The sequence below is a fragment of the Homo sapiens genome, chromosome 1 (genome assembly GCF_000001405.40).
Source record: "Homo sapiens chromosome 1, GRCh38.p14 Primary Assembly".
In the NCBI taxonomy this organism is placed as follows: Eukaryota; Metazoa; Chordata; class Mammalia; order Primates; family Hominidae; genus Homo; species Homo sapiens.
The window spans coordinates 217,423,302-217,880,886 of NC_000001.11; the positions used below are offsets into that span (position 1 = coordinate 217,423,302).

Here is a 457,585-nt window from a genome sequence, read left to right on the forward strand (position 1 = left end):
AAACCTAGTATCATTTGGAGCCACAGCAGAAGTTTATTATTAAGGGTGTGCCCACGGTGGGGGCAGCTATGAAATTAAGAAGACTGTTTATTATGACTATCTTCATTGGGATTTTTTATTTTTATTTTTATTTATTTTTTTTGTTTTGAGACAGGGTCTCTCTCTGTTGCCCAGGCTGGAGTGCAGTGGCATGATCTCGGCTCATTGCAACCTCTACCTCCCGGGGTCAAGCGATTCTTGTGCCTCAGTCTCCCAAGTAGCTGGGATTACAGGCATGTACCACCACCCCTGGCTAATTTTCTATTTTTATTAGTAGAGAAGAGATTTCACCATGTTGTTCAGGCTGGTCTCGAACTCCTGACCTCAAGTAATCTGCCTGCTTCTACCTCCCCAAGTATTAGGATTACAGGCATAAGCCACAGTGGCCAGCCTTCATTGGGATCTTTAGGGAAGTAAAAATACATAAACATTTTTCTCCAACCCTCTCTCCCCAGAAAGCCGAAATTGGGATACATTGTCGTCATGGGTGGTGCACTGCAATTTGGTAGTTTTCCTCTCTTTCTAAATGGTACATAAAATTGAGGTGCATCTTAAAATCAATGGCATCTTAGATTCAATGAAATATGGTATAGGCTGCTTCAATATTTCTTTTTTTTTTTTTTTTTTTGAGACGGAGTTTTGCTCTTGTTGCCCAGCCTGGAGTGCAATGGCGCAATCTTGGCTCACTGCAACCTCTGCCTCCTGGGTTCAAGCAATTCTCCTGCCTCAGCCTCCCAAGTAGCTGGGATTACAGGCATGCGCCACCACACCCAGCTAATTTTTGTATTTTTAGTATAGACAGCGTTTCTCCATGTTGGTCAGGCTGGTGTCTAACTCCTGACCTCAGGTGATCCACCCACCTCGGCCTCCCAAAGTGCTGGGATTACAGGCATGAGCCACCGTGCCCAGCCTGATATTTCAGTCTGGATGCTTCCTATCAAGTTTATATGTCAGAATTAGTCCTCACCAAATATCCACATGCTCCCCTACTATCTACAGCTTCTCTGCAATTCAGCTGGGCCCGTGTGGGCAATTCTGACCAACAGGTCATGAACAGAAGTGACCTCATGTCTCTCACCACTCCCTGACCTCCCACCCCAGCCCAAAGCAGTTAAGTGCTAATGTACCTCTTCTATCCCCTTTTCCCTGCCACAGCAAAATTGGGAGCAAATAGGTACTAAATACTCTTTTGTTTCACAGGCTTGCAGTAATATATACCCACCTGATAAGTGGACCATGAAGACTCTTTCTGCTTGATTCCTACTAAGCAGAGACTCATTACTTTCCACACCTGACATTTTAAGTAGTAGCCCTGGGGTGCCGCTCCCCCTTGTTCCTGTGCATCTCTGAGCTTTTCATGATCAGCTAAACTTCCACATTCTTTTACTATAACTGGCTTGGGAATGGGGGAGAAATAATCTTCCAAAGAGGAACACAAGGAAAAGCATTTGATTTCTACTCTCCAAATATTTGGTGAGATTTGGGAAGCAACCAGGAATGTGAGCTTCAAAAAATTGGGCGATTCCTCCAAGGTGGAAGTCTTTTGGCACACTGAATCTTTTGGTCCACCGGCTTCTTGAGAAGCCTTTAAGGCCAACCGATCCCCAGAACAAGATCTCTCTTGGGCTTCACTGCGAGTTATTCTTTGGAAAATGCACTTCTGAATTCACTTTTTGTATTGTCTCAGGAAAATCCTGTTTGTGAAAATGCCTCATGGTATCTCCCTGAATCTGAAGAAGTAAAGAGAAAGACTGTTTGCTTTGATGTAATCAGATTCTCTGGAATTTAATCCTATATCCTATTTATGGCTGAGCTAGCCATTCAAAATTAAAATGAACCTTTCATCCATGTGTATCATAAATGGGCATTTATCAGGATTATATGATTTTGCAATCCATCTGAATACGTAACCAGAATTTGTTTTCTTTCCATTTCACTATGTAATTACCATGCAACAATAACAAAAGTGACATGTTTGAAGAACAGATAAAATGCTGTAAATTGGCCAGTAATGGTGATATTTCCTCATCTTCTCAAAAACCCATTTATTCTCTCTCTCAACAAATCAAGGCATTGTCAGCCCATACTCATCTTGTGGCCAGAGGGGCTCCACCAATTTCTGGATGTAAGTGAGTCCTGGAATGCAGATGAGGCCGACTAACGAAAGCTTTCAGTGCAGGCAGCTGGTCTTTGCTTGCCTCAATTTTTAAATCATCCATAATGGGGCCAAGACCTCCCAAGCACTAAAAAGAGCGAGCTGACATGCTGGATAAACTGTTAATTTTTTCCTGAAGAAGCTGCTATATTGCACATCTGTCACTGCAGTGCAGACAATTACTCACTGAGTCAGGGAAAAAAATCTGCCGCTTGTTTCTAGCTGAGTTGTTAAGGGACTTAATGGAGAAATACAATGGCGTGGGAGTCAAAACATGCTGCTTTCCCATGTGCTTGGCAATTGTTCCCTCCTTTTGGAAGACTGTCTTGTAATATTAAAACATGTGAAGTAGACTAAGATGTGTGTTTAGAAAAACAGCAAAGGAATTAGAAGAGGTACAATAAAAGGACAGGCATATAAAGATGTGGGACGATCAAGAATCTAGCCTTACAGATTACAGGCCACTGTACTTATTGCTGAGAACGTAACAACGCTGTGGCCAGTGTATTAGAAATATTGTGATTTTTCACATTATAAATTTCAAACTTTTAATATATATTCCCCAAGTGCTTCACAACCATCTAAAAATTATTTTATGAATTTCATGCCTCGTATATGCAATGTGGATCATCTATACTGTTTCCATAATGAATTACAGCCATCAATGAGACACTTTAGAATCCCAGATTTGTCAGTCATCTAACAGAACTTTAGTTGTTTTTTTCTTCGCTAAATCATTTGCATGTCATACATATGAAATCCTGGCATTTGAAGAAATTAACTTCAATAAGTGATGGAAGAATTTGTTTGGATTTGAAAAGCATATATTGAGTTAGTATACTATTTCTCAGTCTTTCTATTTTTATTGAAGAATATTGATTTTAGAAAGAAAGAAACTTTTTTTTTAGAAATAGGAAGATGCAAACAGACAGAAGATAGTTTTGGCTGTTTTATTTGGGATACTATTGTAATATACTTTTATCTCTAGTCTTACAGCTGGAAAATCAAGCATTATACACACTCCTAAAATACTAGCAATTTATCTTGAAAGTTCAAACTAAAAGAAAAAAAAAAAGAAACACAAAAAATAGCCCTCAATTTTAACCTTACTTCAGCCTTGAAAAATTAAGAAACAAACACAGGACATTCTGATATTGCAACAGGAGGGAAGTATGTGGATCTGAGAATGATTTAAACTGTCTGACAATTCAAAGACAGGAGACAACTCTAATGTACAGATAAAACTAAAAGTGGCAATAGTAGATCATACTCCTGGCAGTTAATGGCACTGACTCGCTGGAGACAAATCTGGATCTACTTAAAGTGTCAGGTGTGTAAAGTAATGAGTCTTTGCTTAGTAGGAACCCAGCAGAAGGAGCCTTTATGGTCCGCTTGCCAGTTGAGTATATGTTACTACAAGCCTGTTAAATAAATGAGTATTTAATACCTATTGCATGAAAAAAAAAAACCCTACTTATTTTGACAACTTTACTCAGTTTTTTGGGAGAAAAGATAAGTTTAATCAACATAGTGAAATGCCTCTTACAGCAAACAAAACTCAACACTTCAATGCATATTACAAAACACTTAAAATGTCCAAGCAGCTTTATGAGAGGCACAACTTTCCAAAAGGAAATGGAGTGATTGTAACAGATTTGAACTCTGATACTTTAAGTGGTCAGAGAGAGCGTGTGTACCTTGTTACATTAGAATCACAGAATCCTTGAGGGGAAAGAGACCTTAAGCAAGTTAGTCTAATCAAGCTTCACAGAAACAATAAAAACAGGAAAATGTGGTAGAGCAGCTCACAATCGGCTATGAATACATTTGTGAATCAAATACATTTACCAATATTTTTCTCTAATTTTTTTGAGATATTGAAATTTTTCGCTGAACTTAACTGCACTATTAAATGATAATTGTCAATGGGTACTCATTTAAACCAATTTTTAAAGTACTTTCAACTTTTAAAAAATAACTCTAAGGTAAAAGGGAAACATTTAAAGCACAAAGACAATGACTACTTATAAATAATGTTCTTAAACATTATGTTTTATTCTTTGATTCTTTGTTGTACTATTAACATGACTTTCTACCAAAAGAAAAAATAAAAAAAAATATTCTTTGCTAACAATTTCTTTACAATGCCAACTTAGATCACTTTTCTTTTTGAAAGACAAAATACAGGTGAAAACAGTTTTAAAAAGCATGTCAACAGTGATTTTTTCTCTTTTCGGAAATATCTGCTCAAAATAAAGTGTACTGAATAGAAGCAATTGTCAGTTCAATTTACAAGAATGCCAATTCTCAATATTAAAATAAACATTAATAAAATGCAGTATTTTGTAATTATGTCTGTATACTGCACACAGGCATTATAAATACACCTATAGGTACACATTATGTATATCTTTACCCCTACTGTGTTAACTTCTGTTTGATAGCCACAGTATGAGTTATAAAATATATGGTATTTAAATGCTGAGACCAATTTATTGGCAGATTTTAATTAGCAATGAATGTTTATTTAAAAGGGTGCCATATAGTTTAAAAATAAAAGTAACCAAATTAAATAGTGTATTCGGGGAGCAGAAAAGAAGGAAACAAATGACTCCAGCACACAGTCTGGTCATTATCAAGTATAACAAATTTTTTAAACAGTCAAGTTGCTAATGTAATCATGCTCAGCGTCTCTAGGCTATTGCAGGTAATTAGGATAGAAAAGGGAGACCTATGCAGTCTCTAAAATTTTTAGTACAACCAATTAATTTGCTATAAGGCTACAGATACTGTAGAAGAGTGGCTTCACAAAACAGCAGAAGAAATATCTTACTACCTTTTAGAGGAAATATAAATGATACATTCTAAATCTTGGGGTTCTATGGACGTTGTAACTGGCAAAAAATTAACTATATATAAAAGACAAATTAGTGGGCTTCAGATGGTGAAAGACATTTGATTTGCACTAAAAAATTCGTATTTTAATTGCGTTTGTTTCTCCAATTAAGTTCAGGTACAACCAGAACATCAGGTCTGTACTGAGTTTTCTTAAAGACTGAGGGCATGTCAGTAGAAGTATGGGGGAAGCTTGGGATGTTATCACTTCTCTGCTTTGAGTGCTGATTCACATATACTGTAGAGTACATATATTCTGTACAATTAAACACTTCAACAGAGTAAGAAGTATTTTAAGTCCTCTGTGAATCACATAGAGGGCTCTAGGTGTCAAGATGAAGAAGAACTGTCTTCTATTAGCTGAAAATACAAAGAAGAATTTTTTTAGGTGTTAGAGAAGCTAAGTTAACATCCCACAGAAGTTGCTTCAGAAGATTTGTACCTGTCCAGAACAGCAACAATAAAGAGCACTCATAAGGACTGCAATATTTAATGAAGAAGTTCCTATACACTAGTCTGGTGTATATACTGCTCTTCTTCACTATGAGGGTTTTTACTTCCATTAGAACATAATAAGGTGAAAAAGAACAGCCAAGTCCTCAGGAGTGTGGAACCAGGCTAACAATGACCTCATTGTTTGCTCTCAGTGGCTTCAAACTTGGCTTTTTGAGATTCTAGGATTTTAGCAGATCTCCAGGCAATCAAATTAACAAAACCTCAAACACCAAATTTTGAATAGACCCCAGAGCACAATACACTATCACAAAGAAGTTTTAAAACTTGTATATAATCTCCCCCCGGCTACATAGACAGAATGAGCATTTAGAAAATATCAGTTAAAAAAATGGCAAATTTGTAAGTAAAAAACTTGTAGAAAGTAATGATACCATGGGGTTACTTTATCCAGTAAGAATGCTTCAAAAGAACATCTCTTCTGGTCGTCCATAGTTCCCTAACCAACCTGTCCTCTAGGTACAATATCCCTGGGAAAGAAGATAATTCTCAAGAAATGTACATTTGGCAAACCGTGAAGGCTTTCAAATAGCAGGTTGGACTTCCCCTCCCTAGTTGGCAGGATTTTTTTTAGGGGACCACCTGAGAAAGGTCTGTTACGTGCATAAACCTCCTTTAACACCTTTTAAAAACTCTTCTGGGGGCTGGGCGCTGTGGTTCATGCCTGTAATCCCAGCTCTTTGGGAGGCCAAGGTGGGCGGATCACTTGAGGTCAGGAGTTCGAGACCAGCCTGGCCAACATGGTGAAACTCCGTCTATACTAAAAATACAAAAATTATCCGGGTATGGTCGTGGGTGCCTGTAATCCCTGCTATTTGGGAGGCTGAGGCAGAACAATCACTTGAACCCAGGAGGGGGAGGCTGCAGTGAGCCGAGAGTGCGCCACTGCACTCCAGCCTGGGCGACAGAGGCAGACTCTGTCAAAAAAAAAAAAAAAAAAAAAGAAACAAAAAAACTCTTTTGGAAAGTGACAAGATTTTAAAAACCCATTAGAAAGGTGATTCACATGTGTTATCTCAGTCTTTACTCAACCAGCAAAGGCCATTATAAATAGAATGATAATAATCATCATCATAATAAGTTGTTAATAATGAAGATAATAAATAAAGATCTTCTAAACTAAAAGCAATTTAGAATTTCTGATACTATGAAGCAAATGACTCAGAAACAGCTCAATACTAGGCACGTAATACAAACGACCTCTTTTGCTAGGTTTTAAAGTAACATCTTGGGTCCTAGAAAGGGCAAATCAGTACCATTTACTTCTTTTGTTCACCTTCTAAATGGGTTGGGTCATTGCCAGAAATCTGAGTTCTGGGAGAGCCATTTAACTTTTCATGTAAATTGATTCAATATTGTAATAAATTACTCCAATGATTAAAATTTTAAATCCGTTTACTACACTTGAGTTGATCTTAAAAATAATATCAATCTTTGGGAAAACAGAGGTAGAAGTACATCTGGATTAATAGAATTTACAGTTCAATCACGGTGAATTTAAAAAATACATTTTTCTTTCAATAATTATTTTATGTTCTAAATGAGGTAAAATTTATAAAATCTGCATTAAAGTAAGGTAGAGGGCACTCTGGTGATAACAACGATGAGGTTTATTTTTGTCAAAACATCCAAGGGAAACATTAATTGTTGTTTGTCAACTGTGAACTTCACACTACATTGTCTAAGGATAGAAAATTGATGGGTATCACTCTGTCAGAAAATCCTCACCAAGAAGCCAATTCAAGGAATATGAAATTGACAAGCCTTTCAAACAAAGATGTGTTCGGACTTCACTGATGCGATGGTAGGTCTTTTGGGTTACAATAGATAGGGATGATATAAAACACAATCTTTTCCTGTCTATTCCATTTTAGAAACTGGTGGGTGTGCTCACGTTTGTCTGGGCATTGCAGCACTGCACACATACATGAATTAAGCAAAGCATCGGAAAGTATTGACACATGAGACTAAAATAAATAAGAGAAACGAGCTGCTCTTTATACCTAGAAATAGCTGGAAATTACTGAAAAAAATTAAAGTGCAGAGGTTTTCATTTTAGCACCATGAATTGTGATGAAATCCCATTTCTCTCACTATGGCAGGACTGTATGCAGTAAGGAAGCTAGAGTGATGTGTTTGAGGCAATGTAGATTTTTGCTTCAAAAACAGAAGTCATGTTATCATTTTAGAACAATGGGACATAGTGAATAAAGTCTGTAAAACATTTCTTCTTTGCTTTTCTTAGGCGGATTTTCCTGCATTGGGGGTAGTAGTTGCGGAAGTACTTTTTGGTAGAGGAAATCCAAGTCCTAATCCCTTTGGCCTCTGCATGGCTTGAATTGGCTCAGAGATCCCCTTGCCATCTCGTCCAAGGCCTGACCCAGGCGTCCAGCCCATATTCTGAAGCATTCGGTTTCCAATATTATTTTCTAGGATTGGCTGGGCATTTTCACCTACAAATCCTGAAATGATAAAACAACAGCACACATTAATCAGTATGAACACAGGTGAAGATATTAGGCTATGAAAACGATGTTCTCCTAAGTTTTGTTTTGTTTTGTTTTTCAACCAGGTACTAGAGGGGGTTGCGTATTCATCTTTGGATACTTTTTGTAGTTGAGAGAACAATGGAAGAAAGATCTTGTTTAGAATTTCAATTCTAGCACTTCACAGCAGGGTGAGCTATTCAGCCTCTCTGGGCTTTTGTTTCCTCATCTGTGAAACAGCCATAATACAACCTACATTGCCTATCTCACAGAACTTTGTAGGACAGATGAGATCATGTATGTAAAGAAACTTCTCAGTAAACCATAAAGTACTCTACTAATGGATTTATTTTCATTACCATGTTAGCCTTATGGATTATTCAGAAAATCACCAACCTATATTGTAATATCTCACATTTGCCCATGACCTTGACATTCAACAGAACCAAAACTAAAACCAAACCAAACAAAAAGCACAACTGGTGGCATCTTGAATTCCTAGGAATTTACATTCTTATAATCTCTCTCCTTGTTATTTATTATTCAGTCTGTAACATATGCCTCCTTTAGTTCCTTTCCTCCTTTTCCTTCCATGGCCATGTTTAAATGATTATATAAGTTAGTAGAAAGAAAATAGAGGAAAATAATATTAAAGAGATATATATTATAAAACTTAAAAAATATATTATATACATTTGCAGGTACATAGACCACAATTCCCTTCATAGGCCTCCAGAGATAGATATATTTCTTCCTTCCCTTCCCTCCCTCCTTCCCTCCTTCCCTCCCTTGATTCCTTATTTGAAAAAGGAGATTGGTTAGTGCTTAACATGAAATTTAGATATAGATGTTGTTTACCATATTTTCTTAGCAGGTAATTGAGAAATGCATCTATTTTAAGCATTTTCTCTTTGATGACATTTTCAAAAATAGACTTTGAATTTTTTTTGTAGGCTCTTATAGAAAAAGTTGAGCATAGATACTGTATATTTTGTTCTAGGGAAAAACTCAGAAGTACTAGATATCTGAAATCCAAGGATGGAGAAATTAACAAACACCATAACAGTCAAAAAATACAAGAACTTGAGCTCTTTCCTTCAATTGCAAGCTTGGGCTTGTCCTTGGCCTTGGTTGATCTGTCCCAGGTGTGGTATAGGTTGGCTCTTTCCTTGACTGGTTCATTTCTGTTCCTTCTCTAGCAGCAGGTATTAGATTATGGTGTATGAAAAGGGAATATAGTAAATCTGGAGCTAACCAATACAAGCAATCAGAAGTCTTAATTATCAGAGCATTTCTTATGGTTACTCCCCTTTTAGAAGAAAGTGAATAACAGACAAACTAATATTGCAGTCTTTGAGAAAAAAAAAGAGAGATGAAAGTCTATCTTAAAAGAACCTTTGTCTTAGTGAGAACATATTCGGCCCAGTCCAATCTCTTACACCAGGGCTCAAATTTACAGGGACACAGAGTTTGACACCATTCCCTCCATAGGCCTCCTATACTACACTTTCCAAATATCAGTAGAATGCCTGTGGTATAGCAGCTGAGTCCTGGCTCTAGCATATTTCTGCTCTGAAATGTGGACCATGTCTTCCTAGACAGAGGTTGAAATGGTCAGCTGTTGACATAACCACTTACTTCTCTCAAAGTTTCATGAGTCTCTTTAGCACCAATCTACACCTCACCCTGCCCCTATCCCTTTCCCATCATCAGTTTTCTTCTTCCCTGACTCAGGATTATTACGGCACCTTCTCCCCAACTACAAAAAAAAGTTGGAACTCTCTGTCCTACTCTTTCTCTGAGACTATGTTCAGAATGGTGGTACCAGCAGAGAAGGATCCTTGGATCTCAAACATCAATAAGAATAACAAAAATATTAACGATGAAACTCCAGAGTATAGTAGTGTTCTCTTTCTTATCCTGAGTTGTGGTTACCCAAATGGCCAATTTATTATTGTTCTTTAAGCTGTTCATATATATATATATATATATATATTTATTTATTTATTTATTTATTTATTTATTTTGGCAGAGTCTCACTCTGTTGCCCAGGCCAGAGTGCAGTGGTGAAATCTTGGCTTACTGCAACCTCCACCTCCCAGGTTCAAGTGATTCTTATGCCTCAGCCTCCCGAGTACCTGGGATTACAGGTGTGTGCCTTCACCCAACTAATTTTTGTACTTTTTAGTAGAGAAAGGATTTCACCATGTTGGCCAGGCTGGTCTTGAACTCCTCACCTCAGGTGATCCACCTGCCTTAGCCTCCCAAAGTTCTGGGATTACAGGCGTGAGCCACCACACCCAAACTGTACATATACATTTTTAAGTGTATTCTTTGAACTATGTATTTCACAGTAAAAAATAAAATAATAGTAAAAGGAATGTCAGCATTGAACCAACGGTGTATATTCTCTGGTAACTTGTGTCTCACATTGTGGGGAACAGCAAGTGAGTCACGCTCTGTGATTCTCACTTGTAGAACAAGGAAAGCCACAAAGTGCTAGACATGAGTTTTAATACCTACACCCCTGTTATTTACTATGGAGTAGTCATCAATTGATTTTCAAAGCCGTTTATTAAACATTTTGGTATTCTCAATCTTCAGTGCATTTCAAGACCAAGAAGAAGACTACATCATTGCCATTTGCTAAATTCCTTAAAGGGAGTAAGAACTAGCCAATGATTAATTGGCTTTGGATTTCTCAAATGGATTCATAGCTCATGGAAACAAGTACCTTACCATGTAACAGAAAGAACCTTCAACTACTTGCCTCTTGAGTGGCAACACCCAACAATGTCAAAGAAAAATTCTTGACTAAAATTATTGACCACTTGAGAAGGGCAAAATGCATATACAGAGATTATAAATATATGTGTGAATGTGTGTTGTGTGTGACAGTGAAAAATGGACCTCTTAGTCATACACACGCAAGCACGCACAACATAAAAATCTTTTGTCAAAAATGTTTAATATAACAAAAAAGCAGTTAATTTTTTATTTTGAAGCCATGATTATGGTGGTAACCAGGACAGACCTCCAAGGTATGTAGTTTTTTCTGGATAGCTGCTAATCAGGTATGCCAGGTTAAACAGTGCCTTAGCGTGTTGTCTCATATCCCTGATTTTTCAGTGATTGCCATGAATTAATTTACTTCTACCCTAAGCTAAAGTCAGACCAGAGGTCTATTGCTGCTCTGGGCTATACATCTGTTTACTCACATTTTTGATAGGATAGCTTGCAAAAGTTCAGAATTAAAATTTGTTTAATATTTAAGAAAACAGTAAGGCCAATTTAAAATATTTCTAAAAAACTGCTAAATTATGGTGAATTTTCAGTCCTAAAGTGAACAGCAAATGATAATTGATTCACTATTATAATTGAAAAATGTTGGTATTTCAAGCAGGGTAGCCCAGGGGTGACCACCATACTCTCATGCTTTTGTTTTTATATAGATGGAAAAGAACTCATTCTCATTTTTTTAAATGATGGTTTCATTTCTCTTCTTCATAAAAATAAAACAATATAACATAAAACAAAGCATTATCTTGTACTCAGAAGAAAAATGAACATTTTATTCTTCAAATGCTAAATCTTTCCTCATAGAAACACAACCCAAAAAACAAAAAAAAGTAACAGATACTTCATTATTCATGGAAAATGATTCTAGAGTGAAATCTACTGTTGGCTTCTCATCCTTCTTTTATGAGATTAAGACTTGGGAGTGGAACAACTCAGCCTCAGCGCAGTATACACCACAACCATAATTTCCCTTTCTTTGGCTCCTGGCAGTGTTAAAATCCTTTAAGACCTTTCCTAGAAGGCTCTCCTGCTCAGGCAGCTTTAGCAATACATCTCCTACTAACCTTTCTGCCTGCTTCCGCTCCCAGCCTCCTGTCTGCTGGATCTCTCATATCTATTACAGCTGAGTCAGTCCTTTCCCCTCAAATCTTCCAAAGAGTACCGTGGAGGGTAATTCACTTGCATAATTGGCTCAAGAGATGAAAATCTTGTATCGGCCTCTCTTAGCCACTAATCTATCCAGCTGACTGCAAGCCTAATTGGCAGCTTGTTTAGTAATTTGGCTCCTAAAGTGTTGTATTGATGTTGGATAAACAGCCAATGGAAGGGGAGGTGACACATGCTGCTTCCCATAGAACAGCTAGTGCACTCCGCCTCTGTCCCTATCTTGTATTCACAAGGCATTTATTAGTTTGTGATCACTCTTTCTTCCCATACTCTTTTCACCATTACTTGACTAGCCAGCTGAGGGGCTGGGCTATTCTCATTATTATTAGGAACATTATAACAATGATAAGTTATGATACTGTCCTCTGTTCTCAGCAACTAATTTAGGGACATGGATTTTTGATTATTATTATTATGAACTCAAAGAACAGCATTAAGCACAGTTTAAGATGAGAGAAAGTGGTAGGTGTTACTATTCTTCGTCTAATATTTTAATTATTTCATTTACTAATATAGAAATGCTTCACTAATTCAGACTAGTCTATAATTTTATCTGCAATATTGCAGACATACTTCATGATACTTTTGTTAATTAAAATCAGTTTAAATAGTTAAGTGCATAAATATATGATGCACTGACATTTAAATAACAGAAATTTAATGTAAAACTAGTTTTTTTTTCCTTAAGGGATAAAAACTTTGTAAAGAATAAAAGACATGATCTGTTACTGACATGTTTAGAGGAGGAAGTGTTCTTATTAACATATGTTTTTAATTAAACCGAAACATATTTCTTATGGAATGCTTATGTATCAAACAGTATGCATTTTCAAAAAAAAAAAATCTTACAAATAGAAAACTGTTTTGGCCCTGAAGTCAGACAGGAATGTTTATCTGCTACAATATAATCAGAACCATTTTTGGTCTTCCTACTAGAAAGCATGCCTACACAAAGCATGTGGTATATTTGTTAGGTATCTGACATTCATTATTTATACTCTTCATTCAAAAAGGAAATTTTAATGGTCCTCAGAGAGTTGAAGTAACTTAACCTTGACCACACAGTGAGTAAGCTAGGATTCAAACTTTGGTTAAGCTTACTCCAAAAGCCTACACACATTTCTTTACCTGATTCCCCTGATTCCCTATAAGAATTTTTAGCAGAGATGTTGTACAAACCACTAAAAAAATTCATTGAGTAATATATGAATTGCAATATTAGGTTCTCTCAATTTGTATATGAACAATATATCGCACTTTGTATATGGACAATATATCACAGACACATTTGGATAACGTAGAATACAATGACGTCTGTAGCCCTTATACATTATAAATGCTTCTGTATCCATAATTTCTTTTGATCTTATCAACCTGAAAGGGGAGTATTATTGGCCCCATTTTGTAGATGTAACTGATGTTTGGAGAGATAATTCAGCTGCCCGAAGTCAATTAGCTAAAGAGTACCCCAGTTAGAACTTGAACTTAGGACATTTGATCCCAAATGTTACCCTTTCAGCCGACTGAACACTGAACTTGCAATATTATATCATCAACATTTTCTGATGCATGGGGAGTTGCCGGCAAGATGGCTGAATAGGAACAGCTCCAGTCTGCAGCTCCCAGCGAGATCAATGCAGAAGGTGGGTGATTTCTGCATTTCCAGCTGAGGTACCTGGTTCATCTCACTGGGACTGGTTAGACAGTGGATGCAGTCCACGGAGGGTGAGCAGAAGCAGGGTGGGGCGGTGCCTCACCCAGGAAGTGCAAGTGGTGAGGGAACTCCCTCCCCTAGGCAAGGGTAGCCTGGAGGAACTGTGCCTTGAGGAACAGTGCACTCCAGCCCAGATACTACGCTGTTCCCACGATCTTCACAACCCGCAGACCATGAGATCCCCCCGGGTGCCTACGCCACCAGGGCCCTGGGTTTCAAGCACAAAACTGGGCGACTGTTTGAGCAGACACCAAGCTAGCTGCAGGAGCTTTTTTTCATACCCCAGTGGCACCTGGAATGACAGCGAGACACAACCATTAACTCCTCTGGAAAGGGGGTTGAAGCCAGGGAGCCAAGTGGTCTAGCTCAGCACATCCCACCCCCATGAAGCCCAACAAGCTAAGATCCACAGGCTTGAAATTCTCACTGCCAGCACAGTAGTCTGAAGCCGACCTGGGATGCTTTGAATTTGGTGGGGGAAGGGGCGTCCGCCATTACTGAGGCTTGAGTAGGCAGATTTCCCCTCACAGTGTAAACAAAGCTGCTGGGAGTTCCAACTGGGTGGAGCCCACCACAGCTCAGTAAAGCTGCTGTAGCCAGACTGCCTCTCTAGATTCCTCCTCTATGGGCAGGGCATCTCTGAAAGAAATGCAGCAGCCCCAGTAAGGGGCTTATAGATAAAAAACCCCATCTCCCTGGGACAGAGCACCTGCGGGAAGGGGTGGCTGTGGGCACAGCTTCAGCAGACTTAAACATTCCTGCTGGCTGGCTCTGAAGAGAGCAGCAGATCTCCCAGCACAGCGCTTGAGCTCTGCTAACGGAAAGAATGCCTCCTCAAGTGGGTCCCTGACCCCCGTGCTTCCTGACTGGGAGAAAACTCCCAGCAGGGGTCGACAGACACCTCATACAGGAGAGCTCCAGCTGGCATCTGGCGGGTGCCCCTCTGGGATGAAGCTTCCAGAGGAAGGAACAGGCAGTAATCTTTGCTGTTCTGCAGCTTCTGCTAGTGACACCCAGGCAAACAGGGTCTGGAGTGGACCTCCAGTGAACTCCAGGAGACCTGCAGCAGAGGGACCTGTTAGAAGAAAAACTAACAAACAGAAAGGAATAGCATCAACATCAACAAAAATGACGTCTGCACAGAAACCCCATCTGAAGGTCACCAACATCAAAGACCAAAGGTAGATAAATCCACGAAGATGAAGAAAAAACAGCACAAAAAGGCAGAAAATTCCAAAAACCAGAACGCCTCTTCTCCTCTAAAGGATCACAACTCCTTGCCAGCAAGGGAACAAAACTGGAGAATGAGTTTGAGGAATTGACAGAAGTAGGCTTCAGAAGGTGGGTAATAACAAACTCCTACAAGCTAAAGGAGCATGTTCTAATGCAGTGCAAGAAAGCTAACCACCTTGAAAAAAGGTAACTAGAATAACCAGTTTAGAGAAGAACATAAATAACCTGATGAAACTGAAAAACACAGCATGAGAACTTCCTGAAGCATGCACAAGTATCAATAGCTAAATTGATCAAGCGGAAGAAAATATATCAGAGATTGAAGATCATCTAAATGAAATAAAGCATGAAGACAAGATTAGAGAAAAAAGAATGAAAAGGAATGAACAAACCTCCAAGAAATATGGGACCATGTGAAAAGACCAAACCTACGGTTGATAGGTGTATCTGAAAGTGATGGGGAGAATGGAACCAAGTTGGAAAATACTCTTCAGGATATTATCCAGGAGAACTTCCCCAACCTAGTAAGACAGGCCAACACCTGTCTTCTCGCTGCCAGATTCATAACGCAAGTTCTTAGAGACCTACAAAGAGACTTAGACTTCCACACAATAATAGTGGGAGATTTAACACTCTGCTGCCAATATTAGACAGAGCAACGAGACAGAAAATTAACAAGGATATTCAGGATTTGAACTCAGCTCTGGTCCAAGCAGACCTAATAGACATCTACAGAACTCTCCACTGCAAATCAACAGAATGTACACTCTTCTCAGCACCAAATCGCACTTATTCTAAAATTGACCACGTAATTGGAAGTACAACACTCCTCAGCAAATGCAAAAGAACGGAAATCATAACAGTCTCTCAGACCACAGTGCAATCAGACTAGAACTCAGGATTAAGAAACTCACTCAAAACCACTCAACTCCATGGAAACTGAACAACCTGCTCCTGAATGACTACTGGGAAAATAACGAAATTAAAGCAGAAATAAATAAGTTATTTGAAACCAATGAGAACAAAGACACAACGTGCCAGAATCTCTGGGACACAGCTAAAGCAGTGTTTAGAGGGAAATTGATAGCACTAAATGCCCAAAGGAGAAAGTGGGAAAGATCTAAAATCAACACCCTAACATCACAATTGAAAGAACTAGAGAAGCAAGGGCAAACAAATTCAAAAGATAGCAGAAGACAAGAAATAATTAAGATTACAGCAGAACTGAAGGAGAGAGAGATACGAAAAACCCTTCAAAAAAATCAGTGAATCCAGGAGCTGGTTGTTTGAAAACATTAACAAAATAGACTGCTAGTCAGACTAATGAAGAAGAAAAGAGAAAAGAATCAAATAGACACAATAAAAAATGATAAAGGGGATATCACCACTGATCCCACAGATATACAAAATACCATCAGAGAATAGTATAAACACCTCTACGCAAATAAACTAGAAAATCTAGAAGAAATGGATAAATTCCTGGACACATACACCCTCCCAAGACTAAAGCAGGAAGAAGTCGAATCCCTGAATAGACTAATAACAAGTTCTGACATTGAGGCAGCAATTAATAGCCTACCAACCAAAATAAGCCCAGGACCAGATGGATTCACAGTCAAATTCTACCAGAGGTACAAAGAGGAGCTGGTACCATTCCTTCTGAAACTATTCCAAAGGATAGAAAAAGAGGGACTCCTCCCAGACTCATTTTATGAGGCCAGGATCATCCTGATACCAAAACTTGGCAGAGACACAACAACAAAAAATTTCAGGCTAATATCCCTGATGAACATCGATGTGAAAATCCTCAATAAAATACTGGCAAACCAAATCCAGCAGCACATCAAAAAGTTTATCCAACATGATCAAGTCGGCTTCATCCCTGGGATGCAAGGCTGGTTCAACATACTCAAATCAATAAACGTAATACATCACATAAACAGAACCAATGACAAAAACCACGTGATTATTTCAACAGACACAGAAAAGCCTTTGATAAAATTCAATACCCCTACATACTAAAAACTCTCAATAAACTAGGTATTGATGAAATGTATCTTAAAATAATCAGAGCTATTTATGACAAACCCACAGCCAATATCATACTGAATGGGCAAAAGCTGGAAGCATTCCCTTTGAAAACTGGCAAAAGACAAGGATGCCCTCTCTCACCACTCCTATTCAACATAGTAGTGGAAGTTCTGGCCAGGGAAATCAGGCAAGAGAAAGAAATAAGGGTATTCAAATAGGAAGAGAGGAAGTCAAATTGTCTCTGTTTGCAGATGACATGATTGCATATTTAGAAAACCCCATTGTCTCAGCCCAAAATCTCCTTAAGCTGATAAGAAACTTCAGCAAAGTCTCAGGATACAAAATCAATGTGCAAAAATCACAAGCATTCCTATACACCAATAACAAACGGAGAGCCAAATCATGAGTGAACTCCCATTCACAATTGCTACAAAGAGAATAAAATACTTAGGAATACAACTTAAAAGGGATGTGAAGGACCTCTTCAAGGAGAAATACAAACCACTGCTCAAGGAAATAAGAGAGGACACAAACAAATGGAAAAACATTCCATGCTCATGGATAGGAAGAATCAATATTGTGAAAATGGCCACGCTGCCCAAGTAATTTACAGATTCAATGCTATCCCCATCAAGCTAACATTGACTTTCTTCACAGAATTGGAAAAAACTACTTTAAAGTTCATACGAAACCAAAAAAAGCCCACATATCCAAGACAATCCTAAGCAAAAAGAACAAAGCTGGAGGCATCACGCTACCTGACTTCAAACTAGACTGCAAGGCTACAGTAACCAAAACAGCATGGTACTGGTACTAACACAGATATATAGACCAATGGAACAGAACAGAGGCCTCAGAAATAACGCCACACATCTACAACCATCTGATCTTTGACAAACCTGAGAAAAACAAGCAATGGGGAAAGGATTCCCTATTTAATAAATGGTGTTGGGAAAACTGGCTAGCCATATGCAGAAAACTGAAACTGGACCCCTTCCTTACATCTTATACAAAAATTAAGATGGATTAAGAGTTAAACGTAACATCTAAAACCATAAAAACCTTAGAAGAAAACCTAGGCAATACCATTCAGGACAAAGGCATGGGCAAAGACTTCATGACTAAAACACCAAAAGCAACAGCAACAAAAGCCAAAATTGACAAATGGGATCTAATTAAATAAAGAGCTTTTGCACAGCAAAAGAAACTATCATCAGAGTGAACAGGCAACCTATGGGAGAAAATTTTTGCAATTTATCCATTGACAAAGGGCTAATAACCAGAATCTACAAAGAACTTAAACAAATTTACAAGAAAAAGTCAAACAACCCCATCAAAAAGTGGGCAAAGGATATGAACAGACACTTCTCAAAAGAAGACATTTATGTGGCCAACAAATATGAAAAAAAGCTCATCATCACTGGTCATTAGAGAAATGCAAATCAAAATCACAATGAGACACCATCCCATGCCGGTTAGAATGCTGAGCATTAAAAAGTCAGGAAACAACAGATGCTGGAGAGGATGTGGAGAAATAGGAACACTTTTACATTGTTGGTGGGAGTGCAAATTAGTTCAACCATTGTGGAAGACAGTGTGGCAATTCTTCAAGGATCTAGAACCAGAAATACCATTTGACCCAGCAATCTCATTACTGGGTATATATCCAAAGGAATATAAATCATTCTACTATAAAGACACATGCACATGTATGTTTATTACAGCTCTGTTCACAATAGCAAAGACTTGGAACCAACCCAAATGCCCATCAATGATAGGCTGGATAAAGAAAATGTGGCACATATGCACCATGGAATACTATGCAGCCATAAAAAGGATGAGTTCATGTCCTTTGCAGGGACTTGAATGGAGCTGGAAACCATCATTCTCAGCAAACTAACACAGGAAAAGAAAACCAAGCACCATATGTTCTCACTCATAAGTGGGAGTTGAACAATGAGAACACATGGACACAGGGAGGGGACCATCACATACTGGGGCCTCTTGTGGGGTGGAGGGCTAGGGAAGGGATAGCATTAGGAGAAATACATAATGTAGATGACAGGTTGATGGGTACAGCACACCACCATGGTATGTGTATACCTATGTAACAAGCCTGCACGTTCTGCACATGTATGCCAGAACTTAAAGTATAAGAAAAGAAAAACAAAAACAAAAAACATTTTCTATTACATCATTTCTTTTGCCATATTTCCCCAACTGATTAAGGTTTTATTCTATTCACAGATTTCTAACTCCTGGTAAAAGTATAAATCTAAACAAGCATAGCAAATCTGAGTAAAGAGAGTATTCTAACTCCTGAAATACCTCAAGATTCATTTTGTTTGTTATAAATCCAGCTACTCTAGCTTTCTTTGGCTAATATTTAAATTAAACCTTATATTTAGTTGTATTTATGGTAAAAAGCATATACTGAGTTTTCTTCTTTTATCCATTATAATCCCTAAATTTAACAGATGTAGTTTCTCCATTTACATTTATCATGATTACTAATATACCTAGATTTATTTTTACTATATTATATAATGCTACTAGCTTTGCTTTTTCTGTGAATTTTTATTTCTTCCTTTCTGGAATTTATTGCTTGCTTATACTATCTTGAAGACTATATGCAATATTTCTATCCTTTTAAGTGATGACCTTTAAAAGTCAACATGCATATCTTGTTTATTCTCTCACATTTTACATATTATTGTCCATCTTACTTTTACACATCCAAATTAATCATCTACATGGTCACTGTCACCATCATTATTACTTTTATACAGTCAATATTAATTTAGCTTTTAGTACACGCTCAACAATTTCTTTGCTCACCATTACTTCCTGAATTTCATTCGTTTTTAATGGATTCTGTTTTCTTCTACAAGAGGTATAAAATTTAGTAGTGGTCAGTCTTTATCCGAAATGACTTTATTTCATCCTCACTCTTGGGTAATAATTTAGCTGGATATGTAACTCAGGTTCACTTGGTTATTTTGTCTTAGCACTTTGGAAATATTCTCTCTTACATTCTCAATTGTACTGCTATTTTTAAGTTTGCTACCGGTACAATTTCATTCTTACGTAGGTTATATTTTTTCTCCTTGGCTGCTCTTAAGTCATTCTCCTTGTCTTTGGTGTTCTCAAGTTTTATTACAATGTGACTTTATTTATATTTAATATTTCTTGATATAGACTCGTACTTGTTCAATATGAAAATTCATGTTTTCCTTCCATTCTAAAAATTCTTATTTTCCTGAATATTGCACCATCTTATTCTCTCTACTCTTCCTTCTGTAAGTTCTATTGGACATAGGTTGAACTTCATTGTCCTTAAGTCCTTCAGCCTCTTTTATATTTTCAATCATTTTATCTCTCTGTGCTGCTTTTATGTAGCATAGAGATCACTCTTCAGATCTCGCCTAAAATTCAGTGTCTTTTCAGCTGTATCTAATCTGTCATATAACCCATTCAGTGATTTGCACAGTTTTTAAGATATTTTCATAATAAAATAATCTCAAATTTCTACTCGATTCTTTACCACATCTGTCTTTTCTTTGTCTACAATTATTTCCTTTCTTTTTTGAATATGTTTTTATAACTAACTTTTTAGTTTTGGTTTATGAGATCGTCATTGGTAGGTTTTTATTTGTGGTGCTTCTCTGAGGCCTGGGTTGAAGGCCTGCACCTCTAGAGTGGCTTTGAATGTGCTTCTGAAACCAGTTTTTATGTTAATTTTTGGCTTAGTGTAATTTAAAACTAGAAACTCATTGTGAGGGCAGCCTCTTGGTCACAAATCTTCAGAGAGTTTTCTATTTGGAGCCCAGGCAGAAACAAGATTATTTATCTTCCACAGTGCCTGTGGGTAAGTTTTGTTTCCAGTCTGCCCATTTCTGATGATGGAGCTTTTAGAGGTTCTGACTTGATAAGGAGACTTACGCTGGGATCCCAGGCTTGACTCCCTGTCCACGGGGGAACTAACGAACATGCCTTAGGTTTTTGAGCTTGCCAGTAGTGTGAGTGAGTGTGGGGGCTGCTCAGGGCCATTTTGGTCTTGAACATTTCCCTTTCTTTCCTGTAGTCTCAGCTATCTTTGTAAAAAGATGGCTTCAAATTTTATTCAGTGTTTTCAGGTGTTCGGTAGTTTAAGTGTTTTCTCATTATTTAGTCTTTTATCAGGAAACAGCAATTCTTTTCTATCTTTTCTATCTAACACGTGTGCTTACTCTGTCCATCCTGTACTGAATGATAATGGAAAACTGTTTATTAAGATTCTACTAAAACACAACCGAAGAGTGGGCTGGTGGTGTATGTGTCAAGAGGTGAAGAATTGCATATATCCTAGGCTTTACTATTCATTCAGATAGAGTCTGGTTTTAAAATTAATAACAATCCCCTTGGAAAAGTCTGCCTGTTTTAAAATCTTGAAAGAGCTACAATAATCTACAGCAGCTATATGCACCCAGGGATAGCAGCAAATAAAAATATAATTATTGATAAGATAAATTTGGACAAATAAAATCTAGTACCTTGAAAAGGAGCTTGGTTGCACCACACATTTCTGATTATATTTGGCATGACTTTTAATTGCAAATGAGCCTTTAAAAAGTCTTCACTCATTATTATTATTTACAACCTGCCTTCACTGCCTTAAATATTCAAGAAGATTATTTTCCTATTGAAATATCAGTAGGACGTGGAGAAAAAAGTTGAAAAGTCACAAAAAGCTGTAATGTAACCTCTTGCCAGAACTCACATGTTCATGAAAAAAACTACCCTGGAACAATATGCATATCAAGACATTAAACTTCAAAAGGCATTTCACTTCTATACTTAAAATGTATAGAAAAAAGGCTGACTCCTTATAATAAATATTTTACTATGACATTATTTCAATAGAAAGCAAAATAGTAATAGGCAATATTAATTGTGGATAACATTGAATTTTCATACTGTACAGTGGACAAAATTTTTTAAAAATATAGTAGCCATAATATCTCAAAAAAGGAACTTAAATCTTTTTACTATTAAATCCTCAATAAGCTATGCCTTCTACCAAAAACATGGACCACAACCAACATTGCTAACGCCTTTTTAAAAAGTGTTAATAATATTCCTCTTATTTTGTTCACTGCTTTTCTTCACCTTTACAGATGACATTTTTCAAACTATAAAATGCATTCTGCTGGCAAACCTTCTTGCTTCGATAGTTCTCAATTTTATAATAGTAAATCTACATCCTTTGCTACTGAGACATCCACTAAGTTTCATTATGTGACTTTGAATGACGCAGAGAACAAGCTATACATTAAAAAAATCAATATCTAACCTTATCAATATTCATTTTCCTTTGTCAATACAAAATACAAAGGTGAAAGAGCAGTAAATAAGCTAAAGCACTGAAATAAATTTGGTGTTCCTGTCACAATTAATAAATGTTCAAATGACAACACTGCTGGTTAGTCTAGCGCTTTCTAAAGCGACTGAAATTATGCTTCAAAGCTATTGCTAAAAGAGGGTGAGAAAAATTTTCAATACACTAGCAGGTAAACGTAATCAATTCTGGGTTATTAATTTCATAGGAGGCTTTAAATCTTTTATTAAAAGTGTTATTTATTATGAATACAATTTATCTTCAGTCATAAATTGTTATACAAATGCAGTTTTGGATTTAAAGTGCCTAATTATAGTTTTCTGACAATTTTTTGGTAAATCCTTTCTAAACTCGCTGTTTGATTATATAATATTTCACATATAAATCAGAGGGGATTATCAAACAATACTCAAGCTGTCAGTCTTTTAACTCTTACTCCCTATTTCAAATAAAAGACTGTTATCATCTGCATTTTTCTTGTTTAGAGTTAATGCTGACTAAAGGCAAAAGAAACTACGAAAATATATCTCAACTCAATGTGTTTTTCAGGAGTTCTGCAAGGGCCTATAAAAGGGCAAGAATATTGTCCTTAGCTAAAAATCAGAAGTTTACAAATATAACTAACTCTTTATTATGTGACTGACTCTTTTTCAGAATTTGAAAACTGTAATTTTCAGAGACAAGATGATCTAGGATTCATGCCCTCATTATCAAAGTGTATTTATGCAAAACCATTTCTTACTTGAATTTGGATAATAATCTTCACCTTAGAGTTGATTCATTGGTATTAAAAGATATTCTATTTAAAACTGAGGACTTTAAGATAACCTCAATCTCTTCCTCTTAGAGACAAACAGTTATGCATAGATTTTAAAAATGCCTCGAAAATAAGTGATGCAATTCTCCTGCTCCACTACTTTTTGAGTAATTAAAAGTGCATTAAATTTCTATGAATTTTATCTTCTAAGTAAAAATGTAGTAATACCAACATCCTGAATATTAAGAAAATCACAATTTTGAAATATAAAATCTGGTATATGCTGGTGTAAGCTTATATAAAAAAAACTGTTTTAGGCTAAAGTTCAATGTTTGTACCCATATGCCATATAAATGATTTCTTCTGATGTTACTGAGTTGTAACGTCAAAATCGCCTTGCAGAAATAATTATATTATCCGCTCCTCAACCATTATGCATTTTCCTTCTCATTTCACATATGTTCGGAGTGTTAGGACGTGACCCCAGTATTTTCTTTTCCTTATTGCTGCCACTAAGGTGCTTTAGTAGAATTCCTAAGATTGTTCTTGTACTGTTTCTGCCGCTAATGGTTGAATCAATGAAAGATAAGAAAATTCAGGGACCATTCAACTGGAATGCAGATGTTAAAGAATCCTATACCTGCCTTATGAAAGATCTGAATTGCAAGACTGATGACATGTGTTTCATCCAAAATGTGGCTACATGTTCCTGTATGAAGAGATATATTAGAAATATTTCATGAATATTCGCATTTCTACATAGTAATAGTTAGATAAATCTTCTATAAAACTTAAGGCATATAGTAGTGCGTTTAAGTCAGCATATGCAATAGGACAATCTTTATATATATGTAATGTGCATATAAAGAAAATATATATATTCTTACAAAGAGGCTGTAAGTACATTGCTATGGAAAGAGCATGGATTTAGGTGTTATGCAGACCTAGGCTTGAAACCTTCCCTTGCGTTCAATAATTCTGTCATCTTAGGTAGCTAACCTAACACTTCTTTGCATCTTCATTTTATGATCTGTAAGGTGATGATAACACCATCTCCCTCATACAGTTGTTATAAAGATAAAATAATAAAGTTTCTGGTACACAGTAGGTACTCAACAAGTGGCAAATATTATTCTATACAAATACAAACGCACTCTACACACAGGTGTTTCCTAATCTTGAAAATTCAATACAGCCAGAAGATGATCAGGTATGCATCTAAATGCATAATTTTATAATCTAGTCCCTTATATGGAACAACTGCATTAGAAGTGCTCCAATTTTAAGTTATTCTTCAATTTTCTAGTGCTTTACTATGGAATAGGTTCCCTAATAGAGAACGTGGCTGGGTGCGGTGGCTCACGAGCCACCTGTAATCCCAGCACTCTGTGAGGCCGAGGTGGGCGGATCACCTGAGGTCAGGAGTTCAAGACCAGCCTGGCCAACATGGTGAAACCCCATCTCTACTAAAAATACAAAAATTAGCTGGGCATGGTGGTGGGCGCCCATAATCCCAACCACTTGGGAGGCTGAGGCAGGAGAATCGCTTGAACCCTGGAGGTGGAGGTTGCAGCGAGCCAAGATCACACTGCTGCATTCCAGCCTGGGTGACAAGGGTGAAACTCTGTCTCAGAAAAAAAAAAAAAAAAATAGAGAATGTAAGTTTCACATCTTTTTTTTCCTCTTAAACTCACCATGCTACCCCACCCCCATAAAACCATGCATATACTTACATATATTTTTCTTTTTACTGTTTACTCTCCTGTTGATAGGAATCTTATTTTCATAGTCTATAATTAAAATCACTTTTCCTATAAAGGCTGCCCAAATGAAGCTAAGAGAAAATTTCTAAATGTGTATGGTTAAAGATCCCAGACAATAGGTCAAGGCTATTATTCTTTGTATCTACACTGAAAAACATTTTCTCATACAGCTTGCTGCATCACAAATCCATTATGGCTAACGGCTGTTTATTTATATGTTGGTGTCTACATTTTAATGTCCACTTGGCTTCCTCCTATCACTGACTTTATCTGTGCCTCCCTTACCACTGCTCTTGCATGAGACTTTCAATACATACTATTTTATTCACAACCTTCACTACAAGGCGAGTCTTTGCCCTTTCAGTAAGGCAGGCTTCCTGTCCTCTCCGATCTACAGTGACTTCCCTCTGATCAGTACTTGTAGTCTTCTCAATACCACGCTCATTATTAGAATGGCATATTATTAGAACGACATGATTTTTGAGGTAGAAATGAGAGCTTTCGCAATCTAGTACTAATGTTGTCTAAAGAAGGAATGAGGAATCTAAGACTGCTACAGAACTGGGACTAGAAACCAGACTGCCACATTTGCTCAGTCAGGTGTCCATCTCCTACCACATGGGGTCTTGTGTTTTGGGGCTGCGGCTATACTTTTTGAATTTATTACTATTAATCTCTTCTGGGGTTATTTGTCATTTCATCTATTTATGCCTTATTTTCCCAACAAGACTGTAAATTTATAGAGGCCAAAGATATAGCCTTTGAAGTTTTTGTATCCTTTTAATACCTTACACGAAATCTTGCATTTGGGCAGGGATGTAACATATACGTTAACCTGGAAGATCTACACATGGAACATGTAATACACCCTGATACCACATGCAAATGATTTGTTTTCATAGTTTCTTGCAACTGTGCTTCTTCTTCATTGCAAGTGATTAAGAAGTATCTACATTTTATTCTTCATGATTTATGAACTCTACATTTGTGCTCCACTCTAACCCTGCTTTTGTTTTACCTGCAGTAGTAGGTCCAGGCAAAGGTGCAGCTTTTCTTCTCCGTTTGATATCTCCCGTGCATAAGGATCCTAAATGCATGCTTGTTTGCCTACGAATAATTATCAGAAAAAACTATTAACAAAGAAGAAAAAATGACACATAAATACACAGCTTGTATCATCTGAACCTAAATCAAAACGTTCTCAACAAAGATGGAGCTGCGTAGTAAAATCACCAATCTTGTTTATATCGAAACATAATTACATTTGTTGACAAGCGTTCAGCAGCTAAATGCGCCATCATAAATTGTTACTGGAATGAATAATATAAAAGGAATGCTTTTTAATTTTCAAAACTGGCAATCTTTCTGGCTCAACATAAAATCAAGCACTGTTGCTTCTGACAGGAAAATAGCTAAGATTAATTATCTAAAGAGATCACAATATTGTTGCTAGGTTATCAATTGGTTACTAATGCTTTACTGTCAGAACAACATTTATTACAGGAAAAGTATGATCAATTTCTTTTAGGATATTACGCAGCAGTGAATTCTCTTAAAACATTTTAAATAGAAGGAAATAGTGATGCTTCCCTTATAATTTATATGATTAGAATTCTTCAGTTAATTATTTATTAGCTGAGTGAGAAAACATAATTTGAATGCATTAATGCTGGTCTACTGCTATTTAACATTCTAACATGATACTGGATTATATTTGTAAAAACATGATATATAAAAACCGAGAAGTGGACCTTCTGCTATTTTTGGAACCAGTTACTATATAATTAGATTCTTCTGTCTAATTTTGGTCTCCTAAATTGAAAAGTTATATAAAAAAATAAGAAATGGGCCAGTTAGAAATCAAGACGAATACAAAAAAGAAAGCATTTAAAGTCTTCAAACTTTTCAAGCTATAGAAAGATTCTGTGTTCATTTCCTGCATCATAATCCTTGATGCAGGGTTGGGATAGGGCCTGGGGAACATGAAGCAGAAATAAATGAAAGCATGTTTATGACAACCCATGTTCTTTTAGTAAGACAGAGAGATATCTGACAGTATCTTGAGGTTTTAAAGAAACTAATTTGAGAACAAACAGATTATTAGGAAGAAAAAAAGGGAAAAATTAACTAAAATTTATTCAGGTAAAATTCAAAATTCAAGGTATATATTTAAACACATATACTCATATGGTTAAATATAATGAAAAATTAGTGCTGGAGAGTACAGTTATTTCAAATATAGATTTTATTTATAAAGCACAAAGTACAGTCATAATTAATGATCTGAGTAATCTAAGGGCCACATGCAGTCAAAAAAATACACCACAAAACCTTATCAACATATCTTAACAGTAAATGAGCATTTGTCTAGTTTTCTTTTACCTTTTTATTGAGCGCATACTGTTTCTGTTACAAAATAATTATAATTATTAAAATATTTCAAAAAACCTTTCAAAAATTCATTCTGTTAATGACTAACTTAGCTCTGCTTGGCTCTCCAAAAGTTCATTAACATGCATGACTATAACATTTTTATTGGATTTTGAGGTATGGTCTTGGCTCATGATGCCAAGAAAAATGAATAGTTATGACTGTGTCTACTTTTTAAGATTATATATACATTTTTAAAAAGTAGAATGATGTCACAGAGAAGACATACTCTTTTTGTACAAATTTAAAGTTATTCCTTTACTTATTCAGCAAACATTTATCAGTATCTATTATGGACTTAGCATAAGACTCCAGTGGTGGTGAAAATGGGGAGGGGGAAAAGAGAAGATGGGAGATACAAAGGAAATGAAACTTTCAGTTCTCATTATTGGAAGAATTTAAAGTCAGAGTGGCGAAAGAAAACATAAATATGTGTATATGAAATCATTAGGTACAGTGGTAGTGGCGGCAGGCATAACCAACTTTATTAACGACTAGTGAAGACTGTATTATTTAGTCCTTACAACAATCCTAAATATGCTGCATCAAATATACATTTTTTCCTTGGTAGGATAAAATTTGTGCTTCCATGGAAAAACTATGCTTTCAGGAGTATACCCTTTCAGTCATTGAATGCTAATTCTATGGAATCTATTTTACAACTCTACCTTGTAGCTAACCGAAAGCAATGGGAAATACTTCTTAACTACAGAAACACAAATAAATTCTGTCCTGTGGAATGACAACCTTCCTTTCTGTGGAAAAGCTAGTTTTGGGTCCATTTAAACCATCATTTCAATACTCCTTTACTCCATATACACTTGAGCTTCTTTGACTTCTCCTTTCAACTGGTTATAACATCTGCCCAGTTCCCTCATTAGCTAATGAGTTAAATAAAATCTTTAACACATACCCACTTTATATCCATATGAGAGTCATAATATTACCTTTTTGTAAAAAAGTATCCTTTCACATATCTTATCCCTATTGAAATCTCCCCTTAGCAAAAGACTGGAGCAAAGTTTACCTTCTGTAGAGCATATACCAGACAGGCTCAGATATCAGAAATAGCTGAAGAGGAGGGGAAGGTACCATTCTGAAAACAGGGAATAAAGTGGGAATCTGAATTCTGCAGTGCGGGTCTTCTGTAATCAAGCTGTGAAAACCAACTCATGAACTAGCTACTTCTGATCCTCTGTTAAAACATAATAAACATTCTTACAGTTTAAGCCACTGCAGGTCAGGTTTTCTATACTTGCTGAACGAATTTCTGAGTGATAAAGAGTTTGCTCTGTTCAGGGAGTTATGAGTAGTTCAGGATGCCTGCAGAGCAGTGTTGGCAGAAGGGACTGTATAACACGAATGGAAAAGAGCACTGCGGCTGGACCATGGGGCCATACATGCCACCTTTGTCCCATGAAGATGTTTGGACTTAACAGCGATGTGGAGTCATTAAAGTAGACCAGATGCATGGATGCTGGTAGAGAGCTCGAGTTGGACACGGTTGAGACTGAAGAGGGAGGAGACCAACTAGGTTTGCCATAGTTCAGACACTCACTTCCTCATCTCAGTTATAATAACTAAAGAATGATGCAAGTTACTGCACAATGAAACTTCTTGGTTGTACAAATATTAAATATCAATAAAAATTTTAAAAGAATTAAGGCTGGTTTTATTGATTTCAGATACTTTTAAAGCTCAAACTAAGCTAAAACAATTATTAGCCAGGGCACGTTTCTTAAGAAACACATTTTTAGAAATAATCAGAAGAAATACTTGAGTGCCTGATATTAGATGCTCACTGTGACTATTAATACCATTGGTTTCTATTTACTTTGTTTTTGCACTAGTTATATGTAATTGGAGTATTCTAATTGCTTAAAAATAACTCTCCCAAGTCAATATTGCCTTTATAACTATTTTTTCATACTTCTTAAAATTTATTATGTAGGCCTATTTACAAAGATAGTGAAAAACAAACTTCAGGAACAACCAACTCCCTCTTCTAAACCTTTTTTTTTCCATCTGCTGGACCAAACATTTTGGGTATCTTCACAGAGCAAATGAAATATAACATTTTCATTCAACTCCCTTCCCCGACCCCCAACATAGCTACATAAAGAAAAAGAGAAAAATGTTCAAGGAGAATAAAGTTAATAAACTCAGCAACACCAAACCTGAAGACCTGAGCCATAAGAAAAACAGCTAGCTGTATATTTCAGTAATTCTATCAAGAATTGACTGTCTGCTACACAGCATTGAGAGATCTGGATTATTGATCCATAAGATCACCCCATTTAGGCTTGCCCCACACCCCCCTTCTTTCAGACAGGTGCAGTGGAGTTGCTACAAATGACACTAAGTAAGGTCTACTCTGTTATTTAGTTGTCACTCTTCATGTAAACAATAGCAGTTATTTTTTAATTTAAAATCAATGAATGTCTCAAAGGCAGCCTTGTTTCTTCAGTCTAAATGAGTCATTTGTCTTTGCAAAGCAGAACATTTGGAATACTACTCAAGGTGATGGTCGGCATTTTCTGTTTCTTTCTTCTGCAGTGTTTTGAGAATGACAATGCAACGTCCTAGGAACAGACCCAAAGTTATTAAAGAACAATATTAAGATCCTTTTGTAAGGTGTATCAGAAAAACACCAATCAACTAGATATGTGTTTTAGTTGGGATATTTGCATGGGGAGGAAGAGAAGGGAGACAAATCAAAACCAACCTATTCTGAAGTGGAAAGGATAAAGAAATGGTGCATTTTTGTTACGGGTCTGTCACTTACGATTTGAAACATGGTTTCCCAAGTATTACTTCTGAAAATTTTCCTATTAAATATTAGAAAAGCAGAACTCAAAAAGAAGTCTTTTTGTTTTATTTTGCTTTTTAAACCAACTTCACTTGGTTTATTCCCATCGTTGGCTGCAGGCTATCTTTTAAATGGGGTGGTGGCAGGAAGCTGGACATCTTATCTGGAGGGAAAAAAGTAGAAACAAAACAAAACAACAACCCAATAAACTCAAAACAAAAAACAGAAACAAAAACTCTACTGAGAACCACCTTGCCTGAAAACCTGGCTTTTGACACGGGCTGACAAGGACCGAAGCAGGCAGTGTCAGACGCAATAATAGTAAAGAGAAGACAAGAGGAACTTGTCTCTTCATTGCATGCAATTACAAACAGAGGCTGTTCAGAGAATTAGGCCTAGTTAAAGCTGCCCCCTGGATAAAATGTGTTCCCAAGCAGCCTCGGACAAGCTGCAAAACAGACAAACAGACGTGACTATGGGCCCTGGCATTTGGCAAGAACACTCACTGTCAGTTAGAAAAATATCAGCCTGGACAGGGCATCAGCTGCACAGAAATAAAGCAGGTCTGTGGTGTCACTGGAGGAGCATTCCAATGGCAGAGATAAGGATGGGGGTTGGGAAACCCAGCCCCATGTGAACTTCCTTTTCTAGATCCAAATTACCCTCCCCGCTTTACTTGGTGTCAATATGTCTCAACGTATTAAACTGAACAGACAGACATCAGTATCTAGCTTTTTTTCCTTTAGTACCCAAACGCACAATACAATAAGTATCAAGCACTTTCAAGTATAAATGTTTTATAACGACTAGAATGATTGAATTAAATCCTTGTTTTTCTGGCCTGGTGCGGTGGCTCACGCCTGTAATCCCAGCACCTTGGGAGGCTGAGGTGGGCGGATCACGAGGTCTGGAAATCGAGACCATCCTGGCTAACACGGTGAAACCCCGTTTCTACTAAAAATACAAAAAATTAGCCGGGCGTGGTGGTGGGCGCCTGTAGTCCCAGCTACTCGGGAGGCTGAGGCAGGAGAATGGCGTGAACCCGGAAGGCAGAGCTTGCAGTGAGTCGAGATCGCGCCACTGCACTCCAGCCTGGGCGACAGAGCGAGACTCTGTCTCAAAAAAAAAAAAAAAAAAAAAACCTTTCCTTTTTTTTTCCTCCCCTTTTTGAGACAGAGTCTCACTGTACCCCAGTTTGGAGTGCAGTGGCGCTGCTCACTGTGACTTCTGCCTCTTGAGTTCAAGTGATTCTCATACCTCAGCACCACGCCCACCCTCCCGGCCCCCACGGGTAGCTGGGACTACAGGTGCACACCACTATGCCCTCTAATTTTCATATTTTTACTAGAGACGGGGGTTTCACCTTATTGGCCAGGCTGGTCTCAAACTCCTGACCTCAAGCGATCCGCCCACCTCTGCCTCCCAAAGTGCTGGGATTACAGGCCACTGCACCCCACCAAATCCTTGTTTTTAATGGTGGTGTTTTCTTTCAAAGCAGCTTTTTGTGCATGATCTCTTTGGACATTCATAGCAACCCTTTGCATTTGGTATCGTGGATCACAGCCTGACCAGTTCTTGGCTCTGGTCTTCTCTCTTGATGGCTTTGGTCATTTGACTACACATTCTGCCTCAAACCTGATCTTAGCAAGAGGTGGTTTAAGTTTTAGCTCAGTGCACTGAAGTTAGTACTTGGGTTTCAGTAATTGGATCCAAGCTTTATTCTAGACTTACCCTACCTTACCACAAACCTTGTAGTAACTTAGTTCTTTCAGAACTCGGTAATTGCCTTGACCTCCTAGATGCTCAATTCCTGGCCATGAAATGGAATCTGGTGATGGAGGCTCTTTCTAATGCTGCCTGCCTACCCTTCTCCAAGCATCAGCTGCCCCTGGCTCCTATCCCTGTTCACTGCCTACCTGTTGGCAACTCTTGACTCTATGTTGATTAACCTTCCACCACATGTAGTCTGAGGCTCTACCCCTTAGATAGAATGATCTGCCTGCCACTGTGTAGTTCCTCTCACTGCTTCAGATGGATCTGTCCTGTTAGTGCCTCTTCCACTCTAGTCAGAGGGTTCGAGTCCAAACTTCCTTCTTCCCAGTCTGCTTTATCCTGCTACAGGTAATTGGTGGCCTCTTCTGGAGCTACTGTTTATTGTGTTTCCTATGTGCCTAGTGTGAGTGAGCCACTGATATGGACAGGAGACAGGGAAACACTAGGTAGAAGATGGCAGTACCCCAGCAAAGGTCCCACCCTCAAGCCTGGAAACCTATGGTCCTAAATGAGAATAGGCATTCCTGTTTTTGCGCCCAAAAGTTGCCTTTGGACTGCCACACCTCCCTATCCTGTACCCATATAAACCCCAGGCCCCAGGCTCCAGCAGCAGACAAGGAGAAGACAGACAAAAGAGCAGAAGCACAGCAGAATGGTGTGGCAGAGAGAAGAGAAGGAGCATCTGAACGTCAAGAAGAATTTGGCTGGGGATAGTCAGAGAGGAATTTGGCTGCTGGACGGCCAAATTCCAGGGGAAGACCATCTTCCCACTCCGTCCCCTTCCCAGCTCCCCATCCATCTCACTGAAAGCCATCTCCACCACTCAATAAAAGCCCGGCATTTACCATCCTCAAGTCCCTGTGTGACCGAATTCTTCCTGGGTGCTGGACAAGGACCTGGGTACCAAGAGGGCACTGAGCTGGTTAACACTTAAGCTGTCTGTGGATGGCAAAGCTAAAAGAGTGCACTGTAACACACACCATGCCCACTTGGGCTTTGGGAGTCACAAGTACCCACCCCTAGATGCTACTGTGGGGCCAGAGCCCCAAAGTGCTCACCCCTGGCTCCTGTATCTGTCCATCTGGGTGTTCCACCTCCTGTTAGGGGTTTGAGGGCACACAGTGGACCAACAGACAAGCCACACCCCTGTCACACCTCCTGCGAGGGGTGACAGGGAACACTCCCGTTTTAGCACCACTGTGTCAGAAGGCTTCTGAAGGAGCTCAAGGGCCTCATTTCATTCCTGCTGCCACCCTGCTAGTGAAGGACTCTCCTGACTCCTCAAAGCAGTGTCAGCAGGGCTGAAATGTAGTGTGCAAGGAGGTGAGATGCAGGGGACAAGGTGGGAGCCTTCAGAAGAGCCAGAAACTTACTGAAATTATGTGCAAAATACAGGTATGCATACTTTTCTAGCAAGAGGATGCATGAATTTTATCTGATTCTGAATGATTAACAGAGAGGGTTACCCAAAAAAATAGACTCAGTAGTTTTAAAGCAAACTATTCATAACCTAAAATAGAAAATACTTGTCTTAAAATATCATTGGAATATTTAAAAATATGCCACATATATAGGTCACCTTTTAAAATCACAATATCAAAAAACACAGAATAGGTGTGTGCGCTAAACTAAAATATCCAAATCAATGAATATGCATAGGCCTGGGTTGAAAGGCATGGAAGACTGTGCAACAAAATACTGATGATAATGATTTGTGTGTGATGGCATTTTGTGGGAATTTTCTTCTTTACCCTTCTCATTATTAATATTTTTTCTTACATTAAGCACGCAATGAAAGATACAAATTATAACCAGATTAATTAGAAAAAAGAAAAACAATGGTATTGATAAATGTAAGTGGTTTTGGCAGCTGGATGAATTTCTCAAAGGCAAAGTCAAGCTTTTCACACTGGGGCAGCTGTGGTGTAAATTGAAGCTTTAGGTTGCATTGGTTTGATTTGCATTTGGGATGAGCCAGAGAGTCAGGACATGTTCCTTCTTGTAACACCATGTCTGCTTTCTCACTAGAGCTTTGAAAAAGTCCGCTTATCAATGTTTGAGAAGGCTTTTTATCAGCCTTTGGCATGTTACTTACATTCTCTTTGCCTCAATTTCCTTAACTTCAAGAATTATGATTAAACTAATGCTTACCTCAAAAGATTTCATTTAGAAATCATTTATGTAAAACATTTTAGCACGTATATATTCAATAACTGTTAGCTATTACTCTTACTATTATTATCATCCCCACCCTACAGATAAGGAGCCCAGGCACAAAAAAGTTAAGTAATTTACCTAGAGTCACAGATGGAAGGCACTTTCCATACAATACATGCAGAAGAATGCTTAGTGTAGGGTGTCACTAAACACATACCAAATAAACACATAGCAGAGTAAACTCATTACATCTGAAAATTGCCATTATGCTACAATAAAGGAAGAATTAGGGTCATTTGAAAAAATCATGTAGGCATTTTTTTGGTAGTTAATAGAAAGGTTAACTTTTTCTTCATTGTCCATTTCTGCTTGCTTTAAATGTGTCATAACATACAAGAATGAAACACTCATTTTCATTTCAAAAACTCAATTAAAACTCACAAGAGTCCTTGAGAAGAAAACCCACTGATATTCTGACATCAGCCTATTGCTGCAGATTCTCTCTTGGCCACCATTTGGTACTTTCTCTTCAAAGATGTCTTGCTTGGCCGGGCGCGGTGGCTCACGCCTGTAATCCCAGCACTTTGAGAGGCCGAGGCGGGCGGACCACGAAGTCAGGAGATAGAGAATATCCTGGCTAACACGGTGAAACCCCGTCTCTACTAAAAACACACAAAAAAATTAGCCAGGCGTGGTCGCGGGCGCCTGTAGTCCCAGCTACTCCGGAGGCTGAGGCAGGAGAATGGCGTGAACCCGGGAGGCGGAGCTTGCAGTGAGCCGAGATCGCGCCACTGCACTCCTGCTTGGGAAACAGAGCGAAACTCCGTCTCAAAAAAAAGATGTCTTGCTTCCTTCATATGGTATGCTTCATGCTTTATCTAAAGCCTAGAGGGACTGCTAGTCCAATGATATCATTCCTTGTGTATGTTAAGAAATACACGACACCATATTCCTAACCAGCTCAGTTAAATATTTCTTTTGTACTGCTTCATTATTCCACACAAATGATAACTGAAAATGGTAGCGGCTGTTTTATGAAATTCAGGTAATTATTACAACTTCTTTACCATATGTAAATGAAGACATTCTCACATCTGGGGGAATGTTGAATGGGGTTTCTAAAAATCGATTCGAGAGACCTGCTGTTATATCTTAGCTTACATCATGCCCCGTATTTTTCCAGGTCCTTTAGATTTTTTTTCTTAACAACTGGTACTCATCGAGACCATATATATGTGCTAACATTAGAGCAATGTATTCTAGCTACTTTAAGAAATTTTCTGTGTTTCCTAATTCTGCCCTAAAAATTTTTCTGTTTCCTAATTCTGCCCATGTTAGAGAGCCTGCTTTTTTCCTTCAGTCCTCTTAGCGCCCTCAAGTCTAAACGTCTTTCTCCTCTTTGAACTTTCCTAACCTTGCTACTCTTCCAAGTGTTTTTCTCCGTATTTCCATATCAATCTGTGCATGTTGCTGTCATATCTTACCATACAGTATATAGTATTTGCCTCAAGTTGTTTTAAGATTAGAGGAGACTGTCAGCTAAATATATATGGAAAACAACTTGAGGCAAAGAACCATGTCTAATTCCCAGAACCTAGCTTTGTTTTTCATATATTAAAAGCACAAGAAAAGCTTATTGAACTAAAATGAATAAAACCACCATAACTATCATTGTCTCAACATTTCAGGTGGTAATCAATCATGAATTTTTTAAAATAATAACACTTCTTTCTTGAACTGTTATTTAAATTTATTCAAAAACATTCCCTTAACAATTGACAAATTTTGACAAAGTATCAGTTATTCTTAGATGCTAAACTAAACAGAAGGGTAAGATAGCTCCCACCTTCAAGGAGTTCATAACCTAATGTAGGAAATGAACATGAACAATAAATTACTATGCAATGTAATAAATCCACAGGGCTATACTAGCAGACCACCTCTTTGGGGAAATTGAGGAAAATTCATTTCGCCTGAACTGAAATTGGATATTGTCTCTCCAAGTAGAATCTGATATTTGAGGCATCTTGGAGTATTCTTTTATTCTTCACACCACAGTACCTAGGAAATAGTAGGCACTTACTAAACTGTTTACCTCATTCTCAGCTATAATTATGCATTTCTGGAATCTGTTTATCATTGATATTTAGTGTAGAGTTTCAACAATTATGCTCATTGTAATTTGCTTAAAAATGATATCTTGGATCTCACATAAAAAACCTATCAAAATAGACTACAGATTCAGATGTAATCCCACACTCTCTCTTTGATAATGACACTATTATTAAATGTTTCCTAGGATGCTATGGTTGCCATTCATAATATCTATAATAAAATTATGAGATATTCCTAATATTCCTAACTTTTTTGAGGGAAGTCCATGCATTTACTCATTTTTGGATCTACTTCATCTAGTGCACTATATGATATCTGGATATGTTTGTTGAATTGACCTTTTACTGTATTCTTCTGTTTGATATCTCAGACTCTAAGCCAAGCTCTAAGTTCCGTTCTGAGGTAGCATGTTAGGACAGATACGTGCTAAGTTTTTTTCTTTCATCAGCACAGGAAATAATAGAATTTAAAGAGCAAAGTAGAGAATATATATATTTAATTTTATTTTTCCATTTAATACATGTTGGTTTCTTAAGTATTGGAATTTATTATCTGAACTACTACAAACATCCAGGCTCACTGAGTTTTAACTATATAAAAGGTATTATGCCAGTAATTTTTACATAATGTAATCCTCATAAAAACCCATTACATATCTGAGGAATCTGAAGTCCAGAACTGTTACTTGTCAAAGATCCCATGAACAGAAAGTTAAGTTATTGTATTTGTAACAAAGCTTTCTTGACTCCAAGGAACTACTTTTCCCCCGTACCTTACTACATCATCCAACGTACTTTATTATAACCTACTTAATAAACTTCTGCTGAAAACGTAATGTATGCCATGCCCTATGCCATCAGACAGGAAATACATTTTTTAATTGAGAAATAAAAAAGATACGATGTTCATTTTCTAGGGGTTCAAGTCTATTGATCATGTGGGAAAAATGATTCCAAACCAATTTTCAAAGAGAATCCTCAACCAGCATATAAGGGCATTCTAGGCCCCTAAGTGAGAGAACACATTTGCAGAGGCACAAAGGCATTCAGATGTGCACGTGACGTGCCATAGCTGTGTCGCTCTGTAGGCAACTCAGTATAACTGGAGTTGGCACATATGGAGCAGTGGGAGGAGATGACACCTCTCTGCACACATCAAGTTTTAGTAAATTCTATAAATCTGTCTATTCACAATTATTGAAAATTCCCCTTAAGAAACTTATTTAATTTATGCAGTTTATTAATCATACTGACAAATTGAATTCAATGGAAAAAGTCCGCTCCATAATTCTCTATAGACACAATTCTGGAAGTTGCTCTCAGGCAGAGATGGAGTCAAATGTGGATCCATTTCCAAGCTAACTCTTGAAGTTGAGAGTCCCCACTCATTCAAGAGAGTCTACAATTTACTTGCATAATTGATTTGGCAAATACAGGCTGAAGACTGAATTCAGCTTTGATTTTCTGCAACGTGTCCCATGACTTTGCTTGTCGTGCAAAGTAATATGGTAATGATAATGTAACAGTTCTATATGCTATAATGTACATTTTCTGAGTAGGACTACTAAAGAGCAAAGAAAAATGTGCTTGCTACTTTTATCTCCATATTGAGAAGATAAGACTAAATGTCTTAATATTAGGCCAGAATATCAGAAACTTTTGAAATATATAAGAAGTTATTTCTATTTTGAAATATGTCAGACAGTGTTACCATGTAAATGCAAACTTACTTGCATTTAGGTTAAACTATTGCTTATTGGTGGAATTCAATTGGAAACCTATGACACAGTTGAAATGCCACCTCCTTTATGCAGAGTCTTCTGATACCCATTGCCAGAAATAATCTCTTACTCATGGGAGAAAACAGTATTTTCTGCCTTAAACTACAGCTATATATGTACACAAACTAATATTCTAGCCAGACTGTATATTCCTTGAAGGCAGTAAGGCCCACATCTGATTTATTTCTTTAAGTACATTTTCCTTAGCAGTTACATGCCTTGCCATATCAGGTATTTAATAAATAGTTATTGAATAAAATTTAACAAGGCATGTCAAGGCTTTTTTAAATTAGTAATCTGTTTTCATGTTAACCAGTCTTTTTATTGTGGTTCCAATTTCTTTAATATATAAATGCTTAGTTACAGAACACTACAAAACATATTTGTTCCATTTCTTGGGCTTTAGAATAAAAATATCTGCAAAACTAAGCTTGTTAACTGAAGCTAGTTTTTACAGTATATGCATGTACTTTTATTCTAAAATGTTTCCCTTTCTACATAATTTTGCATTTCACTAACTGTAACTTTATGAAAAGAATGCTTTCAGACCCTCCTCCTCCCTGATAGTTTTTGGTAGATATATGTTATATCCCTAAAACTTTTACAGACTTGTTAGCAAATATTTACTAGACTATAAAACATACTGTAATAGCTAGGTGAGGTATCACGAGGCTTGTGATAAGTACGTGAACATTAATGTTCAACAATTGGGAGGAAGAGGATTTCAGGATTCTCCTAATTCACTTCAATTGAAATAACTGGAAAGTTGGGGAGCATTAACTTATATTCAGGATAGTTTTGACATTAAGATCTTTGAACCAAAGGCAGTTTATAATTTTGTTAAATTGGGTCTATTACTTGCTGTATTTAAGAGGTCTACTGATTTTAAATGTCTATGGAGAAAAACACTACCCTACAAAAATTAACTTCAAATATAAACTGTCTTTTCCTCTTCTCATTTTTACAATGCTTTTCTTTAGAAAAACATACAAGTCCCTATGTTTTATAAACTTCAGAAATCAAATGCCAAATGATTCAACAACGATCAGGTTAGTCATGATTGCAAAATGTTGTCACTTTTCTTTGCACATAAATCGATCTACATACTGTTTAAGTGACTATTTTAGAAGAATCAACAGTTTTGACTAAAGGCAAGATAACAGATTTCAGGAAGCAGTCAAGTTTACTTTTAAATGGCATAGAAATAAGACTAAAAAACAAAAAAAAGACACTGCTGTATAAATTATCCACCATTTGACCTGAGAAAGCTATTTAACCCTTCTATTTCCTCCTATGTAAAATGGGGATAATAAGAATATCTACCTCATAGGGTAATACTGGAAATTCAATGAGTTAAAATACATCATTAACACTCAATGAATCTTAGCTATTATGGTGTTCGCTATAAACATGATGGGGAAATCTTTTTCTTCAACTAAATTCATATATTTTAAATTATCTGTTTTTTCATTTCTCCTCACCTACTCATCTACTCATCTTGTGAGGCAGAAGAGCACAGCAGTTAAGAGTGTGGACTGTGCAGCCCAAAGAGACAAAGTTCAATTCCTGCTCCCTTACTTAACAACTTGGGTGAACCTGGGCAAGTTAGTTAATCCTTTTATGCTTGGCCTTTCTCATGTGTGAAATGGAGATGATAGCAGAACCAATCTCACAGAGTTGATGTGAAGATTAAAGAAATGTGTGCCTCACAGTATGCAGTCAATAAATGTTACCCATAATTTCCCACAAAGGAAATTTGTATAAAATAAACTGAATATGGCATAATTTGGCATTTTTGAGGCCCAATCATAAGTACAAAAGAGTAAAGAAACTCTGCGGTTGAGATCATATTTTATTGTTACAGTACAAATTGGAAATAGAATAGATTTATTAGTAGCTAATAAGGTCTAAATGTATTCTACAAACTAAAATATGAAAGTGTCATTTATGTTAACATGGCAGAACACAGCACACCAAATCATAGTTTCTCAAGCTGATTTCCCACAACACTTTATATCTTTTTCATGCGTCTTAAAATCTACCGTAGAGATGGTATAGTTTACTTGAGGAAGTAAAACAAGTTCATTGCAGCTGGTATATCGCATTCAAGGTAAGAAGTAATTGGATATGAGGCTGAAAAAATAAGAAAGGCTAGACCAGGAAGGCCTTGCTAGCCATGTTTAGGACTTGGTTTTAAGGCAATGAGAAGCCATTAAGAATTTTTAAGTAGGCCAGCAGGATGATTTATGCCTGTAATCCCAGCACTTTGGGAGGCTGAGATGGGAGGACTGCCTGAGGCCAGAAGTTCAAGACCAGCCTGGGCAACATAGCAAGAACTTATCACTCCAAAAAAAAAAAAAAAAAAAAAAAAAAAAAAAAAGGCAGGCATAGTGATGTGTACCTTAGTGCTAGCTACTTGAGAGGCTCAGGCACAAAGATAGCTTGAGCCCAGGAGTTCAAGGTTTAATTATACATAAATAGATTTGGGTTCCCTAAAAGTCATTCTGGTTATGATGTGGAGAATGGATAAAGAGAACAAGGGTGAGAGATTGAAAGGAGTGAAAGACAGAATCCAGGTTTTTCTGGCCAGAATGTAAGTTCCTGGAATGCAGACAGAATAGCATCTGGGTTCCACACATATCACCTAGCCTAATGTCTTTTATATACTCAGAATAAAAGGCACTTAATGGTGTGTGAAGGACTGCATGAAACATCATTTTTTTTCTAGTAACAGACAATACCATCCTAAAAGAAATTAAACCCTGACCACTTAGCACTCTAATAATTTATTTACTCACTTAAAAATAAACATGCTATGTAGAAGCCCTGAAATCCTAGAATTTAACAAAGAAAGTCATAATTAAGAGTACTCTGCGAATATGGTGGCAATGACACTGTTGTTGAATGTATATAATAACATGTGGCATTACTGAAAACCCCTGGACACCAATACCTAGCCAACAAGGTATTCCCCAAACCCTCCCCTTCTCATCCTCAAACAGGTGGTTGGATATAAACTATTGGCAGCTATGAGATGCCATATCAACACCTGGGCAGGAAAAAGAGAGGAATCTGCAAATGGCCCCAAGCACAGGAAAACCTCCAAAGCTCTACCACTCAATGGAAAGTACAGGGAGACAAGATGAACAAAGATGCTAAACATAGGAGGTGTACTGAAAGATACCAGTTTATAAATGAGTGCAAGAGGACCAAGATGTAATAGTTCTGTGGTGTTGAATTAGTTGGATCATATAAATTCTTGAAATTAAAAAATTAAAGTGATTTCCCAGGATAAAAAACCCACACCAAGGAAAAACAGTGGAAGTAGAAGCGAACTGGAGCAGAACAGAGGCCAAGGGGAAAAGGAAACAGACGGTCTTAATAAAAATATTGAGAGGAATACAAGAGGCAGATATTGGAAAATATGAGGCCAGAATTTTGATTGGTTTATGAAAACAACAGAAGAGAGAGGTATAAAGCCATGAAATTAGAAAGCTATCCTGTCTCATGTCTCCTTCTTAAAAGTACAGGAAACCTCATTCAGAACAGTGTTGCAGATACATAAATAAGAACGATTATTAAAAGGAAAAAATAAGGTCCTTAGAGACCGTAAGAGTACTCTAGATATGCCCACAAAAATGAAAACTACACCTGATAATTCTAAAACAAGTTAAAGCAAATTAAGAAAATGATAGAAGATATATGAAAAAGTCACAACTAGAGAGGTTGAGAAATAAAGGGACTGGATAGAAGGAAGATTTAAAAGAAGAGATGATAGCATTTAGGAAGCAATTAGAAATAAAAGGAAAAAAATCATTTCAGAAATTAAACTAAAAGGAACAGAGGAGTGAGCCATATGATGGAGAACTAGAATATGAAAATACAATAAAAATGGAAAAGGCAAAAAATAAAAACTTTAAAATTAAAAAAAGAAATTAAAAGGAAAGTGATAAATTAAAAAGTGAATTAGAAAGTGAAATTAAAAGGAAATTAAAAGAAAGTGATAGCTACGGAAGATAGGCAAAGAAGATCCAATATAAGTATAATACAAATTTTTAAAACAACAAAGTCAAAGCAACAAAACAAAACAAATATAAAACATTATAATTGGAGAACATCTTGAAATTTATTTTTAAAATGAGATGGTCTGCCTGTGTCCTCACTCAAATCTCAACTTGAATTGTATCTCCCACAATTCTCACATGTTGTGGGAGGGACCAGGGGGAGGTAACTGAATCATGGGGACCAGTCTTCCCATGCTATTCTCATAATAATGAATAAGTCTCATGAGATCTGATTGGTTTATCAGGGGTTTCTGGTTTTGCTTCTTCCTCATTCTCTCTTGCCGCCAACATGTAAGAACTGCCTTTCATTCTTCACCGTGATTGTGAGACCTTCCCCAGCCATGTGGAACTGTAAATCCAATTAAATCTCTTTCTTCCCAGTCTTGGGTATGTCATTATCAGAAGCATGAAAACAGACTAATATATAAAACAATAACAACTAGCTACTAAAAAAGGATAACTTCATCCCTGGGAAAAATCACCTAAAATTATCAACATTAGAATGTAGTCTAGTCAAACTCTTGGCCTTTAAAGAAAAGGAAAATGCACATTGAGCATCTAGGCAAAACCAAGTCACTTTTATGTCTAAGAAAATCAGACTATATCAGATATAGAAAGCAACGTTTTATACAGGCATTGGAGTAACATATTTAAGATAGTTAGGAGAAGAAAAACATGAGCCATGGATTGCATATCTGGCCAAAATGACCTTTAAATATACAGTTCATGCATAAACTGCTAATAACAAGCAAGAACTCAGGAAATATTGTTTGAATGAGCACTTCCAGAGGAAAAAACTAGAGAATAAACTTCAGACAAAAAGAGTACAGAAGCATTGACTTAAGATTTTGTGGTAATCATTAAAAATATATTTACGTATAGAACTAAAACTGAATGGACTGAACTAAAACTAAATAAAACTAGAACTGAAAAAAAAAAAGGAGGCAGTATAGTACTAAATGGCTGTATGTGTCAGACAATGTACACACAGTATAACTACCTAAAAGTGGATGAAAATACTTGTTTTTTCTTTCTTTCTTCCTTTTTGTGGAGAATGGGTCTTTCTATATGGCCCAGGCAGGTCTCAAACTCCTGGGCTCAAGCTATCCCTCTGCCTCTGCCTCCCTAAGTGCCGGGATTACAGTCATGAGCCACCATGCCTGGCTAAAAATGGATGACAATAAAAAGTATATAGGAAAAATAAAATAAATTCCCTGACTGTCTTATAGATACGAACAAATGAAAGGAGGGCACATGAGGCCAGCTAACTTCAATATTGCTCACAGTAGGGAACCAGCAGCAAGGGGCCTCAAAAAGGAAGGGAGAGGGCCTGAAACTGTTACACAGAGGTAATAATAAACAGGTAATTATTAGAAAAAAAAGCCTTCTTCAAAGTCCAATGGTATACCAGACTGAGAATGAGGGCAAGAGAAAGGAGAAAAAGAAAGGTAAAGGTAGTAAGAGAAGGAGAGAGAGAGAGATGTTTGCTTCTCTTAAAAACAGGGAAACAAAAGCCAATGAAAGGATATATCTGCTGGGCGCGGTGGCTCACGCCTGTAATCCCAGCACTTTGCGAGGCTGAGGCAGGCGGATTGCCTGAGGTCAGGAGTTTGAGACCATCCTGGCCAACATGGTGAAATCCCGTCTCTACTAAAAATACAAAAATTAGCTACGTGTGGTGGCACGTGCCTGTGGTCCCAGCTACTCAGGAGGCTGAGGCAGGAGAATCGCTTTCACGAACCTGGGAGGCGGATGTTGCAGTGAGCCAAGATCATGCCACTGCACTCCAGCCTGGGTGACAGAGTGAGACTCCGTCTCAAAAGCAAAACAAAACCCATTTTGGGGAAGAAACAAATGGAGGGAACCAGGTAGAAGCGAGACTTCTTTGAAAATAACTGCTTGTGAAAATTTGATTGTGGATCCCATGAGTATTTTTATATTATTATAAAACAAAATTAAATACATTAAAAAGAAACCTGTTGCTGAAAATGACACTAATTATACATTGGTATACCTATACTTAGAAACTATTTCAAGTTACTTTAAAACACAGGAAAATGATTGCATATTCCTAGCGTACTTATAGTAAGTACCAAATAAAAATAGAAAAAAGAAAAAACACTTTTTAGTGATTATTTTACTGGTAGTGATGACAGTATGGTGATTCTGAGATTGCTGTCTGTGTATGGTGGGGTAAATAAAATGAGTATTCCATTGTCATTGAGATGTAATATTTTTAATATGGTTGGAAAAAGATTAAAATCAATGACAGAAAGTATAAACAATAAAGTCTTGAATTTGAACTGGAACTATCAGTATGAATCAATATGATTTTTCTTTAAAAAAAAAAATCCTAACTCATTTATCTGAAAAGGCCTAGAAACACAGACATTCCTAACATCCAGACTGTGGTTTCTAAACCTATTTCCTATTATAGTAAAGGAATCAGCACTTCTTGGAGAAGTGGGTGACTCCTGGTCTAAGCCAGAAAAGGTCCAAGAAAAGCCTAGAAAATGTAAACATATCAGAAAGCAAAGACTGGCAGCAAAGAAACACACAATTACCTTAAATAATCTCCCATTGGCCACAGATGGGACAATTTTAGCATCAATTAGAATTATAACTAATGGACGAAACATATCAAATGTGTTTAAATCAGTGAGTTCACCTTTGGAAAATGTTAGGAACCAATTCATTTTGAAAACTGGCATATAATAAGGGGAAAGAATCAAGTATTTCTCTTGCTTTCCCTACATGATCTGTACCTTAAAGTAATCACATAGTTGGGGAGGAGGAAGTTTTCAACAGAAGTAACTAGAACATATTAAAAGAATTAACACAGCACTATTTTGCAACCCTTAGTGAATAAATCTGGGCAATAATCATCATGGCAAATAAATCACGGAAAGAGATATAAGTGAGGGAAGTACACAATATCACCTTTGGAACAATCTTGCCAAACAAAACAAAACACCAAACCTGAATCTCTAATCAGTTCTCTAGATGTAAATACCAATTACAGGAAACACAGAGGACAGTGGAGTATGTTAAAAGACACCATGTAGAGAAAATCGGCAACATTCCAATATGTGAGAAACTTTATGGGCCAAACACCTGATGTCTTCAACCAAAAAATGTCAAGGAATGCACACACAACCACACACACACACACACACACACACACACACACACACACACACACACAGAGAGAAAGAGAAAGAGAGATAGAAGAGAGAGCTGGAGAAGGGGAATTTATATATCAAAGGGAATCTGAGAGATTATAATGCAATAAAACAATAAAGGAAATGTAAATATCAATTGCATATATACATATTCATATATTAAGGGATTATTGTTATTTTTTATAGATGGGATAATGATACTGAGACTTTTTTTTTTAAGAAGCTGTTACCTTTTAGAGAAACACACTGATGTATTTCAGTGGGGATACAGATGAAACAGGGTTTGCCACACGTTGATAATTATCTAAGCCAGTTAATAGACACAATGAGTTTATATTTTGTCTGTATTTCTGTATATAAAAAATTTTCTATGATAAAATATTGTTAAAAATTGCTTTCATCATCCTGACAATGTAAGTGAAAAAGCATCTTTTCAATCCTTAAGATTGCCAGTATAAGTCATTACAGCTTTTTCAAGGCTTCATGAAAGAGACTCTTCATAATTTTTAAGTGACCAAATTTGAAATTAAATTAAGTTATCCATGAGGTCTAAATCATGGAGTCTGCATAGACCCCTGGACTGTAACTTGATTTAAAAAGATTACAAAAATCTTTATCTGAGGTTTATTGTCCTTAGAAAGGATAATAGTAGTTTTTATTCCATCTTTCTAATTAGTAATTTAAGCATATGTTCAGCATTTAACTCTAAATGTTTGCCTTTTCCCCAAGCTCGAAGACAGCTGTCCAAGATTTGAATGCCAGAAAACATTTAAATATCAACATCTGTTGAATTATGTTAATTTAGTGTAATATAATTGGGCATGAGTTGGAACTGATCAGAAGTATATGAAATAAACAAAGGTAAATTCCCACCAATATCTTGGTATACAAATAAATCACTAAGGAATGATGAAAAACAATTTGAAAAACAATTATTTCTACAAAAAAAGCAAAGGAAAGGTACTGATTATAAAGAAATTGATTCTTTTAAAAACATAGTTATAACTCTTAAGACATTATCTTGCTATTTTTAAATTGTTCCTGTAATTGAAAGGAAATGAAAATTATCTAAAATGAGTGATAGCCAAATATTTGATATTTGAATATTTTTATTCATTATTAAGTAAAACATTCTAATTATACTTATATATGCATTAAAGTTTTAGATTGCAGAATAATTCTTGTTATATTATGAGCAGTAAATATTCAAGGGTTGATGTGATTTCTGTAGACATAAAGTAATATTTTAAAATTGAAAGTATTTTCAGTGTGGCAGATGAATTTAATAGGTTTTTTCCTGAGGACGGTAAGGTACAAATGATCAAGCAGCAGATGTTGTTTATTATTTTGCAGATTTAAAATATTAATTTCTACAGTGATTCTCTTACTAATAAATTAGGACTGCTTGTTTGTTTTGGGAAATATTCTGGCACTTACACATTGGATTAACAGATCCCCAAATGTACCCATAATGAAGTTATAACCCAGGCTGCAGTAGTGATACAAGCTGTTGTGATATGGGCCTGCAGGTGTATCCTAATCATTTCCTAGGAGAATCATCTCTGGGAGTTAAAGGTTAGTTCTGTGTCCATGCCCATTTAATCACAGGACCAATTTGGAGAGTGCCAACTGTGAAACAAACACCTGTCCTTAAGGAAATGGACTTTAGACCACAAATTCATTTCAGTTAAGGGTCACTGGAACAGCTTTCACATGCTAACTGTTTTCCATCCTTAGTGACCATGGCCAAATTCAACTGCAATCCTAGAGATGAGAGGCTGTTCATACTTTCTGGCATTTGAAAATATCTAGTTCATCTACCAGAAAAAGAGAAGACGTAAGTAATAAGAGTTTCACTAGTTAGTAGTAGTGTTTTGTTTTTGTTTTATTTACCACCCACTGGGCATATTACTTATTTCTAAATGTCAAATTCCTTTTTTTCTGTGTGGGCTTTTCATATAAAACTGAAAAGCACCCTCCAAAATTCTAAGTGGCTGATAACTAATTTTATTTCATATAATGACAATTTAAAATAACCCTCTATGATCATTAGTTTAAAATCTTGGCAAGGAAGAATTTCAGGATGCCAAAAGGACAGGAAGCATGAGAACTGGCAATGTGAGAATAGTGTAGTTTTATACAATACAATAATTTGGTTATATAGAGTAAAACAGATTAATTAAATCCCTTAAAAACCATTTTATGTTGTATATGTGGTATGCTTCCAATTATTCTACTCTAAGGATCTCTATACTTAGACGCCATTTGAGCTTTCTTTTTAATTGGAATATATATGTAATTAAATGCATTCCAATTAAACAAATATAGAAAGTATACATTCTAATTAAAGCAAATATATGAATACTTTCTATTCATTCATGCGTACATAAGAATGAATAAAAAAAACTAAGATATTTTTCTATCTGAAAGGCTAAACTTCTTTTACAACGATAAAATCTAATGCTAATTTTAGGTATGGAAAGGAAAAAATGAGAATAAACTAGAAATTTTACTTTTAAAGTTAGTTTAAAAGCAGTTTTAAACCATTATTTTGGACATATAAATATAAATATATAAAATATAAAATGTCGAGTGATAGAATTTGCTTTGAAATATGACAAAAGAGAATTTGTTTTAAAATCCTAAATTTACTAAGGTAGGATAGACAACTTAAACCATTAAAATAAAGCATCACTTGCTATTGTTGATATACTTAATTTTGTTAATACATTTCTAGGAAAAGCAGCATTAAACAAATATAGCCCATGTCATTAAGCGGTACTCTAATGAACAGTTACCCTATCCTAATTTATTAACAGCTGCTCAAAAATGTCATAATTAATAGTTTCATTTATTTTTGGCAAACCTGCAAAATGACAAATAGTTTTGTATCTGTTGCAAATTATGTCTCCTTTCCAAACAACAAATGACAGTATGGGGAAGACTGAGCAAACTGAATCCTTAAACATCTTTGGATCTTTAGATGGTCAAATAAAGAGCAGCTGTAACTCTATCTGTTACATCTGCAACAAAATACAGTGATCTGTATCATATAAAAACAAACGTGTTCTGTATTAATGTAAATAGGAATGTTCTTTCTAACTTGATGGAAGAGGGCTGACATGAATGTGATGAGATCTGTTTTGTTTCTCTGATTAAATCTATTGTCACTTTTTTTTTCATTTTAGAAGACTCCTTGTAGTGCTAATCAGGCAAAATGACAGGAAAAAAAGTTTCTTTCTTCTCACTATTAATAGACAACCTAAGAAATTATGTCACATAGAATCCATGGATTATCAAATCATTTGACATTAAGTAGATAAAAAGTGAAAAATATAATGTGTTTAGCAACTAAGTGAAAGTAAATTAAAGATGTTTCTAAAAGACACTTTAAAAAATTAAGTACAATTTAATAATGTCAGCAATAAAAATGTTTTTACTTGATTTCAAACTACATGTCAGACTACTAAATAATTTGGCTTTTGTGCTTCATAACAGTAAAGGACAAAAATCATATAAGAAAACATGGCAAATTCAAACCCTCCTCCTTCAAAAAAACGGTGCCATATCCGTAAGAAAAGGCTTTGAATCTAAACAATTGAATAAAGCTGCCACAAATGATCAAGTTTGTTGCATGGATTCTTACAGCAATAAAGACTAATCATAAGCATAAAAATGTGTTAAAACAGCAAGATCTTTTCAAAAATGACGTATCACTTAGTATTAGGCATCGCTTAGTGCATGTTTTCAACAGACTTTTTTTTTTTTTTTTTTTTTTTGAGACAGAGACTTGCTCTGTTGCCCAGGCTGGAGTGCAGTGGCCTGATCTCGGCTCACTGCAAGCTCCGCTTCCCAGGTTCACGCCATTCTCCCGCCTCAGCCTCCCGAGTGGCTGGGACTACAGGCGCCCGCCACCACGCCGGGCTAATTTTTTTGTGTTTTTAATAGAGACGGGGTTTCACTGTGTTAGCCAAGATGGTCTCGATCTCCTGACCTCATGATCTGCTCACCTCGGCCTCCTAAAGTGCTGGGATTACAGGCGTGAGCCACCGTGCCCAGTCCAACAGACTTTCAATTTGGAAAAGCTATATTGAACTTTCTGGTGCTAACCAAAGGTTTCTGACATGAGAAACAATGTGACATTATTTAGCTGTAGCTCTAAAATGAGGTGATAGCAGTGGGAAAGCTCTTTCTAATTTTGAGAAGCATAAAATTATATTTAAATACAGAAATACCAAGAAAAAAAGAGATTGAAAATTGCAGAACCGTTCTCCACGTTTTCTCACCTGTAGTGCTCAAGGATAAGTGGAGAAAGAATGTACAGAGAGAGGAACTGGCTGAAATGGCTTTGGCATTGTCCTAGTCCCCCCTAGAAACAGGATGCCCTTCAACTCTTTAGCACAGCAAGTTCTTTCACCACTAAGGTATATAACCCAGGGCATGCTAACTTTCTGGATCCCTCAGCTGTGGTGCGACTGGGCATGTGTGGAGGAAACTATCAGTCCCAGGCAGCTTTCCTGAGCCTTGGGAGGCTGCTCACAATGAATCATAAACTTCTGTCCCTTACTACCTATCTGTGAGTAATCAATCTGCTTCATATAACCTGTGGCACATGAGTGTGTTCTGCCTTAGTGAGATAAGTTGGTAACTGGTGCACAGTGAACTTGCTTAATAAATCTAGACATCACTAGTATTTCTGTCTAAAAAACACTTAGGTGCATTGCCTCAAGGTTTAGTTCAGTGTGTGTGTGTGTGTGTGTGTGTGTGTGTGTGTGTGTGTTCACTTTAGCTAATAATTGATTGCATGTAATGACCATTCAAAAACCATGCCTGTTGATTACTAAATATTGAAAATGACAGGTAATAGGTAGTTTTTTTAAAAAAATAACAACTGAATATGCCTTTATGTATTTATTTATGAAAAGAATTTCATGTTTTCCCGAATTGTCATCATGGTTTCAAAGGTTTTGAGGTACATGAAAATGACAGAATGGCACGAACAAACCCTGAGACATGCATAAAATATTAGATAGATAAGAGGCAATAAAACTAAGATAAAACTTCATAGCAGGCAAATGGACAGAAAACACTGAAGAAATGGAAGAAAGGATGTAAAAAAAAAACCCATAGACTTATCAAACAGAAGTGTAGAGGGACATAATCAACATGATATAAGCAAGGTGGAAGAACATGAGACAGGAAACATGTAACTCTAGGGACTATGATGCAAAATCTCAGGAAAACACATCAAATGAATATATGAAAATAATGTCATGATGACAATTCTTCACATCACTCACTATCTGACACATCTACTTTACGATAAGGACACCCCTCAGGAAATAAAAATGAAACAACAAACTAAAAGAAAGATTATAAGACTAATATCACTTGAATCAATTAGAAAAATTAAATCCATATTAAGAATCAGTGTGTTTCTCCCTTGAAATTTGATTATAGGACTCATTATGCATCCTATGTGAGAAGAATAAGAATGTTATTTACAATAAACGTATGAATCAATACTTTATTAGTAGAGAATATTAATATTCAGAATATGATGAAATGGCATGTAATGATGGGCACTGCTTATGGTAACTGATGCCACAAGGGGAGATAGTGAAGCATGAGAAGCAAGTTAAGAAATCCACAGGAATCCTGCCCTTTTAGGAAAAGAGAGAAGTATAGGATACCTTGAATACAGTGTCCATTATTGATGAAGTAGAACTTCCTCATAGAAAGGATTAAAATAGTTAAAATGAGCTATTTGTTTAAAGGAAATTATAAAGGTCACTTGTTTGGTATTGTTAAGATATAGAAAGGTCAAAGAGTTGGGAGACAATTCTTCTGCACTCATAATTAAGTTAAAGAGCCTAGATGAAAATTAATGTGAATGTGGCAAAAAAGGAGAAATGGCATAAATTGGACATAAAGAAAACCACCACAAAAGTGAATTACAGTAAGTGGCATTGGTAAATATGTCCCCAAATCCCTTTTTACAGAGGTCCTGAAAACTCCCCTGAGGAGTTGAGGGTGAGATGTCCTACATTCCAAAGACTAAAGCCATAACTGCATAGCACTTTATTCAGAGCTTTTGTGAGGAATGCCTACGTTAAGGGCATGCTTTAGTCACGCACTTCAAAGTCTTGGCTTTGAATCATGAACAGCGGACCATCTATGCATTTATCTTTTTTTACCTGCTTGGTATATTTTGGGAGTAAATGACCCTACAATTTATTGATTTAATGCATTATAGTTCTCTTCTCTCACCTTTATGTTTTTCTACAAGTTGAAAAAGGGAAGTGCAGTCACTCATCCAAAAGGGGTAAGAAAAGTCAAGATACTATTAAAAATACTAAGAAAGAAAATGGATTGAATGAGAGTAACATAGAAAAATGCATATAAATAAAAAAGGTGAATAATTTTTATCTTGCATTTAACAAAACTTGTAACAAGAATTAAACATGAGTAGTCTTTCTCTTCTTACACACGTATTTCACCTTTTCAAGTTGCCCTGTGCCTAACATAACTGAAGGCTTCGGAGAGAAGAAAAAAATATGCACTCACAAACCAAGAAAAAGAGGATATGAAAGGAATGTTCAAAGAAACAAGAGAAGGCTCGGCGCGGTGGCTCATGCTTGCAATCTCAGTACTTTGGGACTCCGAGGTGGGTGGATCATTTGAGGTCAGGAGTTTGAGACCAGCCTGGCCAACATGGTGAAACCCCATCTCTACTAAAAATACAAAAATTAGCTGGATGTGGTGGCAGATGCCTGTAATCCCAGTTACTTGGGAGGCTGAGGCAGGAGAATTGCTTGAGCCTGGGAGGCAGAGGTTGCAGCGAGCCGAAATTGTGCCACTGCACTCCAGCCTGGGCGACACAGCAAGACTCCATCTCAAAAAACAAAACAAAACAAACAAACAAAAAATTAAAGAAACAAGAGGAGATCTTGGAAATGAAAAGAGTAAGATAATTTTAAATATCATTAAGTTACTTGGGGCAGAGTGTTGAGAAAACTGCCTCCAAATCTTCCAAGAAAATACTACATAAAAGAAAAGTGTAAAAAGTTAGAGGATCATTTAAGGGTGCTCCAATACTGAAAAATTAGGAGCACAGAGAAAATGGCAACTACTGACAACTGAAAGACATTGGAGCAATGCCTTCAAAACCCTGAGGAAAAAAATTTTCAAACTGGAATTCAATTCCCAACTAAATCAATTAATGTAAGATAAGAATAAAGACATTTTGAGACATGCAAAATTCCATAAATTTAACCATCTCTGTTCTCTTCTGGGAAAGCTGAAGAAAAATAATGCCTTTGGATCCAGGGCACATAAAATCCCACACAGGGGATATATGAAGGAAATCTCAAGCATGATAGTTAAGAGAGATGCCAGGACATTAGATGTGCAGCAGGTCCAGAAAGCAAACAGTCCAGAACGAGCCTGAAAAATGGAGGGCTCCAAGAGAGATGCCACCAAGAAAACTAACTGAGAGGTGTTTAACTTCTGTCAAGAGGCGTCTGATGAGTTTAGGGATAGGCACATAGAACAAAAAGCAAATAAGAAACAAAACAATGATAACCAGAACTAAAAGTGATATATCTGTGAATATCTACACAGATAATCATATTAATGAAAACAATGGATATTTATTTGGTCTGGAAGAAAAGAGGGAAAGAAATCCAGATATGAGTGTGTGTGTGTGTGTGTGTGTGTGTGTGTGTATTGTTGTGGGGGACACAGCAAGAAATCGATATGCACAGCACCTGGGGTGGAGCAAGATGGCAGAATAGAAGACCACCAATTGCCACCCCCTCCAGGACACCAATGTAACAACTATCTACACAAAGAAAGCTCATTCATAGCAACCAAAAATCAGGTAAGGACTCACAATACCTGGATTTAACTTCATACTGCTGGAAAAGGCACTGAAGAGGCAGGAAAAACAGTCTTGAATCACTGATGCTGCCCCTACCCTGTCCCCCAGCACTGGTGGTGTAGTATGAAAGCACGTCTATGCTCTAGGGTGAGGGAGAGCACAGCAATTGTGAGGCACTGAACCCAGTGCTGCCCTGTTATAGCAGAAATCAAAACGGAACCAAACTCAGCTGACGCCTGCCCACGGAGGAAACATTTAAACCAGCCCTAGCCAGAGGGGAATCACCAATCCTAGCGGTCCAAACTTGAGTTTCTGCAAACCTCGCAACCATAAGCTAAAGTACTCTGGGGCTTTAAATAAATTTGAAAGGCAGTCTATGCCACAAAGACTGCAACTCCTAGGAGAGTCCTAGTGCTGAACTGGGCCCAGAGATAGTTGACTGCGGGGGCATGCAACATACTGAGACACTAGCGGGGGTGGTTAAGGGAGTGCTAGCATCACTCCTCTCCTAACTCCAAGCCGCACAACTCATAACTCCAAAAGGGATCCCTTTCATCTTCTGGAGGAGATGAGAGGGAAGAGTGGGGAGGACTTTGTCTTGCATCTTGGATACCAGCTGAGCCACAGCCAGATAGGGGACCAGTCAGAGTTGTGAGGCCCTCTTTTCAGGGCCTAGCTCCTGGATGACATTTCTAGATACATCCTGGGCCAGAAGGGAACCCACTGCCTTGAAGGGAAGGACTTGGTTCTGACAGGATTCATCACTTGCTAACTGAAGAGCCTTTGGGCCCTGTATAACAAGCAGCGATACCTAGGTACCACACTGAGGGCCTTGGGTAAGCCTCTGAGACTTGCTAGCTTCAAGAGAGACTCAGCACATTCCCAGCTGTGCTGACTCTGTCTGCTTGAGAAAAGCAGAGGGAAAAGTAAAGAGGACTTTGTCTTGCACCTTAGGTACCAGCTTGGCCACAGGGGCACGGAGCACCAAGTGGGATCCTGGGGTCCCTGATTCCAGAACTTGGTTCCTGTATGGCATTTTTGGACCTGTCCTGGGCCAGAGGGGAGCCCACTGCCCTGAAGAGTGAGTCCTAGGCCAGGCAGCATCCACCACAAGCTGACTGAAGACCCCTTCGGCCTTAAGGGAACATTGGCAATAGTCTGGCAGTACTCCCCATGGCCTGTGGTAGGAGTGGCCATGGGGTGAGGATCCTCTGCCTTTGGAAAAGGAAAGAGTGGGAAGGACTTTCTCCCCTTTGGGGAGGAAAGAGTGGGAAGGACTGCAACTACTGGTGTGAGTGCCAAATCAGTGGAGTATAACAGAACACCAGGTAGACTTCTAAGCTTTTTGATTCTATTCCCTGGCTCCCAGATGGCACCTCTGGACCTACCTGGGGTCAGGGAGTGTGGTTACAACAGGCCTTGGTTGAGACCTAATGCTGTGCTGGCTTCAAGTCTGACCCTCAGCCCTTCTGGTGGTGTTCAAGGAGATGCTTGTGTCACTCTATTGCTAGCTTCATGAGGCTCAGAACAAGAGAGAAACTATGTATGACTGGGAGAAAGTAAGGGAAGAGAATTAGAATCTCTGCCTGGTAATCCAGATAATTCTCCCAGATCTTGTCCGAGACTATCAAGGCAATACCTCTACAAGTCTGCAAGAACCACAGTGTTACTGTTCTTGGGATGCCGCCTAAAGCAGATACAGCTTAGATTACAATATCCAAGTCCCTTTTAATATCTGGAAAGCCTTTGCAAGAAAGATGGGTACAAATGAGCCCAGAATGAGAAGACTACAATAAACACCTAATTCTTCACTGCCCAGACACAGACAAACACTTACAAGTATCAAGACCATCCAGGAAAACATGACCCCACCACATGAACTAAATAAGGCACGAGGGACCATCCTGGAGAAACAGACAGAACTCAAAATACCTATTTTGAGGAAACTCAAAGAAATTCAAGATAACACAAAGAAGGAATTCAAAATTCTATTAGACAAATTTAATAAAGAGATTGAAATAATGAAAAGGAATTAAGCAGAAATTCTGGAGTTTAAAAATGCAACTGGCATACTGAAGAAAGGATCAGTCTTTAAAAGCAGAATAGATCAAGCTGAAGAAAAATTAGTGGGTTGAAGACAGGCTAAAAATACACAGTCAGAAGAGACAAAAGGCAAAAGAATAAAAAACAATGAAGCACACCTACAGGACCTAGCCTCAAAAGGGCAAGTATGAGAGTAATTGGCCTTAAAAAGTGGGAAATGAAAGAGATAGGGGTAGAAAGTGTATTTAAAGGGATAACAGAGAATTTCTTAAACCTAGAGAAAGATATCAATATGTAAGTCCAAGAAGGTTATAGAACACTAAACAGATTTAACCAAAAGAAAACTACCTCAAAACATTTAATAATCAAACTCCCAAAGGTGAACAATAAAATAAAGAAACCTAAAAGCAGCAAGAGAAAAGAAACAAGTAACATACAATGGAGCTCCAATACATGTGGCAGCAGACTTTTCAGTGGAAATCTCATAGGCCAGGAGAGAGTGACATGACATATTTAAAATGCTAAAGGAAAAAAAAAACTTTTACTCTAGAATAGTTTATCTGGTCAAAATATCCTTCAAACATGAAGGAGAAATAAAGGCTCTCCCAGACAAACAAAACCTGAGGGATTTCATCAACACCAGACACATCCTACAAGAAATTCTAAGGGAGTTTTTCAATCTGAAAGAAAAGGACATTAATGAGCAATAAGAAATCATCTAAAGGTACAAAATTCACTGGTAATAGTAAGTACACAGAAAAACACAGAATATTGTAACACTGTAATTATGATGTCTAAACTACTCAAGTAGAAAGACTAAATGATGAATGAATAAAAAATAATAACTACAACAATTTTTCAAGACAGTACAAGAAGATATAAACAGAAATAACAGAAAGTTAAAAAGTAGAGAATGAGGTTGAGGCATAGTTTTTAATTAGTTTTCTTTTTGCTTTATGCAAACAGTGTTGTTATAATCTTAAAATAATGTGTCATAAAATAGTGTTTGCAAGCCTCAGTGGTAACCTCTAATCAAAAAGCCTACAACAGATGACACAAAAAATAAGCAAAAAACTAAATCATATTACCAGAGAAAATCACCTTCACTAAAAGGAAGACAAGAAAGAAAGAAAGAAGAGAAGACCACAAAACAACCAGAAAACAAATAAAAAATGGCTGGAGTAAGTCCTTACTTATCAATAATAAAACTGAATGTAAATGGACTAAACTCTCCAGTTAATAGACAGAGAATGGCTGAATGGATAAAAATTCAAGAGCCAATGATCTGTTGCCTACAAGAAATACACTTTACCTGTAAAGACACATATTGAATGAAAATAAAGAAATGGAAAAAGATACTCCATGCCAATGGAAACCAAAAAAGAGCAGGAATAGCTATATTTATGTGAGACAAAATAGATTTCAAGACAAAAACTATAAGAAGAGAAAAAGAAGATTACGTAATGATAAAGGGGTCAATTCAGCAAGAGGGTTTAACAATTTTAAATATATATGCACCAACACTGGAGGACCCAGATATATAAAGCAAATATTATTAAAGCTAAAGAGAGATATAGGCCCCAATACAATAATAGCTGGAGACTTTGGTCTGGGCAAAAATTTCTTGAGTAATACCCCATGAGCAAAGGCAACCAAAGCAAAAATGGACAAATGGGATCACGTCAAATTAAGAAGCTTCTGTACAGCAAAGGGAACAATCAACAAAGTGAGGAGAGAACTCAGAGAATGGGAGAAAATATTTGCAAGCTACCCACCTGACAAAGGATTAGTAATCAGAAAAATAAGGAGCTCAAACAACTCTACAGGAAAAAAAAAATCTAATAATCTGATTACAAAATGGGCAAAAGATTTGAATAGACATTTCTCAAAAGAAGACATACAAATGGCAAACAGGCATATGAAATGGTGCCCAACATCACTGATCATCGGAGAAGTGCAAATCAAACCACAATGAAATATCATCTCACCCCAGTTGAAATGGCTTATATCCAAATGAGGTAATAACGAATTCTGGCAGGGATGTGGAGAAAAGGGAACCCTTTAATGTTGTTGGCAGGAAAGTAAATTAGTACAACCACTATGGAGAACAATTTGGAGGTTCCTCAAAAAACTAAAAATAGAGCTACCATATGATCCAGCAATCCCACTGCTGGGTATGTACCTAAAAGAATGGAAATCAGTGTATCAAAGAGATACCTGCACTCCCATGTTTGTTGCAGCACAGTTCACAACAGCCAAGATTTGGAGGCAACCTAAGTGTCCATCAACAGATGAATAAAGAAAATGTACATATACATAATGGAGTAGTATTCAGCCATTAAAAATAATGGTATTCTGTCATTTGAAACAATATGGATGGAACTGGAGTTGATTATGCTAAGTGAAATAAGCCAGGCACAGAAAGACAAACATCAAAACCACAATGAGATATTATCATGTTCTCACTTATTTGTGGGATCTGAAAATCAAAACAATTGAACTCATGGAGATAGAGAGTAGAAGAATGATTACCAGAGACTGGGAAGGGGAGTGGGAGGGTAGCAGGGAGGTGGGGATAATTAATGGGTACAAAACAAATAGAAAGAAAGAATAAGACCTAGTATTTGATAGGACAACAAGTGACTATAGTCAATAATAATTTAACTATACATTTTAAAATAACAAGTCTAACTGGATTATTGGTAATACAAAGGACAAATTGTTGAGGGGATGGATACCCCATTTTCCATAATGTGATTATTATGCATTGCATGCCTGTATCAAAACATCTCATGTACTCCATAAATACACATACCTACTATGTCCCCACAAAAATTAAAGTAAAACAAATTTTTAAAAAGTCAATAGGCAATATTAAACTGAAAACTTTAAGAAATAGCAATATAAATATGTAATACTAGAAATACAGAGGTCAACAGAAGACAGCTAAAACAGTTGAGAGTAGTTTCCTTTCAAGAGTGAAATTAGAGAATGGTAAAGAATAGGGTTGGGGACCACTGTATTTTGTTATAAGTTTATAGAACAATTTAACATTCTAAACTATGTATAAAAATAGTGTGATAGAAAAATTCAACTTAACAAGTGCCTAAGGCCAGGTGCAGTGGCTTATGCCTGTAACCCCAGCACTTTGGGAGGCTGAGGTAAGAAGATTCTTTGAGGCCAGGAGTTCAAGACCAGCCTGAGCACATAGTGAGACTCCATCTCTACAAAAAATAAAAAAATTAGTGAGGCATGGTAGTGGATGCCTACAGTCCCAGCTAATCAGAAGGCTGAGGCAGAAGGATTGCTTGTGCCCAGGAGTTTGAGACTACATATGATGAGCTATGACTGTACCACTGCACTTTAGCCTGAAAGACAGAGTGAGACCCTGCCTCAAAAAGCCCAAAAAACAAACAAACAAAAAACAAAACAAAACCAAGTGCTTAGGAAACATACAGGAAAAATAGAAACAATAATAATACAGTCATCATAACAGCTAACATCCACTTATTTGTTATTGTTTATTCCTTACAACAATGCTATGAGGTAGGTACTACCATTTTCTCTATTTTATAGATAAGTAAACTGAGAGAGAGAGAGAGGGTCAGTATTTTGCTCAGGATCACCCAGTTAGTAAGTGATTAAACTGGAATTGGAAGTCAGGCACCTCAGTTCCAGGGCCTACGCACTTAATCAGTGTACTCTACTCCTTAGATTTCATTTTAAATTTATTCTACAAATATTTTATGCAACAAACATTTATTGCCTAATAGCGCCAGGCACTGTTTTTGGTATTGGGGCTACATGAGTGAGTAAAACAAAGACCATGTATTCACGAAGCTTAAAAAGAGGAAAAATAGAGACAATAGGGAAGACACATAAAGCAGGGAGAGGGGACAGGGTATGATGGTACTGGTGGACAGTGGACCTTACACTGAGCAGAGAATTGAAGGAAATGAGGAGAAAGCCATATGGGTACTTGTAGACAGAGTGTTCTGGCAGAGGTAACAGCAGGTGCAAAGGCCCTGAGATGTGAGTGTGGATGGTGTGCTGGAGCAACCACTAAGAGGCCAGTGTGTCTGGAGCTCACGGTGAATAAGAGTTGAAGTGGGAGGAGATGAGGTCAGGGAGGAAGCCACAAGGGGTGAGTCACATCACATATAGTCTTGTAGGCCAAAAAGAAAAGACTTCAGTTTTTACTTGGAATGAAAGAGAAAGCCACTAAAGATTTTATTTAAAAAAAAATAGTTTGAAGAGTTTTGACAGTTTCCCTATCATCCTGGTGCCTGACATACATAAACTTCAAATCCTTAAAGTATACAATTTGATAAGTTTTGACACATTCATACACACGTGAAACCATCACTATAATCAAGATAATGAACATATCTATCATCCCAAAAGTTTCTACATGCCCATTTGTAGCCCTTTCCTCCCACATCCCCCTGGTCCTCACCCCATGTCTGGGCAACAACTGATCTGCTTTCTTTCACTATGTAGTAGTTTATGTTTCCTAGAATTTTACATAAATGTGTTATGTGTATCAATTCTTCATTCCTTTTTATTGGTGACTGAATTGCTTTCCACTGTATGGATATACCAACATTGTTTATCCATATACTCTCTGTCGAAGTTTTAGTATATATTGGTTGTTTCCTTTTTGCTTTTACTATTATGAATAAAGATGCTACAAATATTTGTATACCAATCTTGTTTTGTTTGTTTGTTTGTTTGAGACAGTCTCATTCTGTCTCTGTCGCCCAGGCTAGAGTGCAGTGGTACAATCTTGGCTCACTGCAACCTCTGCCTCCCAGGCTCAAGCAATCCTCCTACCTTGGCCTCCTGAGTAGATGGGACTATAGGCATGCGCCACCATGCCTGACTAATATTTTTACTTTTTGTAGAGATGGCATCTCACTATGTTGCCCAGGATGGCCTTGAGCTTTAGAGCTCAAGCAGTCCTCCCACCTTGGCCTCCCAAAGTGTTGAGATTACAGGTATAAGCCACTGTGCCTAGACCCCCCATTGCTTTTTTTGGAGACAGGGTCTTGCTCTATCACCCAGGCTGGAGTGCAGTGGTGTGGTGTGTACAAGTCTTTTAAGTATTCACGTGGAATGCATAGTAGGTCTATGTTTAACATTTTAGGAAACTTCAAAACTGGTTTCCAGAATGTAATATAGTACATTCATTTTGTTATTTTAGCTATTCTAATTGTTGTGAGTGATACCTCATTGTGGTTTTACTTTCCATTTTCCTAATGAGTAATGATGTTTAACATCTTTGCATATGCAATTTTCCATTTACATATCTTCTTTGGTGAGGTGTCCAGTCAAACTTTTCCTTATTGTTTAATTGGATTGATTTCTTATTACTGAGTTTTCAGAGTTGTTTACATATTCTTGATATAAATATTTTATAAGATATGTGATTGCAAATATTTTTTCCAGGTCTGTGGCTTTTCATTTTCTGAAGTGTCATTTGAAGAACATAAGTTTTAAATTTTCATAAATTCCAATTTATCAATTTATTCTTTCCTGGATTGTGTTCTGAAGTTTTATCAAAGCAATCTTTGCTGAAGCCAACATATGTTGGTTACTTTTAACCAACATACCAAGTCAATTTGACTGGGTCATGAGGTGCCTAGGCATTTGGTCAAATATTATTGTGTCTATGTCTGTGAGGGTGTTTCCAGATGAGATTAACATTTGAATTGGTAGACTGAGTAGATTTATCTCCTAAATGTGGGTGAGCCTCTTCTAATCAATTGTTTTTTAGAACACAAAAAGGATGAGTACAAAAAGGATGAGTAAGAGGTACCTCTTCCTACCTGACTACTCAGGTTGAACATCAGTTTCCTGCTTTTGGATTGGAACTAAAAAATTGGCTTTTCTTGGGTCTCGAGTCTGTCGACTATCAGACTAGAAGTTACATCACAGGTTTTCCTGGTTCTCAGGCCCTCAGACTCAGACTAGATCTACACCACTGGTTCTCCTGAGTCTCCAGCTTGTCAGCTGAAGATCTTGGGACTTCTCTGTCTCTATAATTGTGTGAGCCAATTCCTTCAAATAAATCTTTCTATATATAATTATTTATATATATATATATATATATGATGCACATATACACGTGTGCATATATATGTATACACATACACATGCATATGCACACGTGTATACATATATACACACATATACTTATATATACACGTGTATACACATATGAACATATATGTGTATATATGTGTGCATAGAGGTGATATATGTGCATATGTATATAAATACATAGGAGGTATAGGTATATATAGGATGGATATATATCTATATCCCATATAGATATATATGTATATGTGTATATAGATATATATATTTACTTATATGAACTGAGTTTCTCTGAAGAACCCTGCCTATAAATACACCAAAGTTGCAAAGATTTTCTCCTGTGTTTTCTTGAGGTTTTATATGTTTAGGTTTTACATTTAGGTCTGTTATCCATGTGGGTTAAGTTTTCTATGTGGTATATACACATAAATATATTTACTATAGAAATTGGCTCATGTGATTATGGAGGCTGAGAAGTCCCACAATCTGTGGTCTGCAAAATGGAGAAGTAGGAAAGTTGGTGGAGTAATTCAGCTGAAAGCTAGGGAGTAATGGGGTAAGACTTCATCTGAGTTTGTGGGCCCAAGAAACAGGAGTGCTGATGTCTGAGGGCAAGAGAATATGGATCTCTCAGATCAAGAGGAGAAAATAAATTTGCCATTCCTCTGCCTTTATGTTTTATTCAGGCCCTTAATAGATTGTATGATGCCCATCTGCATAAGAGAGATCTTTACTCAGTCTACCGATTCAAATGCTAGTCTCTTCCAGAAACACCCTTACGGACAAACCCAGAAATATTTATTGAGCAGCTATCTGGGCATCTCTTAGCCCAGTCAAATTGACACATAAAATTAACCATTACATGGTGTACGGTGTTAGGTGTGGGTTGAATATCTTTTTTTTTTTTTTTTGCAAATGACAATATACTTGATCCAGTACTATTTGTTGAAAAGACTGTCAAACTTTCTCCACTGACTTTGTAAATTGGTGAAAATCAGTTAGTTGTCTGTGCACATGTGGCTGTATTTCTTGACCTCTATTTCTCTCTAATGATCTGTTTTTCTATCTTCATATAAATGTAGTCAGGCATCAATTAATGACAAGGATACAAACCTGATGGTGTAGCCTACTACACACCTAGGCTCTATGGTATAGCCTATTGCTTCTAGGGTACAAACCTGTACTGAATCCTGTAGGCAACTGTAATATGGTGGTAAGTATTTGTGTATCTAAACATAACTAAACATGGGAAAGGTACAGTAAAAATATGGTATTGTAATCTTCTGGGACCACTGTCATATATGTGATCCGTCACTGACTGAAATGTCCTTATGTGGTGCATGACTGTACCAGACTGTCTTAATTAACATAGCTTTATAATAAAGTCTTCAAATAACGTAGTGTTAGCATTTCAACTTTATTTTTCTTGTTGAAAGTTGTTTGGGCTAAGTCCTTTGCATTTCCATATGAAATTTAGAATTAGCTTATCCATTTCTATAAAATTGCCTGCTGGGATTTTGATTTAGATAGTATTTAATCCATAGACAATTTGAAGAAAACCGATCTTAAGATATTGAGTCTTCTGACCCATGAACAAGGTGTATCTCTCCAGTTATGCAGATCTTAAGACCTAAATAAATATCTGGTTCTTGATTATGTGTTCTTTTTCTTGCTTCATATTGTTAATATCTTCCTATATCTATTTTGATTAATATTTATCATGCTAATTAGAATTTTGTTGACTCTCTTGTGCTAACATTTCTGCTTCTATTGGAATCTGTAATCCAATCGATTGTTTTTCTTTTGAAAAGGCTGTTCTTGTCAAATGTCTTTTTTCTTTTTGTTTTGTTTTTTGAGACAGGGTCTTATTCTGTTGCCCACACTGGAGTGCACTAGCATGATCATGGCTCACTGCAGCCTCGACTGCCCAGTTAGTTTTTAAATGTTTTATAGAGACAGAGTCTCACTATGTTGCACTGGCTGGTCTTGAACTCCTGGGCTCAAGTGATCCTCCCGCCTTGGCCTTCCAAAGTGCTGGGATTACAGGTGTGAGCTACTCTGCCTGGCCTCTTCAAACGTCTTGTCTTAGCCTATGAGTTCATCTTCCTCTGAGAATATTGGCTAGTCTGTCAGGCAATGGCATGTGGAAAGCAACTGGGGTTGTGAGCCTTAGAGTGGAGAGGCTCTGGCACCGGAAAACCACAGTCATCACACCCCATCCCATGAAATAACCCCTTTGGTTAGGAGAATACCTTTTCCCTCTTCTCACTCCCAGAGAGGAGCAGGACTAATTCTTCAGCACTGGGTTTTAGAGGGGCTGCAGCAAGGACATGATAATCTTTCACCTAGTTCCATGAAGCTCCTCAAAAACAGCACTGTGAACTACTGAGTTTATTTCAGAAAACACTTAGACCAGAGGTCTGAGTCTTTGTGTGGGGCAGGCAGCAGTTCTCCCAAGGCAATGGCCAATGATAAAACAGTACAGAATTGTATTTCATATTTTATTCTCCCTGTATTTCATATTTTATTTTCCCTCAGCCAGGCTGGATTGCCTCCTGTCTCAAGTCAAAGCCACCCTGCTTTACATACACAAGTTTAAGATAGCACCTATAATACCAAGGGCTTCTTGAAGTTTCCTATGTATTTTCTCTTTCTAAATTTCTGCTGGGTTGATCTTCAGGGAGGTGGCAGTAATCCTGTAGTTCAGAAACTTGATTGTAACAGGAGCTGGGACCGAATTTCTAATATAAATAAACATTTAAGGCAGTAGAATTTCCTCCAATTACCATCTAATTGCAATCCACATGTCTTGATATTAATATAGTTGCTTCTGACACATGAGTTGCTTGGAAGAGTACTTCTTTTTTTTTTTTTTTTTGAGTCGGAGTTTCACTCTTGTTGCCCAGGCTGGAGTGCAATGGCCCAATCTTGGCTCACTGCAACCTCCGCCTTCCGGGTTCAGGCGATTCTCCTGGCTCAGCTTCCCAAGTAGCTGGGACTACAGGCAGGGGCCACCAAGCCCGGCTAATTTTTGTATTTTTGGTAGAAACAGGGTTTCACCATTTTGGCCAGGCTGATCTCCAACTCCTGACCTCAGGTGTCCGCCCACCTCGGCCTCCCAAAGTGCTGGGATTGCAGGCATGAGCCACTGCACCCGGCCAGAAGTGCACTTTTTCACTGTAACCTATGTTTTTTGGAGACTGAGTCTCACTCTGTCGCCCAGGCTGTAGTGCAGTGGCGTGATCTAGGCTCACTGCAATCTCCGACTCCTGGGTTCAAGTGATTCTCCTGCCTCAGCCTCCTGAGTAGCTGGGATTACAGGAGCACACCACCACGCCTAGCTAATTTTGTATTTTTAGTAGAGACGCGGTTTCACCATGTTGGTCAGGCTGGTATCGAACTCCTGACCTCGTGATCCACCCGCCTTGGCTTCCCAAAGTGTTGGGATTACAGGCGTGAGCCACCGCACCCAGCCTTTAACTGTAACCTTTAAAAAAAAAAAATTTGGTACTGATTTCTAACTGAATCACATTCCAGTAAAGGAATATATTTTTTATGATCCATATTCACTGAAATTTGTTGATACTAGCTTTATGGCCTGGTAAGTGATTAATTTTGTAAGTGTTGTATGTGTCTTTGAGAAGAATGTGTTTTTACTACCAGTTTGGATGCAAGGTTTTATATAATATTACTAATTTCAGCTTGCTAATTTTGTGTTACAGAAATTTTCCATTTATAAATTTTCTGGGTGGCTTAAGCTATCAATAATAGCAGTGTTATGATGGTGGGTTAGTAAGTTTCTCCATGTTCTCCTATTGCTCTTTGCTTTATACATTTTGAGGTTATTTGAGTGCCTATACACTGAATCTTTTATCCTAAAATAATGACTTTTTAAAACTTGGTAAAGTTTTTTTTCCTAAATCACTTTGGTATGAGAGCTTTCTTTATAATGCATCTAGCATATATCCTGTTCCTTCTTTAGTTTTCCACCCTTCCCTGTCATTATATTTCAGGTGTGTCTTTTATAAAGAACATATACTGGATATTTCCAGTAAGTCCAACCTAATTAGTTCTGCTTTTAACTGACATGTTTAATCATAAATTATTTTATTTTATTTTAATTTTTAAAAAACTATTTTTTTTTTGAGACAGGGTCTTACTGTGTTGCCCAGGCTGAAGTGCAGTGGCATGATCATGGCTCACTGTAAGGTCCAACTCCTGGGCTCAAGTAGTCCTCCTGCCTCAGCTTGCTGTGTAGCTGGGACTACAGACATGCACCGCCATAGACTATTTAAAATTTTTTTTTTTTTTGTAGAGACAGAGTCTTGCATGTTGCCCATGGTGGTCTCAAACTCCTTGTCTCAAGTAATCTCAAAGTGCTGTGGCTTAACAGGTGTGGGCCTCTTCGAGCAGCCAACCATAAATATTTCCTGTGATTACTGATCTGTGTGTGTGTGTTTATGTGTATGATTCAATTGTCTAATTTTATGCTTTCTATGTATCTTATTTTCTCAATGCTTTTTCTTTTCTCTTCACTTTTTTTTTTTTTTGGTAGAGATGGAGGGTATCACTATTTTGCCCAGGCTGGTCTCAAGCTCCTGGCCTCAAGCAATCCTCCTGTTTCAGCCTTCCAAAGTGCTGGAATTAACTATTTTTAAATAGTTAATTAATCCATTTTTAAAAAATGGATTATTTGACGGGGGCAATATTTTAATTACATTTCCCCCTTCCACTGGTTTGGCAATTATATACTCTCTTTCTATTGACTTAGTAGTTATTTAGATATTTTACCAATGAATACTTAATGTAGTCTTATCAAGTATCAAATGCTTAACTGACTAATGAAGTAGACATCTTAAACAATTCAAGGACCTTACATTGGACTTTAACTATAATCGCCAACCCTGCAAACTTAACACGCTATTGCTGTCCATTATTTTATTTTCTTTTATTTATTTTCTTTTTTGTTTGTTTGTTTTGTCCATTGTTTTAGATTGCCTTTAAGTCTTACAAATTGTCGGGGCACAGTGGCTCATGCCTGTAATCCCAGCACTTTGGGAGGCCAAGGCAAGCAGATCACCTGAGGTCAGGAGTTTGAGACCAGCCTGGCCAACATAGTGAAACCCCGTCTCTACTACAAATACAAAATTAGCCGGGTGTGGCGGCACATGCCTGTAATCCCAGCTACTTGGGAGGCTGGGGCAGGAGAATTGCTTGAACCCGAGAGGCGGAGGTTGCAGTGAGTGGAGATCGCACCATTGCACTCCAGCCTGGGCAACAAGAGAGAAACTCCGTCTCAAATAAAAAAGAATTGAGAAACTCCGTCTCAAATTAAAGAAATTTTTTTTAAAAAGTCCTACAAATTACATTATTACAATTATCACTTTATAGAAGCAATGATTATTTATATAAACATTTTAATCAGTATATTGGCTCGTTATTCATTCTTGCATCTCAGAACTTCCTTGGGACTTTTATGAAATACACCCTTTAAAACTTCTTCGCAAAGGTCTGTAAATATTCCTCGTTTTTGAAAATCTTTATTTTACTTCATCTTTGTACATGAAAGATGGGTTTCCAGGTACATAGTTCCAGGTTGACAATTTATTTTCATGCAGCGCAATGAGGATGATTGCACTGTCTTCTGGCCTTACCGATGCTACTGAGAAATCTGATATATCATTGTCATTCCTTTGTAGATAATTTGCCTTTTCTCTTGATTCTTTTAACATTTGTCTTTGCTTTTGGTCTACTATGGTATATTATTAGGTGTGGATTTCGTTTTATTTATCGTGCATGTTATTCACTGTGCTTTTTGTATCTGTATCTATGGATTTATAACTTTTACCAGGTTGGGGAATTCTTAGCGACCATCTCATCAAATTTCATGTTTTTTTCAGCTGTTCCATTCTTTTCCTCAAGGACTATGATTGATTGTATCACAGATCTTCTTTGTCTCTTAAGTACTCCTTCAGTTTTCCATCTCCTTGAATTTTTATACTATATTCTGGCTCATTCTTCAGATGTATCTTTCCTTTCACTAATTATCTCTTGAACAATCACATTTCTCATTTCTAAAAATTATATACATTTTTCACTTCTTATTGATTCATTTTTATGGTGTTTTGTTGCTTGCTCATTTTATTTCTATAAACATCTCATCCATAGTTATTTTATAATCTATATCTTACAATTTTAGGATCTGGCAATCTTAGGAGAAAATCTCTTAGTCATTTATGTTGACTATCACTGATGGTGAATTATCCCATTTTGTGTTTGGTGATTTTTGATTGTCTAAATTAGGTATGCTGGGTAGGATTTGCATTTGCTTCTGCAGATACCCAGTGGGATCTCAGTTGGCATTAGTCTGCATGACATGGCACTTTGAAGCTGTATTTTGGTTACTTGGGAATGTTAAAGTCAGTGGATAGCACACTAGCACTGGGAAGCCATGGGATGCAATGGTGGCTGCTGAGGTCAGTTATCTGTTCTTAAGAATAAAATAAATGTAAATATCAGGGCAGTTTTTCTAATCAACATTCTGACAAGAAGGGTAGCCATTTTCATCTAAACAAAAATTAAGTCTTCAGAAACACCATTTGCACAATTTGAAAATATATTGTCTAAAAAACAAACTGGGAGAAATTCTTTGTATTATGGAAAAAACTAACATTGGAAAAAATGAACAAGATTATAAAAGCACTCTTTAAAAGAGACTACTTTCTTCCCAGTCTTTACTCATTTATATGTTATTAGAATACACATATTTCTCTCTCATAAGGTCTAAATGCCACTTAAGTTTAGGGAAAGAGATTAAGCCAATTTTTTAGATTAAAAATGAATTATTAGTGTAAATGCTGATCTAAAATTCAGTAATTAAGGGAGATAAATATTTTATTTTAAAAATTAATTATTTTTTACAAGTTTAAAAAATATAAATAAAATATCTTTTTATTCATTGCTCGTAATCCTAAAATAGATTCCAATAAACAATACATAAAATATTTTAAGGTGACTTTTTAGAACCAAAGGCAACCTAACAACAATTCATTACATTCTTATAGGCATAGAAAAAAAGAAAATGAATGAATAAAAAGCGATTTTGAATTGCTTACCTGCTGGCTGTTCTCACAGAACAATTTTTCTTGTGTCCTCTTTCAGCTCGATTATCTCTCAGAAGCTGATGCTACACAAAGTGTTAAGACAAAGTCATAGAAACAAAAATATTTTCATTATATTATTTTGCAAGTAGGAAAATATTCTCATTCAAAGGGACACTACTCATTTATTTGCACGGCTTTTTTTTTTTTTTTTTAACTGGTTTCTCTTAAAGCAAAGACTGTAAGTACTACTTTTTCTGGAGTTCAATAGTTCAGGGAGACAAGTTTTTCTTTTTAAAATTCATTCTTTATTGTCACTGTTGCAAAATTATCAGTGAGAGTTAGCAATCGAGTTCTTCCTGGACAGCTAAACTGCCCTCTTAGTCAGTTAAGATGTAGCCTGGAGATGGAAGCCTAGAACTCAGTTCTTTTTTTGGTTCACTGCAGTAGCCCTGGTTGAAGTAATGCAACCTCTCTTGTCAACGGCCTTCACTGTTGCATTCAGCTGTGAATTTTTTAAGGCTTTGTTACCTATGCTGACATAAAGAGCTAATATTATTTTCTCTGTACCTACTGGCCTAACATGGTAAAGAAACACGCTTAAAACATTCTTCTTCAAAGAAATTATTGGCTTGGAAATATATAATTAGAAAAAAACATATTTGATTGCCTCCTCAAAATGCCTTACCATCCACTTCCCTTTACACTTGCTTTACCCTAACTAATTGGAAAGAAAAAAACAAATAGTCAATATTCTTCACTATGTGCTCACTCAAACTCTAGCTTATCTTATTTATGCAGAAAATATGATTATATGCAAGACTGGGCTAAAACGAAGTTGTACAGAATATTAGCAATTAACCCCAACAAAAATAAAAGTCTTGGAAATAATAATACAGGATAGAGCTGGGTTCTAATCCCAGCTGGGCCAGTAACTAAAAAGTCACTAGGTTCCAATAATAGCTTTACCATTTACAACCTGTGTAACTTTAGGCAAAGTACTTAACTTCTCTAAGCCTTGGTCTCCACCTGTAAAATGGAAATAACAATAATATCTACCTGTAAAGCTACTGTGAGTATTAAGTAATATAAACCATTTAAAATATTCAGTGCTATAAAACTGGAACATAGGAAATGCTGAGAAATAATATGGCTTAAATGCTATGATTATAATTATGATGAAAATTAATGGGACTAGCTCTCAGTAGGTATTATCTGACCAGTATCAATAATTTCTAATGACGAATAACTGCTTTGAACTGTTCAATTACATCACTTAGAATCAATTATTAGTTTACTTAGCTGTCCTTGAGAAGGAATAGACCTTCCTTAGATGATCAAGAATATGGTTAGGCTCATTCTTTCAGGAACGTCTGAACTAAATAAGTATTCTTAAATTTTCTCTTAAATATCTACTTCTTTTCATCCCCCTTGCAACCATCCCAGTTTAGACCACCATTTTCTCTGTCCTGGAAAAGTCTCCCAAATGATCTCCCTGCTTCCAGGCCTGCTTCCTTCTAATCTACTCTCCACACTGCAGACACTATGAGCTTTCTAAAATTAATCTAATTATATGACTCTATGGAGATCAAACTCAAAATCTTGTACAAGGCTTTCATGACCCTTCATAATTTGATTACATCTCTAAATTCATAATTTATTATGCTTCCTCCTACCCCAACCTAACCTTCTTTCTTCTAAATTATATATCCTAGCCATAGTGAAGTTCTTAGTTTGGGGTATGTACCATGCTGTTGCTCATCTCTGGCCCTTTGCTTGGGTTATGCAATTTGCCTATATCTTCAGGGTTCATGCACTGTGTCTGGAGCATTTTAGTGCTCAGCAAATATTTGCTGAATGAATGGATGAATGAAATAAAGGAACAGGAAGTGAGATCTGGTATCTGATATGTAGCTGAAGCCATATCTCATTATTACTACTTATAGAAAAGAGCAACCAGTTATCTTAAATCCATTAATCTGAAAGTGTTTCAATTTAGAAACACTTCGTACCATGAACACTAAATTGTTTCTGAAAATAAAGAAAATTAATTACTTTGGCATTTCTAAGTCTAGTGCCTTTTAAAAAATATATATACAAACCAACATTTGTGACACAGATAGCTAGAAGTAAGATGATGAAATCTCTACCTCTACATTAAATTAATAATAATAGTTAATAGTTAATTATGTTTTCTAATTCTAAGATAAAAGACAGATACTTGAACACTATTCCTGAGGCTTGTGTTACAACAGTTCAAACAAAGAACTCAAAATCCCAAACCAAATGTTATGGAAAAAAAAATAAAAAATTTATAGTTTAGTTTTGAAAAATGCAATTATAAGGACCAAAATAAACATTAGGTTGTATCTACTAGGTTTCGATAGTTCTCAGAGAGGCCACCAATCTGGATGAATTTAAATGAGATAGCACCCTCTCTGAACGTTGATGTTATAGCTCCTTTTATTAGATTTATATTATAATGTGTTTTCTTCCTCAAATGTATAGTTTTGATGGGCTTTGTACATAAAAACAAGTCAAACAATGGCATTACTTAATGCAATGCATCTATATGTATAAAACCCATCACAAACTTATCTCACCTTATCAGTACAATTATACATCTGGGGATACCACTGCAACTTCAAAAGGAAGCTCAGATAAAACTACAGAGATCTCTGGGTCATGAATCACAAGTTAATATGTGAGCTTAGATCTTTTATGGGGCAAAGATGAAAAAATTAATCTAAGGTGTTACTTGAACAACATGTATTTGCATTTAGAAGGCTCCTGGCCAGGTGCAGTGGCTCACGCCTGTAATCCCAGCACTTTGGGAGGCCATGGCGGGCGGATCACCTGAAGTCGGGAGTTCGAAACCAGCCTGGCCAACATAGCGAAACCTTGTCTCTACTAAAAATAGAAAAATTAGCCGGGCATGGTGGCAGGCGCCTGTAATTAATCCCAGCTACTCAGGGAGGCTGAGGCATGAGAATCGTTTGAACTCGGGAGACGGAGGTTGCAGTGAGCCGAGATTGCGCCACTGCACTCCAGCCTGGATGAAAAAGTGAGACTCTGTCTCAAAAAAAAAAGAAGACTCCCAACATATTTTTTTTTAAAGTCAGATTATGAATTCAAAACAAACAAGAATCCTTGATCCCTGCTCTAATAAGCAAGAGCAGCTCAAAAGACTCTGAAAATTTTTTCATTCTTCTTCTTGATACATTTTTTTTTTTCTGTTCCCTTGGACTCCTATCAGTGTCACAAGTGAGGTTGCTTTCTGGATTCTGACTCAATAATGTCAACTCTGATCAAAAACAGAACTTGTGAATATGGTGCGAAGTGCTTCTTACCTTCCAACTTTCAGATTGCTGGACTTAGGCCAAACGAAGATACAATCCCCTTATTAGTGACCTGCAGATGTATATTAAAAAATAACTCATATAAGAATTACATTAAAATCTGTAAGTAAAAAACCTAGGTACAATTGGAAAAACTGCTGAATTAAACCAGGAAGAAAAGTATACCTTGTGGATAATGGTTTTTACATTTAAAGAAAAGGAACTAAGAGTTTCTGTGGCTATTCATGACATTTTTCAAGATTATTAAAAGTCTCACATCCCAAGAGGAAAGGCAAAGAGCAGAATTCTCATTCCCCACCAATCCTCTCTTTACTACCTGATTATACATAAGGCACTCAAGCTCAGGAGTGCTTCTATTGGCAGCCACTGTTCAGGTAATTCCTCAAATGTCTGCAAAATAATTTCAAGTCTCTTCACACTCAACAGTGTCCTCAAAATTAAAAGGGGAACTAAGTAAAAACTAAACTATGATCTGACTCACTAAGATACTTCTTGTAAACTCAGTCAAAATGTCTCAAGGAAGAAAAGCTTCAGAATTAAAGAAGACAAAACAAAAAATGATGCTTCCTATAGTTGCCTCTCCCTCTTTCCTTCCACCCCTGAACTAACTTTCACATTTCTCTTTCGTGGCCTTCATAGTGCCTTCTCTATGGTTTTCTGAAACATTTACCAACATAGTATAATTACTGCTTACCTGCTCCAGACTATAACCACCTCAGGGGAAAAACTATGTTGTTTTTTACAAATAACTCTTTTAATAAAAATAGAGAGTCCTCAATAGATAGTGGCTGGTGAGTAAGTTATTTAACAAATGTATAGTAAAGGCACGATCACTATGTATAGTAAATTGAAATGGGACTTAGCACTGAAGAATAGCAAGAAAGAAGAATCAATAAGATGGAGAAAGGAGTGAGAGATGGGATTTTAAAAGTAGGGTTAATATTATTGTTTCTTTGTGTTAAGTTGGTATGAGAAAAGCATAAGGTAATCATGCATGCTAATTAGTCATTCCTTCAACAATAAACTAAAAGATTTTATACTTCATGGTCTTGCATTTCACCACTTGCACCTGACTTTAGACAACAGTTTAGTCTGCTATACAGTTAGGTCTGAGTTGAACTAAGAAATTATTATCCCTTATGTAAGTAGAATGTATTGTACATATACATACATGTACAATTCATTGTCATTATTCAGATTCCATACACCTACTTGCTAACATTTATTTGTAACACAAAAACCAATACTTCCCCTGCTTTTGCAGTCATTTGCAGACATGTGTAGCCAGAGTGGTAAAAATCTGAGTAGCCTCTAACACGTTTCCAGCTGAGCTCCAGCCAGGTGACACGGCCTTGTTTCAAGCTCTCATAGTATAAACAAGTGTATTTCTTGCAGTCTGTTTAATGCTATGAGTTTTTTGGGTTTTTTGTTTGTTTGTTTGTTTGTTTTGCATAATTGTGCTTCTGTTGGTGACTTCGCTATTTAAAATGGCCCCAAGCATAGTGCTAAAGTGCTGTCTAGTGTTCCTAACTGCAAGAAGACAGTGATGGGTCTTAAAGAGAAAATATGTGCTTTAGATAAGCTTCATTCAGGCATGAGTTATAATGCTGTTGGCCCTGAGTTCGATGTTAATGAATCAACAACAGACATTAAATAAGGTATCTTTAAACAGAATCACACACAAAACAAGGTTATGTATTGATCAGTTGATGAAGATGAGACCTGGGGCTCAAAGAAACCTAACCCTGTATTTCCCCTACAAGCAATGGTTCAGTATTCATTGATTCAGTGTTTGAGTTGACTACATAGAACATAACTACCATATGTAACAAGAATTAACTGGATTTATTAATTAATAATCTACCTAGTAAGGATACAGATCTGAAATGGCACATCAAAGTTTAAGTAAAAGCTGACTCAAAAATTGGTCAAAAAGATTTAAAAAGATAAAAAAAAATTGGTCAATTTCTTCCCTATAAGGTATTAGCTATTAAAGGTAATTTTTAATTTCAGAATAAAGCTTGGCTGGAAGCAACCAGGTATACCATAGTCTAAAACCTAGATTTATAACATTGCTTTAGTACTTCTCAAGTTCTAAAGGGTAGAAAATGAGCTTTATAAAATTGTATTTTCAGATAAAATATATCCTGATGCAACTTAATACTAAAAGCGGAATATTATTGTAAGCATTGTACATAGAGGGATAAGAACCATTTAGGAAAGCAGAAAGTCTAATTTTTGTATTGTAAATAATAAGAGGAACACATCATAGATGTAGCTTAGCTTAGTTCATTCTGAATTCATAGAAATAGTGGCACATAGTCCATTATTAATGTGAGAAGTATCTTTAAAATGTAACTCACTCTCATGGAAAAAAGCAAGTTAAAAAATCATGAAAATGGAAGGTATTTCTATTAAGCTTATGTGTGTTAAAAAATAAAGAAGGGTTCAAAATGAAGTGTGTAGCACCTTCCTTTTATTAGTAAAAGGAACTCTGGTATATGCAACAGCTGTGAACCTGCTGCTCAGCCCAAGAAATCAAACATTATAATGTTACCAATTACCATTAAAGCACAAAGTCCTCTTTACTACCTAAGTCTCTGCCTACCCCTCAGAAGAAATGATTCCTGAAGATTTGAGGTTGACCACTCCCCTTTATTTTAAAAATAACTTTTATCATTCACAATAAAAGATAAAAACTTTGCAAGGATGCAAACTCTAAAATGTATATGTTTTAAAACATCACAAGTTTAAGCATGCTTCCGAGAAAGAACTAATATAATCAAGGGGTAACTGCTGATTTTACATGTAAAAATAACTGTAATGAATGTCAACTTCTCACTGAGTCAACTAATCATTGTGCTGCCATGTATACCAGTAAGAAATTTAAAAAAATTCATCTAGAAATATAATGTAAAAGTATAAGAAACTCTTCCTACCTTCCAAACTTCAGATACAAATATTCTCTTCCTGGCTGAACTTAGATTTAATACAAATTAATTTTTAAGCACATGTACTGTTTTGATACCTTAACTTTGTGAAAAATAAAGATCAATAGTGAGGTCCTACAAATGAGTGAGTTTCAGAGTCTTTCCATGGAGGTCACAAGTATGACTGAAGACAGTGGCAGTAAAGGAAAGAAAACTCTCATGCTGATTAAGGATCACGCATTTATTTGGTCAGTGTATTTAATCGTTGACATAATTAACACCTTTTAAAATGAGCGGGGATTTGTATTTTTTCTCATAAAGCTGATCTACTCTCCTGAAGGGAGACAGTTAAATACTTGAAAGAGGCTGAGTAACTTCCTTTTGGATTACAATGGTCCTTACCTGGTCATGCTCTGTCCTAGCCCCAGGGCTAAACCAATGGCTGCAGAGGAAAGAAAAAGGCAGTTAGAGGGAACCTAACTAAAAGCACGTGCTCTCACATGATCGAGCCGCATGTGCTTTAAGAAATTTGTCACCAGCAACACAGCCTTAAATATGCTTTATTTTAATGGATGTTTCATGTAATTCTAGACTTAGACCAATTTTGACAGAACTGTAAAAGTGCTCATAACCTGGTAATTTTCAATTTAATAAGCAAACTGAGTTAGAATTACATTTCCATTTAATTATGTTAACATAAACTGCTGGGACTGTATTCATTTTATGAATCAATTCTGGTTATAAAACCTACAAATGCTATCATTTACCACAACTTAATTATAGCATCATTACAACACATTATGACCCTTTGATTGTTGGAGTTATAAAAAAAATGTTAAAAATACAACAATATTACATTATCTAGCTATGCCCCCAGGAGCAATACACAAAGCCCTTGATATGAATTCTGCAGCATCAGCTGAGGTACCTTGGACCTATTCCCTCCACAGTTATAACAACCTAGATTCTGGCTGAGAATGAAGTTCAACAACATTAAAAATATAGAAGTCACTGCATCATCAAAGCCTTGCCTTCTCACATAGCCTAGCCCAGCCCATTTTGCTTCAGCTGCCCCTGGGACTCTTAATACCGATGTATCTGGCAATACCTTTTCCACGGGAGTTGTTAGCATTAGCTATGCGCCCAGTCCTCTGGCATTATTCTGCATAAAAAAACTAACTGTAAACATCAAGGACTAGGAGATTGAGAGAGGTATTATGGCAAATCAATCACTAAAGGCCCACGATCACAGGGAATGATACTAACATTACTATTAATGCTATTTATGATTTCAACAACCATAATACCAAGTACCTCTATGTACTAAGCACGTGACATGTTTTATTTCCCATCTTCATAAAATCCTTACAAGGTTAGGCTCATGTTCCAAATACAGAAATGAGGGCTCAAAATGTTAGCTTACTTGCATAAGGTGTGTTTTCACCACACCACGCTGCAGAAGGGCAAGGGGCTAGAAAGGGTTTACATCTCCTGGGACGCTCCAAGACTTCTTTGCATTCTCTAGCCTCTGTGGTATTAAAACCAGGAACAAACAGCCTCTACATTAATAGGCCTTGTTTAGGCCTTAATATAGAATTTCTCAAGCTCATAGATAGTGATAGTGATGCTTCTAGGCAGGTCAAATTCCACCAGTGATGGGGGAATGTACATTTATTGGTATTAGTAAATAACACCTGGATTAATTACCAAATTAATTAATCTTTCATTGTAGTTCCTCTGACAGCTTGACTAAGATATTTCCCCTGTTTTGGATTGTGCCTTTTTTTTTTTTTTATTTAAAGACAAACATTTTTCTTAAACGCATTCGCACAGTTTAAAAGAAAAAAACTAAAAGGATTAAAAACAGCAATTTCTTGTTCCATCTATCCTGACTCCTAAGCTCTGTTGAGAGACACCACTGTCAACTCTTTTAGTCTTTTCATTTTGTGTTTAATGCTATATTTCTAAAGAATATGGTTATACCAATAGCTTGTAATTCATTGATTTTAGATGTGAAGTACTGACTTTCTATTGTCAGACTTAGCTCTTTTTTAACTCCCAACCCTCTATTTCCAATTATAGCATCTTTTTGATTAATCAATTGTAAATACAGACATTATTATGACTACATGAATACTTTCTGCTACTAAGCTTTTCTTTTTGTTTCTCCTAAAGTTGATATTTGTCTTGTTTTTGCTATTTTTTCTATGTACCTGCCAGCCTTCTTAATTTTTCTAAATACCTGCCAGCCTGTCTTTATTACATTCTTATTCTTATCACTGTTAGTTTTCAAATATTAAAAAATATCTGAAAATATGCCCATCCCTTACTCCTCCCTCCTCTTCAGCCTCCAGTGATCTCCTCCCAAAGCCCTCTGTCTACTTGGTCTCACAGCTGTTGTTTTCTAGATCTGTCCTGGAACTTCCTTGGCTCTCACTGGGTGTTCACATCATTTCTCTCCTTTGCTGCACCTCTTGTTTCCTGTATCCCACAGCTTCTCAGTTCATTTCCACCTTTTGCTGAAGAACTCACTCAAATAGTGAGAATGGTTGAGAAGCGTATTGTTTGAGTTGATTTTTTCCCGCTTGTTTGTTTTCTTCTTCATATTCTTAAGTTTTCAATAGGCCAACAAAAAATGCTTATTTTTGTTGTTTGGAATGTGATCTGGATTTCTTTCCTCTGGATGCTGTTAGAAGTTTTTAATTTCTCTAGTAGTGAGCATTTTTCATTTACTGTGTTGGGTGAGACCTTGCAATCTAGAGATCTGGGTCCTCCAGTATGAGAAAATTAGTTTTTGTTTTTTTTCTCTCTCTGGAATGCCTAATAATTAAATGTCAGATCTCCTGAGCTGATCTGTTAGTTCTTCTTATTTTTTTCCTCCTAAAATTTGTCTTTTTGTTTGCCTGCTAAGTGATTTATCAATCTTTACAAGAAATATTTATTTTGAGATAATTGTAGGTTTACGTGCAGTTGGTAGAGATCCTGTGCACCTTTATCCCGTTTCCCAAAATGATAATATTTTGCAAACTATAGTGTAACATCACAACTAAGACACTGAGACTGATACAGACTAGATACAGAACAATTTATTACTACAACGATCCTTCATGTTGTCCTTTTATAGCCATATCCATTTCACTCCAACCCTCAATCTCCTACATTGAATCCCTGTTAACCCACTAACCCATTCTCTATTTTTATAATTTTGTCATTTAAATAATGTTACACAAATGGTATGATACAGGATGTAACCTTTTTAGATTGGCTTTTAAACTCAGCAAAATTCTCTGAAAAGTCAGAGAAGTTGTTGCATGTATCAATAGTTTATTCCTTTTAATTCTGAGCAGTATTCCATTGCATGGGTGAACATAGTTTGTTTAACCATTCACCTATCGGAAGACTTCTGAGTTATATCCAATTTTGGGCTATTATGAATAAAGCTGCTGTTAACCTTAGTGTAGAGGTTTTTCTATGAACAGTGTTTTTACTTCGGTGGGATCAATGACCAAGAGTGCAATTGCTGGTTAGTATTGTAGTTACATGTTTAGTTTCATAAAACTGCCAACATTTTCCAGAATGGCTACACCATTTTATAATCTCATCAGCAATGTATGAGTAATCCAGTTTTTCCACATCCTCATTGGCATTCGATGCTGTCACTATGTTTTACTTCAGCCAATCTGATAGATATGTAGTGATATCTCATTGTGGTCCTAATTTGCATTTCTCTAATAGATAATGACACTAAACATCTTTTTGTGTGCTTATTTGCTATTTGTGTATCCTCCTTGGTAAAATGGATGTTCATGTTTTTTGTCCATTTTCTAACTAGATTGTTTTGCTTTTTAACTGTTTTATAACTATTACATTTTGAAAGGTCTTTATATATTCTAGATACTAGTCTTTTGCTAGATATGTGGTTTGCAAATATTTTCTCTCAGTGTGTAGCTTCTTTTCATTCTTTCAAAGGAAATTTTCCAGAACACTAGTTTCAAATATTGTTGAAAAGACTATTCTTCCTCCATTGAACAGCTTTTGCACGTTTCTCAAAAATCCATTGACTATACTTGTGTGTGTGCGGGGGGAGCTATTTTTGGGGGTCTCTATTCTGTTACATTGATTTATGTGTCTATCCCTCTACCAATACCACACAGTCCTGAATACTGTAGCTATACAGTAAGTACTGAAATCTGGTAGGATAATTCCTACAACTTTGTTCTTTTTAAAAAAATTGTTTTTGTGATTCAAATTCCTTTGCTTTTCCATATACATTTTAAAATAATCTTTGCTATATCTACAAAAAATCTTGCTGGGATTTTGATAAGAATTGCATTAAACCTAATTATCAATTTGGGGAGAACTGACATCCTTACTATGTTGAATCTTCCAACCTATGAACCATGAAGTCTCTTCATTTTTGTAGATCTCTTTTGATTTCTTTCGCCATTTTAATCTCCCATTTTATTTTTCATTTCTTTCACTTTTTCTTCAAAATGTATGAAGAAAATGTTCAAATATTCAATAAAGTTAACAGCATCTTAGAATGAATACCCATATACCACTATCTAGATTCTACTATTAACATTTTACTCTACTTGGTTTATAAATTATCTGTCTATGGCATCTTTTGATGAGCAGGTCCTTTTTTCCTGTTTGTTCCTCTCTTTATACTGAAGTCTTTCCTCAAATATCTGGTGATCTTTACTTATCTATTCAATATTTAAAAAGCACTACAAAACTGATCAGAAGAGCTTTTTCAACAAATAAGTTTACCCACAGGATGATCATACAAGTGTCTCCTCATGGTGGAAACTTACAGGTTTACTATCTTGTCTATTTTTCTCATATTAGTAAATTTCTGAAGAAAAGAAAGATTTACTTTCTTGACTGAGACATACTATTTCAGTTCCATGCCCCACCCTATTTAGAAGTTTTCAGATTTTCTAGGGCCTGTGAGGGACAAATCAGCATTTATTTCATCAGACTCTTAAGTTTATATTTATTCTACCTGCCTGTTTAGGTACAAATCTCCAAGTGCTTTCTAGCTCTAGAAATTGGCTGAAATCTCTAATCTGCTGAAGTGTTCCTTCTTTGTCATTGTGTGTTTATATCTTTTTTCTTCTTTCTAGTGGAATTTGGGTAGGAAGAATAAAAATAAATGTTCAGAGCAGCAAACAACCAAGAGACAGTGGTACCACTGAGGCCATGAAGAAACGTTTTAAGAAGGGAGTGGTCACTGGTGTTAAATATAGAGAAATCAAGTCTGACAGGAACTGAGAAAACACAACTGGAGGGGCCACTGGTGAACTTTTCCAGAGAAGTTTCTAAAAAGTGACGTAGGAAGAAATCAGGAGTATAATATCATGGTAGGATGGAGCAGAAGGGACTATACTGTAATCTATTCTTTCTAGAAGTTTGGCTTTCAAAGTATGAGAGACAGAAAACACATTAAAGAAAATTAAAGGGGAGGTTACAAAATGTAGTGGATGATGAAAGAAACTTTTGGAAAGGAAAAAAAACCTTTCAATCAAAAGCATAGGTGTTATGAATTAGCCTTGGACAGGAGAAGAGAGATCTTTTCCTCTAAGTCTAAGAAAAAGGGGAGTGAAAGTATATTTGGATAAGTTTATCCAAATTTAAATAGCAGTCTTAATGAGCCTAAAGAACACAGGTAGTGAACATAAGATAAAAAAGCTGAAAGAGTATTAGGTTGTGGTAAGAAAATGGTATCATACCATTCAAAATTTCAGAGCTCTATTAGTTCTGGGTGATGGTTATATATAAGAGTAGCCAGGGGAGTTTCTCAAGTAGCAGTCAGATGAAGAACGTTGAATTCCAGGAGGAAAAAAAAAGTGTGCTAAGTGCCAGCATGTACTATTCCATCCAACTGTTGGTCAAAGGAGTACCCAACATGCATTGAGCCCTTACTAAGGCAATTTAATCCTTAAACTACTCTAGGGACAGTTATTATTACCATTCTGCAAATAAAGAAACAGGCTCAGAGAGATTAAGAGGTTTGCCAAAGACTTCATAACTAAGCAGCAGAGCGGGAATTCAGTTAGGTCTCCTGATTCCAAAGCCCACGTCCCTTCCAACCATTACACATGTTGCCACCAATTAGGATAGCTGAGGTTGATGCAGGAAAGAAAGACTAATTCAAGCGCCAAAGTCCTGTACGAATGAGGGCAAATAAGGAAAGGTAGATGGTAGTATGAACCTCAAACAACAAAAAAAGTTTTACCCAGGAGTAAAAAAGGAATAATCTGAAAGGGACAATGATGTTGTAGGAAAATGGTGGCCTCTGTGTCCTAGGGTTTATAGGAATGAGAGGAGGCGAATGGCGTCCTCCTTTGGGCAGCCTGTTGAACTCACCCTGGCAGATTTAGATGCTTCCTTTTCCAATCCCAATGTCTCTGCCGATATATCCACTAAAGCTATTATATTCGTATATTGCAGTTGATTCTTTATCTTAATAATAAATCAGAGGTCCTTGAGAAAAGGATAATGATAATAACACTAACAGAAATAGTGGTAGCAGCTAGAAAATGTGGTAGAAGTAGTAATCAAAGTTGCAGTAAAAGCACTATCACCACTCTATAAGTGTTAGTTGTGTGCTGGTTATCATTCTCATGGCCATACATGAATTATCTCATTCAATTCTTACAACGATTTTATGAAATAGTCCTGTCACCATTCAAGCTCACACAGCTAGCAAGTACTGGAATCAGAATTTGAATTCAGTCTGTCTGATTCCATATCTTGTATTTTTAACCATATACTTCCCCTTCATTTCCTTCAAGTACTATCATGTTTTGGGGGCATAATGGAAGGGTTGGTTTTCTTTTTCTTTTCTTTCTTTCTTTTTGGTGTTGCCAGAATCCAGCATAATACATGGAAAATAAAAGTTGCTTAATAACTTTTTAGTGAAAAATGAGCAAACAAGGAAACACAGGAAGTAGCATCCTTGAAAGTCAGAGTCAAGTTTATGCAAAGGCAGAGGAAGAAAAAAATGCTCTGAAAGAGAATGGGTATTTATTTATGTGTATTTACACTGGAGCCAAGGTTCCACACGGGCTTCATGGAGAGACTAACAGTGGTAGAAAAATCTGGGAGTAGGGAGCACAGAAGAGTTTAAAACTGATCAACTGTAAAGAATGGCTAGGCTCAGAGACACAGGCAGATTGCCTGTCCTCACAATTCATAAGGGTTGAATGTGGTTTCCAAATTCAGTTCTCCCCCTAGGACATAGACGCAGTTTAGAGAGGTCTAGGAACTAAGCGTGGCATATTATTTCATTTAATCCTCACCGCAGCACTGCTGATAACAAGAATAGTTATCACCTATTGAGCCCTCAGTACAGTGCTCTTTCAAGTACAGTAGAGCAGTTGTGGTTGGTAACCCTGTGGAGTAGAAATAATTTTTTTTTTAAGAATGACTGGAAAATAAACCTTTAGGAAAGAGGTTTTAAAACCAAAATCTCTGCAGATGCAGAGTTCCACACTAATTCCTTCTCACTGTTCCTTAATTCCCCCTTTTCTCACCCACAGTGTTGAACTACAGGTAGCAGAAATGTATAGGATTTCATGGGAAGTCAATTAATATTATATGTAGACAAAAGGACAAAATCAACCTCAAGATTCTTAACTGAGGTCTCCTAAAAATGTACTTTTCAGAAGGAAAGAGCTATTGCAACTTATAATATGGATTTTTATTGTTAGAGATAAGTTTCTGTTTTTGGAGTCAGAGGCATAATTTCATTTTAACTTAATAGTGGGGCTAATATATATAAAATGATCTAAATCTGTGCTAATATGGTAGCCACTAGCCATCTATGGTTATTTAAATTTACTTTATTCAATTAATTAATTTATTTTTATTTATTTTTTTGAGACAGAGTCTTGGTCCATCACCCAGGCTGGAGTGCAGTGGCACAATCTTGGCTCACTGCAACTTCCACCTCCTGGGTTCAAGTGATTCTCCTGCCTCAGCCTCCCAACTGGTTGGGATTACAGGCATGTGCCACCACGCCAGCTAATTTTTGTATTTTTGTAGAGACAAGGTTTCACCATGTTGGCCAGGCTGGTCTCGAACTCCTGACCTCAAGTGATCCTCCCATTTCGGCTTAAATTTAAATTCATATGAAAAATTAAGTTTCTTAATTGCAATGGCTACATTTCAAGTGCTAAAGGCATATACGGTTTCATAACTACCATACTGGACAGTGAAGATACAGAACATTTCCATTATTGTAAAGAGTTCTTCTGCTGGGTAACACTGGTCTAAGTGGATTATCACTAAATATATGAATTAACTTTGGAAATGGTATACAGTCTTCTATACCGACAGTTTCCCTGTGAACTATAACTACTTTATTGAAGAGACTTGCAAGTATGAAAAACTATACACGAGAGAGGAGGGAGGGGGACAAAGAAGTAGAAATATATGCCAAACTCCTAACCCAATATACTATAACAGGGTTTCATAGATTGAGATATGGAAATAAAAATTAGGGCAAGATGACAGAGTATTAAGAAGCCATGTGGCTAGGTAAGAACAGATCTTGGTAGCAGTCATAAGGAGGATGCCTTTTGGCCTTTGGGCATCCTCCTTATGATTGTCAATGTAGAAATTGACAGGGAGTTCATTCATACCAAGGGAACAATAAATAAGCAAAAGCAAACCAAAACCTTAAGTGGTTTTCCAAACACTCTTAGGAGAAAGAATCTGTAACATGACCTACCAGACTTGGCATCATGTGCTCCTTGCCGAACCTTCTCTGGTCTCATCACATACCACATGCTTTTCCTTCCTATATTGTGCTCAATATGCTTTAGCATAAGAATCCTTTAGTTTCTTGAACACAATACGTATTACTTTCTCTGCCTGAAAAGCTCTTCTTGCCACCAGTTCACTTAGATCCTAGAGAGCTCATTAGCCGTCCCCATCTCAATGTCTAGTTCAAATTCAATTTTTACAAGTTCTTCTTTAGAGTACTTAGCTCAGTATATAATAATGCATTTATGTGTCAGCATATAATTATACATTTGTGTGTGTGCTTACTGAGTAATCTCTATTACCTCTATCACACTGTGAGTAATGTGAGAACCACAACAACTGTGATCATGTCATCCTATTCACTACTGTACACCCGGCACCTAGTACACCCTCATAAATATCTTCTGAATGAATGGACAAATGAATGACTTGAGATACAGGATGGAGTTTCATCAACTATGGTTGCTATGCTGTTCTATATGAAGGTAAAAGAATGAGAACACTGGGCTGTGTGATCTTTTAAGATTCCTTTGGGTTCTTATGTTCTATGGACTAGAAGACCAGGATGCTAACGGTATTCCTCACTCAATAACATGTTGTATGTAACAAAAAGTCAACTCTAAAATTATGCTCAAGAGGCCCTGCTAAACTTTATTTCTTGTATTAAACTGCTAATGTAAATTCAGGAAGTTCAGCCTGATGTGGTTACTAAATCAGAAAGACCTAAGCTTGGATACAGGCTCTGGAACTTACTGGTTAGGTGAATTCTGACAAATTATTTTATTTTCTGAGTCTCAGTTTCTTCCTCATGCATAAAATAAAATTAACCACTCTCAGTATTTGTAAGACTTAAAACAACACTAATAAATTGGCAGATGGTGTTTAAAATAAATATTAATTTTCTTCCCCTAACAGTACAGTGGAATATAGTAATATGTAAACTTTTATTCCATAAGTTTTAACATGCAATAATTACCTTTTAATTTCTAAATGTCTATAAAGAAACAAGTGCTAAAGGGCATTACTTATACCCTAACAGGTTTAGCATGTTAACCAACAATTAATAGAGGCTTAATACATTTGTCTTTTTAATTGACTTTTGGTTGAGCGATGTGTAGTGTGTAACTTTAGAAAAGTCAAATTATTTATAAAATGGGGTCTAATACCTGCTATGACTACTTGAGAGAGGTAGTAAAAATACTAAAAACAGTGGTGCATATGAAAATTATCTGAAAAAATAAAATACAGTGTACAATATAAAGTATGTCATCATTATCATCATTTTGAAATGTTTCATACCTAGTTTAATAATATTTCTGTATTTTACACCTAAGCACCTTGTAAAAATATATAAGAAAGGACTGTTACTGTATTATATTTATTCTATAAATAAACTTAAGACACGTAAGCTAAATGACTCACCCATGGGAATCACAATAAATCAGAGGAGGAATCGATCTGTATTTCTTATTTATCTCAGTCTAGAGTTAAAGACACTTTCACTATAAAGCAATAGATGCTAAATTTCAAAGTGTAAAAGTATTCCCAATGAAAATAACCTTTAATCCAGGCAAATCTTGCTTTAAGCAAACTCGATATTTACACAAAAGATAAAATAAGGGGTGAGTATTTGCTTTATAAAGGAATTCATCATAGGATTATAATGAGTTACCCATGTGCATTTAAAATAAGTTTGATTTACATACAATTCCTCAGGTAAATATCCTCTACTTCAAACTGAAATAAAAGTAAAATATATCAATTGCACAATCGATTAATAAATCATATTTATCTCTATTTAAAAGCAAGTATCTCATAAGTGATTGGAAAAAGAAAGGAAAACTTTCTGGAACCATGTACAGAGTACATAAATGGAGGCCAAATTAATAAGAAGTAACTCCATTTTTATGCTTACATGTATTTTTAATGTAGTCATATATTAATTTTATTTTTAACATTTTAATATTTGTAGTTTTAAAAAGTCAACAGAATAATTAAAAGAGAATTTCAAAACGTAGGTTACTTTTACTGAGAAATTAGATACTAATTTCTCTAGCTGGATTGAGGCTCTTGTCTTTTTTGCATGTAGCTCTCTAGTTATCTTAGTCAGTATTTCATTTCTCTGTGCTACATATTTCTGATTAAAAAAACCTATCATACATTAATGATTAGACTTTAAATATAGTAATATGTTTTTCAAGGAAATAATTACTAGATGTTATTTAAGACAATTCATACATTGTTGTGTTATTTTATTAAAATGATCGCGTTTTTATAATTATGACACTCTGGAAGGTTTTTCAGTATCTGTCTTCAAAAATAAGACTGCAGCCTGGAGTGGTGGCGCACGCCCATAATCCCAGCACTTTGGGATGAGAAGGCGGGTGGATCACTTGAGGTCAGGAGTTCAAGACCAGCCTAGGTAACATGGTGAAACCTCATATCTACTAAAAGTACAAAAAAGTGGCTGGGGGTGGTGGTGCACGCCTCTAGTCCCAGCTACTTAGGAGGCTGAGGCACAAGAATCACTTGAACCTGGGAGGCGGAAGTTGCAGTGCACCAAGATCGCGCCACTGCACTCCAGTCTGGAGTGAGTCATCTGGCTTTTTCATCCTCTAAATATAAAAGCAACATGTCTACTGAAATAAAGTTTGGTAGATACTAACATGTACCCCTACCTCACCCGCTCCCAGTAAAATACAAAACTAACCTGCAATCCCATCATCCAGTGATGACCAATTTTAGTGTTTATTTCTGGTGGTGATTTGTCTTATATCTTCTGCGAGCTAGTCTCTGAACTGAGCCTTTCTGAACCTCAAGTTCTCATCTATAAAAATCAAGTGACTAGACTGGACAGCACCTAAGGCTCATTCTAGCTCTAGTACTTGCTTCTTCTGCCAATTATCAATTGTATTTGACAAGTATTCAGTTGGTGCCTTCTGAATGCTTTCCATCACTAGCCAGCAGTAGAACTTGATAATCTTGAACCGAGAGCCTATGATTTGAGTGTAACGCATTGTGATGTACATTGTAAGAGATTCAAAGTACAAGACAAAGTTTCCAACCTCGGCAAGTTCTTGGTCCATTAATGGGAATAAAACATGTATTTTATAATTATACAACAAATAATAATATGATAAATACTGTAATCAAGTAAAAATAAAACTTAAAGGAAAAAATAAGAGAGATAGAGAATGCTGATACGAATTTGAGGGGAAACACCAATGATTCCTTAAAGTAGGTTATAGCAGATACTATTACTGCTTCCTCAATAGCTCTGAAACTGCCTCCTTCCAGATTTCTGGTTCTATCAGTAAACTAAACTGCTATTTGTTTAAACCACTATTTGTAGAATATTCTGTTACTTTTTCCTGAAAGCATGCTATACAACAGTGGTCTTTACCATTTTTGAATATGTATTGCCTGAAATAGTTATGAAAATTCCTCATGTAAGTTTAGGAAGACATCTAATATTCTTCAACAAAAATTTAAACATTTGCAAGGATTTAATTTTATATCAATTATAATTGATTATAAATTATCAACATGTTGATAATTTAAAATAAAACCATTATGCTACTCTTTGAAATATATACATTGGGACATAAATATTATTGTGATTTGATATCCTCCACCATTTATTTAAAACAAAAACCAAACCAGGATGCACATTTCTTTAAAAGTTGAAAATTTTACATAGTTTATTTTTCTTCTTAAACTCCTGTTTAATATATATTTAATATATAATAATATATCGGGTAACAGCAAACATAAAAAATAAAACAACAGTAAACACAAAAATAAAATTTTATTAGAAAGGCATCATTAATGAGCTTTCCCCCAAAATTAGTTCATTGATGAGTACGTCTTTTAGTGCCAATTCTATCACCATCTTTTAATTTTATAGAGTGCTCAGAAATCTTATTCATACAAATTGGTAAATGGAAATAAAAGGAACTTGGTTAGAGCAGTCATTTGATTATTTAAACACTTTCGGAGTTTTGTGCCCAAAGTCACAAAATGACTTCTAGGTTAAGAAATATTTTTAATAATCTACCAGTTGCTGAAAAAAAAGAATTAGAGGCCAGGTGCAGTGGCTCACATCTGTAATCCCAGCACTCTGGGAAGCTGAGGCGGGCAAATCACCTGCAGTCAGGAGTTTGAGACCAGCCTGGCCAACATGGTGAAACCCTGTATCCACTAAAAAAATACAAAAAAAATTATCTGGGCGTGGTGGCGCACGCCTGTAGTCCCAGTTACTCTGGAGGCTGAGGCAGGAGAATCGTTTGAACTGGGAGGCAGAGGTTGCAGTGAGCTGAGATCACGCCACTGCACTCCAGCCTGGGTGACAGAGTGAGAATCCGTGTCAAAAGAAAAAATAAAATAAATAAAATAAAATAAACATAAAATAAAATTAGAAACTATATACCTAAATTTGCAAAATGCTTTATGATGTATTCATTAAATTCAATCCCTCCACATCAATACCAGCACAATATCTGAAATATCTCTGTTTACAGCCCGGAAAGATTTTATACTGTGCACCAAAGATTAGGATTGGTAGGGGTGTCTTTTTTCCCTAAGGAAGAAGAAAGGCACTGGGAAAAGTAAGAACCAGCAAAATAACCAGGGCTGATAATTTTCAGGAAAGACATCTATAAATGGAAGCAAGGGATTTGAAAATTGACTCCCTTAAAACTACTGCTGATTCTGCTAGAAATTATTTGTATATCCTGAGGGTATGAACACCTTAGTTTTTCTACTATGAGATGCTGAATTTGATAATAAGAGTCAGTTTCATGTATCTAACTCAGGGAGCAGGAGGAATGAAAGAAGGGTAACAGGCAGTATAGAACCACTTATTCCAGCTAGGAAGTTGGGGAAGCATATAACTAAAACTCTCTGCCCAGAGTGGATACTGGCCATATACCTTCTTCTGTTAAAGGACCTGATGGGAAAATTTCAGATATTGGGTTTTTCTCCTAGAGCAACAAAAGAGACAAGCTGAAGTAAAATGGAGTCAGTTTTAAAGCAGATAGGCAGGTCAGTCCCTAGAAGGGCATCAACCTATGTAACTTAACTGGAAGTCTGTGTGTGTGTGTGTGTGTGTGTTTGTGTCTATACAGCGTTGCCTGTATACTTATTTATTTGTGTAAAAGAAAATTCCCATGATGTGGTGTCCTGTGGCTTCTCCTTGTCAAGAGTGGGGTCTGTAAGGGACCTCCCCCACATTGGCTCTACATAGGTAAGGGGTGCGCCTGAAGAAAGGGATGAAAATACAGACTTACCAAATGAACCTATAAAACATTATCAAGGCCAAGCATGGTGGCTCATGGCTGTAATCCCAGAGGTGGAAGTGGAGGTGGCAGGATTGCTTGAACCCAGGAGTTCAAGACTAGCCTGGGTAACACAGTGAGACCACATGTCTACCAAAAAAAGAAAAATTAGCCAGGCATGGTGGCCCATGCTTGTAGTCCCAGCTACCTGTGGAGCTGAGGCCAGGGGATCACGTAAGCCTGGGAGGTTGAGGCTGCAGTGAGCCATGATAGTGATTGCACCATTGCACTCCAGCCTGGGCAGCAGAGCAAGACCCTGTCTAAAAAAATAAATAAATAAAACAAAATATAATCTGAATTGAATTAAAGTCTTATAATTAGGGAATGGCATTGGGGAAACCATGTTTGGAACCCCTAAATGGAAACAGGCAGTGGCATGGAAGCTAGATTTAACAAGCAAAATGACTAGATCTTCCTGAATACCTCTGTGTAGGATTTCTCTGACAAAGAGCATGAGCCTGCTGACAAAGATTTCCTAAAGACCTATACCTACCTGCTGGAGGCCATGGCTTTGAACTGCCTCAGGGCGAAGCCATTAAACTAAGGAGACTAAGAGTAGAGGAAGAACATGGAGGCCAGCAGCATTTGCTGGCATGAAACTGCAACAACAAACACAACAGAAACCACTATATTTTTGATGAAATGCTAGTGCTGAAATAAACAACTTGGTCAACAAGAGTCTGTGACTGTTTAGTTCCTTAGGCAGATGATAAACCCCTTACTTTCACCAACAAGAAATGGGCTGATAAAACTGTGCAGTACCCTGTAAGGCATCTGCTGCAATGAACATATCAGCTGAGATCTTCAGAGGAAGAATAACAAGTTAGGTTCTCCAAGAGAGGAGAGAGAATTGCTTGCCAAACTGGATATATGCGTTGTGGCATGCTGAGTATTAAGTATCTCATTTCCTGAATGCGAACTTTTGTTGAAATAGCCTACCTTAGGCCAGGCGCGGTGGCTCACACCTGTAATCCCAGAACTTTGGGAGGCCAAGGTGGGCAGAAGGCCTGAGGTCAGGAGTTCGAGACCAGCCTAGCCAACACGGGGATACCCCATCTCTACTAAAAATACAAAAATTAGCCAGGCGTGGTGGCACACGCCTGTAGTCCCAAGCTACTCGAGAGGCTGATGCAGAAGAATCGCTTGAACCCGGGAGGCAGAGGTTGCAGTGAGCCGAGATCATGACATTGCACTCCAGCCTGGGTGACAAGAGGGAGACTTTGTCTCAGGGAAAAAAAAAAAATTAGCCTACCTTCTCAACAATTCTATAGTCTATGCATCAAGCACTTTGAATGCATAGGCCACTATAAGATTATGATATCATTTTGCTATATCTGAACAATAATCTCTATTTTATATTTGTTAAGTAGTGATTTTAAAAAATAGAAACTAATGGATCCTAATATGATTGCTTGCCACAAAAAATTTATTCAATAATTAATTCATGTCTTCCCATACTTTATGGCCTTTTTAAAAGTTCAATCAAATTTGCAGGAGATATATGGTATTGCTCTAAAATACACAACAAGTTAAGCTTTTCCAACAAAGATGTATTTACAGAACGAATTAACCCCTGGAAATTCAAGCAATAATTTACCAAAGTCAAAGCTACAACTACTTAGTTTTAAAAAATTATCTAGTAAGTAGTCTCTTCCTTTTGTTGCAAAATGGAAATATATTCTGGTTGTTTCATGGGTCTTTATATTATTACCAAATGCTTGGCAGTAGCAGAAAGTAGAGAAGTAATGAAGAAAACCAGTCTTTTTTTTTTTTTTGAGAGATGGGAGTCTCACCCTGTTGCCCAGGCTGGAATGCAGTGGAGCGATCTCGGCTCACTGTAACCTCCGCCTCCCAAGTTCTAGTGAGTCTCCCGTCTCAGCTTTCCAAGTAGCTGGGACTACAGGCATGCGCCACCACGACCAGCTAATTTTTGTATTTTTAGTAGAGACCGGGTTTCACGATATGTTGGCCAGGCTGGTCTCGAACTCATGACCTCAGATGATCTGCCCGCCTTGGCCTCCCAAAGTGCTGGGATTACAACTGTGAGCCACCATGCCTGGCCCCCCCGCAAAAAAAGCAAAACAGTCTTTTACTCCTTTTTTTTTTTCCTTCTGCGATGGAGTCTCACTCTACTGCCCAGGCTGGAGTGCAGTGGCATGATCTCAGCTCACTGCAACCTCCACCTCCTGGGTTCAAGCAATTCTCCTGCCTCAGCCTCCTGAGTAGCTGGGATTACAGGCATGTGCCACCATACCTGGATACTTTTTGTATTTTTAGTAGAGATGGGTTTCGCCATGTTGGCCAGGCTGGTCTCAAACTCCTGAACTCAGGTGATCTGCCCACCCTGGCCTCCCAAAGTGCTGGGATTATGGGCATGAGCCACCATGACTGGCTTATTACTCTTCATTTTAGTATTTTAGAAGGGTTGGGATAGAGAATAAGGATGGAGGAGTACGAAAGCTTGATGCTACTCAATGTAATGAAAATTTTAAATTTTTAAGACAATACATAAATTTCAATAATGCATGAATTTCAAATACTATCACAAATAACAGAATAACTATATTTAAAAATCCCCATTTAAATTTTGTCATGGTTTTCGTTTAAGTTGTTCTTACATTATTATCAATGGTAAATTATACTTACTCTTTTTAAAAAGTACAAATTAAATAAGCTTTACTAGTAGTAGCTAATAATTTCCCAAAAGAGCTAAGTAGAATACTCCAATAAGGTTATATAAACACACTGAGTACTCACTCATGGTGATGAGAATCCGGGGAAAAATGAACCATTCTCTTGTTACCCACTGGGCCAGGAATGGGTACCTACAGGGAGATTTAAAAAGAAAAAATAAATTTCAGATTTGTTTATAAAACGACCATGGATAATAGTGATATATCAATTTGAAGACATCACTCTAAAATGGAGAATACAAGATTTTCAAATCTCAGACAACACTGTGTGGATCAAAAGTATAATTTAATTCCTGGTAAGAATACTTCACTTGTTTTGGTCTAGTGTATTTCCTCTGCTAGATTTTTTTTTTTTTTTGACAGAGTCTCTTTCTGTCCCACAGACTGGAGTGCAGCAGCGCGATCTCGGCTCACTGCAAGCTCCGCCTCCCAGGTTCACGCCATTCTCCTGTCTCAGCCTCCCCAGTAGCTGGGACTACAGGCACCCGCCACCACGCCCGGCTAATTTTTTTGTATTTTTAGTAGAGACGGGGTTTCACTGTGTTAGCCAGGATGGTCTCGATCTCCTGCCCTCGTGATCTGCCTGCCTCGGCCTCCCAAAGTGTTGGGATTACAGGTGTGAGCCACCGCGCCCGACTCCTCTGCTAGATTTTTAAGACTATTTTAAAAGAATCTTGGCCGGGCACAGTGGCTTACGCCTGTAATCCCAGTACTTTGGGAGGCTAAGGTCACCTGAGGTCAGGAGTTCGAGACCAGCCTGGACAACACGGTGAAACCCCATCTCTATTACAAATGCAAAAATTAGCCGGGCATGGTGGCACACGTCTGTAATCCCAGCTACTCGGGAGGCTGAGGCCGCAGAATCGCTTGCACCCAGGAGGCAGAGGCTGCAGTGGACTGCGAGGTTGTCACTGCACTCCAGCCTGGGTGACAGAGCAAGACTCTGTCTCAAAATAATACTAAAAAAAAATTTTAAAAAAAGGACTCTTTATAATAGTGTAAATATCCTTTAAAAAAAAAAAAGACCAGTGACTTATTACATAAAAAAAAAAGTTTAATTAGATCAGTGTTAAGCAGATATTTCCGAGGACCAATGTATTTGTAGCTAGATCCTAAATATAAATAACATGTATTATAACACATACATTTAAATATATACAAAAACTTAGATCAAGGAAGTGGTGAGCAGCCCTTTTCATAGTTTCCCCGAAAAGACAGGAGTCATCTGTGTATTTACACAGTACAAAATGCAATTTCATCTAAGAGAAAAATATTTTCACTCCTTTATTTCTAAATAAAATTTAAAATCTAAAGTAAGCTACTCCTTTTTTTTTTTTAGAATTTCACAACTTTCTTATCATATAGATGGTTCTCAAAGGGAACATAGCACTGTACAAGAATGAATCTATCAGTCACAAATGACAAGGCATACATTTACAGCAAAAGGCTTTAAGTTATGTTCCATTTTAATTTTAAAAAAAAACCCTCTGTAATTATAGAAGTGCCATTTATATAGAATGGGGGGAAAAGCATGAGACAGCAATAAAATTCCTCTTAAAAAAACCCTAACATTTTCAAAACCTTACTTCTTCCCGTATCACTTGGGTTACAAGAATGCCAGTATATACTCAGAAATTCCAAGAAATGCAAATACTGCAAATGTGCACAGATGATGACATTAATAACCCTATGGTTTGAGCGCCACAGGTAAACATGTGGCTCAACTCCAGGACTGCATCCTGCATTCATCTCAAAATGAGGTTTTCATGCTATTCCAGTGGGTATCCCTGGAATACAGTAATCCATTTTCTACACTGTGGCTATGAGAAAAGCCGACTGTGCCTATGTCATGCTTTGTTAGAGGTTCATGATCACATTATCTCATGGTGGACCTGACACTTTTATTCAGTTTACAGTATGTTCTATGTACAGGCAACTTATTTCCTTTGCCAAGGCTGCTGACAACCTTTTCCACACTATATTAATCTTGTTTACTGACTTTATCTTGGTACAAATATCAGAAAACTAAACTTTTTATCTCAGAGAAAAAATAAACAACGTGTTGACAGAAGCAGAAGCTATTTTCAGGACTAAAATTGTTTGTTTACCTGAAGCTATACTTATGGAAAAATGTTTAAGTCTTGCTCTGGCTTGAAATACATAATCTGAAATTTAATAAATGAAGAAATTTCACATACACCCATGTGATAAATTGCCTGATGAAAACAAAGCAACTGAATGCAATAAAACAGAATTTATAGCTAATTTATACCATAATACAAATGTAAGCTTTCAATCTAGTCAGAAATAATCATACTATGTATTTCTCAGCAATCATATATATGTATAAAAAACCTGTAAGCTCAGTTCAACTGCAGCAAGTAACCCACAAAAGATTTACAGTTTCAAGTATAGATACTTAAATAATTTTACCTATTTACCTAGTACATGATCCCTTTAAGAAAACAGAGGTGACTATCCTTTATTGTTATTTTAGTTCAATTTCTGTTTTACTTTTAAAGATATGCAAAATAGGCATAATTTAGAAATTTACTTTTTTTAATGAAATAAAGCAACATATAATGATCTCTTCAGGGTCAATGTCAGTGGTCTGCCTCAGGAGTAAAATGTTCTTACAATGAGAACCTTTTGCTACTGTGGCAACTAGACACACTTACCTAAAATTTGAGAACAATATATTTAATATAGAATTTGGCTTATGGAAAGCAGTGTTATACTGAAGTTTCAGTGAATTTTAAACTTTAAAACATGTTTAATCTGATTATTAGGAGACTACTTCAAAATATTATAAAACTTCAAGGAACATACTTAAGGAATTCTTTCTAAAAGTTTCTGTCTTATCATTAATTCAAGATAGAAAATAATCTTTACAAAAATTAAAGAAGCAGTTTTAAACATCAGATCAAAGTATTAATTTCTAGCATATAATTAAGTATGGTGACTGTTTTCTTCTCCAAAACACATGCTAATTTTAGTGATTTCAGAACTGTCTTAGAAATCACAAATTTTAAGAAGTTGTTTCACTTTAAATATCTAATAAAATATTCACATAGTAAAGTTTATTAGTAAGAAAAATACATTTTATTCCATAAGATTAGACAGGAAACAGGTATTCTGTTCTTCATGAGAAACAGTATCTCCACAATCCAATTCTTATAATTGACAAAACTCTGGAGACAATCATTTATGTAATTAGCCAATATTTAGTGTTGATAAACTTAGACATCACATTACACGCCCTGAATTCTTATGATTCATTTGTTAAATATTACTATATAAATAACGACTACAATCTGAAATAAAGCAGATATATTTCTTTTTATTAGACGCTTATCACACAAAGTCTTAAGAAGTAAACTGAAAGTTAGAAAGGAATTGATGCTTTCTAGATAACATAACTTTTGTGTCCTAATTCTAAAAGATCACATGGATCTTAGATTTTGCTGTTGTTTAAATATTATCAGTCTCAGGAAATAAGAATGTAGTAGCAAGAGATGAAAATTTAACAATAGTTGTACAAGTACCACTATCGATTCAGGAGGTCAATATGTACCAATATATTGGAAATTCTGCTAAATGATCAATTATCAATGACAAAATGTCTGTTCTCTCAAAGTTATAAGACATATTAAAAGCATTTTCTTATTCTTTTTGTCCCTGATGTATTGATACCAATTTTATAATTTTGCTTAAAAGATAAAAAGTTGGTTTTATGTCTCATTTTCATTTAATTGTGTCATTATCAAACCCAATGCATGCCATACTATTCTTCCACAATTACATAACTGAATAACTCTCCAAATCAGGTAAACCTATCTGAGACACAAGAGTCACGTAAGATTAATACAGAGGCCATTCAATATGGATGATATCTTACTTATATTCTCAATGATTGAGATTCCTTCTGTAAATTAATGAAGTTTCTTTTCATGTCCACACGTAAGAACAAGAAACCATCATCCTTTCTTCTCTCCCTCTAGTATAGCTGGTCCCCTTCAACTTCGCTCTGCTTTTCAACTATATTTTATTTGCCTTCCAAATGCTACTCTGCTTCAGTGCCCACACTGACAAACACTTATGTTGGCAAGCTGCCATTCAAAAGAAGGCCTTTCCATTTTGTGAGGACTGGTCAATCAAACCTGCCTGGCCTCCAGGCTGTCGGGAGGCACTGCCTCAGCCTCCCGGCCAGTTTGTCAAGACCCAGAGGTTTCTGGTTTCTCTTACGGCAATTATTAATTTGACTCAACTTCTTTGAAGAAAGAAACAAGACTTTTAAGTAAGATAATATTCTAAATGTTTTACAATAATTCATTTTAATTAATAGACATTAAAATAAATGTGTTGAATATTTATCTCTTATCCCCATACAGAAGAATAAAGGAAGATTCTTCGAAAGCATTTCAAATGAGCACACCTTTGTTTTATATTGGCGTTTTATAAGTTCTGTTACAAGACAGTTTGAGGAATGAATAAAATATTTCATTGTGTATCTATTCTTATAATATTACAGAATGGTCACAAATCACAAAAAGCACAATCTGTTTGGGGATGAGAAACATATTCAAGAAAATAACACTAAAATTACTTTTAAAGCAACATACAAACATGTAAAAATTACTTTAGAATTGCTTTTAAAAGAAATACAAAAAGTGATAATTCAAGGAACATAAATTGGATATCATTTATAAGATTAAAAGGAAACAAAGTAGTTATCTGATTTAAGAGGAATAAAGAGGAATAAAAAATCACCTCTAAGAAGGGAGTTGCATGCATTATCTCCCCCCTGCTCCAATCCATCTTACCAACGTGCCAAATTCAACTTTCTAAATTGCTGCTTTTCACATGTCAACTTTCTCATTCCACAGCCAACTATGGCTTACACTGAAAGTAAAATGAAAATTAATGAGATATGCATGCAAGGCTTTCCCTAAGCTGATCCTTACCTACTTGCCAATGTGATCTAGCACCTTATGCAGCCACTGAGAGCTTCTTATTTTAAATCCAGTACTGCTTACTTGGTACAATTCCACTAGTAACCTAATGTACATATAAAATTATGCTTAACCTTATTATATAATAAGTGATATGTGTTCCCTTTCAGTTGGGTGATTTTAGTTATATTGTTCACCTGAACTAATCTTTTTGATGTCTTGATAAAGTCAAGTTATAGAACTCCTCTAATTCCAAGGGTTTTTTTGATTGTTGTTTTTTAAACATGAAAAATATTAGTAAATATAATTCACGTAATAATTCATGTTTCACCTTTATCTGTCTAGATTTCTATTAAAGTAAAAATGTGTTTATATGGCAGGCCTGGAAAAATCCTCATCACTGGCTACAAGAAATGAAAAAATTGGTGCATATGAAATATACGCCATAAAAACTAGAACATCTAATGTATTCCTGGTAATATGTCTAATGCTAGGGAGAAGTCACTACAAATCCTTACCTACCAGATCTTTTAGTTTCAGACAATGTCCTCCTAGAAAGAATATTCAGGAAGGAAGATGATCCATTCCTGAGGACAACTGAATTGCTAGAGAGTTCAAAACTGTTGTAGAAAATTACTAAGGTTATGGAATATAACTCAGTTTTCCAATGGAGAAAATGCCTCAAAGTTTGGAATTTTATAAAATCTAATAACGGTACAAAAAGGCCCATCAGGTTCCTATCATTCATATCTTTAAAAATGTCAATATTGACAAACAATCTTGCTCTTATTAGCAGAGCTCACACTGTATGACTTTTAGGAAAAGACTTTGAACTAGGACCTATATAGTATCGACTAGTCATAGCCCTCATGTTATCTAAATTATAGTATAGTGGGTGAAACTGATTATTTTTACCTGTTAGTCAAGGTTAAAGTAAAAATTCTATATTGTTTGTTATGCTTTTACAATGCAATTTTAAATCTTTCTTGGAAGGGCTTAAGCATGAACAAACTGACAAAGAATGTGTAATAATGATCACAAAAGATATATCAAAAATTAATATAATTAGAAATATTTCTATTGTCATTAATAATAATATCCTTATTTTTATTTGTTTAAATTTATTTAAGTGTATTTACTTATTTGAGACAAGGTCTTGTTCTGTTGCCCAAGCGTGAGTACTCACAACTCATAGCTTAATGACAGCTCACTGCACCCTCAAACTCCTGGGCTCAAGCAATTCCCCTGCCTCTGCTGCTGGAGCAGCTAGGACTACAGGTGTGTACCACCATGCCCAGTTACTTCTTAAAAGTTTGTATAGAGCTGGGGTCCTGCTATGTTGCATGCACTGGTCTTGAGCTTCCAGCCTCAAGTAATCTTCCCACCTCAGCCTCCCCAAGTACTGGGATTACAGGCATGAGCTACAGTGTCCAGCCACTCTTGTTCTTTATAGCCTACCTTATGGCTTGCTTTTCATAAACAATGTGCCTAGAGTGAAGAAACATCATTATTCTCAAATAATAGTGAAGAAACTAACACTCACTGAGGTGAGGGCACATGCCCTAGACTATAGGAATGGAATTAAGCTAACTTTGAACCAAAATTGTCCAATTTACCACCTAGTACTTTTTCCCCTACAGGGAGACTGCAAAAAAAAAAAAAAAAGATGATATATCAAAACAAATGTTTTCTGTATTTGGGGATTTGTCCCAGGAGATGATGGCCTGAATCTAGAATACACTCTAGGAAAATCTTCAGCCAAGGATACTCTAGACCTTGCCTGTAACTTCTGGGTAGCATGCGGGCTATTTTAAGTATATGCAATGCAGGGCATGGCAGCACTAAACAGGGTTACCAGCACATATTATAGAAGGACTAACAAGAATAACAAACGGCTCCCCTACTAATCATTACAGCAAAAGAAGGCTAACATTTACAAAGTGTACTGGAGAGGAGTAAACACTCCGCGATGAGAATATGTGAAAGAACTTGGGGGAAAATTAGAGAACTTAGGCTATCTTTCCTTTGAAAGCAGACATAAATCTAAATACGTGATTACATCTTTAAACCACAAAGGTTTTGTTTAAAAAAAAAATAGCCAAAGATAAACCATAGAGAAGTACAAGGCTTGTCTTTCTGTTGAGGATTTGCCTTCCTAGAGGAATCCGTACACGTGTGTTGCAGGGAAGATGCTAACCTTACAGCTGCCAGCATTGCATTAAGTAGTGAATAAAGACATAGACTTCAGTTAGTTTCGAAGCGATCTCACTATATTTTTAAGTAAGAGCAGCAAATATATTTCTCTATGAAATGACAGAATGAAAATTATACTGTTTAGAAATATATACATACACATATAGTTGTATGTATGACATTAGCAATTATGTTTTTAACGTAAAACTAAACAATATAATTGTTTTAAATCTTCATTGTAAACAATTTTTTCCTAGTTAAAGCCATTCTGCATTGATAATTAAGAATTTAGAATTATTGGTCTATTAGAATAATAATACTTCTAATTATTAAATACATAAATTCTCATTTCTGGTATACACTACTAATAAAAGATCTAAATGCTTTCACAAAAAAGATTAATCACTAAATAATTCAAAAACAAATACAGCAACAACTTTTTTCATACCACTCCATGGTAATACTATTTTTTTTAAGTAAAGAACTAAAAATTAACCAGCTCAGAATGATGCCCAATAGTGATAGTAAAGAATTTCACTTTGCCGTCCAGTTTTAGTAACAAGCTGTGAGTGGCCTCTACTGGCTGACCAAAGGCTTCTTAAATCCCTCATTTATGAACCTTGCAATATTATGAGCATCAAGAAAGTAAGGATATGGCCACATATGTTTACGTAAAATCCACTGTGCCTAAAGATCTTCTTTTATGAATAAATGACAAAGTAATAAACAAAATGTATATAAGATGGTGTAAAAAACTTCCATCATTTCGTCCCACTGCTATACACTTGGATTAGATTGGCAATCTATATATCTTCTAAAATTCTAATTTATATACCATGATAATCTAAATGTGGATTTTCTTACTCAATTCATATCAAAGCAATTCACATCTGCATTTAAAAACAAATAGTTTTGGGGACTTGTTCAATACACACACACACACACACACAACTTCTCAAAATTAAGTTTATATTTAGGCTTGGCAAACTGACTTTGGAGGCAAACACAAAGAAGACTGAATTTAAAAACTTGAAAGAATTTGTAACTTTAAAAAACAGATTAACATTTTATGTAATGGTTTATGAAAATACTATCTTGGAAACATAGTAATCCAAAGCAATTAAAAAAATTTCTATATTATTGCTCCTATGTTTGGGTGGAAGTAATTTTATATTCAAAATGAAATAGCAATTAAGAAGGCAAAACCTTGCTTGTATTAGGAAATGTCAATTCAGTATTCATAATAGAGAAGAAAAAAAATTTCAGTTTTTTATTTTATTTTATTTTTTTATTGATCATTCTTGGGTGTTTCTCCCAGAGGGGGATTTGGCAGGGTCACAGGACAATAGTGGAGGGAAGGTCAGCAGATAAACAAGTGAACAAAGGTCTCTGGTTTTCCTAGGCAGAGGACCCTGCAGCCTTCCGCAGTGTTTGTGTCCCTGGGTACTTGAGATTAGGGAGTGGTGATGACTCTTAACGAGCATGCTGCCTTCAAGCGTCTGTTTAACAAGGCACAACTTGCACCGCCCTTAATCCATTTAACCCTGAGTGGACACAGCACATGTTTCAGAGAGCACAGGGTTGGGGGTAAGGTCACAGATCAACAGGATCCCAAGGCAGAAGAATTTTTCTTAGTACAGAACAAAATGAAAAGTCTCCCATGTCTACCTCTTTCTACACAGACACGACAACCATCCGATTTCTCAATCTTTTCCCCACCTTTCCCCCCTTTCTATTCCACAAAACCGCCATTGTCATCATGGCCCATTCTCAATGAGCTGTTGGGTACACCTCCCAGACGGGGTGGTGGCCGGGCAGAGGGGCTCCTCACTTCCCAGTAGGGGCGGCCGGGCAGAGGCGCCCCTCACCTCCCGGACGGGGCGGCTGGCCAGGTGGGGGGCTGACCCCCCCACCTCCCTCCTGGACGGGGTGGCTGGCCGGGCGGGGGGCTGACCCCCACACCTCCCTCCCGGATGGGGCGGCTGGCCGGGCGGGGGGCTGACCCCCACACCTCCCTCCCGGACGGGGCAGTTGGCCGGGCGGGGGGCTGACCCCCACACCTCCCTCCCGGACGGGGCGGCTGGCCGGGCAGAGGGGCTCCTCACTTCCCAGTAGGGGCGGCCAGGCAGAGGTGCCCCTCACCTCCCGGATGGGGCGGCTGGCCAGGCGGGGGGCTGACCCCCCCACCTCCCTCCCAGACGGGGTGGCTGCCGGGCAGAGACGCTCCTCACTTCCCAGACGGGGTGGCTGCCGGGCGGAGGCTCCTCACTTCTCAGACGGGGCGGCTGCTGGGCGGAGGGGCTCCTCACTTCTCAGACAGGGCGGTTGCCAGGCAGAGGGTCTCCTCACTTCTCAGACGGGGCGGCCGGGCAGAGACGCTCCTCACTTCCTAGATGGGATGGCGGCTGGGAAGAGGCGCTCCTCACTTCCTAGATGGGATGGCGGCTGGGCAGAGACACTCCTCACTTTCCAGACTGAGCAGCCAGGCAGAGGGGCTCCTCACATCCCAGACGATGGGCGGCCAGGCAGAGACGCTCCTCACTTCCCAGACGGGGTGGCGGCCGGGCAGAGGCTGCAATCTCGGCTCTTTAGGAGGCCAAGGCAGGCTGCTGGGAGGTGGATGTTGTAGCGAGCTGAGATCACGCCACTGCACTCCAGCCTCGGCACCATTGAGCACTGAGTGAAGGAGACTCCGTCTGCAATCCCGGCACCTCGGGAGGCCGAGGCTGGCGGATCACTCGCGGTTAGGAGCTGGAGACCAGCCCTGCCAACACAGCGAAACCCCGTCTCCACCCAAAAAATACGAAAACCAGTCAGGCGTGGCAGCGCGCACCTGCAATTGCAGGCACTCGGCAGGCTTAGGCAGGAGAATCAGGCAGGGAGGTTGCAGTGAGCCGAGATGGCAGCAGTACAGTCCAGCTTCGGCTTGGCATCAGAGGGAGACCGGGGAGAGGGGAGAGGGGAGAGGGGAGAGGGGGGAGGGGGGAGGGGGGAGGGGGGAGGGGGGAGGGGGAGGGGGGAGAGGGGAGAGGGGAGAGGGAGATTTCAGTTTTTGCTCAGCAGCTTCCTAATAATAAAAGCTTCTCGTGTGTGGGAAAATTTGGAATTTTTATTTATCTATTTAAATATATAATCATATATTTAATTCACTTCATCCTTTACCCAATCTATTTACCTAAATATACTCTATTAAAAATTATTAGCAAATATATCTAATGATGTCAAAAGGTGACTACATTTATTTTAAGAAGTGATTGTTCTCACATGTAACAATATTCCAGTATATTTCAACCTTCATTTCAGAATTCAGTCCCATTATCTTGCCTGCTCAAAATGGTTCACAGGGTTATCTAGCTGACATATAAGATAACCCTCCATCTCACTAGACACCACTGGGATATGACACACTGACCCACAGTAAGCCCTTATTATTATCCTGAAATACATAGCACATAATGTAGTTCCTGCCAAGGAATTTGTTTATAAAAATCTTTTTTATCTCTCTGGACATTTGAGTCATTCTTTAAAAGTAATGTTCAACTATTTTAAAGAATTTCATACAATGAATAAACATTCTATTTTATGTTTAAAGTCTTCATTCCCATTTCCCACAATTTTACCAAAGGTTAAAAAACAAAACCCACATACATAGAAAATAAAAGCCAGAAAGTATTTTCTCCTTGTTGCTTAGGTTATATAGAGCCTATTATATAAAAGATAAGACTTAAAAGAGATCTCAGTAGTTCATTCCTAGGGAGAATTATGCATATTGAAGCTTAATACATGTAAAATTAATTGTCTTCTTTTTAATTTTTTGGGGGGTAGCAGAAGAGGTCAGAGGGCAATACGGTAGTGAAGATAATGGTGAGACTCAGCAAACATGTTTGAGGACATAACAAATTATTAATATAGCTTTTTGAAAAAAATTCTACATGCACATTTTAAAAATTTATTTAAGAATATAAGCAGACTAGGAAAACTTTTAAGTGCTTGCTTACAAACTACTTAAATTATTTTGGTACTCAAAATCACATGATCAACATTTTGGCAGCTAAAATTTATTTTCTTTCCACATTATTCAACAATGTGTCATATCATCCATTGTGCATACTTTTTGAACTGGGTATTATTTCTACTATTTTTCAAAGTGTTTTCATAAACTAGTCAATTTCTTCTTAACCTGATAGTGGTGTTGCATAAAACCTTAATTTACATCAGGGGAAAAAATTACAGCTGGTTTTTATAATTAAAAGAGCGTTTCTAAGAATCTCAAGGACCAATAGTAATTTATAAGAAAAATGCTGATAGTCTCAACACTTTTAAACTGACAACTTAATATGGTTTATATTTAGCAAACAAAACACTTAAAATATTGTTCTGTACAGGCTGTTCTCCTAAAACAAACATGCAGGCAACCATTCAATCATTCAATCTTACGTGATGCAGTTCAAGACCTTACTATACCATTAATTGCACTAAAAATTTCCATAGCTAAAAAAAAAGTATGTAATCATGATTTGATGGGGGAGGGAAAAAGTACAAAAGTACAACATATTGCAAACTATTCTTTGCGGTATGAATAAATGAGTGAATGAGTTAATTAAAAAGAGGTAAAATATTAGTTAACAAATAGCAGTGTAAGCATAATCTTAGCATATTACATACTCAATAAATGACAACAAAAATCCCAAATAACCTAAAACTTTTAACATTTTTTGGCCAATATCTATTCTAAGTAAATAATCACAGTCAGACTGTCATATTTTTGAAATACTTATTAGCTTTACCTTGATAGAAGTAAATGTCTATCCCAAATCTGGTTGTTTATAGCAGGGAACCCCAACCACACACAGCAGGAGGTGAGCAACAGACGAGCAAGCAAAGCTTCATCTGTATTCACAGCTGCTCCTCACTGCTCATATTACCACCTGAGCTCTGCTTCCTGAGAGATCAGTGGTGGCATTTAATTCTCACAGGAGTGTGATCCCAATTGTGAATTGTGCCTGCAAGGCATCAAGGTTGTGTGTTCCTTATGAGAATCTAATGCCTGATGATCTGTCACTGTGTCCCCATCAGCCCCAGATGGGACTGTTTAGTTTCAGGAAAACAAGCTGAGTGCTCCCACTACCTCTACATTATGGTGAGTTGTAGAATTATTTCATTATGTATTACAATGTAATAATGATATAATTATTTCATTATGTATTACAATGTAATAATGATATAATTATTTCATTATGTATTACAATGCATTAATAATAGAAATACAGTGCATGATAAATGTAATGTGCTTGAATCATCCCCAAACCATCCCCCTACCCCCAGTCTGTGGAAAAATTGTCTTCCAGGAAACCAGTCTCTGGTGTCAAAAAGGTTGGAAAGCACTGGTTTATAAAGTCGGTCAGGTAGCCAGAGATAACTCACTTCCTGTGAGGTGAGTTCTGGACAATAAGAGGTATGTATAGTCACCAGGTGAAGCTTCTAAGGAAAGTTCTTTAAGTGACTGACTCAGTTGGCATGTGCCTTGTGCCCTTCTTTGTACTTCATGGTGCCTGGGATACGGCCAATAACATCCATTTTTTTTTTTTTTTTGACTAGGAGTTAAAGACCAAAAGAATCAAAGGTTTCCACCATGGCATCTTTTATCTGGATAACCAAGCCACTACGTGCCTTTCTATGTCAGGAGGGAAACAAACAAAACAAAACAAAACAAAACAAAACCCTCTCTTGTTCGAGCCACCATTATTTGGATACTTTATTATGTACACCAAGCTCAATCCCTAATTTTAATAATAATGAAGCCAATTATATCTATTAAATTCTACATTTAGTCCTAGAAAACAACAAGTCATTTGGTGGACCAGGAATTCACTAATAAGAGAGGAGATAGTGAACAACTACTTCATATGTCCAGCACTCAGGTGCTACATGGAAGATTCTAATGAATTGCACAATATCAACCCTACTAGCTAATATGTTGCAGACTTAAAACATAAAACTATATAAAGATTAAACAACTACTAAACTGTGTTCATTTAGTTATAACTGCAACGGAAGTTAAAAAAAATCATTAAAGCCCAAATTAGCAAATGTGGGTTTTGGAGGAGATGAGACTTATGCTGAGTGTTAGAGCTGGCTAGGATCTAAGCCAATGGAAGGAGGGGTGACTGTATGCATAAACAAGTTATGAATCAAAAGGGTATATATATTGGAAATGAGGAAATAAACCTGACTAGAAGTTCATGGAAAATAATGGTTGGATAGGCAACAAAGGTTCAGAAATCTAAGAATATTGTTCATCCTGTAAAATAATCTCTATGTTCAAGTCTTTAAAAATTAAGCCAGATTTTCATGACTAATTGACATCATCAGACTCTGTTAAGGGTAGCCAAGTAAAAATAACTAAAAAGACACAAACAAGATAACGTTTTCATGTATTAAATTTCCATATTTTTGCCTTTACTTCCTCGTTGCTTTCTAGATCCTGTATCAAGAGCTTGAAGATACATAGTTTCTTCTACACACAGCAGGATGAGGCAAATCCTTCTGCCTACGATGACTAGGACCTGAGGCATCCTGCCCTTTCTTGCTCCTTGGTGAATGAAAAGGAGAACTAAGGCTGAAGTAGGAGGAGTAAGTCAGAAACCAACATTCTAATGATCTCCATGCCTCTTGCATAAAGTAAGGTGGAAGGTCAGAGAAGCATGGGGGGACTGAGGGATGTCTGTTCCCTGAGGTACAGTCAGGGAGGTAACATGTCTAGAAGAGGTGCCACATTTGAACTGGCACCTTGTCCAACAGGGCACAGAGGTAAAAATGCTGCATTTGTGGAAGGAGGAGGCCAGACAGATAGCCTGAGAGAATGCTGTTGGTTCCCCAAGGTCTGAGTGTGAGACAGGTGATCCAGGAGTTCCTGTACCCTCTTGAGGGGACCAGGGTGAGGACTGTCTTGGGATTCAAGAAAGCAAAGGGACTTGAAGATCCGAGGCAAATGGCTGGAATCTGTGGGCTTCAGTAATGAATACCAGAATAATACCCCCAAAGGCCAAATGGAACCAGACTCACAGAAGTGAATGTGGTGCCAGTGTTCAGTCCAGACCAGCTAGAGGTCAGCAAGGCAAAGAACAGTGATTGGACAGACAGATGATGCATGGATCTGAGGTAAAAGATTCCCCTATAATTACCCCCAGGACACATAAGCTCTGTAGTGCCACCATGGAGAGAATCAGATGGAGACAGAGGAGAACTGCAAGAACAAGCATTTGTTAAAAAGGGGCTGAGTTACCCAAATAAATAGTTTATACAGAGATAACTGTAACTGGAAAATCTTTTTCACTTCCTGCCATGGTTTGGATATGGTTTGTTTTGTCCCCACCAAAACTTATGTTGAAATTTGGTCCCTGGCATAATGGTATTGGGAGGTGGGGCCTAGTTGGAGGCATTTGGGTCATGGGATCCCTCAAGAATGGTTTGGTTCCCTCTGCATGGTAGTGAGTTCTCCTGCTGGAAGACTGGATTAATTCTTGTAGAAATGGATTAGTTCCCTCCAGAGTGGGTTGTTATAAAGCCAGGACATCGCTCAGGTTTTTCTCTTCACACATGTCTGTTTCCCCTTTGACCTTCTCCTCCATGTTATGAGGCAGAATAAGAGCCCTCACCAGAAGACAGTGCGGTACCCTTGAAATTCTCAGCATGCACAACTGTGAGCTAAATAAACCTCTTTTCTTTATAAATTATTCAGTCTTGGGTATTTTGTTATAGCAACACAAAACAGACTAAGATGATTCCCAGATTCCTGTTCCTCCACCAATGTACTTCTTTCCCAATTTCCCCACACCCGGCACTAACAGTCAGAAGCTCATGAGAAATAACAAATGTAGTAAATAAAGAAGGTATATTTTATCTCGCCCAAGAGTTAACTTTTTGCTCTCCACACTTACAAACTGACATCAACTCTTTAGAACATACTCATGAATAGAGGAATTATCTTTACAAATTAGAATAGATAAAAATCTTCCAATGTATCCACAAGTAGTAAAGTACTAAATACTAGTTTAAGCTTTTTCACTGTTTCATAGTAAAAAAATACAATGTAATGTATGTCATGCTTTTCAATCTACAGGTTACAAAATCAACAGTGACAAAGACATAACCTTTGTGGTAAGTCTAGAAAACAAAGTAATATGGAGTCCTAGCAGTAATTCTTGTTATCCAATGCAGTGATCACAATGAAATATGCTATCCACCAAGTTTAACAAAATAAACTGAAATTTGTGGATTTCATCATTTTTTCCCCTCCAGTATAAAGTAGTTCTTAATAATGGAAGAGCACAGAGATGAAAACTGGGCTATGGAGCCAGACTGCCTGGGTCCAAATACTAACTTCTCCATGTTTCAGTGTTATGACTGTCTCAATTGCTTCATCTACAAAATGGGGGTGGATAATAGTACCTATTTCATTGCTTTATTACAAAAATTAAAGAGATCATTTGTAAAGCACATAGATCAGTGTGTATTAGCTATTATTATTTGTATTAATTGTTTCACAGTCTAATGCAAAGTACAATCTCAATAATAAGATGACAATAAATGTTACAGTAGATGCTAGCAAGAATAAGGAGTTTTGTAGGGTTGGTGGGACTGGGAGCAAGGAGGGTGTGTACACAGAAAAATCATGCCATCAAAGATGTTTATTTATTGGGGCCATCACCACTTCTTTCAGTGAATTAACTGAAAATAAAAATCAAATGAATAATTTTTTTCTCGTGATTGTATCAGAAGTGCAGATACATATTTAGTTTACAAAACACTCAATGTTTAAAAATAGTTACTTAAAGCCTGTGGTACTTAGTCTAAATTATAAAACTTAATTCAATAATTTCCACAAAGACATTATTAGTGACTGTATAGGCTGATAATTCTGATGCTTTTCAATTAGTGTAAAGGTCATGAGTTAAAATAAAACACAGAAGTATTTTAGCTATAATAATCGTCTCTAAATTGAATGTTTTACAGCTGATTTGCTTTTCTTGGCCAATTCTAAGGGCCTGAAAACCTGAAGAGGCAGACCAGTTGAATACATGGTATTCAGTTGTTGGAAGAAATAAAGGGAACGCACCTCCTCCCAAGCCCAGTTACACAAACACACACACACACACACACACACACACTTTATTTAATTTTATACAAAATAACGATGCAGAACCTTGAAGGCTTCTCTGATCACACAAAACAGAAGTAATTTCTTTATCCAACTTTAATTCCTATATGTCTCTGTATCTTTCTTATATCACTTAACAGATTATCTGCCTCATGTTAGAATTACACATATGTTTGTCTTCTCTATAATAATATGTTTCTCAAAAGCAGAGGCTATGTCTTATTTACTATTGTATTGCCACCAGGATCTGGCACATTTGCCTACAGTGAAACATGTGCTGAATTAGTCAAAAGCACAAATATTTTTCATGAGAGCTGATTAGCATTTTACAATAGTCATAAAAATTCAGACTATACCTCAAGTAATTCACAAACAGGTTAAATACTGTAGTCTTTCAAAAATCTGGATATGGTGTTTTTGAAGGCACACTGCCATCTGCATAATTAAAACCATTCTAATACCTATCTCATGAAATAGTACACAAAAAAAATAGTAGACAATACAAAGAGAATCAACTGACTACAGGCATATAATTTACTCAGTGCTTTGCATAAAGAGTGGTTCATAATTTTTAAAATATAGAAAATGAAAGAGATGCTCATTACTATCATTAATGAACACCTAAAACATTTTTGACAAGTTGGTGAAAACAGAGGAAAAAAGAATACAAGAAAAAAGAAAAATTGCTGAATTATCTTCCTGGGTAGCACACTGTTAAGAAATTTGATGACAGAAAGGATGCTGTCAAGCACTAGCATATACTCTGAGAACATGGCAGGATATATCATATGTGCTTACAAACCATTCTAGAAGCTACCTACAAAGCAAGAGGAGCATGTATGCATCAATATAATTAAGAAACTGGAAATCACCAATTATTTCTTGAATTGTTTCACAGTATTAACTATGAGTTCTGTGGACATTAAACCACACCATGGAATCTGAAAAAATAGGATACTGTCTATCATAGTCAGTCTGTGAAACATGGACATAATGTCACTACAACCCAACTCCGCTGGACCGGTACACAAACAGAATCCCAAGTAGCACACTCCACTGGGCTGTGAGCAACTCCAAGTGCAGGGGTACTGTTTTATTCTTTTGTCCTCTGTGATTAACCCAGTATGTACTCAGTAAATAGCATCCATTATTATTGATTTCAACAAACGATGATTGAGCACTTCCTAGGTGGCAGAAACTCTCAGAAGCTGCATATTAAATATTTCTAATGCTCACAACTCTGCAAGATTCTAATTATTATCTCAATCTTACAAATGAGGCTCGGAGAGATTAAAACAACTTACCTAAGGCCACCTACCTGACAAGTAGCACAGCCACTATTTTGGTCCAGAAATGTCTGGTTCATTGACTCAACAAAAAACATATTGAGCCCTGACTATGTATACTGAGCAAGGAAGAGGAGATGTATTGGTGAACAAGACTGAAAAGGCCCCTGAATTTATGGGACTGACATTTTACTCTAGAGAGCCACAATGAATAAAACAAACAGACAAGAACACTACAGATTTTAGAAAATGAAATGAAATAAATAAGGAGAAGGTGGTAGGGAAGAGGAACCCCTGCTGACCTGACCCCTGAAGGATAAGATGGAGCAGCCAAGCAAAGGGCAGGAGGAATGAAACATTCTTAGACAAAGGAAATAGCATATATGAAGGCCTGGAAACAAGGAAGAGTTTACATGTTCAAGGAGTAGGATGGAAGTCTGTGTGGGGAAGGGAAGATGGGTACAATGTGAGGTCAGAGAACAGAAGAGGGTCCCACTGGTCTTAATTGTAAAAAGTTGTGCTCTTTATCTTTTTTTTGTTTTTTTTTTTTTGTTTTTTTTTTTTTTTTGAGACAGGATCTCCCTCTGGCACCCAGGCTGGAGTGCAGTGGTGCCATCATAGCTCACTGCAGCCTTGACCTCCCAGGTTCAAGTGATCCTCCCACCTCAGCCTCCGGAGTAGCTGGGACTACAGATGCATAGCACCATGCCCACCTGGCTAATTTTTTTTTTTTTTAGAGATGGGGAGATGGGGTTTTGCCATGTTGCCCAGGCTGGTCTTGAACTCCTGAGCTCAAGTGATCTGCCTGCCTCAGCCTCCCACAGTGCTGGAATTACAGGCATAAACCACCACACCCAGCCTGCTCTTTTCTTTATAACAGCAATTCTCAAACTTTATACTCTTAAAAATGATGGAGGACTACAAAGAGCTTTTGTTTATGCGGATTATATCTATTGATATTGAGTGTATGAGATATTAAAACTGTGTTTTTAAATTCAAGAATCTACAAGCACACACCTCCTGGAGACTAGAAAATACCACTGCACAGTTGTGAAAAAATAAAGGTGAAAAAGACAAATAATATCTTAGCGTTATGAAAACAGTTTTGCCCTTGGGGACCCACTGAAAGAGTCTCAGGGACCCCCAGTGGTTTCCAGATCACACTTCGAGAAGCATTGCCACATGCCGTGGTCATCCAAGTGTGGTTCTCAGACTAGCAGCATCTAGAGACTAGGAATTGTCTCTTAATCAACTTTGTTTCTCCCATACATTGCTCAGTGTCTGGCACATGGCAAATATGAAATAAAGCAATAATCACTTGTTGACTTAAGTATTTATGTTTTCTCTTGATATTTACGTTGGTATCTCCATGAAAGTCATGCCAGATACTTTGTTCTGAATCATGTATAACAGAATCCTGGGTGCACAGGTTTTCATTAAGCTCTTTTTATTGAATATAGATATAGATTTGGTAAATAGCAACGGGGATAACAAATATAATTAGCAAGAAAACTCTGTGCTCTTTTAATTATGTATAGAAATACTTAAATGAATATAAAATAAGATCTATTAAAAAGATTCTTACAGCCAGGCATGGTGGCTGACACCTGTAATACCAGCACTTTAGGAGGCCAAGGTGGGCAGATCACCTGAGGTCAAGAGTTTGAGACTAGCCTGGCCAACATGATGAAACCCCACCTCTACTAAAAATACAAAAATTAGCCGTGCATGGTGGGGGGTGCCTGTAATCCCAGCTACTCAGGAGGCTGAGGCAGGAGAATCGCTTGAACCCAGGAAGTGGAGGTTGCAGTGAGCCAAGATCACGCCACTGCACTCCAATCTGGTCAACAGAACGAGACCCTGTCTCAAAAATAAATAAATAAATGAAAATAAAAAGATTCTTACAGTTCTTATAATTAATTGCTCTCTCCTATAAAATACAGACCACACTTTATGCCACCCACATTTTGAAGATTTAGGAACAGCCATGAAAACATACTAGCAAACATTCATTCTCAAATCAGAAACACTAGACTGTAATTTAATCTTATTATCAACTGGGTAAAGTATTAGCTTTTAAGTAAAAGTTGCCCATCTTCTTATTAGTGAGCATGGCCTTGATGGTCCAGTTAACTTTCACCTATAAAATAAGGCCATTTTTCATATTCAAAATGAAATTCTGTGTTAAACTTCTTCTTCCATTTATAAAATTACTTACAGTCTGTGAAAAAAAAAAAAAAAGAACATTTAGGATATCTAAAGATAACAAAAGCTCACAACTGGTACCCTCTGCACTCACCACCACCCGGATTAAGCAAAAATTAATTGTCCTCTTTAAAGCTGGATCCTTTTGGCCCTTTCCCAATTCTCACTGGGTTACCAGATGTCACATGACCATACAGTTGGATAGGGTACAAAATTTATTGCACCATGAGCTGTAAAGGTACTAACTACATTCAGGTCAGGATACTGCAGATGTCTGTCTCAGTTACTTAGCTCAACTTGGCACTAAATAACTGGAGATTAGTTTGTGTTTTTAAGTCATACTGTCTTGTTCAAATTCATGTTTTGTCACTTTCTAGCTATTCAGTTATTTAGTACTTCTCTTGCCTTATAGGTAAAAGGTCAATAATAGTAAAACCTGCTTTATAGGGCTGTTATGAAAATTACATGAGTTAATACACATAAAGTGCTTGGAAAAATGCCTGGCACATAGTAAGGACCCAATAATGCTAGTTCTTATGCCTAGCAGATTTCATAGATGTTATAGCCCCAATCTGCTTTACCAACAGGCTTGACATTTCAACTCAGACCTGGTTATTAGGACTACTCAATCCTGGTACTGTTGCTGGTTTTTAGTTTCAATCACTTGACTTAAGCGAAATAGAAAAAGTAAATTCCTCTGTATTAGACTGTTACCTCAATGTCAAGTATCTACTTACTCAACTCCAGTTGAGTGGGTGAGTTGATACTGAGGTAACAGTCTAAAAAGGAAGTTTTTATTCTCTTTTTAAGTTAATGTACAAGATTATTATTATGATTTTTTTTTGGAGGGCAGTGGCGTGAGCCCAGCTCACTGCAAGTTCCGCTTCTCGGGTTCACGCCATTCTCCTGCCTCAGCCTCCACAGTAGGTGGGACTACAGGTGCCCGCCACCACGCCTGGCTAATTTGTTTTATATTTTTAGTAGAGACGGGGTTTCACTGTGTTAGCCAGGATGGTCTCGATCTCCTGACCTCGTGATCCATCCGCCTCGGCCTCCCAAAATGCTGGGATTACAGGCGTGAGCCACTGCGCCCGGCCAAGTTAATGTACAAGATTGTTTTAAGTAAAAGCTAGAAAGAAGACTGTTCAAAATGCATCCTGTGTACCGAAAATACTACCTAGAATATTTGTTGAATGAATAGACAACTGACTCCGGTTTTACGAGAACAACCCCCAGTGTACTTGGAATTGGAACTAAAAACCCTCATGAGCAGCATACCACAAACTCTGGCAATAGTTCCACCTCATCGCCGCTACTGATTTCAGATTAGAAAAATGTTTTAAAATTTTTAAATTTCTTTTAACTTTGCCCATCCCTTTTTCTCCCTCAAATCACTTACACTGTTTTTGTATATGCTAAGAATCACATTGAACTCCTTACATCCAAATAAATTCATTAGAATCTCTCTCAAATTAGCATCTTTTCCTAAAGCCCAATTTTAAAATTTTATTAGTATTTATTTACTTGTTTTTGGCTACTGGTGAATACCAGTACTTTTTTAGTCTCACAAGTGAGAAAATCTGGGAGTCATCTATTAATGACTAACAGGATAGTATGGAAGAAAGAATGAGTGCTTTGTAGTCAGATGAAGCAATCTCTTTTACTATGCAACCTAGCTATGTTAATTAACTCACTCTGTGCCTCAATAATCTCAGCCATAAATTGATTCTAATTCTGATTTCATAGATTTTCTGTAAGGATTAAAAAGAGAAAATACATAGAAAAAATTATAAGTACAACACTCTGGCAAACAAGAGGCATACATGCACTGAATATTTTATCAAGACTTTTGTGCCAGAAACTGCCATTCTTTTGCTTCTTATTTTATTTTTCTTTCATTCAAACTGATACTCTCCATTTATCCAAATAATTTGCTGATTTCTTCTATAGTGTATTCTCCATTTCTATTAGCCTATTTCTAATTTTTTGGAAATCCCATCGCAATTAAGGTGAATACTATATAATTCTGAACTTAATTGCTTGCTTTCTAGTAATTAGAAAGGTTTTACCTAGATGGTAACCTCTACAAGTACACTAAATCTGTAATCAATAACTATATTCTTAAAAAAACAGATGTATGGCCAGGCGCGGTGGCTCATGCCCGTAATCCCAACACTTTTTGGGAGGCCGAGGCAGACGGATCATGAGGTCAGGAGTTTGAGACCAGCCTGACCAACATGGTGAAAACCCGTCTCTACTGAAAAAATACAAAAATTAGCCGGGCGTGGTGGTGCATACCTGTAATCCCAGCTACTCGGGAGGCTGAGGCAGGAGAATCGCTTGAACCGGCGGAGGGTGCAGTGAGCCGAGATCGTGCCACTGCACTCCAGCCTGGGTGACAGAGCGAGACTCCATCTCAAACAAAACAAAACAAACAAACCAGCCAAACAAACAGACATATGAGCTTTGATAAGTCACTTTAAGTCATTGGACCTAGATTTTTGAATCTGTTAAAAAAATTCAGTATTTTCTCTAAAATCCTTTGCATCAAAAACATTTGGTGATTCTATGTTGAGTTCTTAGATCATTTTCATACAGATTAGAAATCAAAGAAAAGGAGTCCTTTTCGGTTTATTCCGTCTCTCTGAATTTCGTCAGCTTTTTGTTCATTCCATTAATAACGCACTTTACCGTATTATATTAAGCACATGTCTACCCTGCTAGGTAGCAAATCCCTTGACAATACAGTCTGTTTCAATTAATAAACTTCGTATCTGGGCTACTTAAGACAGTGTGTGGCACATGGTAGGTGTTCAATATATGTTTGCTACATTGAAATTAATTATCTTAAGTATGAGATAGGAAAGATTATAAGGCTTTATAATATATAAAGGTTATAATTATATATTATAAAGATTATAAGTGCTTTGCACTGACAACAGGTATTCTCTTTCTAAAACCCTGTCTCTCCTAACTATCCTCTCACTACTATCACTGTCCTGATGCTACTCAAAATATTAAAATATGAGGTGAAAGAATCATTACCACAACAAATGAAACCACTTCGGTCTTATATGCTAAAAATGGTGAAACAAAAGAGTCAAATTCATCAAAGTACAATCAAACCATTGAGGGCTTAAATGTCCATTTAGACTACATAAGGAAAAAAGGAAATGCTTAAATTAATTTGACAAATACAACTTTTCCCACTAATTCAATCATCTGGATAATTCTAACAATTTCAAATTGACAATAACATCATTCAAGATTTTCTCACAGCAATTCAGTTTTTTAATATTAAAAATTACAAAACTTATTTAAAGACAATAAGCAGATTATAATATCTAACTACTATACATATTTATTTCTTTCAGTAACAAACACTAGGTTTTTAATTACACAGACTTTACCTCCTCCTTACCAGGATCCTTTATTTTTAGATTGTATAAAGATGAAATAAGTACAAAACTATTCTCTCAGCCCTACCTTTCCATCAAAAAACAAATTGATTCTAACTTAGATAGATTCCTGTAGGTATCAACTAAAAAATCTACATCCATTTAAAAAAATAAAGTTTGAACCCAAGAAATTTTACAAGAGAAATATTCAAGAGATCCAAAAGGCATGATATATTCGTTCATGCTTTTGTGGCAGTTCTAATGATGTGACTCACATACATGAAGCAGGTTCATGACAAGTTAGCTGAGCATTCACATTTCAATACACCTTTGTACACCTAAATGTCATTACATCAATCTTGTTTAAGATTTGCAGATTCTGTAAATTTCAGTTAATGTCACTAAAATGATGTTATGTGCTATGGAGTTTATTTTATTGGCAGAATTTTCTTTAACAACTTTATAAATAATTTACTCTTGTGTTTATAGAAACCTTAATAGTCTGAAGGGTCAAAATGGTTTTTAGCTATACTTCACCAGATTTTATGGGGAAAATAATATGTAATTACATTTTCCCATTTGCAGATACATGAAGGTCTCAGGACAAATCTCTTGCAAATATCAAGGGTCTACTGTAATCGTTTCCAGTCTGCCCATTGAAACTTAGCAAATGGGTAACACCCTGGCCTCTCCATTCTGACTGTGGCTTGGGTTGGAAGGTTAATCACCATGAAGAGCAGAAGAGCTGAACCTTAATGTTAAGATGGGCATAAATCCTAATCCACAATGTACGCTTTTTTAAATATATACACCAATAGACTCTTTGGGTTACTATGGGCCAAGTTATGTCCATCATCGTCACACTTAACAGTGTTGGGTCCTAATTTTTCACACTGTTATGAATGCTATACTGTCAAACAGCATGGGCATTTAGGGATAGATTCATGCTGATGCCTTGTGCTGACTCCCATCACTGCCCCCTTTATCAAATCACTTTCTTATACCCTCTGCTTATCTAAAAGCAGATGAAAAGGTGTATCAATGTGGACAAGATTTGCCATTTGGGGTGTGGGTGTTGGTATGGCATATGAGTTTAATAGAATTCTGTGTGTCGATAATTAAATAGTTCCATAGGTGAAAGTTAATTAAATCCATAATTCCATATAGGAAAACAGTACTACAATTTTTTCCTTAGTACATCAGATTAAAAAAATAAAACATTGACAAGTATGAGCTCGATTCTAATATATTAAGGCTAATTTCAGAATGGGAAGCATCTCATACTGTTCCAAAATGTAAATACCACGTTGAAAAAAAATGGTTATTCTCTCAGTAAAAGAAGGATCATTAATTTCAAATCAAGGAAGAGTTTATATGATTAAACCAGTATATATTTGCTCAATTTACTATCTGGAGATTTTAAAAACAAGATTGAAACAGACTGACTATTTGAAATTTGAAAAGGGCAATGTCCACATTGTTCCCCTGGTACTGTACAATGGCAGGTCAAACTTTTGTTCCTCTTGTCCTACAAACAATTTTCAAGCCCACGCTCAATAAATAAATTTGGTCTCAGCACTCCCAATCAGTGCTGCACAATCCCCTCAGTAGCAGACCTATGATAAATGGACTTATTTTCCCAAATCAAACACTTGAATTTAAATTCAGATGAGTTAATGCAAAGGTCAACATTGTAATCAGTTCTTTTGATCTTTATAGAATTTCTGGAGTAATACATAATAAATCTGAAACAAGGCAATTTGCAGCTCTGTATGTGTGGCTGGCAATAAAAATCTTAACGATCACAGCCTTTATGTACTTAGGGAATGTTTTATCGTAATGGCTATGGTGAGGGCTTCAATGCATAGGAAACAATGGCAATAGATAACCCTGAAAGACTTGATTTCTTGATTGTTTTACAATTTATTTATATATGTATTTATAAAAAAACTTAATGATATACATCTATGCTTACTGTATGTTTGAAATAGTCACTACTTTTATCATAACCACTTAGTTTTGAGTTAATAGGTTGGACATAAAAATTGCCTATGATAAACATTTGCATATCAGGTTCAACCTGAAATTTTCCAATCTCAGAACTGCATTTCTTTAGAGAGTTTTTACACTAAAATGTTTTGGAAGGTTAGGCAATATAAAAATTAAATACTATTGTTCAATTTTATAACTGATAAAGCACAATTAATTCATTACGGCACAATCACAAAGGGGTTCTAATGGTCTTTAAACTGATATTTAAGGAAGGAAGGAAAGGAAGGAGGGAGGGAGGGAGAAAAACCAGACAGATGAACAGGAAGTAAGACCCACAGACTTGCAGCTAAGTGCCCCTTTTGCATCTGGCTGCTAGGTACTATTGGGTCCTATGGCTTCAGGCTGTTCCTGTATTTTCCCTGTCTTGGAGCCCTATGATAACAATTTATCTTAAAGTAGCAGTCCCAGTTATTCAACAAAACACTGCATGATTACGTGTGAAAGTAACATGAAGTTTTACATTGATAGCAGTAATAAACAATAGTCTTCTTGTGTTTTCAAAAATATAAAATCTTTTTTCTTTTAGTAACATAGCAGTGATTGATCCTTTCGAAACAATAAAACCATTTTTGTCAACTTTATTACACTAAAGTACACAGTGTTTGCACAATAGTGCTACTCTTTAAAGGATCAATTCTGAACCACTTTAGTGGTAAACAGGATTCAACAAGTACCTACTATTCAAGATAAGTCTTTTAATGAAATTATAAACATGAAAAAAACATCCAAATGTCTAGCAGTGAGGAACCTAGTACACATACATTTGAAGTAATAGCCCTAGGACTACGTAGCTAAAGGTGAAAAGAATAACAGCTTCCAAGGTGGCATTTAATATCTGTTCCCACAGTCTCTCTCTTCAGAACAATCGACCCTTATTTTTGGCTAAAACACTGAGGCTGAAATACGGCATTGTGCACAAATTTATTGTAATACTGTTTTCTGGAGACTCAATGAGAGTACATAAGAGCCAGATGTATCCTGTGTACTTGTGTGACAACCGTAACTCCAGTTGTATCCAAACATTTCACTGAATTTGGCCAAACAGCCAGGAATTTTAGAAACTTCTGGGACAAATATATTCATCTATAGCTTCTGTATTAAGTTCTTTCATCGGTAGGCAAGTTTGGTTAAGGTCCGTGAGCTCCTTTTGACAGAGTACTACACTGATACAGCTTCTATCATCCTAAGTTTGCTCTCTAAAGCTAAAGAAAAGCAAAATCATTACTCATACTGAAAATTCTGTCAATTTCTTCAAATTGTGACTTTATTTCTCTAATAAAGCCTTCATAAATCTGATATCATTGAATGCAACACAATTCGGCAGTAGAAATGACTGGGCACAAGGTAATAACTGCTCTATTCAGATGTCTGACATGAGTCTAAATTTCTATACTTCCTAAGAAAAATCAGCAATGTTTTTGTTTTCTCCCCCTGCAGTTTCATATTTAGGGTATACAGATGTCCTGTCACAGCAGTTAAAAAGTACAGTCTTGTGAGTCACTAGGGGTCTGACAAGTAGAGTCTCAAAGCCCGATAATTACAAAAAGTCCTTGATTTGAAAAGAGCTCATTTCATTTTTTTTTCCAGCAATTTCTACATTGTTGCCTGCATTAACAAAAGAATAAAAATCATAAAAATTAAGCTTCTATATTCTGTTCAGCCACATAAGTATCCTAAAAATTAGCAATAGTTAAATGCATACATATAGTAAAATTCAATTATTTTCTTAATCCATGTGAATACTTATTTATCATCTACTATGTGTAAGACAATGGGTTGGGTAATTCACTACCTCACATAATAATCTGATAGGCAAGTTAACAACACAAGCCTTTTAGATAAATGACAAAGTGGAAGCTGAGAACACCCAAATTTAGTTGGAATAAAATGTTCAAGCCTCTTTCACAAGCTACATTTTAGGTATTCCATCTGGGAAGATTGAAGTAGAGTTTTTTTTATAGAAAGACCAAACATCCCAGTTGTCTTATTAGCATGTCCTTTGGTCCAACTAAGTCACTCATGCTCATAAATGATGTAAGAACTTGCTTTTTGGTAAAAAAATTTTAAGGAGGGCTATATACCCTGAAGTCAAAAGGGTCGAGATTATACAATTTAAGCTTTGTTTCTTGAGGAATCCTGCTGGGTTTAGGCTGTGATGAACATCTGCTGGTTGGCTGACAGTGTCTATTCCTTCTACTAATAATAACATACTGATTGTAAGTGACAGTGTCTATTCCTTCTAATAACAACATCCTGATTTTTTCCACAGGAAAATATCCTTCTCCCATCCTTACGGTAGGAGACGCAGTGACACAGTCTCCGATTCCCTGGCCCAGGCCTGGCCATTCACAGCACCCCATGCTATGCCCATTATAGTTGGCTCAGGGATGTGGATATTCCCTAGTGAAAGTCATCAAGAATCAATTCTAGAACAGTTCTGAAACTACTGGAAAGAAAAAAATTCCTCTTTTTGGGGTGGGGGAAGGATTCCAGAGATAAGATATAAGTTTCAAGCGCTGGGAGCCCTCCGTCTCTGGAAGCGGGAGAGCCTGGCCAAGAATGGCTCAATCCCGAGGAAAACAGCCAACAGATGGAAGGCGCCAGATTTAGGACCAAAGCCATCCTTTAAGCCTGTGGATTCAACATTTTAGTTCTCTAAGCCAATAAACATCTATTTCCTTTTAAAAATGTCTCAGCATAATAAGACTGGCTGAGTTGGGTTTCTCTTACTTAAAACCCAAAACGTCTTAAGAATTAATACTAAAGTCCTAAACTGAAACCTTTGCCTAGGGTTTAATATCCTCCAGAGTTGACAAGATATTTTCTTCCACAGGCTTTTCCACTTTTCCTTAATCTGGAAGTTTTTCACCTACTTTGTCACTGACATCATAAGGCAGAATAGTGTAGGGACATTAAAGAAAGGCAGTCAGCTGCAGCTCACTAAAGAGAGTAATCTATCCCTGAGCTTAAGATGCTGGTGCAGGTGGCATCTGGGGACAAGAAAGGGAACTAAAACTGCTAAACACCTGCCATGAGCCAGGCACAGTTCTGCCTGTTTTACCTACATCAGTCCACTTAGCCTTATTTCATATCTGCATAACACTGTGAAGAAGAGACAGATGCCTTAGGGACTAAGAAATTGCTAGTCAGAGAATATAGTGGATCAACATTTAGTACAGAGTAGTGGCTATATGTGTTGGCTCCAGAGTCAGTTTTAGATTTATGTCTCAGAGGCTACATCATTGAAAAGCATGATGATGCGAACGTTTTTTTTTTTTTTTTTTGAGACAGAGTCTCGCTCTGTCGCCCAGGCTGGAGTGCAGTGGCGCAATCTCGGCTCACTGCAAGCTCCGCCTCCCAGGTTCACGCCATTCTCCTGCCTCAGCCTCCCGAGTAGCTGGGACTACAGGCGCCCACCACCTCGCCCAGCTAATTTTTTGTATTTTTAGTAGAGACGGGGTTTCAACGTGTTAGCCAGGATGGTCTCGATCTCCTGACCTCGTGATCTGCCCGTCTCGGCCTCCCAAAGTGTTGGGATTACAGGCGTGAGCCACCACACCTGGCCAGGAATGTTTTAAATCTGCTCCATGCCTCAGTTTCCCAACATGATTAAAAGTCATCTTTGTCTGACTTATAGGGATAGTGTGAGAATAATTAAGATGTTACTCATCAAATATTTTAAAACAATACTTGGCATATTGTAAGCTGCTAATAGCAAAGCCTGAAATTAAGTCATGATAAACACCTAAATGTTCTGAGAAAGAGTGTATTAAATGAACTGATAAGAGGAAATGACCAGTCCAGCCCACAGTTTCATGGGACAAGAACAGAACAAACAAAGAAGGGCAGGAAAAGCCATAGTTATAACCAAAGATGAGAAACCAAGAAGAGAATCCTTCAAGAGGATTCTTTCTCAGGCTCGCTTGGCTAACAGTTGTATTGCTTCTGTAATGTGAATGGACTAGAAGTTAATATCAAGATGTTAATTTATCTTATTTGTAGTGTGTGTATATAGTTATACTTGAGTTACTACCTTTATAAAGTCTTAAAAAAGTTTACTCCAGATATTCTTATATTGAACATCTGAACTGAGATATGAAACTGCAATAACCTGGGCACAGTGGCTCATGTCTGTAATCCCAGCACTTTGGGAGGCTGAAGCAGGCGGATCACTCGAGGTCAAGAGTTCGAAACAAGCCTGGCCAACATGGCAAAACCTGTCTTTACTAAAAATGCAAAAATTAGCCGGATGTGGTGGTACAAGCCTCTAATCCCAGCTGTTGGGGAGGCTGAGGCAGCAGTCACCTGAACCCAGGAAGGCGGAGGTTGCAGTGAGCCAAGATCGCACCACTGCACTCCAGCCTGAGCAACAGAACTAGACTCTGTTCCAAAAACAAACAAACAAACCAAATTATGTGATTCTCCTGCGTCCACTATCCTTTCCAACCCAGAGGCCAACATTCTTTTAAAAAAAAAGTTTAATTCCCTTTGTCAGCTCTTCTCTCCACACACCAGCCTAAGTAAACCCTAATCAGAAGCAAACCAAGATTTCTCCACACACTAAATTATCTGCCTTCCATACCCAGGCTGCTAACTGCTATTGGAAATAAAAAGCCACACAACTGAGATGAACTCTATCAATGTATGTGCAAGTGGGCAATCCCAACAGTCTCTAGTGATCTCGCTCTTCGGTTCTTCACATAAGGCATTTAGAACGTTCTCAAGTCCATTCAAACCTTTTCATCACCTCCCTGCCATCCCCCACCTTAGCAAACAAATTTGCCTTCTATCTTACAAATAAAATATAAATGAATACTTTTTCATTTCCTGCCCTGAAACTGTAAACTTAACTCCAATATACCTGCCCTTTATGTTCCTTCTAGTAAAATGAAAGAAATGTCTTTCCTCCCATCTAAGGCTAAGCTCTCCATCTGTATATTCTGGCTCCTGCTGTCTTTCACTTAATTAGGAACCTCATTCAATCCATCAGCCCCTCTCCTTCTTGTTTTTCTCAACATCTCCCTGTCTACTGGAGCCTTCTCAATTGGCAGACAGGTTTTAGGTCCTCCTTTATTAAAACCAACCAAAACTCTGAACAGTGCCATTTCCTTTCTCTCTCTTTCCCTTGAAAGCCCAACTTCCTGGAAGAACGGTCAATATATGCTTGTCCCCACTTTCTCACAGGCGGCTACAATATAAAACCTGGCTGAGGTAGCCCAGAAATCAGAGATTCCAGGTGACCCTTCAATTCGGAAATGTGAGTGGAGAGCGACAGTGAAGCACTGTTTATTCACAGCAGGAGTTCCGTCAATGGACAAGCACTACCAAGACCATATCTCAGACTCTGGGAAGATGACTGGCTGGTAAGATCTTAGAGTGAGGTCTTGGCCTCTTTTGTGCTAATCCTCATCATAGAGGGTATTTGGGCAGCACCTAGAGTCTGCGGGCATAAAGGTGCATACTTATTACTTTTCTCCCACAGAAAGGGAAAATAAAAGGAAAGGATTTTCTTAAGAAATTCTCATCTTTCCAATCAAAATTGATCTGTCCTTCATTGAATGTCTAAACACTTTAACAGTAATTTGATTTAATAGCTACTTGTCTACAGACCTTTCTCTTGATTATAGGCTTCTTGGCAGTAGACTATGTAATTGTTTTTCTGTGTTGTCCATGGCTCCAAGCACAAGTGGTCAAAAGAACAAGCCAGGGAATCGTGAGGTCAAACTGGGATGATGAGAGGCCCTGATGTATAGAAAACTAAAATGAGGTAAAATACATAAAGGGTTTTATAAACTACAAAGCGTCAAATAAAGATGAAATGATTTTACATACAGCTAGATCATAACATGTATTTGCTGAGAAAATGGATAACTGTTAAACAGACATTTGTAATGTTATAAAGCCAACAAGGCCATTTCAATAATTTTCTCTGGGTAAAGTGTTAGACAATGGGTAGGATGAACTGTGGGTTTGAATATCTGCCAACTACTATGTTCTTACCTGTGAAATGAAGATTCTCTTACTAGTTTTTATATCACAAAGTTTTAATTTTTTTTAATAAAATACCTAGGAATATAGCTAACTAGGGAGGTGAAAGATCTCTACAAGGAGAACTACAAACCACTGCTCAAAGAAATAAGAGATGGCACAAGCAAATAGAAAAACATCCCATGCTCATGGGTAGGAAGAATCAATATCATTAAAATGGACATAATGCCCAAGCAATTTATAGATTAAATGCTATTCCTATTAAACTACCATTGAGATTCTTCACAGAACTAGAAAAAAACTATTGTTTAGGCAATCCTGAGCAAAAAGAACAAAGCTGGAGACATCACACTACCCAACTTCAAAGTATACTACAGGGCTACCATAACCAAAACAGCATGGTACTGGTACAAAAACAGACACATAGGCCAATGGAATATAACACAGAGCCCAGAAATAAGGCTGCACACCTGCAACAATCTGATCTATGACAAACCAGACAGAAACAAGCAATGGTAAAAGGATTCCCTTCAATAAATGGTGCTGGGATAACTGGCTAGCCATATGTGGAAGATAAAACTGGACCCCTTCCTTACAGCATATACAAAAATTGTGATGGATTAAAGATTTAAATGTAAAACCCAAAACATAAAAACTCTGGAAGACAACCTAAGCAATACTATTCAGGACATAGCCATGGGCAGACTTCATGATGAAGATGCCAAAAGCAATGGCAACCAAAGAAAAAGTTGACAAATGGGATCTAACTAAAGAGCTTCTGTACAGACAAAGAAACTATCAACAGAGTAGACAACCTACAGAATGTGACAAAATTTTTGTAAACTTTGCATCTCACAAAGGTGTAACACCCAGCATCTGTAAGGAACTTAAACAAATTTACAAGAAAAAAACCCAAACAACCCCATTAAGAAGTGGGTAAAGGACATGAACAGACACTTTTCAAAAGACATACATGCAGCCAACAATGATATGAAAAAAAAAGCTCAACATCACTGATCATTGGAGAAATGCAAATGAAAACCACAATGAGATACTATCTCACACCAGTCAGAACAGCTATAAGAAGTCAAGCCAGGCGTGGTGGCTCACACCTGTAATTCCAGCACTTAGGGAGGCCGAGGCAGGCAGATCACGAGGTCAGGAGTTCAAGACCACCCTGGCCAACATAGTGAAACCCTGTCTCTACCAAAAATACAAAAAATTAGCCAGGTGTGGTGGTGGGCACCTGTAATCCCAGCTACTTGGGAAGCTGAGGCAGGAGAATTGTTTGAACCTGGGAGGCAGAGGTTGCAGTGAGCAGAGATCGCGCCACTGCACTCCAGCCTGGGTGACAGCGCAAAAAAAAAAAGTCAAAAAATAACAGACGCCGGCAAGGTTGTAAAGAAAAAGGAACACTTGTACACTGCTGGCGGGAGTGTAAATTAGTTCAACCATTGTGCGAGATAGTGTGGCAATTCCTCAAAGACTTAAAGACAGAAATACCATTCGATCCAGCAATCTCATTACTGCATATATACCCAAAGGAATATAAGTCATTCTATTATAAAGACACATGCATGCGTATGTTCACTGCAGCACTATTCACAATAGCAAAGACATGGAATAAACTTAAATGCCAATCAATAAACCGGATTTAAGAATGTGGCACACAGACACCATGGAATACTATGCACCCATAAAAAAGAATTAGATCATGTCCTTTACAGGGACATTGGTGGAGCTGGAGGTCATTGTCCTTAGCAAACTAACTGATACGGTTTGGCTCTGTGTCCCCACCCAAATCTCATCTCGAATTGTAATTACCATGTGTCAGAGGAGGTCTGGCGGCGGGTGATTGAATCATGGGGGTGAACTTCCCTTTGCTGTTGGGGAAGTGATAGTGAGTTCTCAAGAGATCTGGTTGTCTGAAAGTGTGTGGTACTTCCCCCTTAGTTCTCCTGTCTCTCTCCTGCTCCTCCATGGTAAAACGTGCTTGCCTTCCTTTTGCCTTCTGCCATGATAGTTAAGTTTCCTGAGGCTTCCCAGTCATGTTTCCTGTTAAGCCTGTGGAGCTGTGAGTCAATTAAACCTCTTTTCTTCATAATTTACCTAGTCTCATGTAGTTCTTTATACCAGTGTGAAAACGGACTAATACGCTAATATAGGAACAGAAAACCAAATACTTCATGTTCTCACTTATAAGTGGGAGCTAAATGATGAGAACACATGGACACACAGAGAGGAAAAACAGACACTGGGGCCTATTGGAGGTTGTGGTGGGGGAAGGGAGAGATATCAGTAAAAAAACCAATGGGTACTAGATGTAATACCTGGATGATGAAATAATCTATACGACAATATTCATGACACAAGTTTACCTATGTAACAAACCTGCACAGGTATGCAGTTACCCCTGAAAATGAAAGTAATCTTTTTGATTACATGTGCTACAAATACTAAGACACCTGCTTCTCTCAATCTTCGCAAAATCAGAAATCTCAGTCGTGAAAAGAATACTTTGAATATTTTACAGGCTTTTTATAATGAATTCAATAGTTTATTCAGTTCACACAATTTTTATAAAACTTTCTTTTGTCCAAAACTGGGTGATATGGTTTGGCTGTGTCCCCACCCAAATCTCATCTTGTAGTTCCCATAATCCCCATGTGTCATGGGAGGAACCCAGTGGGAGGTAACTGAATCATGGGGGCAGTTTCCTCCATACTGTTCTCATGAAAGTGAGTGAGTTCTCATGAGATCTGATGGTTTTATAAGCATCTGGCATTTCCCCTGCTGGCACTCATTCTCTCCCCTGCTGCCCTGTAAAGAGGTGCCTTCCGCCATGATTGTAAGTTTCCTGAGGCCTCCCCAGCAATGTGGAACTGTGAGTCAATAAAACCTCTTTTCTTATAGTATACCCAGTCTCGGGTATTTCTTCACAGCTGCATGAAAACAGACTAATACATGGGGAGATATCACAGTTTGATGGTGGTGCTCTATTCTCTTTAAAAATAAAAATCACCTGAGAAGTGGTAGTTGCCAGGTGCAAACAAATGTCTGTATACTGTTGCTTGTTCTTTTCCTCCTTCTATACAGCTTTGTCTAGCAGTATCTAAACACATTCTTTTCAAAATAGTTAAGTTTTGGCAGCTCTCATTTAAGGCCACAGCCTCTCAGTTCAATTACAAAACCATTTACTGAGAACATATTATGGGTTAGACATCATGGGAGATATATTTTAATTAATCTCAATTAATGACCATAGAATTCATAACTTAGATCAATATGAGATTTTTTAAGTTAATTATAAACTTATATTTCTCAGGATATAGACTTCTCCCTCATGTTCCATATATCTGTTATGTCAGGATTGTCTGTTGTAGCTAATATTTGGGAAATGAAGATGGCAAATACTGCTTTGCAATGAAAATGCTCCAGAAACATTTAAGATATTCCTGCTACTGTGTATAGAAAGATTAGTATCCCATGAGAAAAGTTTATTTGATGTAGTATCTTCTTACCTCTCCATCTTTGCCCTTATGACACAAACAAATGGCCCATTTTATCTGAATTACATCTCACAGAAGACCATTCAAAAGTAATGAAATACTTAGAGACTCTTGTCATTCATTCATTCACTCATTCAACAAGCATTTGCTGATAACTCATATTCCTTGGTAAGATATATCTACTAAGAACCATGTATGAGAAAAAACGAAGAATTGACCAATTTAGTTAAATGAATGAAAGACTATCAAAACATAGAAAGACTTCCTAATCAGCAAATCAATCCATAAACTAACAGGTCTTATGCAAAGTCATAGGAATTAGAAAAAAAGAAAAGCCTAAGACTAAAAATTTTCAGTGAATTTAGGTTCACATTTAGATTTGCTCTTAGTTGGGTGCAAACACCATACTTGGATGACAATTGCTTTAAATTATATACAAACAAAATCATACTTCATTTCCTTCTCATTAGTTCTTTAACGGGAGAACTCTGTAAGGAATAACTGTCTATTCACCATTTTTAGTTTCCTATTTTCCTAAATACCAATATCTACACTTCCTAAATACTATATATTTTTCTATTTTATCCCACAGAATATAAGACTTTGAGGCAGCATGATTTAGTGATGAGACTCTGGGTTCTATAGCAGAAAGACAAGGGTTCACCACTTGTTAGCTGTGACACATGGTAGGTTTCTGTAAGCTCAGGTTCCTCTATGATTAATAATATCTAATTTTTATAGGGCATGATGAGGATAAAGTATGTACATTCTTAACCAAAGACCTACCACATAGTAAGTGCCCAATAAAAGATCATTATTATTCATTTATTCGCCAAATGCTTACAGAAACCTACCTGCTCAGTGCTGAGTACTGATTTGAACTTAAGGACCTTAAGGTAAACAAAATAGACATTCATTACCCTCAAAGTTGATTCTCATGAAGGGATACCAACAATAAACATATGAAAAAAAATCTAGGAATAGTGTTAAATACAAACGGAAATTATGCTATCATCATTAATTAAAATTATTTTTAGTGAATGACACTCGTCTATAAGTGAAAGTCAAATTTTCTTGTTACCTAGTTGGTTTAAAAAAAAGACATAGCTAATATCTATTGACAAAATAAAAAATGTTTAATAACTTGCTTCAATAACAGAAACCCATAAAGTAAAATTTGTTTCCAAAAATGAAATAGCTTACTCTGTACTTATCACAATTTTAAACACATGATTTTAAAATCATTTTTAACTTCCATTAGTCTGCTTTACATAATTTTAATGAACAAATATTTTCTCTATAAGCAATAAAATATCTGTGATATTATACTACATTTTTGTAATTATATACTATTATAATATAATTATTTAAATACATGTAGGGAAGCAAGTAAGGCATGCAATAATTAAGATAAGTAATTACATGATTAGTAAGTCTAATTACATAGCATATAATCAGAGACTTTATGAAGAATTTTTGCTTACATGGACAGATGATTTTTCATATGCTTATGCACTATAAATCTGTTAAAAATTCATAATTTGAAATAATATTTTAATCAAAATCATTCAAGAAGCTTTAAATTCTTAAGAAAATATAACAAGAATTCTTCAGAAATCATGAAAAAAAAAAACAGAGAGAAACCTAGACCAGTCAGGAGTGCAAATCTGGTTATGTCAGAAACAGAAAAAGATGTATGGTCAGTAAACAAAGTCTTTGCTCTTTGTAGGCCTGCACCGGCATTCTATTTGATGCAAATGTTACTAAACACACAGGCAAGGTATCATCAATTCGTTCAATTCATTCTCATTGTCATTTAAGAAAGGGTCTCTGGAGATCAGTGTTCCTAAAAGGCATCAGTATCAATTGGGAACTTGCTAGAAATGCAAATTCTCAAACCCTAACAAAGACCTACAGAATCAGAAACTGGAAGTGGACTCAGCAACTCCTAATTTAACAAGCCTTCCAGCTGATTCTTACACATAGTACAGTTGAATACCACCCACCGCTCTAGGTTAATATTCAAAGAACCAAGACTGCTAGTCTTCTCTAATAATATTTTAACCTTGAAAACAGTGCCAAAAAAGTCTCCTTTGCCAGCCACATTAGCAATTTCAACCATGAACTGAGAAATACGAACACAGATCTCACTCACTGTTGTGTTTGTTGTATCTGAATATTTTTTTAAAACTTTGTGCCATGTTAGGCAGAAATCATGTTAAGCAATTTATATCCATTAACACAATAAAATGCTGCAACAGAAGTACTTATCGTTAACCCAGTTTTCAAGGGAGGAAACCAGAGTTTAGAGGGGTTATGGAACTTGTATAAGGAAGGTCAAATGGCATGATTGCCGATGACAAAATAACTACATATCATGTAACATCACCCATTTTCATTTAAATTATTTAGTTTTCAGTTATCATAGCCTTGGATGCCACAGAAAATATTCTTTAACATTACAGGCTAAGAACTTTATTAAGAAAATAAGATAATTTTTTAAATTCTTAATCAACCTATTTTTAGATGGGTAAATTTGCAATTACCTATCAGTTACTAACATAACTTCAAGTAGTATATCTAGTTGTGAAATACGGGGAAAAAATACTGACTGCCTTACCAACAAACCAACCTGATGTATATGAATAAAACCTTGTAAACTTCTCCTATGTATATGAATAAAACCTCTCTGATGTATATGAATAAAAACCTTGTAAAACCTCTCTTAACAGTTACTGAAGCAACCTCAACTAAAGTTCAGCCTTTACATATAAGAAGGCACTTCAAATATATTCATATTCATCAGAACTTAAACATACTCATATGGCATATCCACATACACACATATACTATTCAGAATGTACTCATATAATTTAATTTAATAAGTTACCTAGTTAAAGGGGTATGTGGCCTAATACAAATTCAATACTGGTTTACCTGTTCCAGAAGCAGTAAAGGTAGTAGTAAAAGTAGCCACAGGAGGGCAAAGGGAGAAGAGTCTATGTTCAACAGAGAATTTCAGCTGGACAGTGATGAAAAGTCCATATGTTACTGTGCCACCATAAATTATGTTGGAACGAATGGTCAGGCCCCAAAGGGGTTCCAAAAATAGGTTGAAACTGCTCACACTCTGAAAACAAATTGCCTAAATTCCAATATGAAAAAACAGTGTTCTTGTCATATATTTTCATGTGGCCACTACTGGGTGAAGCTAGGTCTACAGAGATGAAATACAATATGCTTTGGTTTTGAAATTGGAAGTTGTTATTCCATCAAGACACTGAAATGCAAAAAAATCTGCATGAGTCTAGTGCCTCAAGGCTTAAAGATTCATTATGAAGGAAAGACAAAATGAATGATGGCATGTCAGTTGGCCTGAACCCTGGAAGTGAACCTGCATTTTGGAGAGATGAAAACCTCAGAAGTCTTACCTTTTAATCATCTCAGGAGTGTGAATTTGAATTATATAATTATTGGTTTATCTAAATTACATATTTAAGTGATAATAATGGGAAAATCATTAATCAAAAGCAAAAGTACTCAGAGTTTCATTATTATTAACAAGTTCATTTTTCTTAAGGGGAAACACCAAATCTAGAATGTTAAAAAATAGTTATACGATCATTTCCCTTAAAAGACAGAAAATCAACAGAAAAAAAGTAATAAAAAAACTAAGGGGTTGCTTAGTTTATAATCTCTATTCAAGATGTCTGTGGTTAATCACCAGGAAAATCAGCTACCTATCAGTAGCTAAATTTGCAATATTTCATTTTAAGAACCTCATAATCACAAAATACGTAATTATAGGGGCTTCATAAATGAATACTCAACAGACTCTATTCTGCACTTTAAAAAATTTGGTATACATCTAAGGGAGAACAATAAATCCAATCATCACATTTTATTGATTAATTTCATCACAGGACTAAAATGTTGAAGGATCATGTGAATATGGCTTTAAGTCAAACAATGTTCAATTTTGACAGAACTGTCACAGGTATATCATTATTGTAATTGTAAGAATATGTATACTAGATATATTAACAATAGCAAAGTATTTAGGGAACATTAAGTAATATTTTAAGAAAAAATTAAAGTTCCAACACAATTTTTTGTATAGTCTACATTATTGTTTTGAAAATTAAAAGTGGTAAGTTGTATAAAGGAACAATAAATGCATTCTTATTCAACACAAAAGCCTCACATGATTCAAGGTTTCGATTGTGAGTCAAGTTGCATTAAAATTATTTTCTCATTTGAGAAATCATTTGTCAACAATGGAAAATATCATTAGCTCAGTTTTGTGAAATACAATGGCATTTTTACATAACTGAAAAGTAACCAAAAGCTTCCAAACAGGGTAGAAATGTTACATTGAACAACCAAGAGAGAACCAAACAGTGTAAAGCCATATGGTCCCACAGCATGAAGTGATCAGATACCTGCCTAAAATGATGGACAGCTCTGGCCTAGTGAACAAGCAAAAAAAATCCCATTTACTTTCGTCCAGATGGGACCAACTGGACGCTTCAGCGCAAACAACTCATCCTTCTTCGGACCTTCTTGTCCAGCTCTTGAGCTAGCTCCAGCTGATAATGATGAATACCAAGGCTACAGTAAAGTGGGTGACAACAGAAGCCTTGTTATAGCTGCCAGTCTTTCGCTCTTGTCATTATTACACATTGAAGATTTATTTGAGTTTATTGTTGTGCACAGGGTCTAGCCATTTGCAATTCATCACCTACTACAGAAAGTTCAAGATAGTGGCCAAAGCTATAATTGCCACCTCCACCTGCTTCTGGAAATTATGAGGTCACTAGCTAGGGCAACCTCATCCTCACTGAGCTCTGAAAGTCACAGCAGCATGTAGTATGAAATAGGCCCTATCTGTACTTGAGCATCTCTTGAGATCACATTAATAACACTACATTGCCTGGCAATTGATTAACTTGTATCTATAGTACGACAAACACTAAGAGGTGACAGTCACAGGAAAGAAATAATGAAACTATTAAAACTGCCACAATTTGAACATTATTGTTATTATCACAAATGCTGTAGTTACTATGTGTTGATTCAGGAATATATATACCCATTGATAAGGCACATTCTTTTATTTAATCTGACATAATCTAATCTTCCAGAAGTCAAACTAGTCTAACTGTAAATCTGTTTTGGAAGTAGGTGGAATGTAAATCCTATACAAATTATAGTAATATTTTAAAAAACAAGTACTTTGATACTTCTTATATGTTACTACACTGGAGTGTTAGATGAGTTTGACTTAGGGAAAAAAGTGAATAATAAAAAACCCCATTCTTTATTTTCAAATTGTCTTTTCTCCCATATTTATCCATTTTATTTTTATAAAGGTACAAACTTTTCCCTGCAAAATAGTTGGAAAATTTTTTGAGAGCTTTTGCCTGTACTATTGAGCACTCAAGCTTTTACAGACAGTGCTACAAAGAGTAGGAACTTTAAAGATTTCCATTCTTCTAAAATACATGAATCACTCATCAGTTTGCTCAGTGTACAGATGGCTTGAAAATTTATGACACCTGAATCTTTCCCTTCTTGGAATTATGCCATTACTTTGTTGCCACATTCTCACTGTTAATGGATTTCTAAAACCAAGATTTACTGAGATAGGTATTTTTTGTTCCAGGTCCTCTTTTTAAAAACCAACGTGAAAAGTAATGCAGCAAAAGGTAAGCTAGCATCATAATTTAATACAAAACCCCAACTATTTAGAAAGACTGTCTATATCTTATTTTATTCCTCAGAGTCTAATGATGTTCAATAATTTCATTTTATAAGGTTATAGAGGAATCAAAATTCTAAGTGGGAAGTTTCTGTCTGCAAATTCTTTTACAAGTGGTTTCATATACACACTATTGTAGCTTTCTGCCACATTGGCTAAAATGTCAGCTTGAGCAGGACAATTTGCTCCTGCTTGTACGTTAGGGTATGAAGGTTTAGAAGTTCTGATGTAATTTTACTATTATAGGTTTGGCCTCATTTTGAATCTCACTTTTACTTACTCTCGGGAGCACTGTAAGGTAAAGAAAGAAAAATGTCCATGATACTTATTAATCAAATTGTTTCTCAAAAAACATGACAATGACATAACTAACATAAAGCAACATCTCAACCAAGTATTCCAGGTTATCACTTGGTGGAAAGCTGCAGAGAATTAGACACTGGAAGCCTTTCCAACTTTTCCTCCTCTGCTGATCAGCTCCATAAGAAAGTAGCATACATTTCTAACACCTACACTACACTTCTCCTTAAAGTTTATGAACATCTGCACTTCACCTTAAAGTTTATGAACTTCTTTCATGTACCTATATCATACAATCTTATGAGGTACGGATTAATACTACACAAATTTTACGGAGGGAGAGACTAAGGCTGAGACATACAGGTCATACTCCAAATTCTTTACTTTGTACTATACAACAGGCAGAACAAAATAGTCAACTTATAAATCATTTGAACTGCTCTCTCTTTCTTAATACTGAAAAGAGGTTTGAGATATGTAATGAATGGAATTACATCTTTATAATTTATCCAAGAAAGAAATTTTCTTTTTCTTTAAAACATGAATCTAAACCATTAATGGGATAGAATAAAAAATACATAAGAAAATCCTAACATCTATTGCTTTGATCCTTTTTAAACTCTGAAATATAGCTTGTACAGTTAAGTCTGTACAAAAACCACACGAATAGTTTAAGGAGCAGTAACCCAACCCAGGAACTAGAATGTTAACATACTCCAAGTGTCCCCATTCACCATGCCACATTTATATCTTCCCCCTTCTCTTCGGGGGGCAACCACTACTGTGAATTCTGATTTAATCATTCTCTTTCTATTCATTAGTTGTTACCACTGGTGTATGTATCCCTAAATAACATTGTTCCATTTTGCCAATCTTTAAACTTTTTATAAATAGAAACAAACTGTATGCATTATTCTGCACTTGCTCATTTCTTCCAATATTGTACTTTGAGATTTATTAACATTGGTGCATCTAGCTGTAGATCATTTTTACTATTAATATAGTATTCCACTGAATGAATATACCACAATTTATCCATTTTCCTGCCAAGAGACATTTATGATTTTTTCATCCAGTTTTATACTATTACAAAGATTGCTACTATGGATATTTTTTACATGCCTCCTAGCACAAAAGTGCAGAAGTTTCCCTGGGAAATATACATTGTGGGCCATCACAAATTCGTGAGATATGCATTCTTTACTGGCTGGTGCCTTTTTCCAAAATAGATAAATCAGTGTGTATTCCCAGATACAATGTTTCGGGGAAGCCAATGATCCTTACCTTGATAATCATTTGTACTGTCTGTTTTTAATTTTTGCCAATCTGGTGAAATGCTATCTCACTGTGACTTTAATTACAGTTTCCTACTTTCTAATTAAGTTGAACACATATCATGTTTATAGATCAGTTGTGTTTCTTCTTTTGTGAAATATTCGTTCTTTACTTTCGCTCATCTTTCTGCTAAGTGTTTATTTTTCATTTGAAAAAGCCACTCCCAGTCTGTGGCTCGGTATGTGTGTGCTGTTTCTCTCTCTTTACATCTTTTAAAAATGTCAAGTTGGCCGGGTGCGGTGGTTCACGCCTGTAATCCCAGCACTTTGGGAGGCCAAGGCGGGTGGATCACCTGAGGTCAGGAGTTTCAGACCAGCCTGGCTAACGTGGTGAAACCCCGTCTCTACTAAAAATACAAAAATTGGCTGGGCGTGGTGGCGGGTGCCTGCAATCCCAGCTATTCAGGTAGCTTGGGCAGGAATACTGCTTAAACCCAGGAGGTGGAGGTTGCAGTAAGGTGAGATCACACACCACTGTACTCCAGCCTGGGCAACAAGAGTGAAACCCCATCTCAAAAAAAAAAAAAAAAAAAAAAATTCCGTTCATTTTAATGTGGTTTAATTTAACAGTCTTTTCCTCTATAAACTTTTTTGTTCTACTTAAAAATTCTTTGCCTTGAGGTCATAGAGTTGTTCTCCGATATTTGTTCAAAAATGTTGTAGCACATTTCTGTATTAAACCCACTTGGAATCAATTTTTGTATGTGCTATCAGATAGAGATTCCAACTTCATTTCACCCTACATGGATAACTGATTATCTCTTCATCCTTGATTAAAAAGTCTATCCTTTTCCCACTGATCTATAATATTACCTTTGTCATATGTCAGATGACACTATTTGAGTGCTTTTGCTTTGGACTCCTTGTTCTGTTCCACTTGTTTATTTTTCTATCCCTGCACCGATACTATACTGCCCATTAATGTATCTTTCATAAGATGAAATTTTGAATTCCTAAAACTTTTCAGTACATGACCATCATACCGTAAAATAAGCAGAAGTAAACTTTATTGCCATTTAACAAGTTAATAAGCTGAAGACACAAGTTAATCTGTAAAACGCTTCTGAATCATGATCCACATCTTACGATTTTCAAACCATTAATTTTTTTAACCCCCTGACTTTTTCAAAGCATTTTCATGTAATTTCATCAATCTTGAATTTAAAATGATACTAAATTTATATAATGGCTTCATATTATTGTAGAAAAACCACATGTTTTGAAATCACATGCACAAAAAAATAATTAGAAACAGGGCTCTAAAAAGACTGGCTGCATAATCTTGAACAAATCATTCACCTCTCTGAGGCTAATGTCACCTCATCTGTACAGTGTTGATAACCACTGTCCTGAAGGGTTTCTGTGTGTAACAGAGGTAATATATTTAAACACTTAACACCATGCTTGAAATGTAGTGTATACTAAATAAATATTTTGACACTGAATACATGTGAACTCATGTATCTTTTACTAACAGGGCTCTTAATCTAACATTAAACAACAATGGAATCAAACACGGAAGGTACAAATTTCATGATCTTTTGTTGTAATAAAGTGTCTCACAAAGCCTTTATGTAGACTACATGCATCCAACTGATTACGAAAAAGTCAAGAACCAATCTAAGAAGTCCACAAGCCATCCTGCCAGCCAATCCCTATTCTTTAGCATCGAGGTGTTTAAATTAAATTCTGGTACGTTCCCTGTTTAGACTTCCTATATTCCACCCCATCAAAACTCAAACAAGTTGTGGTCATCATTAAAACAAAACAAGGCCTGGAGTGGTGGCTCGCACCTGTAATCCCAGCACTTTGGGAGGCCAAGGTGGGAGGAGCACTTGAGGCCAGGAGTTGAGAGCAGCCTGGGCAACAGAGTGAGACCTGTTCTACAAAAGGTTTTAAAAAATAAAATAATAATAATAAAACATAACAAAAGACCACAATGAATCAAAGTTAAGGCAAAAGCCTAGAAGTCATCCCTGACTACTACTCCTTTTTGCTTCTTCCAACTATACTTGGTAGGCAACAAATCAAGTGGGTCTACCATACTCACTAATTCTCCCTGCAGCAAATATCCCCCTTCAGGCCCCCATTATCACTTTTCAAGTTCCTCACACTCAACTGACCACACGGCTCTAAATATTCCCCACTGCCTCAGGAATATGTATAATAATATTAATTTAAACAAATAATTAAACAATTAATTAAAAATGGCACCAAATCTTCTCGGATGTTACAATAAAATCCTATAAAAACATATTTGTTTTATAGCTCAGAAAAGTGAGGCATGAAGAGGTTAGATGGCATGTGTAGAGCTTTACGTACTAGATCTAGAATTCAAACCAGATCAGCTAAGGCCAAAAGATACCTCTCAAACACTATACTATGCCATGGATCACGACTCATTCTAAAGCATAAACATATCACCCCCTGCAAAAAAAAAAAATCCTTCAAAAGATACCGAGGAAAGATCAGATTCTAGATATCTTTTCAATATAGAGCCTTCAACGGCCCCTCCATACCTGTGACATAAAAAATCAAACTCCTTTTTCTACTACTCCATTGAGAGCTGGCTACAGTCCTATTTCTCACTATCACCCACCTTGCCCTCTTCTCTCCATGCTTAACAAAGGACTATCATTACCCTCATCTTATGGCATTACAAACATATAAGCTAGCTTAAGGAAATGGAAAAAAGGAAGGGTAGAAACACTGAAAAGCAGGCAAGGTGAAAGCAAAAGGGAGGGTGATCCCAAGAGAGCCCAAGCCTGGTTGAGAATGAATGAGAAAGAGAGCAGGTGAGCCTGAGAGACAGCAAGTGAGCCCCAGCCCAGTTCAGGGAGAAACCAGAGATTGAGCTGGGCTAAAGACAGACACCACAACAAGTGAGAGCCCAAAAATGCTTGAGAGAGACAGCCTATGAACCCATTAGCACACACAAGAAAGAGAGACAGAGATCAAGAGACACAAAAATCCAGAGGGAGAGAGAGAGAGAGAGAGAGAGAGAGGTCTATACCCCTCACTCTCCCACATCAGGCTATTCTAGGCTTGGTTCAAGCGATTCTCCTGCCTCAGCCTCCCAAGTAGCTGGGAGTACAGGCACACGCCACCATGCCTGGCTAATTTTTGTATTTTTAGTGGAGATGGGGTTTCACCATGTTGGCCAGGATGGTCTCGATCTCCTGACCTCAGCCACTGCCTTGGCCTCCCAAAGTGTTGGGATTACAGGTGTGAGCCACCATGCCCGGCCAGAATGCCTTTTATTCTTCCTCTCCACCTCATTTTCCTGGTTACTCGTGTTTGTTTTGCAAGGCTCAGCTTAAGAAGCTTGTACTCCAAGAGCCTTGCCTACATCCACCTTGTGAGTGCATGCTACTTGTCCTTCCTCGCTATACCCACAGTATCCTATTCCTTGTATGTTATCACAGCTCTGAGCAAATGGTTTTGGAAGTCACTGTTTGACTTTCTTCATCATTTAACTCCTCAGGGGTATTTGTTTTCCTCTTTGCTCATCAGTGTCTTGCAAATAGTGGGGCTCAATACATGTTGAATGAATGAAAAAACCCAGTTTTTCCATTTCTGCACAAACACTTTCCAAATATAATAAAATGCAGCAGCCAATTCTCACCTATATATACTTTCTTGAACACATTTTGCCTTAAGGTTATCAAATAAAACATTAAGTGAATATGCAAACTTCAAACATTCGGAATATAATGGCCCAACAATTATGAACCTCCAATTCTGTAGGTGCTTCATTTACAGCAGAATTTCTCAACCCCTGCATGATTGACATCTGGGGCCAGGTTAATTCTTTGCTGTGGGAGACTGGTGTGTACACAGGATGCTTAGCAGCATCCCAGGACTCTTCCAACTGGAAGTTAGTAGCATTCCCAACCCTGTTTTAACAACAAAGAATGACTGTCTGTCTCCCATGGCGGTTATATTTTCTTCAGGTACTAATCAGTTAAAGTTTTCATTTTTCACTTTCTCTGTGTAAGATGGCACTATTTTAAGATTTTAACTTTAAAAGTTGGCATAGACAGTGGTAAGTGTTATTTAATGGGGTAGGGAAGAAGGATGCTCAGTTAGTCCTAATTTCATTTGAAAAGGTAAGGGAATACTCAAAGTTTAAAAATAAACAGTTTTGATAATGTGAGTAATTCCATTCACTTCTGGAAAACAAACAGACAAACAAACAGACAAAAACAAAGAAAGAAAAGACCTCTATACTATTTGTGCATTATTTACACCTTCCTGAAATGCTGCAGTTTTCAAAGTCACTTCTGCAATACACTTGGTTTTTCCTTGAATGCAGAATCAAACCAGACATTTAAAATTACAACTCAACATGAGGGTCAATAACTGCATCTGCTACAAAACTTAATAAAATAATCATAAACACCATTGCTTTGCTGACAGGAGGAGCTCTGGTGTCACTAAAACTGAAGAAAAGGTTTATCTAAAAACATACGCACAGCAGTTACTGAGATAAAATCACACTTGGAGAATAAAAAACTGAAAAATAGGTGACACTTCAAGCAGCGAGAAGATGTATGATGACGTTTGTCATCGAGGTGTGTGTGTGTATTTAATGCATTTTAGGCAAGCCCACCATATTCAGTAGAAACTCCTTCTCTTTTTAACTGCACAAAATAATCCTGTTTATTCTTTTCAAACTTTGATTTGTGCCAAGTTCATTTTCAAAACGGTGTCTTCACACATCGGTATTTCCTCTTCTGCCAATGGTCTTTTCCCCACTTTCCTCTGAGATAAATGTGGTTATCTAGAGCCTGGCTCACTGAAAGTCTGAGTGACCTACAGACTTTCAGAAACCAGATCATCACCACTGTTTTCATCCCTTGACAAGTGCAAGAAGTAGAGGAGAAACATGGGGTACACAGCTCACAGACACTCTCCTCTGCAGGGTATGATTAGGTACCTGCCTTGCTTCTGAACGGACCCAAAGGATCTCTAACAGGCAATGGCAAGCCCTTAAGGATAGAAAAATTATTCTCTCTGGGGACTGGTTCTAGTTTGTGTTTTCTCAAGCAGGTATACTGGAATTTCAAGGAAGAATATCTCTCTTCAATCAGGCATGCCAAGTTCTGAACATACCTGAGCATACAACTTTTCTCCTTTCTACCACCAAAGCCCCGCAGTGCAAGAAAACTATCACCACACTAGTGCCCCAGCAGTCAAGATCAACCTTAGCAATTCCAAATGATCTGAAAAGTACTCCAGTGCTTGGGGAGGAGACAAGTGGCTTAGAAATACTACTGAAATTAACACGGAATGCCCCCCTCCCTTTTTTAAAACACAGCATTGGGTTTATTAACTTCATAAACAGGTGTAAACAGAGGTCTAGGAATAATGTTACATGGAGTAGAGCATATTATTTTGTAACTTTTTCGGCAGGAAAATTTTCCTAATAAAAATCTTGCTTGGAACCTTAAGGCTAAGTGAATTACTATGATGGCAGGCTGGATTCCTATCCTCTTACCCATGCCTTGGCACCTTCACTAGGCCTGAGGCAACTTATGGGAATCAAGGGCTTCATGGAACACAGTTGGAAAACTACTAGGACAGAGAAACACTGATCAAGAAAATATGGGGCTTGGTTTTAAGGATAGAAAGAGAAATTAACAAAGACGAGGGCAACAACAATGAACCTAGAGTGAAAAGATCCAGATGTGAACCACACTGTACATTTACCAGTGGTCTAATCTGAAACAAGTTTTCGGCTCACTGAGCTTCCATATTATCATTAATAAACTGGAGATAGACACATATGTTCAAACCACAGGGTTTGCTTAGTATCATGAGTCACTTACTAGCAATGTGATCCTGAATAACTCACTTAACATCTCTGCACTTTGGTTTCTTCATCTGTTAAAACGGGATAATACTCTCTAATTCATGCAGTTGTTGTAAAGGTTAACTAAGACACTTGGCACCCAAAAAAACAGTACAGATCAGCTATTCTTCCTACTCTTTTCTAGTAGTAAACTTTGAAAACTTTAACAGTACTATGAAATATTGGGCAACACACTATTTTTGTTCTATGAATAAACTTCTGTTGTTATTGCTATTGTTAATGACTTTGGACAAGTTTGCTAAGTTGCTATGGGGTTTCTATTCACTCCAAACTACACTTGGACTCCAAAGTACCCAGTTGTCTGATATTTATTCTCAAATTTAGACTATCCCACAAGTAAAGGTAATATCCGTTCCTACTAGCCTAGCTTAACATCCCTAGCTTGAATTCCTTTGCAGAATTTTGCATTAAGCCAGAAGATTCTCCAATGGAGCAACAATTTATCTTGTAGTTATACAGCCACTATTAGGTCTTTTCCTTGAAGTAATGAATTGCATCTAGTATATATTCAGGAACCTTAAAAACTACAAAAAATAGTTATACTGCTCAACCCTTCAAACTTCAAATAAATAAAAAATCATACTATATAAAATGCTGCCTCCTCATGGACTGAGCCAAAATTAATAAAACTGGTTCTATGGTAAACAAACATCTTTTTTTCTACTGAGACCTACCATGATAGTGAGACAGAAAAAACCTAGAGGTTAATGAGTTCAGTCCTATATATCCACAAGAAAGAAATCTAAGTAAGAATTTGATTGACATTGATAAAGAAATAAGGTACATTTTCCTATTATTTGATGCTGACATCCTATTTTCAATACCTAAAAAAGCTTAAACTTCCAGAAATTAAAACAGGAGAGAAATAATTTTTGACCCAACATAACTATAATGCTCTACAAAGTAAAAAGAAAACAAATATTGCTATCTCTAACTACAGTTATATAGACACGTCAGAAGAATGAAGAGAAAGTTTTAAAGAAGTATATGTAGGCCGGGCGCAGTGGCTCACGCCTATAATCCCAGCACTTTGGGTAGCCAAGGCGGGTGGATCACCTGAGGTAAGGAGTTCGAGACCAGCCTGACCAACATGGAGGAACCCCGTCTCTACTCAAAATACAAAATTAGCCAGGCGTGGTGGCGCATGCCTGTAATCCCAACTACTCAGGAGGCTGGGGCAGGACAATCACTTGAACCCGGGAGGCGGAGATAGTGGTGAGCTGAGATCGCGGCATTGCACTCCAGCCTGCGCAACAACAGCAAAACTCCGTCTCGAAAAAAAAAAAAAAAAAAAAAAAAAAGAAGTATGTATAAAAACGATAATTTATTCCAGAATAATTTGAAGACAGAAAGGAATGTTGTGAATTACTCAAAGAGTTCAAAAAGTTTCTTTAATATCTTACTCGAAGTCCGATAAAAATCATCACTGTAAAAAAGGGTAACGTTATTTGCAAATTGAGCAAGAGGACCAGATGATAGCCATATATAATCAGTTGTCACCTTGCAGCTCAATTAGCCCTCATGTAAAAACGAGGCATGTAAGGAGAAATGAGGTTTTGACATTATCTCTGCCAGCAAGATAATTACACAGCCTTCATTTAACAGTAGGGCAACACTACTGTAGCAACAAATTAACTCAGCTCCATTTGCAATTCATGGTGTGTTTTCTCATTTAATACCATTTGTCTTACCCCAAGTGAATGTTTCCATTAGTTTTCTCCGGCACGGCAAATACTCCGTTTGACTCCACACATTACATCACCGAGTCAAGGCTTACCTTCCAGCAACTCTTTGAAAACATACTCAAAATGCAACAGAATGTCCCATTTTTTTCCATTTCAGCTACAACTTTTTTTCTGGTTTATGGCCAAATAATACAGCAGGTGTATGTGTGTTGAACAACCAAGGACACGAAATTCCCCATGGCTACAATCTATTTCAGAAGTGTCTGCTTCTTTCATTAAGAAAAATCAAGAAAGAAACAAATATCAGTGAAATCCTAACTTGGGTACAACCATATATTAAGTTATTAATACATTTCCATAATGCATACTTTAGGAAAGACAAAAACGTGCTGCTGGCTCTAAGTGTTAAGTTTTTAGATATCATAGTCTAAAAAAAATGACTGCGATCTCATTTATTTCCTTTACAAATATTACATTAAATACTTTTGTTCTGCCTCTCAAACTAGACATCATTGAGGAGAGTTGAAAAAGAAGAAGCAGAATGTTTAAACAGTGCTGAGCACAAAAAACAGGAACTGGTGGGCTCCTGTGTTGTCATGAATAGGCTGATCAACAAATTTTACATTCAACTCTAAAAGGTAATGCTAATTTGACTAATGATTTATTATTTGAGATTTTAGTCACTGAATTATTCACTACTGGCAATACAAAAGGCCCTAAATGTTCTAAGAACCTCAAGTCCCTGGAATTCCTTTAGTCCAACGCTTAAATCTATATATAAAATACTGATTTTCAAACATGCAAATGTATAAGGGCAAGTGCATTTATTTATAGTCAATGTACATTAAGAGAAAAAAAGAAAACTTAATACTTTGTATTTGTATTTGTAACTGAATACAGAAAAATTCCTAAGTAGAGAAATTCAATTTTTTAAAATAAACAGTTATTATTCTTTACGAAATTTAAGGAAATTCCTGAAAAGAAAAACAATACTTTCCAGGAGTTTTATTTCACTTATCATAATAGTGATGAGCAAAAACAGGCATGGACAACTGTATTATTTTATACTCTTAAAAGAATTAGGAAAACATACATATGCATGCATTTCACACACAGATTCATTGCTACATGGTTACTTTAACACTGTAAACTGGCAAATGAGTATCCATGATGTGTGAGGTTTCTTTTTCTTTTTTGTAACTATTAAGACAATTCATCAACATCTCCACACTTTCAGGTAACCAAGTGTTCTAAGGAATATATTTAAGGCTTGAAACTTAACGTATAAATAAAACGTATATAAAAAAAAGTTCTATGCTTTTCTGTGCGATCCAACCTAATATCTACAGTAAGAGAGATCTCTAGGCCAGGCGCAGTGGCTCATGCCTGTAATCCCAGCAGTTTGGGAGGCCCAGGCGGGTGGGTCACCTGAGGTTGGGAGTTCGAGACCAGCCTGACCAAAATGGAGAAACCTCATCTCTACTAAAAATACAAAATTAGCCAGGTGTGGTGGCACATGCCTGTAATCCCAGCTACTAGGGAGGCTGAGGCAGGAGAATCGCTTGAACTTGGGAGGCAGAGGTTGTGGTGAGCCGAGATCATGCCATTGCACTCCAGCCTGGGCAACAAGAGCAAAACTCCGTCTCAAAAAAAAAAAAAAAAAAAAAAAAAAAGATCCCCAATAAAATAAGATGAAAAAGCAAATAGTTTGCAATTTTTACCACAGCATTCTGTAAGTGCAACTTTCTTATAAATATAGAAATTTTAGATACTTGACTAGCAGTTATCCAGCCTCAGCTGAAGCAATTCAAATACAGAAAAAAGATATAAAATAAAGATATTGAAAAGTTAAAACTTCCTTTTGTGCTCACTTGTCCTTACCAATTGAATATTCATCCTATGCTGTGGGAAGGGTAAACTCCTTAATCTTTAGATGTTCTTCTATCATTAGGTCTAAAACTGCATATGTATCACTATTACAGATCTCCTTTTTGTATACTGAATTAATTCATTACACACAAATATGACAGGCACAGCATTATTAATTTTTTATATACAGTTCATACAAATCAATACATGGGCAAAAGATATGAATGAATATCACATCCAGTATATGAAAAATTAACTCATCAATCCAATTATTAATGAAACATATGGAAAATATCCATTCCTTTGTTTACTTTCCTTCATTATTCTTCTAACCAGTTTGATCACTTTGGGAAAGATCAAGAAAGCATGCATCCAAAAGTGACATTTAAATTAACACTTAAAGGATGAGTACAAATTACCTTAAAAGTATGTTAAAATATGCAGTTGAAATATTGAGATTACATTTTTGAATTTAATACAAAAGTAGACAGTTAAAATAGAATATAGACTGTTTTGCTACTGTGGCAGTTTTACTCTTAACAAACTTCACAATTTTAAAAATGATATTAAAACTATTGTTTCAATGAGAAACTTGTGGTTGGAAAATTAGGCTTTTAGACTCATAATAACAGTTATTTTCAGGCAAACAGTTAATAGTAAAAGGTTTTTTTATGGCTATGAGTGTACAACTAAAACATCACTCAGCAAATATAACTTCTGGCTTTTTTTTTTTTTTTTTGAGACGGAGTTTTGCTCTTGTTGCCCAGGCTGGAGTGCAATGGCGCGATCTTGGCTCACTGCAACCTCCACCTCCTAGGTTCAAGTGATTCTCGTGCCTCAGCCTCCTGAGTAGCTGGGATTACAGGCATGCGCCACCTCACCCAGCTAATTTTGTATTTTTACTAGAGACGGGGTTTCTCCACGTTGGTCAGACTGGTCTTGAACTCCCGACCTCAGGTGATCCGCCCGCCTGGGCCTCCCAAAGTGCTGGGATTACAGGCATGAGCCACCGCACCCAGCCTAAATATAGCTCTTACTTACATCTACCATTTGCTTAAGAGTATTGGCCCTTCTTTTCTAATTCATGATTAGCATTACCATTAATGTAATGTCTTATACATTTTGAAAATCATCTATGATAAAGCACAAAGCCACTAAAACAATGCAACTGTAAAGTACGTGCAAGCACACTACCTTAGCTGGTTCTCAGTGCAAATTTTGTTCCCTTATATCTGATTTGCTTTATGAACACACAGACATAATGCAGGAGAAATGCCCATATGTAATGGTGAGGACTGTCTGATGTTTCTGTAAGAGTTATCTAGACACCGTTCATAAACTGGTATAAGCCTTCTGGCTTTAAATATTTAAGAATATTTACAGTTTTCAACAAAGTAATTCTATTGAAGTAACTCATGCTAAGGAAATAATTTTATACCTGTGCATGCCTTGTGCGTGTCTCAGAAAGGAAAATCTCATTCACCAAAATGTTCATCAAAACATTATTTATGGCCAGGCGTGGTGGCTCACGCCTGTAATCCCAGCAATTTGGGAGGCCAAGGTGGGCGGATCACAAGGTCAGGAGATCGAGACTATCCTGGCTAACATGGTGAAACCCCGTCTCCACTAAAAATACAAAAAAATTAGCCGAGCACGGTGGCGGGCGCCTGCAGTCCTAGCTACTCAGGAGGCTGAGGCAGGAGAATGGTGTGAACCCAGGAGGCGGAGCTTGCAGTGAGCCGAGATCGTGCCACTGCACTCCAGCCTGGGCGATAGAGCAAGACTCCGTCTCAAAAAACAAAACAAAACAACAACAAAAAAACCCCAACATTATTTATAACAGTATAAAAGTGAAAACCTAAACAAAGAAAATATTTATATCTACATGATGAAATATTATGCAACCATTAAAATGTATGGTTATTAATATATACTTATATATTAAGTTAAAACGCAGGATTAAAAGCTGAATGTACAGAATGCATGCATTCCCTCAAACACTGACCGAGTACTATGTGTCAGGCACAGTGTGCTAAGGCCATGGGCACAGAGCTATAAACAAAATAGATAAGAATCTCTGCTTTCACGGAGCCTATATTCCACTGAGAGGAGACACACAATAAAAACACACAGACCAGATAAGTACTATGGGGGAAAAAAAGCAAAAAAGTGAAATTGAGAGTACTGGGGCAAGGGGGTTACAGTTTTTAAATAGTCAGAGAATGCCTCAAACAGGTGAGGAAGAGAGCCATGCTTGCACGCAATGGAACAACATTACAGGCTGAGGGAAGAGCTATCTTGGGAGCATGCAGGCAAGACTGCAAGGCCAGTGTTGCTAGACAGAAATGAGCAAAGAGAAAGGAAGTAGAAACTCAGAAAGATGGGGAGAGGGGCTTTGATATAGGGTCTTGTCTTGTAAGCTAGTACAGGATTTTATTTTAGTGAGACAGGAGGCCATTCAAGAGTTCTGAGTATAGGAATGATGAGATGGAACTTATTTGACCATGGTCACTCTAGCTGTTGTTTTGACAACAGACCGTAGAGAGCAAAGGCAAAGCCAATAGTTTTTGTAAACATCAGAAAAGACATGTAGTGGTGCTAGAACAAGAAGGTGGAGCTGAAGGTGATAAGAAGGGATGTGATTCTGAATACATCTGCAAATAGATCCACTAGGATTTACTAATGAATTAAAATATTCATTAGTAAATGAATGACATTAGTAAAATATTCATTAGTAAAAGGATGACAGCAAGGTTTATAGTATGAACAACTAAAAAGACAATAGTGATATTTACTTTAAAAAAAAAAAGAACTCCAGAAGAAAACAATTAATATGAGACCAGTACAGATGACGAAATGGGAGTAGACAGATATTTGGGGACACATGTTTTTAATTAGTTAAGTAATACGTTTGACTTGGCTGAAAATACTAGAAGAAACTATATCATAAGGAAGGATATGTTACTCTCTTCAAAATTCTAAATAAAAACAATGAATGTTGTCATTAAGTAAGCAAGCAGAGGGTGGGGTGGATATGTGTGACCCATTTTATGAAGCAAGTATTTAAGGTAATAAATCAAATAAGCCCAGCCAGGCACAATGGCTCACGCCTGTAATCACAGCACTTTGGGAGGCTGAGGCGGGCAGATCAGCTGAGGTCAGCAGTTCGAGACCAGCCCGGCTAACGTGGCGAAACCCCGCCTCTAGTAAAAATACAAAAATTAGCTAGGTGTGGTGGCATGCACCTGTAATCCCAGCTACTCGGGAGGCTGAGGCGGGAGAACTGCTTGAACCTGGGAGATGGAGGTTGCAGTGAGCGAAGACTGCACCATTGCACTACAGACTGGGCGACGAGAGCAAAACTCCGCCTCAAAAATAAATAATTAAATGAAATTAAATAAGGCCAAAGGTTAAAAGAATATGTACACGATATGGAATGAAGCCAAGGATGAACATAAAACACTAGCACAAACTCATCAGAATACCACAAGGAAGACAAGAGCCCAAGAGCCCAAAATGTAAACTGGAGCTAATGAAAAATGCTAAAGACAAAAAAGAATGGGATTCTGATTTACGTTTGGCAATGTTTGAAGCCAGAAAATGAACAGAAAACATGGAAATTCACTATTTGGAGGGTTGGTAGGGGTGACAAAGCCTCTTCAAATCCTCAGATTTTTGAGTAAATTATTTAATCTCTCCAGGCCCCAATATAATCAGTAAATGTATGGGTAACAATATTTACATTGTAAAGATATTTTGATCAATAAATGAGATAACAAATATAACCCAAAACATATATATGTTTTGAGACAGTCTCGCTCATGTTGCCCAGGCTGGAGTGCAGTGGCTCAATCTCGGCTGAATGCAACCTCCGCCTCCTGGGTTCCAGCGATTCTCCTGCCTCAGTCTCCTGAGTAGCTGGGACTAGAGGTGCACGCCACCACGCCTGGCTAATTTTTTGTATTTTTAGTAGAGATGGGGTTTCACCATGTTGACCAGGCTGGTCTTGAATTCCTGACCGCAAGTGATCCGCCCGCCTCGGCCTCCCAAAGTGCTGGGATTACAGGCCTGAGCCACCACACCTGGCCCCAAAATATGTATTTAAAAGGGATATTCGTGTTTGTTCCTGTTTTCTTTCCCAACTCAAATGCTGCTTTTACTATAAATCTTTCTATAAGTATCTTGCGGCCCAAGACAGAGAACATTTTTTTTAATTAGTTCAAATTTCTAGGTTCATGTAGATATTCAGGGATAATTCAAATATAATCCTGGAATTATATTTCCTTTGTAGCTATAAAATTTCAAGACACCAACAAACTAATAACCAACAAAGCGATGGCGAGTGAAGGTAGAATTCTGCATCATATTATTAAACAGTTTATGAAGACCTAGGAACAGAGACGATTAATCACTGAGAGCTGGCATAGGTTCACTAAGAATAAATTCTGGAAAAAGTGTCATTTAATTTTACTGAAAAGGTTACTATCCTGAAAGGATGATGGTAAGAAATGTCATGTATTAGAACTTCAAAAGCGTATCTGACAGTCTTTAATGGTATTATTTGCAACAGTGAAAGTAAACTATGGCTAGCCAAGAGTTTAGTTAGGTGAAACAATAGAGATTTAAGCAAACTTAGGCAAAGAAAACTGATTAATGAATTGGAATAAATCTGTAAAGATGTTTCCAATGGCAGCCTACCAGGTGCTATTCTTGGCTCCTTCAGTTTAATCAATCCCGCTTCAAAGTCTCAGAATGAAGAAATAGAATGTATACTTCTCAAGTTTAATTATATCAGACCGTGTTAGGTGACAAAATCAAGATTCAAAAGAAAGTCTTGACAGGCTGAAATCCAGCCTTCAACTAAAAAGAAGAAATGTAATAGGGACATTAAACTGGCATTTATTTTAACATACACACACTCTCTCTTTCTCTAACTGTTCTAGAGGAAAGGAAAACTGACCTCAACATAAGTTTGTGTAAATTGAGTTTTAGTTGTAAACCCAAACAGGTGCTCAGTATAATGTTAGCCTAAATGCTAAATGTGATATAATAAGACCCTCTTCCCCTCCCCCAAAATGAAGCATTGTTAGACTGTTTTAATATAACTTGTGTTCCCAGAGCAAATGAAGAAAAATATGCAATAAATTCAACAGTATTTTACTTCTGGGCGCCACATTTGAAAGACATTAAAAAAAAAAAGCATATTTAAAGGTGAGCGATTAAAAAGGTACAAGGGTTTGGAAAAGGGTGAAAAATAACTGAAAGAAATTAGGTGATCTACACTTGAGGCCAGTTTGAGACCAGCCTGGCCAACACAGCGAAACCCCCGTCTCTACAAAAAATACAAAAATTCGCCCAGCGAAGAACAAAAACGAAACCAAAAAAAAAAAAAAAAACAAAAAAGAAGAAAATAAGAAAATTAGCTGGGCATGGTGGCACATGCCTATAGTCCCAGCTACTTGGAAGGCTGAGGCACGAGAATCACTTGAACCCAGGAGGTCAAGAGATGGAGGTTGCAGTGGGCCAAGATCACATCACTGCACTCCAGCCTGGGCCACAAGAGATTCTGAGAAACAGAAAGACAGAAAGAAAGACAGACAGACAAAAGAAGAAAGAAAGAAAAGGGAGGAAGGAAGGAAGGAAGGAAAGAAAGAAAGAAGGAAGGAAGGAAGGAAAGAAGGAAGGAAGGAAGGAAGGAAGGGAGGTAGGGAGGGAGGGAGGGAGAGGGAGAGAAATTAGGTGATCTAGCATGAAAAAGATATAAGAAATGTGCAAGTATTTGTGGGACAATCATGTGGCAACTCTATTCCTTTCATTTGTCTAATATCCTGATACCTATCTTACAGGCAAAAAGACTGAGGCTTAGAGAGGATACATTGATAGCTAGTAGAAGAATTAGAACTTAAATTTAGGTCTTGTGAAAAGGGGGAATCTAACTTATTCTGTGTAACTCGAGAGAGTAGAACTGGACCAATTACACTGTGAAGCCAGATTTCAGGTCACTGTAAGAAAGAAAGAAAAAGAAAACAAAAGCTGAAAACCATATTATATGATGATGTCCAGAGTTTCCATAAAGCCTGGACACAAAGGCAAATATATACATTGTCATCAAGAATAACTTCAATCTGTAAAAATGTATTATCTAGTTTTCAGGCTTCGTGGGCACCCTGTGTTTGCTGAACAACCATTAATCATTATACCAGGTGCTCTATAATCCCTTGATCTGCACAACAACCCCAATGAGAAAACAGAATCTTATTAAAGACTAGCATAATTTGCCCAAGGCCCCAAAGTGAATACATTAAGAACCAGAATTCAATCACAGGTATTCCTGATTCTTCTAAAATTCTCTCACCCTGGCTGCATAGTAGAATTACCAAATCTCTTTTAAAATGACAATGTCTGGGTTCCACCCCCAGAGGTTATGATTTAATTGATCTAAGATGAGGCCAGTTGTTGAGACGAGTATATGACTTCCCAAATAACTGGATATATACATAGCCACACATATGAGAGAGAAAAGCTACTTTTCTGGGTGAAGGGAGGGTTAATAGTGAAAATATAAGAAGAAATCTTAGCAAAGAGTGTTTAAGCACCTTTGTAAAAGTAATTTCCAAATGTAATTTTTGTACCTACTTAAGATACGTTAGGACAAAATCCAGATGTCCTGCAATCCAAAACATTAGAAGTGCAAGAAGAAAGGAAGTCCGACACAAAAGTTCATAACCCCTTCATCTACAATATGCTTTTTAAGCAAATAAAATGACACTTTTTAAAGTCAAATACCGTAAAAGATTACTTGTCTTTTGCACAAGTGGCAGATCTGTTATCATTCTCATCATATTGAAAGCTTATCCAACAGATGCCCTCTCCGTACCCTCCAATGGCTCTTTGTGCACTCAAAATTAACCCCACTATCACAGTGTTTCTCTGCATTAACCAATGTAAGACATTTGAAGAGGGTCTTTGTTGTTGTAAAATGAGGAAAGTTGCATTAGAAGCATTAAAATAATTGTGCTCACTTGGAAAAAAAAAATCAAAATACAGTAACAGCATTTTATGTGAGCCATTCCTTGCAAACAACTAACAGTTTTCAACTCTTTAATTAAAGAGACATTCTTTAAAATTGGGAAGAGGTGTTAAGTTGAATGTCATCCCCTTTCTCCTAGAATGAATGACCTCTGATAAGTATCTGAACCATTTAAACACAAACACACATAAAATGTGATTTTATTAAATTCAACAAACATGAACTTTGGAGGGGCTGAAGAAAAATAACAACTGCTTTCTAAATTTAATTAAACAGAAAAAGACAGAGCTGACAAGCAGATGAATTGTCTAACTAAACTTTACGAGTCAGATATTAAGAAAAGGAGTGTCATTTTCTTATTAGGAGTCCAAGGTGACTGCTTATGTTTTGAACACTGGTTAATTCTAGCTGGAGCACAAATCTATCTTTTCTTTTAGAATTAATTCTCAGTGTCAGAACTGCTAGATGTCCTTTTCAGAATCAACCTATCCTGGCCGTTAATTATACTACAGAAATATGTTCAAATAATGTTAATGATCTGATTCTATTCTCACAGAACAAGCTGTAGGAAAAGCTCAATTAAGACTTTGCTAAATATGTTTACTTAATTATTTTGCAGAGAATGAGAATGGTTTGCTTGGCAAAAATGATATCTGAGAAAATGATTTTTAAAAAGAAAAGCAACGTGCAGTCTTAACATGGATACCAAATAGGAACCACTGTTTGAATATTAAGATAAATAACGATTATTCTTAGAAGTACCTAACAGTGAGATATTATTTCTTTGAAGGTTTCTCAAATGCTGAGTAAATAGAAAAATAAGAGAAATACAGTGACCAAGAAAGTCTTTTGAAGGATAGTGACACAAAATGTGCCTTTTTTACATTTTTATATATTCAGTTGCAATGGGCTTATTTTCTTAATGGTCTACTTTGGGACTATCCTAGCCCGAGCCCCAAAGCTGCCGTGGAAATTTAGATTGAAACCAATAAACTCAAAACTACCCAAAAGAGGCCTTGAAGCTGACTTCAGAGTTGACTAGGAATCTCCTAGAGCTCTGAGACTAGTTTAAGTCCAGGGAGTGCCCTTCCACTTAGGCTTGCAATGCGGAATGACATTCAGCAACTGGGTTCAGTTACGGGGTGGTTTATCTGCCTGTGGATAGCTGGCATGCAATTGGTCAAAGTGAGACAAACAATAAAAGGAATAATCATAAACCTAAAATAAGAGAAGGAAAAGAAAAAACATTTTTGGGCACCTGTGATGGAACTGTCATGTTGCTAAGTACTTTACATATGTTATATTCATTAAACCTCTCTTCTCCCATAAACTTTTCCAGGTAAAGATTACTATTCCCACTTGCAAAAGTAGAAACAAAGGTACAGAGATTAAGTAAACTGTACAAAATCACTCAGTCAATAATAAGCGACAGGTCCAACCGGATTTGAGTCCTGGTCTTTTTGGCTCCAAAGAGCAAGCTTATCTAGCAAACTATAAAGAAAGGCAGAAAGGCAAAATTTGAGATCAAATTCAGAGATAAGGGAAACATAAAATTCAATCTCATATATTCAGTACCTGAAATATGAAAGATCATTTTTTCACTTTTAATTCCTGATAAATCCACACACAGGGTTGGAAATGTGGCACTTATATGATTTTTCTTGGTCTGAGAAGTGATTTAGGTCTATGGCAACCTTTCCACTTAACATCATTTATAGGTCAAAAAATAATAAAATAAAAAGCTTAAGGTTCCTTCAGTCATATCAATGAGGAATAAAGACAAAATGCTCAAATGTCTTGCCTAAAGTCACAATGCTAGATTTCTGCAAAGCTGGGATTAGATCTCAAAGCTGACCTATGGTTTACTGTTCTTTCCATTACAAAGTATTGCTTTATTTTGTTTTTCCTTGGCCCTAGAAAAAGCTGGAAACTGTTAGTTATCACATAAGAACATGAAACAGCCACAGGAATGATGTTAAAAATCCTCTTAAGATTAGCACACTCAACCATTACCTTAAAAAGCAAACCAATCATCTAGGTTTATGTCAATTTTGTTTCAAATGGCATTAAGAAAAAGACAAAACCAGGTAAGCATACTTAATATAAAAGTTTGAATTTATTGGTCAAAATTCCAAGTGGCTCAGATTTAAAATACAACTGATGTAAAAAATCAATGCATCATGACATGAGAAAACTGTTACTGATTCTTTATGTGCTTCCAATTTGATTGCTTTGGCCTTCCAAACAAATAAATGGCAGTACCAGAAACCTATTAGTATGATAATAAAGCCTCGATCCTGGATGTATACAATCTCTGTACTTGGAGGATAACAAAAAAACAAACAAATATCTGTGTAAAGACCTGCTCTAGATTTCAATTTAATAGAAAAATATTAGCAGAAATTATAAAATGTAAGGGTAATCAGAATGCCTTCACTTTAAGTCCCTATAAAAGTTCATTTCTGTAAGTGTTAAAAGCTAATAGCTTCATTTTTTAGCCCATTGTTCCTACTTACTTTTTGTGTTTTTTCCAAAATTCTAAATTTTTAAAAATCCAAACCTAATAGCTTCAAGTTATTATCATCTATTACTGTCCAAGACACCGTGAGTGCAATGGGTCCTTTTATATACAGAAAATAGTACAGTTGGTAGATATGTATTAATCAAGGTTATGAACAAAGAAAATGAATGTACAAAAGGCATATATTAAAACATAGGTAAATATATACACACATATGTACACAAACACTTACATATCCAAACTTCAATATCTGGAATGCTTTTGCCTGATTATGTACCTCCTATCCCAAAAAATCAAAGTAGTTTTATAATTCAACAATGCATTTTCCTATTATGAATACATATTTTTCCTGTCACATGTAATGAATTAAATTGAACCAGTGATGACACACTATCTGGTAGTAACACAATGATTAAGGCCCTATTTAAAGTTAAAATATATTTTCCTAGAACTTAACATTATTAAATCATCCATGTTTCATTACCACAAAGTTTATAACATCATAAAAGTAACAGTGATAGCAAAAAGAAAATGCATAAGTGTTTTCCAATTTTGGTTGAACCTATGTAACTTCAAAAAAGAAACACACGTATATTACTATGCAAATGGGTTCCCAAATTTTTATACATTCTATTTACTCCATTGTAGCCAGCCTCAGCCACATAATTCACATGCAGAACTATCACCCTTTGAACTAAATGAATTCTGCTATAACGGAGAGCTGAGACTTGAAAAAATTGCTTACAATTGCACATACAAGTGAAAAAGATTGCTAAGTCTAAATTAAGATGTTGGCTATGAGGTTTCCAATAGGACCTTGACATGACTGTTGACCTACTCATGACATGATCGCACCAGTACGGATTTGGAATTCTATTAGTATTACCAGAGGAAAAAAAGTCAAGGAGTCATCAAGAAAACAAATCTATATCTTCTACTCCATCAGCCAATTACTGTTGTTAAAGTGGAATTAGATGGGTATTGACAATGCGAAGGGGATAAGGATTAAGCAGATGACTGAATATATTGCAAGCACTGGTGATCATATTTTGGCTTTTTAGCATTGTTTTGCTTTTGCTGCATAGTTTTTTAAAACTCTAAAATAGGAATGTGCAAAGCAGATTAATTGCTAATATCATGCCTGAAAAAATACAATTTATAATATATTTGCTAATTGGATAATGCACAAATATTTTCACATAAGAGTGCTATTTTATACCAGCAAATATTCAACAGCTAAGCAAAGATTTAATAGAAACCCGCATCTGTCTATAAGTACAGGACCACTGGAAAGATAATAAAAGGCTTTAAAAATTTCCTTACCCTAATTTAAGGGAGAAAATTCCCCAATCAAATTTTGAAAATGTTATCTTTTCTTAAAAAGTAAGAATAATACAACTCAACTGATTATAAAACCAAAACACTTTTATTGTGAGAGGTGGCAGTATACTGTAATATTTAAGAGCATGATCTTTGACTCTATGGAGACCTAGTTTCAATTGTGGCCTCTGCCACTTTCTATAGCTTTGTGACCTTAAGGAAATTACTTAACCTATGTCTTCATTTCCCAATCTGTAAAACTGAGATAGAGTATCCAAGTTATATGGTAGTGTGAGGTTAAATGAGCATGTTTGTGTAAAAACTTTGCATAATATTTAATTAGTATTAGCTTCAGCTATTATAAAATGTTATCTCAATACATCCATTGAAGTCAGGCAGCTATTTTGTCTACAGAAAAAATTCAGTTTTGTTATATAGTGAATGGAATTCCTGAGGTACTAACAGGTCAAAGTCAAGAAACCCATAAAAGTATTGGTTATCAATGCCAAAGTTCAAAGTATCATATAAAATCTGGTTTTACTTATTATTATTATTATTATTGTTAGTTTGAGATGGAATTTTGCTCCTGTTGCCCAGGCTGGAGTGCAATGGTGCGATCTCAGCTCATCGCAACCTCCGCCTCCCAGGTTCAAGCGTTTCTCCTGCTTCAGCCACCCGAGTAGCTGGGATTGCAGGAATGCGCCACCACCCCTGGCTAATTTTGTATTTTTAGTAGAGACGGGGTTTCTCCATGTTGGTCAGGCTGGTCTCGAACTCCCAACCTCAGGTGATCCGTCCTCCTTGGACTCCCAAAGTGCTGGGATTACAGGCATGAGCCACTGCATCTGGCCTGGTTTTATTTTATACTGCAAACTCCACTTCATGGGGGTGGGGCGGGGGGCGGGGATCACAAAGTACCAGGCAAATTTGATTTAATGGCTGGGGGGGGATTACCAGTTTAAATTGCAAGTAATACCACCAAGACACAAAAAGGTAGTTTTGTTTTGTTTTGTTTTAAAAAGAAATATTTCTGCCACTTTTTAAAAATTTTAAGACCGGGTCTTGCTCTATTGCCCAGATTGACGGGCAGTGGCATGATCATAGCTCACTACAGCCTCAAAGAACTCCTAGGCCCAAGGGATCCTCCAGGTTCAAGGGATCCTCCCACCTCAGCCTCCCTAAGTAGCTGGGAATACAGGCACATGCCACCAGGCCCGACTAATTTTTTAAAATTTTTTGTAGAGACAGGCCTCACTATGATGCCCAGGGTGGTCCTGAACTCCTGGATTCAAGCAATTCTCCCACCTCGGTATCCTAAAGAGCTGAGAGTACAGGCGTCAGCCTCTGTGCTTGGTCCACCTATTGATGAGTTCACTAAGTCCTGGCTGAGGTTTCTGGTACCATTTTCTGCCTTCTTTTCTTACATCAAAGTTTTTACCCATTTACAAACTGTGTTTTACTGACTGAATAACACCCTCATGTCCCTCTTTTCACACAATACACGTATTTTGATATTAAGCATACTTACTACATCTTTTGTCTTTTAAAGTCAAGTTTGAATTAATGGCATATCATGACAGATATATTGATGCCAGTCTAAAATAGCTAAGTAAAATCATAATCCAATGAGTATATCAATGAACTTGGAGTAGCATCACTTGATGAATCAAGACTGCCAGTATTTTCTTCCTAGTGTGTGAACATAGAATGATCGATACTCTAGTACATCCCAAAGACTTGACAACTGATATTTTGAGTTAGTGAAAATATGCAAATAAAGTTTTCACTTATAACATCAAAGGTAAATCCTTCATTCAGATGTACACTTTGATACTGTGGTGAATTATGCCTAAATCTTTTCAACCCTTGTTAAATATTTCCAATGAGCTGAGGTAATTTTACTTTGCAGTATGATTTTTTAAAAGGTGTAACGCACCTAAACACACACACAAAAAGGATGCAAAGAAATACAGCTTAGTTTTTTAACACAAATAAAATCCAAACAATGATATATCTTACAATAATGTAAGAATACTTAAAATACATTGCTTTAAAAAAACAGTGGCAAAGAATGGCAAGAATCTAATAAGGAAAGCGAAGGTTTGCAATGGCAATTCATTAAAGAGAGTAATCACACTAATCAAGAAAAAAAAGTAGAGATGCCCAAACACAGACAAGAAAAAAAAAACAATAACAAATCTAATAAATTTAACTTGCCCTGCCAGATCTTTTTAACTTATTGGAAAATTCGCTTGACTTAATATTGACACAGAGATGTGTAAATCAATACATTCAGAATGAAAGATATATTTTAATTTAAAAATGTTCAAACTGCAGCAGTAAATCTATGCACTTAGCACATAAAAATCTTTAAGAGTTCAAATGTTCAGACATAACATTGGGGTTGACCAACAACCTATAGATGAATGCCAAATCCTAAATTCTGACCACCAAAATACTTACTTTTTATGTCACATATAAGGCAATCTTTACAATATTTACTGAAAAATATTTATAAATACTAGACAAATGGATTTTCATTGAGAATCCATCAAAGCCTGCAACCAGGGCACCACCTATCTGCTGCTGATAAAAAAGTCCTACTTTTATATATTATACAACTACAGGCTATTGTGATCTTACCAAATGAAATGAGAAAAGTAAAAGAAATGAAGCTATCCTTTAATCTCAGTGACTGTCTATATGGTCAAAGCCTTTAGCTGTGCCATCCAATATGGTAGCCACTAGTTATATGTGGCTATTAAGATACGTTCAAAGTATTAAACACACAAAAGATTTTGCATTTACTCCAAGAAAAGTACAAAATATGTCATAATTTTTGCTACAATAATTTTATTGTTACATACACACATTTTCAGGATAAAAATCAAATAATTCGTTTCACTTAGGAATGTATTATACAAAAAAGTGAGACTTCAACAGACAAGCACAAGAACTTACTATAGTTAAAATTTATCTCCTTAAATATTTTTGATGCACAAATTTAACTTGGTATACCACACCATAAATCTAAACTATCTTGAGTTTAAATAGATTGGTAGTGTCCTCACTCCCCGACCTTCCATGGATGGTGACACAAAGGATGAAACAAAGGATGGGGAAAAAGATGTATATGAGATGATGTACAGAGGATGAAACATTAGTAATTATGATGCTGATCTCTAGTAAGCTAACCTTTCAACTTACAAATCAATAAAAGCTAATAGGTAAACAATTTTACTTCTAGAAAAACAAATCTGTATCAAACAAGAAGTGCTTATATTTACTAAAGTATATATGATTATGGTGAAAATTTTCCCCGTTATCTCAAAATGGCAGCAAAGAGAACTGCTCACCTCCTACTATAATTTTTCTTTATAATTAGTGTACAGCATTACCTTCGGTAATCTCAATCCTTTCACTTTTATCATCCTCCTCCTTTAAAATCTTTCCTTTCCCCAACTATCTTCTCAAGCTTTGCTACTTACTAAGAGTGGGTCCCAGGCCAGCATCATCAGCATCTTCTGGGAGCCCATTAGAAAGGCAGAATCTCCTGTAATCCCAGCACTTTGGGAGGCCGAGGCGGGTGGATCATGAGGTCAGGAGATCGAGACCATCCTGGCTAACAAGGTGAAACCCCGTCTCTACTAAAAATACAAAAAATTAGCCGGGCGCGGTGGCGGGCGCCTGTAGTCCCAGCTACTGGGGAGGCTGAGGCAGGAGAATGGCGTTGAACCCGGGAAGCGGAGCTTGCAGTGAGCCGAGATTGCGCCACTGCAGTCCGCAGTCCAGCCTGGGCGACAGAGCGAGACTCCGTCTCAAAAAAAAAAAAAAAAAAAAAGAAAGGCAGAATCTCAAGTTCCTCCCACGACTTATTAAATCAGAATTGACATTTTAACAAGATCCACTCCCACCAGCCCCAAGATCCGCTGGGAGATTAAATTTAAGCATCTCCGCTCTACACTTGGTGGAAAGGATTTCTAGCCTCACGGTCTGTGTCTCTTGTTCTTACCCTTTATATGTTTTCATTGGTCCTCAGGTTAATAAGGTTAGTAAGCATCTTAAAAACTATTGATTTCAAAACTTCCATTTTACAGATAAACTAGAAATAAACTTTAATGCCTAGCACAAGACCTTACAAGAAAAGGCCCTTAATAAAAGACAAGTTGGAAGACAAAGGCAAGATGACAGAGAAGTTGAAGCTAAAAGAGGTTAAGGATTTAGACGGTTTCTATAGCTAATTAGTTGCATGGTGAAACTGTGTCTCATGTTGACTCCAAAGATCAATGCTCATTCCAATATACGATGCAAGGCAAAGCCAGAGTTGCTGAGTCCCACCTCCCCCAACTTCTCACTGGGATGTACGTAAGAGAGTATGTCCTTGTGAATAGGTGAATGTGCACACATGTGAAAACCTAGGTCTGCCCAGCTCTGGAGTGCTTCCCAAGAGAACAGTGTGAAATATTAGAAGTTTAGGCCAGGTGCGGTGGCTCTTGCCTGTAATTCTAGCACTTTGGGAGGCTGAGGCGGGCAGATCACGAGGTCAGGAGTTCGAGACCAGCCTGGCCAACATGGTGAAACCCCATCTCTACTAAAAATACAAAAATTAGCCAGCTGCAGTAATGGGCGCCTGTGATCCCAGCTACTTGGGAGGCTGAGGCAGGAGAATTGCTTGAACCTGGGAGGCAGAGGTTGCAGTGAGCCAAGATTGTGCCACTGCACTCCAGCCTGGGTGACAGAGCAAGACTCCGTCTGGGGGGAAGAAAAGAAGTTTATAATTTCCTGTACTATATTCTTTGATCCTCTTCTCTTCTACTAAAAAATACCCGTGGTCACTGGTAGGTAGGAATCAAGAAGTAAAAAGTAAAAGTAATATGAGACAACTTTCAAACATAGAAACAACTAGCCTGAATTGGGTTGGGAATTATTACTTGATTATGCAACTGTTCACTCTCCCCTACTTCTTTTCGTCTATACACTTCTGTCACCCTCTTCCTGTGCCATTCCCCGCTGCATCTCTTATTTAACTGTCACAGAAAAGACAAAGTTGAAAAGTTACTTGTACAATCCTTGTTGCTCTTTGGAATAAAAACACTACCTAAATCCTATAATTATTATAAATAATAACTTATAATTCCTAGTATTTTAAAATTTTTACCAGGTATTTTCATAAAAATTACCTTAAAGTCATCATAACAGCATGTCACTGTTTTTGATAGTAACAGTGATTATAAAAAGATGGACAATTATTGGACATGATAAATCTATTTACATTTTTTCAAATAATATCATATTATAAAAATTATAAAAGCAGAAAAAGTTCAGGCAATAAACCCAAAAAAATGACTAGCAGGAAAAGCAACACCACAATTTTACTTTTAAAAAAGCAAAGAATCCAGTATTAAAGTTGGTATAAAACATTGCAGTAATGCTCAAAAGATAATGCTTTAAAATAAAAGTATTGTGGTGCTAAATATAATGGATTAAATTATGTCTTATGAAAAGACCAGAAGAAGGTGACAGGTATATAAACAATTCACAATAAAACTAGCCAGCAGGTCAGTAAACAGAGAGAGCTTTAATGATTTGAATATCTGATTTGATTTCTTATATATCAGTGCCTTATGCCTATTTAACATTTGACAATAAAATATACTTAACTATGATTAACAGGAGCACCTGAGATTGCAGAGTTTACACTACAACAGAAATATAACTACTGAAATACACCATTCACTGTAAGAATCCGTATTACAGCTAACCTTATTACAAAAGCATTTATCAGAATTTTAAGTCTCCTAAACTCCATCTTGGATAAAATATAGTAACAATATGGATAAATCAAAGACTACTAGCACTTCATAAATAATTACTGCATGTATTAGATTATTCCTACTAACAGAATAGATTAAACAGCAGATCAGATGAAGATAAAAAGAGAATTAAATAACTGGAGCACAGAACCGAAGATATTACCTGTAATGTGGCACACACAAAAAAACAATGAAATGAAAACTAGGAGAAAAGGGCTAAGAGACATTAAGAATAAAATGAGAAAGTGCAACATATGTCTGTCTAAAAAGATAGAAGACTGAGTCGGGCGGGGTGGCTCATGCCTGTATTCCCAGCACTTTGGGAGGCTGAGGTGGGTGGATCATGAGGTCAGGAGTTTGAGACCAGCCTGGCAAACATGGTGAAACCCCGTCTCTACTAAAAATACAAAAATTAGCCGGGTGGTGGTGGCACGTGCCTGTAATCCCAGCTACTCAGGAGGCTGAGGCAGGAGAGTTGCATGAACCTGGGAGGCAGAGGTTGCAGTGAGCCAAGATTGAGCCACTGCACTCCAGACTGGGCATCAGAGCAAGACTCTGTCTCAAAAAAAAAAAAAAAAAAAAAGATAGAAGACTAATAATAAACAAGAAGCTATATTTGGATAAGGGCTGAAATCTTTTTTTAAGAACTGATTAAAGATAGGAATTCTCAGATACAGGAAGCACAACATAAAAAAAAGCAGGATAAATAAATTTATGTCTGTATATTGTGGGGAAACTACAAAATATAAAATACATGTATTTTTTTCTTAAAAGCAGCTAGGGAATAAAAATAAAATACATTATTTACCATTAGTGGAACAGATATCTCAGAGCAAGAGTGAATGCCAGAAGATAGTACAAGAGTATCTTTAAAATGTTGAGAAAAATTATTTAACCCAGAATTACATACCAAGAAAATTATTCATTAAAAAAGGTAAAACAAAGCTAGTTTCAGATTTAAAAAGTGAAATTATCTGTTTTAGATTTTCACCAAAAGAACTTCTAAGCATAATGGAAGAAAAATGATCCTGCAAAGAAAGACTGAAATATAAGATGAAAGGTGAGAAAGAATCTGGTAAATCTTATAGATCTAAATAAATGCTATACATTAATAATAATGTCTAATTTATAGGTTGACAAAACTAAAAGACTGGAAATCAAGACAATATTTTCTGTTCAAAGAGGTGTGGTCAAAATTAATGTTCGAGGCCTCCCGCGGTGGCTCACACCTGTAATACTAGTGGGAGGCCGAGGCGGGCAGATCACTTGAGGTCAGGAGTTTCAAATCAGCCTGGCCAACATGGTGAAACCTCACCTCTACTAAAAAAAAAAAAAAATATATATATATATATATATACACACACACAAAAATTAGCCAGGCATGTTGGCAGGCACCCGTAATCCCAGCTACTTGGGAGGCTGAGGCAGGAGAGTTGCTTGAACCCGGGAGGCGGAGGTTGCAGTGAGCCTAGATTGCACCATTGCACTCCAGCTTGGGCGAAAGAGTGAGACTCCATCTCAAAGAAAACAAAAAACAAAATTATTGTTCTAAAGTCCTAGTATTATTTAGAAGAGGTTTAAATATTAACAGTAGATGTTAAAAGCTGTTAAACACACACAGCAAAATTTCAAAGACATCAGAGGCATGGAAGCAACCAGGGTAGATACCTAGCTTCCAAACTAGTAAAATGGAGGAGAAAATTAGAACGAAAAAGAAAAGAGAGCAACAAGTCAATACTAGAAGGAAAAAAAACTTTTAAAATGTTAGAAAAATAAAAGTATGGAGTTGATATAAATACATGTCCACATATATCAGAAATCACAATAATCTGAAAGCATTAGTTATATGGTAGACAATAACATGTTAGATTTTTAAAAATCCAACCGTATGCTGTCTACAAAAGATATACTAAAACAAAAGGACCCAGAAAGGTAGAAAAAATAAAAGGGTGGAAAAAATAATACCAGGAAAATATAAACTAAAGAAAGATGAGGGCAGATATGTTAATATAATGCATAATAGACCTTATATAATATTAAAAGCATTATTAAAAATAAAACAAAAGTTAAATTAACCAGGAAGGTTAATCCACTTCAAACACTAGTGTCTTTAATTTTGTCTGTTTGGGTACTATTTATAAGAATGGGATCTTACACTATGTTTTCTTCTACAATTTGCTTTTTTTTTCTCTCAATGAGACTCATTCATGTTAATGTTTGCAGTTATAGTTCATTCCACTGCTGAATTCCATAGTAGAAATATATCTATTATTAATATATTCTAATATTAATTGGTAAAAAGTGAAACAAGTGACATGAATAAGAACAGCAGTGCCGGGCGCGGTGGCTCACGCCTATAATCCCAGCGCTTTGGGAGGCCGAGGCAGGCAAATCACGAGGTCGAGAGATTGAGACCATCCTGGCCAACATGGTGAAACCCCATCTCTACTAAAAATACAAAAATTAGCTGGTGTGGTGGCACACTCCTGTAGTTCCAGCTACTCGGTAGGCTGAGGCAGGAGAATCGCTTGAACCTGGGAGGCAGAGGTTGTAGTTAGCCGAGATCACGCCACTGCACTCCAGCCTGGTGACAGAGCAAGAGTCTCTCTCAAAAAATAATAACAATATAAAAAAAGAACAGCAGGAATGTTTGTAATAGCCAGAAACTTGTAACAATACAGAGACTCACAAGATTGCTTAGAGATTGCACAAATATGTAGCACTAAAGCCATGCATTGCTTAACACCAGGGATACATTCTGAGAAAGGCATCGTTAGGCAATGTCACAGTCACACACAAACATCGTAGAGTATACTTACACAAACCCAGATGATATAGCCTATTATAACTAGGCTATATGGTATAGCCTATTGCTTCCAGGCTACAAACCTCTACAGCATGTTACTGTATTGAATAATATATGCAACTCTAACACAATGGTATTTGTGTACCTAGACATATCTAAATACAGAAAATCTATAATAAAAAATATGATATAAATGGTATACCTGTATAGGGCACTTACCATGAATGGAGCTTGCAGTACTGGAAGTTGCTCTGGGTTAGTGAGTGAGGGAGAGGTGAGTGAAAGTGAAGGCCTAGAACACTTCTAGACACTAATGTAGACTTTATAAATATTGTACACTTAAGCTACACTAAATTTATTTTAAAATATCCTCTTTCTTCAATAATAAATTAACCTTGGTTTATTGTAACTTTTAACTTTATCAACCTTTAAAATTCTTCACTTTTTGACTCTTGTAATAACACTTAGCTTAAAACATACATTGCACAGCTGTACAAAACTATTTTCTTCCTTTATATTCTTGTTCTATAAGCTTTCTTCTATTTTATACCTTTTTTTTTTAACTTTTAAAACTTTTTGTTAAAAACAAGACACAAACACACACATTAGCCCAGTCCTACACAAGGTGAGAATCATCAATATCACTGTCTTCACCCCCACATCTTGTCTCACTGGAAGGTCTTCAGGGGCAATAACACACATGGAGCTGCCATCCTGTGATAACAACGTCTTCTGGAATACCTTTCGAAGGACCTGTCTGAGGCTGTTTTACGGTTACATTTTTGAAGGAGGATACTCTAAAATGATGATTAAAAGTACACTATAGTAAACATGTAAACCTACTAATATAGTTGTTTATTATCATTATCAACTATTATGTATGGTACATACTTGTATTGTGTATACTTTGGGAGCACAGTCATTTGTTTACACCAGAATCACCACAAACATGTGACTAATGTACTGCACTGTGAGGTTACAATGCCACGAGGTGACAGGAATTTTTCAACTCCATTATAATCTCATGGGATCACCATTGTAGAAACAGTTCATTCTTGACTGAAACAGTGTTATGCAGCACATGGCCGCATACACTGTACTATAAAAAAAACACAAAGCTATAAATAAAGGCGAGGATATGATTAACATAAAATTCTTGATAGTAGTTACTTCTGGGAGAAGAGGTGATATAATCTGGAAGTATAACTAAGAGCCTTGGAACTACTGATGGTGTATGGTGCAGGGGGGAAGTTCTGCAACTTTGGATGATTTTCTTACCCTAGGATCAATTTATCTCAGATAGCTAGTTAAAAGCAGTAAAGAGATGGAAAACTAAATTTCCTGACTACAAACAGGTTCCCAACAGCATTTCCAAATGATAGTTCTAAAAACAAAAAGCAGGGTGGAGGGAGAAGTTCCTTTAGGAAATATTACAAATCATATTTATCTGCAAAAGTTCTACTTAAAAAGCACTGAAGTCCTAAATTTCAGAAACTTACTTAAATGGCTTTAATTTGGTGTTTCCCAGACAAACTGTACCACTGAACACTCCTTTTCCTTTTCCATATCCTACAAAATGACTACTTAAAATCCGAGATTAAATTTTTAAAAATTAAATCTCAAAGTATGGAAGCCTAAGATAGAAAGAGACTGGCAAAATTACACAGGGCCTTGAAACCAGCAGGCAAAGGAGAACCAATGAAAATTTTTGAGCAAACCCAAACCAGGCCAATGAACAGAACCAGATTTTAGAAAGATTACAGTAAGAATAATACTCTGTATGAACAGTAGTGTGAAATTGTGGGGGTGCTAATCACAAGGTCACTGTTAGAGTTTGAGAACTCATAAGAAACTGGACTAAAACAGAGGTAGTACAGATGGAAAGGAGAGATGCAAATTTCACCAACAATATAGAAAGATTTTTCTGGATTTGTCAACTGACTAGGGAGGAGTAAGGAACAAAAAAAGAACTAAAATATTTTCAGTAGGACGACTAAAATACATAATTTAGTTAAATCTTCACAGCCAGCCTATTAAATAGGTATTATGAAAGACTCAAAACTTAATTTTTCCAAAAGCATAAAACTAGTAAATGATGAAGCTAAGAATTGAGTATTTCAGTTGAATACCTCAAAAATAAAGAATGCATTGAACTTATCTTTGGATCCACAGCCCAACACTGTTTCCTTTACAGCAAGAATAAGACTTTAAGCTTTCTAGACAGGTGACTAGGAGATAATGGTATTAGTGTATATGGAATATATATTATATATGGACATATAGAAATCAGAGGTGCTAACTTGTTGGTGAAGACTCTATCTTCAATTCCCTCCCTCCCTTGGATAATCCATCCTTCATATTCTTCCAGGGGACTGAAAAGACAGATCAATGAAGAAATGAGTTACAATTCTTGCAGAGAACTTAAAAGCTTTTCTCAGAAGCATAGGAAAGACTCAACTGCTAAGAACTGGTAGCAATTACCTAATTCTGATACCTGGCTAGCACTGTGTCCAACCATGGTGCCTAAGAATGCAATAACCAGTAAGGATCTACCTACTGGGAAGCTATTTCAATGGGAACAATTTTTTCAACTACACAGCTGTGTTTTTAAGCATGATTATTATGACTATCAGGATGATCTCTTCATTAGAAAGGTCGAAGTTTCTTTTTTATTATTTAAATAAAGCACTTTACCTATTAAAACTTAATTGAACCATAAGACATCATCTAGTATATGACATTCTCAGAAAAATTCCAGTCATATAATTAAATGTCCTTCAAAATGAAATAGAGTAAAAAATAAAATAAATAGTGCACAAATCTTAAACTCAGTAATACTTTCTTTATGGTTCTTGATTCCTTACTCAGTATCATCATTCATGCAAACCAATGTATTTAACAACTGAAATGGAATATAGCCTCCTAAAATAATGGATTCTAGAAGGTAACCATTATAAACTATTGTCAGCTGACATCAGTAAGAAAAATCTACCCCCTTTCCCCAAGGGAGATAACAATTTCATGGAGAGAACAAGTTAAAGAAATATCCCACTATTCCACTATGAACACATAAAACATTTTAAACACAATTTATTAAGCATGTAACTAATAACAGTTATGCAGTCATCTGCTTACGTGAACTAGGCTGCAAACAACTTTAAAAGGACATTTTTTAGGACATTTTCATCGAAGGAAGCAAACTGAGCAATTATGAACAGGCCATGACAGCAGAAAGAGGTGAAAAGTGAGCCTTCCAGGTGGGGCCGATCATTTCAACATCTAAGAAACAATTCACTCCTGTTTGGTAGTATTAGAGGTGGCTTCTCTTATATGTGAAAGAATGTGGGCCCATATGTCATGTCAAGTCACTTAAAATCTCCCAGAGGACCTGACTGCTATAATGGAACTGTCCAATCTCCAGGCAGACCACGGCCCGCCCATCCCTCCCTTTTCTGCTTCATGCCATCACCTCTTCCTTACATTCCCCTCTAGAAGACACCATGCTGCTTTATGACCTAAGTGCCTGCTCATGCCCTCCCCTCTGCCCAGAGTGGCTACCCTGCTATTCTTCACCTGGATAATGACTACTACTTTTCCAAGACTGCTCTCAAGTTCTATCTCCTAGAAAAGTAATTCCTAGACTGCAGAGATGGTCATTTCACTTGTAAATATGATAAAAATACAAAGAGTATAGACACACTGCGGTCTTTTGGGTCTTTGGCTTGTATCTTACTGTTTAACCAAATCTATATTACATTCTTTAAAAGATCCAAGAGTTAACTGTACCTAAATCTAGGTTTTAAAAATGGCTCCTAACACATTGGATGAGATATATTTAAATCTCTAAAGATAAGAAAATGAAGAGCACACATTTTCCAGATCCCAGGGAAAAGAATCATTAAATCTCAAGCACTAGGGTTTTCTTCAGCCAGTTGTCAAGGATCAGAAGGAAAAGCAATTGAATGAAATAGGCACTAGACTCAAACTTATTGCTCTATTCAGTCTGCTGGAGTCCACCAATACAAACAGACAGGGAAAATAATATCTTTACAGTAAAATGCCTGAATTCTCAATTAACTATAATAGTGCTTCTATAACCAACTCTATTTGAAAAGGAGTTAAGGCAAAACTGTGTGTAGTGTATTTGCTAGTGAAAACCCAGAAAGTTTTCACTAGAAGACCAAAGAGAAACTATGGTCTGTACAACGTCTTTTTTTTTTTTTTTTGAGACAGTCTCACTCTGCTACCCAGGCTGGAGTGTAGTGGCACGATCTTGGCTCATTGAAACCTCCGCCCCCTGGGTTCAAGCAATTCTCCTGCCTCATCCTTCCTAGTAGCTGGGATTACAGGCACGCACTACCACACCTGGCTAATTTTTGTGTTTTTAGTAGAGACAGGGGTTTCACTATGTTGGCCAGGCTGGTCTTGAACGCCTGACCTCAAGTGATCCACCCGCCTCAGCCTCCCAAAGCGCTGGGATTACAGGCATGAGCCACTGTGCCCGGCCCTGTACCATGTCTTTTTTAAACCTCCTGCTTGCTGATCAGGAAAACAGCTCAAAATGCAACCATCTCATTTCCCACATTATATACTAAACTTCACTTACTCATTTAGGTCATCCACTTACCCACCTATCTCTACCACCTTAAGGTTGCATTAAGTACCTGCAACATGCAATGCTTTGTCGGAAAGAAATGATACATCTTTTCAGCTTAGGCTAAGATAGGGAAGATGATATACACAAGGGAGGAGTATTTGACCAATCAATGGTTTTTCTCCCTTTTATGGCCATCATAGCATCTAAAGAAGTTTTGAATTTAAATATATTCGACCAGGGAATGCACTTTCTAGTGTGCTGATACATCCCCTAACACCAAGCTACTTCACACATGTATATTATCTGCCTGGCCACTAGAAGGCATTTGAACTTCGGACTCCTGAGATAAATGAGTGATAATAGTTCCTTTACAGTTACAAAGTCCTATCACTTACACTATTTCATCTTATCTTTTATTATTCCTATTATAGGGATGAGAAACATTAAGCTCAAAGGGGTGATTTCTCCAAGGTCACACAGCCAGTAAATCATGGATCTGGGAGAGGTTATTCTGCATCAGCTAGAGAGAATTCAGGTATGAAAATGGAAAGATAAGTAGAAGCACTAGTGGCAAAGGCCTAGAATTGCAAGAAAAATAGTTTATATTTTATTTTGTAAATCAAGGAAAGGCAGTAAACAATTTAAATTAGAACTCAAAAGGGTCACCAAGATCATATTAGAATTTGAGGAGACTTGATAGTGGTACAAAAGAAAGTAGAAAAGTTAACTGTTAAACAGGGAGAATAGCTAGGCTATGTCAACAGCCAAGAGACTGAAATGGAACATATATATATGATGAACATATACATATGCATATATATAATGGACATATATAAATGCATATATATATGATGGACATATATATATGAATTTTGACTTCTAATTTAAATTGTGTGTACGTGTGTGTGTGCGTAAGACTAATGGACCTGTTTAAAAACATTCGTTTTGCTTGAAAATAGTAAAATTTCCCTGGTAATTCCTAAAAGCCTAGTTAAAAGCATTGACAAAATTTCTGTCTCTAGGATGAATTCACATTCAGCTAGAAAGATTAGCAAGACAGATGAAGGAGACAGACAAAAGGACCAGAAATAACTAAACCCTGGCTAATATCTTATTATGTGAGTTACTTATTCTGTCCAAATCATAACTTCCTCTTTTGAAAGGTGAGTATGATAAAACTGTTGTCCTTCAAAAAACTGAGTTCTAACCATGCAAAGGTGACAACTGTGACATTACAGTTATTGTTAGTCTACACTATTGACAGTAATAGAGAAAACCCTAAACCTTAGCAATACATGAACTCTGTATTAACCAATTCTATAAGATAACTAGAAGAAATCACCGAAATCTATTATCAGTATTTTAAAAGAAAGGCATAAGCATTTTAGTTTATCATTTTTTATTTAAAGAAACATGATCTGATTTACTTTTATATTTAATGTGATGGGAAAAACAATCAGGAAGTACACATAAGTCAGATTATTTTTAAAGTTTTTACAGCTAGCTAAATGTATTAAAACCTATAATTTGTTAATGTAGAAATTAATTTGGCAAGTCCAAATGAGTAATATATTTTATATTAAAGACTTCGTATATCAAAAAAAATGAACAAGTTCACAACTTAAAGAAAGAACTATTTTTTGATGAACAAGAAAGACTTGGAATTAATTTCTGATCTTTGCCTTAGAAAATGTATCTTTTCCTTGCCATGTACGTAGCCCAAATAATTAATTCTACTCCGTCTATTCTGGCTACACAAGTTATATTTTTTAACTGCTAACTTAATCATATGGCATCTTGTATTATAGCAACTACATCAATTTGCCAATAAGTTACCAGTTTGAGTCAAATTAGTTAATGTCACTTTCTACTTTAGAATTTTAATTGGTATAACTCAAAAAGTATAGGCTTAACACCAAGCCTCAAAACACGTTGATTTCAAACACATTTTTATTAAATTGGTGGGAAAGTAGATGGCTTCTCACTTTCATTTTTAAAATTTATATAATAGCACAGAGGAGGTGAAGGTATACAAAAATGGATACCAATATGACTTCACTATGGAATCAGTGAAAGTACAAAATTAAAATAACAAGAACCAGTGTTCACCACATGATATTGAAAAAATCTAATTTAAGTAACATTAAAGAGTGTAAAGAATGGGAAATGTTCATGAATCATTTATCGAATTTTTAAAACTGAGCACCACATTTTGTACATGTAGTGTTCATGGAAAACCAAACTGATTTCAATCACTTAGGGTACATTATAAAAACAACCTGAACATGTATATTTAGAGATTAAAAATCTTATTAACCTGGAGGTTAATAAGAAGATATTTCTGTAAGACATAGAGATAGAATATAGCTTCCTTTTAATGCCACTTTTGGGTTACTGCTATCAACAGAAAATAAAAGCAGACTCCCATTCTGATCAATATCTGAAACCTAATTCAAATGGTTCTCTTCTTTGTACTACTTACATGGAATGATAGTACAACCCCAAGTATTTCAGCCCACCCCTGACTTTTGATTCAAAAATGGATCTATGGTAACAGTCATCTAACAACCTCTTAAGTGCTTGTTTTATGAATCTGGCCCTTACTCAAGAAGTTTCATTGAAAAGTCTTTTAACCTCCTTCTGAAAAGAATTTACAGGACTGTATTTAAGTTCAAGTTCAAGGGTATTAAAATGTACAAAGGAGGGTGAAAAAGGTGCTAGGTTATAGATTTTAACTTCTTAACTAGAAAAATGACTCAAAATAGATTTTCTAATTTACAATGAATCAAAAGAGAAAACATTAGACCATAGCAGAAGTGGCACAAATGTATCAAAAACCAAATGAATAAACATTTGAGGAGATTTATTATTAGAAATTGCAATAAATTTTGGAAAGATGAATTGATTTTAGTTAAAAGGTATAACTGACAATTTATTGGGCGGGAAGATGCATTATTTTCCAATTGTTATCCATCTACAGTAAAACTGATTTGTGTCCTATTGTATTTTATGGAAAAGGAGAGTGCAACTTTCAGTGATTTAGATTAAATGTATTAATCATAACCAAGCACTGTGAACTATATATCTACTATTAAAGAAGATTTTTGACATTTAATTCTGTAGCAATATTTTGGCTCTGTACCACTCTTCCTAAATCCAATTCCTGCTACAGTTGGCAGATTTCTCCCTTTTAATTTTATGAGGCTTAAAGTAGCATTTAACCACCCATGCGGTAAATAATGCGGGATTAGAAATATTTAGTGTTTTGTTTCCCTTTCAAGAGTGGTAATCCATCAAATCCAAAAATGTTCTCTAAAATTTTTCTATGTTTTCGGCAATCTGTAATATATGGTATTGTAAAAACCATAAAATTAAATAAAATGCATTACATAGCTAGAATAGATCTGCTTTTGTAAAGAACTGCGTTAACCTAAAAAAGCAGGTAAAATTCACTTTCAACCAGAAGCATGAATCCTTATTGCAAAACAAAACAAAATAAAAATTAAAGATTAAAACAGGATATTTAATTAGAATCTTTTAATTTTGTTTCTTCAGGTAATGAATCTTAAGGAGTATGCAAATAATTTCTAAGCAGTTTAACCATTTAATATCTATCTAAACAAGATACTGTTACAAGTATTAGAATAATACAGAACAATTATTTAACATCTAGATGCTCTAGGTACGTGGCTAAGTGCTCCATAAATGTAAAACTAAATTTTAAACTGAATATATCATATGTGATGCATATTTGTTCCCAAGAAACACATTTAACTCATAATTTTTTCACACATGTGAGGCACGAGGCAAAAATGAATTGATTCATCTACAGGAGCTAATATTTCTAAGTATAATTTAGAACAGTTACAAAACATTTTTATATTTAACATGTGAGCTTAAAAATAATTAACAACTGCTGTTTAAAAAAAGTATATTTTATTATTAAATCAAAATAACCAACAGAAGTAAAACTGACTTTAAACAAAATCAAATTCCAACTTTTAAATTTTAATTTATATGAAATGCTAATTTTGGTTATTAATGATTCCAAATTATTATAATAATCACACTGTAACTTCATGTGGTACTTTGAGATATATCAAAGTAATAAAGTAACCTGTCAAATGAGTAATTATCTATATTTAATCTATATATAAAACAAATGGCCCAGAAATGAGTAAAGTCTGTAATTCACTCAAGACACAGTGATGCTATATATTCATGGTTAGAACATCTAATTTCTTCATACATATTCATATCTTAATTCACTTTTTAAAAAATTCATGATTATAATTGTTATAAAAATAAGTTTATGTCCTCCTAAATGAAATCAAGGATTACTTATTAGAAATAAGATAATCTAAAAAGAAAGTGTTTGTGTGTGCACATGTGTGTAAAGGTACCTTTCCCATATATAAAGTGCCTGCTTTGCCCTCCTTGTCCTTCACAGTGCTACACTGTGGAGCTGGGAGTTATACATTGGGAGAAATAGGATGAAAGAAAACGCATCCAGTCAGCTAGACAGCTGGCACCTTTAAGGAGCATGCCAAAGGAAAGTAAAGGCATTTCAGTAACAAACATATGATTACAGTAAGATGTTAAGGAAAGAGGGTGACTCTGAGATTACATTCAGTCAAGGAATGAGTTAGATTAATTGGTATTTCCTAAAAACAGTCAATTCCAAAAGTTGAGCAAGCACAGTTTTGAGAAGCTATATGAGGAAGAAGGATTACTGAAGAAGGAACAGGTCTGATATTAGTATATATGAAAGGGGCTAATGCCAAATATGTGGCTTGAATTAAATTATTTATTTCAATATCATTTATAATTTTAAAGAGTAAACTAAGGATTCAATAGTAAAAAAACCCTTGAATCTTTCCTCAAAAGGGGAACTCAATCAAATTTTGAGACAGGCAACATTGAAAAATTCACAAGTAATGTAAATTTCAAGTCTCAGTGTTTTCAAAAGTAACATTCAAAAAAGCAACATCACTATAGCTCTAGCTGAAAATATGGAAAAAGCGTATTATTCTGAGAATTTTAATTTGCAACAGAACTGGAGTTCAGAGATCTAACTGTGATATTTTCTTTTTTTCTTTTTTTTTTTGATGGAGTCTCACTTTTGTTGCCCGGGCTGGAGTGCAATGCTGCGATCTCAGCTCACTGCAATCTCCGCCTCCTGGGTTCAAGAAATTCTCCTGCCTCAGCCTCCCGAGTAGCTGGGATTACAGGCATGTACCACCACGCTTGGCTAATTTTTGTATTTTTAGTAGAGAAAGGGTTTTGCCATGCTGGCCAGGCTGGTCTCGAACTCCTGACTTCAAGTGTTCCACGCATCTCAGCCTCCCAAAGTGCTGGGATTACAAGCATGAGCCACCGCACCCGGCCGATCCTTCTTAATGTAGGTAACTCTTTGAAAATCTGTTTGTGAACCCATAAAATGGATCCTATAAACGTGCTCCTTAGAAAACATTAAGTGTTATTCAAATATTTACTGTTGTCACTAACCTTTAAAATATATATATAAAAAAGAAAACTGACAGGTAACAGAATAATTTACTTTTTAATAAACTTGAGAAAGAAAAAACCTACATGTCACAGTAAGGACCTTTTAACATAACTTAAATCAAAAGATACCAAAGAATAGGAGAGAAAACATTAAGTGGGGTGAAGTGGTAGAAGAAAGAATTGATAGAAGGAAGGATGAAGAGTATCTTTACATTATGAAAAATGATAACATTGAAAAATAAAACACACTTACAGTTCAAAAGATTTAATTTCATAAACCAAACTCAGAATAATGACTTGCCCAGTATATTCATTAAATTGACCAAAATATCTGGCTGAGATATATTATTTTAGTAGGCAATTAGGTCTATCCAATTTTTAAAAAATTAATTGGAAATATATATTTTACCCTTACAAGGAATTCTGTATAGCTTGATGGTTAAGTCCTTGGGAAATTGGCCACAGGGTAGCGTTAAAATCCTGTGACCTTGAACAAGTCATTTAAGGCATTTGTCCCTCAGTTTCCTGGTCTATAAGATGGAGAGGAGATAATATTGACCTAATTAGGCTTTTTGTGAACATTAAATGATTTGATATACATAAAAAGATTAGAATAACACCTGGCAATTAATAAGAACTCAATAAATGTTAGCTATTATAATGAATAGTAATCAAATATTTCTGCCCTTTTATATTAGTTTAACACAAAAGCTGATATGAAAAATAATAATATTCTATAATGAAATATTATACTGCCAAACGAATGAAAATATAGGTATGATTTAGAATCTCTCCGCCATTTTTTCGAAGTGTAAAAAGCAAGGTTAAAGTCACAGAAGCTCTATTTGTACAGATGAGTATGGAAGGGACTGGGCATAGGGAAGGACTTCCTACTGGATACTTTCTGTCTATCTGAATTTTAAAACCTGTGTATTTATTATTTTAAAATAATGATAATTAAAAGAAAAGAACACTAGCTAGGACTTCCCAGGAAACATAACACATTGATCATATATTTATTTCAGCTTCCTCCCAAAGCCCAATTAAAATCAATAGAATAAAAAGGTACAACTCCACAAGGACAAAGAGAATAGGAATAAGATACCAATAGACAAAATATGTCAACAGGCCAGGTGTGGTGGCTCATACCCGTAATCCCAGCACTAAGGCTAAGGCGGGAGGATCACTTAAGGCCAGGAGTTCGAGAACAGCATGGACAACATAGCAAGACCCCTGTCCCTACCAAAAAAAAAAAAATTAAAGATTAGCTGGGCATGGTGGTCAGTGTCTATAGTACTAGCTACTCAGGAGGCTGAGGCAGGAGGATCACTTGAGCCCAGGAGTTCCAGGCTGCAGTTAGCTATGAGGGAACTACGGGAACTACTGCACTATAGCCTGGGCAACAGAGTGAGACTCTTGTCTCTTAAAAAAAAAAAAAACGGCAAAATCACAGAAGATGAAAATCAAACGGATGCGAGGCTGACCGCCCAGCTTCTTCTATATGCAACAGGGTGGGGAGAGGGTGGCAATAAAAAACAAGCTGACTGAAACACCAGACTCCAGAAAAGTTCACAAATTGGAGGCTCTAGATACCTCTTAAACAGGCAATTCATGGATAGTCTATTTTTTAAAAAGTTGATCTCCAGATCCCATTTCTCAGCCCATCCAGTCATATATTACAACTTCTACCCTATATCCCACCAGAAGCTCAAAACTGATTATATGAAAATGTTAAACTAGAAAGGGGTCATTCCTACAAAGCTCATGATACCCTTTTACTAAAATCAGGAAAATTCAGTGAAAGTCTGCACAATGAATGCTCCCTGTCCTTGTTTATAACAAGAATGTTGGCTAGTGGACTCCATTCTATCCCCACCCCAAATAACAAAGGCATATCGTTCTCTCTGCAACTTGTCACAGGGAAATCCCTACGGATAGCAACACATACAGATCCCCCAACCAAAAGGTCTAGCAAGCCCTGCATCTGCACACTAGGCATCCAATCATGTTTTTAATGTGCTGTCAACTGGGACTGTATATGCTATCATTTCATGAAGCACATAAAAGGGCAAAATTAAAACAATGAAAACCTTGGAAACTAATATTTTTCAGAAAGAATGTTGTTACTTAAAGTTACACTGGCAATATAACTAGTGGCGGAAAACTGCCTATAAAACATAGGGTCGGTGGGCGCAGTGGCTCACATATGTAATCCAAGCACTTTGGTAGGCTGAGGTGGGAGGATTACTTGAAATCAAGAGTTTAAGACCAGCCTGGCCAACATATCGAAACCCTGACTCTACTAAAAATACAAAAAAATTAGCTAAGTGTGGTGGTGCATGCCTGTAATCCCAGCTACTTGGGAGGCTGAGGCACAAGAATCACTTGAACCTGGGAACTGGAGGTTGCAGCAAGCCAAGATCGCACTATTGCACTCAAGCCGGGGCCACAGAGCCAGATTCTGTCACGAAAACAAAACAAAACAAAAAACCATAAGGTCATACCCGGTAAATAACCATCAACATTAAAAAAAATTTTTTTTTTTTTGAGACAGAGTCTCGCTCTGTTGCCCAGGCTGGATGGAGTGCAGTGGCGCAGTCTTGGTTCACTGCAACCTCTGCCTCCTGGGTTCAAGCAATTCTCCTGCCTCAGCCTCCCAAGTAGCTGGGATTACAGGTGCCTGCCACAGGTACCTGCCACCACACCCGGCTAATTTTTTGTATTTTTAGTAGAGATGGGGTTTCACCATGTTGGCCAGGCTCGTCTCAAACTCCTGATCTCGTGATCCACCTGCCTCAGCCTCCCAAAGTGCTGGGATTACAGGCGTGAGCCACTGCTTCCAGCCTAAAAAAATATTAAACACATACAATGTGCTAATAGCTCCCATCGTTGGAGCTACTGTATGTGCTAACAGGACTCCCATCATTGGGTAGACATAGTTAAAGTAAGCAGATGGTTAACAGTATAAAATACTAGGTTATCTGTGAATTAATTAATGAGTGGCAGAGACAGAAGATATAATGCCATTTCAGATAACAGAGTGACCTCAAAAGTGTGAAGAGTTGGGGAAGGTTTTGAAAAAAAGGTACAGAATTGAACTGATACCTGAAGGACACGAATCTAGCAGGAAGAAGTGAGGGATACACTGTTGTGAACAGAGGTGTAAAATACACGGATATGGTTGAATATGAGAAGGCTGGAGAAAGAGTGGGGGCACTGAGAACATAACACCATCTGGAAAGGAGTGAAGTATTATAGGTCATAGGTGAAGAGTGAAAATAGAAAAGAACAAATCCGAATTTTATTAAGACGGTAATGGAAACTATTTCTTGGCACAGGAGTGACATGAGCATAACCACACTTTAGAAATGTTTACTTGCAGTTATGTGTGATATGGATTACAGGCAGGAAAATCAAAAGACAGACCAGGGAGGAGGCTATAAAAATGTAAGGCTATGAGATACTACACCAGGGTAGTGACAGATGAAATTGAAAAGAAGGGGCTGCTATGACAGATAAAGAAATAAGGCTCAGACTTGTCTAGATGTGGCAAGAGTGGAGGCAGACAAAGATAACACATGAAACCAAATGTTACACTGAAGGACCAAAACCCACTTAGGATCAATGCTTCCCTTAACAAATGTTAGGTCTCTTTCTTTGCTCCCCTTTTCTCAATTAATTTTCAGTTACCAAACTGTAAGGTACTTGAGGACAAATTTTGTATCCCCAGCCCCTTGAACAATGAAGACATCCTAAGTCTTCATGACATGTGCTTACAGCTGAACCAAAAACTTTATAGTTGAAAACACAATTAGGCAAGACATCAAGTTTCTGAGTCAAATGTAACATATACTTATTTATTCATCTGACAAATGATATAAAATACTTTTGTGAATTTTTATAAAGTATTTTTGTGAATTGAAAAATTAGAAGAATTTATTAAGGATATATGTAAATGAGATAAAATGAGATGAAATCTAAGTAATAAACATTTAGTTTTTAAAGAACAGTTTCTAGATTGAATACTTCAAAATCGATTCAAATCTAAAACACCTCAAAAAAACCAAGTAGATACCATTAAATGTTACTACATAGTTACATGTCACTTAAAGATAAACACTCCTGCAAGTTCAGAATTGTATGGACCTGGAATACTTCAGTAGTAAACTGTCTATGACCAAATATGAGATTTAAATATGAAGTTCTAAGAGGAAGATTAATGGCACAAGTCATTACTCCTTTGGTATGGAAAAAAAATAATCAAATTGCCCCCATTAAGTACTGGTCAGTGTTTCAGATAATTGGGACTGAACAACAAAAATTTTACAAGTTTTATTGGCTTAAAACATACATAAGTACCTGTTGGCATCTCTGGTTTATCAGAATCCCCTTTCCTGGATGACAGTCAACAAATAACTGGTTGGCATCCTCTAACTATAGTAAAGAAAACTCCTATCTAGATGATTTCATTATGAATTTTCAGTTCTTCAAATTCACCTTCAGTTGGAGGACTTGCAGGTGACTTCCGTATAGAAAGTACTTGTTAAATATTATTTGGAAGTGTTCTACCCATCATTGATTTTGAACTTTTCTGATATTAGATATCTGACATATCTGAAGGGAAAGTAGAAAACCGAAATTTATAGACCATCAGAATAATTGTATCAGAAACATAAAAGGGAGAAAAACAGAGTAGGAGCTTCCAAGAAAGTAAAATGTTTGCAGCATTTCTGTTTCCCTGATTTTGATTTTTAAAAAATAATAATAATGGGGACTATGGCAATGTCATCACCATTTTAAAAGACAACTAAAAAAAGGTGTTGCATCTTCATCTGTGAAGTCAAATGGTTACAAATCAGCAGCCTTAATTTTGAAAGAAAGAGCATTTTAAAACAATTTTCAAAGGTTTGTTAGGATACAAAAAAGAAAAGTTTTAAAATGATGATCACAGTCTAAGACGTATTTTTAGAAAACCTTACATTTGCAAATTCAATGTTTTTAAAGACATTCATTAAAAAGTCCATAGATCACATATATCTCGAAAACAAAACAGTAAAATAAGCCATTTCTTTACTAATAAAGGAATGACTTAAGAATTTGTATGCAAATACTAAAGTGAGAAAAATAAAATGCAGAAAGCATGGTATTTCATGCATTTTTAAAAAGCTAATAAAAAGACTAGTTGTACTGCATAATATTTAAGTAGCCATGAAAGCAGAAGAGTAAACTGGTAACCTCTGTAGCGAAGTTCTTACATATTAAATTTCAGGACATACATTATGATGAAATCTAAAGGGAACATCCAAAATGCTATATAAATATTTAGCATCTGTAAACTTTCTTTAAAAAAAATCATTCAAAAGTTACAAAGAAACGATACATGTTTGAGGTGATGGACATCGTAATTAATCTGATTTATTACATATTGCTTACGTGTTTCAAAATATCACATTACCCCATAAATATGTATAATTATTACTGTCTCAATTAAAAAAATAAACATAAAGGCAAAAAAAAAAATTCAGAAGCATTAGTAGTAAAGCTGTACCTGGTAAACAAAAGTGCCTTTTTTGCTATTCGCAGGCCTATCCATACTGACATTTAAAAGCTTTGGGCAATCTGATCAGGAATCAGGAGAGATGGCTAAAACCCATCCCACCAACTTCTTGAATGAACAGGTATGAATAATGTTCATTCAATAATGAATAATGAACACCCTTGCTCCTTTCCCCAGTTGTTAAAAGGGCAATTAGAAGAAAGGCACTAGACTGTCCAAGGCTGTCCAAGGCTGAAAATTCCAGCCTGCAAATCATATTCTCTCCAATCAACTTCATATCCTATAATTCTCTAACACTTACCCTGCTTAATTTTCTCCATGTCCATTTTTATTTCCTTATTCTCCTCCCAACCTCCACCAGGTTTATTTTTATTCATTAAAATGTAAGCTTCAAGAGATCGTATCTAACTTGTTCATCACTAACACCCAAGGCCCAGCAGTATCTGATACTGGTATTACCTAGTATCAAAAATCTTTGTTAAACGAGTGGATGTCATGCAAGAGTTGATCAGAATATCAGGTCCAGTAAAAATTTAAGGGTTCAGTCTAGTCCATGGATCCTACCTACTGTAGAATAGGCATGGATCTTAGCCTCCTGATATAGTCTTAACTTGTAGTTACCTAATGTACTCTCTATACTGCTGCCCATGTAATCTTTTAAAAAACAAATCTGATAATTCTTAACCCCTTGGAGATTACATGGGTTCAAATGCATTCCTGTGGACCACAACGTCCATAAGCACCTAACCCATGCCCACATTTTCAGCCAAACCCTCCCTGCTACACACCACTCCACACAAGCATATCTTATATCTCAGTAATACTGGATTCATGGTTTCCTGAATACCCCATGCTTTTTCAAACTTAATCCTTGACCATGCCTTTCTGTCTGCCAATTTCCCTCCCCATCAGTTGGTAAGCTCTAACTCATTCTCAAAGTCTCAGCTAAAAAGATCAACCTCCTTTAAAAGGCTTTCCCAGAGTTTTGCTAAGTTACATGAGAAAGGAGGGGAAAGGAATATAAGAAATACAGAGGATATAATCACAGCTGAACTAAAATAGCAATGTGACAGCTATGAGGCACATTGTAAAACAGGTTGGAGAGATAATGAGGGACCATGGAGGTCAGGCAGGGAGAACAAGCTGAAACAGAGCAAGCAAGCAGACCAGAAGGTGCTAGAATTAGATCAGCAAAAAGGTACTATAGACTACCTGAGAAACATACAAAGGGAAGAAAGGGTGAAAATGGAGGACTGGGTTCCAGTGATTAATCTGATAGAAGCAGTAAAACATTTCATTATCATTTTTATTATGGCACACATCTTGATTGTGCTTGCCATTCAAGATACAAAGAATGCTTGTGAGTATTTCAAAAATAACTCACACTTTGTAACCAGGCATTTTGTGACCAAGAAATGAAGACTACTTTATGAAGAGAATTTATTTATATTTATTAATATTAGCAACATGACAGAAATATAACTTCCAAATCGTATTAATTTTGGCTTGTCAAAGGAAGAACATGTAATAAACTGTTTAAGTTGTAAACATTAATGTATATTATAGATATGTTAATAAGATTAATGAAAAAATATATATAAATAGCCTGTAGAAAAGTGTCTGGCACATAGTAAGTAAGCATCATTGTGTCTAATTACCAAAATACTAACATTCACTTTGCAAGGTTCCATATTTCTGAAGCATCACAAACCCAAATGACAATGAAGTCTATGAAGTCAAGCCAATTCGAAGACTAAGTTATCAGAGAAGCAAGAACCAATATTTTAAATATATGGAAAAATATGTTGTCAATTTTGGTAACATTAAAATACCAAGATTGAACACCTGTTTATATAGTTTTTCCTAAAGGGTTTTCAAGACTAAATATGGAGAATATAATACACATTAAAATACTGTTAATTAAATGAACAAATATACTACTGTATTGGCACTATTTAAATTTGTAAATATCTGCTCTTTTAATAAAGCATAATACAATAAAAATATCAAGACAGACATCATTTAATAGAACTGAATGAAAAATTATTCAAGTCATATTTTCAAATAACTATGGATATTAAATTTTTATGATATCGAATCTACAGTTGTAAATGACATCAAAATAGAGAATTTATTTATTTATTTATTTATTTTTACTTTTTTTGAGATGGAGTCTCACTCTGTTGCCCAGACTGGAGTCCAGTGGCATGATCTCCGCTCACTGCAACCTCCACTTCCTGAGTTTAAGTGATTCTCCTGCTTCTGCCTCCCTAGTAGCTGGGATTACAGGCACATATCACCATGCCCTGCTAATTTTTGTATTTTTAGTAGAGACGGGGCTTCACCATGTTGGCCAGGCTGGTCTTGAACTCCTGACCTTAAGTGATCCATCTGCCTTGGCCTCCCAAAGTGCTGTGATTATAGGTGTGAGCCACCGTGCCTGGCCCAAAATAGAGAATTTTGAATCAAAGAGACTGTATTAAAATGTCTTTTGTAAAAGAAATATTTATTATAATTCTATTAAGTTGTACCTTTCTAAGATACAGAATCAAGTTATCTCAAAATAAGTTATTTAAAAAAGTGTCAGTTTCTGGCCGGGCACAGTGGCTCACGACTGTAATCCTAGTACTTTGGGAGGGCGAGGTGGAAGGATCACCTGAGGTCAGGAGTTTGAGATCAGCCTGGCCAACATGGTGAAACTCCATCTCTATTAAAAATACAAAAATTAGCAGTGCACAGTGGCACACAAATGTAGTCTCAGTTACTAGGGAGGCTGAAGCAGGAGAATCACTTGAACCCGGGAGGCAGAGGTTGCAGTGAGCCAAGATCACACCACTGCACTCCAACCTGGGTGACAGACTCCATCTCAAAAAAAAAAAAAAAGTATCAGTGTCTAATGTGAAATCTGGATCTTAAACTGATTTTGAAATAAGATAAAATTAATATATAGTAATAGATCAGAATATACATGACATATATTTAAAATATAACAGTTTAAAAACACTTTCTTCTTGTATTCTCCAAAGTATCCCAAAATGTCTTATGGATACAAACATGTATCAGTTCACAGGGGTTAAAATAAAGCATTGCACTAGTGAATTCCACTCAAAAAATGTTAGATAATCAGTCATGGTCAAATTACAGTTGAGGACATAGGCTGTATTTTTTAAAATCATTTTAGATTTGCTTTCTATCATAAAAGTTTTCCTTTCTCTTAGACTATCAAGCGCCCTTATGTAAATTAACTGCATTTTAAATGGCCCTTCTGGCCTAGTGTGATGGATCATGCCTGTAATCCCAGCACTTTGGGAGGCCGAGGCCAGTGGATCACCTGAGGTTAGGAGTTCGAGACCAGCCTAGCCAACATGGCGAAATCCTGGCTCTACTAAAAATACAAAAATTAGCTGGCGTGGTGGCAGGCACCTGTAGTCCCAGCTACTGGGGAGGCTGAGGCAGGAGAATCGCCTGACCCTGGGAGACAAAGGTTGCAATGAGCTGAGATCTGCCACTGCACTCCAGCCTTGGCAACAGAGCAAGGCTCTGTCTCAAAATAAAATAAAATAAAATAAAATAAATGGCCCTTCTGCTGTAAAAGGCTATAAAGTAGACTAAATATTCCTACTCTAGTTTCCTAACAAAAGTTGAGCAAGACATACAGAGTAAATCATTACAGTATGATTGTCATTAACAAAATGCCACTCATGTCATCCTGGTTTTCTATGACTTCACAGAAGAAAATACAATATTCTTTTTCTCCTATAGAATGAATTGACTCAAGATTCTAAACAGATACAAATTATTGTGTTCAGGGTTTTTGTATAGTGAATGCAAACAGTATGCTTATTTGTACAGCATGATAAATTGGATTAAGAGCTAATGTTCACATTTTTTTCAGATTTCTGAACTTGATAAACATGTATAAATAGTCAATTAAATCAGATTCATTTTCTTTGGCAGAATAACCACCAATACCAGCACCAATGTATTCTTATTCCAACTGTACAGAAAAGTGGACTGAGGCAATTATAAAGCTTTTCAACAAATTCCTATCACAATTGTGTAAAATTTCTATGTAATATTTATGTTGGCCTTCAACAACTGTGTTTTAAGCTGAGTCATTTATTTCCTGATCTTTCAAAAGACTACACAATTTGAATGCGGATTTTCAGTAGACCAATGTAACACCTGTTGTAAGACCATTAATTCAAATCAAAAAAGAATTTTAAAAAGCTCTGACCTACAAAAAATACTGATTTTTTAGGATGCATAGGAATAGGATATATCTTGGCTATCTGGAATGTATGCTTACATAAGGTTACTTGGATTCACTTTATAGGTCCTATATCCCACACCTGATTCTGGCATCATTATTCTGAGAAATATTATTCTGAATTGAGTTTAATGCACAAACTATGGAAATATAAGAGATTCGGGCTGAATCTCCTGGATAATAGCCTCCACATATCCCTTGAAATTAATGACCATTTGCTTCATTCTCCTAAAAGTGGGGAATAAGAGATGCTAGTTAGCTGGGTTTTAACAAACTGGTACTTTACTACGATGGCAACAGTAATTCCTCTCAACACAAAAATCTCAGGACTCTGTTTGCATGCACATGAGCATAATTAATTTAAAAAATCAGATAGGTTAAATAGATCAGGACCCAAATCTCCTGAACAGTATAGGTTCAGGAATAGCTATTAGGCCTTCTCCCTCCATCATTTAAGCTATTCATTTAGCTTAAATGATGGAGGGAGAAGGCCTATGTGCTCTGTGGTCAGGAGAAGAGTTTAGAGCAGTTTCTCAGTTTGCAATTAAGTTTTGAGATTTAGTGGAGTGGCTGTCAACCTAAAATTTATTTGAAACTATGATTCACAGACCATATTAAAGAAAGAGGCCAGTTCAAATATAAAAGAGGTATAAAAGAAACATAAAAGAATGCCATATAAAGTGCTTTAAATATTAAATGTAAAGGCAAATTTTATATAAAATATGAACAAGCCAGTTGCGGTGCTTCACGCCTGTAATCCCAACACTCTGAGAGGCTTGAGCCCAGGAGTTTGATACCAGCCTGGACAACATGGCAAAACCCCATCTCTACTAAAAATATAAAAATTAGCCAGACATGTTGGTGCACGCCTGTAGACCCTGCTACTCAGGAGGCTGGGGTGGGAGCATTGCTTGAGCCTGGGAGGTCACGGCTGCAGTGAGCCTTGATTGTGCCACTGCACTCCAGCCTGGGCAACAGAGCAAGACCCATCTCAAAAAAAAAGAAATACCAGAAAAGTTTAAGGTCCACAATTCTGCACTTTGACTCATGATACAAATGTTCTCTAAGTCCCAGCTATTGTGTTTAATATATCTAATAATAGTAACAATCATTTATTTAATATATATTATGCACCAGAGATGGTGCTGGGCCCATTATGCATACACAATCTCATTTAAAAACCTGACGACACTTATGCAAAAGTAAGTATTGTTGGTATTAAACAAAAGGAGGGAAGGAGGTTCAAAATCTAACTACAACTAAAAAGAAGAATCAGAGTGTGGATTCACAAAGGTCTGACTTCAAAATCTATAAATTTTCTGCAATATCACTTTGCTCTCTATAAAACTAAATACAGTCAATCTCGTTCCCATTGTGGATTCCATATTTTTAAGTCGGCCTGCCTGCTAAAATTTATTTGTTAACCCCAAAATCAATACTCACAATTTCTGACTTTTGTAGTCATTCAGTAACATGTACAGAGCAGTGAAAAATGTTGAGTTGCCCGACATACACGTGCATTCCTACCAGAGGTCAGTCAGGTGACTTTCTTCCTACTCGTTTAAACTATCATACTGTAAACATATGTCCCTTTTGTAGTCTAAATTAGTACCAGATTTTTTTTTGAATTGTTGTGCTTTTTGTGGGTGATTATTCTGTTTTAAATAGCCCCTTGTATAGTGCTGAGAAATGCCGTCTAGTGCTCCTAAGTGCAAGAAGGCTGGGATGTGCCTTATAGAGAAAAGACTTGATAAGCTTTGTTCAGCCGTAAGTTATAGTGCTATTGGCCATGAGTTCGATGTTAGTAAGTCAACAATATATATTAAATGTCTCTAAACACAAACATAAACAAAACAAGGTTATCTATTGATCAGTTGGTGAAAATGTTGTGACCAGAGGCTTCCAGGAACCTAACCCTGTCTTTCCCTTAGGAGCCATGATTCAGTATTCCCTAATTCAATGTTTTCAGCAAGTGTATAGAATACAGTTATGGCAAATAGTCAGAATCAACTATAATACAACTGAAAACTTTCCCCCAAAAAATGTTTACATTGATATTTCAGTAAAAGATTCTTCCTCTGTCATTTCCTTCAAAGATACTACATCATTATATTTATGCAGTCATCATTCATCTGCTTAAGAAACCTTTTGTTGGCCTTCTGTTTAATGGGTTGCAGCTCCATGTGTTTTACTTTGCTCAGAAAATTAATCTCTCTTAAAAACAATCTGGCTTTCCAGTGTGAAAGTTTAAGGCAATTAAATTTCACTTCTTATTACCAGATGTCATGGATACTGTGTAAAGATGACTGTTTTGTGAGATTATGATTTTTAAAACTAGATATTATAGTTATACATAATATAAACAGCATAAGCAACAACAACAACAATGAAAACTTAGCAAATGAAATCAGAGAAATAGCAGCACAAATTGGAACTCTTACCTTTCTTGCCCAAGTCAGAGATTTTATTGAAAAAAAAAAATTACAGTACTTAAAAATTCAAACAAGGACAATTCAGGGTTGAAAGAAAGAAAACCCGAAGGAGTCCATTGTCTTCAGTAAAGTTTTAAATACAAAAAACATAGACCAGAAAAACAGCTTATGGCCTAATGCACTAGTTCCATGATAAACACACATATATAGTATGTCTCCATCAAGTGAAACTTCATCACCTTTTTACAATTTAGAGAGGGAAAGCAGCTTTTAGTATGGTTAAGCCATGTATCATCAATACCATGAAGCTAGCCTATCAGTTGTAATAGCTTCTATAAAATACCACAGTGAGATTGCAATAAGCCTAGAAAATGGGCTACAAATCCCAGCTATGCTCAAGCAAGCAGTGAACCAAAAATAAAAATAGGTAAAACTGAACCAAGAACTAGATAGCATTCATCTAGATTCATGATTGATAAGGCAAAGTTCATAGGCCAAGGTTTTAAAGTGACTTATTCAGATCTAAAAGACAGTCATTATACAAAATAAAACAAAAGCATTTATGTAATTCAGAAAAAAAACATGAATTTTCACTCCAAAGACATAGCACAGAAAAGCTTACTTACAATTACCAACACCACACTATTGTACCTTTAAATATGCAAAGGTAAAGAGACTCAAAGTTGCATTTTACCATTTTTAATCTCTCCAAATTAGACAAGCAATCTAAAAGAAGATGTCACACATTCCTGTTTAATGCATTTGCTGAAATCTTTCAGACTTTAAAAACTTTAGGTAAAAGCAATGGCAACTTGAAGTTTCTTTTCCAATCATATTTAAGTTAGCCATTAAATGCTGAATTAACAATTAATCCATACAATAATATAAAAATACACATATTAAATCACATTGTTTTTCATTATTGAAGCTTAATAAAAATATCATTTTAATATAACCATTTTGAAGAACTCAAATGGCTGAACTTATTATAGTGTCTAAATTATACCATCAATAGAAACATTACATTTTCCCCCCAGTTGGTGAAAATGAGCTCATGCAAGTATTTCTGACACTCACAGTGACACATATGGTCTGCCATTCTAAAGATGTACAAGCAGCTCTCACTTTTAAACATGACAATATGATTCAGAATCACACAGCATTTGTTAAAAATACCAGCTTTCACATGTTTCATTAAGCTCTAAACCAAAATAATAATTTTGATGTGTTTCAGGTATCAGACAAAGCAGATAATTTAAAAGGTAAATGATTCTACTAGTGCAGACTAGTTATCACTGTGGCTAATTTAAAACGAGGATGATTTTTGCAGTACAATGAAAGCTATACTATAAAATACAATGAGTTTGCAATACAAGCAGATTACCCAAGTAGAAAGGAAGCTGAACAAAATACAAACTCCAGCAAAGATTATCAACCTTACCTACTACTCATCTTAGCCCTTGTTAAAATACCCTGAGTAAAATGCAAATATTTTAAATAATGCTGGTTATATAAGACTTCTCTAAAAATGAACCATAAATGTCAATGCATCATGATTTTTATTTACAACAGTCAGATATGTAAAAATTAATTCTTAATCAGTCACAATATAAACATTAAGGAATACTTGTCGATCTGGAAGTTTAAAATTTTCTAGCTTTGTTAGCATTTTGGCAAAGCAAGTATACATAAATGGATTCAATGTAAAAAAAAAACCATAAAAGAGAAAAATATATAATTTACAGTAGTTTCTATCCACCCTGGGCCAACCTAAATCCCTAGAAAGCCTCCCCAGTCAGGTTCACTTCTGACTAAAAGGAAGAATACCAGTCCTCCAGCAAAAACAGCCCCATCTTTTCATCAAAGAGGCTCTCACTTCAATGATATTCCTCCAGGGAAGAGGACAGGAGCCAGGTTCCCTCGAATGTCATTCCCCAGATGTTCAAAACGTAACTAATTTATTAGCATTAGAAGATTTGGTTTATAGGGGAATCTCACTGGTCCAGTTTGTAGCCTACAAAAAAATGGATTATTTTTAAGTTTAACATTAGAATATGAATAAAGGATGAGGATGTGGCTTTTTATTCCATAGAAATGGAAACATTTCCAAACATGACAATTACACAGAAAAAGTATGCCTACCATTGAAGTTGGAGTCCCTCCAGATTTTTTAATATTCTTTGAAGACATTCCATGAAGGCGACTGAGTCTAGCTTGGAAACCTGTAAAATCAAAGTACTCAATTTAGAAGTTTTCTATGATCACTGAAGCATAGAAGAAGAAGAGGATCCTATCAATAGAGAAAGAAAAGTAAGTTGGTGGTGGCGGTGAATGCCACGAATATTATTTGGGAAAATGCAAAACTCACACTTAAAAAAACTGAAGCAATGCCTAGCAAAGTACTAAGGCAGTCAGCACTTAACTAACCAGTGTTCAATCACTAGAGTAATAAATACCCATTTTCTTTTTTCCGAATTAACATTCTTATCATTTCAACATTTTCTCAATGAGCCTAGCAAGAAAGCAAGTCAATTTTTCTAATAATTTGAAAGCATGATAAATGTAGTAGCTATATTAGTGGCCAATATGTTTCTTTACAGCATCTTGTGTTTACATTCTCTAATTTCCACTTTATCTTATCCTCCTTGAATGAATATTCCTAGACTGACCTTAAACCCATTATATCTACCAGGGAGCCAGTGCTACTGACCTCTTCTGCTTGGGTGTGACATAAGGGGAAAAGAACCAGTTAAGATACTTTCAAAGACAGGATCTGGTACATTTTTGTCTAGCTCAGTAGGATCTTCCTTTTCCCACCAGGGCACAACTCCAGTGATACCACATGCTCCACCTGATTCCTTTTCGTAGAACCAGTCACTCTGTTCATCATCACCTGTGCAAATACAAGAAACCCCCCCCCACCAAAGACTCAGTTTTATCATCCAGTTACACAATTAGTCTTGTCAGGTAATAAAAATACAAGATGGCAGTTAAATTTGAATTTGAGATCAATGACTAACTTTTAATATAAGTATTATATACTTGCACTAAATTTTTGGTGGAAATATGTCTAAGTACTGCATGGGACATACCTGTACTAAAAAATTATGTGTTATTTACCTACAATTTAAATGTAATTGGGGATCCTATGTTTTATTTGACAACTGCATATACAATCTATAAGGAAAACTTTTTATTTTATACCACAGCTTCACTTAAGAAATGTTATCTTAAGACTCTAAGAACTGCCAGCAACAAAAACACAAAATATTATGTTTTAGAACCAATTTTAAAATGTGAAAAACAATAATAAACTGGTTAATCCTTTGGCAAAAACTATTAGAAAATCCATTTAAGTTACTACCCCTTCCACGTTAAGAAAAAACAAACCTTAATCTGCTCCTGGGAATTAAAAAGTATTAAAACTGTGGAACCCTTTCTTTGCAGCAGATATAGGTATATAATTAGCTTAATTTCATGATTTGTATGGAGTGTAAAAGGGGAAACAATCATGAACAGATGTGACTAAATGAAATTAATCCAATTAAGCTCATTAAGAAATAGTTTTGAAAAAGTTGATTTTAAATGAAAAGTGACAATACCTTAGAGTTTATGAAGAAACTATATTAAATAATCGAGATGTTTTTGCCCAACAAAACATTTTTTGTCTGTGAGACAAAAACACAGAAGACAGATGGCTTTTAAAAGAAAGAGACACAGGCCAGTCATGGTGGCTCATGTGTGTAATCCCAGTGCTTTGAGAGGCCAAAGTGGGAGGATCATTTGAGGTTAGGAGTTCCAGACCAACCTGGGCAAGAAAGCGAGACCCTGTCTCTACAAAAAGATTAAAAATTAGCCGGGCATGATGACATGCACCTGTAGTCCTAGCTACTCGGGAGTCTGAGGCAGGAGGATCCCTTGAGCCCAGCAGTTTGGGGTTACAGTGAGCTATGATTGCACCACCAGCCCTCCAGCCTGGACCACAGGGCGAGACCTTGTGTTAAAAAAAAAAGATAGAGAAAAGAAAAGAAAAACAGAAAGAAACAAACAGCATTTTTAAGATGATCTGCGATTCATTAAAGTCTCCTTCCCTTGATTATGAGAAGCCACCACTAATTCTGGTTTCTAAGAGGGTCGTTGTAATTGTCATAAACTTTTCCCTTTACAGAAAGATATTTCTGATTTCTAAAATCTCTTACAACAGACATCTTTAAAGGAAAACTAAAAATACTCTTAAGCTTCAGTTGAAAATTATTTTATGAGAAATAGCTATATTTCAACTAAGTCACAATGGAAAATTAAAGGCATTTCAAAAATTAGAGTCATCAGCTCGTTTCTACTGGGGAATTAATTAAAAAAATTTTTCAAAACACACAATTAACAGCACTTAGATATCAGGACTTTTACTGAGCTTTACATTAAAATTACACAGATCAGGTTTAAGCATAAGAAAAAACAGGGCCTCACTTGAAACTGACTACCATATATCTGAATTCCAACACTATTACAGAAAAATAAAGTTATTTTATTTTTGATGTAATACACAACTTTATTCTTCAATAGGGAAATCAAATAGTCATTGATTAAGAACTTGCTCTGAAATCAGACAGACCAATTAGAATTCTAGTGTCTGTAACATCAGGAAAGTTACTTCAACTCTATTAGAGTCAGTTTCTTCATTTTAAAAACTTGGGAATCTCAAAGGGATTTTAAGAATTAATTAAAAACTTAAATGCAAGGAAAACACTTAGCAACGTGAAACATAGTAAGTTCACAATAAATGCTGGCATATCATTCTAAGCCTTTCCATACTTATCAAAGATTGACAGGCTTGTCAAAGTTTTTTTTTACTTTTTTTCATTTCATTTTATTTCATAACCAATATCAGCATTTATAATACAATCCTGAGAAAAGATCTGTATTTTAATGAGAATTTAAGTATATTATCAGGATGGTTACCCTTGCATTTAGCCCCAGCATTCTAACATATTTCAGCAAAGTATCAACTTTAAAGTCCATGGTCTTTCAAACAGTTATGTACCTATTCATTTAGGACAAATAGTTTACAAGCAGGCAAAAAAGAATGATCACTTATGTTTTTTGTACTGCCAAAAGGATGAACAGACTAAGAAAAAAAGTATAGGAGGCTACTTTGTCCTTTTCTTATAACATCATTAACTAAATTTATAATTTAAAATTTATATTAGTGTTTTTCACTTGGAACTTACTGTCTTCCTCTAATGTATTCTTAAGAAAGGAAGAAAACATTTGTGATAGGTATCTGTATGTATGATTTGTATGGAGCGTAAAAGGGAAACAATCATGAGCAGGTGTGACTAAATGAAATTAATCCTATTAAGGATTAATCCTGCTCCCTTATTAAGGTTTTTTTAAATTTTTCATAGCTTCAAAATACTGCCATGTTACAGACTGAAGCTTCTGGAAGTTTCAAAGATGGAAAACATATAAGTTGCAAGACATTTCTGTTTAATGGTTTACAATATTGAATTCATAAAAATCATCTAATTACTTACAAACTGGATAGAATGAATAAATGTCACAGCTGAATAAAAATGACAAATGACTTGGAAATCCACCTTTATGAATGCTTAAACAGTTTTAAGTACATCTGGAATTAGAGAATGAGAACCAGTTTCTTTCAAACTTGCTAAAAGAGAGAAAATCAAAAAGGTACCTAGAGCTTTCTCAAACAAGATAATCCTTCCTTAATATTATTAGCTCCACATACTAGCTTTTGGAGATAATCAATTACTTAGGTCATGAAGACAGGACACCCTCCATAGCATATAAAAAACCAGCTACGATACTAAATCCTAGTTCACTAAGTAATATGTGTAAGGTAAATGGATTGCAGTCATCAACTTATGAAATAACCAGTAATAAGCTCCACTTTAGAATGAAGAAGTTTTTCCAAAGAGAGAAAAAAATATCATTTCAGTACCTTGTCTTCCCTCATCATTGGTAAACAATCCAGCATCAGTGCTGCTGAGACTGCTGGAATCACTGTAATAAGGAAAAAGAAAGAAACAGATCAAAAGAACAATTGATCTCTCAGTCGTAAAATTTTAAAGAGACATGGCAGCTCAGAGATGGAACTTAAGCCTGACAAAGATCTGAAAGAAAATAAGATGATTTTTTTTTTAATCAAACTGCTAATATCCTGGTTCCATTCACTACAGAGCATATTATTTTTGGCACATAAAACCACAGGAATCTAATGGGACCCTGACAGTAAGCCAGATGTGACTGCAACGAGATGCTGACACAATTGATGCATTTTATCATGTACTTTCATCAAATGCTCACTGCTCCTTTCTTACGTCATGCAATTCAGCTTGAGCCTGGAACACCACTGCTCAATAAAATGGGAAAAGTCTCAATCAAAAGCAGGCTAAGCCTTTCCTCAGCACATGAAATACAAAGGACTAGGATGAGATTACTTTTCATAACCACATTTACAAATATTCTGGAGAAGACATTACTTAAGAATTCACAACAACTCTATTAGTTTGCAAGGAATAAAAAGTTTAAAACGGTGATAATCCATTATATCGAAGTTAAGGTCACTTTTAAGCAAAAAAAAAAAAAAAATAATATTACAAATATTAAGGAGGGAGTGTGTACATATATTCCCACAGAAGCTCCAGAGTCAAATCTAACATACAAATAAAACAAATAGCAGATATTTGAATAACATAAACAAACTGTTACTATTCTAATAGAAGTAATGCTTATATGACAGTCTAGTTTAAAATACCAGGAGAACAAAGTCATATAATATAATGAGAGGCTTAGCTTTTAAAGAAAATTTAGTGATGTTCTTTAAAAATTCTCATGTATTTTATTTTTACTGTAATTCTTAATTTTAACCAATCAGGAAATCATCCCTTTTTTTAATTAAAATACTTTTTCCATTAATATGTAGAATTCCATAATCTTATTTTTTAATAAGGCATCCTAACTTGTTTTAAAATATTTAAATTGAGAAGTTTAGGATTAAAATTATAGATGAGATCTAAATTCACATACATTTTCTGAATATAATTTGTTTCTGTTCGATTTCTTAAAAAATAAATATTAATGAAGAATATAGGAATTTCTTAAGAGGCACATTCTTCCAAGGAGTTCTGAATTTAGACCTCTCTCTAGCTTTCTTCCAAATTAAGTGCATGTACAAAGCTCCCTATATTGTACAATTGGTAATGAAAAAATATTTTCTAAGAGCATCACAACCAAATTTTCTTATTTACAAATATATATGCTCTTCTATGCACTATAATGTGAGAGTGTTAAAATCACCTCAGAAACTATCTTTCTGACATTTCGCTGTCTAAACTACTATTGATACTTTCCTCTTTCCTGTGTGCCCCCCATTAACACAACTCAAATGAAGGGTCTCATATACACCTCAGGTCACAGTTCCTTTTCTGAAACCCTTGAGGCAAAATGTATTTAAAATTCTGAATTACTCAAATTTTAGCAAGGTATATTCTAAAATGCCTCGGAGGAGTCTGGGATAGTACTCCATAAAACAGATTAATATATTTCTTCAATTAAATGAATGAATATCCACATTAAGTACAGGTCAAATTAAATTTGGCCACAAGTGAATTAGTTTTTCATAGCTTTTCAGAGTTCAGATTTGCAGACAAAGCATTATGAATTGATGTGCTATTTTTTCTAGACCATGATCTTCTAATCTGAATTCAGATTTACCCCTCTCTAATCTATTCTACATACAGCCAGGTTCATCTTTTCAAAATAAAACAAGTTGACTAAAAGTAATGTGATATTCTGAAACCAAAAAAGGACATTAAATAACAGCAAAGGAAATTCTAATAAACTATGAACTTTACTTACAAATATATCAATTTTGTTTCATTAATTGTGAGAGATTAACCATAGTAATGTACAATATTAACAACAGGAGAAAGTGGATTTGGGATATATGGGAATGTGATTTACATGAACTCTCTGAACTATCTTTACAACTTTTCTGTAAATTTACATCTATTCCAAAGAAAGTAGTTGATAAACTATGCACACACACATACACACACGTGTACATTATAGAACAGTCTTCTATTTAAAAATTTAAAATTACTTCAAAACTTGTTGAATTAAATTTAGATTTCAAGACTTTCTATGGATGGGCCTCCATCTAAATTCTTCTTATTCCCATCTCTGGTCCTTTTGTTTATGTTCTTTTCCCAGTGGTATGCCTATCTCCACTCTCTTCCCTCTCCACCTGTCCAAGCTCTTGAAGATATAAGGAAATCAGAATTCCCTCTCTTCCAGCTCTGAGTCCTTAATGATCCTTGTCCTACTTTGAGGTATGTTGGCATGCATGTATACAACATGTTTCTTGATTTACATTTCACCTCATTGGTATCTAGAGTTGTTCCGTGTACATTATGTACGTGTTTCTATGTTCAATAAATCAGAACAAGAACTTAAATAGAAACAAGCCTTTTATTTTCAGCAGCTGACAGTCATTACGGCTTATCTCCAAAGACACCCTTTCCTTGGAGATTCACCTTTTTAGAGTGAATTTTATAACACGGTATTTGGATGAGAATATATTCCACATATGCTGGATGAACAAATATATGTACACTAATATCAATCACTTGCCCCAATTTGTTCAATTCCTATATTTTCCGTAGAGTCCTCTTTCTCATTCATCCTCCCAAATAGTCAGTCAACCTCCCATCGATTCTAACTCTTAAAATTGGTCTCAAATACTCTCAAATACTTAGTTCTCTCTGCTATCATATCGTAATTCACTTCCCACTTAAGCATGGATTGGAGGTCAAAGATAAACAAAATACCAAAATACAGCTATAAAGATCACACTATCTTGAAAAAATGTAAATCAACTTGAGTTTCTTCACTGTTAAAAATTCTTCACTGATCCCATTGACTATAAGATGATAAAATCCAAACTATTTACCATAGCAGATAGACCTCTGAGAAATGCTTTTTGCTGTAATTCTGATCCCACTTTATTGCCGGTAAAAACAAAGTATGTATTTTCATTTCACAATTCATGCCTTTGCACAAGCTGCTCCCTCTCTACCTATGAATGCCATTTCCCTCTCTTCTCTTGACTTCCTCAATTCCTGAACAAGTCTTACTACTTGCTTTAAAGCACAGTTCCCTTAGCAAGTCTTCCCTCACTAATACTTTCCACTCAGCACATTTCATTTTCATCATTTGCTTGCCTGGCTATCCCAGACTATGCAGCTGTTGAGAACAGAGTCTCCATTATTAGTCCAGGTGCCACCAGTGAAGAGTAAATTGTAGTTAATCATCAATGTTTGTTAAATCTGACACACACACACAGCCCCCCACACTGAAGTTTCTCTTATTTATAAATCAACCCCAAGGAAATATAAAGCTTTTTGTAGTAGGAAAGCTTTGGAAGTAGTCTTGAAAACGCTTATACTTGTTACCAAAATACCTTAAATATTTAGCAATCTTTGCACAGAAGGAATTTGCACCTAACTTTTAAGTGACAACAGAAAATAGTTTATAAATAAGTTTCAAATCAGAGAAAATATATTTTTTAACATTTATTCAAGAGTAAAAACATACTCTGAAAACGTGTACCTGGGCTGTTTGTGGACTGCTAGGTAGCCTGTTCATGCCTAGTAGATACTCAAATACTTTTTACAATGAAAAGAAATGAAAAATGAGAGTTTGATCTCATATCCATTACCAGTTACATGTCCTATAAAAAAGCAGATCAATAAAAGGAGAACTAAAAAAAAGGGGGGGAGCTTGCACAATGAATCCAAAAAGCAGGTAATCTAATTGTAAATAATCCAGAATTGAGTATGTTATATCAGCTGCCACATACTCTCCCTCCCGGTAATTGAGTCAGACAATTACTTTCAAGTAAGGTTGAATGGTCTTAAGTCACAATGGCCTAATACAAATAATACTTATTTCCATATAAGAATGACAATTTTCTTGCAAGAAAAACAGATACCATAAACTTTTCAAAGCCCTCTGGAAACTTTTTTTTTTTTTTTTTTTTGAGATAGAGTCTTGCTCTGTCGCAGTGGCACGATCTTGGATGTCTGTAATCTCCGCCTCCCAGGTTCAAGCAATTCTCCTGCCTCAGCCTCCTGAGTAGCTGGGACTCGGCGCACATCACCACACTCGGCTAATTTTTCTATTTTTGCTAGAGACGGGGTTTCACCATACTGGTCTGGCTGGTCTCAAACTCCTGACCTCAGGTGATCCACCAGCCTCAGCCTACCAAAGTGCTGGGAGTAAAGGCATGAGCCGCCATGCTCAGCCACAATTTTTTAATGTAAGTAATTTTTACTTCTTTAGAAAAATTATATGACTAGCACACCATGTCTAATAAAAGGATAATTCCATAAACTTTTACCAGGTCCCACTCATTTACAAGCAAAAAAACCCCAAAAAAACAAAATAAAAAATAAAAACCAAATAAAAGATTGATAGCTCACCACAATTCACATGATTAAAATGATCCCAGCCCTTGGGAGGCCAAGGTGGGTGGATCACTTGAGGTCAGGGGTTGAAGACCAGCCTGGCCAACATGGTGAAACCCCGTCTCTACTAAAAATACAAAAAAAATTCGCCAGGCATGGTGGTGCACACAGGTAATCCCAGCTACTCCGGAGGCTGAGGCAGGAGAATCACCTGAACCCAGGAAGTGGAGGTTGCAATGAGCTGAGATCACACCCTTGCACTCCAGCCTGGGAAACAGAGTGAGTCTCTATCTCGAAAAAAAAAAAAAGATAGCAGCCCTATAAATTAAAAATCAATTACTCTTTCTCAGGCCATATTTACAGACTGTTTTTTTCTGGCTCATAGTTCAGCATTCGGTTTTGCGGACCCATGCCTAAAAGGAAAAAGTGTTAATACATTCTCATTTCTTGCAAGTAGCATCACTTCATCATTTCAGTATAAAAGAAAAATGATCACTTACCTTTTGATGCTGTCAAAATAGTACTTAACAATTATTGACAGATTAGATTTACTACCACAGGACCATTGTTTTTCCTATTTTTCTAATGACAAAACCAGGTGTTTCTAGACTATAAATTGGGTTTTAAAATTCATAAGTGATCAGAATTCCTAGAAAGCTCCAGATTTTTTATGTCAAGCCACAGACATGTCGAAGTGGTATAAACTTTTGATGTTCAAGAATCAGGATAGATTAATGAATTGTGACACTCTATAAAGTACCAAAAGCTAAAGGTCTATAATTAAACATATAATTATATATCCAATTCTGAGTTACAAACGTGCTGTTATTCAAAAGCACATTCTTTTCCACTGAAAATCCATTTCCTTTCCTCCTTGTAGCTGAAAATTGAGTCATTATAATACAATCAAAAGACTTTGTGTAAATCAAACAAGCAATTTTGCTTTGTGCTAAACATCATAAAGTATAAGGAAATATAACCATAGCTAAACAGTAATATCACTATCATTATTACAATTTATAATTATTTTAAAATAGAATTAATTAAAATATAAAACATTCAACCACAAACACTGGAGATAAATATTTTTATATTTAGAGAATATAAAAGTCACCTTTCACTCATGAGCTCATCTGAGACTTTTTGCTCTTCACATTCCATTTTGTCCTTATTGGTCTGGTTCGTTTCCTCACTTTCTAAAACTACTCCTTCATCTTGGATTTTTGGTCCTTGTCTGATTATTTTCAACTTTCTTTTTTTGACTTTGTTCTTGGTAAATTCTTGATACTGGTAGGCTCTATCACTGTCCATGTCCTGATCTCTACAACCCTCAGGTGGCTGGGTCATTGTCCGTTTGTTAGAGATGTCCTGTGGGAGATCTACTGCCATGCGTTTTACCTTTCTCCTCCTGCGCAGAGTTCTATTCCCAACATTGTCCACAGCAAAATCAGACTCATGCCATAGAGGTCTTTTCCCTCGAACATTATTATTTAAGTTTGATGACGGCCTGCGCTTTGCTACTAACATTTGGTCATCAGAGTCACTGTGATCTTTTTTATTATTATTGTGATTCTCTCTATAGTCCTTGCTTGGTTCTTCTAAACTAGAATCAGAGCCTTCACTTAAGCAGTGACCAGTCTCCCACGGGTGATGCACATTATACGACCTCCGTTTTCTCCCTCTCCTTTTCCTTGCCTGGCGTTTCAGAGGGCAAGATATACTTCGAGAATGGTCTCCTGTTTCAGCAAATCCACCTCGAGCTTGCTCTGAGCTCTCTTCCAATGCTGAGACAAGGTCATGAACCAGCTCCTCCATGGTTCTACTGAAATGCCTTCATTTTTTAGAGAAAGAAAAAAGAAAATAGTCAGTCTTAACCACAGTAACCTCATTTTCTATAACAGACAATTCATTCTAAATTCGACAAAAATTAATGATTACAAAATGTTTCAAAGCTAATTTTCCTATCCAAGATATTACAGTTTTAAATATTGATTCATTTTAGGCCTCTTCTTATATAAGTTCTTTTATTAAACATAGGAATTACTTCCAAGATAGAATAAGCTTATGAGCAATGAAAGATCCCAGTATTTTTATATTTTTCTGTATAATTATGGAAAAGTTCTGTTTAAATCCCTATCCGCTGGCCCACTCCTACCCCTTTTCTAGAGCCAGTTTTCCTACAGCAGATACAGAAAGAACTTTCTCAGTCCCCTCTTCGCCCACTAATCTCTAAGTAAAAAAAGAAACATGAAATCTTCTATTCACCACGTGCCCTAACCAGTCACTGTCATATAAGAGGCAGTTAGAAAGACAGACAGGTAGTTTCAGGATTAGTAATATACGTGAAAGTTTAACCAACACCATGCATTTATTTAGGCCACACTAATCTCTTAACCCAGTGAAGCACAAACTACATTCGCATTCAAATTGGAGCCTCACTGGTTTCAAAGGGCCCATCATTACTTCATTCTGAAGCAATCTCTTAGGCTTTCCTTTTTTAAGAGCATTAAACTATATTACCAGTATGAAAATTATCCAGTAGTCAGCAAGAATAAGCATAAGCATTCTTTGGGAATTTTTATAAATTATACCTGTCCTTTTAAAACCCAATTCCCAAAGATTTTAAATTAGTTGGGGTGACATACAGCCAAGGTATCTGGTTTTATTTTTTAAACATCACAGGCAATTCAGATTTGCACCCGTCTTATGAAGACCACAGGCAATCATTTCTAAAATCGAGATCTAGAGGCACCTAGGGATTGAAATATTCTCAACAGTCATACAGAGCTTCTAGAGCCTACAGCAGGAGTAGGCTTTTATGTAACTGGCCTGCTAGTAAATATTCTAGGCTTTGCAGGCCATTGGGTCTCCCAAAACTACTCAACTTGCCACTATAATGCAAAAATAGCCACAAGCAATACATAAATAAATGGGTATGGCTGTGTTCTAATAAAGTTTTATTTATAGAATCAGGTTATAGCTGGTTATAGTTTGCTGACCCATAGTCTATATAGTCTCTACAATCATGTATAGTCTCCAACAGTCAATAATTTCAGGCTTTTGCAAGTTCCTTATAACAGCTTTCAACTTTTGTCGTTTCATTTTAATAACCTAAAAACAACACACATTGTGATTCAACTGGATTTGCCATTTATAATGTGATGCATACAAACAGCTTCTAACATTTGCGCATTTACTATTTGCCAGGCTCATTTCTAAGTGTTTTACATATATTATTTCATTTCATTCTCACACAACAACCCTATGAGGTGGGAGATGAAATACACAAAGGCCGAAAGATCTCTGTCACAATGTGATGCGTCTAAGTAGTGGAGACAGGATTCAAACTCCAGCAATCAGGTTCCAGAGCTCCAATGTTCACCAAACTACAGCCAAGATCAGCTACACGATCCCAGTGGCCAGTTTGTATTTTTGTTTATGATTAATTTAGCACCAGGTAGTATTACTGTAATCCTCAAGACAGATTTAATATACATCTATGTAAAACCCAAATGACTCGTAGGTAGCTATTACATGGTTTTGAATAGAAAAAAGAAGTGAAAGACCTGAATCAACACAAGGGACAGGGTGGCATAGCTGGTGAAAGTAAACTGAGCTCAAAGAACCAACCCTGTACTGGTTAGTAAAATGTACACTGTGAGCAACTAAGTAACATGGCATTGCGGTTTGGTTAATGTGAATTTGTATTTTCTAGAATTATTTCCATGGGCATTCTGAATGTATTTAATATAAACAAAAAATCTAATGCATACAGCTTTTTTAAAAATGTGGTGATTCAAATATCTATTTTAAATAAACTCTGGAGGGCCACTGAGATTTGATTTTTCCTTTCTAAGGGTACTATATACAACTCAGGGTTTTTTTGTTTGTTTGAGACGGAGTCTCGCTCTGTTACCCAGGCTGAAGTGCAGTGGCATGATCTCGGCTCACTGCAACTTCTGCCTCCCGGGTTCAAGTGATTCTCCTGCCTTAACCTCCCGAGTAGCTGGGATTACAGGCGCACGCCACCATGCCCGGCTAATTTTTGTATTTTTTAGTAGAGACAGGGTTTCACTGTGTTGGCCAGGCTGATCTCAAACTCCTGACTTCAAGTGATCCACCCGCCACGCTTCTCAGTGCTGGAATTATAGGCGTGAGCCACCACGCCCAGCCCCACAAATCAGGATTTAGAACATTGAATTTGATTAAAAGAACTGTGTATCACATAGGAATTAGCATTCGGCCAAACAAAACAGAGGCTACAACTTTGACTACACTGATAAGCCAAGTGAATCTTTTTTCTATTATCTATGTTATCAAATGCCCTTTTCCCTTAAAACAATGAATATTTTGTTCTTTTCCTGTGACATTATTTAATTAAAAGAAATATAGTCTGAAAGACCTATTGTCTCTGAATATAATATTGCACCTTAAAAAACATTCACTTGAAAAAAATACACTTTAACATGTATTAAAATCAATATCCTCTCTCTCTATTATCTGGTTCTGGAGTAACTTACTCTTGGAAGACAGTTTTCTTATCAATGGGTGAATGGCCAGTTCAAAATAATAAAACATGAAATTAACTCGATGTATGAATATAATATCAAATTAAAGTCAGTTTAGTTTGGATATTACAATTTAGTGCTTTACTGCAGCACAGAACATTTATAGTACTAACATTAGAAAGAGGTTAACACATCTGATTCAATCCATTGTAATCTGATACTCTTCAATTAATTTTGTTTAAAAAGTATTGCTGTAACCAATAGAGTTTAATAAAATATAACTGCTAATATTACTAAGAATGAAATTTCTTAGTAATAGAAATTTCATTCTTAGTAATATTAGCAGTTATATATGCAAAATTTCCCTAGAATCTCATGAAAACTGTGTCAGCCTTATTTGACTTTATGTTGCTTCTCTCAAGAGAAAATAAAACTTATTTTTAGGCTGGGGGCGGTGGCTCACGCCTGTAATCCCAGCACTTTGGGAGGCTAAGGCGGGCAGATCACCTGAGGTCAGGAATTTGAGACCAGCTTGGCCAACATGGTGAAACCCCATCCCTACTAAGAATACAAAAATTAGGCTGGCGTGCTGGTGGGTGCCTGTAATCCTAGCGACTCGGGAGGCTGAGGCAGAAGAATCACTTGAACCCAGGAGGCGGAGGTTGCAGTGAGCTGAGATCGCAACATTGCACTCCAGCCTGGGCGAAAAGAGCAAAACTCCATCTCAAAAAACAAAAGAAAAAACAAACAAACAAAAACCATATTTTAAAAAACACTGTAATTAGCAGAATCCAATTTATTCCATGATGTCACTCAAATATGAATCAACTACATATTACTTTTAAAAGCTTTTTTGAAAAAATCCTATAAAAACCCAGAAAAAATACAGACTTAACAAGTCCTACTCAGAGTTCAAATTATCTTTTTCCCCTTCAGTTTCAAATAACTACACTCTCCTCCAAGTCAATACCAACCAAAACCCATGCTAATGAGCCAGTAATATTATAGTCAATTAACGTCAAGCTGCTTCACTAACATCCCTCAGTTAAAACTGGCATCGGCAGGGCACAGTGTCTCACGCCTGTAATCCCAGCACTTTGGGAGGCTGAGGCGGCAGGATCACTTGAGACCAGGAGTTCAAGACCAGCTTGGCCAACAAGCTGAAACCCCGTCTCTACTAAATATACAAAAATTAGCCATGCACAGTGGCAGATGCCTGTAATCTCAGCTACTCAGGAGGCTGAGGCAGGAGAATCACTTGAACCAGGAGGCGGAGGCTGTAGTGAGCCAAGATCATGCCACTGTACTCCAGCCCGGGAGGCAGAGAGACTCTTGTCTCCTACTGGCCCATCAAAAACAAAGTGATCCTAAGAGACCATCACATGACCAACAGCTCTTTTATTTCCTTTGCCTTGGCAGTTTACACTGATGCATCAGAAGACCAATGTATTAAAACACTTTATCCTAGAGATAGTTTCTTAAATAAGAATTTCCTATTAAAGGGGAAACCTGGAAATATAGCACTTTTCTATACAAATCTGTACTTACTGAACAACCAGTTTTAAAGTTTGAATTATACTAAATTCAGTGAATGTACCACTTAACTAATTTGAGATTTTTATATTCATAATTGTAAGAGCCATTTTTCTTCATTTGGAACTCATTTGGAAATGAAATCTTCTGGGAACAGTTAATATTGGGTAATATCTAAGATAACAATAGTTCATCAATAGTTTTATTAAAATAGTCCGAATGAACAGAATACCCCAAAACAAAATTATGGCCCCAACATCTACATAAAGTTGGATTTTATGAAAGGAAATGATTTGGGCAGATGAGTACTTTGTTTTTTCGGGTGGTATTGGATTATGCTGAGCAATATAAAATGTATGATCAATCCAAGATTTGATATGCAAGCTTTATTTAAAAATGTTAGGCCAAAGGTCAAGTTTGTTTGTTTCGCTTCCTCTACCAAATACCCAGTAAATGAGTGAACTATTATCCTTGGGTTCCTGATCTATTCTAATAAATTCAGGCTCTAATAAATTCAGAAAAAGGCCTTCCTAAAAGTGGAATCCGTTTAAGAATAAGACCAATCAATGTAGAAAACAGAGTTTAGTGTTTTTCTTTCAAATATTTCTGGTTCAAGGAAGAAGAATCAGGAAGATGCTTTAGTCCTAACTTATTGCTTAATCTACCCTAAGAACTGGGAGTTGATTGATGGCCCATGAGCTCTTAAATGTCAGTTAGCAATATATTAATATAAGTGGGAATAGCAAGAGTGAAGAAAGCCCCAAAAACAGATTCCCCGAGAAATAAACAGTCAACTATTTTTACAATGACTATTGCTTTTTGAAGCCTCTGTTACCAATAATTGCTATTCCTAATAGTGAAAAATAAAGTATATATAGAAAAGTTAGTCAGGGAATAATTTCCTTGCCTAGATGCTGATAAAAACTGTGTAACAAGAGGATATGCATGTGTGTCTACTAAATAAACCCAAGTTCATATTAAAAACAAAAACTGGCCGGAAGCAGTGATCATGCCTGTAATCCCAGCATTCTGGGAGGTCGAAGTGGGTGGATCACCTGAGGTCAGGCATTCAAGACCAGCCTGGCCAACATGGCGAAACTCCATCTCTACTAAAAAATACAAAAATTAGCTGGCCGTGGTGGTGCACACCTGTAATCCCAGCTACCCGGGAGGCTGAGGCAGGAGAATTGCTCCAACCCAGGAGGCAGAGGTTGCAGTGAGTCAAGATCACGCCACTGCACTCCAGTTTGGATGACAGAGAGACTCTGTCTCAAAAAAAAACCTTCCGGATAGAACTCAAGGATAACTGATTATAGCTATTAGGTATCTAATTAAGGAAGAGGAAAGTAAATATTGTTTATCACCTAGTACTGGGTAAAACTCTCATCTTTACTTCTCTAAAACATGGATTATCAGTTCTTCAAAGTTAAGTAATTTTGGGAATGCAGTGCTAAAAGTAAGTTACCTGGTGTTAAGTACATCTGCTTAATTGGCTTACAAAAATGTAAGGGAATAAATAATCATTAATGTATTAGTTTCTGTATAAATAAAAATTCAGTGTGTACAAAAACACTGTACTAACACACAGTACATAGTCAAGGACTATGCTGCTGAATGTTATAAACTACTCACAAACTTAACACAAAGATAGTCTTGTACTTATACGCCTCCATTATCATATTAGCTTTTATTTAAGATAGAAAATGTTGGTTGGTCCTAAAAGTATGCAGCAAACAGCTGAACCAAGCAGATTAAAAGTAATGCATAATAGTGTAGACTATGAAAATGAGTGACTAAACATGCAAATGGTGAGCCTTCAAGATGCCACATCAAGGCTAAATGACTAATGACTTTATGACTAATTTAACACCATACGATCCCTAAGAATTATCTTAAGATTTCTGCTGCTTATGGGAATTTATATATTTCCCTCCTCAATGGGAATATTATTCATCAAATAAGTCCTTATCTCAACCTAGGAATCTATTAAGAGACTATGTCTTCAATTTTCTCCTTTTATATATATGTGAGGGAGTGGGCAGGCATTATCTTAGGAAAATTATCAATAACCCTAACACTAAATGTCGACACTTATGCTAGTTTAGAAAATCCTTGACTCACCTATTTAAATTATTAATCAAAAGTAAATTTTTTCTCTCTTTTTGAAAAAGGTAGGGTGGGATAGGGAAGAATTATCTTATTCTGAAACATGTAAATGATTAATTACAACTTTACATTAATATTAGGCAATAAATAGGAAACACCATTCTCTAGGGAAAAAAAAAAGGCTGGGAGAAAACTACAGAGAACATGAGCTTAGAAATCAAGGCTATGAATTTGGTAGCTAATTCCAGTTATATTCATTAGCTATAGGACATTGGACAAATTACCTATCTTCTGATTCTGTTTATTCATCATAAAAATCTGCATAATTTCTACCTTGAAAAGATTTTTCTGAGGATGAGTGGGTACTTAATGTTCAAGGTAAGTTATTTCATGTTTCAACGACCTCTACCCACAAATAAGAGAAACTGGTCACCAAAAGATCCCAAATAATTCTGCTTTTAAGATATAACCATACTGGGAATCTTGAGGGTATTATAGTTAAAGGCCTTCAATCTTTCTGAGGTCATGAAGCACTCTGAATGTCGGGAAAAGGAAGGCTAGCAGACATATATAAATTGCTGCATACAATTTCAGTAAGTTCATGGACTCCTTGAAGACTCTATGGAGCTAAAAAAAAATTTTAAATCCCAAATTAAAAAAAATTAATGCTATGTATCTGACCTATTTCCACCTTAAAAATATACATATGTAAAGTTAAAAAGATTAAATAATCCTTCCCCGTTAAAACTGGAAAGGAAGCAAAAGCTCCACTAACTTGTATTCAATCACGGGTGCTCCTGGCAGCTTCTACTTTGTCACCTTTGTTACCATAGGAACTTTCAGGAAGTTTTCTTTCCTCTTTACCATGGTTTGCTCAAAATCAAACCGTGAATGGCTTTAAGAAAAAAAAAGTCTAACCCTAGTTTCCAAATTAGTGATTTAATAAGGCAAGCTCATTTATTATTAAATCTGAAGACCATGCTTCTGATTTTTTTGCTACTTCATTTAATGACTTCATGAGTCATTCAAACTTTTCCTTACATTCTAATTGCTTTCAAAATGTAAACTATTAAAAAGCTGCCTATAGGAAATAAAGTCAGTTTAAAACAAAACAAAAAATTTAGAATCTAATAAGTAATTCATTATAGCTCTTGTCAATATGCATATATTCAAATGCATTAGGCAAACAGTAAGTAGGAAATGAGTCTTATTTAATGTTTATATTAACATACAGTAACTGTTCAATAAAAATTTACTGAACATATAACCTGAATTCCTATAACAGGAATGAGAATGAAGACAACTGAATATTAATTAGAAGCATACTGCTTGACACATAACAGATTTTAAAAAATAATCTGCCAGATGAGCAAACCAATGAATGACTAAATGACTGAACAAAAAACAAAAGAAAAACATAATGACTAAAACTTTTAGACAATCCATATTCCAAATTTTCTGCTACATTAACAAGCCAGACACTCTAGGCTTTTAGCTAAGTAAATGTGAAGTTAAGGAAAAATTATCAAAGACAACGTAAAGGCTTCCAGCTTGACATAAATATGGATGCTAAGAAGCTATAACAAATTTAATGAATTACTTGAACAAAATCATACTGTTTATTGCTTTGATTCTTAATTGTTGAAACAAAAACCTGACTCAAACCTGCCAGTATGCAACTAAGTTCAAGACTAACAAACTCCAAAAAACAAGCAATTCAAAAAAATGCACACCATTTACTATGCAGTTTTCTGGATTTCAATAAAATCAAAATACCTAATAGGAATGAAAATGCAGAAACAAAAGTCCAGAGTCAATATAGTTTATTTTAATGGCTTTTTTTTAAGCAAAGCCACATAATAAAGTTAAAAAAAAAAAAAAAAGAATACCATAGTTGAATACAGAAATTATCCACATTTACCCATTTGGTGCCTAAAAATTGAAACAGCAACGTCCACACTGGAGAAGTTGAAAAAGTCAAGATGGGAGCTAAATAAGTCAGAAAATCCAGACTGGTTAACAAATTTGGGCATCTAACTGCTAGGTTACATATTCCTTGAGATATTATATCTCATTCAGACACATAGGCAACATATAAAAGTGGTTAAGAATTTTGGGGGGGTATACTGGAATCATCCTGCAAATATGATACTTAGGCCAGTTACTTAAACCATCTTTGCTTCTGTGTCACCTTATCTAAAATGCAAAGAATGATACACCTACCTCAAAAGATTTACATGAGATGACACATATTTGTAAAACCTGGCACCTAATTAACTGCTTAGTAGCAGTATTCCCAGTGGGACTGGAATTTATTACTGGGATCAAACATACTTATATAGTAAATATCTGTTCAATTAATGAAGAAGAAAATTCCATTAAGAAATCTGGAATTTTTACATTCCAGATAGTCATACAGATAGTCATACAGATAGACTAGAAAATAAAGATCCAGTTTTCTGGAACATATTCATTCTGACAGAACAGGAATGACTTTAGAATTTCATTCAAAAATACTAAGTGCTACCACTTTGTTATACTCTGGTGCCATAAGAAATGGTGAGTTGTATGACAAGCGAGCCTTTAAAGAGAATTGAAGGAGGTTTCTCTCAGTACCTAACCATGATTTTAAAGGTAAAAGAAGTTGAGAGAATCAATCACATTCTGATGTAGTCACCTACCCTACAAATCAATAGCACCCTAGGAAGAGCAGACCAATCTACATAGGACATTTTGTCTCCCTGACTTAACCAAGATAATGAACAGTGAAACATTAAGACAGGTATCCTTGAGAGGGAACTGTGGGGTGATGGACAAATCCATTATCTTGTTTTGTGTGGTGTTTACATAAGTATATGCAATTGCCAAAACTAATAAAATTAAGCCTGTAAAAATTGTGCATTTCATTCTATGCTAGTTATACCATTAAAAACTGGTTCATTTAAAAAATGCTCCCTACTTTTCTCACTGGAAAATGTAATAATTTACAAATAGTATAATCAAATCTATATTCACTATAAAATTAACTACAGGATGATCAGGTCCAACTAGAAATATTTTGGATAAGGTATTCTTTTAACTTTTCAGTGATAGGTGATGGAAAAGCAATTATCTGAGATCACAGACTACTAGAATTCCTCATGTTCTAATTTTTGCAGAATCTAGGAATGAACACGCACCATTTAGCCACATTTCTTTCACCTGTTGGTCAGAACTTTATGTTTGAGGATTTTCAATGGGAAATTGCTTGTTTGTGTCACTGGTTGTCTTATGTTATGTTTGGAGGAAAAGGGCTTGGGAGAAAAACAGGACAGATAATACAGAGTGTTCAACTAGAAATCCCCAAATCAGGATTCTAGCTCTAGGATTAAAATGTACAGGGCAACTTTGGACACGGTACTTGAATTTTCTGTGCTTGTGATATTCTGCTATCACAAGGCTGTCATAGGATAAAGTGTATTAATTTGTGGAAATACTTTGAAAAGTCAAAGCAATATATTATTCTAACATGATACCATAGACATAGTCAAGCCCCAAACTTAATCCTGACAGTTATAGGTTCTTGGAAAGCCCCCATACATATCTCACTTTAACTTGAATAGAATGTTCAAGAGGGTGGAAACAGGTAGGTTACCCTCTCTCTTTAAAAAAGGGGGTGAGAGGGTGATGTGTTTTCCACGATTGAACTTCCAGAACTCTAGATTTCTGGAATTTATCTTCCAAAAGACTTGGTATAATCTGGTAAATATTGAAAGAGGAGTGGGGAATAAGGCCCGGATTAAGATAAATTCTTCCTGTCCCTAGTGTTGTCAACAATCAATGAGGAGATGAATTGCTCCTGGAGTACAGGAAGCTTGACTTCTAAAATATTGTTAAACAAGCAATCAGAAAACATTTACTGTATTCTTTCACAAATCTTTGGCACACACCCAAGAGCTCCCTCAAACTGCGTGCATCCCAGGAATGAGTGAGAGCAAGGCCTAGATGTCTTCAGATCATCCATCACAGCTCCCTCCCGCCTCCATTCCAGGTCCAGCGGAGCGGCCTCGGGCAATCACACCCTTCCCTGACCTCCCCCTCCCCAGGGCCGCCAGCCTCACCAGCTGTTCCCGGCTGCTGGAGCTCCGATCGGTTGGCGCCCGGCGGCCCCGAACATTAACGACACCCGGGAGCCTGGCCTCGAAGCTCAGGCCCGTGAACAGACTCCAACTACAACAGCACCGGCGACTTCCAAAGAGCAGTTCAGCATTTTGAGATGAGCTTCCGGAAGCCGACAGGCGGCGGAAACCGGATGCCCGGAGCAACCATTAGTTCTCCGCGTTTACTGCTTTCCCCTTCCTATAATCCCCTCTTCCTACTCGCAGTAGAGACAGAGACAAATAAATTAAACTTTTGTGCTACACAGAAATTTCTTAATTCTCTTTTTAGTGCTCTTAAAGTCAAAGCAGCATGAGAGAAAAGAGGAGTGAACAAAAAGTCGAACCCCGGGAGTGAGCTATGGTTTAGCCCAGTTACCATGGAGACCGGTAGTAACACCAGTTGTAAACCCAAGGCCAAGAGACCATGGCCACGTTAGCCCGGCTGCAAGCTAGGTCGTCGACTGTAGGAAATCAGTACTACTTTAGGAACAGGTAAGTCAGGAAGAGAAGGATCGCGTAAAGGGCGGGCGTGACTTTATACCAGTTGTTCCTCAGCGGGAGTTTCCAATTAACGATTTAACGATTACCCTAATTCATTAAGTAGTACCCAATTCTTCCCTTAATGGGCTGCAAACATAATTGGGAGTTTCTGTTACCATACAACGAAATTCTAAATAGAGAGGGGCCGTAGATATTCAGTGTGAGATGATTTAAGGAAACTCCCAGCATAGATAAAATTGTAAAGTGCTTTTTTTCTTCGACATCACCACTCTGCAATTTGATGAAACCTATGTTCAATACCCTGACTGGGGGTCACCCTGACTCACTAGCCCAATGAACTCAGATTGTGTCCCATCTACCTAGGGATTTGAGCCTCCGTTATTTTACAAACATCACTAAACTCAATTGTTCTATGACTCATTCGCCTTTTTAAAATGAACGTATCTGCCGGGTGTGGTGGCTCACGCCTGTAATCCCAGCACTTTGGGAGGCCGAGGGGGGCGAATCACCTGAGGCCAGGAGTTCTAGACCAACCAGGACAACATGGTGAAACCCCGTCTCTATTAAAAATACAAAAACTAGCCGGGCATGGTGGCACATGCCTGTCATCCCAGCTAGTCCGGAGGCTGAGGCAGGAGAATCGCTTGAACCTGGGAGGCAGAGGTTGCAGTGACCCGACATTGTACCACTGCACTCCAGCCTGGGTGACAAATTAAGACCCTGTCTCAATAAATAAATAAATAAATATAAATAAAATAAAATAAAATGAAAGTGTCTAAACCATTCTGACACGGTAACTAGTACCAATATATTAATTAATAGATAACGGGTAAGAAAACCACTAGCAGTCTTCTTCATCTCCCTACAGCCAAACTTCTTGCCCAGGAAGAGTTTCATTTTAAAGAAGCATTGCCCCAGGAGTTTTTGTAACTTAAAAGAAACTGCAAAAAAGTGAATTAGACTATTATGGAATACAGTGACATGACAGACCAATGGAAAATATGTCAATGAGATAGGGTCTTGCTGAGCTGCTTTTATTCTAACGTTTATCTCACCTACTACATCATTATTTCACAACGTACCTCTCTTACAGCACTGATCACAATTCAATTTTACATTCTTTTATGAGATAATATCTATCTCCCCTCTTAAACTAGTAGCAGAGACAGTGTCTCTTATTTTGCTCACCATTATTTTTGTCTCCAACGTCTATGATAGCCCCATACAAATAATAGTAACACAATAATTGTTGAAGACTCACATTAATGAATTTTTCAATAAATCTGTAGCCCTGGTTTAAGTAAACATACTAACAATAGCTAAACATAGAAATTATCTATTTATTTAGAGTATGTGGCAGGTGCTGTATTTATGACATATATAAATGAAATAAGCCCCATCCATCATGATGTTCACATCCTTGTATGGAATATAGGCTTTTAAAAAATAATTACAATACTAGCTGGGCTCAGTGGCTCATGCCTGTAATCCCAGCACTTTGGGAGGCAGAGGCAGATGGATCACTTGAGGGCAGAAGTTCCAGACCAGACTGGCCAACATGGCAAAACCCTGTCTCTCCTAAAATTACAAAAATCAGCCAGGCATGGTGGTGCACGCCTGTAGTCCCAGCTACTCTGGAAGCTGAGGCAAGAGAATCAGTTGAACCCAGGAGGCAGAGGTTGTAGTGAGCCGAGATCGCAATACTGCACTCCAGCCTGGGCGACAGAGCAAGACTCTGTCTCAAATAAATAAATAAATAAATAAATAAATAAATAAATAATAACAACAATAGAGTAACATGGACAGAAAGGGAAACAACCAGTATTTTTTGAGGACTGATTATATATGAGGGATTGCACCAGGAACAACTACATATGATATTTCACTTGGTTATCACAATGTTATAAGTTAATGTAGAAATTATCTATTTATTAGATAATCTATATTTTTAGAGCTATAGAACAATGTTCTAGAAAAGCCTGATGAAGTGCCAAACAAACAATTAATTGGCCAGGCACAGTGGCTCAGGCCTGTAATCCCAGCACGTTGGGAGGCCAGGGCAGGCGGATGTCTTGAGGTCAATTATGAATTATCAGAGCCAACTAATCTAACTCTAAAACCTCCGCTGTTCACTGTCACTAAACAAAATTTTCTTCCCATTAAGCTGATTTAATTAAATTGCAACAAGCACCAAGATCCAGAGGTCCAAATGGCTTGAGTGTACTGTCCCAAATCCGTTAACATGTAGGGAACAGAGTTGTGGGAAACAATTTAAAGTCTCCTTGGTTTCTTTCAATGTCTTCTGTTTTCGTAACAAGGTACGGACAAAAAGGCTTCTTCCTAATGGCTAGCATCAGAATAACGCTGAAGCTGAAAGATGACTTGGTTGAGAAAATACATTCCTAAGTGTTTAGGTTAGTATCTGAGTCCTGTGAGGCCTGGAAGTCCAATGTGGAAACGAGAAGCTCCTCTGCCTAACAAAGAGGAAGGATCTGGAACTCCAAGAAGTGAGCAGCAAATACAGGAGGAGATTTTGAACTACAAAGAATAGGAGGAGTGTGGGTTGCCCGACTGACATAATACTCTGGAAAGTTGCTCCCACAGGGAATGTTTGGTGTGTGTTTATGTTTTGGCCAGCCCATCAAAGAGACTGAAAATTTTGTCCTGGACATAAGGTGAACAAAAGATAGTAGGCAGTTGTTGTAACTTCCCAGTGGGTTCACCTTGCCTGTTGCCTAGACAGAGCCAATTTATCAAGACGGCAATTGCAATAAAGAAAGAATAATTCACACAGACCCGGTTGTGTGGGAGACCAGAGTTTTATTGTTACTGAAATCTGTCTCCCTGAGCATTAGGGGATCAGAGTTTTTAAGTATGATTTGATGGGTTAGTGTGAGGCCAGTGAGTCAGGAGGGCTGATTGGTTGGGTCAGAGATGAAATCATAGAGGGTGGAACCTGTCTTCTTGCACTGAGTCAATTCTGGGGTGGGGGCCACAAGGTCAGAGCCAGTTTATCAATCTGGGTGGTGCCAGCTGATCCATCAAGTGCAGCATCTGCAAAATATCTCTAGCACTGATCTTAGGTTTTACAATACTGATATTATCCCCAGGAGCCATTTAGGGAGGGTCAGAATCTTATAGCCTCCAGCTGCGTGACTCCCAAACCATAATTTCTAATCTTTTAACTAATTTGTTATTCCAACAAAGGCAGTCTAGTCCCCAGGCAAGAAGGGGGTTTGCCTTGGGAAAGGCCTATTATCATCTTTGTTTTAAACTATAAACTAAGTTCCTGGCAAAGTTAGTTCAGCCTATGTCAGGAATGAACGAGGACAGCTTGAAGGTTAGAAGCAAGATGGAGTTGGTTAGGTCAGATCTCTTTCACTGTCTCAGTTACAGTTTTCCAGTGGCAGTTCCATTGTCACTTGACAGAGTATTGGCCTTTTTGTTGTTGTTGTTGTTGTTGTTGTTGTTGTTGTTGTTAACTTTCTCTAGTAATTCCTAGCTTCATTTCTGTTCTTCCAAACTATGAGATTTTCTTTGTGACTTATTGGTCATTTATACTATACACTACACTGTACTTTGTGGAGAAAAGAGTTCAGTATATGTTTATTGATCATGTTGTTCATTTTCCCCATATTCTTATTTAAATTTCATCAAATCTGTCAAATTCTAATAGGAATAAGTTAGAATGTTCCTCTTCCACTGTGTTTCTATAGTGTGGGTGAACCCAAAATATCTGAGACAGGCTTCAGTCAATTTAGAAAGTTTATTTTGCCAAGGTTAAGGATGCACCCATGACACAGCCTTAGGAAGCCCTGATGTCATGTGCCCAAGGCAGTCCAGGTACAGCTTGCTTTTATACATATGTATTATGGAGACATAATACATCCATCAATACAGGTAAGGTTTATATTAGTTCCACAAGGTGGGGGCCCTTTAGGTCTTAGGTAGATTTAAAAATTTTCTGGCCAGGCATGGTGGCTCACGCCTATAATCCCAGCACTTTGGGAGGCTGAGGTGGGTGGATCACTTGAGGTCAGGAGTTCCAGACCAGCCTGTCCAACATGGCAAAACCCTGTCGCTACTAAAAATACAAAAATTAGCCAGGGGTGGTGGTGCGCACCTGTAGTCCCAACTACTCGAGAGGCTGAGGCAGGAGAATCACTTGAACCCAGGAGGCAGAGGTTGAAGTGAGCCAAGGTCGGACCATTGCACTCCAGCCTGGGCAACAGAGCAAGACTCAAATTCTGATTGGCAAGTGGTTGAGTGAGTTATTATCAGTAGAAAGAAATGAGGAATGTCTGGGTTATGATAACGGGATTGGGGAGACCTGGTTTTTATCATTTTATCATGCAGATGAAGCCTCCAAGTTGCAAGCCTTAAAAAGAGTGGACTGACGCCGGGAGCAGTGGCTCAGGCTTGTAATCCCAGCACTTCGGGAGGCCAAGGCGAGCAGATCACGAGGTCAGGAATTCGAGACCAGCCTGGCCAACATGGAGAAACCCCGTCTCTACTAAAAATACAAAAATTAGCTGCATGGGGTGGTGGGCGCCTTTAATCCCAGCTAATCGGGAGGCTGAGGCAGGAGAATCACTTGAACCCTAGAGGTGGAGGTTGCAGTGAGCCGAGATCGTGCCAATGCACTCCAGCCTGGCGACAGAATGAGACTCCGTCTCAAAAAAAAAAAAAAAAAAAGGGTGTTTTCAGCAGAGGAGTGACATGATGTGACTTCTGTCTATAAAAACAATAAATAAAAAAGTAACCTTTGACTTTCAATGTCTTCAGTTTTGGTAACAAGGTAGGGACAGAAATGCTTCTTCCTAATGGCTAGCATCAGAATAATGCTGAAGTTGAAAGATGACTTTGTTGAGAAAATATATTCCTAAGTGGTTAGGACTAAGAGGATTATCCAAATTCAAGGACACTGAACAAAATTATTATTATTATTATTGACTTATTATTATTATTATCATTTTGAGAGGGAGTCTCGCTCTGTTGCCCAGGCTGGAGTGCAGTGGCGTGATCTCAGGTCACTGCACCTCTGCCTCCCAGGTTCAGCAGATTCTCCTGCTTCAGACTCCTGAGTAGCTGGGATTACAGGCACCTGCCACCACACCCAGCTAATTTTTTTTTCTTTTTTGCATTTTTAGTGAAGACGAGTTTTCGCTATGTTGGTCAGGCTGGTCTTGAACTCCTGGGCTCAAGCCATCTGCCCACCTCGGCCTCCCAAAGTGCTGGGATTACAGGCGTGAGCCACTGGGCCCAGCCCCTTTGACTTGTTTTTAAGTTGGATAAAGCATTTTGCTTTTATTTTTCCCATTTCTACTTTCTTCCTCCACTTCCATCTTTTAACTTTTTGGTGCCAGTTTTTGCTGAACAAAATTTAAATCAAATCTGCTTGTGTCAATGAAACAAGTAAATAACACTTAAAAATTTTTAAAACACATAAGTTTTTTAACAATATGTAAGAAGAAATCAGCCAGATATATGTAAAATCTTTTTTAATTGGCTTCGCTGAAGGGAAAAGTATATTGGAGAATACAGAGAAACCAGTGGCTGAGGAAGAGGGCAAGAAGTTCTCTAGAGACATGCTATATAGACCAACTGTCAAATGTCCACATCTCTTACTATCTGAAAGGGGGCTTGAGGAGTGCATGGGGATAGAGAAAAAGAAATAGAGAAATAAATGTTATTGAATATCTACTACATGCTGAGCACTGCTTTCACAAACATTATTTTATTTGATGTTTACAATAATCTTATAAGGTTATTTTTCTTATTCCTGGGTTACAACGAAGGAATGTGAGTTTCAGACCATCTATATTACTTGCCAAATATAAAGAAGATCAAAGATCTAGTGACGTTTGATCCGTTTCAGTCCACATTTATACCTGGGAGAGGGGGATCTTTAAATTATTAAGTTTCTGCCGGGAATTAAGTTCATCAAATACATAAGCCCTAACCTGCCTTTCTAAGATCAGGTTGAGAAAAAGAAAGCAGGGGTACATTACTCTATGGTTCAAGATTGGTGATTTGCACGTACTTCATTACCCTGTAGCAACCTGAGGTATAATGTTCCTTAAGTTGTCCTGATTTCAGGATCTATTATTCCTATAAACGGAATAAATTTGTTTCTGACTCTGACATAGTAAATTGACTGTAGTTCCTCCTGTATCCTTAGTCTAATAATTTTGTTCAGTGTCCTTGAATTTGAAAAATTCTCTTAGTCCTATTAGCCTAAATAAATAGCAGCTTAGTTGAATAGATGTGAGTCCCTTCCCCTGATTCTAATTAATTACTGAATTTTTTCTTACAGGTGTACTCAATTCTGACCAATAAAACTTAGCAAAACTTCTTCCAAATACACAAGGAAGATTTTTGCCAAAGTGCAACAGTTCAAATCCTAACTCTGTATTACTTTAGGCTTAAATGTAAACTTTTAAACTTATATTCTTACCTTACTTAAACTCTTTAGATATTAGTTTTCTCATCTGTAACAGGGATAATAATGCCTATTGATATGTTAACTAAGAAGATTAAATGATCATCTGGTATATTAGTAAGTACCCAATAAATTCATAATTATAATAGGAAATCACAACAGAAGGGTAAAGTATAAAATACATATGATCGACTCAGTGAATATCGAAAAGGTAATTGAAAAATTTTTTGGCTATTCCTAAATATTTTTCTTTTTTCATTAAAAACGTAAAAATTTTTATTGCTGTATTATATACATTAAGTATATAAACTGTGTGAAGTGTACAACTCAGTAATTTTCCATAGGTATATACCTGTCCAAACTTCAGTCAGATAAAGTTCTGCAGTGTTTGTTTTAAAATATGTTTATGAAAGAAATAAGTGTTTTAATAATAAAGAATATGTTTCTAAAACCAACAGCCAACATTAGATGTGCTGCTGGAATACAATAGAGATGGTTCCATTTAATTCAAAAGCAAAACAAAACTGCACAATAATTCTGTCTATTTACCATGCCCTGAAAGACAGATCCCTATTTGCCAACATGTTCACTGCTGGCTCATTGATGGGGAAAAAGAAAATTGAAAGTACCTTTTACTGTCTTATCAGTTTATCACTGCCCAAGTAACCTGAGCAGAAAGCCCTGTATATGTATCAAACAACTGAATATCTATTAAATAGGCAGATAAACTTCACAAGACATTTAAGGAAATGTTAGTTTGGAGGAAGGAGATTAAGCTAAGAAACCAGAACAGATGGCTACTATGGAGTTAGAACTAATGGATGAAATAGATACAAACTTCAATAAAAATGTAATGTGAACTTTTACAGAAATAAAACTAGAGGAAAAAAATACTGTAACCAATTTTTAAAAATAATAATTTTCCATTTAAAAATGTAATAGATGAATTAAAAACTAGAATAGTCACTACTGAAATATAAATATGTTAGGAAGGCAAATAAAGGAAATATCCATAAACACATGTGAATAGAAATCATGAGTAATAAGATTAATAATATGGAGGACATACCCAGAGGACTTGTTATGTGAATAATAGTTACTGCAGAATTCTGACTGGGAGTGGGGAAGAGATAGAATAATAATAAAGAAATACCCTAGAAGAAAACTTCTAAACTGAAGAAAGAGTATGGCTTAGAATAGAAAGGATTATCTGAGTCCTATATAGAATTTCCTTTAACACCTACTTCTTAGATATTATCTGGTGAACTTCCAAGAATACAGGAAAAATAATCTCATAAGATTCTATTCTGGACAGAAAATAAAAATAGTTATTTGCCAAGGAAATGAATGCCCTTTCTGCTCAACACAGGAACCCAAAAGACACAAAAACAATAATTACTAATGATTCAAGACCACAGATAAGAATTCTATCAAAGATTCATTTGGGGATTGGGATGAAAGAAAGACATTTTCAGACATGTAAAGACTCCTAGTTATGTCATCTATGTACCCTACCTGACGAAATGTACTCAAGAAAGTACTTGCCGTAATCAAGTAAAAATTAAATTGGAACAAAGATCTCAAGATAGAGGAAGAAGAGCAAAAGAAATAATAGAGACAACAATGAGCAATTCTACAATAATTTTCATTTAATTAAAAATTAAATAAGCATTATGTTACTGTGATTTACCTTATATTTAATTAAGACAAATTAATCTAGAAGAAGTAAAACAAATTAAGCTGGAAGAATGCGATTGGTACTTTAATGTCCTTTCTAGATATCTCCTTAGGCAAGTTCAAAAGTTCACTGTACATTTTCAGTCTTCCAAGTGATCATAGGCAATAGTCTTGCTATAATAATTGTCCCACTCTCACATAATAGAGGTTCTTTTTCCAGCTTCTAATATCAATTTTTTCACCACTCTTCTGACCCACATGTATGGTCTCTCAATGACATGTGCATCTTCCTCACCTTCTCACGCATCCCCCAGTCCCAAAGCCAATACCATAATGTTTCAGGTTTTTGCCGTGGCCATCAACCATTCTATCAGTTTTATTTTAAGCTTTTATAGTCAAATTAGTAAATTTATTCATCTGACTTTAGCAATCTGAGTTGTTCTTGGAACAGTCTTTCCCAACCTAAGATTATATTTATTTATAATATTTATAATTATTTATAATTTATTTATAATATTTAAAAAGTTTTGTTATATTTTTCCTTCAGTCTATGTGCAGTTGTGTTTATGTGCATGTATTGTGTGAGATAGAGGCCTAACTTTTTCTATAGAATACAGTTGTCTCAACAGCAGTTATTAAATAGTCCATCCTTTTCTTACTAGTTTTAAATGTTGAATGATAAGCAAATCAAAGGCATAAAAATTGCAAAGGAAGAAGTAAAATTGTCTTTATTTACTGACAGCATAATTATATGTGTAAAAAACTCTATACCACATACAAAAAAGGATTTAGAAGTAATAAATGAACTTAACAAGTTCGCAGGATGCAAGGGCAGTATACAGTAGTCTTTACATAACAGCAATGGACAATTATAATTTAAGACTTTGGCAATACCATTTTTAATAGCATCAAAATGCATGTCATTTGACTCAGAACTGTCACTTTTTCTATTGGCCTCATAAAAATGCTCTTATGTGTACATAAGTTGTGTGTAAGAGTATTTTATATACAGGATTATGTACAAGGGCGTTCATTAAAGTATTATTCCTAATAGGGAAAAAATAAAAATAAAAACTGTAAATAACTTGTATCTATTTGCAACTACTATGGCTAAATAAAGACAAGCATATGAGGGAAAATAAATAGCAGTTTAAAAGAGTGAAACATTTTATACATAATGACATGAACAAAATCTCTGAGACAAAATAAGGTATAAGAAAAGCCCAGATTATAGAAAATATATAATACATTTAGTGTTTTTTATGTAAAACAAATGTAAAAATACATAGAGATACAAAACTGGAATTAGATAGATCTGGAATTACACATAATAAGTGGTTAAATTTTAAAAATTGAAAGAAAGTGAGGTTGAAATAGAATCTTTTTTCTCTATGTTTTTCTGTATTATTTAACATTTTATATTGAGCATCGGTTAATCAGGTACTTATTTGTGAAATAAACAGTAGATAAATGGAGAAAGTTTGTCCTAGGGCAAAAATTTTGTTTCGAAAACAAAATTAAACATAGAAAATAAGTGGCCGTGGAAGATTTAACTAGTACAAAACTTGTCCTCTGACCGTGAAGGACTAGAAGACTCAACAAAATATATGAACAATTATTTTTAGGTATTGATACAGTAGGCAATGCAAGATTTGATCTCAAGGAGAAAGATCAGCAAATGAGATTAACAAGACAATTACCCCAGCTTTCTTTTGGAGGCAATCTCTGAACAAAATTCAAACTCTCAATAGTGTAACATTCATAGCGTCTAGCATCTATTCATAAATTGGTAGTATTATAAAAATGTAGCAAATTGTGACCCACAATCAGGAGGGAAAAAAAATCAATCAACAGACACAGATCCAGAAAACAAAGATGACAGAATAATCAAGACAAGGATTTTTAAATAGCTATTTAAAATATGCTTAAGGACTTAAAAGTAAAATATGAAGATAATAAGGAGTTAATGGGACATTAAAAAGAAGCAAAATAAATGTTTAGAGATTAAAAACACAGTATCTGAAATTTAAAAATTATTAGATGCATACACATACACATATATATTTAAGTTATTGAAACAATCTCAAATTTACAGAGAAATAACAAGTATAATACAAGGGTATTTTTTCCTGAATCATATGAGAGTAAGTTGCAACCTGATGTCCCATTGTGCCCCAAATTCTTTACACACAAGGACATTCTCTATATAACCACAATTCAACCATCAAAATCAAGAAATTAACATTGGCACATTTCTACCATCTAATCTTCAGACTCCATTCAAGCTTTGCCAAATTGCTCCAATAACGTTCTTTATAGCAAAAGGATCCTGTTTGTCTTGTCTCTTTAGTTATCTTTAATATGGTACATTTTCTCAGTTTTTCTTTGATATTCATGACCTTGACACTTTTGAAGATTACAAATCAGTAATTTTTTAGAATTTCCCTTAATTTAGGTTTGTCTGATTTTTCCCCTTGATTAGATTCAGATTATGCACCCCAGGCAGGACTATCACAGAAGTGATACTGTGATCTTCTCAATGCATCCTACCAGATACTACCTGATTTTGACTTGTCCCATGACTGACAATATTCATTTAGATCACTTGATAAAGCTGTTATCTGCTAGGCTTCTCTACTGGAATATTCTTTTTTCCTTTGTAATTTATAATTATTTTTAAAAAGCAGATCATTTGAAACTATGTATGTATCCTATTCCTCATCAAACTTAAAATTTATTTATTTATTTAAATAAGTATAGACTCATAGTTTCCTATTTTATTCAGTGGGTTAAAATCTGTCACTCTTATTTATAGTCATGCTAATATTGTCCCGGATTTGGCTAGTGAGAGCCACTTCAGTCTTCCTTCTGTGTCCTCATTGTTCTAATGCTTTCCTTGCTTTTTCCTTGCTTTTTCTTGACACACAAAAAGTTGCAGACTGATATGGTTTGGCTCTGTGTCCCCACCAGATCTCATCTCGAATTGAAATCCCCCTAATCCTTACGTGTTGAAGGGCTGATCTGGTGGGAGGTGATTGGATCATGGGGGCGGTTTCCTCCGTGCTGTTCTTGTGAAAGTGAGTGAGTCCTCACCAGATCTGATGGTTTTATAAGTGTCTGACAGTTCCTGCTTTGCATGCTGTTTCTCACCTGCCGCCATGTAAGACATGTGTGCTTCTTCTTCCACCATGATTGTAAGTTTCCTGAGGGCTCCCAGCCATGCAGAACTGTGAGTCAATTAAACGTCCTTTATTGATAAGGAGGTTTATTTATTTACTTACCCAGTCTTGTGTAGTATCTTTATAGCAGTGTGAAAACGGATGAATAACAGAGGCTTATCTTGTACTTTTCCTGCCAGCCCCTAGAACCATCCATTTTTCCAAAGAGCCTTTGTTTCTTTCAGTGGATGCACATTGCTATTATGTTGCTGCTCTCTGGACCTCTCAGTGGAAAGAACAAAGGAATATGTGTTTGTACACATCTGTACACATTTTACATCTATACTTATTTCTCTACCTATTGATGAACATATATATTAAAATTCATGAGTTCACATTGACTACTCTATTTCAGATTCAGCACAATACGTTCATTCTAGTTTTTTTCTCTTACCTTTTCTGACAGAGAGAAACCTGGCTCCCATTATCTTTAGAATATTTACTTATCTGATCAGATCCTCTTTATGTAACCAAACTATTGTCACCACAACTGCCTCTTCTCTTAGACCCAGTGCGGGCTCTACCTCCTCATGCTGAACCATCGCCTCCCCACCAACTTGGATGTTTCCCTCATCACTCTTGGGCTCTGATTCTCTATACTGGCTACCTTCATGTGCAGATTCTTTTTTCATCTTCCCTCTACACCCCAAAGCCAGGCCTTCTGTCCATGGGACACACTGTCCTTGCTAAGCTCAGACTATGACATCTTACCCCAGGCAGCCCCCACTTGAGGATGCTCACCTTACCCCACACAGGCTCTGACGCCTCATGCTGAGCCACTGTGACTTCCTCCTCCCACACCCTTTGTAGCACAGTGCCCTACTTTTCCTGCCCATTTCCAAGGCCCTTGAGACTTAATTGTTCAGGAAATGAGGTAAAGAGAAGTGAGGAGGAAGAGGAAGAAAAAGAAACTCTCTCTCTCTATATATATATATATATATAATTTTTTTTTTTTAGATGGAGTCTCACTCTGTTGCCCAGGCTGGAGTGCAATGGCACGACCTCAGCTCACTGCAACTTCTGCTTCCCAGGTTCAAGCAATTCTCCTGCGTTAGCCTCCCAAGTAGCTGGGATTACAGGCACCCACCATCATGTCTGGCTAATTTTTGTATTTTTGTAGAGACAGGGTTTCACCATGTTGGCCAGGCTGGTCTTGAACTCCTGACCTCAGGTGATCTGCCCACCTCGGCCCCCAAAGTTCTGGGATTACAGGTGTGAGCCACCGCACACAGCTAGGAAACAAAATCTTTTTGAATGCACTAATATTATAGGTTCTAGTTCTAAATTATAATGACTTTGTTTTCCATGACTTCTGCACAGTATTTAACATTCGACCAACTATGGTAACTTCTACTATATGATCAAATACTAATGCATTTGCAACCCACTATTCCTTGAGCTGTGAAATAATAATAATGTTGAGGACTACTAATGAAATATAAAACATAGGTTCTAGTTCTAAAATATAGTCCTATTTCTCATCATCAAGCGTCTGTTATTAGGCACATGAGTGATAATCAGAACACAAAATATAGATTAAGTATACTATAGTTTCTGCCTTTAAGGAGCATGAAATCCTTAAGACGTAGTAGTGAAATTATATGCAAAACAATAATCATTTTACACATCAACATATCTGACAGCACAGGGCAGCTAATAATGGAATTTTATTCCCACTGTCTAAAATAGTTACAAGTTATATGATAATGAAAAAGAAAGAGTATTGAGTTTTTAATCTAGTATTTATTCATAGGTAATATACATGGGTCAGACTAAGCACAGTCTGTTGATGTGTAAAATGCATATTTTTTGCATATTACTGGAAAGATATTTAACTACACATTTTTTTTTCATTTTCTACTTATTGTCAGTTCATTTCTGGCCACTAATGATATACATGAATATACTGTTATCCAGGGTTATAGTACTTATTTCTAGTTGATGATGAAGTGACTGGAAACTTCCAGTTATTTCTTGATGTTTTATTACATTACTGGTAATACTTTTGGTCTTTCATCATTATTAATTCATTTAGTATTCATTGTGATAATACTGATCATAATAAATTTATTTCAAATTCATGTAGATGTCATATTTTATTCACTGCTATAGGATTTTCATTGTAATTTGGAACTAATTAATATACCATTAAAATAAAGTGTTACCCACATTTTTCATTTTAAACATAAAATGTCTAGCAGTTCATGACATATTGTATGAGTATTCAGCATCCCAGCGGTAACCCAGCATCTGTAAATTTTGTTTTTAAGCAGTTAAAAAAAGGGCAACAGAGAAACATGTATAGAAGTCAAATTTTAGCACATAAGTTAAAGTTTAGTAGTAAGTTAACTACTAGTTAATTTTTAGTGCCTCCTTCCTTTTAATTGCAATGTATAATTCTTATTAATATAACATATGCTTGTATATATACACATAATAATATCCCAAAAAGAAATTATTTAATTTTCTACTTGACTGGTGTCAGCAGGAGAGATTAAAAAACATAAACCCAAAACAGTTAATTTGATTGCTTCTCTTCTGCATTTCTAATGACAATTATAAATAAAGGGTGAGTTCCTACAAATACATTAATAACTAATATGGTAACTTCAAAAGAAGCATTAGATGTGTCTATGTGCCTTACTCATATTTTTCTTCCATTTTTATAAAGGTAGCCAGTTGATTGTTGGTGGGAAAGGAGAAACAAATGTTTTCAGTAATTTAAATGGACTATATTAAGAAGATGAAAAACAAATCTGGTATAGTTTGTTAAATATTAATGGTAAAAGGTTTAAATAACCATAAGAAACAGCTCTATTCTATTATCATGAATTTTATTGCACATTAGCTTTATTGAATGAAATTATTCTTATTTTTTCCACATTCTATCTTCTTTGAGTTGCCTGCTCTACTGGACATTATGTTGTTGTATCTTTTCCATGTTGGCCATTAATGACAGTGTCTTTGTTCCACTATCCCATCTTGTTACTGGTCAGGATAAGATTTTAAAAGAAAAATGAAAAATTCCTTCTAACCCTGCAACCAGTTGAATAATGACCTTGTTTTCCATGACTTCTGCACAGTATTTAACATTGCTTAATCATGATCTCCCATCCTGATGCCTTCCCATTAACTTCTATGACACTGCACTATACTTGTATCTTATGATTGGACCTTTTTTTTAAATAATTGTTGTTATTTAGTATCTTTTACTGTAAATCTTTACAGAGATTATCAAACTTTGGAGATATGTGTTTCCATGGTCAAAATGTTGATAATCAGGGAGTCTAGAATTCCTTAATATTATGCATAAAACTCTGAAAACCAAGGCCTTTTGCCTTGGCTTCAACTATTAATCTCCTCATTTCCCCCATCCTTCATTTCTGTCTTGAAATTTGTGTTTTATCATTCTCATTATAATTCTACTACATGTGTATACATCCTTAGTGAACATCCCTAAAGTTTTGTGAGGTTTTTACTTATGTAAATAAAATTATTCTGTATCTGTTCAAAGTCCAAACTGTTTCCTAGCAGCAATATATATGAATTCTTAACACTAACACTTGGTATAGTCTGAAATTTTGGGATGTTGCTATAGATGTTTGTATCATTTCAAATACTCATCTCTCAGTTTATTTTATGGTTTTAGGGAGATTGGTGCTACCTTTTCCCACAAAGTCTCCATATTATATTTAGAAATTGATTACATGAATTTTTTTTGCGTTTTCCTTTTCTTCCATTTTACTTTCCCTTTCTTCTGCTCTTTTCATTTCTTACTCTCTTCCCCTTTAGAAGCAGTGATGGTTAAAAACCCAGCCTCTGAGCTGAGCACGGTGGCTCACAACTGTAATCCCAGCACTTTGGGAGGCCGAGGTGGGTGGATCACGAGATCAGGAGTTCAAGACCAGCCTGGCCAATATGGTGAAACCCTGTCTCTACTAAAAATACAAAAATTAACCAGGCATGGTGGCGTGCACCTGTAGTTCCAGCTACTCGGAGGCTAAGGCAGAAGAATCACTTGAACCCGGGAGGCGGAGATTGCAGTGAGCCGAGATCACACCACTGCACTCCAGCCTGGGCAACAGAGCAAGACTCTGTTTCAAAAAAACCCAAACAAACCAACAAACAAACAAAAAAACCAGCCTCTAGAGCAGGACTACCAAGGATTAAATGCCAGCTGTGACACTTACTAAAGATGTGACCTTGGGCATATGACTATGCTTTCTCCACAGTGGTATCTTCTTCTGTCAAATGGGGATAATAATTCTCTTCTTCAGAGGGGTATTGAAAGGATTATGTATGAGTTAATTCACTGATATGTGAAATATTAGAAACAGTGCCTGACATATAAGGTTTTATTTAGTAAAACGTATTTATTTCCTTCTATTTCTCTCAACAGCTCCTTTCATGTCTGCCTGTCTTTTTCCCATCATCACCCAGGGGTTAAGTTACTAAGAAGATAGAGGCACTCATGGGCTCTCAGCAACTATGTCATCCTAAAGTAGGGAGAGGTTTCAATGTTGGGAGTAGATCTAGTGAGGGAAGCCTGTGAGTGGCATTTCTCACCGGGATGGAATATGCCAACAGGCATGTTTCTCCCTCAGGTAGCACCTTTGGTAAGACAAAGTTGAGTGTTAGGAGTAATACCAATGATCTCTCCTGAGGCCATGGGGAATACAGTATAGGACAAAATAGATAAGACTACTTCCTTCGATGTTTCAAGTTTAGTGGAAGAGACCATCGTTAAATAATTTTTAAATATGATTGTGGCAAATATTATGAAGCTATCAGAGTGTAACATGGAAAGGCCTAATTGTAGTCTGGGAAGTCAGGGAAAGTTCTCTGGAGAAAAGGACTTTAAGCTGTTCTCCCTCCCACATGGAGGACAATAATATGATGCCAGAATTCACTTTAGTCAAGCCTCTTTTTAAAATTTTTTTTTTTATTTTGAGACAGAGTCTTGCTCTGTCGCCCAGGCTGGAGTGCAATGGCGCTATCTCAGCTCATTGCAAACTCTGCCTCCCGGGTTCAAGCGATTCTTCTGTCTCGGCCCCCGAGTAGCTGGGATTACAGGAGCCCGCCACCACGCTTGGCTAATTTTTGTATTTTTAGTAGAAACGGAGTTTCACCACGTTGGCCAGGCTAGTCTCGAAATCCTGACCTCAGATGATCCGCCCACCTTGGCCTCCGAGAGTGCTGGGATTACAGGCATGAGTCACCAAGCGGGCCTTACTCAAACCTCTTTTGTAGTTTGTTACATGCAGTACAAATATACAACAATAAGGAATCATTCCTTTCTTCTATTCCTAATTGTCTAGAGTGGTCTTACACTCTTAATTATTTCCAGCAGATTTTATTGCATCATATAGTAATCTTATCATGGTGCCTTCCGTTCATTATCAGGTAATGCAACTATTTATATATTGTTTTGTGTGGTTTTTACAGTTTATTTTACACTTAATCTACACTTTATGTAGTCTTACTGATTTGTGTGAATTCTCCCTATATTGTACATGTCTCACATCTGGATCACTGACTTGAATTTCTTATCTCTATATAAACCCTATGGCCCTCCCCTTGCCTCCTTTAATTAAACAGACTTTCTGAGAATTCTAGCTATTAATGGAACAGGCATTCTGTGATGGGTTCATTTAACTTAGAGACAACTCATTTAACTGATGAATGAGTGAAATATGTGAGCATTTTCATCTTGCATGATACATGTGTAGTAGCATTTAAACAGTAAATTCAAATGATTATGTTTTAAAAATAATGTCAAAATAACACATTTCTTACTTACTCCCTAATAAAAATCACTGGCAAATTAATTAGTTGTAAAATTGGTGATTATCAAAATAAAAAAAGCAAAGCTGTTGAAAGCACATGGCTTCTCAGAGAAAGGTTAATTTTCAAAACATAGCTCATGATTTTTGAAATGCCTTATTTATTTATACTTTAATGTTATTTAAAATGACATTTGAATTTATAATTATCATCTTGGAAGAAATTAAAAATCAAGTTTAACAGGTTGACTTGCTTTAGAATTATATTAGTTACTAATGAAGTGCTTTTTAAACATTTTGTTTTAGTGTTGTAGATCCATTTAGAAAAAAGGAGAATGATGCAGCAGTTAAAATCCAAAGCTGGTTTCGAGGATGTCAAGTTCGGGCATATATCAGGTATATTGCTTTTGTCATGGAAACCTCAGATATATCATAAAAATATATTCCTTAGAAAATGTAATTTATTCATGAAGTACTCATTTCAAATAATTTTTTATTTTACTCATAATGTAGTTGATAAATTGTATGTATTTCTTTTAAAAGAAATACATAGTATTTCTGATCTTTTCTTACCAAAACTAAATTATATGGACTGTATTGCTTTTTAAAATTCTCAATATTGGCTGGGCGCAGTGGCTCACTCCTGTAATCCCAGCACTTTGGGAGGCTGAGGCAGATGGATCACTTGAGGTCAGGAGTTTGAGATCAGCCTGGCCAACAAGGTGAAACCCAGTCTCTACTAAAAATACAAAAATTAGCCGGGCATGGTGGTGCACATCTGTAATCCCAGGTACTTAGGAGGTCCAGGCAGGAGAATCCCTTGAACCCGGAAGGCGAAGTTTGCAGTGAGCTGAGAAGGTGCCACTGCGTTCCAGCCTGGGCAACAGAGTGAGACTCTGCCTCAAAAAAATAAAATAAAATTCTCAATATTACAAACACATTTGCTCAGATTCCTTTTCCCAAATTCCAAAGGATCTACAAATGACTGGGTTTGTATTTATAGCAATAAATTCATTGACTGGTAAGAAAGGGGGAAAAAGAGAAAACAGTTTCAATCTTTTCCACCATGTTGGTAGATAAAATAAAATGACGCATGGATGATGTCATTCTGACTATAAAAAGAGACAGAAATTTGTCCCTATCTTAACTCTTTCTCACTTTTTTTTTTTTTTTCAGTGCCCAAACTTTCCCTCAGTGTCCCATCAATTCTTAAAAAATATTTTCCTGGATAAGGTAGAGGAAAATATGCCTACTCCATAATAACTCATCAGGCCTGGAATTATCCTATATAAAACTTCCTTATACTGTCTAGTAAGAGCTAGACATGCAAACTTAAAGTGTGAAGACAAGGCTTCTCTCTTTTTTTTTTTTTTTTTTTTCTGAAACGGAGTTTTGCTCTTGTTGTCCAGGCTGCAGTGCAATGGCACCATTTCGGTTCACCGCAACCTCCGCCTCCCAGATTCAAGCGATTCTCCTGCCTCAGCCTCTCGGGTAGCTGGGATTACAGGCATGTGCCACCATGCCTGGATAATTTTGTATATTTAGTAGAGGCGGGGTTTCTCCATGTTGGTCAGGCTGGTCTCGAACTCCCGACCTCAGGTGATCCGCCCGCCTTGGCTTCCCAAAGTGCCGGGATAACAGGCATGAGCCACGGCGCCTGGAAGACAAGACTTCTCTTTTGGCCACTATATAAACTAAGGAACATGGTGGCAAATAGAGTATTTTTGAATTCAGCAGACTAACATGATGTTGGCTTGGATAGACTGAGGATTACAGGAAAAGAATGAAGAGGAGAACTATTTCTTAACCTCATGAATTCTTTCTCTCTCTCTCTTTCTCTCTTTCTCTCTCTTTTTTTTGAGACAGAGTCTTGCTCTGTCACCCAGGTTGGAGTGCAGTGGCGCGATCTCGGCTCACTGCAACCTCTGCCTCCCTGGTTCAAGTGATTCTCCTGCCTCAGCCTCCAGAATAGCCAGGACTACAGGCGCGCACCGCCACCACACCTGGCTAATTTTTGTATTTTTAGTAGAGACAGGGGCGGTTTCACCGTGTTGGCCAGGCTGGTCTCAAACTCCTAAGCTCAGGTGATCCAACCGCCTTGGCCTCCCAAAGTGCTGGGATTACGGGCATGAGCCACTGCGCCCGGCCCTCATGAATTATTTCTAATTGCTAATAATGATTTACATCAATAGTGCCTGGATTATTTCTCAACATGTCACTGTGACCTGTTTTATAGTCTTAACATTCAAAAATATGTTAAAGAGTAAGTATTGAAGAAGAATTGAAATTAAGTATTGTGTAATAATAAGCCCCAAAGAAATAACAAATAGTTACCAATGCCGTTTTCTTCCACTTCTAGAAATGATTAATTCTATCCCACAATAACTTTCTACTGTTTAAAAGTGCACATAAACTTGGCTTTGAATTTGAATTCTTGAATTGTAGGAGAGTATTTTAACAAAGATTTAACTGACCTTGTTTCAATGAAAGGATACTAATAAGCATATTTTTTTTATCCTAGGCATTTAAACAGGATTGTAACAATTATTCAAAAATGGTGGAGAAGTTTCTTAGGCAGAAAGCAATATCAACTAACTGTGCAGGTAAATATAAAATGTACATATGTTAGCATTTGAATTGTACAATATGCTGTAACTTACTCACTTTAGTCATATTTCCATATAGTTTGGAAATTACTGATGATGAGTATTTATGTAAGGACAAAATTGGGCTTAATTTTTAGTATGAGACCTATTCTTGAAAGCATTTTCTGATATTTCCATGGAGAATTGACCCATTTTTTGGTACCCAAACTACACTGATATTATTTTTGCTTGAAGTACTTTTCACAGTATGCATTTATACTTATTTATTGATGGTTATCTGTACTTTGTAGATGGTGAGCTTTTTGAGAGTGGGCACTGCAGCCCACTTCCTTTTTGGATCACCAACATTTTAGGCTAATGCCTTGCCCAGAACACAGTCAAAAAATATCCTCATAAGGACGCTAAACTGATCAAAGCAAAGAATAAGGCTTCTTTTGTCTTCTCTTCAGGACTTTCTGATAAATTTTGTTTCATAGGTATAAATAAGGTTTAAATAATTTAATAAATGATATATCATTCCAGAATGGTTTTTTATGGAAAGTTAAATATATTTGTGGTTATATCGCATGATTAATTATTATTGGAAAGCAACAAAGATTACATGGTGCTTTTATACTAGCTATTATTTATTAAACACCTGCTATATACCAGGCATGTTGTGTAATTATTTAATTTGTATGTTAGGATGCTTATTAAAAGTAACCGTCGTACTCATTTGGCAGGCTAGGAAACTCAGTCTCATCCACTTGTCCATGAACACATAGTGGTACATTTAATATACAAAGCAACCTTACAGTTGTTATAGAAGTTTTTACATTGGGCACAGTTGTCTCGTAATTGCCAAGATCCTCTGCCTAATCTCCATAAGGACAGAGACTATGTCTCATTAGTGTTGCACTCTCAAAGCATGGTGCCTGGCATATATTAAATAGTTAGCACTTATATAGATGAATAGAAGAATGAACAACGTTTCTGTTTCTACTATGCTGTGCTCCCTTTACTGGTAGAAGACAAAAATTGATACTGATTGGTCACCAGTCTGAGTATAGTATGTCTTTTTGTTTTTCCGAGATGGAGTCTCACTCTCTTCCCCAGGCTGGAGTGCAATGGCACGATTTCGTCTCACCGCAACCTCTGCCTCCTGGGTTCAAGCGATTCTCCTGCCTTAGCTTTCTGAGTAGCTGGGATTACAGGCTCCAGCCACCACACCTGGCTAATTTTTTTGTGTTTTTAGTAGAGACAGGGTTTCACCATGTTGGCCAAGCTGGTCTCAAACTCCTGACCTCAGATGATCTGCCTGCCTCGGCCTCCCAAAGTGCTGGGATTACAGGTGTGAGCCACCACGCCCGGCCAAACTTTTTTTTTTCCCTTCTCCTGTCTTGATTTTGGTTAAAAACATCATTTTAAAAAAGTAACTCTTTGAATTACTCTGAAATCAAATGCCTCTATTTCTGTTTCTGCTTAACATTTTGGAAAGGAAAAATTGGGAAGAAGATGTAACTAATAGTTACAGAATATATCCTAGGTGCCAGACACTGTGGTAAGCATTAAATATGCAATATCTCTGAGTCTTCTACCTACCTTTTGACTCTCATTGAACTGTAGAAAGAGGACAGGCTTTAGACCTGATGACGGAAGTTTGATGACTGTGGGCAAGTTATTTAACCTGTGTGGACCTTGCTTATGTCCCTTGTCTTTAAAATGAGGATAAGAATGTGTGGGAGATTTTTGTGAAAATTAAGTGAAACACTGTACGTAAAATACCCAGAACTGTGATTGGCACCTAGTCGGTGCTCAAAAATGGTAGTTTTTCATTTGTGATGCTGTTGTTAGTATTATTCAAAAACTATCGAGGCAGTTTGCTTAGAGTAATATGAGTGAGTGATTTTCAGATCAGATTAGCTCCATTTTACATTTCTCTCACTTATGCATAATCACATGATAATTTTATTATATGTGAGTGAGTGTAGTGTGTGGATAGATAGATACATAGGCATACAATTTTTATACAGTGACTCAGGAAACCTCTTACATTTTGAAGCTTGTCTTTCTTAGAATTAGTGACAATAGAAATTAGGAGGAAAGCAAAGAAACACAAAGACAGATGTCTTTAAATCTGTACTTATAATAAATAGGAAAGAAAATTGAAGAGGGAAAAGAGACTTTCAGGGTTTAAGTGTAGATATTGGATTCACCATCAATCCATCTAAACTGCTATTCAACTCATAACCCTAGAATCTACAACTTGATATTTTAGAATATTAAAGGTGATCAGGATAATTTGTATTTCCTTCATATTGTCTATGTCTCTGTGCTTATATACTAAAATTAATATAGTTAAATATATACTCTTCTATATTGTTGAAGAGTTACATCTTCATGATCTTCATAAGATGCTCTTCTGGAAACAAATGAGTGTGGTTGTAGAAACAATCGTTTTAAGAATCTTTGACAATGGCTGACATTGGACAGTGAGCCAATGGAAGCAGAAGTCAGATAGAAGGAAGTGTTGTAGATGCTTCCTGGGCATAATGTCATATTCTTAAACAGTGAAGAGGAGATTTGATTTTTCTTCTTTTACTTTTTCAATTTGAATGCCAGGGATTTTGGTAATAACCTTTTATCTGGTATACATACGAAAAACCCATATTTTCTATTTAAAGACATATAAAACCAAAGAATTCCATTGGCTACAGTATATATTCCATATTCTATCCAAACTTAATTTATACCATTTTAATACAGAATTTTTATTTCACATTTGGGTCCATTTGTCTCACAGGTATGGAAAAAATGTAATCAAATATCAGTGCTTCTTTTGTATGTGAAATTCCTATTGATGGCTTTTAAATACTATTTTTAAACACAAGTTTTCTTTCTCCACCTTCTTTCTCCCTTCCTTTTCTTCTTTCTTTCCAATTTTGACATATGATTTTTATTTATTTATTTATTCTTATTTACTTTTTTTTTTTTGGAGACAAAGTCTTGCTCTGTTGTCCAGACTGGAGTGCACTGGTGTGATCTTGGCTCACTGCAACCTCTGCCTCCCTGATTCAAACGATTCTCCTGCCTCAACTTCCCAAGTAGCTGGAATTACAGGGACCTGCCATCACGCCCGGCTAATTTTCTTGTGTTTTTGGTATAGACAGGGTTTCTCCCTGTTGGCCAGGCTGGTCTCCAACTCCTGCCTGCCTCTGCCTCCCGAAATGCAGGGATTACAGGCATGAGCCACTGTGCCCAGGTGGCATAAGATTTTTAAAATTTATTGTGCTATCATTTACATTCAGGCCACTTTAAAAAAAGTTTTAAATTTTGAAAAAATTTCAGATTTACAGAAAAGTTGCAAAAATAGTACAAAGAACTTCCATATATTCTCCACTCACATTTTTTAATCAAGTGAAAAAATTTGCATTATTATTTCCTCTTCTCTGTATACATTTTTCTCTATATACATTATTTTATTCATTTGACACAAAGTTACAGAAGTTATGCCCCCTTATCTCTCAATATATTGCATGCATATTGTTTACATAATCTTTTTTTTTTTTTTTTTTAGACAGAGTCTCGCTCTGTCGTCCCAGGGTGCAAGGGTGCGAGCTCAGCTCACTGCAACCTCTGCCTCCCGGGTTCAAGCGATTCTCCTGCCTCAGCCTCCCGAGTAGCTGGGACTACAGGCACGTGCCACCACGCCCGGCTAATTTTTGTATTTTTAGTAGAGATGGGGTTTTGCCGTGTTAGCCAGATGGTCTCAATCTCCTGACCTTGTGATATGCCCGCCTTGGCCTCCCAAAGTGCTGGGATTATAGGCGTGAGCCACCGCACCCAGCCCTACATAATCTTATTACAATATTAAAATCAGGAAATTGACATCTGTACAAAACTATTTGCTAATGTATAGACACTATTCATATTTTACTGATTGTACCAGTAATGTCATTTATAGCAAAAAATCTTTTCCAGGGTACAAACTAGGATTTCACTTTGTAGTTAGTGTTTGTTGTGTCTGTTTAGTCACCTTTAATCTAGAATAATTTTTTAGTCTGTCTTCACTTTTCATAACCCTAATATTTTTGGAGAGTACAGACTAGTTATTTTTCAGATTATTTCTCAATTTTTGCTTGCTAGTGTTTCTTCAGTGTTGGATTCTGGTTATGCATTTTTAGCAGAAATACATCTCAATACATCATATTATGATGCATATGTCATCAGTTTGTCCAATAAATGTTGTTAACTTTGATTAAAGTAGTGTCTCTCGGGTTTCTACACTGTCAACTTACTATTTGTCTCTCATGAGGGGATATTTAAATGCTATGTATACATCTTCTTCCTCATTAAACTTTTGTATGCTAGGTTTAGCATCCAATTACGATTCTTACCAGAATCAATTATTACTATAGATCTTCAACAGTGATTTTCTAATTCCATTGTTTCTCCTACATTTACTTACCAGCATTTTGCTATAAGAGATTTTCCTCTCTTCCATTTATTTATTTATTCATGTATTTATATGAGTATGAAGTAATGGATTCCTATTTTATTCAATGGGTGGGTTATGGTCAACTATTCTCACTAAATGGTTTGGTGCTCAAATAGTCCTTCGTTTTCTCACTAGGAGCTTCTTCAAACCAATTTTTGATAGAATCATATTACTTAACCAGGACGACCAAGAAATTAAGACATTCTGTGGAGTAATGAGCACCTTTAGTCCCATTATTTATAAGAATTGAGGTTGTATGTCAATGGTATGGACAAAGACAGTAGAGTATACTTATGCATATAAGACATTCCTGGGTTCAAGTGATTCTCCTGCCTCAGCCTCCCAAGTAGCTGGGATTACAGGTGCCTCCCCCACCCCCCACGCCCGGCTAGTTTTTGTATTTTTAGTAGAGATGGGGTTTCACCATGTTGGCCAGGCTGGTCTCGAACTCCTGACCTCAGATGATCCACCCGCCTTGGCCTCCAAAAATGCTGGGATTACAGGCATGAGTCACTGCACCAGGCTGAGACGTCTTTTTAATCAAGCATATAGGATTTCATACATTTCAATAACTGTATTCAAAGTAGTCACCTTGGAATGTGTATTTATTTTAATGATGCTGGCGTTGCTGATTAAAAAAATACTTTTAAGAGTTCAAATAATAAGCCACCTAAGAATATTTGTTTTGTTACTTTAGCATCTCAACTGGATTTGATCAAAAATGGCATCACCCAGTATAATCACCAAATGATTCTCCAGATTTGGATCTAATTTTTTTTTGCTTATTTTGAAAACAAAATCAAAATATGAAGCTTTTCCTCGTTTAGATTGGTTCATGATGGTTTTTAAATCTGGTAAGCTCTAAGCTCCTTGGGAATAGGTCTGATATATGTATGTATGTATGTATGTATGTATGTATGTATTTATTTATTTTTGCCATTGTGTACACACTGCCTAACATAAGGCATGAAACAGAATCATAGTGGAATCTTAATAAATAATTATGAAATAAGATTAAAATAGCTCCCATTTCTTGATTGCCTAGTGAAAGTGGAACATTGCATTAAGCATTTTACATTCTTCATGTGTGCACCAACTATGGAAAGTATTACACCAACCCTATGAATATTATCACTATTTTATAGATGAAGATTCTGATGCTTAGCTTACTTCCTCAAGGACACACTGCTATTGCTGTTATTACTATTACTGTTATGTGGAGAAGAGTTCAAACTCAGTTTGACCTGATTTCAAAATCCTTATATATTGAGCTGGTAGGCAATTCAATCTCAGCCCTTATTGGGGATTTTTCTCCTTTACACGGAGTTCCTGTGGGACTTAACTAGTGCCAGTGTATCAGAGATTCCTGCCTTCATGGAGCCTTCATTCAAAAGATGTCCATTGTCTAAGATGATGTGTTTGAACCTTCCAAATTAATCCTTAGAGGACTCTATGGCTGCTGAGCCACATTAAGGGAATGGGAATTTTTACCAGAGCTGATATCCTTAGCACTTAGAGGCCCATCTTCTCCACAGCTGTCATGAAGCTTACCCCTAGAGTTTTAGCCACCTCCCAGAAGCCATAGGAATGCCAAATGCTGCATTGCTTCCTTTCAGAAGGCTAATGTTCAGTTCTTTCTTAGGCATGTGGAATCTTTGCTCCTCTCTTTTCATCCTATGCCCACACCACTTCTTTTACACCTCACACTGCTCTGCCCACCTTCCACCAACATATTGCCTCGGAGCTTAGGTTTTAGAAAAACAAAGCCAGGAATGGACAATCACATGTAAATCTTCTGAAGCAAGAGTGCATGAAATGATCTGCTGTTTTCCTGGGTTGGGCAGTGGGACATGAGTTGAGGATACTGTTTGAACCTCTGCACTGTCACACACTTAGTCCTAAATTAAGTTTGCTTAAATCATCATTTTCTTAATTTCTGCTGCATAATTTTTTTGATCTTACAGTTATATACAATAATAACAATGTCATACAGTATATGATTAAGTTATAAAATGAATGGTGTAGAACAGTCATTTTAAAACTTTAGTAATAGAACCTCCTCTAACTAAAATTTTAGCAAAATTCTTAGTCCTGTATGTAAAAGAGATATGATATAGTTTGAATGTTTGTCCCTGTATTAGTCTGTTTTCATGCTGCTGATAAAAACATACCTGAGACTGGGTCATTTATAAAGAAAAAGTTTAATGGACTCACAGTTCCACATGGTTGGAGAGGCCTCACAATCATGGCGGAAGGTGAAAGGTATGTCTTACATGGTGGCAAGCAAGAGAGAATGAGCAAAAGGAGGAAAAGCCCCCTATAAAACCATCAGATCTTGTGAGACTTGTTCCCTATCTATGAGGACAGTATGAGGAAAACTGCCCCCATGATTCAATTATCTCTGTCTGGCCCCACCCTTGACACATGGGGATTATTACAATTCAACATGAGATTTGGGTGGGGACACAGCCAAACCATATCAGTCCCCTCTAAATCTCATGTTGAAATATAACCCAGTGTTGGAGGTGGGGCCTGGTTGGAGGTGTTTGGGTCATGGGGGAGGATCCCTCATGAAAGACTTGGTCCCCTCCCCACAGTAATGAGTGAGTTCTCGTGTTAATTCATATGAGAGCTGATTGTTTAAAGGAGTCTGGCAGCTTGAACGGCTCCCTCTCTTGCCATGTGACATGCCTGCTCTCCCTTTACCTTCCACCATGAGTAAAAGCTTCCTGAGGCCTCACTAGAAGCGGAGCAGATGCTGATACCACATACAGATGAGCCAAATTGACCTCTTTTCTTTATAAATTAGTCAGTCTGGGGCCGGGTGTGGAGGCTCACACCTGTAATCCCAGGACTTTGGGAGGTCAAGGCGGGCAGATCACGAGGTCAGGAGATCAAGACCATCCTGGTTAACATGGTGATAGCCCGTCTCTACTAAGAACACAAAAAATTAGCAGGGCGTGGTGGCAGGTGCCTGTAGTCCTAGCTACTCGGGAGGCTGAGGCAGGAGAATGGCGTGAACCCGGGAGGTGGAGCTTGCAGTGAGCCAAGATCTCACCACTGCACTCCAGCCTGGGCGACAGAGCGAGACTCTATCTCAAAAAATCATAATAATAATAAATAATAATAAATAAATGAATTAGTCTGTCTCAGTATTCCCTTATAGTATGCAAAATAGACCCACATAAAATATAGGCAGTGCAACTATTTTGGAAGCTAGACAAATGCAACTGCTTCATTTCTTTCCCTGTGTTTTCTATTGTCGCCTGAGCCACGAGGGCATGATTTGAAAACCACTGATTTAATTTTCTTGACTCTGGAAGGATCTCTGGAAAGATCACACATGAAAAACCTGATGATATTACTGCCTGGGGGGAAGAGAACTGAGTAGTTGAGGGACAGGCATGGGAGAGAGACTTCAATGTCAACTCATTTGTAGTGTTTGAATTTTAAACAATGTGCATGTATTATCTATTAAATAAATTAATTTAAAAAGAAATTCAATTTAAAGGAGACTTTGCCCATCAAAACACACACACACACACACACACACACACACACACACAAATAGAAGTAATAAGTATTCAGGTGAGAAGTTAACATAGGCTCTGAAGGTCAAGGAAATGACACTTCAGCTAACCCTTGGGAAGAAAACATGAATGAAATTTTGAAATTAGGAATGAGCATAACATATACAGAAAAAATTAGATAGTTGCTCTAGATTATGCAGACAGTGGGGAATAACAGAAGGTTGGTAAGGAGTTCAGTGTGACTTTTATAAAATAATTTTATATTAATATATTTTTAAAGGAATTTTTTACTTAAAAATAGTTTTTACAATCATTGTCTCATTATGTCATGAGCAATGGTTCTGTTAAGAAGAATGTGCAGGTGGTATCTGTTTTATAGATGAAGAAATTGGTACTCAGGGAGACTAAATGATGTGCCTAGGGTTCTCAGCTCCTGATCCATATATATCTATATAGATCCACATACTAAATACTAAACATCTTCTCTGGATGTCCCTCGGGTGGCCCAAATTGGCTCGTCCTATATTTCTTTTTTTCAGGTAAATAGTACTGCAATTCAACCAGAAATCGAACCCTGAGAAACAGTCATCCTAGACTCTCTACCACCTCTTGTTCCCTATCTCACCTTCTATTGGTCATCAAATCATTTTTACTTTCCCTCTTAAAAGCCTCTTGATTCCAAACTAAACTGCATCATTTTACTGCCATGCCTGTAGTCCTCCTTCCCATAGCATACAATGTAAAGTCCTTGCTTTTTAACATGACATGTGAGGTCTTCCATGGTCTTACCATTGCTTCTTATCTAATGTCACTTCTTGCTATACCTATGTAAATATGCTTTAGTCGTATTCAACCACTTGCCATTGCCCAAATATGCAGTGTCCTTATCACCCAAAGATTTTTGGCAAATGCTGTTCCCTCTGCCTGGAATGCTTTTCTTCACTCTAACATGCCTCTCATTGGTCTTATTTCCTACGTATCCCTCAAGACTTTACTTGAAGATCAACTTTTCCTAATCTTAGTAGAAAGTAAAATTTGGGAATACTGAAAACATTAATTTTGTCTTCTTAAATGCTTGTCATGTAGGCATTTCTCTCACTGATACATTTGTTTATTTACATCTCTCTCATTTGATTGGAAGCTCCTGAGTAGCAGTGATGAGTCTAATTATATCTCAAAAATATCCCTGTGACTGACACATAAAAGGCCTACTGAAATTTTTACCAACTGGATAAATGATTCACAGGGATACAAGTTGGAAGATGTTTGCTATGACCAATGTAGATGATGATTAACATCAGTATGTGCCAGGGTGGATTGTATTCTTGTTCAAAATTAGTCATCCCATCTCCCCTTCTTCATAAAAAGGATGATTCATACTCATCCCACCGATGTGGGGCTTGTCTATGTGTTGTGAGCAGATGGGATATATGCCACACCCAAACTGAAGCTTTAAAGAGGTGTTCTCGGTCTTTTCCTCTGGCAAAAGAATGGCATACCTTAGATCCAGCTTGCTCCTTCAACCTTAGGGCTGAGACGAAGAGATATGTGGGACATAGCTACAGGGAACCTTAGCTCACATGTAGTGTGAGTAAGAAATAAACTTTTGTTGTTTTGCAACCTACTGCAATGGTTGTATTTTTATCTCAGCAAAGCTGATTGATAGTTATAATGATAACAAAAGCAAGGATGTTTATAAGAAACATTCTGAATGGGTTACTCGGTTATGCTTACAAAAAGATGTTTGGAGCTTTTGGAGTTTGTGATGATGTTAGGACACCTCCATGTGGTGGTATCTTGTAAGGCGATGGTGCAAACTCAGCAAAATCTCTGGCACATCAAAATTAGAACTCAACAAATATTTGTTAAACCAAGCTATTGAATGGGAGCTTAGATTAAAGATCAGCACTGGAGATAAAAGTTCTAGATCCATAGTTATAAGATGACAGGATTTTCTACCTAATGAAAAAAGTATGTGAACAGTACAGAATGGTGTCTAAGAATTGAGGCTTGTGGAATGCATTAGGTAGAATTTAGGAAGAGGAAAGGGAATTAAAAATAAGAATAAACAGGAAAACAGTGATGTTATATCACAGGAATTAGAGGAGAAAACTTATAGGAAACTTGGAGTTGTCAAATGTGAAGTTCAAGCAGAAAGAGGACTGTGAAAAGATAGAAGTTCTGGGATCTCTTTAGTGAGGAAAGTCAACTTTCCTCAAAATTCTCCTATACCCAAATATTTATATCCAGCTTTTAAATAATTCTCATGGTGACATCAAATAGCTTATCAAGTCCTAAAGAGTCATGTGCTCTGCATTGCAGTGACTTCATTAACCCACAATAATAGAGCTATTCCAGTCTTGTTTTGTGATTTGTTTGCCTCTTTTTTGCTTCCTGTATGACTGTTGTTTTTGTTTTTCTTTTCAACTTCCATTTTAGGCCTTTCTGCTGACTTTCATACTGCTATATCTAGCAACATAACCCAAATTTGCCTATCTTAGGGGTACAGAACTGTTGGGTCACAACTGTGAAAATTCTTTCCTATTATTGAGGATGTGCTCTGATTCTCCTTTTTATTGGTAACAAACTTATTGTCACCTGGTGCATGTGCTCAGTGCACATGCATTTTATGCATGCTGAACTCTTGGTTTAATTTTACTGTGGCCTGTTCATTTCATTATACAATCAAATAGTCCTACTATTTGGGGACCCATCTTGTTTTAGCTGTGTAGTGTTCTAGTTAGCTTTTCCTTACCCCTTCCTTACTCCATTCGTTTCATAAATGGGGAAATAAAAATAAGTCATTCTTTTAAGCAATAGTACCACAAAAATGTAGAAATATCCTTTCATTTGCTTCTTTTAAGAGCACTAACAATTTGAGAGTTCCCTGACTGCATTTATCTGTAAAAACTAAATTGGATGGCTTGTATACATTTTGTTATATTTTTAAATTTGCCTTCCTTTTTTATATTTTGTCATTACCCAATTTACATTATGTTTAATATCAGATGTGCTACTTTTGAATCACCATAGTCTGAGAGCAGAGAAGTATAAAGGCTATTGTAGTATATAATTAGTTTGATATGAGGTGTTATAAAATAATTATATATAACTGTAGTCCTAGACAGGTCAATGTTACGTTTTTAAATTGAGATCATCTAGTGAATAACATATGTATGGCAACCACATTAAAACTCAATTTAATTAAATTTTTTGTTGAAATGTATTAATAGCCTATGGTAGAACTATTTAATTTACAAAGATTGATTATGATTAAAAAGAGAAATTATTCAAATTATAAAAATAACATTATATACTGATGAAATCAAGGTTCCCAGTATTCATACATGGCTTACCATTATAACACTTCTTTCAATGTTTTCATATATGATTATTTAAAAGAGGAACAATGAAAGTTTTATTAACTTTAAATGGGAAAAATGATGACATGTACCATCAAATTCCATTGTATGTTGTTACGATAAAAGCCAACAATTTGATCTTTTCATGGTTGGCAAAAATGTATAAAATACCAGTCACTAGTTTTAAAAGTGATAAGAGATTGACATTGTTGCTTTCACAGATGTTTTTATTTCTCTTCATTAGATGAACACATGTTTATTTTTAGATGAGAAAATGCCCAATATTTTTGATATTTTTCTTTATAGGACTTCCAAATCAGTTATAAGATAATAAGGCAGCATTCTTCACCTTTTAGTGTAATACCAGAAAACTGAAACATATATATATTTTTTCCTTAGGGTCTAAACTTCAAAGACAGGACAGCTTAAGACTCTGAGTTACTAATATTAATTTAAAACTTTAACAACACATTTTTATCATAATTATAATATAAGTTTAGATTTGGTTCACCTAATCTTAAAGATAATATTACTGGTAACTGGGAGAAAGAATATAATTGGCTTTTAATTCTTTTTTATGGAAAAAATGATATTTTAAAAATGAACTGTTCAGGACAGGTGCAGTGGCTGATGCCTGTAATCCCAGCAGTTTGGGAGGCCAGCGCAGGCAGATCACCTGAGGTCAGGAGTTCGAGACCAACCTGGCCAACTTAGTGAAACCCTGTCTCTATTAAAAATACAAAAATTGGCCAGGCATAGTGGCTCGCGCTTGTAATCCCAGCCACTCGGGAGGCTGAGACGGGAGAATCGCTTGAACCTGGGAGGCAGAGGTTGCAGTGAGCCAAGATCCCGCCATTGCACTCCAGCCTGGGCAACAAGAGTGAAACTCCATCTCAAAAAAAAAAAAAAGAACAGTTGATAATGACCAAATTGTTATCAATTGCCAGCAAACAAGGCAAAGCATATGCACAAAATACTCATAATTACTTGATTAGAAATTAATTTAATGATTATACTCAAAATTATGAAATGTCGATGGCCCTAATATGGAAAATAACAAAAACTCAGGCTCATCAGATCTGTTATCCATTGTGCATGGCTTCTAAAGGTTTCATTCTCATCACTTTAATGCATATATTTCTTTTGTATTTTTCAATCTAGCAAATGATGCCAGTTGATCTCATCGTGTCATCTAGATAAATTACTCAAAATTATTATAAATACATATTACTTTAAATGTTTTGCACTTGAAATGGTTGATTATTTCATCCTTGAAGCTCATATTTTCTTGGTTTTCAACCAAAATGCTCAACAATAAAGGAAAGATTAAATAACTTATGGTATGTTCGTATAACAAAAAACACCATGCAGTTATTGTATATTGTACATGAAAATATGCGAAGAAGGATTTTAAAACTGAGGAAAAGAAGAGATCCATACTAGATTTGTTTAGAGTGGGTGAAACAGTCTTTTAATATAAATTAAGCCTCCAGGGCTTTACGGAGAAGAATTTGCAGTCTGGGCTTAAAACAGTAGGTGGAACAGTCAAAGTTGACAACGTCTGGAGCATGTTTTGAGAATATAAGGCTAAACTGAAGTGTGGGGTCATTGGGACTGGAAAAGGTGGGTAATTGTGAGATTAGGGAATTGAATGTGCTGTTGACATGAATATGAAAAGTCTTGGGATGGTGGCAGAAGTTCCAATGAAGTGTAAGACTTTAACCTAGGTGTTAAAAATCTTTTTTTTTTTTTTTTTTTTTGAGATGGAGTCTCACTCTGTTGCCCAGACTGGAGTGCAGTGGTGCAATTGCTCCCTACAACCTCTGCCTCCCAGGTTCAAGCAATTCTCCTGTCTCAGCCTCCTGAGTAGCTGGGATTACAGGTGCTCACCACCACACCTGGCTAATTTGTTTTTTGTATTTTTAGTAGAGACGGGGTTTCACCGTGTTGGCCAGGCTGGTCTCAAACTCCTGACCTCCAGTGATCTGCCCACCTCAGCCTCCCAAAATGCTGGGAATACAGGCGTAAACCACCACACCCGGCCCAAAATCTTTATACCCTATAGCGGGAGCAGGTTGGGAGGGCAACAAGGAGAGATAGAGGATAGTGTGATTCAGAAGCCTAAGGAAGGATAAGAACACCTAAAAGGAATAGACAGTAATAAAGTTGAATAACCTCAGATTAGAAATGGGTTCTTTTATTTATTTATTTAAAGAAGTTCATCCTACTGGTTTGAAATGGTTTGAAAGTACCCTTTGGAGTTAGGAGAATGCTAGCTTCTTATTCCAGTTGGTAGCACTCGTAGTAGGGAAGAAAAGGTAGTTTCTCCTATAAATAAATGCTTATAAGGAAAACAGGGGAGATAGGATTTGGACAGCTAAAAAGGAATGGTAAGACATTTCAGACAAGCAAAGTCATATGAATATGAAAGGGAGAAGAAAAAAACGTGCAGTAATTTGATCAGATTGAGGTTTAAGGGAAAGGAATAGGGAGGGATAATTGGAAAAAAAACAACTGGCACTTGATTGTGGTGAATTTTGCTTATCACTTTGACCTGTAAGAGAGTAGTTCTCATTTGTCCCCCACCCACGTTGTAATTCACTTGATAGAGAAAAAATAAACCTAAATATGGGATATACTCTCATCAGTAATCATTATCGTACTAGAGAAATAAAAAGTTAAGTGGCATGTGCCTTAGCTTGTGACTATACATCTCTCTCTCTCCTAGTGATCTGAAATACTCAAGTGTGTTAGTTACATCAATCAGCCCAATTAGGATGCCTTGCTTTAAGCAATTGGAAACTATTGAAAGTCTATGATCTTAAAAATTCAAAAAAGGAGTTGATAAAAGCAATACTTTACAAAATTAATCTAGAAGAACTGTTCCAAATGGATTAAACAGAAGATTAAGCAGGTATGAAGACTGTAGGTTGTTCAGTCATAGGAAAAGAAGACTTGACAAAGCCCAGGGATTAGTTGGAAATGATAGGTAAAAATGAAAGAATCAAGTCCTCAATATAAAATAGAAAACCAACATGGCCAGTGGTGGGACTGGGTTCTCAGAAGTTTGTCTTACAGGCAGGATAACATTCAAAATACTCAGCCATGTATACAGTTGGGTCAGTCATCACAGTTCATGGACAACAAATCAGAAAGGACGTCAGTTATAAATAATAAGTATAACCTCTGTGGTCTAATTCCATTGAATAAGAGCCCTGTCTAAAAGATCCATATGGATATCAACCAGTCAGAAAATTAATTATGTTTTCAAAAGGAATATATTCCTTCTAAAAAATTTCAGAAGCTTTCTAAAAATTGAGCTAGGTAATATGACAAAGGCCACATAGAGCTAACAAATGGCTGATAATGTTCAAATGCTATTTTTTAATCCCAGGAATTCTTCCTATCCTATCTGATGTAAATGCAAGACATCAATTCTCCCTATCTTTTCTGTTCTTTTCCCCTCCCTCTTTTTCTTCATTTATTCAACAAATATTTGGTGAACATCTAAAATTGAGCACCATGTTTCCACTACAATAAAACCATCTACTTCTTTTATACTTAATTTTCGCCCGAGATCTTTCATCTTCCCCTTTAAAGTAGACTTGATATCTTGATGATAAAGGAATAGGTAATTAATAAATAAGAATTTTGTCTGCTGAGACATTAAAATGGCTTGTCATTCTTGGATATGTTATTAACATTCCGTAGGTACAATATGCTTTCCTCACCCAATTTCATGGAATGAAAAAAACAAAACTTTTAAGTCAGAATTCTAGAAAATAATTTTTTAAGAACTAGAGCCTTTCTATGAGTTATATTTTAAGTGTTCAAGTAACCCAAAGGGTTAGTGTTAATATAACAAATAATCATCATTTTCAGAATGGAAAAACAAAGATAAAATTTTACAAAAGTTTGAAGTGTTTATATGTATCTCTTAGAAAGCTTATGGAAATGCGGTTCACATTTACATGTGTTTTTTTTTTTAGTTTTTAAAAAAATTATGGTAAAATATGTGTAGCATAAAATTTACCACTTCAATCATTTTTAACTGTATTATTCAGTAGCATTAAGTATATTCACATTGTTACATAACCATCACCACTGTTCATCTCCAGAACTTTTTCATCTTCCCAAATTGAAACTCTGTACATGTTAAATAATAACTCTCCCTTCCCTCCAGTCACTAGTAACCACTTTCTACTTTCTGTCTGTATGAATTAGACTATTCTAGTACCTCATGTAAGTGGAATAATAAAATATTTTGTTGCATATGCTTCTTTCAGTACTTTCTAAAGCATCTGGGCTAGACAATTGAGAATAAATGTGGTATCAATTAGTGGTTCACTTAAGAATGATATGTGAGAATCAAAGTGCTTTCTCACCTCTTAACTACAGGATTCAGAATTCTTTATTTCAAAATCTGAATCTTTTTTTCCTGTTAGTTCATAATAAAATTGAGCCTTTTATACTTTTTGGAATTTTACTTTTTTTTTTCTTTTTTTTTTTTTTTTTGTGACGGAGTCTCACTCTGTCACCTGGGCTGGAATGCAGTGGCTTGATCTTGGCTCACTGCAACCTCCGCCTCCCAGGTTCAAGAGATTCTCCTGCCTCAGCCTCCTGAGTAGCTGGGATTACAGTCGCCTGCCACTACGCCCAGCTACTTTTTTGTAGTTTTAGTAGAGACGGGGTTTCACCATGTTGGCCAGGCTGGTCTCGAACTCCTGACCTCGTGAGTCGCCTGCCTCGGCCTCCCAAAGTGCTGGGATTACAGGCATGAGCTACCATGCCTGGCCTAGAATTTTACTTATAGTTAAATTACATACTTTTAACTACAAAATGTGTAATGTGAGCACTACTGATAATCCCTTTCATAATGACTATTAGCTATGTCCTGAGCACCTTAGATACTTGATCTCATTTTAGTCTTCACGACAACTCAATGAAGCATATAATGACCAGTTTTCTAAGAATGGAAATCAAGACTGAGAGACTTTCAGTAAGTTGTTCACGGCCACACAGCTGTTAAAAGCAAAGCCAGGAATTGAACACAGGTCTGTGACTCAAAAGCTCACACATTCACTCTACTGTTAACTAAACAATGATATGATAAAGACAAGAAACATCTTTTTCTGAACCCAAACTCTTGGAAATATATAATATCCAACGTATTTCTTCTTTATAGAAATGTTTAATAGCAATGTCTGCTTCAATATGATGTCAAGAAGTACACTATTAAAGTAAATATTTTAAATCACCTCAAACACCAATTACGCCTTGCTTACAATCACGAAGAAAGAGAATTTAAAATGAAGAAATGTTGTTGTGTTCATTTGTAAATAACATATTGCAGCCAACTGTTTCTTAATTGCTCAGACTGTTGATAAATAATCCAGCCCTGCTGCTCTCCACAGACAATTTGCTTTGGATCAGACCAGGCAATTCAAACAACACTAATTACAGTGAAACCCTTTTATATGAATTTCTGTTTGTCATGGGGCAGAAAGCCCCTTTATAAAGAGTTAAGGCACTTTTTTCTGATTTTTGCCTGAAACATAACAATTATTACCTGGGCTCAAGTTATAGTGAATAAATTTTGGTTGAATAAAAATGGATAAAGTTGTATACCATGTTAAAAATATGTATCTCATTGCTTTTATTGTTTATTGTACTGTCATGAATTATATTAATTTTATATTTTTAATTAAAAGAGCAGATGGGGAAGCTTAATTTAAAGAATATTTTCATTGAAATAAGCTACATTGTTGAATGACTTACTGTAACAGAAATTTGTATATTAATATGTAGATGTGTCTTTACTAGAGAGAAACCAACACTTCAGGAAGTCTTCACTATATCAAGGGATTTGCTGTAACATGATATCATTGTATTTATGATTTTATGGTGTTAAAATGAATATTAAATGAAACAAAATTCCCAAGGATTACTCAGGAGGCAGCTAAGTACATAACATTTTGCATAGATGGTTGGAAGGCACAATTTTGCTCCATCACTGCATCCATATCCTTGAACGATTTCAACTGAAGACAGCATTTCTTTGAATTTTTCATTAAACCAGACGTCTTGAAATATGAATTCCTTTTATGTTTCTGTGAGGTTTGGCTAAAAGAACCCCAGTGAATAAATCATACAATACTACATGTCACCAGCACTTGTGAATATTTCTGCTTTGTTATTCTATTCTCAGTAGAGCACCATTGATTATCAAACTCAGCAGAGAGCATTTTATGATCATATATCTCCATTAGCTCCTAGTTTGACTACCATAGATTTTTACTGGTTAAGCTTGCATTATGTATTAGGAAGCCTATCTCTTCAATACAACATTTGATTTCATTTTTCTAAGGCTAGAACTCTTATTATGTATTATGTATAAAGATTCTTATCTTTTATATGTAAAAATAGGCTGCACTGTCTTTGTGTAACTGAAATGCATGCCATCTTTTTTTCTTGATTCACAGGTAGCATATTATACTATGATGATGAATCTCTACAATGCAATGGCTGTCAGGGTAAATATTTCTTCACTTGTTAAACAAATGAAAAGTCAATTGTGCCCTGAATTCGCTTTTAATAAAATGAGCAAAGCAGAATAATGCAAATTTGATTGATATGCTAATGGTAAAGAGAGAAAGAGTATGTAGTTAAAAAGTTAGTTATGCTAAATAATCTTGGCAGTATTAAAAATTAGAGTAAAATGTAAAACATGTAATTATAAATGCTTATGTTTTAGAATGTTGAATATCTCTGAGCCATAACTAGAGAAAGACTTAAATATTAATGAAGCAATGTATTAGTTTCCATATATCATATAGAATACATTGTGATAAATAGATGAACATGGTTGTGAAATATAAGATTCCTGCCCAATACAAATCAATTAGAAATTATTCATATGATTTAACAGTAATGAAGTCAGTTTCCAGCTTTGAAGTTTTATTTCTATCAGTTCTGTGTTCATTTTTAATGTGTTATTTTCCTAATAGAAAACTGAATTTAGCAATTATGGAGCTTGAACTCGGTTTCTGCACTGATCTTGGGAATGGACATAACAAAAATATTATTTCTTTTGTTTCAGACAATATGATAATAATTTAATTGCTAAGCTATTATAAATGGAGAAATTTCTTAAGTGAATTTCATTATTGTCCTTAAAATCTATGTTGCCTTATATTCTTTTTCATTAATCTGTTAGTTCTTCTGCAAATAATGGATTTTATTTTGAGTGAGGCAAGGTAGTAAAATCCTTTCTGAAAGTGCTGGGGTGAACCATAGTGGCTAAGTTAACATTATTTTGACTATGTGTTTTGCTTTAGAAAGAGGCTCTTTCCTTTTCAGGTGAGCGTGCTGGTAGTCTAGCCAGCTCACTCTAGTATTTCTTCATCCTCCTCTCTGCTTGTTCTCCTGGAGTTTGAGGAAAAATATAAAAGGAAGAAGTAGATCTTCCTGCTGCTTTTCTTGAGCCAGAGGCAGAAAATCTAGCTGCAATAGGCTATTTGCCTTTCTCAGTAATATTCATATAGGAAAACAATTCAATTTTTCTCTTTTAAAGGGAATACTTTCGTCTGGGAATTTCAGAGGTTTTGTACAGCTTTGCTATAAACTTAACCTCTGAGACTAAAACACCATTGATTCTTTTCTTCTTACTTCATGTCAGATGTATCTCCAAAATAAAAAGTCATAGATGACTGAGAACCTAAAGCAGTTAATGCCCATTTAGCTATTTCCACTGATCACCAGGGGAGACTGTAGAAGGAGATCCTCCCTCCCTTCTGCGCTTCTAGGGAGAAGCACAGAAGATAGAGTTAGAAAGGTGCGTACTTTTGTGTATTATTTTACCTCAAACCTTCATATTGAGTTCTGGTCTGGCTTATTAAGGTTTCTTTTACCTAGACTAAACATATGTAAGAAATTCACGTCAGTACAAGTCCCTTGGAAGGCAGTTTTTTACTTATTCCAACATATACTAAAAGCTCAATTTTCCAATAGCATCATCCAATGTCAATTTATCTTTGATTAATGTCAATGGGCAATGTTGAATTTTACCTGAGTCTTGTGATCCTGGAAAACAACAAAGGTTAAGAAATTCCCACACCTGGCCGGGTATGGTGGCTCACGCCTATAATCCCAGCATTTTGAGAGGCCACGGAGGGTGGATCACCTGACGTCAGGAGTTCGAGGCCAGCCTGGCCAACATGGTGAAACCACGTGTCTACTAAAAATACAAAAATTAGCCGGGCATGGTCATGGGCACCTGTAGTCTCAGCTACTCGGGTGGCTGAGGCAGGAGAATCCCTTGAGCCCAGAAGGCGGAAGTGGCAGTGAGCCGAGATCCCACCACTGCACTCCAGCCTGGGTGACAGAGCAAGACTCCGTCTCAGGAAAAAAAAAAAAAAAAAAAGAAATCCCCACACCCTTTTCTGTTTTAGAAACAGCTTACTGCAAAATAATAATAATAATTATAAAAGAAAAAGAAAAAAGTTACTCTTCCCTTGTATCAGTTAGATATATATGGGGATGCCCCACTTTTTTACCTATGACAAGGCTAGATGCATTCCCTCCAAATTTCCATTCTTTACCTCACAAATGATTAGCTGAGTTGCTTGTTCCTACTGACTAATTGGAACAAAATGTTTGTTAACCAACCTGTGATTTAACTTCTCTCCCTCCTCTATGTCCCTGAACATTGGCCTGCATGTAGCATCTCCTTAACATCCTCTCCTAATAATAGACTGACTTCAGGATAAAAGATTCTCTGATCTACTATTCAGTCATGCCACCCTCTTATCCCACTTCTCCACCTCAGATTCCTTCTAGCCTTGTTTATACCTTCCTATGAAAGAAAAATTCTTTTTGCCTTCCTCTTAACTTGCTTATAAATTTCGTGGTCAAAGTGTTCTCCCTATGCAGTAGTCTGCCTCTGCAGATTGCAGTAGTCACCCTCCCACTTCCTCTTGCAATACTCCTTTCCAATAAAGTCTCTCCCTTATAATTCTGGATCCTTTTTCCCTTCCCCTTCCTTTCTCTTCTCCTTCTGTCTTCTCCCCTCCCTGCCTCTCCTGTCCTCTCCTATCCTCCTCCTTATTGCCTTTTCTCTCCAAAACAACATTTTGGGAGAGAAGCATAGGGGTGGGAATGCGGTAGGGATTAAAGTGAGGGGAGCGAAGACTTAGGCTTTACCTAGAGGTTGGAACGATCCACTAATGACACTCAGGAATTTCTGTGAGGCTATGTGGAGCACATAAATGTTACTATGGGAAATTTATAATAGAGACATTTCTCTAACAAAGAAGTTCAAAGTCACTCTTCAGAGGTTTGAGATGGGTTAACTTGGTAGTAGACTATGTGCTATTTCATGTTCCTGAGTTGAGGAATCAGAAATGAGGCTCACTGGCAGAAAGACCATAAGTGATTCCCCAACAACAATAAGTTTATAGCATTGGTTGATCCAAGTGACCAGTGACTGGAACTGAAGCTGTCAGTGGACTCCAGCCAATTTATTTGTAAGTGGATTTTTGCAAGATGGCACTCTTAAAATTCTGCTACTTTCAAGAGTGAGTGGCCAAAGAGACCAGTGTGTGGCCCAGATACCTTTGTGTTGTGTATATCTGAAGATTACAATCCTAATTGGATACCAGTAGCTGAAGTTTTATTTCTAATAAATACGATTCTGCTTTTTCATTTCATAAGCTACCTGGTAACTTAGTTCAAAACTAGAAGTGATTTAAACATGAATGGCGAGTGTTCAAAAGAAAGAATCTCTAAGGGTAACAGATAACTACCAAATATCTATATGGCCAATAATATCCAGACAGACATATATGTACCCAAATTATGAATAAGACCTTCATGTACAGTACATAAGAACAAAACTTTTGTCTTAATTTTCCTTATGAACAAAGCCTATTGTAAGTTATATATATTTGGCTATTGATTGCTACCATGACAACTAAAATGTATTCAATTGTCAAAGAGGCTAGTGGAGCATTTCTGAAATGGCAGGAGTTTTACAAATTTATTTATAGCCTATCCATCCCTAAATAGATATCAGTCTTTTGTAATGAAGAACAAATTATATGTATGTGATTTTCTTTTATGTAATATTTATTAATATCCTGATTTGCTGCATTTATTTTTTAAAGGGTCACCTTTTCTCTAAAGACTTTATGATCCCCCTACCCCTGTAGAATTTATCACTTTCCTTTTTTATGTTCCTATTTTACCATTGACATACTTCTGTTATAGAACCTGTAACATTTTATTATCCTTACTAATTTACATGCCTGTCTCCACCCCACCACCCCCTGCTCCCCTGTACACTATAAGTCTCATGCGGCCCAGATCCTATCTTCATCTTTGTATCTTCAATGCTTGGCTTATAGTAGGTGGTTAAATAAATATCCCTGAATAAATCAATGAATGCTGGCCCATTCTTTTCTAAACAAGGAGTAAAAAAAGTCCTTTACTTTAACACGTTTTTTCTAAGTTTCAAAGTGTGTTTGTTGCAACTTATTTAAGCCTTTGCTGGGGGATCTTTAAGCCTTTTTTGATTATCTGACTATACTGTAATGATGTAGATAAACTGGATTTGGTAAGGTAAAATTTAGTTTGTGCAGTTCGTATGTAAATGGAAGACTTCATGAGATTAAGGATTTTGCTCAAGTATCATAACACACACCGATTTGAAGGAGGTTTGCTGTGATATAAGCTGCTGTCAGAACCCACAGTATGCCTTTACAAAACCCCTGTTGCTGATTTGCTGCTAGGCCAGTGACAGTCAATTAATATAGCAATAAATTGCTCAGTAAATTTTTATCTTAGCTCCTGGGGCCCTGTTCCTCCTGTTTCTCTGTGACACTTTATTTCCTTTTTAGTCTTCAATTTGACTTTACTCCAGATTAGAGTTCTGCTTTTCTTCCAGCATCTTTTCTACTCCATTGTGGATCCTATTTAAATTTGGCCCCCAACTTTTATTTTCAGTTCTCTTTCTTTGAACAGCTGTTAATATCTTATGCAAACGCCATGAGCTGATTCAGTTGCACAAGTCATTTCTCTCCCTCTGCCATCTAGATGTACAACTGTATATCTTCTGACAGCCTTGTGTAAAACTCACCCTCCATTTTCTATATAGTGAGCACTTGGGTGTCATCTTAGCCCTCCAAATACTGGGCTTAGAGAGTCCGGTTCCTGGCAATATTACAAAGATGAGGGTAAGAATTACTTATGTGGGGAAAACCCATTTAAAAATATCCCCAGGTAGCAAAAGAGTAGAGGTTCGTGGAATTGTTTTTTCCATCCTAAAGTCTATTTCTTGTCCCTTTTTCCCATTACCTTGATTCATAGTTTTCAATATTTAGTGTTTTCTCTTGCTTATGGCTTTTGCTGATTGGCTGACCCCATCCAGGAAGAAGTCTCTCATTCAAAATGACATATATCTTATACCCAATTCTTATATTTGCAGGGGGAAAATAACCCAAGACCAAGATTACATACATTCAGCCTCAACCTTGTTGCTGAAGTCTCTATTTTTCCAATAGAATGACTCCAGATTCTGAAACTTATTCCCTGAGAATAAATAGCTATAGCTGGGGGATACCTAAGTGTACTGTAGTCAAACTGACTTCCAGTGAGGAAGCAAGGATTTAAAAAAGGGAACTCCCCAGATTCTGAACTTCAGTTAGACTGAGCTCTGGCCAGACTTCAGTGGATTCTGTTTCTTTGGTTCTCCCTCTTTCTAAGGACTTCTTATTTTATTTATACCCTCTTCTAGATCAATGCTCTTTTGATTTGTGATGCAGGATTTTTCTTGGTCGTTTTGCAGGGATTATAGGAGGAGGTGCCTCATCTACTCAGCCTGCCTGGCTGTGCCTGGCTTGTGCTCCAGCTGCTGGCTGCTGCGACTGCATGCTCAGTCCCTGGCAGGAGAGTGTGTGTGAGCAAGTGAGTGCAGGGTCTGGCCAGCCATTCTCAACACCAGCACAGGGGCAGCCTCCCTGCAGGGCTTGCAGCCACTCTAGGTGTGTTGCCCAAGGGGAACACGGTGGTGCCCAAGCAGAGGTGCCCACAGCCCCGAAGCCCCAGAAGGGGTGTTACAACATGCTAATTAGTTCTTTTAGTTCTGCCATCTGCAGCTGGATGGATGGTGAAGTGTTAACAGCTGGTTCGGTCCCTTGCCCTGCTCTGGCCTGTGGCTCCAGGGCTGGTTTGGCCCCACCATTGCTTCCTATGATGTGGAGCAGATGCCTGAAAGTGGTCTCTCACCTGAAGTTGGGTCGTCTCCCCTAGTGTGGCTGAGTCTGGGATTTTTATAGGCACAGGATAGGGGAGAGGGGAGCTGTAGGTAGTATTGGAAAAGGCAATATTTGACTGGTTAAAAAACATTATTGGGAAAGAACCAATTGGGAAAGGGTAGGCAAACAAGAACAGAAGTTCTCACTCTGGGTCACGGATTTTATCTGGAAGCAGCAGTCTGGTCTTTCAGCCCTCCAGCTGTTTTTGGCTTGAAGGTGGGGTTTCACTGGACCCCTTCTATCTGCCAAGGCATTTGTCTGACTCCTGCCGCAATTATATGGATATGTTGAGGTTTGTAGAGAAGGAGGATGGAAAGTAGATTAGTAATGTTCCAAGAGTGAGATTACAGTGTGTCAGAGTGTGGGGGGAAAATTATACTTATTTTTTCCTAAATGGGATATAACACTGTGAAATTCAGTTTTCAGCTGAATGCCCTGCAATTCTCCTAAAACATAGTTGTTTCTTTAATAAAGTTTACACTAATGTTTGTAAATTCAAAAGACAAATTGCTAATCTGTCCACTTCAACTTTGTTTTATGCCCATTTCATATTGTTGTCTGTGTTGCAATTCATACTTTTGACACCAATTTCTGATATGAAATGTTCATTGTCTTGTAGTATCCTACGAAGAGTTCAATTGTAGGTAAATTATTGTGGCTGCTAATTTTTGAAAAACAAAATGGATCTCTGAAGCTAGGCAAGAAAAAGATTGCCATGTCATGTATTGCCAAATCTTGGTAGGTCAGAACCACTGGTAAATACTAATAATGAATTAACAATTGTATAGCAGTTACTACTTTCCAGGCACCATTCTAAGTATTTTAAATATTTTAACTTTTCTCTGTAATCATCATAACTAATTCTCTGAGGTATAGGTATCATTAAGATTACAACTTAAAATATGAGGAAAGGGAATCACAGAAAGGTATCTTGCCCCAAATCGCACAGCTAGTAAATGAAAGTGTTAGACATTGAACCCAGGAGGTCTGGCACTCACATTTCTGCCATTGCTGGTCACTTTTAATCTTGGCTTTACTTCCAATCCTCTTTTTCTGAAAATATGGATGAGAACAACTATACTGACCTAGACAGCTCTTAGGGACATTTTATTACTCATACCCTGTTTACTTGGAAAACTGACCTTGTGGCCTGATAATTCATGAGCATCCTTATTGGTAGTACATTTCACGCAGGAATTCTAAATTAAGTGACAATTAACTAAGGAGTAAGTTGAGGCATTCCAATGCAGTGTCACATGCTTCCCCTTGTAGGCAGAATTAGATGGCTCATGACGAAAAACCTCACCATCTAAAAGAATATTCAGGCTGTGGCCTCCCTTATTCCTATTGCCAGCATCAGGATTTGTCATCCATCATAAGCCTAGATGAAACACCCTTCCTGCTCCAATTTTAAATGGATTTTTGAGGAGGATGTAACAAATGATAACAAAGAGAATTTGTCATTTCTTTGCTGGTTGAAGTCCAAGGTGCAGATCACACAGATTTTTGAAATTTAAAAGTCTGTGTTTAGTTTCATTTATACCTCTACCGTGCCTGTTTTGGGCCCTGAAGCATCAATGGAAAAGAAAAGGGACTCTAACATTTTTAAAACATTAGGAACAATCACAAAATTATTGCTAGGACTGATAAAGTCAACTGCTGTTTCTAAATTAATGTTTAGAGTATACTAGTCTTCAATAACCTAAACATAATGGGGACATATAATCTGTCACAGACTTTGGAATGTAATAATGGTAAACTTTATGGGAAATATTTGTTCCTTGTAATGCCTTTGAAAAGCCTCCTTTGTATCATGTCATACATCTTGAGTCTTCCTTTGCTTGTCTGCCCTAGAACAACTGGAGCAATATCACATGAATGCAAATTTCAAGAAGTGCTGGTGTGCAGCATCTTAGAGATCTCTCTTATAAAATGAATTCTGTCACAGGTTTTTATCTTAGTTTCAAAGATCTATGAGGAATGAAAAAAATGGTAATAATCAAAAGCTTACAGAATGTTAAAGAACTACAGATGTAATTAATTGTTTCAAGTAAAATTCCTTTTACCCTGAAATCCCCATACCTGTTATTTATCAATCACCTATACTCGCTTAGTGAAATTCCACTGGAATCTACAGTTTCAACTGATTCTTTATTATTTTAAATTATTTAACTTGATTATAGTGCCCCCAAACAATTTTGTTCAGATTGAAATGCTCACATTTAGGGAAACAGAAGCAATAGTAACAAGAGAAACAGTAGAACAGAGGTCATTTAAACAACAAATTTGCCAAATAACATCACTTTATTGGCTTATTTCCCCTTAGAGCTTTCTCCGCATATAATACAAATTTTAATTTATAAAAATTAATCTAACTTGATATATCAAGTAACCATTTTCTTTTGTTTCCCACTTGTGTCTAAAATACAAAAAAAGTTAGAAAAGATTATATGGTGGCTTTACTTAAAAATGATTAAATATGTGTCAGATATATAAAGATTCGTCTCAATCCCTTAAAGTACTTACCATACTATTTTCATATTTATAATACTATGAAGTAAGCATTTGTATTTAGAATAATGACCCCGAGATTACATAGTTAGAGATAGATAGGTTAGTTAATTCAGAAAAAGGATACGGAAGGTCTTTTATATGCTAGACATTATGTTATTGTTCTGGGCATACAGAATGAATAACAGTTTTATTCATACAAAAAAGGGTATCCCAAAATATCAGCCTATGGAAGAAAAGAAGGGGCCATCTGGACAACACCAAGCTTTTACCTGATGATGGAATAGATATTCTAATGTTCCATCCCCATGTAAAAGTATATTTCTTCCTCCCTCCTTCTACTTCTAGTACCAATATCATTGTGAAATGATTAAATAGATTTGTAGAGAAAGGAAGTATAAGGCTAGTGAGAGTGGGGAAACAGAATATTAAAGAGAGGAAACTGCACATTTAATAATTATCCAGAATCTTTTGATAAAAATATCTAGTTAAGATTTTCACATATACGTCCTATATGTGTGAAACTGTATTTTCATATGATAATATTTTATGTATAAATATAAATGGTTGTGACGTGACAATGCAATGATACCTACAATGAAAACTTGGGTTATATTACTACTTTTTACATTCCTAATCTTTGAAGATTTAGTAAACCCACATTTCTGTGCTCACTGTACAATCTTTTTTAGAATGTTGATCATTCTAATAAAAGTATAATTATGAATAACTGAGTTCTACTTCTGTGCTCTCATATACATTTAGAGCATGAGTATTGGGTGAGCTATTATCAAGGAATTTGTTTTCCATGCCTTCATTTTTCTTTTCTTTTCTTTTTTTTTTTTTTTTTTTTTGAGATGGAGATTTGCTCTGTTACCCAGGCTGGAGTGCAGTGGCACAGTCTCGGCTCTCTGCAACCTCCACCTCCCAGGTTCAAGCAACTGTCCTGCCTCAGCCTCCTGAGTAGCTGGGATTACAGGCTCCTGCCACCACGCCCAGCTAATTTTGTGTATTTTTAGTTGAGATGGGGATTCACCATGTTGGCCAGGCTGGTCTCGAACTCCTGACCTCGTGATCCACCCACCTCAGCCTCCCAAAGCACAGGGATTACAGGCATGAGCCACCGCTCCTGGCCCCATGCCTTCATTTTTCATGTTAAGAGAGAAGACATTTTTTCTTTTAGTGGCATTAAGGTTACTATAGATTTTCAGGAATAAAAGTAAACCCAATGGAGGGAAAATCTTTTCTATGGCAGATGGCTTTTAATATATCAAGGTTTTGCCATTTGTTTTAGTGCTTAAAATAAACATTATTTATAAGACCACTTACATTTTGATGTTACTTAATGAGGAATATGCATCATTGATTTGACTAGCTTAAGAGGTCATTTAGAACTTGCCCGTTAACAAGCTGTAATCTGCTGAGCACACAATGACTTTGTTTAAAATTATCTATTCAGAGCTGATCAATGACAATAATTGTTTTATACCAATCACTTTTGAAAGTTGCTAATTACTTTGAAGGACATGAATACAAATCATTTTTCTTTTTTTTTTGAAGTAGTAACCCGTTCACCTTGAAATTAAGAAGAAATCTTATAAAAATCATCTTGCTGCTTGAAAGAACATTTAAAAAAATTAAAAGTATATTTACTAGTACTGGAATATCAACAGAATAGGCAAAATTTAAGACGTCATTTGTTTCTATAATAGGAAATATAGTACAGTCTCATCTATATTGTATTTTACAATATCAATTAGCTATTGGTTAAACTAGTCTCCCTATAATATAAGAAAATACCATATTTTAAACTAAAGAACACGCATATACTCTTTCTCTTTATACAATATATATGTAAGGTGTTTCAAGTGGAAAGAGCGGGCTTTGGAGTAAGACAAACCTGGGTTTGTATCCTGACTTTCCATTTACTGTTTTACTGGTTATGTGACCCTGAGCAAATTACTTAACCTCAGTTTCTTCATTTTTAACATGGAGATCATGCCCTATTCACAAGGATATTGTGAGAATAAAAGCAGTTAGCATAATACCTGGCACATTCATGGAGCTCAATAAATTTTAGATCCTTCATTTCACTGATGGCATCTTCTTCACCCACTCAAATGCTGTTTCCTCCAGATCTTTTTACCCACTCATCTCTAAGAAAGCCACTTAAAGACTGATTGATTATACTTTAGTGTGGATGAGTTTTAATTTGTTACCTTAACCATCGCTTACTTATTACATTCTTTAATATCCAATTTTGAATAAAAGGAATTATCTTGGAGAGGAATTTTAGCCAGCCTTTGGAGATATGTGTAGGGTGTCAGGACATTAGAATGTTTTCTGAAAGCATACCAGTTGTAGTCTCTCTAGATATGGTTGGTGCTCTTTCCAATAGTTGCTGGGTTTGGAGAAGGAAAGAGCCCACATTGTTGGATTTTTTCTTTTTTAATTACAGGAAACTCTTCTTACTTGAACACAAATTTTTCAGCCAATTTCAGTTTTTTTCTTTAACATCTCTTTCCTAGAAATGGGAATATCCATTTCTCTGATATTACCAAATCATAAACTCGCATCATTCTTCCTTCCTCTCAGTATGCCAACATGCATCTTTTGTGTTTTCTGGCACACTTAATCTTATTTTATTTATAATTTAATGACATTTTCATGTGATAGGTAGCCCCTCCCTTAATACTGTTTGATATCTTAATATTTTCCTATGCAACTTGAATAACTTCTATTGCTGATGACGGATTTCCTGTCAGTACATGTATTTACAAGTGTTCCCTTCATTAATAAAATTGTTACTGTACATGCAGTAAAAGTATGCTGAAAGATTTGAAGCCATCCAACCAGCTATATGACCTTAGGCAATTAGTTAACCTTTCTAAACATCAATTCCCTCTTCTATCAAATGAGGCTAATAATAATCTCCACCTCAGAATGATGCTATAATGATCAAATTAGATAAGCTAGGAAAATATGCACTTATTTGCATGTATGATTTATATTATGTATACATATTCCAATTGATTCTTCTTTTTCATTAGGAAAGTGGTTCTATCAATTCCTTCTTTTTCTTTCTCAGCCATAATATAATATTGGTAAAATTAGGGAGAGTTTCTAAATTGAGTATATAATTTTAGAATTTTTTTTTAAAGAATTGATCTGGCAAATAAGATCACTTGAGAAGTATTTTGAAAGACACTTTGAATACTTTTGTTACATTAGTTTGCTATACTACTAGTTTCACTTTCTAAAGTTATTGTTGGCTGGGTGTGGTGGCTCACACGTGTAATCCCAGCACTTTGGGAGGCCAAGGCGGGAGGATCATTTAAGGTTAGGAGTTCAAGACCAGCCTGGCCAACATGGTGAAACCCTGCCTCTATTAAAATTACAAAAATTAGCTGGGCATGGTGGCACATGCCTGTAGTCCAAGCTACTCTGGAGGCTAAAGCAAGAGAATCGTTTGAACCCAGGAGACAGAGGTTGCAGTGGGCCGAGATCATGCCACTGCACTCCAGACTGGGTGACAGAGTGAGACTCTGTTAAAAAAAAAAAAAAAAAAAAAAAAGGCTGGGCACGGTGGCTCACGCCTGTAATCCCAGCACCTTGGGAGGCCAAGGCAGGCAGATCACGAGGTCAAGAGATCGAGACCATCCTGGCCAACATGGTGAAACCCCGTTTCTACTAAAAATACAAAAATTATCTGGCTGTGGTGGCATGTGTCTGTTATCCCAGCTACTCATGAAGCTGAGGCAGGAGAATCGCTTGAACCAGGGAGTTGGAGGTTACAGTGAACCGAAATCGCGCCACTGCACTCCAGCCTGGTGACAGAGCGAGACTCTGTCTCAAAAATAAATAAATAAATAAATAAAATAAAATAAAGTTATTTTCTCTGATTTACTTGTTCTTGCAAGCTGTTTTGCATATTTCCAGTTAGTTTAGTAATTCTCATATGGGGAGTCTGACAAAAACACTCCCTTATAATCTTCATGTTTAATATCTTTTTTTCTTTTGAGACCGAGTCTCGCTCTGTCGCCCAGGCTGGAGTGCAGTGGTGCAATCTCGGCTCACTGCAACCTCTGCCTCCCCGGTTCAAGCGATTCTTCTGCCTCAGCCTCCCAAGTAGCTGGGACTACAGGCGCACACCACCATGCCCAGTTTTGTATTTTTAGTAGAGACAGGGTTTTGTTTTGTATTTTTAGTAGAGACAGGTTTTTACCATATTGGCCAGGCTGGTCTCGAACTCCAGACCTTGTGATCTTCCCGCCTTGGCCTCCCAAAGTCCTGGGATTAGAGGTGTGAGCCACCATGCCCAGCCATGTTTAATATCTTAAATTGTAAATGATTATAAATGACCTTTTAAATGGCCATGTTTTAAAACAGAGAAAAATAATCAGAATTTAAGTAAAGAATTTTTCCGGTTAATTTTTTATTGATCCAATATTCAACTTAGACAAATTTTATACTAAATATTTTTTAGCTAAAAAAAAGTAGGCTTTGGGGATGAAACCCAATGGACTGGTGCTTAGTCTCCATATTTCCCTTTCCTATTAAAAAAAAAAAAAGTTTAGGGAAGACGTGTGTTCTCTTAGCCTAGCAAACTGTGCCAAAATCGGGAAGACTTCATATCCAAAAAGGGAATGATTTATGATACGTGAGTCATTCATACAGATATTTAAACGGTTGGAAAATTTTAGGAATGATGCTAAATCTTTACGCAAGACTAAGTTAGTATTTTTCAATATGTGCTATTTCTTTTTCCTCCAATCCTTTAAATAATTTCAGGTATCTTTTCCTAATTAATATCATATATTATTTTGTTTGAGTTTTTCAGATAGGGGTATTAGAAAATATAGCAAAGATATTTATATTAGCAAAGATAGGACTTAAGGACAGTGACTGATTCTCATGGTTCCTGGGGTTGTATAAGATATCTAGAAGCTGACTTAGGTATGGTCTCTCAGACCCCTAACATTCCTCTCATCCAAAAAAAAAAAAACACCCTACTTTGATGATATGTTCTAGTAAAAATAAAATTATTTGAATGTCAGCATTGAAGTAAAAGATGTAAGAAGCAGATAATTTCAATATAACTTTTCTTTTATTGAAAATCACAGTTCTCTTTGTTCCCAGTTCTATATTGCAATGGTTACGAGAGTGGGCTCTCTGAAGCCCTAACTTGAAATTTGATTCCTGGATTCATCCTAATAGCTGTATAATTATAGGAAAATTGTGTAACCTCTCTTTTTAACTGTTTCCACATCTGTAAATGAGGTAATGAGTATTTATGTCATAGGAGTATTCTAAAGATTAAATAAATGTAAGCAAGAACCCTTACATAGTGCCTGGCACATAAGAACTCAATAAATGTTAGCTATTTTTGTTATTGTTAAGGAAGAATTAAAATGTCATAATTAAGATACAAGAATTTGTTTAAATATTTTGATACCACTGAATTTAAGAAGCCCATTAATAAGACAAAATACAAAAACTAAACGTATATTTCAATGAGACCAAATACAACCTTAAAGTGAGTTGGCTATGAAAAAAAAAATTGATTTGCCCAGGAAGTGGAAATGGTAGGAATTTGTAAAGCAAATTTTTATAAATCTTTCAATAGTTTAGTATTCTGTGAGATAATTATAAATAATTTAAAATAAATTATAATAGCCTATAATTATGTTTATTTTTATAATATTTCATAAAAAATTTATGAGCAGAACCTATATTTACAACTAATATGCTACAATATTAGTGGAAAAGCCCAAGACTTTATTTGATAGGAGTTATCAGCCATAATTACCTTAATTTTGAAGTGCTATTACATTTTTAATAAAAGTGTTTAATGGCATATTTTATCTCTTTATTTACTTTAATAGATTCAGAGACGATGGCGAGGCTATAGGGTTCGGAAGTACCTCTTTAATTATTATTATTTGAAAGAGTACCTGAAAGTCGTTTCAGAGACCAATGATGCAATTAGGTAAGTAGTGCAATCATCCATTCACTAGGGAAAACTTTGGAAAGATTACTCAATAGATGTTGATCAACACCATAGTTAGAAATATTTTTTTGTTTTAGATGGAGTCTTGCTCTGTTGCCCAGTCTGGAGTGCAGTGGCGCAATCTCGGCTCACTGCAATCTCCTCCTCTTGGGTTCAAGCAATTCTCCTGCCTCAGACTCCCGAGTAGGTGGGATAACAGGCGCCCGCCACCACAGCCGGCTAATTTTTTTCTATTTTTTAGTAGAGACGGGGTTTCACCATATTGGCCAGGCTGGTCTCGAACTCCTGACCTTGTGATCTGCCCGCCTCGGCCTCCCAAAGTGCTTGGATCACAGGCGTGAGCCACTGCACCCGGCTAAAAATATTTTCTAAAAGTCAGTGATGTTTAGGCAGACATTTATTGATAAAAAATATATATATGATTCTATTTACCTTAATTTATTATTATTATATTAAAAAAATCTTGTATCCTTCACTGCAAGTTATTTATGTGTGTAGTATCTTGTATATTTATTTATGTGTGTAGTATCTTGGTCCTATACAAAATAGTTTCAGGAAAATTGTTTCATGATGAGATGAATTTATCTGTAAAACGATCTAGAGATGCAACATTAAATACAAAAAGCCTCAGATGCATTTGAGAAACATGTTCCATAGCAAGAACTTGCCTCTCCTAGAATAAAATATCATGAAACATATTAAAAAGGTCTGTTCACTGTCAGTTTTGATTTGTTTAAACACATAGGAGGATAGGACATAGATTTAGGATATGGGATATGTAGAATTCTGCAAAGTAAAGGCATCGTAATATTACTCAGCCAGCTTTTCCAAAGTTCTATATGTTAAGTTTCCATATTATTTTGAAAATAGTTTTTTCCTCCTGTGATATGCCCCATTCTAATAACATATAAATGACCATATGCATATAGTACATTTTGATAAAAAAGAAATACTAATTAATAATAGTTGGTATTTATAGAACAGTCTCACTTCAAAATATTTTCTACATATATCATATATCATCTTATTTTACTCTTTTATTTTTTTTTTGAGACGGAGTCTTCCTCTGTCACGCAGGCTGGAGTGCAGTGGCACGATCTCGGCTCACTGCAACCTCTGCTTCTGGGGTTCAAGTGATTCTTGTGCCTCAGCCTCTCGAGTAGCTGGGATTACAGTTGCATGCCACCACGCCCAGCTAATTTTTATATTTTTAATAGAGATGGGGATTTCGTCATGTTGGCCAGGCTGGTCTTGAACTCCTGACCTCAGGTGATCTGCCCACCTCGGCCTCCCAAAGTGTTGGGATTACAGGCATGAGCCACTGCGCCCAGCCCCTTATTTTACTCTTTAAAGTCTTTGAACTAAAGAGAACAAGTAATTGGCAATAAATTATTAAAATAAAAGTTTTGTCTGAGACCCTAAAATAATATATAAGATATATATGAAAACTAATTTCCCAACTACTAACTTTCTCACATATGTTGTGAATATAAAGGGATCTGGTCTTTGAGGATTACCTATAGAGAAATTTGTTAATTTGATTTCTTTAGAAAGAGAGCAGTTAAGGGGGGAAGGCTTCAATAGGATTTAGTCGATTGGAGAAGTAGGAAAATTCAGAAACACGTGAATCATAGGGGACTGCTGTTTAATTTCTTCTTGAAACGTATAAAATTCTAAAGACTGGCTGACTTTAGCTTGTCAGGAGGAAGAGCTAGTAGAGTTTGCAAGGAGAAGAAATACGTGCAGGGCTGGAACTAGGGTGAGACAAGTGAGACTTTTAAGGGAGGGAGGTGCTCACTCTCAGGGTCACACGATTATCAACCTTGAACTTTCATAACCCCAAGAGTGAGTATGTCCTTCAATTCTGCACTTCAGGGGCCTTACTTGCTTCACTCTTGTCTGAGCCCTGAATAGGAGAAAGTCAAGGAGGCAAATAGGTAAAGAGGTGGTTTGGGAAAGGTCTGAATCTTCTATTTGACAGATATTTCCAGTAATTCTTATTTTCCTCCTGATTTTAATAGGAATATCTCTAGTCAGTAGAGAGTCTGGTATATCAGTGTTGTAATTTTATTTTAGAGTGGTATTCTTTAGTATATTACAGAGCCATTCTATTATTTCTAGCTCTCTTAGAGTTTCTTAAACCAGGAATGGAAGTTGACTTTAACAAATGCTTTTCTGTCATCTATTGAAATAATTATATAGGATGTTTTTTCTTTTTTAATATACTAACATGCATAGAGCTATATTCTATTAATAGATGTACTAATATCAAACCATCATTTATTTTAGGAATACATCTAACCAGGCCATTGTTAATTATTCTTTTGAATTTTCACTAAATTATATGAGTATTTTATATAGGATACTTACGTCCTCTTCTGTATATGTGATTGGTTATACAGTGGTCCCTCTTATCCATGATTTTGCTTTCTGCACTTTCAGTTATTCACAGTACAGTACAATAAGATATTTTGAGAGAGAACAAGAGAAAGAGTGAGCGAGAACACCCATTTGTATGATCTTTATTATAGTATATTGTTATACTTGTTCTATTTTATTTTTTGTTATTGATGCTAATCTCTTACTGTGCCTAATTTATAAATTAAACTTTATCATAGGTATGTATGTATGGGAGGAAACATATTATTTATAGGGTTCAATATTATCTGCAGTTTCAGGCAGCCACAAAGAGCCTTGGAACACATTCTCTGTGAATAACAGGGGACTATGTAATTTTCTTTCTTATATTGCAATTGTCAGATCCTAGTGTCAGATTTTTGCCATATTTATTAAATGAATTAAGTAGATTTTTTGATATGGGGATTACTAGTCTTTGGAAGTTTAAAATAAATACTTTATAAAACTCCCTGGACCCAGAGCCTTTTGGGGAAGGTCAATCATTAACATTTCCAAACCTTAATTCACGTTTTTATAAATTTATTAGAGTCCATTTTCTTTATTTCCAGATAATTATTAGTTCACTGACATTTAAATATATCTAATGTTATTTATGATATTTTAATTACAATATGTACTTTAGTTGTTTTAGTCCATTTCTCATTATTTAATTTGCTTATTTAAATACTTCTCTCTTTTGTTCTCAAAATTGTTAGGCTTATCTATATTTTTTAGAGAAACATCTCTCAGATTTTTTCTTTTAACTTATTTTTGTTTCCTAATTAAATGTTTTGCTTTCATCTTTAAAAGACGCGTAATTTCTTTGTTTCACAGATAATACATGCCCCTTGTAGAAAAACTGAAAATACAGATAATGTAAAAGAAACTAAATAAAAAGTCATCTATAATTTCATCACTCAGAAATAAACACTATTAACTTTTTGTTTTTTAATTTTTTGAGACGGAGTCACGCCCTGTTGCCCAGTCTGGAATGCAGTGGCACAATCTTGACTCACTGCAACCTCTGCCTCCTGGGTTCAAGCGATTCTCCTGCCACAGCCTCTGAGTAGCTGGAATTACAGGTGCCTGCCACCATGTCTGGATAATTTTTGTATTTTTAGTAGAGATGGGATTTCACCATGTTGGCCAGGCTGGTCTTGAACTCCTGACCTCAAGTGATCCACCTGCCTCAGCCTCCCAAAGTGCTGGGATTACAGGCGTGAGCCAACGTGTCCAGCTGCATGATAGCTTTTAAATATTTTTTATTGTTGGAGATACAGTTGTTCTAAATTTTTGCTATTGTAAACATTGTGTTATTTAATACTACTACTAGTTAATATGGAGTTTCTTACAGTTCTTGAATTCATTACTCTCTTTACTGCTTTTTTAGTAATTAAAACATTTAGTCTACGATTCGTTTCCATGTATAATATTGTCCACATTTAATATATTTTTATATATAATGTTCTCATATTCTAATTGCATTTTTTATATTCTCTTTGAAATTCATTTTTCAATCTCCAGTGGCTTGGCTTTTTCTTGTAGTTTAAACATAAAACAGATGTATTTCTAGGTTTATTGTGTTATAGTCAGAAAATATATTTGGTACAATTATTACCTCAGGAAAATTATTTAGTTTTTCACCTTTTATATACAGTCACATACCACATAATGATGTTTTGGTCAATGACGTACGACATTTATGACAGTGGTCCTGTAAGATTATAATACTATACTTTTACTGTACCTTTTTATGTTTAGATATGTTTCAATACACAAATAGTTACAGTTGTATTACAATTACATATAGTATTCGGTACAGCATCATGCTGTACAGGTTTGTAGCCTCGGAGCCAGAAGCTATACCTAGGTGTGTAGTAGGCTATACTATCTAGGTTTATGTAAATACACTCTATGATGTATGCACGATGATGAAATTGCCTAAGGATGCATTTCTCAGACTGTATCTCTGTCATTAGTTAAGCAACCCATGACTGTATTATTTTGTTTTAGGTATTCTCTTAAAGGCAAATGAATAGATTTTGTTTTCTTACCCGAGCTAAGTTTTTGTATTTTAATTGAGCAATAAAAATGTTTACTTTCATTATTGTAACCATTTAACTCTTTCTAACTTCTCTCATCTTGCTTTATGTTTCTGCTTTTTCTGTTTCCTTTTATATATAAACTATGATTAGTTATTGTGAACTTAAAAAACATCATACATATTAGAATCATGGCCCTTCTGTGCCTCATCTTCAGCTTCATTGAAAATTGAACTTACCTCTTAACTTTTAAAACCGGAGGGCCAGGCACAGCGGTGCATGCCTGTAGTCCCAACTACTTGGGAGGCTGCAGCAGGAGGATCACTTGAGCCCAGGAGTCTGAGGATCACTTGAGCCCAGGAGTGTGATTGTATTACTGCATTCCAGCTGGGGCAACAGAGTGAGACTCTTTCTCTAAAAAAAATAAATAAACAAAAATATTTTTTAAAAAACTGGTTATAATTCCCCTCCCCACTATTTAACACAGAAATTTCTGGAGGCTTCTTTCTACCAAAACACCTACTCTTTAAATATAGGCTTCTATCATCTCTTGCCTGGACTCTTAATTAAGTGAGAACATTTTAACAGTTCTCTTTTCTTTTGGTTTTGCCATTCTTCAAAACAGTGTTAAGAGAGATCTCTTTTAAGTCATTTTTCTCTGCTTCAAATCCATCCAACTCTCCCTGTTGCTTTTAGCATGTCACATATTTTAGACTGTCACATAGGTCGACAGCCCCATCTTCAAATGCTCACCCATTCTGAATGTCTTATCAATTTTAGAAGCATCATGTTTCCTTAGACTTCCAAGCCTTTGCACGTGCCATTCTCTTAATCCCTCATCTGCCATGTCAACTGCTCATCATTCTTTATGTTGCTGCTTAAATGTTGATAGAGTTGGGGCACTCCTCATCTGCATGCCCGGAGACTCTCAAACAAAGCTACCTTATGCCTTCTGTCTTATGGTATTATAATTACTTATGTGTTTGTCTTTACCTTTATATTATGAAATCGGTGGGGGAAAGGAGCTGACACTTGAACACCCTGTCTTAATTATCTTTGAAACCTCAGTGCCTAGCACAGTTACTGATATATAGTAAGTCCAAGGTAATATTTGCTGACTAAAAGCTTACCGAATGAAAGAATGAATGAGATTAGATGAAACTCCATTATAATTTTCACTTTGTCAAGCAGCTGCAATTTTAAGAATATTGCTTTTTTCTGTCTTAATAAGTCATGATTTAATACTTATTTAACAACTACCATGTGGGTCAGGTACTAGGTTAAATGTTGTGGATACAATGATTAACACGGTAGATTCGAGCTAGCCTTTATAGAGCTTAAAGCTTAGTAGAGCAAAAGTACAATATAATCATCACAAATCAGATAGCATTTATTATGTCTTTTTTTTTTTTTTTTTTTTTTGAGACAGAGTCTCGCTCTGTCTCCCAGGCTGGAGTGCAGTGGTGCAATGTCGGCTTACTGCAATCTCTGCCTCCCTGGTTCAAGTGATTCTCCTGCCTCAGCTTCCCGAGTAGCTGGGACTACAGGTGTGTGCCACCACGCCCGGCTAATTTTCATATTTTTAATAGAGATGGGGTTTCGCCATGTTGGCCAGGCTGGTCTCGAACTCCTGGCCTCAGGTGATCTGGCCACCTTGGCTTCCCAAAGTGCTGGGATTATAGGTGTGAGCCACCACACGATGTCTTTTTGTGTGCCGGAAATTATTCTAAATTCTGAGAACTATTAACAGGCAAGTATAAGACAATGTTCTCAAAAATCTCTGACTTTCAGAGATCACTCTATCCTCTAATATTCAAAATAAATATAGTTTAATCAGTCCTTCAAACTGAGATCCAGTGCACCTTCCCTTTCAATATCTCCTGGTTCTGAAGTAGCTTTTCTCTCTATTTCTTGTCCTGATGGCAAATTTCAGTTGCATTCTCATTTTAACTCTGCATTTCACTCACTTTTTGCATTTATCATCTGCTTTTTTCATTGCTTCCTTCTCCATTTTTGATCCTAGTCAACCCCTGTACCATCACAGAAGCCTGTTGTGAGCTTCATTTCACTGCAGTTTTTCTTTTTCTTTTTTTTTTTTTGAGACAGAGTTTTGCTCTTTTCGCCCAGGCTGCAGTGCAATGGCACAATCTCCGCTCACTGCAATCTCCGCCTCCCAGGTTCAAGCGATTCTCCTGCCTCAGCCTCCGAGTAGCTGGGCTGACAGGTGTGCGCCACCACACCCAGCTAATTTTTATAATTTTAGTAGAGACAGGGTTTCACCATATTGGTCAGGCTGGTCTCAAACTCCTGACCTCGGGTTATCTACCCACCTTGGCCTACCAAAGTACTGGGACTATAGGCGTGAGCCACCGGGCCCAGCCTTTACTTTAGTTTTTCAGAACTCTGACTTTGCATATATTAAGCACTCTCATTCTATCCTCCAATATCTACCTTACATTTAATCTTTAATATTTTCCACCAGCTTATATTTTTAAACTTTACTCTGGATAGTTTCTTCAGATACAGCTTCTATCTTGCTAATTCTCTTTCTTTTGCCAATCCATAGAGTTAATTTTGATGACTGTATTTTTCATTTCTAAAAAGTACTATTTGGTCCTTTTTATTTTTATTTTTATTTTATTTTATTTTTTATTTTTTTTTTTTTTAATTATTTTTTTTTATTATACTTTAAGTTTTAGGGTACATGTGCACATTGTGCAGGTTAGTTACATATGTATACATGTGCCATGCTGGTGCGCTGCACCCACTAACTCATCATCTAGCATTAGGTATATCTCCCAATGCTATCCCTCCCCCCTCCCCCCACCCCACCACAGTCCCCAGAGTGTGATATTCCCCTTCCTGTGTCCATGTGATCTCATTGTTCAATTCCCACCTATGAGTGAGAATATGCGGTGTTTGGTTTTTTGTTCTTGCGATAGTTTACTGAGAATGATGGTTTCCAATTTCATCCATGTCCCTACAAAGGACATGAACTCATCATTTTTTATGGCTGCATAGTATTCCATGGTGTATATGTGCCACATTTTCTTAATCCAGTCTATCATTGTGGGACATTTGGGTTGGTTCCAAGTCTTTGCTATTGTGAATAATGCCGCAATAAACGTACGTGTGCATGTGTCTTTATAGCAGCATGATTTATAGTCCTTTGGGTATACACCCAGTAATGGGATGGCTGGGTCAAATGGTATTTCTAGTTCTAGATCCCTGAGGAATTGCCACACTGACTTCCACAATGGTTGAACTAGTTTACAGTCCCACCAACAGTGTAAAAGTGTTCCTATTTCTCCACATCCTCTCCAGCACCTGTTGTTTCCTGACTTTTTAATGATCACCATTCTAACTGGTGTGAGATGATATCTCATAGTGGTTTTGATTTGCATTTCTCTGATGGCCAGTGATGATGAGCATTTCTTCATGTGTTTTTTGGCTGCATAAATGTCTTCTTTTGAGAAGTGTCTGTTCATGTCCTTTGCCCACTTTTTGATGGGGTTGTATGTTTTTTTCTTGTAAATTTGTTTGAGTTCATTGTAGATTCTGGATATTAGCCCTTTGTCAGATGAGTAGGTTGCGAAAATTTTCTCCCATGTTGTAGGTTGCCTGTTCACTCTGATGGTAGTTTCTTTTGCTGTGCAGAAGCTCTTTAGTTTAATTAGATCCCATTTGTCAATTTTGGCTTTTGCTGCCATTGCTTTTGGTGTTTTGGACATGAAGTCCTTGCCCACGCCTATGTCCTGAATGGTAATGCCTAGGTTTTCTTCTAGGGTTTTTATGGTTTTAGGTCTAACGTTTAAATCTTTAATCCATCTTGAATTGATTTTTGTATAAGGTGTAAGGAAGGGATCCAGTTTCAGCTTTCTACATATGGCTAGCCAGTTTTCCCAGCACCATTTATTAAACAGGGAATCCTTTCCCCATTGCTTGTTTTTCTCAGGTTTGTCAAAGATCAGATAGTTGTAGGTATGCGGCGTTATTTCTGAGGGCTCTGTTCTGTTCCATTGATCTATATCTCTGTTTTGGTACCAGTACCATGCTGTTTTGGTTACTGTAGCCTTGTAGTATAGTTTGAAGTCAGGTAGTGTGATGCCTCCAGCTTTGTTCTTTTGGCTTAGGATTGACTTGGCGATGCGGGCTCTTTTTTGGTTCCATATGAACTTTAAAGTAGTTTTTTCCAATTCTGTGAAGAAAGTCATTGGTAGCTTGATGGGGATGGCATTGAATCTGTAAATTACCTTGGGCAGTATGGCCATTTTCACGATATTGATTCTTCCTACCCATGAGCATGGAATGTTCTTCCATTTGTTTGTATCCTCTTTTATTTCCTTGAGCAGTGGTTTGTAGTTCTCCTTGAAGAGGTCCTTCACATCCCTTGTAAGTTGGATTCCTAGGTATTTTATTCTCTTTGAAGCAATTGTGAATGGGAGTTCACTCATGATTTGGCTCTCTGTTTGTCTGTTGTTGGTGTATAAGAATGCTTGTGATTTTTGTACATTGATTTTGTATCCTGAGACTTTGCTGAAGTTGCTTATCAGCTTAAGGAGATTTTGGGCTGAGACGATGGGGTTTTCTAGATAAACAATCATGTCGTCTGCAAACAGGGACAATTTGACTTCCTCTTTTCCTAATTGAATACCCTTTATTTCCTTCTCCTGCCTGATTGCCCTGGCCAGAACTTCCAACACTATGTTAAATAGGAGCGGTGAGAGAGGGCATCCCTGTCTTGTGCCAGTTTTCAAAGGGAATGCTTCCAGTTTTTGCCCATTCAGTATGATATTGGCTGTGGGTTTGTCATAGATAGCTCTTATTATTTTGAAATACGTCCCATCAATACCTAATTTCTTGAGAGTTTTTAGCATGAAGGTTGTTGAATTTTGTCAAAGGCTTTTTCTGCATCTATTGAGATAATCATGTGGTTTTTGTCTTTGGCTCTGTTTATATGCTGGATTACATTTATTGATTTGCGTATATTGAACCAGCCTTGCATCCCAGGGATGAAGCCCACTTGATCATGGTGGATAAGCTTTTTGATGTGCTGCTGGATTCGGTTTGCCAGTATTTTATTGAGGATTTTTGCATCAATGTTCATCAAGGATATTGGTCTAAAATTCTCTTTTTTGGTTGTGTCTCTGCCCGGCTTTGGTATCAGAATGATGCTGGCCTCATAAAATGAGTTAGGGAGGATTCCCTCTTTTTCTATTGATTGGAATAGTTTCAGAAGGAATGGTACCAGTTCCTCCTTGTACCTCTGGTAGAATTCGGCTGTGAATCCATCTGGTCCTGGACTCTTTTTGGTTGGTAAACTGTTGATTATTGCCACAATTTCAGCTCCTGTTATTGGTCTATTCAGAGATTCAGCTTCTTCCTGGTTTAGTCTTGGGAGAGTGTATGTGTCGAGGAATGTATCCATTTCTTCTAGATTTTCTAGTTTATTTGCGTAGAGGTGTTTGTAGTATTCTCTGATGGTAGTTTGTATTTCTGTGGGATCGGTGGTGATATCCCCTTTATCATTTTTTATTGTGTCTATTTGATTCTTCTCTCTTTTTTTCTTTATTAGTCTTGCTAGCGGTCTATCAATTTTGTTGATCCTTTCAAAAAACCAGCTCCTGGATTCATTGATTTTTTGAAGGGTTTTTTGTGTCTTTATTTCCTTCAGTTCTGCTCTGATTTTAGTTATTTCTTGCCTTCTGCTAGCTTTTGAATGTGTTTGCTCTTGCTTTTCTAGTTCTTTTAATTGTGATGTTACGGTGTCAATTTTGGATCTTTCCTGCTTTCTCTTGTGGGCATTTAGTGCTATAAATTTCCCTCTACACACTGCTTTGAATGCGTCCCAGAGATTCTGGTATGTTGTGTCTTTGTTCTCGTTGGTTTCAAAGAACATCTTTATTTCTGCCTTCATTTCGTTATGTACCCAGTAGTCATTCAGGAGCAGGTTGTTCAGTTTCCATGTAGTTGAGCGGCTTTGAGTGAGATTCTTAATCCTGAGTTCTAGTTTGATTGCACTGTGGTCTGAGAGATAGTTTGTTATAATTTCTGTTCTTTTACATTTGCTGAGGAGAGCTTTACTTCCAAGTATGTGGTCAATTTTGGAATAGGTGTGGTGTGGTGCTGAAAAAAATGTATATTCTGTTGATTTGGGGTGGAGAGTTCTGTAGATGTCTATTAGGTCCGCTTGGTGCAGAGCTGAGTTCAATTCCTGGGTATCCTTGTTGACTGTCTGTCTCGTTGATCTGTCTAATGTTGACAGTGGGGTGTTAAAGTCTCCCATTATTAATGTGTGGGAGTCTAAGTCTCTTTGTAGGTCACTCAGGACTTGCTTTATGAATCTGGGTGCTCCTGTATTGGGTGCATATATATTTAGGATAGTTAGCTCCTCTTGTTGAATTGATCCCTTTACCATTATGTAATGGCCTTCTTTGTCTCTTTTGATCTTTGTTGGTTTAAAGTCTGTTTTATCAGAGACTAGGATTGCAACCCCTGCCTTTTTTTGTTTTCCATTGGCTTGGTAGATCTTCCTCCATCCTTTTATTTTGAGCCTATGTATGTCTCTTCACGTGAGATGGGTTTCCTGAATACAGCACACTGATGGGTCTTGACTCTTTATCCAACTTGCCAGTCTGTGTCTTTTAATTGGAGAATTTAGTCCATTTACATTTAAAGTTAATATTGTTATGTGTGAATTTGATCCTGTCATTATGATGTTAGCTGGTGATTTTGCTCGTTAGTTGATGCAGTTTCTTCCTAGTCTTGATGGTCTTTACATTTTGGCATGATTTTGCAGCGGCTGGTACCGGTTGTTCCTTTCCATGTTTAGCGCTTCCTTCAGGAGCTCTTTTAGGGCAGGCCTGGTGGTGACAAAATCTCTCAGCATTTGCTTGTGTGTAAAGGATTTTATTTCTCCTTCACTTATGAAGCTTAGTTTGGCTGGATATGAAATTCTGGGTTGAAAATTCTTTTCTTTAAGAATGTTGAATATTGGCCCCCACTCTCTTCTGGCTTGTAGGGTTTCTGCCGAGAGATCCGCTGTTAGTCTGATGGGCTTCCCTTTGAGGGTAACCCGACCTTTCTCTCTGGTTGCCCTTAACATTTTTTCCTTCATTTCAACTTTGGTGAATCTGACAATTATGTGTCTTGGAGTTGCTCTTCTCGAGGAGTATCTTTGTGGCGTTCTCTGTATTTCCTGAATCTGAACGTTGGCCTGCCTTGCTAGGTTGGGGAAGTTCTCCTGGATAATATCCTGCAGAGTGTTTTCCAACTTGGTTCCATTCTCCGCATCACTTTCAGGTACACCAATCAGACGTAGATTTGGTCTTTTCACATAGTCCCATATTTCTTGGAGGCTTTGCTCATTTCTTTTTATTCTTTTTTCTCTAAACTTCCCTTCTCACTTCATTTCATTCATTTCATCTTCCATTGCTGATACCCTTTCTTCCAGTTGATCGCATCGGCTCCTGAGGCTTCTGCATTCTTCACGTAGTTCTCGAGCCTTGGTTTTCAGCTCCATCAGCTCCTTTAAGCACTTCTCTGTATTGGTTATTCTAGTTATACATTCTTCTAAATTTTTTTCAAAGTTTTCAACTTCTTTGCCTTTGGTTTGAATGTCCTCCCGTAGCTCAGAGTAATTTGATCGTCTGAAGCCTTCTTCTCTCAGCTCGTCAAAATCATTCTCCATCCAGCTTTGTTCCATTGCTGGTGAGGAACTGCGTTCCTTTGGAGGAGGAGAGGCGCTCTGCGTTTTAGAGTTTCCAGTTTTTCTGTTCTGTTTTTTCCCCATCTTTGTGGTTTTATCTACTTTTGGTCTTTGATGATGGTGATGTACAGATGGGTTTTCGGTGTGGATGTCCTTTCTGTTTGTTATTTTTCCTTCTAACAGACAGGACCCTCAGCTGCAGGTCTGTTGGAATACCCTGCCGTGTGAGGTGTCAGTGTGCCCCTGCTGGGGGGTGCCTCCCAGTTAGGCTGCTCGGGGGTCAGGAGTCAGGGACCCACTTGAGGAGGCAGTCTGCCCGTTCTCAGATCTCCAGCTGCCTGCTGGGAGAACCACTGCTCTCTTCAAAGCTGTCAGACAGGGACATTTAAGTCTGCAGAGGTTACTGCTGTCTTTTTGTTTGTCTGTGCCCTGCCCCCAGAGGTGGAGCCTACAGAGGCAGGCAGGCCTCCTTGAGCTGTGGTGGGCTCCACCCAGTTCGAGCTTCCTGGCTGCTTTGTTTACCTAAGCAAGCCTGGGCAATGGCGGGCGCCCCTCTGCTAGCCTTGCTGCCGCCTTGCAGTTTGATCTCAGACTGCTGTGCTAGCAATCAGCGAGATTCCGTGGGCGTAGGACCCTCCGAGCCAGGTGTGGGATATAGTCTCGTGGTGCACCGTTTTTTAAGCTGGTCTGAAAAGCGCAATATTCGGGTGGGAGTGACCCGATTTTCCAGGTGCGTCCGTCACCCCTTTCTTTGACTCCGAAAGGGAACTCCCTGACCCCTTGAGCTTCCCAGGTGAGGCAATGCCTCGCCCTGCTTCGGCTCGCGCACAGTGCGCGCACCCACTGGCCTGCGCCCACTGTCTGGCACTCCCTAGTGAGATGAACCCGGTACCTCAGATGGAAATGCAGAAATCACCCGTCTTCTGCGTCGCTCCGCTCACGCTGGGAGCTGTAGACCAGAGCTGTTCCTATTCAGCCATCTTGGCTCCTCCCCAAAAGTACTATTTGGTCCTTTTTAAAATTTGCCTAATCATTCTAATATAATTTTATGTTGTTTCTTGTAAGATTTTATTTTAAAATATTGAAATAATCAAATATTTATATTCTGCATCTGATAATTGTAATATTGTTCTGGTTGTTTGTATCATATTTCCTGATTTTTTTCTCGATGTATTTACCATTACAAACATTTTGAGTTCACAGTAGCTGGACTTCATCTATACCAACCCTAAAGGCATAAATTGGCACAGTTTTCCTCTAGAGAGTAGTCATGTCTATCTTCCTTAAGCTATGAGATGCTACTGATCTAGAACCACTCTAGTCCCCTTAGAAAGTATTGGCTTAATATGAGAGACTCAGATTTCTTTCCCACTCCTATGCCATCAAATCTTCCGAACTCATCATATGAAAGTGTCTGCCCCAAGGTTACCTGACTTTGAAATTTACTTGCAGGTGACTCCTCTTTGTTTTTTTGTTGTTGTTTTTGTATTCTTTTGTTTGAGACAGTCTTGCTCTGTCACCCAGGCTGGAGTGCAGTGGCAGGATCTCAGCTCACTGCAACCTCTGCCTCCTGGGTTCAAGTGATTCTCCTGCCTCAGCCTCCTGCGTAGCTGGGACCACAGGCATGTGCCACCATGCTAATTTTTTGTATTTTTAGTAGAGGCTGGTGTTGAACTCCTGACCTCAGGTGATCCGACTGCCTCGGCCTCCCAAAGTGCTGGGATTATAGGCGTGAGTCGCCGAGACTGGCCTCATTGTTTTGCTCATTTTGTTTTCATTGTCCTTGCAAGATTTTCATCACTTTCTTGGAATCCAGAAATGCATTACAATTTATGTGTTCATCTTTTCCAGGATCTAATTGTATTACAGCAAGAAGATTCTTGAGAACAGCTAATTTGCAATCCTGCTGAAAGCGGAAGTCTCATTTCTTCTTTTATTTCAATAATATTTCCAAATTTATTACATTATGATCAGAAAATGGCATCTGTTCTATTTCTACTGTTTAAACTTTATTGGGAATCTCTTTGTGACCTAATATATGGTGAATTTGAAAAATGCACGGACTTTGAAAATAAAATATATTATCTTTTTTATAATATAGAGCTCAAAGTTTCTTCTTTAATAGTTAAGATTTTTAGATTTTCTATAACTTTTTTTAAAAAAACAGAAAACATTTATTTCTCAAGGGCTGAGGTAAATTTGAACAACAAAAATCTTTAAAATATGTTTTATCATGCTTATATTTATATTTCCTATAATGGAAGATTGCTTTATGAAGTTTGATGCTAAGGTAATGGTTAATAGATATTCATGACTTAAATCTTCTTGTCTATAGTATTCTTCTTTGTGTTATTTATTTTATTTGCCCTTTATTCAACCTTTTGTGAAATCAAGATTAATACCTTGCTAAGTTTTATATGCATTTTCTTAGTGACTCTTCACCATTTTTTTTTCTTACTTTCAAATTAACAAATTTGATTAAGAGACCAGGAGTGGTGGCTCACGCCTGTAATCTCAGCATTTTGGGAGGCCAAGGAGGGCAGATCACCTGAGGTCAGGATTTCAAGACCAGCCTGGCCAGCATGGTGAAACCCTGTCTCTAAATTTTTGTAAAAGTACAAAAATCAGGCTGGGCACAGTGGCTCACACCTGTAATCTCAGCATTTTGGGAGGCTGAGGCGGGCAGATCACCTTGGGAGTTTGAGAACAGCCTGGCTAACATAGTAAAACCCTGTCTCTACTAAAAATACAAAAATTAGCTGGGCATGGTGGTGCCTGCCTGTAATCCCAGCTGCTCGGGAGGCTGAGGCAGGAGAATCATTTGAATCTGGGAGGCGGAGTTTGCAGTGAGCTGAGGTTGTGCCACTGCACTCCAGCCTGGGCAACAGAGTGAGGCTCCATCCCCCTCCCACCAAAAAAAAAAATTAGATTTAGTGTCAGAATGTGGCTGGGATTTCTCTGTCCTCCAAATCAGAGGGCCATTTTCTTTCCTTTTAAAAAAAAAAGTTAGCCTTTGCCTTTGAGACAATTGTAAATTCACATGCAGTTATAAAAAAAAAAAAAAACAAAGAAATTCTATGTTAACTCAATACCAACATCTTGCAGAACTAGAGTACAATATCACAGCCAGGATGTTGACCTTGATACAAGCCATCAGTCTTATTCGGGTTTTCCCAAATTTACTTTGTGTGTGTGTGTGTCTGTGTGTAGTTAGGTCTATGCTAGTTTATGACGTGCAGTTTCATGTATCTCCCACCACAGCCAACACACAGAACAGTTCCATCTCCCTAAATATCCCTTATGTTGCCCTTTTATAACCACATTCACTTCTATTCTACCACACTCCCCTCACACCATCCCTAACTTCTGCCAACCATTCATCTGTTTGCCGTTTCTATAATTTTGTCATTTCAAGAATATTATATAAATGGAGTGATACTGTTATGTCAAATCTTTATGATTGACTTTTTTTCCACCCAGCATTGTTCCCTAAAAATGTGCTCAAGTTGTTGCATGTATTGATATTTCCTTTTGATTGCAGAGTTGTCTTGTGAATGTTTGATTAACCATTTACCCATTGAAGGATGTTTGGGTTGTTTCTATTTTGGAGCTTTTATGAATGAAGCTACTACAAACATTTGTGTACAGATTTTATGTGAGCACACATTTCTATTTTTTTGGAATAAATACCCAAGGGTGCAAGTATTGGGGCCTATGGTAATTGCATATTTAGTTCTACAGGGAACTGTAAAACTGTTTTCCTGAGCAGCTGTACCATTTTACATTCCCACCAGGAATGTATGAGTGTTCCAGTTTCTCTGTGTCTTCACCAGTATTTATTATTTTTATGTTTAAAAATTTTAGCCACTCTGATAGGTATGTACTGATACATTCATGAGGTTGTAATTGCATTTCCCTAATGACTAAGAAAGTTTAATACCTTTTCATGTGTTTATTTGCCATTTGCATATACTTTTTTGAGAACTGTCTTTTCATGTGTTTTGCCCATTTTCTAATTAGATTATATTTTTATGGTTGAGATTTTGGGAGTTTTTAAAAATGTATTCTGGATACATATTTTTGTCAAATATGTGGTTTGAAAATATTTTCTTTCAATGTGTAGCTTGTCTTTTCATTCTCTTAGTATGATCTTTTCACAGAACATAACTTTTTAATTTTAACGGCATCCAGTTTTTGAATATTTCCTTCTATGAATCATTATTTTGGAGTCTAGTCTAAGATGGCTTTGTCTGTCCCTAGATCCCAAAGATTTTCTCCTTTTTTTTCTAAAAGTTTTATTGTCGTCCATTCTACATTTGTTTGTGATTCATTTTTAGTTCATTTGTGACAATGGATATCTAATTGTTCTAGCACCATTCTTTGAAGAGGCTATCTTTCCTTCATTGAATTGCTTTTGCACCTTGTCAAAAACAAGGTAGGTATCATTATGTGGGTCTATTTTTGGACTTTCCCTTCTGTCCTTTTTGTCTATGTGTCTATCCCACTGACAAAACACACTATCTTATCTACTGTAACTATATAATAAACCTTAACGTTGGGCAGGGGGATTCCTTTCACTCTATTTTTTTTCAAGGTTGTTTTCATTTATTCTCAGCCTTTTGCTTTTCCATATATATTTTAGAATAAGGTTATATATGTCTACAAAACACTTGGCTGGAATTTTGTTAGGAATTTAATTAAATCTGTAGACCAATTTGGGAAGAATTGATTCATTTTCTTTTAAAAGTAAGTGATATTCACTTATTGATATTGTACATGTGTGTTGTCTTAGTTCTATTATTTTCTTGCTATAGGTTTTCATGGTTAGGCTTTCAGCATATGTATGGCCTATGTATATATGCTTTAAATCTAATAATTTGGAAGATTTAAGCCTATTTTTAGTTCTGATAGATATCTTATTTTCTTGAAAGTATTTTCAGTATTTATGTTTTGACAAAAATCTATTGAATAGATTTTGATTGAATACACACCCATAGTTTTACATATTTTTATCCTTAGACATAATGTGACCTGTCAGTTTATACATACATTTTTTTTTCTTTTTTCTTTTTTTTGAGATGAAGTCTTGCTCTGTTGCTCAGGCTGGAGTGCAATGGTGCGATCTCTGCTCACTGCACCCTCCGCCTCCCAGGCTCAAGCGAATCTCCTGCCTCAACCTGCCAATTAGCAGAGGCTACAGGCATGCGCCGCCATGGCTAATTTTTTCTTTTTCTTTTTTTTTTTTTTTGTATTTTTAGTAGAGATGGGGTTTCACCATGTTGGCCAGGCTGGTCTGGAACTTCTGACCTCAAGTGATCCACCCGCCTCAGTCTCCCAAAGTGCTGGGATTACGGTTATGAGGCACCGCACCCAGACTATACATACATTTTTAAATATCATGAAATTCTTTTTCAATTATATCTTTGTGTTTTCTGTATTATTTATATTATTTATTTATTTTTTGAGACAGGTTCTTGCTCTGTCATCCAGGCTGGAGTGCAGTGGTGTGATCTCAGCTTATTACAACCTCCGCCTCCTGGGTTGAAGTGATTCTTGTGTCTTAGCCTGCCGAGTAGCTGGGACTGTAGGCGCACACCACCACGCCTAGCTAGTTTTTGTATTTTTTGTGGAGATGGGGTTTCACCATGTTGGCCAGGCTGGTCTCAAACTCCTGACCTCAAGTGATTCGTTGCCTTGGCCTCCCAAAGTGCTGGGATTACAGGCATGAGCCGCCGCACCTGGCCTATTCACATATAGATATGTGTGTGTATATGTGTGTGTGTGTGTGTATATATATGTGTGTATATATGTGTGTGTGTATATATATATACATTTTTATTATTTTTTGTTTTATTTATTTATTTTTTTCTTTTGACATGAAGTTTTGCTCTTGTTGCCCAGGCTGGAGTGCAATGTCGTGATCTCGGCTCACTGCAACCTCCACCTCCCAGGTTCAAGCGATTCTCCTGCCTCAATCTCCCAAGTTGCTGGGATTACAGGCGCCAACCACCATGCCTGGCTAATTTTTTGTATTTTTAGTAGAGACGGGGTTTCGCCATGTTGGACAGGCTGGTCTTGAACTCCTGACCTCAGGTGATTCACCTGCCTCGGCCTCCCAAAGTGCTGTGACTAGAGGTGTGAGCCATCACACCTGGCCTATACTATTTTTATTTCATGTTTATTTCTTAGATTTGCCTGGTATTATGGCTTTTATTGGTGCTCGCATTATCTGATTTTCAACATCTATTATTTTCTTTATACTCTTTCGTTTCCGTTTCATCTTGGTCACTTTTCTTAAATCTGCTCTCAATGTGCTTTTCTGTGCTTTCAGCATTATCTGTTCTTTTTGCTCTTTCCAATGGAAACTTCATTTCTATGATGACTGTATTTTTCAATTGTGACTTTAGTTCTATCATCCTTTTCTTTTTGGAAATTATAAATAATACAGAAATGTATAAAACTTAATATTACAAATACTTAGAGGCAATCACTAAAATTTGGTGTATATATATATATATATATGCAGATAATGTTTTCTATTTTGACTACTATTTATACAAAAATAACGTAATAATGCTTTGTGTATTTAAAATTTTACATAAATGCTATCTTGTCACATGTTTAAGTGTTCTATAATTAAACCTTTTTTAACTAACTTAACATGTTTGCAAATTCTATTTGTACACATAGATTTTGTTTATTTAATTGCCATATTTTATTGATTACTTGAACTTAACACAGAATTGATATATATGGGTCACCACTAATGTCTAAGCTTTATTCTAATTTTTTAAATTACCCATGCTTTTTCTTGAATCATCTTTTTTGTTGTTGTTGCTACATCAGTTTCCCTGTTCTTTTCCCACCCATTTGGAAGGTATATAATCCAAATTCTTTCTTCTACTGATAACTCTCAAATTTTAACATACTGTATATTTACCTTCTTTCTCCTTTAAACAATAAAGCATAGAATACATTAAATATGACCCTCTATGTATCTCATTTTTTAATGGAAGAAAATTACTTTGGTTTTTACTTTATTTTTAAATTTGTTCCAGGATAGCATTTTTAGAATAGTTAAGAGCCAATGCTTATTTAGATTTGTCAACATCTTTTGCTAGTTTTATTGCTCACTGTTACTTTTAAAATTTCACTATTTCCTAGTGGGTTCAGTTTTTACTTGCTGAAGGTAATCCTTTGGCATTTTTTCAGCTGGGTCTGTGAGTAGTAACTTTCTCAGTTTTATGCATCTTAAATTAGCTTTATCCCATATGTTCTATCGAATGATAGTTATATGGTTATAAAATTCTGAGATGACAAATTTTTTTTTCAGGTATTTGAACATATTATTTCATTACTTTTTTTTTTTTGAGATGGAGTCTCACTCTGTTGCCCAGGCTGGAGTGGCGACATCTCGGCTCACTACAACTTCCATCTCCCGTGTTCAAGTGATTCTTCTGCCTCAGCCTCCTGAGTAGCTAGTATTACAAGCGCCCACACCATATCTGGCTAATTTTTGTATTTTTAGTAGAAACGGGGCTTCACCATGTTGGCCAGGATGGTCTCAAACTCCTAAACTCAGTGATACACCCGCCTCAGCCTCCCAAAGTGCTGGGATTACAGGCGTGAGCCATTGCGCTCGGCCTTTTTTTTTTTTTTGAAATGGAGTCTCACTCTGTCGCCCAGGCTGGGGTACAGTGGTGCGATCTCAGCTCACTGCAACCTCTAACCCCCAGGTTCAATCAATTCTCCCTGCCTCAGCCTCCCGAGTAATGGGGAATACAGGCACCCACCACCATGCCCGGCTAGCTTTTGTGTTTTTAGTAGAGACGGGGTTTCGCCATGTTGGTCAGGCTGGTCTTGAGCTCCTGACCTCAGGTGATCCGCTGGCCTTGGCCTCCCAAAGTGCTGGGATTACAGGCGTGATCCACCATGCCTGGCATATTTCATTACTTTTTATCCTAAATTGTCACTGACGTACAAAGTGTGATGTTGGTCAAGCTGTCTTTGGAAGACAGCTCTCTAGTATCTTTACATTTTTTTCTTTACTTTTGTAATGTCATGTTATTTTATCACAATGTATCTAAGAATTTAAAAAATATGGACTGTTTTCTATCTGATGAGCTGCCTTAATTTTATGACTCATATTTTCTTGTTTAGGAATTCATGTTTAGGAAAATTCTCAGCCATACTGCTATTGACTTGTCTCTAATCTCTAGTTTGTTTTTCAACAGCTCCTATTAGATGCATATTTTAACTTTTCTTTCTAGTCACCTTGACTTATAACATCTTTTTTATGTTTTTATTTATATTTGTGCTAGGAGTAATTTGTACCTATTTTCCAATTCATGAATTTTCTCTTTAGTTTGTTATTGTCTGCTGTTAAACTCATTTACTGAGTTTTTATTTTCAATGAATATATGTTTAAAATTTTTTGGGGGTGGGGCTCTTTTAATAAAATCCTCTCTCCCTCTTTATTTCATGTTGCTATTCTCTAGTTTCTCTTTAAACATTTTTTGTTGTTGTTGTTTCTTGTGTATTTTTAAAACTCTTTTAGGTTCAGGGTACATGTGCACCTTTGCTGTATAGGCAAATTGCATGTCACAGTGGTTGGGTGTACAGATTTTTTCGCCACCCAGATGATAAGTATAGCACCCAACGGGTAGGTTTTTTTATCCTAACTCTCCTCCTTCCCTCTACCTTTTTTTTTTTTTTTTTTTTTTTTTTTTTTTGAGACGGAGTCTCGCTCTGTCGCCCAGGCCGGACTGCGGACTGCAGTGGCGCAATCTCGGCTCACTGCAAGCTCCGCTTCCCGGGTTCACGCCATTCTCCTGCCTCAGCCTCCCCAGTAGCTGGGACTACAGGCGCCCGCCACCGCGCCCGGCTAATTTTTTGTATTTTTAGTAGAGACGGGGTTTCACCTTGTTAGCCAGGATGGTCTCGATCTCCTGACCTCATGATCCACCCGCCTCGGCCTCCCAAAGTGCTGGGATTACAGGCGTGAGCCACCGCGCCCGGCCCTTCCCTCTACCTTTAAGTGGTCTCTGAAGTCTGTTGTTCCCTTCTTTGTGTCCATATGTACTCAATGTTTATTTCCCACTTACAAGTGAGAACTTGTGGTATTTGATTTTCTGTTCCTGCGTTAGTTCTCTTAGGATAATGGCCTCCACCTCCATCCATGTTGCTTCAAAGGACATGATCTCATTTTTTTTTTAAATGTGTGGGTAGTTTTCCATGGTATATATGTACCACATTTTCTTTATCCAGTATACCACTGATGGGCATCTAGGTTGATTCCATGTCTTTGCTATTGTGAATGGTACTGAGACGAACAGACATGAGCACATGTCTTTATGGCAGAATGGTTTGTATTCCTTTGGGTATATACCCAATAATGGGATTGCTCGGTTGAGTGGTAATTCTGCTTTGAGTTATTTGAGAAATCACCAAACAGATTTCCAAAAAGGCTCAACTAATTTACATTCCCACCAGCAGTGTATAAGTGTTGCCTTTTTTTGCGACCTTGCCAACATCTGTTATTTTTTGACTTTTTTAAAATAGCAATTCTGATTGGTGTGAGATAGTATCTAATTGTGGTTGTGATTTTCATTTCTCTAACAATTAGTGATGTTGAGCATTTTTTCATATTCATGTTGGCCACATGAATATCTTCTTTTGATAAGTGTCTGTTCATGTCCTTTGCCCACTTTTCATTGGGATTGTTTGTTTTTTCCTTGTTGATTTGTTTAAGTTCCTTATAAATTCTGGATATTAGAACTTTGTCAGATGCATAGATGCAAATATTTCCTCCTATTCTGTAGGTTGTCTCTTTACTGTGTTCACAGTTCTTTTTAAATTTTGCTGTGCAGAAGCTCTTTATCTCAATTAGATTCTAGTTGTCTTTTTTTTTTTTTTTTTTTTTTTTTTTTGGAGATGGAGTCTCGCTCCATCACCAGGCTGGAGTGCAGTGGAGCAATCTTGGTTCACTGCAACCTGTGCCTCCCAGGTTCAAGCAATTCTCCTGCCTCAGCCTCCCAAGTAGCTGGGATTACAGGTGTGTGCCACTATGCCCAACTAATTTTTGTATTTTTAGGAGAGATGGGGTTTCACCATGTTGGCCAAGATGGCCTTGATTTCTTGACCTTGTGATCCACCTGCCTCAGCCTCCCAAAGTGCTGGGATTATAGGCGTGAGCCACCGTGCCCGGCCTATTTGTGATTTTTAATTTTTGTTGCAAATGGTTTTGTTGTCTTCTTCATGAAAACTTTGCCAGCATCTTATCCAGAATGGTATGTCCTAGGTTATCTTCCAGGGTTTTTATAGTTTTAGGTTTTACATTTAAGTCTTTAATCCATCTTGAGTTGATTTTTATGTATGGTGTAAGGAAGAGGTTCAGTTTCAATCTTCTGCAAATGGATAGCCAGTTATTCCAGCACCATTTATTGAACAGGGAATCCTTTCCCCATTGCTTCTTTTTGTTGATGGTTGTAGGTGTGCAGCGTTATTTCTGGACTCTCTATTCAGTTCCATTGGCATATGTGTCTGTTTTTGTAGCACTACCATGCTGTTTTGGTTTCTGTAGTCTTGTAGTATAGTTTGAATTTGAGTAACATGATGCTGCTAGCTTTGTTCTTTTTATTTAGAATTGCCTTGACTGAGCTCTTTTTTTGCCTCCATAGGAATTGTAGTAGTTTTTTTCTAATTCTGTGAAGAATTTCATACATAGTTTGATAGGAATAGCATTGAGCCTGTAAATTGCTTTGGGCAGTGTGGCCATTTTAACAATATTGATTTCTTCTATGTGGTATGGTTTGGCTCTGTGTCCACACCCAAATCTTATCTCAAATCATAATCCCCACATGTTGAGGAAGGGACCTGTAATCCCCATGTGTTGAGGAAGGGAAGTGATGGGATTCTGGGGGCCGTTCCCCCATGCTGTTTTGTGATAGTGAGTGAATTCTCACAAGACCTGATGGTTTTATAAATGGTAGTTTTTTCTGTGCTCTCACACGTTCTTGCTCTTGCCTGCTGCCATGTAAGATGTGCCTGCTTTCTCTTTTGCCATGATTGTAAGTTTCCTAAGGCTTCCACAGTCATGCAGAACTGTGAGTAAATTAAACCCCTTTCCTTTATAAATTACCCAGTCTCAGGAAGTACTTTATAGCAGTGTGAAAATGGACTAATACACTATCCGTGAGCATGGAATGTTTTTCCATTTGGTTGCATTGTCTCTGATTTCTTTGAGCAGTCTTTTGTAATTCTCACTGTAGAGATCTGTCACCTCCCTGGTTAGCTATATTTCTATTTATTATGTATTTCTTTCTTCCTTTCTTTCTTTCTTTCTTTTTTTTTTTTGAGATGGAGTCTTGCTCTTTCACCCAGGCTGGAGTGCAATGGCACAATCTTGGCTCACTGCAAACTCCGCCTCCCGGGTTCAAGCCATTCTCCTGCCTCAGACTCCCAAATAGCTGGGACTACAAGCACGTGCTACCATGCCCAGCTAATTTTTGTATTTTTCGTAGAGACAGGGTTTCACCGTATTGGTCCGGCTTGTCTTGAACTCCTGACCTCGTAATCGGCCCACCTCAGCCTCCCAAAGTGCTGGGATTACAGATGTGAGCCACCATGCCTGGCCCTGTATTTCATTGTTTTTGTGGCTATTGTTAATGGCATGCCTTCTTGATTTGGCTCTCGGCTTGGATGTTGTTGGTGTATAGCAATGCTACTGGTTTTTATATATTGATTTTGTACCCTGAAACTTTGCTGAAGTTGTTATCAGGTCAAAGAGCTTTTAGATAGAGACTGTGGGATTTTCTTGGTGTAGAATCATATCATCTGCAATCAGGGATAGTTTGAGTTCCTCTCTTCCTATTTGGATGCCTTTCATTTCTTTCTTTTGCCTGATTGCTCTGACAAGGACTTCCAGTACTATGTTGAGTAGGAGTGGTGAGAGAGGGCATCCTTATCGTGTTCTATTTCTCAAGGGGAATTGCTTTCAGCTTTTGCCCATTCATTATGATTTTGGCTGTGCATTTGCCTATGAAGAGACTTAGATTTCCACACAATAATACTGGGAGACATCAACATCCCACTGACAGTATTAGACAGAACGTTGAGGCAGAAAACTAACAAAGATATTCAGGACCTGAACTTGACACTTGACTAAATGACCTAATAGACATCTATCTACAGTACTTTCCACCCCAAAACAACAGAATATGCATTCTTCTCATCTGCACATGGTACATACTCTAAAATTGACCTCACAATCAGCCCTAAAACAATCCTTAGCAAAATCAAAAAACCTGTAATCCTGCTAACCACACTTTCAGACTACAGGACCATAAAAATAGAAATCCTTGTTAAGAAAATTCCTCAAAAACGTACAATTACATGGGAATTAAACAACTTGCTCTTGAGTGACCTTTGTGTAAACAATGAAATTAAGGCTGGAATCAAGGAATTCTTTGAAACTGATGAGAACAAAGATACAACATACCAAAATCGCTGGGACACAGTTAAAGCAGTGTCAAGGGAGAATTTCATAATGCTAAATGCCCACATCAAAAAGTCAGAAATATCCCAAATTAATAACCTCAGATTGCACCTGGAGGAACTAGAGAAACAAGAACACATCAACCCCAAAGATAGCAGAAGACAAGAAATAACCAAAATTAGAGCTGAAATGAAGGAAGTTGAAACAAAACATGATACAAAAGATCAACGAATTCATGAGTTGGCTTTTTGGAAGAGTTAATAAGATAGACCACTAGCTAGACTAATAACGAGAAAAAGAGAGAAGATACAAATAAATAAAATCAGAAATTACAAAGGGAATATTATGATACTACTGACCCCACAGAAATACAGAAAACCCAGAGACTACTATGAATACCTCTATGCACATAAGGTAAAAATCCTAGAAGAAATGGATAAATTCCTAGAAACATACAACCTCCCAAGATTGAACCATGAAGAAATTTAATCCCTGAACAGACCAATAATGAGTTCCAAAGTTGAATCAATAATAAGAAGCCTACCAACCAGAAAAAGCCCCAAACCAGACAGATTTATTGCCGAATTTGATCAGATGTATAAAGAAGAGCTGGTACCATTCCTACAAAAACTATTCCCAAACTATCTCATTCTATGAAGGCAGCATCATCTTGATACCTAAACCTGGCAGAGATGCAACAACAAAAAAAAAAACTTCAGGCCGATATCCTTGATGAACATAGATGCAAAAATCCCCAACAAAATAATAGCAAACCATATCCAGCAGCACATTAAAAAGGAAATCCACCATGATCAAGTGGGCTTTATCCCTGGGATGCAAGGTAGGTTCAACATACAGAAATCAATAAATGTGATTCATTACATAAACAGAACTAAAAACAAAAAACAGATGATTGTCTCAGCATATGCAAAAAAAAAAGGCTTTCAATAAAATTCAGCATCCCTTCATGATAAAAATCTTCAACAAACAAGGCATTGAAGGAACATACTTCAAAATAAGAGCCATCTATGACAAACTCACACCAGCTTTAAATATTTTAAATATACTGGATTTGCAGTCTCTTTCAGATGTTCACCATCAGGCAGCTTGCTTTTTCACATTTCCTTATTCTGTTTTTCAGTGAAAATCACTGGGATCAGGACTATATAATTGCCATTTACTGTGTAGGAAATTATACTCAAAGCAGTTTGAAACTATAAATATTTTTTATCTCATAGTTTTCTTAATCAGGAATCTGGGAGGGGCTTTGCTGTGTGTGTAGGCTTGAAGTCTCTTTTGAGGTTGTAGTCAACCTGTCAGCCAGGGCTGCTGCCTCATGTGAAAGCTCCACCCTGGGAAAGATTCACTTCCAAGCTCACTCACATAGGCCTTAATTCTTCTGGCTGTTGGCTGATGGTGTCCCTCAGATTGTTGCCATATGGATCTTACCATCAGGCAGCTTACAACATGAAAATTGGCTTCTCTCAGGCAAGTGACTGGAGAACACAAGAGAGCACCCAAGATGGAAGCTACATTTGTCTCATAACCAAAAATCAGAAGTGACATCCCATCGCTTTTGCTATTCTGTTCATTTAAAGCAAGAAATTGGCCCCTCCCACACTCAAAGGGAGGAAATTATGCAATGGAATGAATACCAGAGTGGGGATCATTGGAGACCATTTTAGAGGCAGTCTTGTCTTTCACACTCAGTGATGCACATATTGTATTTCAAAAACCATGTTGATTTTCAGCATTTTGCCTAGGATAAAAGTTACTTTACCTTGACTTAGGGCAATATTTTTATGTCAGGTCTTTTAATATTATATTTCAATCTTTAATGTTGTCTTGAGGCAATTATGACTTATCCTAATTACTTATACCAGCAACAATTAAGATTTATGTCTGAGTTTCAAAGAGAATATGAAAGATCTAGTCCAATCCTCTATCTTTGGGGGTTAAATCATTTAAAGAAGAAAAGTAGCAGAATATTTTACATCAGAATATGTTTTGCATTTGAATTGTGTAGGATACCAGACAACATTGGCCTTAACTTTAATTTATCTGCTCTTTTGCTAATAGAAATAGTTTATCTATTTCATAGTTAATAGTAAAAAAAATTGTGTGGTACATATGCAAAAACGCATTTTTTAACCAAGAGTGGACCTATTACAAAGATAAATGGGATTGATTAATTTAAGGCTGAGTTTGCGCTTGGTAGACATGTTCTTTTGTAACCTCTAGACTGATATGCAAAAACTGCCCCAGGTTATGAATAAGAAAATTATGTAATGAAATGAGAAACTAACTACAGAGTTACAGATTGGTAGCATTAATAAAACATTATTAGCTTGGAGTCAGAGAAGTGACTTTAAAAAAAAACAACTCTTGACAGAAACTTAAGATCAGTGTAATATATTCCCCCAAGTTTAATGCTTAAATATAGTTGCTGATGGTTACTATCTCATAACAGTAGCTCTGTTTTGAATGTAAATTTGTTATTCATCAAAATGAATTAGTTTCTTAGTATGTTGATTTTGTATAATATAGTTTGGCTAGAAAGATTTTTATGGATATTATTTTCTACCTTTTATGTATCATGAAAGTTTTTTAAAAGGAAATATTTATTTGCTTTGTTTTTATTATAACAGCTTTTTTGAGATAAAATCCAAATAATATATAATACACCCATTTAAGTACTATGGATTTTAGTACATTTGTAGAGTTTTGCAACCATCACCACAATCAATTTAAAACACTTTTATTACACTAAAAAGCAACCCTATACCCTTTATTAGTCATCCCCATTCTACTTGTCCCCCCTCACTTCTAGATAACCACTAGTCTACTTTCTGGCTCTATAAATTTGCTCAGTCTGGACATTTCATATAAATTGAACCTTTTATGACTTCTTTCACTTAGCATGGTGTTTTCAAGGTTCATCCATGTTGTAGTATATGTATATCAGTACATAATTCCTTGTTATTGTCAAATAACATTTCATCGTATGAATAAACCACATATTTATACCTGTTAATCAGCTGATGGACATTTGAGATGTTTCCACTTTTTGGATATTATGAAAAGTGCTACCATGAACATTCATGTACAAGTGTTTTCTTTTAATTTTTATTTTTGGTTCAGTGGTACATGTACAGGTTTGTTATATAGGCAAATTGTGTGTCACAGGGTTTGGTGTACATATTATTTCATCACCCAGGTAATAAACATAGTACCTTAATAGGTAGTTTTTCAATCCGCAGCCCCTTCCCACCCCGCACTGCCAAGTAGGCCATGGTGTCTGTTCCCTTCTTTGTGTCCCTGTGTTCACGTACAAGTTTTTATGTTTACATATTTTCATGTTTTCATTTATCTTGGGTACATCATGAAAGCTTTAAGATAAAAAATATAAGACATAAGAGATTGAGAACATTGGCTTTGGATTCAGATAGATATGAATTCGAGTCATAGTTTTTCCACTTTCTAGCTATGTGACCTTGAACTAGTTGCTTAATCTTAACAGAAATCAGATTTCTTCATCTTTATATTGGAGCACCAATATTTACTTTGCAGAGTTTTTGTGAAATATGCAGTATATGAAACACTGAGCTTATAATTGACGCTCAACAAATAGTGGCTATTATTATCAAGGACAAGGTAGAGAAATTAAGAGCTAGTACTTATAAACAGGAGAAAGTGAAGAACACTGTTAGTCCACAATGCAAGTCTAACACTTGTAGAAAGAGGGGAGGAAGAAGATTGGGAAGAGACTGGGACTATAATACGTTTCCAAGAAATGTTCAACTAGGCTGATGGGTTGTCCTGAAGCTAAAATTTCCCCAGGAAGGAGCCTGTTGCCTTGACAGAATGGTCGTGCCTTAGTACCCTACCATTCTCAGTTACTGGCTGGAAGGGACTTGAGGTAGATATGTTCTTGGAAGTAACATGTTGGTAGATCCAGCAGTACATTTTTAGAGCAACTAGTTTTTTTTATAGTTTCCTTTTTCTCTGAAGTTTTTATAATTTCTCAGAATTATTAATTTTATGGGCATTTTACATTCAGTGTACTGAGCAGTCAGTGGACCCTTAAGTTCTACAATATGTTCTTTTGTTTTTTTTTTTTTACGGAGTTTCGCTCTTGTTGCCTGGGCTGGAGTGCAATGGTACGATCTCGGCTCACTGCAACCTCTGCCTCCTGGATTCAAGTGATTCTCCTGCCTCAGCCTCCTGAGTAGCTGGGATTATAGGCATGTGCCACCACGCCTGGCTAATTTTGTATTTTTAGTGGAGACAGGGTTTCTCCATGTTGGTCAGGCTGGTCTCGAACTCCCAACCTCAGTTGATCCACCCACCTTGGCCTCCCAAAGCGCTGGGATTACAGGCGTGAGCCACCGCACCTGGCCTACAATATGTTCTTATATTATGTCTTACATAATTTCCTCATTCTATTTTCTTTTCTTTATCCTTCATGAGGTTCTTATTGGTAGGATGTTGGACCTCCAGAAGTAATGCACTCAGTCTCTTAAATTTTCTGCCCCCTCCTCCAGCCCCAGGCCTTTTCCTTCCATTCTGTTTTTGTGAGAGACTTCCTTCCTACCCTCCTACTGACATTTTTATTTTAGCAATTTTTAACTTTCATGAAATATTTCTAGCATTCTGATCATTTTTTCATAGCATACTATTTTATTAATAAAAATCTCATATTTCTCTAAAAATACTAGAGCAAATAGGGTCTTTTCAGAAAGCAGAATCGACCTCAGGTGGCTCAAATAGAGTTACAGAGGGCTCAGCAGGGGATGTTTTGGCATCCAGAGACCAGCAGCACTCGGAAGGTGTTCCTACTGGCAGAGTTGAAGTACTAAGGGCAAGAAATAGCATGAATGGAACAGTCAGAGCCAAGACGTTCACTCCCCGAACCTTGGCCATGAGCTAGACTTGCAGGGCAATGCAGCTATTGCCAGAGGTGTTTGGCACCACTGGAGACAGAAATGAAGAAATACCCCTAATTTCTTCTTTCTCCTGCACTCTAATTCTCTTTAAGACTAAACCCACTGGAAACCAGCCACGGTGATACAATCTGCAGAGTTCATCTTTCTCGGTCACAGTGTAGGGCAGAGGAGTATGTAGAATGGAGTGAAGGTGTGGCAAATGGAAAATAATTAGCATAGATAATAATTCAGGTTAAGGTTAAGTTTTATTCCAGTGTGTGTGCTATCAATTTCCTTCAGGATGTTTTTTTTTTCCTAGTGATTATTTTCATCTTCCCTTTTATGTTGGAGTCTTGCCTCACACAACTGGTGATCTTGAGCTGTTTGTTTATACATGAGCATGAGAAATTTAAATGATGGTTTGAATATATACATACATAAGCAGATGTTGTTGACTGATAGGCTTTGTTTGCTTTTAAAGTGATGCAATGAAGAGATGACTCATTAGGGCACCCGCAAACACCAGGTCTTTCTTTAAGAAGTATTGAGTTTCTCCAAAGAAGAAATTTATAATGATCTATGGAGGGAATAGATTCTCCATCTGCCTTTGAGTGAAGGGGGAGAGATGGACCTGTGCTTCGTACCTACAAGTCACTGTACTCTGAGGCCTAGGCTTTTTCTCTCAGTTTTTTCAGAAAGCACATCTTTGATCCCTCACCTAAGAAATCGATGCTTGGATGCTGGCATTCTCTGTGTGTATGTGTTAAAGAAACAAACGAAAGTGTGTAGTCATTGTGCTTTTGAAGTCCAAGGTTAAATTTTAAAATTGTAGCAAAACTGCGATGGGATTGCAGACCTTATGACCTCAAGAATAGTGCTCTTTCCAATATATTACGCTACTTCATGTTTACAAAATGAATGAAATGAAAGATCTTAGAGAATAAAAGTTTCTCAGTTGGACTGCATGTGGTGTTCAGTGTTAAATTCTGGATGAACATTGTTATTTCTGATGAATATTGATGAAAAAAATTTGCATCCAGCAGAAAGCAACCAGGAATTTTATGGGGATTGGAAATCACAAAGACATGGCCCAGATTGGAAGATAGAAGCCTAAAGGAAGACATGATATTGACCTTCACATTTTTGAGAACCATCGGCTGGGCACGGTGGCTCACGCCTATAATCCCAGCACTTTGGGAGGCTGTGGCAAGTGAATTACTTGAGGTCAGTAGTTCGAGACCAGACTGGCCAACATGGTGAAACCCCATCTCTACTAAAAATTAAAAAAATTAGCCAAGCGTGGTGGCAGGCGCGTGTAATCCCAGCTACTCAGGAAGTTGATGCAGGAGAATGTCTTGAACCCGGGAGGCAGAGGTTGCAGTGAGCCGAGAATGTGCTAGTGCACTCCAGCCTGGGCAACAAGAGTGAAACTCCATCTCAGAAAAACAAACAAGCAAAATATCATGCACTATATTTCTGAAAAGGAAAAAATTCAGGACAAATAGATAGATTTGAGTTGAACGTGGAAAACGTGTTTCTTTTTTTTTTTTTTGAGACAGAGTCTTGCTCTGTTGCCCAGGCTGGAGTGCAGTGGCACAATCTTGGCTCACTGCAAGCTCCGCCTCCCAGGTTCACGCCATTCTCCTGCCTCAGCCTCCGAGTAGCTGGGACTACAGGTTCCCGCCAGCACGCCCGGCTAATTTTTTGTATTTTTTTAGTAGAGACGGGGTTTCACCGTGTTAGCCAGGATGGTCTCGATCTCCTGACCTCATGATCCGCCCGCCTCGGCCTCCCAAAGTGCTGGGATTACAGGCGTGAGCCACCGCGCCCAGCCGGAAAACGTGTTTCTAATAATGAGAGCTATTCAATAATAGTCTGACTTGTACTCTGACAGAAGGATTTATCTAAAATGTCAGGACATAGGTAGAAAGGATTTCTGCATTTGATGAGGAATTAGAGGATTTCTAGTATCCCTTTAAGTCTGAGAAAATTAGCTTAATATGGTAATAAGTATCTTTTAAAAATACAAAAATCTATGTATTTATTTATGATGAAACTAAAGTATGTTGAATCCCTTAAAAGTGCAAGAAACATTTAAATGAGATTAATATATGGCATAAGGGATTTTGTACCATAAATATATGATATAAAATTATCCCCTACCGTGACCAAGATGGATATGATAATATATGTAAATCAAGATGTATACACACACACATTACATTATATGTTTAAAATCAGAAGTTAAAAGGCTATCATCAAATTTTAAAAAATCTTCACCGTATTAACAGATGATATTGAAATATCTTTTTTACTCCTGAAGCATAAAGGTTGTTTTGAATTCCCAAAGATAGGGAACGTTATCTCAGAAGTGGCAACACCTTTACAAATTACTAAATTGACCTTTCAGAATTTTGGAGAAGAATGACTAATGGATTTATCATTAATATGAACATTATTCCAATTTTAATCTTATATTAAAGAGTTCTTAGATTCATTGACATGCTTGCCAAAATGCTAATAGGTAAGGTCTATTAAAATGCATTATCAGCCTTTTCATGATCTGTGTAGTGCTGATGAAATATCACATTTATGAGAAAAATCTCCAGTGCTTTCAAGATCCCTAGGCAGCTCTGTCATATTGGCATCAACTGGGCTGTGTGCTTAGTTTCCTTGATTATTCTGAAATCCATACATTCATACACTTAGCTTGTCATGCAAAAAAAAAAAAAACTGTTCTATGCCTATTGCTGTTATTTTATGTGAACAACTTCTAGTTGTACTATGAGAAATTCACTTAGATCTTAAAATTCTCAGTTTCGTTCTCTTTGTTGTATTTCCGCTGTTATACTGTCAGTGTTTGTTCCCAGTGATGATCATCAGAATCCAGAACTAACAGCTAACTAACAGCTTGCTGTTTCAAAATATTTATATCAATATTTGTGTTAAATGCTGTCTTTGTAGTCTGCTAATTTGCATTTGTTTTCAAGGATGAAGCAAAAAAACTTTAAAAGTGATGTTTATGAATATGCGTCGAGTTTCTAGGAAACTCAATTCAAAAGATTTGAACATAATCTCTCATCCTTATAATGACTAACTGGCAGCTCCAATATACTCACCATCATACTTTTTAAATAATCTTGCTCTGGCAGAAAAATATACAGAACCAACAAATGCAATATGCTAATGACAAACCTAAAAAAAATTGAGATCACTTCTGCATCTGGGAAACACAATACTCAAGATTTTTAGTTTTCTGGAGTTGAAGTCTGTTAATATATTAAACTATCTAGGCAGCATGTTTCCAATTGTGCTTTAATTAATAAAGAATAGAAACGTGAAAGAAGTCAGTATGTCCTTTCAGACTGCTAACATGTGCAGCACCTAAAAATCAAAGCAGCAACTTAGGGTAAAAATCTACAGGGTGGTGTTTGTATTTGCCCTCCTTTTGCAATCACATATCGACTCTTCAGAATTTTCACCAACTTAATTTTAAAGTCACAATTAATATTAAGTGGAAAATAGAAATGCAAATGATAATAATCTGGAATATATCTAGACTATTGGGATTGAGTAGATGCTTGCTGATAAAATATTCCTCTTTAGACACATGTACAGGGTAGGCAAATAACATTATAACTGAGTAGTTACTGAAATGGTATAAACACAAACAAAAGAAACACTTTAATTACAGACATTAAACATTTCTATATGTAGGTATAGGATACATATGTGTTCTTGGTAGATAACAATAAGAGAGAGCTCAATCTGGTATATTATAATCAGAAATGTCATGATTATCAAGCCAAACATACAGGTGAACAAATTTAGACATTGTAAACAAGGACCAGCTCAGTAAATGGAGGGCAATCACAGCAAGTCATTTATTTAGCACCTATCGTGTGCATGGTGTTTTATATGTTATCTCGTCTATCCACACAAACCCCCTTTTGGGATGTGTCTTCTTATACCTCAGAGATGAAAAATAAAATTCAGGGTTTAAGTAAAGGGTAAGGTCACACACCAAAATAATGGCGGATCTAGAGGTTGGAACTCAGTCTTTTTTAAAGCCAGACCACACTGCCTCTTTATGTTTTGAATTATTACAAGTTCTATTGGTCATATTTCAGTTGAAGCATATACCATAAATAACTAGGCACACATTAAGACCCATCCTAACCTCTTTATAAATTGCCTTCTCTGCTATTGAGGCTAGAAAACTAAAAACTCACTTTCATAGATTTCCTTGTTTTTAGTGTTACCATGTGACTTAGTCATGGCCAATGAGACATTAGAAGGATATTAAAAGAAACAGAACTTAAAATGGGAATTTGGTTATTGGAGATAGTTTGGTGCTAGATTGGAAAACACTAATTTGGCCAGGCACGGTGGCTCACACCTGTAATCCTAACACTTTGGAAGGCTGAAAGAGATGGATCACCTGAGGTCAGGAGTTCAAAACCAGCCTGGACAACATGGAGAAACCCCATTTCAACTAAAAATTCAAAAAAATTAGCTGGCGAGGTGGTGGGCTCCTGTAGTCCCAGCTACTTGGGAGGTTGAGGCAGGAGAATTGCTTGAACCCAGGAGGCAGAGGTTGCGGTGTTCTGATATCACACCACTGCCCTAGCCTGGGTGACAGAGTGATACTCTATCTCAAAATAATAATAATAAGTAATTATGTAAATCCTATGTAATTTTTTTTTTTACAAATCCCATCTTCTCTACCATGTGATGCAGATCATTATCATTTGCGGGTTTGACATTAATAGAAATGATAGGCGCTTTTAAGAATATTGGTGTGTGCTGCCTCCTCTTTGACCCTTTGAGCAAATTTCTGTGAGGAACAGATTAACTTGGACTAGAGGTTGCCAATCTGTGAGCAGAGACAGAAGTTAATAACTGCTTTGCTAACAGAGATGCTCAACATGTACAATGTGTGTCCGTTTAATAAGAGTCCTGTAATTTGGCATCTTAAAATGTTGAAAAACACAACTGCTATGCCCCAAACTAATGGGGTCATAAGCAGTGGCTAGGAAATGTAGGGCTTTAGCTAGAGATAAACCTCAGGACTTCACAAGTATGTGAGTCCAAGACAAAGATCAGATTAGGAATGTTGTTTTGTCTAATAATGGCTGAGCAATTCAAAACAACTCTCCTCTCCCCCTGCTGACATCTAAGCATTAAAGAGCTATCAATACAGTAAATAATTTACTAGACAAGGCACAGGAGAAGATGAGAATTCAGATATGAGTCTACCTCAAAACTGCTTTTGCCCTGAGGTCATGTGCCTATCTAAAAGAATACCTGACTAACTGAGAAAGAGCTGTGCTTTTGGCTGCATTGCGGGAGCAGGAGGAAAAAAAAAAATCCAAGTCATGGCAACCAAAGGTAAGAACTCTGATTAACTTCCACCTCTTCTTTCAGCCAGGATCCCCAAAAGCCATAACCTTAGAGTGAGTAATAATGGAAGTAAACTAGCTTAATATGAGATTTGCAAGCACACTGCTAGTTATCCAGGTGGTTTAGGTAACTTAAAGTCTTGTACTTGAACTTAGAAGGTCTCAGACTGATAGTGACCCAGGAACCTGACGGAAACATTTGAAAAGCCTCTACCAGGGAAGATGCTGTCATTCTAGTACTAAGAGTATTCCTACAAAGTATTTTTCAAATGCAATGGCCAGCACAGCAAAGGTACCAGGGAGTTAGGAAAACAAGACACCATGAGTGAGAAGTAGGAAGAAGAAGAAGAAGAAAGAAGAAGAAGAAAACAATCAGTCAATCTTATTATGTTTAAAGAATAAAATCCAAGCTAGAAAATTTTAACAATTAGTGAATTGTTGCCCTGCCACCCAAATTGGTTGTTTTGGATGAATGCAAGTACTGGCTGCCAAACAAACAAACAAACAAACAAAACAAAACAAACAAAAAAACAGCAACAGAGCTTAGAAGCCAGCATCTAAGACCATAAATTCTAGAAAACTGTCTAGACCAGATTCTTGGTTGTGGTCACTTGCTCATGAAACTGACCACGAACAAAGAAGCCAGAAGCCTGCAATATCATTGAAAGTTCCTGTTACTAAAGAAATCCCAACTTGGCCAGCTGTGACCTGCCCTCAGGCAATCATAAAACTACTGAACTTGGACCAATAGGCCCCTAGTGGGCTACTAGAACAATGCATTCTCCAGAAATATTGTCCTCTGCAGTGGCCACCTCATATGTGGTCATGGAAGATAACAGACATGGAATATTCTGTTTGTCTACCCAAGAAAACACCTCTTGAACAGGAACTTTTCACTATACCCGTGTAGCAGGATTTATTGTTTGCTGTGAATTAGTAACTATTTCTTTCTCATTTTCTATTTTTCCTAATGTGGACATTTTGTTGTGGTTATTCTTATTCCATTCCTTCTCTACCATTCAGTGCTGGTGTGTTATAGGCAGATAATTTGTATTTTAATTTAGTTGACAGATAATTAAGAGTTACACCCAAACCTGATGGACAGGACTGCACATGGCTTTAAATTAAATACAGTAACAGATGCAACAATGGTACCATCTTCTTTGGGAAAGGAATGAAGCACTTCATATAAAGTTTAAGTAAAGAAGGAGAGTTGTTGGATATTGTATCAGTCAGGGACTAGTCAGGAGACAAAATCCACACCAGTAATTTGAACTGAGAAAATATAATATGAAGCTTTATTAAGTAATACAAGATGAATAACTTTTAAAATGAACAAAAGGGAACTCTAGAGAATACAAATATAGTAAATATTGGGAGAAGTTACCACCTCTAGGCCCATGGGAGAGAACCCAAGGAATGGAAAAGTTTGGAAGAGCCTCTCCCAACCCATAAACAATGCAATTCAGACTTCAATGGAGAGGATGTGGCTGCAGCCTGCTGGATTGTGGGGTTCTCTGAGACGTCATGGGCGAGAGCTGTTCTGCAGCTAGTGGTCTGACCCTGATGAGCAGAAAACTGCCCATGGTGGTGCAGATGGGCTGGAATCGATAAGCAAGGACCTACCTTTGTTGGAGTATGAGCAAAACTCACTAGCTGTTAGGCACTACTGGTTCTCCTGCATAGAGCTAATAGCCAAGCCACTGAAGAAAGAAAGCAGACAATTGGAACCGGAGGAGGGAAGGGGTAACACTTTCCCCAGTCATGCGTTGACATATCCCTCCAGAACCCTTTATTTTCAGACTAATGTTATACAAATTAGTAAAGGTAAAATGTTACAGATCCAGGTCCAGTTTTACCAAGTATAGCAAAAAATAAATTATTTGAAACTGAGAGCTAAAAAATTGGTGACTGACACAAATGTTGATTCTGCAATGAGGTGGAGTATGGAAAATTTCATAGATTTGATCACTCAATGTTCATTCCAACACTGCAACTTAACTCATGTTATTATTGTTTTTCTAAACTTCTTTTATCTAAGAATGGCAATATGACTTCATTTTGAGCAATGAGATCTGCTAGTTCTTCTTCCATTTTTTTTCTTTTTTCTGAAATATGCACAAAATGACTGTAGCTGCAACAGTCATCTTACCAGTGATAACTAAAGGCTAATGCTGGACACAGTGGTGCATGCCTGTAGTCCCAGATACTTGGGAGGCTGAGGTGGGAGGATCATTTGAGTCTTACCTGGGCAATATCGTAAGGCCTTGTCTCTAAATAAATAAACATTTTTTTTAAAAAAGAAAAGGCTAAGACTTTTACACATAAACATAATTTACAAAAACATACAGGATTATAATTTGTATATTATAAGAGAGAAATCTAGAGAATACAGAAATAGTAAATACTGGGAGAAGTCAGCACCTCTAGGCCTAAGGAAGAGAACCCAAGAAAGGAAATGTTTGGAGGATCCTCTCCCCACACATTAATGATGAGATTCACACTCCAGCGGAGAGGATGTGGCTGCAGCCTGCTGGATTGTGGAGTTCTGTGAGATATTTTGGGCCAGAACTATTGATAGTCACTGAATCTGTGTAAGTGTGTATATATGTAACTAGAAAGACATATATATCCAGATTCACAAAATTCATCTAAATAAACTAATACACTCTAGATTGTGAGTTTAGCCATGACATATTTATAGATAAGGCATCACACTCAGATGTACCATGAACTATAACAACTTTTTATTCCTTTAACTTTAATATTCTTGGTATATTCTTCAATCACATTTCCTCCTGCTGGCACTGGCATGGGAGAGGGAAAAACTAGATATCAATTTACTTTGGCTTAATACAGTAATTAATGATAATCTTTTAAATAAGTGGATCTTTTTCATAATTCCTTGAGTTCTCCATGATCCTCTCTAAGATGACCTATGAATGTAGAGGGGGCTTATGTTACTGGTGGCTCTAAGGCTTAAAAGGGAACCCTGACTTATATGTAGGTAACAGTGGCTGGTGTCTGCTGCGATGTCATTGATCATTCTTGTCCCTAGGAGTTCTGCTGGCATCTGCTGCTAAGACTTGCATTTGATGTAAGCACTGTCAACTTAATTTGGGTCTGGTGGCTTTCCTTAGCTCACTAGGCCCTGTGTCATCTCTTTCTTTCTCTGCCGGTATCTCTGAGGTCTTCCATGTGCTCCAAATGACTCCTCGCACAAGGTTGGTTACCCTGCAGACTTTGATTCAAGGTTGTTTATATTTTTGCCATAGCCGTTCTCATGATTCAATCCTTGGCTCTTACTTTTGATCTGGCTTATCCCTTAAAGGATATGTTTGAACTTTGGTCCTTCTAGATGATATGGGAGGCAAGAAAAACATGAGAGTACTAAACTCCTTCTACCTGACCTCACTGTTTGATACTCTTTACTGTGCTGGAACCATCCCTTATTGTCTCAAGGCTGTCTTATACAAATGATATTCTCCCAGCAACCCAAGTAGGTAGGAACACACCCATCTTTGGCATTCCTCTCAAACTACCAAACATTCCTCTCTGCTTCTAAGACGTGGCCTGGAGTTGACAGGTCCAGGGCACAGGATGATGCATTATGATCCTTCTCCTGCCCTCTCTTCTGCCTTCCACAGTCCCTTGGGGTTGGAAGAGGCAGGATTGTCACCCTTTTTACTTTTTCCAGCTCCTCTTCCATCCCTTCTATTTCTCATTCCATGGTAGGACCTGTTCTCCCAGTGGCTATAATTAGATGTAGTGCAGGGAGAGAAAATGACTTTCTGATAAAGAAAAATAAATGAGGGGTACTTAAAATATGTACCTGTTACACAGACTTTAGCATGCTTTCTACCAGAATTTTCCATTCCTACCATCTTCTCAGTGACATTATTCAAACAAATTGGCAATGGTTTTGGAAAAAAGAACAACTTGCATGTTGAAGTAGTAATATTTAACATTAGCCATCCTGCAGGTAATAAAAAATTAGTAAAAATTTTATTAAATATATTTAGGAAACTTATTTATATCGGCTCCACATTATTTTCTGTAACTTTTTTGATAAAAATAATACAATATTATAAAAACTTTAAAACATATAGAAAATTAATAAAAATACAAATAGCAAACATTTTACAAGTAAAATAACATAAAACCTCTTTCAAAATCATACCAGACAAGCACTTTTAGAGAATAACCTTTAATATGTGTTTTTGTGAGTGTGTGTATATTGTCTTACTATGTATATTTGAATGAGCATTTTTAAAGTCTTCAAAGAATAAATCTTTTTCCAATTAATTTTTCTTCTCTTAAATTGTCTAAGGACTCTGGAACTTATTTAGCCACTTCTGCTTTCAGGACTTCATTTGTCAGACAGAAAGAAAGAAAACTGGTAATTCCAAACTGTCTACTGGCCCATTGTTTTAATCACTACCCCACTATCTCCATTGATCTTTGGTCTGCAAGGTATCGTGACTTTTTTTTTTCCTGCTGAGGAAGTCCCTCTGGTGTTCTGGATTATTGCCAATGCCATACTGGCACTCCACTCTGGCCTCTGAGGTTACCAGTCATTGCGCACACTCATGTACCATTCATTTTTCCTAAAGATGACACTGTGTCAGAATGGCTGGGTCCATGGGGTCAAGAGGGACTTAGTCTGGAGTAGGGAGGCCCAGAGAATCTTCCACATATAGACCCAGGACGTATTAGCATCAGCCCTCTCCCGTAAACCTGGTGTTGAGGCCAGAACTCCAGTCCACAGTCCATGTAATACTTCAAATTCATGTTGAGTTACCGTTTATAGTGTTTAATATTCTTTCCTGCCAGCAAATATCAACTGAGACCATTCCAATTTATCTTATGAAAGGGTCTACAGTGAGCCTGAAAAGTAAAAGGATTGGGATCACTTCCTCGGTGAGCTGAAATGCATACCATGAATACATGTGTTGGGTCCCCTTTGTGAAGCCATATGAAGTTTCTTTCCCAAAGTCGGGGGCCCATAAAAGATTTGTTTCTATCCTTCAGATATCCTCTTAAATTTCACCTCTTCAGAGAAATCTTTCCTAACCCCCAATCATCCCACCCAACCTATAAATAGATTAAATCTTTCTTTTGTATACTTCCGTAATTCTCCGTAATTTTCCTCCGCTGAATTTATCCCATTGTAAAATTTTTGGAGTTATTTTCATATTGCCCATCCTTCCTCATAAATCACTATACTCCTAGCACCTACCACAGTACTTGAAACATAGTGGGAACTCAAGCAAACAATTATTGTTTGATTTAGAACTAAATGGGTCTGAGGAAGTCTATCTAATAAATCTCATTCTTCCCTAACTGTGATCTAGGCCAATGGGGAAATAAGACAAAACAATAGGGCAGACGAGAGACCAAAAAATCACATGTATGATTGCTAAAGCTAGTAATATGGAATACAGTATATGTGCAGATAACGGGCTTTTCAAATACTGCATAACAGGAGTTAGATAGATTTTCCCAGGCAATCACCACAGTACTAAGCAGACACTTCCTCTCTGCATTAGCCTCTGGTCCTGCCAAGCTCAGCATGTCTGCTGCCACCCCTGTCCTCTGAAGGGACATGGGCGGAGCTAACCTCCAATCAAATTAAACTGCTTTTCTAGCTGTTATACATTCCTCCACATGGAAAGGAAACAGGAGTGAAGGAATTATTTATCCACCATGACAAGTTACATTTTCTATGTCAATACATATAAATTTCATGTCAAAATTTTCAGTGCCTATAGTATACATGTATGTCCATGGTGTTTGTGCCATAACTTGTATCTAAATAAGTTCTATCTATATTAATGGACATTTAATATATCATTAATCTGCAAGAAATTATTTGCATTTATACTGTTATCTTCTTTTCTGTATAATTCTATAAATGAGGTTTTGGGTAAAAGTTTAAACATATCTTATATTTTAAAACATATTGTCAGCCGGGTGTGGTGGCTCGGCCTTTTGGGAGGCCGAGGTGGGTGGATCAGGTGAGGTCAGGAGTTGGAGACCAGCTTGGCCAACATGGTGAAACCCCGTCTCTACTAAGAATACAAAAATTAGCCAGGCTTGGTGGCACATGCCTGTAGTCCCAGCTACTCAGGAGGCTGAGGCAGGAGAATCACCTGAACCCAGGCAGTGGAGGTTGCAGTGAGCTGAGATTGTGCTACTGCACTCCAGTCTGGGCAACAGAGTGAGACTCTGTCTCAAAAAAATAAATAAATAAAAATAAAAATAAATTGTCTAATTTTCATAAGAAAAATATCAATTTGTACTTCTACCAACAGTGCACAAAAATTCCTGTTTCTTTATACTTTTGTTAATAATTTCTAATCTAATAAAGAACAATTGTAATTTTTAATTTAATTTTTGAATTTTATTAATTTGAATATCTTTAGTAGCCATTTGTATTCTGTAATGACTTTCCTGTTTATATTTGTTCTGTTTGCCTAATTAGTTTATTTTTTTTCCCTGTGCACTTGTAAAAAGCCCTATATATGTTAAGGAAACAAATCCTTTATCATCTGTGCTGAAATTATCTTTCCTTGTTTGCATTTGACTTGCAAACATATTTATGGAGATTCTGAAACATGTTGGCCTTTCAGTTCTTTATATGGTTATATTTACCAATAATTTCTTTTATAATTTCTTCTTTGCATGATTTTAAGAATAGTCATCCATATTTTCTTTTGATATTTTAGAGTTACTTTTGTCACACTGAATATTGAATCTCTCTGGAATCTATTTAATACAAGGAGTGCATTTGAAATTTGGCCTAAAAAATTTTTAATGACCAACAAGTTATTCCAAAGCATTTATTAAATTATTGCTTCATCTCTTACTGTAAGTGCCATCTTATCATATACTAAGTGCCCACATGTTCTCAAGTATATTTCTTGTCAACCTGTGCTGTCTGATTCTTCTCTTTCTTTGTAATCCTACATAGTATCACATGGCTTAAATAGCTATAAAATACTTTTTTTTCCAAAAAATATTGTGGCTTATTTTTAAAATTCTCTATCCAACTAAATTTTGAAGCATTTTGACATGTTTCAAAAATACCAAATTGTGTTTTTATTTTAATTAATTTATTTATTTTTAGAGATAGAGTCTTGCTCTGTCACTCAGGCTAGAATGCAGTGGCAAGATCTCAGCTCACTGCAACCTCTGCCTCCTGGGCTCAAGGAAGTCTGGTCCCCCAGCCTCCTGAGTAGCTGGTATTACGGGCCTGCACCACCACACCTGGCTAATTTTTGTATTTTTAGTAGAGACAGAGTTTTGCCATGTTGGCCAGGCTGGTCTCAAACTCCTGACCTCAAGTGATCGGCCCGTCTCAGCCTCCCAAAGTGCTAGGATTATAGGTGTGAGCCACTACGCCCAGCCCCAGATTATGTTTTTAAATAGTTTAAATTAAACTTATAGTGTAGGAAAAAGTTGTATTTTCATAATTTTAATCTTCTTGTAAAGGAATGTCTCCTTATTTGTGTGGGAATTTAAAAAATGTTCATCAGTAAATTTTTATGATTGTCTTAATATAGGCTGTATTTTTATTTGTTAATTTTATTTCTAGAAATATTGTATTTTTCTGTTGTATTTGTTAATGATATATTTTCTTTCATTGTCCAAGTGATTATTGTTTATATACAGGAAAGTAATATATTTTGTTGGAGTAATGTTATACCTTACCAAAATCTCTAATTGTCTAAAAATTCTTGTACTCTGCTAGAAGGCTGGATATTGATGGCTTGTTTTCTTGCTCAGTCATTCAACCATCTGATGAGGGATGAAGAATAAATTGGAGAAATGGGCAGCTGTGCTTTTGTCACTATCCTCCCAAGTCCTGTTTGACCGCCTGTCACTGTGGATATTGATTTCATGAAGTGGGATTAGTGTGAAGTTCTACTGCTCATAAACTGGCTTTTGTTTCATCAGTTGACCTTATTCAAAAGCTCTCAAGCTACTTTTCCTCATTCTCCTCCAGTCCAATTTGCCATCAGTTGTCAACCCAATCAGAAGTTCTGATCAATAAAAAGGGAAATTGCTTGGCTGCAAATTCTCTCTTCAGTCCTGCATCCCTTTTATCCCCAAGTCTTTATAAACCCTCTTGGCTGGGGTTCTCACTAGGGCCGTCAAACTTGTTCAGTATTGAACTTGCCCATATACTACACTGATTTTGTGATTAAGGAAGATACAGTGTACTTGGGCTTTAAATTAAATTGAACCTGGCAGATATTCTTCATTCATTCAGCTTCCAGTTATTCTCCTGAGTTTATGATGGGGGTTGTGACTGTTCCTTGTTTTCATGCGTATTTCCCTTGTTTTCCCATATTTTTGTGTGTTTTTTTTTTCATTTTGGCTGCTTTTAGAAAAGGGTTATAGGCAAAAGAGCACATATTCATTGTCTTTCCTAGAAATCCACACATTATTACTACAATAACCACTCAATAAATATTGGCTATTATTATTATGCTTTCCTTAAATGGAGTATCATCTTTACTTTTGCTTGGTCTTACTCTTTCTTCAAGTTGTGAAACTTAAGTTGTTTTAAATTTATGCATGCATTTAAAGCCTTAAAAAAAAACTACTGTCGGGGAGCGGTGGCTTACGCCTGTAATCCCAGCACTTTGGGAGGCTGAGGCGGGCGGATCACCTGAGGTCAGGAGTTAGAGACCAACCTGACCAACATGGAGAAACCCCATCTCTACTAAAAATACAAAGTTAGCCAAGCATGGTGGCATATGCCTGTAATCCCAGCTACTCGGGAGGCTGAGGCAGGAGAATCGCTCGAACCCGGGAGGCGGAGGTTGCCGTCAGCGGAGATCGCGCCATTGCACTCCAGCCTGGGCAACAAGAGCAAAACTCCGTCTCAATAATAATAATAATAATAATAATAATAATAATAATAATAACAACAAAAAACTGTTATTCTTATACATGGCTCCTCTCAATTAAAACTATTTTATTTGGGCCCTTCATTTTTGCATTCTCTCATTGAGATATGGAAGTTTTATCTTCTATTTTGAAGATCATCAGTATTAATATATAACTGACAATTTCCCTACTCATTACAGTTCTTGATGCATAGTGTTCATTGAAAATAAGATTGTATGTTGTAAATGTATGATTGCATAAATTTTTGAAAGCAGGGGCTATGTATTATTTTTTAGTACATAAATCTTCAATAATGAAGTTATCTATTCTAAATTTGGAGGAATATTTGAATAGTTAAAGAGTCTGATTCTCTTAAAATGTATAATATTCTTTTACATATTTTTCCTCTCATGTTGTATAGTAAGTGGATAATTAAGCAAACATTTTCAGTAATATTCTGGCATTATCTAAAATGCCAGTTCACACATTTTATAGTCTCAAAGTCTGGGTAATAAGGATGAAAAGGCAAGCTTAGAGTCTCAATAGACCTCAGCATGAATCTCACCTACACCAATGAATAGTTTCGTATCCTTAGTCAAGTTACTTACTATCTCTGCACCTCACTTTTTCCATCTGCAAAAATATGTCATAAAGTTGTTTAAATGTTAATACATGTAGTTACTTTAACTTTTTGTGAGCTCTGTTTTGGGTTGACTAGTTGCCTGGAGTACATTTTAAAATCATCTTAACATTTTGATTATCAGTACCAAATCATTTACAAAGTACCTGTGTTGGAAGGCTATCTAATACTGTCTTGCATTTTGTAAATTCAACTTATAAGAAATAAAAGAACAGTACTGGAAACATACTAGAAGTTTAGTTTTTAAAACTTATTTATTTAGTTACTACAGAGGTAATGGAAGAAATAATACTATGAAATAAAATATATTCTGATAAAACAATAGGAAATAATATTTTAATCAAATAGAGCTAATGTCATTCAAACACATTAAAATTGCTAACATATTTTGAGCACTTATGGTATACCAAGCATGGTGCTAAGCCCTTTATTATCTCATTCAATTTTCACAACAAATTTGTAAAATAGACATTACCTGTTTCTTAATTGTTATACAAATATTAGTATAGATGTTTGATAAAGAATGAATAGTTATCTCAATGTAAGGTTAAGCATAAAATAAAAACAGAGCTATTTCATCGTTGATTGTTTGCTAAAAATCAAGTGAAACTCAGAGCCAATATTAAGATTAATTTTTTTATGTTTTCTTTGATAAAACTCATTTGTTTGCTTTTTGAAATGTATTTCATTTTAAAGCTATTCCACAGGACGATTTTTGTTAAACTAATTATTTTAAAGAGTGGCATATTTTCAGTTTTTGATATGCGAAAGATATTTGAATCATTAAAAAAACTGGCTGTTTTGTAGGTTCATTCAATAAATAGGTAAACTGTCAGGTAGCTTCCCTAAGTGGGCTGTCATGTTATTTCATTTATTTTTATTATTCAAACTCAAATTAACTTTGCAGTTTCACGATTTATCTATTGTGAATCTGAACAGTTAAGTAGGACAGAAGAAAAGGTGCAGTTCCATTAAGCTCTAACATATCATTGGCTGTCAGGTAAGCCTTGTTATGCTGTCCATCCTCATTTAACTATCCCACAAGATCTCTTAATGAAGTTAAGCCCCAAGTTCACTCCAATAATTCTGTGGCAAGAGTTTGTGCATTGTAACAATTCATCACTTGTCAGGAAGGCACTTTTAGTTTATACATTTAATAAGGGCATCCTCTAGCTTGGTTAATTAGAAGTGAACAGTTTGCATATTTACTAAATGCGGAGTGTCATTGCCACCACGGCCTATTGCCTACATGAATTATTTCTCTATCTGCAGTAAACAGCTGGGTAATTATTACTGCCATAATCAGATAAATTCCCTCTGTAAGGCTTTTCTTACATGGCAATTCTTTGAATTCATCCAAAGCTGAACAAAATTTATGAACTCCAGCAGGGAGGCCACTTTTTCATACTATGGTGTCCCTGTTCCCTATTTCAAGGACATGAGTAGAGCACCATAGATATTGTGTAAATAAGGAGAGTAAATATGATTACCTCAAGATAACATTTCAGTAAACCTCATTTTAAAAACATAATATTACGATCTCAGCCAAGTAAATGATAGCATTTTAGCTTTATCTAATTTTATGTTGATGACAGGTTCTTTTATAGTAAAGTCTATCCCAAAGAGTTAAAGAAAACAACATTTCAGTTTTCAAGAAACAAATTAGTCTGTAATGTTAACTGTAAGTGTAGCTTATTTTCTGTAGAATCATTTTATATATCAAGATACAATAATTATAGTAATTAATTTGGTAGAAATTATATAATAACACAAGCCAGGGTGTCCAACATAAAATGTAGAATATATTCTTTGCCTTAAAAACAGTCTGCCATTTATTCATAATTACTAGTTAATGACATAATCCATGTAATCACTTTAAAATATGGAATGATATTAACTATTTGATCACAGTCTTTTCACATGCTATATTTTAACAAGAATGTACTACCTTTTACAATTTGGCATTTCAAAATATTTAAAAACAAAATACACAGAAAGGAAAAAATGCTTCAGTCCCAAGAAGGAATTAACAAAAGGAAAAAGCTCATTATGTGGGTATTTCAATTTAACTCTTTCCACAATGAATTTCAAGCAGTTTACAAAGGACATGGGGACCACAGTAAAGGAAAATATAGATATGATGATGCTAATGGTATAATTGATCAGGGAAGATGATTAGTTAAGTATGTCCCATTAACAAAATGGAGAAACATTACTGCATATGCCAAGAAACAGTTTTTTCTAGCACTGATCCTGAAAGAAATTTTACATATAAGTCCTCAGTAGGAGACACTAAGTAAAGCAATGAACAATGTCTTCAGTAAAGTGATTTTTTTTTTTTTTTTGAGATGGAGTCTCACTCTGTCGCCAAGGCTACAGTGCAATGGCGTGATCTCGGCTCACTGCAACCTCTGTCTCCCGGGTTCCAGCAATTCTCCTGCCTCAGCCTCAGAGTACCTGGGATTACAGGCACGCACCACCACACCTGGCTTAGTTTTGTATTTTTAGTAGAGACAGGGTTTCACCATGTTGGCCATGCTGATCTCGAACTCCTGACCTCAAGTGATCTATCTATACACCTTGGCCTCCCAAAGTGCTGGGATTACAGATGTGAGCCACCACGCCCAGCCAAGTTTTTGTTTGTTTGTTTGTTTTCAAATACAAAAAAGCAGTCTGAATTTCAAATCCTTCTTTTTTGTAGTGATCTTTAGAGGAAAAAAAAATTCCTGGGGAATGTACTAAAATATTACTCATTTGAAAGTAAAAGACTAAAATAGTGTTAGTCCATGGACTTAGCCTTACGGTTGTCCAGCTTTGAGGAACGGATGGACTTGGAAGTTCTTATCTCTCACTTCTCTTACCTGATTTTTTGATAGACGATAAAAGAAAGTTTCTTTTTTTAAAAAAACTCTGTGATAGGGATTGAGAATGCTATTTTTCATATTGCCGATTTTGAGTAGATTTATCTCAGATGCAGATGCTTGATATATTAATAATATGTAAACTTTTTAGTCACATTTTATGATATGTTTACATTATTATGAAACTCTATTGAGAAAATGTTATTAGTGCTAAAAGTCATTTATATGTAATACTGTCCTGTGGACTATTTTGGCCTTCATCTTATTTTATCTCTTTGAAGCATAAAGGCACTGTAAACCACTTTCTTCTCTTCTCTTATAATTTAATTCTCTGATACCACTTTCTCTTGGTTTCCTTTCTCCATTTCTAATGGTTTCTTCTCTGCATTCCTTGTGTACTCTATTTGACCTTAAATATTAGTGTAGTGTACCCTCCTCGATGCATTTACCTTTTCATTGTACACTCTATAGATGATCACTTTCACTTCTGTGACTTCTGCTAGCACTTGTGTGATGATTCATAACTCCAAGTATTCTTCCACCGAGACCTCTATCTTGATTGTTTTAACCATCTATTCAAATGCCTGCTATCATTGCCACTTGGACATCCCACCAACATCTCAAGCTGAGCATGTTTAGATAAAATTATTTCCCCAAACCTCTTCCTCTTTCTATGGTAAATTGAACCATTCTTCATGTAGGCACCCAAGCCAGGAACATGAGATTTTCATTCTAAAAATTCTTCTCTTTATTGGTGGCCAAGCCCTATCAATTCTTTTCCTAGCTCTCCTCATAAGTCTGTTCTCCCTACTGCTGCCTTAATGATCTTTCTGAAATATAAATCTGATCACCATAATCTGTTTATTTCCTTCCTTTTCATTATCCCATAGTAAAAGATGACCTAGAGGTTCTAGAAACATGTGAAATATAAACACTGGGATTACATTTTAGAGTATATTCTTGGCATAAGAATTAAGCAAACCCAAAATGAACACTTGAATCATATTGTTTAACAGTTTTAATACTAAAAAATGTGAATCTTTGGATAAGAATGTTAACATGTATTTTAGATATAATATTAGCATAGAATGGGAATTCATAGAACATATGTATACCTAAATAAACTGAAATTTTAGGATAAATAGGAAATTGTGTAGTGATAACCTACTACAAAAAAAGCAAATTGATAAAGAATCATTTATTTTTAAATCACTTTTTAATTACCCCTTTGTAATGCTTGACAGCTTTTTCCATTTCCTTTCCTTCTAAATCTATCCTTTTCCCCTCTTGGAGTTGACAATGAAAAGAATGGAGAAAGAAAATTACTCCAGTTTCTCTCTCTCTCTCTCTCTCTCTGTCTCACCACTATTTTGTAATAGTTTCTTATCCAACAATAAATGGGATGGCATTCCCTGTGGCATTCATATAAAAATGATTTCCAAGATCAGCTGTAAAAGAATTGCTCAATAAATAGTTTCCCAAAACTCATTAGATAATTTCTGAAACTACATGTAGCATACTGCTTTAAAATATGTTGACATCATCCTATGGTATGTTATTACTGCTTTATGTTAGCCTCAAGATTAGTTGAGAGATGTCCCTTGTCTGTGTTTAGTGGATTGCATGCAAAAGCAGCAGCAATTATTTTTGCTTTAAAGTGAGGTTAACACATTTTAAATGAGAGACAATGTGTGATGTTTGAGTAAACACAAAATAAACAAGATCATGAAACTCTTTTTATATGAAATGGGAACTGTAGCTACCTCAATTCTGAACTCTACCCAAAACATAAATTTAGTGGGTTGATCCTCCTCCTCCACAGCTGAATCACTGTGAAGATGGGCAATGGAGAGAATATGATATGCCTTCATCTATCTTTATGCAGGAAAGCCCCCATGCTGTGTCTCAAAGTCACAATCTGTAAAGTCATTTTATTTCACAAAGATGAACAGAGACCTTGTTAATAATATCTGCCCCCTACCAACCTTAGTAGAATGTTGTGAGGCTGAATTAATATCTGAAAGCATTTGGAGCCCTGAAAATAATGTACCATATAAATATATTTTATTATTATTGCTATTATTGTAGTTATGTCATTATTAATTATTTGACATCACGCATATATAAAATTTTACTTCCTTTTACAGCAACTCTCTAGATGATAAAAAGAAAATAATTTTACTGTGAAATATGTGCATATTTTTAGAAAGAATACTATACAAAAATTCTTTTCAACCAAGTTGATTCAAAAATGCCAGAAGCAGAAAAAAAAATGATTTTCATGAATGATCTTTGAATGGAGTCTTATTGCTTTTTATAATCATGCAAAGCAGGTAAATGAAATAATAGAGCAATTGGACAATCCCTTTGTATGATCATACTAAAGTCATGGTATTGTAATTTTATAACATTGACCATTATCATCTTTTATACTTTTTTCATTCTCAAACTGTCTTGTCTATAGAGAATAAATTTACTAGCATTACTCTTAGAGAGCCCATTTATGTGTGGCCAGGAAACCTTTCTTCTCAAAAGTGCATTTCTGTCCTTTGCTGTTGATGGTCAAAGCCTACCGAAGAGAGCAAGAGTTTCTAGTGAATGATCCAGTCTTATTTCAACACTGCTCCTCTGTATCCCTGCTCTCTCTACTTAGTGAAAACTTGCTCGTTGTTCAGTTCCCAACTCCAATACCATCACCTCCATGAAACCTTTTCTGATCCATCTAATCAGAAGTGAGCCCCCTGAACTTAAGCACTACGTATGTATTTTTTTCACTGACTTATTTTCTACATTCTGATAAATTATCAGCTATTTTGTTTGTAACCTACTTGAAGGCAAGTACTACGGTTTAAACGTCTTTATTTCTCTAAATATCTTAAACATATTTGTGAATACCTGCTTGAATAAACAAATGAGTGTTAATTCTCTACATGATATTAACTCTTAAAATAGCTTAGATATTTTTGAAGAGAAACTCTTCTATACTGCAACAAAAGATTTTGTAACTAAACATTTTCCTTTCATTTTTTAATGAGAGGACCTTTCTGAATGTTTTTAAAATGTTAAAGTTTCAACTCTATATTTCAGAATAAGGTGTGAAACTCAGGCGCAACCTGAGTGCTTGAGTTAATGACTATGTGCTACAGAATATTTCATTTTAAACGTATTTTCCCTTTGTGAAGGGCTGCCCTAATGGAATTTGCAACACCTGTCATACAGATCCGGGGAGTAGGTAACCAGTAGCAAAATAAGGTAGATAAAGTAAGTGGTGTAAGTTGTTTGACTGACTTAAATTTTGTTTCTAATGGGAATATTTTAGGTATCTTAATAACTTCCAGATAATCTATTCCATGGTTTTATCACTCACAAAATATTTTTAAATGTCAAACCCAGAATCCTAGCATTTAAATGACTTTTTTATGGTTAGTATTTTTATTGTATTTTAGACTTAGCATTCTCTTTTTTCTTTTATGGCTTACTTATTTGGTTAAATTAATGTGAACATATTCAGAGCAGACAATTGTTAGAGATGAAATGTAAATACATTCAATAAATTTAACTAAAACACTTTTATGCCAAATACACCACAGCAGAAACTAATGCCATTTGACTATTTTAATTTGTTTAATTTTTTGGAGACAGGGTCTTACTATGTTGCTCAGGCTTGTCTTGAGCTCCTGGGTGCAAGTGAAGCTCCTGCCTCAGCCTCCGGAATAGCTGGTATTACAGGTGTGTGCCACCACACCCATGACTGTTTTTATTTTGAAGGCATCTTACAACAGAAGCACACACTGACTTTACTTGCCATGAAAACAGAATAAGGACAGTAAAAAGTTGTTTAAATCCATTTCGTTAGAATTTTATTTTTTCTTAAAGATGGTGCAGATGATGGCATTTTGTTTTTATTTAAGAAATCTATGTAGTATTTTTTATTAGCAGTTGACTCTGCAGCTTTAGGAATTTGTGTTTTTAACGCAGTCTGGATGTAATTATTTGTTTCTTTGTCAAAATTATGATTTTTGTGGAATTATTGTGAAGTACATATTGTGTCTTCTTTGTAGTATATCATAGACCACCTCAGGGTTCCACCTCCAGAATGTTTAATTAAGCCAGTCTGAGGTGGGGTCTGAGAAAGTGCATTTTTATTAGTTCCAAAGTGAAGTTGATGCTGCTGGTCCAGGGACCACACTTTGAGACCCACTAACCTAGGCAAAGAGCTGGAGTTCTGGTTCTACCCCCGCTTCCCAACAGAGGACTTTCACAATGTAGTTTCTTCTCTCTCCTAATTAAACCATCAGGAGTGATGAAATATACTAGTCAACTGAGAAATAGTTAAAGAGGATGCTGGCACCAAGTTCGTACTAGGTATTACACCAAGTGTTTTGGGAGGGGCACATCAATGAATAAACATTATTCTTGACCTTCAGGACCGGTCTTAGTCAGTTTGGGCTGCTGTAGCAGAATTCCAGAGAGTGACTAAACAAGAGAAATTTGTTTCTCACAGTTCTGGAGACTGGAAAATCCAAGACAGGTGCCAACATATCCATCTGGTAAGGGCACTCTTCTTTGTTTGCAGGCAGTTAACTTCTCCTTGTGTCCTCACAGAGGGAGAGCATCTTTCTCATGTCTGTTTTAAATCCCATGGCACTAATCCCATTCAATGGGGGATCCACCTCCATAATTGAATTACCTCCCAAAGGCCCCACCTCCAAATGCCATCACATTTAGGATTTAGGCTTCAACATGTGAATTTGGGGGAACTCGAATATTCAGCCTATAGCAGGACCTTAGCATTCAGGAGGGAGAGTTAGCAAGTCATGCATGCATACCTACAACTATAATGTGTTGCAGAAGGTAATGGACATATTAAAGAGAAATAAAGGATTCATAATCAGTATTACAGTGGGAGCAACTAAAGATTAATTTTTGTTGAGGGGATCTATGAAGCCTTCTTACAGGAAACGATGGAGGTTTTGTGTTTTTTGTTCTTGACTTAAAAAGAAGAGACTATAAAAATTATAAAGATTCTGTTTTTAGTATTATAGTTTGAAATGAACAAGAAAAGCAAAAAGAATGTGACCATCTTATTAATAATTTTTATTATGGTGAACAAAGCATTTAATGAGTATACTGAGCAAATATTGAACTGTATATAATTGAGTCATTTATATGTTACATAACATACATATTATATATTAATATATTTATTAGGATTATGAGTTTAGATTTTTTATCTTATATCACTTGTGGAAATAATATAATTTTGAGCAGAGTGCTCTTTTTCCTCAAAAATATTTTATAGAAATATATTATTTTTCTCCTTTGGTACAGACATTAGACAAAATCAAGAAACAGTTTAAAAAGAAAAAATGTAACAAGGAAAAGAAAATCTGCAATGCAAGAAAACATGAATTATTACATGATAGGAAGTAATCATTACCTTTCATTTGGGCTCGGGATTGAGCAGGATTATATACTTGTTTTTGCAGTCACTTCTCTCTAGTTCTTATCATCATTCATAGACATAAACCTACACACTTATATGGAGACAGTAGTCTTTTCAAAATGTTTGCTTATTCATTCAAATAGACATGGGCAACATAGACATACTCTTTATTTTTACAGTTTGCAGTCTAGTAGGGAAGACATATATTAAACAAATATATCCATAAATGTATGATTGTAAATTTTATTAAGTTATACGGAAGAAAAACAACATTATGATGTTTATGAGTGAAAAGAACAGTAAAAGGAGAATTCAGGTTGCTGTAGAGGAAATCCACATCAGAAAGTAAATACAATTTAAGTGAAGATCTTGAGGTAGAAATAAATGGTTTGCTAGGAAATGAAATACAGCCATTGTGACTGAAGCATAGTGATCCTGGGAGAGAGCAACATGAAGTGAGAGGGAGAGAGAAGCAGGGACCAATGCTGAAAGGCCTTGTAGGTTTGTATTGTGTGTTAGTTGTATTGTGCCAAATAGCTTCTAAGCATCTTTCAGCTTCAGTCTCTTTTATACATTAATGTTGTACATTAGAATTATTTACTTGCTCAGAAAATAGCAAATGGAAAACATATTTTAAGGAAAATAAGACATTTGTGGTGGCAAATGCAAAGGTCTGTGTATTTCATGGCCACACAGAGCTACCTGGTTATGATCTTACGATCTGGTGATGAAAGAGTAGTGACAGTTCATTGAAATCATTCTAAAACAGAGCAGCTTCTTCCATTTGCGTGCTTTGGAAAACTAATATATGTAATACAAAGCTACCTCTTCAGAAAAAAAAGTCCTATTGATAGCTAAATACAATACTGAATTTAGGCAACATGAGTATAGTATTGTGGTTAAAGGCAAAGATTTTGGAGTCAAACCCAGATTCAAATTCTAACTCTGTCACTTTCTGGATGTAGGAGTTTGGGCAGAGATTTAATCTCTGTGAGTATCATTTCCTCATCTGTTAACTGAGTGTAATAATATCTGCCCCACAGGACTATGAAAGTATTAAATGAGATGATATCTATGTCTTAGCCAGGAACCTCTTGAAAGCAGAACATAAATAGAGGATTAAAGTGCTGATACTTTGGGTGGCTCAATACCAGCTCAATGATGGTTAGAAAAGGGGGTCATAGATGGAAGTGTCATAGATGGAAACAACTCTCAGACAGTGATTTGGTGCATGAGATTTATTGGGGAGCAACATCTTTAAGGGAAGGGAGGAGGGAGGTTGAGAGAGAAGTTGAATTGTACCAGGAGGTCTCAGCTCTGCTGTTTGGATGGCCCTTTATATTGGTCCCAAACTGAGACAAAGGCTCTGGGCCTATATACTCTGTCAATCCCGTCATTGATTGAATCCAGGCTGGGGGCAGGATAACAAAACCTACCTGGGGCAGGGCAGCTGATTTTCTCCAGTGAGATATAGTTATGAACAGTCAGCAGACAGCACTCCTGGCAGCTGGAACTTTGGGTTTGGTTCTGTAGGGAGGAATGAGGCATTATGAGCTCCTGCAGTCCTGGCCACTGCTTCACAAAGAGCCCCATAGTGATGCAACATAGTTCAGCAGATATGCTTGTTGTCTTTTTTTTTTTTTTTTGAGATAGAGTCTCGCTCTGTCACCCAGCCTGGAGTGCAGTGGTGCGATCCGGCTCACTGCAACCTCCGCCTCCCAGGTTCAAGCGATTCTCCTGCCTGAGCCTCCTGAGTAGCTGGGATTACAGGTGCACACCACCACACCAGGCTAATTTTTTGTATTTTTAGTAGAGATGGGATTTCACTACGTTAGCCAGGCTGATCTTGAACTCGTGACCTCAGGTGATCCACCCGCCTTGGCCTCCCAAAGTGCTGGGATTATAGGCGTGAGCCACTGCACCTGGCCATGCTTGCTGTCTTTAGCCACACAGGTTGTCTTCAGGTTTGCAAGGAGAAACCACCCCTCAGAGTAGTAGGTGGAGGACAGGGAAAGGAGAAATTTATTTGCATGGTTCTTTTCTGTCTCCTATTTTCCAGTTATCAGGGTTTACCCCATGCCTCTTAGGAACTCATATTCCATGCTCTATATTGTGTAATTTCATTCCACAAAGTGCACTCTCATCCAGAGAGAGAAAGGAGGAGACCACCAAGGGAATTAGAGAAAGCATATCCAGTTGAGTAGATAAAGCATGTAGCCTAATACTTGGCTCATAGTAAATGTTCAATAAATAGCTAACACTTACATAGCGCCTTACTGTGTACCAGCCACTATTTTGAGTACTTTACATTGATTAACTTATCTCATCCTCACAATAGTTTAATGGAAAAGATACTAATATTAATATATTTACATTTTACAAATGAGGATATTGCAGCCCAGAGGGTAAACAGCTAGTAAGGAGCACAGCAGAGCTGTTATAACCAGGTGCCATTTGAGAGTCTATGCTCTTGGCCGGGTGCGATGGCTCACGCCTGCAATCCCAACACTTGGGGAAGCCAAGGCTGGTGGATTACCTGAGGTCAGGAGTTTGAGACCAGCCTGGCCAACATGGCGAAACACTATCTCTACTAAAAATACAAAAATTAGCTGGGCGTGGTGGCATGTGCCTATAATCCCAGCTACTTGGGAGGTTGAGGCAGGAGAATTGCTTGAACCCAGGAGGCAGAGGTTGCAGTGAGCTGAGATTGTGCCACTGCACTCCAGCGTGGGTGACAGAGCAAGACTCAATCTCAAAAAGACAAAATAAAACAAAACAAAAACAGAGTCTATGCTCTTAATCACTCCACTATATTGTGGCTATTATTATTATTGCTATCATTATTAGAATATGTAAATACTTTATTATCCCTATGAATATCATTGGCAAAATACATTCAAATATGTAAAGCTTTGCAAAAGTTTCAGTAATTTTTATCTTTATTTTAAAACTATATCAGAAAATGTTTTATAGATATGAAAACAGGGCAGAGAGTCTTGGAACTTATTCAAGTTTCTTTATATGGTAGAAGACAGGATTATAAGATAAAGGAAATATGCATGGCTAATTTAATAAAAATATATTTGGCATAATATTTCTTGTGTCAGGAAGATGACAGCCTGGTCTGGAGTTAGAAAATATGCAAACACAGAGATTCTAATTCCATTTCTGCCATTAACTTATTTGTTAATCACAGTAGGTCATTTAATCTCTTTATGTGTTTCTGTATTTGCAAAATAGAGTAATTAGTAAAAGCTATGCCATATATATCACAGGATTTTTTTTTGAGGATAGAAATGAGAAAATACATCTGAAATGTAAAATCAGAAAAACAACCTATCTAAATGTCTTGGAAGTACTGCATTGAAAAAATCTCCAGATTAAAAATATAGGTAATTTTTATAATTTTGTAGGGAATCCTAGTTAGAATGGTTTCCATCCTTTTATTTTTAATGAGATCATAATTTTTATTGCATCCTGCACACTGAGAAATATCTTCACCCTACTGCTATAACAAAAATGTATATATCAAGAATAATTTATTTAGCAATTCCTACTTCATCATTTAACAAAGAATGTTTGACATAAATATTACTGTCTTGTTCAGTATATCCACACACACTCAAATATTACAAGAAATCAATTTGGAACCTAAGAATTGACTTTTTTCAATAATTGGATGAATTTATTAAATTAACTACTTTTGTGTTTTGAGATTACACACTTGAGTGTTTCCTAAGTGTTTTCTTTATATGCTGGAAAGTAACTTTCTTTTCCATTATCTCGCAGTTTTTGTTCACTGTGCCATGCCACTGTATACATACTGTTTTTATTTTACATTTCCATATTCTGAAGATGAACTGTTTTTACTACTTAAAATAACTTACACTTTTGATTTTGTATCCAAGTTCTATGTACATCTTTGTACCTTACCCGTTCATATATGTTTTCAATTATATTAGGCCTTTCTTCTTATATAAGACCTTTTCATATTTATTAAATTATTTATAGAGCAGAAACTTCTTTATAGATTTTTTATTTTTATGATTGCTTAGAAAATTACTGTACTTATATTTAGCATAATATGAAATTGGATACATGCATTTCTGAGTAATTATCTTTATAGTGGTAGTTCTCTGGTTAATTTTTATTTTTTTCATAATATCAATAGTAAAGATTAAAATTAATAATGTATTTGCTTTTTAATGTAACATGTGATTGTTATTTTTCCCAGCAAAAGTTCTTATTTAGTCATATGTAACTGCCTTGAAATTTGTACTTTAAGGACAAAGAAAGGTCACCAATCCCTCTAACTCCTGGTTCTTTGTCAAAAATGGACACAGTTAATGAGGTTTGTTTGGTACAGAACAAATTCTCAGACACAGATAGAGATCCTTTCAATGGAAACAAATTTGTTTGGCTTTACCAGGTTACTTAGCGATTAATAATAGCCTTGAGATGCAGGTCAGAGAGGTCATTGTACCAGCTTGCCAACACAATCTAAATGTGCAGCTAGCCTGGCTCTGTGGGCGCAGAAGCCCCCAAAATACTATGCATAAAGTAAAACAGGCTATTTTCTGACTCCTTTTTTCATATTAATAAGCAATTTTCAAGAGAAGGTGGCAAAATGGGGGCCATGCCACTCCAAGTAATTCATTTATTTTGCAATTTAATCTTACGTTGAAAAAAATTGCTCAGCTGCAATAGCATAGCTTGGTGATTTTTAAACGTCAGTGTGTTTCATAAGTAACCTTGTATGAAGTATTGTATTAGTGGCCTTTAACAGAAAATTGCAACAAAAATATTTCTAGACATTGAAGTAGAAAGGAGAATCTTTTATTTTTTGAATTTTTTTCCTCTGCTTTCCTCAGATACCTTTGAGAAAAATGCTCAGATGATTTATTTAAAACTTTACTTACAGAACTAGACACTAAGTTACTTACCTACTTTTTTAAAAAAGTATAGTACAATTTCAAAACATTATTTTAACACAAATAGTTAAATTTTTCCTTGAAAATAAAGGATTTTTCTCCATATTTGATATCATAATCTGTTTAGCAGATGTTTTCACATAGTATACTTAAAAGCTTATTTTTTGTTTATATTTCTTAGATACACATAAATAATGAAAAGTTTCATTATTTTAATAGAATTTATTATACTTAGAAAAGACTTGCACTTTCTCACCTAATTTAGCTTTTATTCGAATTATCTGTGTAATTGGACAAAATGTCAACCTTTGAAGTGCAAGATAATATATGTAATCTTATTGGTATTATTTGAAGTGTCAACTGAAGTAAACCTACAATAAATTAAGTGTATGTATAAAACCTGTCACATTTTAAAAATTAGGCCATTAGTTAGTAGGCAAAATAAATGATTAGAGATTTGAAAATACAAACCCAAAATGTAAGGGAAAACAGTAGCACAGATGCTTTCTTGGGATATTTAAGTATGTCCAAAAAAGTTAATCTTAAAGCAAAAATACCCTGATAATTTAGTAAGACACTTACTTTGCATTTGATGTATTTTCTCAGCTTTGAATTAATTATAAATATACTCATTTGATCTCAAAAACTTAATCACTGAAAAGTCACATAAATGCTTTCTAAATATTGCAAAGATTCATGTAGAAAATGCAGGTAAGATAGATTACACCACTGATTTGGATGGATATGGATGATGGTTGCCCCTCAAAAAAACTGATTTATCATCAGTGAAAGAATTAAAATGTTAACACATAGTATCATAAATAACTGCAGATGGTTTTGATGCAGGAAGGCACTGGAGGAGTTTGCAGAAATGAAAGAAAGAGAAGAGAAGAAGGCTAACCTCGAAAGGGAAGAGAAGAAAAGAGATTACCAAGCCCGAAAGATGCATTACCTCCTCAGCACAAAGCAGGTTGGTTTACCTGTCCCTGACAGCTCCTGTAAGCCACTTGGGCCCCTAGCCTGACAAAGATAAACTAGCAGGCTGAATGGGACATGACTTGTTGAAAAGATATCACAAAGACACTACTTCGAGTTCAATTTCGTGCTTCTGTGTAGGTGCGCGCAGGCACCATGACTCGTCTGTGACAGCGGCTTCATAGAGGCAGCCGCTGCGATGCTGGCAGAAAGGTCCAAGTCAGCAGTGTGATCTGCCACGGTGATAACACAACTCGAAGGGCATAACCTCGCTTTCAAAACTCATTCTGAGTGGCTTATTGTTGTGTTGTGAATTGATCAAGAACTAACAAGTTATTAGGCTGAGGTTGCTTTCATGTTTTCTCTTTTAATTGAGCTAACGTTGAGATTAAAACCATTTTTCAACCGTTTCTAAATTTTGATGGAAGTTTTCAGGTAAAGCTTTTAACAAAATTGCTTCAGGAATTACATCTTCTTATAGAAGTATAAGCACGAAATTTGGAATACTTAGACATTTATTTTACAATGCTTGCTAAAATGTCAATACCCTGGATTTTGTCCTGGTTACTAGGAAAGAATACATGTCATGTGGAATAGTCTCAAAAAGAAATACGGTTTTAAAAAAGCATGAGTTTGGGGAGTGAGATATGTTTTGTTACTGGGGATCTAGTCAGGAAACTAGCAATTTCCGGGTTTTTATTTTTTTCTCATAGACCTTCAAGTTCAGTGTTGTAGTTCTGGCCAGAGTCACATAGTTGAATGTCTCCAGGTAGGGGCAAGTCAAGTCCCAGTGGTGAAGGGTGGGCCCCAAGACCAAATGTCATCCTTAGAGGCATCCAAATTAAAATATATATATATATATATATTAAATCCTGGGCTGGCCGTCTACATTTGGAGTGTAGATCTCCCGCATCTCTAGCCTGTGCTTGGTAGTCTAAATACCAATACTTTTTAATCATGGTGACTATCTTCATATTTACTTGGATTTGTGTAGCTGAGTTATCTTCATTTGACAGGTAAGGAAACAAACTCAGAGGTGTTACGTAGCTAAGTTACAGATACAAAGCTAGTAGAAATAGATATGGCACTCGGCACTCTGAGGTCTCTAGACTTTAAATACTTAGGCAATAATTAAAAGATACTTTTAAAAATTAAAAGTCAAAATATTTTAACTTTTCATTATAAAATCTATAGTAGTAAAATTTTAGTTGTATAATTGAGGTGCTACATTTTTATATAGAATTTCAAATCAAAAATTCCTTTTAGCAGAAAATTTTTAACTTTAGTTATTAGTAATTTCAACTTTCATTAAACTGAGTACTATTAATATCCTTATTTCTTTAAATCTGATATTTTATTTTTTACAATACAGTTGTTAATTTTAATAACTCTGAACCATCTTTATACTCTGAATCTTTCTTAATATGAGTTCTAGTTGTGCTATGTATACTTATGATGGGTATTGTAATACAGAAAGCAATTTTTAAAATAGTGAAATCATTCTTTTTTTTTTTAAGAGGGAGCAAAAAAGAGTCTCACCCTGTTGCCCAGGCTGGAGTACAGTGGCGTGATCTTGGCTCACTGCAACCTACACCTCCTGGGTTCAAGCAATTCTCCTGCCTCAGCCTCCAGAGTAGCTGAGATTACAGGCATCCACCACCATGCCAGGCTAATTTTTGTATTTTAATAGAGATGAGGTTTCACCGTGTTGGTCAGGCTGGTCTTGATCTCCTGACCTCAAGTGATCCCCCCGCCTGGGCCTCCCAAAGTGCTGGGATTACAGGTGTGAGCCACCATGCCTGGCCTAAAATAGTGAAATCATATTTAACTGAACATTTGTTAATTCTGTTTTTTTCAAGGTTGTTGAGATACTGAGTATCTAGTGAAATGATTTAGAAAGTCCATGAAGACTCAGTTTTTTTTACTGATAAAAATAATCTGACAGCAAATATCTATGGAGTGCTTACCATGTGCCAAACAGTATTATAGAGACTTTCTATGCATTATTTCTTTAACTAATTTCATTTCATTTCATTTCATTTTTAAAATTAAGCACCTGGTTTGACAAAGAATTTTCGGCCGGGCGCGGTGGCTCACGCCTGTAATCCCAGCACTTTGGGAGGCCGAGGCGGGCGGATCACGAGGTCAAGAGATCGAGACCATCCCGGCTAAAACGGTGAAACCCCGTCTCTACTAAAAATACAAAAAAATTAGCCGGGCGTAGTGGCGGGCGCCTGTAGTCCCAGCTACTTGGGAGGCTGAGGCAGGAGAATGGCGTGAACCCGGGAGGCGGAGCTTGCAGTGAGCCGAGATCCCGCCACTGCACTCCAGCCTGGGCGACAGAGCGAGACTCCGTCTCAAAAAAAAAAAAAAAAAAAAAAAGAATTTTCACAAACCTGACTAAAACACTTGAATCATAGACCTTAATGGATTTTCAGGTATTACCATTGTGTTTTAAGTATATTTGTATTAACAAATACAAGCTGTCAATGCATTTTTCTCCTTCTTTATACCATATAAGCTGCTGATAATATCAATGTATGTAAACTTTACTTTAGTGATCCCTAGTCTCCAAAACTCCTTGGCATCCAATAAAATAATTATTTTTGAGGCACTATGGCAAGGTTGAAAGAACCCAAGTATTGTCATCAGACAGAGCTGAGTTGACATCCCAGCTCTCCCACTAAGGGTAATATATTAGGAGATTACCTTCAGTTTTCTAAGCCTCTGCTTCCGTCTGCATTTGTGGGATAATGAAACCCACCTTGGAAGAATGTGATGAGGATTAAATGTAATGTATTTAAAGCAGTGCCAGACCCTTCGAGGGCATTCAGTAAATGGTAACAATCATATTATTAGAATTTAACCACAGATAAACCTAAGGTTTTCTTAATTTTCTTCCATTAATCTTACCAATTGGAAGCATTCATTTCCTCATTTCCTTTCTTGGCTTTCCTTTAGTTATTAATAAAAAATTAGTTAGAAATTTCTATACTGGTGTCCCCCACCTCCATTTGACACTTGACTTCACAGACCTGAGGACATTACAGGTGAAATTGTATTCTCAAATCGCTTCCCTTGGAGATAAATGTTACAAAAATATCAGGGATTTTAATTTGGACCTGGCTGGTTGGTAAACTTCATCATAGTGATCTTAATATTTGATCACAGGTAACTAGAGATGAAAAGACAACCCTTTGAACCTATGGAGCCACTTTTGTTCCCAAGGCAAACTTTTTGTGTGTGTGGTGGTAAAATAGAATAGCAGTGTCATCTTAGACTCATCTGTTCATTTTGTTCAAGGGATTAGTTTTACTGACAGAATGATACTGGAAAGTTCATATGTTCTCTTCCTTATATCCCAACAGATTTGCTTTACTTAGCTTTTAATCAGTATTTTTCATCATGATATTAAAAAGTTGAATTTTAAAACATGCTACAAGTCAGAACTATTAATACAAACTGTCTCCATCTAAACAAAAGTATGCAACACTAAGATTTAATAAATATAATAAACATGAATCTTAACTTAAACTTATCAGTTAATCACTTCCAATAATATTTTTGAGTGCCTGCCATCTAATAGTACTGTGCTAGGACTTTAGTATATATAAATATATACTATGTAATCTTTAACCACAAAAAGCGCTGAGCCTAATTTCAGTCTAATGTCAATTTTTTTGTAGATGGAAATTGTCAACTTTTCACTACTGCTTATACAGGCCATCTCACTGAAATTAACAACCATTTATACTTACGATTTTGCTGATTTGCTATTTTATTTTAATAAAAAATAACATAACCTTCCTTCCTGAACCTAAGGAAGATTCAGAGAACAAAAGACACACATTTCAATCTGAGTGTTGTTAGTAATTTTTACAGCATGTCTTGGCTATTGGGGAGAAATTAAGCTGCAGATTTTAAAATATTCTTTACTTAGTTGTTTACAAATTAATTTCATTGCTTGTTTTAAGATTAATTTCACTGCTTGCTTTAAGATTTTGATTTCAAATTATATTTATAGACCTTTAAGTACAAATAAAAGCCAAATAAGAATTGATACTGTTCATTTTAAAAGATTTGTATCAATTTTAACGTTCAATGCTTGCAGATATTTGAAAATTCTCCAAATATTCAAGTTTGAATAATTTTATAAAAAGTATACCAGGATAGGAAAAGCTTTATTGATCTGCTTAAAAGGAATAAATCTAATAGGATTTTTAGCAAAGAGAGGGACATTATTTATATTGATGATTTATATTGGTGATTGGTGATTAGGAATGATGTTAGTATGGTTTATAGAATAGTAATTTTTACATTAATTTTTATTGTTCTAATAGCTTACTTTAGATGAGTTAGAAATAAAACATTAATTTTGACAGTGCTTCAAAAAAGATAATTTTGTAAGCCAAAATTGTATTTGTGAATTCAGATATAGATGATATAAGATTATGTGTTTTTAATGTGTTAATAATTTTACGATGATTATGCTGATATACTCATATACTCATATGCTGATTGCAAAGTTTTAAAGTCAGGTTTAAGCCTATTTTTAGTACAAATCCAATGTATACCTTAAAATAGTTCCAAAAGCTATCACTAATTTTTGATGGTATTAATTATCTCATCTTTATTCAAGCAAATATGTTAGTGCTAATAGAAATTACACAAGTAAATAACTAATATTGCAATGAGTGAATTAATAGACCCCTCAGGGTTTTATTAATTAAAAAGTTCAAGTCATATTAAAACACCTTTTGTATATGTTTATTTCAATCAGAAAGCTGAATATGGTACCTTATTTGCATAAATAATCAATCACCATTTACTAGTAGTAATAAGGTTAATTTGTTGCTACAGACATAATAGAATTAGTCAATTATATTTCCCAGAAAATACTATTTGTTATGCACCCCATCACCTGTAAAACAGGGTTGGGATTAGCACCCTTATTAAATGAACACATCAAGAAATCTTTGTCCCTGTAAAAGTTTTATGAAAGGAAGACTAATTTTGGTTGATTTGGATAAAGTAAAATGCAAATATTGCTTCCATTTGTAAATTTAATTTATCTTTCTCTAAAGATTGATTATTTAATAAAGTTATTTATTTTGATTCAGTAACTAGTCAAACTAAATCTAACACATATAAGACATATTTCCTTTGAAGAAAATCTCATTTGCAGATTTGTTTTATTCCAAATAAACTGACTTTCATTCCCTTGCCCTTGTTCTTGGGTAATAAATTATGTTGTCTGCTCCACCTACTGGTGGATATATGCAAAGGCCTATTGTTGGATTTATTAAAAGATGCCTGTAAAATATTGCCAGAATTTTTGAGAATCTTCCTGGAGATTAGAAAAATTACAGACACAAATGTAAAATTCAAGATCCAAATTATAAAAGGTTACTTTGGAAATATTGGTTATTATATAGAATTATACACGGCAATAGTTATCTTATTAGTGAAAATGTTACCCTGTTTTTCATTTTAAAGTGATAATAAAAAAGGTAAATAAACATAAAATATACATATAACTCAGTATAACTATGCATATTTTATTTGGTGTGGCATTTAAGGGTTTACACATATTGAAATTAAAGCTAAAGTAGAAACAAATTTACTTTAATTACAATTGTTACACGTATATAATGGAAATAATTTTCATGTCATAATTTATACGATAGATTTTTGATGTTTTTCCTCACTCATCACTAAAGCAGTGAAAATACTACTGAAAAAACTATTTTAAGTTATTTATGATTTAAAAAGACCCTATACTGTGATTAATACTGATAAAACTTTACTTTGAATTGTATTTTTGAGGAAGCCAAAATGGTTTCAGCTACTTCTTTCCCAAATCATATTAAATCATATTTGTATAGAGAAAGACTGTCTTAATTTTAAAAATTAAACTTGGCCGGGCGCGGTGGCTCACGCCTGTAATTCCAGCACTTTGGGAGGCCGAGGTGGGCGGATCACGAGGTCAGGAAATCGAGATAATCCTGGCTAACACAGTGAAACCCCGTCTCTACAAAAAATACAAAAAATTAGCCAGGCATGGTGGCGAGCGCCTGTAGTCCCAGCTACTCGGGAGGCTGAGGCAGGAGAATGGTGTGAACCTGGGAGGCGGAGCTTGCAGTGAGCCGAGATCGCACCATTGCACTCCAGCCTGGGCAACAGAGCGAGACTCCATCTCAAAAAAAAAAAAAAAAATTAACTTGACATACCCATAATTAATTGATAGTCTGTTGATATGAAAAACAGTTTTATAAGACAAATCTTTTTTAAAAAAATTATTTTAATTTCCAGGATACAAATCTTATAAGGTGAAAAATATTTAAATTAGGAAAATTTTGGCCAGGTGCAGTGGCTCACGCCTGTAACCCAGCACTTGGGGAGGCCAAGGAGGGCAGATCACTTGAGGTCAGTAGTTCGAAACCAGCCTGGCCAACATGGTGAAACCCCGTCTCTATTGAAAGTATAAAAAAATTAGTTGGATGTGGTGGCGGGCGCCTGTAATCCCATCTACTCGGAGGCTGAGGCAGGAGAATCGCTTGAACCTGGGAGGCAGAGGTTGCAGTGAGCCGAGATCACGCCACTGCACTCCAGCCTGGGTGGCAGAGCAAGACTCTGACTCAAAAAAAAAAAAAAAAAAAACTTTAATTCTTCCAAATCACTTATTACTTTCGACTCTATCTTTTAAGTATCATAAGTGGAGAGATCTTATGCATATCAAGTGCTCAATACGTGATTATTCACTTTTATTTTGAGATGATGAAGTCCTAGAAAAATGGCAGCCTTACCGTGTGCACCTGCCAACATGTGTGCATATGTGTGGGTATGTGTATCTATGTGTCATATGTCTTTGTATATTTGGTATATTTGGAAAGTACCTTTGGAGAGGCTATACCATTGCCTAATGTGTGGGTATTGCATTGCACATTACATTTGTGTGGGTATGTGTATCTATGTGCCATATGTCTTTGTATGTTTGGTATATTTGGAAAGTATCTTTGGAGTGATAGGGAAACTCGAGTAATGTTAAGATTACCTGTAATGACTTTCTGGAGCACATATTTGGACCTCTTAGACCTTATCTCATAACCACTTTTCTGACTTGAAAAACATTGATTTTGTTCCTTTATAGTTTCTTAGTTGGACCTTTTTTCCCTCTTTTGTATTTCCATGATATACAGGCAAAAGGATGTATGCCTTGATACTTACGGTTGCCAATAGTACCCTTATCTCCACTGCACTGAATATTACATTTATGATCTTTGTGGTTTGATGCAGCCTGATTTTGAGCATTCACATGTTCCTTGTGAACTTTTTTTGGGCTTTTTTTTCTGTGTGTGTTTTTTTTCTATTTTCCAAATCAGACTTTACATTAAACGATCCACGATTCTAAACTATCCCCAGTTATCCAGGGTTTTGAAGTAGTTGACTCTTCTTCTGTTTTTGCTATCGTCTTTCAGTTCATCATTCCAGGTGTCTTTCAAATCAGTCCCTTCACGTTTATTTCCTGAACCCTGAGAAATTGTAATAGTCTCTAAAATGATTTTCTTTTTAAGTCTTTTGCCCTTTAACCCAATATATTTACCACCATCAGATAAATCTTTCTAAAAGAGCATTTTTATTTCATTTATCTTTGCAGTTTGTAAGCCTCCAAAGATTCCCTGTTATCCATAGGATAAAATCCATATTTTTCAGCGTAAGCATTCAAAATTCTTTACAATCTGACTTCACTCTGCCTATTGAGTCTGATCTGCCTTTGCTCCTCAATATGAGCATACTGATACAGTCTGACTTTATATCCTAGAGAAATTTGTCATAAGATTCTCTCTCTCTCTCTCTCTCTCTCTCTCTCTCTCTCTCTCTCTATATATATATATATATATATATATATGAGGTAGGTGACTTCTGGTGATTTGCCATATTGTGGAAATTCAGAAGCCTCCCCTCTACCTCTCACAGAAGAGGAGAAACATGTTACAAGCTTTTCACTAATACGTTGAATTTGACTGTTACTTTACCGTTAAAGATGTATTTCTTTCTCCTATTAAATTTAGATAACTAATTTAGATGATATTTAGAAAGGAGACATATTAGCTTTCAGGTTGTCCTTAATGGTATATCTTAGTGAAAATTGATAGATTGTGAACAGCTTCTGATAAGAATGGGAAAGAAAACTACGTTCAGAGACCTGAGGCAATGCCTAGAGTATAAAGACCCAAATGGACATAAAATTGGTAAGAAAGAGATCCAGGGATGCTGAAGGGTGTAATGCATTCATGGAATGTCTGGGGAGGAAAGTAGGTATTTATGGCACTAAAAAGAATATTAAGAGGACATGCAGAAGAAATGTATCAGTTGTGTCATTTTGCTTAGAGTCACTGCTATTTAGTATCAATTATTAACATAGCATTCTCCAAAACCAATTCTTAATTCGTACATTCCCTGCCACTTATTTAGCAAACTTTTTCAGGAGTTGGAAAGGTCTGGTAATAAGATAGAGTTATGGATGTATGGTTTGGGAGGTAGATTCATACGTTTTACATGAAGGATCTTATATTTGCTTGTGCTAACTTCCCAGTAGTTTGTATGAATGTTTTCATGCAGAAAAATTTAACAATAGGAACTCACACTGACAGAGATGCCACTCGTCGGAATGTGCTAGAGCAGCATGGGATCTTTAGGATGATCTTTCCAGCCTTCTCTCTTAACCGATTAAAGAAATTAAGACTAGAAGATAAAGCAACCTGCGCAAGGTCACACAACTAGTTTGAATACATTCTGTAAAGCTGGGGCATCCTCAGTAAACCATGGTCACAATAAAAATCTGAGTTGGTCATCTACATCTGTGGTCTACACCTGGTTCACCTAAATAAACCTTACATGGAAGGAACTGTATCCTACCTTTATGACTGTCCAGCCATCCTTCTTTAAAGGATATGCGCTGGTTTTTCATTGAATTCTCTCTTTTTCTCTTTCTCTGAAATGGGTTAGTACTTGCAAGAAACATCAATTCTGAGTGAGTTCACGTACAAAGATAAAAACTAAGGCCTGTATATAGAAGCATAAGGAAAGCCAGAATGTAATTTAGATATCTGTGGTAACTTCTAGTGAATTGCTCAAAGCAATTTATTATATCTATTTTCAGAATATTCTATAAAAGCAGAAATTATCTTTCTAGTGACTAAAATGTTGTTTGGGACTCCTTTTTTTCCCTTTGGACACTTGGCAGGTTTATTCTTTCAAGATTACATAGAGATCTGACCCACGATCTTTGGATCCATAGTTTAAGAGGCAGGTCCTCAAGTCTGGACATTTGTTCTTAATCCCAAGTGAACAGCTCACATCACAGAATCATCACATAATTTGTTACTATTGGCAGTCTCTGTGCAGAAAGGCCAAGGACTGAACTAGCATGGAGAATGAATTACCTATTAACTCTTACATTTTATTTCCTCCCTCTTTAACATTGTAGTTTTTATTATCCTGTAATATATGAAAGGGATGGCATTATTATCCATTGTCAGTTCTCTTTGAAGAGACAGAGTGAAGTGGTTTTAAAAAAATCTTGTTGTGTTTTCAAATGAATTCCTTTTCTGCTCTTCTCCTCTTGCCATCTTTTAACTACCTCACATCTAAGAAAGAGGCAACAATTTCCGAAAGAGGCAAGAATAAATAAAAATTAATTAAAAGAGAGCCACTTAGGTAGAAAAGGGCCTTAGCTCTTTCCCTTATATATTTTTTCCTTTTAAGTGTGCAGCATTTTAGAATAAATTCCTTAGAAAAACACATTATAAACCTCCCCCTTATGTGTGACTGGGGACAGATCCATGTGTTATGGGCCTGAAGCTTACACAATTTTGGGAATACACCTTTAAGGATAAAGTTTGCAAAGTTTCAAATAAAAGAGGATAAGTTCATTATTCCTGTTTTCTTTAGATACAGAGTCTCGCTCTGTCACTCAGGCTGGAGTGCAGTGGCGTGATCATAGCTTGAATTTGTGGGCTCAAGTGCTCTCCCACCCCAGCCTCAAGTAGCTGAGACTACAGGCAGGTGCCATCACACCTGGCTAGGTTTGTTTACATTTTTTGTAGACATAGGGTCTTGCTGTGTTGCCCAGGCTGCTCTCAAACTCCTGGCCTCAAGTGATCCTCCCACCTCAGCCTCCCAAAGTGCTGAGATTACAGGCATGAGCCACCACACCTGGCAATATTTTTTATAATGAGAAAGGAAATCATTTCAAGCACATTTCAAATTTTAATGGCCTGATAATACCCAACATCTTAAAATCTAAAAATATAGCATAGTGCTTTAATTAACTGCCTGAAACAGCTCTATGGCATTTGTTTTCTATGTTTTGACTTCATACTCTTTGATTGCTTCTTTTTTGACAATAATATTGTTATACTTTCTGAAGTGAGAAGAGGTGGATTATTTACGCTTTTGTTCTGACAACATTGATCTAAATTTTCATTACTATAAAAGTGTTGTATAATGCATTATGTTGAATATATTTTTGAAAGGAGAGTCTTCCATTTTGTATATGAAATTATGAGAATTGGATTCCCCATTTATGATTTACACATCTGAAAGTTGGAAAAATTTTTCACAGGCTAGCTTTCGGCTGTGTGCATTTTAAACCTCGCTTCTCCCCCACTTCTCACAGACTTCCATGATGAGGCACTTTAGGATGTCCTATTGCAATGAAGCCCCTGGCCCTGCTCCTTCATTCACAGTGCCTCCTATCTACACGGTGGGTGGTAGGAATATTCCTGGGAGGTATTTCTGTTTTGGGATTGCTAACAAATATTAAGTATATGTGGAAGTGACAGAAAACCCACATAAATATATTAACTAAACCTAGATTAAACATGTACCCACCTCATCTTTTTCATAGCCTGATCTGAACATGCCCACAGCCACTCTCATACCACCCAACCCACGGGGAAGTGTGATAGAGGATGTCAGAGTATAAAGAGACAGTGGCATTCACTGATATCTGACTTTTGCCAATTTTACAAAAAGCATGACCACGTGAACAAATTGCCAGGGTCCTACCCTGTGCCTTGGAAGGGGCCTATGAAAGCAAGGGGCCCCAAAGCTTAAGCTTCCTTAGTTTCACTGTTACTTCACCTCTGAGTGGACTCCATTCATGTACTATGTGAAAACCCTGCTGCTCTTGTTAAATTTGCTCAAATAAGTTTTAACTTTTGTTTCAATGTGCTATACATAATCATCGGCACACCAGATTTCAAATCCAGCCTTCAGACAATTAAGTAAACCTTATCATTTTAGGCCTATCTTTCTTTAAAGCTGAAGCACCGAATTTTCTTTAGTTCTTTCTCTTTTTTTAAATTGAAAACAAAATTTGGACATCAAACTCAGGATCAGTTTATTTTCATTTAGTAGATTCGGTGCCTTTTTTTAATTAACTTATTAGGTATGGGTAGAGATAGTTATTGGGTATTAAAAAGAATGAATATATTTTGTATATGTATATATATATGTATATGTATACATTTTTATTTGTACATATGTATATATGTACATACATGTATACATGTTATGTATGTATATGCATATATACACACACAAATACAAACATATATAAAATTTCAAATACAGTCTTAATAAAACATTCAAAAGCCAGAAAAGAATTAGGACAAAGTACATAACAAATGTAGCTCCAATTTCTTACCTCAGTGTAAAATGTTCCTCCACTTACCCCAGAACACCATATTTTAAATTGTATTGTATGCAAACAATTTATACAAGGCAAGTGGAAGTTAATTAATATTTGCTTATTTTTATTGGTTTTATATAAAACTCCTATTGGCCCAGCACAGTGTCTCACGCCTGTAATACCCAACACTTTGGGAGGCCAAGGCAGGCAGATCACTTAAGACCAGGAGTTCAAGACCTGCCTGGGCAACATGGCAAAACACCATCTCTACAAAAAAAAAATTATCCAGGCAAGGTGGTGCATGCCTGTAGTCCCAGCTACTTGGGAGGCTGAGTGGGAGGCTTGCTTAATTAAGCCCAGGAGGTCGAGGCTGCAGTGAGCCATGATCGCGCCACTGTACTCCAGCCTGGGCAACAAAGCAAGACCCTGTCTCAAAACAAACAAACAAAAAACCAAAAAAATCCTACAGTTATTGTCAAGTTAATTACAATCAATTCTGTCATTTTCTTCATTGGTTAGAAGAGATTAAGCTTTAGGTGGTTCCTTTTTTAATCACTAATTAAATTTATAATATAATAAAATCCAAATCTTAGAAACACAAGCAGTTAGGTCATTTCTTTAACTAAATCTAATGAAAGAAATGGGGCTGTAATAGTTTTGTAGATTTAAATTTTTATTTCTCTTACTATTATGGCTATTTTTCTATTTTGAGGACACTTCAGAAATATTTTGGATTGAGCCCAGTCATGAGTTAGATGCTATTATGTATAACTGATAAATAATCAGTTTGTAAGGTTTGTCAGGTTATGATTTATCCTAGCTCTTCAGTGAGATTAGAAGAATAACTTTATATAGATATCCCAGTGTCTCTGATATTTAATCCACTCTTTTAGATTGAAAAACTTCATAATCTTTCTGTTGAGTATCTGGCAGCCAGATTTTAAAATTTCAGGCTCTAGTCTAATCCATCGTCTTTTTCCTTTGATCTTTCTCTTTATTACCCTCCCTACTCTGTGCACTCTATCATGAAATACAATATGCCCTTTATATTAAAACTAGAGACTTAAGGAGAGAGATTATACTCCCAAATGTTTTCCTAAAATGAGCTCTTAACTGAGTCAATGGTTAAGATACTCAAACATTGACTAATGTGACTGATGTGGTCATTAAGGTCACTGTTAAGATCATAAGTATTTAAGTTCTGAGATCAAAGTATAGTCCAACACATGAAATAATCTATAAATTTTGGATTTTATGCAAAATGTAAATATTTTAAAATACACAGAAAGTTTGCTTATTATATTGTGTATTTGTTACAATTACAAAACAAAAAAAGAGGAATTCCAATTTTTTATTTAAAAAATATAAAATTGATTTCATTTTGGTGTGATATGATTTTAAGTATTTTAGTCTAAAATGTCAGACAGGTTTTCTGTAAAACGAATAATCTTGTCAATTGCTGTCTCTATCTACTGTATCTTTTGACAGTTAGAAATATTTTACTCAGCAATGAATTATGTTATTCATAGAGTATCACAAGAGACAGTAAAATAAAAGATGAGAAAATGAAGATGTGGAGAAGAAAGGGAAAAGAATCTTTCTTTAAATTTTAATTTGTGAATATCTCTGAGTGTAAAATAAATAAGCTGCATATCTCAGTAGCTAGTATTATGCTGAAAAACTTGTCAAAAAAATTTTTTTCTTAGTTTACAGAAAAGTGACATCTACAAGGTGCTTACATAAGGAAAAGCATGCCTAATTAGTCATTCCCTTAATGACTTGAATTTCAGAGTTTTTTCTCAAGTTTATTCAGCAATATTTTCCATTAACTTTTAAATTAATTCATGTAAACATATGTATGCATATAATTTCTGTTTTAACATCCCACTAAATAAATGTGAATCCCTTAAAATAATATAATTTTGTTGTATTTATAATACATAATTAAATAATGTTAATTATTTATATTTAGGTTCTATGTACATAAGTTAACTTACGATCATCTGTATTGGTCTTAAACTCACATCACTGAAATTATTCAATTTATTTTACCTATTTTTTTGTTTATATATCTATACCAAAATCAACCTCGTTTGCTATTATTTGAGTATTAAAATTTTTGAGTTTTCCTTGCTTTTTCAAGGCAGAATTATTCCCTTTTCCCCCTTCTATGTCTTAATAAAGCACTTGCTATTGGTTTTATGGTTATAGCTACCTCCCTCTAATGTAGGTGAATTCATAAAGGAGAACAATCATGCCATTTTGATATCTCCAGTTTCTCATACCAAAGTAGGCTCACAAGTAATATCGATTAACTAATAAATGAATGTTTTATGTACATGTCCTAATTCTGATTTAAAATAATTTTAGATACAAAACAAGACAGGCAGCTTTTATTTTAATTCCAATTATTCACTCTTTTTTTAATGAAACAAGATTGTAAGTAAAACAAAATTATTTTTAAAGCTACAATAATTTTTTAGTAACTTATGTCTATATTTGCCCAAATATATTTTTTGTGGTTTTTTTTTGAAGGACAAATCTTATATACCAAGAAAAGGCAAAGGGGAAAGCTAATATTTTTTAGACTCTGTGTGCCCCAAATTAAACCAAGTTACACAATAGATATAGGATGAAACTAAATTTCAAACTTAGCTCTGGCTGTCTTCAAAACCACGCTTCCCGTTTATGGATGGTTTCAAGGGAGCTGAGAAAGGGACTACTTTAAGAATATTTTCCTGGATTATGAGTGAAATTGTATTTTAAGAGTTCTGTTCACTTGAAAGCAACTTCTAGACAACATATTCAACATTATTAGCCTTTAATACTTTGTGGGAATTAGTGCCTCAGTTTCTTCAGAGATCAGGAGGTGGAAGAGACAATTCAGATGCAAGGCCCTCTCACAGGAAGTGAAGCAAGGCTTCATGGGTCCTTATGGACACTTCTTAGGCAATCTATTTGTCATGCCAGAAAAAGAACAATGAAGAGAGGAATAAGTGGGTACTTGTCATCTACTTAGTATTTTCATCTTTGAAATACCAGCTGAAATTCTGAAACAACAGAAATCCTGTTCAACATCCTGTTACACATTGGTTTGTAATCATTTTATGAGACGAAGGGATGTTTATAAAAATACAAATGCCTTCGACATCTCATTCTTGATCTAATTAGCAATGTTTCTTTTACTTAATGAATACTCATGACAGTTAAAAACTGAGCTTGCTACACCCCAAATGATAAAACGGAAGATTCATTTACTGGTATATTCAGTACCATCTGAGACATTAATATAGTTAATGGCAAAAGTGAGACATGATATTTGCCAAAGTGCTGTTATGGAATAATCAGGGTGGAAACTTGGCTAAGATGGGAAAGACAGGTGTTAGAGCCCAATACATAAATCCCCTTTTTCCTGCCTGATTTCAGAACCAGTGGAGAGAAAAATAAAAAAGACAGATAGTTGGAGATAAAAACATACCTCTATCTCAAAATTAGTAATGAAAGCTGAATTGGAAGTTTACATCTGAGTCAATAATGAGCTTGCTTCTATTTAGTTCCATCATTAAATCTACCCCCTGTCAGGGACAGCGGAGGAAAACTAGGCCTATCCCTGTAAATCTGAAAGGAAGTGAGAGCAAAGGATATTTGCTTCCCATAAATAGGCTGGCTTTCAAGAGGTGCGGGGAAGGGGCTAAATTAGGTTGAATCAACTCCTTTCCTGATGCACAAACTGCAAACCCACTCCTTCTTCCTTGACATACTGAAGGGCAGAGAGAAGCCCATAAAAACATGAGGAATGGGAAATATGTACTTCCCACTAACTAGATTTGTAGGGTTGGCAAGGAAGCAAGGTTAGAGGAGAGTTTTAGAATGGTAGAAGCTTGTACATGTTCGTCAGAGCTACTTGAGGGAGAAGGCCTGAAAATACAGAAGAGAAAAAAATAACCAAATAAACATGGACCCCGAAAAGGTGAAAGAGGATGCAGTGAAGATCATTACGTTGTAGGCTTAAACAAGTGGAAGAAGACCTGAACTTCTGGGTCAAGAAGGAATAAAATTAATGTAGGATCATGTAAGGATGCTTTTGTGGGAAAGGTCAGATGTTAAAGTAATTAATGTTTGAATACCTCAATATTCTGGTTGATCTTCCAGAGTAATCCTTACAAGAATGAGAGAGGGTGGAATGTTTAGTGGTACTGGGGGCCAGCTAGATTTGAAATCCACAAATAGCAGTCTGCCTGGTTATGTAATTTATTCCAGCAGTTATCAACAACCTGATATTGTAGGCATGCAGAATGATAGTAGTAATAACAGCTAATATTTATTGAATGCTTACTGTGAGCCAAGTACTCTTATAAGTGCTTTACATAAATTATTTATTTTAATCCTCACATATCCTATGAGATAGACTATTACTTCCAATTATCAATGAGACACAAAGAGATTAATAAGTAGCCCAATATCAGTGTTAGTATTTGATGGTCTAGAACAGAGCCACATGTACAATGACTACATGACACTATCGCTTAGGAAAAAAAAGCTAGCATTTGTTGAGTACTTACTTTGTGTCAACCACTGTTCAAAGTGCCTTAGCTTTTGAACAGCTGAAAGGTACTAAAGATTTAGTACCTTTAATCTTTATCAACCTTATAAGGTAGTTCCATTACTATGGAGGGGAAAACAGATACAGTGAGGTTATGTAATGCAGGCTAAAATTACAAAGGTAATAAAAGGTGGAGGTGGGAATTTGGATTTTGTTAATCTGCCTCCAGAACACATGCTCATAACCACTAAGCTCTCCTGCATAGTTGAAATGATTCTTGTTTGGGATATAGCCCAGTGGGTATGGCAAGATGATTGATGTTAGAGCCTTGCGTGATTAACATAATCAACAATGGAACTCAGATGAGCAAGGAACTAAGTGAGGGTGAAAAGGAGACAATAGATTAGGAAAGGTTGGAAGAATCAATTGACTTGAGATCTCCAGGGAATGAACTTATGGGTAACAAGAATAAGAATATGAGATAACTAACAGACCAGAAAGTTGTGGTAAGAGGGTGAGATATTGATCTTTAAGGTTATATAATTACACAGAGCAGTCTGGATGATGGGGATGTATGAGGTGTGGTCACCATTCCATTTATGTGAAGGTCAGTGGGCATGAAGGCATCAAAGAACTATGAGGCTATAATATTGGGATGGGTTGCCATCTGTATATGAAATAACCTAAAATTATCCAGGAACATGCAGTAAAAAGGAAGACTGGACCATGTGCCAAAGGCTATTGTGAATATGGGGGAATAACCAGCAAGTCAGTTTATGATAACTACAATAGGGAAAAACATGAAATATTCAGATTACAAAAAAGTAGATGAAGCTGGGCATGGTGGCTCACGCTTGTAATCCCAGCAATTTGGGAGGCCGAGGTGGGTGGATCACCCAAGGTCAGGAGTTCGAGACCAGCCTGGCCAACTTGGCAAAACCCCGTCTCTACTAAAAATACTAAAATTAGCCAGGTGTGGTAGCAGGTGCCTATAATCCCAGCTACTCGGGAGGCTGAGGCAGGAGAATCATTTGAACCCGGGAGGCGGAGGTGGCAGTGAGCCAAGATTGCACCATTGCACTCCAGCCTGGGCAAAAGAGTAAGACTATGCCTTAAAAAAAAAAGGAAAAAGTAGATGAGTACCACATTGAAAGTGGCAATGGGGAACTGAGTTAAGGAAAACCTTTCTGTGGTGACTGTGATACAAAGGAATACTAAAATGCTTTGCTCAGTATGGCAGCAAGGGAAGTGGTTTTCTAGAGGAGCAGGAAGTTCATTTATAATAAAAATACATTTATTGAAAAGTTTGAGGCAGAGGGAGATTGTTTCATATAGACGGAATAGGGGCTCCACAGGGCATGGTTGAAAATATTATAGGCAAGGAAATCAGAAGTCTTCAGAAAAGTAGTGCAGTAGTTTGAGAACGAGTATACCAAAGAATAGTTAAAAGAGAGATATTATTAATTAATTTGGCAGAAAATTATTTGGTCATAAGCAATTTGACTAAAAAGCAAATGGATCAATAGTTGCTTGATCCAACCATCTTCTGCTGTGGATAAACTTAAGTTGCTATACTGTCCTTATTTTAAATACTACAGTAATGATAGACTGAAAGTAAATTATGTATTCGAAAGTACAAAGGAAGAACTATTTTCTCAAATTTTGAAAAATGGAAAAAATAAAGACATATACAAGCAACCCAATAGTACACCCAAAAATCCAGAGAGTAGAGCTTTTGCTCATTTTACAGATTGGTTTTTCGATCAAAATTTGTATTGACCAAATTATTTTTGCTCTAATTACTTTGTGACCAAATTATGTTACCACCAGAGAGACTTAAAGTTTGAGTGGTGATAAAAGATAACTGGGTTGTGAAGAATAGTTATATTTTCTGGGCTTTCTACTATCAAATAGTTGAATTTTCTGGGCCTTCTACTATCAAGATCAGAACAAAATAGGAAAACAAAAGATAATCTAAAAATATACAATTTTATTGAAGGATAACATACAGAAAAGTGAAAAAAATTCTAATCACTTAGCTCAATTAATAATCACAAAATGGCAGGTATAATCTATATCTAATAGATACTTTAATAATTTTCCTGTAAGAAGCCACAAGTTTATAGAAGAAGACTATATAAGGGCTCAGTGTTCTGAAAATCTTTAACATCTGGATACAAGATTGTGGCCAGTCAGATAAGGGCAATATAGCATTTCCCCCTGAGGCATTCAACCATACTTGATGAAACCTAAAATGGCTTCTTCCTTCTTCAAAGACTGGTGGGAAATCAGTTTTTTGCAGAATCCCATATAACACTAGAAATAAAGTTTAACAAATGCCCAATTATATTATTACATTTTCTTTAACAAAAGAAAATTTTCGTTCACTTGTCTAGTTCTGTAATTCTGGAGGTTTTTCTTTCAGCACCAAATTATCTTGGAGGCTATCTTTTAAACTCAAACTATGAAATCATTTGGAAGTCAAATCACCTGTAGAAGAATCCAAGTAAGTGAAAACACTAGGTATCCAGAGGAAAAGAGTATATAATAGAAGGTTTGTAGGAGGATGGTGGTCATAAAAACATATTTTGTGATTTTCTTCTATTTTTCTTAGGGCACACAGTCATTGTTAGTATGCCTAATAAGCCAGCTCAGAATACGTAGAAATGGTGCATAAGGGAGTCATAGTGAAGTCTAGAAATCACTATGGGATTTGATATCCACTTCTACTACTCTACTGAAAATAACTCTTGGTAAGGCCACCAGGAATCTCCTAAGTATAAACATGTGGGACCTCTCTGAGATCTGCACACTGCTCATCACACTTCAGTTCTCGAAACCTCCTTTGGCCTTTGTGACATTATGGTCATCTTTTTCTCCTTCTCTGGTCATTTCTTCTCAGTCTTCTTCAGTAATTTCTGTATGTCTGGTATATTGTGATGTCATATGGGACTATTTATAGTTCTTTAGTTCCAAAGTTATTTAAAGGTTCCGTTACTTTGCACTCTTGTTGTTTTCTGAGAATGCCTTGCCACACCTTATACACCAAACTCCTTCTCTTCCTTCCCGATACTGCTCAAACACCAGGCATCCTAACTCCACAGAATAGTGTACTTCCAATATACATATACATATATATATCTCTCTCCACATCAACATTTATCAGAATTACCTAATTATTCATAAACTTAGCAAGATTGTGACTCAAATGGAAGAGCAGGAATCAGTCTTGAGAGGTTGCAGATAAAGGAGATCAATGAAGCCATATTGGAGGTAGAGGGTGGACTAGGGGTAGGGGTAGGGCGTTAATAGAGTTTAGAGAAAGCAGCAAGCCTAGAGAAATTGCCTAAGCAAGAAAACAAGCAATTTTAGTTTGTTTTTTTCAAGGATCAGTAAAATAGTGACCTGATATTTACATGTAAAGAGAGAATTGTTTAGTGAGGAAGATGTCCCAGAAAGTTCTTTAAATGGAATCTTTCTTGCAAAGTCTTTCAAAATGCAGTAGGGTTGAATAGAAATCCCCTTTCTTTTCTCACATTCATTGAATTACAGTATAATATCAGCCACAAGAACACAATCTGCTGCTGCAGAGGTCACCCGTCACCTTCTGATTACCATTCCAGGTGTGCATTCTCCGTCCTCATGCTGTTCCACCTCTTCGTAGCATCTGACATTTCTGACCTCCTTCATGAAATGGTCTTCTCCCTTGTGTCCTGCTTCTCCTCCCTCACTGTTTGCTCTTTTGAGTGCCCTTCATGGGCTTCTCTTCTCCCACTCATTTCTTTAATGTGCACACTCCTAAGACTTTCCCCTTGGCTCTTCTCTCAGTCTACACTCTCCCTCAGTAACCCCATCCACTTTTCACACCTTTAGCTATTTTTATTTAGAAAACACTCCAGTTGCTAGCTACGACCTCTTTTTTAAGTTTCAGACCCACTCTTACAACAATACACTGGGCCTCTCAACCTGAATGTTTTAAGGGAAGCTCAATCCTAATAACTTCAAAACAGATATTCATATTCCTCTTTCTACCTTCTCTGACTTGGTTCCAAACCCAAGCTTTTCGATGACTCCACATTCTCTTACATTCCTCTTAATTAATCCAGTATCAATGCCTTTTGATTCTACTCTATGGAATGTTTCCCCATCTATCTCATCCTTTATTTTCATTGCTCTTTTTCCTTACCTCTGAATAAGAAATTTTAATCTCTCTGTAGACCTGTGGTTTTATATCAGTTATTCAGGTCACGATAGATTGTCTACTCTATGCCAGTTATGGAGATAAGCAATAGTTAGGGTTCTCAGCCCTGGCTGCACATCAGCTTTAAAAAACAAAACTAAACTAGGCCAGACGCAGTGGCTCTCGCCCGTAATCCCAACACTTTGGGACGCCGAGGCAGGCAGATCACCTGAGGTCAGGAGTTTGAGACCAGCCTGGCCAACGTGGTGAAACCCCATGTCTACTAAAAACACAAAAATTAGCTGGGCGTGGTGGTGTGTACTTGTATTCCCAGCTACTGGGGAGGCTGAGGTGGGAGAATTACTTGAACCCAGGAGGCAGTGGTTGCCACTGCATTCCATCTTGGGTGACAGAGTGAGACCCTGTCTCAAAAAAACCAAAAACAAACAAACAAAAAACAACCCCACTAACTAAACTAGACAAATGCTCAGACACATGCTTCAAAGATTCTGAATGAGTCAATTTAGGGAAAAGCTTGAACATCAGTATTTTTCAAATTCTTCTAATGCGCAGCCAGAGTTGAGAACCCACAACTTATCATATGTAGAGGCCAAGAAAATGGACACAGTCCTTGTCCTTTTGGAAAGTAAACTGGACTTGGGGAGATAGACATTATAAAACAGTTACTCATATATGCATACAATTAGTTATAAGTGCCATGAAGAAAATGAAAAGGGTCCCATGAGAGAAAGAATAGAATAGGACAGTCTAATTTAGAATGTGTGTGGGTCATGAAAAGTCTTTCTAAAGAAATGATAATTAGTGTGAATTCTTAAGGATGAGTGTGATTTGGCCAGGCAAATAAGCAGATGGAAAAAAAAAAACATTTTTGGTGAGTTTGAGTCATGGATATAACTGGCATGTATTGAAGAAATGGAAAAAAATGTGGCTGCTGTGTAGTGAGGGATGAGAGTGGCTAAAATGAGGTTGGAACAGAAAAGAATGGGCCTTGTTAAGAATTTATGAGATCTTCTTAAGTGCATTGAAAAGCTAATGACAGCTTTTTATTAAGGAACTAAAATACTTGTTTTATTTTTATTACTTGGACTTCCTTGCAGATGGGGGTAAGCACAGCAGATGGAGAGAACCTGTAAGTGTGAAGCACTTCGGTAAAGATATTATGGTTGCTTGGACAAGGATGGTGGCCATGGATATGAATAGAAGCCTATGGATTCAAGATGTATTTTGGAGCTAGAATTAATAGAACTCGTTAGTGGGTTGGATATATGGGGTAGGGGAAAATCAGTAGTCATCATGGATGATTCTCAGGTTTTTGACTTAAGAAGCTGAGGAGCTGGTGGTGCCATTTACTTTTTAAAAAAATAGGCTTTATATTTTAGAGCAGTTTTAGATTTATAGAAAAATTGATAGGAAGTCACAGAAATTTCCTATATACTGCCTTCGGCTACACATGCACACCCTTCCCCACTGTCAACATCCTGCATCATCCAACATCCAATAAATGGTGCATTTATTACTATTAATGAACCTACATGGATACGTCATTAGCACCCAAAGTCCATAGTTTACATTAGGTTTCATTCCTGATGCTGTATGTTCTATGGGTTTAACAAATCTATAATGACATATATCCACCATAATAGTATCATACAGAGTAGTTTCACTGCCCTAAAAATCTCCTGTGCTCTGCCTCTTCATCCCTCCCTCCCTACAACCTCCGTAAGCCACTGATCCTTTTACTATCTGTCTCCAGAGTTTTCTCTCTTCCAGAATGTCAGATTGTTGGAGTCATACAGCCTTTTAAGATTGGCTTCTTTCACTTAGTAATATGCATTTAAGGTTTCTGCATGTCTTTTCATGGTGTGATAGGTCATTGTTTTTTAGTGCTAAATATTATTTCATTGTTAGAGGTACCACAGTGTATTTATCCAACATCTTAGCTGCCTCCAAGTTTTGGCAATTATGTGAACAGCTGCTGTAAACATTTTTGTGCAGGTGTTTGTGCAGAGGTGAGTTTTCAAGTCAATTGGGTAAATATATAAGAACACAATTGCTAGATTATATGATAAGAGTACGTTTAGTTTTGTAAAAAACTGTCAAACTGTATTCCAAAGTGCCTGTATCATTTTGCATTCCCATCAGCAATAAATGAGAGTTCCTGTTGCTCCACACCCATTGCTGGCATTTGGTGGTATCCAGTGTTCTGTATTTTGGCCATTTCAGTTGGTATATAATGATATTCCTTAATGACACATGATAATGACTATCTTTTCTTATACTTATTTGCCATCTGTGTATCTTCTTTGGGGAGGTGTCCAGGTATTTTGCCCGTTCTATAATTTATTTAAATTCTAGTAATTTAACTTCCAGTACAGTGTTGAAAAGAAGTGATGACAGGAGACATCCTTGCCTTGTTCCTGATCTTAGAGGGATAAAGATTCTAGTTTCTCACTGTTGAGATGAAATGGAAATTGGTCCATTTCTTCTAGGTTATCAAATTTGTGGGCATGGAGTCATTTATAATATTCCTTTTTATTACCCTTTTAATATCCATGAGATCTGTAGTAATGTCTTCCCTTTCATTTCTGATATTAGTAATTTGCATCTTCTTTCCTTTTTTTTTGTTTGCCTGGATAGAGAATAATTAATTTTATTTATCTTTCCAAAGAACCAGCTTTTGGTTTGTTGATTTTCTCTATTGATTTTCTGTTTTCAATTTTATTATTTTGTGCTCCAATTTTTATTACTTCTTTTCTTCTGCTTGCCTTGGAATAAATTTGCTATTCTTTTTTCAGTTTCCTAATATGGAAGCTTAGATTATTGATTTTATATATTTTTTCTAATATATGCATTCAATGCAATAAATTTTCCTTTAAGCCTTGCTTTTGTGAAATCTCACAAATGTTGATAAGCTATATTTTAATTTTAATTTATTTCAAAAAATCTAAAATTTTCTCTTGAGGTTTCTTTTTTGTTCCATGTGATAAAGTGTGTTGTTTAATCTTCAAGTATTTGGGAGGTCTCCAGTTTTCTTTCTGTTATTGATTTCTAGTTTAATTACACTGTGGTCTCAGCATACTTTGTCTGATTTCTGTTCTTTTAAATTTGTTAAGATGTGTTTTATGGCCCAGGATGAGTGTTCTATGTGAGTGTTTAGGTGAGTATTCTATATGAGTCTGAGAAGACTCTATTCATTTCTGATAGAGAGGTGTTGAATTCTCCCACTATAATAGTGGATTCATCTATTTCTTCCTACAGCTATCAGATTTTACCTCACATATTTTGATGCTTTGTTGCTAGGCATATACACTTTACAAATTGTTGTGTCTTCTTGGGAAATTGAGTGCTTTATCATTATGTATTACCCCTCTTTATCCCTGATAATTTTCCTTACTTTTAAGTCTGCTGTACCTGAAATTAATATAGCTACTCCTGGTTTCTTTTTATTATTGTTATCCTGGTATATCTTTCTCTGGCCCTTTACTTTTAATCTATATGCATCTTTATATTTGAAGTGGGTTTCTTTTAGACTACTTATAATTGGGTCTTCTTTTTTTATCCACTCTGACAATCTCTATCTTTTAATTGATTTATTTAGACCATTAGTGTTTAAAGTGATTATTGATATTAGTTACAGATATTAGTTGAATTAATATCTACCATATTTGATATTGATTTTCATCTGTGCCCCTTGTTCTTTGCTTCTTATTTTGTCTTACACTCTTTTTCTGTCCTTTGTGATTTTAACTGCATATTTTATGATTCCATTTCCTCTACTTTCTTAGTATGTAAGCTGCATTTCTTTTTTTTTAACTTAAATTAGTAGTTGCCCTAAAGTTTGCAATACACATTTGCAACTCATCCAACTCCACTTTCAAGTAACACTATACCACTTCATAGGTAGTACAAGTACCTTATAATAACAAAATAATTATCGTTTCTCCATCCCATCTCTTATATTATTATTGTCATTTATTATACTTATACATAAGCATTTATATGCATATGCCTCATAATTGAATACCTTGACGCTATTATTTTGAACAAACTGTTCTCTATTAGATCAGTTAAGAATAATAAAAATAAAAGGCTTTATTTTACCTTGATTTATTTCTTCTCTGATCTCCCTTTTTTTAAAAAAATGTAGATCTGATTTTTTGGCCTATATCGTTCTCTTTTTTTTTTTTTTTATCTTGTCTTTTCTCAACTCTTACTTTAGGTTCACGGGGCACACATGCAGGTTTGTTATATGGATACATTGTGGGTTGTTAGGGTTTGATGTACAAATGATTTTATCACCCAGGTGGTGAGCATAGTATCTCATAAGTAGTTTTTCAGTCCTCACTCTTCTCCTTTCTTCCCCTTCAAATAGGCCCCACTGTCTATTTTTCCTGTCTTTGTGTCTATGTGTACTTAATGTTTATCTCCCACTTATAAGTGAAAACACTGTGATATTTCATTTTCATTCTCTCTGAAAACTCCTTTTAATATTTCTTGTAAGGCATGTCTACTGGCAATAAATTCTCTTAATTTTTCTTTATCTGAGAAAGTCTTTATTTCTCCTTTATATTAGAAGGATAATTTTATAGGGTAGAGTGTAGGCTTGTGGCATTTTTCTCTAAAACTTTAAATATTTCACTCTATTCTCTTCTTGCTTGCATGGTTTCTGAGGAGAAATTGGATGTAAAATTCTTACTTTGCTCTTAGGGTAAGGTGTTTTTTCTTTGTGTCTTTTCAAGATTTTTTCTTTACCTTTGGTTTTCTGAGATTGAAAGTAATTTGCCTACTGTGGTTTTGTTCGTTTTAAAATTTATCCTACTTGATTTTTGTTGAGCTTTCTGGGTCTGTGATTTGGTGTCTAACATCAGTTTGGGTAAATTCCCAGTCTTTCTTGCTTTAAATATTTCTTCTGTCCCTTTCTCTCACTCTTCCCCTTAGGTTATTTTTATTACACATATGTTATACCTTTTGTATTTGTCCCACAGCTCTTGGATATTCTGTTTCATTTTTAACAACTTTCTTCTGTGTGCTTTTCCATTTTGGAGGTTTCTATTGACGTATCCTCAAGTTCAGAGATTCTTCCTTCAACCATGTCCAATCTACTAATAAACCCATCAAAGCCATTCTTCATTTCTGCTACAGTGTTGGTTCTTTAATAGTTTTCCATCTCTCTGCTTACATTGGCCATCTTCCTTGCATGCTGTGTACTTTATTCATTAAGCCCTTAGCATATTAATCTTAGTCATGGTAAATCCTGGCCTGATAATTACAACATTCCTGCCATATCCGAGACTCGTTCTGATGCCTGATTTGTCTCTTTAACTGCCTGTGTTTCCACAGAGGCTGCATCTTCAAGTTTCACACACTAGTATGGCTTGCTTCAGGCTTTTTTCTGAATTTACCTTTTAAAGGAAATGTGGGCCCGGCGCAGTGGCTCATGCTTGTAATTCCAGCACTTTGGGAGACTGAGGCAGGCAGATCACGAGGTCAGGAGATCGAGACCATCTTGACCAACATGGTGAAACCTCGTTTTTACTAAAATACAAAAAATTAGCCAGGCATGGTGGCACACACCTGTAAACCCAGCTACTCAGGAGACTGAGGCAGGGTAATCACTTGAACCAGGGAGGCGGAGGTTGCAGTGAGCCGAGATCGCTCCACTGCACTCCAGCCTGGCGACAGAGCAAGGCTCCGTCTCAAAAAAATAAATAAAGGAGATGTGAAAAACAAGAGATTCTCATTTTATACAGAATTAAGTCCAAATTTTCAGCCTTCTAGAATCAACCCCAATCTTTACAAGCTCATCGCTAACAATAACCTCATGCTTAAACTGGCCAACTTCATGTTTCTTTAACAGAGGCATATGGTTTCCCACAACCATGTCTTTATTTTTTATAATTATATTGGTCTTGAATACCTTTCTTTTCTTTATCGCAAAGCTCTACCCATCTTTTTTTTTTTTTTAAGACGGAATTTCACACTGTCACCTGGGCTGTAGTGCAATGGCGTGATCTCAGCTCACTGCAACCTCCACCTCCTGGGTTCAAGCAATTCTCCTGCCTCAGCCTCCTGAGTAGCTGGGATTACAGGTGCCCCACCACCACACCCAGCTAATTTTTTGTATTTTTGGTAGAGATGGGGTTTCAGTATGCTGGCCAGGTTGGTCTCCAATTCCTGACCTCATGATCCACCTGCCTCGGCCTCCCAAAGTGCTGGGATTACAGACGTGAGCCACCGTGCCCGGTCAGCTCTACCCATCTTTAGAACAAATTTGAATATTTTTTACACAGAACGTATACTTTTACTGCAGCCTTTGATGTGTACCTCTTCAAAAGTTATTAGAGGGCGCTTACTACTGGCTAGTTATGTAATAGTCAATCACAAAACCATTCTCCTAATCCCTTCCACCCCCGCCACTGAGAAGAGCTTGATGGGAGTGATGACTTTTTATTTGCCTCTATGCCTATTTTGGATCTAGCAAAGTGGACCCTTTCTCAGTATTCTATTTAAATTTCTTCATTTTGACAAACATTTCATTAGGATGTTTAATGTATGATCATATGGAAGAAGATATCAAAAAGATTGCTAAAGATATACATTTTAGTTAACTAGCTACATCAAAGGAAATATTTCATTTGCAATATTTATTTTCCATCATGTGAGAAAAAAAATCAAAGTGTACCTTTCGTATATGAAATACATGAGGAAAAACGAATGTGTTCCAGAATGAAGATGGTATAGCACTATAGTTAGGGGAACCTTCTAAAGGTGAATTTTCCAATAGATCTGCTTTCCCCTTGCACTATATCCCTCTGAGGGGTTCTAGACTTCTCCAAACAAACTCAAGCTGAATGCAGTTATTATTTTTGAAATACCCTCTTATCTGCACCCCTGAGGAACTCAGGAAGAATGGTCTTAGAATAAGCATATAAACAACCTCATGATCTTGGCTGAAATGCCCCTTTTGATGGTGTTCTTTAGGGCTGGAGTTCTTGGAAGAGCTCCAAATGATCTCTTCAAGTTACTTTTTCAACTTTCTGGGATCCGCATTTAATGTGACCCCACTCAGTAGTATGGCTCAAAACATTTAAAAATTCCTTCTTAACTAAAGTAAAACAAAGAAGACTAAAAGCATTTGACATCAGTAATAGTTTTTTAAAATATTTCTTTATATAGATAAGTTCTGACCAGATGTATCCTTTGTGAATCCCTAATGTTTCCATGAAATTCCTATTCCTTCTGGGGTACTATATCTGAGGGTTAACTATTGTCTGAAATAACTGCTGTAGCTGAGAAATGACCATGTTTCCTTTTAGTTCTTAGCAAGAGTAATTGAATGTAGAATATCTTACTAAATGCTAGATTGTGACAGTGTGTTAACACTCTGACTATCTCCTAACAGCAGGGCAATTATTTGCTGAGTGGGATTTTTATAAATCCTCTGGCAGTAGTATGTCCTGATAATTATGATGAAGTACATTGGTCAGTGTAGATTCAGCAGTCCCTACCCTAGCAAATATTTCATTCACAGTTCTTTGGCCACTTGTACTTTACTAGTTATTAGAGAGAGATCTTTACTACTCTTCCCTACTGGCTTAGTATATCATTTTTTAAAAGCAAATGTGATTTAAAACATAGAACCCAAACATATTTTAGACACACCTCCTTTAAGAACTGTTTCTCTCTCGTGGTATTCAGAAATTTTTAATCAAGAGGCAAGAAAATAGTTTTAAATTTTATTCCTATTTGTGGTCAGCCACTCTTTTTTGCTGCGTAATTGTCATTTGTGAAAGTAAAACTTGAATTCTTCCACCTATCCTGAATACTTAATCATTCTTCATACCCGGAATAAACAGTTCCTTGGAAATCATGAGAAATTGTTATTTCTGTTATGGTAAAATATGAAATTAGAACATTAGTAATTGTGATCTGGGAATTGTAGGTGTACACTATCCTGTGTCTTATTCTTCCTATTTCATAGAAACTTGTTTTAAAAGTACACCTTGGTAACAAAGAGAAGAGAAAAAAATTAGACTATAGCTTCCCCCAGGCAATTACAAAGTAAAGGTCAGTGTATGAGTGGAAAATGGCCATAAAAAACATTTTTCATGGAATAAAATAGTAGGTGCTCCAAATAAAACAAGTATATCCATTTCTTTTCAAATCAATTGTACCGTTTTAACACTTTTCCACATAATACTTAAGTATAAGAATAAAAACTGAGAAGAAAAGAGCCAATTGATAGATTATTAGAAATACGGAATGGTTCAAAGTATTAATGTAATGCTAGGGGTGACTGGGTAACAAATGGTACGTTTGCTCGTTGCTCAACCTGACATAATTAATATTCTAGGTCATGCTTAAGTTCCCATGATGGAGAGTCTGAAGGGGGGAATTCAAGAAAAATATGTATCTATTATATAACTCATTGCATTTTTTTTTTTTTTTTTTTTTTTTTTTTTTGCCTTTTGACGAGTCAGAATCGTAGCCTTTAAAAAAAATCAGTGCTTTCACACCTCATTTGCCACATTCACCACTGGGCCACCAGTCAGCAGCCGGGCCTGATGCAAGGAGGTCAGTAAGAAGCTATTAGCAGAGTCCTCTCCTGAGATTTCCTGGGTCTTATTGAGTTGAATGTTAGCATGACAGTACTGCAAATAACTCAGTTGTAGGCTTTTTCTTTTTTTTTTTAAACAGTTAGCACAGATTTCCCCATAGTGTTGGTCACTCTAGAAAATTATTGCTGAAAATGAAGTCCCCAAAGCTAGCTTGGCAGTAGCCCTTCTAAGTTGTGAAAAATGTGAAAACTGAAAAATATACCATAGTCCCTGAGGATTAACCCTGTCTTTTGTGACTCATAGTAATATTTTTAAAAATCAACAAGAAACCATTATTCATAAGTGGCTTACTAATGATGAAATATGGCAATTGAGACAATAGTATGTTAAGGTTGTTGTATTTATTTAAAGAAATAATAAGTAAATGAATACTGCATCAATATAAATAAATAGGGTATTTGCCTGCTCTAGGGATTGTGGGAGTGCTGGACTGTTTTTATTGACATAACTTAGCAAATGTATTAAATTAATTTCTAAAATACTGACACCTTGAAGACTTTAAATGATACATTTGAAATTCAATTAAAATATATTTTCGATCTATATTTGATTTAAATTGCAAAGAGAATACACATGAGGAGGTCTCCATATAGGTTGCAAAATATAATTTAAGAAAGCTATCATGTCTACTGATCCATTTGCATTTCCCATCTAGCCTATGTATACACGTGCATGCAAATGTGCAAGATCAAAGAGGATTTCTAATGGAGTAAAGTTAATAGCTGGTAGCGGTTATTCAGGTAGGTAGATATTTTCAAATGATAAATTTTAATCTAGCTAAATTGTATGTATTTTACCATTTTAATCTGTAAGGTTGTAGCAATGTTCATAAAAAACTAACAGACTTCAGTTTATTAGATCATCACTGATGAGAATGGTATTCTCATATCATTTTTATAGACTGTAGATTTAGTTACACTTTATGTCACAATAGTCTTTTAAAAATATAACATTTATTTTTTTCTTAGTACAATCAATAAATTCTAATCTTAGAAAATCACCCTAGAAATTATCTTTATAATTGCCATCCACTTAAAAATTACTGTCCATGGAAAGCTATTGTCTGTGTATTTACCTTGTCTATATTTACTGTTATAGTGAGAACATGTTAACATGACATTAAAAATGGTTTATATAACTGCCTTTAATGTTTTTCCACACAGTGTTTTTCTTGTATCAATTGTAATAGAGAATAAATCTCAAAGAAGAGCCAGTACAAAAATATTTTTAAATGTTTAAATGCATTTACATTAACTGCTTTGTATCCAATAAAATTTAGTCTCCAATTAAAAAATAGAAAAATTTGAGTTGGAGGTGACTCAAATAGGTCTTTGACAATGTGTTTTAAAGCAAATTGAAACTGTTCTGTTAAAAAAAAGAAAAATGGTATAATCTGTATATTCTTTGAAAGCAGTCAATACAATTCTGAAATAAGTCTCAAACTTTTTATTAAGATATTTATGTTGCTTTGGAAAGCAAGAGTGAAATAGAGGTTTTCACGGGCCTTTCTGAACTGTGCGTTGTTATTCTAGATAAGCATTTAACATTCATTTATTGAGTGCCTACTAAGTGCCATGTACCCTGCTAGGCCCTGGGGTTGCAAAAATACCTGGAACAGACTCTCTGTGCTCCAGCTTCTAGCTTGTGGAAGACATACATGCAAATATAATTTTGAAACAGTGTAATGTGATAGGTATTGTGGTGGTTATCCCCATAGTAAGGAAGCATTTGGTATAGGACACTGCGTTTGGGATAGGATGTTGCATTTGGGATAGGACGTTGCATTTGGGATGGGATGTTGCATTTGGGATGGGACGTTGCATTTGGTATAGGATGTTGCATTTGGGATAGGACATTGCATTTGGGATAGGATGTTGCATTTGGGATAGGACGTTGCATTTGGAATAGGATATTGCATTTGGGATAGGACGTTGACTCCAGCCTGGGTAGGTATTTGATAGAGGTTAACACTTATTGCTGAGTTAGGCTGGAAATTTACACTTTTCTTAGGTTTTCGAAGACAGCTATCTTAGTTAATGCTTTGGAACTGCTGATTCCATGAAGTAAATGTAGCAAAAAGGAATGTTTATAGATATGTTGATGGCATAAGAGAAATCACATTTTTAGTAAGAATGGATACATTTAATATATAGTCCAGAGTGTCTACAAAGACACCAAATAAGTCATATTGCCCTTTAAAATGTAACTTCTCCTTTTAAATATGCATTTGTGTATGATATTTACATATACACATATGTGTATATGTTTTGATATAAGGCTTCATGGAACCATATATCAAAGATTGGTATCTAATACCATTAAAATATAATACCATCAAAATTTCGTTCTATGCAGTTTGTATATTCAAACAACATTAAATTTTCAAAAATAGACACGCTAAATTTGACTTAACATTTGTCACACATACATCTATTGAAACTCTATTGTGTGGAAGGTACTCTTGACTATTTTATGCAGTACATGACAAAGTCATTGATAGAACAGCAAGGATAATACTACAGAAGCATAGCACCTAACCACGTGAATACAACTCATGAAATACAGGATGTTATTTTGAGTGATATATAATATAGTATTATAGCCTATATTATAGGTGATACCTGTAGCATTATAGGTGATACCAATTTGATTATTAAAGTACAAAAGTCAAGATAGTTGCCCTTAGTTTACGTAATGAATAATAATTAAAATAATCAGTCAAATATTTGAGTACATATTTTGTACCTGAAACTTGATCAAGCATTGTATATTTGACTTCCTGTGAGTGAATGTATGACTTACACGTATAGTTAAATATACATAGCATACAGTTAGAATACAAAATGAATGGCTTAGAGTCTTACTGTAATTTTTTCTTAAGTATAGTGATGTAAAAAGGCTGTGTGACAGATAGGAACTTGAGCTCACTAGTTTTTAAAATGTTTAGTGCTCAATTCTGAAAGATATTGAAATTGTTGGTCTAGAGTAAGGACAAGTATGAGTATTTTGTAAAATCTCTTTAGGTAAATCTGAAGTCCACCTCTGGTTAAGAACCACAGTTGTAGTTTAAAATATTCTTTAAACATAAGAAAAAATTTCATGGTACAACTCTTTCCTTTATTTCATCTGAAAATTAAAGAAAAAATCAAAATTGCTTTCTTCTTCTTTAGATTCCAGGAATATACAATTCACCCTTCAGAAAAGAGCCTGATCCATGGGAGCTGCAATTACAGAAGGCAAAGCCTTTAACACACCGAAGACCTAAAGTTAAGCAGAAGGACTCCACCAGCCTTACTGATTGGCTAGCTTGTACAAGCGCCCGTTCTTTTCCTCGGTCTGAAATTCTACCACCTATTAATAGAAAGCAATGTCAGGTACTAGTTTGCTGTATAAGAATTCTGTCATTAATTTTATTCTTGCTATTTTTTGCACTTTTTATATAACACTATCTTAATTTAACCATTTTTAATTATATAGTTTAGTGGGATTAAGTACATTCATATTTTTGTGCAATCAGCTGTCGCTAGAACTCTTTTCATCTTGGAGAATTAAAACTATACCCACTAAACAACTCTCCATTTCCCTTTGCCCCATCCCCTGACATGACTTGTTTCACTTAGCACGATGTTCTTAAAGTTCATCTATGTTGCAGAATATGTCCGAATTTCCTTCTTTCTTAAGGCTGAATAATATTCTATTTTATGTACATACCACATTTTGTTTATCCATTTATCTGCATTTGGCATTTGAGTTGCGACCACACTTTATGTATTGTGAATAATGCTGCTGTGAACATGGGTGTAAAAGATCTTCTTGAGACTGTTTTCATTTCTTTTAAGAATATACTCAGAAGTGGAATTGCCAGATTATATGGTAATTATATTTTTAATTATTTGAGAAACTGCCATACTGTTTCTCATAGCATCTATACACATTTTCCATTCCCATCAACAGGGCACAAGGGTTCCAATTTCTCCACATTCTTGTTGCAGTTTTGATTTGCATTTTTCTAATTGTTAGCGATGTTGAGAATCTTTTTATGTGCCTATTGGCCATTTGTGTGTCTTCTTTGAAGAAATGTCTATTCTAAGTCCTTTGCCCATTTTTGAATTGGGCTGTTTTTTGATGTTGAGTTTTAGGAGTTCTCTATATATTCTGGGTATTCATGCCTTATCAGATACATGGTTTGCAAATATTTTCTCCCATTCTATGGGCTCCTTCTCTACTCTGTTACAGTGTCTTGCTTTTTAAAAATACAGGGCTGGGCACAGTGGTTCACGCCTGTAATTCCAGCACTTTGGGAGGCCAAGGCGGACAGATCACAAGGTCAAGAGATCAAGACCATCCTGGACAACATGGTGAAACCCCATCTCTACTAAAAATACAAAAATTAGCTGGACATGGTGGTGCACCCTGTGGTCCCAGCTACTCGGGAGGCTGAGGCAGGAGAATCACTTGAACTCGGGAGGCGGAGGTTGCAGTGAGCCGAGATCGTGCCACTGCCCTCCAGCCTGGCGACCGATCTATATATATATATATAGAGAGAGTCTATAATCTATCTATCTATCTATATATATATAGATTATTGTTTTGTTCCATTTTTTTGACCAGAGGAAAATTATTTTTTGCAACTCTAATTTTAAATAATAAACATAAAGTAATTTACAAATATATACCAAAGAAGTGAACAAACACTTCTTTGGCATTAAATCTTGTTATATTGAATAAGAAGTTAAAACATGGATTATTTCCTAGAATCTAGATTTTTTATGTAAAAATATTGTTATACCACTACTTGTTATAACCTGTTGTTGCTGGGAATACATGTATTATCAATTTTATTGAATTTAACCTCTCATTTGATGCTATATGTCTTTATATGCCATTTTAAACAAAACTTGGGTTTGAGTAATTTTACAAATGTAAATTTGAGAATTTGAGACAGCTCAAAACAAAGCAATACTCATAGTAGAGATGGGAAATCTTCCCTATAACTAGATTGTAGTACAACAGGTTTGGCAAATGACTTCCTGAGGCTAAAGGGTAGAGTGGGGTGGGGTGAATGATGATTGTCACCATCCTAAAAGTCCCGGAGAGCCACAGGTCTATCATCCCAATCAATAATTAAGCTGCCACCATGTAGTATCAACTACCTTGTGTTAGATTTGGCTCACACAATTAAACTCCCAGAACTCCTGACCATTAACTCCCTGAATAGGCGTGCCCTTGTGTATCTATATTGCTGTATAATAAATTACTCCAAAATCTAATGGGTTAAACCAACATACATTTGTTACTTCACAGTTTCTATGGGTTTGCCATTCTAGGTACAGCCTTTGGTGAGTTCCTCTTACTCAAGTTCTCTCATGATGTTGTAGTCCAGATGTCAGCCAGGTGAGGCACAGTGGCTCATGCCTATAATCCCAGCACTTTGGGAGGGTGAGGTGGGAGGATCACTTGAGCCCAGGAGTTCACAACCAGCCTGGGCAACATAGCGAGAGCCTGTCTCTATTAAAAAAAAAAAAAAAAAAAAGATGTCAACCATGACCGTGATCTCATATGAAGGCTCAGACGGAGGGTGGGGATAGGAGGGCAGTGAGATCCTCTTGGTTGGTTCCCTCACTCACATGGTTGGGTGTTGTCATGCCTCAGCCCCTCCTCACATTGGCATCTTCACAGAGCTGCCTCACAACATGGTAACTCATTTCCCTCTGGGTGAGTGATCCTAGGGAGAGAGAGAGACAGCTTTCAAAACAGAAGCCACAGGCTTATAAAACTAATGCTAGAAGTGACATCCCATCACTTCTGCCATGTTCGAAATGAGTAAGTCTATTTTATATTCAAGGGCAAAAGACTACCCGACGGTGTGGATACCAGGAGGCAGGGGCCCTTGGGAGTCATCCTAGAGCCTGCCTTTTATACCCTCAACCATTGAATCATCCTTGCAATAAGACAGCCCTGCATTCTATTTCATTAAAAATCTCCCACTTTACTGTAATTATTTGTGATATATGTTGTGTTTCCATTCTCTATAATTACGTCCTTAATTCCCATTATTTGTATCTTTTTTTTTACTCTCTCAAAACTACTAACTGATAATTAATACTATTAACTGATGGTTTATACTGTCTTAGAGAAAGAGCTATAAAATATAATTGAAAATCTATAGTCAGTTTCCCCCTTGGACCGCTTTCTCCTTTTCTTCATCTCTGATTCAGTTCCTGTGATATTCTATTTATATCCGTATTCTTTTTTTGAGATGGTGTCTCGCTGTGTTGCCCATGCTGGAGTGCAGTGGAGGGATCTCAGCACACTACCACTTCTGCCTCCCTGGTTCAAGCGATTCTCCTGCCTCAGCCTCCCAAGTAGCTGGTATTACAGGCACCTGCCACCATGCCCTGCTAAGTTTTGTATTTTTAGTAGATATAGGGTTTCACCATGTTGGCCAGGCCGGTCTCCAACTCCTGACCTCAGGTGATCTGCCTGTCTCGGCCTCCTAAAGTGCTGGGATTACAGGAATAAGCCATCACGCCAGGCCCATGTATCAGCATTCTCAATTACCTAGTAAACTAATCCATTTATCTGAATCTGATCATTCGTTCCTTTACTAAACTGGAGTGACAAGCATAGTGGAGTGAGCAAGGGGACAAAAGAGAGATAGTAGGAAAATTTTCAGTTTTTTAGGGGGATATGTCTTCAGAGTATGGTTTCATTATTCCTTTTTAAATAAGAGTTATATCAATATTCTAGTGAAAGCATTTAAAATAGTTTTAAATGTAAATATAAAATGAATTTTATATTATGAATAATTGAATTTTTGCTATTTTGAATTATGTACATTACTATTTTTCTATTAGTGTAAGTAATCATCACATTGCATATATAACATATAACTTTGCATCAACAAGCAATTAAATTTATTAATTATTCTATCAAGAAAATAATAACTCCAGCATTTCCACTGCATGTATATTAAGTGTTCAGTGTGTTAAATGTATTAACTACTCAAAAGCAGTTAAGGTAGATGTAACATTGCATATTTAAATTTTTAATAATCCACACTGCTGGTGGGCGCGGTGGCTCACACCTGTAATCCCAGCACTTTGGGTGGATTACAGGCTGGAGTGGGTGGATCACCTACGAGGTCAGGAGTTCGAGACCAGACTGGCCAACATGGTGAAACCCTGCCTCTACTAAAAATACAAAAATTAGCCGGGCATGGTGGCACATGCCTGTAATCCCAGCTATTTGGGAGGCTGAGGCAGGAGAATCGCTTGAACCTGGGAGGTGGAGGTTGCAGTGAGCCGAGATCACACCATTGCACTCCAGCCTGGGTGAGAGAGCAAGACTCCATCCCAAAAAATAATAATAATAATAAACCACGTTGCATGCTATATTCATTTGTATAGCTATTGGTACTACATGGAATTCATAGAGTAATTTTGCATACAACTTTTTAGGAAATGTGAAAATTACATGGCATGAATAAAATAAGGGCATGTAAATATTTCTGAGCTGGAAACACCATGAAGGTCATCTGAACCAAACTACCACACTATACAATATTCACAACATTAACCATTAAACATGTAATATTATGGTATAGGTGTTTTATAATGTTATTACATTTGCTTTATTGCCCTGCTTTTAATATACTTTTAATGATGTGTCTTCTTCTACACTTGTCAGTGTTCATTCTTCATCTCTGTTTCTCAATACAACCTCTGTACAACCATCTTCATTCCCTACATGGCTTTCTTCCTCCATACCATTCTATGTACACATATACCTATATACATAAGTGTATTTAGTATGTATGGAATGCATAGGCAGAAGGTACATATATAGAAATAATGTATGGATGATGTATAGGTATATGGAAAATATATATGTATAAATGGTATATCAGCCCATATGGAAGATATATATATATATGGTATAAGTATAAAAATAGAAAAATACACACATTTGTAAAACAACTTGTGTGTGTGTGTGTGTGTGTGTGTGTGTCTGTGTATGGAGAGAGAGAAATATTTATGTTTATATAGAGAATATATAAACACATGGCAGAATTAAAAAATATGTATTTATATATGTATATATGTATACTTACATATATATACACACATATACTCCTGAATTACATTTATCTAGCATGCTACAAAATAATGATCCCTACTAATCTATTCTCTTTTCTTCGTTCTCTCTTTTTTATTCTCTTCTCTTCTATTATTTATTTTCTCTTTCAGTGTTTTTTCTTTCCTTCTTCTTCTGTCTCCTTCCTTCCCTATTTTAAACTCCTCCTCCTTTTCCTCTGGCCATGTCATCCCCACTGCCCTATTCTTCATTCTCTTGTTTCCTTCCTTCTCAGTCTTCCTTCTGTCATCTTTTCTTAACACCTTCTCCTCTCTTTACTTCCTTTGCCTCTTTTCTTCACCATTCTTCTTTTTTCTTTTCTCTTTCCCTTCTTCCTTTTTTTTTCCCAAAATGGGATTGTTTTACATTTTGTTTTGTTTGTTTGTTTTTTCTGAGCCATATTCCTGTGTGTTACCAATAATAAAAAAGTATATACCTCATTGGTGACATTTAAGATTATGCCCAAATGATAATATTTGTACTCTAATCAGAGTAGCTTTACTTGCCAGGTGAATTTTTTAAACATCTAGGACAATTTTATGGTTTTAATAATGGCTTAAACATATAAAATGACTATAAATAACATGAATTATGGAAAATACAGCAGAACATAAATATATTTGACTCTCCTAACCAGGGCTTAGGTGGAGGCAATGTAAACTAAACATTAAAAAACCATAGCTAAGAGTCCAGAAATACCTGTAGTGTCAAGTTAAGTCTTGGATGATCTAGGTATTCTAGGGATTAATTGGAAATAAGTACAATCAGCAGATCTAAAGTTTGATAGGTGAAAGATACACATAGATATATAGATATATAAATATAGATATATATTTACAAAACCTGGGTTCCCATGTCACTCTAGGCATGACTGGGATAGATGATTGCCTGATATCCAAAAAAGGCAGTTTTTCAAAAGAAATATAAATCAACAAAAATTTGACGTAAGAGAAACTTGATAGCTGGTGTCAAGTTCACTAACCAAGGAGCTGGAAGACTATTGAGCTCAAAGACAAGATGCTAATTGTCTGAGGTATAAATGTATGTACCAGGCATTGCAAAGACATAGGGGCATGGACATGACTGCACAAAAGTCAGGGATCATGAAGGTGGGAGTGAACCCAAAAGGAAGACTGAGTTTACTTTCATTCTAATCCTAAGCAGGGCTTCTTCTCTTTCATTTTGTAGTCTCATTGGAACTAATAAGTTCCAGAACAACAGTAGAGTAAGCCTACAAGTAGATATGTGTTATGTTTGCTTATCAACAAAGGTTAGAAGGCATAACATGGCCACCAAGAAGACCATTGCTCCATGTGAATGCTGGTCTCTTCAAAGTCATAGCCTTGGGCCATTGTGTATTTCTTTGATGCTACTATTGCTCAAAACCTTTTAAAAACTCTTCTTGAAACTAATAATTATGATGGTAATAACAATAACAATGTAGTGGGAACCATTTTGAGTGTTTACTGTGTTCTAGGTACATGGTAAGGGTGTCACATTATCGTACACATCTTAAGAGAAATTCTGTGATGTAGTTATTCCATTTTACAAATGATGAACATCGGCATAGAGAAATACTTTGCTCCTTGTCATAAAACCAAATATTAATTTTTTAAGTCATAGACTCTGTCAAAGTATAAGAATAAGAATAAGAAAAAAAAAAGAAGTCCCATTTGATTTCTTAATAGTGGACTTGGAATCATGTTACTGTATCTTTAAAAAGTAAAATTCCAATAGAAATCCATTAACTACTTTCAAATATAGCAATCCTCCTGTCCAGCTGTGAAAAGTACTAGATGATACTTATTTGCCATTTGTGTTATTTACGGTCCATGACTTTTATGGTAACTGGTTCCTATTATTGGTTTCTATTAATGTAAAGCATAAGTGAACATAAATGAGGCGTGAATCATTTCTTTTTATTAGCCCCACAGTCTTCACTCAGTGCTTGCAGTAACTCCAGCTGTGTCTTGTTAGTGATAACCTATTTAAAGAAGATATTTTTAAGAATAAGGAATATGATTAGAAATCTTTGTCCATTTAATATTACTTCTCTCCTATACGACAGTGATGAAAAAAACCAATATGCAATTAATGGCACAGCAAAATCTTGAGCTGCCTTTGATTTGTATTGTGCCTAATACGATACTAATTAGACAACCAGTGGATTTTAGTAACTAGTATAAATAACAACTAACTTGAAAGCAGGATATGTTGTAAGTTACTTTTCACAGTGCAGCTGTGGACTTTCCTCTGCTAAGTATTTGTGTCATCAAAAGGTTGCTATTGGTATCAGAGTAATTGAACAATAGAGTTTAGAATTTTAAATAAATAACATTTAAAATAAATAAAAGTTATGGTTCTTCTGTGTTTAGGAGGCTGCCTATTAAGTGTGACATTTGAAATTCACCAAAAAATTTTAACTTAATGAAAAAACAAATGCTCTCCTATTTCTATTTATAGAAGGGCTGTTGGAAAGCTATGCTTAGAATTTTTTCCTAATATTTGTATTTACTCAAAAAGGGAGACAATCCTTTTTTTAATTATACTGAACAAAATGTGCTTTGTAAAATTAGAAAACAAAGCAACCTATAACAAGTTTATCAGTTATAACATGAAGATCTTTTGATGTAAGTGGGGAAACTTCTGTTTAATTTTAAAGTTTTTTAATGTAATCAATTTTACTTGAGAGAACATTGCTTGAAAATAAGTGATATTATGTCATGCATATTCTAACTCAGCGAAGAACAAATGGTGTTTTAAAAATAACTTAGTAAACCTGCTATACTTTGTAGATGTTCACTAGCCTTGGTCATCAGTAATACCTCAAAAAAATCTTCCATATAAAATATGTTCCTCATCCTGTCTTGTCAGGGGCCCTTCCGAGATATCACCGAAGTATTAGAACAACGCTACAGGCCTTTGGAGCCAACGTTGCGGGTGGCAGAACCAATCGATGAGTTAAAGTTGGCCAGAGAGGAGCTCAGAAGAGAGGAATGGCTGCAAAATGTAAATGACAATATGTGAGTTCTTAGCTTAACAAAAATAGCTGTGACATATTTGGTGCCTTAAATTTTCTAATTTTTTTATTTTCTAATACTGTAAAAAATCTTTTATTTGTGAGAAAAGGTAAAGCCACCCCTGACCTGTTCCAAAGCAATAATTTTTCAGCATGCAAATGATTTAAATGAGGTCAGTATTGATGGCAAAAACTCTTTTGACAACTCAAAAGACAAAAAAAAGATCGGCATTTTGAGGATAAATGATCACTATCTATGTATCTGTGAAGATAATTTTCTTAATTATCTATAGTGAAAGCATACATATTTATGAAACGCCTAAAATAAGATCCAGTAAGATGGAAGAAACATTTTTCTTAACGTGGACTAAATATCATTTTGATCTATTGACATAACATTGTAGTTTTAATAAGTCAGATATAATGAAAGAAGTTAGCTTCTTTATGACTGAGGAAGATGACTGAAAAAGATGAAGAATCATTTAATAGCATATGTAATTTTAAATTTTTTTTAGCATCATGGATTTGGGTCTTAATTCAGACATCTTTCTCTCAGGCACTTTCTCTCTCTTAAGACACTTTGTCATCAATAGAGTCATAGATAACTTATAAATAGACCATTTCAAATCTAAAATGGCTTTATTTTTATGATTGTCATTATTCTGTAATGTCTCACAATTATCTTTGCAATGTATCTTATAATGTATTTTAATATTATTTATATGCTAAGTAAGACATTATTACATTATAATACTAAATATTAATGATAATATTGGTATACTATAAATTATACAAAATATAAAATTATAATCATTTATTGCATTTACATAATCATGTGCTAATTGTTACATAATAATTTATATGATAATTATAAAATATTTTAAAAGTGTGTTTTGATATAGAAGGAAATTAGAATTACCTCTTATCCATTTTAGTGGATTTTGGATTATTTTAACAGTTATAAGTTATATATACATGTACACATAAAATATGTTATTTGAATTATACCTTTACACAAACATATCAAAGACAAAATTGGCAGGCATCTCAAGTAATTTTTATAAAGTTTTTCACTTTATAGCAATTACTTGAAGTGAAATAATTAGCTGTAGAGTGTTTAGCAGATTCTTTCAATAATTGATTGGCTTAACCCAACATATGATGAGTAAGAAAATAAGGAACTTTTTTTCCAATTAGTTTTGAGGAGGTAGATTCATTTTACCACACATATCGTAGAAGATTAAAGCTTCTCAGACTTAGCCAAGCAAAATATAAAATTTAGTGATGATTATCTAAAGAGTTATATTACTCAGAATTCTTTTCCTATTTCCAATGATGCAAAGGTTTACAAAATAGCATGACTAATTGCTCAAACAAATAATTGAGATGATTATTGATTATCTGATTGATATTTCTACAGAAATCATTGTATATTAAACATACTGTGATATCATTTCTTACTATTTTCCTTAGTAAGCCTAGAAAGATCAGCTATCAATGTTATCCCCAAAGAAAGTTGCTCGATTTGTATTTTCCATGGAATACTTGTACATATCTTCAACTTCCACAGTGTTGCTGATGACCCTTTGCTCTGAGGCTTTCCGAGATTGCAAAGTCTTTCTAAGATTTTCAACCAATCAGAAAAAAACCAAGTTGCAGATGCTAAAAAAAATTTCTTATAGATTCAAATCTATTATTTTTTTTTTGCAACTAGGCTAAGTAATTGGTCTTTAACCTAAGGATAATTCCATTATTAGAATTGAAACACTGATTTTTTTTCATAGCTTCTTCTGAACCATTTTGCTTTTTGTATACTGGTTAATGCATTATTTTATCCTATGTGACAAAAGAAATGTTAGAAATATAGGTTTTATATCATTGCAGATAATAATTCCGTGAAGTATAGTCCTGTCACAAAGATTCATGGTTTGTTAATGCAGAGGGTCCTTTTACCACAAAACCAACTTTACCTATAAGGAGTTAAAAGTAGTATATCAGGAACCTGCTATCTAGACCTAGAAAGGTACAGCTTTTTATTTCTAATGTTAAGGACTCAAAGGGTAGCATTATATCTGAGAGTTTAATACATTTAGCTCTTTTGTTTTCATATCATTATGAAAATTGCAGTGTGTTATAGTAGAAGTAGTATGAACTTTGAAACTAGAGCTATATGAACTCAAATCTTAGTTCCATTAAACAGCAGTATAATCTTCGGTTAGTAATTTAGCCCACCTGAAACTCTATTTTCCTGTCTGTAAGATGAAGCAGAAATGTTACCTTAAAAGGTTGTAATGAGGATTGATAGAGAAAATGAGTATAAAGTGTCAGGAACATAGTAGGGTCTTAATAAAAGAGAATTATTAACATGCTTTGTATTACTACAAATGTAATTCTGCATTTAAGACATCAAAAAAGTTGTAAGAAATCAGAGATTCCAAAGATGGGCTGGATTTTATCCCCTAGCCTGGAGAACCAGAAGTTGAGGAGGACAATGAGCACAGCTCTGCCTACACCACAGCATCCTAACCTCGTTAAAGGCCTCTCTTTGTGCATCTAAAAGACAATTTTTCTAAGTGTATTTGTTTGCTAGGGCTGCCATAGCAAAGTACCACAAACGGATGGCTTAAAAACATAGAAATGTACTGTATCACAATTTTGGAGGCTAGAAGTCCAAGATGGAGGGGTCAGCGGAGTTGGTTCCTTCTCTGTGAGAAAGAATCTCTTCATGCCTCTTCATTAACTTCTGGTGGTTTGCTATTAATCTTTATGTTTTTCAGTTTCTAGAAGCATTCCTCTGATCTCTGCCTTCCTCACGTGGTGTTCTCCCAATGTCTATGTCTGTGTCCAAATTTTTCTTTGCTATAGGGACACCATACATATTAGAGTAGGTGCTTACCCTACTCCAGTATGACCTCATCTTCATTTGTTACATCTGCAGTGACCCTGTATTAGTCCGTTCTCACACTGCTATGAAGAGCTACCTGAGACTGGGTAATTTATGAAGAAAAGCGGTTTAATTGACTCACAGTTCCAAACGCTGTACAGGAAGCATGGCTAGGAGACTTCAGGAAACTTACAGTCATGGTGGAAGGGTGAAGAGGAAGCAAGCACATCTTCACATCGTGGCAGGAGACAGAGAGCAAAGGGGGAAGTGCCACACTTTTAAACAACCAGATCTCATGAGAACTCACTCACTATCATGAGAACAGCAAGGCAAAAATCTGCCCGCATGATCCAATCACCTCCCACCAGATCCCTCCACCAACAATGGGAATTATAACTCAACATGAGATTTGGGTGCAAACACAGAGTCAAACTATATCAGACCCTATTTCAAAATAAGGTAACATGTTGAGGTACTGGGTGTTAGGAATTCAGCATATAAATTTTGAGAGAACACAATTCATAGCATTGCATTCCTAGTTATTAGGAATGACAAAATGCTTCTTAATAATCACAGGCTGGTAGGTTATAGCTGTTAGTCACATATCTTCTTTAAAATAAACATAGCAAATAGGACAATAATAATAAAGACATGGAAAATAGATTACGGAAGTTTTTTTGGAAGTCATTTTAAAGCTTTCTTTGTTCTTGTTTTTAAAGGAACTCATTCAATTTTCTCATGCCATCTCAAAGAAAATTATTTCCCTCACTCATATGTCTATCCTTATGAAGCCAGGAAGCCAAATAAGCAATTAATAAATAATTATGAAGGAACCTTTATATGGGAAGGTCTCATCTAGATATTGTGAGAAATAAAAAGGATTATTTATTGATTCAACAGATGTTTACATGTCAGGAATAGTTCCAAGCTCTAGGGACATAGTGGTGAATAAATCAGACATAGCCTCTACTCTCGTGAAACTTATATAGCTGAAACTAACCAGGAAACCTAACAAAATTTTTAGTAACATTTACCAAGTACTTGATAAATGGTCAAGTGTGTGTAAGAGACAATGTATATATTTTTAAATGTCGAGTTTTCTCTGGTCTCTGATAATCTAGGAAAGCGTTCTTGACAGATAAGGAACTGAGTTGGATCCTGCAAAAGATGATTGAGATTTTGATAGAGGAAAGAAGAAAATAGATAAAAGTAGGCTGATGATGTGAAAAGGAAAACGATGGTAGGAAAAGTTGACAGAACAATGACAAGACCAATTTGACAGGCTACTATTTATGTTAGAGAGCAGGAGAAAGAAAAATTGCAAAAAAGTTCAAGACCAAGTAGTTGGTGGTTTATCCTATAGGTAATGGAAAATTATTTATTGTTTTCTTAGAGAAAGTGGATGGTATAAAAAGAATATAAATTTGATTGTGAGACAAATGTATTTCAGAAGAATATGATAGATGCAGTGAAACCCATTAGGATAAATATTGCAGAAACTTTGGTAATAGGTTAGAACTAAAATGATAGAAGGATTTGATATTCTCTTTCTTCTTCTTCTTCTTCTTCTTCTTCTTCTTCTTCTTCTTCTTCTTCTTCTTCTTCTTCTTCCTCTGTATAATCTTTGAATGGATGCTTCTACTTGAAAGATTTTAACTACCACCTCTATGCCAATGATTTCCATTTTAAATCTGTACAATCTTGATCCTACATTTCAGGTTTACATTTTCAACTGCCATCTTTGTTTGTATCTCCACCAGATGTCCTAAACGCAGTATATAACACACTTTCCTGCATCTTTTCTTGAGTGTGAATTGCATCACCAACTATCTGCACAAGCTAGAGACTTGTGAGTTACCTTCTCCTCCAGCATCATCCATATCCTATGAGTCCTCAAGTCCTGTTTATTCTACCTTTTAAGTTTTTCTCAAATTCAGCCTCTCTTCCCCTTTATACTATCACTGTCTTAATTTAGGCACCTTAAAATTCCTTAACTTTAATTGCCATAAAATCCCTTCAACCTGGTCTACCTAGTCTTACTCTCACTCAGTGCATTTTACCAGACAAGCACTAAAGAGATTCGATTATGCGATTATTATTCAGCTAAAATGCCTTTCAATGGCTTTTTATTGCCTCTAGGATAAAGTTTAATTTCTTATTTCGAGACACAGTTTCCTCAGGATCTGATCCAAGCTTATTTCTCTAGCTAATTTTTGTCATATTCTGTAAAGAACTTTGTGCTCCAGAGATACGGAGCTGTTTTCATTCTTCTGTATGTCCCTGGTTCTCTCTTGTTTCTGTTAAAAATTTTCTACTTCCTTTGATTTATGAATCTCCTCAAATCCATTTAAAAAAATAAAGAAGAATTTTTGTTTACCTTTTTAAACATTAAAACTACAACACATATTTATTGTAAAAACCTTAAACACTATTAACTGATCCTCAGTTATGTTTTCCAGGGGTATCTATTGTCAACCCTTTTTTGTGTATCTGTCCAGGAATTTTTGGTTACATGTGCAATTATTAAACGCTCTTCACTGATCTTCAGTTATGTTTTGCAGAGGTATCTATTGTCAACCCTTTCTTGTGTATCTGTCCAGGAATTTTTGGTTACATGTGCAATTATATGTATATTTATTATTTCCTTATTAAAATAAGACAGAATGTTATATATACTGTACTTCTTATTTATGGGATATGGTGATCACAGAGAATTTTAGGCTTTAAAATTTCAGAGGGGAACATTTCAAGGAATATTTCCAAACATGAAATGGGACCATGAAAGTTGCTTAGATGAAATGGGGAAAAATGTTATTAACAGGTGGAGCAAAAGGGAGGCCATAATGGTACCAGAGCTATTCAATGTTTAATTTACCCATCAAGACAGCAGAAATGGAATGGAGTCGACAATCATAAATCAGATGATATAGGCTATGATATGGGCTTCACTAAGGTATTATGAGAGGTGTGCTATGATATGGGCTTCACTAAGGTATTATGAGAGGTGTAAAAGTCCTATACATTGATATCTTCTGTTAATTGTAAACATTCTGGCTTAATACAGGAGACTATAATTATATCCAAAATACAATAGGTTTAGGATATTGCAATAGAAATGAGAACCAATTAGTTTCAATTAATTTTCTGTTAGGCATAATAATGCTTCCCCAATCCCTATTGCCCTGCCAAAGAGTCTACATGTCCTAATCCTCGCAACCTGTGATTGTTACCTTATATAATAAAAAGGTCTTTGCAGATTTGATTAAATTAGGGACTTTTAGGTGGGGAGATTATCCTAGATTATCAGAGTGCGGCCAGTTTTGTAATTCAAAGGTCCTTAAAAATGGAAGAGGGAGGCAGAAAGAAATTTGACTACATGAAAGGAGGTCAGAGTGATGCAATGTGAGGAGGGTTCAATTTACCTTTCCTAGCTTTAAAGATGGGGCATGAGCACCACGTCAAGGAATGTAGGCTGCCTCTAGAAGTCACAAAAGGCGAGGAAATTGATTCTCTTCTAGATCCTCTAGAAGGAACGAAGTCCTGCCACACCTTGATTTTAGCCCAGTAAGACCTATTTTGCACTTCTGACCTCAAGAATGATAAGTTAATAATATTGTTTAAGCCACCACCAATTTTGTGGTGATTTGTTATAACAGCAAAAGAAAATAAATGCAAGTGTTCTTCCTAAAGGTTTTCAAATCAAGAAGCTACCTTGCTAGGTCAGACTTTGGTGTTTAGATTAATTATAATCCTGAGCTAAATTTGAAGGAACTCCTCAAATCCCTAGGGATTCAAGAGTCTTCCACAAGTTTAAGGTATAGACATCGAGGATTTAAAAAAATGTAACAGTGACTGGAGTTTCCCTATGAAGAGGAGTTCATGATTAAAGTATATTGTAGCTGTATTTTAACTTATATAGGCTTTCATTTAAGAAACTGTATAGACAGCTCAACAGCTGTCTCTACATCTTTTAGAAAAACAAAAAAGTATTAATTTACTGATAGTTATTCAGAGTAGGTGAAATGAGAGACATCCCATAAACATTTAGTAGCATAGCAGAACTAATAACTCTATTTCTTGAGCTCCTCCACTTGCTGGAACTAATAGCTATGAATCTAATGTGCCTTCATTTCTCTCAAATTTGCAACCTAGCTTAGATAGGGGCCTTGGTAAATATTGGATTTGGTAATATTATAAAACCGAAATGGGGTCCATTCACCCACCACAGTAAAACTCAGAGGTTTTTGCAGTGACAGAAAGGAAGGTGTTTATTGCAGGGCGCCAAGCAAAAAGATTCAAGGAAGCTCATGCTTAAGACCCAACCTCCCCAGTGGCCTGCAGGTAAGAGTTTTTAAAGGCAGGAGCAAATTTCAGGAGAGCAGAAGCTACAGGCAAAATCATAAATCAATACATGGAGGTCACACATTAGTTTTGGCCTAAAAGGGTGAGATATCTTGAAGCAGGAGCTTACAGATGGTAGGTAGATTTAAAGATCTTCTGATTGGCAATTGGCTAAGAAAGAGAAACTCTTTTCAAAAATTTGGGATCATGGCTGGGTGTGGTGGCTGACACCTGTGATCCTAGCACTTTGGGAGGCTGAGCCACGTGGATCACTTGAGGTCAGGAGTTCGAGACCAGCCAGGCCAACATAGTGAAAGCCCATCTCTACTAAAAATACAAAAAAATTAGCCAAGTGTGGTGGTGGGCACCTGTAGTCCCAGCTACTCGGGAGGCTGAGGCACAAGAATCGCTTGAATCTGAGAGGCGGAGGTGGCAGTGAGCCCAGATCGCACCACTGCAACTCCAGCCTGGGTGACAGAGCGAGACGCTGTCTCAAAATTTAAAAAAGTAAAATTGGAGGTGAATAAAAAAATGTTAACCGGTTAGGGGGAATGACTTCCCCCAAGCCCCTTACGAAGTAACTTACAACAAAGGGTGATAGTTAAAGTTTAGTCTTCACTTCCCCCTTATCTGGGGTCTAAGTGCCAACAGATCCATTCAGTGAGAGTCTGAGCCCATGAAAGACAACTCGGGGACCTATGGTAAAACGTTATCTTTAGCTCCTACAGGGAAATAAATAGCTCTAGAACAAGTTACTTATTTACTTCTGGGGCTGGAATTTCCCTTGAAGGGACTCGGGATTTTCCTTTATTTCTGTGCTTGGTGTCCACAGACCCCTAAAAAAGGGGGAACCATGCTCCATTGTAGTAAATATCAGTAAAAAGTAAGTAAATTACTCACTTTTATTTTTTTTTTGAGACAGAGTCTTGCTCTGTTGCCCAGGCTGGAGTGCAGTGGCACGATCTCGGCTCACTGCAAGCTCTGCCTCCCGGGTTCACGCCATTCTCCTGCCTCAGCCTCCTGAGTAGCTGGGACTACAGGCGTCCGCCACCGTGCCCGGCTAATTTTTTGTATTTTTAGTAGAGACGGGGTTTCACCGTGGTCTCAATCTCCTGACCTCGTGATCCGCCCGCCTCGGCCTCCCAAAGTGCTGGGATTACAGGCGTGAGCCACCGCGCCCGGCCAAATTACTCACTTTTAAAACTTTAAATATAATTTCTAATTAAGTATGATTTCGTAGACATTACTAAAAGAAAAATGTTGTGGGAAAGGTTAAGAAACAAGATCTAAATAACAGTTTTTAGAAAGGACATTTTACAATGTGGCATACACGGGTAAGCACTGGTTCTATTTATCATTAAAGAATAGTGAAAAGAAAATTTAACATATCTCAAAACTTTTTTGACTTGTGTAGTTTTTTCAGACACTTTAGACCTTTAAAATTTGCATATTTTCTGAACTATTACTGTATTATGATAGAGATTATCATATATTTTCAGATAATGTTTTAACAATTCAACTTTTATTTGTAACTCTTCCATTTATTTTAATTACTAGCACAGTGTGCAACATTTATTAATCAGCAGAGCCTTTTTAAGTTAAAATACTAAATTAGCTAACCCCATTAACACAGAATACTCCAAACAAGCAGTAATAGGAGAGGTAGTTACTGTGCAAATCGTATTATACATGCGGGTGCTCTAGGGCACAGTTAAGCATGATTACCCTCTTTTGATCCAGTATTCCTCTGCCTCTCCCAGCTAATTTCCAGTGGAAATTTACAAAGTGCTGCCTTCATTTTTCCAGCTTAATTTTTCTAATGAAGTTCTGGTACTTTATAACACTGGGGATATAGATAATAAGCCTGTGTATAATTAAGAAGTTCTAGAATTTGTCTACAAAAGAGCCCTGTATTACTTTGGCTGTATAGTGAGAACTGTGCTCTCTTTTTGTCCACTGTTTCTCTGAAAGAAAAAAAAAAGTTTATTTTAAGTAAATGACCACAGAATACTAGAATTCTATTCTTACAGACACCTGCGTCTAAAGAAGCTTAAGATTTTAAAAATCTATACAGTTTGATAATTTGGAATACTTTCAGTGATATGCTTGAGAATATGTACTTTTAGTATATATCATCAGACAAGTCATAAAAAGACAATTTTAATATTTGGACTTTATGTGGTAGAGACATTCATAAGACCAGCACAGTGTTTTAGGCCCTGAGTGAAAGATCAGATAGCTTGCAGTTATCACTCTGTTAGCTATGGAGATGTTTTAGAAATGGGAGTCAATGGGGTCAGAGGCCAGAGTCACTGGGGCCACAGTCCAGGTCAGAGATGAAGAGGACTTGCCATAGAACTGAGACGTTGGTAATGGAGGGTAGAGAAAGGTTGAGAAGCTGCTTTATAGGTAGGATCCTGTAACCAGGGGTGTCCAGTTTTTTGGCTTCCCTGGGCCACACTGGAAGAAGAAGAAGAATTGTCTTGGGCCACACATAAAATACACTAATGATAGCTGATAAACTTTAAAAAAAAATCACAACAAATAATTTTTAAATGTTTGAAGAAAGTTTACAAATTTGTGTTAGGCTGCATGTGGCCCACGGCGCATGGGTTAGACAAGTTTGCTATAAACCCTAAATCAGATTTAGGGGTGAGCCTGATATGGTCTGGATGGTGTGGTCAGAGGCACAGATGCATTTAGGATCACTGTCTCAGAGCTTTCTTACTCGCAAAGAACAAAGATCCATTCAAGGAAACTCAAGAAACTAAGGGGGTGTTTAAAAGATATATTGAGGAATTTTATAGAGATATAAAGACCCAAAGAAAAACTGGACTAAGATGAGTAGGGGGCTGTAAAGACATGGCGTTCTCCTTCTAGTGGCATCTCTTCCTTCCTCTGCACCTTCATCTGCTTCTTTCTACTGACTAGCTTAACTGATGACTTGTAAATCATAAACTTTCTTTCCCATAAATCTTTAGCTTTCACTTAGTTACCACCCAGGCCTAATTCAATATAACCTTCCAGCTCTAGAACCCACAGCTACTTCTGTTTTTCAGTTCAAATTTCTGAGAGAGAATCTGTTTTGCTCAATTTGTGTTAACAAATTTGCTCACATACCCCATAGGCTTGGAACAAAATAGACAATAAATAAGGGTTAAGTTAAAGGTCTATTAACGTACTAATAGACCACGACTGTGGTCTCGGGGAGGGGTGTCCCATTATATCAAATACAGTTTTTTTTGTGAGAGTAGAGCCACAAGCAAGAATCTCCTCAGATTGAGGAGAGCAGAGGCAGGAACGTCCTCTCATGCCCTGACTTGATGGCTTCTGACTTAGGTGACTGGCTAGAGGATGATGTTCTGACTTATCTAAGAAAAAATATATAAGAAGCATTGCAAATTTGATAGCATGGAGGATTTGGATATGAGTTTAATTTGGAGGCAGCTCTATTTGAGGTTCCTCTAGTGTATCAAGGGAAATATCCATAGTGAACATTTGAAAACACTGTTCTTCAGTTAAAGAAAGATATTGTGTATTGAGATAAAGATTTAGAAATCATCAGTTTAGAGGTGATAGTTAAAACCTTGGTGGTGGAATAATCCCTCAGGAGAAACTATATAGAGAGAAGATTACAGATTTCTAGGAATTGCTTTAATGTTAGGGCAGTGGTTTTTGTTTTTTTTTTTTTTTTTGAGACGGAGTCTTGCTCTGTTGCCCAGGCTGGAGTGCAGTGGCACGATCTCGGCTCACTGCAAGCTCCGCCTTCCGGGTTGATGCCATTCTCCCGCCTCAGCCTCCTGAGTAGCCGGGACTAAAGGCACCCACCACCACACCCGGCTAATTTTTTGTACTTTTAGTAGAGACGGGGTTTCACCGTGTTAGCCAGGATGGTCTCGATCTCTTGACCTCGTGATCCGCCCGCCTCGGCCTCCCAAAGTGCTGGGATTACAGGCGTGCGCCACCGTGCCCGGCAGGACAGTTTTAGTCAGGATTGCTTAACTGCATCACCTTGAGGTTTAAAAATATATGCATATGAATTCCCAAGTCTCAATCACAGTTAGTTTGGTTCAGTAGGCATATATATTTGCAAAATATGCCCAGGTGATTCAAATGCACAGTTCTGGTTAAGAGTCATTACTTTCAGATATTGGCAGAATACGAGTCAGTCAAGAAACAGAGACAGCAAGAAAGAGAACCAGGAGCGATTGTGCAAATAAAAGAGGACTGGCTACAAGAAGTGAATGAACAGCTTGATGCAAGTTCAAATTCAGTGAAAACTGAAAAGGAGGCCGGGTGCGGTGGCTCACGCCTGTAATCTCAGCACTTTGGAAGGCCGCGGTTGGCAGATCACGAGGTCAGGAGATCGAGACCATCCTGGCTATCACGGTGAAACCCCGTCTTTACTAAAAAACGCAAAAAATTAGTTGGGTGTGGTGGCGGGCGCCTGTAGTCCCAGCTACTCTGGAGGGTAAGGCAGGAGAATGGCGTGAACCCGGGAGGCGGAGCTTGCAGTGAGCCAAGATCGCGCCACTGCACTCCAGCCTGGGTAACAGAGCGAGACTCCGTCACAAAAAAAAAAAAAAAAGAAAGAAAGAAAAAGAAAGAAAACTAAAAAGGATATCTAGGATTTGGCTATTGGGGAGTCATTCATTAGTAGATTTTACTTTCCCCTGTGACTATCACCTAGTTGTTACTTCTCCTGTATTTTCTTTGGGAATTAACATCACATTAAGCCCTCTATATACTGTAGAATCTATAGTCTTCTGTTTAAAAATCGTTTTGTTACATCTTTGGTACATTCACAATTTATTAAGAATAACTAATGGTGATTTGGTGATCTCATACAAAAGCTTGCACAGTAATTTAAGATTTAATTTATCTTGTCAGGGACCTTAAAATCATTGACGGAGCTACTCACTTTAAAATTCTAAACCAGAGATTGCAAACTAGTAGCTTGTGAGCTGCATATGGCCTCCTGGGTGTGTTGTATTTGGATCCCACAATATTCTAAAAATTAGATAAATTGAAAAGTAATTAAAAATGGCAATTAAATTATTTAAAACTCCAGATTTTACCGCTTATAGCAAAAATCAGGAGATCTAGAAGGAGCAGACTCACAGTCTGACATGGCAACAATTGATTAAAACTTGGACTCTTTGGTTTACATCTGACTCGTTTATGTTACCTGCCTGGCCCTTTAACAGAAAAATAAGAGAGCCTTGTTCTGGACGATAAGCTTCTCAACAACAGAGCCCCTGACTTATGCACTACACTTAGCACAATCGTTCACAAACAGTAAGTGCTAAGAGGTTTTTTAAGATTGAATTTTGACTCTTGAGCTTGAACTAGATTTTGCTTGTTTTAGCCTAACATATCAGATCACAAAAATCATTCTCATTAAAAACAAGTCAAGCCAAAAAATGAAGTCAATTATGATTTCTCTTTGATGTTTATTAATACTACGCTAACAGTCTCAGTAATAGGCTTGTATTTTCTTTTGTTGTTCTTACTATGAACATGATTTTCCAAATTATGTCTCTTAAAAAACTAGTCTTAAGACTAATGTTAATGAGTTTCTTTCAAATAAATTTGGGGAAAAATTACATTGAAAACACTTAAATGGATTTTTGGCACTTACAGGGCTTCTCAGTCTTAAATATACTTTTATTTGATGTGACTATCAAAGAGGGGAAATATAATACAGTATATAGCATTTTGCAAGTGTATTCACTCAACAAATATTGCATGCTGACTATATGCCAGGCACTACATTAGGCATTGAGAACATAGCAGTGAGCAAGACAGACAAAAGTCTCTTTTTTTTTTTTTTTTTTTTTTTTCGAGACAGAGTCTTGCTCTGTCGCCCAGGCTGGGGTGCAGTGGTGTGATCTCGGCTCGCTGCAAACTCCGCCTCTGGCGTTCAATTGATTCTTCTGCCTCAGTCTCCCAAGTAGCTGGGACTGCATGTGCCCACCACTACACCTGGCTAATTTTTGTATTTTTAGTAGAGACAGGGTTTCACCATGTTGGCCAGGCTGGTCTTGCACTCCTGACCTTAGGTGATCCACCCACCTCGGCCTCCCAAAGTGCTGGGATTACAGACATGAGCCACCGCCCCCAGTGACAAAAGTCTATTGACTTCATGGAGCAAATGGCCTAGTTGGCCATGAGTCCCCTCATCTCATCCCCAGACCATAGTTTGGAATACGGTGCTCTGGATATAGTTGTTTGTATTTCTTGACACCTTCTATTTATTTATTTATTTATTTTGAGACAGGGTCTCAGTCTGTCACCCAGGCTGGAGTGCAGTGGCATGATCGTGACTCACGGCAGCTTTGACCTCCAGGCTCAGGTGATCCTCCCACCTCAGCCTCTCTAGTAGCTGAGACTACACCTTCTCACCACCACGCCCAGCTGATTTTTGTATTTTTTGTAGAGATGGGGTTTCACCACGTTGCCGAAGCTGGTCTCAAACTCCTGGGCTCAAGTGATCCACACACCTTGGCCTCCCAAAGTGCTAAGACTACAGGCGTGAGAAGTTTATGTTCTTTAAGTGATTTATATAAGTCCGTAAAATATCTAAGTTCATCATTTTTAGCCATTTTTGAAACTTTGTTAGTTTAAAACATTTGATGTAAATGGCCTAAAAGAAGAGCCTATGTGAATGCTATTTAGTTGCGGCCTTTAACTTTAGTATCTTTTAGCAGAGATTTTTAAAAATATTTTTCACAATCAGAAGAAAATAAAGTGAACTCTGCAAAATATATATCAGAAATTTGTTGCATAGATGTAATGAAATTACTGAGCCAAGGTGATTTGAGATTGTTAATAATAATAATAATAATAAATCCAGGGAAATGTATTCCTCTGAAGCTAAGAAAAATGTAAGGAAAAGGGAAAAATATCTTTCCAGTTAAATTTAGAAGCTTGCAATATAAGCTTACTGTTTAGTTGAACAGATAGTTTTGCCACTTGCATTCTTTATATTTAAACATTACATTTCTGTCTCCACCCTGGGGGGAAGATATTGCTGCCTAAATAGTTCATGAGTTTTAAATTTGTACTATGAATTCTACTCTAAGTATAAAATACTGTGTGTATTAAGCGCTTATAGCTATGGTTTGTCCTCAACCATAAAGGAAGTCTGTCTAATTTCTATTCCAGATTGTTGCTCATTTTATTAATATCTCTTCAACAAAAACTCCACTAATCTATGTTTTGAAATCTTTCTGTTCATACTAATGAGCTATATATTAGGTTTACCTGGACATTTAGGTGGTTAATACATACGGTAAAGATGCTTTTTATTTTTCATGTTGAAGGTAATGAAAAATAGACTGTTATTTATTTGCTGACCTTTTAGTAAAACTCAAACTATTCTGTGTCATAAAGGACAAATATTCAACAACTTATGGCCCTTTTTAATGGGCCATAACATGGTTTGTTTTTCTAGAAGGAGCAAAATTATTCATTATTAACTATACTTACTACAATTGTAAAACATGTCTCATCCTATTTCAAATATTGTTGCCAAATAATTTGTATATTTCCAATTACACGTTCTTTCGAAATGCTTTGCCTTAAAAAAGCTTGTGATTGGTTTATGAGAACCGGGTCATCTGATAATGAGATCAGGCACGAACTGGTTATAACTCAGCCCCTCAGCCCTCAAAACATTAAATTTACTATTTTCTTTCTTTCTTTCTTTTTTTTTTTTTTTTGAGATGGAGTCTCACTCTGTTGCCCAGGCTGCAGTGCAGTAGTGTGATCTCGGCTCAGTGCAGCCTCCACCTCCCGGGTTCAGATGATTCTCCTGCCTTAGCCTCTTGAGTAGCTGGGATTACAGCCCCATACCATCACATCTGGCTATTTTTTATATTTTTAGTAGAGATGAGGTTTTGCCATGTTGTCCAGGCTGGTCTTGAACATCTGAACTCAAGTGATCCACCCACCTCAGCCTCCCAAAGTGCTGGGATTACAGGCATTAGCCACAGCACCCGGCCTAAATTTACTGCTTTCTATATTATAATAATGGTTAAAATATTAGAGTTAAGATTAATTTTTGAGCAGGTGTACTTTTATAACATAAACATTTGCTGTTTGTTGATTCATTTATTAAATTAAATCAATGTCATTTACCCATATTTCCTCTTTACATTCTTGCATCAATTCTTTCCCAACTTTTAAACGTAGGTGTCTTTGCTTGTCAAATCAAGTTTTGTAGAACAGAGTACAGATTCCCTTCCCTTAATACGTCTGGAGTGGAATTTTTCTATTCTTATTTTCTTCATCCCAATTTAAATAACTGTTCTGTTTTGAACATTACTAAGCTCTTACTCCTTGAGACTTCTTTAGAAAGTATTTTAGATAGACCTTTTAAGCAGATATTCTGGGATGACCCCTAGCAGCCCATCCTATATCCCTATTTAGGAGTTCCTGTCCTTCCAGTGTTGTTAATGATTGGCATGAGGAGGCTGCTCATAGACTAACATCTTTATTAATGAAGCTTGTGATCTTTTGAGAATGTGCTAAAATTTTGCTATAAGAACAAAAAGCAATTGACATAATTCCTACTTTATGTAATTTAAAAGATAAAACTATTGATTTTCTAAGAGATTCTTTGTCATTTATTACCCCAGTAGTGCATGCTAAAGAAATAATAGCATCTTACAGTCACTCTTATTAGAAGTAAACTACTACTTGAACGTATGATGTTCAATTACTCAAATATTGCAACAATAAAATTCATAAGACCTTATTTGCTATTCTGTTATCTCATTATATTTTCTTGTCTGTAAAGGATAGGAGGTTTTCAAACTTGAAAAGTAAATAATTTTATACCTACTTTGAGAATAAGAAAAAGTATGTGTTTCTCTTTTCCCACCTGAAAAAGTGTATGTGTCAATAGTCACTTATTGTTTAAGAGTCTTGTATTTATTTTATAATTCATAAATATGAAATCTCTTCCAATAGAAGGTGGAAAATGTCAGACTTCTGTGGGCATCAAATGATCATAAGGCATGTAATTTAGCAACAGAGTTTAGAGAGAGGAATGTGATAATGGGTGTCCACCTTGATCCTCAGTCTTAATCAGCCTTTGTAATACTGTGGCCAAGTCAGCCCTCCAAAGAGAGAGCCAGTGTAGCACCTCAGTGATGGTTACAGGGTGTGACAGGAGTATCTGCAACTGGGATAATATTCTCAGTTGCATGGAGATGCAACATCCATCATAGAGAAGTTAAGTAAGACAATACGAAACTGCTGAAACTTGACCTGTACTGATAGGAGACAATATAAGCACCCTGGCAACAGCATTCTATTTTCTGTCTTTTTTTTTTTTTTTTTCTGAGACGGAGTCTCACTCTGTCGCCTAGGCTGGAGAGCAGTGGCTCGATCTGTAAGCATAAGCACAACTGAATATATATTAAAAACTGGTAAAAGAATATCGTTTTAAAGTAATTGATAATTATGTAAAATTTTACTATAAATCAAAGTGATTTTTTAATGTTAGTAGCTATTTATACTTTATAGAGCAAATCTGATTTGAGAATTAAATAATTTTTTCCTAATTTGAAGATAAATGTTATTTAAAGATTATAAAATATCTAAATATTTTTGAGTATACATACATGCACATATATATGTACAATTAAGAATATGTATATATGTTACTTTCATGAAACATGATGGCTAAATGAAAGTAGAGTTAATTCACGAGCAGGGAAATACCCAGTCTTCCAGCCTTGTCGTCTCGGCCATTCATTCCCTTGAGAAGGCAAATTTTGTTCAGACACAAAAGAAAAATGTACTATTAAAATGCAATTCAGAAGTGATAAAAACTGTAAGTGCAGCAGCCGGCTCGCAGCACCTCCTTTGTATACTCAGGGACATTGGGGCCACATTAGTTTGTTTGTGTGTGATGTCCATCCCACATGCAAATTAGCACTGGAAGGACCATAATCTATCTTATATGAGAGCTCTTTTCCCAAGAGCATACGTAATACATGCTTCTGTAACTTTGTATAATTCAAAGCTCTGTATTCTGTTTATTTTTTATTTTAAATAGTGTTAGAAAATATATTCTTAGGAAAAATATTAAGAATTAATTTATTAATAAATATTAAAAAGAAATTGCAGAGAGGTATTAAAATTGATGAAAGAATTCTACTTTTTCTAAGTTTATTAAATGGCAAAAATAATAATTTTCCATTGAATTTAGACTTTTAAGAACACCCTTCTTTATCTTAACTAAATTAGATCATCTGTGTGAAAATTTTGGCATATAGTAATGGCTCAATAAATATATGTTGAACCTCAACTTTTTTTTTAAGTCTGAATTTCAGAATATTTTTCTCAGGAGAATATTTTATTTTGCTATTTATAGTTTTTATTTCCCAGAGCTTCCACTTTTCTCTAAATGTTTCTTTTATTTAAAAAAGCATCCAACTTTTATTTCATTAATACCGTATCTCCTTTGATTATATGTGTTAAAAATTTCTGAATTTACTCCTGTTTGCTGCATTATGATGTCTGTTTCCTCTAGCTTATTCCTTATGTTTGGATTTCTGTCCTTCTTCCACGTTGATTATTTTCCCACTGGTAATTCATTCTTAAGTTTATATTAAAAGGGAAAATATAAAAATTAGATTAGAAACTCTATGGGTGTAAAAGAGTGGCTTTTTGATAGATTTTATTATACTCTGATACAGCTTTTTAATCAAAACATCCCCAAATTGTTGATATTTGAACTCGTTTCTCTGAGAACTGTCATGTCTTTTCAGAAGATGCAATCAGTCTTCTGAAGGATATAAGTCCAAGCTGCCAGTGCACTTAAGAGACGAGCAGGGAAAGAGTTCAATGGCCAGTCTTTGGATTAAAATCTACATATTCCATTTGGTGCCTCCCCTTAGCATTCCTCTGTACGTGCTTTCCTTGAGACTAGAGCTTTTTGGTGTAAATTTTTCTGAGAATAGGCTCTTATGGATACATGGACTGGGACATGAACCTGGGGATTTCATTACTCCTTACATAGACTTTCAGCTGTTTTCAGCTTCATTCCTTCTCTCACTTTCTGCAATAACTGTAGATTTAGTTCCTGAGCTTTTCCATGGTTCTGCAGGACAAATTGCCCTGTTTCTCTTTGACATCTCATTCTTCTGGCACTTAGATTTCAGTTTTCTTAACTCTTTTGTGTCATTTATGAATTTTCTATCTTCCTTCCACCTGCTAAAATTAATTGGTATTTTCAATTGCTCTTTCTTATTTTCTGTCCTATTTCTTCTTATAGGTTTATAACTTTTTAAAAAGATTTATTTACTCTTATTTCAGTGTGTTTTGGTGAGGGATCTGGGTTATACTGAAAGCATATCACAATCTTAGATGTTCTGTGAGAGTTTATATGGGTTTTAAAAGTTTGGTCTTTTCTGTTGATCATAAAAATATCTAAAGTAATAATGATGATGGTAATGATAATGGTTGCTGCAACAGGTTCCTTCGATTTTTACATCTGCTTTTAGCACCAACATTATTTATTGGACACATTTTTTTCAGCCTCCATGTTAAATACCTTACATAAATTAAGTTGTTCATTCATTGTAATAACCCTATATGGAAGTCAAGGCTCATTCAGGTAACTTGCATAGGGTAATACAGCTAGCAAAGCAAAGCTAAGATGTGATTACAGGTCTGGCTGGCTTGAAGACCCCATTATTCATAACTGCTACCACTACCAATAATGCCACCATTATTGAAGTGACTTAAAATTGAAGAAAGCCTACTTCAGTAAGAATTGACTGTACTGGCTGTCCTTTTGATTTAGGGATACTATTTTAAAATTAAGAACATTTTCATTTATATGATGAATTTTGAGTTTTTGGCATAATTAATTCATAAATGTATTATTTAACATTATCTCTATATATAAAATACTTGAGACTCACAAAAATTCTGTGAAGAACATTTTAGTATCTCTATTTGCAGAATAGAAAATAAAGATTAATAGAAGTAATTAACACAGATAATCAGTGGCAGAGGTTGAAATGGAATCTAGGTATTCTGATTCTAAATCTTGTATCATTTTCACTGTACTATAGTACTTCTACAAAGCCTTATTTTAAAAATCAAATGTCTCTAGAAATCAAGTTAAGAATAGCTCTTAAATATTTCTTTCAGGTTTTTGCCATTTTCTTCATACCATAAAAATGAAAAGTACATCCCATCAATGCATTTATCAAGCAAGTATGGTCCTATTTCTTACAAAGAACAATTCCGAAGTGAAAATCCTAAGAAATGGATCTGTGACAAGGTGAGTTAACAAAACATTTTAAAAAGTTATTCCTTTTTAAAAGCTAGAAATATACATTAATTAGAGCAAATATAAATATTCTTATTACAATTAAGACCTTTATGGTAACAACATTTTTTATAGCTGTTTTAGGTAAAGATGGTGCTGCTGACCTATGTAAGATTTTTTTTTTTCAGTATTGTATTCTTAAGTTTTATGACTTAGCTATAACTTAGCTGCCCTAGGATCAAAGGCATGGATCATTGGCTTTGGCATATGACCAGGTGGTCAGGGCTTGAGTATGAGGTCACAGAATGGAGTTAAGCTAACTCTCAGGCATGGAGATCAGGGCTTGTTTGCTCTCTCTCAATCTATGTATGTATGTTTATAGATAGCTAAATAAAGAGGAGGGGAGAGAAGACAAGCATTATATAAAACATGATGTATAAATGTATAACATACATTTAACCTGCATATATGTATATGTGCAACTCCTGAGTGTCATATGCACTTTCATAACAGGTACAGCACGTATATGTGGCACTTATGTGATATATTAGTCTATACTCAGACTGCCACAACAAAGTACTATAGACTATGTGGCTTCAAGCACAGACATTTATTTTCTTACAATTCTGGAGGCTGGAAGTCTGAGATTCCTGCCAACATAGTTTCTGGTGAGGCCTTTCTTCCTGGCTTGTAGACAGCTACCATCTCCCTGTTTGCTCATATGACCTCTTCTCTCTGGGCAGAGAGAGAGCAGGCTGTCTTGTATCTCTCCCTGTAAGGGCACTAATCCCAAGGGACCAGGACTCTACCTTCATGACCTTATTTAACCTCAATCACCTCCTTACAGGTTCCGTCTCTAATACAGTCACATTACAGATTAGATATTCAACATATGAATTCTAGGGAAACACAATTCAGTTCATAGCCTTCCATTCCTGGCCCCCAAACTCATGCACTCTTGAATGCAAATACATTCTTTCCATCTCAAAAGCCACAAGAATCTTAATACATTTAGTACCCACTCTAAAGTCTAAAGTCATATCTAAATCATAGGAACATGACAAGGGTGCCCACTCTTTTTTTTCTGTTTTTGAGATGAAGTCTCGCTCTGTCGCTCAGGCTGGAGTGCAATGGCGCAATCTTGGCTCACTGCAACCTCCGCCCCTCAGATTCAAGTGATTCTCCTGCCTCAACCTCCCAAGCAGCTGGGACTACAGGCGCATGCCACCACACCTGGCTAATTTTTTGTATTTTCAGTAGAGACAGGGTTTCACCCTGTTAGCCACGATGGTCTCCTTCTCCTGACCTGGTGATCTGCCCGCCTCAGCCTCCCAAAGTTCTGGGATTATAGGCATGAGCCACCGCACCCAGCCTCAAGGATGCCCAGTCCTTGAGGCATTCAGTATAGTACTGGAAGTCCTAGCCAGAGCAGTTAGGCAAGAGAAAGAAAGAAAAGGCATCCACACTGGAAAGGAAGACATAAAATTGTTTGCAAATGACATGATCTTAAATATTAAAAACCCTAAAGACTCCACCAAAAGACTGTTAGAACTAATAAACAAATGCAATAATGTTTCAGCATACAAAATTAACATACAAATATTAGTAGCATTTCCATATACTAACAACGAACTGTTCCAAAAAGAAATCAAGATAATAATCCCACATAGGAATGAATTTAACTAAGGAAGTAAAAGATCTGTACATTGAAAACTATAAAATACTGATGATATAAATTAAAGAAGACACAAATAAATGGAAAGGTATTCTGTGTTCATGGACTGGAAAAATTTAATATTGTTAAAATGTCCATATAAACAAAGTGATCAACTGAGTCAATACAATCCCTATCAAAATCCCAATGTCATTTTTCACAGAAATAGAAAAAATAATCCTTGGCCAGGCAGGGTGGCTCATGCCTGTAATCCCAGCACTTTGGGAGGCCAAGGTGGGCAGATCACTTGAGATCAGGAGTTCGAGACCAGCATGGCCAACTTGGTGAAACCCTGCCTTTACTAAAAATACAAAAGGTAGCCGGGTGTGGTGGTGCCTGCCTGTAGTCCCAGCTACTTGGGAGGCTGAGGCAGGAGGATCACTCAAACCTTGGAGGCAGAGGTTGCAGTGAGCTGAGATCGTGCCACTGCACTCCAGCCTGGGTAAAACAGTAAGACTGTCTCAAAAGAGGAAAAAAAAAAAGAAGAAGAAAAGAAAAAACAATCCTAAAATTCCTGAACCACAAAAGACCCTGAACAGCCAAAGCAATCTTGAGCAAAAAGACTAAAGATGGAAGCATCACACTATCTGATTTCAAATTATATTACAAAGTCATAGTAATCAATACAACATGGTCCTAGCATAAAAAATAGACACATCAAACAATGGAATAGGATACAGAACCCAGAAATAAATGCACACATTTGTGCTCAATTGATCTTTGACAAAGGTCCCAAATACACACAGTGGGGACAGGATGGTCTCTTCAACAAATAGTGATGAGAAAACTGTATATCCACTGCAGAAGAATGAAAGTGGATCCTTATCTCACACCATATGCAAATATCAACTAAAACTAGATTAAGACCTGAAACTGTAAAACTACTAGAAGGAAATATAGGAAAAAAGCTTCTTGACATTGGTCTAAGCAATTATTTTTTGGATATGACCCCAAAAGTATAGGCAACAAAAGCAAAAATAGACAAATAGAATTGCATCAAACCAAAAAGCTTTGCACAGCAAAGGAAATGATCAACAGCGTAAAGAGACAAACTATGGAATAGGAAAAAAAATTTGCCAACCATACATTTGATAGAGTTAATATCTGAAATATATAAGGAACTCATACAACTCAATAGCAAGAAAACAAATAACCTCTTTTAAAAATGGGCAAAAGACTGGAATAGACATTTCTCAAAAGAAGACATGCAAATGGCCAACAAGTATATGAGAAGATGCTCAACATCACTAATCATCAGGGAAATGCAAACAGAAACCACAATGAGCTATAACTTCACACATGTTAGAATGGCTATTACCAAAAAGACAAAAGATAATGTATTGGCAAGGATGTGGAGAAAATGGAACACTTGTACACTATTGGTGGGAATACAAATTAGTACAGTCATTATGGAAAATGGAGGTTCTTCAAAAAATTAAAAATAGAACTACTGTAAAATCCAGCAATCCTATTTCTGGGTATAGATCAAAGGAAGTGAAATCCATATATTGAAGAGATATCTGCAGCCCCATGTTTACTGCAGCATTTTCAAAATCGCCAAGATATGGAATCAAACAAATTATTCACTGAATGACAAATGGATAAAGAAAATGTGCTAGATGTACACATTGGAATACTATTCAGCTTTTAAAAAGAAGGACATTCTGTCATTTGTGATAACATGGACAACCCTGGAGGATCTTACACTAACTGAAATGTTAGGCACAGAAATACAAATACTGCATGGTCTCATTTATATGTGAAATCTGAAAAAAATCAAACTCAGAAGTACAGAGTAGAATGGTGGTTACTAGGAACTTGAGGCAGGAGGTAGGGGTGAGAAATGAGAAGGGGATGTTTGTCAAAATGTACAAAGTTTCAGTTAGGATGAATAGTTCTGGAGATCTATTATACAGCATGGTGACTAAAATTAATAATGTATTGTATACTTGAAAATGACTCAGCATAGATCTTAAATGTTCTTGTCACAAAATAGAAATAACTGTGCTAAATCTTATGGATATGTTAATTAGCATGATTGTGGTAATCATTTCCTAATGTATATGTATAGCAGAAGATCATGTTGTACACTGTAAATATATACAGTTTTTACAAATGGCCAACAAGTATATGAGAAGATGCTCTGCATTATTAATCATCAGGGAAATGCAAATAGAAACCACAATGGCATATAACCTCACACATGTTAGAATGGCTATTAACAAAAAGACAAAAGATAACATGTATTGGCAAGGATATGCTGTGTTCATGGACTGAAAGAATTTAATATTGTTAAAATGTCCATACAACCAAAGTAATCTGTTGAGTTACTGCAGGTGTATTTAATTTGTCAATTATACCTCAGTAAAGCTGTGGGAAAACAAACAAGAACTACCAAGAAATACCATATAATCAGATATGGGAGAAACTTGCCTCATCCTGAGGCAAACTTCCTGTGTAGCTGTGAACCTGTGAAACCAGACAAGTTACGTGCTTCCAAAATGCAATGGTAGGACAAGCAAAGGGGTGATATTTCTATGCCAAAAGGGAAAAATTGGAAGAAAGGAATGGATGATATGTCTCAGTGAAGTCTAAAACCTAACAAGGCAAATTCTATTTCATGTTAAGACTTGAAAATAATCCTTTTTGGTTCAATATTTTGCTCTCCAGTTCCTCTGGGATGGCAGGGTCACCCTGATGGCTCTGTGGGTGAGGTAGAGTCTCTCTGCAAGGGTCCTGCCCACATAGCTCCGTGTAAGGGTGGGCCCTGCCCTAGAGGAACTGAACAGGGTCATCCTGCCCCACAGAATCTAGAGAGGCGGCCCCACTCTTTGAAACCTAGAAGGAAACGGTCCTGCTCCCTGGGCCTCTTGCAGGAGTAGCAGCCCCAGTGATCTCTGAATCCCCTTAGGGGTCATTCGTCCCTTTCCTTGAATAGTGGTCCAGTCCCTGTAGAACCCAAGAAGTCCCACAATCGGCCTTAATTCTTTTCTGCTTTCTCTGCACTATTTACTTCAAACTCTTGGCATCTTAGCTGGTATAATCTCATCTCTGTTCCTGGCTTCTGTCAATAGAGCTGATGAAGTCCCTGAGTCCCATCATCTCTTTATCTATTAGTCAAGAACTTTTTCTAGGCACTGGAAATATAAGGTATTGTTTCTACCATGTTATGCATTTTTTTAGCAATATGTTCCTACTCTAGCTCAAAACCCAGCACTCACAGACTGTTATGACATCATTTAATCTTAATCACCTTCTTAAAAGCTCTGTCTCCAATATAGTCACATTGAGAGTTAGGCTTCAATGTGACCACATGAGTGGTGGTGGGGGTGGCTACAAAATTCAGGCTATACCATGTAACATACAAGTTATATATGCAGCGCACATACAGCATGGTGATTATAGTTAATAATAATGTATACTTGTATACAAACATACATATACATACTTATCTTTGTGCTGCACTTATAGATAGGGAAAAAAATTGTGTGACCCATATATACCATGGAATACTATACAGCCATAAAAAATGAAGTCATGTCCTTTGCAGCAACATGGATGCAGCTGGAGGCCATTATTCTAAGTGAATTAATGCAAACATAGAAAATCAAATACTGCATGTTCTGACTTATAAGTGGGAGCTAAACGATGAGTACACATGGACATAAAGATGGAAACAATAGATACTGGGGTCTCCAAAAGAGGGGAGGGAGGGAGGGAGGAAGTGGGGCAAGGGTTGAAAAACTACCTATTGAATGCTAGGTTCACTATTTGGGTGATGGGATCAATAAAAGTCCAAACCCCAGTATTACATAATATATTCATATAACAAACCTGTATATGTACACCCTGAAATGAAAAAAAAATCACATATAAAAGGAAACCCATATTACTCTCTAAGGACATTCCTAAGAGAGTTTGCTTTTCTGAAAACATTTAGTGTAAACATCATAACACTACATATTCTGCAAAATTTAAATGTTATGGCTCATCGTATTATGTTTTATATCTATAGCTTTTTAATTTAATTTTTGGCTTAGAGTAAAACTTTCAATATATCTGAATGAACAGGATAATGTATATGTATATTTATTGCCCATATTACAATTCAATAAGGGCTTCAGAATTAAGAACATTAGTCAAAAAACATGATATATAAAGGAAGAAAGAAAAAAATATTTTTTTATCTGATTTCAAAATATTTTTTACCTCTTAAATAAAAATGTCTGAATTGGGAAAACATGTCTTAGACTATAAGAGATGAAAAGGGAAGGTTCTTACTATGCGTTTAACCTGTTGTTTCTTGTAGGGAGAAAATACAATTTCTTTTCTTTCCCTCATACATTCTTAGTTGAGATACTTTCCTGAAAAGTCAGATTAACAAGAGAAAAACCCAGTCAAAGTGTATTAACACATGCCATACCTATCACATGGAAGAGGCCTCAGTTCAAAAGTATTTCTCTCTCAAGGCATGGCACAGGAGCCTTGCATAAACAGCACTTTAATAAAGAGCCATACGTTCTATATAGTGACAAAACAAAGAATAGAGTATCTCCAGCCTTCCAAAAAGCAGGAAAATATGGGAAGATACATTCATGGAAAGAACAAAGTCTCCTCCAGGATCTTCTGACTCTGTTTCTGAGATAAGCAAGTGTTGTACAAGTGCCTGCCTTCAGGTGGGAAAGGCAAAGAGAAGGGCAGAATGTGCCCCTGCATTTTAACCTTCTTTAGCTCAGTGATCCCCAGTATTTCAGAGAGGAATATTTTGGTTTCCTTCACTAACAATTAAAAAATACACACACACACACACACACACACACACACACACACCCCCCTCAGAATTTATACAGAATGAAGTAGTGACTTTCTGGAAAGGAATTGGGGCCACTGGAAAGGGTATGGGTTCCACATACTACCAGATCTAATGATTCTATTAATAGTCTATCAGTGAGGATTCATTCATTTGCATACCGCCTCCTTCCTGAAGGGATTTAAGGCATCTTTCTAAAAGCAAAATGCAGCTTGGCACAGTGGCCCACGCCTGTAATCCCAGCACTTTGGGAGGCCGAGGTGGGCAGATCCCAAGGTCAAGAGATCGAGACCATCCTGGCCAACATGGTGAAACCCTGTCTCTACTAAAAATACAAAAATTAGCAGCTGGGTGTGGTGGTGCACACCTGTAGCCCCAGCTACTTGGGAGGCTGAGGCAGGAGAATCGCTTGAACCTGGGAAGCAGAGGTTGCAGTGAGCTGAGATCGCGCCACTGCACTCCAGTCTGGTGACAGAGCGAGACTCTGTCTCAAAAAAAAAAAAAAAGTAAAATGCAATAAGGGTCATATTATTGAAGTAAGGATAAGGGGAAATGGTCTAAGATGAGAAGAGTTTATATGCCTGCAACATAAAGGGAAAGCATCATGGTGGTGGTGATTTAAGAATTTCAGCTTCCTGGCATCCAACATAAAAAGGAAGACACAAGTTACAGATGGATCTTCCTTACTCAAAAGGAAGAAACGTTAGACCGAAAAGAAAAATAAGATGTTTCTTTACTAAACTCTAAGAAACATTATTTTTTAAGGACATTATAAATATGGGATTGCCAAGGGGTAAGACATGCTGGAAAGTAAATTGGATACTTCAGAAAGCAATTTTTTTTTTGTTTGCAGCTAAGACATCTTAATTAAAAATGGCCTTCAGAAACACTAGTAATTCCAAGGCATAAAGAATGTATACAGTGAGTCATTTAGCCTAGTTCACCCTTAGAACTGATGGACAAACCTAAATGTTGATGATAATATCTGTCTTGGTCTGTTTTGTGTTGCTATAACAGAATACCTGAGACTAAGTAATTTATAAAGACAAGAAGCTTATTTAGCTCACGGTTATGGAGTCTGAGAAGTACAATAAGGCTGACACTGGCATCTTCCTGGCTTCTGGTGAGGGCTTTTGTGCTGTGTCATAACATGGTGGAGAAGGTCAAAGGGGAAGCAGGCACATGAGGAGGTAAAACCCAAGAGGCGCATTGGATTTATAATAACAAACCCTTGAGGGAATGAATCCATCCTCATAAGAATCTAATCTAATCAGAGAACTCACTCACAACTACTAGAATGGCACCAAGCAATTTACGAGGTATCTGTTGCCATGACCCAAACACCTCCCACTAGGTCCCACCTCCCAAAACTGCCACACTGGGGATCAAATTTCAACATGAGTTTTGGTGAGAACAAACTCAAGCCATAACAATGTCATTTCATAAAATTCAGCAATCAACCTGTTCTAAGCACATGCTTTTAACTGATATGCAACCATTCAGAATGTAAGCTAAATATGCTTTTTAACTATTTATCTAATTTCATATTTTAAACATGTGTAATGTGATCTGTATCCCATTTTCTCTTTGACATAAACATTTGTTGTTTTTATACCATCTCACTGTTCTATTTAATTCAAGGAGGTGTTCATTTCTTTAAAATATAAATGACTTGTGACATTAAGCTGCTTCAGAGTAAGACATCTTCTTGTGCAAAATGTGTTTCCTAAAATAATGTAGTACTTCCTTTTGGTTTTATACAACAGATTCACTTCATATATTCTGAGGTATTTTTTGAGAATATGCATTTATTTAACCATAAAGTAAGCAACTTTATGGAAATATAGAAACTTTTGGATACACAGTAAAAAGAAAAGTAGTATATTTTTTATTTTAGAGGAATAATTATATGCCTCCATATACTTTTAGAAGGCATACATACTTAAGAAAAATAATCACACATTATTATTCTTGTTGGTCTCATGTATTAGTCTGTTTTCACGCTGCTATAAAGAAACTACCTGGCCAAGGCAGGCGGATCACAGAGTCAGGAGTTCGAGACCAGCCTGGCCAACATAGTGAAACCCCATCTCTACTAAAAATACAAAAATTAAATGGATGAGGTGGCACACACCTGTAATCTCAGCTACTTGGGGGGCTGAGGCAGAAGAATCACTTGAACCCAGGAGGCAGAGGCATGAGCCAAGACCATGCCACTGCACTTCAGCCTGGGTGACAGAGTGAGACTCTGTCTCAAAAAAAAAAGAAAGAAAGAGGTACCTGAGAATCTGAGACTCGGTTATTTTTAAAAGAAAGAGGTTTAATTGACTCAAAGTTCTGCATGGCCGGGGAAGCCTCAGGAAACTTACAATCATGGCAGATGGTAGAAGGGGAAGGGGAAGCAGGCATGTCTTACATGGCAGCAGGTGAGAGAGAAGAGTGCAAGGGGGAACTGCCAAACACTTTTTTAAAACAATCAGATCTCATGAGAACTCACTCACTGTCACAAGAACAGCATAGGGGAAACCACCCCTATAATCCAATCACCTCCTGCCAGATCCCTCCCTTGACACATGGGGATTAAAATTTTAGATGAGATTTTGGTGGGTACACAGAGCCAAACCATATCACCCTAAAAATTAAAAGAAAAATTGTAGGTATTCTTTATTTATTTATTTATTTATTTTTTGAGACAGAGTCTTGCTCTGTTGCTGAGGCTGGAGTGCAGTGGTGCAATCTCAGCTCACTGCAACCTCTGCCTCCCAAGCTCAAGTGATTCTCATACCTCAGCCTCCCAAATAGCTGGGATTACAGGCATGCACCACCACACTCAGCTAATTTTTGTATTTTTTGTAGAGATGGGGTTTAACCATGCTGGCCAGGCTGGTCTCGAACTCCTGGCTCGAACTCAAGCCAAGGCTTCCCAAAGTGCTGGGATTACAGGCGTGAGCCACCACACCCAGAGATTGTAGGTATTCTTTAAATCATAATAAATCATCAGTCCCTCCTACTCCATACAAAACCATGTAGAAAATTATTCAAAACAACTTTACATTTCTCCCTCCTTCCTTACCTTCCTTTCTTTTTTTTCTTCCTCCTCTCCTCCCTGCCTTCCTTATTTCTCCCCATCTTCTTATCTCTTAAAATAAACAACAACATTAAATAAACAAACTTACAAAAATTAGCTGGGCATGGTGGTGCACACCTGTAATCCCAGCTGCTCAGGAGGCTGAGTCAGGAGAATCACTTGAACTTGGGCGGCGGAGGTTGGAGTGAACAGAAATTGTGCCATTGCACTCCAGCCTGGGCAACAGAGTGAGACTCCACCTCGAGAAAAAAAAAAAAAAACTATGTCTCTGTGTGGTGGCTAGCATAATCTGTACAATACATAGTTAGTCATTTTATTGGCTAAACATAAAATCTTAGAATTATTAGAAATACTTTACAATTTGATTTGATATTAAGCAACTTGGATGGGACTTGCATTCAATAGGTTGCTAAAATACTTTTTTCTATACTTTTATAAAACTTTGTTTCTTGATATTGGAAATTTTAGGCTTCAATTTATTAATTATTGGTGGATTAGAGAAAATCTTAGGGAGACTAGAGACGTCACGTTCAAAATGTTGAAGAAAGAAAGGGCTGACATGATCTTATGGTTCTTCTATGGCAAGATGGAGTTGAATGCAGTAGATTGACTTTAGCCAAGAAGGCTCAAGCAAGTATATTTGGCTTCTGTCCTTTACTCTTCCCATTATATTTTAAGATTGTCTATGTAGAAATCTTTCATTCACTTATATTATTTTTAAACATAGAAGTCATACTTTTCAAATGATTTATTAACCAATTGTGTTAAAAGGTGTCAGTTGGCAGAAAATCAAAGGTAAGTAAATACTCTTCCTCTCATCACATTCATATTAAATCAATTTAATGTATCAAATATTATTTAAATTTTTGTTTTATTTTTAATGCTATTGAACTGAAGAGCACTATACAAAGAAATCAAAGTCAGCAAATTTAGAGCAAATAATACTATTTTTCTCAAAAGTATGAAAATCAATAATGAAAAGTAGCATATATATAATTTTTGAAAGTGTGAAAATCAATAATAGGATAATGTGCATACCATATAATTTACTCATTTTTTTAATCTATTTGCAAACTGCGCAAGTTAAGTTGTTAGATTCTAAGTCTGTGTCTTAAATGGTCGAACCTTTTAAGATCAGGTAAATTCTTTGTATTCATAAATTCTTTATTGTACTGATCTCCATATTTAAACTAGATGTGAAATTAAATAAGGAGAATCTACCCGTCAGTCATTATTAATTTAATCTATTTGGGTAGATCTAAAAGAGTTGGACAATAAAAAATTCAGTGTACTAAAAACATCCTTTTGGTTGTCAAAACATTCACATATGTTCATATTTACTGAAGCAGAAATGATATTCTAAAGCCTTTATCTGAATTGGAATGAGTTTCCATAGGCATTTTAGACAACTGATTTTAATGGAACCATTTGATGTTTTCCCTTGTTTGAAAAATTCAGAAAGAGACTCTTTCAAGATGGTTCATGTTGATAGAGCTTTTCCTCATACGTCTTATTACAGGTGAATTACAACAGTAGAGAAGTCCTTTGTTGTTATTTTCACATGCATTTTGGTCCTAAACAGGATTTTATAAGCTACAAAGCATAAAAATATCCAGTACTCTAAAGAATTAATTTAGAGAACCTCCTAAGCATATTGCACAGAACATAAAGTTGACCTTTGCTGTCTACGGCTTTTGGAATGGAGTGGGATGTAGAACACATCATAGATTTAATGTGGCACATCGTTGTCTGCAGAAACTTGGGTGGGACTGTGACTGCTTGCCCATTGCACCCGGTGATTGAATCTGCTGTCACCAGCATCCTGATAATAATGAACATTCAGCTTAACGACCGTGATTATGATTATCATAATTGATGTGCAAGTGCAGTGTGTGGGGATCATTACAGCTGAACTGTACAGCAGAGAAACATGCCTCAGTTATGGATAATTTTACTTTTATGCATTGATTGGGATAAAATATGCCTTTCTATTTAAACAGACCAGCTTCATATAATTTTAAGAATCTTTCCATACATGCTGATTGATGATTATGCACTTGCTGAAAAACAGCCCCTTACAGTTGTTTGTTTTGTGTTGTTTCATTTCATTAGTAAATGTAAACAAATAATTAGGTGTAATTGAGGGAAAATATTTTGCTTATGAGGATGGCCTTCAATAATCAAATACTCAGTTTAAGTGCTTTTTCTTTCTCTCCCTCTTTAACAATATATTAGAGACTGAATTTTTTCAGTTTTCTTCCTCTGATTACCCTTGTCTAGTCTTTCTAAGGACAGTAGGCTTCAGGAAAAGTATAAATTTACATGAATTTTTATTATAAATCTATAGATGCATTTGTATATGCATATATTTATATATGTATATGTATACTCTAGTCTACTATGCATTTCAGAAAATTGGGCAGAGCCAAATACTGTATTGTATTACTTAGTAAAATAATATTTAGCTTATAGAATACTTTAAATGTATTATATTAAGATATATATATTTATGCTACCTTTGCTTTTTAATCTGGTTTGTTTCTGATTAATTTGATACATTGTTTAGTGATTTCCAATTATGCTTTTAAAAATGATACAACAGGGTTCCTGATTTGAATTTTAACTTGTGAATGAAAATAATATGTGCAATGATGTGTCTAAGATTCTCAAAAGATTAAATCTGAGCATATTAGTTATAATCATTAACCTAAGGGCACAATTTGCATTTGATTCTAAAATATTTCATTTAAGTGATGAACAAACATAATGGAACAAATTTTTACAAAGAAGCATGGTAAGCCATTTTTAAAATCTTTATATTTTGTAACTGCAATAAAGCTTGAAACTGAGAGATCTCTCCATTAGATTATTAATAGCTGTACAGCTCTGAAGAGACTATGGTTAACATTTCCGTCGGAGGTCTGTAAGATTCACATTATCCCAGGTAAGATGTTTGCCCTAGATGTGCAGCTGTACACTGTGGTGGAGGACAAAATCTTTTTCTGACAGTGAGAGGTTTAATAGTTTGCCTATGAAATTTTCTTTCTGGAAGTTTTTAGTCCCAATGTGATCCCTGAACTTTATGAAAAGTTTCTCCTGAAGTTTCTAAGTCTCAGACCAGGTGCAATGGCTCACTCCTGTAATCCCAGCACTTTGGGAGGCTGAGGCAGGAGGATGTCTTAAGCCTAGGAGTTTGAGACCAGCCTGGGCAACATAGAGAGACCCTGTCTCCGCAAAAAAATTAAAAATTATCTGGACATGGTGGCACATGTCTGTAGTTCCAGCTACTTGAGAGGCTGATGTGGGAGGATTGTGTGAGCCCATGAGTTGGAGGCTGCAGTGAGCTATGATGGCACCATTGCACTCCAGCCTGGGTGACAAAGAAATACCTCATCTCTTAAAAAAATAAAATAAGAAGTTTGTAAGTCTCTAAAAATTCAACATATGCTAGTCTTCTCTGCATTGTTACTCATCTAGAATGAGAGTTAAATTCTTCATCTGACAAAGATCATGGAATATGTTATCTCTGCATTTTTCTACAATTAAACTCGTAACCTTATGTTTTTAAATTTGAAGGCCTCAATTTATGTTTTTCTTGCTGTTGTAGGAAACTGAGCCAAGATATCAGTGTGAATTGTGGCCTCCAAACCTATTGCCTTCACTCCCAAGTATAAGATTATTGCTTAAGTATCTTTCTGTGACTTTCTGGTCTTGATTTGACTCAGACAAGAGGAGGTTTTACTAGAATAAGGGGACCCCAAATGACTGGAAATATGAATAGGAAATATACATTATGCCTTAGAAAGAGGCCAACTTTGGTCTTAAGAATCAGGAAATACTTGAAACATAACATGAACACAAAAGTTAGCTAATAGTACTTAGTCAAGTGTCCTTCTGGCTATATCTGGAGGTTTGGCCTGGAGAATTCGAATGGATATTTATGTGTACTTCTAGGTAGGCCCCTATCAAACCATTTAGCAGCAGCGTGTTTTGGGTACTGCCACTGAGATGAACATTTTTATGCATATACATATATCTTTGCCCTAAAGATTTCCTGAAAGTAAAACTTCTGAGTCAAAGAATGTGATGGGTAGTTTTATGTTATGTCAGTTTGACTAGGCTATAATACCATTATTTAATGGAACACTGTCTAGGTGACGTTGTGAAGGTGTTTTGCGGATGTGCTTAAGAACCATAATCAGTTAACTTTATGTAAAGCAGATTATCCTCCATAATGTGGGTGGGTCTCATTCAATAAGTTAGTGGTTTTAAGAACAAAAACAGAGGGTTCCCAGAGAAGATATTCTTCCTCAAGACTGCAACATCAATTCCTGTTTGTGTTTTCGGTTTACTGGAGTGGACTGCTCTACAGATTTAACACCTGCCAGTTTCCAAAATTGCGTAAGCCAGTTCTTTAAAATAAATTCACCCTTCCCCCAACATCTATCTCATTGGTTCTCTTTCCTTGGAGAACCCTGACTTACATAGAGTGATTGCATAGTATTAATACTTCCATTATGTATTATCGAACTGCTCTGAAGCAGAATGAACAAAAAAGTACCTTATTCCATATATACATATCCTTTCATTGTCATTAACACTGGTTATTCTCAGTGGTTTTTACAAAAGATGTACACACATCTTCAGTCTTAATTCAACTGAAATTTTATTTGCTACTGAAAAAATTTATAGATTAATATAGGGGGAATTGACTTTTAATATACTGAGTCTTAGCATTCAAGAACATGCTTTGTCTCTCAATTTATTAAAAAATTTTTAATTGACCTTAAGAAGAGTTTTGTAACTTTTCCAGTTTCCAGTTATTGGCTAAGCATATTTCTAATTATTTTATATTTTTAGTCTGATTAGGATTTTCTTTTACCTTATTATTTATTAATTTTTAAAGACTATTACCTTAATGTGCTATGTTTTAATGGTTGCTTTATGAATTTTTCTACTAATTCTAGCACTTAGGTTTACTAGGTAGATAATTATATCATCTGCACATATTTATATATTCAACCTTCTATCTTTTACTTTATAATCTTTTTACTTCATTTAAAAACTTTCTGGTCATATTAACTAACACATAGCATAATGAAAAATAGATAAAAATGGTCATCATTCACTTCTGAATATAAAGTTTGCTATTGGATACATAATATACATACACACAATTGTAACTACTTGATAGTGTCATATATACATATAACTAGTTAAAAAATGATATTGAAATATTAAGAAGTTACTATCTTTTTGAGTGAGGTAATTATTGAAGTCTATTAAATAATTTCTTAGTATCTAAAAAGATCAATATGTTTTTCCTTTCTAACCTTTTAAAACAATGTACTACATCAATATAAGCTGTAATGTTGAACCATCCTTGTATTCCTGGCATAAACTCTCTCTAGTTTATAAAGTGTTATTCTCTCAGCATGATGCTAAAATTGATCTAGTTTTTATACATACTATTGATCAAATAAATCTATTCTATGTATCTAGTTTTCTCATAACTCAGCTATTCTTATCTGTTTTTACTTCCTTTGGGTTCAGCTCATGAATTAGTCTTACAGGGAATGGGGCTTTAAAAAATTAGAAGAAAAAATGAGTACTTTTTAGTAAATATTATAGAAGTTGTATTTTAGTGAAATCTGAAGCCTGTTTAAATACCATTAAAAGATGTCAAACTGGAGGATATTTAATAAGTGTATCCTCTCATTTCTCCCAGTTTTCTTGTGAACAAATCTTCCAGGTGGTGATATGGTTTGGCTATGTCTCCGCCCAAATCGCATCTTGAATTGTAGTTCCCATAATCCTCAACTGTGGTGGGAGAGACCTACTGGAGGTAATTGAATCAAGGGGTCAGTTTCCCCCATGCTATTCTCATAATAGCAAACAAGTTCTCATAAGATCTGACAGTTTTATAAGAGGTTTTCCCCTTCATTCAGCTCTCCTTCTCCTTCCTGCCATCATGTGAAGAAGGACATGTTTGCTTCCCCTTCTGCCATGATTGTAAGTTTCCTGAGGCCTCCCCAGCCCTGTGGATCTGAGTCAATTAAACCTCTTTCCTTTATAATTTACCTAGTCTCAGGCAGTTCTTTATAGCAGTGTGAGAATGAACTAATACAGATGGTGATGATGGTGTGTGTGTCTATCCAAAGTAAGATCCTCGACTGAGTGGAAACATACCAAATCAATTTTACCCTCAACATGTTGCCCTGAAATTGCAGCATAATTTACCTTACGTGGTTTCAAAAGCTACCTTTAAATGGGCTATATTACGTAAGTCTAATATTTTTCTTCTAGGTACAATTTTCTGATCTGCTGTTGGCCACATCTTGCCGTACGTCTATAGGTTAATGACTAGGACCACACATGCTTAGTGTACAGGCATGGCCAATAATTTCCCTGTAACTTTATGAAGCATTTTGTATTACTGAACTTCAGCTTCCCATGTATCTCTGCATGCTGATTGTCCTCTTAGTTTTAGCATTTCTGGTACAGTCCCCAGTCATTATTCTCATTCAGTAAAGGGAATCTCAATTAAATTGAATTTATCATGCTTTTCTGAAAATTATATTTTATATGATTAGATTGCAAGAATTCACTTTAATTTTAGAAAATTTAGAAAAGAGAGAAGCAAATAGAGAAAATAAAACCACCTATTATTCATTGCCAGTATTTTATTATTCTTACAGTACTATTTCAGTCTCACTTTTGTACATATAACCTACCACCCAGACACATACAGAAAGTAAGTTTGCACTTGATATATTCTTTCATAGCCTGTTGTATTCAGTTACCATCCTTGGACATCACAATTTACGGGAATGCTCTGACTAATTTTCTTTGTCTTTAAACATTTATACAGTCAATCATCACTTTAATGGGGATATGTTCAGAGAAATGTGTCATTAGATAATTTAGTTGTGTGAACATCATAAAGTGTACTTACACAAACCTAAATGGTATAGCCTACTACAGACCTACGGTATATGGTATAGCCTACTGCTCCTAAGCTAAAAACCTGTACATGTTACTGTACTGAATATTGTAGACAGTTGTAATACAATGATAAGTGTGTATATAAATGTATCTAAATATAGAAAAATTACAGTAAAAATACAGTTAAAAACCATACTGTAAAGTATAATCTTATGGGAACATCATCATATATGTGTTAGTTTGATGGCTTACAGTTTATCATTTTAGTTTAAAATTTTTCAGGTACATAGTGGTTCCTTTCAATATGTAGATTTAAAGCTTTCCTGTATTTCTGGAAATATTTATTAGATTATAGTTTTAAATATTCTTTTTTACTGTTTTGTTTATCATCTTAAAGACTCTAATTATATTTAATGTTGAATCTTTCTTTGCCTATCTTCCACTTTAACCCTTTTCTCTCTCACCCATATTACTTATTTCATTTTCCTTTTTTTTTTTTTTTGGCTTTCTTTTAAATTTGTATTCAAATCTATTTCCTTTGGGCCATATAGAATTTACTTTTCATATCTGATATGGTTTTGTCTTTTTCCTCAATTTCTTTCCTGGCTTTAAATAAGTTTCCTGCATGTCTTTCTGGTTTTGGGTACATTTCTGTTCTTAGTTTGTGAGCTTTTATATAAACTATTTCTTAATTTTTGTTTGAGAATATTTAATTCAATTTGAAATGTTTTCTTATTGTTTTCTGGAATTTTCATTTGCTGAAACATTTGAATTCTCACTTTGATTTTTTTTTTCTCACAGTGACTTTTTAATGAGGTTCTATTTTGCTTATTTTCTTTATTTTATGGACAGAGTTCCTAGGTCAAGTACATACTTTTCTGTTAGTATGGTAAATTTGGTTTCTTTAATAAAATAATGTTGTAGGGAAGAAGAGGGAGTTGATGTCTTGTGGTTTTATTCCTGCAGGATCCTTTTTTTTCCACTTTTACTTCCTTCTTTCATTTCTGACTCAAAGGTGCATCTTTCTCTCTCTATCTCTCTCTTCCCTAGAAGCAATAGCTTCAGATTCAATGCTCTTCTCTATAGTTGATGCCATGAACTATCAAGTCACAGGCCTGTGTTTAGCCTTTTAACACTTAGTTTTGAAATTTATCTTCCTGGAGGTTATTTTATCAGTGTTCTCTGTGCCCCTCACCTCCTCCTATAACCTTTAGTAAGCTTTCTCTCCCCTTGCATTTTACACCCAAAGGTTTGCAACAATGAGGAAAGCTACTGTATTAACTCTTAGAATTTGATGCTTCTTTCTTTAATTATAAGTAACTTGAGATTTCTATTCTTTATTTCCTAGTAAGGCTGAAGGTATGTGTCATGTATAGTTTTTTTGTGTTCCTTGATAATATTATGATGTATGGAGAGATTTGGATTTAGGCAGCTTCCATTTTCTTAAGGCCAGCTAAAACTCCTTGAAGGTCATATTTAGCAACAGTTGTCTTTAGTCATTCAACAAATACTGAACACCTTCTATGAGGCAGGAAGTATGCTAGACAATTTAGAATGTAAATTAATCACTGTTTTAAATACCCCAGAGAAAAAGGTCATATATCGATAAGACTGGATAGTAAAGAACCCTAAGGATCAGTAAGTGCTAAACACCTGTGATTGCAGACAATATGGACTTTCAATTCTCAAGGAACATGAGCTTTCCAATTTCAAAAGGTTATCAGGGCTGAAGTTGAGAGAATAAGGAAAAAGATGTTAGATGATAAGACTGGAGATCTGGCCGGATATAGAATATGCAGGTACCCGCTAGACTATCCTAAACAATTAGTCTTTAGGCTAGGAGAGTTAAAAGGTTTTAAGCAAGGATTGAAAAAGTGAGGTTTATGTTTTTAAGAAGTTTTCTCTGGATACAATGTGGATACTGAATTTTAGAGAGGCCAGAATGAATGGAGAAGAGACAAGTTTGTGAGCAGTAGTCCAAATTATATTTAATGTAGTTTGTTCTACAAGAATGGCAGTGGATTTGGAGAGATATGAATTAACTTTAGAAGTATTAAGAATGCAGATAATGTTAAAACTTGAAAATGGATTGAGTATGATGTTTTCTGATTACTTTTAACTTTCTGCAAAAGGCTACTAGATGAATGGTATTACTCATTGAGACTGGGAAAAGAAGAAAAGGGCTAAAATTGGAAGTCAGTTACAGAGAAGAATCCTTGAGTTCAATCTTGAACATGTTTGAGTTTGAAATGACTTTAACTCATCCAATTAGATATGTCAAATAAAATATAGAATAGAATATAACTGAATATAGAGGTGCATTGCTTGGAACAACAGCCTTTACTAGAATCACAAAATTGAATATATTTGGTTCATAAATAATAATTGAAACCATGAAAGCAGATTGTCTTAGTCTATTTTTTTGTTGCTATCTACAGGAATACCTGAAGCCGGGTAGTTTTTAAAGACGCTTATTTAGCTCATAGTTCTGTAGGCTGCACAAGAAGCATGCTGCTGGCATCTGCTCAGCTTCTCGTGAGGGATTTTGTGCTGCATTAAAACATGGCAGAGAAGGTTAAGGGCAAAGCAGGCATGTGCAAAGAGGGACCAAGCTTGAGGGGCATCCCAATTAATCCAATCCCCCAGAACCAATCCCATCTCATGAGAGCAAGAATTCATTCACTACTGCTAGAATGCAGTGGCACCAAGCCATTCATGAGGGATCTGTCCCCATGATCCAAACACCTCCCAGTAGGCCCCATCTCTCAACATCGCCACACTGGGATCAAATTTCAACATGAAATTTTGTGGAGATAAAGAGATTATATCCAAACAATAGCCTGGATGAAATTTCCTAGAGTGGGAACACAGAATAAGAAAAGAGGAGCGCTAGGAGAAGTTTTGAGGAATGCCAATATCTAATGGCCATCCGAAGTGGGATGAGCCTGTAAAGGAGGCAGGTAAATGTGAGGAAGGCTAAGAGAATATGCTTATCAAAAAAGTCAAGGAAAGATAATGCAATAAGAATAAAGGAGTGATGAGCCATGTTAAATGGTGCTGTGAAGTCAAATAAAATGAACAGTGAAAAAGCCCCATAGATTTAGCAAAATGAAGGTCACTGGTTACTTAGCAGGAGTTGATTCAATGACAATATGGGAGACTAGAGTTGGTTCGATTAGGTAAATTTTAAAGGAGATACCAAGTGTAGATAAAAATTCGAATAAGTTTGGCTGTGAGTGGGAGAAGAGAGAGGAATAGCTGTAGGGAGATATGGGGTAATGTATCTTTTATTTTTTAAGATAGAAGATGTTTAGCATTAATTATGCTGTTATGTGGATATCACTATTTAACTGGTATCCTCCGATTTTATATTAATTTGTCTTTTAAATTAATTTCCCAAAATTTCAGATTCAGAAGTAATGCTAAGGGGAGCACTCATGCAAGGGGCGCAAACTCTGCCACAAAATGTATGTCCTTAGAAATGAGTTCCTAGAAATGGGAATAACAGGTTAAATGAGTGGCTCTCTACAAGGGGTGATTTTGTGATTTTGGCAATGTATTTTTGATTGTCACAACTTAATGAAGGAGGCTACAGCAATCTAAAGGATAGAGAGAGACTAGGGATTGCTAAACTTTCTACAATGCATAGGGTAGCCCCCTGCAGTGAAGAATTATCTACCTAAAATGTCAATTATGCCACCTGTGAGAAACCCTGGGTTAATGAGTATGCACGTTTTTAAGACTTTTGATCCATCTTCCCAAATGTCTTGCAGAAAGATTAAACTAATTTGCATTTTCAACCATTTGTGTGAATTTTTATTTCTCTACATTCTCATCAACACTGAATATTTTTTATTATCATTAATTTTATAATAGGTAAAATTCTTTTAAAAACTTACATTGTTTTGATAACAATTTATTCTAAAAATCTTTTTAGACATTTATTGACCACTTGCTCTTTTCTAAAAGACATGTTTTTTTATATCTTTTGCTCATATTTCTGTTCACGAGTTTGTCTTTTTCTTACTATTTTTCTAATTACTATATGAACTCTTCCTTTAGGTATAGATTTTGTTTTTATTTATCCTGCCTAGGATTCCTTGGGTTGCTTAATCTGTGGTGTCTTTCACCAAACTGGAAAAATCTTAGCCACTATATCTTCAAATAGTGCTCTTCTCTAATATTTGCTCGAATTAGCCATATCTTCTATATATGATATATAATGATATGATGTATATCTATATATATATATAAAATAAATATATATTTTATATTTTTCATTTCTTTGTCTCTTTTTGCTGATTTTTATATACTTTTATTAGAACTATTTTCCTTTTTAAAATTCAGTTGTTTGTACTATGTTTTTTAATGTATGGGTTTCTGTTTTCTATTTTTTTTATATATGTATATGAAAGTTCTACCTCATTCTTTTTCAAGTCAGCCTGCTCAACTGATAGTTGCTTGTTTAGTTTTCATACTTTTAATTCCCTTTTTCTTTAAATATATGATGTTATATATTCACTGTCAATAATCCCAAGTATTTATTTATCTAATTTTAAAGTTTTTCCATCAACTCTCATGCATAATTGATTTTAACCTGTTCCCTTCTTTTTGTTATGTTTCAATTTTTGTTTTTATCATTTTTTGTCTTAAAATGTTTGTGAGTTTTTGTTCATTGGAACTTTATATGTGGGAATTTTTTGAAACCAGCTTTAAAGTGCATTTTTTCAGAGACATTTTTTGTTTGGTTCTGCTAAGTGCCTTGTGACACTCCCCACCTAGGAACATAGAAAACTAAATTTTGATCTGATATTTTTACCTGGTTATATGAATCAGGGTCCAAACCTACAAGAGTACAAGTTCGTGGTTAGGAACTCTCAGGAAAGACTTCTTTCCTGCCCTTTACTCAGTCCAGAACTAAGAACGGAATGGGTAGATATGCTCAAATTCTCCCTACAAAAGTCTTTTTCTTTTTCTAGTTCACCAACTGAGAATGTTGTTTTTTAGGAGTTCCAGTTTTATATAGGGCTCTCTAGTTTAATTTTTCACTCTGCTCTAGTTCTAAGCATCTATTTTTTTAGCATGTGGCAGGTTATACCCAGACTCAGGACTCTGTGGACAAGGAAATGCCATGGGAAAAATGCTAACCACTACCCTCACTGGACTTGTACTTCCTTGTCAATTCTTTCTTCCAAGGAATCTCCTCATTTCTTCTCAAGGTCATGTATGCATTTGGTCTATAGTACAGTTTAAATCTAATATTTCTTAGTTGATTTTCTGCCTAGATGATGTGTTCATTGCTGAAAATGGGGTGCTGAAGTCTCCTGTTGTTATTGTATTGCAGTGTATCTCTCTCTTTAGATCTTTTAATATTTGCTTTATATATTTAAGTGCTCTGTTGTCGGGTGCATATATTTTTTGATGGTCATATCATTTTGCTGAATTAACCCCTTTATCATTACATGATGAACTTCTTCGTCTCTTTTTACTGTTTTACTATTTTATCTGATACAAGTATCAATACTCCTGCTTTCTTTGGGTTTCCATTTTCACGGAATAACTTTTTCCATGCCTTCACTTTCAGTTTGTTTCCTTACAGGTAAAGTAAGTCTCTTGTAAGCAGCTCATAGTTGTAGGCAGCATATAGTTGGGTCTCTTTTTTAAAATCCATTCAGCCACTCTGTGGTCTTTTAACTGGAGAATTTAATCCATTTACAGTCAAGGTAATTATTGATAGGTAAGGACTTACTAGTGCTATTTTCCAAATAGCTACTAAGTTTTCTTGATATCATTTGTTCTGTCATTTCCCCATAATTAGCAATTCCATTATTTTATTATTCATTTCACTTAGTTACTATTTTATTTACTTTGGGATATTTTGTTGAATTTTTAGTATTTTATGTTGATTAACTCTGTTCTTTTATATATTATGTTCACAGTTTTGTATACTATATATACTTAAAATTATCTTCATTATGAGTCAAGTAGGTATAGAATACCAGAATATTACTTAAAAAATAATTGTACAATAAATTCTCCATCAGTTTAGAAAAAGAACAGTTCTATTCTTCCAAAGTATTTTGGCATTTTTATTGATTCCATCTTTTCTGTTCTTAATTAGAGATAGCCACTATCCTCAATTTTTTAAATGATTTCTTTGGTTTTCTCTATACTGTTATTGTATATGTTTTTATTCCTAAATAATAGTTTGTTTTGTATATTTTAGGAACTTTTAATGTATTTGTATTCATATATTCATGTACTTTATACAAATATGTATAAATTCATATGTATATATATTTTATAATGTGTTCTTGGAAAACAAAGCTTAATTCATTAAAATTAAGGAAATGTTAGTTCAGTCATTAATTTCATACCTATGTGATTGGTAAAACTTTTAGGTTAATAATATATGTTAGAAAGAATGTATCCCTGCTGTAGACTAAATTTGTACTTTGGAAAACAGATATGAAACAAATTTAAAGATGTAAATATCCTACAATACAATAATACTTTTCTTTCATATGCATATGTATAATTTTCTTTCATATGCATATGTATAAAATACACATACATATACATACAATTCAAATATAAATACATTTATATACATATGAATATTTGCATTCATATAAATTCAATACATATACAAATGTATTTATTTATATGAATACATATATTCATATAAATACAAATACATTAAAAATTCCTAAAATATACAAAACAAACTATTATTTAGGAATAAAAACATATGCAGTAAAAGTATAGAGAAAAGCAAAGAAATCATTTAAAAAATTCAGGATAGTGGCTGTCTCTAATTAAGAACAGAAAAGGTGGAATCAATAAGAATGCCAAAAGAATTCAGAAGAATAAAACTGTTCTTTTTTGTATTCATATAAATAGAAATATATTAAAAGTTCCTAAAATATACAGAACAAGTAATATACATGTAAAAGTATTTATGTGAATGTGTAAATCATGCCATGTCATTTTTTTGTTTTGTTTTTATAAAAACTTTTTATACAGAACACTCATTGTGTGTAGCTGCATTTCATTCTTTTTCACTCGTGTAAAATATTCTACACATGAATTTGCCACAATTTATCAATTTTACTAAAGATTAATCTGGTTTGGTAATCAGCCTTTTACTCTGATAAATCACGCTAATATGAATATTATGTTGGTTATATGTAATTATATAACATATACATATATGTTATGTTACATATCTCCTGGTGTATGTATGAAAGAAAAGTATTATTGGATTTTAGGATATTTACATCTTTAAATTTGTTTCATATCCATTTTCCAAAGTACATATTTAGTCTACAGCAGGGATATAGTCTACATTCTTTCTAACATTTATTATTAACCTAAAAGTTTTACCAATCACATAAGTATGAAATTAATAATTGAACTAACATTTCCTTGATTTTAGTGAATTGAGCTTTGTTTTCCAAGAACACACTATGTTTCTCAATAAAAATTGTAGTCTTCTTCATGTAGATTCTACACATTTGTTGTTAGATTTATTCCTAAGTAATTTATATTTTATTGTTATTGTGGGAAAGCTCTTATTTATTTTCTAGCTGGCTTTTGTTATATAGTAACTTTCATTATTTATATGTATTTTTGTTACTATATGAGTCTGCTCAGGCTGCTGTAACAATATACTACAGATGGGTGGCTTTAACAAGACATCTATTTTACCACAATTGTGCAGGCTCTAACTCCAAGCTCAGGGTCAGTTTCTGGTGAGGTCTCTCTTCCCCGACTTGTGGATGAAGTCTTCTCACCTGTGTCCTCACATGGCCTCTTTTGTATGTACAAATGGAGACAGAAATATCTCTGGTGTTGCTTCCTCTTCTTATTAAGAAGCAGCCCAATCAACTTAAAGTTCCAGCTTTATGACCTCACTTAACCATTATTATCATCTCTTTGTAGGCCCAAATATAGTCACATTGGAGTATAGAGCTTTATTATATGAATTTGGGGAGTACACAATTTAGTCTGTAACAGTTACTGTAAAGATTCTTGAACATTTTTAATAGGTCTAATTATTTATCTGTTGATTTTCTTGGGTTTTCCAAGTATATAATTATCTGAAACTCAAGATAATTTTGTTTCTTTATTTCTGATATTTATATTCTACTTTAGTGTTTTGGTTAATTCCATTAACTAATATATCCAGAATGATTTTAAATAGTCATAGTGAGGGTTGGTATTTTTATGGGCTTATTACTTATAACTAACTTCTAAATATGATATTTTACCAATTAGAGAAAGATTTATCTTTTCAACCCAATAGTCAATTTCAAAGCAGTCATTAAAATCACTACATGTGAAACTCAAGGCATTAAAACATAATAATTATGAAATTGCATTCCGAAGTGAGATTTTATGGTTCAAATTCCAGATAGGTACATAATTTTAAGCAAGTTATTTAAATTCTCTGTACCTTAATTTTCTAATTTGTGGAAAGGGGAAAATATTTTACTTCCCTTACAGTGTTTTTCTGATGATGGAGGACTATATAAACTATACTCAACATGGTAAACAGCATACGCTTTAGCTTTTATTATATTTAGTGATCTTTTTTATGTCTTTTTCTAGTCTACTGGTATATTTTGATTACTTATGTTATAGTGATATTCTAAATCTCTAATGCTCTCTGTATCTCATTTAAAATTTATACATTATTAGCTCTGTTTTCATGGTGTATTAGAATAAAAGCCATTTGGAAAAACTGATATTTAAAAGATTAATTTGCCCTTTATTAACATGAATTCATTTTCTATATTAAAGTTTATGCTTTAATATAAAAATTAAATATTTTTACTAAAACTATAAAACATTAATGGAAGAAATTGAAGAAGAAACAAATAATTGGAAAGGTATCCTATGTTTATGCAAAGGAAGAATTAATATTGTTAAAATGTCCATACTACCCAAAGCAATATACACATTTAAGACAATTTCTATTAAAATTATAATGCCTGCAGAGAAATAGGAATGCTTTTACACTGTTGGAGGGAATGTAAATTAGTTCAACCATTGTGGAAGACAACATGGCAATTCATCCAAGATTTAGAACCGGAAACACATCCAGGATTTAACCCAGCAATCCCATTGCTGGGCATATACCCAAAGGAATATAAATCATTCTGTTATAAAGATACATGCATGTGTCTGTTCATTGCAGCACTACTCACAATAGCAAAGACATGGAATCAACCCAAATGCCCATCAGTGATAGACTGGATAAAGAAAATGTGGTATATATACACCATGGAATACCATGCAGCCATAAAAAGGAATGAGATCATGTCCTTTGCAGGGACATGGATGAAGCTGGAAGCCATTATCTTCAGCAAACTAATGCAGGAACAGAAAACCAAACACCACATGTTCTCACTCATAAGTGATAGCTGAACAATGAGAACACATGGACACAGGGAGGGGAACAACACACTCTGGGGCCTGTTGGGAGAGAGCAGGGAGAGGGTAGAGCATTAGGGAAAAAAGCTAATGCATGCTGGGCTTAATACCTAGTTGATGGATTGATAGGTGCAGCAAACCACAGGGCACACGTTTACCTATGTAACAAATGTGCACATTTGGCACACGTACCTGGGAACTTAAAAAAATTATAATGACATTCTTCACATAAAGAGAAAACAAAAATCCTAAAATTTGTATGGAACCACAAAAGAAACCTGAATATTCAAGGCAGTATGAATAAAAACAATGTTAGAGACATCATACTTTCTGATTTAAAGTTATATTACAAAACTACAATAATCAAAACAGTATGGTACTAGCATAAAAACAGAAACATAGACCAACAGAACAGAATAGAGAACCCAGAAATAAATTGAAACATATGTGGTCAACTAATTTTTGACAAGGGCACCAAGAGGACACTGTGGGGAACTGATAGTCTCTTTGACAAATGATGCAAGGAAACTGGATTTCCAAATGCAAAAGAATGAAATTGGATGCTATTTTTTACCATACATAAAAACCAACTTAAAATGGATCAAAGACCTAAATGTAACATCTGAATTTATACAAATCCTAGAAGAGGATATAGGTAGAACTTCTTTGATATTGACATTGGAAATGATTTTTTGAATATCACACCAAAAAAAAAAGGCTACCAAAACAAAAATAAATAAAATGGGACTAAAAAGCTTCAAACTAAACTAAATCTAAACTAAAAAGCTTCTGCACAGCAAAGGAAACAATCAACAACATGAAAAGGCAACCTACAAACTGGGGAAAAAAATTGCAAACCACTCATCTGATAAGGGTCAATATTCAGATTTTATAAAGAACATTTACAACTCAACAGCAAGAAAAATAAGCCAATTAAAAAGTGGGCAAAGAATATGAACAGACATTTCTCTAAAGAAGATATAAAAATGTCAACAGGTACATTAAAAGATGCTCAGTATTACTAATCATCAGTAAAATGCAAATTCAAATCACTGAGATATCACCTCACATCTCTAAGGATGGCCGTTATCAAAAAGATAAGAGATAACAAATGTTGGTGAGGGTGTAGAGAAAAGGGAACCCTAGTACACTGTTGATGGAATGCCAATTGGAACAGCCATTATGGAAAACAACACAGAGATTCCTAAGTAAATTAAAAATAGAACTACCATATAACCCAGCAATTTCTCTTCTGTGTATATACTCAAAGGAGAAGATATTACCACATTGTAAAGGTATCTGCATTTCTACATTCATTGCAGCATTATTCACAATAGCCAAGATATGGAAACAACCTAAATGTTCATCAAAGGATGAATAGATAAAGAAAATGTGAGATATATATTATTATTTTAAAAAGCTTTATAAAAGAAAAAGATCCTGCCATTTAGCACAACATAAATGAACCTGAAGTCCATGCTAAGCCAGACACAGAAAGAAAATACTGCATTCGGTCGGGCATGGTGGTTCACGCCTGTAATCCCAGTGCTTTGGGAGGCCAAGGAGGCTGGATCATCTGAGGTCAGGAGTTCAAGACCAGCCTGGCCAAAATGGTGAAACCCCGTCTCTACTAAAAATACAAAAATTAGCCGGGCATGGTGGCCCACACCTGTAATCCCAGCTACTTGGGAGGCTGAGACAGGAAAATCACTTGAACCCAGCAGGTGGAGGTTGCAGTGAGCCGAGATTGCACCATTGCACTCCAGCCTGGGTGACAGAGCGAGACTCCATCTCAAAAAAAAAAAAAAAAAAAAAAAAAAATACTGCATTTACTCACTTATGTGAAAAAAAGATATATTTTAAAACGAGCTCAAATACACATAGAGCATGAAAGAAAATGATTAACATGGGCATGGGGAGGGGATTGGGGTGGCGAGAGAAATATAGGTCATATATATTTATATATAGGTCAAAAGATACAAAATAGCAGATATATAGGATGAAAGTCCAGCGAGCCAATGTACAACATAAGGGCTAAAGTTAATAAAATTATATTAGGGAGTGTTCTTAAATAAGTAGATTTTAGCTGCCCTTGTCACAAAAATAAAAAAGTAACTGTCAGATGAGAGATATATTAATCTACTCACTATAGTAAACATTTTACTATCTATATGTATCCCCTAAACTAATGTTGTAAACCTCAAATATACACAATAAAATTTATTCAAAAAATTAAATATTGATATTTAAATCTATAAAACATCCAACTTTTATTACTTCTAAGGCAAATATGTGAAAGCTTATTTGCAAGTCAGATGTGAATTTATAGATTCATCTCATATCATTTTGTATCTTCCATTCAATTTTATATCAGAATGTAACAAGCAACTCTTTGAAAATTATTTTTGGTAAATCCCCAAGTTGGTGTGTAATATTTTTTTAACCTTCTACAAAAAGGCAAAGGAATCCAGTAGTATATAGACCATAAAAATGACAGTCAAATTCTTTTTTAAATTTTGCATTGCTTGATCACTTCATATCACTTTACATAATGTGCACCAACAAGCACTCAGCATCCTGAGCCCTGTACTGAACATCTCCTCGACTCAAACAGGGCTCCATTCATCTGTGTCAAATCCTGGGCTTCCTGCTTAAAAATTCCCTTGAAGGAAGTGTTCCAGTGCAAAAAATTATTCTCATAGATTCATTTTATTGTGATATACTTAACTGAGTATTTTCCAAATTCTGCCTAAATGCAATATATTTTCTCCTAAACAAGTTCTTCATGGAATTATTTAGTTACACATTCATATTTATTCTTAGAAGAGCCTGGAAGCCATACTTCCAGGCCATACTTCCAGGCTGATTAGAGAATGCTGCCATTTGTAACATCTGTCATATAAATGCCAGATTGATAACGGTGTTATTAACTCTGAATTAATTTACAAGTTACTTTTTAGGTGACTGTTGTAAGGTTAAGCTATTAGAGAAAAATTTAAATCTGTTTACAAGTTAAAAGGTTAACAAATGTGAATTGCCAAATGACTAGGAAGTGATAATTTGATAGCTTGGGCAGCAAGTGACTTTAAGAATATTAATTAAATATTATAAAGGAATAAAAATAGTGAAAATAGTTTGCACTATTGGTTTTAAGGATACAAATGTTTACCTTACTTTCTTATTAAATCTATTCCAGGAGCTATTTGCAAAGGGTTTGCTCATAACAATTGGAGTATTTAATAAAATTGGCTTTTCCTCTCCTGTAATTCCTCAGTTAGAAAATGTAGTCCTTTGATGATGATCTAGGGCTTTGAAGAAGAAATGGATTCTAAAGAGAAAATTAGATGGTAGTTATTATGCTGTCTAACTAGCAATGCATTGTCATTTGTCCATTGTGTTACAAATGTCTTACTTTGCCTACCTTCTTCATTTAATCATGTAACTTGCCTGTAAGCAGCATTAGAGAAAAGAATGTTGCCATATTACTCTTTCAGCTGTTTTCTTTGCTTATCCCAGAGACGTTCACTCTTAATATGCTCAATATAGAACTCTTCATCTCCTCCCTGACACCTGGTCTCTTCTAAATTCCTTGCATCGACACAGTTGGTCAAATTATGCCAAATACTAGGGAAGCATACTCATTTTCTCTATCTCCTTCCTTAGGAATGCCTCTCCTAACTGCATCTTGCTCAAGCTATATATGACTAGCAAGTTTAATTAGTATTTAAAAGATCAAATCCCTTTATAAAAAGGCCTACTCCAAAAATATATTTTCTTATGGCAAATAAAATATAATTGATGTACATTTATTCAGTGTTTTAATTATTTTTATTATGTATTCCTTCTGCATTTGTTTGTGTATGAATCTAATGATTTGCCATTAGAAGACTGGAAGCATGTCTGTCCAAATTTCTTTGTGGCTCACCCACCTAAAGCTATAGATCAGGATGACATTTATTATGGCAGTAATGAAGAACAATTAGCATTTACCATATACTTGTTTCCTTCACTTTTATGTCATATGTGTATTACCTTTAAAAACTATTTCTATTTTATTTGTCAACATATTCAGTAGAAATTCATATGACTGAATCCTATAAACCATTTTAAAAGGTTAACATTTTCTTGAAAATAGTACTTTTAAAAGAAATAAATAGAATTTGAAATTATACCTGTTTGAATCTGAAGCTTCATTTATCTTTGTAATTTTTGAGGCAGTGGATATTGTTTTGCTAATTGCATTTAGAAATCATGTGTCATTTTAGTTTTGACATTTAATATACATAAATAATGTCCAAAGGGTAGAAGTAATTTAATCTGAAAAATCCTTATCTACTTTCCAGTTCTAATAACATAATTAAAGAAGTACAAAATACCACATATAAAATGTATGCTTAGTTTATAAAGTAAGTTTCCATGTTCATGGCTAGTGTTCCCTAAAATTCAAAGTACATTAAAAATTCTAAAAATATACCAGAAAACAGTGGTAGACTATATTAGATATGTTCACAACTAACATATTTTCTTTTTACCCCAAAACATGACAGATAAAATTTCACATGCTTTAACTTTCTAATTCTCATCTTATTGATCTATAATAGACATAAATGCTGACAATAAAAATGGATCTGAAGTTACATTAATTTGTCAGATTGGGAGATTTTCAGGTATCAAATGTTAAGCATTTGGTGTTCTATGATGAAAATCATCACAGAATGTAGCTACCATATTAATATAAAGTTTGGCTTAGTAGCATTAAAGTAATCAATAGTGGCTTTAAGGATTGACTTTTTATGACATTCTCACATAAAAATAAAGTTTACTTTTGGCTGGGCACAGTTGCTCATGTCTGTAATCCCAGCACTTTTGTAGGTCGAGGTGGGTGGACCACTTGAGCCCAGGAGTTTGAGACCAGCCTGGGCAACATTGCAAAACTCTGTCTCTACAAAAAATAGAAAAGTCAGCTGGCTGTGGCAGTGCGCATCTGTAGTCCCAGCTACTTGAGAGGCCGACATGGGAGGATCACCTGATCCTGGGGAGATCGAGGCTGCAGTGAGCTGGGATTGTACCACTGCATTCCAGCCTGTGTAACAGAGTGAGACCCCGTCTCAAAGAAAAAAAAAAAAGTTTACTTTCAAAAAAGCTTCTTTCTGCTGTTGAGTACTTATAACACACTGCTTCAGAAAAGTCTATTATTTCAAAGCAAAGACAGTTTCAACTGCCTGTTTTTTCAATATATATTTTAAATTTCTGTAGATAATAATTTTCATCATTATTATATATCATGACCTCATAAGAGATGACAGTATGCTTAGTTTTGGTTTTTAAAAGTCAGAATCAAAAAGCTGCTTACCTTCAGAACTCATTAGCAAAAAGTATATCGGCTATACATGTTGTCTGCCTTTGTCCCATAGAGCTTGCTAGTCTTTTCATGCACAAGTATAAACACACACCCACATTCAGGAAAGTTGTCATCAACTGGAGAAGAAGTAACCAAAGAACCATCTCTCTCATATTGAAACTTACATGTAAAAATGATTCTCTACAGTGTAATTATATTCTCTAAGGAGGGATAGCGTTAATAAGAGTGATGCAAGTCAGATAAATCAGATATTACGAGTGCATGCCTATGGGCTTGGGCTTTTGTGTTCAAGGCTTGCCCACCTATATGGACACACCAGATCACTAGTATAAGTCAAGTCACTACCTTCCTTCACTTAACCATTTGGTTTCATTTTCCTTTGTTGGAAATCTTTTTGCCGACTTTAGTTCTGGTACTTATTTTATATGCGGAGTTTGATTTAATATACAGAGTGGCAAAGTGGGTTTTCAGTTTAATTCAGGAAACTGCTATTTTCTTCAGAAATAATCTTAAAAATGTCAAATTAATAGATAGATTTTGACATCTGACCTTTTAGAAAATTCAAATTTTGCAAGTAAAGACATGAAATTGTATAAAAGTAAAATTTAATGAGAACACTGCTATTGTTTACTTGAATAAAAAGTTGAAATGTTGTAGTAACCATTTTGTACAACAATGCATTTATCTCTAACATTAATTTGATTTCAGTGTTTTTGCTCTAATGGCAACAAGGGCTAAAAATAATAATTTACTTAGGTATGTAGTGTCAAATGGAATTAGAACTCCAATAACTTGCTTTATCAGAGAGCAGAAGCTAAAGTTAAGAAATATTGTCACCCGCCACATAATGACGTTTCAGTCAACAATAGACTGCAAATACAAGGGCAGTCCCATAAGATTATAAGGAAGCTTAAACATCACGTAGAGATGTCGTGCCACATTGCATTACTCACACATCTGGGGTGATGCTGGTGTAAATAAACCTATTGCTTTACCAGCCATATAAAAGTATAGCACATATGATTATGTACAATACATAATACTTGATAACGATAATAAATGACTATGTTATTGGGTTACATATTTACTATAATAGAATTTTTATTGTTATTTTAGCGTGTATTGCTTCTATTTAGAAAAAAGTTAACTGAAAACAGCATCAGGCAGGTCTTTCAGGAGGTATCCAGAAGGCATTATTATCTTAGGAGATGACAGCTCCATGTGTGTTATTGCCCCAAGATACCTTCTAGTGGGACAAGCTATGGAGGTGGAAGATGGTGACGTAGATGATCATGACCCTGTGTAGGCCTAGGCTAATGTGTGTATTTATGTCTTATTTTTTAACAAAAATTTTAAAAAGTTAAAAATAAAACAGGAAAAAGCTTATAGAATAAGGATATAAAGGAAAAATGTTTTTGTACAGCTGTACAGTGTGTTCATGTTTTAAGCTGTTATTAGAAAAGAGTGAAAAGTTAAAAAAATTCAAAAGTGTATAAAGTAAAAAAGTTACAGTAAGGTAAGTCTAGTTTATTATAATATTAAAGAAAGATAAATATTTTTATAAATTTAGTGTAGTCTAAGTGTACAGTGTTTATATATGAAGTCTACGTTAACGTCCTAGGCCTTCACATTCACTTACCACTCACTCAGAGCAACTTCCAGTCCTGTAAGCTCCATTCATAGTAAGTGCCTTATACAAGTGTACCACTTTTTATCTTTCACACTGTATTTTTACTGTACCTTTTATATGTTTAGATACATAGATACTTATAATAGTGTTACAGTTGCCTACAGTATTCGGTACAGGAACATGCCATACAGGTATATAGCTTAGGAGAAATAGGCTATACCGTATAGCCCAGGTGTGTAGTAGATTATACCATCTAGCTTTGTGAAAGTGTACTCTATGATGTTCACATAATGAGTAAATTGCCTAGTGACAAATTTCTCAGAATGTATCCCTGTTGTTAAGGACCATGTGACTATATGAGTTTTCCAAGAAATCTCTTGGTTGAACTCATGTCATTTCATTTCCTTTGTACTTAAGTCATTGCATTTATGTGTTTCGGGGTCTGCATTGTTGATGTAGTCTGTAACAGCTGAAAGTTAGTGAATCCATGTATCATTTTAGGGACCTTGAAGCTGGAGTTAATTTCAATAGGATGTTCAGAGATTTCTGCTTATATAGAAATTAACAAATTTTCATTTTGCACTTTAGCCTACAAAGGACTTCCTCCAGAATTAGCTGGCGTATTTATCTATCTCTAATCTTATTTTCTAGATTAAGAATTTGTTCAAAAGGATTTGTGAATTTGTAGCACAAGGCATAACGTGACCCTAGTGCATTGAATAACCGTAGTGCATTGAATAACCATAGTGCATTGAATAACAATAAAATTTTCTAAGTAAGTCAATACATGGATGAACTCTTCTTACCATGCTGTCCTGATAAATTATAATAGACCTTCTCCAAAACTCAACTGCCTTTGTGAAGCTAATGAGAGACTACCAGGCTAGGAGCAGGAGAGGAGCCTGAATTCTGTTAAGGTGTAGGCATAAATGATTGCCAACCACTATTCCAGAGGTCACAAAATATGCAACTTCTCCGATTACTCCTGTAGATAACATCACTATTGTAGAAGCTATGACTGGCATTTTGAGATATCTTTTCAAGTTGTTGCATGTCTGACAACCCATGGCTCCACCTGGACCCACTGACCAATGGTTCCAGCCTCTCCTGTTTCCCCACCCAGAGCGATTCAGCTCACTGGAGGATCATTTCCTACACCCCTATGATTGTACTCCCCACCTAATCAGCAGCAAGCACCCATTGCCTAGCCACCCCTAAACTACCTTTGAAAAATGCCTAACCTAGGAACCTTCAAGGAGGTTGAGTGCTAACTCTGTCTCCCATTTCACATGGCTGGCCTTGCGTGAATTAAACTCTCTTTACTGTAATGCTGTGGTCTTTGTGCAGTGAGCAGGAAGAATCTGTCGGGCAGTTATAGAATGGTCAAAATGGCATGTGAAACTTTTTTCACCAAACAGCAAAACCAAATGTGTTTCCAAGGTTGCAGATACTCTACTTGGATATAAAGTTTCAAGATTTTTCTTCCATCTGAAGTTATGCTCAACAAAATAACTTTTAATCATTTTGAAAATAAGAAAACAGCCTATATAGTTTCTAAAAGGAGCTCACAAAATAAGAATTTGTCTGTCATGATGCCAGTAGAAACGGACAAAAGCTGTGAGTTGTTTGCTGTCAGATACATTCCGGGGAATGCTGAAGGGAAATGTTAACTCTGTCATTTACTCTATGACGTGCTACAAAACATCAACTATTTGGAAGAAAAAGAAGTACTATGTCCACTGTACTCTTCCAAGTGACAAATCAACTCTAGCATTTATTTTCATGCCACATGATTTCTCCCTAGTGGCCTATGGCTTCTCTTGTTTGTATTATGAGATGTTTCCAAGCAAAGGTCTTTGGATGGAGCAAATCAAAATTTGGGTTAATTTCCAGCCTTCTCGGCTCCTCCCATATTTTGTGACAAAGAGCTATGACCTCTCAAGTATTTTCACAAAGGACAGAAGTGCTCCAGCTGTATTATTTTGTTTTTAATGGTACAATTTTCACTACTCAAGAAGTTATTTTACTATCTTATAATTTAAACCTCAAGATTCTCTCTCTGTATTTAACAATACTAAGATGAATTATTCAACAATAATTTTGAAAATTATGTATGAACCACAAGAGTTATTTTGGGTATATGTTCCACTCTTTAAAAAAATTAAAGATTAAAAAGTAGAGATGTAGAATTGTGGGAGTAAAGCCTTCCCCACAGTGCAGTACCCAAATAGAAGTAATCCCTGTAATATTTTTTGGATATCAAATGGCTTGGCCTACTCAAATGTGACTAGTTTCTATATGTCTTCTGCATGAATGTTTAGAGCTCCTGAATCTAGATATTTTGGTTCTCAGTATGTTTCTTGAGATTTGGGGAAGAAGCAAATTGATGAGATTAAAAACAGTAATATGGCTAAATTAGCCACAACTTTGCTAGATAATTAACTGTGGTCAATATGCCCAGCTAATTGTGTATGTATTATAGTCACAAGTCATATTTAAAATATTTGCTAAATATAATATCCAAGTACTAAACAATCAGAATGGACAGTAATACTGGGGTTCCCTGCAGGGATACATATTAACTCTTTAATTGCTGCACTGTGGGGTAATTTGGGGGTGGTGCTTGAGTTAACAGCTGTTTACTAACAGATTTGAAAATAGTGAAAGCATTTCCATTTGGAAACCAATATAACCATACTGTTGCATGTTGGATGAATTTTGCACTCTGATGAAAGTTAAGGAAAATGGTCTTTTTTGTTTAACCATTACAGCTTTGCTCTGGGAATTGGTGCTGTCTTTCTGGCCCTGCGTGTAGCTATACTCAGTCTCAGTGGTGTGCATGGTCCTTTACCATCTGCATTTTCCCTTTTGGGCCTGTTTATTTCTTAAGTCTTACATTATCTTCACTGATTTTGGGGGTGCTCATAATCTATATGCATTTCTTCAGGGCACATTTATTAAGAAAGAAGTACTTTTATTTCTCTTTGTCCCATTTGTTGAGTATGTAACTCCGTAGAATTCCAGAATTGCTCTGTTTACTAAATAGCAGACAGCTGCTCCCGGAGAAAGAAAGCTCCACATTCTCTAAACACATTCTGTGTGGTCAGGTATAATAGTCATAAAGCTATTGAGCACTTGAAACATTGAGTTCTGAATTGAGATGTGTTGTAAGTGTAAAATACACATTGGATTTTGAAGCCTTAGTTAAAAAGTAACATATTAATATTTTTATATTAGTGGCATGTTACCCTGATATTATAGATATCTTGGGTTAAAATATTTTATTAGCATACAATTAATGTTCTCTGTTTCTTGTTACTATTTTTAATGTGGCTACTAGAAAAATAAATTTCATTTGCGGCCCACATAGTATTTCTATTAGACAGCACTGCTCTAGATGATATATTTGCCCAATTTTGGGGGATAGAAGGGACTTGATTTTAGCAGAATCTGTGGAAAATTTCCCTCTGGAAATTTAGTCAAGCATTTTTCTCTGATGTTATGTTTTTTCGCTTTAAGACTTTTGCCCTCTAGTGTTGTAGAGAACTTGAAAATACCACCAGTTTCTTCAGCTATGTCTGCGTTTTCTACATCTCACTAAACTATTTTCCAGTTCGCTCATTATAGGTCCATTAAAGAAATGATACATAAAGATATATAAAGTGAATTTTTTTCTTTTAAAAATATTTTAATGAAAATAATTAACTAATAGTAAATCCAAATGGATTAAAAATTAAGGCCCTGGTGACATTTTAAATGAAATTGTTATAGATATATACTATCTATTTTGGATTAGTTTTGCCTGTGGCCCAAAGACAAAAAGAAATCACTTTTGTTCTAAGGAAATTAAGCAGGAGTCCCTTCCTCCCATCCCTTTTGATTAGATTTCATAAATTTATGTTGTGAAAAAATCAGAGAACATTCTCTTAATCGAGAGATAAGATTATAGTTCTATATTTCTAAATATGTAGGTAAAATTGAAGTAGCTTTCTAGGTTGGTTCAAACATTTGTCATCTTAGAAGGTTTATAAACATAGTTGAGAGAAATCATTATACAATCATAGAAGTATATGAAATCACTGTTTTGCTGATCTAAAGTAAGAAGAAAGCTCTGACTTGGGACAAAGTACATTAACCAAGCCTCTCAGTATTTTAGAGGCTATTTAAAAATTCTAATATAAATAAATAGGTGTGACTCTTGGACCTAGAAACAGGAAGAAAAATCAATCAAAAACACCCTGGATATTAAAAGCGACTTTGGGCTCTAATGTGAAGCCCACTACTCAAATTGATTGAGTAGTGCAGTGTCAACCATATCTTTCTTCTAATGCTAAAAGTAATGCACATAGACAGAGTGACAATCACAGCACAGCCTCCCATCAGCAATAATTAATCTTTTAGTTAACAGAGACTAGAGAAGCCTCTCATCAGCCTCTTCTGAAGTCTGAGGGACCCTGTTTTTTGATGTTTGCATTCTGAGGAAAATTGTCCCCACCAGTTCTAACAAATTGAAACACCAGGCTAATTATGGCAGCTAATGAAGTGTGTGGAATGGTCACAGCTTGTCGTGAAACTGTTCCTTCAGCTTGGATTAGAGTTTCATCAATCACTTTTTTAAACTGATCCAGAATTGCTTCTGCCCGGTGCTTGGCATTTTTAATGCTGTTTCTGTAATTGGTTTTTTCCCTAAAGCTTAGACTGTTTTTTGAAATATTACAGTCTCGGGACAGGACTTGCAAACTCTAGTTTATAAAAAATATTTATTATTAGTGATATCAGCTGATCAAGTGGTAGAAAGCTAATAAAACCACTACCAAAATAAAATTTGATACACTGTTTCAATCTTGCTAAAGGTAGCAATAAAGCATATCCATATATATCTTTTTTTTTTCAAATGTATGTATAATACAACATAGGGGAACCATAGTTGGTGGTTAGGTGACTAAAATTCCACTAAGAGTTTTTATGAAATTAATATACAGATGTTAGCTTATTTTGAGAAGGCAATAGTGATACCTCCCATTTATCAATCAACATCATTTTATGATGTCCACATTTTGCACTGAGCCAAACATTTTGAGGCATTAGGACCTAAAGTTTATCTATAGATTTCCAGTGAAGTTGCTCTGCAATAAACCTGAAGTGCAACTCGGAAAATCGTGTTTAAAGGTTTAATCTTGTCGAAAAAAAGGAATCAGTCATTTTGCAGGCATGACTGCAATCTCTATACAATTATTGGTACATTTTGTTATTAATGTTACTAAGAGTTAATAACTATTGGACACCCACTATGTGCACAGTAATGTCTCAATTTGTAAGACAGCTAGATAAAACAAAGGTATTTAATTCCATTCGTACAGATAATGTCCTTGAAAATAATAAGCAAAAGACTTTTAGATGTCTTTTTGCTATTGCTGTTTCCTTTGGAGTCAGGCTGCATAAGCAACAGTTTCTACACATTTCAGTCCTTTCCTTTTTATTGATAAATTATCCCAGAGTTAAAATTATTCCTAGTAAACTGACACATATTGAGAAAGAGCTTTAGGTGCATTATCACTTTTAAGCCTCAGAACTAACTAACCTAGGATATTGATATTATCATTCCTCTGTGTAGATTAAAAGCTAAATAAAGTTCATCACTGCTATCTGGCCTATTAACCATTACACTATAGTATCTCAACTAGCTCTTTAAACTTACTTTCTCCTAGTGTAGATCAGCTTCTAAGATTTTATAAATTCTTTGTAGATACTTGGAAGACGCCTGGCTCATGCCTGTAATCCCAGGACTTTGGGAGGCTGAGGAGGGCAGATCGATTGAGCCCAGGAGTTAGAGACCAGGCCTGGGCAACATGGCAAAACCCCATCTCTACAAAAAATACAAAAATTAGCTGAGTGTGGTGGGGTGCACCTGGAGTCCCAGCTATTTGGAGGGCTTAGGCAGGAGGATTGCTTGAGCCCAGAAGGTTAAGGCTTCAGTGAGCTGTGATTGCATCATTGCACTCCAGCCTGAGTGACACAGTGAGACCCTGTCTCAAAAAAATAAATAAATAAAATAATAATAATAGTAACAATAATTTAGCTCTGCTTTAGAAATTGAGGAAATATATGTGGATATATACTTATATAATGATATGTATAGACATGTACATATCGTGCATATATGAACATACATATATTCAGAAAATAAAAAAATGTTACTTTAAATTTGGTAAATTAAAAAATTTCTTTTGGTTTTCATAATTCTTACAATAGAATACTTATATATATATGTTTAAGTGGTAAAATGTTTCACTTAACCATGATATTTACCATGAAGCATCTATGAAACAATATGCAGAAATGAAGTAAGGTATGATATGAAGTTTCTGAAATTTCTAGTTACTTACATTTATTTTTTAGTCAAACATTAAATTATTTTCAGGGATAAAGAAATTTTGGGACATCAATAGGGACTGAAACAATAGGGATGAAAACATAGTAATAAATACACCTCTGAGAAGAGTTTTATCAATATTTGATAAATTTTAGTATTTATTTTCTTGCTAAAAATTATATCACAGTTTGAATTATGAAACATTTTTAATACCTAGAAAAGTATGGCAAAATATATTGGTTGAAACTAGATGGTGGGTGCATGACATATATATTATTCAGAATACAGTTTTTGGGCACAATGTTCTACATTCACCCGTTTCCTGAGGTTTGCTAATATTGTTCATTTCTTCTAGAGCCTTACTGAGTTTTGATATCATGTTGGTATTATTGATTCCAATATTACTGATTCTTCTTCCTGAAACACTAAAATGAATCATTTTGTCCAAGCACGGTGGCTCATGCCTGTAACCTCAACACTTTGAGAGGATTGAGGTGGGAGGATCCTTTGGGTCCAGGAGTTCAAGACCATGTTATGAATAATACACATGTCATGCACTCACCACCTAGTTTCAACCAATATATTTTGCCATACTTTCCTACATATTAAATTAAATTAAATCTGATATACATAATTTTTCATATACATATTATGTATATGATAAATATATATAACCATATAATATGTATATTATAAACTCACAAAAGTTTTATTTCTTCCATTTTCAATTATTTCTAATCTATTTTTCAATTAAGTATAATGTTTTATCATACTTTATCATGTTAAAGATGGTTCCTATGTTTTTGTTTTGCTAGGAGATTATTATTTTTAAAATCATAAGTAGGTATTAAACTTTATCAAATTCTTCTGCATCTATGAGATGATCATGTGATTACTTTTTTATTCTGTTATAGTGAATTATGCTGTTTTTTTAAATTACTCAAACTTCTCTTCCTAGAATGAACTCTAATCATGAGATACTTTTATTTTTACATATTCCTGCATTCAATTTGCTAATACTTTATTGTTTTTTATATCTATGTTTGTAAGATAGATTGGTCTCTAGTTTTCCTTTCTTAGACAGTCCTTGTCAAGTTTTAGTATCGAGATTATGCTGAACTCATAAAACAATTTGGGTAGTTTTCCCTCTTTTTCAATTTTTGGAAGAGTTTGTGTGACATTGTTCTTTCTTCCTTAAACATTTGGAAGAACTCACTAGTGAGCCTATTGAGTTGTGGTGTATTCTTTTTATTTATTAATTCAGTTCTTTTAATACATAAAGGACAATTCAGATTTCTATTTCTTATTTTGTTTGTTGTGTTTTTTTCATTTGACCTATTCAACTAAATTTTCAAATTTATTGGCAAAAAATTGCTCATGATCCATTTTATTATATATTAATATTTAATTCGATAGCATATGCAGTGATGTCACCTTTTTATTCATGGATATTGATAAATGTTGCTAATCAGTTTTGTTAAGGATTTTTAAATTTCATCAATCTAGAAAACTGAATTTTCGCTTTGTTAGTTTTTTCATGGAATGATCATTTCCTATTTTATTCACATCTGCTCTTTGTTTCTTCAATTTTTGGGGTTTAATTTGCTGATTTTTCTGTTACTTCTTAAAATGGATATTTAAATGATTTATTTTCACCCTTTATTTTTAATCTATGTATATAAGGCTATAAATTTCCCTCAGAACATGTGCTTAGTGACATCCACAAGTTTTCATCATACATTTCAAAATGTTTTCTTTTTTTTTTCTATATTGACTCATATCTTGTTTAGAAGTATATTACTGAATTATATAACATTTGGAGATTTCCCAGTTATATTTTTATTAATGTACTAATTTATGTCCTCCATGTTAAAACAACAGAGTCTGTGATTTTAATCTACTGAAATGTGTTGAGAAATGCTTTATGTCCCAGGATCTGGTCAATTCTGGTAAATGTTTCAAGTACATTAAAAAGAATACAGTTCTTGGGCACAGCATTCTACATTCATCCATTTCCAGCGGTTTGCTAATATTGTTCATATCTTCTGCAGCCTTACTGAGTTTTGATATCATGTTGGTATTATTGATACCAGTATTACTTATTCTTCTTCCTGAAACACTAAAATGAATCATTTTGTCCAAGCACGGTGGCTCATGCCTGTAATCTCAGCACTTTGGGAGGCTGAGGTGGGAGGATCCTGAGTCCAGGAGTTCAAGGTCAGCCTGGACAAGAGAGCAAGAACCCCCATCTCTACAAAAAAAAATGAAATTTTTTTGATACATGGAATATATCATGAAGCTTTATTTAAAGAAGGACATGGACAGTACATTTTTTGAGGCCTTGAATGTCTATGGCAGAGAGTTCATTGTCCCTCAGTATCAGTTTTTCCCTTTCTCTGAACCAGGGGTCAGCAAACTTTTTTTTAATGGCCAGGGACTAATTATTTTAAGTTTTGATGGCTACGGGTTTATGTTACCACTACTCAACTCTGCATTGTAGCGCAAAAGCAGCCATAGATTATACATAAATAAGTGGGCATGACTACGTTCCAATAAAACTTTATATACAAGTTAGGCAGTGGGCTGGCTTGGGCCTGCAAGCTGTGGTTTTCTAATCCCTTTTCTATAGAATAGAACCTTTGATTTATAGTGTGTACATGCATGCTGAAATTAAAACTACATTTATCAGCCACTTTTTTACACTGTGTATAGCACTGTGACAGTGCTGGAAAATGGAATATAAGTAAAAAGTGTGGATCCAGCTTCTAAGAAGTATTTATCAGGATTTTTCCCTATGTTAGTAAGTCTGATGGTGTGGAGGCCAGCTAAAAGCAGAACTTTCACCAAAAGAACTATTCAAGCTAGTACATTAGTCTGACGCAGTTTCGTAGATACTGGTAGAAGACAGAAGCTTCCTAGGTCAGAGATTTTATCCCTCACAGCAAAAGCAATAGCCTCAAATCGTACATAGTGATGCAGAGAGTCAGGAAGGCCTGCATATGCAAGTATATCATAGGCAAACAACCCCTAGTATAGGAAATTTACGACTTTTATAGGAAGCAGTAAGCAAGGTTTCTCTGCCCAGAGGGAGACCAGGCACATCACAGGACTAAGTGATATGTACTGGGAAGATGTTACAGGATTGCCAGTTGCATAAAGAATTCTGAGGAGTGGCCCAGGTAAAAGAATGATGAAGACTTTATGATTTTGGCACATGCACCAAGGCTCGTGGGACTGGAGTCCCAAGATGGACTTCTTACTCCTAGTGTGTTTTAAAAAAATGAGTGTCCTTCTTTCCTCCTTGTGGCTGTCTGGAATGGGGTATTTGAGAACTACGGATGGACTGACATCTTCAATCATGATACAGTCCTTGAATCAATGTAGACCACAAAAGATAAAGCAATAACATAGAAGAAACGGGGAACTTACACTATAAAGTATCACATTAACTCTGGAATTTTGAGTAAACTTCTTTCTTGTTAAGTCACTGTTACTCTGGGCTTTCTAAGCTAATCCCCATTAATACAAAATCTAGGAATGCCTTTCTGTTGCTTTCATATGTAAGTGACAACTAGAGTATGTCTAGAATACCAGGTTCACAACCTTTTTCTCTTAATAGTTATTAAGTCATGATTATCAATTAGTATTACAAATTAAATATCTGAGATCAGACTAATTCTTTGATTTGTGTGGGTGGGGGAGGCTGTGCTTTTTGAATTTTTTTTTATTCTAAAGTATGATGTTCATCACTAATTCAACTTGAAATAGCCAAATACTACATGCATAATGAATTTTAATTCTTCTATTGTAATCTTAGCTTTTTTTCTCTTTTTGCCTAACATCTCTGACCTTATTGTTTCTATGTATATCTGGTCCTCTTATTTTAGCCTCTTTTATTCTTTAGTCTTTGACTCTGTTTTCATAAGTTGGTTGAAGCTGGCAAATATTCTCTAACACTTAACTTTTCTTTAGGTTCCTGCAGAGGATGACTTTCAGTGCCTGCTTTTCATCCATGTCTTTTAACATGTGGACCAATTTTTCTTCCATAGGCCTATATAATTTTTTCCCTCTTATCCCTCTCCTATTTTAAGAGCACTAGATGCATTCACTATTTGCCAACATAGAAGGCCTGTGGTTTTAGTGCTTCTGTCTCTTTGGATCGAAGCCTCTTTCTAGGCTCCAGGTGGAAGGCAGCCCAACTCACTTGCCCCATTTCCTAGTTCTCCAACACTAATAATTGATGGAAGAGATGGGAAATTATAGTTCTAACTGGTACTGCCTTTACAGCTCTCTCTGCATGGCACAGAGACCCTGCATGTAGTGAGTCTCTGTGAGAGTGGGTTGCTTGACCTGTATAAAACCCAGACTACTGCTTGGTTTCTGCAGCTCAGCAATTTTATGTTTTTCATTCGTTACCCTGAACTTTCTTGAAGAGATTAAAATTTCTCTTAAAAAAATGTGCCCTATAAGAAATTCAATTTTAACGCTCGTGGTGGGGTCAAAAGAAAGTAAGGAGAAGTTCCAGAGCAGTTTACTTAGACTAAGAATTATCTTCCATTGTAAAGCATCAAAAGACTTGCTGGTATAAATTGTGTGAGTACCAGATCTCTGGTGGAGATAATTATTTGATCACTTTTTCAGTTCTACCCATAAACATGTAGACATTAGTAGTAGTTGTTTACAATTTCCCCCCACTCTCCTCTGCCAGTTCTTCCATGTGCTTATTAAAGATGGAAAAGAGTGTTTTAGGGGTCTAAACATTAATATAAGATTTCTTGGAAGAGGAAATTCTTCTGCTAGCCCAATTAACTAGCCTCTATGATAGAAAAGAACTTAATGGAATATTGTGAGGTAATCACATTAACAGACTAACAGTTTTGAAAATTTGGATAGGCCCTACCCATATAGTTGGAGACCAGACAAAACTAATTGAAATACTTTACCATTAATATCCAAGCTCTTGGAAACTAATGGGATTCTAGATATATCATTAATGGTAGTTAACACCTATATCGTAATCTATATCAGGTAAAAATATGTCAACATAAGGGATATATAAAGTATTATGCATTAATATCCTAACCTACATTGCTAAAGAATGTTTTCATAAAAGAAATCTACAACTCATAATTATTTCAGTCTAGCATATTAATATGTTCATGATAAAGTAGAGTTTCAATGTGATTTCAATATGAAACAATTCTTACATGTCTTTTCCTGTCTTAAGTGAATATATATTTGTCAACATTTTACTTAGTAAAATTAGATAAAATCAAGAACTTTCTACCTCTTATTTGTTAATAAAGATGCTATGAATTACCTGTGGGGGATTTTCATTCCTTTCAAGCACTTTTAACCTATCAAGCTTAACTGAAAGACTTTTCCTACTAGTAATTCATGTTTATCTTCAAGCTGCTAATGGATAGAAGAACATGTTAATGCTCTAGTAAACTATTTTTGCCTGTCCACATCAGAACGTCATGTTATATATACTTGCTACTTTTGTACCTGATTTATTTATTCTTTTATTGAATTACTTTTAAGTTTTTATAAAAAGGGCTTTATTAAATAAGATAATAGTTTAAGCAACATTATAAGAGTGGTTAATTTACTTAACAGGTCAAAGTTTCTGAAGTGTAGCAACTTACATATAATTCATTTACTAAGAATATAACATAAATTATTTAGTTTTACAAGTGCAATTTAAAAAGTGATATCAACTAATTAGCAGTTATTATACATTGGTCAGCAAAAATATACTTGCTCTTTATTTTATTTCTGATAAATTCTTATTTGCAGAACAAAAGTAGTGTAAGTCAAAACAATACATACACAGTTGAATTTCACTTTATTCAAGAAATTATTTTTCTCCTAGATTGTGTGACTATGTCTATCATAGAGTTTTAAGGAGGCAACAATCGTTTAAATTGTTCTATTCTATCCTCTCAATCTTTAATTTTTTATTGTTCAAAAAATAATAATGAAATAATATATTAATATTAAGACTAAATTTTTGTATGTATTAAATCATATTCTTGCAGTTGACTTTCATTCATAAAGTCTAAATAAATTAGTTATATTTATGTGTGCTTTGAATGGTAATAACATATAGACATTCCTTAGGATTTTGAAAACCAAAATTTACCTACACATGTCTTTTGTTTCAGATTCAGTGAAGTTCAAGGGCATCCAAGTATGAAATAGCTTGTGAGGAAATTCACATTGCTTTCTTAATTTGATTTAGTTGGGGGAAAGGACACTGGTTCAGAAAATAGAGCTTTTAGAATAATTTTGGTTGAAATATAGACATTAAATATTGTACATAGATTAGTAAATGTGTACATAATTTTCCCAAAGCTTGTAGAGGGGGTTGGTATTAAAGTATACTAATTTCCGTTGACTATCTTATCTGCATTCTAATATGTTTTAGTATCTAGACTTGCTTATGGGAAATGTAAAAATGTTCAGATGTAGGTAAAAATTAATAACAGAAGATAAACCACATATTTAGGTATTTAAGGTAAATGTAACTACATATTTTGTATAAATGACATTAAAAATATGACATCAGGCCAGGTGCCTGTAATTCCAGCCCACTGGGAGGCAGAGGTGAGCAGATCTCTTGGAGTTCAGGACCAGCCTGGGCAACACAGTGAGACCCCATCCCTACAAAAAATAAAAAAATTAGTTGGGCATGGTGGCACACACCTATAGTCCTAGCTATGTGGGAGGCCGATGTGGGAGAATTGTTTGAGCATGGGAAGTTGAGGCTGCAGTAAGCCTTGATCGATGGTACTACTGCTCTCCAGCCTGTGCAACAGAGTGAGACGCTGTCTCAAAAAAAAAGGACATAAATTACCAAGAGGAATACAGCTGATAAATAAGTGTCCAAGTAGAAAGGAAATATAATTCTAAGAACAGTAAATATTTGGTGCACTTCTTTTTTACTTTATTGATATAAAAGTTAAAACATGCATAAAGAAAAATATGTTCAAAGATTTGTAATGAAAAGTGGCAGACTGCTAACTCACTCTTTCCCTACATGTCCAGTCCTCCTTTTCAGAGGCCACCACTTTCAGCTCTTTCATCTTCCAAAAAATAGGCTATCTCTTGATTTATCAATTTCTGTGTTAGCCATTGACCTTCAACTATGGTAGATGAGTATTTAGCTCTCTTATACTATCATCTCCATGTTTTCTTAGAATATGTCTTGAGTAAGCAAATATTCAGCTTTTACTTTTTTTTACTATGTAAAGATTGTTTCTTATTAAATCAATAAATGTTCCATGATGATGTTTCTTCTGTGTAACTTTTTATATTCCCTGGAGTTATTACTTACCTTCTTCTCCATTTGCATAATTTTCTTCACATCTCTTGTCGAAGTTTCTCCACACCCTGTAAAAATCTTTCAATATAATCTTTCTGTCTGAAAATTTCATCCTACAAGTAATTGATAAATTGTTTTGATGTGTAATTGTATGTTAAAAGTTATTTCTATTCTGTTTTAAGCCATTGTTATCTGTCATTCTGCTTTGTGAAAAATTTTCTTTGCATTATTCCTTTCCTAATTCTTTTTTCTTTGTTTTCTCAGATCTTTTTTACTGGAGCTCCTCTAGTCAGAAATCAAATTCTCTAATAGCTCTTCAACTTCTTTTTGAATTTTATATTCCTTATTTCCATTTTATTGTCCTTTTGTTTTACTTTCTAGGAGAGTTCTTTGGTATTAAGTTCCAGTTTTTCTATCAACTTGTGTTTTCTGCTCTCATATTTTTACTTCACTAAAGCTTTTTTCTTTTTAAAATAGCAGCTTGTACTTGTTTAATGGATGCAATATCCTTTCTAATACTTCTTAGAAAGTTTATTTTAGATTTTAGTGATGCTTGGTTCTGCTTTTTGCATCATCTCAACTTCATCTAAATTGGTTTTTTGTTTGTTTACTTATCTCTCCATCTTTTATGTTAGATGCTTTCCTCAGACATCTGTTGATCTTTTGCTGTTTTATTCATATTTTAAAATAAGGCACAGAAATGTTAGTTTAATTCCTTGTCCTGCCTGAGCCAGGTTGACTGGTGGTTTTTACTGTAGAAGTGACTTTCTGTGGATGGGCCACTACCTATGGCCATTCAGTGTTTCCAACAAAATAGCACTAATTTGACCAAATCTGTAGTCAAAGTTTGATTCTACTTGAATTTTTTGGAAATTTGCTGTTGTGTTACTTATTCTTTGCCTTGTTCTCTGTGAAGTCCTTTCCTAAAAAAACAAACTTATACAATTTAGTTCACAAAACTTTGTTGACCTCTTTCTCTGTAGAAATGAAAACTAAATATATATAATTAAGAAATAAAAAAAAATTCTCTAATCTCTTGCCAGGAGTGCAAGTATCTGGGAATTGGTAATTGAGGTGGTGAGTAGGATGCTGTTCTCACCGTTCAGTATGAAACCTTTCACTTAATTTTCAGTATAGTGTCATACTTTGTGCCTGGTGCCTGCTGTTCACCCATCCACCCAAATCCCCCAGATCATAAACTTCCTGAACCTGAGGGGAGGAGGGGAGGAAGATTTTCCTGGAGTGTTAGAACCTGGAGGGAGCTTGGAGAGTGTTTTATATGTAGGCTTTTAAGCAAGCCCTGTGCATCATCTATGCCTTCTGAGATATCTGAAGATTCTAATGCCTGACGGTTTCTGGGTTTAAGTAGGAAAAATAGGATGGGATGTCACTGGTGTCCCCCTCTGAACAGGTCACTGTTCTTCATTCCTTGTAAGTCTAGTACCACTCCCTGTCTGTTTCCCAATATAAGTTATAATTTGGGGTCGCTGCTGTCTGCTGGTTTCACTGAATATGTAGCTTACTGGATGTTTACAATTGTCCACATTTTTTTGAATGCGGGGAGGTGGGATGCATTTCTGAGAGGATGAGACAGGGCAAGAAATTCACCACTATCCTAAAACTGGAAGTCTTCTAATGAATAATTTCAAAGTACAGTCGTGTACAACTTTTATAGAAGGACTTTTGAAATAATGTTTTTCCAAAAGTATGGCATCCAGAATTTTCTTTAATGCTACCATGCAACAAAACCTTTATTAACATTTTGAACAGGTTCAACTATTACTGAAACTTGTAATTTCTAAACTTAAGTGGGGGCAGATGGCTATAGTGCAGTGTAATGCCATCACTGAGCACTGCAAATGCAAGACTGAAGAACTAACAGCCACATCTCAGACGCTGGACCAGGTACAGGGTCAACTCTTTCTGGATGTTGTAGTCAGAAAGAGTACAGCCTCTTCTAGCTGCATGCCTGCAAAGATGAGCCTCTGCTGGTCGGGGAGGATGCCTTCCTTATCCTGGATATTGGCCTTCACATTTTCGATGGTGTCACTGGGCTCCACTTCAAGGGTGATGGTCTTGCCAGTCAGGGTCTTCACGAAGATCTGCATTTTGACCTGTTAGCAGATACGAGGATGCTGCGAATCGCCAGTCATGTCCAGCCACAGGAACACCTCCACACGCTCACCCGACAAAGCCATTCACCCCTCCAGAATATTTTATTCATACATATAGTTTTTATTTTTATGTATATTTGAATGTGGTAGATGTAGGATATAAACACAAAAGCCTGAATTCTTCCCCCAGGAACCTTACCATCTAGTGGATGAGATGAAATTTGCAGGGGGAATTACTGTGATGCAAAACAAAAAAAATATAAAAGGACTGTGAGAAAGGTATGATTATGCACCATAGGCATTCAGGGTAGGGAAATTTAATTTACGTCTGAAGAGAGAAGGATTTCCTGGAGGAAGTAGCATTTTTACTTGAGACTTAATGTTTGGGTAGGATTTGCACCTACTAAGAACTTAATAAATATTTGCTGAATATAATTAATGCTGTTCAGCTTTGGTGGTTTGACATTTTTCTTTTTACTTCTGTTACTAGTGAATATTCTTCAGTGTGGTGTGTCAGCAGCAATCAGTTTATCTTATTCTTGTCTCAGTTTTCCTGAGAGAAATTAACAAAAACACTTCTATAGAGAAAATGCACCATTCAATGACAGTTATTGATATATCCTATAATTACAAAAAAAAGTTTCCTGTGAGAATTCCATCATATTAATGATGCATGTATACTATCAAGAATTATAAATATTGAGTAAGAAAGCTCCAGGTTCACATGTTCCCAGATGTTCCCAGATGGGGCTACTAGATTAGCAATTTTTCAAAAACATAAGCAGTAATTAGAAATCTTTCATAATTCCTTTTAGAAACAGCATTTGATTTTAATTCTTTCATTTAAAAAACCTTGTAAGAAAAAACTGTGACAGAACTATTGACATTTTTATAGCTTGACAAAAATTAAGCATAATTAAAGTGAAATATTTGTTGCATAAATTAAACTGCAATTAATATGTTTTCTGTGACTGCTTGAAGGGTAAGATTAAAATGGTGTTGTTAGCAGACTCCCTGCTGTGAGACTAATTTCTTGATTTTTATACCACACAGTATCAAACACATTCTCACAGTAAAAGAGTAAACTAATAAGTAGAAAACACTGTCTGATGAAAATGGTATACAGAAGGAGATAGACTGCCTTTTATGAAGACAAGGCAATATTGCTTTTTATTTTGAGATTTGATGACTAGTTGATTCGAAGGCTATCATTTGCACATTTAAAGACTTTAAGATAAGTCTAAAGTTGCCCTTCATTTGTTAGCTATGCCTTTTAAATTAGCCAGCTGACTGTTTCAGGAGTATTTGCCTTTTCAGGAGGTAATTAGAAAATGAACAAGACATGTTATGCAACGGCCTCCCCTCCAGCTAACCAAGAAATAATAATAAATCCCATCAAAAAACTGAAGGGTGAACAATTTCAAGGAAAATGAATGAAACATGTACCCTGTTAGCTCTCCTCTTGGAGAACGATCACTTTTCCTCACCAGAGCCCACAGTTACGAAAAGAATACCTGACATTGACAAAAGTTAGTTATTGCCATCTTTAAAAAAATTGCCAGCTGCTACCTGCCCAGACAATGCATCAAGTGTTATTTCTATGTGAATTTTTTCTAATTACTTTTTAACCTTAGATACTATTTGTGGCATCAATGAAAGAAATAGGTAATCATTATTAATAGTTCTCTTTACTTCTGCAATGTCTCTCTTGGGCATTGCTGCCTAAAGAATATAAATACACCAATGGGAATTAGAAATTATGGGCTAGGTATCATTCACTGGCTGGATTATTATATACTTCTTCTTTGGGGGCAGTGATGAAATCAATGCATGTTGTGTGATGACAACATCAGGATTTGACAGTGCCTTTTGAAAGAAGTGAAATTAACAGAACTCTTTCCACATGCAAAGCTATGGTGCCCTTCTCTTGCCACCAACAGAGAAAAGGCACGCTGTTTCATTGCTTGATGCTGTGGCCCTACATTCTGCATTGCAAATCCCAAATGCATTAACAGGTTTCAGATGTTGGAAAACTTTCCCCCCCAAAAAATCATAGAGCAAATAAATCAATCTTTCTAGCATGGTTTATAAGGTTTTGGTAACTTGAAGTGATCCTAGTGTTACAGTGACAAATTGGTGGGTGTAACTATGAGCTGAGGTTGCATGATTACACTCTCACCTCCTTTGGGTTTGTCCTCAAATGATACCTCAGAGTAGCCTTTCCTGACCACCTGATTTGAAATTCAAAGCCCTTTCCCAATTCCCTCAGTCCTTCTCCACTACCCTGTCTTATGTTCACAGCACTTATTATCATATAACTTACTTGTTTCTTCTCTGTGTCTCCTCACTGGAGATTTAAGTTCCATGAAGTCAGGAATTTTTGCATGACTGGTTCATTGCTGTATTCTCACTGCCTAGAATACTGCTTGGCTTAAGTAGGCACTTGATTAATATTTTTTAAAAGAAAGAGTGAATGAATAAATGAATGTTTATAAACAAATCCTTCAAAAAGAGCAGAAAGAAATTAGTCTAACAAACATGATTATTCCTGATGGTAATATGAACATCTAGGTTTAGTAGAGGATCATGAGAGTAATGTTTATAATGCTTCGCTTATTCATTACCTTATTTTTTATGTCAGTGAAATTACACTTAAATGAAAATTATTTCATATTAAACTAAACATCAGGTTATAATCTATATATGGTTAGTGTTAGTGTTCATAAAGAATTATTTACAATTCACCCCTTAAATAATAGTAGACAATATTTTCAACTCATTAGTTCATTTTATGTATTCATGTTCTCATTCATTTAGTGGCTTGTTCAATGTTACTCGTATCCCAGGAGTCATTGTATCTGTGATATTCTGGTAGAATGTACAAGTTTATGCCATAGTGAGTGTGTCATGAAAGAGCTTGACTGTCTTATAGCAATCAATTCTTGTTATCTGCAGTAGTTATGTTCTATAAAGTCACCTCAAACACTGAATTGGTGAATAACGAACCATTGTTCCTACAGAGAAAATAGGATTACGTTTCTGCTAGACTTTGGTCAACATTTTTGCCAACCAATCAGTGCATAATAGTGTTTTATGTGTGCTTCCATTTAAAAACACCCTAACTGACATATATTTTGACTCATTAGCATTGAACTTGTGGCCAATAGCACTATAACTCATGCTTGAATGAAGCTTATCTAGCATGTATGTTCTCTACATTACACTTAAGGAACACTAGGCAGAATTTCAGCAGTACACTTAGGGTTATTAAAAGAAAAACTTCAGCCAAATTAAATTTAAAGGAGTTTAATTGAGCAATGAACGATTCGTGAATCGGGCAGCCCCCAGAATCATAGCAGATTCAGAGAGACTCCAGGGGTGCCTCATGGTCAGAACAAATTTATAGGCAAAAAAAGTAAAGTGACATACAGAAATTGGAAGTGAGGTACAGAAACAGCTGGATTGGTTAGAGCTCAGCATTTGCCTTATTTGAACAGTTTGAACACTCAGCAGTATGTGAGTGGTTGAAGTATGGCTGCTGGGATTGGCCAAGACTCAGCAATTGTTACAGGCACATACTCTTACGTCAGGTTTTCAATCTTGTCTACCTATTAAGTTAGGTTGCAGTTCATCCACAAAAACACTGCGAATATTGATTTTGAGGTTACAAATAAATTTTAGCAAGTTGGCAAATTTCAAATAAGGAACCTGTGAATAGTGAGGATCTCCAGTAGCAGTGTTCTTATAAAGAAGTCATCACTGAACACACCATCATATTAAGGATAAATCTAGGCATTATCTTCCTCTCAAAATAGGGTCACTCTGAGAAGTCCTGTATTTCTATTTAAATAAAATTTAATATGATATGTTTCAGGCCCTGTGATGGTACTGGGAACACAACAAACAAGACTGATACAACTTCCTTCTCCCCCATAGATAAATCTGTCACTAACTTTTCTCTATTCTTTCTCTCTTCCCTGATTTCTATCATTCCCCCAAATACTTTGAAACCCAGGTAATTGAATGTACGGAGAGACCTGGCACAGCATCTACTAGCTGGAAAAAAAAAGTTTTCCATGTGTGTACTTTGGGAGGACCCTGATGATGTCCAGGGCATGCGACTTCCATTTCCTTCACTTGGTTTCTAGAGTGACAGGGTTGAGTGAGAGAGTAAGGATGTGCTACTCCAGAAGTCTCAAACTTTTAACAAGTTCACGGTTTCCCCAGGGCCACATCTGTTTATTCATTTATTTAGTCATTCTTTCAGCTAAATAACATTTGTCAAGTCCCTACTTTGTAGTAGACACTGTGCTAAATCCTGGGAATACAACTGTGAACAAAATGTAACCTGGCTTTTAGCAGTTACTCCCCTTCTTGAGCATTTTCTTGCAGTACCTCATTATTTGGATGCATTCAGTTTTTCTCCTAGTAAGAAACACTTAGTGTTGTAGCAGGAGAAAACTTAGGATGCTACAATCTCAGTTTCAATTGTTATTCCCCATTTCATTTGGTTCTTCTTAAACCATTCTGATACTGTCTCTGAACGTTTTTGCAGCATATTTTCCCACAGATTAACTACATGCAAGCCAAATGTTCCCTTTAGTGCCAGTTTCATATAGCCTTTCTCCTTTTTAAATTGACACATCTTTGTATATGAAAATAATGTTGCTGGAATATCTTACCATGGTATCACTAGCTCTATGATAAAACCACTAACAGGCTACAGATCATTCTAACTAACACATTGTATCTAGTTAGATGTTCAATTTCAGGTACTTTTATTTAGATGACATGTTTTTGTGTTTTTGGTTGTAATTAAATAGTTGAAACCAAATTTTCATGTACATCTGCCTTTCTATACCTACATCTGTTTCTATAATTAAATCTCTTCCTTCTGACATATCTTTATATCTTGTATTACTTTTATCATGGCCTAATACATATGCCACTGAATACAATGAACTGGTCAAACAAGGAACTCGATCATTTATCCTTCAGTTTGCATGTCTGTCATGTGGGCCTGTCAAGTCCATAAAGATGGGGAAAGGACTAAATATGAGAACTAAATAAGAGAAAGACAGAAGGAACTATTTTTTTTTTTTTTTTGAGATGGAGTCTCGCTGTGTCGCCAGGCTGGAGTGCACTGGCATGATCTCAGCTCACTGCAACCTCCGTCTCCTGGGTTCAAGCTATTCTCCTGCCTTAGCCTCCCAAGTAACTGAGACTACAGGTGCGTGCCACCAAGTCCAGCTAATTTTTGTATTTTTAGTAGAGATGGGGTTTCACCATGTTGGCCAGGATGGTCTCGATCCCTTGACCTCGTGTTCTGCCCCCCTGAACCCCCCAAAGTGCTGGGATAACAGGTGTGAGCCACTGCACCTGGCCGACAGATGGAACTATTAAGAAGGAAGATACAGTATATAAAAACAGGAAAAGAATCAGTAGAAACTCGAGGATAAGTTTACAATTTAGATATACCCACATTGAAATAAAAGCAGGAATGTGTATACTAAAGTCAAATATAAATGACCTTTGATTAGCAACTATTTAGGATTATTCATCTACAGTTTTTTAAAAGTGTATTTGAGTTTCTTAGTTAGAGAATAGCTAACACTTGTTAAGTACTTGCTATGTGCTGGACACTGTTTTAATTGCTTCACATGGATAAACTCATGTATTCATACTTTCAGGTTATTTTATCTGTTTTCAAATTAGGAAACAAACACGGCAGAGGCTAAATAACTTTTCCAAGATCACAAAGTCCTTAAAGATAAACCTGGATTTCAAACTCAGGCAGCTTGACTCCAAAGCAGTATTGCCTCTGAGCAGAAGTAATAAGAAAGTTTTCACATGACCCCTGTAATCACCAGTGAGACTCTGGCCATCACACAATATGCAAAGGAACTTCGTTTCCTGTTTAGATTCAGACTGATAATGCATCATCCACTCATCAGCTAAAATTTTTTTCTCTGGGAACATGTACACATGGTTTGATTGAAGAATGCATAATAAATCCTAAATCTCTGAGCTTTAGAACAACACAAATAACTAAGATTGAATACTTGAGGATATTTTCCTGAAAACAGTGAACAGAAAAAAGGGGAGAAGTCCTACAACTGTAACAGTTTCCTGTATATTCTTTTGTCAGAACTGTAGAGATCCTCATGTCATCACAGTTTTCTACATGCAATGAGAGCAAAGTTTGATCTTGCAGGAATAATGCCGGGTGATCTTTTAAACCTGCCTGTAAACTCTCATTTAGAGTCTGAAAAGTCTCCAGTGCTAACCAGACTTAGTTGAAGTCTCGTTCAGGATATAAGGAAATATTTTTGATTAAAATAGTATTTATACGTAGCGAGAAGTTCTTGCCATGCTCCTTTTTTCTAACTCTAGTAGAAAAATCTTTGCCATATTTTAAAGCTGAATATGTAAGACATTATAAGCTGGCTGAAAAATATGTGCATAACCCTTGATTTTCATCTTATCTCTCTAATCTCAAAAGTTTTGTCTCCTATGGTGTAACAGCGCTGTCCCGCTTACTAACATCGAAGTATTTAAGCACTCAGTTGTGAGTATCTGGTGAAAAGCCTTAAATAACTAGAGAAACAGTGCAGCTGCCAACCTAAAGTAATCTTACACTTAGTGGGTGAGTGGCCCAGGAAATGTGCTCTTTATCATTTTGACTTGGGTTTGAAAAAGGACCTGGGCTGCATTCCAGCTCAGAGAGCCGTTCACTTCCAAAGACTCCTAAATTGTCCCAAGGAGCTCATTTTGGCAGTGGATTATTTGTGTTTGGCTGGGCATCCTAATAGCAGAAGCCGTCTGCTTTGGCAAGCAAGGGCTATGGCAGCATTTAAAATTACCATCCCTAGTGTTTTTTCTTGATGAGGTTATTTTTCAGAAAAGCAGTTCCCCAACCCCCATTTAAAAAGTGACACTGTGCAAGTGTGCAGGTGGTTTTCTTGAGCTCATAGTTTCCCATGATCGGATGACATGTTTTATCATATCAGAGGCAAATTTTAAACAAATGCTAATCAACACCAGATTTCTCCCAAAACCAAAGTTCTCCTGATGGTATCTTCACCTCTTCCTGTACCAGAGGTCACAGCTATTGGTTGACTAGAGCTATGTAAGAATGTGAGATTTTAGATTTAAAAATAAGAGCAATAAAGAGTTTCTGAAAGATTTTGTTTTGGAGGACATAGAAGGTGCATACTTGAAGCGGTCAGTCCTTGTTTATCTGTACTATTGTCTGACACCAGATAAGACCAAGTTTTGGTTACCATTGGTTGGAAGCTAGCATAGTGTCAGACACATTGCAGACACCAAAATGTTACTTGAATGCACAAAAGAAGGTCTAACTCAGAATTAAGTGATGCTTCATTATATCAGATGAGTCCAAAATTAAGTACACAAGAAGATCCACAGAAATGAAGAAAATATTAGAACTTCTATTTATGTTTATTTTTATCTCATTTGTATATATATTTAGCATTATATTATATTCCCACAATATTACACATGGATAATTTAACACAAATGAATAGGCATGTATTGAATGTGCTTATTGAAAATAGTTCTGCTGATGACATGGTATCATCAAAGTCCTGTTTCACCACATTATTGCCCCAAAATTAGTCTCCTGTAAGTGCCAATGGAATTGATTTAATTTTTGAAAGAACATGGTAGGTATAATATGAATAGACTTCTATTATTTAAGGAATGAGAGAGGAAAATACTAGTGTTAAGAGCCAGATAGTTTGTCTTGTTTAATCACAATCCTGTGAGGTAGATATCCCCATGTTACAGATTACAAAACAGAATGAGTTAGCAAGTGTTTCCTGTGCTTCTATTTTCTAGAACAAATTACAGAAAATAGATATCATTTCTTCCTTATTGGGTAGAATTCACCAGTGAAACCATCTTTTCCTTTTTGGAAGCTTATTTATTATTGATTCAGTTTTTTAAAATAAAGCTGGGCATGGTGGCAGTAGTCCCAGCTACTTGGGAGGCTGAGGTGGGAGGATCCCTTGAGCCCAGGAGTTCAAGGCCAGCCTGGGCGACATAGCAAGACAACTTCTCTTAAAAAAATAATAAAATAAAATTATAGCCGGGCGTGGTGGCTCATGCCTGTAATCCCAGCACTTTGGGAGGCCAAGGCGGGTGGATCACAAGGTCGGGAGTTCGAGACCAGCCTGGCCAATATGGTGAAACCCCGTTTCTACTAAAAATACAAAAATTAGCCAGGCGTGGTGATGTGTGCCTGTAATCCCAGCCTCTTGGGAGGCTGAGGCAAGAGAATCACTGAACCCAGGGAGACGGAGTTTGCAGTGAGCTGAAATCATGCTACTGCACTCCAGCCTGGGTGACAAAGCGAGACTCCGTCTCAAAAAATAAATAAATAAAATAAAATAAAATTATATATGTGTATAAATTTATATATGTAGAAAATTATATAGAGAGAAATGTTTATATTATACATAAATTTATATATAATTAAAACATAATTTTATATATAATATATAAAATTTTATATAATATAAAATTATAAATATATTTTAAAATATTTATATACATAATATATAATATATAAAATTTTATATATTATGTATATAAATAATATATGTAAAAGTTATATCTAAAAATTCTCCATATATAATTTTCTATGTGTATACATTTATTCTTCTCTATATATGTAATTTTCTATATATATAATTTCTATAGGTTTATAATGTTATTTTATTATTTTTTAAGAGAAGGGGTCTTGCTACGTATATATATAAAGGAATATTACGAGGAACTCTGTCATCCATCCTGGAGTGCAGTGGCACAACCATGGCTCACTGCAACCTCAAACTCCCAGACTCAAGCAATCCTCCCACCTCAGCTTCCTAAGTAGCTGGGACTACAGGTGTACACCACAATACCCAGCCAATTTTTAAACTTTTTGGGAGATGGAGTCTCACTATGTGGCCTAGGCTGGTCTCAAACTCCTGAGCTAAAACAACCCTCCCACCTTGGCCTCCTGAAGTGCTGGATTATAGGCATGAGTCACCATGTCTGGCCATAATATTTATCTTTTTAACACTCATAGGATTAGAAGTGATGGCCCATTTTTCAGTCCTGATATTAGTAATTTGTGTCTTCTCTCTTTTGTCTTGGTTCACCTGGTTATGAGTTTATCAATTCTGTTGATGATTTCAAGAGCAGGCTTTTGATTTTGTTGGTTTTCTCTATTGTTTTCCTGTTCATAATTTTGTTGATTTTTGCTCTGATTTTATTATTTCTTTGCTTCTGCTTACTTTGTAATTAATTTGCTCTTTTTAATATAGTTTTCTAAAGTGGAAGCTTTGATTATTGACTTTAGATTTTTCTTCTTTTCTAGTATATGCATTTAGTGCTATCCATTTTCCTCTAGGCACTGCTTTTGCTGCATCTCACAAATCTGATGGGTTGTATTTTCATTTTTATTTAGTTAAAAATATTTTTTATTTCTCTTGAGACTTTTCCTTTGACCCATGTGTTATTTAGAAGTGCATTGTTTAATCGCTAAACACTTTGAGATTTTCCAGCAATCTTTCTGTTACTGATTTCTAATTTAATTCCACTGTGGTCCAAGAGCAGACGTTGTATGATTTCTCTTCTTTTAAATTTGTTAAGTTGTGTTTTATGGCCCAAGATGTGGTCTATCTTGGTGAATGTTCAGTGTGAGCTCTGTAAGAATGAGTATTCTGCTGTTGTTGGATTAAGCAGTCTATAGATGTCAATTATATACAGTTTTATGGTAGTACTCTTCAATTATATTCTGCCTGCTGGATCTGCCAATTATGGATAAAGGGGTGTTGAAGTCTCCAACTACAATAATGAATTTGTCTATTTCTTCTTGCAGTTCTATCAATTTTTGCCTCATAGATTTTCACACTCTATTGCTAGGCACTTTATTACTATATAATGCTCCTCTTTATTCCTAATAATTTTCCTTATTCTGAAATCTATTTTGTCTGAAATTAATATAGCTACTCCAGCTATATTTTGACTAGTGTTAGCATGGTATATCTTTCTGCATCTCTTTACTTTTACCCTGTGTTTTCACATTAAAAGTGAGTTTCATGTCGACGACATATAGTTGGTTCTTCTTTTTTATCCAGTCTTGTTCTTTTATTGATGCATTTAAACTATCCACATTTAAAGTGATTATTAATATAGTTGATCAATATATACCAAATTTGTAACTTGGTCTTCATTTTCTTATTTGTTTTGCTTTTGTCTCCCACTCCTAGTCTTCTCTAGTTTTAAACATTTTATATTATTTAATTTTCTTTCACTCAGCATATCAAAATTTTTCTGTAGCGATTGTTCTAGAGTTTGGAGTATACATTTATGACTAATCCCAGTCCACTTTCAAATAACACTATACTGCTTCAGGGGTAGTGCAGTTACCTTATAACAGATTATTCCTGATTCCTTCCTCCCATTTCTTATAACATTGCTGTCATTTATTTCCCTTGTTCACAAGCGATAATGATGAATGGCATTGTTGTTATTATTATTTAGAACAAAGACTGTTATCTTTTAGGTCAACTAAGAATAAGAAAAATAAAAGGTTTTATTTCATCTTCATTTATTCCTTCTCTTTATTTCTTTATGTAGAGCTGAATTTCTAACCCATATCATTTGCCTCTCACTGAAAACTTCTTTTAACATATCTTGCAAGGCAGGTCTACTTTTTTGAAAATTAAATAAAATATTATATATATATATATATTTATAAAAATAAAGGTATTCACAGTTCTGAGTTTCAGTGTTATCAAGTTGCCAACAAAAAAAGTCACTGATGCTTCATGCAGATGTCTAAACTCTATATGCTCAAATTTAAGAGTGATATGAACAATTTACTATTGCAAAAAGTAAAGATGTCACTTGCATTGTTGCAAATATGTGTTGATTTCTGATTACCTCCAGAATTGTAATTTGTAACAAAAAGAAGGCAAGAATATAGATGCTCAGCCCCACAGGAAAATGATATTTCATTATGTAAAATTTTATTGCATTTATGCTATCCAAGAAGGATTTCATTCATATTAATTAATTTGCCTTTTATCTAAGCATTTTTATCACTCAAATTCTCTTTGCACTCAAAAGCAGTGTCTGTCACAACCCACCATCCTTCATGTCACTTGGCCATGACAAACACAGAGCAACAGATGTGAAGCTTTTCCCTGGGGCTTGAAAAAGCATTAATTGTAGAAGCAGATATTTAGGGTTAGAGGCTTTGCTGTACCAGAGTGGAGACCGTGATCTCTAGTGACAGAGACACCCTCATGTCCACATGTTCTTTAATACATTTATTTTCACATGTGTTTGTTATATATGGGCCCTATAAAGAGCTGCACTCAGGGCATAGGTCTTTTCTCCTATGTTTTCTTAAGAAAAAAAAAAAAACTCAGCCAAAATTACCTTCATTAACAATAGACCTCCTTTCCAAGAAGAAACATACACCTTTATATAGTCTGGTCATTTGTTTACAGCATTCATTGTTGATTTAGTGTATCTTACCCTTTTAATGACTTCACCTGTTTTAACATACATGAAAAGCATCCATTTTTATGCTCAGTCAAATGCTGTTTCACTGGTTACACAACAAAAAATGATTTCTTTCCTCTTCCTTCTGGAGTCCTTTACCATTCATTTGAATCACTTCTGAGGTAATAAAAATAGTCTGCCCTCTATGATAGTGATTTGGCTGTATCACCTTTCCATTTCCATTCATTCAGTTAACAAATATTTATTATGCAGAAAACAAAGTACCAATCCCTATGAAGCCAAGGTAAAAAATTTAGATTGCGACTCATTGAAGACAGGTGGATATGCCTGAGGTTTGCATTGCCCAGACTTGCTTGCAGGTGACACCCATAACTGTTAAAGACTATGTGCCAGGAAATTCAGTATGCCTGATTTTCAACTGATAAAACTTCAAAAATTTACCTGCTAATTTTGTTTTGAGAGTATAATGGGAAATTTGAAGTGCAGTTGAAAGACATCTGTCTAGCAATTTAATCTAAATAATAACAATAATGGTAATAACATAAAATCATGAAGATCTCTGTGGTAATCTTTGAACTTTTTCCTCCTAGGATTTCCAGACTGTATTACCATCATTTGAGCTCTTCTCAAAGTATGGAAAATTATATTCAAAAGCTGGACAGATTGTATAAAGGTATGACTTTTTGCTAAGAAGTAATTCAAAAAGTATATTAAATAACACTTAAAAAATCAAATGGGGTTGACTTAACTATCAAGCATTTTAAAAACCATGCTATAATAATATTTTATGTAATAAGACTCCATAAATTTCCTTCATTGTAGTGTAATGGTTTTCAACATTTAAAAGATCATGAATTTTACTTTTCAGATCTCTTCTCCAAAATGAGCCAAAAATACATTAAGAAATAGAACATTAAAAATCTAAAATACTCTTTCTTTTTTTTTTTTTTTTTTTTTGAGACAGAGTCTTACTCTGTTGCCCAGGCTGGAATGCAGTGGCGTGATCTTGGCTCACTGCAACCTCCACCTCCCAGGTTCAAGTGATTCTCCTGCCTCAGCCTCCAGAGTGTCTGGGACTACAGTCAGTGCCACCACACCTGGCTAATTTTTGTATTTTTAGTATTTTTAGTAGAGATGAGGTTTCACCATGATGGCCAGGCTGGTCTCGAACTCCTGGCCTCAAGTGATCTGCCCTCCGTGGCCTCCCAAAATGCCAGATTACAGGCGTGAGCCACCATGCGCGGCCCTTAGATACCCTTTAACTAATACAATAAATAGTTTTACACAATACGGTGAAAAAATACTGTTGGTGCTCCAAAGCCAAAATACTTCTCAGTGCTGTGTTGATACAGTATCATTTCAAATATTATACTAAATAATGTACATTATTTGAAGTATGAAGTGTCTTACAATACCAAAGAAATGGAATATAGAATCCTGATTATCAATGTTTAGAAGATATATAAGAATAAAGAGAACCATATAAAATTCAAGAACAAAAAATAAACTCTCAATGAATACTGTATTCCATTTCTAAGGCATTTTAGAATAGAGCAGTGGTTACAATTGAAGTGTGTCTAATAGGAGCTATTGTGACATTTTCAGCCAAATTTAAAGAATGTATTGGGTGAAGACAGCAAAGATCACTGCAGTTGGAGGAAAGGGGCAGAAATGAGAAATCATGCTAGTTAGAATCCCCCAGCTATCCTCTCAGACCAAGAACCAAGGAGAAAGCACTAGGCTGTTAGAGCACAGGGTAGATTCCAGGCAAAGTTCCTTCGATTTTATGTTACTCTTTCCTCTCTCCCCACTGAGTGCTTCAATTTGGAAGTTAATATGTTAAATGCAGATACCAATGTCTATCTTTTAGCTACTCTGAAGGAATACATGAGGGGAAATATGAAATATTCTGAGCTAATAGGAAATGTATATATAATACCAAGTGGAATTGCTGTTTCAAAGGTTTATAAAGTATCATTACCCATTGGAGCATTTATCTGGTATTTGAGAGCCAGAGTATGAAGTAATGTAAATAAAATGTCTCATATTTGTGTATGACTTCAGCTTTTAACTCAAAGATATATCAGTCCTGTTTATGATAATGAAAGATTGAAAATAACTTGAACACTCATTAATATATGTTAGTTAAATAATAAAACACATATAAGGCAGTACTATGCAGACAGTAAAATGTTATAAGTCTTTACCCATTAATTTTTAAAAATGCCTACAATATATTTCTAGGAAAAGAAGACGGGATTCAAAGTACGCTGTGTAGTCTTATTTCACTTAAATATATACATATGTATGTGTGTATACATATATACATATGTGTGTATACATATATACATGTGTGTATGTATAAAAACACACTTGCACCCACTATTATATTTAATATGTATATGTATACATTTGTATGTTGCAAAACTGTTAATGGTGGTTATCTCTGGGTGGTGAGATTATGAGTACTTTCTGTGGGATACTTCTTTTTAGTTCTATTTTTTGATGTTTTAATGCAACCAGACGAAAGCCAAGTATTAAAACAAAACACTCCAGTAGGGACTGTTTGCTCTACTCTATCAATTACAAAAACATCTTGACTTTATTCTATTTAATCATAATAATTTAGAGGCAATTATCTTTTTTTCTGAATATGAAATAATTACTTGCTAAATTATTTATACAGAAAGACAAAGATGAGTAACAAATGGTGTAGATTATTTTTAATTAAAAAGAATGTGCAATGCAAAGGCTCAAATATGTTATGGTTTTTTTTAATATTTGCCAGCTCTTCTTTTCAATTTTTAACAATTTTGTGAATTGACAATATTATAAAAACGTCATCTCCTTTTCTTTGATAGGAAATGAATGTCTAGTGTTTAATTTTGGTAAGTGAAGGGCAGCAGCCTTAGCTGAGGCTCTCCTATTAAGATTTCATTTCACCAAATACAACAAAGTGCTTCTGCTGTTTGTAAAAAAAGGCCAAGATGGGGACACCTGCACCAAACTGTTGAATAAAGATGCCATAGTAATTTTTAGAGCTATCTATTTGATTGCTTCAGCTCCAAGGTAGTTCATCACTTCACTATAATTCACCCGACATCGCCTTTTACACCCAATACTACATTTTCCCATCAGTCCGATTAGAAATAGTGATGCCTTTATCAGATTAATCTTTCTCTCTTTTAGCATGTCTAAGTTTAGGATAAACACTGCCTGTACCTAGCTGTTATCATTAATGCTCTAAGATTTAAACCACTGAAAAATACACGGAACTAGATCTTAAACACACACATATTTTAAAATCTACTGTCTGACTAGGATAACATTACTCCTTTTAGTGTCTTTAATTTGTCTTTTTAAATGGTCACTATTTGTAACTTTCAATAGTTTCCCAAAAGCAGTTTGGTCTAAATCAGTGTGTTGTGTCCTGTCAAGAGTGTTTTGCCATCCTTTTAGCTCCATTTATCTTTCCAGGCAGAGTCTCTTTAAACATTGTTGTGGAGAAAAATTAGCAAGATAAGGTTAAAATCATTGGTTGTAATTTTATGAATTGTATAATGTACCCGATTCAGTCTGGCATCAGTGTGAGTTTTCATGCATTACAGGCTTCCCAACTTCCTCCAGTTTGTCTTTGCAAAATGGGCTTTGGTCCAGGCTGTCTGTCTGCTAAAAAGTGGTTCAATTTTGAGGCCCGATAAGATGAGTTTTAATTAAATTATTTGTTAGGTTTGAAAAACAATGTACTTTTTCTCCTTTTCCATAGGAATTTGGCATATGAACAACTCAGCTAAAACAAATAAATCAATGAAATGAAAAATAAGTATAGTTAGCACCTGGACTGGGAAAGGGGTTAAATGCCATCGTCTTTTTTCCAGAGGGAATAAGATCTTAGCAACTGTGTATGGAAAAAAGTTCTATGAGGGGAGAGTAATAATTAAGCATATAAGTTATATGTGTGCCTGTTAGGAGTTAAAATTTTAGTTTAATAAGAAAAATTATTAAATTTTGTCATTCAGTTTGGCATCATGTGAACTTATAACCCTTTCAAGTTTTGGCATAGTGAATTGGCAAAGAGAAAAGAATAAAGGTATCTTCAGCATCCTTCTCTTGGTTAAATTGTCTTTGACTAAAAATATTATAACCACCCCACCTACCTGTGTGAAGATGTTTTGCTATGTTTTTCCATAATAGAGGCAGATTTGCTAGACATTCCATATGTCTAGTGGCACACATAATCAAGATAGGCTTTTTTGTTTATGGTTTTTAGTTTGTTTGTTTTTGTTTTTTTCAGAGAGACAGGGTCTCACTCTGTTGCCCAGGGTGGAATGCAGTGGCGTGATCATAGCTCACTGCAACCTCGAACTCCTGGGTTCAAGTGATCCTCCTGCCTCAGCCTCTTGAGTAGCTGGGATTACAGGTACATGCCCTCATGCCCAGCTAACTTTTTAATTTTTTTGTAAAAATGGGATCTTGCTGTGTTACCCAGACTTGATCATGACTGTTCATGAAGATCTGCAGTAGTGTAGACGGAGAGCAGAGAACAGGGCTAAAAATGATTCAAGTCCGGGGCTAGGACCTCCTAACATTAACTGAACTGAAGCTAAGAGAGGAAGACTTAAATAGAGAATTTAAGAACTCATGTTTCTGAAGTTCCTTTTTTTTTTTTTTTCATTTTACTGTTTTGTTTTTAGAAAACAGAAGATGAAATGTAAAACTGAGATTAAGGTGTGAAGTGAGTGTGAATAGAAGACCCCACACTGCCTGGAGTCCTGGATTCTTCCACGTCTGATGAGTGACCTTGGATCTCTTAATCTCTCTAGTTTTCTCTCTCTTAGGCGTCAGAAGAAGAAACTGAAGCCATCTGCATTTTAAAACTTAACAGTTCTGAAAGGAAAACACAGATGAAGATCCTGTAGGAAATATACTTGCTATGATTCAATAAACTATAAAATTTTGTAGCTCTAGTCATGAATTAATTATTGTGTGTATGTATTTGAAATCTCTTAGACATATCTTTTCAAACAAATACTTAAACTTGAGTCTGTTACCTCTGAGAATGTCTGTCACAATCACAGCCCCTGGTGACCAACAGTGCCATAAATGGTTCCCCTGAAATACCCATATTCTGACCCCATCACCCGGGTCACAAATGATGACACCAGTGCTGGGTACCCAAATTAAGGGCGACTAACATGTAAGTAGGATGATGAATGGTTTGAAGTGTAAATTGTGTGAAATAGTTCAGCATGAAAGCTCTGCCCTGAGAAATAATGACTGATTATACCAGTTAGAAACCCTTCAGACTGTTGAACTTGAGACACACAGACACAACAGACACAGACTAGTGGGTGTGGGAGCAGAAGCATAGGCACTCTCAAATAGAGAAGACATTTGCAAGTCTCTGCTGCCAAGGGAGCAAAGAGATAATCTCGATGCCAGGGCTGTGTCAGATCCTGCATGGCTCTGAACTACAGTTGGTTTCCAAAAAGCTGGGCTTTTGTGAGGTTTCTGTTTTTTATGCGATGCTTAGATTTTCCTGGAATCCTTGGAAGTTAACTCAACATTTGAGGTTCCTATATCCTTTAATCCCATCCCATGTGTATCTTTACAATAAAACTTCCTGCTAGAGGTATCCTGAGGGAATCTTTGTTTCTTGCATCTGAAGAGAATAACACTAAACTTATTGCATATGATTTGGGGGTTGGATCCAATGATAGCACAGAGGGACAGGAAATGTGATTTATTGACCATAAAAGCTTTAATTTAAAATTGCTGGCCAGCGAAATCCAGACTCTGGGAAATGTTATAGGCCAAATGATCTGTTTCTTCAACAAATAAATTACAAAACTGAGGGGAAAAAAAGGAACCTATTAAAAAGACATTATCTATCAATCACTGTGTGTGTACAGTTTTGAGCTCCTGATTTAAATAAACAAATTGTAAAATAAAAGATCTTTTGAAACAATTGGAAGTTTGAACACTGATTGGATATTGGTGGTATAAAAGAATTATTGGTTTTTTTTAGGTGTCATGGTATTGTTTTGGTTTACAAAGTTATAGATATAAATGTTGAAATATTTACAGATGCAGTGATATGTTGGCTGGGATTTAATTTGAAAGTCAAAGAAGTGAGTTAAAATACATATACTCCTCCTCTTATAATCGGTTATGTGCCAATAAATCCATTGTAAATTGAAAATATCCTAAGTTGAAAATATTGTAAGTTAAAAATGCATTTAATACAGCTAACTTACCAGACAGCTTAGCTTAGCCTCACCTACCTTAAATATGCTCAGAACACATACGTTAGCCTATAGTTGGGCAAAATCATCTAACACAAAGCCTATTTTATAATATTGAACAGCCCATGTAATTTATTGAATATTGTACTAAAAGTGAAAAACTGAATAGTTGTATGCATACTCAAAGTATGGTTTCTACTGAATGCATTGTAAACCAGAAAGTATCTGAGACAATGTTTTTTTTTTTTTTTTTTTTTTTTTTAATTTCTGAGACAGAGTCTCATTCTGTCACCCAGGTTGGAGTGCAGTGGCATGAACTCAGCTCACTGCAACCTTCACCTCCCAGGCTCAAGCAGTCCTCCCATCTCAGCCTCCCAAGTAGCTGGGACCACAGGCATGGGCCAACAAGCCTGGCTAAATATTTTGTACTTTTGGTAGACACGGGTTTTTACCATGTTGTGCAGGCTGGTCTTGAACGCCTGAGCTCAAGTGATCTGCCTGCCTCGGCCTCCCAAAGTACTGGGATTACAGGCATGAGTCACTGAACCCAGCCCTGAGACATGTCTCAATTAGTTTAGAAGTTTATTTGGCCAAGGTTAAGGACATGCCCTTGACACTGCACCTGTCAGTACAGGTCCTGACAACATGTGTCCAAGGTGGTCAAGCTATACAACTTGGTTTTATACATTTTAAGGAGACATAAGACATCAATAAATACATGGAAGATGTACATTGGTTCAGTCTGGAAAGGCAGGATGCCTCAAACTTGAAACAAGAGAATGGGGGGTGGGAGGATGTGGGAGATGCTTCCAGGTCATAGTTGGAGTCAAAGACTTTCCAATTGGCAATTGGTTCAAAGAATTTATCTAAAGACCTGGAATCCATAGAAGGCTTTACCTGGATTAAAATAAGGGGACCAAGGTTCTCATGCAGATGAAGCCTCCAGGTGGCAGACTTCAGAGAGCATAGATTGTAAATGTTTCTTATCTGACTTAAAAAGGTGTCAGACTCTTAGTAAATTATCTCCTGGATCAGTGAAAAGATGTGAAAAAAGGTTCTCTACAGAATGTAGATTTTCCCCATAAGAGATAGCTTCGCAGGGCCATTGCAAAATATGTCAAAAATATATATTTTAGGGTAAAATGCCTCAATTTATTTCAAGGCCTGATATTTGTCATGTGATGCTATACTACAGTCAGGCTGAAACTTGGCATCTTATTGCTATGAAAAATCTTAAGATCTCTATTTTAATGTTAATGCTGGTCACTGGTGCCTGAATTCCAAAGGGAGGAGGGTATAATGAAGCATGTCCAATTCCCCATGCCCCACCCCCACCCCCACATCCTATAATGGCCTGAACTAGTTTTTCAGGTTAACTTTGGAATACCCTTGGCCAAGAAGAGGGGTCCATGCAGATGTTTGGAGGGGGGGGTCTTAAAGCTTTATTTTTAGATTACAGCATATTGCTTTTGCACTATCATAAAGTAAAAACATCATAAGTCAAGCCACCATAAATAGCGGACCATCTGTATATCTGAAAGAAGATGAACCAAGACTTGGTTATTGTTAAAGCTGATGATTGGCTGTATGAAGATTTACTATACAATTTTGTGTACTTTTGTAAGTTCTTGGTTGTTTCTAAACTTATAACAAAATAAATAATTGGCCATCTTCATTGGATTGTGAAGCCATTTCCTCCCACATGTTCGTAAAAATGGTAGCCATGGCCCCTGACTGAACCCAGGTATGAATGGCCTTCATTGATTTTGTAGACCCTGACCTTCTCTGTTCTTCCAGAGAAGGTGGTACTCAGATAAAAACTTTGAAGCATTTTATTGTTCAGAATATGACTTTGATCTTCTCATAAGACTCAAGTTTTTGAATGCTTAAGGCTCTTTATCGCTAGTGTATGTAAGTAATATCATTGTCCTTAACCACCATCTGCCTCTCCCCCCAGACACACATAAGTTTATGATAACTACAGAGGTGTCCAGATGAGTAAAAACTGCCTTTGCATTAAGGTGAGAGAAGACCGAGATGAAATCTTATTAGAAAATATAACTGGGGAAAGCAGTTTGTCTGTTTCTCCTGGAAAACTACTAGACTACATCAACTTATATACTACTTCTTTTCTATATTCTCAATATGAGCCACTTAAGAAAATTAATGAGACTTTATGTTTGACCAAAGCTGGTAATTCCTTGATCTTATTCTCCAAACTTGATTCTGAATGACTACTGACCACTAAAAACACTAAGAGTACCACTGTGGATGTTTAAAAACATACACCCTAAGAGCCTTCAGAATTAGACGCTTCAATTCTTCTGAAATCAAAAGTCACACCAGCTTTGCTGTAGTTAATCAGGTAATACCTTTCTTCTCCACTACTCTCTAATTTCCTTGAGGGCAAATATTGTCTTTCTTGATAAATGCCCTGGACCCAACATCTAACAGAATACCTGGCATAAAGTGAAATCCATCGAATGTGCTAATGATAAATAAAGAAGTTCAAAAAAATCTTTTAATAGAAGCTATAAAATAGCAGATAAGCTAAGTCATTCTCATAAAACACCATTTGTCATTTGAATGCGTGCATTGTGGCCTGTTACTTTTAACTAGTCTCACTAATTTATAGTTATATATGATGTAGATCTAGATTGTGATGTACACTAAGTGGGTTGATCCTGAGATCAAGCTATGATTGCTGCTTGCGTAAAGTGTTCCTTTTGGGAAATAAATAATCTTTCATATCTGTAAACTTTGGTATAATTGGTTATTTATGCAATGTATTGTTGTGGTTGTCAACTCAAGATTGTATTCTCATCTGGGGACATTATGAATCTTGTTATTTTATCCCCTTTTTTGCTCTGTTTTTTCACATTTATGGCCTACCTGTTACAGCTGCACGGTATCCATTTTCTGTGCTAAATTCATCTTTAATTTATTATTTTTTTTCAACCTCAGCTTTTAACTTTGCCCTGATTTTCTCTTCCATTTTATTTTCACTTCCATTTTAAGCTGGCTCAAAGCCTTTTAGGAACAATAAGTTACTGAATTATATGAACCTATTTGAGGTAATGATGATGCCTGGGAAGGAGCAGTATTGCTGGATCAGAATTCACTTTTTCCAAGTTACAGATTTTAATAAACCACTGTGCAAAGCATTAGGATAAATTTTTATTGAAAATTGAGTGAATGACTGAACAAATCGCTGGGTAATGCTGTTTAGGTTGTTCTATTTTCCACGGATTAAATTAAATTCTATGTATCTACCGTCTCTGAGCTTATTTAAAACCACAACTCATCAGATCTTTTGTGTTACATCTTCAGCTACCTTGCAGTAGTTTACTACAGCCAATGAAAAATTTCAAATGAGAATAATAGCGTTAATTTTGACTGACATGGGAATAGTTATTTAGCGTGTCCTAGAAAGAGTGAAGAGTGCACCATGACAAGCACATACATGTTCATGACTCTCGTTTTGTAATTCAAAGCTTTTTCCTGTGGGAATGGAGTGAAATCCAACTTGATCTGGGGCTTGGACCTTGACTGCTCCTTTTGAGTCTCAGTGTCCCCAGCAGGCTCCCTCACAGGGCACAGTAGGGACTGCTAAGCACTCTTCCATTTCTAAATATTTCAACTCATTAATGCGGGAATCACCTTGCTGCTGGTACTGGCAGATACAGTCACTTACCAGTATATTGAGTTGAGTTTATAGTTCTCAGCTTCATAGTCATGATCATGGGATGCAGTGAGGCAATTCATTAGCACACTGTGACTTTAAGCAATCCTTGCTACAAAGTGACATGTCTGTTCATTAAAGAATCCTTATACTAAGAAATGACGAAACTGCACATACTGGTCAGAATAAATCACTTAAGCAGGTAAAGGGGAAACATAGAGTGTGTGTTTCAAGTTAAGTTGAAAAATTAATTTGCTGCTTTGTAGGGGGGATTATAAGACCATACAAATTGCAAGTGAAGCCTAAGCTCTATGAAATCAAATAATGATTATTTACTAGGCTTGAATTGTTCCATAGTTAACCTATTTTCCAGCTCGAAATTAGTCTGTGCTGTTTAATGTATTTTCAAGGCATTTATATTTCATTCCAAACTACCTAACAGAAATTAGTTTTCGTACCTCTCTCAATGTGGAAATAATCCATTTGAATAAAGGAAACCTGAAAACTAAGTTAAAAAAAAAAACAAAAAGACTAGTTCTTTATTCTTACTCACTATTGTAAACTATTAACATCACTGACCAGGAGAAGGGAACACACACAAAATCATTTTGTCATTTTTGAAGCCTGGGTAACTTGTTCATTCACTTCTCAACAAGGATTCAACACAGAATATTTCATTTGTGAACATTACTGTATTAAAAGTAATATGAACAGATAATTATTTTTAGTAAATAGAAGATGAAATCACTAGAATCTGAAGAGAAATTAAAAGTGAAAAAATGGTTACTTAATGTGTGCATATGTGTGTGTGTGTGTGTGTGTGTGTGTGTGTGTGTGTTTAAGTTTGCTGCCTACCTAAAAGTTCAGCAAATAGGATGGGAGACGGATGTAAATAGTTAAGGCAAATTTCTTAGAGGAGGCAAACGTCGAGTCCTTAATAGTAGTTAGGATCTTGAGTTGATTGAATTGAAAATATGAGTGAGAGAGGTTATCTGACAAAAAGAATTACATAAGCAAAAGCACAGAAATAAAAATGATCAAGATGTGTGCATAAGGAAATTTTTTAAAGTCTTAATTGGACACTCAGCAAAAAAATAGATTAAAGTAGTTTGACTTGAAGTAAGCTTCAGGGGGATTAAACTAGAGCAAATATTCAGTTGATATCAAGGTAAATCAGCTTTAGCAAACTATTAGTTTTTCATTTACTCATTCACTCAATGGCCTTGAAATATCCAAATATTTTGAAATATTTATGATACTAAAAATGTTTCCATTTTTATTTTTACCATTGTAGAGACACATATATAATATATCCACAGAGAAAACAACACTTCCACAGATAATACTTTTGTTTCAAAATATTATTCTTCTATCATACAGATAAGACCACACTTCTCCTACACAGTATTAGGCAGTAATAGAGATTAAAGAAAAGAGTAAGGAGGCCTAGATGGGGCCCTTCTATCTTTAGAATATATTCGCATGCACGCTAATAGCACGAATATTTAAAGATCTAAAGATCTACTTAACAGAAAGAAGAAAATCCATGAGGATTTGTTTGCTTCTAAGTAGTTCAGAGAGACTTTGGTCAGAAGTATCAGGACATGGCAGTGAAAGTGACACCTGAATGTCCAAATAGATAACTATACTGAGTGGATTTTTCCCTCTCTTGTTTCCTGCTACAAAGGAATAGATTTTACTGAAATCATCTTCCTACCAAAAACAACTAGAAAAACTATATAAGACCACCTGTTAAAATACATCAGAAGAGCTAACAATGCTGTCACACCTTGAGGCCCAAGACACTAAAAAGAAGTCACAAATGCCTAACAGGCTCCACTGCTTTTCCTCTTGAGGCATTTCTGTTTTTTTAAACACTGCAGAATTAAGAAACCAAGAAACCAAGTGACAGCTAAGAGGCTGAAAAGCAGAGCCAATCTTCTATAGTCTTATGGGGCTACAGAGATATAAACTGGAGTTCAAGGGCTTATGTAGGAGGTAGAATCATGAAGTAAAATGCAACAACAGAAAACAGCTAACTACATCACCACAACACTCGATAACATGGAAGAGTCTCAAAATATAATGTCGAGTACAAGCTACTGGATGTAGAACATACATGTGAATAATGATTCCATTTATTTAAAGTTAAAAATAGGGACAGCTAATCTTTGGCAATTTGGAATGAGGCCATAGTGAAAGGCCATACAAGAAAACACAAAAGATCTCCTGGGGCAGGGGGTGTGCAGGGCTTTATTTCTTTATGAAGTTTCTGGATACATTTATGTGCCGTTTTTGAGAATTCGAGGAGCTGTATTTTTCATGAATTATGCACCTTAGTGTACAAGGCACGATTTACTTCATTTATAAAGTGATGAAATCAGGAGTGTAAGAAGAGTGGGACAAACAAAACCCAAAACCCTGGAGAGAGCACCCATACTTTCCTCAGATGAGGAAATTGAGGCAGGATCAGTAACTCCACCGATGCCAAAGGGTAAATAGTAAAATTGGGATCAGAGGATTGGACCAGGTCTGGCACAAGCCTTGAGCTCAGGTAGGTCCTTTGTTGTTGCAGTAGAATATCGCTCCTGATCTGACTGTTAACAGGACTCCAAGGGCTGTGCTGTCTCCTTGGCATGAGATGGCATTCTGGAAACCAGGAGTATGCCAATTTACTCCTTCTTTTTAGTGAATAATTTTGTCTTTGGCTAGAATCAGGATGGTGCTGATGATCCCTTTTGCTGTACTTTTTAAGGTCCAGCGATGTCAACCCATTTATTTGCGCCATTGTTATGAAGAAAGTGATTTTTTTTTGGTTACTGTTGTAGTTAATGCAATTCACAGCATTGCATTCATTTGATTCTTATAAGGCTGAGTAAAAGAAGGAGAGCAAGAAAGGGAACATGAAATCTTACTTTGGGATGAAGACAACAGTTATTTCAATAGTATGTGATTTTGTATAAGTAAATGTATATGTATGCACACATACTATAAATGTAAAGTGTAATTAAAACCCTTGAAATAACCCAGCAAATAGTACACAGAGAAATTATATGTGCCCACATCTTAACTGCTATGCTCTCTTAAGCCACTGGCTTATTACAGCAAAATATTCTCCCCTTTAAGACAAAATAAGTAGAAATAAAGAGAGCAACTCAGCATCAAGAAGAGAAAAAAGTGAGAATAACATATTTGGAACAGAAACTGCAGTCTAACTAGTGCCTCCCCACCTTCATTACCATCCTTCCAAATAAATCTCCCTGCTCCTCTTGAGCTGGCAAATAAAAAAATCAACCCACAAGATATATGTGTGTGCTTCTCCTGATGAGAATCACCATCCATCTACAGCACATCCCACATGCCAGTGTGAAGATGGGCTAGAGGGAGAATTAAAGACTTCAGAAAGTCCACAGCATAATCAAGAAGGCTTTTTTCTTCTGACTACACAGCTTTCATCTCTGTCTTCTGTGATATTCTCCCCATCTCTTTTACTCTGTGGCAAAGATGCTGATTGCTGATGGGACAATAACGTATCATATACCTAACCTTCCAGGGCAACCAATTGGTTTCAAATCTATGGCACAAATAATCGTGATAAGTTTCATTTTGGCAAGGACCGTTAGTTCAAGTATATCCATGTTCCTAAATTAGAATCGAATTTTGAGATTTTAAAAGGCATTCAACTTCAAGTGTATTTTTTTAGTTTAATAAAAACATTTCTTAAAATACATGGCAGAATGTAGACATTGCCTCATATTGAGATAGAATTTCACTGGAAGTACTAAAGATATTACTTGATCTGAAATAGTTCAGTATTTTTATATGTTTGTTTTTATTACAAAACAAATGACCCTACTATACAGAAGTTGATGTTTTTTATTGTTGGAGGCTTGGCAGCATATGACAAGATCCCTAAGAATTCATTTATTCTAATTCCCCACTCATGATAGAATCCTTTCTAAAATATCCACTGCTCCTGCTTGAGTACTTCTAATTCTTGGAAGTTACTTTGCCTCTCAAAAGTGTATGTTCCATTTAGAGCATTTCTAATTATTTAAAAGTTATTTTGTTATATGGAGTTTGTGATTTCACTTACTCGTCCTAATTTGGTGATTTAGAACAAGTTGATTCCCTTTTTCATATGTCTGTCTGTCAAGCATTTAGAAAAGATACCTGAGATTTCCCTGTGGTAAACATCTTTAGGTTCCACAACTTTGTCCTCTAGATGTTTCTACCACTAACTTTCCATGGCATTGTTCATCACAAGCCTCATTTCTACTGACTTGATCTCAGAATCCTTCTCCACATGGCTCTCCAGGCAGCCACTATTCCATTTGAATTGAGATGCAAGCTGAAACCTATTTTCTATCCTTGGTATTTCTGGTTTCGATATAATAAAGTTCAGTGAAGATGGAGATAGGGAATGGCTTAAAGCTCTTTAATAATTTGAACATGCTCTAGTTTGGGTACTGGTCCAAGGTTGATGTCAGAGTTTCCTCTATTCTAAATTCAATTAAGGAATTATATAGGATGTCAACTGTGTCCTTGATACAGGTTCCATTAAAAAGGACTGTTTTTGAGCATATCATTGGGACCAAAATACCCATATTTTGACAAGATCCTCAGTGCTAGATTATTAAGAGAACAAAGCAATAAAAGTGAATGAGTGCTATCTGGAAAAATTATGCCAGAATTTGGGTTTGGTTTAGTTTAAGAAATTATCAGTTAGCTTTTATTCATTTTTATTCAAGTCCATGTATTTCACGGCTTGTGTCAAACATCTAAAATCTAGAATATTCTTGTTTGACGGTAACGTATATCACAAGTTCGTGACAGGTTTCATTTATGAGTGCTATTTTCTTATAAAGTACTTATAGAAGGTTTTTAGAAAAAAAATATTGCTTAGAAGTTTAATCTCCTTTTACACTCATCATCATCTTCTGCCAAGGGGACTGGGGAATGTTCTGTCTTTCTTGCATGAGATCATACACATCTACTGCCAAACTTCAGAGAGGCCACCTAAAGTACGTATTTCTCTATCTGTCAGCACCAGGAAACCATTGAAATTTATGGATGAATGAATAATCATCAATACAATTTTGTAGTTCTTTCTTTGGGTGTAAGTTTTTGTGAAAAAGTTAGGCATGCAAATACGGTGACTATCTGAGACAAATCAGTATAGAACTTCTTGGGTTTGATTATTTTGTTAATAGGTTGCTTTCAAATAGCAACAGAGCACTTAATTTCTCCTCACTTGACCTATATACTCTATATATGCTGGTGACACAAACTAAATAAACATCAAATATCTCTGCTGATTAGGAAAAATAGCTAATGCATGCTGGACATAATACCTAGGTGATGATGGGTTGACATGTGCATCAAATCACCATGCCACACGTTTACCTATGTAACAACCCTGCACATCCTGCATATGTATCCCAGAACTTAAAATAAAATAAAATAATATGTATCCCTGCTTATGGCTGGAATTCAGTGTGATAGCAGTTTGTTTGCTTAGGACTCCTGAATGAAGACCCAAATGCCTTTGCTTAATAAAAATGGAAAAATGCCTACTTAAATGGGTTTTTTGGTGAAAATATATTTTTAAAGTGAGCTCCAGGGAGGTGGTTGGGTGGGTAAAACAAATCCTTGGGGTGAAATGAGTAAGAACCCCTGATGAAGAGTCTTGTTGACTTAGAGAATGTTGGTACCATGTGAATCTTGGACTATGGCCTGGTTTAGGAAGGAAGATGATTCAGTCTGAAATATAATTTACTTTGAAGGGACTGTGTGGTATTTACATGAAAATGTCTTGAAGAATGTAAAATTATGAAAGTGTAGTTCTTGTAAAAGTCAGGACCAAAAATATAAAGTTAGGCATCAGTCTGATTATAGGTTATGTTTGAATCAATGACAGGGGATTAGTTCACTGAAATGTTTAAACGTGAATAGAGAGCCTGAGAATCGAGCGTAGGAGAAGAGGATCCAGAGGAGAAAAGAAGTTGAATTACAGTAGAAATCTTTTTAACTGTCACAAAAGCCTAGGGAAAAGAGAATTCAAAGAGATTTCAAATGGTCATCAGCTTCGAATGCTGCCTAGGAAGATGTCAAATAATTAGTGAGAAAAAGTACAGGTGAACTGTTTTTCCTTATCATTGATTCTTCCAGTTGCTCCCAGTTTCATCCAGTAAACAAATCATTCTCTCTGAGATTTGTAAATGTGCTGCTCTGCATAGTTACAATTCAACCAGGTCACCATCACTAGGGCATGAACTTTGAAGTACTTTTGTTGAATAAATGTAACAGGTTGTATGTCATCCTTTATCCCCTGATGGCATCTTTCAGCTACTTAGCTAAGGATGAAGGTGGCATTCTGGTTATGGAATGAAGTCTGTCTCTGTGTAACACTAACTTGACAGTATAAAAGTAAAGTTTATGACATTGGATCACCGATATATTATTATGATCAACTGAGCTAACCAGCCTAGACATTTGATTCAAGTTGCATTGTGTATTGCCTGATCGATTCAAAGAAACATATATTTCATTAGAAATGATATAATTCTTTTAAATAATTTGTTGCCACCAAAGAGAAAGAAAGAAAGGGCAAATATGTGGGAAGTAATTTCTTCCAAGTGACTAGCTAAACAACATAAACCTTTTGCTCATTGGTTGTGGTGTTGATTTATTTGATGAAAATTGTGCTCATGAATGAAATAGAAGACCCAATAAACTCTTTACTCCCTTTTTACCATCTTGGCTCTTCTATCATGTGATTGACTTCATGTTCATCATGCAGAGATCAACTTGTTCTCAGAACAGATGGTGTTCTCTTTACCACCAGCTTATCCTTCTCTAGTTCTGCAGGTGGCAAGGCCAGATGGATTAACTTCCTGAAATTAAACTTTTCACCAAATTCTTATAAGTAAGCAGACGTTTTATTAATATGGACTTCTGAACATGGAGCAATACACAGAGATGATTGATTAGAAAATCTAATTAAAGGCAACAATGTGGATGAACTGAAATAGTAGGTTCTCTCTGAAAATAAACAACATATTTATACTCAATACTCCTGAGTAAAAAAAAAAAAAGGTGAAATGGGAATATATGTTACAGTGAATGGCCAAATGACCATTACCTGTTCATGATTTGCATTTATCCTCAGAAATCTGACATATTATATTCTGACATATTATAGGAGCTCAAATATTGATCTACTTTAACAAAATCTACTATGTCCAACGTCTGTTACCTTTTGCTTTAATGAATTTTCAATTTTTCTACTCCTTGCATACATTTATTCTATACTGAGTTTTCTTACTTTCAGTTTCATAATATGCCTTCTGGTTCAATTATTCTAGCGTTTGGTGAACAATCCTAATCTACTACATCTATGCTCTTATTTATTTTTAATTCAGATGTTCAAATCTCATCATTTCTGTCTTTTTTGAACCTCAGTCCACACAGAAGATACTCTGAATCATGAACTTTGTTTTCTGGCTGAGGTGTATGGTGGGCAGAATTCTAAGATAGCCCCCTCTGTTCACATCCTCCATACTCCCCAGCAGAGCAAATTAGTGCAGATTTACTCCTATGATGAGACTAAGTTGTATATGGCACAGGTAGGAAGATTACCCAGGTGAGCCTGACCTAATATCGTAAGCCCTTTAAAACAAAGCTTTTCTCTGGCTGGTCACAGAGCTGAATCGGCAGTCCGAAGCCTGAGAAGACTTGAATGTACTCTTGCTGGCTTGAAGATGGAGGGAACCATGTGGCAAGGAATGTGGATGGCCTCTAGGAACTGAGAGCCACTGACAGCCAGCAAAACAATGAGAGCTCTAGTCCTATAACTGCAAGGAACTAAATTCTGCCAGCCACAAAAATGGGCTTAACAGTGGATTATTCTCTAGGGACTCTGGAAGAAAACTCATTCTAGGCAACACTTTGATTTCAGCATTCCCTGAAAGGGAATCAACACTGTGATTCCCTGAGAAGAGAACCCAGACACCATACCTTCTATCTTACAGAACTATGAGCTAATAAAGGGATGTTGTTTCAAGCCCCTTAATTTGTGGTAATTTGTTACACAGCAATAGGCAACTAATATCATGTTTGCCTTGAGGTATGATAACAAAAAGTCTGTGTTAATTATTATGGACACAGCCAAATAATGGTTATGTACCAGAAATATTATCAGTTTAAGCTAGTGTCTGTCTAATTGAGAGACAGGAAACCAGCTATAGTACTGGACTCCCTAACACTAAATAAGTTGACTTCCAAGCCATTCACATTCTTTCCTGGCAGTGTACCTATGTTTCAACATATTTCTTGGATTTTTGGCATTTAAACACATAATACTCTCTAATTTCTTGAATAATGTGAGCATAAGATTACCATGTGAAAGAGAATACTCTGCTTAGAGTAGTAAATTATAGAACACATTCCCAAGTAAGCATTAAGTTCTCTCCATAAATAAGTTATTGAGAAGAGGTTTTATACAGTTAAATGGATATCTGCTCAAACGAACTATCTGTTCATGTAGCAGTTTACAAATAAACAACATATAAAGCCATTTAAGAAGATTTCAAATGAACCCAAAGTCTGGAAGAGGTCATCTATTTCTCCTTTCTGCGAATAATAACTACATCTCAATCTTGTAAGTTTGTAAGACATGAGATCTCGTAATCTCACCAACAGGATGTTTTGGGGGGATGTGACCATGTCATTCCTGCCATTCCCACCTTTTCAAACCTTTATTACTAATGTCAAG

General features: G+C 36.0%; 2 protein-coding genes, 1 long non-coding RNA gene and 1 pseudogene across 14 annotated transcripts, besides 7 other annotated features; 1 reads left to right on the forward strand and 3 right to left on the reverse strand.

The window, feature by feature from the left end:
• Positions 3,691-207,789, reverse strand: GPATCH2 (G-patch domain containing 2). Of its 10 annotated transcripts, XM_011509689.4 has the most exons (11): positions 207,615-207,789; positions 196,482-197,198; positions 190,840-190,901; positions 187,588-187,770; positions 187,020-187,099; positions 91,521-91,588; positions 75,055-75,094; positions 68,379-68,449; positions 25,948-26,036; positions 23,807-23,875; positions 3,691-8,064 (listed from the first exon to the last, which is right to left on the reverse strand). In XM_011509689.4, exons 1-11 carry the CDS (start codon positions 207,668-207,670, stop codon positions 7,844-7,846), a joined length of 1,656 nt encoding a protein of 551 aa, XP_011507991.1. In that variant the 5' UTR covers positions 207,671-207,789; the 3' UTR covers positions 3,691-7,843. The 10 variants fall into 10 exon arrangements, with proteins under 10 accessions (XP_011507991.1, NP_060510.1, XP_011507992.1 ...); NM_018040.5 differs by lacking the exon at positions 23,807-23,875; XM_011509690.4 differs by lacking the exons at positions 68,379-68,449; positions 75,055-75,094.
• Positions 13,476-13,995: an enhancer, noted in NCBI's record as "H3K27ac-H3K4me1 hESC enhancer chr1:217610119-217610638 (GRCh37/hg19 assembly coordinates)". NCBI's record gives its function as "activates a minimal SCP1, AML or CMV promoter by ChIP-STARR-seq in primed H9 embryonic stem cells {active_cell/tissue: H9 hESC(primed)}" and the evidence as "EXISTENCE:reporter gene assay evidence [ECO:0000049][PMID:30033119]".
• Positions 30,426-30,720: a silencer, noted in NCBI's record as "tiled region #1921; K562 Repressive non-DNase unmatched - State 9:DNaseU". NCBI's record gives its function as "represses a minimal TATA promoter and a strong SV40 promoter by Sharpr-MPRA in K562 cells {active_cell/tissue: K562}" and the evidence as "EXISTENCE:reporter gene assay evidence [ECO:0000049][PMID:27701403]".
• Positions 119,613-119,722: a silencer, noted in NCBI's record as "silent region_1818". NCBI's record gives its function as "represses an Ori minimal core promoter by ATAC-STARR-seq in GM12878 lymphoblastoid cells {active_cell/tissue: GM12878}" and the evidence as "EXISTENCE:reporter gene assay evidence [ECO:0000049][PMID:35858748]".
• Positions 131,546-131,840: a silencer, noted in NCBI's record as "tiled region #7160; HepG2 Repressive non-DNase unmatched - State 24:Quies". NCBI's record gives its function as "represses a minimal TATA promoter and a strong SV40 promoter by Sharpr-MPRA in HepG2 cells {active_cell/tissue: HepG2}" and the evidence as "EXISTENCE:reporter gene assay evidence [ECO:0000049][PMID:27701403]".
• Positions 207,728-207,797: an enhancer, noted in NCBI's record as "active region_2537". NCBI's record gives its function as "activates an Ori minimal core promoter by ATAC-STARR-seq in GM12878 lymphoblastoid cells {active_cell/tissue: GM12878}" and the evidence as "EXISTENCE:reporter gene assay evidence [ECO:0000049][PMID:35858748]".
• Positions 207,828-208,067: an enhancer, noted in NCBI's record as "active region_2538". NCBI's record gives its function as "activates an Ori minimal core promoter by ATAC-STARR-seq in GM12878 lymphoblastoid cells {active_cell/tissue: GM12878}" and the evidence as "EXISTENCE:reporter gene assay evidence [ECO:0000049][PMID:35858748]".
• SPATA17 (spermatogenesis associated 17) lies at positions 208,043-448,395 on the forward strand. 3 transcript variants are annotated; one of them, NM_001375655.1, is made up of 11 exons: positions 208,043-208,145; positions 225,581-225,670; positions 227,796-227,877; positions 245,732-245,782; positions 259,957-260,060; positions 318,674-318,797; positions 351,033-351,236; positions 358,873-359,021; positions 378,417-378,549; positions 439,473-439,555; positions 443,577-448,395. In NM_001375655.1, the coding sequence occupies exons 1-10, from the start codon at positions 208,078-208,080 to the stop codon at positions 439,551-439,553; spliced, it is 1,086 nt and encodes a 361-aa protein (NP_001362584.1). In that variant the 5' UTR covers positions 208,043-208,077; the 3' UTR covers positions 439,554-439,555; positions 443,577-448,395. The 3 variants fall into 3 exon arrangements, with proteins under 3 accessions (NP_001362584.1, NP_620151.1, XP_011507496.2); NM_138796.4 differs by having other exon boundaries at positions 443,721-448,395; XM_011509194.4 differs by lacking the exons at positions 351,033-351,236; positions 358,873-359,021; positions 378,417-378,549; positions 439,473-439,555; positions 443,577-448,395 and adding an exon at positions 348,518-348,625.
• Positions 236,606-237,805: an enhancer, noted in NCBI's record as "P300/CBP strongly-dependent group 1 enhancer chr1:217833249-217834448 (GRCh37/hg19 assembly coordinates)". NCBI's record gives its function as "activates an origin of replication core promoter dependent on BRD2, BRD4, P300/CBP, MED14 and CDK7 cofactors, with strong dependence on P300/CBP, by STARR-seq in HCT116 cells {active_cell/tissue: HCT116}" and the evidence as "EXISTENCE:reporter gene assay evidence [ECO:0000049][PMID:35650434]".
• SPATA17-AS1 (SPATA17 antisense RNA 1) lies at positions 357,897-361,819 on the reverse strand. The gene is made up of 3 exons (NR_125784.1): positions 361,661-361,819; positions 358,824-358,998; positions 357,897-357,982 (listed from the first exon to the last, which is right to left on the reverse strand). It is a non-coding gene; the product is annotated as an SPATA17 antisense RNA 1 (long non-coding RNA).
• On the reverse strand, positions 426,958-427,430 carry UBBP2 (ubiquitin B pseudogene 2; annotated as a pseudogene).
• Positions 448,396-457,585: the final 9,190 nt, after the last annotated feature.

Bases quoted from the DNA above. Each gene is read 5' to 3' on its own strand.
- GPATCH2 (XM_011509689.4), bottom strand. From the start codon at position 207,670: ATGTTCGGGGCCGCCGGGCGCCAACCGATCGGAGCTCCAGCAGCCGGG. The intron at 91,589-187,019 runs GTAGGCATACTT...ATCTCCCTGTAG, and splicing joins GAGGGACTCCAACTTCAATG to GTACCCATTCCTGGCCCAGT. The intron at 26,037-68,378 runs GTAAGCAATTCA...AATTATTCGTAG, and splicing joins TCTGTGAGAACAGCCAGCAG to GCAAACAAGCATGCATTTAG.
- SPATA17 (NM_001375655.1), top strand. From the start codon at position 208,078: ATGGCCACGTTAGCCCGGCTGCAAGCTAGGTCGTCGACTGTAGGAAAT. The intron at 245,783-259,956 runs GTAAATATTTCT...TTACTTTAATAG, and splicing joins ACAATGCAATGGCTGTCAGG to ATTCAGAGACGATGGCGAGG. The intron at 359,022-378,416 runs GTGAGTTCTTAG...TATTTCTTTCAG, and splicing joins CAAAATGTAAATGACAATAT to GTTTTTGCCATTTTCTTCAT.